The 487,587-nt window shown below is 45.8% G+C and overlaps 1 protein-coding gene across 1 annotated transcript; it reads right to left on the minus strand.

Annotated features, from left to right (window-relative positions):
* Positions 1–129,690: 129,690 nt before the first annotated feature.
* Positions 129,691–485,639, minus strand: UBE2U (ubiquitin conjugating enzyme E2 U). Its single transcript, XM_069232516.1, has 11 exons — positions 485,495–485,639; positions 435,111–435,198; positions 424,550–424,631; positions 418,980–419,072; positions 394,439–394,536; positions 353,891–354,017; positions 314,491–314,563; positions 248,696–248,784; positions 203,795–203,879; positions 148,606–148,730; positions 129,691–132,284 (listed from the first exon to the last, which is right to left on the minus strand). The coding sequence occupies exons 2-11, from the start codon at positions 435,174–435,176 to the stop codon at positions 132,151–132,153; spliced, it is 972 nt and encodes a 323-aa protein (XP_069088617.1). The 5' UTR covers positions 435,177–435,198; positions 485,495–485,639; the 3' UTR covers positions 129,691–132,150.
* Between the last annotated feature and the right edge of the window lie 1,948 nt (positions 485,640–487,587).

Raw genomic sequence — 487,587 nt, forward strand, 5'->3', positions numbered from 1 at the left:
GAGGGGGAATCCCTGTGGGTTGGCGGATGGGGGACATCAGGTCGGGCTCCAGCTGGGCACACAGTTCATGTATAGTGGCACGGTTAAGACGGTAGGTCAGGATAATGTGGCGTTCTTCCATTGTCGACAGGTCCACCAGCGGTCGGTACACGGGAGGATTCATCCGTCTCCTCGCCAAACCCAGCGGACGGTGCCTAGGAAGGACAACATGGAGCACACAGTCAAGCAACCCACAGGTACGTACTCACAGCTAGCACAGTAAACGATTCTCTATGCAGTGAATGGCGTGTCTGAGTGGCTATGCAAGGCCTAGGCCTGTGTGACGCAGTTGAAATTGAGCCATGTGGACCCTCGAAATGGCGGCTGCCTGACCTGTGAAGTGTGACAATGGGATGTGAGGTCAATGCGCTGGCGTGGCACACCGCGGCGGGCGGCGGGCGAAGACCGCGGCGCGAAGCCGCATTGGTTAACATTGAAGCCTATGGGTTTCAGGAGCCAATGGCGAAGGGCGCCGGCGGTGGCGGTACGCACCGCCGCGGTACGCACCGCCGCGGACGTGACCGCCATTTTCTATCTACTTATCCACTTGCGACTTGAACTTTCACAGGAGAGGACCTATACTGCAAGTGTTGCTGTGACCTCGGTCTGGAAGGGACAATGGCTGCTGCGCCTGGGGAAAGGGCCCCTGCCTTCACTGGAGAGGAGTTGGAGAAACTTGTGGATGGGGTCCTCCCCCAGTATGCGCTACTCTACGGTCCTCCAGACCAACAAGTGAGTTTAATTCAATCTGGATTTGGGGCCACTGGCTGGCTTGGGGGCCTGGCGGGGGGCCTGGCAGGGATGGGGGGGCATGTTGGGGCTGGCGGGGGGCCTGGCGGGGATGGGGGGGCATGTTGGGCCTGGTGGGGGGCATGGCGGGGATGGGGGGGCATGTTGGGGCTGGCGGGGGGCCTGGCAGGGATGGGGGGGCATGTTGGGGCTGGCGGGGGGCCTGGCGGGGATGGGGGGGCATGTTGGGCCTGGTGGGGGGCATGGCGGGGGGCCTGGCGGGGATGGGGGGCGTTGGGCCTGGCTTGGGGGCCTGGCGGGGGGCCTGGCGGGGATGGGGGGGCATGTTGGGGCTGGCGGGGGCATGGCGGGGATGGGGGGGCATGTTGGGGCTGGCGGGGGGCCTGGCGGGGATGGGGGGGCATGTTGGGGCTGGCGGGGGGCATGGCGGGGGGCCTGGCGGGGATGGGGGGCGTTGGGCCTGGCTTGGGGGCCTGGCGGGGGGCCTGGCGGGGATGGAGGGGCATGTTGGGGCTGGCGGGGGGCCTGGCGGGGATGGGGGGCGTTGGGCCTGGCTTGGGGGCCTGGCGGGGGGCCTGGCGGGGATGGGGGGGCATGTTGGGGCTGGCGGGGGGCCTGGCGGGGATGGGGGGGCATGTTGGGGCACTGGCAACGAAAATGCAGACAAACTTGAACGTGGTATTTCTCCCTCCCTGTACGTGTCACATAGGTCCGCGCCCATGAGAAGATCGGGATTTGGCGTGCCATCGCCAAGGAAGTCCGGACCCTGGGGGTCCACCATCGACGGGGCACCCACTGCCGCAAGAGGTGGGAGGACATCTGCCGCGGGACCAAGAAGACCGCCGAGTCTCTGCTGGGGATGGCTTCCCAACGTAGGCGGGGTGCCTGCCGTCAACTGACCCCCCTGATGTTCCGGATCCTGGCGGTGGCCTACCCTGATTTGGATGGGCGCGTGAGGGCAGCACAGCAGACACAAGGGGGTGAGTACAAGCATTATCTACTCTGTTGTCGCGCAGTGGAGGTGTCTGGGTGGGGGAGGAGGGCTGTGGGTCCCCCTAGGCCAGGGCGATATCTGTAGGCTGGGCACCCCCGTAAGCCCCTGTGTCCCCAGCCACCACCCTCAGTAGTTTGTCAGTACAGCCATCCCTGGGCCGTGTCATCCATGGGTGCAGTTGTCAACTCTAGGCGTGTAGGGCATGTTCCACGGAATGCGTAGCGGACCCCAAGTGCGCAACTTAGTGCAGGGGGCATCTGTGTCTGTCATGTCCGCAAACTGTACCGGAGATCCATGTACTCAATATCCCTTTATTTCTCTCTCCCCCCCCCTTTTTGTTTGTCTTTCTGTGCTTGTGTGCATCAGCATCATCAGGCGGAGGAGAAGTGGCATCGGGGCAGGAGGGAGCTGCATCTCACATGGCCCAGGAGGGCCATGCCACAGAGTCAGACTGGACCAGTGAGACGGAGGGCGAGGGGAGCTCCACAACGGGGACGACTGGACCCTGCAGCGACACGGACACGTCCTCGGAAGGGAGCTCCCTTGCGGGGGTGGCACCATCCGTGCCCCCCGCCATTACAGGTACAGCCGCCACCCAGCGCACCATCTCCGCCCTCCCAGCAGCCCCTCAGCGTTCGCCCCGTGCCCGCTCTGCCAGGAAGCCGGGCATCTCCTTCGCCCCAGGCACCTCAGGCCCTGCCCCTGTTACCCCCACTGCCCTCAGTGAGGAGGTCATTGACCTCCTCCGAACGCTCATTGTTGGGCAGACTACCCTTTTGAATGCCATCCAGGGGGTGGAGAGGGAGGTTCATCGCAGCAATGCGTACCTGGAGGGCATTCATTCGGGTCAGGCTGCCCATCAGCGATCGTTCCAGGCTCTGGCCTCAGCACTGACGGCAGCCATTGTCCCTGTCTCCTGCCTCCCTCTACTAACTCCCTCCTCCCAGTCTCCTGTTCCTCTGCCTGTCCCACCCACACCATCAGACCAGCCTGCACACACCTCAACACCCAAGAGAAGCTCATCCAAACATAAGCACCACAGATCACGCAGACATTCACACACGCAACATTCCGATGCAGACATGCCAACAGTCACTACCACCTCTGTGACCCCCACCTCCTCGTCTCCCTCCTCCCTCCCTGTGACGTCTACACTCACACCTCCATTCACCTCACCATCAGCCAGTGTTTCCATCACCAGCACACCCTCCACTCCAGTCCGCACACGTGCAGTCACCACCCCCACTGCCATTTACACGTCCCCTGTGTCCTCTCCCACTGTGTCTGTCACCCCCTCTTCCACACCACACAAACGCAGCCACCCACGCACCCAACAGCCATCCACCTCACGACAGCCTATCCCTCCTGCACCTGCACCCAAAGACAGCAAACGTGACTCACCTACAACCACATCCTCTCCCTCCACTCCCATTCCCACTGTACCTACCACTCTCCATTGTCCCAAGAAACTCTTCCTCGCCACTGCTAACTTCTTTCCTGACCCTGAGCCCCCCCCTCCTTCTCGTCGGGGTAAGAAGAGCACCTCAGCCACCACCAGCCCTGCAGCCCCCTTGACAAGGGTGCAGGGGTATTGGAGCCCACCAGCCCGCATGTCTGGATCTTCGCCCAGCAGCAAGAGGACAGCCAGCCCACCCCCTGGGAAGAGGAGCAGAAGGCGGAAGGGGCGCCGCAGGAGCCCGGCTTCTACATCCCCCCCGGACACCACCCAGAGACAGTCACCAGCCACAGCTCCAAAGGGAGGAAAGGGCCACAGACTCCCGACTAAGGAGGGCAAGGGCAGCAAGTCGGAGAGGTCAGGCTGCAGGCCTGCTGCCCAGGAGGAGCCCACCACCCCCATAGCCGCTGCCCAGGGAGGACCCAGCCCAGCTGGCCAGGAGGGCCCCACCACCCACAGCCCAGGTGGGCATTGAAGGAGCACCATCCCCGCTGCCCAGGAGGGCACCACCAGGCAATGAGCAGTTGGCCATAGACCGGCCGCCGTCTCAAGCACCGCTGAACTGGGCCCCGCCGTCTCAAGCACCGCTGAACTGGGCCCCGCCGTCTCAAGCACCGCTGAACTGGGCCCCGCCGTCTCAAGCACCGCTGAACTGGGCCCCGCCGTCTCAAGCACCGCTGAACTGGGCCCCGCCGTCTCAAGCACCGCTGAACTGGGCCCCGCCGTCTCAAGCACCGCTGAACTGGGCCCCGCCGTCTCAAGCACCGCTGAACTGGGCCCCGCCGTCTCCAGCACCGCTCCGCTGGGCCCCGCCGTCTCAAGCACCGCTGAACTGGGCCCCGCCGTCTCAAGCACCGCTGAACTGGGCCCCGCCGTCTCAAGCACCGCTGAACTGGGCCCCGCCGTCTCAAGCACCGCTGAACTGGGCCCCGCCGTCTCAAGAACCGCTGAACTGGGCCCCGCCGTCTCAAGCACCGCTGAACTGGGCCCCGCCGTCTCAAGCACCGCTGAACTGGGCCCCGCCGTCTCAAGCACCGCTGAACTGGCCCCGCCGTCTCAAGCACCGCTGAACTGGGCCCCGCCGTCTCAAGCACCGCTGAACTGGGCCCCGCCGTCTCAAGCACCGCTGAACTGGGCCCCGCCGTCTCAAGCACCGCTGAACTGGGCCCCGCCGTCTCAAGCACCGCTGAACTGGGCCCCGCCGTCTCAAGCACCGCTGAACTGGGCCCCGCCGTCTCAAGCACCGCTGAACTGGGCCCCGCCGTCTGAAGCACCGCTGAACTGGGCCCCGCCGTCTCAAGCACCGCTGAACTGGGCCCCGCCGTCTCAAGAACCGCTGAACTGGGCCCCGCCGTCTCAAGCACCGCTGAACTGGGCCCGCCGTCTCAAGCACCGCTGAACTGGGCCCCGCCGTCTCCAGAACCGCTGAACTGGGCCCCGCCGTCTCAAGCACCGCTGAACTGGGCCCCGCCGTCTCCAGAACCGCTGAACTGGGCCCCGCCGTCTCAAGCACCGCTGAACTGGGCCCCGCCGTCTCAAGCACCGCTGAACTGGGCCCTTCAAGGCAAGACCCGCTGAACTGGGCCCTTCAAGGCAAGAAGCGCTGAACTGGGCCCTTCAAGGCAAGAAGCGCTGAACTGGGCCCTTCAAGGCAAGAAGCGCTGAACTGGGCCCTTCCAGGCAAGAACCGCTGGCCCTTTGGCAGACGTGGCAGGGCAGGATCTGTCTCGGGCAGGGCTGCAGGATGTCCTCTGGCCAACATGCCTCCTCCAGTGGCAGTGGGGTCTGTTATGGACTGTTTGGACTGTGGCTTTGCTCTCCCCAGGATGGCCCAGTGGGCAGGCCACCCACTGTATGGACTGTTTGGACTGTGGCTTTGCTCTCCCCAGGATGGCCCAGTGGGCAGGCCACCCACTGTATGGACTGTTTGGACTGTGGCTTTGCTCTCCCCAGGATGGCCCAGTGGGCAGGCCACCCACTGTAGGGACTGTTTGGACTGTGGCTTTGCTCTCCCCAGGATGGCCCAGTGGGCAGGCCACCCACTGTAGGGACTGTTTGGACTGTGGCTTTGCTCTCCCCAGGATGGCCCAGTGGGCAGGCCACCCACTGTATGGACTGTTTGGACTGTGGCTTTGCTCTCCCCAGGATGGCCCAGTGGGCAGGCCACCCACTGTATGGACTGTTTGGACTGTGGCTTTGCTCTCCCCAGGATGGCCCAGTGGGCAGGCCACCCACTGTATGGACTGTTTGGACTGTGGCTTTGCACTCCCCAGGATGGCCCAGTGGGCAGGCCACCCACTGTATGGACTGTTTGGACTGTGGCTTTGCTCTCCCCAGGATGGCCCAGTGGGCAGGCCACCCACTGTATGGACTGTTTGGACTGTGGCTTTGCTCTCCCCAGGATGGCCCAGTGGGCAGGCCACCCACTGTATGGACTGTATGGACTGTGGCTTTGCACTCCCCAGGATGGGCCAGTCCCCTCGTGGATCTGGCGTCGTGTACTCAAGTGGCTGAGGTGCCCCCCCTTCCCTTCCCCCTGAGGTGCCTGTCCTATTTTCTTTCTGATGCCCCTGCAGTGTTCTCTCCGTGGAGTTCTTGTCGTGGGACTGGGCCTTGCCCCTTTGCACAGGACCCCTGTGGTCCACGGACAGTGGTTGGACTACATTTAGTAGCTGTATATATTTTGTACTTAGTTTATTTATTTATTGGGATTGCTGGTGTCCATATTTCAATATATCTGCCCGTTTATGATCTCTTCTTTTGGTCTTTGCATTATTTCGGAGGGGGGGGTTTGTGGGTTGTGACAGTGATCTGTGGGAATGCATTGATGTGTGTGTTGTAGTGGGTATGGGTGGGTGGGTGTGTGCCGGTAATCTTTTCCCTCCCCTGTGTCGTAGGTGCAGTACTCACCGATGTCTTCCGCGCCGCCGGGCGTGCTCCTGCTACAGGAGCAGGTATAGGAGTGCGGGGATGACCTGCAACTCGGGTTCCATACTGCCGGAATCTCGCGTGGAGTGCGTAGAGGTGAGCGTTTTCCCGTTCGTAGTCTGTTTCCGCCGTGTTTTTATCGGCGGTGCTCCCGCCCCGGAAAAGGTGTCGGATTGGTGGGTCGTGATAGGGTGGGCGGTACATTGTCTGCCGCCTGGCTGTTGGCGGGGACCGCCGCGCTGTTTGTTTGTGCCGCCGTGGCGGGCGGAGTGTTAATGCGGCGGGCTGTGTTGGCGGTTCCCGCCAGGGTCAGAATTGCATATTTTGGACCGCCGGCCTGTTGGCGGCTTGGCCGCCGCATTATCACCGACCGCCAGGGTCAGAATGAGGGCCTATGTGTCTATGTCTGTGAGTCAGATTACAGACCAGCATGCCTAGCTTTTGTGTCCCACCTGTTCTACAAATTTGTTTGATACTGACCTTTGTGTAAACTGAACTATAATGTGTACTGCATGAGTAATGGCATTGGCAATCACAACTGGGTCTGTAAGTTACTGTGAATGATAGCGAATTTATAGATGGTCAAGTTGAAAATGAAATTCTTTTCTTGGCTCTCTTAAGTGAAAATGGATGTTCTTGTACTACTAATCTTAATATATATATGTTTCTGCGAAATGTGACATGTTAGAACAGGTCGATTCATCTCTATGGTCGTAGCACATTAGTGCTATATTCTAACTGCTGCTCCTGTAAAGATTGCATTAAACCTATTGCTATCTGCTTTTTCTCATTTACCGAGGAAGAAAATGTGTTTATTGTATTAAAATCAATCAATCACAATATTGCAACAATAAGAACATTTCATAGCAATAAAAATCATTAAAAACCTAGACAGTGAGCTGCTGCTGTTATGCGTGAGTTCAGATCAGCTGCATTCATCCTGCTTCGTTAAGATTTTTGTTTTTGGCAGCTCCAACCTAATAGAGGCTAACACTAAAAAATGTACACATTTTCTGATGAACCAGTTCAACTGATGTGAAAAACAGCAGACCTTGTAGCTTTCTTAATTTGTCCTTGAGGAAAGTTTGGAGTAAGTACTTCCTCCTCAAGTCCAATAAATTTAGGCAGATACATAATATATAGGTCAACAATTCAGATTTGTAATCACAAAGTCTACAGTGATAGTGAAGTCGTAGACGTGTTTTCTTCTCCATTGCTCTACACCCCAAGAGCTATTTTTTTGCATTCTCATTCATCAGCTCTCAAATTATGTGGACGTTTCAATGTTACACAGAATAACATTCTATATTTTCACACGTTAAGAAATATTTAGACACTCTGATCTCCCCTGGTTGCTCCACTGTTGTTCAGTAGCTGGAGGACCTGTTGATAACATCTTATTCTGTAGACCAATCCAAATGTGGCCCCTTGTATCAGCTTCTTGTACTGGCAAAACACGGGCACAGTGCCTCTAGGGAACAATTACAGTTTTGTTTACCCTATTTTTGTTATTTCTGAAGGGGAGAGGTACCTTCCTACTGGTTGCATTGAAGCCACCCTACAGGTGGATTGTCTAGTGAGAGGTATGCACCCTTCTGGGAGTGACACAATACTGTTGCCCATAGATTTTAGGTTATATGGTCAAACCCTTACAAGACCTCAAGAAAATGATTGCCCTTGAAACTGTGTACTGTTCCACAGAAGCAGAACAACCCTTTTTATCCCTTAAAATCTGTTGCCTTCTGCCCCTTCTCTGGGTTTACTCTGTTATACAAAACCTTTTACTCTGTATTGCCACCTCAGTGAAGCTTTGCTCTTGGAGAGTTGGTGCAAAGTTATGGTGACAAAAATTAAATGACTGCTTATTATTCTTCTGCTCTTGATGCTTTAGTGGCTGGGGGCTGCATCTGTGCCATGTAGCAGCAGTAGCCAATCTTGTTGAAGCGCAGGCAAATACTGTTTCTGGTTTGATATTAATGTTACTGTAACTTTTGCTGTGGTTCCTCTGTTATTAACCACTAAAGAACAAGTTACTTACCTTCAGTACCTATTTATCTGGTAGAGACATATTCTAGTCGCAGATTCCTTACCTTAGAATTTCCCCTAGGCATCAGACTAAATCCGAAGAATTTTCTTCGAGCAGTACTCTTGCACGCCGTCAGGTGGCATCGGTTGACTGCGTCTGTCATTGCCATCGTGGTCGCTGTGATGACATCAGAGTCGTACATAGGCACCACCTTGGTGCAGTGACATAAGTTTCTTTTCACAACTTTCCACAACAAAGCGCAGAGCCATGAAGAACACTGAAAGTGGTGCGCCAGAGGTAAGGCCCTGAAAAGGGAATCTCTGTCCTTAGAAATCAGTTTGCAAGCGGGGAGGATGGGTGGGTCGGTAAGGAATCTGCAACCAGAATATGTCCATACCAGATGAATCATTACCGAAGGTAAATAACTTGTTCATCTGACAGAGACTTCTTGTTGCAGATTCCTTACATTAGAAAAGATTCCCAAGCAATACCATCCTCTGTGGTGGGCCGCGAATGAAGATCATACTAAGAAGTCCTGCAGGACCAAATGATCAAAGTAGCCGTCTCGCGGACCTGACTGTCCAGGTAGTAATGTGTTGTGAACGTGTGCAGGGTGCCCACGTCGCTTCCTGGCAGATATCCAGGACAGGAACTCCATGTGCTAATGCTGTGGTAGCAGCAGTTGCTCTGGTGGAGTGAGAGCGCAAGCCCTCAGGGGGTTGATTCTTTGACAAAGCGTAGCACATTTTGATGCAAAGTAGTACCCATCGTGAGATGGTACGCGTCTGCACAGTTTTCCCTTTCTTCTCACCCACAAATCCAACAAAGAGTTGATTGTCCACCCGGAAATCTTTGGTACGACTGAGGCAAAACGCTAACGCTCTTTTTGGATCCAGATTGTGGAGTCTCTCCCCTTCATGAGAAGGATGTGGAGGTGCATAAAAAGTAGGCAACGTAATGGATTGGCCTACATGTAACTACTTTTGGAAGGAAGGAGGCCCTCGTACGTAGCACCACTTTGTCAGGGTGAACAGACAAAATGGGGTTTTTGAAGAAAAAGCCTGAAGCTCACTCGCTCTGCGAGCTGAGTTGATGGCAACAAGAAATGTAGTTTTGAGAGTAAGGAGCTGCAAAGGACAATTGTGTAGCAGCTCAAAAGGAGCACACATTAAGTAAGTAAGGACAAGATTGAGGTCCCACTGAGCCATGATAAACGAAGTGGGAAGAAACAAATGGGTGAGTCCGTTAAGGAATCTACCACCAATAGTAGACTTAATAAGGGAAGGTTGGTCTGGCAATCTAAGAAAGGCTGAGATAGCCAATAAGTAACCTTTAAGGGTGCCCAAAGCAGAGCCCTGCTGGGCCAAAGAAAGGATGAACAAAGAAGGCTCTCCACACTGCTGAAAGAGACCTTGCGCCACCTCCGGATGGAGATGCCATTCATAATCGATTACGCATCGATGGCTGAGTTCATCTGCTCTGGCGTTCAGAGAGCCCACCAGATGTTGAACCACCAGGGTAATGCCCTGATGTGTCAGCTTTGTCCAGAGACGCAGAGCCTCTTGACAAAGGGTCCAGGACCCTACTCTGCCCTGTTTGTTTCAGTACCACATGGCGATATTGTTGTCCGTGAACACCTGCACCACTTTCCCTTTCAGAGAGGGAAGGAATGCTTTCAATGCAAGCCTGATCACCTGGAGCGCCAGAATATTGATGCGGAATCCAGACTCCGCCGGAGACCAGAGACCTCTGATCTCTGCCTCTCCCATGTGGCTGCCCCATCCCAGGAGTGATGCATCTGTTGCTGCTGTAAGATACAGTAGGGGAAGGGAGAGGGATCTACCATTGACCCAATCCTGATTCGAAAGCCAGTACTGCAGATCTTTGCAGTGCCCTCCAAGATTTGGACCATGTCGGAGAGATTCCCCTGATGCTGTGCCCACTGGAACTTCAAGTCCTACTGCAGAGTCCGCATATGCCATCTGGCATCTGTCTCTAGCAGAATGCAGAAGGCCATGAGGCCCAGGAGCCCCGGAGTCATTCTCACCCAGGATAGAGGCTGAAACATCGGAATCATGGCCTGAATATCCTGGACTCGCTTTTCGGGAGGATAGGCCCGAAACTGCACTATGTCCAGAACAGCTCCGATGATAGGGAGCGTCGGAGATGGAGTCTGATATGCCCAAGGCATATTTACAGTGAACCCCAGCGTGTGCAGAAGGTTCGTGGTAGTCTGAAGGTGGAAGACGACTTTCTGGGGTGTGTCTGCCTTCAACAGCCAGTTGTCGAGTTAGGACAAGACTGAAACCCCTAGCTTGCGCAGATTAGCTACAACCACTGCCATCACTTTCGTAAACTCCCGGGCGGCACCGGTAAGGCCGAAGGGAAGCGTGGTAAATTGAAAGTGCTCGTGACCTACCACGAATTGCAGGTAGCGTCTGTGGGCAGCCAAGACGGGGATATGGAAATAGGCATCCTGCAAGTCCAATGCTACCATTCAGTCTCCTGGGTCCAAGGCGGCAGGTCCTGGGCCAGAGTGATCATTTTGAACTTCTTGAGGAAGGGATTGAGGACCCGAAGGTCTAGGATAGGACGTAAGCCCTTGTCCTTTTTGGGCACCAGAAAGTAGTGGGAATAACAACCAAAACCTACTTCTGGCACAGGGACTCTCTCTATTGCTCTCTTGGTCAAGAGAGCTGCAACTTCCTCACAGAGAAGTGCCAGATGATCCTCCGGTAGGCAGCCGTTGGATGGAGGCATGGCCGGAGGAGCAATCGTGAAGGGGAGGGAGTAGCCCCTTCAGACGATCTGCAAAACCCACCTGTCCGTAGTAATGGATTCCCAGTGGGGCAGGTGATGGCGAATCCTGCACCAACTAGTCTGGGATGGGGGGGACGGATTAGGAAGGCTTGGAGGCTGCAGGAAGGTCTGGGGTGGGCTGGGCAGACCTCTGGTTCCCTGTCCCACGAGCCCATGGGATTCTGCGTCCCCAGCCACTTAGGGGCTGAGTAGCATGGGTGGCATGATGGCTGGGAAAGGGATGCAACAGGGAGCCCCTTACATGGGCAGAAAAGTGCCGAAGGGCGGACTGTTGGGGACGAGGGGCATTCCAAAGGCCGAGGGACCGAGCCGTAGCCGGGGACTCCTTGAACCTCTCAAGCACCGAGTCCACCTTGCCTCCGAAGAGACGGGTGCCATCAAAGGGCATGTCCATGAGGGTCTGTTGGAGATCCCCCTGAAAACCAGATGTCCTTAACCAGACGTGGTGCCTCAAAGCCACTGTTGATGCAGCCAATCTACCCAGAGAGTTGGTCATGACCAGCCCACTTCGAATAGTGAACTTCACTGTGACTATCCAATCAGCAACAGCTTGGGAGACGATAGCCCGGGCCTCTTCCAGGATCTGCGCTAAGACTTGCGTGGCCGTATCCCACAAGGAGTGGGTATAGCAGCCTAAAGGGCATGTGGTGTTCACTGACCGCAGCACCAGACTGGAGGAAGGAACATCTTCTTCCAAGTTGTTCCAGCCTCTTTGATTCCCTATCCAGGGGAGCAGACGGGAATGTGCCAGATGATGAGGATGCCTGGATAACAAGGCTCTCAGATGTGGGGTGTTGGAACAGGAATTTAGGGTCATTCGGGGCGGGCCAATGGCGCAAGCAATTGTCCTATTCACAGGAGCCCCTGTGCTGGGTATGGACCAAGTACTCAGAAGGACGTTTGTGAGGGCTTCATTGAAAGGGAGGAGAGGTTCCGAAGCGTAAGCTCCAGGCTGAAGCACCTCCGTCCGTAGATTAGCCCTGACCGCTACAGTGGGCAGTTGGAGGCCAAGGACCTCAGCCACCCTATTGGTCACCACTGAATAGGAGGCTCCCTCCGCCGTAGCTACGGTAGGAGGAGAAAGCATGCCAGCGTCTGGAGAAGTATCCAGACCACTGGCCTTGCCCAATTCCTGCGCCCAGTCCATGTAAGGGTCATCCAGCTGGTATTCATAAGGGTCCAGCAACCCCTCCAATCCCTCCTCATATTCGTACCCATAGGAAAAAGGGTATGAATCCGGCTTGGGGTGAGAAGGCCCCATCGAAGTTGTAAGCGGCATCGGCCAATGCCGTTCCAGCTCCAGGTCATCGGGGATCAGGATTGGGTTGACATCGATCATGGGCACAACCGATGTCGGGAGTGTCAACAACCTAGCCAGCACCAGGGAAATGGTATGACCGGTGTCGGAACACATTCGGTAGCAGAACTGGAGGGGCCCTCGGAGGCGGAGGCCGAAGCTGCCGGTACGGAACCTGAAGGACCCCCATCTGTACCCCAAAGCCCTGAACACACCGCAGGGGGGTCGGATTGCCCAAAAATGAGATGCATGGCCTCATAAAACTCTTCTAATTGGGCAGGGGGTGCTCTGGCTCCCGGAAACTCGGGACGCACAGAGCAGACCCAGAAGTAGGCTCTGCAGACGGAGGCCTGGAGCGTCGACACTCTTCCCATGTTGCATCAGCTGAGCGATGGTGTGAAGTCAAAGAATGCCTAGCTTTCTTTGACTTCTTCTTACCCGAAGACTTGGAGGACGACGAGTGGGGATGACTCTGCAAGCGGTCTCGAGACCTTCGCCTCGAGCGAGACTGGGAGCGATGTGGAGTTGAGTGTTGGGCTTCCATGAGCTTTAGGGACCGCTCCCTCAAAGCCTTTGGGTGCATGACCCGGCACTCGGATCACGACTTCAGGTCGTAGTCGCGCTCCAAACACCTTAAACAGACCTGGTGCGGATCTGTCACAGACATCATGTGGTGACAGTCCTCGCATGGTTTCAACCCGGTCTTCGGGTACATCCTTGACGCACCAAAATATCACAAAAAAACTCTACAAAAGTGTCAAAATTGGTAAAAAAAATTGACCAGGGTAGCTCTCTGACTGAAACCACCGTGCCGAGGCACACCTAAGTATGACCCCGACGTCATCATGGCTGCCACGAAGCCAACGACAGGCGTGGAGTCGACTAACACCACCTGATGACGCGCAAGGGTCCTGCTTGAAGAAAAGCTCCTGATCCAGTCTGACGCCTGGGGGAAATTCTAAGATAAGGAATCTACAGCTAGAAGTTTCTATCAGATACACACTATCTTTCAATGTCCAAGTTGTCAAGATATAAGTATGGATGATTGATGACCAGTAGTTATCCAAGCCTCATTGTTCTGTATGTCCTAGATGGAGAACCATTCAACCGAAGTCTCACTATGTCATATCCCTCCAACTCCCATATAGACCTCACTGATGCACCACTGCTTAATTGTGGTGGCTATAGGTTGATGGTTCTTGCTTTATAAATGACAAAGTGGAACTAGTTGCAGATATATGCTTTGTGCACCTTGCATGAAATAGCTGACAGTTGATGTTTACCACAAATGCATGCTGCTCTTTTACTTATATAGTAGTGATTCAGAAATGTGCCGCTATCTTCATTCATTTAAAATATCCCTTTAAAGCTGCCTAAGACTTTCAACCTCTTCTGGTACTTCTATTAAAAATGCATTCCATTGAAAAGGGCTGCCTAATACTCATAAGATTCCAACAAAAGGAAGGGAATGTGAACTGTGCTGCTCACCAGCCCACCATACACCACTTAATTAGGGAAAATGCTTTTCATGACAATGCTGCTAAACATTCTGGTCTTTTTCCCACCTCTGAAGTGACATTCCCTAACTGCTGAACCCCCCCAGTCTCACCCATCAGGATCTCATCTCGATTCAGGAACAAGCACCAGAGAATTACAAGATGGTCTAAAAGACGGTGATGGCCCAGGTATCTCACACAACCGAGAGGGCTCTGGTGCAACAAGAATGGTAAAATTGTGAATCTTAAAATACTATTACCCAATCTGACCCAATAGTATCATGGTACTGAACATTCCAGTCAAGGTGGTATGATCCATGCCATGGGCACCCATTGTTTTGAAATCTATTTTCCCTCCATGGCCCAGTGATATTGCCATTTGTGTACTTTCTGTCAGGCTAACATACATTGGTAAAGGTGCAAAACGTGCCCAAACTGTCCAGCCTGCTCCAAGACGTCCTTTCATCACAATCTGAGAAGGGGTTAAAAGTGCCGAAATAAATGAAGAAAATAAATCTTTTAGAGTTCTTTGCGCCATTCTTTCGGTCCCCCTAAAGGGGGAACGCCCACTTTACATACATTATGCCTGGGGCAGGCATAATGTAGCGCAAAGGGTTACAAAGTGGCACACTGCATGCATTGTGCTACTTTGCAAATTTATCGTGGCGATTTTGGCCTCGTTGAGCAACATTAGCGTAAAAAAAATTATGCTAATGTGGCGCAAGGAGGTGCTCGGGGCTTATAAATCAGCCCCTAAGTGAGCCTTCTTCTCTACCCATATCTGCTGTGACTAGTCTACTAAAGGAATCCTTTACACTGTTATTTGACCTGTCTAACACCTTATGTGGAAATTTTCAAATCCCAGTTTCTCTTCAGCTTTGTAATTAATTTTCAATCAAACATTGAGAAGATCCTAAATGTGTTCACCAAAAGTGCAGTTAATGGTGTGGAATTATCTTTAACTTCTATGGTGATCTTACTGTCCCACCTAGTAACATCTTTTTCTCTTTTTTGGTGAAATTCAATTGAGCCAGACTCATGGTTTCCACTTCAGGATCCCCCTTACCACACTCACCCACATAATTTAAATTAGTTCCTCATATATTTCACCCTACTGTAGCAGAATTACGTACGTTATCCCTTTCCAGGTCTTTTATTTCTTTGTCTTGAAAACATGCTATTGTATCGTCACTTGTGACCAAAAACCCAAATGCTAATCCTACCATGCTTTCTAATTACAGGAACATTTCTCTTTCACTACTCAAATCCAAAATCATAGAAGTTGGAGTCAACTACAACCTTGTAACGTTCTTGTAAATTGTGAATCCAACTCATACTGGTTTCTAGAAAGGTCATGGGAATGAATCAGTCCTGGTAGTGGCAGCTCTTGGTGACATATGTATTTTCCAGAGTTCAGCTGATGTGGCAGTCCTGGTCCTCTTGGCCTCATCTACCTTTTGGCACCATGTCTTACCACATTCTGCTTTCTCATCTCGCAGACGTTGGGGTGAGAGAGCATGAACTAGTCTGGATACAGTCCTCCATAACAGAAAAAAGTGCTCTCTCTCCTTCTTTTGGTTGTCTTTCTGATCTTCTCCCTATGGGTCATGACAAGGCTCATCTAGGGCATGACACTAATTAATATTCACATGGCTTCACTGGCGCATCTGATTCAAGCCATTGGGTACATATGTTTCTGTTATTCTGATGACACACTCATGATTTTATGTTCAAATAATCCCTGCATTAACACCCATCAGCAGTCTGGCTTTTAAAACCGTTTTCCGGAGAGTTCCATGTGGATTTTTCAGTTGAATACCGATTAGAAAGAGCTTCTTATTTTCAAGCCTGACAAAATGATCTGGTCCAATGTGTGGTGGCCTTCAACGATAGGCCTCTTCCTGTGTCAACTTCACAAGTGGGGTATCTAGAGATAATTATCACACATTTTAATTGAACTGCTTGTATTAAGGGTCCATATGCTCTTTTCAAAGACCAGCTCATACTTTGAAAGGAATCTTGCTTTTCAGTCATCCTCTATGGGACATAAATCTGTAATATAAGCATTCTTGAAATTGCTTATGATATCTATAATATTGGACCATCGCAAAATCTGTTCTCATCTGTAAGTCTTCAAGTTCGAGATTCCGATCTCCTTTATTTTATCACAATATATTGAAGACTATTTTGCCAGTGAACATTTAAAGCATTCCATTTGGTGGAACTATTGTTGTGACCTAACATGATTGTCTTTCTAAAGTTGTCACAATATCGTAAAACCTTGTTTATGCAATAGTCTAGGAAAGGCACAGAGAATAAATATTGATGGGATGGACACCACAGCAGCCCACAATCTGTACAGAGGGTATTAAAATACCGTATGTGCCCAAGTTTAGAGATCCTAATAAAATTGTATTTTAGCCAAATCACCATCCTATTTCCTGGATTAGGAAAAAAGGACTCCACAGTCAAAAGAACACACTTGTGACTTCTCTAAGCTCGAAATCAACAAACAATAACCAAGTTTGGAAGCCAGCCGTTATGGTAGCAATTTCAAAGTCACAGAAGGATCAATAAAAGGAGACGTGTATAGGCCAATATATTTGCTTCATTAAGACAACACGCTATACAGTGGTATCCTGGCTAACTTTCTGAAGGATGATATCGTCTTCCTCTTTAGACAGAACAGCAATGGTTTATGCTTAACAGATAACTTGCTAACTAATCTCAAGTATGTGGGAGAACCATTCTTCGTGCCTTAATGAACAGCCACTGATGCAGAGATGCCATATGATTGGGAGTAGGGAGGCCATGATTGTGTAGATGCAATTTGGGGGTCATTATTATATGCCCTTCACCTTGCCCCCGTTATAGCAGTCCTAGTTAACAGCATTCTATGATACACCTTCTCACTGACAAGGGGAACAAGACAGATGTGTCTCCTTTCCTCTATTTTTTAACACCTTTGTTGTACCAGTTGCACTAAGAGCTTATTAAAAGTGGACTTATACTGCTTTGAGAGTAAACATGTGTTGCCTAAAAGGAGTACTCCAACAGCATAAATTCCTTAAGCTAGCATCACATTGCTTTCCAGTGACAAATCCTCTAACTCAAACGTGGACGACTTTGTTTAGAACATTGATACTCTAACTATGGCCCGGGGGCCGCATGCGGCCCTCCTGACCTTCACATACGGCCCCTTATTGTTCAAGCCATCTTGCAGCAAAAGTGTAAAAATATGACAAAGTCTCTTTAGAATTCAAAAACTGTATTTTATTAACATGCAGTACCGTTTCTCCTTAGTACATTACATTGTATCAGTGCATTGAGAAGCATTTTTTTAAAGTAATAGTTTTCAAACATAAATTTAGAAACATTAATTTTCCCCCCACTGCGACATCACTGACACTAGTGAAACAAGTGGCAAGTCAGTTGTTCTGCACACTATTTGGGGGGCCTGTGTTCTCATTATACATAAACAAAATTAAATTTTATTAAAATAAACATTGGAAACGATATGTACAGCACCCATCCTGCAGTCATGTATACCAAGGTCCTCTTATATATGATGATTGTAGGAAGCTGGCCAGGTGTGTGGTGGACACCTATGATGTTGGCATGTTATACCAGGTCCAGGAAACCCCTATTAGTGAATTAAGACAGTGTCTAGGAAGCCAGGGCTCTCAAAACGTAGCTGTGGATGTGCAGCCAAGACGTATCTAGGAGACATGCACAGCTTCTTCAATACCACAATAGTCACACAGTAACCTATCACATTTCAAAGGAACCACACATTGTTACAAAAATAAAGGTACTTTATTATAATAACACCACACTAGGGCCCAGATGTATCAAACAATTTTGGATTAGCAAACAGTGCAAATCGCAAAATTCCACCGTTTGCAAATGAAAAATCACCTTTCATGATTTATGAAAGGAATTCGCAGAGAGGACTGGAGCAGTCCCTAGCAGGGTGCTCCACAGAGTGCGTGTCATTTTGGCTGGCTGCTTTGGCATGAGCACTTTGAAGCTCTCCACTCAGCTGTCTAAGACAGCTGGGTGGAGACCAGACACAGGCCTTCATGGCCTGAAGGAGCGTCCAGCCAGGGTGCTCCATCTAATCCAGGTGCTTCTTTCATGCTGGTTAATAGCATGATAGCAGCGCCTGGATTGGTTTTGGGAGCTCTTCCGGCATCGGAGAGCAGAAGTACACAGAGGAGGACATGCAGCCCGTGGTAAGTGTCTTTTTTTTTTTTTTTAAATGTGCAGTGTTTGTGTACTTCATGTGTGTAATGTTATGTACGTGTGTAGTGCATGTAAGTGTGTAGTGCATGCACGTGTAGTGTTTGAGTTAAAGTGTTATTTGGGCTTTAGGGCAGAAGGGTGGTTTACGTTGGGGTTTCTGAGGGAGGCGGTGTTTAAAAAACAAAAAAAAAATCGAAGTGTTGGCGAACTTCACTCACACCACCACTTTAAAAAGGTACAAACTGCCGCTGGATGCATGCACCTTTTCACGCAGGCTGCAAATGAAGGCCTGTAGACACATTTTGCATGGGCTCCCATGGGTGGCATAATACATGCTGCAGCCCATGGTGGACTCCTGGTGTCCCAGTGCCCTATGTACCCAGGTACAATATACTAGGGACTTATAAGAGGACACCAGTATCCAAATTGTGGAGAGCACAAAGGGCCTAGTCAACCAAATTTGGAGTGAGAGAGCACAATCACTGGGGTCCTGGTTAGCAGGATCCAAGTGAAAACAGTCTGAGCCAACTGAGGAAGCAGAAAGTGGGGGTAACCATACCAAAAAGAGGGTACTTTCCTAATAATGAAAAACGAGGGAAAGTAAAATAAAACAATTGCCTAGAATCACACAATTTGGTATAGTGAGGGCACTGGGATTAATCTCAGGTTTTCTGTTTTCTTATTGGGCAATTCAGCCACTAGATGTATATGCTTCACTTCTGATACACCCACCTTATGGGCAAACATACCCCTCCCTCCTGCTTGAATGGTACTGCTGGCATCAATGTGGCCCTCAGTCACATGACAGAAGAAACTTTTTTGCCCCTGGGAAAACCTTTGTGAGTGCCCATGGCTTAGAAAATGACCTGGAATTATGGATTTGCATAGGGAAATTGATGCAATTGCACAGACTTCTGCATTTTATGTCCCGTTCAATATGGGCCTGCAGGGGATCACCTTGTGATTCCTCATTAACAACACAGCACCTCTAACATGTTCATTGGTATCAGGACCAGGTCTAGCACGAAGCAAACCCAAATTAAGGTATTCAAGTGGGGACATTTGTGTAAGTATAGTTTGCCAATGAGGCTGCACAGTTAAAGTGCTTGCTGGAGAGGTCTCCATACAATCACTGGTTTGAATCATCATAAATTAGCTCGTAAAGTTAATGTTTCTGTTGTGGAAAATATCCTGTCAATATTTATTATAGAAAGATGTGACATGTATACATAAATAACCACAGGACCTCCACATCTCCCTAGACACCTATGTAAGGTGACAGTATGTATTTTAGAAATACATTTCTTCATCATCATCTTCATCATCTCCTTTTAGACCGCTTTGATAAAGATATTTTAGTGCATTTGTTCACTAACTATGATACAAAATATGACATCTTGATTTCAGCAGATCATAAGTGGCATTGGTACTAAGCAGTCAGTGGACAGCATATTAACAAGAGAGTTTAAAATGAGTCTTTTTTTCCTTCCTCCAGTGTCCATAGCTGAAGCTTGAAAGAATATCTTCCCATAAATAAGAAGCAAGAGATCAGGAGATCCCTGGAGTCCCACACACTGTTTTGTGCTTGATGGCACCAGCTCAAGTCACATACAAGTGATTAGCAACTCTTTCACGTTTCAGTGGGAGGCGAGTGTAGGAAGTTGGCTCTGTATGCACTATTTCAAAGTAAGGAATAGTATGCACAGAGTCCAAGGGTTCCCCTTAGAGGTAAGATAGTGGCAAAAAGAGATAATACTAATGCTCTTTTTTGTGGTAGTGTGGTCGAGCAGTAGGCTTATCAAAGGAGTAGTGTTAAGCATTTGTTGTACATACACACAGGCAATAAATGAGGAACACACACTCAGAGACAAATCCAAGCCAATAGGTTTTGTTATAGAAAAATATCTTTTCTTAGTTTATTTTAAGAACCACAGGTTCAAATTCTACATGTAATATCTCATTTGAAAGGTATTGCAGGTAAGTACTTTAGGAACTTTGAATCATTACATTAGCATGTATACTTTTCACATAAAACACAATAAGCTGTTTTAAAAGTGGACACAGTGCAATTTTCACAGTTCCTGGGGGAGGTAAGTTTTTGTTAGTTTTGTCAGGTAAGTAAATCACTTACAAGTCTTAGGTTTGGGTCCAAGGTAGCCCACCGTTGGGGGTTCAGAGCAACCCCAAAGTTACCACACCAGCAGCTCAGGGCCGGTCAGGTGCAGAGGTCAAAGAGGTGCCCAAAACGCATAGGCTTCAACGGAGAGAAGGGGGTGCCCCGGTTCCGGTCTGCCAGCAGGTAAGTACCCGCGTCTTCGGAGGGCAGACCAGGGGGGTTTTGTAGGGCACCGGGGGGGACACAAGTCCACACAAAAAGTACACCCTCAGCGGCACTGGGGCGGCCGGGTGCTGTGTAGAAACAAGCGTCGGGTTTTCAATGGAAATCAATGAGAGATCAAGGGATCTCTTTAGCGTTGCAGGCAGGCAAGGGGGGGGCTCCTCGGGGTAGCCACCACCTGGGCAAGGGAGAGGGCTTCCTGGGGGTCACTCCTGCACAGGAGTTCCGTTCCTTTAGGTGCTGGGGGCTGCGGGTGCAGGGTCTTTTCCAGCCGTCGGGAAATGGAGTTCAGGCAGTCGCGGTCAGGGGGAGCCTCGGGATTCCCTCTGCAGGCGTCGCTGTGGGGGCTCAGGGGGGGCAACTTTGGTTACTCACGGACTCGGAGTCGCCGGAGGGTCCTCCCTGAGGTGTTGGTTCTCCACCAGTCGAGTCGGGGTCGCCGGGTGCAGTGTTGCAAGTCTCACGCTTCTTGCGGGGAGTTGCAGGGGTCTTTAAATCTGCTCCTTCGAAACAAAGTTGCAGTCTTTTTGGAGCAGTACCGCTGTCCTCAGGAGTTTCTTGGTCTCTTGGAAGCAGGGCAGCCCTCTGAGGATTCAGAGGTCGCTGGTCCTGGAGAAAGCGTCGCTGGAGCAGGGTTCTTTAGAAGGCAGGAGACAGGCCGGTAGGACTGGGGCCAAAGCAGTTGGTGTCTTCTTTCTTCTTCTGCAGGGGTTTTCAGCTCAGCAGTCTTCTTCTTCGGTAAGTTGCAGGAATCTAAATTCTTAGGTTCAGGGAAGCCCTTAAATACTAAATTTAAGGGCGTGTTTAGGTCTGGGGGGTTAGTAGCCAATGGCTACTAGCCCTGAGGGTGGGTACACCCTCTTTGTGCCTCCTCCCAAGGGGAGGGGGTCACATCCCTAATCCTATTGGGGAATCCTCCATCTGCAAGATGGAGGATTTCTAAAAGTTAGAGTCACTTCAGCTCAGGACACCTTAGGGGCTGTCCTGACTGGCCAGTGACTCCTCCTTGTTATTCTCATTATTTCTCCTGGACTTGCCGCCAAAAGTGGGGGCTGTGTCCAGGGGGCGGGCATCTCCACTAGCTGGAGTGCCCTGGGGCATTGTAACACGAAGCTTGAGCCTTTGAAGCTCACTGCTAGGTGTTGCAGTTCCTGCAGGGGGGAGGTGTGAAGCACCTCCACCCAGAGCAGGCTTCGTTTCTGTCCTCAGAGAGCACAAAGGCTCTCACCGCATGAGGTCAGACACTCGTCTCTCAGCAGCAGGCTGGCACAGACCAGTCAGTCCTGCACTGAACAATTGGGTAAAATACAGGGGGTATCTCTAAGATGCCCTCTGTGTGCATTTTTTAATAAATCCAACACTGGCATCAGTGTGGGTTTATTATTCTGAGAAGTTTGATACCAAACTTCCCAGTATTCAGTGTAGCCATTATGGAGCTGTGGAGTTCGTTTTTGACAGACTCCCAGACCATATACTCTTATGGCTACCCTGCACTTACAATGTCTAAGGTTTTGCTTAGACACTGTAGGGGCATAGTGCTCATGCACTGGTGCCCTCACCTATGGTATAGTGCACCCTGCCTTAGGGCTGTAAGGCCTACTAGAGGGGTGACTTATCTATACTGCATAGGCAGTGTGAGGTTGGCATGGCACCCTGAGGGGAGTGCCATGTCGACTTACTCGTTTTGTTCTCAGCAGCACACACAAGCTGGCAAGCAGTGTGCCTGTGCTGAGTGAGGGGTCCCCAGGGTGGCATAAGATATGCTGCAGCCCTTAGAGACCTTCCCTAGCATCAGGGCCCTTGGTACCAGGGGTACCAGTTACAAGGGACTTACCTGGATGCCAGGGTGTGCCAATTGTGGAATCAAAAGTACATTTTAGGTGAAAGAACACTGGTGCTGGGGCCTGGTTAGCAGGGTCCCAGCACACTTCTCAGTCAAGTCAGCATCAGTATCAGGCAAAAAGTGGGGGGTAACTGCAACAGGGAGCCATTTCTTTACACAAGCCCTCCCCCCCCCAGCCCACAGGCCAGGAGACTCAGCCAAAGCTGGGAGAGTCTTCCTAGTCTGTCAGGCGAGGAAGAGTAGAGGAAATAGGCTGGTTTGTTGCAGGGCCTACTCTGCCTTACATCCTCCTGTCCAGGTCATTCCCTCTGGGGAACTGACCCACTTCCACAGTGATAGGACCTAATCTGAACTGCCTCTTGTCTGTGCTTTTAATGTCTTGACCCATTCTCTCTATTTTGGGGTTAGAGGTATCCACCTCTGCTAATCTTATTTTAGCCAGGGTCACCCCTAGCTTACCCAAAGAGGTTACTCAGAGCTGGAGTAACCCCACCATGACCAACAGGGTCAGGGGGCCTAACTTGCTATTTGGCATGGGGTCTGACCACCATGCCAAGGATAGTGCAGCCATAAAGGCTAACACCCAGCAGAGGCCACTGACAGCTGTCAGTGCCCAGAACCACACCTTTAGCTCTTCACCTACAAGGGAAGGGGCTAAGTTACAGGCTTCTTTGGGTTCAGGGTGCCTGTCTGCTGTATTAGAGTGGGGGGTTACCACATCTTGTAGTAAACACCCTTCTTCCACTCTTTCTTCTGTTAGCTGAGGATCCACCCACTCAGACTTAACAGTTGCCTGACTAGCCAGGACTTCTTGTGGGTCAGGTTGGACTTTATCAGAGCCACTTTTGGAGTTCTCCCCTACTGGAGCAGAATCTCCTTGGCTTGCTGGAACCTTGGCTAAAGGTTGTCCACCTTTCCTACTCTATTTCCTTTTCTTTTTCTTCTGGGGCCTACTTGCATTTACTGCAGAGGCAGGAACTCCAGAATCCTTGGGAGAGGACTGGCACTGGACCAGTTCCTCTCTTGGGCTCTGACTAACCTCTGGGTAGTCATTTCCAAGGAGACAATCAAGGGGGAGGTCTGTACTGACTACCACCCTTCTCCAGCTAAAAGTCCCACCCACTTCTATGGGCACAAATGCCACCAATGTAGGACAGTTGGCTCTGTATGCACTATTTCAAAGTAAGGAATAGTATGCAGAGAGTCCAAGGGTTCCCCTTAGAGGTAAGATAGTGGCAAAAAGAGATAATACTAATGCTCTATTTTGGTGTAGTGTGGTCGAGCAGTAGGCTTATCAAAGGAGTAGTGTTAAGCATTTGTTGTACATACACACAGGCAATAAATGAGGAACACACACTCAGAGACAAATCCAAGCCAATAGGTTTTGTTATAGAAAAATATATTTTCTTAGTTTATTTTAAGAACCACAGGTTCAAATTCTACATGTAATATCTCATTTGAAAGGTATTGCAGGTAAGTACTTTAGGAACTTTGAATCATTACATTAGCATGTATACTTTTCACATAAAACACAATAAGCTGTTTTAAAAGTGGACACTGCAATTTTCACAGTTCCTGGGGGAGGTAAGTTTTTGTTAGTTTTGTCAGGTAAGTAAATCACTTACAAGTCTTAGGTTTGGGTCCAAGGTAGCCCACCGTTGGGGGTTCAGAGCAAACCCAAAGTTACCACACCAGCAGCTCAGGGCCGGTCAGGTGCAGAGGTCAAAGAGGTGCCCAAAACGCATAGGCTTCAATGGAGAGAAGGGGGTGCCCCGGTTCCGGTCTGCCAGCAGGTAAGTACCCGCGTCTTCGGAGGGCAGACCAGGGGGGTTTTGTAGGGCACCGGGGGGGACACAAGTCCACACAAAAAGTACACCCTCAGCGGCACTGGGGCGGCCGGGTGCAGTGTAGAAACAAGCGTCGGGTTTTCAATGGAAATCAATGAGAGATCAAGGGATCTCTTTAGCGTTGCAGGCAGGCAAGGGGGGGGCTCCTCGGGGTAGCCACCACCTGGGCAAGGGAGAGGGCTTCCTGGGGGTCACTCCTGCACAGGAGTTCCGTTCCTTTAGGTGCTGGGGGCTGCGGGTGCAGGGTCTTTTCCAGCCGTCGGGAAATGGAGTTCAGGCAGTCGCGGTCAGGGGGAGCCTCGGGATTCCCTCTGCAGGCGTCGCTGTGGAGGCTCAGGGGGGGCAACTTTGGTTACTCACGGACTCGGAGTCTCCGGAGGGTCCTCCCTGAGGTGTTGGTTCTCCACCAGTCGAGTCGGGGTCGCCGGGTGCAGTGTTGCAAGTCTCACGCTTCTTGCGGGGAGTTGCAGGGGTCTTTAAATCTGCTCCTTCGAAACAAAGTTGCAGTCTTTTTGGAGCAGTACCGCTGTCCTCGGGAGTTTCTTGGTCTCTTGGAAGCAGGGCAGTCCTCTGAGGATTCAGAGGTCGCTCGTCCTGGAGAAAGCGTCGCTGGAGCAGGGTTCTTTAGAAGGCAGGAGACAGGCCGGTAGGACTGGGGCCAAAGCAGTTGGTGTCTTCTTTCTTCTTCTGCAGGGGTTTTCAGCTCAGCAGTCTTCTTCTTCGGTAAGTTGCAGGAATCTAAATTCTTAGGTTCAGGGAAGCCCTTAAATACTAAATTTAAGGGCGTGTTTAGGTCTGGGGGGTTAGTAGCCAATGGCTACTAGCCCTGAGGGTGGGTACACCCTCTTTGTGCCTCCTCCCAAGGGGAGGGGGTCACATCCCTAATCCTATTGGGGAATCCTCCATCTGCAAGATGGAGGATTTCTAAAAGTTAGAGTCACTTCAGCTCAGGACACCTTAGGGGCTGTCCTGACTGGCCAGTGACTCCTCCTTGTTATTCTCATTATTTCTCCTGGACTTGCCGCCAAAAGTGGGGGCTGTATCCAGGGGGCGGGCATCTCCACTAGATGGAGTGCCCTGGGGCATTGTAACACGAAGCTTGAGCCTTTGAAGCTCACTGCTAGGTGTTACAGTTCCTGCAGGGGGGAGGTGTGAAGCACCTCCACCCAGAGCAGGCTTTGTTTCTGTCCTCAGAGAGCACAAAGGCTCTCACCGCATGAGGTCAGACTCTCGTCTCTCAGCAGCAGGCTGGCACAGACCAGTCAGTCCTGCAGTGAACAATTGGGTAAAATACAGGGGGTATCTCTAAGATGCCCTCTGTGTGCATTTTTTAATAAATCCAACACTGGCATCAGTGTGGGTTTATTATTCTGAGAAGTTTGATACCAAACTTCCCAGTATTTAGTGTAGCCATTATGGAGCTGTGGAGTTCGTTTTTGACAGACTCCCAGACCATATACTCTTATGGCTACCCTGCACTTACAATGTCTAAGGTTTTGCTTAGACACTGTAGGGGCATAGTGCTCATGCACTGGTGCCCTCACCTATGGTATAGTGCACCCTGCCTTAGGGCTGTAAGGCCTACTAGAGGGGTGACTTATCTATACTGCATAGGCAGTGTGAGGTTGGCATGGCACCCTGAGGGGAGTGCCATGTCGACTTACTCGTTTTGTTCTTAGCAGCACACACAAGCTGGCAAGCAGTGTGTCTGTGCTGAGTGAGGGATCCCCAGGGTGGCATAAGATATGCTGCAGCCCTTAGAGACCTTCCTTAGCATCAGGGCCCTTGGTACCAGTTACAAGGGACTTACCTGGATGCCAGGGTGTGCCAATTGTGGAATCAAAAGTACATTTTAGGTGAAAGAACACTGGTGCTGGGGCCTGGTTAGCAGGGTCCCAGCACACTTCTCAGTCAAGTCAGCATCAGTATCAGGCAAAAAGTGGGGGGTAACTGCAACAGGGATCCATTTCTTTACAGCGAGGAATTGTCAACAAGCTCAGAGTCTTGGGACTGATGCTGCCTGCTATGCACACAGTGTTATTCTAGGGATGCTTAGAGAAGGTGACCTCTGGTAATCATAAATTGTGTCGGGTGGTTGATGCCAGTGCAGATGTTTCTGTGGGAACTGCTCCGCACAGATTCACTACCTTCTTTGTGCTGTGCACAAAGCCCAGTATTCCAATATCATAGCTATCAATAGTGCAGCAGGTGCAGTGGCATCAGGGCTCTTTTCCATGCCCCCTTCACGTTGTTATGCTATTCTGACTCTCTTTCACTAACTTTAACTTTTATTTCTAGTTTTCCTTTCCAGTTTTCACTCCGGAGTCTCTTTCTCTCCATCCCAATGATCTCAAGCTTCCTCCATTCTTTGCCGGCTTTTCCCCGTTTCTTTCTCAATTTTTAATTTCGCACCCTTTCATCATGCATCTGCATGAAGACTGTAACATGTACCATGTGGAAAATACAAATAGAGCAGTAGCCTTTGCCAAATGCTAATAAGTACAGAAAGCTGAAAATCCGGGACATTTGGTCTTGCAACTTCCGGTGGCTAGCAACATCTGGATTGTCGAATCAAGCATAACCATGGCCAGCAACTACCACAGACAGGGATGTTGGATATTAGAGCACGCTGCATGTGTACGAACAGTGAACTAGCGACCTTATTGTGGAACAGCTAACCTTAACTGGAAAAATCTATGCTTTGTTTTACGTTTTGCTTGTATCCACCATACCCTGTTCTTTTTATTTTTCATAATTTGGAGAAATGATCTTTTCCCTTTGAAATTATGATTTCATCAAACGAGACACCTAAAGATTTAAAATATATATATTTTTAAACTACATCAGTATAGGTAGGACTGATTTAATATGTTTCTGTAAGAAAAAAGCATGTAATTAAAAGATGCATACAAGGTAAAACGTTTGATGAAAAAGTTTGATGTTCTGTTGACAATTACAGTCTCATAGTTCGTCATCATACCAGCATACCTGGGCTTAACTATTGATCAGAATATCAAGATGACCACACACATTCCTAAAGTGGCGAAAAACTACCCAATTCCAGCACCACCTGCAAAGAAAACGGAACCCCTCCATACTGCCTGAAGGTTTCAGGACCACAGTTGAAGGTCCTTTCATATCTAGATGGGAGTGATGCCTTACTTGCAGGTCTGTCTAAAGAAGTCTCTGGTTTTTATTAAAAACCATAATGCAACATTAGCACAACGTGTTGCATGAATTCTGACCATATCATGCTCATTCTGAAAGACCAAATCTGTCTTCCTCTGGAGGCCAGCATCCAATGTGAGAGAGCACGCTTAACCCACAAAGCTCTTCACCAAGGCTGACCCACCTAGTTAAAAGACAGATTTTTGCACACCGGAGGAGAAAGAAGCACCAAGAACCAGTCTCAAATGATGGCGGGGATACCAAAATCAATGAAAACAAAAAAACACTTAACCATGCGTTTTACTTTCTGGCCCCTAGACTCTGGAATGGTCTTCCTGAAAATATCATAACAATTTAATCCCTGCTCTTCATCAGAAGAAACTTGAAGACCTACATTTTCAAATCCTATCTGTAATACTCTTATCTTCTCAATTTTATAACTTTACTCTCTTTTCTGTATCTCCAGACAATAGTTGTTCTTCTTTCTTATTGTTAATGTAAGACCCACTCATGTCTTCATTGTACTGGAGGTTATCTGCAAAGAGATCCTCAGCCCACGTGGCTTTATCCACTCTATATAAATACAATGGATACAATAAATACATATGAACATAATATGCAGTTTCCTGTTATTAATACTCTCTGTCTACAGATAACATTATAGTGGAATTATCACCATAACTACTGAAGTCTTTAGTTAAAGTTCACCAAATTTCAAATGGCCTCCTGGGATGCTTGTAAGGCTTACTTAATATTGACCAAGTGGTACATGGTTTTACATTGTTTAAAAGATAGTTTTGAAGACAGTTTCCGAGCACTCATCTAACGTGGATTTCATACTTTACAGTGCCAATTTCCTATAACTGTTTGTCTAAGATGTCAACAAATGTGACATGCACATATATTCAACTTGGGGAAGATTGTGATGCCATTTGAGTAAAATACGTTAAATATATAAAAAATAATTAATAACATCGGTGTGTGGAAATACTCAAAAGCACATTCCGTGAGTGTAAGAAAAACATGACATGTGGAGGACTTTTCAAAGCTGTTACCAAAGCAGTGATGTGTTCTGTCCAATATACATTTAAACCAACAAAGTATATCTGGAAGTTTAAATGCACCATCACAGCAATTAATGTATATTTACACGAATCGACAAATGTGCAAAGAGGGCACATCATGCATTAAGCCCTATTAATTCTGGAATAACTTTATATTGCATGCATATATCCATTACTCTGTACATTATATTACATAACTCTACTTCAGTACGGGAATTCCCTTACTACAAAGTTTTCATCAGGAGCAAAGGATAGTATGGGTAAAGATAGGAGCTTTGCAGAGGTTATTAGTACCACAAGTAACACTGCATCGTTGCCTGAGGCGCTTGGCCCGACTCCCATATGCAGTGTGGCACTCCTTGTTGGTTACTGCTGGTGGTGCAAAGGGTGGCTTTAAATCTGTTAATGTGCTTTCGAATAAAAATGATTAAAGTGCCATACCAAACGCTTACCTAATTCTAAATGTTCATCAATACAACATGACATGACCTTTAAATATTTGTATTAAACTATTCACTGCCACCTTAAATTTTATTAAAACCTTGTTTTTTCATTTAGCATATGTTTAACACCACCTAGCACTTAATACATACTGTAATTAACACGTTTTTCCTAATCAACACAGTCATTCCAATTTCATAAATGTAAGAAACTGGGCTCTTTGCAGATACCCCCCACTTTTTGCCCCTATTTAGACTACTGATGCTGCCGTTTTTTATCTGTTAGTGTACTGAGGCATGCTAATCAGACCTCAATGCCAGTGCTCTCTCCCATAAATTATACTGTGATCTTGTACACCCAATGGTAAGGACTTTACCAGTCTTGTAAGGCCCTAGTGAATGGTACCAGGGGTACCCAGGGAAAGGATGGTAAACAGGTCACCAGGGCTGCAGAACTGATTGCGCCATCCTGCTTGGCCCGAGTAAAAGCAAAGCCTTCAGGGCTGCCATGTCAGCCTGCAGCGTAGCTTGTCGGCACAAGTTTGACTCTGCCCATACCAAGTGCAGACAGTCCCCCTTCACTGCCCATAGTACAGGCCAGTCAACCCCTAGGTCAGGCTTCCTATAGCCCAGGAGGCAGGGTGCACTGTGCTATGAGTGAGGACATAGATGCAAAAGCATATATGATGCTGTGATAGCACGTAAAACTTACTGCTACCGCAAGTGACCGTCAGTCCATAGAATAACATGGGTTGAAACTCCAGCAACCCTCGGATGTCCAGCTCCATGATTTGCCCCGTGTTTCATGTCAGACACCTCACCTTTTAACCCTGAGAATGATTCTCTTGCTCAGGATTAGCTAGCATGGACCCTGGTAGTTTCATTAGAGGATGTCCACCAAGTTGCCAGCTTTCTCTTGCCTTGGCAGGCTCCCCTGAGCCATTTGCCACCAAGACAAGAGTTTTCCCTCCTGCTGGTTGCACTAGCACTCCCCCAGGATGGAGACAAAGAAATTGGGCCGGGAGGAGGTCACACCTCCATCCTCCCAAGACAGCTAGTGTTTATAGTTATTAAGGCGGTGAGCCTCAAAGGCTTTCACTGCCCTTGCTATATTATCCTTCGCCCCTCTCTCGACTACAAAGCCCTTCCCACCCAGTCCAGGCTAACAGGTGGGAACATTTGTTCTCCAGAAGGCATACACCTCCGAGAGGCTAGCCGCACATTTGGGTGGGGTAGCTGGTCTGTCCAGCCAAGGAAAAGTTCTATCATTTGGCCAACTCTGAATTAATGAGGTGTGGGTAGAAAGGACTCAGATAGGAAGTCGTCACCTCAGGGGCAGTCTAGCCTCAGGGACAAGTAGCCCATGGGCCACTGCCCTTCACAACTTTAATGCCTCCTAAACTAGGATTTAAGGGGCTTCCCCTGGCCCCAGATCCTCAGTTCTGACTTTGAATCTGAAAAGAGACACAGAGAAGATGGCATCACAGACAACACAACTTTGGAATCCTGCCCCAGTGCAAAGAGAGGACACTTAAGGGCCCTGAGGAGACCATATACTGGAACTGAATGTTCAACATGTGTCTGTGGCAAAAGCTCATTGCCTCCAGCAAGAGGGGCTTCAGTGGACACCAGAAACTAAAGCATACTCCTCTGACTGGTGGAATCAGTTACCTGCAATCTGCAGAATAGTCCTGTTGTGTTACAAGAAGTGCATCCCATCAAGACCCTCTTGAGTGAGCCCAAAGGAAATCAGAGACCTGCACCCCGGGAGTTGTAGTGAGGTTCATACCAAGTTTTGAGCAGCTACACCACTTCTGTCAACCTCCAACCAACAAAGTACTTACAGATTACTTTTGTCACTGCCAAGGCTTGTTAGTCACCAGCCCGGGAACCAACCCATCTCCAGATATCACCAATTCCAAAGCAACTCCCATAAACAGTGACCGATGTTTGCAGCGATCCCACTGCTGAGCTACTGCATCCTGAAGGCGACAAAGTGGTAAAGCATCTTTGGAGTGACCCTCCTGTGATTGACGGCTGCAAGGCCACCTCTGCACCCTGAGTTCCAGCTGTGGAAACCAGGTCCTTGGACCCCAGAGGAGTCTACGCTCCAAGGGTAGAGTGTGTCTCCATCTCCAAGTGTGGTTTGGCAGAGTGCTGCATCTTTGATTGACAGCACTTGGGGTTCAAGGTCTTTTCTAAGGACAGCAAGGTTATCTCTGCATACAGACTCCCTGGGCAAGGTTAAAAGTTACTGTCTATAGAGATGTGGTTTAGGGACCCTGCAGACCTTAACTCCAGGTGGGTTCCACGGAATTCACCCCACAAGTGACCGACTGCACACTGTACTCCCCCCCCATTGACTTCAATGGTATTTGTTTAACAACTAAAAGTGCATCTAGTTTTAAATGTTTTAAAAACCCACAACTTCAGTTGGATGTAAGAACCAAAGTTCATTTCGGATTTCTTTCGAGTTGTGTCAGTTACTTATTGTCCATGAGGGGTGTTGTGAACTGCTTTACAAAAGTTCCTCTAAGTAGCCGGGTGCTCTGTGCATCTTTACTAGGACTGAGCATTTTATTATCATTTTATTTTTCCACTTAGGTAGGGCGGGGCAGGACCAGTACCCTCTGCGTCAGCGGGGGAGGTGTGCTAGGTGCACTCTACGGGCCAGATTTACAATGCTTTGGCATAGGGAAGCACCGCAAGCCTTCTTGCTGCGCTGTCCTGCATTTAAAAAAAGGGCGGGGACGCGCAGAATGCAGCACACATAGAAAGAGGAAAAAGCAAGGAGAAATAAAGAGATTTCTTCCCGTTTTGTCAATTCTACGCCAACCCTTTTGGTGGCTTAGGGGTTCAACGCATTCCCAGGTTTACAAAACATTGGAAATCTGTGAATGCATCAAAATCCATGGGTTTGCAAGGGAACACCCACACAACACCCATGGAAAAACCTCCCCGACGCAAAGTAAGGCAACGCAGTGACTTGCCCTGCTTTGCCTTATTCCACATCTAGAAGGCCATGTAAAGCCACTTATAGTGGCTTTGCATGGCCTTCTAGATATGGACCAGCAGCCTGTGCCACCAATGTGTCAAGAAAAGTGACACATCAGTGGTGCAGGCCGCTTGTAAATCTGGGCCTAAGTGCGCATGTCGGTCTGGCCGACCGTCTGAGGCTGGCCAAACCGACATGCACACTTAGAACTCTCCACCCAACTGTGTTTCACCACCAGCTAGAGACCAAGCCCAGGCTCCTACTCCCTCACTGATCGGCATTTCAGCCTGTTCAGGCCAACCCTGGCTCTTCTCTCAAGCTGCATTGGGTGGGGAGGAGAGCAAGGCAGAAGCCCTGAGGCAGGGGGAGCGGCAAAGGCGCGGCGGCGCAGCAGGTACGTGTTATTTTTTATTTTATTTTTTATAATTGCCCCCCCCCCCACTCCATTAGCTCCGCACTCCGCCCCACCATCCCTTCCTGCCAGCAGCCGCCTCTGGTCAAGACTTATTTTTTCAGCATATGCAGCCTCTGGTGTAGATCTGCCGGGTGGGAGCAAGGCTCACTCTACCCAGGGTATGGCAACCTCATGGGCTGAGTGGTCTGAAGTCTCTATTAAGGATATTTGTAGAGCTGCTACACAGTCTTCTCTTGACACCTTTATTTCTCAATACAGACTAAATGGTGCTCCACAATCTGCCCTCTCTTTTGCTTCACATGTATTACGGGTTCCGATTAATGAATAGTATGGTGTTTTTTTAATCATTCATATCCTGTGTTTTTTCTGTCTCTGCATAGTTGGAATGAATGACAATACCAATTCTTCTTTTTGTTTCTCTGTTTACTATTGTTCTATTCCGCCGATATTTCTGCACGCTGCTGAAAGGTTGATTGCTTGGGCATCGCTCCATTAGTAAGGAAAGGGACGAGGTTAGGAAGATGAGGAGGTAACGCCTGGATTACTTACCAATAATCTTCATTACCCTGATTCCTCCTTACTCGTCTAATTCCTTACCCCACTTTGGACCCTCTCATCCTTTCAGCAGCGCTCCTGGGCTTTTTACTGAACAGGAAGTTGCGGGAAAGGGAGGGTTTTTTTCTGCCTGAGTCTGTCATTTCATAATAAGAGAAGACAGCTTTGCAAAGGTGATGGGGAGAAGTGAATGAGCACAATCACTCCAATAGTAAGGAATAGGACGAGTAAGGAAGAATCAGAGTAATACATATTACAGGTAAGTAATACAGGCATTTATTTTGTTCAAATATACATTTTAATAGACCTGTATGTTATGAATGGCCACAAAGAACCAAGAAAACAAAATAAACTACTTCCAGTGTTCATATATCTACTAATTTGTTGCATATTTTTATTTACTTTTTCTTTGTAAGGCAAGATTATTGCCAGATTGTTTTTGTCACCCCACTGTCTTGGGTTTTTGTTCTTGGTTTTGCCTAGCAATGAAAGCTTACATCTTGCATATTTAGCTATACATGTAGTTCCCATGCTACCCCTGTTGTTTTTATTGAAAATGAGATGCAATGTGATAACAGCATCTTTCACCTCTGCTGCCTTCACAAGTGTCCCTGGACACTTAGGGCCGGATTTAAAGTGTAGAGTGCAGAGTCCAGTGCACCATCTGGGCAATGGAATAAAACACTCAGTCACCCTGATGGAGTACCCGTCCTCCACATTTGGAGTTGTCCACAGCCCTGTGGACATCTCATAACATTGACAGGAACTGATGTTAGGTGGGACCTGTCAATACATGTGACAGCCACCTGTCAAACTTTTAACTTGTTTTTTGTTTCCTCAAAAGCAAATATCTGAAGCGGTATTTTGATTTTGAAAAACATAGACTAGTGACCATCACACTATGAGAGTTGTCACCCATGGTGTGTGAGGCATTTAAATGTTTTCACTGTCCCTTATCACCAGATTTTTCACAGCAGTAAGGGAGAGTAAAACATGGCCATCCGACCGTCTGCTCTTAATTAGACGGGTGGTAGAACATCGAACACTCTGACAGCCCATACTCCATTGGGGTGTTTGAGGAGTGTATTAGTGACAGGGTTGGAGTAGGCTCAGTCGTTGACATGCCTAAGGTCCGCCAGACTTTAAATCAGGTGGGCGGACCAACAGTTTGGCAGCGAGGGTAACCTCTCTGCCAAAATCTAAATCAAGCCTTTAGCCTGATGTTGCTGGTTTTCGTGGAGTAATGGGCAAATTGAATGCTACAAGACAGAAAAAGAATCTTTGAAAAAATAATACTGGTGCTTGTGTAGATGAATTTGACTTTGGGAAGAGTTGAAGGCCAGTAAAATACTTTGGATGCGAGTCAAAAGTCTGAGGAAACTGGCCAGCAGCCCAAGACTAGCACATGACAGCTGGGCAAAAGCTCTTGCACTCCAATGAGTGCTACATACTTGAATTTGATATATTTATGTATTTATGAAGTGGGTAATAGTGTGTATAAGGCTCAACAGCAACAAAAAACTTAGCATAGAAATACTGTATTACAGACACCGTATTACAGACATAAAGTGCAAGTACAATGTGATAAAACATTAAAAGAACAAATAATGTACAAACATTTTAGGTGATAAATGAGTATAAACAAGGGGATTCTCGTAAAAAAAAACCTGTGATCACAGGTATATACGGAGAGGGGAAAGTCTAGGTCTTGAGGAGTGGATGAGAAAGGGTGCATTCAAAATTTACAGACAGGTAAAGGTGAAAAGTTGCATTTCCAAGAGTATGGATATGGAGAACATCTGGATAGAGAGAACATTTGCTAGAAAGTCATCAAAGAAATGCAATTTCATAAGGTGGAGTGTGATATAATGCAGATATTGTCATGAAAAAGAAGAAAAGATGCAATATTCATGAGCATGGATAGAGTGAGTTTGGGAAAGTCACTTTTTTACATGGTTACCTCCACTTTATGCCTGTTATCAGTGTGCTTAGACTGTTTTCATTGGGATCCTGCTAACCAGGACCCCAGTGATTGTGCTCTCTCCTCTAAAATTGGTTGCCTTGGATCTCTTTACACCCCACAATTGGCATACTGGTGTACCCCTGTAATTCCGTAGTATATGGTGCTTAGGTACCTAGGGCATTATCTACACCAGGGGTCTCCCAAGGGCTGCAGCATGTATTATGCCACCTATGGGAGCCCATGCAAACTCTGTCTGCAGGCCTGCCATTTGCACCCTGTGTGAAGAGGTGCATGCACCTTTTCACTACTGGTCACTACACCAGGTCACTGTAAGTCACCCCTATGGTAGAACCTTTCAGCCCAAAGGGCAGGGTGCAGGTTCCTGTGTGTGAGGGCACTCCTGCATGAGCAGATGTGCTCCTATGAACTCCAGTCCCAATGCACTGGACCTCGCAAATGGGGGGAAGCTATTTTACCCGTGTACTGGCCACAGGTCACGTTGGTCCAGCTACATAATGGTAACTCCAAACCTAAGCTTGTTTGGTATCAAATATGTCGGAATCATACCCCCATACTAATGCCAGTATTGGGTAATTTACCATCATATCTAAAAGACACCACAGACTTTCTAAAGCGTTTGTTTGATTTAAGGTGGGGATCCGATATGCTCCTCATTACATTGGATGTCACTGCACTATATACTTGTATCCCACATGAGGATGGCATCAGATCAGCGGAACACTTCTTACGTGCTAGACCTATAAGATTTTATAAACACAGTGTCATGCTAATCAGCATGATGAGATGGTGTCTTTAACACAATATTTTGTTCTTTAATAATGACATTTTTGAACAGATGCGTGGGACGGCAATGGGCACGTGCTTTGCCCCTAGCTATGCTAATTTGTATATGGGCTGGTGGGAAGAGCAGGTTCTCAATAATCCACCCTTGGACAGATGGAATGATCATATTATTTTATGGTTACGTTTCATTGACGATATATTTGTGATATGGAAAGGTGATACCTCAAGTGCTGAAAGGTTTGTAAGGGAGATAAATGAGAACAAATTGAATCTCAAATTCACTGCGAATATAAGCACTAGAGAAATAGAATTTTTGGATGTGAAAGTTATTATAGAAAAGGATAAGTTACAGACTACACTATATAGGAAACCAACAGCAGGTAACAGTCTTTTACACACAGGAGTTATCACCTTTTACCTTTAAAAGAAAGTATTCCTTATGGAGAGTTATTACAAGCCAAACGAATTTGCAGCACCAATAACAGATTTGCAGAGGTTGAAAATGATATGGTAACAAGGTTAAGAGAAAGAGGGTAATCTAATGACATCATTACAAAGGCTAAGAAGAAAGTGAAACAGCGCACCAGAGACAGTATTTTAATTGATATATCCAAGAGTAGTAGCACTGAGTCGGATAAACAACAGATGACAAGATTCATAACAACATACAATGTGGCTCATTCGAAAATACCCATGATATTACAAAAGCACTGGCACATACTGAAAAGTGACCCGATTATAGGAAAAGACATTAGAAAAAATCCCCAGATAACTTATAGGAGAGGGAAATCTATGCATGATGCACTTGTAAGAAGAGATATTAGACAAAGTGATAATAAACAGATGTGGTTAACGCCCAATGAAGTTTTTTTTAAATGCGCCAAATGCAAGGCATGTCAAAGTGGGGAGCGCATTAAGTCAGTTGAGAAAAATGGAAAAACCATCCATAAAATCAAGGGATTACACACGTGTAAAAGCAAGTATGTTATCTATGTACTCAAGTGCAGTTGCCTCAAGATGTAAGTAGGTAGCATGAAATTGCAGGCACACAAATGCATCCTACAACATTTGAGAGCAGTTCACAATCAAGATGATTCCTATCCGGTAGCCAGACACATTCGGGAAATGCATTGAGGAGATACCACTAATCTAAAATATAGTGTGATAGATGGGATACCGAAGGATCTTAGAGGTGGAGACAGAGAGAAGAAGTTAAGAACGCTTGAATCAAGGTATATATTGCCGTTTGATACTAAAGAACCTAACGGATTAAACAAAAGTGAAGAGCTACATATACATTTAAAGGTTTAAATTATTTTATGGATAATTATTGATTATGATACTTTTTTGTAGATGAAGTCATTCGGTTTGATTTCCTAAAATGTGAAAACTCAATCTCAACCACAAAAGTGAAATGATAGTGGATTAATATACATGATAGCATGGAAATAATGAGTTGATCAATAATGCTAAATGTGGTGAGGAGATTTGTTCATCATTTCCGCTTAATATTTATTGAATATATAGTGAGATTATTGACCATTGGGGTTTTGCCATGGTTTTTCACGTTCATTTATGTGATATATATATGTATATAATTTGTATTTGTTATATACTATCTTATTTCATTTATTTCTTACGCTTTTCACAGATAAGCCCACACATTTGTTGCAATGATTCAAACAGTATCTGAGGTGAAATGGATTTAGGGAGATTTTTCACCTAGGATGAACTTTCTGCCATGGAGATTAGGCAGAGTTTTGTCAGCAATTGTCATTATTATGCTGAATGGTTTGGGGATTTTACGGAAGCACAATATAAATTTTATTGCCTGATTTGGTATATTCACTATGAGCGAAGAAACAGCTGATTTTGATCTGGGGGAAATATTTACCGAGATAGAATGCTTTGTCGTAAACATCGGGCTGAGTATTGTTTAGCAATCGTCATTATTATGCTAAATATTTGGGTGATTTCACGGAAACAGTGTAAAGATGTGGTAATTTTATTTTCAGTGTATGATTTAGCATATATATTATGAGCAATCATATATTTTGATTTTATGATTGTGAGAAATTAGATCACAGCTGAATGGACAGGAAAAAAGACGATTGTGTTAAAATGTATAAATAGTGAATTAAAATGGCAGCCAGCAGGCCGATGAAGGCAGTTATGCCGAAACACGTTCCTGTTGTGCCCGTATAATAAAATTTATGAATACACGCTCTGGATTACTGCTCCCTCAATTCATCATTGAAGGCAAGTGTGGATTATAGAACGTGGTGGCGCACGTTCAAAGTACAGCACCACCGGCGATCTGGTGCAGAGTGACCACGCCAACGACAGTGTTTTTATATATATATATATATATATATATATATTTATATAGTGTACACGTATCTCCAGTTGGGGGTCTGCCTATAGTAATCTAGTTTTGTGCTACTGTAATAAAATACCTTTATTTTTGTAACACTGTGTGGTTCCTTTCATGTGAGATAAGTTGCTGTGTCACTACTGTGGCATTGCAAGTGCTTTACACTTTTACGCTCCTCCTAGATAACTCTTGGCTGCTCACCACAGCTACCAATAGAGAGCCCTGGCTTCCTAGATACTCTTCACTAACTAATACGGGTTTCCTGGACCTGGTATAAGGTATAAACACCATAGGTGTGCATTACACACCAGGTCAGTCTTCCTTCAGAGAGCATATATACATTTACTAGGGAATGGGCAAATGAAAGCCATTTTTATCAGGTGGAGTATGGTATTGTACAGAGATTGTGGTGAAGAAGAAGATAGATAGGCTGTGGTGAGTTAACAAATCTAATTAATAGGAAGAGTATCATTCAGAATTGAAAGCAGTGTGGGAGGGACTAATCTGGAAACCAGAAGCATTTCAGAATTTAGGGTGTATGTGAGAGAGGGTTTAAGCTATAGTACCGTAGAGGGCTCTAAGTAGATACTTTCTGAGCTATGGAAGGAGAGAAGGCCCCAGGAGATGTTATCACTGCAGAAAAGCTTGTGAAGGAAGGTGGAATGAATAATTTTGGGCACCAGGTAGAAGTTTAGAAGATAAAATTCACTTCAATGGGAGTACAATAATGTGAAGTGATTATGGGAGTGATGTGGTGGGAACGGTTACTGCTTGATATAATATAAGTTACAACATAGAGAACAGCTCTCAGAAGAACATGATGTCGTTTTGTAATATTAGTGGGAATAGAGTCTTAAAGTGATGCTCAGGGATGAAAAGTTCAGGCATCATAGCAAGTACAACTAATAATATGCATTTTTAGTTGTTGATGTCAGTATGGAGGTTGAGATGAAAGTAGATATAATACCAAGAGATTTTGTACCCTCAATGGGAGATGGAGTGTTGTCAAAGATATTGAAGGAGTCCAATCAGGTTTGAACTGGACTTGTAGGAAGTGAATGGCATAAAAGGAGAAATTGATTTTTTAGAGCATATAGGTTAAGGTGGTGGAGCGGCTGCCAGGCCTGGATGGTTTCATTAGGGGCTAGAAGACGTTGTTAGGAGAGGACTTCTTCAAATCAAGTTGTGTCATTAGCATATTGGTGAGGGGTTATGGATAATGCCAGACATTCCCAGGAGTGGTTTGAGATATAGGTTAAATAGAGTTCGGGCAAGAATGGTCATTTAGGTACTGTGTGAACTAGGGTATGGGAAACAAAATACAACTGCCATGTTTAGTCTGGTGGAGGTGCTTACTAATGTAAATGGTAAACTATTTGAGAACGGTTCCAAGGATATGAAAATCCAGTAGGATTTTGAAATTAACATTGTTGAACTGACATTTCCGATAGATTGAAAGAACCAAAAGGCAGAAATCTCCATTATCCGGAATGTGCCGGCGACTCTCTGAGGAACTAAATCCAGCTTGTAGGTCATCAAGAAGAGGATTGCTACGAATGCACTGTTGCCAATGAGTATCACCACAGCTTTCCATAAGGTTCGCAAGAAAAGACTGAGCAGCGATGGGTTGGTAGTCACTGGGATCCACTGCGTTTTTTTTTTATTTAGGTCAGGCCAACCAGACTGCACACACTATCTGGTTGAAAACACTTATTATGGGTTTACCAAGAACTTACAGGCTGCCTATTGCTTAACATATTTTTTTGGTCCTCATATCCCGACCCAGCTGAACAGGCTGGAGCCGAGACACCTCCACCACAAGTGTCTGGCCTGTGTGCTTACTGTCATTGTTTCACAATTAGGAAGAGAAAAAGAAAGACCCTTATTCCCTGCAGCAGAACACACGTGCAATCTTAGGACAGCTACTGTTTCGATTCCCAGGCCATGAAAGGGCTTCTAATCGCAAGTGGTGTGGTGGCTTTGAATTTCAAGTATGACGTTTTTGTCAACTTTTGGTAGGCTAAACAATTTGTTTCCCTTAGTCTTGAGAATGTCACTCACATCTATCTGTCAGAATATTTTCTTAATGGAAGAGGTGGTCTCACACACTGTGTCATGCTTCATCCTTGACCACCTCTCCCCACCCTGGTAGGACAATGCCACCAAGGCGGACTCAACCTCTCGGTAGAACCTGTACCAGAGGGAGTTCTTATATAAAGGACTACTCGATAATGTTAGGGATTCAGATCATAATTAAGAATATCTCTTGACCTCCCGGTGTTATTTACCTTTATTAATGGTGTCCAAGGATATGGTTAAAAACATTCCAAGACAGCAATCCCGGCCTAATTACCCTAACTGTCTGCTTTTGCCAACATGTTTCTGCCCGCTCTACGAGCCTTAAGCAGTCTGGGGCTTTCGTCAGGGCTGGGGATCCCTAGAGGCCAATCCCGGGGAGTACTACCCAAGGGTCAGAAAAAGGAAAGGGAGGGGCCACTCATAGTCGGAAGCAATACTTGAAAGTGCCTAAACACCTGAAAGAGAGACACAGGAAACAGAAATCATATAATGTGAATCTTGCTTGCTGATGGGGATGAGCAATCATGAGCTTATATTACACATGTGAACATGCACAAGTGATAATCACCGCAAAACAACTGCAAATTGGTGTCATACACGTGTATGTGAAGGCTAACATTCTTATTGACTGAGTTATATGTCTCTACACATTTTAAGAGAACCTCAGGAAAATCATAGCTTGCTATGGGATAATTAGACCCTTTACCCTTTATTTGAGGGGTACCAAGCTTCAAGTCTGGAGCAAAGGCGATGTCCTTCGTAGTCACACACTAGAGGCAGAGTTAAAAAAAACTGCACATTCACGGCATCCAGCATTATATCAATAACGAGTTTATTTGAGAAAATGGGGGAATATATATTTAAAAGCAAATCCCTTTCTCAGAAAGGCAGGGCTAATTGGTAATGTGTCCAAACAGAGCCCTAGGGGACCCTATGGCCGTTCCCCTCGCACCTCTTCTGTACTTACTTCATCAAAAGGTACAATCGCGTGGTTGTACCTAACTCTTCTTGCTGCCAGCTGCTACCCCTGCTCTTCACTCAGTGCAACAGCGTCTTTGAAGGCCCCCGCGTTGGCGATAAGATGACGTCTTAGCCAAGTAACCACTTACTAGGCTTCACGTCATGCTTCCTATAGTCACGCCCCCTGGTATCTTCCGGGATGTGGGTTATCTTTCGTCCCCAGAAGGGGAACAGTTAATGAGAGGGGGGCATGCCTGGCCTAGCGGGCTACCATGTTTAAGGTGAACCTATCTCTTACAAATTTCCCTCCTCAGAATAAGTATCAAGAAAAAGATGAGTGAGTCTAGCTCCTTCTACAGCCGACACAAGGGAAGACTGTTGAGTTTAAAGAGGATTGGGGGGAGGCTTACCTTAATCTCTTGGCCCACGATTTCCCCAAGCACCACACTTACCTCCTTCCAAAAGTAATTCAATGCCAAGCACTTTGCAAACATATGTTTATCATCTGCCTCTGGTTCCAGGCGCTTCTTACAATCCAACCACTCAGCCATAAACTTGGCAAGCCTCGCCAGGGACCAATAAGCCCTATGGAGAGTAAACAGTTGATTCTTTTTGAGTGGAGCAGCTTTAACTGTAGAGTAAACTAGGTTAAAAGATACGCGCCATAGCTGTTCATCGAACAACTATGGTAGATCTTTCTCCCACTGCTGATACGGAGGCCCTTCTTTTCTAGCCCTGAAATGATTGTCCCAGATACCACTGGGAGACCTCTTTCTTGCGTTGTTGCATAGCACCCATTCGTTCAGCCTCCGAGCACTTTTGGAATGCCTAACAAAAGCCTAACTGCAAGTATTTAAATTTTGAGACTCTCCCCATTGACCTATCTAAAAATTGTTGCCATGTAATCAAGGTGCCCTCTCACCTGAAATCCTCCCCATGTACTAAAATCACTAAGCTTATCCTTGCCCAATTCAGGAGTTCCTGGTGATTACTATGTATCAGACCTACATAGTGATGTATCCCCAGGGCTTTCTGATATATACCCAGACCCTCAAGGCAGCTAAAAGGACCTTCAGTCTCGTCCACTTGAAACATTTGCAGCCATTGAATTTAAACAGGAAATTGGTCGACCTATGTGCTGCAACATGGATCTGAAGTGTTGCCCTGTACAGGAGCTATCCACATCTCCTGTTAGAAGCCTCAAGTTTTTAAACTGAAAAGCGTAGTAATACACTTGGAAATCAGGAAGGGCCACCCCTCCTTGCTTCACCTCCCTTCTTAGTTTTTTCCATGAGATACTAGGTCCCTTCGATGCCCATAGACAACTACTGACTGTCCCTTGCAGGTTCTGAAGGAGCTTCATTGGAAAAGAAAACAGTATGGTGTGAATCAAGAAAGTTAGCTTAGGGAGCACCACCATCTTGATGACATTCTCTTTCCCATATATACCAAGCGGCAGATTACTCCACTTTCTAAGGAAACAACTATCTGCCTACACACCCTCGCCAAAATTACTTCCGGCAGGTCCTGCAAACTCTTTGTTACTTTAACTTCTACATATCTAATCTGGCTTTTGACCCAAACCCCCATCTTCTCAAATGCCCATTTTGTGACCTCTGTCTTCTCCTTACTGACCAGATTTCCAGACAAACTCACAAAGTTTTCGGGATGCATCTCTAGCCTAGGAACAGCAAACTCTGGGTTCATAGTGAATAAGACAACATTGTTGGTGTACGCTGCTATTTTAGTTGATAGCCCTGCCACTTCAAAGGGGTCATTTCCTGGCAGATCACCTGGGAAAAGGGCTCAATGTACAAATAAAAGAAAATAGGTGAAAGAGGACATCCCTGCCGTGTATCTTGAGATATTTAAAAGAAGGCTGTGGGTTCCCCATTGACCAAGATTTTAGCTGCTGGTGTCTTTTATATGTTTTTTATGATCCTAACCACATTACTACTTAAACCAAAATGCCCTAAGACCTCCCAAAGATAAACCCAATCAACCCTGTCAAACGCCTTAGCAGCATCAGTCGTAATAATTGTCAAAGGGAGGTTGAAGGCTCCAACCATGTCAACTGTGGCAATCAGATGATGTGTTAGTTCATGCAACTGCCTGCCAGGAACAAACCCCTTTTGATCAGGGTGAATTAAGGTTGGAATAAGAGCAGCCAGTCACTGCCTTAGCACTGGCCGTGCCCTATGCAACAATGTTTGTTGGCGCCCCTCAATGACCACCTCCGCCACGTATTCCCTCAGAACCACCCTTTAAAAGTGCCCCTCAAATCTCCAAAACAACCTCTATCTCAGATGCATTTCATTAGTTTTGTAATGCCACTCATTCCATTGTAGGGTGTCAGAGCACTTTACATCACATGCACATTACACAGAGACAATCAATCATAAGTTTGTAAATTAGTATATAAGAAATGCTACATAAGACAGAGGACTACAAGATGTAACAGTCACATGCCATCTATACTGGTAGGCTGTATAGTTTAAGGCTGCTTCATGTGGAGAAGTACAAATTCAGAATTTTAAAAACTGTAACACCATGGTTGGGGGTTCTCTTTAATATTAAGAATTGATTTATACCCAAATGAACCCTCTTTGCAACATTAGGATAGTGAAAGACTGGGGAAAAAGATAATAATGCTCTAATCTATACCTTGGGGAATGCACAGTCCTTTGGTGAGTTAACTGTTCTATATTAGGATTTTAACGTATAAACTTTAAGTAACTAAATTACCTCTCTAACAAAAGCAGTAACCCACTGACCTATTTGCCTTATATACACTTTGTAATCTGCATTGTACGTGTTCTTTGCAGGATGCATATTAACCCCTGCACTACCTTAAAACGTTCACTAGAGAAAATTCAGAACTCTCTCCAGGCAGAACATTGATCACCAGATGCTATCTTGACATTTTAATTGTTGCCTGAAAATTGCTAGAGGCAAGAAAAGCTGCAGCAGGGGCTTTTAAAACTATAATATACTTGAAAACACAGTGCCCCCTACCAAACTCAGCACCAAGTGAGGTGGCACCAGCCACACACCCCTAGAGCTAGTCCTGAGAGCAGCAAACCTTTTTACCAAAATCCCTGCAAATATCTTATAGTCACAGTTGAGCAGAGATATAGGCCCATAAGAATCTGCTGATTTGGGATCCTTGCCTGGCTACAGAATCATAACCATTATTGCTTCATACCATGAGGACGGAATTTTACAACCAGCAAGACACACCTCATTGAACAGCGACCTCGAAAAGGGAATCATAGCATGTAGCATGTGTTTGTAAAATTCAGCTGGAACCCCATCTAGGCCTGCTGCTTTCCCTTTAGCTAATCTCTAAACTTGATCTCTAATCTCCCCTTCAGTGATCTCTGCCTGAAGGCCATCTACTCTTTCGTAAGGCATGGTAGATTTCTGTCATGAAGCCAGTCTTTATTAGGGGGTCTGGGTTCAAATCTTCCCTATATACATCACTGAAACTGTGCAGCATCTCTCTTTTAATCTCATCCATCACGTTCAGCACTCTGCCTGTTCCTGACTGGACCAGTGCCTCTATGGTGTGCTTGCCTAGTTCCGATCTCACCTTCCAATCTACCATAGTTCTCCCCATATTCAAAGTGTTGGAGCTTGCTGGCCTCCCACTTGGCTTGTAGCCCTTTTTGCAGATGAATCTTAAATTACCACTGCAACATCTCCTCAAAGAAGAGGTAGGGATTGGGTTGATGTTCTGCCCTGGCTTAACATACAGTTCTGCTCCTTCTGGGTGATCTTTGCCAACAGGTCCTTCTGCAACTCTGAGGTTTTCCTATCCTGGTCATACAAGATCTTCAAAACGCATACTGTAGTATAGGCTTTATATGTGTTCCACACCATAGCGGTGCTGGCCATTCCCTGATCATGCTAAAAAAATTCTGTTGTTTGCCCTCCTAAAGTTTCTAAAACATCCTCCTCCACCAACACAAAATCCCTTCTTAAGGCCATCTCCAGGGCACTTTCACGGTAGGTAAAGTCAGGACCAACTGCACTGCTGAGTGATCACATATCCCTGCTGGAACATAAATTATAGAGTGAACAAAGTGGGTCAATGTGAGGCCCAAGAGAAAATAATCAATGTGTTAATGGTGCCCATATTTTGGCTGTAAAAAGTATAGCCTGTTACGCTTCCCCATCTGTTCCGCAGATATCTATTCAACACAGATCCGATATCATATCTTTCAAACTTGTTCTGGCCTTACTAATACCCCAGTGAGGGGATCTAGAAGTCCTATCCCAGTCTTTATTCAAGATGATATTAAAATCCCCTGCATCTAGACACAGTGAAAGGCACTCCACTGCATCTGCAGACGTCCTTGAGTGGGGTGTAGCAATTTGAACTGTAATACCCTGCACAAGTAAACTCAAATGACCCTATACGCAAGTCAACCACCAGCCATCTCCCTGAATTATCCATTATATGTTTTCACTGCCCTTATCCCAGAGTTCTTTTTTGTGAGTACGGCTACTCCCCTGGTGCTCCCTGATTGTGCTGAGCACAACACCTCTTGAAGGCAGTTTTGCATTCCTGCTCTGCTAAGTGCATCTCCTAAAAGATGATATTCTGAGCCTCCCTAACATTTAAAAACTGAAACACCAGCCTACACTTTCTACCCTCGTAGGCCATTCACATTCCATCTGGAATTTGCAATGGCCCCAACATCCTCCTGCATTCTCTTCCGTTCCTTGCCTTAGACAAAACCACAGGTACAGTGTGAAATGAGGAATTTTTTTTATGCTTTTTTCCCCCAACTACTCCTTATCCCATCCATCGCCCACAGGAACCCTACCTAAAATTATATTGTGCCTTCTTCTCGTCTTCAGAGCATCCTTCAAAGTGACTTCTAGTTCTGACTAAACTAAGCGGGCCAGACATTTCATAACCACCCTGTGTCACCACTAGACCCTACAGTGAAACAAAGACTGACCAAAATCTCAACCCATCAGACATCAATCACTATTGCTCCTAAAACTGTGAAATATTAAAACACTGACCGCCTGGGACAAAAAAACTAACCCATCTAGATGTCTTTGTAGCCACTAAAAGCTGCCTGCATTCTATCATTTATATCCTCAGCTTCCTCTTTAGACCTTAAATTGAACATCTCATTTCTCCACATCACTTTCAAAGTGGCAAAAATTTGAATTGCACCTTGGCCCCCAGGTACCTAAATGCTCCCATCTTCTTCCCTAATTACCATTGCTGCTGTGCAGTGATTCTGCCAACCTCTGATCTAATGTGATATGAAAAGGATTCATATGTCAGAGATTCTGCTTTCAATGCAGCAGAGAGAATTTGCTCCTTGACCAGATGCTGACCAAACTCTTTCTGTGTGCCTTGTGATTGGGATTTCACTGAAATAGATCTCTACGGATCCCTGAATCTACCCCTCAAGATCCACTTCTGGCTGGCCTTTTCAAATCCCTTCCCATAAGAATATGATACAGAAGCCCTTCAGATCTGATCCATACGCACCCTCTGGAACATTCAACATTCTCAAATTATTTCTTCAGGAGTGAATTTCTAACCTACCAATGTCCTTCCTCACTTGTTGAATCAGTCACGTCAGCTAAACTATTTCTTGTGAGTTTTTTGATAGGTCAAATACTGTTTGTTCCATATGCTCTTCTAGAGACTTTGTGAGAATGGCTAAGTCATTAAGTTTACCTTCCAGAGCCTGACATGCCCCCTTTATCTACTGATTTCACTCTGATACATCATATTTCTACATGATTTCCTGTTTTAGTCCCAAAAATCTTGCCTCAAACTCTTGGTAGTATAAGATGCTTCCTCACTTGCTTGTAGAGGGGACCAGTCTGATTGTGCCCCATCCTGTAATTCGGGGGAAACAGAGAGTGCAGGGGCAGCAGGCCCTGCCAAAACAGAGCTCACCTTAACGTTGAAACTGGGCTCTTGCGCGATGACTTGGATTCTGTTCTTCACAGGGACAGTGCTCAAGACCAGATCAACCTTCGAGAGACAGTCCGCTCTTCCTGATTGGTAGTAATGCTTAGAAGTTGACTGACCCTCCTGCGGCACAGGGCTAGTTCCACTTATCTCCATGACCCTGAAAAATGAAGTTAGGAAAGGAGTGGGTTTTTTAACAGGACCTTAGACCTCAAATCACTCTGCATATCTCCCCCCCCCCATTAAGCCTGGTTTGTGGCTTCCCAATCTTGGACTCCAGCTTCTTCCTTGAACCTGTGCCCTGTACACTCCGCCCATTCGCCAAGGAGACTTGGCGTACTGATCTGTGGGTGCATCTGTATTGAGGTGTTTCCAAGAGGGTGGATACCTGCATCGGGTCACTGTCCAATTATGCAGTCAGGGATGCAAATCTACTTACTTATACCCCACCAGCCCAGCTTGTCACTCCCTTTAATAATAGTCTAGCTTGAGCTAACCTCTCCCCCAGTGGGTTCGGTACCCATGCCTGATGGGTACCTGTGGGCAAATGAACAGAAATTCAGCCCACCATCCACGTTGCGAAGTTGGAGTAAGACAACACACTCCTCAGAATCTGTCTGTGGATCCCACCAGCAACAAGCACTACCTCTGCCTCCACACACCAGGGCTGATGCCATCCCCCACCATGGTAGGACACCGCATCACTCAGAAAACCACCTCCGAGACACTGTGCAGCTTCAATGTGTTGGTGTCAGGTCAGTACTGAGGAAGGGGCGCAGAGAAGAGAGAAATTCACTGCTAATAGCAGAAAAATGCCCTGGTTGCTTCACTAGAGTGTGAGATTCCCCAGGGGTCCGTCTATGTTCGAAAACAGCTCCTGCATAGCACTCGGTCCAATGTTCTCTGAGGGAGCCTTGCGACCGGCGTCTAGCCTGCCATCATGCTCCTTCCCCACTATTGCTTACCACTGGTCAGCTTTTTTGTCACTTTCGTTTGCTTGCTTCTTTATTGATGCCTTTGCTTGTCCCAGCTTATGTTTGTCTTTCCCCCTGAAGTATGTAGAGAGTCATGCGGGCTCTACTATACTTTGTAGCCCCGCGAGGTCACGGGGCAGGCTTCGTGCCCAAGTGAATAAATGGAACGGGGTTGGGTGACCCGGCAGTTCCCTCCAGCACAGCACTGCGTGTTGTGTCTTATTTCTGCTGCTGCCACTCCTTAGTGCCAGTGGCGACGAAGCGGAATCAGGACACCGCAGTTCAGCGCATCCGCTTTGGACGATCCCGATGGCAGAGGCAGCGCGCTGCAGTGCGTGCGCAGAGTTATCGGTGATGAAGCGTGAAAAGAAAAAAAAACATTCTAGCGACGAAAGGAATCTGGCGCAGTCTACCTCGTTGAGGCACCAGCCGTGTGAGGTACAAAGGTCGGTGGAGGAAGGATGCATCAGCCAGCCTCCAGCAATTGAATAATCCAGGATGGCAGAAGCGTCCCCATCCCCGGGAGGCCCTGTGCACGAGGACCTGCTGAGGTGCCCAGAAAACTGCTGGTCGGCACATTGGCCGCACGTGCTGAGAGATGCTGTGGCCCAGAGGGGAATTTTCGTTTTCCCCTCTCCTCTCTTCTGCCTACATTTCCTTCACCGTGGGGGTCCTGGACCGGGCTCACACACAGAGCGCCCATTTCTGCTGCATCCTGACTCTGTGCTCTGGTGCAACCGGTCTCACAGGCCAAGAGGGGCTAGGACGGTGCAGAGTGCGACCAAAGAGAGACAAGCACAGCTGGAGGGTCCCTGCATCTGACCGAGTGACGGCCTGCTGAGGGCAATACCCTGCAAGTCCTCTGAGGAGGTGAGACACCGGGTAGGGGAAGCGTTGGCCATATTCCCGATGGAAGTGAGCAAAACATGTCACGTTAAACAATGAGCGCGCCAAACCAACAACCTCCACCTGTGCCGGAGGGAGCTCACTCGTCGGTGGCGACATTGCACCCTTTCAGTCAGCTTGCGGATCTGGCTACGGCCACGCCACGGTGGTGCTTCTGGCTTGGCCATCTGGAGAACTACTTTTGCGCCACACGCTAAAAAGATGGCACCGTGCGCAGATCGCTAATGCTACATATGGGAGATGATGAGCTCCACAAGCTGTTTGACTCTCTGCATCACACGGGAGACCCAATGGATTCCGATGCTGCGGTAACAGCACTAAACAAACATTTTGATCCTCAACTCAATCCCGACTATGAGAGGTTCAAACTGCGCCAGGCCCAGCAGACGGAGACTGAGTCGGTTGATATGTTCTATTTGAGATTGCGAAAGCTGGCCAGAACATGCGTAGGATTGAATCAGCACAAGGAAATAAGGGAGCAGATAATTCAAGGATGCCATTCCAACATGTTGCGGAAATTGATCATGCAACAGCCTGGATATCCCTCGACGAGATCCTCATCCTAGCGCGCTCACACAAACTTTCTGCCATACGGGCGGATGCCATAGCAGCAGTACGGGGACAGGCGATGTCAGCAGCACCATCTCCATGGACGGCAGCCGTCAAAGAAGAGCAGGTAGACGCTATTCACACTTGCCCAAGGCACCCCAGGCAAGGGGAAGAGGTCTGCGGCAGCTGCGGGTATGAACACAAGACTCCAGGCGACTGTCCCGCAAAGGGCAAAGTGTGCAACAAATGCGGGAAGGGAAATCACTTCGCGAAAGTGTGCAGGATGGGGAAAGGCAGGCCCAAAGATCCCAGAGGAAAGGCAGCCACAGTCAAACACATGGGGAGAGAATGCACGCGATCCAAACACAAGGGGACAAGACGTTGCCAGTGTTTGAGGAAGACATGTTCAGCATATCGTTCACCGGAGGAAGACAGCAAAAACAGCGACCACCCCCCATGAGTGTGATCAAGATCAACAACACCCAGGCCACCGTGCTCATCGACACAGGTGCATCAGTCAATGTGATGGACAATACATTGTATCAGCAATTGTCTCCCAAACCACCGCTATAACCCAGCAACACCAAAATATACACCTATGGGGAAAGAGACCCCCTCCCACTGCAAGGCACGATAGATGTACCGGTCACAAATGAAGGGCGTAGCACCCAAGCCAAATTCTATGTAGTGACGGGAGACCGGGGCACTTTCCTGGGGTGCCACACAGCAGAGGACCTTGAGCCCATGTTCTTTGCACGCCAGGCGTATGAGTCGCATGCCGAATATATCCTCAATGATTTTTCCCAACTATTCACGGGGCTAGGGAAATTCAAAGGCAAGCAAGTGAAGCTACATATCGATGAAACCGTGACGCCTGTGGCACTGAGACACCGAAAGGTGCCCTTCCATCTGCACCCGGCTGTGGAGAAGGAATTGTTGATGTTGGAGAACCAAGGAGTGATTGAGAAAGTGGACGGGCCCACGCCCTGGGTTTCGCCACTGGTGATCACGCCGAAGCCAAAGCAACCAGGGGCTGTCCGCCTCTGTGTGGATATGCGCCTACCTAATCTGGCGATCAAGCAGGAACACCACATCACACCCAAGATGGACAACATCATCGCAGACCTCAACGGCGCACAATGGTTCTCGAAGTTGGATCTTAACTCCGGCTACCACCAACTGAGACTGGACACCGACAGTCAGAATATCACCACCTTCTTCACCCACGTCGGACTCCGACGGTTCAAACGGCTGAGTTTCAGAGTCTCATCCGCAGCAGAGGTGTTCCAAAACGTCATCAGAGAGACGATGTCTGGGCTGGCGGGGGTAATCAACTTGAGTGACGACGAAGGAAGAACATCATCTCCGCCTTAAGGCCACCCTGCAGAGACTCTCAGATGCGGGCCTGACATTGCACAAGAGCAAATGTGCTTTCTATCACTTATCCATCAACTTATTTGGGTACATCTTATCAAAGGATATGGATTACAGGTGGGTCCAAAGAAAGTGGAAGCCACCCGCCAAGCAGCGACTCCCCAAAATGCCACAGAAGTCAGGAACTTCCTGGGAATGGCTACTTACTGTGGTCGTTTCATTCCCCAACTGGCCATGATGGCTGAACAACTAAGACAGCTGACGAAGGTCAATCACAAGTGGGAGTAGACTGCCAAAGCAGACAGAGCTTTGCAGGACATAAAAGGGGCACTTTTGGACAAGGTGACCATGGCGTACTTTTAACCGGGGAAAAGGACGGAAGTGGCGGTGGATGCTAACCCGGTGGGGCCAGGAGCGGTCCTCATGCAAGAACAGAATCCCCAAGAATGGACCCCGGTTGCATACGCCAGCAGAGCGCTGTCATCAGTAGAGATGCGGTATGCCCAGGTGGAACGTGAGGCACTGTCAATCAGATGGGCGTGCAAACACTTCCATCTATACCTATATGGCCAGGAGATTCAAGTTGTTACGGACCATAAGCCGCTAGTGTCCTTGTTTATTCAATCCATGAGACTGGTTCCCCCGAGAATAGAGAGGTGGGCGGTCCTCCTACAGCCGTATCGGTTCCGGTCGTCTATCGCCCAGGGGCAAGTAACCCAGCAGACTGTTGAGGCATCCCCTGGCAACACCCCCGGGGTTCCGGAGAGCTAGGATGAAGAAAGGATGGAGAGTTTCGTTAACCTGCTCATACAGGTGGCGTGTCCTGTGGCCTTGACTGTGGCGGAGCTAGCGGAGGAGTCAAACAGAGACTGTGTCATCACCCGTGCAAAGGAGGCCATGGGTCAATACTGGTGGAAGCATTTCCTGGAGGAGATAAAAGCCTATGACTTGGATGAACAAGTAGCCATGCAAGGACTGTGGAAAGTCAGAGAGGAATTGTCTGTCGGCGGTGATGGTCTCCTGCTGCGAGGTCAGAAAATAGTAATTCCCCACAGCCTGTGAGATAGAGTGGTGAAGCTAGCTCATCAAGGCCATCAAGGAGCTGCAAAAACAAAAGCGCAACTGCGAGCTAAGGTATGGTTCCCGGCCATGGACAAAGGAGTAGACTCATTTGTGGGGAACTGCCACTTGTGTGTCATAACATCTATTGAACCTTACACCAACCCGGTGATTACTGAACCACTGTGTTGCCAGCCCTGGTCGAAGGTGAGCATGGATTTCTGCAGTTTTCCAGATGGCAAACTAACAGCCGGTCTGGTTGATTCATTCACGAAATTCCCTGTAGTGGAGACTGGTCTCCACCTCATTCATTAACCTGAGACCGGTGTTGAAGAGAGCATTTGCCACATTCGGCCTTTCAGGTGAGATCCGGACCAACAACGGTCCCCCATTCCAAGGACAGGACTTTAAGACCTTTCTGGCTGAACTAGCCATACGCCATAGCAAAAAAACACCCTACTGGCCGCAGGCCAATGGCGACGTGGAAAGGTTCATGCGTACTCTGAATCGAGTGTTAAGAATCGCAGTGGAAAGGGGAGAAGATCTTGAAAGTAGCCTCCAACAATTTCTGCGTGCCTATCGTCAGACACCACACATCACCACATGGTGTGCTCCCGCTGCCCTGCTGTTTAAAGTTTCCTCGCGTGCCTGCATCCCCGCTGGAGCTTTTTGGGAACTGCCGGCACTGGATGAAGCCACCACGCAATAACGGCGGAAACAAGTCAAAGACCGAGCCACGGCCCGAAGAAGAATGTGATGCTGGGACTTTCAGGTGGGTGACAAGGTGGTGGTGAGAAACCGACACCCGGGATGCAAGTTCATGACCCCTTTTGAGCCTGAGGTGTGGGGAGTGTTGCGAACCCAGGGGTCCATGGTAACCATCCGACGTGGTGAAAGGCAGGTGACAAGGAACATTTTGCATTTCAAACAGGTGGGAGTGCCTGTGGATGATTGCCCTGAAACTGAAGAAGAGGATGCCGTCGGAGAGGCTGACCAGGAGGTCAACTATGGGTCAGAAGGTTAAGAGGCGTCCAGCCAGATTGTACCTCAGCCCACAGAGGAGGAGAGAGAGGCGAGGTTGAGTAGTCGGAGTGAGAGGTATCATCTTCGGCCCAACCCGGCCCCCAGCCAACGGCTTTGAGACTGCATGCTAAGAGACACTGAAGCAGACGGGGATGTGTACCCTGGCACGGATGGTGCTCAAAACTGACTTTGAGCATCCGTGCCATCGACCTGGCCTGCAAGGAGGCTGGCCAGCCATCACGGACAGCGATGACTGGAGCTGTGTGGGGAACATTTATCACTCAACAGATGTCTCTCTTTTTCTCTTTTTCTCTTTCTCTCTCTCTCTCTCTGTCTCCCTATCACTCTAGCTCTGTTCTTTCCCTTCGCTCTCTTCCCATGCTTCAATCTCTCTGTCCTGCCCTGCCCTGCCTGTTCTTCCGTCCTTACCAACTGCCCTTTTGTTGCTCTAACAGTCGTAGTTATGACTGGTCCAGTTATGTTGGTTGTGTTGTGGAATAAAATCCTGGAGGGATGTAGAGAGCCACGCGGGCTCTTCTATACTTTGTAGCCCCGCAAGGTCACGGGGCGGGTTTCGTGCCCAAGTGAACAAATGGAATGGGGTCCGGTGACCCAGCAGTTCCCTCCAGTACAGCACTGCGTGTCGTGTCTTATTTCTGCTGCTGCCGCTCCTGGGCGCCAACCTTACAGGGTACATCCTCTTTACACTCTCTCTGATTGGCTGTCTTCTATCCTTCCACTGCGCATTTTTAGTGAGCTACCTTTTTTCTTTTTTGGTTAAGCACTCCATGAGAATGCATGTGGTTTCTAGCTCTCTCTCTCTCGCTCTCTCTCTCTCTGTCCCACCGATGCGTGTTGGCCAATCCTTCATGTATGGGTGGTAAACTGTGGTATTTAGGACGTCCGGAGCCCGACGCGGACCGCCGCACGTTGAGCCCTTGGACTCCGGTATTCAGTGTGGAAATATATGTATACATATATAATCCGTATTTACTGATCCATCGCGGATTTGTAAATTTAAAAAAAAATGGTGCCCGCGTCATTTTGTATGCCGCAAGTGTGCACCGAAAAGATGATGCAGCCCCATCATCTCACTTTGTTTTGCTTTTTTGTTGCATCTTGTCTATGCAGTACAGTATTGCCAAAAGGCATTGGCAAAGCCAATATGTTCTAAAGACTACACCTATTGGCTTTGCCAATGCTTGCTTGAAAGGGAAGTAACTAGTTTCAAGGCAGATGGATAATTTACCTATAATATGGGACCATTGTTTAGGCTTAACCAAAATAATTTTTCAGTGCGATAATGACTATTGTGTGATGCCTAAATGCTCTTTCCTCTCTTTTTTGCAGCATACAAATCTAAACATTAAGAGTGATTCGAAAATTGCCAGCCACCTAAATATCTTTTTAAACTAATCATTAGTTTCAGGAGTGCCACCCAATACCGTTCTGTATTTCAGTAGGCATGGCATGTCTTTATTCAAATGTTGAATTTTCTCGAGACAGAGAACGCTAGTGGTGCCTGACTAACTTACAACTAAATGCCCTAAACGACTACCGTTGTATAATTGCGTTGAATTTTACTGAACCATGGCACCATCTAGTGGTATCAATTATTATTACAAGTAAGAGCAAAACGATTTCGAAGGAAAATCTATTTTTAGGTCTCGCCAATAGCACACTGTTGCTATAGCTCTATAAGAGACACCTTCATGGACAATATCTATATTTAAATTGGCCTTTGGGCCAGCCCATTGGCTTTCTGATCAATCGCATGTGTTTGCTTCCTATTCAAAGGCTATCTGTTGTTGTCTTTCTGTGCTTGTCTCTTCCATGGAGCAGATTTTCCTCCAGGGACTACTTTTGTTCTTTTTGTTTCAGTACTCCATGAGAGTGCTTGTGGTTCCTTACTCTGCTTCCCCCTCACATCCCTCCAAGCTGTACGCATGGTCTACCCTCAAAGCTCACCTGTTGTTTTCCTCCCCTTCCCACCCCCACCTCCTCTGTTGCTCTCTCCACCGTCTTCGCTGTTACATTTGCTATTGTTCACCCATCCGCCTCCCGCTGTTCTATTGCTCCTCTGCCGCGCTCTATTGAGTTTTTTTTATTACTATTTTCCCCTTTTTGTAAAGCCTAGCAGCTTGAAGTCACTGCCAGGCCAACCCCTTTTTGAAAATGTGCTTTCATGCACATTTAACTTTTTTTATATTTATCGTTCCAAGATTGACATCTGCCATATTGGAATAGTAAAGTTAAGAAACCAAAACGGTGGCCGCATTCATACATCACCAGGCTGGGCAACCTGAGCACCACTGAGCAGCAGATCAATATGGGTGGTTGGACAGAGAGGAGTGAGTGGAAAAGTAGTAGGTCCAACCTAATCTCATTTTTGTTTAATAATGTAATTTTATCAGTTGTATTTTTAGCAGCTCTCCGGCATTGCATTTACATGCAACTGTTTAAGAAGCGTTGGTTGAAAGACAAATGTCAATATCAGAGGAGCCTGCTCTGAGCCATAGTTTGGTTGCAGTCTGTCTCATGGGGGCGAAAGAATCTTGGCCACACCAAACAATTAGGAATTTTTATATCAGCATCCGCGTTTTCAGCCTCCCATTCTGCTGGCAATGTGTAAGTGTTTGTGAGAAAATGGGGGCCATGTTTTTGGCCTGGTTTGCACAGTGCAAGAGTGTAGCGAACCTTAAGTGAGATTTATGAAGCCACACAAGGTCACCTTGCATGGCCCTGCGTGACTTCATAAATATTGAGTAGTGTAACGCAGCGCGAATCACTGCATTACATTACTCTGTGCCAAGAAGGCATTTCCACAGGTGCTGCATGGGTTTTCCCATGCAACATCCATGGATTTCGATGCATTACCAGATTTACAAGAACTTGTAAACCTGGGGATGCCCCAAAAAGATACACCTCCCCAAGAGAGGCAAAACAAGAAGAAATATGTTAATTTCTCCTTGGTTTTAACTCTTTCTATGTGTGCTGCTGTCCTGCACAAAAACAATCCTCCTTACAACACAGGCACCCTTGCACCAAAATGACACCAGCCAGAGGGAAAGAACAGGAAAGCACCATATTAGATAAATACAACACATTCCAGCACTTCCCCTGTGATGCAGCGCAGCGCAGCAAGGTGACATGCTGCGCTGCCCTGCGTGACAGAGCCTATAAATATGGGCGCGAGTACTCAAGCAACAGCCACAAACCTTGCCATGGTGAACCACAAAAAGCCACAAAATTAACCTGTGCATAACCATCTGGTAGCTTGACACAAAAGCAGTCCTGCTTAATTAAGTTATTGGCAATGTCTAAAGTATTATGCAGCACTCAAACAGTAATAAAGTGAAAACACAAAACGAGAAAAATCCCACACTAATTTAGGAAAATATAATAAAATAAAGATTTTAGTGCAATTAGGCACCTAAAAAAATCAAAGCACCAACCGCAGACATTTAGTCATGCAAGACAGGGGCAAAGTTGAAACTTATAGCTGACAACAATGGAGAACAGTTCAGCAACATAAGGTGGATTGGGCCTGGTCTCTGCTTACCTTTGGACTTTCATTTCACAAAAAAGTCTAAGAAGGTAAAGGTCAGTGAAGCAAGACAGCCAGCGGTATCCAAAGAGGAGTTTTCATCGTCAGGGAAACACTGGACTAAGTTGGGGTGGAGATTCCTTTGTTTGGACTTAGTTTCTATTTTGGAAGTCAAGGACCTCCAGTGAGACAAGGCTGTCTTGAATGAGGGCTACAGGAGGCTCGATACCTTCTGGAGGGGATCAGCTGAAGAGGATTTTCTGCTGCAGAGAAAAACATAGTGTGGCGTACCGTGAAGTCAGGTGATTGGCGATGCACCTTGGACAGATTGGTGAGCAGGTAGGCCCTGGTCTCCTCTCAGTTCTCAAACTACTTTTTGGCAGGAAATTTTACACTTTAAAAGTTAGAGCTTTTCGTGATCCCTGTAGCTCTGAAGAGGAGGCCAGCAAACTAGCCCTTGGAGTCACTCTAGTGTTTCTGGGTTTAATCAGAAAAGCAGGTCTCAAGCGGAAAGGCAGTCTCCTGAGGGCACAGGGCAGGCACCAGACAGCAGGGCAGTTCTCTTGAAGCAGCATGGTGTGCTGTAAATTACACAGCAGGCCACATGCAGTACAGCAATCCTCTGAGAGGCCTATGTTGGTCCAGAAGTGAAGTGAAGAGAAGAGTGAGTCTAAGGGTCCTATTTTTACACCTCCTGTCAGCTTTTAAGTGGAAGAAAAGCCTACTGTTTTCCCCACGTAGATGGTCTTGGAATTTCCTGACTCCCTTCCAGGCTCCTCTGGGTTTGGGGTCACAAAACGCTAGTGTGAAGTTCTTTGTGTGTGTGCTGAGGCAGCTCCTTTGAAATGTAAGTGGGGCTGTGCACAACTCTGCCCCTCTCATCCTGCCTGGATGGCCCATCCTGTCAATACCTAGAACACCTTTGTGTTACTGTCTGGGAGTAATACAGAAAAGCCAACTGCCAACTACAAATAGGCACAAGATCCGTGATACATGCTGTAGACACCAAATGGCTATGACAAGAATGTGCCAACTTTCTAAAAGTGCCATTTTTAGAATCCTACTTTACCATGAAAGAGCATTTTAAATTACGGTTCATAAAACACCAACTATGATATTTATACTAGTTCCCAAACAAAGTTATTACTTTTTTTATGTAATGAGGTAACCCAATCCTATCCAATGGAAGGGGTAGGCCTGACAGCAGTGCAATGCGAATTTGTGAGTTTTTCATTAGCAGGAAATTAAAAACTTAAAATTACATGCCCAACTTCTTTAATACAATGCACCGTACCCTATGGCCTGCTTAGGGCCTACTCTAGGAGTGAATTATATTTATTATAAAGGGACTTTTAAACTTGGCAAAAAAGTTTATTTTGCCAAATTGATATGGCAGTTTAAAACTGCACATAGGCTGCAAATGCAGGCCTGACCCATGTTTTAAGGCGTTATATAAGTGGGTGGCACAATGAGTGCTGCAGGCCCACTTGTAACATTCAAGTTACCAGCCCTGGGTATATGATGTACCAGTTTACTAGGGACTTATGAGTAAATAAATATTCTAATCAGGTGTAAGCCAATTTTAACATGTTTTAGGGTTTGATCACAAGCATGTTAGCACTGGTTGACAATGGTAGGGTTACAGAGTTTTAAGGCCAACAAAAACAAATTTGGCAAGAGAGATGGTGATAAGGCAAAACACTTGTGGGAAGACCACCCTAAGGTTGACAGGTCTAACAGTGTTTCATTCTACTACATTCTAAACTTGAAACCTAATGCTATTCTGCATAGTACATGTCTTGAGGACTGTGAGAGTATACTTGGATTGCATCTAGACAAGTGGCATAGTCTTAACCTGCCTCAGCTCTTATAGCAGAATAGATAAGAATGGCGTTTGCACTGCCTTAACTTGTTTCAAACTTGGAACTCCGCTCTGTCTACTAGAATGGACTTTTTTTTTTCAAACTGAGGCTGAAATCCCAAATTTATTAACATTGCATTGACAGTGAAACCGATTTTTCCCCACAGTAACGACGGAGAGGAATAAGTTTGCAAACCATCAGGTGCAGCTCCTCCATGAGGGCGGAGGAGTGACGCCCCCCGACCCCAGCAGCAGCAGCTGCAAACCATTTCCCAAAAAATGATAATAAACTGTGTGTGATTTTTGGGAAAAGGGGTTGGGCCACGGGGGTGACGAGCAATGAGGGGGTGAGGGGCATAGCACTCCCCCTCAGAGCGCATGCTTTTTTGACCAGCCAAACACACATTTGCTGGGCTGGAGAGATCCTGCACAGGCTCCCAGGCTGGGAGCCTGTGCCTGCCTTCAGCGAGAAGATGGAGGAGCGGAGCAGTGCGCGGTGGTACAGTAAGTGTTTTTAAATTATTTTTTATTTAATCCCCCCACCCACCTTCGCGCAAGCTGCGACTGCAAACCATAAAGGTTATTACCAAATTATTAAACTGAAATTAATTTGTGTACAGCATACAAGCATATATAAATATAATCCAAGTAATTTCATTTGTACTGCGAATATTGCGTTATTAAAGGAAACATAATGCAAATTAAAGTGAATTATTGTTTCTACCAAGGAAACACTTTAATGCAAAGCAAGGGTTGTGGGCAGGTTGGGGGAATTCAGAAGCAGCAGGTTCAACAAATATTGCATCAAAATAAGAACCAAATAAAGGTTCCAATTAGAATGAGAAGAAATGTGCCTGACCTCAAGAATAACACTACGAGCAAAAAAATAAGAAAGATTGGTCTCAAGAGGAAGGATAAGACATCTGCCTACATAGGCGAACACGAGCAAGCGATCTAACTAACTAACAGTTTTACACAGTTGAAAAGTACATTTCACCCAAAAGATACATTCCACAGGTTACCAGAGAGTAAGAACCAATTAAAACGCAAAGTTCTCTCCATACTTGGTGATGGCCTCCTTCTCAAGGATAATACAATGGCAACTTCTTCCCTCATTGCGACCTTCATGACATCTGACAAGGGATTATTCACATCCTCAGTTTCCCATCCAGTGCAGGTGCTAAAGACACTGTCCAAACTAATTGATTGCTACTTTATGACCTTCAAACTGTAAGCCAACAAAGAATTACATTTCTAAATGAGCACAGAGTGACTCTGTGCCTCAAACAGAAAAGTATTCTGCACAGCAAGCAGAAATGCATTGTTTTTTTCAAACATGGAGTAAGACACCTAGATCTCCTCATTACAATATTAAGATACACATATGATAACTAAATCAATAAAAACAAGGTTCATTAAGTTACTAGACATAACTATAATACCACATGAGAATTGATATGTGGAATAATGAATGTCGGGTGTAAGTCATGTGTAGATCATATGAGCAGTGGTTAAGCGGGTTACAATTTAACACTATACAGCACAAATAAGTGATGGTGACACAGACATCAGCTCCGATAACTATGCATTCTTGAGAAATGTTTGATGATTTGCAGCAGCCTTTTTCTGCTTCCCTTTAAATACTGTAATTTTTAAAAACATTTGCAAAGGTTTCATCCATGTCATCTGTTTCTGACTTTGATCACTTAAAAGCACTCTTCAGTTAAAAAGACCCTAAACTTTTCAAACTTTCATATCCTTTTTTCGATAATATTCACTTTATTTTTGAAATACTATTTACTATATCCTTTTGAAAAAACACAAATATGAATGTCCCATTGGACGTAGATCACAATATTTCTGCAATTTCAGTAAATAGACATAGTTTGTCACTGTTCAACTGAGATGTAGTTTACATAGAGAGGGTCCAATTCACAAAGGTAACATACACGTTTGCGTAATTTCCACTTAGCAGTACATTTACTACAAAAGTGTAAGTTACATGAGTGTATCCCCGGAGTACAGCAACTGGTTACTCTTGAGTGGGTGGGTGACAGTCCTTCCCTAAACCCCTCCTTGGTCCCCTAACCCCCTTTCACTGCTCCCAAATCACTTCCTATTCTGGAGTAAGTCTGCCCCTTTTAAAAGCCACTCCCCTGTGTCCCACACACATATACCAGTAAAACGTATATTTAAGTGAGCGGAGACTCCGCTGTTGGTGTGGAGAAGTCTGCACACAAGTATATGTCATTGAGTATACATAGTTTGTAGATAGCACCTTGTAGTATGTTTTGTAGCACTACAAAATGTACTAAGTACAGTTTGTGACCCTTGCCAGCTAATTCATTATTGCAATGCCTAGGTCGCCCAGACGGCAAAGTGGCAGGCGGACCACACCGCTTTTAGTTGACGTTGGTTTTGTTAAGCTTGCATGCAACAACTCATTTTAGATATTGTAACTGTGTGTACATGGTACATCTTCACAACTTATGTAAGTATTTGATGTAAATATGTGTAACAATGAATATTGTAAATAAGTAGGAATTATTACGAACTGCCCTAGAGGATCAATCTTCATTTTGTTTTTACGCCAGTTACAGATAATAATCAGTTTTCCAAACAGTTCTATTGCTTTTATCACCAGAGCACAGGTAAAACGATTTTACATTAAAATCTGAGGTTCTGATTAATTTTTAATTACAACACTTTTTATTCGTACCTAAAAGTTGAAAGGGACCATTCTGCCTATGTGTCAAGTTAGTAAAAGTTACGTGCGAAGTAGTTTCTCCGAATTCACGTCTTTAGAGAGACTTTTGCTCATTCATGCTCAGCGCTGTGTAAGTGCTTGCGATACTCAGACTACCTCCCCCTCCCCCAATTCATTACAAAGTAAGGCAGTCTGTGCCCCTCAGGCACACACATCTGGCCAAACTGTTTGCCATTAATGCCCCTCCATTGCATCATGTTTAGCTGTGCCTGTCAGACATACAGCATTTCAGTAGGGTGCACCGACTGTAGCACTGTATTTAACGTATGGACGGGGAGATGCTAAGCCGCGGGGCTAAGCGGGCCCTCCGAGGATTGTTTTCCAGGCTACAAACTCATGCGATGTGCTCGCGCCTGCCAGGGTGGTATTCGGAAAGCCACGTACGCTGCAGAGAGCCCTACCGCGTTCACAGGGCACGCTTCTAGGTTACTGTTCGGAGGTAGCATATCACCACACCGGAGATTGGGCAAGCATTATAACCCAGGTAATGAGATTATGGGGCCTACATACACATTTATACATTTTGAAGCAAGGGAGAAGCCAGAAAATGTAAATACTCCCCACTTTCAGATAAAAGCTCTAATGGCACCAAGCAGGTCAGGCAAGTAGCCCAACTCTCCCTAGAAGAGCTCCCTTGTCTCTTCCATCTATCCATTCGTCCTTTCAACCGTCCAATCGATACCACTATTTTACCTTCACATTCTGCCATCCATTGAGTTTTCTATCTATAATTAAATCTTTCCTCATATCAACCACCCATCTACTTTCCCATCCATCTTTCCACTATGCCATCTAGACGCTCTGCCATCCATCTTGCCATTCATCCATCCATTCATCCTCTCTGCTCTCCATCCATCTACTCTGCCATTCATCCATCCATCCACTCTGCTGCCCATCCATCCACCATCCATACATCCACTCTGCTATCCATTCACTATTCCATCCACTCTACCATCCATTCATGCATCCTTTCACCCACTTTCCCTTTATATTACCATCCTTTCACATGCCAAAATATCCGTCCCTTTTCTCTGCCTTCCTTTCACCTGTCCCTCCATCTATCCATGCATCCATTTACTCTTCTTTTCACCTGGCCATCCACTTATCCATCCATCCATTGATCATCCATCCATCATCTATCCATCCCTTCACTCTGCCAAGCTTTCACCTGTCCATCCATATATTCATCCAGCCGTTTATTCTACCATACTTTCACTTGTCCATGCACTTATCCATCCATCCATCCACTCTGGCATCCTTTCAACTGCCCATCTACCTATCTATTCACTCATCTGTCCATCTCTTCACTCTCCCATCGTTTCACCTGTCTGCTCACCTATCCATTCACTCGTTTCACTCACTCATTCATTTACCTACTCTTTCATCCAACCTCTCATGCATCCACTCACGCACCCATCCATGTTTTCTTCCTTCCTTTAACCCATTCCTTCTATTCAATATTCAATCCTTGTTTTCCTTTCCTATTCTCGCTTTGTGTTTTTCCCTGCTCCTGCTTGCTCTTCTACTGTCGTATTTCTTCATAGTGTTACTTATGAGCTTTTGTCTGCCAAGCTGCAGACAGAAGAGGCCCATAAAGAACACCAGCCCCGCTGTAGCTGCTAAAGCAGGGGGTTCACTTTGCTCCTGTTTTGAAGGGACTTTCTAAGTCGAATGAAGTTTGTCCGATGGGGACTGGCTTACATAGATTATCATTGGCACCTTTTGATTGTCCCTTACATTTATTTTATTGGCTCTAGGTAGGTAGAGGGGTGAGTCTCCTAATTGATATATAAGTGGCTCTTGTTTATGGCTGTATTGTCCAGGGGGATCCAGGGTATAAGTATCGAAGGCAAATGAAAAGGAGATATGGAGCATGCAGTGGTTTCTTCCGCTAACTACAGTGGCGGCCGGCAGTTTTAGGAGGGAGGGGGGCGGGCGGGAAGCACACTGACACTTTCACACACACGCACGCACGTCCATTAACAACACTCATCAACATTCAAACATACATGCACGCACCAAGCGCCTCGGAGGTCCCAGGAGGGTTGGGACTGCTGCCTTCCCTCACTGGCTGACCTCAGGTCAGCCAGTGAGGGAAGGCAGCAGTCCCAGCCTCGTCACAGAGTGGGATGGGGTCAGTGAGACTGCTGACCCCACCCCACTCTGTGACAAGGTGTCACTGATTGACACTTGCCCTGGGCGCTTCAGGTCTTAAACCTGAAGCGCCCAGGTCAAAGTCAATGGGTGACGCTTTCCTCGTCACCCGGGGGAGGGCCTCAAGCACCTTTGCTGCGCCGAGGAGGTCATGCCCACAGAAGCTGTGACCTCTTCAGCCCAGCAAAGTTCAGCTCAGGCAGTCAGGAGTCTGCGCAAATCGCACATGTCTGCTCCTGGCTGCCTGACCTGAACATGAAGAGTGTCTGTAAGGCGACCTTTGCTCAGCCTGACAGACACTCTTCATGGGGGGCAAAAGGTGGGGGGCCGTGGCCCCTCCGTCCTAAAAGATGGGCTGCGCCTGGCTAACTAACAATAATCATGATGACAGAGAGCCACAGAGAAGGAGATCTAGAAGTTCTAGGTCATTGTCTGCTGGCAGTCTGGCGTTTTTGTCTGCTTCACAAGTGCAACCGATGCTTTATACTCTGGATTTCAAGGCTTTAGGGACTAATGCTGCTGGAAAGGTGTAGAGGTCCAGGGGAGGAAGACTGAACAGCCCAGTCTTCTTTGAACCTTTTCTCTGATTCAGATGTGGAAGCCCCTAGTACTACTTCTTCAGACAAATATGTGTAAAAAGGAGAATTGCCACAGGTGATGGATGACATTACAGACAATTTTGGATTTATTCCCCCTCGTGCCTGATGATGCAGAGGGTCTTTATCCATGGTATGTTTGACCTCCCTCAGGTGCGCTTCCAATGCAACAAGGGTTCCACAGGTTCTCATGGAGAGGTCTCTTTGCCCTGAGATAGCATGGGTTCCTGATAAACACCAAAACATCTCAGTTGATTCCTTCCCAGGAACAGCTGTTAATCGGGGAAAGGTTCCATATTGAGCTGGGCCTCGAAAATCTTCCTGAAAAAGGTTAAAAAATGTACAGAATCACATATCCAATCTTCTTGCTGCACAGGCTCCAACAGAACCTGTTTGGTTACAAGTCTAGAGAGATCTATCCCGACCATAAAAAAAAATAGGGAACAAAGGAACCAGTATATATCATTGGTTTATGTGTGCGAAATAACATGTATTTGTTTGGCAGTCACAAAAATAAATTGTGTCAAACTAAGGGGCATATTTAAGAGCCCCTAGAGCCACCTTAGCACCGTCATAGCGTCATTTTTTGACGCAAAAGCATCGCTAAAGTGGCTTCTCTGCTACGCAATGTTTACAAAGTGCTGCAAAGCATGCATTGTGCCACTATGTAACTCCTTATGCCACATTATTCCTGCACCAGGCAGAATGTATGCAAGGGGGGGCATTCCGGCGCTAGGAGACCCACAAAAATGGTGCAGTGAAATGTAAAGATTTCACTGCACCATTTTGGGCGTGATTTTTAAGGTCTGCTCAGAGCAGGCGTTAAAATGATGCTCCTATAATGACCTACGTGTCTTCTTGCACTTTCTTGCACTTTCAACATTTTGACGCTAGTTTAGAAAAGCACCACAATAGAGACAAACATTTTGATGCTATTGTGCTAACAACCACCATGGTGCGCGGTATTATAAATACGGCGCAACCATGGTTTCATTAGGTGCTGGTAGGGGGGGAGCAAGAAAAGTGGCACATGATAGCTGATGCACCACCTTTTCTTAAATATGGGCCTAAATGTATTAGAAAAACTCACAAATACCATATATCCATGTACACAAACCTGTATGCATTTTTATTTGTAGGTCAAGCGCGCTCGTGCTTTAACCTGTTGTAACTATTGTGGGCTTTTAACCACTCCCACCGCACGCCCATCACTTTCAGTCGTTCGTGGGCTTGCCTTTCAAAAATCCTTTGTTATCATTGGTAAATGCTTTATATTTGCCCCTCCCTGGGTAGGTTTTGTTACTGCTTTGCAGACTGACCGTGTTACATGGACAACTGCACAATTACTGAAATGTTTGACTGTGAGCAAACTTTTTTTCCCTTTTGTGTCTCGCCTTCGTGCTCATGCTCGTGGCAGCCATGATGCTTTGAATCGGCTCGCTTATGTAAACTGCTTTACTCTTCATTTTCAATTTATGTGGCAGTCCAGTTGGGAATTTACAACACCAATAGCTCTAACTGGAGCAAATGTGAAACCCATTGCATTGCAAATGCTTTTTCTATTTATGCATTCAGGGATGTTTAGCAGTGCAAAATTGTAAAATACATACGCACAAAAAAAGAATAAAATGAATATTTAAAAACAAATGGACTTATAATCAGAAAAATATATAAATTCAGTGGCCATTTCTTGCCTGTTAAACCTGCAATTTTTGGAAATAATAAATGGTGTTTATGAGTAACACTTTAAAAAGTCCACCTTCCACCTGGAGGTAACAAGGGAAATAAAACAAATTTTGCTGCCAATTTATGCACTTATCCGACATGAAAAATTATGAAAGTTGACCTTCTTTTGGTTCCTCCAAAGTTATAGTGGGTCAACGCGTTTCTAGAATTGCAGGCCCCATCAGGACCGGCGGTCGACAAGTGACCAACTATTACAAAATCAAGAATATCTGCATAAAACAATTACCACCATGCTTTCTTACATTCCTACTTTACATTACGCAGAAACGTAAGCAGCCCAAATCTGTTAGTATCTTAAAAGGAATCAGTGCCCTCTTCATGCACTTAAGTCACACCTTTCACCGTGCCAATAGGTATACCATAAAGCTGTGTTGCTGCATCACGTCTTATTGTGCTGTTTAAGTGTACACCTGTGCTCACTAGGTCTGGAATCACTGCTCCACACAAGAGTATATTTTCCTTGTTGCATGCCACCCAATAAGAGAGAATGACAACCTCATGCGCTCAAGCCACCTCTTATATCAAGCAAACAGATTTAGTATCAGATCGTGACGGTGCATAATACAATGTCATACGTTTCAGTGCACGCCCGTGACTGTGGTGAGAACACTATCCCACATAGGGATACATGCAAAATAGTGCAAGTGTGTTCGGAAATTACCTCAGAAAAAAGGCAAGGGACTTTTTGTCCCTCTTGCTAATCTTCATGTAATACTTTAGAAGAAAAGATACACTCAAAATCCATGTTTATGCGGTGCTTGCCCAGTAACCTGCAGAGAGACCGGCACAATTTACAGCCAAAAACCTTTTTCACTATTTATGTTTCATCCATGACAGCGCCTCTATTATTGATCTGTCCTTACCAGTGCTTGAAATGGAAAAAATAAAGTGCAGGTACTCTCTGCCAGAGTACCTGCTTGTTTCTGAGAAGTGCCGGTACTCTCCAATTAAAGGTATTACGTTTTTCTTGAGATGTGCCGGTACTCTCCCTCTTAAAATAAAAAAGTGCCGGTACTCAGTACCGGACAGTACCGGCCCATTTAAAGCACTGGTCCTTACCTTACTCATGTTATGCCATCAGGCCCTGTTGACATGAGATGCCTGGTATATAACCTGCTGGTATCACAAACAAAATAGTCTGCCTTTTAAGGTGAATACCAAAGGGGAAAAGGTTTAGGATTGCGAGATTGTAAAACACACTTTACTTACTCGCACATGGAAGCGCAATACATGGTTGTCTCTCCCTATCAGGATAACCAGCAAGGCTGCTTCCCGATTTGTTGACCGCGCTGTCGATCTCAAGCGAAACCATTGCGGTTCGCATTTATAAGCCGTGCACGTGTCAGCAGGCTTGGATGCGCAAACTCGTGCCTTGATGGGCGGGAGGCTGCCATCTTAGAAGAGATATTATGAGGCAGATATACTGTATCGCATCCATAATCTTAGTAGCCAAATAACTTAAAAGTTGTATCTGCGGGGCAGTTTACTTGGTTAAGAATAAAAATTAGAAGCCTTAATAAACAATGAAAAATGGGAACGACACAGACAAATTATTATGGTCACTAGAGCTGGACCAGGGCATGCGCGTCCAGCCTCTTTTATTAGCAGGGCCGCCTGACCAGTGACACCTGTGATGGATGGGTGTGGAGTGAGTGTGGAAGCCAGTCCTCAAGGAGTGGCTGGTGGAAACACGTCAGTACAGAAACACTAGTATGAGCCAGCCGGACTCTATATCTCTCCTGAACTTTATAAAAAAAAAAAAAAGTCTAACCTGCGGGAAAGAATGAACACTAAAACAAACACCACTGGTGCCTCATTATGAGTTTTGCGCACTCTGGTTTTCTGCCCGTTGGCCCTATCATGAGATTCCCAGCAGCAGCAATGTTTCAGTGCGTCAAGTACGACAGTACCCGTCATGCTTTTCACTGCCTGTAATTCAGGCAGTGAAAAGCACAACAGGGCTCTCCATGGGGGGCCCCTGCACGGCCCATGCCAAGTGCCTATGTCAAGGGGCCCCGGCACCCTGGCTCCGCCAGCCTTTGCATGGCGGTGGAACCGCCATGTAAAAGCTGGCAGACACGGGGGTCGTAATTCCCAGGACAGTGCTACCATGGCAGGTTAAGACTGCCGGCACTGCCAGCCCGTCAGCCGGCGTGGAGGTGCCGGCGGTCCTTGGCGCTTTCGGCGCAAAGTGGCGCAAGGTGGAGGTCGGACCGGCACTTTGGCGGCGATCCGACAGCCACCGCGAGTGTGACGGTCTTAAGACCGCCACACTTGTAATGAGGGTCTGAGTCTCTTCAGGCAGTCCATCAGACATTATGACTGGACAAGTGCAGCTGAGGGCACCCAGCATCATGTCACACCTATGCAGTTTAATCAGACTACTCTTGGCACGAATGGCAATCCGGATCTCTCCATCACCTGTCCATGAGGTTACAGTCTACCAGGGCATTGGTGGTCCTGTCCCGCCTGGTCTCACTGAGTTTATTTACAAACTTCACTCGGATGTTGCATCCTGAGCAGTGGTGGAGACTATTGATGGTGCGGGTGCATCAGGAGTGGTGGGGAGAGTCCACAGCAGAGATCTCTTTGAAGGCGTTTAGGCTCCATGGACGGCAAACCTGCAAAGATAGAGGACGACATGGATGAATGGGTGTCTTCCTTGAAGGCCATGATGCTTGCCAACGTCCGCCGGTAGAGCAGCTTCGTCTGATAGTTTCTGGGTGACCAGTCTGTGTCTGCGACCGCCGTGCTTCCCAGTGCCTGACGTGGAGTTGCTTCTGACAAATCTGTCAGAGTCACCAGATCCTCGGGGTTTGCTCACGTTCCCAACACGTCCTCTAATGAACAGCTCCAAGACTCTGATAGACAATTCACAGAGACTGTGAGAGTTCAAGAGGGGAAGAGGGGATTAGGAAGGGTACTGCTGGGAAGGAGACCTTTAATGGGAAAAAAGGTTAGAACACACAATATAACCTGAAGTAAATATTAATAAACATAGTCTTTCTGAAAATATGAGCAATCTTGAATTGCAGTTTTAAAAATGAACAGATTTTTTGATGATCAGATACCTGTAATGGAATCAAGATTAATTCAAATAAAACTTTTCTTATTCAAGCATGAATTAGAATAACAAGAATATGCATAATAGAAGCATATAATATTGCATCTAGAACTTCTGATCCTATATATATTTTCCTTGAAATGTTTTCAACACAGATTACACTCTTAAAACACTAGAGAAGAAATATTTTTCAATGGGTTCAATAGTTCAAGAAATATTTCCCATACTTATCAACTCGAATTGTACTAAGCAATTATCCTGGAATGGTAATATGCAGTTCACAACATAAATAAACTCTAGTAAAAAATTGCATGTCCTGCTGACTCGAATGCCACCATGCAAAGTCAAGAAATGGTTGCACAATAAATAGCAACAGGTTTTGAAATTATCTTAAATTGAATTATACATCGTACCACTTCAAAACCTTCTTTTAAATGTCAATAAATAGTAACACACATTGTATCACAAGCTTTTAAAGCTTCATAAATGAACCGTGCCTCTTGCCGATTCGTGATCAATCATGTATGTGTCAATAAATGTCAGCGCGCAATGCAACTCAAGATTTCAAAGCTTTTCAAAAGAATCGCGCTTCCTGCTGATTCATAAATATCCACGTGTATGTCAATAAACACTGGCGCGCAATGTAACACAGTTTTTCCTTTTTAAAGCTTTTCAGACAAATCGCGCATCCTGTCGATTTGTAAACCTCAACGCGTATGTCAATAAACGCTGGCACGCAATGTAACATGAGTTTCAAAACTATAAACGAATCGCGCTTCTTGCTGATTCATAAACATCCATGTACACACTTTAACAAAAATACTCGAGTGCACTTTTTATAACCTTAAAACAAATTGTTGACATAAATAAACAATCAGATCTTAGAATGAGATAATTCTAGATAAAATAAACGGTAATGGGAATAAACCCAAACTACCGTCTTACCACTCAGGAACAAAATGCACCAATGAAGATTTCAAAGCAGAACTTGGAGATCAAAAAGGCCACTGGAACTGAAGTTCTGGAAATAGCTGCTCTTCTGCACTGGAACCTCTGAATAGTGAGCACTGGGAGTTGGGCTGACTCTCCTTATATAGAGTCTTGGCCCAGCCCAGAACCACACCCAGGCATGTTGCAGGGAAAGTCTCTGGAAGGCCCTGGAAAGAGGCCACACCCTAACCCACTCTGAAAACCTGTAGCAACACCTTGCAAAGAAACAGTATTTGTAAACATACTAAGAATAAGTGTTTAGGATTGAGCTCTGCAATGCAAAAGGGTAAAATACAACATATCAGCACAATGCATGAATCATGTTATTTTGAAAGTGATGTTTTTTTGCATTTTTTGACGCCAATAGAGCGCGTACTGTTCTGGTGTTGACAGTACTCCCCTCTCCCAGACGCGCTCTAGGTCCTGGTTTGCTTGGATTAAGACGATGAAAGTGTCTCACAAGTACTGGAGCATGAACATCAGATGCGGAAACCCATGAGTTACTTTCAGGACCATAACCTTTCCATGAGATTAAATACCATAGATTACGTCCTCTCAGTTTAGAATCCAACACTTTCTTGACTTCATATTCTTCTTCCCCTTGTACTAAAACAGGAGCTGGATGAGGATGGACCTTTTGGACTGCCTTTTTCAAGAGGGAAGTGTGGAACACTGGATGAATCCGCAAGGATCCGGGCAATTGTAGTTTATAAGTCACTGGATTGATTTGCTGAAGTACAGTATAAGGACCTATGAATTTGGGGTTAAACATGTGCTTCTTCTTGAAGTCTATATGTTTTGTGGAAAGCCACACTTGGTCACCTGGTTGATATTGCGGTCCCTCACAATGTTTCTTATCATAATGTCTTTTATATTTTTGTTTGGCTTTTTCTAGATACTGTTGAATCAGCTTCTGGGTTTGATGTAAATGCTGAATGGTTTCTGACACAGCTGGAGTAAGAGAACTGTCTTGAGGAATTGTGATGGGCAAGGTGTCAGGATGATAACCAAATAAACCAAAAAAGGGTGTAACGCCAATGGAAGTGTGGAATGAGTTATTGTAAGCTAACTCAGCTAACCAGAGCATAGATGTCCAAGAATGAAGTGCCTTTTCAGCGTAGGCACGTAGGTATTGTTTTAAAGTCTGATTTAGTCTTTCTGTTTGACCATCTGTTTGAGGATGGTGACTAGTAGATAGTGTAGATGTCACTTGGAGTGTTTTACACCATGTCTTCCAGAAATTGGAAGAAAATTGTGACCCCCGATCGGAGAGGATAACCTTTGGTAGTCCATGATAACGAACCACTCTGTTCAGTAAAATGTTTGCCAATTCACTAGAAGTGGGCAATTTTTTACAGGCAATAAAATGTCCATATGTTGTGAGACTATCTACTACCACCAGAATTACTGAATGCTGTTGAACCACTGGCAGACCTGTAATAAAGTCTAATGAAATGTGTTCCCATGGACGACTTGGAGTTGGAAGTGGATGTAATAATCCTTTTGGTTTAGAATGACTTGTTTTAATGCAAGCACAAACTTCACAGTTGTTTACCATTGCTTTTACATCTTTTGTTAGGGTAGGCCACCAAAAATAACGTTGGATCAGTTCAAGAGTTTTAGGACTACCTGGATGACCTGCCGTAGGTATAACATGTAACCAATGAAACACTATCTTGTGAAGTTTGATAGTGGGTATGAATAAACGAGCGTCATGAAAGGGTAAACCTTGTTTGATTGACCTTTTGGGATCAGCTTGGGCCCATGTTTGCCATTTTTCAACAGTGTAGGAATTGCGAATTTCTTCAAAGAAATCTTCAGTTTTTATGATACATAGAACCTTGTCTGGAGCAATGATAGCTCTGGAGGCTTGAAATGCAGGCAACGTGGTAGACTCTTGACGGGACAAGGCGTCAGCCTTGCGATTATCTTTACCAGGCCGGAAGGTTACTAGGAAATCAAATTCGGCAAAAAAAAAGCATCCAGCGTAATTGCCTAGGGGTCAAAAGTCTGGCGGAACTCATGAATTGAAGATTACGATGATCAGTATATACTGTAACAGTGTATTTGGCACCCAATAAATGATGTCTCCATTCTTTAAAGGCGTCCCGAATTGCCAGAAGTTCTTTTTCAGCAATGACATAGTTTTGTTCGGCTTCGTTCAACTTCTGAGACATATAAGCTACAGGATGAAGTTGGCCAGTGTCTTTATTTCGTTGTGATAAGACAGCTCCTATTGCTACATCTGAAGCATCAGCTTCCACTATAAAAGGTTGATTCGCATCAGGATGAGTTAAAACTGGGGCAGTGGAGAAAGCTTTCTTTAAAGTCGAGAAGGCTTGATCAGCTTCTGGGGACCATACAAACTTTTTTTTCTTTCTTAGTAGCTTAGTGATTGGAGCCACTGTCTGGGAGAAATGACTTATGAACCTCCGGTAAAAATTTGCAAACCCCAGGAAGCACTGTACATCACGAACAGTTTTTGGGATGGGCCACTCAGATACAGCTTTTACTTTCTTTTCTGCCATCACCATACCTTGAGGGGTAAGAATAACCTCCAAAAACTCAACCGTGGTAACATGAAACTCACACTTGGTTAGTTTACAATATAAATGGTGTTTTTGAAGGGCTGCAAGAATTTTCTTGACATGTTGTACATATTCGTTTTCATTGTCTGAGTAGATCAAAATGTCATCGATGTAGACTATGGCAAATATGTCAAGGTACTCTCTAAGAACGTCATTCAAGAAAAATTGAAAAGCTGCTGGAGCGTTATACAGACCAAAAGGCATGACGGTATATTAAAAAAGGCCATATCTTGCCTTGAACGCTGTTTTCCATTCGTCACCCTCTCTCATTCTGACCAAATGATAAGCACCTCGAAGATCAAGCTTCGTGTAGATCTTTGCTCTCTTTACTTGTTCCAATAAAACCGGAATAAGGGGTAAAGGATATTTATTCTTGATGGTGACTTTGTTGAAACCTCTATAGTCAATGCAAGTTCGAAGTTCTCCATTAGCTTTGGAAACAAAAAATAAAGGCGAAGCTGCAGGAGACTTAGAGGGGCGAATGAAGCCATTCTCCAAAAATTGATCTAGGTATTTTCGTAAATGTTGGTTTTCATGTTCTGACAGAGCATATACACGACAGTTGGGAAGTGTCGCACCTGGGGCTAGGTCAATTTGACAGTCATAAGATCTATGAGGAGGTAGAGTCTCTGCTCCTTTCTCATCAAATACATCTTTGTACGATGAATACTGTTTGGGCAACTGAGTTTCTTTCTCCGCAGCAGTAGCTATGTTAGAGTTGCAAACTGTTGGTCCTTGATTTTTTTGGAGACATTGTTCATTACATAGCGCAGATGAGAACATGATTTGTCGTTCTGCCCAATTGATTTCTGGATTGTGATGAGTTAACCATGGCAAGCCGAGGATAATCCCATATTGGGGAGCATGGATCACATCTAGAATGATTTTCTCTTCATGTTTCTTCCGTAGAATCTTATCTTCACAAATCATTTACAAGGGGATAGTCTGAAGAGTTACCGGACCACCAGTCAAGAGTTTTCCATCGACTGCCTGGATGATTTCTGGGTTTTTCTTTTCAATACATGGGATCCCCCATGCACGAACCAATTGGACATCAACAAAATTCCCAGTAGCTCCAGAATCAACTAGAGCTTTTTTGAAATAGATCTCTTTCTTGACCTGAACTCTTATTTCCAGTTTAAGATGTCTAGATTGTGAAGGGTCCACGGTGACACCCAAGAGCAACCCTTCTCTGCATCTCGGGTGTTTTAGTTTTCCAACTCGACTGGTGCATTGGCTGCGACCTTCCGAACTGGACCTTGCTTGTTATTTGGTTTGATTGGACAATCTTTGGCAAAATGACCTTTTTGCCCACAATAAATACATTGTCCATTTTTTCTGCGTAAGTCCTTTTCATCTTTAGTCAAAGGTCTTCTGATGGTTCCAATTTCCATCGGTTCCGACCTTCTTTCTTTCGGAGTTCTTGAATCTCTGTTATCATGAACGCGCCATGAATATTTTTCAATCTTTTTGTGTGTTCCTTTACGTTCTGCTAAACGATGGTCAAGTCTCAAGACAAGATTTATTAACTCTTGACAGTCTGTAGGTTGTGGATCGATTTGTGCTAAGATATCTTTTAATTCCTCTTTGAGTCCCTTGTAAAACAAGACCGCTTGTTTTTCTTCAGGCCAGGAAGTCTCGGCAACCAGCCGGTTAAAGTTGGCTAAATACGACACTAGGTCTTGATTTCCTTGGCGTAAGTTTAATAATTCATGATCTGCTGACTGTGTTACAGTTCTACGATCAAAAACTCTCTCAAATTCATGAACAAAATTTCTCCAACTATACAACAAGAGACTATTTTTACGCACAAGAGGAATTGACCAAGTAGCTGCATCTCCAGTCAGATATGATAACAAGAAAGCTACTTTGGACTGGGCATCGGGAAAGGTATTTGGTCTGTAGGTGAAGTGTAGTTCCACTTGAAACAGGAAAGATTGCGCTTTCAATGGGTCACCTGAGAAACGTTCTGGGGGAGCTAAAGGAATATCAGCAGGAACATTTAGGGAAATTGGACTACTTCCAGAAGCTTGAGAAGAAGTACCTGGCCAAAACACCCCTGTGGGACTTTGCTCCTTCTTCTCTACCTTATCTTGCAACTGACTCACGCTCTCTGCTAAGCTGGTAGTCAATTCTTTGGATGATACCACCTCTGCTTGGAGCTGGGTGATAGCCTTAACTAACTCGTCTAGCGTGGCCATGCTGAGAACATACACAAACCAGGAGGATAATAATTAGTGGGCTCACTATTCTGTCAGAGTCACCAGATCCTCGGGGTTTGCGCACGTTCCCAACACGTCCTCTAATGAACAGCTCCAAGACTCTGATAGACAATTCACAGAGACTGTGAGAGTTCAAGAGGGGAAGAGGGGATTAGGAAGGGTACTGCTGGGAAGGAGACCTTAAATGGGAAAAAAGGTTAGAACACACAATATAACCTGAAGTAAATATTAATAAACATAGTCTTTCTGAAAATATGAGCAATCTTGAATTGCAGTTTTAAAAATGAACAGATTTTTTGATGATCAGATACCTGTAATGGAATCAAGATTAATTCAAATAAAACTTTTCTTATTCAAGCATGAATTAGAATAACTAGAATATGCATAATAGAAGCATATAATATTGCATCTAGAACTTCTGATCCTATATATATTTTCCTTGAAATGTTTTCAACACAGATTACACTCTTAAAACACTAGAGAAGAAATATTTTTCAATGGGTTCAATAGTTCAAGAAATATTTCCCATACTTATCAACTCGAATTGTACTAAGCAATTATCCTGGAATGGTAATATGCAGTTCACAACATAAATAAACTCTAGTAAAAAATTGCATGTCCTGCTGACTCGAATGCCACCATGCAAAGTCAAGAAATGGTTGCACAATAAATAGCAACAGGTTTTGAAATTATCTTAAATTGAATTATACATCGTACCACTTCAAAACCTTCTTTTAAATGTCAATAAATAGTAACACACAATGTATCACAAGCTTTTAAAGCTTCATAAACAAACCGCGCCTCTTGCCGATTCGTGATCAATCATGTATGTGTCAATAAATGTCAACGCGCAATGCAACTCAGGATTTCAAAGCTTTTCAAACGAATCGCGCCTCCTGCTGATTCATAAATATCCACGTGTACGTCAATAAACACTGGCGCGCAATGTAACACAGTTTTTCCTTTTTAAAGCTTTTCAGACAAATCGCGCATCCTGACGATTTGTAAACCTCAACGCGTATGTCAATAAACGCTGGCGCGCAATGTAACATGAGTTTCAAAACTATAAACGAATCGCGCTTCTTGCTGATTCATAAACATCCATGTACACACTTTAACAAAAATACTCGAGTGCACTTTTTATAACCTTAAAACAAATTGTTGACATAAATAAATGATCAGATCTTAGAATGAGATAATTCTAGATAAAATAAACGGTATTGGGAATAAACCCAAACTACCGTCTTACCACCCAGGAACAAGATGCACCAATGAAGATTTCAAAGCAGAACTGGGAGATCAAAAAGGCCACTGGAACTGAAGTTCTGGAAATAGCTGCCCTTCTGCACTGGAACCTCTGAATAGTGAGCACTGGGAGTTGGGCTGACTCTCCTTATATAGAGTCTTAGCCCAGCCCAGAACCACGCCCAGGCATGTTGCAGGGAAAGTCTCTGGAAGGCCCTGGAAAGAGGCCACACCCTAACCCACTCTGAAAACCTGTAACAATACCTTGCAAAGAAACAGTATTTGTAAACATATTAAGAATAAGTGTTTAGGATTGAGCTCTGCAATTCAAAAGGGTAAAATACAACATATCAGCACAATGCATGAATCATGTTATTTTGAAAGTGATGTTCTTTTGCATTTTTTGACGCCAATAGAGTGCGTACTGTTCTGGTGTTGACAAAATCTCTCTTGTCAGGATTCCCCACTCACCGGAATTTCCATGAGGCCTTTGCCCCTGGATTGCCACAGGACCATTTGGGCTGTGAGGGGCCTATTATAGGCCGCGCCAAGGGGTCACTGCGGAACTCCCAACAGGGCCACGTCTAAGCCTCGTGCAACCCCAAGGGTGGATGGCTCAATGGTCGAGTGTGCTCACTTCAGCAGGTCTCAGATTCACAGGGCTCGCAGAAGACTTCTGGGTGGCTAGAGATGCCTTGTTAGCCTCTGATTGTTTTGCAAACGTGTGGCTCCACACGGGCTGTGCAATGCTCCTTAGGTGGTTCTGGTGATGCACCTGATAATGATGACAGCCTTATCATCTAACACTTGATTGACAAGTGGCGATGTCTCACTTGGAGAAAGGATTTCCAGAGGCACTTCGTAGCCACTTGCGCTTCTCGTTCGGCATGTGCAGTTACCAGCAGGGATGCCATCTATGTCATGCAGCCGGTGACAGGTGTCAGGACGGTCGCACTGTGAAGTGAGGGGCCTGATCGCAGTTCATGCTTGATGATAGCTTACAGTTGGTCCATCTGCAGAGCTGCCTCCAGTGACATCTGTGCACCCCGGTGGCTGGCTTGTGTTATTGGATTCCCTCTCCGGTACTGGTACAAGTCCTCAGTCTTATGGCTCTTCTCCCCTTTCTCTTGTGCCCTGTGGTGTTCCGGATCTTCCGTGTGACAGGTCTGTAACACACTTTCTTCTTCACACCTTCTTCGTGACGTGGCATTGTGTCATGCTCCTCTCTCCTCTCCTTTCCATTTTCTTGCACGAGGTGGTGGTGCGCCATGGGCTGCATGTTGCTTCACATGGACTTCTCAATGGTTTTGTCCTGCATCTAGAGCAGTGCAACGTCTTCCGTTGTGGCCTCTCACAGGAGGAGCGTCTGCAGTTCACAGTGACCCACAGCATAGGCCGAGGGCGTAACCGGGATCACACCTGGCTGTCAGCCTCAACTGAAATATGCCTCACAAAAGTTCAGAGGCATAAGCTTTCCCCTATATTATGATTCCCTCATCCTACAGTGCCAACCTTATCTAGCCTGACAATGAGCCCAGGCCCCACTGACCAGTAACTATTCCTTGAATCAAAGAGACTTCAGGTGTGCACAGAAGATGTTCTGCTCCCCTTTCTCAAGTGTGCTCCCAGCCCTGTTAAATGTCAGAAATCAACATCTCCTGTCTGAGATTGTAGATCTTACCTTCAACTAGACTTTTCTGACCCTGGGCTTCCAAAATGGAACATACATCCTCCATATTATGTACCATACACAGGCACACATACAACACAGCATGCACATGAAAGCAACACAAGCTGCCTGGCGCTGCATACAGTCATCATCTAGGCCAAAGGTGAGTTAAGTAAAAAGCAGCTGACCTTTATGTGAGTGAGCCCGTAGGCACCATAAAAGTGACACAGGCAAAAAAGGCACCAATGACTCCTATGAAACATAAAATGGGTATGCTGCCACCACTACACCTATGCCTACCACTATGAGGGTAGCTCTTGGTGTGCCCCTCCCAGTCTAACAAGCCCGCATTATCATGAGACAGGCCTAGGTCATGGCACACACCCATGAATCGTGTTTGCCTTCGACTAAAAATCAGTACTAGCAGTCCAGGTATCCAGGCAGCTGGGGCATCAGGGTTTGAGCGGGAAATGTTTCCATCCAAACAATACCCATCTCTTGCATGTGCAGCTTGTGATCTACAATGGGACTACCTTTTTTTTTTAGGTCGCGGATACTCTGATATAGGAATCAGTTAAAATGGGAATCAAGGATTCTTACATAAGCAGCAATACCTTCCCTATCTGCTACTGTAAGAGTGGGTTCAATGCCCCTGACCTGCAATTTACTACCAAGCCTTGAAGGCACACTGTTCCATCTCCTTTAGAGTTGCTGACATCTTTCTAAACCGACAAATCAAGAGGTCACAGTTGGCATTGTGGAAAACATCAAACAGCCAAAGTCTCTCAATCTATTCTAGCTAGGCTATTGGGTTACCATTCACAAACAAGTACAAGGTTGTTTTAGGGACTGTGAGGTCTAACATGGAACAATATTCCTGGGATGAGGAATGTCGCACTAAAGACAGGTTGACAAAGGTTTTTTTTCTGTCTCTCTCTTCTTCACTCTCTCTGCAAATTATATGCAATTAGAACCACAATAAGGAAATTATGAGCTTGTTTTCCATACTTAACCAAGACACTACAAATTTTCTTCATCGTATTTCAGATATGCCAGGTTCCTCAGATTCCCTCAGATATATATTAGAGAATGAATAGATCTAACAGATTGATTAATATTAGATCAACAATATTTAATTGCTAGCATAATAATAAACACTGCTCAAATGATATGCAGGTACTCCAAAAACTGGCACAGTGTAAAGTGCTTAGTGGCATATGTGTAAAAGGTGCACAACAATGAAACAGAAATACAGAGTTGACTATAATACACTTTAAATCCAGAACAAAACACCCCAGCAATAGAATTCTGCTTTTTTCTAAAGTTTTAATTGTTTAACAGTCATCTCATAGGTATGTCAATGTTTTGTTCACCAGCTCAGTCATTCAAATGGCTCTTCATCAGGACAGCGAGGAAAGGGAAATACTTAATAACAGTTTAATTGTTATCGCCAAAAACCCAGAGCCGTCAATACCCAGTCATATATGTTAAGGGATATGAGGAGTCACTCAACAATAAGACACACTAGTTAAAGTCTTTCCAAGATGTGCTGCATGCAAAAGTTTCAAGATCAACATTAAACTGAGTTCTTCTCTTCCTAATCAGTTTGTACAATTGTACTGTGAGTTGATGCAAAGGAAACGGGCAACATCACCTGGCTTAGACTTATTTTTTGCCATAACATTTTTTGAATACTCTATAAATACCCACTTCACATTCTATTAGGAGAGCAAGAAAAAAAAGTGCATTGGAATAGAGACAGACTATAATGAAAAGAAGCAATGCCATAATTGTGACAAAGAATGATAGAGTAATCAGGATCGCTGGTAAACAATCTCATACAATCTCACCTTATTTTTTATCCTCATCAAAATTCTTACAAGATGAGGAAATACCAAAGTAATGGCTAGTTTCTGACCTACATCACTGAACACAACTACATTGGACATGGATTAAAAAAAATAACTTTATTCATCTTTTTTAATTTATCATTATTTATAACAATCATTGCATAAAACATATTCCCTTTATAAATCAATTTACAATAGAAGACAGGCTGTTCACTATCATTATATATCAAGTATAGTCTTCTGTTATCCTAGATAGGTTACATGGTTGGTATGTTTTGAGGGCCATGGTTATCGGATCCAACGTTACCATCCCTTACCTTGGCCTCGCATGGAGGTTGTATTCTATTTTCCCAACTGTTCAGCGCACCGCCACTGCACTGGACATGGATTAAGCAATTCACAACCTACCCATACATTTATCATAGTATAAAAGCGTATGCAAGTCTGGAGAATAATGGATGGTCTTCTGGATCCCAGTCTTGAAATTTGTGGAAGGCGCACCTCAAGAGTTCAGTTAAAGTCACAAATGAAATTATTAAATCTCATTCATGTAGCAGTTCTTAATATGTCTATTAAGACATATTCCAGAGGCTGTCATCTGTCTAATGAATGGCATTGGGTTAAATGGATAAAGGAAATCAAATCTAAGGAGGCACAAGGGGGCTTCCCATTCTTAAGAGAAAGCCTAGAATCTACAAAAGGATAATCACACACAATAAACAATCGGATAAGAAAGGACTCCACAACTCTAAGCACATTGAGATTATGTAAGGGCACCTCCCAAGGAATAGAAGAGTCTAGAAAAAGAGAGAAAATGCCTTGGCTCAACTAAAGTAAAAACAGTCTTTAGGAGTAAAGACCATACTGTGACATAAAAGCAACACTTTCTGTAAAGAATTTCAAGTAGGCCTCTTGTTGCAAAAAAGACCCCAATTTGTTTATATGTCTGACTAAAGACTTCACAACCAATAGCATCACTCTAGACCTATTTAAATCTCACAAACTGATTCAATAAGATAAAACTGCAAAGCTGAAAGTACTGAAAACAAAGCCCCCACCAACAGAGAAAAACATCCAACATAATATAAGATCTCAAATACATTTTGAAGTTGAGAGGCGTGAGTTGGAAATAGAAATGGCATTGTAGATTTCCAGGAGGGTTTAGATAGCAACTAGTTAAGACCGTTAAGATAAGATTTCCAGTCCAGGAGAACCCCATCATGACAAAGATTTCACAGTTCACTGCACATTGTCCTTTGGAGATGCACCAGTTAACTAAACTGGCCAAGGGTTAATATAAGCCTGCAAAGAAGAGAGTAGGAGAAAGAGTTGGGATAATGTAGAATGGGAATCATCAGATTTCAAGAACATCTCAGCCATTGTAGATATATGTTGAGTTACGCCTAAAAAAGCCAGTTGTTGACAATCCGTAACTATTGTTGGATGGCTGCTAAGTCGGGGTCGGGGTCGGAGACAACTTTTGACAACACACTGGTTCTTCTGTAAGGATTGTAATCAGGTAAAGCGGTACATGAATGACCGGCGCACCTGCTAGCTAAACATGTTTCATGAGGAAAAATGGAGGAAATGCAAAGAGAAGATGGCACATCAGACACCATGGGAGTGAATGTAAGGCACACTTGTACAATTCAAGAGTAGAAGTGTTGCTGTGGCCCACAATCTCGTTAAGGGCAGTGAGCATCATAACAATCCTACACCTTTGCATCACCACAGTTGCACTTGAATAGATCCTTCCTCATCTGACTGATGGCAGATTTAGCAATTCCTCGTGGAAGCTGGCTGTCAATCTCAATCTCAAATCTGTATTTCCAAAAAGACATGAGTCTAAGATGCCAATTTGCTGAAATGCAAACCAGATCTGCAGGAATGTGAGGTCAATATGTAGACTAACCTGGTCTTAATGTAGAAAGGAGACAAATGGTGGAAAGGGGACTGCTAGGAAACCACAAGCTACAGCCAGTTGTAATTTAATATCTGGAAAATATGTTTATAATTTTAATGTAACACAAGATATAAGGGAATATGCATAGATAACCTGAAACTACATAACTATTCAACAAAAGAATACCTTAAACAAGAAACGTGAACACATATCCCGCAGATCCCAAACACCCAACTAACTGGCTATTGAGTTTCCCAACAGCATTTCAAAGCCTAGACGCTTATCCCACACATTCAATTGTTTAATTTTAACACATTTACCCAAAAGAACTATATCATAATGCACTTCACTGACCACATATTTCCACAAAGGGAATCAAACTCTGGTCTGCATCAAAAGCTTGGGACTGTCTGTAAACTCACCTGTGATTAGGTTAAGGAATTTATTGACTGCCCAAATACTATATAGGCATTGTGGAGCTAAAGAGACTAACACTGATAATACCATAAAACAGCTTTCAGACCAATGGTCAGACATCCAAAGTCAGTGGCCCAGCAACTTTAGGAGGAGTGAAAGAAAACGTGAACAGTATCACCAAGTGAAAAAGCCAGGCCTTCAAGGCTTTCCTAAATTAAAGCACTGCAGGCATGTTGTGCAGGGTTATATGCTAGCAATTCCACAACTTAGCATCGGCCACAGAGGAAGCCCTGCATCCAGTTCATACCTGCTCATATCTAGCCCTATGTAGCAAGCTTTACCATTGGAAGCCAATGCAGTGAGTCAAGGACAGAGGATGCAGATGCATATCTAGGCAGTCCAAGGGCTACTTTATGGTTTACATCTCTTTTATTGATTTTGTAAGGCAAGAACAATACAGTACACCCACCTACAACCACTGGCCAGTGGGGAAACAGATAACACGATTAAGTGGGGAGATGGGGGGGAGGGGGCGAAGGGTGCTGCACCTATATCGCGAAATGTACCCCACTCAGTGTACGGTCTCAAGACGTTCAGTGCGGATGTGAAAGACCTAGAGTCTCAACAGTCAGCCTAGTTAGCGGAGCCTTGGGGAGAGTTCGTCAGTCGAAGGATGCGCAGGTAGGAAGGGCAGATTAGTTCCTGAAATTCGTCTGACAAGTACTGTATACATGGTCCCCATGTGTTATCGAAGAGGGGCAGCCACAGCCACTTGGTGCAAGCCTTGGCATTTTGTTGTTCCACCATCCAATAAAGTCTGCCAAAACTACTCACCACATAAAGCCTCCGAAGCCTTATTTCCGACCTGGACTCCCACACAGATGTAAAGTGGTATTATTGATTTTGACTTTAAGTATGAGGAAATGACCGTCTGAATCAGAGCATTTGTTTAGGATTTGCAGATGTAATTTTTTTTGCAAAAAAAGAACAGCAACTTGATTATTCCTGTTAAGCGCAGAAGATTAAATGATATTACCAACCCGTTTTTGTTCATATAGGATTAAACTGTATCATTGATGAGTTTCTTGAAGTAAACAGTTAGAAATGGGGTTCCTGGTTGGCTAGCCAGACAGTAACCACCACTGTAGTCAGGGCAAGGGAGCTCGACACCTAAGATAATCCCTGCTCTTTCCCTTGGTAGCTTTGGCCAGAGCAGTCAGGCTTATCCTAGAGGCAATGTGTAAAGCATTGACACAATAAATACACCATAAAAGGTACTTCACTCTAGGTTATATAAAAATAAACCGTATTGCACATAAACCAAAGACCAAAACGACATGGATCAGTAATACTGTACCAAACAGGCACTTGTCATATCATCATCATCATCATGAATGCAAAATAAAGAGATACATTTCCATATTGCACGTCATAAAACCTTATTCGTGAGTACAGTAAGAAAACTATGATTAACTTGCCAAACATCATGCTGAAATCATTACTGTGCATCTTATGCCATTATTATGATAGACCTACTAACCCATCAATGAAATGAATTCTGAGATCATATGCACCGTTTTGCCCAGGTCAGACAAACACAATCTGTACCCTGTGTCTTACATGTATCCATGAAACATTTGCAACAGAAAAGCATGCATGTTCTAGGAGGCAACCATAATTGCAGGCCCACTTGCCCTTCTATGTGCAAGGGTATGGTAACCTTGCAATCCGTATCATACTGGTCCTTCATAAGTTTCTCCATTGGACAGAAATCTCTGCCCTTACATCAGGAGGTGCACTGCAATTTCCAGAGAAGCCCAAGGAATACAGGTGGGGAATTCACATTTGGAGGGGGAATCCTCCTGTCGGCCCCCTCCGAGGCCAGATCGCCCGTAATCCATGCAGCCACAGTATGTTCCCCCAGGGTAGTGGGACACACACACACTCCTTACACGTCAGCGGGAAATCCTAAAGAGATTCCCCGCATGCCAGGTTACTCGAGGCAGCGCTCGCGTCCTTGCGTTGCGGTTGCAGGCTCCCGTGGTGGTCTGAAAAGCTGCCTTCACTGGGTGGCGCATCCAAAGCCCTCCAGGGCCTCCCAGACCGCTACCCCTTCTCTGCGAGGTGGCCTGGCCGGGGGACACCTCCTAGCCACGGGCTGACACCTTCTTTTGTTCCCACCTGGGTCATGGCAGTGATTGCACCACAGAAGGCACCTGCTTGTGCCTCAGGGCACAGTGGAGTGCGTGCTTCGTCTGCGTTCCTCTGGGCGCAACCCATAGCGATGTGAAGATACTTCTTCTCTCCTGCTTCTGCCAAGGAGTGGGGGAGCGTAGCAGCACTTTCCCTGGGGCTCTCAAGGCCAAAGCTCTCTCCATGCGCTCTCTGGGGACAATGAGGGCAGCGCTTACCATGCACTGGGTGCTATCAAGGGAAAACCACAAGCACTTTCCCAGGCCTCACAAACCACTTCACTTCAGGTTCACAAATACGAAGCAGGGGGGAAAAGTGGGCACACCACCCAACCCCTGGAGACAATTTGAGACCACTGGGCAGGGGGCAAGCAACAGGCCAGTACACGTGGGTCCTTGCAAAGTAAGTGACAGTCCTCCTTGTAGCTCAGCAGGCCACAGGTCAATACAACACAAGTCAGTCCCATGGCAGTTCCTTATAACATCACAGCCCTCTCCAGCATCTGGTTCCATGTCCATGCAGTGTCTAAAAACATGGGGAATAACCCCCTGTGCTTATACTTATTTTGTCCTTGATCTCAGGGGCACTTCAAAGGACCTTTAGAAGTACACAACACCTCCCTTCAACCTCAGCCCTGGTTCCAGACATCAGTACGGGGTAAACGATACCTTTGTGTGACGGCAGGACACAGCCTATACAAATGATAGTGCGTCCGACTCTCCCTCTCCCTCTTCCATCCCAGGAAGACCATTCAGTATGCAGATGTAATCCTGTTACACCTCCATCCTCCCAGTGTAATGGCTGCCTGGAAAGTAAGCACAAAGCCCAGCTGTCACTCTAGCCCAGACGTGGATTGGAGTCAGGCTGCAAAGCACAAGAGACATAAGCACAGTGAAATGCCCACTTTCTAAAAGTAGCATTTCCACAATGGTAATAACAAATCCACCTACACCAATAAGCAGGATTTCTCACTACCATTCCAAACATACCAAACATGCCCACGCTGCTCCTCATAGATCAGGAAATACCACTTAGACATATGCAAGGACGTTCCTAATGCAAACCTATGGGAGGGGCAGCACTCACAGCAGTGAGAAACCAAATAGGGTGTTTGTCACTGCTAGGACAGGCCACATAATAGGTACATATCCTACCTTTTACCTACACAGCACCTGCCCATAGGGGTACCTAAAGCCTACCTTAGGGGTGACCTATATGTAGTAAAAGGGGAGTTCCAGGTCTGGCAAGTACACTTAGATACTGAAGAAGAAAGAGGGTCCCTGAAGTTAATATAGTAGCTCAAAAAGGAAAGTAGAAGTGTAAGCTGCACAAAAAAGAATGAACTACTCTAGAATCATATTTCATACTTAGATACAAAACTGGAAATAGGATATGTAACAATATTCATCTTATAATGTATGTCGACACTTACAAAAAACTATGGGGGTCATTCTGACCCCCTGGCTGGAACCGCCAGAATACCGCTGCGCGGTCAAAAGACCGCCGCGGGTATTCTGGGTTTCCCGCTGGGCTGGCGGGCGACCGCCAGAAGGCCGCCCGCCAGCCCAGCGGGAAACACCCTTCCATGAGGATGCCGGCTCTGAATGGAGCCGGCGGAGTGGAAGGGGTGCGACGGGTGCAGTTGCACCCGTCGCGATTTTCAGTGTCTGCATGGCAGACACTGAAAATCTTTGTGGGGCCCTGTTACGGGGGCCCCTGCAGTGCCCATGCCATTGGCATGGGCACTGCAGGGGCCCCCAGGGGCCCCACGACACCCCATACCGCCATTCTGTTCCTGGCGGCCAAAACCGCCAGGAACAGGATGGCGGTATGGGGGTCGGAATCCCCATGGCGGCGCAGCAAGCTGCGCCGCCATGGAGGATTCCCCAGGGCAGCGGGAAACCGGCGGTACACCGCCGGATTTCCGTTTCTGACCGCAGCTGTACCGCCGCGGTCAGAATGCCCATGGGAGCACCGCCAGCCTGTTGGCGGTGCTCCCGCGGTCGTTGGCCCTGGCGGATTTTACCGCCAGGGTCAGAATGACCCCCTATATGTCCAATCTGAGGCTACATCACATATCATTCATTGTCTAAATTGTCATGGATATCATTCCACGAAGATAAAGTATTATATCAATATTTTAATAATCATTATTAAATACATCATAAAACAGACAGTACCTACATCATTCACACCACATTCATTCTACACTAATATATACAACAATATACAACAAAATAATCAGATATTGACACGTAATCAAATATATATATATATATATTTTTTTTTATCTGTTTATAAATTTTTATCGTTGTTTACATTTGGAAGATCATATCTCCATATTGTTACGTCAGTTTATCATTGCATTTGATGAATCACCGGTATGTACATGACATATCAACAGATCTTCCTGTGTATATTCAATTAGAAAATAGGACAAAAAGAAAAAAGAAAACAAGCATTTAACAATAACAAATGACGCCATGGATAAGTTATATTGCTCATATGTGGTAGCGGTCTATGTCCAACGAGTGTAAAGATTTAACCCAGAAGATTAGAGGGGTTGTACGAATGGGGGAAGAGGGTAGGGGGCTGGTATCTGGGGGGGGGGAGGCCTGCGGCCCAGGTTCAGTTGTAGGGCTGAGTCTTCCATTTTCATGTTGTCTAGGTTTCATAAGTAATGGTATATAAGTGTTTCTGCTCTTAGAGCAGATGTATGTTCGATTCAGGGGGTCGGTGTAGGAGGCTGGCCTGGCTTGTAGTGGGTACCAAGGGGTACTTACACTTTGTACCAGGTCCAGATATCCCTTATTAGTGTAGAAGAGGTGTCTAGCAGCTTAGGCTGATAGAAAAGGGTAGCTTAGCAGAGCAGCTTAGGCTGAACTAGGAGACATGCAAAGCTCCCACTATACCACTGGTGTCATATGCACAATATCATAAGAAAACACTATACACAGATATACTAAAAATAAATGTACTTTATTTTTATGACAATATGCCAAAAGTATCTCAGTGAGTACCCTCAGTATGAGGATAGCAAATATACACAAGATATATGTACACAACACCAAAAATATGCAGTAATAGCAATAGAAAACAGTGCAAGCAATGTATAGTCACAATAGATTGCAATGGGAGCACATAGGTATAGGGGCAACACAAACCATTTACTCCAAAAGTGGAATGCGAATAACGTATGGACCCCAAACCTATGTGAGCTTGTAGAGGGTCGCTGGGACTGTAAGAAAACAGTGAGGGTTAGAAAAATAGCCCACCCCAAGACCCATGAAAAGTGGGTGCAAAGTGCACCTAAATTCCCCAGAGAGCACAGAAGTCGTGATAGGGGAATTCTGCAAGGAAGACCAACACCAGCAATGCAACAACAATGGATTTCCAGACGAGAGAACCTGTGGAACAAGGGGACCAAGTCCAAGAGTCACACTCAAGTCGTGAGTGGGCAGATGCCCAAGAAATGCCAGCTGAGGGTGCAAAGAAGCTGCCACTGGATGGTAGAAGCTGTGGATTCTGCAAGAACGAAGAGGACTAGGAACTTCCCCTTTGGAGGATGGATGTCCCACGTAGTGCAGAAGCTTGCAGAGGTGTTTCCGTGCAGAAAGACCACAAACAAGCCTTGCTAGCTGCAAGGGTTGCGGTTAGGGTTTTTGGATGCTGCTGTGGCCCAGGAGGGACCAGGATGTCGCCAGTTGCGTGAGGAGACAGAGGGGGCACCCAGCAAGACAAGGAGCCCACTCAGAAGCAGGCAGCACCCGCAGAAGTGCCGGAACAGGCACTACGAAGAAGAGTGAACCGGAGCTCACCCGAAGTCACAAAAGAAGGTCCCACGACGCCGGAGGACAACTCAGGAGGTCGTGCACTGCAGGTTAGAGTGTCGGGGACCCAGGCTTGGCTGTGCACAAAGGAAATCCTGGAAGAGTGCACAGGAGCCGGAGCAGCTGCAAATCACGCAGTACCCAGCAATGCAGTCTGGCGTGGGGAGGCAAGGACTTACCTCCACCAAACTTGGACTGAAGAGCCACTGGACTGTGGGAGTCACTTGGACAGAGTTGCTGAGTTCCAGGGACTACGCTCGTCGTGCTGAGAGGGGACCCGGTGATGCAGTCTTTTGGTGCCTGCGGTTGCAGGGGGAAGATTCCGTCGACCCACGGGAGATTTCTTCGGAGCTTCTAGTGCAGAGAGGAGGCAGACTACCCCCACAGCATGCACCACCAGGAAAACAGTCGAGAAGGCGGCAGGATCAGCGATACAAGGTTGCAGTAGTCGTCTTTGCTACTTTGTTGCGGTTTTGCAGGCTTCCAGCGCGGTCAGCGGTCGATTCCTTGGCAGAAGGTGAAGAGAGAGATGCAGAGGAACTCTGATGAGCTCTTGCATTCGTTATCTAAAGAATTCCCCAAAGCAGAGACCCTAAATGGCCAGAAAAGGAGGTTTGGCTACTTAGGAAGGAGGATAGGCTAGCAACACAGGTAAGAGCCTATCAGAAGGAGTCTCTGACGTCACCTGCTGGCCCTGGCCACTCAGAGCAGTCCAGTGTGCCAGCAGCACCTCTGTTTCCACGATGGCAGAGGTCTGGAGCACACTGGAGGAGCTCTGGGCACCTCCCAGGGGAGATGCAGGTCAGGGGAGTGGTCACTCCCCTTTCCTTTGTCCAGTTTCGCGCCAGAGCAGGGCTGGGGGATCCCTGAACCGGTGTAGACTGGCTTATGCAGAGATGGGCACCATCTGTGCCCATCAAAGCATTTCCAGAGGCTGGAGGAGGCTACTCCTCCCCAGCCCTGACACCTTTTTCCAAAGGGAGAGGGTGTAACACCCTCTCTCTGAGGAAGTCCTTTGTTCTGCCTTCCTGGGCCAAGCCTGGCTGGACCCCAGGGGGACAGAAACCTGTCTGAGGGGTTGGCAGAAGCAGCAGCTGCAGTGAAACCCCAGGAAAGGCAGTTTGGCAGTACCCAGGTTCTATGCTAGAGACCCGGGGGATCATGGAATTGTCTCCCCAATGCCAGAATGGCATTGGGGTGACAATTCCATGATCCTAGACATGTTACATGGCCATGTTCGGAGTTACCATTGTGACGCTATACATAGGTAGTGACCTATGTACAGTATAGTGCACGCGTGTAATGGTGTCCCCGCACTCACAAAGTCCGGGGAATTTGCCCTGAACAATGTGGGGGCACCTTGGCTAGTGCCAGGGTGCCCACACACTAAGTAACTTAGCACCCAACCTTTACCAGGTAAAGGTTAGACATATAGGTGACTTATAAGTTACTTAAGTGCAGTGGTAAATGGCTGTGAAATAACGTGGACGTTATTTCACTCAGGCTGCAGTGGCAGGCCTGTGTAAGAATTGTCAGAGCTCCCTATGGGTGGCAAAAGAAATGCTGCAGCCCATAGGGATCTCCTGGAACCCCACTACCCTGGGTACCTCAGTACCATATACTAGGGAATTATAAGGGTGTTCCAGTATGCCAATATGAATTGGTAAAATTGGTCACTAGCCTGTTAGTGACAATTTGTAAAGAGAGAGCATAACCACTGAGGTTCTGGTTAGCAGAGCCTCAGTGAGACAGTTAGGCATCACACAGGGAACACATACATATAGGTCACAAACTTATGAGCACTGGGGTCCTGGCTAGCAGGGTCCCAGTGACACATAACAAACATACTGAAAACATAGGGTCTTCACTATGAGCACTGGGCCCTTGCTAGCAGGATCCCAGTGAGACAGTGAAAACACCCTGACAAATACTCACATACAGGCCAAAAGTGGGGGTAACAAGGCTTGAAAGAGGCTACTTTCTCACACAACCCCCCCAAACGAAGGACAATAAGTCTAACCTTTGCCAATTGAGACTTTATTGTCTAAGTGGTGATAAGTAGAGAGTAGCTCTGCAATAGACTGGTTACTCCCTTTATCATCCACTATATGGCTACTTCCCTGTGGGGATGTAAACCCCCGTTTGAAGTTTTTTAGCTAAGCAACAATGTGAAGATATATTTTCAGAGTTTCTATCAGTAAGTTTTAGTTTAGAGCAGTGGCAATTGTCCACTGAACCTATTTCTAGTGATGAGAATGCCAGACAGGGATGCTGTCTCAGTAAAGCCATAGCTGGGCAAAAACTTTGTCCATATGGCTGGAAGAGAGAACAGGGATGCAGTTTCTCTTGAGTTGGAGCAGGGCAGGGATGCTGTCCTATGAGCTCTACACTAGGGCAGGGCTGCTGTCCTAAGTGTTGTGAGGCAGTGCAGGGTTTCTGCACTAAAGTTTCTCTGGGAGGGTTGGAGGGATGCTCCATGTTAAATAAAATGGTGCTCTTTTTCTCACCAATATTAGTTATCCCACAGAGAGGTACTTTTACCTCAGGGAGTACAGCTATGCCAGCTGATGATTCCTTTGGAACAGGTGCCACCCCAGGAGAGGTTTCTACCACCACAGGAATGGTATCCTGAATGGTAGGGTGGTTAGGGGATACTGTGATACCCTTTTTACCTGTTGTTGGAGAGGGATCCTGAGTTTTCAGGCCTTCTCTCCTTTGCTTTTTCATTTCAGTAGAAATGAGAGGGAACAATTAATCTGGGATACCCAGCATGGCTGCATGGGTATAAAACTCTACATTAGCCCAACCTGAGGCCTCTAGGTCATTACCTAAGAGACAGTCTACAGGTAAGCTAGGTGACACTACCACCTGCTTAGGACCAGTAACTCCACCCCAACTAAGCTGAACTATAGCTAAGGGAAGAAACTTAGTGGAGTTATGGACATCAATAATCTTATACTGTTGTCCAATGATGTGTTGTTCAGGAGCCACTAGGTTTTCAGTCACCAAAGTGATACTGGCACCTGTGTCCCTGTAGGCCTGGGCCTCAACACCATTTATAGAGACTGTCTGCCTGTACTTATCCATTGTAAGGGGACAAGCAGCTAGTGTGGCAAGGCCAATGCCACTAGGTGTGACAGAAACTGTCTTGGGACTGACTACCCCAGTTTCTATGATGGACCCATAAGTGAACCCAACTACACCCTTAGTTTGACTGTTGCCAGCAGTCCCACCACTATTACCACTACTGCTAGGGGCACTAGAGCTTGATGTATTAGTGGTGGTAGGCTCAGGGGGTTTACCTGGACAGGACTTATCCCCTGGCCTATGGCCTCTGTTTTTACACACAAAGCACCAAGGCTTTTTAATGTGTGCAGGTTGTAAAGAAGAGGAAGAATTTGTTTTATCCCCACCCCCTGAAGAGTGTTTAGGATTTGAAGAAGGATCTTTGGTTTTACCCTTATCCCCATGCTTATCCTGAGATTTCTCACCATCTTTCTTCTTGCCATCCTTGTCACCACCTGTATGAACTTTTCTGTTCACTCTTGTTCTGACACATTTGTCTGCCTTCTTTCCCAATTCTTGGGGAGAGGTCAGATCTGAGTCCACTAGATATTGGTGTAACAAATCAGACACACAATTATTAAGAATATGCTCTCTCAGGATTAAGTTATACAGGCTTTCATAGTCAGAAACTTTACTGCCATGTAACCACCCCTCCAAGGCCTTCACTGAATGGTCAACAAAGTCTACCCAGTCTTGTGAAGACTCCTTTTTGGTTTCCCTGAACTTGATCCTGTACTGTTCAGTGGTTAAGCCATAACCATCTAGGAGTGCATTCTTAAGAACTGTAAAATTATTGGCATCACTTTCCTTCACAGTAAGGAGTCTATCCCTACCCTTTCCACTGAAAGATAGCCATAGGATAGCAGCCCACTGCCTTTGAGGGACCCCCTGTACAACACAGGCCCTCTCAAGTGCAGCAAACCACTTGTTAATGTCATCCCCCTCCTTATAAGGGGGAACTATCTTGTGCAGATTCCTAGAATCATGCTCTTTCACAGGATTACTCAGTAAAACTGGTGCTCCCACCATGGGGTCCAAACCCCAACCTCTGTCTTTCTTTTTCTAAGTCAAATGCTTACCTGTCTAGATCCAGCTGTTGCTTCTTAAGCTTCAGCCTGGACTCTTCCACTCTCAATCTATTGAGTTCCCTTTCTAACACTCTGTCATCAGGGTGGGTGGGTTGGGCATGCCTGGACACAGAACAATGGTGTGAATGGACAGAGGGAGACCTGTCCCTAACAGATGACACTCTAACAACCTGGCCTAAAGGAGTAATCTCCCTACTGTGATGAGAACTCACATAAGTACCAGCCCTGCTAGGTGGCCTGCTAAGGGGCAGGTTGGGAAGGTCCCCATCTAACACTTTTACTGGGGCTACCCCAGAATCAGAGTGTGAACCATCAGCTAATTTGTCACCTGGTGTGCCAGCTATGGCCTTATCATGTTCAATGAGCATATTAACCAACAATTCTCTAGAGGGATTCTTCCCTACCCCTAAACCTCTATCAATGCAGAGACTCCTTGCACCTTTCCAGCTAAGGAGGTCATAAGCAGAGCTTGTCAGATCCAGAGTTTGACCTGTACCAGCCATGATAGAAAAGTGTTTAAGGGACAGAAAAAGAAACAAAAGGTTTCAGAACTTTTTAAGGAACAGGAAAAAAATATTTTCAACTTTTAAGAAACTTTTTGAAAGTTTTAGAGGTACTTTTCAGCACTTAGCAAAAGAGTAAGAGAAGAAAAGCAAAACTTTTTGGTTAGGTGTACATACACGGAACTTGTTTTGTATATTTTTCTCTTATGAAAAGTACAAAATGACAAAGTGGTAAGTAGTTGCAAGTACTTATCCCACCGCTGCACAACCAATGTAGGAGGCTGGCCTGGCTTGTAGTGGGTACCAAGGGGTACTCACACTTTGTACCAGGTCCAGTTATCCCTTATTAGTGTAGAAGAGGTGTCTAGCAGCTTAGGCTGATAGAAAAGGGTAGCTTAGCAGAGCAGCTTAGGCTGAACTAGGAGACATGCAAAGCTCCCACTATACCACTGGTGTCATATGCACAATATCATAAGAAAACACAATACACAGATATACTAAAAATAAAGGTACTTTATTTTTATGACAATATGCCAAAAGTATCTCAGTGAGTACCCTCAGTATGAGGATAGCAAATATACACAAGATATATGTACACAACACCAAAAATATGCAGTAATAGCAATAGAAAACAGTGCAAGCAATGTATAGTCACAATAGATTGCAATGGGAGCACATAGGTATAGGGGCAACACAAATCATATACTCCAAAAGTGTAATGCGAATAACGTATGGACCCCAAACCTATGTGAGCTTGTAGAGGGTCGCTGGGACTGTAAGAAAACAGTGAGGGTTAGAAAAATAGCCCACCCCAAGACCCTGAAAAGTGGGTGCAAAGTGCACCTAAATTCCCCAGAGAGCACAGAAGTCGTGATAGGGGAATTCTGCAAGGAAGACCAACACCAGCAATGCAACAACGATGGATTTCCAGGCAAGAGAACCTGTGGAACAAGCGGACCAAGTCCAAGAGTCACACTCAAGTTGTGAGTGGGCAGATGCCCAAGAAATGCCAGCTGAGGGTGCAAAGAAGCTGCCACCGGATGGTAGAAGCTGTGGATTCTGCAAGAACCAAGAGGACTAGGAACTTCCCCTTTGGAGGATGGATGTCCCACGTCGTGAAGAAGCTTGCAGAGGTGTTTCTGTGCAGAAAGACCGCAAACAAGCCTTTCTAGCTGCAAGGGTCGCGGTTAGGGTTTTTGGATGCTGCTGTGGCCCAGGAGGGACCATGATGTCGCCAGTTGCGTGAGGAGACAGAGGGGGCGCCCAGCAAGACAAGGTGCCCACTCAGAAGCAGGCAGCACCCGCAGAAGTGCCGGAACAGGCACTACGAAGAAGAGTGAACCGGAGCTCACCCGAAGTCACAAAAGAAGGTCCCACGACGCCGGAGGACAACTCAGGAGGTCGTGCACTGCAGGTTAGAGTGTCGGGACCCAGGCTTGGCTGTGCACAAAGGAAATCCTGGAAGAGTGCACAGGAGCCAGAGCAGCTGCAAATCACGCGGTACCCAGCAATGCAATCTGGCGTGGGGAGGCAAGGACTTACCTCCACCAAACTTGGACTGAAGAGCCACTGGACTGTGGGAGTCACTTGGACAGAGTTGCTGAGTTCCAGGGACCACGCTCGTCGTGCTGAGAGGGGACCCGGTGATGCAGTCTTTTGGTGCCTGCGGTTGCAGGGGAAGATTCCGTCGACCCACTGGAGATTTCTTCGGAGCTTCTAGTGCAGAGAGGAGGCAGACTACCCCCACAGCATGCCCAACCAGGAAAACAGTCGAGAAGGCGGCAGGATCAGCGATACAAGGTTGCAGTAGTCGTCTTCGCTACTTTGTTGCGGTTTTGCAGGCTTCCAGCGCGGTCAGCGGTCGATTCCTTGGCAGAAGGTGAAGAGAGAGATGCAGAGGAACTCTGATGAGCTCTTGCATTCGTTATCTAAAGAATTCCCCAAAGCAGAGACCCTAAATGGCCAGAAAAGGAGGTTTGCTACTTAGGAAGGAGGATAGGCTAGCAACACAGGTAAGAGCCTATCAGAAGGAGTCTCTGACGTCACCTGCTGGCCCTGGCCACTCAGAGCAGTCCAGTGTGCCAGCAGCACCTCTGTTTCCACGATGGCAGAGGTCTGGAGCACACTGGAGGAGCTCTGGGCACCTCCCAGGGGAGGTGCAGGTCAGGGGAGTGGTCACTCCCCTTTCCTTTGTCCAGTTTCGCGCCAGAGCAGGGCTGGGGGATCCCTGAACCGGTGCAGACTGGCTTATGCAGAGATGGGCACCATCTGTGCCCATCAAAGCATTTCCAGAGGCTGGGGGAGGCTACTCCTCCCCAGCCCTGACACCTTTTTCCAAAGGGAGAGGGTGTAACACCCTCTCTCTGAGGAAGTCCTTTGTTCTGCCTTCCTGGGCCAAGCCTGGCTGGACCCCAGGGGGGCAGAAACCTGTCTGAGGGGTTGGCAGCAGCAGCAGCTGCAGTGAAACCCCAGGAAAGGCAGTTTGGCAGTACCCGGGTTCTATGCTAGAGACCCGGGGGATCATGGAATTGTCTCCCCAATGCCAGAATGGCATTGGGGTGACAATCCCATGATCTTAGACATGTTACATGGCCATGTTCGGAGTTACCATTGTGAAGCTATACATAGGTAGTGACCTATGTATAGTGCACGCGTGTAATGGTGTCCCCGCACTCACAAAGTCTGGGGAATTTGCCCTGAACAATGTGGGGGCACCTTGGCTAGTGCCAGGGTGCCCACACACTAAGTAACTTAGCACCCAACCTTTACCAGGTAAAGGTTAGACATATAGGTGACTTATAAGTTACTTAAGTGCAGTGGTAAATGGCTGTGAAATAACGTGGACGTTATTTCACTCAGGCTGCAGTGGCAGGCCTGTGTAAGAATTGTCAGAGCTCCTTATGGGTGGCAAAAGAAATGCTGCCGCCCATAGGGATCTCCTGGAACCCCACTACCCTGGGTACCTCAGTACCATATACTAGGGAATTATAAGGGTGTTCCAGTATGCCAATATGAATTGGTACAATTGGTCACTAGCCTGTTAGTGACAATTTGTAAAGAGAGAGCATAACCACTGAGGTTCTGGTTAGCAGAGCCTCAGTGAGACAGTTAGGCATCACACAGGGAACACATACATATAGGTCACAAACTTATGAGTCCTGGGGTCCTGGCTAGCAGGGTCCCAGTGACGCATAACAAACATACTGAAAACATAGGGTCTTCACTATGAGCACTGGGCCCTGGCTAGCAGGATCCCAGTGAGACAGTGAAAACACCCTGACATATACTCACATACAGGCCAAAAGTGGGGGTAACAAGGCTAGAAAGAGGCTACTTTCTCACAGTCGGGTGTCATCCTTTTGTTCCAGCTGTTCTATGATGGAGTCCCATATATCTGCCCCCTTAATTACCACTCCACTGTCGCTTAATGTACGTAGTACTTGTGTTTCTGCTTTAGTCCAGTGTAACATCTCTTGCGTCCAGCGATGTATGTTTGGAGGGCAGAGTGATTTCCACTGTGTAGCGACTAAGCGTTTGAGTAAGATGAACGCGAGATCAGCACATCTGTGTTTTTGTTTATCTTCCCCTTTTCGCGTGCGCATCCCTAGTAGGCAGGACTCAGGAGAGGGGAGGAGCGGCAGTACCGACCAGCTAGCTGTTTGTGTCGTTGCTTCCTGCCATGTGTGATGTATCGGTGGACAACTCCACGTCATGTGTAGAAAGTCTGCCTCCGGTGCCCCGCATCTCAGGCATTCCGGGTTAGAATGTGGGAACATGCGTTTTATTTTAGCTGGAGTGAGGTAGGTCTGGTGTAAATAATTTAATTGTGTGTATCGGAAGCGGGCATTTCGCGATACATCTTTTGTGTTTGCCAGTGCCGTATTCCATTTTTTGGTGGGCAACGGCGCTAGCAGCGCCGCCTCCCATCTGCTTTTTGCTTGTGTTTGGGCCTCTTCTGGGTGATCCTGTAGTGTCCGATATATCCAGAATATATCTGTTTGTGTGCCTGCCCCTGTCAGCAAGTCATGGAGTACTGGAGCGGTTTTAGGTTCATTTCTGCAATTTTTCCAAGTTTTGCGTACCACTTGTTGTAGTGCCCTATATGCGAGGAATTCGCCCTTGCCTAGATTGAACCTGTCTGCTAGTGCTTCATGGGCTAAGAAGTGTCCCTCTTTGAATATGTCGCCAATTGCATTAATACCTTTATCGACCCAGTTTGCTAGTTTAAATTGTCGAGTAATATTGTGTAGCCCAGGGATAGCTAGTAGTGGGATTCTGGGTGAGTATGGTGGTGTCCGCCCTGCCAACGTCACATATCGGCGCCAAATCCAGTCCGCCACTTCCAGTAAGATATTGCCGTTATGCGCTGGTTTGTCCCGGCCAATGAGCCATTGTATCGCATCCGGTTGTCCCAGCAGAGTGCCCACCATTCGCCCCTCCGAACCATTTGGGTTGCTTAACCAGTCCATTACCCAGTGTATTTGTGCCGCTGCATAGTATAGTTCGAATTGGGGTGCTCCCATACCGCCCCTCTCCAGTGGTAGATAGATCTTGGTCACTCGACGGCGAACTGTGTTCCAGATCAGGTCCGTCAGCAGGCTAGCTAGGGGTGTGAAGTAGCTCTTAGGGAGCTTGAGTGGTAATGCAGAGAAGTAGTACAGTATTCATGGTAGTATGATCATTTTTGCTATTGCTACTCTTCCCATTGGTGATAGTAGGAGTGAGCACCAGAAGGGCATGGAGCTTCTTATGGACCTGATCGTTCGGTCTAAATTGCCTTCTCTGAGGTCCTTCTCACTGTGATATATTTGTACCCCTAGGTATTTGAAAGTGGTATGGCACCATTGCAACTTTTGTGTGGAGACTGTTTCCCTATGAGGGTCTGGTATTAATTGCATCGGAAATAGGCATGATTTCGTCCAGTTTATCTGTAGGCCCGATATATCTCCAAATGTATTTAATAGGTGTGATAGGTCTGACAGGGATTCCGAACGATTGCGCAAATATATCAGTGCGTCATCTGCATATAGAGAGATGATCTTGTGTGTATTTCCGTCAGGGATGCCCCACTTTGGGGCCTCTTGCCGCAGTCGTGCTGCCAGTGGCTCTATTGCTAGTGCAAACAGGAGCGATGACAATGGGCATCCCTGGCTAGTACCTCTACCTATTACAAATCTCTCCGATATAATTTCTCTCGTCTTCACTCTTGCTTTCGGATCTGTATATAGTGTTTTTATCCATCTTATGAATGTTTTACCGAAGCCCATACTGTTTAGGGACCTCATCAGGTATGGCCAGCCCAGTGTGTCGAATGCCTTTTCTATATCCAGTGAAACCGCCGTCCTTGTATAATCTAATTTTGGGGTTTCAGTTATTAGTCGAAGGAGGCATCTGATATTTGTGTGTGTACTGCGGCCTTGTATGAAGCCGGATTGATCTGGGAGGATTAGTATTGGCATTAGTGGGAGTAGGCGGTTTGCCAGCACCTTCCCTAGTATTTTACAGTCAGAGTTTAGGAGGGACAATGGACGGTAGGATCGAACATCTAGTGGATCGCGTCCTTTTTTGTGTAGGACCACTATAACTGCCTCACACTGTGATTCTGGTAGGTGACCTTTTTCTAATGCTTCTTGTAGCATTGCTAAATATGGTGCTGTTATTTGCGTAGCGAACGCCTGGTAATACTCTGCTGGAAATCCGTCCCCCCTAGTGCTTTATTATGCGCCATTTGTTTCAGCGCCTGCTGGATCTCCTCCAGTGCCGTGGGTTTATCTAACTCTGACTGCTGTTCTTCTGTTAGCTTGGTTAATTGAAGTGTCTGAAAGAATTCATTTATGTGCTGTTCGGGCGGGGGAGTTTTTGCTTCGTATAGGGTGGCATAATATTGTTTGAAGGTCTTATTAATTTCTGACTGTGTGTTAACTATGTTGCCTTCATCTGTGCGTATGGCATTTATATTGGAGTGTTGTTGTCCGCCTTTTAATAGCCAGGACAGCAGCCTACTGGATCGGTCGCCTTCAGCGTGTATTCGCGCTGTGTAGTGCCGGTAATCATATTTTCGTAAGCACGCATCAGTTTCAGCCCATTGCTTTTTCAGCTCAGTCATATTTCCTTTGGCCTCCCCATTTTGTCCTGCCGTCCTCTCCGCTTTCCTAAGTCCTCTCTCAACATCGCATAACTCCTTGTGTAATATCTTGTGGACTCCGCCTGATGCAGCCATACATAGGCCTCTTATCACAACCTTGTGGCCGTCCCATTCTATTGCTCTTGACGATGCTGTGTTTGTGTTTGTTTTAAAATATGAGTCTATTCCCTCTACTAACTCTTCTCGGAAGGGGGGGTTCACGTAGTAGGGACGGCTGTAAGCGCCAGGTGGGTGTGCGCGCGTGCGCTCTGCCCCAGCGCACTACAGTTACTAAGGGGCAGTGGTCTGATATTGTTTTAGCTAGATAGAATGCCTTTATTAGTGATTGAGTAAGCTCACTTGTGTATAGCTGCAAGTCTATGTGGGTGTGTAGTTTGTGCACAGGGGAGAAGAAAGAATACTCTCTGTCCGTGGGGTGTAGGCATCGTCATACATCGTGTAGGCTTCTATCTGTCATCCAGTTTTGTAGTGCTTGGGATAACCTTCTACTTGGTGGGCATTCTAGTGGGGGGTGGGATCTGTCCATGTTTGCATCGGGTACGCAGTTGAAATCTCCTCCCCATATGCTGGGTATCAGTGGGTCCCATGTTAGTGTTGCATAAGTGGACAGTAGAAAATCTGTCTGTTTAATATTGGGTGCATGTATACCTGTGATGCACAATTGTTTCCCATCTAGTTCTCCTCTTAAATGGACATATCTACAGTCTTTGTCTATTTGTGTGTGCTTTACTGTGTATGGAACATTGGGTGCTATCCATATTAGTACGCCTCTTGTGTATGCCGATATGTCAGTGCCGTATATCTTTCCTGACCACTTCCTGTCTAATTTGCTAAGTTCTTCTGCTGTGAGGTGTGTTTCCTGCAATATTGCTATCTGAGTTTTATGTCGCTTAAGATAACTGTAGATTCTATTGCATTTATTTATATTGGCCATCCCTCGCACGTTCCAGGCTAAGATATTGTAGGTGGCTATAGAGTCAGTTTTACTTCCCACGATGGCTTCCCTGCAATGATTATAGATCCCCTTCTATTCGGCATCTTCCCCTTGAGTCCCCTCTCTCCTAGGCACATTATCTGTGACCCCTTATGAAATGTGTGTGTTGGTGAACTAATACTAACAAAAACCATAACTATGTTTAACTGTGTGGCACAACCGGTGCCGTTCTTTACATTGCTCAATCTCAAGCCCATTCGGTAATCCTACTGGATGTGGAGGCGTGGTCATGGGAGACCCGGGCTTACTGCTGTCCGTGGCCCCCCTGGATATTCCTGTGTCCCTGCGCGTCTTGGTCGTCCGGCTTAGTCTTTGCTACCGACACCTTGGAGCCAGTCTGTTATTGCCTATCATTCCGGTCAGTCATCTGCTATTCTTGCTTCCGATAGGATTTAGCCTGTGCTGTGCATATTGTGTGCTGTTAGCCCAGGCAGTCGTATTCAAGTTGTTGCTCTATTGTGACACTATTTATATAGTGACCTGATTTTCCATAGTTTGCCTGCATGGTTTCATAAGTCATCTGCTGCGCGTGGGGTCAGCGCGGGGCCGAACATGAGCGGCGAAGAGGGGGGGCTTGGGTGACCCCGTGAAGAATTTGAGTCCGAGTCTTTGTTTTCGATTCTGGTCGATGATTGCGTAGATGCAAATTTTGTTGCTACTTTGAGGACCTGTGCTTGCGCGTCTGCAGCCTGAGATTTTGATGGTCTAGTTTTGATCCTGGGGTTGTTTTTTTTCTTTCTTCCGGGGCGTTGTGCCAACCACTCACCATGCCCATTGGGTTCCATCACTGGGTCTACCAGGCCTTTGGCATGTAGCCATGTCCAGGTGTCTTCCGCCGACGGGAAGAAGAGAGTCCTGTCACCATCTATTACTCTCAGTCTAGCCGAGAACATAAGAGAGTAAGCAATATTCTTGTCACGAAGTATCTGTTTCACTTTAATGAAGGTGGCACGTTTGCGCTGGACTTCCATCGTGTAATCAGGATATGCTGTTATTTCGGCATTATCCATGCAGACAGGGCATTTATTCGGGAAGCTTTGCAGCACTAGATCGCGGTCCATGTAGTTTAGGAACCTTGCTATCAGTGGACGGGGTACAGCGCCTGGTCGGGGGGGTCCACCCGGGATCCTGTGTGCACGTTCTATTACTAGCGTTTGTGGTGTGGCTTGAGGTAGCACCGTGTCACTGGGCCATTTTTCCAGGTAGTGTTCAGCATTCGGGAGTTCTGTGCGTTCCGGGACCCCCAGGAACCTTACATTATTTCTGCGTGAGCGGCTCTCAGCGTCTTTGGCTCTGCGTTGTAGCGATGTTATGTCGCTTTCCATTCGTTGGATTTGGGCCTTCAGCTCTACTATTGTTGGCAGGGCCGATTCGAGTTCCGATTCAGTGATGGTGATTCTCTCTGTTAATTTCCGTTGGTCTGTGCGGAGGAGATTAACTTCCAGTACCACTGAGTCTATTTTTCCCTCTAGTGAGGTCTTCGTGTCTAGTACCGCCTGCAGTACTTTGTCGAATTGTATTGAGTGGGCGGCCAAGGTTCCAGCCATTTTTTGCAGAGCGTCAGTTTGAGTTCCTGTTTCTCCTTCAAGAGAGTTGATCTCGGCTTCTGCATTCGAATGTGTCTTTGGGGGTTTTGTTTTGCCCATATCTGCGCTCGTCCAGCTTTCGCCTTTCCTTACTTCGCTGCACCCCCTTCCGCTGCTTTTGACCTGTTCTCTCCTTCGCTGCTCACCCTGCCTCCTCTCGCTTCGCCTGCTTTCTTTCCTTCACTACAGTGTTCTCCTCTTTTCCATCCGTTGCTTGTTTGGTATTCTGCTCACCGTTGAAGGAAAATGTCAGTGGGGCCCTTTTACGTCTTCGCGCCTCGATGTGCTGTGCTCGGTTGCAAAAACAGCTGTCTCTTCCTCGGGTACTCTTCTGATTACTTCTCCCTATAAGTAGTGCCAGCGCTCCACTTATCCTTAGGGGGGATAGTTGTGCTGTTTATTTTCTTTCTTTTATTTTATATTTTTATTTTCCCTTTTTTTATCTTCTCTTTTACCCCCCCTCTGTTGCCGCTGCTCTTCTATTTTTCCTGGGAGCCGCGCTCGTCAGTGGGGGGATACGCCGGGTGAATCTTCCTCTGCCTTCCCGCTACGGCGTCCCCGTTCGCGGTGCAGCCGTTCAATTGCCGCGCGCTCCTTGCGCCGCCGCGCGCGAGGTTTGCCTCCAGCGCCTCACGGTCCTTAGGAGTGGGGGGGCCACCGCTCCGACCCGGCACCCCTCCGCGGTCCGACGCGGTCTCCCCAGACCCATCTGGGGTCCGGCGCTAGGCCTCGTCGAGGGGGGGAGGGCCTCTCGCCCCTCAGCACAGTTCGCACGCGTGGTTTATCTCGAGCGCCTCATGGTCCGCAGGATTGGGGCCATACCTGTTGATGGGGGGGGGCGCTACTCTGGCTCAGCTCCCCTCCGCGGTCTGATGCGGCTTCTCTCGGCCTCTCCAGAGGTACGGCGCTGGGTCTCATCGAGGGGGGAAGGCCTCTTCCCCTTCAGCACAGTTCGCGCGCGGTGCTGTGACGCTTCCTTTGATTGTCTACGGTCGAATTGACGACTGGCATCCGAGGTCCCCGCGCAGCCGATTCTGGTCTTTAGACGGCTGCAGGGGCACCAGGATTTCGCTGATAAGTGGTGGGCCGCGAGCAGCGCTCGTATCACACGTCCGCGCCGGCCGCCATGTTGACCACGCCCGACACGTAATCAAATATTAACATATATATATACTGTAGTACCAATATACATTTACTTAAACCTATAGGGTCCAATAAAAAAAAAAATTCAATCTTACTGATATGACAAACTGTAGAACAACTAATTGTGTATATCATATAGTTTTTTTGTAAGTGTTGACATACAATATTATAAGATTAATATTGTTACATATCCTATTTTCAGTTTTGTATCTATGTATGAAATATGATTCTAAAGTACATTTAGATGCCAAGCCAATGTGGCAGTAAACTGGGCACACAAGCTTTGCAGTGGCAGGCATGAGACAGGTTTCAAAGGCTACTTCTGTGGGTGGCGCAAGCTGTGCTGCAGGCCCACTAGTAGCAATTAATTTACAGGCCCAGGATATATATGGGTTACCACTACACAAAGGACTTACATGTAAATTAAATGTGACAATCAGCTGTAAGCCAATAATCCCAAGTTTAAATGGGAGAGCACATGCACTTTAGCACTGATCAGCAGTGATAAAGTGCCCAGAGTCCTAGAGCCAACAAAAAGAGGGTCAGAAATACAGGAGGAGGAAGGCAAAAAGTTTGGGGATGACCCTGCAAAAAGGGCCATGTCCAACAATCTAAAACTTAAGTACGTCTGACAGGGCGTTGTAAACCTTTAACGTTAAAAGAAACAATTTTAATACCTTTTATATTATTTATTGCTATAGAAGAATGAAGACAGTAAAAATGAAAAAAACAGATAAACTGAAAGAATAAAAGTAGCTCTAACACTAAGTGAAAGGAGGGAAAGAAAAGACACAGACAAACACCAAAAAGACAACATATATACATAAATAGTACGCTTGAATCGCACACATGCGTGACAAGAGTGACCTAACCATAAATGCCCTTTAAATAAACTGTGCTAAATAGGCTAGTTATAGAGACATTTAAAGCATAGTGCTCGAGTATCAGTCTAATTTGTTTTCATGGAAAGCTGTGAATGTTAATTTAAGAGGAGACGATGATCATCAGGACACTGAAAGGACTTTCAGAAGCCATCTTTCTAAATTTGCATAACAGAAGGATCAAAAAGGCCATATTTAAAACGATAGCTTCCCAGCCTTGGTCGAGGATCAGTGAATTCTCTACAGATTTTAACAAAATCTTGATAGATGGAAATTTTATTCCCATTAACCATTAAAGACGAAATTTATCTTGCTGCCTTCCTTATCATCACTAGATGACGATGACGCAGAACTTTAAATATTAGTTGGCGCACTTTATTCTGACTTGGACTATGATGTGAAGGAATTCTGTGTGCCTTGTCAATCTCACATTTTTTGGGGAATTTTAAAAGCAAAAGACCAGGTAATACATTTTCCAAATACATCCTGCAGTTATTGCCTTCCACATCTTCTGACAAATTAAATATTCGTAAGTTGTACTGTCGATTACGGTTTTCTAAGTCAAGTAATAGGTTACTCATTGGCACAAGTTTTGCTGAAATAGGCAGAAGGCTGACAATTTTGGTTTTATTTTCTTGAATTTCTATTGCATTGTATATTTTCATAGAAAGACTAGACATATCTTTGTGTAAACTTCTAATTTCTGATGCAATATTTTCTGTATTGGGGCGAACTGCTTGTATTTCTTCAAGTAATGTGGACAAAGGCCATTAAAGTCCACTGTTTTTGACTATTTTTGAATTAACGGGGGGAGGAGACGTAGTTTGTTTACACTTGTTATTTATAATATTAATGGTTTTTCCATAGTAATTAATAAATTATATTGAGGACAAGTGTAATAATATTTGAGGAACTAAGCAAGTGGGAACAAAAGATTAAGCAATGTAAGGTTGTACAGCAGCTATAACCAGCTGTGGGGGTGGTCTAGGCCTCAGCTGCGGCCTTTCCTCAGATTGATTCCACCCTCCTGACTGGAAACTCAGCAGTACGTGTTGTGAGACACTTGTGGGAGGATTAATGGGAGAAGCTCTTTGTAAATGCAAACAAGAGCCTCAGCAGTCACATGAACTGAACGTGCCAGTCGTGCCAAGTCACCGCTGCACCAACTAAGTGGTAGGACTAGCCTTAATTATTAAACTAATCGGCAATGAGGGACGGGCGCTGCAGAGAATCAGCGGGAGGTTGCCATCCTAATTTGGGTGCTTGCGCAACTCCACTTTAGACCAAATCTTGATGACAGGCATCAAGCCGTTTATCTCCGTCCTTATGTTTTGGCATATAAGTCGTTGAGTCAAAGTGTCCCGCAGGGGTCTGTACTATGCCCGACTTGTTTAATATTTACGTCTGGCCCTTGACTATATTGATTAGGTCTCTGGGTGTCACATGTGTGAATTATGCTGATGACACCCAGGTCATGATTGCCTTTGACAAACCAGGGCTGGCTCCTTTAGACATATTTCATCAGTGTTTGACCTCTCTTACCTCCTGACTGCATCTCAATGCCCTGACAGTTAATTCAGACAAGAGAGACTCTGGTTTTCTGAATCTGTCTCTTTCCCTCTCTTTTTTGGCTTCCATTCTGGCATGATCCTCCTAATCCAGCAAGGTCTGTTAAGTATCTAGCCTTTTGCTTTTAATTGGAGAAAAACCTGTCCTTGGATGAGCAGGTCAGTCATTTGACTTCCGCTTGTTTCCATCTGTTAAGGGCAGGGGCGTAGCTTGGTCAGAAAGATTGGGGGTGGGAGGGTATGAGCTTCAGATTTCCCAACAGTCACGATGGTATATGGTGTTAAAATACATTATATGACAAGCAGGGCATATGATAGGGGCTTAAGGGGTAGTGGAAAGGGAGAGGAATGCTGATTGGTAGGGGTACTAAGTGAGGGAAAACACAATATTTTGTAAAGTAACTTAATTTTTGAAGACTTTCAAAACACAGAAAGGGAGAGGATGTGTTTGCATTTTTGTCCCTGTGTATGTAAAGGTTTCTTGTGAAATCCGACAGACACCTCACCATACCCTACTGAATGCACCTGCACACAAATATTTACCAGAAATAACATTTATTAGGCGGTGTGTAACACCCCAAACAACATTCTCCCCCCTGAAGCTATGGCCCTGGTTGATGGAGTTACGAAAAATGTTTCACTGCTCCCTTCACAGGGTCATCAGATTGTTGTCCAGGCTACCATCCTTAGTCGTCTCACTATTGCACCTCCACGTTTTCAGGTGGCCGTCTCGTGTGCTGATGAAGTTTCGACGTATTGTAGGAAGTTGGCTCTGTATGCACTATTTCAAAGTAAGGAGTAGTATGCACAGAGTCCAAGGGTTCCCCTTAGAGGTAAGATAGTGGCAAAAAGAGATAATGCTAATGCTCTATTTTGTGGTAGTGTGGTCGAGCAGTAGGCTTATCAAAGGAGTAGTGTTAAGCATTTGTTGTACACACAAAGTAATAAATGAGGAACACACACTCAGAGACAATTCCAGGCCAATAGGTTTATGTATAGAAAAATATATTTTATTAGTTTATTTTAAGAACCACAGGTTCAAATTTTACATGTAATACTTTGAATGAAAGGTATTGCAGGTAAGTACTTTAGGAACTTTGAATAATCACAATAGCATATATACTTTTCAAATAAAACACATATAGCTATTTTAAAACTAGACACTGCAATTTTCACAGTTCCTAGGGGAGGTAAGTAATTGTTAGTTCTTGCAAGTAAGTAAACCACCTATGGGGTTCAAGTTTGGGTCCAAGGTAGCCCACCGTTGGGGGTTCAGAGCAACCCCAAAGTTACCACACCAGCAGCTCAGGGCCGGTCAGGTGCAGAGTTCAAAGTGGTGCCCAAAACGCATAGGCTTCAATGGAGAAGGGGGTGCCCCGGTTCCAGTCTGCCAGCAGGTAAGTACCCGCGTCTTCGGAGGGCAGACCAGGGGGGTTTTGTAGGGCACCGGGGGGGACACAAGTAAGCACTGAAAGTACACCCTCAGCAGCACAGGGGCGGCCGGGTGCAGTGTGCAAACACACGTCGGGTTTTCAATTGGAATCAATGGGAGACCAAGGGGTCTCTTCAGCAATGCAGGCAGGCAAGGGGGGGACTCCTCGGGGTAGCCACCACCTGGGCAAGGGAGAGGGCCTCCTGGAGTTCCGATCATTCAGGTCCTGGGGGCTGCGGGTGCAGGGTCTTTACCAGGCATCGGGATCTGGGAGTAAGGCAGTCGCGGTCAGGGGGAGCCTCGGGATTCCCTCTGCAGGCGTCGCTGTGGGAGCTCAGGGGGGGCAACTCTGGCTACTCACGGTCTCGCAGTCGCCGGGGAGACCTCCCTGAAGTGTTGTTTCTCCACAAGTCGAGCCGGGGGCGTCGGGTGCAGTGTAGCAAGTCTCACGCTTCGGCGGGAGATGTAGTTGTTTTAAAGTTGCTCCTTTGGAAACAAAGTTGCAGTCTTGGGTGAACAGGGCCGCTGTCCTCAGGAGTTTCTTGGTCCTTCTAGAGCAGGACAGTCCTCTGAGGATTCAGAGGTCGCTGGTCCTGGGGAAAGCGTCGCTGGAGCAGTGTCTTTAGAAGGGGGGGGGAGACAGGCCGGTAGAGCTGGGGCCAAAGCAGTTGGTGTCTCCGTCTTCTTCTGCAGGGTTTTTCAGCTTAGCAGTCTTCTTCTTAGGTTGCAGGAATCTGAGTTCCCAGGTTCAGGGGAGCCCCTAAATACAGAATTTAGGGGTGTGTTTAGGTCAGGGAGGGCAGTAGCCAATGGCTACTAGCCCTGAGGGTGGCTACACCCTCTTTGTGCCTCCTCCCAAGGGGAGGGGGTCACATTCTTATCCCTATTGGGGGGATCCTCCATCTGCAAGATGGAGGATTCCTAAAAGTCAGAGTCACTTCAGCTCAGGTTGCCTTAGGGGCTGTCCTGACTGGCCAGTGACTCCTCCTTGTTTTTCTCATTATCTCCTCCGGCCTTGCCGCCAAAAGTGGGGCCGTGGCCGGAGGGGGTGGGCAACTCCACTAGCTGGAATGCCCTGGGGTGCTGTAACAAAGCGACCTGAAGAACTTCCGCCCCATCTCGCTCCTCCCCTTCCCTGCCAAAGTAATAGAGAAGACCGTCAACAAACAGCTTACCAACTTCCTTGAAGACAACAACCTTCTCGACCCCTCACAATCTGGATTCTGAGCCAACCACAGCACTGAAACCGCCCTCATCTCAGTCACAGACGACATCAGAACCCTGATGGACAACGGTGAAACAGTCGCCCTCATCCTCCTCGACCTCTCGGCTGCCTTCGACACCGTCTGTCACCGCACCCTAATAACCCGCCTCCGCTCCACCGGGATCCAAGGCCAGGCCCTGGACTGGATCGCCTCCTTCCTCTCCAACCGCTCTCAAAGAGTCTACCTCCCACCTTTTCGCTCAGACCCCACCGAGATCATCTGCGGCGTCCCTCAAGGCTCCTCGCTCAGCCCGACACTCTTCAATGTCTACATGAGCCCCCTCGCCAACATCGTATGCAAGCACAGCATCATCATCACCTCCTACGCCGACGACACTCAACTTATACTCTCCCTCACCAAGGACCCCACCAGCGCAAAGACCAACCTGCAAGATGGTATGAAGGACGTCGCAGATTGGATGAGGCTCAGCCGTCTGAAACTGAACTCAGACAAAACGGAAGTCCTCATCCTCGGCAACACCCCGACCGCATGGGACGACTCCTGGTGGCCCACGGCCCTTGGCACCGCACCGACCCCCTCAGACTACGCCTGCAACCTCGGCTTCATCTTGGACCCTCTTCTCACCATGACCAAACAAGTCAACGCCGTGTCCTCCTCCTGCTTCCTCACCCCCCGCATGCTCTGCAAGATCTTCCGCTGGATCCCCGCCGACACCAGAAAAACCGTGACCCACGCCCTCGTCAGAAGCCGCCTGGACTACGATAACACCCTCTATGCTGGGACCACCGCAAAACTCCAAAAACGTCTGCAACGTATTCAAAACGCCTCCGCCCGCCTCATCCTCGACATACCCCGCAACAGCCACATCTCCGCCCACCTGAGACACCTGCATTGGCTCCCAGTCAGCAAAAGGATCACCTTCCGACTTCTCACCCATGCACACAAAGCCCTCCACAACAAGGGACCAGAATACCTCAACCGACGCCTCAGCTTCTACGCCCCCACCCGTCTCCTCCGGTCCACCAGCCTCGCTCTCGCCGCCGTCCCGCGTATCTGCCGCTCCACAGTGGGTGGGAGGTCCTTCTCCTACCTGGCGGCCAAGACTTGGAACACCCTCCCCACCAGCCTCAGGACCACCCAGGACCACTCCGTCTTCCGGAGACTCCTCAAGACCTGGCTCTTCGAGCAGCAGTACCCCCGCTCCCCCTACCGCTTTAAGACCCGCACGGGTGAGTAGCGCGCTTTATAAATGTTAATGATTTGATTTAATTTGTGAGCCTTTGAGGCTCACCACCAGGTGTTACAGTCCTGTAAGGGGGAGGTGATAAGCATCTCCACCCAGTACAGGCTTTGTTACTAGCCACAGAGTGACAAAGGCACTCTCCCCATGTGGCCAGCAACATGTCTCGAGTGTGGCAGGCTGCTAAAACCAGTCAGCGTACACGGGTAGTTGGCTAAGGTTTCAGGGGGCACCTCTAAGGTGCCCTCTGGGGTGTATGTTACAAACAAATGTACACTGGCATCAGTGTGCATTTATTGTGCTGAGAAGTTTGATACCAAACTTCCCAGTTTTCAGTGTGGCCATTATGGTGCTGTGGAGTTCGTGTTTGACAGACTCCCAGACCATATACTCTTATGGCTACCCTGCACTTACAATATCTAAGGTTTTGCTTAGACACTGTAGGGGCACAGTGCTCATGCACTGGTGCCCTCACCTATGGTATAGTGCACCCTGCCTTAGGGCTGTAAGGCCTGCTAGAGGGGTGACTTATCTATACTGCATAGGCAGTGTGAGGTTGGCATGGCACCCTGAGGGGAGTGCTATGTCGACTTACTCGTTTTGTCCTCACCAGCACACACAAGCTGGCAAGCAGTGTGTCTGTGCTGAGTGAGGGGACCCCAGGGTGGCATAAGACATGCTGCAGCCCTTAGAGACCTTCCCTGGCATCAGGGCCCTTTGTACCAGGGGTACCAGTTACAAGGGACTTACCTGGATGCCAGGGTGTGCCAATTGTGAAAACAAAAGTACAGGTTAGGGAAAGAACACTGGTGCTGGGGCCTGGTTAGCAGGCCTCAGCACACTTTCAAATCAAAACTTAGCATCAGCAAAGGCAAAAAGTCAGGGGGTAACAATGCCAAGGAGGCATTTCCTTACACGTATCCAAAGCATTGCGTCTAAAGTAGTCCTTGGGGACTCTTTCGGCAGTTCCCCATACTACTGGGCACTCGCCAAGGGTGCCCTCTCTCGCCTCTACTATTTGCTTTATACATAGAGCCCTTTGCTGAGCACATACGTCAACATCCGGACATTTCTAGAGTGCCAATGGGTGGCAGATCACATAAGCTGGCTCTCTATGCAGACGATATGCTCCTTCCCTTGACCCGGCCCCAGATCTCTTTCCCCGGGTCATGGCAGAACTGACGGCTTTCGGCAAAGTATCAGGGCTTAAAACTAACCTTACTAAATTTTCCATATTGAATCTTACCACTCCGGAGGTTGAGAGGATCTCCCTGGAGGCCACTCCCCCCCTTCCCATGGGCTACACAGGGGATCACATACTTGGGTCTATGTATCCTCCCCACAATAGCGGCACAATAGACAGTAACTACAACTTGATACTCAACACTACCCGTTCCAACTTAACAAAATGGAAGTCACATGGCCTCTCTTGGATGGGGCATCTAGCAGCAGTAAAGATGACACTCCTGTCCAAGAAACTTTATCTCATTCAGCCCCTGCCACTGCAGCCACCCCTAACCTAGACAAAATGCAAACACTCATCTGGCAATTCATCTGGGGCGGAAAGAGGGCCAGAATGTCCAGACCTCAGGCATATCTACTACAGTCTGAAGGCGGGCTGGGAGTTTCGCACCTATTGAGATACTACCAAGCTGCACAGCTGCGATATATGGTTGAATGGCACCGACCCATGACAGAGAAATACTGGTGCTTTATTGACCAAGCGGTGGCGGGGGTCCACATCTGGGAGGTGCCATGGTTGCAGAAGAAACAGAGACCACCTGGGGTATTTGTCTTGCCGATTCTGAGGGCCACGATGAATTCATGGGACAGGGTGCAGGTTATGAAAGGACTCTCTACACCGGTTTCCCCACAGACACCAATCAATGGCAACCCGGATTTCCCCCCGCACTTGACGAACCTGCCTTCTTGTCCTGGCAGGAAGTGAATTGCAAGAGGATAGGCGACCTCTTTGACGAGGACGGCGTCATGGACTTCAACAACCTCCAAAAGGGGCTCAGTCTTCCGACCTCTGCCTACTGGCAATTCGTGGCCGTCCACCACTGGGTGACCTCGCCCACGATGCGTCCACACGCTGGCCGATCCCTTCCGAGATTTGAGCAATGGTTACTGACCAAAGATACAGAAAAGCAGCTCTTGTCCAACATTTATACCTTCTTGACTACAACACCCACACTCTCCATGACACCGGCGAGATGTAGATGGGAAAGGGAATGCGAGTGCACTTTTACGGATCAGGAGTGGCGTGATGTCATTCACCGAGCGCGGGTCACAGCACATGCTATGAACACCAAAGAAATGTTTCTGAAAATAGCCCACTACATATACTACACACCCGCACGGGTAGCCCAATGGAGGGCACACGGCGATGGCGAGTGCTGGCGTCAGTGTGGACAGAAAGGTACACTCACGCATTTATTAAGGCATTGCCCAGGGATCGCCTCCTTTTGGCAATCCGTTCTCTCCGCAATTGATGACAGCCATACCGCGTTTTCTAAGTTACGTATTGCTTGGCCTTCCCAATCCTCAAACATACCCACATGTGCGTTGCCGCTGGTAAAGAGTGGGGAAGGTCTGAGGTCTTTGTTAGTCAGGTGGATGATGAAGGTGATTCTTTTTCTTCTTCTTTCTTTCACAGGTTTGTCTTCAAGTGTTGTGTCTCTCAGCGCATGCGCAGGAAATGAAAGAAAAGGGAAAGAAACAATGGTAAGTAATGTGGTATAGAAAGGGAGATTCTCCCATCACCAAAACACCAGAGGTGCACCAACCTTCCAGGAAATGTCCCCAGATTTGCCCTCTTTCTGGAAACGCAGATCGCGCAGGTTTAAAAATGAAAATAAATAAATAAATAAAATAAGTGAAGTGAAGGGATAGTGAAATTAGCCTCATTCTTTCTCCTAGGTCATCTCCCCCTTAGTGCGATAGGTGGGGTAGCGGTATCTCTCTATGATATCAATTATCAGGTAGCTCAGGAACCTGGGTGATACCAGTGTAGGGGCCCGCAAGGTTACTAAGGATAAGTGAGGATCGAAGTGTTATCAGGCATACAAGGGCTTCTTGATTCACTCTGTTAGACCCCCTCCTCCAAAATGGCCCGACACTCACAGCCATTGCACTTCGCTCACTTCCCCACCTCTGTCATCGCCTATCCTCTTCTGTTCCGCTTCTTCCTCCTCCACTCCTTGCCGACTCTCTCCGCCTCCTCCTTTTTCCTTTGTATCTTAGGTCCTTCCTCTATTTCTATGCCCCTTTTCCCATGTTTCAGTTTCTTTTTCCCGGTCTTCTTCCTGCTTTCCTTTTTCTGATAGGCAGTGTAAAAAAACATCCAGTGTCATGGTGAGCCTTCGTGTAACTGATCCATGTTGGTTTCTTTGCATGCTACGCAACGAAGATCCCGCAGGAGGATCCCTCTCCACAGTATCAGGTAACTCAAGAGGGCGGGAGGGGGTTATGTTACGATCTGATTAACGTTTATGGTCCCACAAATGATGACCCTCATTTTAGGTCTCTATTTACAATGGAAGTACTAAAATCTGATACTGTTCTACTTGATATTGGAGATGACTTCAATCTTATATGTGATCCATGATGGGATAGAACAGCTCAAGCCAAATATCGCCCTCCAAAGACATACTTCATATGCTTAAATCCTTTTTACGATCTACCAAATTGATAGATATTTGGCGTTTGCATAATCCAACAGAAAAATAATTTAGTTTCTTTTTGAAGCCTCATAATTCCTAATGTAGAATAGATTATTTATTAATATCCCGTCAATTAATCCATTCAATTTTTGACCCCACAATCCAGAATATTGATATCTCTGATCATGTGCTTAATTCATGTGTTTTATGACCTTGCTCCTCTCTAGATTCTGAAGATCAATGGCGCATGAATACTGATGTTGTTCTTATTGAACAAAATAAACCAAAACTATTGTCAGCATTACATGACCTTTTTTCTTTTAATCCTGAAGGTTCTACTTCAGTTGTTAATCCATGGGATGCATTGAAGTCCTATGTTAGAGGGGTAACAACATCTATTATGGCACATAATAACACATCATTTAACTCTAGAACTGAAGAATTAGATAAGCAAAGAGCAAAACATGAGCGCCTCTTTATCACCTCTAACTACATCAAATATAGGATACAATTACAAAAATTTTGTTATGAATTAAACTCCATATTAAGTAATAGTGCTGGCGTACAATTTTCTAATAGCCAAGCAAAACTTTATTTCAGTCCTAATTGAATATGGAAAATTTTGGGCAAATTATTGTAGGAAAGTGCCCCTTTTGGCATTGTTCAACCCCCACACTTTATGCCTGGTATTGATGCTAACCTGACTGAGTGTGTGCTGGGGTCCTGCTAACCAGGCCCCAGCACCAGTGTTCTTTCCCTAAACTGTGCCATTGTTTCCACAATTAGCACACCCCTGGCACACAGCTAAGTCTCTTGTAAAAGGTACCAGTGGTACCAAGGGATCTGTGACCCAGGAGGGTCCCTAAGGGCTGCAGAATGTATTATGCCACTCTAAAGGACCCTTCACCAAGCACATGCACACTGCCATTGCAGATTGTGTGTGCTGGTGGGGAGTAAAAGGCAAAGTCGACATGCCACTCTTTCCAGGGTGCCATGCCCACAAACCACTGCCTGTGGCATAGGTAAATCACCCCTCTAGAAGGCCTTCCAGCCCTAAGGCAGGATGTGCTATACCACATAGCTGCATGAGCAATATACCCCTACAGTGTCTAAGCCATATTAACTACATGGGCTGGGAGTTTGTCATTACGAACTCCACAGCTCCATGATGGCTTCACTGAAGGCTGGGAAGTTTGCTATCAAACTTCTCAGCAGAATAAACCCACACTGATGCCAGTGTTGAATTTATTGTACAATGCACCCAGAGGGCATCTTAGAGATGCCCCCTGTATTTTACTCCATCCTTTAGTGCAGGGCTGACCAGTCTGTACCAGCCTGCCACTAACAGTCAAGTTTCTGAACCTATTGGATGAGAGCCTTTGTGCTCTCTGGGGCCAGAAACAATGCCTGTTCTGGGTGGAGGTGCTTCACACCTCTCCCCCTGCAGGACCTGTAACAATTGACGGTGAGCCTCAAAGACTCAGGCCTCCTGTTACAGTGCCCCAGGGCACCCCTGCTAGTGGAGATGCGTGCCCCCTGGACCAAGCCCAACTTTTGGCAGCAAGTCTGTCAGAAAAATTAGGAAAAACAAGGAGGAGTGACCACTTCAGCTGGGACCTCCCCTAAGGTGTCCAGAACTGAAGTGATATCCTCCTTGCAGAATCCTTCATCTTGTGTTGGAGGACAGGGACCAATAGGGTTAGGAATGTGCCCTCCTCCCCAAAGGGCGTGGGCATAGGAAGGGTGTAGCCACCCCCAGGGACAGTAGCCATTGGCTACTGCCCTCTGACCCCTGTAACACCCCTAATTTAGTATTTAGGGGCTCCTCTGAACCCTACTCACCAGATTACTGGCGACTTGAGAAGAAAGAAAGAGGACAGAAGGAACCCAGCAGTGAAGCCTCCAGACGACAACTGACTTGGCCCTAGCCCTACCGGCCTGTCTGGAGCTTCAAAGACCCCTGCTCCAAGGAGGCGACGCATTCTGTAAGAAAAGCAACCTCTACAAACCCCCAGAGGACTGCCTGCCCAGCAGAGGTCCAAGAACTCCTGAGGACAGCGGCCCTGTCCAGAAGAAATCACAAACAGGACTCCAGAACCGCCCAGGATCCACAAGTCCTGCGCACTCTGCACCCGACACCACAGCCTGAGTCCAGGTGTCCCACCAGTCCAGAGAAGGTCCCCAGGCAATTCCGACCTCAAGACCACTCTGGGTTGACCCCAGAAAAACTCCTGCACCCACAGCCCCCTGGCCTTGGGGAATCTGACCAACGGTCCAGCAACGTCCAGTGGGAACCTCCCCCACCTGTCCATCCTCTGGTTCCCAGAACCGGGCCCCTGGACCCAGCCTGCAGTATCTTCTGTGACCCTGGGGTTCCTCTTTGAAAAGCATTGGGCGCCCAACTCTGTGTTTGCACCCTGCACCCGGCTGCCCCTGTGTCGCTGAGGGTGTGTGTTGTGATCCTGTACCACCCCCCCTCCCAGTGCTGACCTAAAGCCCCCAGTCCTGTGCCCTAGAATTGCGGGTACTTACCTGAAATCTTCTTTCTATCAAGCACCCCCAGTCCTCATAAGATTCCATTACAAACCAGATGCCAACTGTGACCTCTGCACTCAGCTGGCCCTGTGTTGCTTGTGGTGCACTTTTGGGGTCAGCCTAAACTTTGACCTGTGGACATCCTAAATCCCGAAAACTGGAATCGTAAGTCGTGTACTTACCTATTTTCTGTGTTAACACTTTTCCCCCTCAGGACTCTATGGACTCCTACGGAAAATTGCACAGTGTCAACTTTTGAAATAGAAAATTGCTAGTTAATTGTAATCTGCTTTATTTACAAAAAACAAAGTACATTTAATACATATGCTTGATACCTATTTACAACTGTACTTACATGCAACAAAGTTTTTCTGGTTCTATTAATAAAGTAACACAATCTATTTTTGCTATATAAAAACCATTGGCCTGGAGTTAGTCATTGAGTGTGTACCTCTTTTCTTGACTGTGTGTGTACAACAAATGTTTTGCACTACCCTCTGATAAGCTGCTCGACCACACTACCACAAAGGAGAGCATTAGTATTATCTACTTTAGCCTCTGCTAAGCCTCTGGGGAACCCCTGGACTCTGTGCATACTATATCTCATTTTGGTATAGTATATACAGAGCCAGCTTCCTACAATTATCTTCATATTAAGAAAGATAAACATCAAATTAATGCTACTCCTAAGTATAATGGTCAAATTGCTTTATCCCACAAATAAATAGTTAATGAATTTATGAATTATTATTCACCTTTATATAAAAACTTCCTTCTACTCATATGTTGCACAAGCATAATTATTTTAGACAGGTCTTGTCTACCAAACATTTCTCAGTCAGTGAAAAATAAATTGGATTTACCAATCACTTTAGAAGACGTGCAATCAGCTGTTAAATCCCTTAGTCTCTAAACCCAGATGGTATCCCTGCTGAATTTTATAAAGAATTTTTTTTCTCATCTTGTACCTCATTTACTTAAGATATTTACTTACTTTAGTAGTACAAGTTCAACTTCTGGATCTTTTACTGAAGCTTTGATTACAGTTCTTCCGAAACCTAACAAAGATCCCAATATTTGTTTCAAATTACTATCCCATTTCTTTAATTTATCAAGATTGTAAACTTTATGCAAATATCCTTGCAACTAATTTGGCCTCTGTGCTTGCTAGTATCGTGCATATTGACAAATCTGGTTGTATGAAAAAACAGATTTCGGTAAGTAACGTGAGATTATTATTCCATGTGATTGAAATTGGACCATCACTATCGCTACCAGCTGTTGGTGTCTTGGCATTAGATGTGGAAAAGGCTTTTTAGAAAGTCCAATGGCATTATCTTTTCTGTACCTTTAGTGTATTTAACTTTGGCAGTTCATTTATTTGTATGATGTCGGCGCTGTATTCTGGTCCATCTGCAAAAACTTTCATAAATGGGGTACCAGAAAAGGTGGCCCCTTATCACCTTTACTTTTTCTTATTGCTATTGAACCTTTACTTACTGCCATTAGAAATTGTATAGACATTGAAGGCCGCATTATAAAGTTCCTATCAAAACCTCAGCTTATGCTGATGATATACTCCTATATATTGGTAACCCTGACTCTTCCACTCTGCCGCTATTACATTTAAATTCACAATTATTCTCAGATTTCAGGATAGACTTTAAACACCAATAAAACTGTTTTTTTTTGTCCTTTAAATGTTGATATCCCTGTTATGCTTCCAAAGAAATAATCTGACAAAAAGATAAAGTTAAATATCTTGGTATATTATTTTCTCAAACCATAAAACAATCAATTATATTACATTGTGCATGCACTGTTGCTCAAATTAAAGACAAATAAAAAAAATGGGAAGCCCTTTATCTATTTTGGTGGGGAAAGGTTGATGCTATCAAAATGGTTATTGCTCCAAACATTTTCTACCTCTTTTCTATGATACCTATTCAACTTCCTCTTAAATTTTATAAACAAATGGCTTTCTAAATGTATGAGGAATAACAAATCTCCTTGCTTAAGTTATAACATTTTTTAAATGGTTAAGCGCAATGGCAGTTTTGGTTTACCAGCTTTCCTTATTTATCATAAAGCGTTTATTTTAAAACAAGGCTCCCTATGGTTTCATCATACAGAGATTAATAACTCGCCTTCTTGGCTTCGCAGTGGCTTCGTAGTGAACAAAGTTTGCTGTCACCATTTCCTCTACTAGCACTGCTTACTATGGCTAACTCTACTGCCTTGCTAAAAAGATCAGTAATATTGAAGTCTACAAAATTAATATCACAAGATTGAGGCCCTCATTACGACTTTGATGGTCTTTTTGACAGAACGCCAAAGCCGCTGCAGCCAGCAGACCGCCATATTACGAGTGCTGGCTGATTACGCCATTATTGAGGTGGAAAGCAGCCAGCAGTCGTGCTGGCGGTCTGCGGTACAGAGGCGGTTCCATCGCCGGCACTGCCACGCCAGCAGGACACCACCCGCCATATTACGAGCCGTAATACGGCTTGGCAGATTCCTGCTGGCATGGTGATGGCGGCAAGGGAAGCCTACCAGGACCCACCCCCTTCCCGGACATCTTCCTCGACGGAAGAGGTAAGTGGACGTCCGAAAGCAGTGAAGAGGGGGAGTGGGTCTGTGGTGTGTTTAAGTGCGTATGTGCATGTTTGCGGTGGGGTTGCTGAATTAGTGTGTGTCTGCAAGTGTATGTGTATGTGTGTGTGCGTGTATGTGCACGTGTATGTATGGATGAATGCGAGTGAGTGGGGGTGTCTGTGTTGATGAATGCGAGTGAGTGGGGGTGTCTGAGTGCATGTATGCATATGCTGAATGGGTGTGTATGTGAATACATGCATGCATGAAGGGGTGGGGGTGTCTGAGTGTGTGGACTGGTGGGGGATGTGTGCATGTGTGGGGACATAGGTGTGTGTGTGCTGGCGACAGGAATGAAGATTCCTGTTGCTGGGTGCGTGACCACCAGGGTTTTCGTGGTGGGGTGACCGTCACGGAAAGCCTGGCGGTGTGCAACCCCGTGATCTGGACGGCAGGCTGAGTCCTGCCGCCGGGTTGGAGGTGATCCCGCCGGCCGCAGCGGTGCGACTGCACCGGCGGGCCAGGCGGGGTTGTGGAGCCTTGGTGTCTGCCAAGCCCCACAACTTGTGATGTGGCAGTCCATACCGCCGGCTGAGCGGCGGTAGGACCACCACAGGGAGGCTGGCGGTCTCATGACTGACAGTCTCGTAATGAGGCCCTTAGGCTCTATTTTCCAATCCCCTATATCATTTACTTCAAATTTGTCATTTGGGTATAATCCTGTGTTAAACATAGCTCATCACACACATTTTTGGCAATCCTGGATTAAAGATGACATTATTTACTTAGAAGATATTTATGATAACAATACTTTTTTTATCATTTGATGAATGAAAGCAAAGATTTAGGATACAACCATCAGATATTTACAAATATCAGCTTTTATGTAATACAATGCTTGATTAATTTTCAAATAATGTTCCTCTAAATGCTACCCCAGATTTAGATTTATGCAAACAATTGCTTTGTCATTCCATACTGTATTATTCTTTTGATAAAATATTAAATAATAATGAAGGGGCCAATACCAATATTTTCCCTTCTTTGTGGAATAAAGAACTTGATTTATCATCATCACAAGACATATGGAAACAAATTTGGCTGAATAGTATTTCTGGATGGCTGCCTGTTTCTCTATACCAAACTAATTTCTTTATAATATTCAATTACTGATGGACTCCTTTAAGATTATTTAATGCAAACCTTTTAATTTCTCCTAATTGTTGGAACTGTACTCTGAATAAAGGCTCATTACGACATATGCTTTATGAATGTAAAATTGTTGGTGCTTTTTGGAAAGAGGTTTGGAAGGGCATTAAAAAAAATATTAAATATCACAGATAATCTATCATATAATTTAATTATTTGTAATTCAGTTTTAATCACAACCAAACTGTCTGTTATCAATAGCAAACTTCTAGATTTCTGCAGGTTTAAAATTAATTACTACTAAATGGAAAAATGCCTCAGTATAATCAGTTCTTGCCTGGTGTGCCTGGATATTTTTTACCAGAAGAGGTACCAATTTGACTCTATCAGGTTTTGTTCACAATACTCCTAAATATTAACAAATTAGGAAAACAATTGATGATTATTTTTCTTTATATTTCTAAATAAGTATTAATGATAAGCTGTTATTTGGTTCATGTATAAATATATTGGATAACTACAGTAGCTCTATCAAGACATTTTTAATCATGATTTCATTTCCCCCTTTTTATTTCCTTTTAGTTTCATAACATCACAATTAAAATATTGATAGGTACTTTACTGTCTTTCATTTTGACATAAGCCTACAGTTTATAGTTCTGTAAATGTAGTTATGATATTATTGTCAAATTTTAAGTACCTCTTTCAGTGCTCTTTTGTGTAATATCTTCTCATATTCGACTAAAACATAATACATTATTTTGAACTAGAAAACAGGGTCTAAAGCACTGAAGTGCTATGGAATATCAGTGCAAGTGGCATACCAACAGCAGATTGTAAGCTACAGAAATGCTAAATAACTGTATGGTTACTAGGACTGTATTACACCAGATATGCAGCATGTAAGCTGTGACTAGGCACCTATGTCAAGTACTGCATTTGTCAGCTGTTCACCTTAAACCAACCGTGGACTGATCCAGCAAGGTAACCTACAAACGAATAGAAATCAAATTATGTGACATGCCTTCGTATGCAATTAAAACAAAGTGAGAGACAGGAGCTAGGACAGCAGCTTCGATATACAACAATGAGCCTGGCCCATAAAGAGACTGACAGGTGAAAGGGCATTTATTTGCAGAATAATTGAAAGAGGAGTCACAGAAAAAGGGGTTTTTAAGAGCATAGCAAGGCATCTCCTGGCCACAAACTCATCAAAATATTTAAAACAGTGTTACTTAGAAGGGAAACTAAATGATAATAAAAAAAAGTCTGTTTAAACTGTGAAAACATTTGTAGGACACAAGTATCAAAAAACATAGTGCCTTATTAAACGCGTCCACATAAAGCAAGTTTAGTTAAAGATGCAGAAAACTGGATTATACGTAATGCAGTGTTACGACATGTAGTGCAGTGTTACCAGGTATTCATGGGTTTGGTAATCCTGCATTCACTAGTGTCAAATCTTTCTCGTAAGTGGAGAACGCTGTTCCTATTAAAATTTAAAAATTCAAGAAATATAGGTTCACATGGGGCAGAGGATCTCAAACTTTTTAATGCCGTGCCCCACAAGCCCTCCACCTGCCCCCCCGCCACTGGGAAAAATAAAATCATTCTGCCCCCTACAACATTTTTCACAATTATTCTATTAAGTTGGCAATGTTTAAATATGTTTAGACTTTTTAAAACATTGCAGTTAAGTTTTGTTACCTTTTTAAAAATGCAGTAAATGTGATTCTGCTTAAAAAACAGTGTTATCTGCATAATGCCTCTTTTGGCCAGAGCCTGGTGCCACCCCTGGAACCTCTTGAGGTCCCCAGTTTGAAGACCCCTGACATGGGGATTTCCTAGGGTAAACTTTGATTCTTGCATTTATTCTCCCCTCGTTTAGAGCTTTCCTTGAGTTAAATTTGTGATCCAGCGCCACATGATACTAGGCTAGTTGTAATGAGGGCTGCTCAAGTGAAATTCAACAAAGAAACCTACAAAAGACAACCCTGTACTTACAGGCACAGATATCTCTTCACATAGTCTTGCTCTATAACTCCTTTAGTTCAGAAAGAGATTATAAATTCATCACCTAAAAGAGCACCTCATCAGCCATCAATAAGGACTCCACAACTCATTGGACTTATGAACCCTCTGAACAGTCTCTTCATGTTTATCTCCCTCCTTTAAAGAATTGTGGGCATTGCATCTAATGTGATCAATTATTCCTGCACCAAAGATAATGTGAAATGGAAATCACCAGTTTCCTGGAAAAGCTCTTCCACTGCGGTCGATCAATGTCTAAAAAGCCAGTTGGCGGAGAACTGTACTTATAGATGAATAGGTGCAAAGTATGGGTGACAGATGAAAGGGTGGTGCACACATTGGTTCCTCTCTATGGTGAATCCCGGATGAGAATAAAAATATAATCCAGTCAGGCACTACATGATGACTAGTGTCTTGCCCACTTAATATGCCCAGAGCTCAGTAATGAGGAAGAATGTAGAAAGTGCAAACGAGACAGCAATTCAGCAACCATGGAAGAGGATGTAGGGCACCTTTGTGAAATTTAAGAGAAGCAGCCATGTTAAGATCGGCCTACTATGTCATTATGTGCAATGTGCATCATCACACTTCCACACTTTTACATCACTATAGTTGCATTTAGTGAGATCCTTACTCAACAACACACTGGTGCCAAATTTTTCCATTCATCCTGCTTCATGGCTGTAAGTCCTAATATATACTTTGGAATTCTAAGCAGAGATGGGTCTTAGAAAATCATCTTCATTAATTGCAACCCAGACCAACGGAATATTGACATCCATGTCCATATCCTAACTCACTTGGAGCCTGATTATGAGTTCCGATGAGGAGGCTGCTGCCATACTGACTACCTCCATGCTGGGCCCATTAAGACTTTCTCGCTGGGCTGATGGGTGGAAACCAATGTTTCTACCCATCAGCCCAGCGGGAAGTGGCGGCAGCATTATCGCTAGCTCATAATCGAGCCAGCGACAATGCTGACGCCCGCAGTGGGCACCAGCACCCTTGCAATCCTCACTGTCAGCACACCAGTCAGTGAGCACTGCGAGGGAGTTGGGCAGGAGGACCAAGTGCATGGGCAGTGCAGGGGCCCCCTGCACTTGTTCTCCACCAGCTTTTTCATGGTGGTAAAACTGTCATGAAAAGCCTGGCAGAGAACTGGGTTGTAATCAGCAGGGCAGCGCTGACTTCAGCACCGCCCTGACTGATTCCGACTTCTGCCACCATCAGCCCGAAGATCCTGACGGAGACGACTGTAGGTTGGCGGGGCTGCCTGCCATCCTTGAAATGCCACAACTGCAGTGGTCTGACTCCACGAGTGTGGCGGTCTGGGGACCGTCACACTCATATCAGGTCCTTGGTCTCAGTGTTAAAAGGATCAAAAATAGGGGCACGGGATTCTAGGATAGTCTGATCTGCCGTCAAGTGTAATTTCATATCCGGAAAATATGTGTTGGCATGTGTGGCTGTAGATACACATGCTATGCATAAGCTCGCTGTTGGAATTTGCCTTTTTGCAGGGTCATCCCCAATCTTTTTGCCTCCTTCCTCCTATTTTTTCTGACCTGTTTTTGTTGGCTTTAGAACTCTGAACACTTTACCACTGCTATCCACAGCTAAAGTGCATATGCTCTCTGTGTAAATTGTATTGTTGATTGGTTTCTCCACGATTGGCATATTTGATTTACTAGTAAGTCTCTAGTAAAGTGCACTAAAAGTGCCCAGGGCCGGTAAATCAAATGCTACTAGTGGACCTGCAGCACTGGTTGTGCCACCCACATGAGTAGCCCTGTAATCATGTCTCAGACCTGCCACTACAGTGTCTGTGTATGCAGTTTTAACCTGCCAAGTCGACCTGGCAAGTATACCCACTTGCCAGGCCTAAACCTTCCCTTTTCATACATGTAAGACACCCCTAAGATAGGCCCTAGGTAGCCCCAAGGACAGGGTGCAGTGTATGATTAAAGTAGCACATATAGTAATGTGTTTTATATGTCCTGACAGTGAAATACTGCTAAATTCGTTTTTCACTGTTGCAAGGCCTGTCCCTCTTATAGGTTAACATGGGGGCTACCTTTAAACATGATTTAAGTGTAGATTCCCTTCGGGAGCGTATAGACATGTGGAGTTTGGGGTCTCTGAGCTCACAATTTAAAAATACATCTTTTAGTAAAGTTGATTTTGAAGATTGTGTTTTTGAAAATGCCACTTTTAGAAAATGAGCATTTTCTTGCTTAAACCATTTCTGTGACTCTGCCTGTTTGTGGATTCCCTGTCTGGGTCAGTTTGACAGTTGGGCTGGTTGCACCTCACACTAGACAGTGACACAAAAGGAGCTGGGGTGTAGTCTGCATTTCCTGATGAGCCATCTGTGCTAGAAGGGAGTGGAGGAGTGGTCACTTACACCTGAAAGGGCTGTGCCTGCCCTCACACAATGCAGTCTCCAACCCCCTGGTGAGTGTATGGGGCCTGGCCTGGGCAAGGCAGGATTTCACATTCAAAAGAGACTTTACTTTGAAGTAAGTCTACTTCAAAGGGCAAAATGGGTATAAGAAGGGTACCCAAAACCACAGACTTTAGAACACGTCTGGAAACCAAGAGGAACCTCTGCCTGGAGAAGAGCTGAAGAGCTGAGGAACAAGAGCTGCCCTGCCTGTGACTGTGCTTGTTGAGCTACCCTGCAGTTGCTGCTTCTGCCTGTGCTAGAGGACAACACTGGACTTTGTATTGCCTTCCCTCTTGTGAAGAACTCTCCAAGGGCTTGATTTAGAGCTTGCCTCCTGTTGCTTGAAGTCTCAGGGACAGCAAAGACTTCTCTCTGACAGCACCTGGAGCCTCTGGAGAGACTCCTACTCTGCCAAGTGGTGCCCATCCAGTTCCTGGGACCCTGAGAAGAGAAGCTGGCAGTCCAAGAGTGAGAAATCCACGCACAGACCGCTGTGCGGGGAAATGATCGACGCGCTGTCGGCTTTGCAGCTGAAAATCAATGCTCGCCTGCAACATGACCGGAAGATCCACACCCGCAGCTGGAGAAACGACGCGCAGCATCTCTGACGGAGACCAGGAAGAACGCAACCCACGCTGCATGTTTTTTGGATCATCATGCGGCTGAATTTCTGACGCAAACATGCTGGGCGTGTAAAAATGACGCAAGGCCTACCCAGACCCGAGAGTGATGACCGGATCCACGCATCGCTCTCCTGTGGAGAGAAGAAACTACGCACGCCGACTGGACTGAAGGAGAAACGACGCAAGGTCTCGCTTGTGTGTGAAATCGATGCATCGTAAGCCCTTTTTGATGCACACTCGCCCGTGCTGGGTTATTGTTAACGCACCCAAGGTACATTTTCACGCTAACAGCGTTAGCATTGTGTTTAAAACTACATGAAGACTCGTTTTGGTTTTTAAGTGATAACTTGACTTGTGTATTGTGGATTTTTGTTGTTTTGGTCTTGTTTTGTTTAGATAAATATTTTCTGTTTTTCTAAACCTGTGTTGTGTCATTTTGTAGTGTTTTCATTAAGTCACTGTGTGTGTGTTGGTACAAATACTTTACACCTAGCACTCTGCAGTTAAGCCTACTGCTCGTGCCAAGCTACCAAGGGGGTGAGCAGGGGTTAGCTGAGGGTGATTGTCTTCTACCATGACTAGAGTGAGGGTCCTTGCTTGGACAGGGGGTAACCTGACTGCCAGCCAAAGACCCAATTTCTAACACTCGCCATCTAATGTTGGGTTCAGAGTGGTGCAACTTGTTTTTCTTCAAATCGATCGTTTTTTAATTCCCTCACTCTGCCTTCGGTTCCAGCTTACATCCGTAATTTTCTCTGCCCTTCGGTGCAGACGTAGCCCTCTTGGGCCCTCTTTGGGCCTACCTCCTCCGTGTGCCATCCAATAATATAGACCTGATGGAAAATACTTTATTTTGCTTTTGCCCTGAAAGCCACTCTAAATTTACACATACAGACCACTACCAGGTGTGTAATTGTGTCTCTCCCCCGCCCACAACAAGCAGACCCGCGACGCGTGCCGTTCCTTTCGATCGAAGAAGACACTCGGGGATCGAAGAGCTCGTCGGATGGAAACGGCATCTCCGACGCCAGACGACACACCAGACGTCTTCGGGGACGAGCATGCAGAGGAGGAGCTGGAGCAAGAACGGGCCTTCTCCGTTGAAGACTCTGACTGAGATGTTCAATCCGAGATCGAAAGTCAACTGTTGCAGTTGGCACAAATGGTGAGTAAAAAGATCCTTCACCATTGGTCAAGACTACATCTAAAGAGGTCACCAGCCTGCAACTGCCTTCCAGCCATGGTCAAAACCGGTAAACTCCTTCAGATGCCCCGCCCTCTGGCTTGTCACCAAAAAAAGCCAAAGCCAAATATTTGGCATCGACCTCAAGTACAGATACCTCCAGCTCGGCACTGACCCAAGCGAGTACACATGGTGCTTCCGTACCAACCACTTTGGCACCGAAGAAAAAACAGCTATCCTCTGTTTCGGTGCCGAAAATATCCCACAAACTGAAATCTTCAATTTTTTTTTTTAAATAACTCCTTTGATTCTGGACAGTCTTCGACCACCCCTTCACCGGTGGAACCAATTTTGGAAGTTATGGACGCTTGTCAGTGTCAACTTCAGATTCAAGAGGAAAACAGTAGTATTATAACATCACCATCTCTCCTTTTAAAGAGGGAATTAACTTTTCAAGAGGCGCTTGACTCCTCTCTCCCTCCAAAAATGCCTACTAAGGACAAGACTCCTTTTCTCCCTCAGCCTTCTCCTCAATCCTCTCCACCTCCTTCTCCAGATCCATCTCCTCCACCAACACCTCCCCCTCCTTCGGGGTTCACACCACCAAATTTGCCACCTTGTGGGGCTCATGATTAAAGAGATACATTAGATGATCCAGTCCCATGGGATACATATGATCCAGATCCTATTACACCTAATAATCCACATCTCTACCCAGCTAGACCCTCACCACCTGAAGATTCCTCCTCATATCAACAGGTTATAGCTAGGGCAGCTGCATTTCATAACACCCACATGTACAGTGATCCAATAGAAGAAGATTTTCTATTCAACACCGCTGGCACAACACACAAGGAAAGTCAGTTTCTTACCATGCTCCCAGGCATGTTCAGGCATGCAGATAAAATCTTTAAGGAACCACTTAGATCACGAGTTATCACTCCCAGGTAGACAAAAAACATAAGGCTGCACCCATTGACACTTTTTTTTTAACAAGGCTCAGATTCCTCCTTACTATATTACTGCCTCTACTGCTCACAAAAGGGCTAATAGCCAATCAATAGGAGACAAACCCCCTCCAGGTAAGAGGGTGGCGGCTCAAGCGGCCAATCACTAGTGTATTGCTAACGGGCAGGGGGTTACTATCCCACTATGATAGATCACATTGGGATGCCATGGAGGAGTTTCTACAATATCTCCCCGAGGAACACTGTAAAAGGGGTGCAGAAAATCTAGCTGAAGGGTGAACTATCACCAACAATTCAATTAGATGTGTGCTAGATGCTGCTGATACAGCAGCATGCAGTATTAATACCAGCGTCATCATTAGCCGACATGCCTGACTTAGATGCTCAGGCTTTAAACCAGAGGTACAGCAGGCAGTGTTAAACACGCTCTTCGATAAAGAGCACTTATTTGGCCCACAAGCAGATATCAAACTTGAAAAGCTCAACAAAGATAATCAGACTGCCAAAGCTATGGGAACACTCCAAGTCAGCACACACAGGTGTACTTTTCATCACCGGAGGTTCTCAAGAGGACCGTCTTGCACACAAGCAAAGTCCACCTCTCAATTATACTTCAGAGGTTATTATAGAGGTTTCTACAGAGGCAACAATAATAAAGGCAGAGGAAAGCCATTTAGAGGCTCCTCATCCACGACCAAGCAATGACTACATCCACCTGCCACCACCACACATCATTTCTGTAGGTGACAGACTACAACACTTTTACCCATAATGGTCTCAAACTACCACACTTCAATGGGTATTTTCAATTATACAAAATGATTACTGTTTGGAGTTCATATCCACTACGCCAAACATACCCCCTCTTACTCACAGACTTTCTCAAGAACATCTCACTCTTCTCAAAGAGGAAGTACATTCTCTTGTTCTCAAAGAAGCAATAGAACCAGTTCCATTACAACACCAAGGTACTGGAGTTTACTCCCTCTATTTAATAATACCCAAAAAAAGACAAGTCTCTCAGTCCAATCTTAGATCTCAGACCCTTAAACCATTACAGCCTGTCAAAACACTTCCATATGGTCACTCTTCGAGATGTCATTCCCCTTCTGGAAAAGGGCAATGTCATGACAGCATTAGACCTAAAGGACACCTATTTTCACATTCCCATTCATCCAGCACACCGCAAATACCTCAGATTTGTGGTTGTAGGAAAACATGACCAATTCAAGGTCTTACCTTTTGGGGTCACAACTGCTCCCAGAGTATTCACCAAATGTCTTGCAGTAGTGGTCCAACACCTCAGAAGACAACAAGTTAATTTCTTCCCTTACTTGGATGATTGGTTTATCAAGGCAAGCACCCACCAAAAATGTCAACATCACACTCAACTTACAATCGATCTCCTACACACTTTAGGATTCACCATTAATTACCTCAAATCACATCTTCAACCCTTCCAGATACAACCCTATCTAGGAGTGATTCTCAATACACACTTAGGACTAGCATTTCCCAGCTCAGCAGGAATTCAAGCTTTTCAAAGATTGATTGCTCTCTAAACAGAGAACCATTCATACACAGTAAGGGCTTTTGTGCGCCTACTAGGGATGATGGCATCCTGCATTGCCATCGTAACGCATAATAGACCTCATATGCGTCCCCTGCAACAGTTCCTTTCTCGTCAATGGTCTTAGGCACTGGTTCACCTGGAAGATCTAGTATTGTGGGACTGCCAAGCTCATCTATCTCTTCAATGGTGGAACACCACCAACAATATGAAAGGGCGGCCCTTTTTAAACGATGTGCCTCAGATCACTCTCACTACAGATTCCTCACATACTGGTTGGGGAGCTCATCTCCACAACCTCATAGTTCAAGGGCTATGGAATATCACTCAACAGTCCTTACACATCAATTACCTGGAACTCCTAGCAGTCTTCCTAACAATGAAGGCATTCCTTCCACACTTGCAACACAAGGTGGTGTTGGTATGGAGAAACAACATGACTGCCATGTACTGTCTTCAAAAACAGCGAGGGACACAATCGCCTCATCTATCCCATCCTACACAAACAATATGGAAATGGACAATTCATCACCACATTCACATACTGGCACAATATCTCACAGGGATAGACGATCAATTTGCAGACCTGTTAGGCAGGATGCAGTGACAAGTCCACGAATAGGAACTCCACCCACAAGTCCTTCACCAGTACTTCCTAAAGTGGGGAACACCTCAAATAGATTTATTTGCCACACCTCAAAATGCAAAATGCCCAAACTTTGCCTCCAGGCATATTCACCCTCACTTCCAATGCAATGCTCTATAGATGAGTTGGTCAGGAATATTTTCTTACGCTTTTCCCCCTCTCCAACTCATTTCTTTTCTAGTTCGGAAGCTCAGACAATCTTCCCTCACAATGACCCTGGTAGCTCCTACATGGGCACATCAACCATAGTTCACAACACTTCAGGATCTCTCATTAGTTCCACATCAGAAGCTCCCCAACAGACTGGACCTTCTACCATAAAATCAAGGGCAAATAAGACATCCAGACCCCAAAGCCTTCAACCTAGCGATATGGCTCTTGAGGTCACTGAATTTGGGTACTTGCATCTACCACAAAAATGTATGGATGTTCTTAGGGAAGCTGTAGACCCACAGCTAGACATTGTTATGTGGCATAATGGAAACATTTTGTTTGCTATTGCCAATCAAAAAACATTCACCCTCAAACCAATGATTCAACAGATCAGACAGCATACTTCTTTGTCTAGAGTACCTGTTATTAACGCATTTATTTTAAGGACTGAAAACAGTCATTCAACCAAGGGTGCCTCCAGCACCATCCTGGAATCTTAATATTGTTCTCACTAGACTTATGGGTCCTCCTTTTGAGCCACTACATTCCTGTTCGCTACAATTTCTGTCATTGAATGCAGTCTTTTTAGTCACCATCACTTCCCTTAGGCATGTGAGTGAGCTCCAGGCTTTAACCTTGGAAGAACCTTTCTTCCAAATTCACAAGGAAAAACTTGTATTAAGAACTAATCCAAAATTCCTTTCAAAAGTAGTTTCACAATTTCATATACATCAGTCAATAGAATTGCCAGTTTTCTTTCCCAGATTCTGTAGCGGAAAGAGCTCTACACACTCTTGATGTTAAAAGGGATCTTATGTATTATATAGACAGAACCAAACACTGTAGGAAAACAAAACAACTTTTTGTGGCCTTTTCAAAGCCCCATAAAGGAGAAGCTATATCTAAACCAAGTATAGCTAGATGGATAGTCAAATGTATTCAAACTTGCTATCATAAAGCCAAACGACAATTACCTACACCACCTAGAGCACACTCCACTAGGAAAAAGGTGAATCTATGGCATTTTTAGGTAACATACCTACAGTAGATATTTGTAAAGCAGCTACATAGTCTACACTGCATACCTTTACAAAACATTGTGTTAATATATTTACACGCCAGCAGGCAAATGTCAGGCAAGCAGTACTAAAAACACTCATTCAAACAATTGGAACTCCTGCATGCTAGCCATCGCTTGATGGAGGGACTGCTTTACAGTCTATGCATAGCATGTGTATCTACAGCCAGACATGCCATGAACAGATGTCTACTGGTAAGTAACATTTTCTGTAGATTCACATGCGATCTTCCTCCTCCCCAGATGCATGTAATATTGTACATATACTGTACATTGCATGGACATCTTTTCTATCTTTTTTATCTATTCTATCTCTTCCCCATTTCACTCTCACGCTTGTGGAGAAACAATCTAACAAAGGACTACATGTCCATGGGCAGTATTACCGAGATGAGGAGTCACTCGATCCCATGACTCTAAAAGCTTCTTCAAAGTTGTACCACTCCGAACCCAACATTAGATGGCGAGCTTATGCATAGCATGTGAATTTACAGCACTACATGCCATGAACAGATGTCTACTGGTAAGTAACATTTTTCTTGTAAGTGACCCGAAGGAGCACTTCCTCAAGGCCTCAAGAAGCACCTCATCAGTCATCAACAAGGACCCCACAACTCCTCAGGCTTACAAACCCTAAAACAAACAGTTTATCCAGGTCAAAAAGCACATAGTTCTTCACGATTTGTATTTGATATTGTCAATCATCTTACATACTAGACAGCATATTACAGGAAGACTGATGGTTACGCTGATGTAAACCAACATGAGTATCTGACAGCTTAGTTAAGTAGGACTATCAGAAGCAGCAGATCCAACCAACTTTATTTTGTATTTTATAGTTAACATACAAATATAAAAACAGACTCCTTTATTTTCCAAATTACTAAAAAGTATTCAGTAACAAAAAATATTGGAAATTAGTTGCTTGCTGAATAAAACATCTCAAATAAAAAGTGCGCAAGCACTCAGAAAAAAAAAAAAACATGTTTAAAAACCTTGGTATTTGCTGTGAACCAAACAGCCAAGGATAGATTTTCATTATTTCACAATTGTCATTAGTACATTACACCGTATACACATATTTATTAACCTAAAAATAAATCAGCAAACTTTTACCTGATAAAATTAAGTCTCAGATATTTCTTCTAAGGTCAACCTATAAAGTGCATACAAAATTAAAGTGCAGGACATTTTATTTCACATTTGATACAGAAAAGGGAACTTTTCTCGGATTCCTCACTCTAACTTTCGGCCAGCTAGAAATAGAGCGCTCATATAGAGCCTCATTATTAGTGATCTAAGACTGGAAAAATTCCATCAGATTTATTTTTGTAGGTGTGGTACATATTCAACGAGGCTTAGGCACGAGGCAATGCCCAATCTTCTGTTAACATCAACAGCATTACTTCTTGAGCTGTCATCCTTCTCAAATCTCGCAATTTTCTACAAGAGTCACTATCCAAAATCAAGTCATTTAATTCATAAAGCAGAAATGTGGACAGGGGTTGTCAGTATCACGTACATTTTATTATGGGTGGGATTTGGCCATCACAGTCGGGTATAGCTGGAAGTTATTTTCCAGGATCCTTTGAAGCATTTACAAAACAACAAAAGAGCAGATGCAAGATAGATTCAGTCGCAAAATGGCTCCAGCAATACGTCTGCCCTCATTGCATTAGAAGGGGCACAAAATGAGTCTCAAAAATGTTTTTTTGTATTGTTTTGAGTTTACGAATTGTCTGAACCCTAAAACTTTCCTGGGAGAAATTTACGATATTTGCCTGGAAAATATTTTAAAATCAGAGAATCTCCTAAATACCGAAACCAAGCTCATATAATTTAGCATATTAAAATGTGTTTTTTCCCATGATCCAAAGACCACCATTTCCCACAGAACCGTAGGATCATTTGTTTTCACTGCGTTAAGGGAACTATCCCGCAAAGGCCTTTTTTGTTTCAATAGCTCTTTGTATTCTATTATGGACAAGAGACATTTTTGAAAAATATTTCTATGCGAGCTAGACTGTTTCTCTTGCAAACATTGTATTATCTTTATTTTTTAATCAAGCCATGGAGGGTTTGTAGGAAGATATTTGAAAATTCTCAGCTTTTCAGTAAACCTAATGTTTTATGAAGCTGCTGTCCTAAAGACAACAGCTTAGTTTGCTTAATTCTTATTTTACAACCTAGGTCAAGTGCCTCAAACACCATGCTTTCTGAGCTATAAATAAGAGATGAGCTGCTAAGCCATTCCTGAATCCAAATTGCGTTCACACCTTCTTTGAATGCCAATCTGCCAGCTTGCATTAATAAATTAGGAGACAGGACAAAAAAGTATTTTGTTCTGATACTGAGCCTCAGCTGTAGTACAAGAAGTTATTTTTCGCTTGTCAGCTCCTAAGGTACACAGGACATAGAGGTAAAAGTGCACATCAAGACATAATATTTTAATCTTGAATGGGGACCTATAAATAATGCTGGCTTGGGTGCCTGATCAGCTAGTAATCAGTAGGGGGGAGGGTCGCATGGTGCATGCCCGGCCATCACCGTGATCAACATCTTTCCTCTTTTTCCTCTTTTATTAGAACTAATTCCAAACCCGGCTAGACATGAAACTTACATTACATTATCTAGTTCTTCATAAAGAGCTCCCAAAAAACAATCTAGGTGGCATTTTTGCATTAAAATGTCCCACCAGAATTAATTTACAGTTTTTGAGCTTTCATTCACATTTCCCACCCATTATCCATCTCAAGTAAATTGTTAGAGTTCTCCTGTGCTACATGTTTAGAATAACTAGTGATGTGCAACCCAACCAACAGCACATTTGGCTTTTCTCTAGTCATCAACGAGACCCAGTGAGGGTTTAGCTCGATTGGGTCATCATAGCATCCGAACAGTATTGTGCAGGTCAAGCAAAATTCCATTGATAACGATTTAGATTGCAATAGCTTCAGGGGATATTTCTAGCAGCAATGGTTACAAATGTTGTTTTCTCGTTGTAGCATGGTACAACACACAAAGCACAATTCAATAAACAGTAGAGGTAGATGCAGATATTACGTTTTCTGATTGAAGTGGGATTATAATGCTTGGCACAAAATCGTATAACTGATTCTGGGAGAAACTTTGTGTAAATTAATGTGCATTTCAATTTGAAATTAACACGGTCCCTTTGCCAAGACAAGGCAATTTATCACGTAGTATTCATAACGGTCTTAATTTATGAAAAGGAATATGTCAGCTCATGTTTTTATGAAAATATCCTAATCTTCCAGAGTATCCGTACTGAGAGTGTTAGTCCAGTCTACCAGGTTGTCAACTTCTTTTTCCCACTGCTCCTCCTTATGTCTCTTAGTTGACTCCATTTGCGTTGCTATGGACAACGGCAGTGGTTTGTCTGTGGAGTGACAAAGAAAGTGCACATAAGTAATTGGCAACACGTCTATAATAAATATGTTCAATGTTCAATTGGATTGTATTGTAATATGTTCAATTGAAGACATTTACTTAGAAGTGCCTGTTGCATGCTGTTGATTGAACAAGAACACTTTGGGGGTCATTTTGACCTCTGCGGTCTTTTGACAAGACTGCCGAGGGACCGCTGTGCTGAAGACCGCCAGTGGTGGCGATTTTCCGCTCAGCGTATTATGATTGCTGGCAGCCCTCCGTCCTTTTTCGGACAGAGAGCCGCCAGCAGCCATACTGGCAGGCGGCAGGGAAGTGGAGGTTGCTCCACCTCCACCGCCACGTCAACAGAACACCGCCCACGGAATCACATCCTGTGATTCGGCGTGGCGGTGTTCTGTTGACTGTGTGGTGGCGGCGGAGCAGCCCCCATGGATCCCGTCCCCTCCCGGAGGATCAACGGACCAGGTAAGTTGATCGTCCGTTAGGGGAGGAGGGCAGGGGGTGTTGTGTGTTGTGTGCGTGTATGGGGGTGTGTGTATGTAGAGTGGGTGTGTGAGTGCGTGTATGCATGCGGGGGTGTTGTGTGTTTGGAACTGAGTGCGTGTATGTCTGTATGGATGTGTGCGTGTATGTCTGAATGTGGGTGTGTGCGTATGACTGTGTGTGTTGGCATGTATGTTGATGTGTGTGCGGGTATGTGTGTTGGTGGTGCCTGCGTGCATGTCGGGTGTGTATGTGTAATGTATTGGTGGGGAGGGGGGTCCTGCCACCTTTGGGGGTGGCAGGGGTGGTGGGGGGTGTAGGGGAAGGACTCTGATAGTGCTTACCACAGTGGATTTCATGGCGGTTCCAAACCCCATGAAATCCATGGTGGTCAGCCGGGTCATGATACAGCCGGCAGTATTGTGACGGCCGCCGGGCTGGAGACCCAGGTCTCCAGCCCAGCGGTCATCTCCGCCCTGGCGGTCGGGACGGAGAAGTGGCGGATGACCATGGCGGTAACCGCCATGGTCATAATTTCAAAATTTTTACCGCCAGCCTATTGGCGGTAAGACCGCCGCTTCTCCGCTGACCGCCAGGGTCGTAATGACCCCCTATGTAATGATTGGTCTTAAGCTAAAACAAAACTCATTGCAAGAGGTCACCGTGCCTGCATTCACACATATGTCAGATATACTGTAAAAAAAAAAAATTCTTAAATGAAAAGAAATGCCACTACATGGTGATTGTCTATCATGCATGCCTACAAATGGCAACTACCTTGGAATGTTTTTTGTTAGCTTAAGGTTACTTATTCCCAGATGGCTATCGTACATACAGGCGGCCCTTTTGGAATGCTTTATAAATAATTTTTACTTGGCTGCCCATCTCTGTACCCTTGGGCAGAGCTAGGAGTGTGTGGGGGTCTGGGGTAAGTTGTTGCTGGGATGTGTCTTATTATTTAATAAACAGGGCAAGGCAGGAAATTAGTGGAAAGTGATAGAGAGAAAATAGTGCCTCATGCTTGCCATGCAAAGACTCATGTCAGCCATGAAAGGTCTTATTCACCTAATCAAAATTCAATGAGACAGAAATGATCCTTAGCAGTACAAACATAGAAGTGTGGAGTAAAGCCATCTAAGTGAAACAGACAAGAAAGATTAGGAATTGTGTGCAAGGGGTGGACACGGAGCACACTCTAAGCCTACATTGGATACCAAAGGTTTGTTTGCCAACAGGTAGCTGAAGTGGTCTGTAGGAAAAACACTCAAAAAGGAGAACATCAAAGTAGGAAGGCCGAAACTGGTCTTTGGGATGCTTGTGTTCCAGTTCAGAAAGGGCTTGGCTTGGCAGTTCGATGTGGACTGTTTCTAATGGAGCAGGAGCACAGCTGACTTGCATATAGCTGAGTCTAGAAATGAATTGGTCAGAATGCTACCCCAAACAATTGCCAATGATTAGACTAATTTGAAGTACTCCTCCCATGAATGTTTATGTGCTTGGCTCATTTATGGTAAACATGACTTATTTTTCACCATAAGACTATAGCTCAGAGCAAATGAGAAGGCAGAAAAAGGAGCTGAACAGAGAAAGAGAAGGATAGGAAAAGAATGGCAAAGGAAAAAAACAGAATGGAAATTAAATTGCAAGAGCGAGAAAGGTGGTATAGTCTGGTGGAATAAAGAAGCATGAGGTGGAATCAAGATTGGGAAGCCTTGGTATTAGGCAACCCTGGGCAGCATTTTTGCAGGCTCCTAAAAAAAACGTTTAGCTTCTGTGCCTATTTGTATTTATTTATTATAAATAAAGCTCAGCATGGGAAGCGTGGCCAACAAAATGGCCGAGCGGCAGCACCAGTAGCACGCTCTGGGCCGCAATACCATGATCCTACACATCCTGTCATCCCTGGACCCTCCTTGGCTCCCACCGTTGTGGAGAAATAGTTTAAGGTTTCGGCAGATGGGCGGGGTGAGGCATTGGATGTTAAAAGGGACTGTGGCTACGTCCTTCTTTTTGCCCAAGGACGCCGGAGGCCTAACACGGACTTCGTGAGTGACAAGAGCTGGTGTGCCGCCTTACATCAGATCAGAGGCGCCTGGGGGACTATGGCTGTTAGTTGTGCCTTGTCCTCCCCCCCCCCATCCTAACGAAGACAGCGGGGAACAGGGTGAATCGCTCCCCTGGGAGGCTGCGAAGAGAGCAGCCCAGAGTTACTTCCCTGAGAGAGGCCTAGTGGGGAAGAGAGTGGCCCGTTGCATGGGCCTTGCAGGGGAAGCCAGGATAATCCTCACTGAATGGCTATGTGTGGTAAGGCAAGACGCGCACTGCACTGATCAGGAGACTCTGGAGGGTGCCTGTTCTAACTGTGCCTGTTAACAGTGGCAGAGAAGTGGCAAGGCCCCTGGGAGATGTTGTGTGGGCGGGACTGGCCCCAGAGAACTCAGGCTGCCTCCTAGAGCTGCAGGCACGCGTGAGAAAGTGCCCTTCACTGTGAGCACTCCTAGTGAGAAGTATAAGCTGGAGGAGTGTGATAAACGCTTTACTTGGTCCAACGAGTGGGGCAGGTGTTGCCTCCCTGTCCCGATATCCATTGCTCGTTGGCTTTTCCTCACCCCCCCCCCCCCCCCCTCCGACAAGAGGTCCGGCTGGAGGCGTTTGCTGTGCATTTTTAGACTGATCTAGAAACTTGGAGTGCCGGTTGAGGAGAGGTCGGGTGAAAAGTTGGTTAAAGCGCTCCCCCACTCTACACCTGCAGCAGAAACCCCCTGGGAGTAAGGTAGTCTCCCCCCAGTTCAGTCATGGTCCCTTGGTACTGAACACTGATCACAGCGCGATCCAACCCATACAGTGGGTGGAATTGAAGGGTCTTCACAGATCTGGTGGTCTGAGGGTGCGTAGGCTGACCTGGACAGAGGTGGATCCAAGGTGAGCAAGGGGGGGACATACAGGTTCTGCTGGATTGACACGCATCACTGGAGTTGGTTGATGGTCACCACTAAAGCGGAATTAAGTTGTTGGAGCAGAGTGGACACTGAGATAAAAGTGAATCTTCACCTCCCCATCCCCCTCAGATCTGATTCTCCTAAACTATCACTAATTAGTCACTGTCCTTGAAGGCTGATCAGATAATTATTTACACAGAGGGTGGGAAATGCAGCCTGTGGGGCATACTATCTGGAGTGCTGCGCTTGAGGTGGGGTGAGGTGCTCTGACCCCTTCCTCACAGTGAGACGACACAGCATGGGCAAGGACAAAGTGGCAGGGGTGCCAAATAAACAAAAATGGATTGCTTTACAGTGCAGGGCACAAGCGGAAGCAGCAAGTCGTGGATTGCAGGGTCGCACAGACCCCAGCGGAACCTTCCAGGGCACAAATTCTCTCAGCCATAGAAGCAACAGGGCAGGCAGTGCAAACAAAAATAGAAGCCATAGCATTAGAAGTGAATCTTCTCAGGGCAGACGTGTGCAAGGTCGTTGAGAGGTCCGTGGAAACAAGAGGGCCAGGTGAAAGAAGTGTGTGAAGAAATAGCCAGGCTGGGGGCCACCGTGACAGCACTTGAGACACGCTCCAGGAGGATGTAGGCCCCCATTGAAGATGCAGAAGTTTGCGCCTGCAGATGCAACCATAGATTTGTGGGCTTCCTTAAGGGAATGGAGGGAAGGGGGGCAAAAGCCTTCCTTGAAGGATGGGTAGAAACGGCTCTACCCATGGCGGACCTCTCTAAATTCTTTGCAGTTGATCGAGACTGAAATTAGATTTTACAAATGATTAGGAAACATGGAGACCCGCAATATGAGAATTGCACCATTTGTGTTTTCTGACTACAACAGAGCTGTGGAGTAACAGAGGCAATCCTTCAGGGGGGTGAAACAAAAACTTAAGGCAATTGGTCTGAAACACGTTACTATACCCCACCAAATTAAAAGTGATCCCCGGAGGCCGCACACATTTCTTTATGACACCGGAGGAAACCTGGGCCTGGCTGGAGAACAGAGGTCGGCCTCGCAGCAAGACCCAACGAACGAAAGCTTCAGGAGCTACGCCTCGTAGACGGAGCAGGAGACGAAAGAGATTGCCCCCAGCGAAAGGGTGATGGTTCGACCGGATGGCTCCCTGGACCTGGAATCGTGGAGACTGGAGCAGGAGAAGGCCAGGGCACTAGTCGAGTCTGTCACCTGTGTCGCGACGTCTAGTGCGGCATCGGACCAGCAGGACAGCCCCGGTCAAAAACCTGATGATACAGAGGAAATGTGAGGTGCTAAGACATGAAACAACTATGACAGCTTGAGGGACTTCTTCGCGTCGATCGGTTGCGGGCGGTGCAGAGTTATGGACTTTGTGGTCGGGTTCAGCTGAGCAACAGTGATGCATCATATAAGATTAGAATGCAGGGGTACACAGTCTGAGGGTTATATTAGCCCATCTGTGAACACGGTGACTGTGGAGGAATCACTGGATTGCACAGGTGGGCGCCCTGGAGGGCTCTAGGGGTTCTTGAGTAGGGGCCAGGAGGACTGTTGAAAGCCAAATTCACCCCTCCTCAATCCTGTTTCTTTCCTCCTCAGTTACATTTTTGCCCCTTATTCTACCTAATTTGACCTCTTCCTCTGTCTTTTACCTCTTTCTTTCTTGATTTCACACCGGGTGTGAGAGACAATTACAGGGTGTTGTAGGCAGTCACTAGGAGTGGGGGGTGAGCTTGCCAAGTGTTGGGCTGCCCTCCTTCCCTGCAGCTGATTATATGATCGGGACCCAGTGCCTCGCAGTTTCAGCATAAACAAGTTACAATGGAGATTCTTTGTTTCCTGGATTAAATGGGTTGGTCAATTTATGATTGGGAAAATGACAGTTAAATGTAGAAGTGTTTACCTGGGGAGGGTGGTAGTTTGTTACTATTTTGTTTTGAGTAAAAGTAGTGCATGAGTAAGGTGTGACGAGCGGAGGGGAAGGGAGATGAGGGTGCGCGAGATGTGTGTGATTGTGTGTGAGTGGTACCCCTTAAGATATGGCTAAGCCAGTGCTTATGATGACGTGGAACGTGAGAGGCCTGAACACGTTTCTCAAAAGGTACAGGATGCATATATCTCATATCATCATGCGCTAACATAGTGTTCCTTCAGGAAACACATCTGCTGGAGGCTGAAGCTCAGAAGCTTCATAGGAAATGGCGTGGGCAATTGTATTACTCTACTTACTCATCCTACACTTGTGGAGTGTCTTTATGGGTGGCCCCAAGAAACTCCTTCCATTTGCATGGACATGTGGCTGGGAGATATGTACTGTTACATGGTGTGCTAGGTGGAAGGGAAATATGTTTGATGAATATATATGTCCCTAACACCGATGATGGGGAGTTTTTTCAAGCACTAGAAACCGAGTAACTACCTTATACGGGATTACCTACAATATGTGTGTGGAATTTTATTTGTATTTTAGATGGTCAACTGGACAGACACCCACCACGTGTAGACATGAAACCTTGCATGTCAGCTGGGTTGCCTGAAATAATGAATAGGCTGCAGCTGCTAGATGTGTGGAGAGAAATGCATCCTACAGTTAGGGAATATTCCTAATATTCCCCAGCCCACATAGCCGGCTAGATCGCTTCCTGCTCACCAATGATGGAATCCTTAATGTGGTGAAGACGAACCACCAGGTGCGCTTGCTTTCTGATCATGCTCCCTTGCTGATGGAGTTCAGAGTGAGGGGCCATAGACCCCGTGTTCCATTATTACAGTTACTACCTGAAGCAATGGGTGACCCAGAATACAATACGGGTATGAGTGAGACTCTCGTCAGCTTTTTTAATATGAACTGGAACACGGCCCAAACGAGGGGCGCAAGGTGGAGGGCATTGAAGGTGGTAATTCGTGGAGTTAGCCTCAATAAAACGTATGGTATTAGAAAGAAACTCGTGGAGGAGCTGGGAGACCCAGAATGACGGATTACAGTGCTGAAGGGACAAGCTAAGGATAATGAGGGGGGAGGCCAATCGTTAGCAGAGGCACATAGGAAGGTAGCAAACCTCTGGGAAAGATTAGACTGCCATGTCTAGAAGTACTATAGACAGCGCCTGCATAGGGAAGGAGATAGATCAGGGCGCATGCTAGCTTGGTTACTTAAAAGGGAACACCCATCACCACTTATACTGGCCCTTCAGGGACCTAATGGCACCACCGTAATGAGTCAGGTGGCTATAAAACAATTTTTGTGCGACCATTTGGCTTTCATATATAAGGCCTCAGAGAGCGCTAATGCGAAGGAGGTGGTGGGGTTTGTGGCCCAACAGAATCTTCCCCAGCTGACAGTAGCGCAGGCGGAAGTCCATGGAGCTGCACCCAGGCTGGAAGAACTGGGGGAGGCACTCAGGGATATGGCTAAAGGGAAATGTCCAGAACCGGACAGTCTTCTTGTAAAATAATATCAGATGAATTCCGCTAGTATGCTACATGCCCTCCTCAAGACGATACTAGAGGCAAAGGAAGCAAGAGAACTCCCGCTCCATATGAGGGAAACCATTATAATTATGCTCCCAAAACCGGAGAAAGATCCTACCGATCCAGGTTCGTATAGGCCGTTATCTATGCTCAATGTGGATGTGAAACTGTTAAAAAAAAGTGCTGGCGCTTTGATTACATAGGGTAATTACACACTTAGTTCCAAAGGACCAATGTGGCATTATGCCGGGACGTGGTACACATATGCATTTGTGGTATCTATCACATGTGATGCACGCCACACGAACCTTAGGGTGGAAATGATAGCTTTAGACATCGAGAAGGTGTTCAACACCCTCTCCTGGACTTATCTATTGGAAGTGTTCCGGCAGATGAGGCTTGGAAAGGACTTGGTAGCCTGGGTGCAACATTTGTATAGGGCACCCACAGTGCGAGTGTGAGTGGGGTCTGAGATCCCAGAAGCCTTTAACACAGAACGGGGCACACAGCAGGGCTACCCACTGCCCCGCTCCTGTTTGCCCTGGCTATGGAGCCATTGGCGACATACCTCAGAGAACAAATAAGGGAATGAGTGGGAGACGGGACCCATATTGTGTCCATGTATGCTGATGACACACATGTATATCTGACGGAGCCGGAATGTTCCATACCCCGCCTACTGCAACTAATCGTGAATTTTGTTAGGATGTCAGGTTTTGTAGTCAATCACCACAAAACAATATCATACCCACTGGCATCATTGGTTGCCCATACCGCTGAGGAGCTCCCGGAAGTGGACTTGCATTGGGAGACCGGGGCTTTCAGTACCTGGGCCTACAGATAAGGCACAATGGGCACCTTCAGTATGAACTGAATAATGGCAGGGTACTTGGGAGGGACTACAAAACTCAGTCCGCTTTTGGATTATATTGCCTTTATCTGCCATTAGTAGGGTGGCTTTAGGCAAAATGGTGCTATATGCCCTGCTATTTCTACACCATGCAAAATCCATTCTGCATATTGCTGGTAGCAGTGTTCAAAACTATAGATGAGAGCTGCTAGTGAAGTTGGTCTGGGCAGGAAAGAGGAGTAGAATCAGCCTAGATATCCTGAAACTGGACTTGGACCAAGCTGGCCTCTGGCTCCCAGACCTTCATCTGTATTACCTTGTGGGTTTATTACAGTATGCTGCGATGTGGTATGCTGAAGGTCCCAACTGGGAAAAGGACTTGCTGTCTGGCCCCACCGGAACAATGAAACTACACCTTATGATATGTGGTAAGAGGCACCGATGATAGTTAAAAAGGTAACCCAGGATTGGGAGAGAGCGATTCGACTGGTCCTGCAGGGTGCACCCTATGCTAAACTCCTCCCGCTTTGGTAGTTGCACCCCTTCCAACACATCCGGGAATCCATGGATGTCACCCCATGGTTAGAAGGGGGTGCCGTACTGCAGGCGACCTGTACATTAACTGCACCTTCATGTTGCCGGAAGAGATAGAAGTCTATTACGGGCTGAGTCAGCAGCCACAATTCTTACACTACCTGAGCATATCCCGCACTGTGCGGGAGTATGGAATACCTATCTGGAGGGGCCAGAACAGTCCTGGGTCATCCAACTGATCCCTAGACCCTGACTCCTTACCGGCGATAATATCCCGCTATAAAACAGCCCTAAAAAACTATAGCTGGCCGAATCTCACATGGAAGCGTACCTCCTGGGAAGACACACTGGAATGAGAATGGGTTTTTTCTTTTCTTTTTGAGTACCTCAGATGTTTAAAAAAAAAAAAAAAAAAAATGTTTATGGCTTAACATGGTGGCCATATGCTTCCAATAAAAGTAACCATTACATGTAAACAGAAAGGTACCAGTACTGACATACCCTTTTCACTTTAAATGCATATCACTATCAAATTGGTTCTTAAAAGAAAAAGGGAGCACACTGTCTTGCATTCAAGCGGAAAAAAAATTGCTGGAGTATGAGGCAGTGTGCTCCCTTTTTTCTTTTTGTCCAATGACTGCTCCCTTGAGCTAACGAGCTGATCTCTGGTGAGGCACCTGTGCGCCAGTGAGTGGTACATAAACCTGAGAAGACTTTTGGCTGCATTTCAAGCAACCCCACAGACTTGGCTGCTCTCTTCTGATGACGGGCTAAACCCAGAAACACACGTCCAGAGAAACACAGCACTTGCTGCACCTACTATGTTGAAAGACTTCTGATTACTTTTTCAACACCAAACGAAGTGACTGCATTTACCATGATGCGCTGGGGCTAACTTTTTGCTGGAGTGTGAGGCAGTGTGCTCCCTTTTTTCTTTTTATCAAATTGGTTCTTATTCGTACATTGAGAAAATACTATTAATATGGAATTACTAGGGGCGTGGCTTGGCCACCGGGCAAGATGGCCGTCACATTGTGAGGCTCTGCCGGGGCCGGGCAACTTATGCGACATAATTTATCCTACGGGTGGCGGTGAAAGGAGCGGACTCCCCCCCGGAGACTCCAGCGAGGCTGCGCGAGCCGGTTTTGGCTGCTGCAGGCGCCCAGGGACTGGAGGTGCGCTGAGGGGCCTGGCGCCGGCTGTCTCCCGCGCGCGCCGACTCCTTCGGTGTGCGCGGAGGGGAGGGACGCTGCGGCCTCCCTCGATCGAGGGGAAAGAAGACGGGGCGCGGAAGCCCCCCAGGGGAGCCTGATCAGCGGCTGTTTCGGGCCGCGGCTCCCCCCACCCTCCACTTCTTTTGCAGATTGGCTCCCGGTGCGTGCTGCGGCTTGGGGATTCCCTCCGGGCTTTCTGGTCCCCGGGCCCCCGGCGGGAGCATGCGGGGCCCGGCTGATAATAAGCGCTTTCTGAGCGCGCGGAGACTGGAGGAGGTGAGGGCCTGAATACAGGGCCTGTTGGAGGATTCGCCTGGTGGTCCCCGGTTCTTCCCCCTGCTGCCTACATACGAACATTGTTGGTGCCCTGCGGACCGCTTCTGGAGCCCTGCATTGTACTGACGGCATAGAACCAGGTAGGGGGCGGAGCGGGGTGTGGGACGGGGGTCGGAGGCTCTGGCTGGTACGGCGCCGTGCTCCTGAGGTCCCCCCACCTGGCTCGTGGAGCTTAAACATCCTGGTTCTGAAAACTGGTGGCCGGCTGACCCCCCCACCCCCCCCCCCCTTGGGCTGTGTGAAACCCCCCTGCTGCTGGTGGGGCTTGTGGAACTCACATACTGAAACCGATTGACTTGGGAGATGAAGAGACTGTCCGGTACACCTGGGGGCCGCCTGGTAAACTGGTGAGGAGAACGAAGTAGCTGGCCAGGTGTTTTTCTGGAGACAGAGACCCGTAGTCTTGGATAGGTGCATTTGGACTGTGCTAGTTACACTATTCGTGTAATACTGCAAGATGGGCAAGGCAGATAAGCGGCAGGCTAAACTCTCCTTCTCTGGAGGAGAAAAACGCGGGCCCCCCCCCCGCCTCCCAGACTGGAGAGGCAGACGCCGAGGGGGAGTCTCCAGAGTTGTCTGTGAGATCCATGTTCATGGAACTTAAGACCAGCTTGGCTGGGATAGACGCTAAGCTGGACCATGTATCGGAGCGGCTTGACCGCATTAGAGCCCGGGTAGATGACCACGATGCTAGGTTTGAGACTCTGGAGACTCGCACATCTGAGATAGAGGATGCGCGCAGTGGCGATAGAGAACAGATTGCACAGATGGAGCGTCTCCTGGAGGTGATACGAAACAAAAACGAGGATTTGGAGGCCCGGTCCCGACGTAACAACATCCGTATCGTGGGGCTGCCGGAGGCAACTGACATGGGTCGCATGGAGGACTTTGTCGAGAATATGTTACAAGAGCTGTTTGCTGGTGAGCTCACTCGGCTGCTGGTGATTGAGAGGGCACATCGCTCCTTGGGGCCTCGGCCCCCTCCTGGCACTCCTCCACGCCCAATTATTGCACGACTATTGAATTACAGGGACCGAGATACTGTGCTCCGGCTAGCTAGGGAGAAAAGTCCTCTGGTATATAAGAACTCCGAAATTAACTTTTTTCCCGATTATACCCCAGGTGTACAAGCCCAGAGGCGGGCTTTTCTACCGACAAAGCGCCTGCTCAGCCAGGCTGGAATCGGGTTTGCTCTGTTATACCCAGCCAAATTGAGGGTGCGACATGAAGGCAAAGTGCTGTATTTCTCGGATCCAAAGCAGGCGACCAAGTTTGCTAGACGATTACCTAGGCAGCGGGGGGCGGGGACGCCGGGGGGGGTGGGCTCTGAGGACGCCTCTCTCAATGACAATGATTAAGTGACATGTGTGGGACTCCATTATGTTTGAGGCTGTGGGGGCGTGTGGGTCCGCTCCTCGATCTGGCCCCTGATGTGTAGCTGTTGCTTGCCCGTGGCCCCTCTCCCCTAGACATCTGGGTGGAGGGTTGCATGGCTGGCTTCTGCCCCCACGGATGAGTCCGGTTATTTCCTGTTTTATGCCTGCAGTGTGGGCTTTAGGGGTGGTTAGATGGGACACTACGAGGGTCCGATTGGGGGGCCTGGGTGGGTGGTGGGAGGATGGGGCTAATTGGGAAAGGTTCCTGGTTCCTTTTTTGTTAAGTTCTTGACAGGTGGAGAGCTGTGTCCATGCGCAGTGTTGTATGACTGTGGTTCAGGATGGGGGATGATGTTACCTCCGCTGTGAGATGCTGGACATGGAATGTGCGGGGACTTAATGATAATCGAAAGGCCCGGCTGGTGATGGCTTATGTTAAGCGGCATGGTATTGACATCTGTATGTTACAAGAAACGCATCTGATGGTGTCGACAGCTGGTAGGCTGAAAGCTGGCTGGGCTGGGGAGGCTCACCATTCTACATACTCTAGCTACGCTCGTGGGGTTGCAATCATTATCCGTAAGGGGCTGCAGTGGCGCACGCGCGAAATTATTTCTGACCCCAATGGCAGATACGTAATACTGAGTGGAGTGCTACTGGACAGGGCTTGCCGGCTAGTGGCAGTATATGGGCCAAATGTGGATGACCCGGAGTTTTTCCTGGAGGTATGGCGCCAAGTAGAGTCGCTGGGAGCTGGAGCTGTGATTTGGGGCGGGGATTTTAATGTAGTCCTAGATGCTTGGCTGGACCGGGAGAGTGCGGCCAGGATGCAACATGTTTCTTCAGCAAGATCATTGACAGCAGTAATGGATAGCGGTGCGCTGGTAGATCTGTGGAGACAGATACATATAGGAGTACGGGAGGGCACCTGCTTGAATTACTTCCATAGTAGTTGGTCCCGTATTGATAGATGGCTGGGCACTAGAGATGTAGAGGCTTGGACTAGAGCAATAGACCATCTTCCCCGTACGCTGTCAGACCACTCACCGGTGTTATTAGACCTGCGATACCTTGTGAGCTGCAACCGATGGTGCTGTGGCGGTTGCCCAGTGGTGCTCTCCGGGATGACATCTTCCGAGAGGAAGTACGAGAGGCTGTTCGGTTATTTTTTTAGGAGAATCGAGGTTCGGTGGACTCCCCTGGTACTGTATGGGAGGCATTTAAAGTGGTTATCCGGGGGGTGTGTCTTGCAAAACAGCATGGGATAGTGAAAGCTTTAAGGCAGGAGATGGCTGATATCGAAAGGAGGCTTGGTGATCTGGAACGGCGCTTAGAGGCGACATGGTCAGGCGAGGTGCTTGCCGAGATCAGGCGTGAGGTGTCACTATATGAGGAGGCCTCTCTACGAGAGGTTTGCTTCCTGGGGAGACATGCGCAGGCCCGCAGGTATGGCGAGGGTGAGAGAGCCGGGAGGACACTAGCGGGATTATTGCGTAGCCCCTGGGCCAGTAATTACGTTACTGAGGTATTAGATACTGAGGGGGGCAAGGTGACTGGAACGGAAGGCGTGCTGCAGGTATTTGCAAAAAATTTCTCGCAGCTATACGCGCCTCCGGTGGGTCTCAGGGAGGCAGATACGAAGGAGTATTTTGAGAGCATTGCGTTAGTATGGTTTGAGGAGGCACACAGGATGTATATGGATATGCCGTTCACAGTAGAGGAGGTGGCGGCGGCGATCCAAAGCCTACCCGGGGATAAGGCTCCGGGCACCGACGGTTTAACCCCTGCCTTTTATAAAGAATATGTGGACATCCTTGCTCCTTATTTGCTGGAGGTGTATGAGGAGTCTATGACGACTGGGTCGCTTCCGACCTCCCTCCGGGAGGCCTTAATAATAACTGTCTTGAAACCGGGGAAGGACCCGACACGATGTGATTCGTATCGCCCACTTTCTATGATAAACATTGATAACAAGATTCTCGCAAAAATGATAGCGACTCGACTGCAGCCACTACTCTCTAGAATGGTGCTTCCGGATCAATCGGGCTTTATTCCCGGGAGATCCACGAGCCATAATTTGCGTACTTTCTTCGCGGTGCTGGGATCACTAGAGACAGGCGATGAGGTAGCTGCAGTGTTTCTCGATGCGGCTAAGGCCTTTGATTCCCTGGCCTGGGAATATATGTTTGCACTTCTGAACCGAGTGGGTCTCAGCGCGCGTTTTGTGAACTGGATCAGGTTGTTGTACACCCTGCCTACTGCCAGGCTGCGCCATAACGGTGGTATATCGGACCCATTCCTGGTTTCGCGGGGTACGCGACAGGGCTGCCCGCTGTCTCCGCTTCTTTTCGCGGCTGCAATGGAGCCCCTGGCGGCAGGACTGCGACAGAAGTATAGTAATAGCAGCCTACAGTTCCGGCAACGCCCTATCTTGATATCTTTATATGCAGATGATATCGCGATATACGTGCGCAATCCTGGGCAAAATTTAGATATCTTATTAGATGAAATTGTTCGCTTTGGGAACTTTTCTGGGGTCACTATTAATTGGTCGAAATCAATGATCTTGCCACTAACCCCTAGCGTGGAGAGATTTGATTCGCGATACCCATTGGTTTGGGCAGACGGGCCGGTGCGTTATCTGGGCATACACCTGTGCTGCGACGCGGAATCGCTTCGGCTTGCTAATTACGGGACAGCTCTGACATGGCTAGAGGAAAAGGTGGAGGTCTGGAAAGCTCTGCCCCTTTCGCTGACTGGTCGCATTGCTATTGCTAAGATGGTGGTACTCCCTAAATTCTTGTATTTATTCGTGAATCTTCCCCTGCCACTCACTAAGGCTTATTTCCGACGCCTGAGATCTGCGCTTGTGCGGCTGGCGTGGGCGGGGCGACAGCCCCGCATCGCTTGGGAGAAATTGACGCTGCCGTTTGAGCGGGGCGGATTGGCAGCCCCAGACCTGGAGTTATATTATCACTGTGCACAGGCGCATTTCGCATACTATTGGCTGAATCCGACCCGGTATATGCCACACCTTGCACCGAAGAGTGATTCTGTCTGGCCTGACGGCTTGATTTGTGCGCTCGGCGGGCGGGTTCTCCCCCGTTCTAGAGGAATTGACACGGTCTCCTGCACTGCGGGAGCATGGAGAGCGTTGAGGCAGCGGGCCGGGATGCCTGCACCCTTTGCTCCATCGCTGCCTGTTATGGCAGTGGCTGATGCCCAGATGTATCGTGATGGAGGGGTGCGCGGGTTTCTACGAGACGCTGACTTGTCGGTGCTGGGAGACTGGGTAGTGGATGGTCGGCTGTTGGATGTTACTGGTGCACTTTCGAACTGCGATGGCACCCCGCTGCAGCCTTTTTGTGCTCTCCGCATCCGCGCTTTGCTGTGGGATCGTTTTTTTGAGGAGCCGGATGCTCCCTCGGAGTTTCGGGCTCTGGAGGCACTTTGTAGCGCGAGATCCCCCTCCAAGTTGATAACTAAGCTGTATAATGCTGTGCAGGAGCAGGAGAGCGGCCTTGTGTTGCCTGCTCGGGCTGCATGGGAGAGAGATGTGGGGGAGCCTATCCCGGAAGCGATGTGGCGCAGCTGCTGTGCTCATATGAGGACATTGTCCCCGAACTATAGACTGCGCTTGCTGCACTTCAAATTTCTGCACCGGCTATACTATACGCCTAGGAAACTACATTCCATGGATTTGCTAGCGGACACATGCTGCGCCCGTTGCGGGGCTCGAGATGCGGGTTTCTTTCACCTGGCATGGGAGTGTGCGGAAGTGTATAAGTTTTGGGAGGAGATAAGATGGTCGATTGTTGAAATGATTGAGGTAGAGATACCCCTCTCCCCTAGGATTGCGCTGCTGGGATATATGGACGAGGTCCATGGCCCGCATAGACGCTTAGTGGGCCTACTCATGCTGCTGGCTAAGCGAAGAGTCGCAATGTGCTGGGGCCGGGGGAGAGCCCCCCGTAGATCAGATTGGTTACGAGATGCTGCTTTTTGTCATGATCAGCTGTTAGTATTCTGGGAACTCATGCCAGAGGGATCCCGCCCCAAAGATATATGGAGCCCCTTAAATGAATATCTGGCGACGCAGACTGAGGGCGCTGAGTGACTGATGTCTCCTATCTGTGTGTTTCAATCCCCCCCCGAATCATGCGAGTTACCTTGATGTGTGATAATTCTGCGCGATGTGGCTGTGTGCTCCACCTGCCTGTTTGTAGAGGTTTTTTGCATTGTTATCTTTTTGCAGTTCTCCCTGCTCGACGCTGTTAGATTAATACCATCGGGCGTGTCTGTCCTTGCCCTTCTCCGGGGTGGCGGACTGTTGCACTCCTCCGATATGGAGGGTTTGTTTTTTCTTTCCTTTCTTTCTCCCGGAACGGACCTCTGGACATCAGCATATAGAGAGAGATACTGGCAGAGCTACGTCTGCGATATGGGATACCACAGTAGTTATATGAAGTGTAATGGCTCTCCTATATCCTTACTTTCTTGTCGAGAGATCTGCTGAATTAATGTATGTTCTTTGGTTTGTGTTTAAATGAATAAAACAATTTAAAAAAAAAAATAATAATAATATGGAATTACTACAATGTGAGGATCTCGTCTAACCACACAAGGATGAATCAATAAAAAGCTAAAGGTCTAGCAGCCCTGGCACTGGAGTACATTTCTTTCTAGGCCGATGTGAATACGATATTAGGAAAACATCGGGCCAGTGATTGAAGGGTGCTGACCCATTGCCCAATGCCGGATGCTATATAGGGCAGAAGGAAAATGTGAATGATAATTGAACTGACTAATGGATGAAGATGGCTGATCCAAAGATCCTCTATGAATGTATATATTTTAATGATCAATAACAAACATGCCAGGAAAAACAACTAAAGCTGTCTATGGGTCAGACCAAAAAACTCAGAATGAAAAAGATGACATTTATTACGCAGAGAGTAGTGTGAAAGTTATGATTTTTTTCCTAATTATTTTATAGTACTCATTGGCAAACTAAAAGAAACCACTTACATTAGAATGAAGGAAAAATCGTTATTTGAGCAGATTGGGACATCTTGTAAATTACCTGAAGCTTTATGTGGCGGATAGGTCTCCCTCATTGTAATTTTGCTGACTCTTGACTGCTTTTCACAATCTTGTACCTTTGTCCTTTGAGGTTTTGTGGATACTCCATGAACAACAATAGTGTAGCTGAGTGGAAAAGTATATTTGATGAAGAAAATGTACATGAAATTATGTTTAGAATCATTTTTTTATCAGTTTTATTCACAGAGCATAGAGCAAACAACAAATCAATACGCAAAATCCGATAATGGCATGAAAATAGGAGAACCCAGACATAAACCGGTTAGGGGAAAATGCAAAAATATTCGAACAGAAGGAAATGTTAGTTTAGAACATAAATTGGTATAAGTAAGGACTTGGCAAAATCACAAGCGGGCTGAATGATACAGAGGAAGCATAATACCACCCAGCATAACCACACAAATATGTTGATTCTGCAGACTTTAAGAAGGTTGGGTGGTCAGAATATTTTGACGAAATATGTGTCTTGTCGGAATTTCTTCAAAAGTGAATTTTAACGCAATTACTGCATTGTTGTCTTTTAATGGGAGAAGGACAACATTTTATTAATATTATTTATCGTATTTTAGAGCACTTTATACAAGAGTATTGCAGTGTCTGGCACTGCAAAGGTTTGTTGTCCTATATGTTAGTAGCAAACACTCAACTAAGTGACTTTTTCTGTCTGTGGTTTAACTAGTTTTTTGAGAGGTAGGAATGGAAGAGAGTGAGTTGGTCTTTCAGAACTCAGTTTGAGACCGATCACAATTTCTTTGCTAGGATCCTGATTCCAATTGCGTGAGCTACTGGTGTCAGTGTCTTGGTATTTACATTACAGAGACAGTGGTACATCTAAACTAGACTTGCATTTATCATAGCATATCCCGAATGCTGCCATGATTATAGGTAGGGGTGAACTGCACTTTTTAGTGTGAAGCAGCACATCTTGGTGCCAGGCACTTGATCATACACAGAATATTTTGCACTTTGTTTGCGCTTGATTTGATCACAGTGTGTATGGAAAGTTACATTGCCTCTGGGGTGTAGCAAGAATGGCATTGGGCCTAACTCACAGAAGAAAAATGGGCCCCTCCAACCCAGATGTTTCCTTGAGATGAGACCTCCAAATGTGTAGCCCACAAGTATGGACGTTACAACAACACAACCCAGAGCATTAATTCCTTCAATTATTTTTCATTAACAAATCTCAGGTTGTGAAAACTGTGTTCTACAAGGTTACATTTTGGCTCCTTCTCCCCTCAACATTTACCTAGAACAGTTAGAAACCAACTATCAGCTCTGTCGCAGAGTATCACAGTTGCAAGACATCAACTGGTTGAAATTGTACCTAGTCTCCCTTTGTCTCAAACTAAATTCTATTGAAACAGAATTTCTGTTGCTCCACTCTAATAATGCCTCACCTTCTCTTCAAGCCCGATTAAACTCAATCTCTTACACCTACTTGGGCCTCTTTGGGAAGATCCATTTCCTTTACTTCAACCATGATTTCAAACTGTGTGACCAAATCGAGTACCAATATGCCTTCTATTAACCTCACCTTCTAATGAAGGGCAAATCTCTAGACAACTGTAGTTCAGTGGTCAAATTCCTAGTTTTATGACATATAAATAACAGAAAAATGGTATCCACGTGCCTGTCCAAATTAGGCTTAGTATACTTAACAGCTTTCTTTTACCTGCCAGCTCAACTGGTCATAGGTACCAAGAGATGTGCCTACATCATCCCTTTAACAAATTTCTTATGTTAGCTTTAGTTCAGCTTACATCATCCTCAAAATTGCATAGATTATGCTTAAAACTCCAATTGCTCACCAGCCTGCCTAAGCCTGTGAGAAATTAACTACTGCTGATGGATCATATACAAGAAAAAGTAAATCTTGATTAGACACTGCAAGAGCAATGAGATGAAGACATTGAAATGAGCCTTCTCTTCAAAGGTGCCTAACACCTGGAACGCTTTCCCAGAAAACATCTAGCCCGTACCCACTCTTGTTGACTTATATAAAACGCTTAAGACATACATTTTCCAAGTCCACTAAACTTTTTTCTATCACTTCACTCTTAGGCTGACATTTCTGCAAATGCTTCTGCTATCATTATTGTTTTTTGTGGACTGTATATGTGACTGCCCCGTTGAGGAGTACGGCATTGTACACTTGTCAGAATAAAGATATATAAACACTTGATAAACATATTGTTTGATTTCAAAATATCAATGTAGATATGCTACATTAATTTGGTTGGCTGTTTCGAAGTGGAATGAAGTCTTGCTTGGTGTGATCTAACGTTTTTCACGTGGTTTTGCACAAAGGATGGATAAGACATTACAGGGAGCACTGTACAATTTGCTATAATTTAATTTGATCCCAAAATGAGTCAGTGCTACATTGTTTGGAGGTCAGAGGGAGGACTATGTGATCATGACATTGCTGGGGCATGGATCGGGGTGTGAACCAGGTCACGGAGGGAGTGCTAGTTTGTTTGGAAGGGAAATGCATTTCTGTTTGTTGTGATATAACTGCTTGCTTTAGCATTGATCATGAGGAACATTGATAATGCATAAAACAGAGCATTTCTTTTGCATTTCATTTTATCATGTCATTAGGCGAGGTGACTGAAGGTGAAGGAAAGCAGGCCTGTTTGGCGTGACACAAGACACCTTCACAGTACAGTATAATATTTGGCAAAATCTCTAGACAATGCCCTTGGGGGTCGGGTAAAATGACATGCTGGCAATCAGTTCGGCCCCAGCAGTCAAATTGGGGGTCGCAAGGTGTGTGTTAAAGCAACAGGTGTTTAACTGTAGAGCAGGCAACCTGTGCAAAAAATGTACTGTATAAACCATACTGTGTGGTAGCCACAAGTGCCATATATCGCTCACTCACAAGTGTAATGACTGATAAAATACTCAGTATGGTCGCTACTACATCGACCAGTCAATGACTGAACTATATTAGACACTTAAATGGAGTCAGCTTAAAGTACACTAACCTTGAGGACCTCACAGAAGTGGTAATGCTTACCCGCATTTCATGTTGTGTCAGACCAGAGTACATATTCCATTGCTACTGAGGTCTGGTCAGAAGTGACCAACGACACCCAACTGATCCTCTCCCTGTCTGAGGACTCTGCGCAAGCCAAGAGGAATTGCCTCAAGCTCAACTTGGACATGACAGAGATCCTCGTCATCGGCTCCATCCTTTATGCCTGGAACAACTGCTGGTGGCCCACTGCTCTGGGTAACATCCCCACTGACCATGTGCACAACCTGGCCATCATCCTGGACTCCCCTCTATTGAAGACCCGCCAAGTTAACGACGTCTCCTCATCAAGCTTCCACACTCTCCATCTCTTGCAGAAGATTTTCAAATGGATTCCCTCTGACACGAGGAAGCTGGTCACCAGCAAACTGGATTACGGCAACGCACTCTATGCCGGCATTACCAAGAAACTTCAATCAAGACTACAACGAGTCCAGAATGCAGCAGCCAGACTCATCCTGGACATCCCCAGACACAGTCGAATCTTCTCCCACCTCACAGACCTACACTGGCTCCCAGTCAACAAGCGCATCACATACAAACTCCTGATCCACACCGTCAAGGCACTGCACAACTTAGGACCAGCATACCTCAACCACTGCCTCACCTTCTACGTACCGAACAGGCGTCTCCGTTCCTCCCAGCTCGCCCTTGCAGACTTCCCCAAGTTCTGGAAAAGTACAGCAGGAGGAAGATCTTCTCCTACCCAGCAGCCCGGACATGGAACACACTTCCCTTCAAGCTCAGGCAGACCACATAACTGAAGCAGTTCAGGAAGGACCTCAAGACCTGGCTCTTTGACTGAACAGCATGCCTACACAGCGCCGTGAGACCCTACGGGTTGATACCCGTTCTTTACAGTTCATTGATTGGTCAGTCCACTAAATCTTTGGCAGCAGATTCTGTGCATGAGGGTTTCGGAGGCACAGCTGTCAGCAGCATGTGCCAGGAGTGGGCAGGGTAAATTGTTAGTATTTGAGGAGCACAATCTCACTGCCATGCCTGCATCCTGCATCTCTCACATTTCACGGTTCTGTGATGCATCGCTTAGGTGCTGGTGAACACACAAGAAAGAGTATATTTTTCTTTACAAGAGGACAGGGCCACAACACCACAAATGCTTACTTTTATCACAGGAGTAAAGTGTAGGAAGGTCTGTAGGAGCAAGCATACTTTGAAACAGCATCACCCGAGTTCAGACAGTATATGTATAACAGTGTACTTGTTAAGTGTGCTCTCAGTTATGAAGATGACCGTGACCCTAACAGATCGAAGTAACATGTTAACATAAGCAGCCTCACCCAGACCATCACTGCAGTGTACATCAAATTCCAAATTAAAACAATGGCAACTACATGGCAGGCTGAAAAACATGTAATTTCGCCTGCCAAATATCAATGGCAGGTATGCCTCCACAGCACATACCATAAGAAGTTAATTTATGCAGGATAATGACCACATGAATATTTCCATGTGCACTCTTTGCTGTACCACTTTGCCCTATCAATGGCCTCAAACCAGTCTGGGCAAGTTCTTGCTGCTAGGCCATGTAAAGCTGCACCAGCTGCATGACTGGGAAAAGAAAGAGCCCTTGTGTCCCAGCTACCACTCAGCAACAAGCTGGCTTTTCAGCCGAGGCCTCTCCGTAGGGCCTGAGGGGCCACGCCCCTCGCTTTTTGCCCCTCAAGAAGAGTGACTGTCAGGCTGGGCTAAAGTAAGCTTGACAGACACTCTTCATTTTCAGGTTAGGCAGACAGGAGCTAGACATGGGCTATATGCACAGGCCCCTGGATGCTTGAGATGAACTTTGTTGTGCTGAGGATGTTATAGCTCCTGTGGGCGTGACCTCCTCAGTTCAGCAAAGGTTCTCGAGGCCCGCCCCCCCTTCTTGACGAGGGGGAGCGTCACTCATTGCTTCGGACCTGGGCGCTTTAGCCTTAAACCCTGAAGTCCCCAGGGCTGAGTGTCAATCAGTGATACCTCGTCACAAAGTGGGGTCGGGTCAGCTGTCTCACTGACCCCATTCCACTCTGAGACGAGGGAAGGCAGCAGTCCCAGCACTACTGGGGCAGCTGACACGGAGCAGCAGTGAAGTATGATTTTTTTAAATCAATGTTTGGAGCATGCACGCGTGTATGAATATTTGGTAATGAGTGTTGTGAATTGATATGTGTGTGCGTGCATGAATACATGGGTGTGAGTGAAGTTTATGCCCCATCTGGCCCCCTCCATTCCAAAATTACTGACTGCCACTGTGGCTCTTGTCTGTATCAACACACACAAAAGTGTCAAGTGACAACAAATGCACTTGAGGATGGTTGTACTACAATCACCTCAAGACAGGGTGGCCGGGGGGTAGGGTGGGCGCAGAGTCTGGTTGCTGACCAAGATGACCACCTGCGAAGGGCTCTGCTGTACAGGGAGGCCCCAGGTATTTAGCAGCGGGATTTGGTATCTTCAATGGCAAATGGGTCGGCAGAGACCCCGGGAGCCCTGAAGGCCCCAATTGGAGGGCTCCTTTAGGGATGCTGGCCAGGATTAGGTGTGTTGAGGGTAGCGCTGGTCTGGAGAGGAGCTCAGCGGCGTACGGCCTTGAGGTGCAGAGGAGGCAGTGCTGCGATGTGATGACAGTGGCCCAGCAGGCGGGGCACCCAGTGGCATCTCAACTTCTCCCCAACCTCGGTTTACGGTTGGAGACGAAGGCCTACTCCAGAGCGCAGGAGGGGCATGAAAGAAGGGTAGCGTTACCTGCTGGACAGCCCGACTTGGGTGGTGGAGCCAGGCCTTGCTGCCTGCACTCTATGCACAGGGACCAGTTACTGAGGGGGGGTTTGTGACCAGCCTCATTTGAGCCAGAGAGGTGGTTGGTCTCTCTTGGGGGAACCCCCCCTCATTTCTTCTTATTGGGGGCCGCCCGATGGATGGCACCCCCTACATCCATTCCAGAAAGTTGGAGAGGACCCAGCTGTGACCGAGTCTGCTTGGCGGGGCCTGGCTGCTTGCAGACCGATCACCCCCACACCCACCCGGGATTCTTGCCACATGTCACCACTGTACTACAACCACCTCAAGACAGAGTGGTTGGGGGGGGAGGCAGAGTCTGGTTGTACCCCCACTGTCACCGAACCAGGAGCCCCAGGGCTGCTGGAGCTGAGGCCTACCCAGACCACAGTGGATGATCCTCCGCTGCGGGAGATGGTTCCCCCCTCGTTTTCTTTCCCCCCTTTCTTCTGCCTTTTGTAGTCTGGCTGGGAGGCTGACCGCTGCATCCACCAACTGGGGGCAGAACACTGAAAATCTGAGGCCTTGGTTGGGCAAATGCGTGTACTTGCCATAGAGGCTGTCTGAACACTCCGGAGGGGTGGGCTGCCTCATAGGGTGTTGCCCACTGTATGATGCCCCAGAGACTGCAATTCACCCTCTCCTCAGTTGGAGACATTTGCAGGGGTTGTGCAAGGGGTAGTGGAGACCCCTGGATACTGGTCACTACTGAGAGGACACTGTGGGGAAGCAGTGGTAGAGGCGTGCTCCACTCTAACTATCTGACTTCCTGGATTGTCCTTCTTGGCTTACCGCCTAGGTAGGGCTGCTGCACAGGTTGACATGGTCCTACCTGGTCCCCCAGGCAGCCACTGTACCTGTTCACATTCTGCAACGGCCACGATGGCTTCCGGGGAACACTTCTGGCAGCTGCTCTTCACCGAGGCTCTCTCTCACAGCAGGTCCCACCCGCGACCATCCTGGACACCACAATGGATCGGATCCTGCAGGAAATTACAGTGGTGGGTCACAGACTGGAAGTAATGGATGGTAAAATGTCTGAGCTCACAACAGAAACAAAATCTTTTTTGGCTGACATTGTCATTTTCCACAACAGGGTGGAGGGGATGGAGCAACGCCTTTCGGCACTGGAAGAAAGACTCAACTGCACCACAGACACTCAGAACTAAGGTATCTTCACAATTATATTGTTGACCTGGAAGATAGGAGGCGAAGGGATAATGTTCACTTCTTTGGCTTTCGAGAAAAGGAGGAGGGGAATTACGGCCGCTGCTTATTCAGAGCTCTCCTTCTTGCCCTCACAAGGCTTGTCTTCTCCCCCTGGTGCAGATGCAGAGAGCCCACAGAATCGGGCCACACAGGCCCTCATAGCATGTTCAGGTACGACAACCCCTGATAGTGGCCCACTTGTATGGGCCATATGACTATGATGGCCACAAGATCTGCAAGTTAGCAGACTTCTCGAAGGCCTCTTTGAACGAGAGTGAATGTGGATCATGAAGTATGGCAAATCTAAGGACAACCCGAGGAGCTGTTGTATTTCTTGTAGGGCCTGCAGGATTAGAGTATGGACTTAGCCATGCCAAACTGGGTGCAGTCATACAGTCCGTGGACACGCCTTCTATTGCGATCGAGGACCTGTGCCCCCGATGGGACAGACTCCTGGACAGGTCACCCGGTCGCAGAGGGACAAGGACAAAGTGATTAGAGCATTGGATCAGCTCACACAAGAAAGAGGATGCAACAAATCCCCGCTCCCAGTTGAAGACTGGACTTGCCCCGGACTGATTCGCATATTGTCATGAACTGTCGCCTTTTAGTGTCCTTATTGATGGCAGATGAGTACCTGTCTACTGCTCCCTTGCTTATTGATTATTGTTGTTAATGCTGGCCTGTGGCGTAGCTTGTGCTTTCCCCCAGCTGGCTCTAATGCTCTAATGTTTTTATGCCCACGTGTTCTTTTGTCCTTATGTTCTTTCTTATCATAGGGTGCCCTCCTAGTTTGCCGTTGACACCGGAATTTGCTTTCCATGGGTGACTGCGCTGCCTGGGCTCAAGTTCCAGGGTTCGGGGCCCTTTCCCACCTACACCCCCTTTTACACAGGGTTTGCGTCCACAGGACTATACTGGTGATCCCTATCACATGGTGACTGTCCCTCACCCCTCCCCTGCCTGACGACCACAGCTTTACTTCTCACCAGTTTGAAGGGGGCCTCTGAGATGCGCATCTTGGCTGCCGTTGCTTGCCCGGTTCACCGCCGGGTGCTTCTGAGGACCGGTGCCACCGGCACCCTTGCACCTGTTCTTTGATGAGGGACCCTCCCACATCTCTCACGCTTTTCGGCAAAGTGCAACACACTATGTGCATTGAGGTGCATGCACCATGCGCTATGGAATCTACAGGACAGCATTAGTTATGATGAGAATCACACAGTGTAGCCTGGCCAACATCGAGCTGGGGCCCATTTGAAGTGCACTATAAAGATTTGTATGGAATTTACAAGACTGAGTAGTTATGCACCAGCCCACTGGAACTATGCGATTTTTTGCTGCTGCATTTTCTGCATAATTACTATTTTGCTGCACTTGCCACATCATCCATTACCTGTTGGATAACCTGCATATTTTAACCAAAAATGTGACTGGTCACCTTTCCTGTTGCTTATTGCTGTTTTTGAGGGTTAAAGTGGTACTAATGAGATGAACCGTATGTTCAGACAGTGTTAACAAGTGTAAAAATCTCAAATTAATGGAGTAACGTTATTGTACAATATGCCACATACTTAGAACCACTGGAATTATGCGATTATGCAGCTACTGATCTTTTGTATAGTTATGAACTTGCCAAGTTTGCTGCATAATCTGCAGATCTTAACAAAAAAAATGTGTTTCTAGCACAAACACATCAAAAGTTACTAAAAACATGCCGATGTGTATTGCACGGATTGGAAGGCCCTCGCAAAGGTTAATCGGTCATCGTTCAGTTGCTTATTTCTGCGCTTGGTTGTTAAACTGGTACTAATGATGTAAACTCTTCCCAGACAGTATTACCATGTGAAAAAACGACACAATAATGAAGTATTGATATCAAAAATGTGCCCCATTATGCAGCAGACTATGCCTTATCTTGATGCATAATTTAGTCACAATTGCCACATAATTTGGTTCTCCTGTGCCTCATTATTTCGGTGGCACTGGTTATGCGGTGCAAGCATACCATATTTTCAGTGCTATCTGGACCTGGGAGACTTTTTCGGTTGCATGATCAAAGTGGTGGATAGACTGTATGGGTTAGGATTGGTTCTAGGGGAATGCACACACATGTGGTGTGAGCTGTACATAAGTGCATGCACAATGCTGTGTGTTTGGTTGCAGGCAGTATTTGTTTTATATGAACCATCCACCACATGCTACTGCAAGTACATGGAGTCCTGACTGGCATGTCTTTAACAGGCGTCATTTGGTCTTATGGGCTGTGGTGGGATCTTGGGGCAGTCGCCCAGATCGCTTCTGAACTACACTGAACTTGGAAAGGTTTGCGGTTACACACATGGCTGTTTGAACTCAAAGGGACTGGCAGATGTTATGAAACGTGTGCATCTGTTTCTTTATGTTTTTTTTTAAACTATATAGACCTGCTATAGGTTGTGGGTGTTTGCAAAGGGCATCTATTGCCTTAGCTGGAAGTGTGGGGAAGAGACTGTCAGTTCACTTTCAGGATTATTTTCTCACACATTTAATGTGTGGCTGTTGACAACTCTCATCAGTTTTCAGCATGGACACACAATTCACCGAATTTCAAGTCAAGTCATAAGTAAAATTACAGTGCTGTTATTTGAACTGATTCTAGATTGGCTCACGACCAAAGTAAACAACAATCTTAATGGCTCCCACACATGTTAACAACATTTTTGCATATGCCCGAACAAAGGGCTACTGCTAGACTTATTGAAGCACTAGTGTCAGAAATAAAATAGACACGATGGTGACGGCAGATGCATGTGTTCGACATGTACAATATGCTCTTGATGTTGCAGGGCTCACGCAGATCTGCAGGTGCCCTTGTGGTGCAAAAGGCACACGCACAGATCTGCCGGTGCCCTCCCGGAGTAGCAGCAATCAGGTTCGGATGAGCTGAAGTGGACCTGCACAAATCAATATTTTCCCGCACAACCGGGCAAGATTTAGCCCAACTATGCGTGATCCAACCCAATCTGGCAACACTGGTGGACTCGCTCTTCCATGTGCAAGTCAGGGGGTGCTGAGTGCACTGGGATTAACCCCTTCGCTGCCAGGTCTTTTCCCCTCCCGTTCCGAGCCTTTTTTTGGCTATTTGGGGTAGTTGCCGCTTAGGCCCTCATAACTTTTTCTCCACATAAGCTACCCACGCCAAATTTGCGTCCTATTTTTCCAACATCCTAGGGATTCTAGAGGTACCCAGACTTTGTGGGTTCCCCTGAAGGAGACCAAGAAATGAGCCAAAATACAGAGAAAATGTAGTTTTTAAAAAAAAAATGGGAACAAAGGGCTGCAGAAGAAGGCTTGTGGTTTTTTCCCTGAGAATGGCATCAACAAAGGGTTTGCGGTGCTCAAATCACCATCTTCCCAGCTTTCAGGAACAGGCAGACTTAAATAACAAAACCCCATTTTTCAACACAATTTTGTCATTTTACTGGGACATATCCCATTTTCACTATTTGTTGTGCTTTCAGCCTCCTTCCAGTTAGTGACAGAAATGGGTGTGAAACCAATGCTGGATCCCAGAAAGCTAAGCAGTTCTGAAAAGTAGACAGAATTCTGAATTCAGCAAGGTGTCATTTGTGTAGATCCTACAAGGGTTTCCTACAGAAAATAACAGCTGAAATAAATAAATATTGAAATTGAGGTGAAAAAAACAGCAATTTTTCGCCACTTTTTACTGTGTAACTTTTTCCTGCAATGTCATATTTTCAAAAGCAATATACCGTTACGTCTGCTGGACTCTTCTGGTTGCCGGATATATAGGGCTTGTAGGTTCATCAAGAACTCTAAGTACCAAGAGCCTATAAAGGAGCTGCACCTTGCAACGGGTTTTCATTGTATACCGGGCACACAGCAATTAATTTGGTGAAATATAAAAAGTGAGAAATAGGTATCAAGAAAACACTTGTATTTCGAAAATGGGAACAAGATAAGGTGCTGAGAAGCAGTGGTTATTTGCACATCTCTGAATTCCAGGGTGCCCATACTAGCATGTGAATTACAGGGCATTTCTCAAATAGATGTCTTTTTTACACACTGTCTTACATTTGGAAGGAAATAATGTAGAGAAAGACAAGGGGCAATAACACTTGTTTTGCTATTCTGTGTTCCCTCAAATCTCCTGATAAAAATGGTACCTCATTTGCATTGGTAGGCCTAATGCTCGTGACAGGAAATGCAACATGGACCCATCACATTTTTACTTTGAAATCTGATGTGTTTCTTGCAAAGTGCCTAGCTGTAGATTTTGTCCTCTAGCTCAGCCGGCACCTAGGGAAACCTACCACAACTGCGCTTTTTTGAAAACTAGACACCTAGGGGAATCCAAGATGGGGTGACTTGTGGGGCTCTCACTAGGTTCTGTTACCCAGAATCCTTTGCAAACCTCAAAATTTGGCCAAAAAAACACTTCCCCTCACATTTTGGTGAAAGAAAGTTCTGAAATCTGAGAGGAGCCACACATTTCATTCCACCCAGCGTTCCCCCAAGTCTCCTGATAAAAATGGTACCTCACTGGTGTGGGTAGGCCTAGCGCCCGCGACAGAATATGACCCAAAACACAACGTGGACATATCACATTTTCCCAAAGAACACAGACCTGGTTTTTTTGCAGAGTGCCTAGCTGTGGATTTTGGCCTCTAGCTCAGCCGGCACCTAGGGAAATCTACCAAACCTGCACATTTTTGAAAACTAGACACCTAGGGGAATCCAAGATGGGGTGACTTGTGGTGCTCTCACCAGGTTCTGTTACCCAGAATCCTTTGCAAACCTCAAAATATGGCCAAAAAAGCACTTTTTCCTCACATTTCGTCGACAGAAAGTTCTGGAATCTGAGAGAAGCCACAAATTTCCTTCCACCCAGCGTTCCCCCAAGTCTCCTGATAAAAATGGTACCTCACTGGTGTGGGTAGGCCTAGCGCTCACGACAGAATATGACCCAAAACACAACGTGGACATATCACATTTTCCCAAAGAACACAGACGTGTTTTTTTTGCAGAGTGCCTAGCTGTGGATTTTGGCCTCTAGCTCAGCAGACACCTAGGGAAACCTACCAAACCTGCGCATTTTTAAAAACTAGACACCTAGGGGAATCCAAGATGGGGTGACATGTGGGGCTCTCGCCAGGTTATGTTACCCAGAATCCTTTGCAAACCTCAAAATTTGGCCAAAAAACACTTTTTCCTCACATTTCGGTGACAGAAAGTTCTGGAATCTGAAAGGAGCCACAAATTTCCTTCCACCCAGTGTTCCCCCAAGTCTCTTGATAAAAATCATACCTCACTTGTGTGGGTAGGCCTAGCGCCCGCGACAGGATATGCCCCAAAACACAACGTGGACACATCACATTTTCCCAAAGAAAACAGACCTGTTTTTTTTGCAGAGTGCCTAGCTGTGGATTTTGGCCTCTAGCTCAGCCGGCACCTAGGGAAATCTACCAAACCTGCACATTTTTGAAAACTAGACAACTAGGGGAATCCAAGATGGGGTGACTTGTGGTGCTCTCACCAGGTTCTGTTACCCAGAATCCTTTGCAAACCTCAAAATATGGCCAAAAAAGCACTTTTTCCTCACATTTTGGCAACAGAAAGTTCTGGAATCTGAGAGAAGCCACAAATTTCCTTCCACCCAGCGTTCCCCCAAGTCTCCTGATAAAAATGGTACCTCACTTGTATAGGTGGGCCAAGTGCTTGTGACAGGGAAGAGCCAAAAACATGTTGAAATTGAGGGGGAACCAAAGCGGGTCCAAAAAGGGCCGTTTGAAAAAAACAAACATTTTTAGGCTGACAAGTGCAGCAGAACGTTTATCAGCATAGATGAGACAATGCTGGGTGGTAGGAATTTTATGGATTCCTGCAGATTCCAGAGGGTTCCATCACAAAAATGTGGGAAAAATGTGTGATTTCCAGCAAAGTTGGAGGTTTCCAGGGCATTGTGGGTAGGAAAATGGTGCGGGTGCCTGTGAAGCACACCACCCTGGAATCACCTAGATGTTTAGTTTTCAGATGTGTCTAGGTCTTGTGGATTTTTCTACATGGCAGCGTCCCAAAGTCCATAAAGTGCAGCACTCACCATTCCAAGTGGGACGATTCTGAGAGTTAGCCAAGCTCTCATGGCCCAAATGTAAAACGAAAACCCAAAATAATCAAATGTCCTCTTGCTTGCCGTGGGATAAGATGTTTTAGTGTGCGGGGGATAGCTGAAAGACTGTTACCCCCTTCAGTTGGGGTGGGGGCATAACCAGGCCCACACTGGTTGATAGCCACCACCCCACAATTTTAATTTTTTTTTTTTTTTTAATTCCCTGGCATCTAGTAGACTTTCTACCCCCCCCCCCCTCCAGGGTATGGATCGGGGGTAATTGCCCCATCTGCCCACTGGTGGGGAGAACAACTTTGTCCCCATTTATTTGGGGTGGGGGTATGGCCATACACAACAGATGACAAGGCACTTGTGAACAAATAATAAAGGGTCAGTAGTCCATGTACGTATATTATCAAGTCCTCTTCCAAACAATCAGGAACAAGGTAGACAGTGAAAGGTTAGCATGACTCCAATTTATTCTTGAGATGGAATATTCATGTATTGTTAAAACAAACAACAGCCAACACGTGTTTCCTCTTAGGAGAAAATGATCTCCGCGACTTCCTCAGGGCTGTAAAAAATACAATTGTAACTAAATACACAAATATAAACTTTAAGTCTTGTATCAAGAAATATGTACAACAAAATGGTACCTTAACAGAAAAAACCTACACCAATAACCACGTGACCTTGTGAAAACACGCCACTAAAAACCCCCGAAAGTTATAGCTTGTGACAACTCGTAAATAACAAACAGATTACAAGCCTCATATGAGAATACCAATTAATTATATAAAGTAATATGGGAATCAATGAAACATTCCATTACTTTTGTCCAGATTGAAAATACCATGAAAGTCATGACACCAGCGTGAAAATAAACCGAATAGGAGGAGTATGCCCCAGACCCCTACAGTCAAGAACCAATAAGAAGTGAATAAGAGTACCCCAAAATTAAGAGAAAGGAAGTCGTGCATTGTTAAGAAACACCTCTAGAAAAGAGGATCATACCTCAACACGATGTTTAGAACAAAAAAGGACGAATCAAAAAAACTATAGTAGCTCATATGACGTCTCAAATGTTAATGATCTGCGAAAAAACAAAGAAGGTATGCAAAGTAGCAAGATAAAAGATTTAATCCAAGGAAAGGCGACTCAAATTAAATAGAATGAAAATTGTCCACCTGGACACCTACCCAATATGTGGCACTGTATATGAAATTCCGTGTAAACTCGTAAGCGGTGTCTGTGTATACACCCCCTTACCTGAAAACAGAGAGCACGAAAATTAAGGGAGAACCTTAAAAAAATGATAATCACACCACCGCGGTTGACCACGAACCGCTATTGTTAGAACACCACACTCGCTCACCTGACGTTATCAAGAGGGCACGAAGTAACGTGTCCTGGGAGTAGAGTATCTCCTCCGGTCGGTATATCCGCGTGCCGGCACTAAGAGGAGTCCCGCATTTAAAGCTAGCCAATTGGTGGAAATGAAGCCAACAAAGGACTAGGCAACCTAGAGGACTTGATAATATACGTACATGGACTACTGACCCTTTATTATTTGTTCACAAGTGCCTTGTCATCTGTTGTGTATGCTGTGTTTTTCTTTGAGAAACATTGGAGGGGGGGGGAGGATCCTTTTGCCAGGAGCACCGTGCATATGATTGTATGTATTATGCACTAACTTGGGGATTCATTGTGAGTGCTTTGTCCTATAACCTTCTTCCCATTGCTGTTCTTTCGTTTGGGGTACGGCCATACCCCCACCCTCTTACTTTGAAAAAAAAATCTTCCCTGGTCTCTGGTGGGCTTTCTGTCCCCTTTGGGGGCAGATGGGCCTTCCAAAAATAAGGCAATCTGCCCCCAAGGGGGGCAGATATGGCCAACAGTAATGTGCCCCCATGGGGAGCGACCCTTGCCTAAGGGGTCGCTCCCCTTGTGTGAAATTGACACAAACAAATACAAATCCCTGGTGGTTTCTGCCCCCCTTGGGGGCAGATTGGTGTAGCAAAAATCGGCTGATCTGCCCCAAAGGGGGCAGAAATGGCCTAAATACAATTCCCCCCCCCCCAGGGGAGCGACCCTTGCCTAAAGGGTCGCTCCCCGTCTGTAAAACAACAACAACAAAAAATCCCTGGTGCCTAGTAGTTTCTGCCCCCTGTGGGGGCAGATCGGCCTTATTAAAATAGGCTGATTTGCCTCCCCAGGGGTGCAGAAATGTCCTAAAATAAATTTGCCCCCCAGGGGAACGAGCCTTGCCTAAGGGGTCGCTCCCCTTGTGTGAAATTGACGCAAAATAAAATTAAGATCCCTGGTGTCTGGTGGTTTCTGCCCCCCATTGGGGGCAGATTGGCGTAGCAAAAAGCGGCCGATCTGCCCCCAAAGGGGGCAGAAATGGCCTAAAATATATTTGCCCCCCCAGGGAGTGACCCTTGCCTAAGGGGTCGCTGCCCAGCTAAAACAAAAAAAAAAACCCAAAAAAACCAACAAAACAAAAATAAAAATGATCCCTGGCGCCTAGAGGTTTCTGCCCCCAGAGGGGGCAGAAAAGGCCATGAAAAAAAATGCCCCCCTTGGGGAGCGACCCATGCCTAAGGGGTCGCTCCCCTTATGCCAATTTCCTAAGTAAATAATATCCCTGGTGTCTAGTGGGCATTTTAGCAGCCGGATCGCTTCACAATCCGGCTGCTAAAATGCTCTGAGAGACTTCAAAGGGAAGGAAATTCCTTTCCTTCCCTTTGAAGCCTCTCAGGCCCCCATCACATGATCGGAAGTGACGACCTCTGTGAGGTCAGCTCGCGATTGCGTGCTGACGTCACAGGGGGGTGGGTGGTGAGGGGGGTGTCGGGGTGGAAGGGGAAGGGCTTCCCCTTCCATCCCTGCCGTGGGGGCGTGGGAGGGAACCCCACGGAGGGAGCGCTAGCGCTCCCTCCAGGCTCCAGGCCGAGGACGTAATGGTTACGTCCTCGGCACAGGAGCACTGTGCTGCAGGACGTAACCATTACGTCTGCTGCACAGAAGCGGTTAAGTCGGAATTACTTTAATGGTGAATCTGGGGCTCTGCCATCACATCAGGAGTGGGTGCTGGGACAGTGCAAGGAACATGTGGGCGGAGGACCCCTGGGAAGAAGTGACTTGGAGAAGGTCCCTGCTGAGACAGCAGCCTGTCTAGGCATGTAGACCATAGTCTGCCCCGGGACAAACAGCATGCTACTCAGGAGCGGCTCGCGGAGTGCGGAAGGGGCTGGGTGGCGAAGGGGTGGGGGGAAGGTATGGGGGGCCAAAAGGGTGGAATAAATATTAAATTATGTAAATAAAAATAAAAAAAACACTTACCTGAACACTGCCACACCGCTCTGCTCCTCTGCTTCATCACTGCAGGCTCAGGCTCCCAGCCTACCCTGAGACCAATCCTGACACTGCTCAGAGCAGCGTCAGGATGGGCTGGGAGCACAAAGCCAGGGCGCTCCCAGGCAGACTGGGATCCTATGCAGGCTCTCTCCAGCCCAGCAACTTTGCTGCTGGGCTGGACAGAGAGCCTACTGTGCATGAGTGTTTGGCCACACCGAGATCGCAATCGGGCTGGCCCTCTTTAAAAGAAAAGCAGGCGGTCATTGCTCGTCACCCCCGTGGCCCGCCACTTTAAAAGAAACTATAATAAACAAAGATCATTATTGTTTTCTTTTCAAGGTTTTGAAGCTGCCGCTGCTGGCGGGGGAGTAACACTCCTCTGCCCTAACGGAGGGCCCCCCCCCTGCTACTCTCACCCACAACAGAGCTGGGGTGGAGGCAAGGCAACATGGACAACAGGAAGGAGGGTGGGGATAGGGATCAGGGACAAGGGAAGGCATGTAAGGGAAGAAGACGGACAGGGAGGAACACGAAGAAGGGAGAAGTACACGAGAGAACCAGCTGAAGAGTAAGGAAGCCTACAGCAGTTGACCGACCAAAAGCAAACAAATGAGGGTGACAATGAAGCAAACCAGTGGTATGCAATGGGAGGTATATAAGCCCACGAATAAAAAACAAAATGTCCCAAATGAGACCTAAAAATGCTTTACAGAAATGTCACAAATAAATCTCAAAGCACTTATTTTACCAGTGTCAGGTGCATGCTCATTGAACCCAACAACAGCGACTGATGCTTTCTTTGCTGAGTTGCATATGAGATATTCAATTGTGCTTTTCATATTTCTTCCAGTATCCATCCACATTATGGTGTTTTTGTGATGATGGGTGACCCTAAGATTTATTTGGGCTGTTTCGTCAGATGCACCTTTTATTTTTCGAATGTTGCTTAACGTTCGAAAGCGATATGCCCAAATATAGGATTTAAATCACCTCCACAAAATATATATTCCACACTATGCCAAGCTCATGGTGAATAGCAGTATCTCTGGCGGTAAAAGATTGGTGGAAAATCCATCTTACTTTACTATTACTGATAAATCATTTTCATTGGTCAGGAGTAACATGTTCAAATAACAAAACAGGATGCATTCTACAGGGCAACCTTATATCTTTCTGTGTTTAAAAGTGGGGCAAAATTAAGATCTGAAACTCTTATGGGCATGTGCAGTTAATGTGCAGGTTTTCTGCAAAGTGCAACAGTGCATGTAATAAGCAAATCCTAGTGAATCACCTCCATCCTATTTCCCTCCCAACTTCCCGACTCGCCAACATCTGGTTTCTAAAGCAGAGTGTAATACTTCCAAGGTGTATCCATGATCCCAGAGATAGAGTGGAAAGTGATCTGCCAAAGTAGGAATATTAGCACTAAATTATTTATTCGAAACTACATTTCAACAGCTACACTTGTTGTACCCTGGTCCCTTTGGCACATTTGCAATAGCACTTGCGGATGAGGAGGCCAAATCATTGTACACTAGTGTTTTGGAGACAATCTGGCAAGTTTAGAAGGCTGATTTTATTACAGATGCACATTTCTGTCCCAAGTCTCAAGACATCTACCTTGCTATGTGTGAAAACGGACTGTAGTGCTGCGTATGAAGCCGTGTGCGAAAATTGACTTTTGTCCTAGGACCTACATGCCACAAGATCATTAAAATAAATAGGATTTAGATCATCAATCTGGAACTCAATTGAGAAAAAACTCCCAGGAGGAAGGAGGATGCTGCTTCTAAAGCTAGTAACTTTCCAGCTAGTTCAGTCAGTGTGGGAAAGTAGGGTGGGTTTTTGTAAGACATGTTTGAGCTAATTAAATACATTTAACATAGTGTGCTGCACCTCTTCTTCCCTCAAAGGTCCATGGAGGTAGTGAATTTATGGGCGGAGTTTTAGCATGCCCCTTGCTAGCGGGAGAAAAACTTCATCAACTTGTTATCTGACCTTCATCCAAATCAGGAGTTGGTAAATATGTGTTGACCTGTTTTGTTTTGTTGTGTTAATGAACTTTTCAGTGGCAAATGATACAACTGAGAGTGGAGTATTGATGAATCTCTTAGAGACAAGGGTGGACATTATAGAAAAAGGTTTGAGCTTGCACTCCCTTTTCCTGTCTCAATCAGTCTAAGTCATGTTGGGTTTTATTGTGAAGCAATTCATTTTAACAAAATTCAGAATTCTCCAGGGGCCAAAAGAACTGTGCTTTTTAATAATTGCATAGAGTGTCTGGAATAGCAAGTGGAGGATCTGGCATCAATATATATTATTACACAGGTGACGCACAATGTTGCCTACAGATGTGATCATTAGGTCCTTAAGGGCAGTGTTCAGAGCACCCGCAGAGTATAATGTACTACTTCCTGAAGTGTGGTTCTAAGACACAATACCTATTGATTTCTAATAGGGGCTGCACCCTTACTCACGGAACTGTATAAAGATTGGGTAACGTTCTAATTAGCATTTTCTGTAAAAGCCCCAGGATTTTATTTGGACTCTTAGCTCGTTGCATTCCATCAAAACCTTTTCATACTGTAACTGACTGATTTGGGTGTTGAGACCTTGATCTTTTCCAGTAGTGTTTGTGTCTATAATTACACTTCTAGACTATAAAATGGACAGAACTTGGCATAGAGCTTTGGATATTTGGTAATAAATAAAACGTTAAATCAAAAAAGTTTCTTTACTAGAACAATGTTAAAAAAAAAAGTTAATGGGGGCGTGGCCAAGATGGCAGCCAGATAAGTAAATTTTTACACAGCTCCACCAACCGACTGCCCAGAAATACAGCCCCAAGAAACAGCTATATGGGCCACATGCAGAAATTAACAGAGGAAACATCATGAGAGGCTGTGGGCCCACTGACCTGCCTCAGGGGCAAGGATTTAAATAGGTTTAGCCTCTTCCCCTGCAGCCATGATGGGGCTCTGAAATGGCACCCGTCGTGGACCCAGAGCAGCGATAACCTGATCCTGAGGTACCTGGCGCTACGCCTCCCTCAGCAGCTGGACGGACACTTCTGACTCAAGCTCACTTCCTGCACTCAGACTTGATGCACTTGGAGTGGTCTCTGCCACTCCCGGACAACAAGTGAGAGGCCAGACCTCTCGTCCTGTAGGCCTCGACCTGCACAGATGATCGGGGCCCACCGCAGAGTGCAGCTGGGGGAACCATCAGCTCCTGACGCTGCAGCATCCAGCAGACCCTGGCTGGGAAATCCAATTAGTTGCTCATCCTCCTCTCTACGAGGCCTGCACCAAGGAGGCCAGCTTGTGGCCTCGGTGACTGCAACATTCCTCGGCCACCATTACACAAGAGCCTGAGCCCCCTGCTGGGCAACGTGCCCTGAACTCTGCTTCATGTGCCATAGCCCCCCATCACCAGGGTTAACAAACAAAAGCAAATGGGGGGAGCTTTGCCACGTGCAGATTTGGTGGGGACAACAGAGGGGAAGGATTGGAGAGGCCTCTACTTGCAGGATTGTGATTGGGGGACCCTTCCTAGGGACTGGACTGGCCAAACTGTGGCCAAACTGGACTGGCCATCTTCCCATCAAGGGTATGCACACCTGTCTTTCCATGTGGGACAGAGACATCAATATAATGGACTACACCGTGTACGGACAGACCAGGGAGTGCAGGCTTTGACTTACCATACCCGTACACTGAACGGTAACGACATTGCCTCCCAGAAGAGGCCATATTCACTCATCCACAAAGCCACTATGGAGGACCCTCACTTAATCCTGGGCCTGGAAGACCCTGCTTGAAACACAAATCAATCTGTCCGACCTCGAGATTGTTCCACACTGTGCTTAAACAGCAAGAAACACCATCTGTGCTCAAAGGAGAATGCCAACAAGCCACCCGCACACATGAACTTCCTAGAACGATCAGCAGTGTTCCACCAACTAAAACACAGCAACACCACCTAGTAGTAAGCCCACTTTGACACCAATATAGTAGAACCTGAAAAAAAGATGCTCGTAATGACAAAATAGGCACAGCCCTTATTGATGCAGTAACCCCTGCAAATCTGGTGCCGTAGATTCACTCTCCCTATGAATAGTGTTGGGATGGCAGATCACGCTTATCCCCCTTTACCTTTGACTCATTACGATGTCCGCCACCATGGCTCCCACACAAGTTGGGTTTCTTGCTCCTATGTTGGCAGTGGTGATGTTCCATATTACACACCCAGGTAGACTCTCCTTCCCCACACCCAGCACACCAAGCCTTGACCAACAGCCCCACTTACATTCAGGAGACACCAGATCTTTGGCTGGGCATCCACCCCGCATCATCTTAGTGCCACTACCACCAGTTAAACATGGTTAAGGTCCTGACCTTCAACATTCACAGACTAAAAACACCGACAAAATGTTTGTCACTCTTGTACCTACTTAGAAACTCTGAATGAATATGTCTATTGCAGGAGACCCACCTCCTGAAGAAGGACTAGGTAAGGATGAAGTCCTGCTAGTTTGATAGGCATTTGTTTCATCCAGGCTGCTAAGCAAACAGAAGTGGCAATTGTGTTAACCTCTAAATTTCAAAGGTATTGTAGGAAGCTGGCTCTGTTTATACTATATCAAAATGAGATATAGTGTGCAGAGTCCAGGGGTTCCCCAGGGACTTAACAGAGGCTAAAGTAGATAATACTAATGCTTTCTTTTGTGGTAGTGTGGTTGAGTAGTTAGGCTTATCAGAGGGTTGTACAAAGCATTTGTTGTACACATAGTTAATAAATGAAGCACCCACGTAATGAAAAACTCAAGGGCCAATGGTTTTTATATAGCAAAAATATATTTCGCTACTTTATTTCTAGACCCACAAGATTCAAGTTGCAGGCAAGTACATGTGCAAGTAAGTGTCCAACATATGTATCAATACCACTTTGTTTAGAATTGGCAAGCTATGCTGTTTTCAATACAACAGCAACATACTATTTTAAAAGTTGACTGTGCTATTTTTTAAGACAGGTCGAGGGGGAAACGCCCACTACCAGCAACACGGGGCCAGCCGGGTGCAGAGGTCAAAGATGAGGCAAATTTAACATGGGCTCCTATTGAGGCTGGGGGCACTCGGAATTAGGACTGCTTGCAGGAATGTACCTGCGTTTTTGGAGGGCAGACCGGGGGGGTTTAGAGGAGCACCAGGGGGCGACAGGTCAGCACAAAACACACACCCTCAGCAGCACAGGGGCGGCCGTGTGCAGGGTGCAAACACAGAGTCGGGCTCCGAGTGCTTTCATATAGGAGGATCCAAGGGGTCACAAAGATGCTGCAGTTGAAGTTCAGGGGTTCGGTTCTGGGAAACCAAAGGCTGGACAAGGAGGAGGGCCGTCTGCTGGATGTTGCTGCACCGAAGGTTGGATTCCCCGAGGCTGCGGATGCAGGTATACCTTTTGGTGTTGGGAATCTTCATCCAGTTCTGTCGCGGTCAGGGGGTCCTCCGGATTCAGGCTGCAGGCGTCGTCGTGTTGGACAGGAGGGGTCATCTCAGGGTAGGCACTTGCTCAGAATCACCTGGGGACCAGCTCTAGTCATTTGGGCCACCTGGACACGGGCCCTGGTCGTTGGGTGCAAAGTGGACAGTACTCTTGGATATGGGGTGGTTCTGGAGTCCTTAGTTGGAGTTTCTTTTTCGACAGGACTGTTGTCCACGAGAGTTCTTGGTCCTCTGTGGTGCAGGCAGTCCTCCTGAGGCTTTCAGGTGGTCGCCAGTCCAGCAGGATGCGTCGCCTTCTGGAGACAAGCTGGTAGGGCTGTGGCCAAGTCAGTTTGTGTCTTCAGTCTTCTCCTCTGGGGGGCAGCTTAGCAGTCCTTCTTTCTTCTGGTGAGGTCACCATGAATTTGACAAGCTGGGTTCAGGGGAGCCCTTAAATCCTGGATTTAGGGGCATTACAGTGGTCAGAGTCCCTGAGGGTGGCTACACCCTTCTTGTGTCCATTCCCTTTGGGGATGGAGACACAGACCTAACCCTATTGGCCCCTGTCCTCCAAACCAAGATGGAGGATTTAGCAAGGAGGTGGTCACCTCAGCTCTGGACACCTTAGGGGTGGTCCCAACTGAGGTGGTTACTCCTCCTTGTGTTCTCTAATTTTCCCACCAGACTTGCTGCCAAAAGTGGGGCTTTCTCTGGGGGCGGGCAACTCCAGTAGCTGGAGTGCCCTGGGGCACTGTAACAAGAGGCCTGAGCCTTTGAGGCTCACCGCCAGGTGTTACAGTTCCTGCAGGGGGGAAGTGTGCAGAGCAGGCTTTGTTTCTCACCACTGAGAGCACAAAGGCTCTCACCCCATGTGGTCAAACTCATCTGAAAGTGGCAGGCTGGCACAGACTTGTCAGTCCTGCACTAGCAGTTTGGCTAACATACAGGGGGGGCATCTCTAAGATGCTCTCTGGGTGCAACTTTCAATAAATACCAAACTGGCATCAGTGTGGGTTTATTGTGCTGAGAAGTTTGATACCGAACTTTCCATGGAATGACAAACTCCCAGCCCATATACTCAATATGGCCACACTGCACTTACAACGTCTAAGAATGTACTTGGACACTGTAGGGGCACATGTTTCTCACACAGCTATGCCCTCACCTGTGGTACAGTGCACCCTGCCTTAGGGCTGTAAGACCCTCTAGAGCGGTGACTTATATTTGCCACAGGCAGTGGCTGGTGTGCATGGTACACAGAGAGGGGTGCCATGTTGACTTAGGGGGTCATTCTGACCCTGGCGGCCGGTGACCGCCAGGGTCACCGACCACGGGAGCACCGCCAACAGGCTGGCGGTGCTCCCTTGAGCATTCTGACCGCGGCGGTTCAGCCGCGGTCAGAAACGGAAAGTCGGCGGTCTCCCGCCGACTTTCCGCTGCTCGGGAGAATCCTCCATGGCGGCGGAGCGCGCCCTGCCGCCATGGGGATTCTGACACCCCCTACCGCCATCCTGTTCCTGGCGGGTCTCCTGCCAGGAACAGGATGGCGGTAGGGGGTGCCGCGGGGCCCCTGGGGCCCCTGCAGTGCCCATGCCAATGGCATGGGCACTGCAGGGGCCCCCGTAAGAGGGCTCGCAAAGTATTTCAGTGTCTGCAGAGCAGACACTGAAATACGCGACGGGTGCAACTGCACCCGTCGCACCCCTGCAACTCCGCCGGCTCCATTCGGAGCCGGCATCCTCGTTGCAGGGGCATTTCCGCTGGGCCGGCGGGCGCTCTTTTGGAGAGCGCCCGCCGGCCCAGCGGAAATGTAAGAATGGCCGCCGCGGTCTTTTGACCGCGGTGCGGTCATTTGTCGGCGGGACTGTGGCCGCCCGCCACAGTCAGAATCACCCCCTTAGTCTTTTTCTCCCCACCAGCACACACAAGCTGCAGTGGCAGTGTACATGTGCTTGTTGAGGGGTCCCCAAGGGTGGTATAATACATGTTGCAGCCCTTGGGGACCTTCCCAGGCCACAGGGCCCTTGATACCATGGGCACCCTTTACAAGGGACTTAACTGTTTGTCAGGGGGGTGCCAATTGTGGGAACAATGGTAAAGATTTTGGTGCTGGGGTCTGATCAGCAGGATCCCATCATGCTCTTAGTCAAGTTGGCATCAATATCAAGCAGAAAGTAGGGGGGTAACCATACCAACAAGGGCACTTTCCTACAGGTATGTTCTGCAGACCAAAGTGAAACTGACTGGAAGACTAATTTTTGTATGTATATCATTACACAACTAAACATTCACCCTTACCATGCTGTATGCACCCAACGGCCATCAGGAGCAATTTAACCTGAATGCTCTGGGACTGGTCACTTCCTCTCCTGATACAGATGCCATGCCTGGGGAGACTTTAAACTTGTCCCAGATGACTCAGAGGGTGGGACAAGCCAGCGCATTCACACCAGAAGGCCTACTCTTGCTGCACAAGGTGGGTCTCTCTGAACTATGGAGGTACAGCACTCAGCTGCTAGGGATTATACATGTTTCCCCATCCCACGAGACTTACGCCCATATGGATTACTTTTTCACCAATCCTTGTATTTCGACAACCATCACAAAGGTGGAGGTGGGTGTATTGGCTCTCTAGAAAACACTCCCCTATTACAGTCACATTTTATATTCCAGTATTCCACCTACTTTACAACTCTCTCTGACATATGACTCTACTCTTCAAGAAGTCCAGGAGGGGGTCCAAGATTTTCTGCAGACAAATGCCACATCAAACACTCCCCTGTCCCTGCTCTGGGACATTCTGAAGGCAGCCTTTAGGGGGACCCTAATAGCCATTTCCACACAATTGAATAAAATCAGGAAGGCCAAATGCAAAATCAGAACTCTTGAAACTGCCCATAAGCAGTCTGGGTTCCACAGTGGGCAGATACAGTTGACACTAGCTCACAAGCAACGTAAGGCCTTAGACACTGACAGACGGGAATATGATCTCCTACTCTTAAAACAGAAATACTATACTGGAGGGAATAAAGCCGGATGATTCCTAGCTAATAATCTCTGGGCTCACGTTCACAAAAGCAGCATATCAGAGATCCACTTACAGACAAGGTGTGTCGTACACAAGGACGAAGAGATCACCCATGCATTTGAGAATGTTTAGGCAAATCTCTATGCTGCGGACACATTGAACCCCAATGACATGGATGCCTATCTAGCTGTTTGCCATATAACACACCTCCTGGCACTTGAGGTGCAATCCCTGGAATTGGATAATCACCAATAGGACATCATCTCAGCCATTACCCAATTACGACGAGGAAAAGCACCGGATTAGATGGCTTTACCCCAAGCTTTTGCTAAGCACCTGTCATCCCACTTACCCCTCTTCTTACTCAACTATACAATTCCTTCAGGAAAATGGGGGCCCTCCCCAACTCTAAGCAAGAGGCAATAATCACAGTTAACCCTAAACCTGAGAATGACCCCACAAATTGTTAGGTCCAGACCAAGGAGGATTTATCCCAGAGCAGGCTGCGATGATAATGCAATTGCTCCACCTTATAGATAAAGCTGACCACTCTCGAACCCCAGCGCTATTTATGCCGATCGACGTTGAAAAGGTGTTCGATCACCAGCATTGGCCAAGTTTGTGGTCAGTGCTCAACAAGATGGGACTGGGCCCACGCTTAAGAGATGGGTGATATGTAGCTACAATGTCCATATAGCCAGAGTAAGAGTCAATGGCCTAACTTCCTGTGCCTTCCCCATCATTAGAGATACACGACAAGGGTTCCCTCTTTTCCCACTCCTGTTTGCCCTTTACATGGAGACACTGGTGGAAAGAATTTGATGGTCCATAAAGATCAGGGGCATCCCTTTAGGACACCTAGAACACAATACAGCACTATATATGGATATCATTTTGGTCACACAACCCTTCATCCCTGCCCGCCCTACTCAGTGAGCTACAGAGTTTTGGGCCTGTTGACACTTTAAAATCAACATTCAAAAGTCACTGGCTCTTAACCTCATGATACCACAACAAGACAGGCTCCAGCTGTTGCAGCCCTCAAACCCCTTCAGCTTTCCCACTGGTCCCAGTCTAGATTCCTCCCATAGTGGCGTGTTTGTGGTCAATTGGTCACTCCATCCAATTTCTATGGTCAGTTTTGACCAGGTTGCCACCACCGTCTTTGTCGATGGACATGCTTCTTGTGGCATTGTCCCCTCCCATACTTTGCGTGTAGATAACTGTTCCTCCCCACCCCTCTGTCTCTTTTAAACGCTGGATCTTCCCAATCTGCATATCCCCAAGAGATGATTAGATTATTGAAGGAGGCCCTGTGATTCCTCACACAGCGGCACTGAGCTATACATGAAGAAATATCAAGGCATTGAAGCCACCCCACTCCCTGTTTGACCCCCTCCAAGTTCTTCCCTCTCCCCTCGATAGCGGTCCCTAATACCACCCCCCAACCCTCACCTTTTCCCTGTATCCCTGACTCCTAGTTTGTTGTTGTTGATGGCCATCCCGGCCATTGGATGTAGGTCAGCATATGTGTCTACCATTAAAGTGAATAAAAGATTAAAAAAAATATAAAAGATTTGAACCATAAAGAACGTTCACAATCATACCAGCAGGTTTACAAATTTGCATGAAACAATTAATGGCAAAAGAATATAACATATTATCGGGAACGAAGATGCTATTTGTTCAATTGAGACAATAATTTTAATTATTTTCTTTAGTTTCTAAATGTTGGTGGGTAATGATTTTACTATTTTTCTTGTTGACAGGAGAAACAACTGATAGGGGTTTCTATAATTTGTTATTTGTTCTTAGGTGAGCTTTACGGGATATACCACTATTGCTCTCACCCATCTAAACTTTGATCTGCATAATTTGTATCTTGCAGGATGTTTTTGACCATCAGTGAGCTAATGTTTTCTCATTCTGCTCCCACCTGGGGAATATAATTGCCCACCTTGTTACTCAACACCCTCAGTTTGGCTTCAACATTTAAGTCATTAGCTTATCCTTATAATAGCGGTCTTAAAGTGGTTATAGAGTACTCAAACAAATACAATAAACATCACTGTAAGGTTTTACTTACAATGCATAAAAATGCAATAGACGAAATTTGTAAAAAGCCCAGTACCTGGATACTGTTGACACTTTGCATGTTAAAAGTCAACAAAATCTTACAGAATTAGATACTCGGAAGGATTAAAGGTACCACACAGGCTCAGGGACTGGGTGGGCATGTAGGTCACAGGCTCAGGGACTGGCAAATTGCACTTGGGTTCAGGCCTGGGAAGGTAGTGCAAAGGCACACAGGCAGTCACGGCTGGTGGGAGGGAAAAGGGGCGGGGCGTAGGGGGTGGCGGGAGCGCGACCATAAAATAAATAAAAAAAAATTTAAGTATCTGTTTCGCCGCGCCACCTCCAAACCGCTCCTCATCTCAAAGGACAGGCTCAGGCTCCCAGCCTGCCCTCCATCCAATCCTACTGCTGCTGTCATGCAGTGGTAGGATTGGACGGATTACCCTGGCTGGGTGCTCCAAGGCAGAGTGGAAGTTTCTGCCTGCTCTCTCCAATCCGGCACTGCGTTGCCGGGGTCAACAGAGCCTACTGCGCATTTATGTTTGGCCGTCCGAAGACGGCTGGCCAAACATATATGTGCACTTCACTTCCTCTCAGCCATGCCTTGACCCCACCCCTTTTGCAGTAAAAACATAATAAACATAGTTTATAGGAAGAGCTGACCCTGCGAACAGGTCAATATGCTTGGAGGTTTAAGAGTGTATCACATAGGCTCACTGGTGACAAAAGCTTAGAGGCTCAGGAGGGGCAAGTAGCATGCAGGCTGAGGGGTGGGCAGATAACACACGCTCAGGGGAGAAGAGATGGGTCGCAGCAGTGCCATAACAAAGGACCCCGTGGCATGGAGGGGCCCTGAGTCTCAGGGGACCCCCCTCTGCGCAGTGCACAGACGGCAGGTCTCTGACTGGTTCCAGCGGGGATGGGCCCTTTGCGGGGAGAGGGTTTAAGTTTCGTTATGCCACTGGGTCACAGGCTCAGGAGTGGACACACAAATCAAGGGGTGGACAGGTAGCAGACAGGCACAGCAGTGGGCAAGTAGCACATGGCTTCTGGGGTGGGCAGGCCCAGGAGTGGGGTGGTGGGTTTCAAACTCAGGATTGAAAAAGTAGTGCTAGGTGTAGGATTGATTTGTAAAACATGAACTGAACAATGGGCAAGTAGCATATGGGTTGAAAGAAGGGCATATTGCACAGGCTCAGGGGAAGGAAGACCGCACAATGAAAAAAGTGTGACCTGCCAATAAAGATGTGACTATGTAGAATCTATATTGCACAAATAACGCATGTAGGACAGGAAGGACGGGAGCAATTGGTAAAAGATTATTAAAAGACAGGAAAGGTGGGTTATTCTCCAAAGTAAATAGTTGATAATCATATAAGGCAGACAGTGTGGCCAGAAGCAAAGCTTCTCTCATGAATCTTCACATAGTCATTTAGAAGCATTAACTTGACTCACAATACTGACTACTTCTGTGTCTGTTGTTACTAGAGATATGGTGATAAGCAGTGGGAAAATCTCAGACTGAGGCACTGCATCTCAGTACCACTAAGCAGTGGCGGCTGGTGACATTTGAAAGTGGTGGGGCGTAAAAGTTGGGCATGACTTATGTAGCAAATGAAGCGAGCAAGCTTAATGGACAAACGTGGTGTCCAGGTTGAGCCCGTCTCCCAAGATTTTTTTTTTAAAAAAGATTAGCAAATGGTGCATTTTAAAAAACAAATTTAGTGAGAAACCAAGGTTTATAAAGAAGTGGGAATGTATAGTCTTGAAATATTAAACGCATTAAAAATCGCCCCATATGTTATTGTATTATTATGTTCAGCAGTTACTGTATATGCAAATTGTACAGTGCAACAACTCCAGCCCTTTAAAGTATGCGCTTGCCCAGTGTGATGCACTGCATGCTGCATCATCTTTGGAAGAAAATGCCCTAGCCAGGCTTCGGGAAGCACCCACATTTGCTCGCTGTAATCAGTCATACAGAAATATGTGCAGACAGCAATTGCGGCTGCTGCAAACAGAATACTGGGGCGATTTACCCGGGGGTACAATTTGAAAAACAGATGGCAAAATGGTGCATTTTACAGCACATTTTGTTAAAGAATTTGCTTAAAATGCTATGGGTTTCAAAAAGCATGTTTGTACTCCTACGCCAAAAAGAGCTCTTTCTTCACACACCGTTCTCTTGCAGCAGTGGCATAGGTAAATCTTTGTACTATGTAACACACATATTTTAATAACCTCTCAAATATATGAGGTAGGCCAATCTGGTGTGCGCTATACTATTGATGCCAAGCTGCAATTAAACATGTACCCCACATTTAAGGCACAGCTTTAAGCGGTGTAGCTGAAAAGTATTAGTTAACAGATACCACTGCTCCCATCCCCAGAACAAAAGAAGGTCTATAAAGTAGCTGATATATGTATTGATATATCTATATATCAAGCAATGAGTTTTAATAGTACATTGAGCCAAAACAACCAATTTCACATGCCCACTTCATTTTGGAAATTACTTTTTATATGTCAGTCCTTCAGCCAATAACATAAGTAATGCATCACGACCGGAACCAGCAAATCAAGCAGTTTGTACCAGACTATTTACGCCTAAATTACATGGATACTCTGAACCATTCTGTATTACCAAATGCAACAGCCAACATGTGCCTAACACTTTTGGAGTACAGGGTTTGACCTTGGTTCCATTTTTTCAACTTGGGTTTGTGAATTTCTTTCACAAAAAGTATTAAGTTTTGCATAGATGTTTTTCTGCAGCGATCATGACTCCAGGAATCCGGGGCTTTTCAGTGTATATTCTACTTTCACTCGTATTCTTTAAGTGGCTGATTGCTAAATAATATATTATTCGGAAGTAGTTGATTGTTATTGTTTACAGAGTGATAGATTTGAGATTAAATGTGCCTCAGAACTATGTTCTGAACGACTCGTCCCGTTTAAAGTGGTAATTGTTTACTCTCTGGCAATTGGGCTGAAATCTATATCTAAAACAACTCAGTGGAGCGTTGCACCTTTTGACATAACCGCCTACAAGACAAAGTCGTGTGAAACAGTGTTGCCAGTCCTTAACTCAAGCCAGTCTCGTGGGTGCTATTCCATTAACCCCATTCTCCTAAAATAGTTTCTCCAACCTCAGATAAACCTCCGCGAGCAGGGCCTTTTCCTCGTTATCTGTTGACAGCAGGTAAAATACACAGGTCCATCCTCAGCAGAGCTTTGTACCGTCTTCCCCATAGCAAGGTGCCCTGTGCACACACCGTTTGTAAGCTGCGTGTCTGTCTCCGTTTAGTTTTAGCCAGTGCTTAATTTGTAAATAAAAAGGTGCCGGTGCCGAAAGCCCTCCTCTTAAACACGCGGCTGCTGCAATTAAATGTGTGGGCACACGGAATACTGAGGCGGCGTAATCCTGAAGCCATCTCGGGCCTCTTTACTCCATTTATAGCCACTTCCTGCCCCTCCAGCTCACTCTTGCAGCTTTCTAATTTCTCCCTTTGTGACGCTTTTTTGTTTTTCCCTACCTCTGTTTTTCCCACATGTGTCTTGTGCTCTCAGCAAAATGCTTGAGGCAGAAGAATAAGCCTCAGCCCTTAAAAATAAGTGCCGGAGCTCAGCACCGAAAACAACAAGCACAAATTAAGCACTGGTTTTAGCTCCCTTGTTTACCTTCTCTCCCCTTACGCACGGTGATGTAAATCTTTCCGCTGACACAAAGGACGCGGCAGAGTACCTAAGAGTTTTCTTAATTTCGTATGCTTAATGCATACAGTTGCGTGACCCTGCCTGATCACTTGTAGTCTGCTATAACCACCACTAGCATTGGCTCAGGTCTAGCCTTATCGTTTACACTTTAAAGAATTAAAGATTATTTCAATTAATTTATATAAGGCAGCACGCTGAGTCAGGAACGGCAGCTCCATGCCAGTGTTGGTCTCGACAGTTAGTCTGGCGAGCAAGGGAAGGTGAAGCCGGGGTAAGGCACAACATAGTGAAATAAGTACAGCTGAAAACTGCACTCACAGATGTACACACACATTTATACATGGACTGTGTGGATTATTAACTGGCACTCGACATCCAAGCCCACTGTTGCACAGTAACACTAATTTCACTACTACCGCTTTACTCGGCTCGGTCTTTTTGCTGAATGTGCCCGCAGTGGCTCACAGAGTTCTGTGTTTCTCTGGAGATATGGAAATGAGTTCCACTTAAAGTAGAAGGCAAACTCCTGAGGCCTGCGCAGTACATGAGCAAGTGTTGATGGATAGGGTGACATAACTCGTGCACATCTCAGCTCCCATTACAAACGCAGCCTTTTGTATTCACCCACCCTTTCAGAACTCGTCACAACTGGTTTTAAGCAACGTTTTTCATTGGGACAGAAAAATGAGCAAGCTGGTATTACCTTCTGCCTTAGATTTCAGTGGAGTCTACCGTCCAACCGAATCCAACTCCCATCCACAGCGCGGGAAGCAAACACCTCGTGTTTGTGCAGTGTTAGCATACTACGCAGACTCAATTTTGAGCTTGCTGCCTGCAGCCCCGCCCACCATTTCCCAACTTGTCACAGGGCTAGACCCAACCTCTGTGACGAATTGGGAAAGGGTGGGGTGACCATTCTCCACTATCCTGACTGACGTGAAGCCCCTAGCGTTACAGGGCTTCAACCTGAAGCGCCCGGGGCTAACTTTATCCACACGTCATTAGGGGGTGGAGACTGGTCCTCGGAGCTATGTCTTTGCCGAGCTGATGACCTCACAGGCCTCAGGCTGTGAGCTTGTCAGCCCGGCAAACATAGACTCAGTCAGGGGAGGGCCTGGCCTGATGCTGCCAGTCTCATGTCACGTGACACAGTAGCCCCGAGCCTGGCCCCAGCCCCAAGCAAGAAAGAGGTGTGTACGTTTATTTTAGGGAGGGAGTTAGGGGAGTTTCTTTCACTTTTTTTTTTTGTTACAGTTACGAGGGCAGAGCCCCGACGCCCTCGTGCAGAAACCGCCACTGCCACTAAGGTGACCTATACATTGTTTCTCCGGCCTTCTCCAGGCTCTATGCTCTCTGAGGCAGCTGGCCTCATGGTTTGAAAGCAAGGCAAGGCAATTGGTTGTGTATATTTTATGGATTAAGAGGTCAGGATTTTCATTTTCAGGCAGAAAAGACCTTCCGCACTGTATTCTTTCTTGCCTCTGGACAATCAAATTTATCTGCATTTTCATTGTGCTACTGTGGAAGATTGTTCAGGGGTGTGGAATTTATTAAAATATCTACTTGTCCAGGGGACAGGTTGCTTCTCAAATCTACTTGTCCTGTAAAAAGATCTACTTGTCCCTTTGGTGCCATGTAGTGTGGCGACAAGTTATGGCAGCAATCTCATTATGCAAGAGCTCTGATAATAGCCTCTCTGATTATGCCAGAGCTACTACCATAGTAGGACTTGAATACTTGCAGTTTCAATCCCTACTGTAGCAATTTCCTTATTTTGCCCCCTTTCTGCAGATCTGCATACTGGGGCTGTAGGACGCAGTAAGCAATAGTTCCAGGGCTGGAATGCCTTTGAGTCTGCAAACCTACTAACCTGCATGTTTTAAAGATTTTCACCAGCTTCTCTCTAATATTTTCCCATAATAAGAAAGGTTGGACATTTATTCCTGACAATGGCAGAATTAGAACTTCTTCCAGGGTTGGGAAGAAAGTGGCTGGAGGAAAAATGAACTTGCAAATGCTCAATAGATTTTCACATGAGCAAATCTACACATCGTATTTACCCATGCTAAAATACAGTTCACAAATATTTTATAGGGGTACGACATATACCATGGGTGCACTTTTGTGACTTTAAGAATTTGGGGCCACATGTAGGTAGGTTCAGATTTGCGACCCGCAAATTGCGAGTCAGAGCGACTCGCAATTTCGCAAATCTGAATGTAGGATGGTGTCCCTGACACCATCTGTGATTCGCAAGGGCTTCGCAAATGCCCACCTCATGAATAATCATGAGGTGGGTCGCAATTTGCAACCCCCCCTTGCGAATGGCAGCCCTCACAGGGATGGTGGCCTGCTGGAGACAGCAGACCACCATGTCTGTGACTGCTTTACAATAAAGCAGTTTTTTTTTTTTTTTTTGTAATGCAGCCCGTTTTCCTTAAAGGAAAACAAGATGCATTACAAAAACGAAAAATGAAACGTTTTAGTTTCATTTTTTCAGAGCAGGCAGTGGTCCACAGGACCACTGCCTGCTCTGAAAAAATGTTTACAGTGACATTCACAATGGGGAAGGGGTCCAAACTGCGATTGGGTGCAAACTGCGATTGGTTTGCGCCCGCGTTTGCAGTCACAAAACAATCCTACATTGCACTGCGAGTCGCAATTAGGAAGGGAAAACCCCTTCCTAATTGCGAGTCGCAAAACTGGGTTTGCATCTCAATGTGCTTTTTGCACGTCGCAAACAGCGAAAGTCGCTGTTTGCGACATGCAAAAAGCTACCTACGTGTGGGTCTTGGTCCCTAATTAGGTCTGGTGTTAACAAAGACATTTTGTTTTTATTAAACTTCTATTTCTCTCTCTTTCGGCTGGCTTTACTGTGAGTGATCGCATTCTGCTCTTCCACAAGGAGCATGTTGGCACACAAAGTAGTTTTGTTCAGTGTCAGGAACTACAGTGGCAATCAGTGCCGTAACGAAACTGGAGTGTGCCTCTTTGCAAAGAACATGGAGGAGCCCCCTCTCCAGACTCACTCAGGGCAAGTGCTGTGCTGAAGGGGCCCCCTGGAGGGCGGCTGCGGGGCCTTTGTTATGCCACTGGTGGCAACGTGTGCTTTTAGAGTTAAAAAAAACTTTTTGGGCGGTTTTTGCCAGTGTTTGTTACAATGTTGAGGGCCTGGTAGCTCCCGCAACAATAAAGTGTTACAAAAGCCATGTCAAAACAAGACACACATTGATGAAACTAAAAGACTTATAAAAATAAGTCAGATCAGTTGGCTTTGTCAGTGTTTGTTTATTTTTATGCTTCCCATAATCGTGTTGAAAATGGTTACACTGATTTTCCATTCGAAATATTTTTGGGAAATACTAGCATGCATCAACACATTTGACTAAATGACACTTCATTTGCATCTAATCAGAGAGCATTCTGGGAGCATTATATTTAGCCTCATAGCCTAAACTTTTCAAATATGTGTATACACGTGTTTTTTTTTTTTTTTGTACTGGAACCAACGTCAGTAGTGAAGTGTGACCTTAAAACATTTATTTACAGCACTCGCCCTAATAATGAAGACTTTCAAATAATGAACCATAAATACAAGTTCGAACAGCATTATCTTTTGGAAACACATTACCTCAACTGCAGAGAGTTCCACTCTCTGTAAACAGGCAGCCAAAGGGTTTGTGCTGCAGAGGGTTAGGCCTACTTGTCCCAAGGACAAAGTAAACATAAAAACTTGTTGCCCTTGACCCCAAACAAGATGTCCCGGGCGTCGGGCGATAGGAATTCCACATCCCTGTTGTTATGTTTTTATATTTCTGTGCAGCATTCAAAATGAGCTGAATGCATTTTCACACTCAATTTCAAATGTATACATGGAAATAATACAGTTGCCTATGAAACACATTCTTTATGATGTGTCGAAGTGTGTATTCCTGATATGCTTTAACTAGGCCTGAGTTTAGACATAAACACCAACTTGCCCAAGATGGAAGTCGCCTCTGTCTCTCACGTCTCTTCATTTCCCCCCCCACCAACCTCTCTCCTCTCAAACTCTGCAGCAAGCAGTCAAGCTAAGATGCAATGCTTTAGTTCCACTGTTATTATTTTTCTACTCCTAATGAACATTCACACAACCTGATACATTACCAAGGTCCTTTGTCTGGGTCACTGTGCCCATTCACTCATATAACACATTATTGTTTGTCTGTCTAGTTTTGTTCTAGCATCTCAGGATGATACTAGCATAGAGGGTGCTGAGTAATTATTCATGTAGTGGGATAGTTCTTGAGTATTAAGGCAATGCTACGTGTATTTTTTCATGGGCTCTGATTTGATGTTGAAATGCTATATTTGCTCATGTTTCCAGATTCTCTATTTTATATAAGAAAATAATGTATAAAAAAACCTTAATTTTGGGGGTGACCCAGAAGACTTTCCTATTCAACTAAGGATGTTGCCGGTTTCTTTCTTGATTTTGCTGCCCACGTGGGTCTTACAATAGTTTTTGATTCAATATCTTTGTATAATTTTCATTGAGAACCTTCATGGCATTGAATCTGTATCGCTTTATTTTTTAATTCTGTATTAAAACACTTTAACTTTATTTGACTTTAAAGTTATTAACTGGTCTAACTTACTTAATGAATTTTATTTTTCATGCTTTGGAAGGTGTCTTAACATGGGGACACATTGCCTCATGAAATGGAGCTTCAAAACTGTCTCCAATCCAGTGAATGTGGGCATTCTGGTTGAGGTAAAATTATGAGGTGTCTAAAATATGAGGGTTCCCTGCAACCACACTACTTTCATGAAGACGGCTAGAGAAGACCAAGGAAGGCAGAATCAAACCTCTGAAATTTTGTATTTCAAGTATTTTCAATGCTTTCACTCTGATAAGGTGTACTTTTGATGTACTTCTTCCAAATTGTATTCAAATATTTAGTCCATAATAAAATACATTATGTATTTTTTGTAAAGATATCTTGCAACATCCACATATTTGATATTATGATACGAAACCATATATAGAATATAAGAAAATCAGTAATCACATGTATTATGCAGGGTGAGCTCAGCCTGGTCAACTGGTAGACATAAGGGGTCATAGGTATAAGCAACACCTGTCCAGGTCTTGATTCACACACCTCATTTGGAGACATGGAACGCCTTATGGCTGGCTCGGTCATGGAGAACATCCTTTCAGGTACTGGCTCATTATGTCCGAAGGCCCACTGGACCTATTTAGGCAACCATGGATGAGAAAAATTATCAATGTCTTCTACATGCTGAGGGAAAACTCCAAATGCGTCAGGGGCATTGATTTTACATTTTGCAAAACCAACCCCCTTCCCTCGGGGTTTGCCTTTGGAAAATGTAAAAGAATGATGTCATCAATCTCTCCGCTTTTCATGACATCGTTGGCAGATCGGTTTTGTTTCTTTATGTGAAAAGTTCTGCTGTATGTTGGCAGAAGCTCTTTTTTGAAAATTGCACACCAGCAGGAATTTCTAGATTTTGTAAGCAGACACTAGATGGGTGATGGTGATGGTGTCTCTTATGACCCAGCTATATGACAGCCAACTGGTCAACCCCTTAGTCAAGCGTGAGCGCAAAACTAGGTGGTTTGTTATGCAAGAAAAATCAATTAATTACCAAGGACACCGCTGGAGACCAAACATTTGATAAACATAAAAACTATGGGTCTTCAGCAAAACATTAATTGCAACATTTTAATTTCATACCATTCCAAATGTTCACAAAGATTTTAGCTTATCTATCCATGCGATAACTTTAAGATCAAAATATAATTGTAAGGCAGGAATCCAGTTTTCAATTTACTTTGTATGAGGAGCCAATATGTTAAGGGAAAAATGAAGGGCGAATAACAACATATCTGCCAGATTTCTTGATGAAATTCAAACTTCTGACATGATTATTTGTCTGAATGTGTACGATTGTTGTATAATAAACTATAAATCTTGAAATAATGCCTCCAATCCTAACCAAAGTAGTAAAAACTAAGCCTTAATCAAGTGTTACAATAAGCTTCTACTTCAGACCCCCGTTTTACATATGGTATCTCAAAACACTGTGTAAAGTTATTTGTTGTTGAGCGCTCAGGAATAAAACAAGTTTGATCACTTTAGATCAAAGAATTCATAAAAATGGTGTAGGACTTAGGGGCAGATCTAAGAAACGTGGCGCTGCACCTAGTGCAGCGCCATTTTCTTTGCGCCCCGTAGCGCCTCTCTACCGCCACCATGTGTGCAGCGTATTTAAAATATGGCACATCATGGCGCAAGGTAGGGGGGCAATAGCGTTTTTTTTTTTACCCTATTGATGTACTCTGCAGGAATAGCGCAAACATTTTGCTGGTACTCCTGCAGAGTACATAGGGGCCCATTATGCCCCCTTTTAACTCCTGCTCTGAGCAGGCATTAATAGTGCCGAAAAAGTGGCGCAAGGAAATCTCCTAGATTTCCTTGCACCATTTTTTCTGCTCCCTAGCGGGGAGATGCCTCCCTTGCATACATTATATGGCGCAGGCATAATGTGGCGCAAGATGTTTACAAAGTGGCGTAATGCATGCATTGCGCCACTTTGTAAATATGACGTGGGGAAAAGGCTACTTTACCGCCGCCTTAAAGTAAAAAAAAAAAAAATTACGCTATGCCGCAGCTAAGGTGGTGCTAGGGGCTCTTAACTATGCCCTTAATTTTTAGGCTCAATGCTGGGAATGCTGTACTTGCTGGTCTACTCTTGTCCTCTGTGGCTGAAAATTAAGGATGTTGGGGCATTCGATCACATCACATTGGGTTTTAAACATCACAGCACTTTCCTTTTGCTTTCCAGGAGCACTGTATAGTTACCTCTTGACCTACAAGCCATTTATTTTAAAAAAAGCCCCAATTATTTCACTATCAACCTTGTCATCTCGGTAGGACACACCGGCTAAGATGTGGAGAGAAAACCAGTTTGGAAGCAAACTAGTTACTTAAATTCAGCATTGTTGCACGTCCCAGGTAAGGAAAGGCAGATACCACCCGGAACGATGTTCTTGTAATACTTTACATTTCACCCGACCTGCTTTCATTTCACTGCTTTTGAAAACTTAATTTTGGGCTGTTAGTCTGCTAATTGATTATTTTCCCGATCACTTTCTCTGGATTTTGCGCGTTTTGTATTTTTTTTTTTTTTTTTTTACTTTTTACACTTTTCTACAACAGTCCCAGAATATAAATCCCTGCACTCCGGATTCTGCTCACCACTTCAGAGTATAGGTTACCACCACCATCTTCAACTGTACCTTTCCCACACCCTGCACATCTTCTGAAGTCTAACAGCCTCATCAAACGCTTTGTCGGGCAGAAAATGGAAGAATCACTTATTGTATCATGTGATTCTGTGGATCTTCATGAGACCACCTGCCCTAAATGTGTTAGTCAATATAGAGAAATCTCTCAAAAGTAGGTGGATCTCAGTTGGTCACTTTCCCTCCTCTTGGGGAAATAAATAGAGGCAGCCACAAGCTGGGAAATTTATTATAATAATTCCTTACTGTCAAGTGATTTTCGTTTTGCTTTTTTCACTATGGCCTATTCTTTTGTTCACTTTCAGGCAGTCGAATTCCTCAACCAGTGTGACCATTACCCTAGTCATGAACAAGAGGAGAGTGATCAATTTATTTTTAGGTTAAATAAATCCTACTCTTCATCCCAGTATGGGCCACCCAGTATAACCACTTTTAGAAATTATGGTATTCAGCTATGTCTCATGGCTTTATATTGCCACAAAACCTCTTTCCATAAAGGACGTATTACCATAGAGTTTCCCAACAGAGGAAAGAGGGTGTCTTTTTCTGCACACACACTCCCACAGTTATCATGTGTCTCTCAAAAGTCCTTTATAACCTTTTTCAAGTCACATGCACTCTAAAGAATATTTTATATGTCAATTATTTATGTAGCACATACACTGAGGAGCACTGTCCTATCCCAGATCAGTGCCCAGTAGTGTCAAGCTGACAACTCTTTCTTCTAGCATATCAGGTAGCTCAGTTGGTCTTGTGGGGAAGTATTATCTGAAAGTCATTAAAGGTTTGATAGCAGCCTATTTCGATTAACCACATCCTACAGAAGACTTTCCAACCAAGTGAGATTTCTTATTACAGCCTTTAAATTGTTCTATTACGCTGCAGTTGGCAATATGGAATGTCTTCCTGTATAATTAGATTAAGGGCCTCATAATGAGTTTGGCGGACCGACCGTTGGCCTGCCAGACCCGTGGAGAGGAGACCACCGCGGAGCTAGAGGTCTCCCCCCCCGGCCCTATTACAATGTTTCCACCGGGCTGACTGGTGGAAACCTCTGTATTAAGAGGTTTCTGCCAGGGGGCCCGTAGGAAACAGAGCGGTGGCATTGGCCTCGGCTCCTCAGGGAGCCAAGGTCAATGCCGTAGTACGGAGGGTCCCCACAGCACTGCCCACAACATGGTCGTGGGCAGTGCAGGGCCCCCCGGTGGCCCTTAACACCAGCTTTCTGCCATCCTTTTCATGGTGGGGACCCTGCCATGAAAAGGCTGGCGGAAGGGGAAGTTGTGATCAGCATGTCAGGGCTGAACTCCGCGCCGCCGTGGCTGACCACGACTTTGACTGCCACCACCCCATCAGGATCCGTGATCCTGGTGATAACGGGGGATCCCTGGCGGTCTGGTTGTAATGTAGCAGTCGGACCGCTATGAGTATGGTAGTCTGACCACCACCACGAGTTTGGCGGTTGCAAGACCGCCAAACTCGTAATAAGGCCCTAAATCCTATCTTATATCTCTCAAAGGGCATCACAACATGAGAAACACAAAGATATCCAATTTAGCTACCACTTGGAAAACATAAAAGAATCAAACCCAGGGGAGAAGTGAAGATTTTCTCACATAGAGACCAAGGGTGATGGAAACAGAACAAAATAATTCTAAATATGAGATCCCAAATGCTGCAGAGTTGATATATGGATCCATGTAAATCTGTTTTGATTTCAACCATATAGCACATCTCAGTTTTTCCTTAACAACTGTTTGCTCTATGGAGACCGACCACTTAAGATATTTTATGCATCTCCTAAGATCTGGCAAGACCTTCTCCTTAATTCTTAGACCACATGAACAAGCATCTCATAACCCTAGCTTCCTATGAAATGAAACATCTTATTCTGAATTTCTCTGTCTAGTTTGTACATTGTCCGTGCAGCTACCTTTTTGGGAGGTGCTCACAAGATGACCCAATCTCCTCCTCCTTCTGTCAGTTTGATGAAGATTCAATGGATCACACAGGCGACCCTGTGAGATGACTAACGGCAGCATTTTTAGGGAATTCTATTAGGCATCTCATTTTCTGACAGGGAACCACATACGCCACCCATCACAGATAAACCTTTGTGTTTCTGGATCCATTGTGTATAGCAGTCACTGATTTAATATCCCCATGAAAGAAGTAAAACCACAGGAGAATTGCATACTTGAGACACTGGAGCCTTAATGACCCTCAAAGGCTTATCCTAACATTTCAGAGTTTAAGTCAAACACACTGTGTGTTTCTTACACCAGGAGCTACTGAATTGGTCCCTGCAAGAACTGAAAAACAATGTTAAGCACATTACACTTTCTATTTCTTAGGCATTGTCACCCAGATAGCTACTTGGTGGGTGCTGTGGTTTCCAAAACGTATCCTGGTAGTCAAGGTAACAAAATTCCCTTGGATTGGGAGGCTGTTAGTTTAGGACAAGCTGTTTGAATTGAGCTTATTAAAACTTCAGGTGAAGTAACTGTTTTAGCGGCTAGAGCCAGATGGTGTGACCTTGCGCAGAAACACCAGGACTAGATTTGGATCTTAAATGTTTCCCAAATTCAAACTGGCAACCTGATCTTTATTTTGTTTGAATCTGTTTTATTGTATTTTTTGTTTAAACATTATGTCGCGATACAGTGCTTACATTGCTTCTGCTGATTAGTATATTCATAGTGATATGTGTGGAGCAGAGGTATACCATCGCATTCAGTATGCACAACAGTGAACTGACCGTCATGACATCATATCACATATCACAAGGACTTAAGTATACAAGATCCGGAGAAATATTGTGAAAACACAGAATGTAAGGAAGATGAGGCGCAGAGTAAGCAGGTTCGCATTTGTGACTTCATAGCCAGGAATACCGGAAATGCACTTTAACAGAGACATTTTAAAACAAAAAGTTTTAACACAGCTAGTTGAACTGTAAACAGAAAAAAAACAAAAAGGGAAGTTCGTAGCTGGATCAGTAGACAGGCGAACCACAAAGACAGCGCTTAACGTCTTCCAGGGAGAATCTCGTAACTACTTGTCCACGACAACCGCGTGAGAAAAAGTAGGAGCCTCGATGTTGAGTTATTTCGGTCCTAGTGTGGTCCGTGGGGTACGGGAGCGGCATTTGAGTGTGAGCGGTGTACCCAGTGGCTTGTGCCATGGTGGCAATTCTGTCATGCTGTCTATGTTTCCTAGTGAAGGTGTACTTAAGCACACAGTCGTGTCAAGTATGGGTTTGTGGAGGCTTGCCAGTATTGTGTCCCAATTAGTGGCTATTGGGTATTTGTAGAGCCCAAGTTTATCTTCTCGGTGGAGGGCAATGCTTTCTGCCCAGACCAACATGGATTGCAGCTGTACTTAATAGCATGGTGGGTCAGATGCATAGCACTTGCGGGTAATGAGTCTCTTAGCTAATAGAAGTCTCAGGTCCAGAAACCGGGACGTGAGTCTGTGCTTTTTGTACCTGCAGAAGAGTCAGAGAACACAAGCCTCCCAAGTGAACAGGATGTTCCGGTCCACACAGTGGGATAGTCGGTGCAGCAACGTATTCCAATAGTGTGGGCATGCCCGTAACATATGTAGCAAGTCAGCGTTTATCAAATGGCAGTGAAGGCATTCGGCATCTGTACGGCTGAAGTATCTGTTAATTTTATCAAGTGTGAGGTAAGCTCTCTGGGTAATATAGTATTGTATCAGCCGGAACTGCAAATTGCACAGCACGCGTACTGGGCTTTCTAATTCCTTGTCTTTATATGATTGTCCACGATCAGCCTCCCAGGGGATCAGCCTCCTAGGGGTAAAGAGGTATGGTGATGCAGCGAGTCAGCCAGCCAGCACACCAAGTACCTACTCCTGCCAAACATGAGCAGATATTGCAGGGTAAGGTGCATGGTAGGCCCTTGGGTGAGGTCCCCAATGTCTGCCTCAGCGTTCCTGTAAGAGAGTGATAAAGAAGGAAACCCTTCAGGGGGCAAACCAGTACCCTCCATTAGGGCTTCATGTCGAAGGAGTGTTCCACTATTGCAAAGATCACCCAGGGTGTGGACTCCAGCAGTGTGCCATGGCGCCAATTCCTTTGCCATGGTGGCATGGTGGCCCCGTCTGACAACCTGCACTTTAATCCAAACAGTTAATCTCAGTATGAAGAATGGAACTCAAACAACTCCTATACCATGAATGGCAAAGATGACACTGGCTTTTGATGTTTCAAGGTACCAGAGTGAGACAGCATGTTCATTGTAGACAGACAAAGGATAATCTTTTACCCATTCCACCATCAATGGAAAATGAAGTACAGGAAGATATTAGCTAACTACCACCGCTGTCACAAACTCTGCAGAGCTCAAACAATCACTCCCTTTTGTGCCCCTTCCTCAAACCTGGGTGTAACGTCTTTCACAAAAATCACACAAAGAAGTACGGGGTTCCCTAATAAATCAAAGAGTAAACGTCAGGGGTACAATTTGCGCCCTCGATTACTTGAGATCCTTATTAGAAAGATAAAGTCAGTATGAGGTCAGTGAATTGCTGTGGAGTATTGGAAGGACACGGGGGAATTCCCTTTACGGACTAGGTGGTCTCACACACTATATAGTGTCATGCTTCATCATTTGACCACCTAGTCCCACCCAGGTAGGACAGTGCCACCTGGGCAGACTCAACCTCACTATTAAAGGAACAGGAGGGAGTGCGTAAATAAATTCTTGGTCTGGAAAGATCGGGATCCAGCTAATTTAGGGGAAATAAAAACACCTAACCAGCCACCTGTATGAAGTTACAATTTAATAATGGTGTCTGTTTGGTGTGGTTAAAAACAAAGTGGAACACCTCCGTGAGAACAAGGACTCTCAGGGTCACCTATCTAAAAAACGGTAGCCAACATGTTTCCGCCCTTAATAGTGAGCCAAGGAAGGTCTTTGGGCATTAATCAGGGCCTCGGATCCCTAAGACTCAAAATTAGAGTTTAAAGAAACTCTTCTCAATTAGTGAAAAGTGTAAGATGTAAAGTAAAAGGCCTACCTTACCCAAGGGATTACCTTGAGGTGGCCTGGGGAATACAAAACAACAAAAAAGCAATTAAAGCATTAGTGAAACACAGCACTGCACAGCAAACCAACCACACAAGTGACATGGAAATGTACTCATGCACAGAATAAATACATACATGGTAGGCAATACTACCACTAAAGGGAAGTAGAAAATCTTACCCTATCCCTAGAGGCTAGTGGCCTCTGGTATCCAGGAGGGGGAGTGTCCCTTATTGTCAAACACTAAGGTTAACATAAAAGAAAAGAAGCAAGGTAAGGGGGGTACACACTTCAATGGGAAGATAACCCAAGGTTATGTCAGCGTCTGTAGAAGAAAAAACTAAACAGAAAGGGGCCCAGCAGGTTACCAGCATTATCTGGGAAGGAGGGGCTGGTTGGAAGGTCTAAGCCAGAAGAAAGTAATTGGAAGGACTAATAAAAGTTGTAGTCAGAAACGGATAGTGCAAGAACGAACACAAGGAAATAAGAAGGGAGATATCTTATCTGTGTTGCGTGAAGTCCGATCAGTCACTCACTGCATCAAAGGGGGCGCTCGCTGTGCGCCTATGCCGTCCTCTCCTTGGACCGCTTGGTAGAAACGGTCAAGGGGAGACGGTCTCTTTATTGAGGGTGTTGGAAGTATGGCGCGCAAAATCAGCGTCATCATTAATGGTGGCCCTTGTAACAGGTGTTGGAAATCACTGCCGCGGGCCCGCGGTGCAGTCGGAAATCCGGCGTGGAGACCGGAAACGTGTCTCCCACATCTGGTCCGGCGACCGAGCCCTGAACTGTAGGAGGTCCGGGGCAGCTGGGAATAGGAGTTTACGGCTGCCGCGTGGAGCTCCGAGGCACTGTGGGAGACCCGCGGTCGCTGGGAAATGTAGTCCCCAGGGGCGCGCAGAGATCCACTAAACGGGATATATAGAAATGCTCAGAGGAGGAGAAAAAAGAGAAAAGGGGTAACCCGGGGGAAAGAAGAAGGTGGAGAAGGGGGGAGTGGGGAAGCAAGGAAAGGTTGGATGGAGGTTGGTGGACGGGGAAAGAAAAGAGTGGGAAGGGGGGGAGGGGAAAAAAGGAAAAACAAAGGAAAACAAAGGTTGGGGGACGGGCAAGATGGGAGGGAATAGTGGAAAAAGTTAAATAAAATACAAAATAAAAAAACAAACAAAAACAAACAAAGCTGAAACTTGAAAATTAAAAAAAAGGTGAAGGGGAAAGGAAGGGGGTAAAAAGGAGAAGAGGAAAGAAGGAAGGGAGATGGCAGAATGGAAGGCGCCAAGGACAGTGAAGGAAAGAGGAGTAGAGGGGGGAGGTGGAAAAAAGGAAAAGGGGGAGGACGGAAACAACCAAACCAATGGGGAAGACGAAAAGAGGGGGAAAAAAAAGGGAACAAGAACACAGAGGGAGGAACGGGAGAGGCCAGCGTGGCAAAAAGTAGAGAGAACTCATTTGTTAAGTGAGAACCACAGGATCTCGTCGTTCAGACTGTCAATGTCTGAGTGTAATCTCCAGACCCAGCGCTGTTCAACCAAGAACAGCTTCTGCGTCATGTTGGTAGTCGTTGGAGGCAGTTGCTCTAGGACAGTCCAGGATAAGTCATCTGGAGAATGGTTGTTTGAGAGGAAATGGCTAGTCAGCTTGGTAGCATCACGTTTGCAACGGATCGTGCTTCTATGCTCACAGATCCTCGTGCTAAACTTCCTGGTGGTCATTCCCACATATTTGAGTTGGCAGGGACATTTAATCAGATAAATACCGTTCTTACTGTTGCAGTTAGTAAGTGATTTTTGTACCCATGGTGTCTTTAGGTCTAGGTTTATTGTTGTAGATTTGTGAGTCAACCGACAGACGCTAAAGTTGCCACAGGGGTGGTGCCCTGTTGGTGGGGGTAAATGCCAGAGTGTAGTTTGTCTGGTGTGGGATTTTTCTTTAGGTCTTGTATGGACCACCATATCACGTATATTCGCGGCTCTCTTGTAGGCATGTAACGGCTGCTGAAAAGGTAGGCCTCCAGACGTGAGGATCTTCCAATCTTCTTTAATGATTCTCTGGATCCTGTTAGATAGTGGGTTAAAGGTGGTAACGCACACTATTTGTTCCATGTTAGGTTTGGTTGTAGTAGGTGGTCCCTATTGTTATTGCGTGCTCTTTTGCAGGCTCTTCTGACCAGATGTGTTGGATAGTCCTTAGCTTGTAGTTTGGTGGCCAGTTTATCAGCATGCTTGCGATAGTCTGTTAAAGTTGAGCAGTTCTGTCGCAGACGTAGAAATTGTCCCACAGGGAGGTTCTCCTTCAGGACCCGCGGATGGAAGCTCTGAAACTGTAACAAGTTGTTGCAGTCCGTCGGTTTGTAATACACCTCCGTGGCCAGGGCTCCGTCATTTTCATAAATGAGTAGGTCCAGGAACGGCAACCGGTTGTCACCTATTGTCATGGTGAAATTCAGAAAAGGATAAGCTGTATTAAGCCAATTAGAGAAGGTGAGAGTCTCTTCTTCTTTAGTTCCTGTCCAGACCAATAGGATGTCATCTATATATCGTTTCCAAAGCTTGATCTGCTGTAGGAATGGGTTATCTTCATGAAGAACCACCTGCCTCTCAAAGTTGTTGACATAGAGGCATGCCAGACTAGGGGCAAATGTGCTGCCCATCGACGTTCCTTGTATCTGTAAGAAGAAACATTTTTCAAATTTGAAATAGTTCCTGGTCAGTGCCAAGTGTGCCAGATCCAGTATAAAATCAGGAGGCGCACGTGACTCTCCTCTATTGGCTTCGAGAAGATTAATGATAACCTCCAGTGTGGCCTCCTGGGGGATATTAGTGTATAGGGATTCCACGTCCAATGTGATCAAGAGTTCTTTGGTTTTGTCAAAGGACAAGGAATCTAGCAGTACCAGCACATCAGTGGTGTCCTTGCGATAAGTTGGAATTTATTTTACTAATGGCTGTAGGAAGAAATCCACAAACTGAGAGAGAGGCTCTAATCCCGAGCCAATACCGGATACTATTGGTCTGCCTGGAGGAGGGATCTTTGCTTTGTGCACCTTTGGAAGAATATAGAAATAAGGAATTATTGGGTTTGCTTGTACCAGGAAAGCTGCTTCATGTTGGGTGAGCCAGTCGTTCTCAATGCCTTTCGTCACAAGGAAGGAGATTTCCTCTTGGATGTCAGATGTGGGATCTCGGGACAGGCATTTATAATGTTGGGTGTTACCCAGCAAATGCTCACATTCGTCTCTGATGACGGTAAGATTACCGTTGCTCCGCCTTTGTCAGCTGGTTTAATGATTATGGTAGGGTCAGATGTCAGACATTTCAAAGCCTTGAGTTCATCCATGCTCATGTTATGGTATGCTTTTTTCAATGTCTCGGTGAGTCCACTTATTTTTCGAGACACTGACTTCTCAAATGCCAAGACCTCAGGGGGCATTTGTCCTGTGGTCGGACAAAAGGTGGATTTAGGACATAGTCCTGTATTTTGTTCTGGTGCCTCAAAATTCTTGCCTAAAAAGAAGGTCTTTAGGCGGATTTTGCGGAACAGACCTGCTAGTTCTGTTCTAGTTTTAAATAGATCAATTTTGGGTGTAGGAACAAAATTCAGGCCGTTGTTCAATGCTTTAGTTTCAAGTTCACTAAGTATCCGGTTACTCAAATTGATAATGTTGTTCTTTTTATCTCTCGGACGCTAGTGTAACATCTTCCACAACAGTCGCATATTATTTCAGACACACGGGTGCTGGAGACATTGGTCTTGGCTACATTCAGTCTATTCAGGTAACATCAGACACATCACTTCAATCACACCATCTAATAGTCCTCCTGCAGCAAGAGGTGAAAACTCTGCTGCTGAAATGAGTGACCAAATAAGACCTTATTAGGGACCAAGGCACAGGAGTGTACTCAAGATGCTTCTATATATAGGGGGAGGGGATGGTATGGAGAAGGATACTGACAAGAAGATGCCAATCTTAGATCTCAGGAGTCTAAACCAGTACACCAACTGCGGAATATCACACATTTTATAAACCAGAGGCCCTCCTTGGTAATGTTATACCACTGAAATACCTGACAGGGGTAACTCTTCTAATAGAGCATTGCTACATGGTATCATATGGGACCACTCCCTTATCAATAATGGCGCCTACACAACTAAAGAAATAAACAACTTTACTTTAATGTCTTTTATACATGGTGTGAGATACAGAATCAATTATGTCCTGACTTTGAGAGCTTTAACCAGCAGGGTTTTCTAATAGGAAATCCTTGAACCTGGGCTATCAAGCCACAATCCCTTAATATTGGACATAGATGCTAGAAGAATTATTGCACCCATGAAATCATGAATGTATCTTAATTTAGGCTACCAGAAGAAAAGAAACCGGTGTACTCCCAATTTAAACAATATATAGAATATAACAAAGGAACTGTAACTTCACAACAAACATTGTGTGGGGCTGGTAAAGTGTTAGAAATGGGCTTTCTGGTTGGCTAGGGTATGCACCTAAGCCAGGCAGACCCACCCACTCTAGTAAGAGCGAGGGATTTCCACACCCAAGATAACCCCTGCTCAACCCCTTGGTAGCATGGCACAAGCAGTCAGGCTTATCCCAGAGGCAATGTGTAAAGCGATTGCAAAACACACACAACACACATGGCACAATATATACACCACAAAGGGAATACAACACCCAGTTATATAAAAATAAACTGCATTGCATAAAACATCATTAGACTAAAAGCGACGTGTAACAGTAATACCCTGCTACACAAGCAGTTGTCGGAACATAAAACAGGTTGCAGTACTCTGCAAAAGTCAGCAGTAGTCAGATAAACACAGATGTTACCGGTATCCTGCAATACAAGCAATAGTCAGGTTGTCATTACCATCACAAATGCATATGGCAGAATGAACATACTATCATGAATACCTAGACATCATCATGGGTGCACATAAAATGAAACATTCCCATTAGGCACGTCAGGCCCCCAAAAAATGAACATATCATTCCGAACATAGTTTTAGATAGGCCAAGACATAATCATGGAGGTCCATACCAAGGAACAACTCCATCTGGCCCACTCTCATAGGAGAGACATTATGGCATAACCTGCTTTAAGGGTGTCATTATCCATACCAAGATAAATGGGGAAAAAGGCACAAGTGCCTCTGCTAGCAGTGGGGAGACCTTTCAGGGTCCCCCGTGTAGAGCCGAGTGCCCAGAACAAACCTCTGGCAGCTGCCCGTGTCCATGTGGAGCGGCTACAAAACTACAATGGCTCTGCGCTCAGCCGCCTCCAACTGGGAGCGTGCCCGGACCCTCCAAAGGGCTTCCTGGGTCGCTGCTGTCCTCTTCAGGGTGGGGGGTGGGGTAGCCCAGACCTGTGGAACCCACAGTACCTTCTCGCAGGCAGATGAGGGGGAGTGCGGAATGGCTTAAGCCGGCTACGTCTCCCTTTCATGCTCCGCACCCCAGTTGAGTGAAATTACCAGCTCGGGAGGCGTGACTCAGCTCTCCAGCCCAACCGGCAGGAAGATCCTCCGTCCTGCCCAGTTGGCAGGCATTGATACTTTTCTTGAGGGCCTGGCGCCTCCTCCCACAAGCGCAGCCACTCCTCTGGACCCGTCTGTGTCGCGGCGGTATTTTCTCCCAAGGGAGTTCCTTCTGGTGCCCCAGGGCAGGACACGGAGCGCGTTCAACCATGCTAGCTCCACAGCTTCTCGTGCTGGAGGGGGGTGCAATCACAAGGACACAGGGCGCTCTTCCTGCGCCCGGGGTGCACACAGATAAAGGGATTAAAAAGAAAAGTAAAGCACTCCTAAATAATACCACCAATGCTTCCCTTGCACTGGGAAAAATAGATGGCAAAGCACTCTTCCTTCCCTTCGAAGAAGGGGAAATGCAGGGGAAACGGGGGGATGCACACCACCCAGCCCCTGGAGACAGTAATGGGGGCACAGGGCTGCAGGGCCTAAGCAAGCAGGCCAGCACAAAGGCTCAAAGGCAGTGGTAGTCCCACTCAGTGACCTAGCAAGTCGCAGGTCAGCACAACAGCAGAGCAGTCCCAAGGCGGTTCCTGGCGAGTTCTTCCAGAAGCATCCAGTGTCCAGTTCAGTAGTACATTAGTGTATAAAAATGTGGGGGAAAACCCCCTGTACTTATACTTATTTTGCGCAGCCTCCACAAAAAAGGGAGAAGGGGTTCCAACCAGTACTAACCAGTTGCAGGAGTGTCCCCATTCTCCTCCAGCACTTGCTTCAGACATCAGTGGGGTTAAACGAGCCCTTTTTATGAGGTCAGGGCACCGCCTTTATAGATGGAGGTGTGCCCCGCCTTTCCCTCTCCCAACCCAGGAAGGCCATTCAATATGCAAAGGCACTTTTGTGACACCTGCACCCTCCCTGTGTACAGGCTGTCTAAAAAGTATGCACAAAGCCTAGCCTCACTCTGCCCCAGACATGGATTGGAGTCAAGCTGTAAAACACCAGTCATGAGCACAGAGAAATGCCCACTTTTTAAAGTGGCATTTTTATAATGGTGATAAAAAAATCCACCTATACCAGTAAGCTGCATTTCTCACTACCCTTACAACCATACCAAACATGCCTATGCCACCTCTCATAGATCCGACAATACCATCTAGACATATGTTAGAGTATTTCCAATGCAATCCTATGAGAGAGGCAGCAATCATAGTACTGAAATACTAGACAGTATGTTTGTCACTACCAGGACAGGCCACACAACCAGGCAAGTGTCCTGCCTTTTACCCACACTGCACCCTGCCCATAGGGCTTGCTAGGACCTACCTTAGGGGTGACTTATATGGAGTACAAGGGGAGTACCAGGCCTGGCAAGTCATTTTAGATGCCAGGTCACTGTGGCAGTAAACTGCGCATGCAGGCCCTGTGGTAGCAGGCCTGGGATAGGTTTGAAAGGCTACTTCTGTGGGTGACGCAAGCAGCGCTGCAGGCCCACTAGTAGCATTTAATTTACAGGCCCTGGTTATAGGGATACCACTGTACATGGGACTTACAGGTAAATAATAATGTGCCAATTTGGTGTAAGCCAATCATACCAGATTTAGAAGGGAGAGCACATGCACTTTAGCACGTATCAGCAGTGATAAAGTGCTCAGAGTCCTAGAGCCAACAAAAAGAGTCAGAAAAAATAGGAGGAGGAAGCCAAAAGTTTGGAGATGACCCTGTAAAATAAAGTAACTGCAAGCAACTATAAGAGAGACTCTGGTGAAGGAGAGCACTACAACACGCACAAAAGTGAAACTCAAGCAAGCGGACCACATTATATAACTAATCTTACTCAAGAATACAATGTTCATCGCGAAAGAGAGAGAGATCAAGACAACTGGAGAAGGAAAATTTACCATAACACACTTTTCACTGATGAAGAGAAATACTCCCTACATACATTGTATTATCAACACTATGAACATTATGTGAAAGGGCTCTTAGCCACACAATTGAAATAAAGAATGTAATCTCTACATACACCGGCAAAACATTGCAAATACTTTTGCAAATGTTTAGAAGATCTGCATAAAAAAGTAGAAAAAGTTGGGGGGGGATGCTAACATTGGGAAAGAAGAAGATTTAATGAGCTTCCCAGTTACAAACTCAGCTAGCAAAGAATTGTTGGAAGGAGACATTTTCTTAGAGGAAATAAAAGAAGCAACCGCTTAATGGTGAACAACAATATGCAGGTTTTAAGGAAGCAGACACCACTGGCTTCTTCGATTCTTTTTCCAATAAAGCCATCATAATAATGTGAATTCCATAAAATTTGAAAAGCATACTACAAAACTGTTATATACAGGTTTTAAGTAAGCAGACAACACTGGTGTATTCTATTCTTTTTTCAAATAAAGCCATTATAACAATATTTCCCAAAACTAACGAAGATCATTTATACAATGTTAAATAATGCATCATCTCACTAATCAATCTGTATATGAAGATCATGGAGAAAAATCTAATAACTAGGCTCCACGAGGTCATTCCATCACTGATTCATAATTCACAAGTGGGTTTCATCCCTGGAAGGAACTCAAGACATCATCTCTGCACTCATTCCCACATGCTGTGGATACAAAAAGTCCCAAAATCCAATGTTGGCCTTCTCCTTCGATTCAGAGAAGGCTTTGGGTGAGTGGAGTGGGACTATCGCTTTAGAATACCTTAGTGATTTAATCTAGGTGACAGCTTTATATCACAATAGCTCTATAAATGTCCACAAGAACAAGTGGCGTGGGATTTTCCTATCAAATGAAAAGCATTTCTATACATGGACAATGTCATTATAACGATATAAAACACAAAACGTCATTAACCCATGAACTGAACCACGATTTTCATACATGGAAGACCCTAAACCTAGCACTTTGGGGACATATTCAAGTAATCAAAATTATGACAGCTCCAAGATAAAATATATGTGCTGAGTATGCTCCTGTCAGCTATCCACCTCACCTATTTTGTCGAATTGACCTAGACATAAAACGTTTTCCATGGAACAGTGATGAGCCATGTGTTAAACCGCAAAGTTACATGCACACACAATGATATCTGGGCAACGACTTCCACAAATAGAGATGTAGCACAGAGCTCTTTCCAAAACTGATCCGCATACAGCAGACACCTCCCTCCCCACCACCCCTTTGGTCCAAGCTTTAACTAAATACTTTACTAATGCATAATGGTGAAAAAGATATCTATCCCACAACCAAATTTCCATTATATGGAATGGACCTGGAGACCAGTTCACTGGTATTAGTGTGGCTATCTGCTTAGAGATGAAGACTGACCCATACTTTCACTTAGATACACATATATGGAACAATGACACAATAATAACAGGCGACAAACCCATCAACTTTCATAATTAGCGAATAAAGGATATTAGATCAGTGCTTCCCAAACATTTTAGAATCTTGGCCACAATTGTTAGAACAACAAACGTTTGCCACTCCTCTAGCTTTAAAGGACATAGGAGTGTTTTGTTTTTAATGTAGCTAAAACAATGTGTGGTAGCGCACTGTCATTTAGGACAGCATATTTTTGGAGGTACTTTCTCCAAATACAGGCAATTGGCTTTTCAATCACCTATGAATTTAGTGTTGTTACATGACTTACTGGACACACCTGTTGTACCTTCCACTTGGGGAGATGGATGGCCACCTCATTAACAATAGCTAAAGTGTGAATTTTACACCACTGGGAAATCAGTGACCCTCCCCACACACGAGAAATGGCTTGCCAAGATTTTTCGCTTAGTCTCCTACGAGAGGATTATAAAGAATGTGCAAGACTAAATAGGTCGTTTCAACAGTGTGTGGCACCCTCTAATAGAAAAATTACAAGACTTGACTACATCCAGTATTTATCAGTACAGACATGAATTGACACTCAATGAACCCTCAAATGATCTGACATAACAATTTAACAACACTCCTTTAGATACCACCCCCATAAGTGTATGTCACTAAGCCACCCTCAACCAGTGTGATGCTTCATACTCCTCACCATCATTTTTAAGATACGAGGTCCATGATCCAACATCTCACAGACCTTTACTGCTCTGCTTGAATTTGACTGTAATATGTTGTCTGTTTTAATATTCATTTTGTTTTCCAATTAAGCTAGGCTTTAAATCAAAATGTTAACGTTATAGTAGACTTGGTTTAATGAATTAAGGTGTAAAGTGTCCCTTTGTCATGCACATATAGACAACATGATTTTATAAAACGGTTTCGTAAAAAAATAAATGATTATCTTTGGACAAAAAAGCAGATGTTCCCTTCTCTCTTCTCTCGAAATCCAATATGTTTTTTCTTTTCTTGACTTTACAACCCACCTTTTAGGTTCTGGTTGTAACCTTTGACGCATATGCATCCCACAAATTAGATCAGTGGTTGGGATTGGCACTAGAAATAAATTTAAAAAATCTGACGTATTTTAAACTTGCTTTCATTCTGGAATAAAGTGCTTGTGGAGAGAGGCATTATAATATTAAAGGTGGATTACTATAATGCACTATATGCTGGTCCTTTCTAGCTTTTCCACTCAACTAACTACAGGTATCTAAAAAAGTGCAACCTTTAGAGCCATCACTGAACAGACCTGATATCACCATGCCTCATTTAGTTCAAGGCTAGCTGCTTTGGATTCGCGTGTCTCAACTACCTGGCACCTGGTTATTTACCTTTTGAGCTCATGCCTTATTTTCCGCCGGGAATCTTCACACCAAACTATAAAAGGTGCCCCTGATAGACCCCATATTTTGCGGTGGTCGCTACTTTACAGTTCAGATTCTCCTGCATTAGAATAAACTCCAGATAAACTTAAGAAAGGCACCCTCAATTACTGGCTTCAGGGTAAAGCTGAACTGACGTTTAAGCTCGTTTGGTACGCAGGCATTTTTAAAGATCAGTTCCAAGAGACATGGCCCTGGTTTCATGAGATTTAGAAATGTAATCAGTGACATCATATGTAACCTGAAATCCTTCCTCTGACTCCCACTAAATGAACGAGAGACCTTCAAAACACTTTTACCTCGTACATATGGCATGCCATTGACACTCACCCAGCTATCTTGCTAAGCCCTATACCTCTTCCTAACTGACCAGAAGCCTCATGTCTGTAAATCAATGCCTACTGTAGTCGGAATCTTTCAAATACGGTAGGTATGGAGGTTGATCAGATTACGTTAAGGTCTCCTTCCTGCGGAACACCCTACATCTTCATTTGACACTGAATATAAACCACCACAAATTTAGAAGTTCCTTCAACACTCAGGGGGTCATTCCGACCCCGGCGGGCGCCGCCCGCCGGGCGGAAACCGCCCAAACACCGCCCCGCGGTCAAATGACCGCGGGGACAATTTTAACTTTCCCGCTGGGCCGGCGGGCGATCTTCAAAAGATCGCCCGCCGGCCCAGCGGGAAAGCCCCAGCAAAGATGAAGCCGGCTCCGAATGGAGCCGGCGGATTTGCTGGGGTGCGACGGGTGCAGTTGCACCCGTCGCGATTTTCAGTGTCTGCTATGCAGACACTGAAAATCTTTGTGGGGCCCTGTTAGGGGGCCCCTGCAGTGCCCATGCCATTGGCATGGGCACTGCAGGGGCCCCCAGGGGCCCCAAGACACCCGTTCCCGCCAGCCAGGTTCTGGCGGTTAAAACCGCCAGAACCAGGCTGGCGGGAAGGGGGTTGGAATCCCCATGGCGGCACTGCTTGCAGCGCCGCCATGGAGGATTCTTTTGGGCAGGGGTAAACCGGCGGGAAACCGCCGGTTGCCCTTTTCTGACCGCGGCTTTCCCGCCGCGGTCAGAATTGCCCATGTAGCACCGCCAGCCTGTTGGCGGTGCTACCCCCGGCCTCCACCCTGGCGGTCATAGACCGCCAGGGTCAGAATCAGGCCCTCTGTCTTAACTCTGGCACATGGATAATTATATATGGTACATAACAGCCTTTTCCAGTTTGATCCTAGTCCCAGCCTGGTTAGTCACCTATGACTAACTTTGCATCTTGTTGGGTACATATGTATCTGCAGGTTATCGACATGTATTGTCAAACCTCTGCCAGAGAACTAACATCTTCTCTACCACCAGTTTGGCAAATGTAATTTAATGCAACTCGCCACTCCCGCAGAGGTCTCAGACCACCGCAGGACAGTCAGTGGGGCTCTAAAAATCCAAATAAGTGATTAATAAATGCAACCCAGCATACCTTACAAATATGGAATACATCAATATAACACTTTATACATGTCATTTTAACCACACCCCTAACACATACATTTCAAGTCAATATCAATTGAATGGTTTCACACATAAACTTAAAATGTTGAAGTACTATTTCGGACACACCGTTTGAATCGTAGAGACATTTTATTTTCTTTGTTTAAATGTGTATGTAAATCATCCATGCAAATAGTAAAGTCATTCAAATCTCGCTAGACATATTTAGGCATGAGTGGATGTTCTTTCTCTTACTCTTGCAATTCCCGTGGGTCTGGTTCATTGTTCTTATTTTTCTTTAAGTCATAGTTGTCCATCTGGAGGACTGGATCCTTCAGTACTGTTAAAACATTTGAAAGAATATATATTTCCATGAAAGAAATGTTTGTGTAAATACTTTTCATTGACATTCTTTCACAAGTGACTTTACGTCAGTCTTTATCGAGTACAATCTCAAGAAAAACAAATTACATAAGTGTATATTGGTCTCAATATAATACCTCTGGAATGCCACAGTACTATAACACGTAAAAGCAAAACAAATCAAGAAGTCATCATATTTCTCAGTCGAATTCATCCCCTACTGAACACTCATTCAGGTTCATTTAAATTCTGTCCTTCAGGGTAAAATATCATAAGGGCTCTGAGTTTGGGGGTGGGGGCACAACATCTCCCTCTGTTAATTACCTACGTAGTCAGGAACTCCCACATGGTGAGGAAATGATCCCTTGCTTTGTTGGTATACACAGCCTTTCGACTGCCATGGTCTTACATATTCCTCAACACTATGGGCCTTATTACAAGTAGGGAGGTCTATAGAGTGCCGCACTCGCGGTCGGTCCGCCAGGGAACCGCCAGTTCCGCCAGGATCTCGGATGGTGGATGCTGCAAGCAGCCCTGCCCTGTGGATTACAACCCCCTTCTCCGCTAGCAGTTTCATGGCAATAGCACTGCCATGAAAAGGCTGGCAGAGAAGGGGTGCAAGGTGCCCCAGGGGGCCCTGCACTTCCCATGCACTTGGCATGGGCAGTGTAGGGGGTCTCCCTGGCCAGCACCCTCGCAATGCGAGGGTGCTGGTGCACCCTGCAGGCGACAGAATTGCCGCTGACTGGATTACAAGCCGGAGACAATGCTGTAGCCTGTTTACCGATAGGCTGGCTGGCGGAAACTTAGGTGTCTACCCGCCAACCTAGCAGGAAACCAATAATAGCTCCCGCGGGGTGGTCACCCCGTAGGCAGCGGCCACCCTGTCGGGAGTTTGGCGAACTGAGTTTTCTGTCCGCCAAACTCATAATGGGGCCCTATATGTACATAGTGAGCTAAAACATTATTTCCAATGTCTGACCAGTGCAATTCTAGCTATACAAATATTGTTGGTATATCTATTTCCTGGTACCTTGAGTAACCACCTCTCACTTCAAGGGGGGCAAACACAATATTGAAACAGCTGGAGCAGTGAGTATGACAAAACCCACCATTTCTCTAATAAAGGCAACAAACTCCTTCCAATATGTCACTATTTTATGGCAGTCCCACCAAATATGAAAAGATGTGCCTTCCCTGCTGTACAATCTCCCGCACGTATTGGCCTTCCCTGAGGACATCTTATGTAGCGTTTCTGCAGTAATAAACCACCCAGTTATAATTCACCTCTGAATCTCTAAGTTGGCTGTTCTTTTATATGTTCTGCAAAAGGTTTTCCCACCTCTCTCATGTTTCTATGTCTAAGTCTCTTTCCTAACTGGTCCTATACTACCGTGGTTCTTTCTTTCAAAGGAGCTGAAAAATATATAAAGAGCAGAGACCTATCCTCTGGGTCCATGGTATGAGGTGAGGAGCTTCTCCCCTATTGTCAGTGCTTTTTCTTTTTTGCCTTCGTACGTCTGGTTGGAGTATCCATTGTCTGATTTGTTTACACCAGAATCTTTCCGTTTCCAGTAGGCTACATGTTTTCTTATATTGAACAAAAGATTTGATTCGCCCACCATTAAACAATCATCTCGCATTTATCCTCCTACAGTTTGAGAACTGCAGCATAGCAGCCTGGGTATTATATTGATTTGATTGATACAGCCCAACTAAGGTACATACAGGTTATGCCATTTCCTTAAGTCACCCTGAATTTTGCTATAAAGTTTGCATACTCTGCATAAAGTCACCACATACCACCCTGAGAGTGAGGGCTTCAGTTGTATGCCCAGGTGCCTGATCACTCTGTCAATAAACTAGAAGGGAACCTTCTAAGCTATCCCTTGGCCCCTTCCCCAGGAAACCCCAGAGGTAATCATTTTGTATTTTGCTTGTTTATGTTGTAGCCTGAGTCTTGATTGTATTTATGATTTCCATCAACACTTACAGTATGACGTGAAAAAGGACATACCAGTCTTTTTCACCCAGAAACTCTGTGTATAGTCACTCTTGCCTTTGGGCCAAGATAGCTAGCCAATTCCATATTTAGAAATTGGTCCCTTAGGCTGAATGAACAAATTACTTACTTTCAGTAACTTTCTTTGAGATAGATAATGTATCAAACTGCACATTTCTCACCTTTTGTGTATTCCCTAGACCTCTGACTGGATACGGAACATCTTCAGCAGTACTCCTGCGCGCCAACAGCTGGTGCAGTGTGACTCCACACCGACTTGGTTCCTCTCCGGAAGGGAAGTGCTTCACTGCGTAAAAGCTTCACCCGTGTGTGCTGATATCAGTTGCTTTCAATCCTGTCTGGGCCCCCCAGACGCAGCGTCCAATAACAGATTGGTTTGGACCAGTGTGCAGATCTCTAGACAGGGGACCTTCTTAAGCGCAAAAGAGCCCAGTTCACACAAGGGGGAGGATGGGACTGTTGGTAAGGAACCTGTAGTTAGAGTATTTACTAGATCAAAATGTTAGCAAAAGTAAATAACTTGGTCTGAAAAATACTTCTCATCGCAGATTCCACAACATTTAACCCAATGGCAGGTGTATACTAATTTTGTTAAACTGAAATTTACAACCTCAGGAGGTAGGTCAAAAGCAGTCAACTGCTGCCGCTCAATTGTCAAGCATGAAGGTCGAGACTGTGCAGGCCGGGGATGCAAGCTCTTGCCCTGCAGCTGTAACAGAAGATCCTTCTGAAGCGGCAGCCTGATAGGATGACAAATGCTCATGCCCAGGAGTTATGGATAATACTTTCTCCTTGCCCAGTCTGGTGCCACTGAATGACTTGGGCCCGGTCATTCCAGATTTTCTTCATTACTCGGGGTAAGATAAGTATCAGCGGTAACGTGAACAGGAGGCACGAGAGACAGAGAGAGGACAGAAAGAGAGAGGGCAAGAGAGTGTGGAGAGAGAGAGAGAGAGAGGAGACACACACACAGCTATCACTTTCGTGAAGAGCTAAGGAGCACTGGTGAGGCCAAATGGGGGCACAGCAAACTTGAAATGCTCCTGCCCCACCATGAACTGCAGATACCATCTGTGAGCCTGAAGGACAGGTATATGAAAATAAGCATCCTGCAGGTCCAATGCTATTATTCAGTTGAGGGCAGACAGGACCTGGGCCAGGAAGGCACTGAGAGAACAAAGGCATAAAACTGGACAAAGGTCTCCGTCCTTCTTTGGCACCAGAAAGCAGTGGGGATAAAAACCACCGCTACTTCTGGCGGTGACACCCACTCTGTGGCTCATTCAGCCAGAAGGGCCTTCACTTTCTGCTGCAAAAGGGATAGATGGTCCTCCATCAGCCATTCTGGGGATGGTGGAATTTGCGGCGTGGTGGCAATGAATGGTAGGGTAATCCCGCTGCACAACCTGTAGGACTCACTTGTCCAAAGGCACCAACTGCCACCCAGGTACAAAGTGCAGGATCCTGCCTCTGAGAGGGTGGCTCTGTACTGAGAAGGACACATTAAAGAGATATTGAAGCTGTGGCAGGTGGAAAGGCAGAAGATCGGGCTGTACGCTGCGGAGGAGTTTGCTGGAATGGCTTTATCTGCTGGCAGTATTGAAAGCCCTACTATAGCCACGGTGGGGATAGAATTGGTGGTGTGTCTGATGTGAAGGAACGATCAGATGCAACAAACGTGCTGTGGCCCTACTATTTTTAAAGCATTCAAAGTCTGCAAACAGGTGATAACCATCAAATGGCATGTCCATTAAGGTGGACTGTATGACGCTGAAAAAGCCTGTGGACCTCATCCAATCATGTCACACTATTGCCAATTATCCTACTGAGGCAATCCGTGGTGTCTAAGCCACTTCGAATACTACATTTAGCTGAATTACAGCCGTCTTGCTCGGCTCATGTGAGAGCGGGATGCAAATCTTTCAGAACACCAAGCATGATGTGAGCAATACAGTCTCAAAGGGTGTGGGTATAACACCCCAGGAGGCAGCTGGCATTCACAGTAGTGGATTAAAACATGTGTTTCCCAAATGTTACCAAGTGTTTTGATTCCTATTCTTCTGAAGGTGTAGGAAATGTCACGGTTTCAGGCTGGTCTGATCAGGACTCTGGTTGGGACACCCCTTGAGGTCACCGAATATCCTAAAGAGGTAGTATACTGGGGAAGAAGAGCAGCTAAAGGCATACACGGAAAGGACAGCTATGAACAGGCACAGGAAAGTAAAAGCAGAGCAACCCTTGTGTGAACAAACAGGAAACAGATACTAGTGGACAAACACGCTGGGGTTGTACACAGAGTAAGGCGCAGAACCTCCCACAGTGACAGGGAATCTCAATGCCTCTGTGCAGTTTGCTCTTACAGATAGTCACCCTGCCTGCCCCATAGAAAGGAGGCAGCAGAAGTGATTCTGTCTCTGGACCCTAGAGCACAAACAAGGATAGTACGTACGTACATACACAGGACACGCTCTTGTGGGTCCAGCTGGAAACACAGTGGCGATTCCTGAGAAAACAGCAATGGCACACTGTCACTGTTAGGCACAAAAGACAACGTATAACACTAGACAAGGATGGGGGCTGGAATTGCCTCCTGGAAACCAGGAGCCAACCACAGTACAAAGGAGGACACTTATACACTGGTGAAGACTGATAAAACACTTACCAGACACAAAGAACCAAGAAGAAACAGAAACAGAAGGGAACAAACAAAGAGGCAGAGGCAAGAACTGGGAACAGGCTCAGGTTGAAGTATAGGCGGGACTAGGACTTGAAAACAGGGTGCAAATGTTTGGCTGGAACAAACAGAGATAGGACTGGGAAACTGAGAGCAGGCTCTGGCTGGAACGGGCAAGGAGAGGACTGGAATACAGGGAGTAGGGATGAGTAGTAAACAGGACTGGGAAACAGAGAGCAGGTTCAGGCTGAAACAAGGTAGGAGCGGGGCAGAGAAACAGGGAGCAGGCTCTGGAAGAAACAAATAGGTACAAGGCTAAGAGATAGGGAGCAGACTCTGGCTGGAACAATCAGGAGCAGGGCAGAGAAACAGGAAACAGGATCAAGCTGGAACAGAACAGGAGCAAAACTGGAACACCATCCGACAAAGGGTCTGCAACACAAAGGAATCGAAGTCCAATGCACGACGGGGAGCTTGAGGAAATGGCTGCTTATAAGCAGTTCCAAGCTGGGCTGCACAGGAGAGGTCACAGGTGTGTGTAGTTTCAGACACTTGCAAGTCCTGGAGGAGAGGATCCGGTGAAAAGGAGCAACTGGACTTCTCCCATTGAAAACAATGGGAAACAGAATCCGGGCTTTCCTGACTACCAGGCTGTGCATTATGGGATTTGCAGTCCCAGGAAGCAAATGTAGTACTACACAAGTGTCCCATGGAGAAAAGAGAATCAAACAGGAGTCAGCAAGGGACTCTAGATAGGTGTTCAAGGTGATTCCTAGGCTTCTGACAGTCCTCTTACAGCGCCCCCTGGAAATGGGACGACAGAGTCGTAACAGGAAATGCATTTGGGGTACTTTTACTCGCTGAGGCCTGCACGACTTCCTGGTATGGGGTGCTGAGTTAAAAGATATGAGGATGAGTCAGGGTCAGATAATGGGATAGAGCTATTTACCTTTTTACTAGAGGTCCGGAACAGGTTTATACACAGGCCAGAAGAAGGGTGTCTGTAATGGCCTAATTTGTAGAAGTAACGGCTCAATATTGGTTTGGCCAGGCTGGAGCTTCGCAGTAAGGATAGCGGTCTTCACCTTCATTGTGGGCAACTGTTGGTCAAGGACATCAGCCACCCTCTATGTAAGCACTGTGAAAGAGGTGCAATTTTCTGTTACAGGGCCTGCTGAAGAAACTAATCCATTGTATGGTGGGGTGGCCACGCCTCTGGCATCGTGGAGATCTTCATACCAGTTATCATCAGTGTATGTTTGGGAAATCTTGGCCTACAGGACCATGGGATCATTATCAGAATCTGTTCCGAATAAGGCATGTAGTATGTGGGCCCATCCAGGAGACAGGGTAGTGGTACCTGAGTCTGAAGGGATACCCAAAGGTTGCAAACCAACTAGATGAAGGTATGATGCCGGTTGAGGTTGAATCGAAGCAGACTCCGAATCAGAGAGCAAAATAGGTTATGCTTCATCGTCTAGCACTGATGCTCCATGATCTGGGGTGGGTTATGGCGCTTCCAACAGAGTAGGCTTGAAGCCAGAACAACGCCTGAAGTGGCTTCTTCAACATCTGGCATCAATGCTTCATGATCCAGAATGGATTATGGTGGCAGGATCAGAGTCACCTTCAAAGCCATGACAAAACCCGTATGGGTCCAGATGGTCCAACTGGAAGTCCTCACAGTTAATTGGGGGCCAGGTGTGTGCCAGAGGGAGCTAGTAACGAGCTAAATAAGCAAAACATGGCATCATGAAAGTTGTGGATTTGCTGCTGCATCACCGATTGACCTAGAAATTTGGGTTGGCTCGCAAAAAGGGTCTGTAATTGCTCTAATGCAGATTGGCTTTGGGAGTGAGGCCAAGTACTTTGATACTCTTGCGTCTTACCTGGAGCTTGAGAGTGGCAGGAAGGGGCTGAGTCCCGCTTGGACTTTTTGTGTCTTCTTCAACTTACCTAAAGACTTTGAGTGTGACCAAGATCGGCCATGGGAACGACTTCAGGACTGGTTCTGTGCCCTTCGACCTCGACCTGACCAGTCACGGCATGCACTTTTTCAGTGCATGGCAACATAGAGTTTGGCTTTGTGTTCCCAGGCGGCCTTTTGATTCATTAGGGGGAAGTCACTGCAGGCCATGGAGTCGAGTTCTGACCCCAAGCACCACAGGCAAACCTGATGGGGATCTGTCATAGATACTTGTTTGCAACCCTCCCTACAAGGCTTGAGTCCTGCAGTTTTAACAGGTGACACTTTCCCTAGCACACTCGTTTTCTGAAATTAAGGCTTAGAGAGACAAGGGGTAACTCCAAATCCATATCTGGTGGCACGGAATGAAAGGAACTAATGTCAGCAAGCATGATTGATGCTTATATGCAATTCAGCATGCCACTTTCAGAGCAGAGCAAAGTCTGTGTGGAGCTGCACAACACCACCTGCTGGCATGCAATGGTACTACTGAAGATTTCCCAGATCCTGTCTGACATCCTGGGGAATATTCAAAAGGTGAGGCATTTACAGTTAGAAGTATTCATCAGAATTCAACTTCATAAATGTTGATGAAGGCTTTTTCAGCGTTCAGTGCCACAAGAATTGTCTTTAGGTTTTTGCGCCTCACCTTTTTAACAGAGAGAGCTAGACTTAGAACACTGTCTAAGGTTTGTGTTGCCATAATAAAAAGTGTCTGGACCTCGTCTATCAGTCTGGAGGCAATGGGGGAGGTCTCAAAGCTGGTACCTTGATATAGATTTCAACATCTAGATTCAACAGTATGATCAGCCTGGATCTTGTACATTTGGGTTGGTCTTTTCCTGGTTTGGTAATTACCATGATTATGGAATCTTCCAGAGCTGGTGTGATCCTCCCCGTTGTCCATATGAAACAATCTTTTAAAGAGAGGAATTAGTTTGACTACATATGATTTGTAGAACTCATCACAGATGACATCTGGCTCTGGGCTTTCAAGGTTTTAATTGCAGCTCTAATCTTTTCTTCTAGTATAAAGGCACCTAATTCATCTTCTTGTTCTGCTGAGATGTGGAGGCAATACGACACCCTCTAGAAAATACCCTGCATTCCTATCACTCCTTCTTTAGAATACAATTTTGCTTAAAATGATTTAAATATTTCTGCTTTTGTCCCGTTTTTATACTTCACATGTCCGTCAGTTGCTTTCAGGCTCAGAGTACTTTCCCTATTAATTTTATGTTTAAGCATGTTAGAAAAAAGGCAGTGAGCTTTGCCACACATCTCATAAACTTTCTTTTTAACATGAAGAGAGCTCTTTCCACTTTGTTGATTCGCATGGTTCGAAGTTGCCCCTTAATACTGGTAAGTGTTTCTCATATCTACCCTTGTCTCCGATTGTTCGTGTTTCTCTTCTGCCATTTTCAGTTAAGTCTCTAATTGAGCCTGTCTGTCTCTTAGTTGTGGTTGCTTTTGCCATAACCGGCCCCTTGTGACAACCTTGAATGCATCCCAAAGGATAGTAGGGGAGACCTCAACTGAGTTGTTCAATTCCCAGTATTCAGCTATGGCTTTTGAGATTTTCTCCCTTTAGGATATATTTATCCAGTCTCTAACATTTGTCTCTGTGTTGTTTGTAAACCCTTTCAGAGTGATCCAGACTATGGCATGATTAGAACTAATACTGCTCCTATTCCCACCTTGGCAAGCATCTCAATTTTTTGGCTAGCAAGTAAAATTATATTGATTCTTGAGCTTGTGTGGTGCACAGGTGAGAAGAACGAATAGTCCCACTCTCCAGGGTGTGTGACCCTCCAGGCATACTCTAAGCATAGATCTGCAGTTGCTCTGTGACCTTAGGCAACATCTTTCTACTTGAACTCCATTCTCCAGAGGATCTGTCTAACCTTTCTTAAATTATTGTGTTGAAGCCACTTAGTAATCATTAGTCCCCTTTTGCTACGCAGCAAGCTTCCTTAACCTTTCCCAGAAAGCTGTCTTGACCATGATTTAGTGCATAAAGTATTATAAATGTTATTATCTATTATTGAAGTGATTTTGAAATCAGAATGGCTACTACATGTTTTCCTGTATGTACTGGTACAAAACTGTGTGGATTTGAATCTGAGAGTCTCCATATTTTAAGTGTGTTTCCAGCATTACCACTATTTGGGTCTTTGCAAAGTCAGGAAGGTGTAAACCCTCTTACATATAGAAGGGAAATAAAGCCTCACAAATGTGTTTAATGGTATTGTATGCTCCTATGTGTGCTTATGCTTATCTATTGAGGTTCTCCCTCATTCCCTGATAAGCAACGATCTTAATATTTATCAATGGTAAACTTAGAATGAAAATCATTCGCACCCAATATCCTCTTGGACTCACACCCCTCTTTCGTTGCTTCTCTCATCTGTTTTTGTTCAGTTTTGTCCAAAGATTTTAAGACCTTCCTGGGATGTATGAACATGATTTTTCTTATTATTCATTGGAAGGTGACCCTGCATAGAAATGTTGATATGAGACTTTTTATTCTTCTGTCCAAAGTCTCTGTAAGTGGGTTGGGTTTATTGCAGTTCTCCAGGGTCTGGGTGAGGTATTTTAGAAGGATCAGGGATTGTTTCTTTGCTACCCAGAGGATCTCTTCTTTTTGTGGGAAAAATGGGAATTTGACCACAATACATTTTGGTCTGTCTCTATGGTGCCCCTATTCCTGGGCTGTGCTCTATCTGTTCCCTGTACTGTACACAGTTTTCCTTCTTTTAGTTGAGGTACCTGTTAATACTGCTTGTGAATAGGTTGCTACGTCAGCTCCCTCATGCCCTCCCTTGTGTTCAGAAATCTAATATTATCTCTCCTCTACCCATTCTCTAAGTCCTCACATTTCAGTTGAAATATATTTTCTTGAGTTTCTAGGTGTGTGATTTTCGTGGTTAAATCTTTCTTTTTGTCTACAATTTCCTGTAGTGGCCTTTCCATTTAAACCACTCCTGATCCTATTTGATTTATAGATTGCTTAAAGGTTACAATGATATCAATAATACTCTTTTAACACTGTCCACCTCCAGGTGACGGTCCTTTCTCCATCTTTGTGCAGCTTTTGTAACCATGCTTTTAATCATTTTTCATTAGGGCTTGGTCTTCTTTCCTGGCCACGAGCTTACGCAGTGGAACTGATATATTGAATCACTGTGACTATTCTGCGCTTGTCTTTGGTGCGATAATGCATTTAGTCTCTTTTCACCCTTCTTTTCTTGTCTACACTGCATTCAGCACTTTCCTTCAAGCAGGTGACTGTTATATTGTGCTACTCATGAGCCTTTTATATCTATTGAAGATTAATAGATATGTATAAGCTTTCATCTACATTTAATTAGCTCTCTCAACACCTCTTGATGAGCTATAATACTGTGTTGCTATCACATGTCGCCGTCCAGGCCTCTAGTGTCAGGCACTAAGTGTCATATCTTTCTGTCCGTATCTTGATTACATCTTCCTTTTCATCAAGGATTTTTTGGTAAAAAGTCAAGAATACTTATTCTTTATACCTTTCCTGCTTCGCATACTGAGCGTGATGTCCCAGAGCGTTATTGGTCTACTCAAGGAGCACATACCTTTCAGTTTAGGACACTGTACAACCTGAAAACCTCTGCCATCCATGAGGGTTGGCCCAGCTGAAGCCGCCCTGAAATTATATTGTTACAGTTTGGTGGTGATTGGAGGTGCAGACACAACAGAGATCTGAGAGTGATAGGCATGCCGCAGCCCATGGCTGAGGTCCAAGATGGGGGGATTTGGCAGAAAACATATAGCTGGGAGGTTTGGAGGCCAACTGTGACCAATCTCCAATATGAGGAGGTCTGTGTGGTACAGGGGGATTTGCAGGAGAACCAGAGCGAGAGAGACAACAGCTGGAAGTGGTTAAAGAGAGCAGAGGCGGATGAAGCAGCTGGCAGTGGGAGCTCTATAAATCAGATGCACCTGCTGACTGACACACAAGTCGGTGGCTGCCAACACTGACCTCCTGAGATCTCTGCACAGAAGTCACCTACTGAATAACAGTGGCACCACAGGTGAACCAGTGGGATGTAACAATGGACTCCTGACCCAACTGCCTAGGCAACAACACAGAGGCCTGCAGGGAAAAGAAGACAAAGGTGCAGGTGGTGATAGCCCTATAACCAAGGGATCTGTCCATACACATCCGCTGTGGAGAGAACACCCACCAGGTGTGGAATAGGAACTCTGGGGACAGCTCACAGTTGGAGGGACAATCAAACCATCCCCTCTCCACCCTAGTGTTAATGCAATGGCTTTGTCTCTACGACTAATGGTGAGTCAGCTACTAACACAAGAATCTGTCATGGTGTCCTTAATCAAAGTGACACCTGGCAAATATTGTGCATTTACCCTGTACCAAACCTGCTCAATTGAAATTGTGTGACTAGAAAGCTAAGGAGTAAGGAGGGCCTCGGGCACAATTAGCTGCATGTGAACACTCCCTTGATATTGCAATATCCCTGCCAAAAATTACTTTGGGCAAGAATACTTACAGCATGGGAAAACCAAGAGCTGTGTGGGTCCAGACAAAGTTTCAGGGCAGCAACCACCGACCCTCAAATCCCCACGTGGACCACTGATGAGTCCCAAAAGAAGGACAACGGTTCCCATTGATTCTCTCCCAGACCCACCGATAAATTAGACTCAATCCTTAATGCCATTGTTGCACTAGAGAAGCTCTAGAACACAACATTGACATTGTGACAATTGGCATGGCTGTGCTCTGCTGTTATAAAGATGATATGCAGATCTGTAAAGTGTGCTATCACGCAGGAGGGTTTCCTGACACCGAGCAGATGAAAGTTTAGCCACACGAAAGGCCTAGTGGGACTACTTGAAAAGCCAGGTGTTTAGCTCATTGCAGAATTCAAGAAGTGAGGAGGAGGCTCTTACGTGTAGCAGTGGGTCATTCCATGCTTTAGGAGTGATGTAGGAGGAGGCTAAGCTGCCAGATTTGGTTTTCCATTTGCATGGCATTTGTGCAGGTAGGAGTCCAGTCTAGTGGAGGTGTGTAGAAAGTTTGTGAAAGCAGTGTCAATTGTTGAGTTAGACTAGGCCAGTGTTATGTAGTGCCTTGAAAGTGTAAAAAAGGAGTCTGAATTGTGCTAGTTTGTGAATGTTTGTGAAAGGGGAGCCAGTGGAGCTCCTTTAGGTGTCGTGTGATATGACTGCAGGGTGGGAGGTTGGGAGTGATTTTGGTTGCAGAATTCTCAATTGTGTTTGCAGCATTCTGGTGAGTTTTTTGTTGATCCCAGCATCTACGGTGTTCCCGTAGTCCAGCTTGCTTGTGGCCAGGGCATGTGTGATGTATTTTTGGGTGCTGATTGGGAGCCATTTGAAAATCCTCCTCAGCATCTTCAGGGTACCGAAGCACGAGGTGGTGATGGCATTAACTTGGGCAGTCAAGTCATGTTTGTTGTCAATGATGAACCCGATGTTCTTGGTGAGGTGGGTGCCGGTCCAAGCTCCGCTGGGCACCAGGTGGAGTCTCACGGTGATGTGCTCTTGCTGAAGATCATGATTTTGATCTTATCAGTGTTCAGCTTTAGACAGCTGGTCTTCAGCCAGCAGGTGATTTCAGTCATGCGGGCATTGAACTTGATCCGGATACTGGCTGCCTTGCCTGTGAGGAGGGAAATGAGTTGCATGTCATCGGCACAGGAAAGGACGTTGATGTTGTGAGAGCTGGTGATGCTATCTTAGGTGTTCATGTGTGAGTCGAAGAGGATCGGACTCAGGAAGCATTGCTGCATAACTCCACAGATGAGGTCTCGGGTGCCCAAGGTGTCTAGTGCCATGCTGACTGACTGTATCCTTCTAGCCAGGAAGAAGCAGATCCATTGGAATATGTGTACTTTAATATCAATGGTGTGTGGGCATTGCCTGAGGATGGGTGGAAGACTATGTCAAATGCAGTGGAGGGGTCCAGGATGATGAGGGTCACCGTGTCTCCTCTGCCGAGAGTTATGAAGATGTTGTCTGGGTCAGCGATAATGGCAGTTTCCTTGCTGTGACTGGGTCTGGAACCAGACTGAGTGGTGTTGAGGAGTTGATAGTCATTGAGGTATTCAGTGAGGTGTCTGTTAAAGATTTTCTGTAAGACATTAGTTAGGAATGGTAGCAGGGAGAACGATCTGTAGTTGGCGAGCACTGAAGGGTCTGTAGAAGTGTCTTCAGCAATGGGAGGACAGCTGCATCTTTCCAAGCGTTTGGGAATGTTGTGGAAGAGGTGGAGGCACCCGGCATGGTTGTGAGCATGGTGCTTATGAGTTGCAGTCCTCTGGAGTTGACGTGGTGGTGGCATGGGTCTACTGGGGCCCCCGAGTGGGTGGAATCGATGATGGTAGCAGTTTCTTCTGCAGTGATGACAGGCAATTGGGTTACAAATGGTACTTTGAATACGATCAGGAGGTGTTTGGTGAGGTCTGTTGGGTCTGGATGCGAGCTGAAGTAGCTGTAAATTGAGGTGATTTTGTTGCTGAAGAATTGAGAGATTGTTGCAAGAAGTTGATCAAGCTTGAGTAGACAAGTGGTGAGGTGAAATATTTTACAATGGAAAATACATCTTTGCTTCTGCAGCAATCAGAAAAAACTAACCAACCATATAAAGTGTACAGATGGTGTACTCAGTGACCTGAAATCAGATACAGAGGCTTTCTTGAAGCCTGTCTTAGATCTAATTTTCAAGGTAAGATTTATGGAAGGCAGAGTAGAGGGCATTAATGGGGGTAGCTGGTGCAACAAAATTTGTGTGGTCAGGCTGCCCAAGGGTAATGAGAGGACAGTGGCGTAACACAAAGTGATGGAGCCCCCCCCTTCAGAATGTGATGAGGGTCCCTTGAGTTTACCATATCTCACAGATAAACATTGGCCTTGGGCTGAATGAGGGTCCATAAAGGGTTTGGAGGCCCCTTCAAAGGTTCGGGGCTGCCCTACGCCACAAGGGCTGCAGGGGCCTATGTCACACCCCTGTGAAGGAAAGAATAGGAGTTCTTCGATAAGTGTCTGAAAGTGCTGCCTATGACCTCATAAATTACATCACTCATGGCATGTTCTATTATATCATTATAACATCACTGATGACATCTAAAATGGCATCATTAATGATATCACTGTGTATGGCGAAAGAGCAAGTTACAATTACTTGATTTAACTGTAACCAGTAAATTTCAGTGCTTTTTTTTTTTAGTTTAAAGCATAACGTGATAACTTACAATTTAACCTAACTAGAACGTCGCTTTAATCTTTGATTGTTTTAGTGAATATGATATATTGACTAAAAAAAAGTAAAGGTTTAAGTGACGTTATAGCGAATGTAAGTAAAAATAACATCTGTGTCTTCCACTGTGGCAAGGGTATATAGTGTATGGAGAGAGAAAACAAGGGATGGTGAGTGAAAGAGAGAGGAGGGGAAAATGGAGCGCTGGTATGAATCTAAAGGTGGGTAAGGTTGATGAAGCGGGATGTTGGGCAAGAACAAGTGAGAGCTGTGCAAGTAAAGGAGAAGGAAAAAGGTAAGGACTGGAGGGTGAAGGAGTGGCCTGTGTGAAATGAGGGCATGGACAGAATATGAGTGAAAGAGAAATTGGCTGCAGCGAATGAGCAAAGGGAGCCGGTAACAATGTGTGTCAGAAGAGGCGGGGCTGGGAAGGTAGGAAGCTCAATTACTGAGAGTGTGAGGCTGTATATTCTAGGCTGGAATGGAGTGAATGAGTGAGTTGAGAAATCATCAGGGGGAAGCGGTATTGGGCTAAAAGATTCTTGAAAGGGGTTGTGACATTATTGTGGGAGAAAGAAAGATGTAATTGAGGGAGTGGAAGTTGCTAGAGGTGAGGAGAGGGTGTGGGAGTGCAGTAACTGAAGTTGGCGGGGAAGACTTTGTGGCAGGAGGGTGAACTTTGGAGTAGTTGTGAATGTCCACAATTGGGCATATGCATTTAGTTTACGGGTGCTATATATTTGTATGATGAGGCACTGAAAAGTAGTGGTGACAAAGTGGATTCCTGAGGAATTCTGCTACTTCTTCCCCTGTGTCAACAACGGTAGGGGGTGTGCACTACCCGAGTTCTGTCTGAAAGGAAAGAAGAGGCCCATCTAAGTGAGGAGCTCACTATACCTAATTCTTTCAATGTGTTGAGGAAGGTCTGCCTTAAAGTTTGCCAATATGTCCAATGGATTAAGATCCCTGTGGTAAAAACACCATCAGTGGCTTTTGGGTTGTCCCACGCTGATAAAAATGTTGAGTGGTTGGAATGCCACTTGGGCTGATTCTAGGGAAGGCCGGGACTCCAGGCTGTGTGTCAGTTGGTTAAATATATGGTATTAAATGATTTTATCCAGAAAAGAGACACTGGAGACAGACAGATAGGTAGATGGTCCAGTTGATTGGGACTGAGAAGGATGTATTTAGGATGGGTTTTATTTGTGTTTTTCTGCATTGTTCACTATAATTGGCAAAGAGGGAGAGGAAGAGTTGGGGAACGGTACGTAGGGTCTGGTGTATCTGAATGCATTTGAATGTTCAAGGGGGGGCGGATAATCTGATTAATTGAATTAGATTGGCAAGAGTTGATTCTGATATGCTTTTCAGTTTGCTAAAAGTCTCATTGCGTTGAGATGGTAAGCCCACCGGTTTTGTGGCTGTGGATTATTATTCTTGTGGAGGGTATGATTCTCATGTGTTACGTGCCGGTAGGTATCAGCAACCTCAGTTGTAAAATGTGCGGCCTGTGTGTTGCTTCACATGGCTGGTGGATTGTGAAACTCAGGGAACATTATAAATAGACTCTTTTGGTGAAAAGTGGCAGAGGTCATTCTCTTAATCAGTTGTGCTGAGATGCTGAAAGTCCAATTTACCTTGGTGGCTGGTGGGTGCATTTCATTTTGAATAACTGATGATCCATTTTAGTCTGGAGCGGTGAGTGAAAACCATTTGGAGCGTTCTTTAGATAAGACTGCAAGGACTTTCTGAGGTCTGACAAGGGCTGCTCATAGCCATTTATAGATGGATTTTAATAAACTGGTAGGGCCGTTTATTGTTTGGAATATCTGCTTAGTATGGTTGAGGAGGAGGAGGGCATGTCCATGTTGTTCATTTCCTGCAGCCAAATGGTGAATTAATTTTGTTTGAGAAGGGGTCTCCAGAGGGCATGCGGTTGAGCTAAAGAAGGGGTCATCCCACAAAAGTGGGATGGCTTGAGCTACTGTTAGCGTGTTGCCAGAGCTGACAATTACAATAGTGTGTTTCCAGTATACTGGCCAGTTGTTCCAGGTTCATGCTTTTTAAGTTGGTCATTAAGGAGTATTTTGTAAGTACGTCTTGCTCTGCAAACCAGATATTTAAGTCACCATATGAGATATGAGTGCTTGTGAAAGATGTTAGCTATGGAGTATGTGAGTGTTTCTATGAGTGTGAGGTTGTAGGAGAGTGTCTGAATAGCATACGACATGTGGCTGGTTCTTGAAGTGGAACACTTGAGAAGACGAAGGGGTTCAGATGCTGTGGTGATACATTGGTTAGCACACATTTATTTAATCTATATTTATGTTAGCAGCAGCACACGTGCAGCAGTGAAGCACTTCGACAACAACATAGTACAAGTAGATAGCACGAACTACACAACACATAAGCAGTTGTTATGTAAATTAGGTTCTTGGGTCAGTGTGTAATTTGTAGTTAAAGTAAACAAGACAGTACATACTGCATATTTGAACTGCACATATTTAAAATAGCTAGTGGTTTGGGATGGAGAGTATGTAGTGTAGTTGGTGATTAGGATTCTTCTGACATGAGGTGCTCTTTGGGAGCAGACCTGAAGGAGGTAAGTGACATGCTTCAGCTAGAAGGGAGTACCAGATCAGGGGCCCTAATAGATGTGAGGACCAGAATCGTGAGCTGCATCTGGCGGTTTAGGGGTGACCAGAAGGCTGAGGTTGTCAGAGATGTGTACTTTTTGGACCATTCTTATTTCTCCTTTTCTCTGGTTTGGCTCAATTTAGAAGATAGTTTTGCATGGAATAGCAAGTGCTTTGTGAAGAATAGGAGCACAGTCGCCTTTGAGCCAGGTTTCTGTTAGGTACACAGGATCAATATTTCCTCAGAGGAGCTCGAAGATGTTAGTATGGTGTTTGGAGGCATAGGGCCATAAGGTGGCGTTGATTTATCTTTTACTGAAGTGGAGGAGAACATATGCGGTTCTCGAAAGACTGAAGATATTTATTCAGGGGGTGACGTACTTGTGTGTACATATGCCAGTTAGAGTGGGTATGTTGGAATTAGATCAATATTGTGAAGATTGTTAGGAATTCACTCAGAAATGGATAGCAGCAATCAGTGTTTTTCTTTGTGATGTTGTGTTTCTGTGTATTATATGGCTGTAGTTAGATGTGAGGCTGGTGGGGTGGGATAAATGAGGGGTAGACAGAATTGAGCTTAGCTTAGAAAGTAGAGGAAATGAGGGGTGGAGGATATTCGACCATCTACAAATGTGGGACTGTGTTTAAGATGGTGAAAGGTTGGGTTGTTGATGTGTGTGGTTATGTTTGGAAGAAGTCATATATTCACATATATGTGACTTTCATAGTGGTAGTGTGTTTTCGTGGGTGTGCAATGGATCTAGCTTTGAAATAGTTGTGACTTATGAATCAATGGAAGTGTGGGCTCAAGATAGATTTCCAGTTTTTGGGGACGCGGGACACCTGTAGAAGTTCAGCCTGAAGATGGAATTTTTTTGTGTGGTGAGGTCAGTGTGATTGGTAGGATAGATAACGTTCGTATTGATAGCAGACAGAGCTTTGGAATGGTTGGAAAATAAGGGGACATTTGTTTCTATCTGCTATGTGGTTTTGTGTGTCAGGATTGAGAAGTGTTTGGTCTTTCAGCTTTAGGAGTTTTAGAAGGCATTTTTGGGGGTCTGGGCAAAAGCGAGTTGTAGGAGAAGAGGTATGAGAGTAGTCAAGCAGAGACATTTTGTTTTAGTGTGTCTGTGTGCATCAACGGAGAATATACTGTTAATGTGCACAACCCTGGTTAGTGGGAACGGGTGAGCTGTGTGTTTTTCATGGCCTCTAAAGATGGAAATTGTGTATTTGTATGTTTAGGTGATGGAATGGTAGGGAAGAAGAAATAGTACAGGTTGTCATCTTCGTCTATGGGGTGATGATAGTTATGTATAGCGTGTGGGTAGGGTTTAAGAGGGCTATGTGGGTTGCCGGTGTGTGTGTGTGTGTGTGTGTGTGTGTGTGTGTGTGTGTACAGATATTTGGGCTGTTGCTTAAGGCTTGTAATGTGAAGTAGTCTTCATCCAACCTCTGGGTTTCAGACAAGGGGTAAGGTGGATGTGAAAGGAAGTCTTGAGAGATAGGCTGTGTGAGGTGGGGTTCCTTGAAGTAACTGAACATTTTGCGGGAGATACTATAGATGACAGGTGTGTGGGCTTTGAGAGCTGTGTTTTCAACCTGGTTTGGTGTTGGTGAGTTTGTGCACTCTGTTTGTATTTTGGACATCTTAGGTGGGCTTATCTATACCTGACATAGAAACGATTTTGTCAAGGTTTGGGTTCGTTTTGAGTGTTGCTGGGTATTACACTGGGGGACTCGTGGGAGCTGGCAGCACGTGTGGGAGTCATCCTGACTTGCTGGAGGTTACCATGTTATTAGATTTTTAGTTGGATTTTTGTTGGCTGTGCAGTTCAGTTATGCTCTGGTGTTGCTTATGGTAGGGCTGCACCGTGATGGGGTGATAAGTGACAAGATAGAGGTGTGATGAGGAGTCTGTTGTACTGCATGTAGTGATGTATTTTTGCTTTTGTTCAGGTGTGCATGTATATATGAGGCGGCGCTAGTGAGTTGAAATGTAGAGGAGGCAAAGGACACAATGAGGTGAGAGGACAGAGCTGGAATGGAGAGGAAGGGAAAGTGGGGGCAATGGGGCCAACTGAGAGAGGGATGAGTGGAGGAAGTTGGTGACAGAAAGGGGTAAATAGAAGATACATGGAGTAAAGGAGCCCTATGCTAGGAGGAGTAGGGAGAGTGGAGAGACAGAGAAACAGTAGGCGTAAAGGCAGGGGAAGAGAAGTGGATATGGAGTAAGTAAAGGAGGTCATAGAGGTGGTGTGCAGGTGTCCTCTTTCATTTTGTTAACCAAGTGGGCCTCTACTGTTGTCTTACAAAACAGCAATGTGCCATACCTGGGGGACCAGTGGCAGTGTCTGGATCTGATCAGAGAAAAAGATGTTTCAAGGTTATCTACCCTTGTATCGTGCAGTCTAGAGGTTAGCAGCACAAGAAGACTAAACTACCTAGATTTTTCACCACAGCAGGTTCAGTGTTGAGAATTTCTCGGCGTAAACTCCAACACCAGCACATCCCTGGGTGAATGGACAAAATGAGAGGAAGCACTGCTGCTTGAGAGAGTTAAACATGCTAAAGTGTGCAGAACGGGGACAATTATGCTTTAGAAGAGCCACAAAAATGGGAGATGATGCACTCTGAAAGGAAATCTCAACGAAAGGGACGTAGTCCGCTTAAGCAGGAGCAGAATGCACCCCAGAAGTGTTCCGGACGGCTCGGTTGTAGGCAGAGCAGCATGACCCGCCGAGGACGAACAGCAATAAAGGGGTTTGTATTGTTTTCAAAGGGTTGCAGAAAGAGGGGGCTCGTGGGGCTCATGCAGCTTGAAACATGGACACGGAAATCCTGTGCTTCACATAGCTTGTCACTTGTCGAGTATTCGGGTGCCTTCCTGCGTGTTTTCGGTTACTGAATCCAGACATGCCACACAGCACACACACATACCTAGAACAAGCCACATCTATTGACTTTGCCAAACCTTTTTAGCACTAGAAGCCAAATTAGAACATTGGAATGCTAGGGGCTCCATTGAAAACAATGGAGTGCTGCGGGCTTTTACTGGCCGGTAAAAGCCCGCAGCGCCAACATTCCAATGTTCGCTTTGTTCACAGCAACAGCTGTGAACAAAGCCTCACGGAGCCCGAGGGGATTTTAATCCCCTCGGGCTCCGTGAACATTTTTTTTTTTTAATAGAACATTCTGCCCTGGGTGGCAGAATGTTCTAATAGCCTTAGAACCCGCCGAAGCGGGCTCTACCGGCTATTTAAGTCCCTCTCCCTTGTTAAAAGCCCTCGCCTTCGGCTCAGGCATTTAACGCGGGGAGAAGGCCTTTAAAAGCCGGTAGAGCCCGCTATGGCGGGTTCTAAGGCTATATGAATGACACCAATGATATTGTTGTAAATATTTAGCCTTGAATATATTTCAATTCTGAAAATATAAGACCTTGAATTAAATGTTACTAAGGCCTCGAGAAGGGGTATGGTCTGCCGAGTGTCCTGTTCTCCCCTTTCACACCACAGTCCTGTGTAGTCTCTCGCTGTCCCCTCGGAATATCGCACCCTTCCCACAATTACCGCTGATCCGTATGTATCACTTGAGACTCTCAAGGTTTGGATGTCCTTATAGTCTGCACATCACTATGACCCACTCACTGTAAGAATCTCACACTGCTTTAGACTGTCAGTCGCATTCTGCCATAAATACCCATCCACAACCCGAACGGACTCTGACAGCTGGGGGAGATTCACCTCAAAGTGTGCACTATAAGGGTCACGTGCGGCATGAGGAAAAACTACAGAAACACATCTTGAAAAAATCAAACACTCTGAAGGAATGGAAAATGAAGTACAACGTGAAACGTAAACAAGGATTGCATCTCTGACATGGACACTTTAAGGGTTTTACATTCATTGCTGAGAAATCAATCAGTGTTTTTTTTTTCAGTAAAGTTAACCAGGGGTAATATAAAAAGCGACTAGGTGCGGTGTCTATTAGTTCTAGTCATGTTCTTAACCTGACCCGCCCAACTTAATGCCCTGTGTGTGTCAGGAGAAAGATGAGCAATGGACAGGCCTGTAGGGGGAGAGGAATATGGAGGACGAGGGAACCATCATGCAAACTGTTTACTCATTAACTAAAATCTATTAAAACTTTCAACTACGAGAACTATGAGCACCTCCTTGAGCAAAGTTAGGGATAACATGATTAAAGGCCTTATTTATACATTGGCGAAGATGTGACAGAGTTACCTCCCTGCCAATATAGTGGTTCGCTCACCAATTGTAATTGTGGGCGGACCTTTAGTTTGTCTACCGCGGAGACCGCTCTGTCTCTGACGTGGCCAAACTTCCCCAAAGGCGCTGGGTAGTAAGGGCCATCAGAGAAGTGGCTACATATCTGCCCGTCCAATACAGATGGGTACACATGTAGTCATTTCATACTGCTCCTTACTGCCAGGTGAATCTTAGCGGTAGGGAACCTGGTGGTGAGAAACCATAAACTTGTTATGATGCTCCCCTCTACAGGAGAGAAAACTCCCATGGCGAGGGTGAGTATTATATTTTTTCTTTTGAAAAAGAAAATCCTGTTTGCTTGCTACAGGGCGGCATCCTTCCGACGGAGCCCTGTCGCAAAGAGTAAGATGCACTGACAGGAACCGTTGTGCCAGAGGTTCCTGCCAATGACTTTATAAACGACTGCCAGCTTGGTGGCCATTTATAATTTTGGTGGGTGGTGTGTCATTTACAGCGACAGGTTAATTTACTCCGTCGTCTTGACAGAACAGCAGGCTACCTGCCATTATACAAATGGGGCCCTAAATCAGATTTCCCCTACAGTTTTCTGAGATTGGCACTGATGTATGGGTGTTTTGTTTGTGGGGCTATTTTGCATAGGAAAATAAGGGTTTTTCAGTGTTCCAATTCCTCACCCACCTGTTTCTATCCAGATGCATCACTGCACATGCACTGTGCAAATTATGAAGGTTTACTTTTTTGTAGGGATTGTGTACATGCTGCAAGTTAGTTGGAAGGTTTTTGGACATTTTTGGGGAATTTTCAGTCTGTAAATGAGTGTGCGCGACCACATCATGCTTTAGTAACACATTTATTAAAAGTGAGTGTTTAAACATAAACTCTCCTGCCCCGGTAGCAATGCTATTAGTAAACTAAGAGGCAAGTAATGGATCATATGTCCCCTATATTTGGGCTAGGTTCTTTTTTTTTTTTTACAGGGAGCAAACGTTTAGTTTATTTAATAAAAAAAAACAAAAAACATTTATTTTTCCCATCAGAAAAGCGGAGCTCACGTATTTGAAGGTACACTCATATGTGAGAATGAAAAAAAAGGCAACTCTGTAAACTAAAATATTTGCCTAGGATCACCCAATTTGAGACCTGTTTACGGGTCAAGTACATTAGAGTTATGGCCGGCAGCCACTCGACCTGCAGGTCTAGTAACATTTTTATGATTTTTTGAGGCCTGAAAATATTATAAAATTACACAATTCAGGGCAAAGAAGAATTGGGATGATAAAATATGGTAAGGATTGGTTAGAGTGGCCACACTGAAAGATGGCAGGACATTTTGCACTTATTGGCCAAAGGTACAACACATGTAGTAAGGGAAGAAGATTTTATATCTAACCATATACAGGGGTACAGCATTTTAGCATTGTAGAACTAGCATTAGCATTCCAATCAGAATGATAAGGTAGGTCCAGAGGTAGGTCCTGAGGTCGCCGAGGAACATTTCATTGAAGATTCAGATTGGAAAAAACGCTCCTACAATTATATTCACCATGGAAGACACACTTCTGGCCACAGAGAGCATGATAAAAGGGAAAGCTCCAGGTTTAGAAAAGATACCCAGAGAACCTTATTGTTCTGAGCCGGTTGTTTGGGCTCTATCCTGAACCAGATATCTAATGCTATAGCAAAGGGGCCAGAGACACCAGAAGCATGTAGGGGTGCTGAAAGAATTCCGATCTATAAAAAAGGGGATAAAGGTATTCCAGGTAACTATTATAGCCTTAGAACCCGCCGTAGCGGGCTCTACCGGCTATTAAAGGCCTGCTCCCCGCGTTAAATGCCCGAGCCGAAGGCGAGGGCATTTAACAAGGGAGAGGGACTTTAATAGCCGGTAGAGCCCGCTACGGCGGGTTCTAAGGCTATTAGAACATTCTGCCACTCAGGGCAGAATGTTCTATTAAAAAAAAAAATGTTCACGGAGCCCGAGGGGATTAAAATCCCCTCGGGCTCCGTGAGGCTTTGTTCACAGCAGTTGCTGTGAACAAAGCGAACATTGGAATGTATAAAAGCCCGTAGCACTCCATTGTTTTCCATGGAGCTTCCAGCATTCCAATGTTCTAATAGCTCATCAGTCCGATAGATAATGCACAGACGGTATTTAGCAGGCAGGTGCTGACTAAGATTCCAACCTGGAGAGTCAAGTCCTGTCACGCCTCCAGGCGGGCTTCATGTCACACACAAACACTGTAGGTGCTCCATTTTATTGTAATTCTTTGAAAACTCTGATTTTAAATAAGGAGCATTTATTTATATGCAGTATTTGTTGATCTGTGAGCAGCATTCAATCTGATACCGTGAGAGAAACAGCACTTAAAGATGTAGAGATGCTAATTAACCTGCTACATACTATATAATACGTTTGTATAGTAATAATTATGCCCAAGTAAGATGGGGCAGGAAGGGTGAATTAATGGAACTCATAAATATTAAAAGGGGAGTTTGACAGAGATGTGTCTTAGCACCGTCTCCCTTTACATCATACAGTAACAGGCTAATTGAGACCCTATATATCTGTAATGGCGAATTCACGAAATTAGCAGATCAGAGGATCCCTGCCTTGCTTTGCAGATGACACTTTAGTAATTAAAAAAACTCCTCTGGGATTACAGAACATAATGAATCAGTTCTCATCCTCCTGGGAAAAGTATGGCCTGCAAATGAATGTGTCAAAAGTGGAATTCATGACCTTTCGCCCACACAGGACTTTTAGAGGGAAGGTAAAGCTGGGATCTACTAATCTGGAACAAGTCAAAGATTTTAATTACCTGGGTGTAAAGATTGGCAGTACTTTATTTTTGGCACTTCAATTAGCAAGCGTCAGTTGACTCTACAGCACGCTGGGTCAATGGTTGTGAAGAAACTAAATAATTCTAACTTCACACTGATATCACCTGCCCTTGAAATGTGTCGTGCAAGACAGCTTGGTGCAGCTCTGTATGGAGCAGAGATCTGGGGCACAGATCAAACTGGGGGGTTGGAGAAGACTGAAAAAAGGTTTTTACGATCTATACTTATGTTGCCACAAAGTGCCCCTCTTACACCAATGCGCTTAGAGCTTGCTATAAAAAATGTAATGTTGCCTTTAGGCTGCGCGCAGTGTGCGCGCCCCCAGCATTGTTTGCTCCTGCGCCCAGGCGGTCTCTGGGAGCGCCCTGGACACTTCTAGGACCAAACGGCATAATAAAATGACATTTCGCCAACGCCACACTGTGGATGTGAAACTCCTTTGTCATGTGCTGCAGGAGGCCCTGGACAAGTATCAAAGGCAAAGGGGCCACTGCTGACTTTACGGATAGAGCATGTCAGGAGGGCGATCAGGGGCAGTGTGAAATAAAGGCATTGAACTGGATTATTTTGTTTAAAGACTTAGCAAATTCTTAGCCTCTCTTTCGTCCATTATCTCTTACAAGAGTTCCTTCAAAAAGGAGCTTAGGATGCCTATGGAGCAGGGCTGGTTATAGGGTTGTGCTGGGTGTTCAGCAGTTTTCAGGCAACAATAAAAATGTCTAGATACCTCTGGTGATTAACGTTCCTGCTGGAGTGAGATCTTTGTTAATGGCAGTTTTCACTCATCTAAGTGCAGAGGGTTAATATGCCTGCTGCAAAGAACATGTACCAAGCAAATCACAGAACTGTATTTATGTGGATAGCTTGTGGGATACAGCTTTTGTCACAAAGATCCCTTTGTTGCTTGCAATGCATAAATTGCAATCCTAATATAGCACAAAGACCTATGAATTGTTATCAAAGAGCTGCTTGCAAACTGCATGATATAAGTTAGAACTTTATGTTTTGTTTCCCCTCTTTCAATACCCTATTTTGCTAAAAAAAAAAGGTTTGTTTGTTTGCTTGGAAATAAAGTCTTACTAGTAAAGTTAACCCCAACCACTGGGATACCTTTCAAAGTCTACGTTTGTGCATATCCAGACCAAACACACCCAAAATATACTACCTAATAGTATTGATAACATTGGATTCATATATATTTTAATCCTCATTGTCTTATGTAACAATTCCTATAAACTGATTTACACATGTATGATTCATTGTCTCTATGTTGTGGGTGTGTGATGTTAAGTGCTCTGACACCCTACACTGGTATGAGTAGTGGTATATAATAAATGAAAGGTGTGTGAGAGCGGGGCAATTGATAGAGAGACACTGCTGGAGGGTGGTAGTGAGGGAATCCATGGGGAAGGAGGTCGTTGGGGGAGTCACCAAAAAGATTGTTGTACGTGCACCACCACAGACGTTATGAAAGTAGTGTGTTGATCATCGTGGAGACATTCCATATACACCATGAGATCAAGGTTTGATAGTGCTGCTTTTTAAAGATTTGTACTTGTCTCATTCCCATTAATAAGTCAATTGGCTTTTTTCCCTTTTTTTCTTTTCAACAAGATGTACTTAAAACACTTTGCAGAGGGTTTAATAGTGCACCCTTACCTGATATGCGAGTTATTAGTTTGAATATATGATTTTATAAAAAAATATATAAAGTTTTGTTTTTATTTAAAATTGAATAACTCTTTTTATCTCAATGTAAAATTATCACTGTGCTTGGTGTTGATCTGGCCGGGGCCCTTCACCTCTGCTGGCATCTGCAGTTAGGGCTGGAATGGCACAGCCCCAAGATCTGTTTGTGCTGTGTGCCTTGGTTGGGAAGCGTCCGGGCGGTGTGATCAGTCAATGCTGAAAAATTAGGTTTTGTCTGGAAACTGAATCATGTTTCCCAAAGCAGTCACCGAGAAGAATAGGAGTCCAGTCCAAGTCAGTCAAGAACTCCAGATTCTTGCCCTAGTCCTACTTTTAGCTGCGATCACTGAAGGTCAAATAAAGACAGCTATACAGTATTTAAGGCCTCTGGGCAATAGTTGAGTAGGTATGATAAGGCAGGCCCAGTTCAGAGCACCCCTGTTATGTCTAATCCACTGCCAAGGCTCCAGTCCCATCCTCTCTCCTAAGGGCGCCCTTGGCTCAGTCCCCCCACCTCACCCATTACCCCTTTCTCCCACTGCCAGAAGCTTCTTGCTCAGGCACTACCTACCCTCCACTCCTCGGAGTCTGCCATACTCAAGGGCATCATAGAGGGGACACGGAGCGGACATGTGTGTGGTCTTGGGAACAATTTCAGTGTCTTGTAGCAGCACCAGACCCACTGAGGGCAGGTTGGGGTGAGCTCTATTCTTGGAATAGTTAGCCAGATTAGGGAGAATTTTAGGCTTGGTTTGTAAGGTAAGCCTTTTATCCGAGGTCAATAGACTGAGCATCAATGAGTTGGATAACAGTTCCTCAAGGTATAACCTTTGGCTGAATGCTTCTGTTAATGCACATGAGAATGAGTAACCGGGCATACAATCATCCATACCCATGTGAAATAGAGTTCCGAGAATCAGTCTGCTCTCTCTAGTGAGCAGGTGTCAGCACTGGAGGTAGAGTTTGAAAGACTGAGGCTCAGAGAGGGACATGTCAGCACAAGGGTATGAAGAACTTATAGATTGGCTTGTCGGGATTGCAGCAGAAAACCATGTCAGTGCTGTGGAGAGCTCCCAGTGAATGGGGACATCAGCACTGGGCTTTAGAGGGGCCAGTGAAGGAATCTTGGCACAGTTGGATGGAGGTACAGCTCTGTGAAGAGGGAGAACTCGGCACATGGGTGCTGAAGGTTGATTAGCACTCCTACGCACTTACTTTCACATATTCCATCTTGTGAAATGCAGGGCATGTATATGCCTGCAGTGAGGCTTACTCGGATATAGGTACCTTCCGAGGCCTAGCACATGCTGAGGGTGCCCGCAGATGCATTGTGGCCACTGGCTTACAACCTAGGCCCCATATACTTACAATGATTGAAATACAGAAACCTGGGGTCAGAAGGGGCAAGAGTCGGGCCACACTGTGTAAGAGCCAGAGGCTACTCAGACTGGGGGAGGTAATCAGCGGCAAGGGTTCTCACCTGTAAGGAAATGCCTCCTTGGCATGGTTGCCCCCTGACTTTTTGCCTTTGCTGATGCTATGTTTACAATTGAAAGTGTGCTGAGGCCTGCTAACCAGCCCCCAGCACCAGTGTTCTTTCCCTAACCTGTACTTTTGTATCCACAATTGGCAGACCCTGGCATCCAGATAAGTCCCTTGTAACTGGTACTTCTAGTACCAAGGGCCCTGATGCCAAGGAAGGTCTCTAAGGGCTGCAGCATGTCTTATGCCACCCTGGAGACCTCTCACTCAGCACAGACACACTGCTTGCCAGCTTGTGTGTGCTAGTGAGGACAAAACGAGTAAGTCGACATGGCACTCCCCTCAGGGTGCCATGCCAGCCTCTCACTGCCTATGCAGTATAGGTAAGACACCCCTCTAGCAGGCCTTACAGCCCTAAGGCAGGGTGCACTATACCATAGGTGAGGGTACCAGTTCATGAGCATGGTACCCCTACAGTGTCTAAACAAAACCTTAGACATTGTAAGTGCAGGGTAGCCATAAGAGTATATGGTCTGGGAGTTTGTCAAACACGAACTCCACAGCACCATAATGGCTACACTGAAAACTGGGAAGTTTGGTATCAAACTTCTCAGCACAATAAATGCACACTGATGCCAGTGTACATTTTATTGCAAAATACACCCCAGAGGGCACCTTAGAGGTGCCCCCTGAAACTTAACCGACTGTCTGTGTAGGCTGACTAGTTCCAGCAGCCTGCCACACTAGAGACATGTTGCTGGCCCCATGGGGAGAGTGCCTTTGTCACTCTGAGGCCGGTAACAAAGCCTGCACTGGGTGGAGATGCTAACACCTCCCCCAGGCAGGAGCTGTAACACCTGGCGGTGAGCCTCAAAGGCTCACCCCTTTGTCACAGCCCAGGAGGGCACTCCAGCTTAGTGGAGTTGCCCGCCCCCTCCGGCCACAGCCCCCACTTTTGGCGGCAAGGCTGGAGGGAACAAAGAAAGCAACAAGGAGGAGTCACTGGCCAGTCAGGACAGCCCCTAAGGTGTCCTGAGCTGAGGTGACTCTAACTTTTAGAAATCCTCCATCTTGCAGATGGAGGATTCCCCCAATAGGGTTAGGATTGTGACCCCCTCCCCTTGGGAGGAGGCACAAAGAGGGTGTACCCACCCTCAGGGCTAGTAGCCATTGGCTACTAACCCCCCAGACCTAAACACGCCCTTAAATTTAGTATTTAAGGGCTACCCTGAACCCTAGAAAATTAGATTCCTGCAACAACAAGAAGAAGGACTGCCTAGCTGAAAACCCCTGCAGAGGAAGACCAGAAGACGACAACTGCCTTGGCTCCAGAAACTCACCGGCCTGTCTCCTGCCTTCCAAAGAACTCTGCTCCAGCGACGCCTTCCAAGGGACCAGCGACCTCTGAATCCTCTGAGGACTGCCCTGCTTCGAAAAAGACAAGAAACTCCCGAGGACAGCGGACCTGCTCCAAAAAGACTGCAACTTTGTTTCCAGAAGCAGCTTTAAAGAACCCTGCAACTCCCCGCAAGAAGCGTGAGACTTGCAACACTGCACCCGGCGACCCCGACTCGGCTGGTGGAGAACCAACACCTCAGGGAGGACCCCCGGACTACTCTCCGACTGTGAGTACCAAAACCTGTCCCCCCTGAGCCCCCACAGCGCCGCCTGCAGAGGGAATCCCGAGGCTTCCCCTGACCGCGACTCTCTGAAACCTAAGTCCCGACGCCTGGAAAAGACCCTGCACCCGCAGCCCCCAGGACCTGAAGGACCGGACTTTCACTGGAGAAGTGACCCCCAGGAGTCCCTCTCCCAAGTGGAGGTTTCCCCGTGGAAGCCCCCCCTTGCCTGCCTGCAGCGCTGAAGAGATCCGTTGATCTCTCATAGACTAACATTGCGAACCCGACGCTTGTTTCTACACTGCACCCGGCCGCCCCCGCGCTGCTGAGGGTGAAATTTCTGTGTGGGCTTGTGTCCCCCCCGGTGCCCTACAAAACCCCCCTGGTCTGCCCTCCGAAGACGCGGGTACTTACCTGCAAGCAGACCGGAACCGGGGCACCCCCTTCTCTCCATTCTAGCCTATGCGTTTTGGGCACCACTTTGGACTCTGCACCTGACCGGCCCTGAGCTGCTGGTGTGGTAACTTTGGGGTTGCTCTGAACCCCCAACGGTGGGCTACCTTGGACCAAGAACTGAACCCTGTAAGTGTCTTACTTACCTGGTAAAACTAACAAAAACTTACCTCCCCCAGGAACTGTGAAAATTGCACTGTGTCCACTTTTAAAACAGCTATTTGTGAATAACTTGAAAAGTATACATGCAATTGAAATGATTCAATGTTCCTAATGTACTTACCTGCAATACCTTTCAAACAAGATATTACATGTTAAATTTTAACCTGTGGTTCTTAAAATAAACTAAGAAAAGATATTTTTCTATAACAAAACCTATTGGCTGGATTTGTCTCTGAGTGTGTGTACCTCATTTATTGTCTATGTGTATGTACAACAAATGCTTAACACTACTCCTTGGATAAGCCTACTGCTCGACCACACTACCACAAAATAGAGCATTAGTATTATCTATTTTTACCACTATTTTACCTCTAAGGGGAACCCTTGGACTCTGTGCATGCTATTCCTTACTTTGAAATAGCACATACAGAGCCAACTTCCTACATTGGTGGATCAGCGGTGGGGTACAAGACTTTGCATTTGCTGGACTACTCAGCCAATACCTGATCACACGACAAATTCCAAAATTGTCATTAGAAATTGATTTTTGCAATTTGAAAAGTTTTCTAAATTCTTAAAAGACCTGCTAGGGCCTTGTGTTAGATCCTGTTTAGCATTTCTTTTAGAGTTTAAAAGTTTGTAAAAGTTTGAATTAGATTCTAGAACCAGTTGTAGATTCTTAAAAAGTATTCCAACTTTTAGAAACAAAATGTCTAGCACAGATGTGACTGTGGTGGAACTCGACACCACACCTTACCTCCATCTTAAGATGAGGGAGCTAAGGTCACTCTGTAAAATAAAGAAAATAACAATGGGCCCCAAACCTACCAAAATACAGCTCCAGGAGCTTTTGGCAGAGTTTGAAAAGGCCAACCCCTCTGAGGGTGGCAACTCAGAGGAAGAGGATAGTGACTTGGAGGAAAATTCCCCCCTACCAGTCCTATCTAGGGAGAACAGGGTCTCTCAAACCCTGACTCCAAAAATAATAGTCAGAGATGCTGGTTCCCTCACAGGAGAGACCAACACCTCTGAAATCACTGAGGATAACTCCAGTGAAGAGGACATCCAGTTAGCCAGGATGGCCAAAAGATTGGCTTTGGAAAGACAGATCCTAGCCATAGAAAGGGAAAGACAAGAGATGGGCCTAGGACCCATCAATGGTGGCAGCAACATAAATAGGGTCAGAGATTCTCCTGACATGTTGAAAATCCCTAAAGGGATTGTAACTAAATATGAAGATGGTGATGACATCACCAAATGGTTCACAGCTTTTGAGAGGGCTTGTGTAACCAGAAAAGTGAACAGATCTCACTGGGGTGCTCTCCTTTGGGAAATGTTCACAGGAAAGTGTAGGGATAGACTCCTCACACTCTCTGGACAAGATGCAGAATCTTATGACCTCATGAAGGGTACCCTGATTGAGGGCTTTGGATTCTCCACTGAGGAGTATAGGATTAGATTCAGGGGGGCTCAAAAATCCTCGAGCCAGACCTGGGTTGACTTTGTAGACTACTCAGTAAAAACACTAGATGGTTGGATTCAAGGCAGTGGTGTAAGTAATTATGATGGGCTGTACAATTTATTTGTGAAAGAACACCTGTTAAGTAATTGTTTCAATGATAAACTGCATCAGCATCTGGTAGACCTAGGACCAATTTCTCCCCAAGAATTGGGAAAGAAGGCGGACCATTGGGTCAAGACTAGGGTGTCCAAAACTTCCACAGGGGGTGACCAAAAGAAAGGGGTCACAAAACCTCCCCAGGGGAAGGGTGGTGAGACAGCCAAAAATAAAAACAGTCAAGAGCCTTCTAAAGGCCCCCAAAAACCTGCACAGGAGGGTGGGCCCAGAGCCTCTTCACAAAACAATCCTGGGTACAAGGGTAAAAACTTTGATCCCAAAAAGGCCTGGTGTCGAAACTGTAGTCAGTCTGGACACCAAACTGGAGACAAGGCCTGTCCCAAGAAAAGTTCCACTCCAAACTCCAATCCAGGTAACACTGGAATGGCTAGTCTCCAAGTGGGATCAACAGTGTGCCCAGAGCAAATCAGGGTCCACACTGAAGCTACTCTAGTCTCTGAGGGTGGGGTGGATTTAGCCACACTAGCTGCCTGGCCTCCTAACATGCAAAAATACAGGCAGCAGCTCTTTATTAATGGGACAAGTGTAGAGGGCCTGAGGGATACAGGTGCCAGTGTCACCATGGTGACAGAAAAACTGGTTTCCCCTGGCCAATACCTGACTGGAAAAACTTATACAGTCACCAATGCTGACAATCAAACTAAAGCACATCCCATGGCAATGGTAACTTTAGAATGGGGAGGGGTCAATGGCCTGAAACAGGTGGTGGTCTCCTCAAACATCCCAGTAGACTGTCTGCTTGGAAATGACCTGGAGTCCTCAGCATGGGCTGAGGTAGAACTAAAAACCCATGCAGCCATGCTGGGTATCCCTGAACTGGTGTGTGTAAAAACAAGAGCACAATGCAAGGCACAGGGTGAAAAAGTAGAGCTGGAGTCTGGAAAAATGGCCCAGCCTACCAAGAGAAAAGGAAAGTCAGTTGGGAAACTAGCTGCAACACAGTCAGAAAAAGAGAACCTCTCTTCTCAGGAAGAAGTTCTGCCCTCTGAGGGAACTGAGCCTTTGGAGCTTGAACCTTATCAGGTTGAGCTCTTAGGCCCAGGGGGACCCTCAAGGGAAGAGCTGTGTAAGGGACAAGAAACCTGTCCCTCTCTTGAAGGCCTTAGGCAGCAAGCTGCTGAAGAGTCCAAGGGCAAGAAAAATGGAACACATAGGGTCTATTGGGAAGATGGACTCCTGTACACTGAGGCCAGAGACCCCAAACCTGGTGCCACTAGGAGAGTGGTAGTGCCTCAGTCGTTCAGAGAGTTTATTCTGACCTTAGCCCATGATATTCCCCTTGCTGGGCATTTGGGACAAACCAAGACGTGGGAGAGGTTAGTCAACCACTTCTACTGGCCCAATATGTCCCAGAAGGTTAAGGAGTTTTGCCTCTCCTGCCCCACCTGTCAATCCAGTGGTAAGACAGGTGGGCACCCAAAGGCCCCCCTCATTCCACTTCCAGTGGTGGGGGTCCCCTTTGAAAGAGTGGGTGTGGACATAGTTGGTCCACTGGAACCTCCCACAGCCTCAGGAAATATGTACATCCTAGTAGTAGTGGATCATGCTACTAGGTATCCTGAAGCTATTCCCCTTAGGTCGACTACTGCCCCTGCAGTAGCCAAGGCCCTCATTGGTATCTTTACCAGAGTGGGTTTCCCTAAGGAGGTGGTGTCTGACAGAGGTACCAACTTCATGTCAGCATACCTAAAACACATGTGGAATGAGTGTGGAGTGACTTCCAAATTCACTACACCATACCATCCACAAACTAATGGCTTAGTTGAGAGATTCAACAAGACATTAAAAGGCATGATCATGGGGCTCCCAGAAAAACTCAAAAGGAGATGGGATGTCCTCTTGCCATGTCTGCTTTTTGCTTACAGAGAGGTGCCACAGAAGGGAGTAGGATTCTCACCCTTTGAACTTCTGTTTGGCCACCCTGTAAGGGGACCACTTGCTCTTGTTAAAGAAGGCTGGGAGAGACCTCTTCATGAGCCTAAACAAGACATAGTGGACTATGTACTTGGCCTTCGCTCTAGAATGGCAGAGTACATGGAAAAGGCAACCAAAAACCTTGAGGCCAGCCAACAGCTCCAGAAGTTTTGGTATGACCAAAAGGCTGCACTGGTTGAGTTCCAACCAGGGCAGAAAGTCTGGGTTCTGGAGCCTTTGGCTCCCAGGGCACTCCAGGACAAATGGAGTGGCCCTTACCCAGTGCTAGAAAGGAAGAGTCAGGTCACCTACCTGGTGGACCTGGGCACAAGCAGGAGCCCCAAGAGGGTGATCCATGTGAACCGCCTTAAGCTCTTCCATGACAGGGCTGATGTGAATCTGTTGATGGTAACAGATGAGGATCAGGAGGCAGAGAGTGAACCTCTCCCTGATCTTCTGTCATCAGACCCAAAAGATGGCTCAGTAGATGGGGTGATCTACTCAGACACCCTCTCTGGCCAACAGCAAGCTGATTGTAGGAGAATCCTACAACAGTTTCCTGAACTCTTCTCCTTAACCCCTGGTCAGACACACCTGTGTACCCATGATGTGGACACAGGAGACAGCATGCCTGTCAAAAACAAAATCTTTAGACAGTCTGACCATGTTAAGGAAAGCATCAAGGTGGAAGTCCACAAGATGCTGGAATTGGGAGTAATTGAGCGCTCTGACAGCCCCTGGGCTAGCCCAGTGGTCTTAGTCCCCAAACCTCACACCAAAGATGGAAAGAAAGAGATGAGGTTTTGTGTGGACTACAGAGGGCTCAATTCTGTCACCAAGACAGATGCTCATCCAATTCTTAGAGCTGATGAGCTCATAGATAAATTAGGTGCTGCCAAATTCTTAAGTACCTTTGACTTGACAGCAGGGTACTGGCAAATAAAAATGGCACCTGGAGCAAAAGAGAAAACAGCATTCTCCACACCTGATGGGCATTATCAGTTTACTGTTATGCCCTTTGGTTTAAAGAATGCCCCTGCCACCTTCCAAAGGTTGGTGAATCAAGTCCTTGCTGGCTTGGAGTCCTTTAGCACAGCTTATCTTGATGATATTGCTGTCTTTAGCTCCACCTGGCAGGATCACCTGGTCCACCTGAAGAAGGTTTTGAAGGCTCTGCAATCTGCAGGCCTCTCTATCAAGGCATCCAAATGCCAGATAGGGCAGGGAACTGTGGTTTACTTGGGCCACCTTGTAGGTGGAGGCCAAGTTCAGCCACTCCAACCCAAGATCCAGACTATTCTGGACTGGGTAGCTCCAAAAACCCAGACTCAAGTCAGGGCATTCCTTGGCTTGACTGGGTACTACAGGAGGTTTGTGAAGGGATATGGATCCATTGTGACAGCCCTCACTGAACTCACCTCCAAGAAAATGCCCAAGAAAGTGAACTGGACTGTGGAATGCCAACAGGCCTTTGACACCCTGAAACAAGCAATGTGCTCAGCACCAGTTCTAAAAGCTCCAGATTATTCTAAGCAGTTCATTGTGCAGACAGATGCCTCTGAACATGGGATAGGGGCAGTTTTGTCCCAAACAAATGATGATGGCCTTGACCAGCCTGTTGCTTTCATTAGCAGGAGGTTACTCCCCAGGGAGCAGCGTTGGAGTGCCATTGAGAGGGAGGCCTTTGCTGTGGTTTGGTCCCTGAAGAAGCTGAGACCATACCTCTTTGGGACTCACTTCCTAGTTCAAACTGACCACAGACCTCTCAAATGGCTGATGCAAATGAAAGGTGAAAATCCTAAACTGTTGAGGTGGTCCATCTCCCTACAGGGAATGGACTTTATAGTGGAACACAGACCTGGGACTGCCCATGCCAATGCAGATGGCCTTTCCAGGTTCTTCCACTTAGAAAATGAAGACTCTCTTGGGAAAGGTTAGTCTCATCCTCTTTCGTTTGGGGGGGGGTTGTGTAAGGAAATGCCTCCTTGGCATGGTTGCCCCTGACTTTTTGCCTTTGCTGATGCTATGTTTACAATTGAAAGTGTGCTGAGGCCTGCTAACCAGCCCCCAGCACCAGTGTTCTTTCCCTAACCTGTACTTTTGTATCCACAATTGGCAGACCCTGGCATCCAGATAAGTCCCTTGTAACTGGTACTTCTAGTACCAAGGGCCCTGATGCCAAGGAAGGTCTCTAAGGGCTGCAGCATGTCTTATGCCACCCTGGAGACCTCTCACTCAGCACAGACACACTGCTTGCCAGCTTGTGTGTGCTAGTGAGGACAAAACGAGTAAGTCGACATGGCACTCCCCTCAGGGTGCCATGCCAGCCTTTCACTGCCTATGCAGTATAGGTAAGACACCCCTCTAGCAGGCCTTACAGCCCTAAGGCAGGGTGCACTATACCATAGGTGAGGGTACCAGTGCATGAGCATGGTACCCCTACAGTGTCTAAACAAAACCTTAGACATTGTAAGTGCAGGGTAGCCATAAGAGTATATGGTCTGGGAGTTTGTCAAACACGAACTCCACAGCACCATAATGGCTACACTGAAAACTGGGAAGTTTGGTATCAAACTTCTCAGCACAATAAATGCACACTGATGCCAGTGTACATTTTATTGCAAAATACACCCCAGAGGGCACCTTAGAGGTGCCCCCTGAAACTTAACCGACTGTCTGTGTAGGCTGACTAGTTCCAGCAGCCTGCCACACTAGAGACATGTTGCTGGCCCCATGGGGAGAGTGCCTTTGTCACTCTGAGGCCGGTAACAAAGCCTGCACTGGGTGGAGATGCTAACACCTCCCCCAGGCAGGAGCTGTAACACCTGGCGGTGAGCCTCAAAGGCTCACCCCTTTGTCACAGCCCAGCAGGGCACTCCAGCTTAGTGGAGTTGCCCGCCCCCTCCGGCCACGGCCCCCACTTTTGGCGGCAAGGCTGGAGGGAACAAAGAAAGCAACAAGGAGGAGTCACTGGCCAGTCAGGACAGCCCCTAAGGTGTCCTGAGCTGAGGTGACTCTAACTTTTAGAAATCCTCCATCTTGCAGATGGAGGATTCCCCCAATAGGGTTAGGATTGTGACCCCCTCCCCTTGGGAGGGGGCACAAAGAGGGTGTACCCACCCTCAGGGCTAGTAGCCATTGGCTACTAACCCCCCAGACCTAAACACGCCCTTAAATTTAGTATTTAAGGGCTACCCTGAACCTTAGAAAATTAGATTCCTGCAACAACAAGAAGAAGGACTGCCTAGCTGAAAACCCCTGCAGAGGAAGACCAGAAGACGACAACTGCCTTGGCTCCAGAAACTCACCGGCCTGTCTCCTGCCTTCCAAAGAACTCTGCTCCAGCGACGCCTTCCAAGGGACCAGCGACCTCTGAATCCTCTGAGGACTGCCCTGCTTCGAAAAAGACAAGAAACTCCCGAGGACAGCGGACCTGCTCCAAAAAGACTGCAACTTTGTTTCCAGAAGCAGCTTTAAAGAACCCTGCAACTCCCCGCAAGAAGCGTGAGACTTGCAACACTGCACCCGGCGACCCCGACTCGGCTGGTGGAGAACCAACACCTCAGGGAGGACCCCCGGACTACTCTCCGACTGTGAGTACCAAAACCTGTCCCCCCTGAGCCCCCACAGCGCCGCCTGCAGAGGGAATCCCGAGGCTTCCCCTGACCGCGACTCTCTGAAACCTAAGTCCCGACGCCTGGAAAAGACCCTGCACCCGCAGCCCCCAGGACCTGAAGGACCGGACTTTCACTGGAGAAGTGACCCCCAGGAGTCCCTCTCCCAAGTGGAGGTTTCCCCGTGGAAGCCCCCCCTTGCCTGCCTGCAGCGCTGAAGAGATCCGTTGATCTCTCATAGACTAACATTGCGAACCCGACGCTTGTTTCTACACTGCACCCGGCCGCCCCCGCGCTGCTGAGGGTGAAATTTCTGTGTGGGCTTGTGTCCCCCCCGGTGCCCTACAAAACCCCCCTGGTCTGCCCTCCGAAGACGCGGGTACTTACCTGCAAGCAGACCGGAACCGGGGCACCCCCTTCTCTCCATTCTAGCCTATGCGTTTTGGGCACCACTTTGGACTCTGCACCTGACCGGCCCTGAGCTGCTGGTGTGGTAACTTTGGGGTTGCTCTGAACCCCCAACGGTGGGCTACCTTGGACCAAGAACTGAACCCTGTAAGTGTCTTACTTACCTGGTAAAACTAACAAAAACTTACCTCCCCCAGGAACTGTGAAAATTGCACTAAGTGTCCACTTTTAAAACAGCTATTTGTGAATAACTTGAAAAGTATACATGCAATTGAAATGATTCAAAGTTCCTAATGTACTTACCTGCAATACCTTTCAAACAAGATATTACATGTTAAATTTGAACCTGTGGTTCTTAAAATAAACTAAGAAAATATATTTTTCTATAACAAAACCTATTGGCTGGATTTGTCTCTGAGTGTGTGTACCTCATTTATTGTCTATGTGTATGTACAACAAATGCTTAACACTACTCCTTGGATAAGCCTACTGCTCGACCACACTACCACAAAATAGAGCATTAGTATTATCTATTTTTACCACTATTTTACCTCTAAGGGGAACCCTTGGACTCTGTGCATGCTATTCCTTACTTTGAAATAGCACATACAGAGCCAACTTCCTACATCACCCGACTGCACAGGCCAAGAGTTTATTCACCAGGTTTGTGTAGGAGCTTGTCATGAGGTCAAAAAGAAAAGAGGGCAAGGAGACAGGGTGGAAGTTGATAGATGAGGTGAAAAGGCAAAAGAAATGAAGAAAGACTAAATTGGACCTGATAGAAAGATGTTGGAGGAGGAGTGGGCAACTACGGAAGAGTACTGAGGAGGGAAATTAAGGAGGGGCATAGAATGGGATATGAAGTAGAGAGAATAAAGACAGGGGAGTCATACCATTAGAAAATGGATGAAGGAAAGACAGAATGAAAATGAAGATGGAAGATTAGAGAAAAGATAAGAACAGGAACTGGAAAAAAAGAAAAGGTGCAGGATAGAAAATCAGAAAAATAGGAAGAACAGAAATAATGGAAAGATGGAGAGGGAAGAAGATTTGAAGGAGAGGGCGAGGGAAAGTGAAGATTTGAGTGTAGAGTAAAGGGGACATGTAAGGAGAGGATGAACTATGGGAGTGAGAAAGTAAAAAGAAAGAAGGAAATAAGCAAGAAATGCTGAGGAAAATGAAAAAAGAAAAGGGTGTGAAACATCAAAAGGAGAGATTAAGTGAAGAAAGGACGATAAGAAGAAACAAAAGGCACTAGGTAACAAGAGGGGAGGGACAGGATTCAAAGAAACAATTAGAAGTCTATCAGGGCAAATTCAGACACATTTGGCCAATAGGTTAATCTCATAGGGAACAAAATTCATTAGTACAGTAGTTATGTGGCTTTGCACATGATTGCAGGGTAAGAGCTGTCATCCGAGTTTGGGGGGGGGGGTTGTTTTGTAGTTGTCTTCTTCAAATGCAACAAACTGAAAATTTGAATAAAACAGATTTTCAAAAAAGGGGATAGGTAGACAAAGGTGACAACCAAGAAGGTCAGAGATTAGAAGCAAGGTGAGTAGGAGAGCAGAATAGTCAAGATGTAGATTTGATACAGAAAAGGTAGAATTAGAGAGAGGACAGGCAGATTAGAAAGAGTTTGGGGAAGAGAGAATGGGAGGATGTAAGATGTAGATTGAAGAGAGAGGAGGCAGGATGAGCGAAAGTAGAGGAGAGCGGAAAGGGAGAAAGAAAAGTGGGAAGACTAAGGGACGAGCAAGGAGACAAGACAAACTTTAAAAAAAGGAAGGAACAAGATAAGGACAAGCAAGAGAGATAGAATGGAAGTGGATAGGGATAACGAAAGGTGCAAATAGGAGATAAGAGATTCATGACGATAGTGAAGAGAGAGGAATGATACGTAGGATGATTAGGGCGCAAGATTCAGTGTCACCAGTGCTCAGAGGTGCAAGGAGCCCACTGCACCTCTGTAATGGGTGTCTGTTAATACCAACCCAAAGGTGAGGGGAGCTAAAAAAAAATCTGGTTTAGATTAGGGCCGATGATACCCTTGCTGTGCCACTGATTTTGGTAGCATGCACATGGTATATGCTTGCGTACTAAGTTGTTGCTGTCCTCAGTGCATGCAGCCTTCACTGTAGTGCACAAAGCACCTTTTTGCCACACATAAAGAAAAGAAAATAGAGGAAACATTGGTTGCAACCCTTAAATCCTTCAACTACTGGTTTAGGGTCTGGACTGGGAAATTACTTATTCCAGTCAGACAAGCACTATTAGAGGTGAAGACTCAGGATAAGACTAAGCTAATACCCTGGCTCCGACGTATTAAGACCTGGATGTACAAGTTGGGGTTCCTGGGATGAACCTGAGCAGATTAACATGGAAATGTTAGGCCTGTAAAGACAAGATACAGGAACTACATCCATGAAAACTGGCTTTCTAAACCAGACACTGGTGCTCTAACAGGGAGGTTTCTTGACTTTAAGTGCAACCCAAGGGGGGCAGAAACCACTAGACACCAGAAATTGTGTCTGTGTGTGGTGGGGGAGTGGCCCCTTGGGCAAGGGTTACTCCCCTTTGGGGGTATGTATTTTGGCCGTTTCTGCCCCGCCTCCACCTTGGGGGCAGATCGACCTCCTTATTTTAGCTGCATCTGCCCCCAAAGGGGGCGGAAACCACTAGACACCAGGGATTTCTTTAGGATAATGATCTGTGTGTTTGGGGAGCAGCATCTTGGGCAAGGATCGATCCCCTTTGGGGGACATGTATTTTGGTCTCTTTCTTTTGAGCCCATCTGCCCTCAAGGGAGGCAGAGACCACTATTCAGCAGGCACTTCAATTGGAACATTATTTTTGTGTTTGGGGAGCGGCCTCTTGAGAAAGGGTTGCTCCTCTTTGCAGAGCACGTGTTTTGCCTATTTCTGCCCATTTGGGCATTTTATTAGGCCCATCTGCCCCCAAGGGGTGCAGAAACTCATTAGACACCGGGAAAGTTTCTGAATGTTTGGTGGTGCGGTGTTTGGGGACTAGCACATTATCTGCATTTGTGATCATAAAGTTTTATTTCTCCTATTTATTATAGTTCAAAGCTTTTGATTCCTTTGCTCTGACTCATGATTGTAGTTTTGGCAATGGGAGCCTTGCACTTTGCATGAAGTTGCATGTGTTTGGTAAGAAAAACTTTTTTGTACTATTTACTCGTATTTAATCGTTGCCATGCACAAATGAGTTTTTTGCAAATGGTGTAAAAATAGCAGCATATTTAGCTCATATTATATTGTGTGTGAAATTCTCCTTAGATTTGCACACAATGTCTACTGTGTTGTCTTATGTGTAATTTTATTTTGTTTTCCCTTTTCAGAAGGATATCGTTGGTGCTTGCTGTGACTGTGCAGAGTAGGTGCTGGTGACTCTAGCTGTCTCTGGCAAGTGAGTGATCTTGTTTTTGAGTATATAGGTCTTTGTGATAAAGCCACACTTTGTTTATTCCTTATTTTACACAGTGTTGGTTGTTGCTGACTTAGTTGTTAAGTTACTTTTATTAGTAAGGATCATGGCTAGTTGTAGGATTACTGCTCACAAGTTGTTGGTGTGCTTTTTCAAATCTTCCTCTGACCATGATTATGAGGCTGACTCTGCATCTGGGGCACAGGAGGAAGTGCAAGATTCTGGCAGTGAATTTTGTGTCTGAGAGGAATCATCTGATGATGAAGCCACTCTCAGTGCAGATTAAGTGCCTGTTTTTGAGGAGGACACTGATGTGCCGATAGTGCAGCAAGAGGCATCTCGACTGCTGTTTCCCATTGGAAGAGCTGAACTCTGGGTTGCCCAAAACATGGTGCAGCTGCCTTTGGCTGCCTTCACTGGTGTCACATGGTGTAGAGTGAATACTGAAAACTTGCCTATAAATTTCTTTCAGTTGTTTACGGATGATGTATTTTGAATGCTGAACAATATTTGAGGGACAACAGTGCCAGATTTAAGCCCGCTCTAGAGTTACCTGGTGGGCTCGCACAAATCTGGAAGAGTTGAAGAAGTTCTTGGGTTTAACTTTTTTGATGGGCTTAATAAGGAAGCCTATTGGTCTACCAGTTCCTTGATGGCAACATCCATATTTCCTGCAATCATGAATAGTGATCGGTATTTGCTTCTGCTTCATATGCTGCATTTTGTTGGTAATGCTTTAGCTTTGCCACAATATCATCCTGATTGTGACCTTCTTTTTACGATTCGGCCTGCCCTTGATCACTTTGTAGATTGATTTTCAGAGATCTATGTTCCAGGGAAAGAAATTGCTGTGGATAAGTTGTTGGTCCTGTTCAAGGGCTGTTTGGTTTTTAAGCAGTATATTCCTAGCAAGAGGGCATGTTATAGAATTAAGATCTATATCCTGTCTGAGAGTAGTACAGGATATGTCTATTATTTCCGGGTGTACACTGTTAGGGATTCCATTACTGACCCCACCTCTTGTTGTCCGGCCACTTTTGGAGATAGTGAGAAAATTGTGTGGGAACTTGGTAGAGGACTTTTTAACAAAGGTCACCATTTGTACCCAGATAACTTCTACACTGGTGTGCAATTGTTCAGGGAATTGTTCAAAGTGAACACTGTTGCTTTTGGCACAGTCTGCTCTATCCAAAGTAGTTTGTGTGTAAAAAGAAACTTGGGAGGGGACAGTGCATTGCCTTGCATAGTGATGAACTGCTAGCTGTGAAATTCGCAGACAGGAGAGATGTCTACATGCTGACTACCATCCATAATGAAAGTACTTCACCTGTGACTGTTTGGGGTCAGTTCGATGAAGTGTGCAAACCTGTGTGCATTTTAGACTACAATAAACACATGAGTGGAGTAGACAGAGTAGATCAGAGGTTGAAACCTTACAAGGCTTCCATTTGGTATAAGAAGTTGGATATCTATTTGTTTAATCTAACGACCTTCTATGCTTTTGTTGTCTCCAATGACTGTTCTCCAGAGTCAAAGATGACGTTTGTTCAGTTTCAGGAGTCTGTGATAAGCAGCCTTGTTGTAGTGAAACAGGTAAGTGTTCCTAGAATTGGAGTGGTGGAGGATGTGGCTAGATTGAAAGATCGCCACTTTCCTGATCACATTCCTCCAACGGCCAAAAAAACAATTGCTTTAAGAGATGTAGAGCCTGTATGCAAAGAGGCATGCGGAAGGAGAGTTTCATGCACTGCCCTGAGTGTCCTTCCAACCCTGGACTATGTGTGACCGCTCGTTTTCAAGTGTTTCACACCCAAAAACCTTTTGGGAGTACCCGTGAGCGTTGACTGGTCTGTATCGTTTTATATTTTTTGTTCAGTTTAAATGTTGGCATTAGTGTGATGTATTTAGTTAGAGCTGTTGTGTATGTAGTTTTGTATTTACTTACATTGGTTTGTGTTTTCTTTTTTGTTAAAAAAAATGTGATGGTGGTGTGCATGGAGTGGCACTTGGCTCACCATATGTGTGGATTGGCACTTGGCTGGCGATGTGTGTGGGCTGGTGCTTGGTTGGCGGTGTGAGTGAGATGGCGCTTGGCTGGTAATGTGTGTGAGCTGGTACTTGGCTGGCGGTGTGTGTGGGCTGGCGCTTGGCAGGCGGTGTGTGAGTAGTGGCTTGCTACTGGTCACTACACACACTGCTAATCAAACGTAACTCCACACACTCCGCCAACCGGTGTGATTGCTGTGTCAGGCATGCGGGTGTATGAAAGTGATGGGCCCTTGAATGGTGAAGACTTTTGATGTGAATGTTGTAATGTACTGGGCCCACGGCTGGCAGTGTGAATGATTGTGTGTGTGTCACCTACGAAAGGAGTGTGAATGGCCTGTAAAGCGGTTGGTGCCTCGTCGTGGCTTTACAGCTCACGAGCTGTGAGTTACTGGTTCTGTTTTTTGACCTATCAATTATTAGCAGTGCATTTCATTTTCGTGAAATCTTTTGTCAATAAGATTTGACCTACTGAACCATCACACACCCTTGTGCCAAAACCAACCAGTATGTGTGTGTGTACTTGATGAATATATGGTTGTGCAGTTATAATTGCCTTTTTTGTCTGCCTCAGCCAGGGTGTCCATTGTCGCTACATTGTCTCTTGTTATAAATGTTGTAATGTGCTGGGCCTGCGGCTGGTGGTGTGAATGATGTTCTGTGTGTCACGTATTAAAGGAGTGAGAATGGCCTGTAAATCGGTTGGTGCCTTGTTGTGGCATTACAGCTCACAAACTGTGTCATTGGTTCATTTCTTTGACCTATCAATTATTAAAAGCGCATTTCATTTTTGTTAAATCTCTTGGTAATGAAATTTGATCTATTGAACCATCACTCACTCTCATGCCAAACCCAACCAGTACGAATAGATACCAGTGACAAGTGTAAGAAGAGAGAGCTCTCTCACCTTCCCAAATTACTATCAACAATGACAAGGAGAGCACGCTACTGAGTCTCTTACTTCTGTGATGTCCCAAAGACTTAAATTATGAAAATCACAGTTTTTAACCTTTGCCCAAGGAACCCTGATTAAAAACATGCAATATTTGTGGGTAACCACAAAACGATTTAATTGCACTTTTCCTCCCAGTTGGGAATGAATTCAACTCACAAAAAACCTGCTCTGCTGTAATCAGGCATTGAAGCACGCCCCTGACATGCTAGGTGTCTCGGTGGGACCCCAATGATGACGCATGCCACCATCTAGGTTGGTGGGTGAAGGGTCTTTTTAACAAAACCTAAGGGCGTTTTTTCACAAATGAACTGTTTGGACATCACAGAAGTAAGAGACTTGGTAGCGTGCTTGCTTCTTGTCTAGGAAAAATCTACCAACTCAAGATATGTATAAAAACTAGACACCCAGGGGAGTACAGGGTGGTGTGCCTCTTGTGGATTCCAACAAGTTTTCTTACCCACAAGGCCTTTCAAACCTTAAAATGTGACTAAAATCACACATTTTCATTGCATTTATATGCCATATCCCTTCAGAAACAGAAATAAACCAGAAATTTCCTTCCACCAAGCATTCCCCTCAGTTTCATGATAAAAATGCTACCTCACCTGTGTGGGTGGGCCGAGTGACCACAACAGGGAATGGCACAAGACGTGTTGTGGAGATATCAAAATTATCTATCACAAAACAACTTGTTTTTTTAAAGAGGGGCACCTGCGTTTTTGGTCCCGCGCTCGGCAGCCATCTAGGGAAACCTACCAAATCCAGACAATTCTGAAAAGTAGACACCTGGGACAGGCCAGGGGTGTGTGGCTTGCGTGGATCCCCTAATGTTTTCTTACCTAAAATACCCTGCAATCCTCAAATTTAGCTAGAAAATCATATTTTCCTCACCCATTTCTGTCACTAGTTGGAAGTAGGCTGAAAGCACAAAAAATAATAAAAATGGGGTATGTCCCGATAAAGTGCCAAAACTGAGTTGAAAAATGTGGAGTTCTGATTCTAATCTGCCTGTTCCTGAAAGCTGAGAAGATAGTAATTTTAGCACCGCAAACTCTGTGTTGATGCCATTTGCAGGGAAAAATACAGATGCTTTCTTCTGCAGCATTTTGTTTCCATTTCTCCCCAAAAACACCAAATTTAGCTGTATTTCGGCTAATTTCTTGGTCCCCTCCAGGGGAACTCACAAACTCTAGGTACCTTTAGAATGCATAGAATGTTGAAAAAAAGGGACACAAAATTGGTGGTGTATTGCTTATGTGGACAAAAAGTTATGGGGGCCTAAGCGCGAACTGCCCCAAATAGCCATAAAAAGGCTCGGCACAGGAGGGGAAAAGGCTTAGTAGCGAAGAGGTAAATGCATGCCTAAGGTGGTAAAATACAGCTTCTCTAGCTCTTTAACTATTTAAGACATCAGTGGGCCCAAAAATGTGGAAAAAGCAAGGGTTATATTAGAAACCTCAGTGCTCGCTTCAATGTCACATGACCCTATATGCTTCAGAATCTCTCATGCAGGGCACTGAAGCCCTTGGCACTTCCTAACAGTAAATATGTGTACATCTTAATGGTGTTCTCCTTGTATAATCGGACTGACATATTATTGGGTTAGCAGGAGGTTTGCAATTTAAAGGCAGAAAATGGCACCTTGTGCTAAACTGCTAGACTTGTACAACAAATTATGTCATTTATGATACTGGCAACTTACAAGGATTTTTCAAATCTTCTACTGTTTGCGATGTTGCAATTTCAGACCAGGCTTTGTGGTAATCTTCAAACGATATGTTCTTTATCTTTCTGCAAATGTAAGAACCATACAATTAAATATACATTTTCATCGAGACGAAAACATAACTCTACATTGCAGGAAGGTACATTATCTGAAAGTTCCTTATTGGTCCATTCGCTCAAGAAGCCAAGTTCAGTAAAACACTGAAGAAGGAATATCGTGACGTAGATTGTCTCAAATGTTTGGATTGCTAAACATGTCTAAATTGTTGTAATCCACATTTCACTAATTTGTATTCGCCTAAACACAGAAAATTAGGTGGCCGTAGCGCGAGAACTGAGGGAAAGGGGATGTCACGAACCTGGAATTAATGTGCCCCATTAGTGCAGATAAAACAAACACCGGTCTATGCTTGCTGGCAAAGTTATGGATGTTGGGTCCTCTTTAAAGTGCATCTATACACACAACTTTTTCCAGCATAACAAAAAAATTGAACGCATAGATCTGAATAGACTAAAGTGTGTGGGATTTTCCACTGTAGGTTACATTGTCCAAGTCTGGACATCACACTGCATGCATTCGTAGGAGGTTGTCCCTGAGCACTTGGATCAATTTACTTGATAGAACTGTCAATAGGCAAAGCAAGTGAAACAAATAAAGTTCAAAACACAATTTTGATCAGAAACGACATTCTAACATTAATATTTCTGAAGAAGGGGTGGCTCTGGAGAGCTGGGAACTAATATGGCCGAACTGTAGAGATGCACCATGGACCAGACAACATCATCCACTAAAATCATTCCACAGTGATAACCTCTCTCACTTGGATATGTATAGTAATAATAAACGTAGCACAAGGAGTCTGAAATACTTTTATTGTTGGTGTCGAAGACCATTGGTGTGGTGTTTTTTCCAGGCGTGTGCCTGCACTGTCTGTCCCGCAGCTAGAACAAGCTGACGACATTGGCGAAGGTCCAGTAGCAGTGAGGGACTCACACGCGACACACTGCACACTAGAGGATCATGGTGCCTCAAGAAGGTGAGAGCACATATTGAGCATGAGAGCAGGTGGGAACTAGTGGGTCTTGGCTATTCGCGTAGAATGAGAGGAACATTGTAAGCCTGGTGATGTGCTCCCTTGAGAATGGCAGCAGGCCTAAGCCCGAGGCTGCATTACAGGCATTAGCGGGACTCAGCATGATGACTAGCTAAGCACTGTTGAAGCCACTAGTCAGATGAGTGGTGGGACCGGTCATGGCGGAGCAGAAGCCAACTGATCTTGTGGTGACACGGCCTGGAATGCTGACTCTGGAGTATAGTAGAGCATCTGAAAGTGAGACAAAGCGGTGAGCTCACATATACACCAGCCATAACAATAACAGCACTGTGTGAGGAGGGTGCTATGTCTCTCCCTTGGAGTACTTTGCTGGATTCCTGGACTCATACACCTCCTAACTGTGGCTATTAGGAATATCAGCTAACCATTTAGGGTAACAGAGGAGTACCAAACCAGTATGATGCCACTGCATGCTCTGAACAACTGAAATGCCCTAATATAGGGTTTCCTCAACTAGCTTTAAGTAAAGATTGCAAAAATCAACAATGACTGTTACAAATTGAAGAAGAGAAAACAATTCAGTGTAGTGTAGAAATAACACAGCATACTAAGTAGTTCTCCACCTTTGGTATTGCTAGTGCTGGTGTATGCTTAACATTGTTAAATCGAAGTTCTAAAAGAAAAACGATTTTGACATCATTCTGGCCCATTGCAAACCCAAGGGGATCCGACTCACACCTCAGACATGGGCACAGGAGATCAAAAACACACCAAAATTCAATTTCGGAACCCAGGAGAGGGATCCACCTGCTACATAAGGGAATATGATGGAAGCAGAAGCGGCTTCAAAAGAACAAGACGTCAAAACACTGCTCTTTATTATGTTGAAAAGTCTAACCACCAATGACGATATATGTCAATCACAATCTGGATGGATCATACAAGGGAATAGCAGGGAAAACAAAAAATCTGTATTAATATAGCGTATTGCTATAGCAGAACAGCCCATGTCTGACATTAAAGATTACTTAAAGTCAAGAAATAAAACATATTTTAATATGGAAAAGGTCTTAAATCTTTTTAAAACTAAAAATGAAGACTTGGAAGCCAGGTAATATCAGAAAAACAGTGCCAAGACAACACTCAGTGAAAAAATTGAGGATTTATTGAAATGGACTTTTCTGTAAGATAAATCTTCTCAGCTCAATTCTACATGGAGCAGCCACACATATCCCTTATGCAGATACCTCCTTTGTACTTGGAAGAGAGAAGATGTCACGATTACACCTTTCTGCGGTGCTGCTCAATGGTCTACCTTTTTAGGATATACTAGGGTACCAACTCATTTATTTTACTTGATATTGGGAGTACGGGTGGAGGACGTATGAGATTGACACTTAAGACAACTTAGATGTGAGTGATACAGGAGCTGTGGAAACCGGTAGAAATAGAGCTCTTGAATTTAGGCACAACAAAAGAAAGGAAACAAGGGACATCGAATAGGAGTGCACCTAAGGGAAATAGGCAAGAGAGACCATTATGCCTGCAGGACAGGGTACTGTTGCGTTACGATATGGCTCTTGTTTCACAATCATTGATAGAAGATAGGGTCAATTGAAAATGCTTCTTTAATGTTATTTTCTGAAGATGCAACTCTTCCCATATTCATTTTTGTTTCTTACATGTTTTCTACCGCAGGCACCACATACCTAATTACTTTTTCAATCTTCCCTTTTTGTTGTCTGATTTCACACACAAATGTATATTCCTATGACTCCAGATACTATGCCGTTCAAAGAGCAGGAAGCTATTATTGCTGGATGCCATTAGATGCACATGAATGATGAATCATACAATCAACAAAGAATTCACCAAAACAAAACAACAAATGTATGTAGCACCTTCTCTAACTTCATTTTTAAATCCTGCATTGTTAAACAACAGGTTCTCAGACATTTGTTATGATTTATGATATACCTACAAGGTGAAGTAGGAAAAAAAAATCAAAAAGGTGCACAAATCTCACAATTTCAGTATATTTTATGAAGCAATGCAACTGATCAATCACAAAGAGCTAATAAATGTGGACAAAGTACCACAATCTTACATGCTGAGGCATCACAAAACAGTAGTAAAAATATCTCAAAAAGCCTAATCAATATGTATGAGGCTATGCTTTAACACAAATCATGAAATAAAAACCACAGCAGTCATTTTACTCTGGCACCAACAAACCAGAATCAGCAATATGTATCTGCCGGACTTTGTCCTTTCAACAGGGTCAACCACAAACATTTGGCTTTACCCTCGTGTTTTCTGCACCCATTTTTGATGGCTTTTAGCACTCTGCAAAATTTTCCACTGCTAACCCGTGCTAAAGTGGTTGTGCTCTCTTGTTAAAACATAGTAGAAATGGATTACATCCAATTGGCATATTAATTTACTTGTAAACCCTTAGCAAGGTGTCATTACCTGCACCCAGGGCATGTAAATTAAACGCTACTGGTGGGCCTGAAGCATTGATTGTGCCACCCACTTGAGTAATGTAATGATGTAACATGGCTCCATGCCAGAACACTGGGCATGGAACCAGCTTGTTCTGAGGTTCTGTCATGAGGGTTCTCTGCATGACAGTTGATATGCTGGCTGTTGGTTGAGGCTGTAATAAATACCTGCTACCATATATCTTCATCTGGTGTGGATTCACTTTATTACACTGGCGACGCTTGGGCGGAGAAAGGAACACAGAGGAAGGGACAGCCTCAACAACAACAAAGAAGGAAGAGCTTGGATTATTTAAGAGAAAAACGGAGATAACTTACAGAGACGTGCTGGGAGAGGATCGAGCGTCTTGCAGCATGTTCTAGCGGAGAAAAGTGTGAAATTGCGGTTGTAGGGGCTTTGTGGAAAGCTGTTTGAGCATTTACTGAGCATCAAAGTGGTCTCTGTATGCTTCACGACGTCAGAAGGTCAGTGAGCAATTGGAAAAGGACTGAAAGCTGTGGGAATTGTTGGCGGCCATCTTGAGTGTGGTGGAAGGAGAAAAACAAGCCAGATTGACTGAAGAAAATAGACTGGATGTTTGGTTGCGGCCATTTTGAGTGAGGAAAACGATCCGAGATTGCTCAAAGAGAAAGCAAGCCCAACTGCCTGAAGAAAACAGACCAAATGTTTCGTGGCGGCCATCTTAAATGAGGAAGAAGGAATTTTTTGTAAAAAATGTTTACAGCGCAATTGTTGGAGGACATCGAAGAAGCACATCGACGGTCTATTGGAAGTTGAAACTTAGACGGAGACTGGATAAGGATCACTATATTGGTTTGTGGTCACGGGAATATAAATTTCTTTGGAAACTTTATTGCACTTGTGGAATACAAGTATTGGGCGTTGTAAAATGAATTAAACTGAAAAGGTCGTCTCTGCGGTGACAAACACACCTGAAGACCCGTGTTTGATATAGCGGCATCATGCTGGGACATACAGTGACTGGCACACCTTTTGGACTTTAAGTACTTTTAGCAACTAGTAGGGTTTGGAATATATTGTGGGGAAGAAGTGTTTTACACCTCTTGTGAGTATGCAGAATGTTACGGCGCCGCCGTTTTTCTTGTCAGATCCAGGAGAACCGGTTATTAAGTGGAAGAAATGGAAAAAGATTTTTGAGAATTATGCCAGGGTGTGTGGTACGAATTTGAGTGGTGAAAGGAAGCAGGCACTTTTGTTACATTGTTTAGGGGGTGAAGGACAGGAGGTGTTGGAAAATCTACCTCCATTGTCGCAAGCTGATCAGAGGGGGTTGAATGAATATGAAATATGTGCAAGACAACTAGATTTACATTACTTGCCAAAGATTAGTACTATTATGGAAAGGTACCATTTTGGTTTGCGGGAGCAAGGGAAAGAGGAGAGTGTTGAAGAATATATTACGGCTTTACGGAAGTTGGCTTCAAGTTGTAAATTTGGGGCGTTGGTAGAAGAAAGGATTAGAGATCAATTTGTGCTGAGGTGTTGCAGTGATAAAGTGAGGGAAGAACTCTGGCTAAAGGACGAGCCACCGTTGGATGAGGTTGTTAGTATTGCAAAAAGGGTAGAGCATATGTTAAAGTGTGTTGGAGAACTAAGTAAAGCACATAAAGAAGACAAGGTCAGTGTAAAAGCACAAGAAGTGGAGTGTCCAGTCATACAAAAAGATGAGAAGGAAAAAAAGTATGAGGGTGTCCGTGAGAAAGGTGTTGTAATAGAAAATAGCGCACGAAAGACACAGGGGAATAGGAGGTTTGCAACACCTTTTCAAGGAAATTGCTACAGATGTGGAAGATTTGGACACATGGCTAATGCAAGTGAGTGTCCTGCTAATAGGATTACTTGTAATGTTTGCGGAAAAAGAGGACATTTTGGAAAAAATTGTAGGATGAGGAATAGGAGAGATTCTAGATCAGAAATAAAGGAAGTCAGTTTTCGAGTTAGTGAGAGTGAGGTGGAACATCCCTCTGAGTGGGTTTTGGTGGGGAATGTTAGAGTCAAAATGAAATTTGATTTGTGCTCTCACATCACGTTTCTCTCAAAGGATTTTTTTATGAAGAATTTTCAAGGAAGGAAGAAACTGTTCAAACCTAATATTAAACCTACGGGTTATGGTGGGTTGCCAATTAAGTTATTAGGTTATTTTGATGACTGCATTTAGTACAATGGTAGGTTCACTGATGCTACGATTTATGTTGCTGAGAGGGGTGATAATTTGTTGAGCTGGAGTCATCAAGCACGCTTGGGTGTCATTCTCAATCCTAATGCACATCCATCTGTTCAGGTACAATCTATTGAGGGTGACGAAAACAAGTTTGTGAGAGCTTTTGGTGAATTGTTCAGTGACACCTTGGGGTGTTTAAAGGGGTACAATCACCATATTAAGTTGAAACAGGGCGCAGTACCAGTTGTGGCAAAAGTTAGACGCATTCCCATTTGTGTCCAAGACGCTGTACAAAAAGAGATAGATAAATTGTTGTCCACTGGTGTTATACAGCCTGTAGAGGCAACGGAGTGGTTAGCTCCCATTGTTGTGGCACGTAAACCAAATAATGAAATCCGTCTATGTGTGGATCTTCGTGCCTTAAATAAAGAAGTGGTGGTTGACAAGTTCCCACTTCCCAATATTGAGGAATTAGTATCATCGTTGGATGGTGCTTGCTATTTTACCACTCTGGATATGGCATCAGCATACCATCAGGTTCCGTTGAGTAAAGAGTGTCAAGAATTAACGGCTTTTATTACGCCAATGGGGGCCTTCAAGTTTTTGCGTATGTCGTTTGGGCTGGTTTCTGCGGCCTCAGTATTCCAGAGGATTATGGAAGATCTTTTTAAAGGCATTTCAGGCGTAAAGTGCTACCAGGATGATGTATTAATATGTGGGAGAAACGTGAGAGAACATGATGAGAGGGTGCATGCTGTGCTTAAAAGGATGCTTGATGCTGGGTTATCTCTTAGGCGAAGCAAATGTAAATTTGGAGTCACTGAACTGGACTATTTGGGTCATCATATTTCACGGCAGGGGGTGAGTCCTAAAAAGGATTTGGTGGACACTATCGAAATGTTAAAAGAACCGTGTACAAAAGATGAGGTTTCTTCATTCTTAGGTATGGCAGAATTTTATAACAAATGTATATGAAATTTTGCAGATAAGACAGTAAATCTAAGGAAGTTGATGTGTAAGAATGCAGAGTTTGTTTGGACGGAAGAGTGTGGTACAGAATTTAAACAAGTAAAAAATTATCTCAGGAATGCACCAAACTTACAAGCTTTTGTACCTGGGAATCCCACTTTCATTGTTACTGATGCGAGTATAAAGGGGCTGGGTGCTCTTCTTTTTCAGATCAGGAAGGGCCAAGAGGTGCTAATAGCTTGTGCTTCAAGATGCTTGAAAGGGGCAGAGATATGTTATTCTGTTATAGAGAAGGAAGCGTTGGCAATATTCTGGGCCATAAACAAGTTCAGAAAATTTGTGTGGGATCTTCTTTCGTAGTCAGGTCTGATCATAAACCCCTGAAAGTAATTTTTGAGAAGAAGGGTTTGGACTCGATTTCCTCGAGGATCAGGAGATGGGTCATTTCCTTACAGGAGTATAACTTCATGTTTGAATACATTCCGGGAAAGACAAATGTAACGGCCGACTGTCTGTCGAGATTGGTGGAGGTGGTAGAGAATGATAAATCTCAGGAGGAAAATGATCAATGTGATGCTGAGTGTGGCATAAGAGTTTGTGATGTTACGCTGGGGGCTGTAAAGGAAGATGAATGGAGGGATGAGTTGCAAAAGGATAGTGAATTGTGTTCTGTGATGTCTCTTTTGGATCAGCATAAGTCTCGAAGTCTGGTTAAACCTTGGTCGTTAGTTGCAAATGAGTTAGCCGTTGTTGATGGTGTTCTAATGAGGGGCACAAGAATGATTCCCCCATTGAGTTTGAGAGAAGTCATCATGAACATGGCTCATGAAGGGCATATGGGCATTTCTAAAACCAAAGAGCGCATCCGTCAGGTTTTCTGGTGGCCTGGATTAGATTTGATGGTGGAACGTACTGTTAGGGAGTGTACACCTTGTCAAGCTAGTGATAAGGTACTCAAACCAAGATGTTCACCTATGGTTTGTAGAAGTTTACCAAAAAGTCCATGGGATGAATTAGCTATCGATATTGTGGGGCCATTGCATGGAGAACATCAGACTCCTTACCTGTTGGTGTTGCTGGATTTGTATTCACGATGGGTGGAGGTGAGTTTGGTGAGAGAGATCACTTCTCAATCTGTGATCAGTTTTTTAGAATCTGTGTTCAAACGCGAGAGTTTTCCTAACTGTATTCTTTCTGACAATGGTCCGCAGTTCTGTTCTGCTCAGATGGAGGAGTATTTTGTAAAAATGTGGAATTGTACATAAAAAAATTGCGTTATATCATCCAGAGGCGAATGGTGCTTTGGAGAGATTTAACAGGACTTTAAAGGAGAGTATACAATTAGCAAAGGTAAACTGTTTAGATTGGAGAAAAGAACTGCAGGGTCGTATAACAGCTTACAGGTACTCTCCTCATGCATCAACGGGGAAGACTCCTTTTGAACTGCTCAGGGGAAGGTCTCCAAATACTTGTTTGTGTCCTGGCTGGATGGTTGCTGGGAAGGGTTTGAAAAACAATGGTATTGGGGAATGGAGAGACAAAGAAGTGTCTCTGCAAAGCAAAAGGAAGATTTATGTTGATAAAAGGAATAATGCGAAAGTTACAAATTTTTAGGTTGGAGATAAAGTAAAGGTCAAAGCTCCTGTTGGGTGTCAAAATTGGTCAAAATATACCTCTCCAAAAACTATCATTAAGCTGTTTAAAAATGCTGTCAAGACGGATGATGGTCGCATCTGGAATCATAGTCGTGTAGCACATTTTGGGGGGTGTGGTGTGGCCGACAGGAGAGATGATACTTCTTATCGTTTTCCCTCTGACATTGATTTAAGGTCTGATAATACTCGTAGGAGTGTCAGAACACGCAGGTTTCCTTTACATTTGCGTGATTTTGTGTAGTTCTTTCTACCCCCTGTTTCTTTCTGTTCAAATGTGTTTTTTGTTCTCATGTTATTTCTGTTCTAATGCAAAGAGGAAGAAGTGTAATGATGTAACATGGCTCCATGCCAGAACACTGGGCATGGAACCAGCTTGTTCTGAGGTTCTGTCATGAGGGTTCTCTGCATGACAGCTGATATGCTGGCTGTTGGTTGAGGCTGTAATAAATACCTCCTACCATATATCTTCATCTGGTGTGGATTCACTTTATTACAAGTAACACTTTATACATGTCTCAGGCCTGTTGTTGCAGCCTGTGTCTGCAATTTTAAGCTGCCATTTCAACCTGGCAAAGTAAACCTTTTGCCAGGCCCAAACCTTCCTTTTTATGGGCGAGCGCAAAGTGCTCCGTCCATTCTGTAATCTCTTTTTGGGCTTCAAACCACGCCCATTCCACGTCAGTCACTTACATTGGTTCGTGAGCTTGCCTTTTAAAAGCCGCTTGCTTTCATTTGTGAAGGGCATGAATATGTCATGCCTTTTCCGGTGTTTAGCCCACCTACACAGCACCGGTAAAGTTTTAAAAACATACGAGGCTCCATGTTTTCAGCCTGAGGTCCGGACTACTTTATCTGTTTATTTTACACGCAGCGCGATCGTGCTGTATTTTACATAGCGCAATCGCGCTGCGTTTTTTTTGCTTTACAGCGCTAATAGCTCTAACCTGAGCAAATGCGAGACCCGTTGCATTGAAAATGCTTGTTTTATATATATGTCACCCCTAAGGTAGGTCCTAAACAACCCAAGGGGCAAGGTGTATTGTATTTAAAATCTAGGACATGAACTTTTAAGTTTTACATGTCCCTGTAGTGAAAAATTCTTACATTCATTTTTCACTACTACAAGGCTTACCTCTCTCCTTGAGTAACATTGGAATTACCTTATTACCGTTTATAGGTGTAATTTCCAAATGCAAACAGGTAACTGGTTCATTTTTGGTGTCTCTGGAATTAGAATTTAAATTCCAAACTTATGGTGAAGTAAGATTGTAAATTGCAACTTTGAAAATGCCACTTTAAGAAAGCTGAAATTTCCTTGCCTTACAATTTGGTGCCTGCAGCCTGTCTCTGGGTCACATGATTGGGTGCATGTGGCAGTTGGGCTTTGTGTAATCCTTCTAGACAGCCACACACAATGGGGAGATTAGGTGTGACTGATGGGGCCATTACGGACAGAATAGGAGGGAGGAGCTGGGTTTGGCCCCACTTTCACTTGAATATGCTGTGTCCTGTCTCTAAACAAAGGGCTGCATACTCCCTGTAGTTAGTCTGGAGCCGGGTCAGGCATGCAGGATACCTATGCACTTCAAAGGCATGCCTCTAAAAGCTTCTCCCCACTTCAGAGGCACAACTAGGTATAAGTAATGGATCACAGACACCAATTCTTCAGTTCACTTTTGGAACTAAGGATAATCGGCCAGGACGAAGAACTGCAGTACTGCTACAAGGACTGCCACTCTGCTAGACTGCTGCTCTAAAGGACTGCTGTCCTGCTGTGCTAACCTGCTGCCTTCTTGCCTGTGAGAAGGACTGGACCTGCATCTCTTGAATCCAGAGTGAGTCCAAGGATTAGTTGGCTGGCCTCCTGATTGGACGCCTCAGGGACATAAAAGGCATTCAACACCTTTACAAGCACACCTGGACCCTACCATCTTGTCAAGTGGTGCCACCCCAGTCCTGGACCTTCTGAAGTGGGCCTGAAGTGCTCTGCCAGTCTGTGGAGCCAGCAAAACTGACACAGCTCCTCTGCTGCATGGTGCACACCCAAGCAGAACTGACGCATGGATTGGACCCGTCGCAAAGGCCTGCATCATCTTTGCAGTTTCATCAATTAACACTATTTTCCCTGAGATCCTCAAAAGTTATTTGAGTGGATTTTTGTCATTTTGATCTTGTTTTATTTATTAAAGAAAGTTCTATTTTTGTAACCTGATATGGGATCACAATATTTTACACATTGCCTCTAAGTTAAGCCTAATTGCTCTGTGCCAAGCTACCAGAGAGTTGAGCACTGGTTTATTTAGGGTTAGGCTTCATGGCCATCAAATACTCTGGATTTCTATTTTGTTGCAAAGATAGCCAGAAATGTGTAAAAATGAATGCAGTAAGTCAAAGATTGGCTGCTATATAATGGATGGTCAGATGGTTGTCCAGAATGGTCACAATATATCATGCCCAGAATGAAACTCTATTGTGTTCAGAATTTGGTGGAATGTTACAAAGAAAGAGACAACACAGGCATAATGTAACAAGGAATGCCTACACGAAGTGATAGGTGGGTAGGTATCACAGAGAGACAACCAGAATGGCCTTGGAATGCCAAAATGATGCTGAGTATCAGTACCATTAGGCTATGGTAAGCACCCATCACCCTCTGACAATATGCCTATCAACTGAACCCCCGGACAACCACAAACGTAAATGCAGTTACATTAATTCACACTGGCATACACTCAAACATGTCCCAGTTTAGCTAATGATTACTTGACAGATAGCTGTAAAGCGGTTGTGTGCCTCTAACTCCACCCCAACAGTTCAACCACACTGGTAATGGGGCTTTCAGTTAGTCTCAGACTAGATCCCTTCCACTAAAACTGTTTGCCTAGCACAACATATACATTTATCTCAAGTTGCCTCTGAAATAAAGTAGCCAGAAGAGTTAGTCATTGAAACCAGCTGAAAGGTGTAAATGCAAGTGTAGCTTAACAGAACATAAAAGTTAAAGGTCTTTAAATTTTATTAGATGGATGTGAAATTAGGTGGGCAGTGACGGGGAAGGGGTTGGATTAGGGTCCAGAAGGAAGAAGAGTAGCTCTTTATTATCACCTTTGATATGCCTTTTTACATATGATTTTTATATAAGTGCAACATTTTATGTCTTCTTATTATTACATAAAAAAGATTTGAGGAAGAAAGAACTTATCAATATTTCAGTCCCTTAACTATAACACACAGATGAGCAAATCATTGGTTTAGTTGTATTTGAAAAATATTTTTATAATTTCATAGTTTGCTGACATGTTTTTACACTCAGCTCAATCCGTGTTTGGCTTACCTATCTGGTGGCCTTCTTTTATCAAGGTACTGACCGGTTGGGAGGCTGCCAGTCTCAAAAGGCATGTCATAGTAGCAAGTGTCAATGGCATTTGCTTCCAAAGGTCCCAGAATGGCATCACTAGTAATTCCCTGGGATTCCTTTAAAGACACAAAGCCCAGCATTTGCCCACAAGGGGATTGTTTTCCGGGGAATAAAGGACTACATTACACACAACACTCAACACAGGGATCTTGTAGTCTGTTATTTATTTTATGGATTTTGACTAGTGTAGTGGTACTTCTTTATTTAATATCCCTCTCTTATTCAGCTACTTGATCCTTCTGCTGTACTATTCCCTACAGTGCCCTTTGTTCCCTTACTTCCTGTTCAACTGGTGCCTTTTACAGGAAATGTCTGTGGCCAGTGGGTGTCTCCCTAGGATCCTAGTGTCCCTCTGCTCGCCACAGCATGCTTGACATGACACCCTGGTACATTTTGTGACTTTTCAGTTGGATATTGATGGTTAGATTATTGTATTACAACATTTACATATCACTTACTACCCCTATGTGGGGTGCTGAAGTGCTTGTCTTTATGGGTAGCATGCTACAACGTGTAAGGTGTTGGTTGGAAGTGTGTTGTCTTGGTATTAATCCAGTGTGGTAAGTACTTCCATGTCTTGGAACATAACCACTGGGTTAGGTTATCGTACATAGTGCATAGCAGTATGATGACTGAAGAAGTGCACGAGAAACTTTAAACAGCTACATGTAGGTCCCTTTATGGTATTTTTTAAGACCATAGTCCAATTAGGTGGTTACTGCAGTGGGAAGTCCATTGTGAGATATATTGTTTAAAGTTTATGGTCCTGAGCAGGCACAGGTTGGAGAAAGACATGGTGGAAACATTGGGAGGGATGAACATTGGTAATATCATTGCATAACGGATAGTCTTTGTGAGATGTCAAGATGCAGTCATAGTGAAGCTTGTTGGGACATATAGTGGTGGACTAAATTAAAGTCCTCCATTGTTCAACTGCATGCAGCAGATCTCTTTAGTTTTGCTATGCTTGCTCATCTGGTGATGGGTGGTTTATTACCGTGGACTGTACAGTAATGGACGATGGACATGACACACAAGTGTGAGAGTGTTGAATGATGTAAGGAAATTATTATGCAGTCTGTATGAACTACAATTGGCTGCCTGACCGCTGAATATTATGGTATTCATATTAGAGTGGGCTACTAGGGTTATACATTGTATTGTAATTGCATATATTGAGTGCTTACTACACCTGATGAGCCACTAAAGCGTTTTATGCTGGACTGCCTTCAAACCAAAGATTAGTGGGGGGTTTTCATAGTTATTGGGATTAGTCATGTGCTTTTAAGGAAACATTTCCACGCATTTACTCCAGTTTCTATGTGGTAGATTAAATTAATAGTTAGGTGTGATCATTAATGGATTTGGGGAGAAGGGGAGCCATGAAAATGGTTGGTAGTATTAATAGAGGAGCTGCAGGAGAATACATATTGTAATCTTACAGGGGTATGACTTTTAAGGGAGTGGTTGTGATCTTTGAGATAATGTGTTGCCAATTTGCAGAAATACAATGTGGGATTAAGGTGAACATGCAAGAGAATTAAAGTAGGCTGTGCTCAAAACAGGAGTCATGCAGAGGATGGGAAACTAGTGGGAGAATCATTTGAAAGAGAAAGGGAGAGGTGACAATCTCAAGTTTTACGTAAAGGTAATTTCCATGGAACTACAGAGAAGGAATTTTTTTATACTGCATGTCTCCTTAGGACTCAAAACTATAGAAAAATAGTTTATTTGCTTGCGGATAGTGTTATATTAGGTACGTATGATAAATAATCATTAGAAACAGGTGAACAGTCTCTCATGAAACTTCCTATTTAGCAAGAACAGATGTATTTTGCATGGCCCTGGTTGTGGCATGGTACAAGGTGAGGGTGTTGTGCCTATCTCTTATTCAGACTTTGACCATGCTTTTCTCCAATTTTACATCACTCCTTTTTTTTAAACTTATTTTTATTGGCATTTAGCAGAAAGAACACGTTATTAACTTTCCACATCACAATATGCATTTTCCTGGTCTTACTCCCATCGATGTGGCATCACAACCATTTACCAAGGTTCCCTGGGTCTCTATGTTTGCATGGCATAAAGACTGGATATTCAAAACCTGCACTGAACGACCGTAGTGGCCCAAAGGTGCGTGATAAGCAGGCGGGTTAAATACCTTCCACCACTCACCAACTGTGTCGGAACCTCCCTGGGATTCTGTGTCAGAGTCAACAGTCAGGTCTCAGTGTGTGTGTGTTTAGAGTGTGGAAGTCTACCAAACTACCTCGTCGGAGTGCCCATAACCAAACTGTGTTCTTCTAACTATGTCTCTGATGGAGTAACTGCCAGCATTATGGGGAGCAGGATGGGGTGTAGCCAGTCCGCGCATGGAGGGGTGGGGAGGAACAACGTCCCTGGTCCATGCCTCAACTCTAGGCGCCCCTATCAATTTCCAGCCCTAGGTGATTCTCCTCCTTGCCAATATCCATGCTAGGTCCAAGAATCTGTTCCCGACATTTTTAGTTTTGGGTCTGGGGAACGCACCTAAAGACAGACCTCTATTGTATTCTCGAGGGTGCGGCGGTTCAGCATCGCTGTGAGTTTCGCTAAGAGTGTCCCCCGGAACTCTTGTAAGTGGGAACATCCCCCACATGATGTGTCTAAAATCCGCATTTCATATCTCACATCTGGGGCACGGCCTCGGTTCACCTACATATATGGCCCTGATCCTGTGGAGTGTCAAATATGTTTTGTGAGTGTAACTGTAGTGGACATATTTGAGGTGGGTGTTACGGGACACTTTCTGAGGGTATGCCAATAACTACCCCCACTCAATGTCTGGGATTCAACGGCCCAGCATGGCAGTCCATCATCCCCAAAGGGCTTCCAGACGTTTCCCAGGCATTGCACTCAATGCCTGGTAGAACCATGTGATTAGATGTCTACCTGTCCCCATCGTCCACAGTACTTGTAGAACTTGGTGGGCCGTCAGCTCTGTATCTCCCAGCCCCCAGAGGTCATGGATTGCCTCATATGTTAGAAACTGGCCTGCCAGGAGGGCCTTCTCAATCAGATCTGGCATCGGTATGAGGGTGCCCAACTGATGGCAATCACAAACCACCACTATCCCCGCCTCTGTCCCAGAGCTCATCTACCCTGCTCTGAAGTATGTTAGTGGGTTTCCGTGTGGTAACTCTACAAGCGTGAACTCAGGAGTATACAGCACCATCCCAGCTGCGCGCTTTAGGCAATGATACCAACAGAACAGGGCCATTGCCAGAAGGAGACCCGGCTGTGGGATCCGCAGTGCTGGACTGAGAAGCTTCGCCATCAACGATCCCTGGTTTGGTTCGTCCCTATTTGACCTAGTTCTGGGAGCCCTGCCCCATATGATCCACTGAGGTTGTGGCAACAAGTGGAAGAGTTCAGAATCAGTAACTCCAAGTACCCCCTCCTGGGTAGGGTGGCAGAGGGTGGCAAGTGACACCCTTTGGCGGCCTCCATCACAGATCAGTTCTTGCAATAGTGAGACTAGTTGTCGAAACCACAATACTGGAACCATCACCGGCACATTTGCAAAAAACCTTAACCAGCTTTGGGAGCAGGTTCATCTTGTATAGTGAAATTTGTGCCACAATTCGTACTATCATGGGCAGTTGGAGACAGGGCCAGAACGGGACGCACAATTTCAGGAAGCGCATTGCCTTATCCAGATTGCCCTCTCTCAAGTCATCAACTGTGTAATAAATATTACTACTCAAGTGCCTAAATGTTTGGGGCACCCAAAGGATGTCCGGTAGGCATCCGGCAGGTCAATGGGAAGACGCACATCTTGGCCCTGTTAACCCTCAAGCCCGAGAAGGAACCATATTCCTGTAGGATTTTTTGTGTGAAATAGATAGACAGATGAAATGTTCCTCCCTCTCCACCTCGAGGCCCCTACCCCTGACACTCAGCCCGGAATCTCTGCGCCAAAGGATCAGTAGATATGGCGAAAAGGAGTGGGGACAACAGACATCCCTGACTCATCCAGGAAGATGTCATAGGGGTCCGAAATGGTGTGACCTGTTTTTACCCTCACCATGGACTTTGAGTAAGTACAACAGAGTCACTCATCTCGCCCATCCCTCACCAAGCCCCATGCAAAGCACGATCTCCTGGAGAAAGTCCCACTGCACTGTGTCAAAGGCATTTTCTAGGTCCACCGACATGATCATGGCAAGGGGTGGTTTGCCCAATCATGGTTGTGGACATGTTTTGGAGTCTTCGGAGGTTGAGGGAGGTGTTGCATGCAAGGACAAACCCATTCTGATTGGCATCTATCAGAGTCGTCACGTACGGCCGCAACTGGGTGGGTGGTGCCTTGTTCAAAACCTTGAAATCTGAATTGAGCATGGAGAGTGGTCTGAAGTTGGAAGTACCGGTGTGAGGGGCTTTAGTTTTGGTAAATGTTCCATCAGGGCCTCTCTTATCAAGTCCAGAAGTCTCCCCAGTGCAAGGGCATCTTTATACATGGTTTTCAATCTCAGCACAACACCTCAGTATATGTCACATAGAATTCTAAGGCCTTCAGGGCCTGGCAACTTACCAGTAGCCATGCTGTTGATAGCAGATTTTATTTCCTGGACAGGGATTGGTTCTCTTAGTTCCCCTGCCACTTCGGCCAGGAGACCTTGGAGTGCCATGCGGTCCAGAAGGGCATTGGGGGACTCCGTTTGGTTTGCCCATGTGGTTTGCAGAGCAACATATAGTAGTCCCGCAATGCCCAGTTGATCTCTGTATGGCGTGTCCCCTCCCAGGGATTTCACTCAGGTGATGGATGTACCCCTGACCTCCGGGTGGATCAACCACCCCAAGAGCCTCCCCAGTCTACCCTCCTTGTGAGCGCGAGTGATACAGTTCCTATAATTATGGAACATGAGGTGCTCCATAGTGTGCAATATTGCTCCCTAGATTCCAAAAGCTAAGGGAGAGCATCCGGTTCTGTGCCCAATGTATTAACCTATGGTGCATTTCATCGAGTTCTAGATCTAGCTCTTGGCGTATCCCTATTGTCTGACCCATAAAATGTCCTCACACCTCTGTCTTGAAGGCTTCTCATTCTATCAAGCTTCTCAAAGCCATTGCAGCATTCATATTAAAGTATTGTACTATCTGATCCAATAACATATCCCGGAATACGAGGTTTGTGAGGGCCGCGGAGTGCCTGCACCAAGTAGGAATCTTGGGGCCTTCATCAACTAGCTGGAATGAGAGGAGTGGGCTATGATTGGACAGCATGGGACCAAGGTATTCAGTATGTGTTACAGATCTGCACAGCCCTCACAAGGAAACTCAGCAATCTATTCAAGTGTGTACCTGATACATGTTTGAGTAGTACGTGTAATCCCTATCCAAGGCATGCTGCGTGTGTTCCAATGCACCAACTGTTCTCTGAAGCAATCTGCTGTCCTATGGGCATTAGGGAGAGGGGAGAGGTTGATCTGTCCAGTGTGGTATTTTAGGACACATTTAAATCGCCCCCAAGGAGCAAGGCACCCTCAGACAAATGACTTAGCTGTGTTGAAAGGGAATTCAGAAATGGGGTGTCTTCTTGGTTCATGCATACACACTCCCCAGCACTACCTGCTTGCCACACAGCCGGCCCTCAACCAGGATGTATCTGCCCTCCTTGTCTATTTTAACAGGAGAGGTCTCGAAGGGGACACCCGCCCTCACCCAGACCAAGGACCAGAGATTAGGGTAGGCTCAAAGTCCGACCAAGTACTCTATAGTCTTTCTACCACACCTACCTCCATATTCACCCACCAGAGACTCATGGGAATCTCAGCCAGCGCCTGTGGCCCCACCAGCAAATCGTAGGGCGTCCCCAAAAACTCCCCTACAGGATCTCATCCGCCTGCGGAGGGGGTAACGCTCAGGGGGCTATCGTCGGTCTCTACCAGACCCTCAGATTCCGAGTCTCCTGATCCATGCCACGAGGCTGAGCTCCCATACGTGTCTGTCTCTTTGGCTCTGCAGGGTCTCTGCCTTGTCTACTAGTGATTTGGTCGGTTTTCCCAATGTTGAGCGGTGTGCCAACCTCCATGGTCGCTTCCTGCCTTGTCATTGTTCTTCACAGCCTGTCTTGGCTGGTGCTGGTCTCTTCTCTCCTGCCTGGTACACCTCCATCTAGGACCATGCTTCCTCTGGGTCTTGACAAAAATATGAAATGCCATCTTCCATAATTTTAAGTTTTACAGGGAACAGAAGGTAATATCGAAGTCCCTCCTCCTTAAGCAGCACCCTCTTGACCTCCAAAAAAAAAAGGCTCTCTTTGCCTGGAAGGCCGTCGTGTAGCCTAGAAACACTGTCACCTGGCCATTTCCCACCCTAAATGGGCCCGCCTCTCAAACCCGCTGCAGGAAGGTGTCCCTTTCCTAATAGTGCAGGAATATGACCACCACCGGCCTGGGTGACTGTCTGGGCGCTGGCAGCTGGGCCGGGACCAAGTGTGCCCTTTCAAGCACAAAGAAGGGGGCTAGTTGGGGCCACTGTGTCCTTCCGCCATGTCTCTAAATGGCTCATCATATCAGAGCCCTCAGACTCTTCAGTAATACCCACCACTGGCACATTGTTCCGTCTATTGCAGCCTTCTGCATCTTCCGCCCTTTGCTTGAGTTTGCACACCCAGTACATTACATGCTCATAGCTTTCTGTGCTGGTTGCAGTTCAGTTATGGCCACCTCCGAGTCTTTGAGTCTGTCAGTCAGCCAGTTTGTGGTGGTCTGCCTGCAGTAGGCCCTGCTGGTGGCCCACTGAGCTAATCTCCCACTGCAGCATGGTCCTTGCATCTACTATGGCCTCAAGGATTTTGTCCAAAGTGTGCTTCAGTGGTTGAGGCGCGTCCAGTGACATTGCTGTCTCCTCAGTGACCTTCTACGGCTCCTGTACCTCTTGGGGGAGGGTGGTCCCTGCAACTTGCCCCTTGATTTGCACATTACAGTCTCCAGAGATGTCTCCCACCGGGCTCCTCTCCTCTAGGAGGTGCCTCAGAGCAACAGAGAAGAAGGAAAAGACACAGCGGCAGGTCTGAGGCAATAGTACAGCTGTCAGTGCAGGCTGCCTGTGGGGTCCTCCCTGAGGTTGCGACCCCTCTCTACATCAGGCCCTGGTCACCCAACTAGGCTCTGCACCCTTGTGACCAGAGGCAGCCTCCCATGTATATGTGGCCAAGAGAGGATCATGTCAGCCCCCTAAGCAGGTCCAGGTGGCTCCCGGGTCCCTGTCTCCAAGGGCCAAGTCCCATTCCCAGTGTGTGCACTGAAGTGCGCACTGAATATTCAGGAACGAGGAGGAGAGAAGGGAAAGGAGAGGATGTCCCATGATTTACTCTGCCATTTGGTCTCTCAATATGCACTCCAGCACAGCTGCCCTCCAGCTAGCCTGGGCCCCCTCTTTCACCTGTGGCGTTACCCTGCAGCCACTCTGCTATAATGCATCATCTGCTGTAACGCATCAAGAAATGGAGTCACTTGCTGCTCATCTCGATCGGGAGAGGGAGCTGCTACTCCTCCAGACTGCACACCTCGGTGACCAGCATCTGCAACTCCCCTTGAGGGCTTAAGGCTCCAGCTGACCCTATTGGCATCGTAGCCAGGTCATCACCGACAACACCGCTGCTGGGGCTATCATACTTCTCCCCTTTACAAGTTTGGCAACACCATCTGTAGAACGGCTGGACTCGTTCTAGTGTTTCACCAGCCACTCGGCTGAGGGCTGGCCTTACACACACACCCCACACCCATCCAACACAGGCGTCACCAGTCAGGTGACCCTGCCAATAAAAAGTGCCGGGCGCACGTGCCCAGGGTCAGTTACCTGCACCATGCCACTGTGTCTACGTCACATCATTTCAGTAGCATGAGGGCACAGGGCCCCCAACACTACACCATCTACCGTCGGGGGCCACAGGCTCCCTCACCTGCGGTCTCCGCTCCAAGTGGCTCTTCAAAGCCCACACAGTCCAGGTCCAATCACTGCTGCATCCCGGGCCGCACTGCTGCGCTCCCTCCCCCGCATTCTGAACCAAGCACCTCGACGGTCTGCAAGCAGGCGGAAAGGGGGTCACCGCAGTCACTCGCCGCTCACCTGGACATCACCGCTGTCTCCAGTGGCCGGTGAAAACATCCCGCAGCAGAGCCGCCGGCCTGGCAGCCGCCACGCCCAGCTCGCGCCCGTCACCCCCGGCTCCTCTGCCATCTCCGCCGCTGCAGAGCTGCTCACAGGACAGCTAGAGGACCCCCAAATACCTTGCGGGGGTCTAAGGGTGTAGATGCCTCCCGCAGATTCGCCGGTCGGTCAGGATTGTTGCGCCAGTGCGGAGCGACTTTATTAAGAGGCCACCATCTTGGCTCATGTAGCTATGCCCTCCACTTTGTTGTTTTTTATTATTATTCCTCAACTTCACTCATATGGCTAGTGATTAACAGAAAAAACAAACTAACGCACAGTTTAAAGAGCCTACACCGCAGACCTCCATCAGAACATCTGACAAGAAAATAGGGTCATTGAAAAAGCTAAGGGTGAGCGTATTTCAACTTTTAAAGTTTAGTTATCCTGTGCCAAAATCTCAAAAAGTTATCACATCTTTAAAGCGCTGGTGCTTTAAAACGACCTGCTGGGTGCTAAAAAAACAAAATGCAGCGCAATGTAACTGACGTTCTTGCATTGCGTTTTCCTACATTCATGGCATTAAAGAACTGTAGATAGCCAACATTAATCCGTCCTACTCAAATCCATACCCAGTGCTAGCTGCAAAAAACACACTTACTCGGGCCTATTGATTATTCAGTTATTGCTCAACCAAGCCTGCGCACACTGGAACCACAGGAGGGCGGTATCACCACATAAATTATTATGGCTTTAGCAAAACATATTTCGTGAATTGGAATCAGGGAAATTCTGTACCCAGATCTGTATTTTTGCAAATGTTCGCAAGCTCTACATATGTGCGCTAAAACTTTGTGAATGAACACTAAATGTATAAATATCTACCCTATTCCAGACGTTGTTACATTTGTGACGTGAAAAGATGATATCAAGCTTTACAAACACAACAAGCATTTGCAATGCAATGGGTCTCGAGTTTGCTCGAGGTAGAGCTATTAGCGTTGTAAATTCCTAACTGGACTTTTCTTGCCACAAAAACTTGAAATAAAAAGTAAAACAGTTGACATAAGCGAGCAGATCCAAAGCGCGCCATGAGCACAAAAAAAGAGACAAAAGTAAAAAGAAGTTCGCTAGCAGTCAAACTTATCAGCAAACGTGCAATTATCCGTGTAACAGGGTCGATGGCCAAGGCAGTAACAAAACCGTCCTAAGGAGGGACAGTCGTAAAGAAGTTACCAACTAAAACAAGGGATTTTCGAAAGGCAAGCCCACCAACCAGTAACAGGGGTGGGCGTGGTTAAAAGCCCAGATACATTCCACCACGTCAGAAAAGCAGTGCTTGTGCACTGCTAAGCTCAACCTAAAAAGCAGAGGCCCAGCGCTGGCAGCACCAGTACACGTTTTCTCAACACAGAATGCATACAGTAAAAGCAGCAGTGCCAGATCTAAGGCCAATGAAACCAAAGGATAGATATAGCATGTTAAGCAGTAGTGAGCACAAGGCTTCCTCACAAGCAAAGAGTAGTCACAACAGAGCCAACAGTGGTTCAATTATCCCTTACACAACAGTTACACAGGACGCAGCACTGTAAGGTTTCCTTACACACACACAGACACACTCAGCAGTATAAACTCATTGCAACTTTGTCTCATCATAAAAGTGTGCATGCGATATTGTATTCTAGAAAATTGGGTTTGTGGCGGTTCGTGACTTAGCCAGCAAAGATGGCGGACGCATCTTCCTAGTGCCCCAGCTGCTTGCCCGACAATCCTTGCACATCCTGGTCGTTAGTATGAGGGGAGAGATACCGGAGGTCATGGGTGACCCACAGGATTGAGCTGCCCGTTACCCAAAGTGCAAAATCTAGCCTGGGTGACACCTTATGGCAGTAGGCCCGTGCACCTCGTGATAGCTGACAACATGGCAGAGGGTAGCGATCCTTGGAGCGGGCTGGAGAGGCGGGATCTCGACCCCCGTCTACAGACACTGATAAACACCTGGACATGCTTTCCCCAGACAGAAGTAAAAAATCTACGCCACCTGCACCTTAGTCTTGTGCAGAGCTGACCCAGCCATCTTGGTGCCACCATTGAGACACACACGGAGAGGCGCGAGGCTGTTGGTGCCCGATCCCAACAGTACAAGATCCCAAATGCACTGACAGACGGCATACCCTCATTGCAGGCCACGGCCTCGGAGGTGCACTCAGGCTCCTACTGAGGCAACAGATGGGAGGCAGCACAAGCGAGCTGGGATGCCTGATGACTGGGTGAGGGCTACCGCGCAGCCCAAAATCAACGCCTCAACTGAGGCGTGGGGGCAGAGAGACAGCGACACATTACATTTCTCACCGCCCCTGCGGCCACCCGACTGCTATGGGTTCCACCTCACTGGATCTCCCACTACTCAGGCCCTTAGTCCCCCAGCAGATAAAGAAGCTGCGTTTTCCCAGAGAGGGGCTCTTGGTCACCACTTTACCCAGTACAAACGGCACATCGGTGCTAACACCAAGAAGTGCACCGGGAGCGGAGTCACCCTGGTGGGAGGAGCCCAGAGTTCAGACCCTCTATCCACGCAGCAACTTCACTGGAGGCTTGGGGACCGGGGACAAGATATTGGTGGCTATAGAACACTCCAGAATCCCCATAGGAGCCAGATTGGGCTCCCTGGCTGCGGACTCTGGCTTTCTACAAGATAAGCACCGGAAGCTCGCGGACAATGTCTCCGACAGTGAGAAGACCCTCTCCCCTATGAAGCCCCTCACAAAGGATAACAAGTCAGCGATCTGGGACCTGCAGGGGTCACACAGCTGGAAAACAGAGCAGATGACTTGGAAAGGCGCTCCCGCAGGAGCCACATCCGCATCCTAAGCTATTTTAGTGCAAAAATCAACAGTTCCTGGGGGAGGTAAGTTTGGTTAGGTTTCTCAGGTAAGTAAAGCACTTACACAGACAGTCTACTGGGCATAGGCAGTGCACCTTTGGGGGTTCAAGGCAACCCCAAAGTCAACGCACCAGCAACACAGGGCCGGTCAGGTGCAGAGGTCAAGGAGGGCTCAAAACACATAGGCGCCTATGGAGAACAGCGGTGCTCCCGTTCCAGTCTGCCAGCAGGTAAGTACCTGCGTCCTCGGGGAGCAGACCAGGGGAGTTCTGTAGAGCACTGGGGGGGGGGGGGGGGGGGGGAGGGACACAAACAGGCACACAACCCTCAGCAGCACAGGGGCAGCTGGGTGCAGTGTGCAAAGTAGGCATCAGGTTTGCTATTGAAAGCAATGAAGGGACCCGGGGGTCACTTAGGCAATGCAGACAGGGCACAGGTGGGCTTCTCGGGCCAGCCACTGACTGGGCTAGGAAGAGAGGCGCCTGCCGGTCACTCCTGCACTGGAAGGTGATTCCTCTTGGTCCTGGGGGCTGCGGGTGCAGTGCTTGGTCCAGGTGTCTGGTTCCTTGTTACCAGGCAGTCGCGGTCAGGGGGAGCCTCTGGATCCTCTCTGCAGGCGTCGCTGTGGGAGTGCAGGGGGGTCGACTCAGGTTACTCACGTCGTGGTAGTCGCCTGGGAGTTCTCTTTGCGGTTTTAGTTCCCTTGAACTCGAGCCGGGGGCATCGGGTGCAGAGTGAGAAGTCTCACGCTTCCGGCGGTAAGAGAGAGTTCTTTAAAAGTTGCTTTAAAGTTGCAAAGTTGTTGCAGTTTTTGAACAGTGCCGCTGTTCTCGGGAGTTTCTTGGTCCTTCAGGGTCAGGGCAGTCCTCTGAGTCCTCAGAGGTCACTGGTCCCTGTCGGATGCGTCGCTGTGCAGGTTCTTTAAGTCTGGAGACAGGCCGGTAGTGCTGGGGCCAAGTCAGTTGTCATCTCCATCGTCTCTGCTGGGCTTTCAGGTCAGCAGTCCTTCTTATTGTTGTAGTATGCAGGAATCTGATTTCCTGGGTTCAGGGTCGCCTCTAAATACTAAATTTAGGGGTGTGTTTAGGTCTGGGGGGCAGTAGCCAATGCCTACTGTCCTGGATGGTGGCTACACCCTCTTTGTGCCTCCTCCCTGGGGGAGGGGGGCACATCCCTATTCCTTTTGGGGAATCCTCCAAACTCAAGATGGAGGATTTCTAAAGGCAGGGGTCACCTCAGCTTAGGGAGCCTTAGGGGCTCTCCTGACTGGTGAGTGACTCCTCCTTGTTTTTCTCATTATCTCCTCCAGCCTTGCCGCCAAAAGTGGGGGCAGTGGCCGGAGGGGCGGGCATCTCCACTAGCTGGGATGCCCTGGGGTGCTGTAACAAAGGCATGAGCCTTTGAGGCTCACCACCAGGTGTTACAGTTCCTGCAGGGGGAGGTGAGAAGCACCTCTGCCCAGTACAGGCTTTATTCCTGGCCACAGAGTGACAAAGGCACCCCATGTAGCCAGAAACTCGCCTGGTTGTGGCAGGCTGGCAGAAACTGGTCAGTCTAGCACTTGGAGTCAGACTGGTATTCAGGGGGCATCTCTAGGATGCCCTCTGAGTGTATTTTACAATAAATCCCACACTGGCCTCAGTGTGCATTTATTGTGCTGAGAAGTTTGATACCAAGCTTCCCAGATTTCAGTGTAGCCATCATGGAACTGTGGAGTTTGTGTTTGACAAACTCCCTGACCATATACTCTCTATGTCTACCCCACACTTACAATGTCTAAGTTTTCCTTAGACACTGTAGGGACTTATGCCCTCACCTGTGGTATAGTGCACCCTACTTTAGGGCTGTAAGGCATGCTAGAGGGGCGACTTACCTATGCCACAGGCAGTGAGAGGTGGGCATGGCACCCTGAGGGGAGTGCCATGTCGACTTAGTCATTTTCTCCCCACCAGCACACACAAGCTGTGAGGCAGTGTGCATGTGCTGAGTGAGGGGTCCCCAGGGTGGCATAAGACATGCTGCAGCCCTTAGAGACCTTCCCTGGCAACAGGGCCCTTGGTACCAGGGGTAACATTTACAAGGGACTTATCTGTGTGCCAGGGCTGTGCCAATTGTGGGAACAAAGGTACAGTTTAGGGAAAGAACATTGGCGTTGGGCTGGGGCCTGGTTAGAAGGGTCCCAGCACACTTTCAATCATAACTGGCTTTAACAAAAGGCAAAAAGTCAGGGGGTAACCATGCCAAGGAAAACATTTCCTTACAGCTTATCATAGTGGACTCTTCTGTTACAATTACAGCGCAATGTGAACTACGCTTGACCCGGGGACCTCTCTCACGAACACACCCAACGAGTACCCTTCACGCTACGTAGCCCTCCTGTCTCCCCAGGAGTACGCTGACACACTCCCCACATCAACTCTGGCACACTCAACTATCCACATTCGAAAGGCACTATCACTGCAGCGCTACACATCAGCGACTAGCCTCACCACCATGCTACATTAGGGCACAATCAATCTGTTTAGTTTAGGAGTACCATCAGTTGTGGTAGGGCCCCAGTATTGTGACACTTTGACTCCCTAGCTGTTACAGTTGCTTCTGAATATCCTCCACCATCTTCCTGCACCATCCTACCAGGTGGGCATTACATGGCTCCTCAGACTTCAGTAGGGCGATGAGGCGGGGTGGTGCGGCTTTCCTTCAACTTGCACTCTCGGCACTTCCACACTGCCATGACTATCACTGACATACACTTTCTGACCCTTACCCTCTGCAGCCTACACACTGCCAGGAAGCGCTACGCTGTCTTCTCCTATATAAAACAACAGCGAGCCCAAATTGTCTTCTTGCAAGAAACTCATATCACGACAGGTGAACTTGACCTCCTATGCAAATGTTGGAGGGGCCTTTTCTGTGCCATCACCTAATCGGCGTATGCGAGGGGCGCAATGGTCTGGGTGTGTCCTGGAGTGCCGTTTCAGGAACGAGCATGACCACTGATGGGGAGGGCCGCTACATGCTCCTGGAGGGCTGCTTGTATGGCCAACACCTCCATCTTGGTAGCAGTTACGCACCCAGTGTTGACCAGGGGACCTTCTGGGATACCCTCTCGGCTGAGCTTGCCCATAGGACCCATGTGCCATATGCATTAGGCAGAGTCTATAACTGTGTGCTTGATCCGACCCTAGTCCACAGTTGCACTCTACATACACAGGTAGCCCATTTCCAGAGCTGGGTGCTCCACTGATCGCTCACAGATATATGGCGGTCTCAAAACCTGGGAATAATACTCTATTCCTTCCACTCTATTCCACACAACATGCAAGTGCAGCTTGATCGATTCCTCTGCTCCGCTGGATCGTTTGAAAGATCCAGTGCTTCGGAAGACGCAGGGAGATCACATCTGACAGTATTTCTCTCTGAACCACAACACGGCCTCCTCCTGGACACTAGAATAGGACACATTTAAAGCGGTAGTGCGCGGAACCTGTATCCAGAAGATCTCTGGGGTCTGCAGAACCATAGAGAGGAACATAGACATGACTGAACGCTCTCTAGTTGAGCTAAGCAGGATGGAGGATACCGACCCCGCACTGGCCCCAAGAGTAGCAGATGCAAAAAACACTTACAAAGCTCTTTTAGAGGACCTAGGGCGGTACAACTTCACAGCTTATGCGGCAAAAGTCCATTGCAAGGGAGACAGGTCCAGCAGACTTCTGGCCTGCCTGTTGGCAGAAGTCTGCAACCCACTGCATCACAGAGGTGATCAACTTGGCGGGTGTCAGTCTGCTCGTAGAAAGACATCTTGCAAGGCTTCCACAATTATTATTATTCTGTCTGTAGGACCCCATCCGAAACAACACCAAATCTTGAGCTAGCATTCCTAGCAGGAATTGATCTTCCACATATTTCGGCCTCCACTAGTCTCTCTTTAGAGCTGGAAATCACATTTACGGACATAAAACAGGCGAACCACGACCTGGCCGGAAACAAGACACCGGGCCTAGATGGGTTGCCCCTGGAGTACTAGGACACCTTCACCCTGCTCCTAGCGCCACGCCTGGCAGAAATGTACAACGTGGCCCTACATGAAGGTGAGCTCTCACACTCCCTTTGAGACTCCCTTGTGGTTCCCTTTCCTAAGCCAAGCAGAGACTTCCTCAGCTAGCCTCATACAGACCCATCACCATCCTTGGTGGCGATTATAAAATCCTTGATAAATTCTTAGCGGATCGGTATGCCCAGATCCTCCCGGAACTGGTATACAAGTAGCAAAATGCCTTCGTTCCCAGACGAAACACATTACAGAATATTCAACGCCTTTTTCATGTTCAGGCTCAGGTCCAAAGGCGTTTCCCACAATCAGCCTGTCTTGTTCATGACCTGGAAAAGGTGTTCAACACCGTCATGGCAATACATATTCGTGGTGCTGGCCCTCATGGGACTGGGCCCAGGCTAATGGCCTACACCAAGTTGCTCTCCTCCAAGCCAACCTCCCGAGTCCGTCTGGTCGTCTTGTACCCCTTCTCGGTCAATCGCGGCATGAGGCAATGTTGCCCACTCTTCCCCCTCACTGTTCATGCTAGCTATGGAGCCACTCGCCGTATGGCTCCACAAGGAGGGTCACGAGTGGGGCATCCCGCTCGCAGGTAGGATGCATGCAGTATCCTTATATACGCAGATGATCTGCTACTATATGTAGGAGACATAACAACCAGCCTTGCATTCCTTAGAGACACCATGGAGGAGCACGCTCTCGTAGCTGGTCTCAGCATTAACTGAACAAAATCAGCCATACAGCTACTATGTCCTAATCAACCACCAAGTACTATTAATCTTGGAAACCCCCTTCTCAATAAGCAGACACAGGTGATCCGCTACCTGAGGGTCTACCTGTATCACAGCCAATAGGACCTATATTAGGGAAACCTTCGCAAGGCCCTGGCTGGAATCCGCACTCAGGTATATTTCTGGTGATCACTCCCTCCGGACTCCATATGCTAGATTGCCCTAGTGAAGATGATCAACCTACCTCGCCTATTATATTATTTTGCAAATCTTCCAATTATACCACCTCAATCCTTTTTCAGGGACCTAGATTCTCTATTATGCACATTGGGCTCAGGGAGCAGACGCATTGCCCTAGCTAAACTGCAACTGCTGCCGTTCCAGGGTTGCCTCAGAGCCCGTGCTTTGAGGCGTACTTCCTCGCAGCACAAATACAGTGGCTATCCCGCTGGACACCGGGACGCTACCTAAAGGAAGCCAGCACTGACACTAGACCCTTCCCAATCCCCACGAGCCATCACCTGCTCCTGCCAAAAACACAACACACAGCTACCTGGACCCTTCAGATGAAGGTAGCAAAGGCTAGTATGGCTAGCATACACCGACTATCCCAAGCAACCCCACTGTATGCTCTAAACCTACCACTTAAAGGCCTCCCTCGCAACTGAGGTTACTATACCGTGGGAGAGTTCAGGGTCTGGACCAACCAATTGGTACTTGCAATGGTGATCTTTTTGCTGAGGGTCATCTCCTCACATTTGACCAACTGGCCGAGGTGAATGGTCTTCCTCCTGGACAATTTCTTTTGCACCGAAGACTCAGCTACATCTGCCATACCCTCAAGCACCTTTCGGGGGTGGGAGAGTGAGAAACCTGCACTGCACCCTGGGCTCTGGTCTGTCTTAACGATGGGCGCTGACTGACACTTGATCACCTAGCTTTATAAAGCCATATGAGAGCTGACAGCGGTTTCCCTCACAACGTTGCCAAAAGTGGGAAGATGAATTCCGGAGGGTACTACACAATAAGGAGTGGGAACAGGCACTGGAATTTCCTAAAAGGATTTCCCACAACTCATGTTTCAAAAATATACAGTTCTTTATTTTGCCTGGGGCCTACCTAACCCTGGCGCAACTTCACCGTCCTTTCCTGAGACACAGTTTGAGTGCCCACACTGCTGCATTCTTGACGCAGATCTCAAGCATATACTGTGGTCCTGTCCATCCCTCCAGAAGTACTGGCACTCAATACACACCATATTACATACGGTCACAGAGATACCACACATTCACACATGTGAAGCATGCTCCATAGGGATCTATAAATGCAAGAAAAAGGTGAAAATATGAGCCTGCTTCACGGACCGGACGCTACTCCTGGCCAAGTGCACACTCACGCTCCACTGGCACTCCCTCATGGCTCCTTGGCTAAGGGCATAGAGAGGGGCAGTACATAAATGGGGCGTGGTGGAGGAATTCGCACTTCGACACGAGCAGGCTTGTCGGATACACCAACAACCTATATCTCTCCAGTGGTTCACCCTTCTCACACACCTCTTGCAGGAGACAAGAAATTATGACCTTCCTCAATGAAACCCCAGTCCCTCTCACACACACACACAGAAATCTCTCTCCAAACAGAACCGAATATGTTGGCACACAACTGCACTATGCCCCTCCCTAACCCTGCACATTCCCAATGCATTTGAGCACCCGCAAGCCCCCTGTCCCACTTGCACACACTACCCTATATGTCATATCATTGAAACCAACCCACCTGCTACCCCTTCACCACACCCTCCCCAGTTACACTACAGTGACGCTAACTGCAGCTGACCTATCAAACTTAACACTCAGAGTTCGCTACACTTGGAAGCATTCAAAAACTTTATACACACCATTCCTCATATACAGGTTTACTTAGCTGTTTTTCTCCATTAGAAACATGTTGAACCTCTGTAATGTAAGATGTTGTGTATTACTGTTGTTTATGTTGTAAAACTTCATAACGATATCATAAAAACAAAAAATAGTAAATTGGGCTTGCATCAATGCAATTCTGAAGAAATGTGGGGCCTAAGAAAACTAGGTTTGTATCAGCCTAACACTGCTGTACTGTGTCACCTGAGCTGATACACTTTTCTTATTACCAAATAGCCATGTTTATATCCACCCTCCATAAGAGATGGAAAGATACACCACACAGCCAATAGCATGAGATGAGAGACTGATACTCCTTTAAACTGAGTCAAAACTCAGTCCTTACATATAATCTACAATAAATGCCTGGAGCACACATCAAGTAGTAATAAGTTGTGCCAAAACCTAAGTCACTGGCTGTAAACATTCATTTATTAAACCATGTATTTTAATCCTACAGCATCATAGGAAAATATTGTTTTTTTTAATGATAAACATGTAGTACATACTTGTTCAGATAAGTTGTGTGCATATGCTAAACTGTTATAGGGTGACAATATCCACATATAAGTATACACCTGTGTCCAAATATGTCTAAAGAGCCAACATGTGTTTCGTCTTGAACAAGACTTCTTCAGGGCAAACAAAGCAGGTAATTTGATACTCTGAGGACAAGAAATTGTAATTGTCCAGAGAAATGGTGTAATAAATTTGTATGATGAAAATTAAGTCAACCAAGCGTTACATTATCAAATTATCTCTACTATAAATACAGCTGTGGTGTCAGGGACTTAAGTTCCGGCAGTACAGAGAGCTCTCTCCTTAGGGGGCCCTGTTTCGGCCCAAGGCCTTTATATACCTGGTAGGTACAAGCCTAAGTGAAACTCTAAGGGTCTCTAGATAAAACGTTCAGGGGTGTTCTGTTATTTTACATTACAGTGCTGTTTCGCATTGGTGTCTAGATGTAGGCGCCGGGTCTCACTTAAAGGATTTTTGACCCATAAAAACAATACTCTGCCGTAACCCCACACCAGAACTTGACATCAAAGAGGAAGACGAGGGCTAGTAAGTTAAAAAAAAAAAAAAAGAAATTGCCATTCATTTTCACAATTACATACTCCTAACAAAAAATATATACAGTCATACACCTTTATTTAGCTTGTAAATTATATAGGTTTACAGCTATCTTCATTTTCCACAAACATGCTTCTGGCAGGACAACAATTAATTAACATGATTTATAGTTGTCACATGGTCATCAATTAATTATGACAACTGAATTATGTAGAGTTTGCACAATTCAAAGGTTAGGCATCATATAAGTAATCTAAACTCTGTATTCATTCTATCTTTTAAGACGTATATATAAACCCTAGTTTTTCTAAATGTTATCTCAACCCACAAGACCGAAGAGATTCAATATTATATTGTTCATTCATGCTATCTGATATCATCATTAGTACAACATTTTATAACATTTTGATTCCGGGTGCTTAAAAGCATTGACTTTTTATGACTGATTACCTCATTCAATTCTAGGTATAATTCTAAAAGTGACTTGTCCAGTCAGACTGAGAGGTTTCTGGATGGCACATTTGAGGTTTCTGGATGGCACATTTGTGTGGTCTTGTCGTTGAGGCACCTAAGACATGCATGAATAAACATATAGTACAAAAATAGAGTGCCTTTAGGTTATGTAATTGGAGTCAAAAGTGTAAGGTAACAATGAGGTGGAACGTAAGTCCTATTACCAATTATCAATCATGAGTTTAATTTGCTGTAACTCTTTGGAAGATAAGGTCAAATTTAGAGCAAATTGTAAATCATTGAAACCAGGGGAAACTCACAAGCTGCATGAAGTTTAAATGTGTTAAGCTTCTGCTCTTATTATGGTGAGATAATAATTATAAGGATTCAAGAATAAGGATTTTGCTTGCTGTTAGTATCACTGCCAGTCAGTGAAAGCTATAGTTCCAATTCTGGCAAATTGCCAATCCTTCAATCCTTCAAAAATGCGGGCAATCAGCCATACCTCACATTTAATATTAATTAGTCGTCTTGTCCTTACTAGAGTGACTTGCTCACTGTTAGTCATAGTAAATTGTTACTCAAAAGTAAAAGTATTAGTTTGGGTAATAGCTGTTTATCTCAATCATTAGTCCTTACTGACCATTAGTTGGTACCTATTCATATAATGGCATGTTAACAAATGAAACGGTTTAATGTAAGAATCACATGGACAGGTGATAGTGGAGTCTTTGAAACAGATAGTGTGAAGAGGTGGCTCTTTGAAGTATATCTCTTGTATCATTAGATTTAGGTGGACACATGATGAGGCTCTATATGAAATAGGTAGAAGTAGGAATGATTGCAACATGAGAGGGGACATCTCTATAAAATAACATGACAGTTCCATGCAAGATTTACCTGGCCTGGTTAAACCTCCCAGGAAATGGTGTGAACCACAGTGAGGGGCCTGTATTTAAGTAAGGTCATGACTAGTACATTTGATTATTAGCATGCAGCACCAAGCCAGTTTGCGGTCTGATCCGGAAGAGTAACATAGGCGTTTTGTGCCCATCATGTTTTATCCATGTGCATCTCCTATCTTGAAGTGCAATATGTAGGCATAGCCTCAACTTATGTGAGGAAAAATAGTTTACATAATCTTCACCGTTCCACTGTTGTGGCAAAAAACAGTAATATAATTAAGGGTCTTTAACTGATATCATGCAACATTAGGCATAGCTTTGATTCCATCAGCAGTACATTTCAAAGTGATCTAAACATCTAATTTTTCATATATGATTCTGGCCCCCTGATATACCTCTGTAAAAAAATTGTTGTGCATAGATTTTAATTTTTGATTTGTGTTTTTGGATCATTAGAGAAGTAATTTAGCGTTAGTAGACATTGCTGATCTGGGCCAACTTTTTCTAGACAACATTTTTAAAAATGGCGGATGTGTTTTAGTGATGATGTAATATTTCAGGAACCATGAAACCTACACTTCATTTTGGTATCAAAACATAGGTTTTGGGGGGTCAAGTAGTATGATTGAGGCAGAAAATAACTCCTCTGAACAACCCTTCAGCCATTTTCCAAAATGGTAGCTCTATAATGATGTGTTTTAGCCATCATAATGGTAATTTATTTTAATATTATTTTGGTTTCAGGTTTTCTGTTGATTCAAATTTGTAAACATGTTCGAAGCAGGTGGTAGCAGAGGATCTTTACTTCCTGACAGAGGTGCTAACTACAAAATTTAAGGACTCCTTCAACAATTGTATTGTATGCCATACTAATCCAAAGACATCCTAACATCAACTGCGGCTGGACAGATGAGATTATCTTCAAGCCAGACATCGCAAACATCTTCTCAGAAAAGGCACTTCTTGAAATTTCTTCTGTAGCATCACTTTAAAGACTTTCCTTGCATCCTTACAATTATTTAACCTCTCACAGTGTTGTCTTCACAGTGATGGTTAAGGATTATTAGGTGTTTGGATTGTGGTACTCCTGCTGCCCCTGTACTGTCCACTGTTTCTGTTTACTGTGATTCTGTCCTGCCCTCAAAGTTGTGCTGTTACAACTGACTCTTCAGCTCCTGAGCTGCATTTGTTTCTGATACGCGTCTCAAGTTGTGGAGCATTACCACCAACATCACTCTCACAATTTTTTGGCTAGAGAAAGATAAATGTACTGTGCCACTGATATTTTGAACGTTTTACATAGTGCTTTAGTTACGAGAGTACATTTTGTCCATGTCTGATTTCCTGTAGATGTAAATGAAAAAACTGTATTTTAAGTTGATGCAAGAGCAGAGAGTAACAGTAGTTTTGGGTTCTGCTTAATATAAAAAAGCGGTCACTTGTGAGAAATTGGAGAAAATCCAAGAGAACCTCCATCTGACGAGACAGCTGTTCGACTACAAATCGATGATGTCTCTTGTATGCCTTCTTTCATATTCCCATCCCCTATCTCCCCTTTTTGCTGCGAGCACCGAGCGCAGTTAAGGATGTGTTTGGTAATGTCCACGGAGGAGGAGACTGGTGGGTTCCCTGTCATTCTTACAGCAATCTTCAGATCTACGAGTTAGTTGTGACTTGAGCCTGACAGGTTTGAATGACTTACAAGTCACTATGAATTAGACAACATCTTCCCATTAGTTGAAAAAGGGATTACCATCTCACTTCACTTTCATGTTATCTCCACACCATTGAGTTCAATGACAGAACCTAAGAACCTAAAAATACTATATGTTATTCATACATGTCTTAGGTGCTTCACTGGCAAAACCATGCAAATGTGCCATCCAGAAACCTCTGAGTCGGACTGACCAAGTCACATGTGGAAGTACACCTAGAAAAGAATAAGGAATCTATTTTAAGAACTCAAAGCTTTTTAGCACTCAGAATCAAAAGGATATTCATTTTTGCACTAATAGTGAGGATGACAGCAGTCTACATGAATAAACAATAAAGTGATGAATCCCAATGGTCTTCTTGGCTGAGATTAACTTTAGGAAAACCAGGGTTTATAAAAAACTTACATGATAAGATGAATGACAGAGTTACTTGTATGATGTATAACTTTTTGTGCTGTGAATGTTCGGAACCTGCATATTCTACATAATTAAATGAATATTCAGTTGTGAGAAATAATTAGTGACCTGATGACAACAGTATAGCATCTCAATGAATCGTCAGTCCTGAAATACCATGTATTGGGAAATGAATGATAACAGTAAACTATTTTTAACTTCCAAGCTAAATAAAGTTGAATCAATGTATATGTATTGTTTAGTTTGCAGGGAATATGTGTTTGAGAAAAGAACATCAACTTGATGTTTCCTTTTAACTCACAAGATTAAAAGGTTATTCTATCTGTTACTGAGTACTAAAAGTGGGCTTTGAATATATCTATATATATTTGTTTTGGCCATGAGAAAACACCTGTGTCGGGAAACAGGTGCTAAAGAATATACAGTTTCATAAATAATTTGGGTTCAGTAGTGTTAAAGGACAGTGTGCATGATTACATTGTGTAAGTGACTGCCTAAACAGGAAAATGACTGGATAATCGTGCCTGAAGAGACCGTGTTCTTCTAATTATAATGAATAGTGCTCTTAGAATTGCAATACTGAGTAGGGCTCACGGAATATTGACTCAATGCCCTAATAGATGTAAATTGTTCTCACGCTGATATTTGTGCGAAAGTATAAGGTGCTCCCCTTCGATTCATTTAACAAATCCACATGCAGGTAACCTGTATTGGTGTGTGCCTAATCTATAGTGCGGGGCCGAAGCACCTTTCCCAATCACTTCTTGAACTCATTTTTATAAATACTTAAACATGAGCCTTGGAGGCCTTGGAGGCCTTGCAGTTCTCTGGCAATCATATTTAAGAAAGCAGTAAAACTTCTCAAGACTCAGCGAAGGTACTTCTGAACGAGTTCAGTCATGTGCAGTACATGGAATCCCTGCAACTCAATCGGCCTAAAACCCATTGAGGTCCTGACATTGATCTGAACATTTTTTAATTCTCCCAAATTCTCTGGAAAACCTTCTCATGGTGACAGTCAATGTGCCCTGCTGTGTATACAAGACACGGTAGTGCTGCAGCCTGTACAAGCCATGGTGTTGCCACTCCTAATTGCAATTCCAACAATGCTGCTTCTCATAGTTCATTCTGGGCCACTCCTGGCATTCCTGCTTTCTGTGCTTCACTCCTTGAATGTGTTGGAGACGTTTTTAGCATACGCAGTGCGAGGAAAGGCCTGTGTTTGCATATAAAGCCCTACTAAGCCTCACAACAGTACTAAACCACTACTTCAACTTCTGCTACTTAGAGAAATCGTCAATGACAATTAGAATATACCTCCCATCTGTGAGACTCCCACATTCTGCACTGGTCTAACCCACAGCCTTAGAAGCATGTCCTAGTGAGCACACTGACTGGCAGATCAACTGGTTCCGCCTCTTAACACAAAGGGCACGCTCAAACCACAATCTTCACTCCTTTATCAAGTAGAGGAAGCCACTCTTTACGGCACAATCTGCCATTGGTTCACAACATACCTTGATAACCCCCATGTGCTAGTTGTATAATGCGGAGGGCCAAACTCCAAGGAATCACCAGCTGGCGTCCTTGCAACGGGCCTCTTTCTTCAGGGCTATCATTTCCTATTGTACATTGTGCAGAGACATCAAAATATCCTGGGCTTCAGTCATCCAAAGGGACAGATGCTGTCAGCTCCAATTCCTCAACTGCCCAGCTCCAAGAGCCAGCTGGGAACACTTTTCTTGTGCAGTGGCCCTGAAAATGTTTCTATTGATAACTGGGCGGGGCCAGGGACCCCTCAATAACCATCCTGACATTCTCTTCAGTGTGCAATGCACTGCGTTCATGGTCAGGATTTCACACTTGATAATGGCGTGACAATCAGTTGGCCGGGTTTTGAGCTTCAATTCTATACACTATGTTAAATGAGTACTCCTGCAGCTGATGCATTGAAGGAAATTCAACACTGGCTCTTTGATCAACGGGATTAGCATTTTATGATCCAAATGCAAGGTTAAGTGATGGCCGTACAGAAAGAGGTTGAATGCCGGCACCCCCCATGCACAGCAAGGGACTGGAGCTCAATCTGGAAGTAGCAGTGTTCCATTAGGGTAGGAGATCTGCTAGCATATGCTGCCGGTGCCCAGTCCTCACCTTTTTGTCATTGGGACAACACAGCACCTAGCCTAGTGGGGCTGGGATCTACAGATACCTCCTTCTCCGTGGTCAGGTCAAAGTAGGATAAACTGGTCTCTGCCAACAGTGCCTTCTTGGTCTGGATGAAAGTGTCCTCCTACGACCATAGGGTTGACTGTTTGGTCAAATCTCTCAAAAGGAGAGTGAATGAGATTGCTGGCGAAGTGGCCACAATAGTTCACCATACCCTGCATTTCTGTGACAGAGGATCTGCGGCCTTTTTGATGTCCTTCACTTTGTCGGGGTCCGGGCCACTGCTTCCTATGATAAACAGCATCCAAAGAAACTGATAGGGTTTTTGAGAAACCTGCACTTGCCAGGGTTAGACGACTATCTCAGGGTCTCTGCAATACCATTTTCAGCTGCCTAAAGTGTTTATCCAGAGTGGAGGCATGGATTAGAATATCCTCAGTGTGGGATCTGTTTTTCTAATTGGTAATGTTTAACACACTACAAAAGAAATAAAGCTTATGCTAACGTAAGTCAATTCAATTCAATTCAATGAAGTCTTTATTCGATATTTCATCATAAAAGACATGCTACACATCATAATACTTATAAAATTATCAGTGCTAATGATTATAACAATAAATACAATATTTCATAAAAGCTACTAAAAACGTATTAAAACTATCTAATGCATCATTTGTTAAATATTATGACAAATTAAAAAAAAAGAGAGTACATTACTTTAAAAACTCAGTTCTAAAATTCAAGATAGTTTACTTATCTAAAACATGTAGCTGTTTTAGTAATTCGGAACGGATTATCCATGCCCACCCCAGGAATTTGGCCACCCCTATAGATGTAGTAGGGGAAAGATCAGTTTTAAGGATCCTACAAGCAGTCTCGGCCGATTGTGTGCCCAGACTTTTGCATAGGGGTACCAACCACTTCTTCCTTGGGGCAGCATATAATGGACAGACAAAAAACAAATGGCTCACATTTTCCCGCATTTCTGTACACAATGGGCATTTATCTGGGCCTCCAGTGCCCCAGGTTGAGGTTAAACACCTTAATGGTATTGAGCCCACTCTAACTTGGTGATATAATTTGCGGTCCATAGGTTTTGTGATAACATCCCAGTACTTTTCAATTGCAGAGGCATCTTTCACGTGTACAAATGTTGTTGTAAGGGAACTACCTATAAGGGATGAGTGTCTTATGCCTACCACCCATTCCCAATATAGTTGTTTCAGCTCTTTTTTTGAAGGAAAAGTAACTGAGTCTGGGTTGAGCCAAAGGGCACCTAGACCCATGGCACAAAGGGTGGTTCTAACACCCTTGAACGAACCAATCTTATCGGATCCTAGGGTGTCCCTTACCTCGAGGCATGCTTTTGCATATGATAACAGCTCTGGGGTAGACCACAACCTCCGCCAGAAGGCCAAGGGCCGAAATCTGGCTTGATCTTCCACCGGTTGGAGCCCAAGGTCATAAAGGAGCGGGATACGTGGGGATGATCTCGGAAGACCAACCGCCCCTCTTGTAAATCTGTTTTGGGCCAACGTCAGTCGGTCCAGATTGCTATAACCCCAAAGCTCTGCCCCATACAAGACTGAGGGAAGAATTTTTGACCCATAGATTTCCATGAGTGGGGACATCGGGCGGGTAAATGATCTTTTATGTTCCTTAAGAAGGGCACCGCCTAGTTGAACATGTTTGAGTGCTTGGATATCAATCTGGGGTTTCCAACTAAAATTATCACTAAAATGCACACCCAGATATGTAAATTCATTAGTTTGCTCAAGGATAGCACCACCCATTTTGACCCTTGCCACAGTTTGTGTTCGACCTCTTAGTACCATAAATTTTGTTTTAGAGACATTTATTTCTAGCTCATGCTCGTCACAAAATAACTCAAATCTGAGTAGGGCCTGCTGGAGCCCTTGCCTTGTCTTAGATAATAGCAAGGTATCATCCGCGAACATGAGCAATGGTACTTTCATTCCCGCTATCTGGGGAGCATCCGTGGGATGTGTTGCAAAATATTTGGTAACCCCGTTAATAAACAGGGAAAACAAAGTGGGAGCCAGAACACATCCTTGTCTAACACCTTTCAAAACATGGAACCTGTCCGTAACCTCGCCAGGCTTACCCCAGCGGACTTGGGCATAAGTGTATGCATGGAGATTCATTAAGAGTCGCACTAGAGCCCTGGGCATTCCCTGTTCCAGTAAGCAATCCCATAATTTAGTCCTAGGGACCAAGTCGAATGCAGATCTTAGGTCCACAAAAGCTGCATACAACTTGCCCTTACCCAAAAAAACTGTTTTCCAATATAACAGGGCAAAACGAAAAGCTTGATCAAGGGTGCTTACATGAGGTCTAAAACCCGCCTGCAACGGAGTCAAAATATCTGAGTCTATTATCCATTCCTGTATCCTCCCTAAAATGAGGCGCGCTATAATTTTTTGGATCGCATCAATAAGGCTGATAGGCCGATAATTTGAGGGTACTGAGCGATCGCCTTTCTTGTATATAGGCAGGATTTCTGCCCCGTACCATGAGTCAGGAATTTTAGTGCCTGCTGCAACTGCATTCACCAGGTGGAGTATATAAGGTACCCACAGGTCCTGGTCTTCCAAAAAAATGTCAGCTGGAATACCATCAGGGCCAGGGGCCCTCCCTTTGGGAATGTTGTGCAGGCAATTGATGACTTCAGTAACTGAGAATATTAATGGCTCGGCGGGCTCAAGACAGTGGGGTATAGTCTCTTCTACTGTATGACACTTAAACTGATAGCATAAGCCAGCGTTCCTCGTCCCACTTTTGTTTTGCTTTGCGTTTTGCCTCATTATAGAGTTTTCTACAAGATCTAATCTGGCTATGATTTTTGTTTTTAATGGCCTCAAAGAGAACTCTTTTTGTCTTACTACACTCTTTATCAAACCAGGTAGTGGATGAGTATTTCTTGGTCCTAGGTTGTTTAGGGATAAATTTGATGAACAACTTTTTAAGTTCCTGAAACAGGTCAGAATGGGTACGTATAAGTTTGCTGTTAATCTCGTCCTGTGAGCCACAATTGTTTAAAAGCTCCACAGAACTAGACACTAAGGTTCTTATCGCCCTACGGGCCCCAGCGTCCACAGCTATTTTGGACCAGCGTACCCTGCGCATATCATTGCTCACAATGACCTCTTTTCCTGTTATATTAGGACCACTGCCCACAGACCTCTGAAAGCTGGAATCCCTTAGGGTCAAAACCAGCGGGTCATGATCGCTCTCTGGGCGTTCCGTAACTAGCATATCAACAACTGCAAACCACTGCCTCACATCGACCAAAATATAGTCGATACGACTACTGTGTCGGCCGTTGTTGAACGTATGCCTACCCTTCCTATCAGACTTGACCCTTCCATTAACAGCTCTCAGACCCATATCCAGGCATAGCCCCTTGATATAGGTGGCTGAGCTCGACCACTTAGCAATCGAGGGTAACTCGAGTTGGGGAATACCCCAGGATAGATCCTCATCCTCAGTGAGCGGGCCGTCCTCAATACCCAAAGGCTCAAAACAAGTATTAAAATCCCCCATCACAATCTTGTGGCCATCGGTCGTTGATCCAGATAAAATGTCATCCAACAGGAGGAGGGTCGGAGAAACCCTTCCTCCCTGTAGGCCCCTGACATAAATATTAACCAACAGGATGCTTAAACCTTGGTTGGACTTTATCTTTAAGGCAATTATGTCTGGACTATCAGTTGTCACTTCTTCAACTCTTACACCCGCACTTTGGCGGACCCAAATTGTAAGACCTCCAACAGGACGCCCTTTCTGGCCTCTAATTGCTGGCTTGCTAAAGTTCAGATACCCCACCCGAAATATCGGTGTGATAGCCCATGTTTCCTGGAATGCAATTATGTCGCCCTGATCTATGAAGTCCCTCCAATCAGGAATACACTGGCTGGACTCCAGACCGGCTATATTCCAGGATATATACCTTGATACCATATCAACAGGCTCAGCAAAAGCAGAGGGTGAGTCCGTACTAAAATTGGGTAATGCAGACAATGTACCAACGGGGATAATGTCAGGGTTATTACTTTGATCTGTGGCAATAGCCTTCCAACTTATATCTTCTATGTGGGGGGATTTCAATAAAGTTAAATTATCTATTTCTTCTCTACCAGTGAGTCAATCATTCTCATCTAGGCAGGATAACGGGCCATATTTCCCGGCAGTAATCAAGGGTTCAATGCTTACTGGTGCGAACCAACCCCTGGGAGGGTTAATGACATTTTTGTTAATCTGGGATGGCACCTTCACCTCGGGATACACCGTAGGATAAAAATCAGGGAGTTCCCACGTGACTATTGGTCCATCTGTAGGTTGTGGGCACCAGCCTCTCAAAAATGGGACCACATTTGTACTCCTGAAATTAACTATTACCAGATCACCTGGAATATCTTTAGTCATGTGGCCAAGCCAACCCACCCTTCTCACATTTAAGATTTTACCATCAATGGAAGGGAGGAGGGGTCTATTCTTAGTAAGCCAGAAGGCTACTTTATTTTTTAAGTCATTGGAACCTTCTTTTTTACCTGAACTAAGTTCTGGGACTCCTGACAGTATACATACAAATGGAGCGGCCTCCGGTGGGAGATCAATCCTAACATTATAATTATTGTTGTGCTCTCTTGCGTCCTTATGGACTCAAGTTGGTTGAGACCTACCCTCTAGGGACCCTCGGATCACTTCCCTAGGTATAGTGGGCTCCGCCTCCAAACTTGTTTCGTTACATGGGGTTTTATGTCTTAAACTGCTTCCCGCGAGTATTGCCTGCTCAACACAATTTCCAGATGGTAAATCTAGAGGTACCGTTAGAACATCTGCTGGTGTCGAAGTTACTTGTACCCTTAGACTATGAACCTCTTGGGTGAGTACTTCAATTTTCAACAATAATGTGCTAAAAATTTCAGCCATTTTTGTCGCTAACTTATCCTCTACTGTTGCCAGTATATTTTCTATATACTGCCTGTTATGACAGCAACCCACTGGCTTATCAGATCCCCCGTCTACTCCCTTTGTTTTAATAGTATGAATTTTTGCTTCGAGGGGCTTTCGAGAATTGCTGACCTTCCCCACTCCTCTTTTGCCCAACGACTTTCTACAAGCCCTAACTTCTCTTGCTGGTTGGGGGGGAATCTCTGCCATAACCACGGGGCTAGATGGGCTCTCGCCAATTATACCCATTGAGTCTAAGGGATTAGAATGTACCTGTGCCTCAGTTAGTATCATATCCTTGTCAGTGTTGGCGCCCAGATCTTCAAAAGTAGACACTATATGTGGGGAGGAACTAGGGTGTGTCTGAATGGGGGAACCTCCTTTCCCTAGGGAGACTCTGCGATCGCTATTAATCTTTTTAACCACTTTAACCAGGTAGTTATCAAGCATAGTAGCCCCTAGATTTTTGGCGGAGTTATTACAGTTAGCCATCATAGATTGGTTGCAGTAAGTACCACCAGCTATAATTCAGCAATACAAAACACAAAACCGCGTAATCAAGATGTAATACAGCTAATTTACAGTTTTAGGCAGAGTCCCGTGCCCAGTCCAGTCTCTTCAGGCCTCACTTCAGGCCTCTGAGGGGGCCCGCCCCTTGCCCGGTGCCGCCCGCGCGCGTCCCCGCGGTGTACCTTGGTGTGCCCTGTTGCAATTTAAAGGCCCGGGGGCGTAACAGCACTTTCGCGCCACTTGGCGCACGGGAAACCCAGAGGATTCTGGGTATTGTAGTCCTCCCAGCGTGTATTGGCAGGCAGCCTACAACGGTGGTGGTCCGAGCCGGCAGCCCTATGTCCTCATCTGCTCCCAAACAGTTGGCCTTTCTCTATTGTGCTTTTTTCTGTTTTGGATGTGACCTTGTAATCTATCACATGATCACTGTTGTTGCTGTTACCTGGCTGTAATAAAGAATAGTAGGCTTTATATTGAAAGAACTGAGACTTCCCCAGTCACACTGTACGCGATGTGCCTAACCAGGGACAAGCAAACTATCTCAGACCGAATCACATACTATGTAACAAGTCATGTTGCTGAGAATGCTTGCAGCTGCATTCTAGTGTGTGAGATTTATTTAAGGAGAGATGTGTCCATTGGGGAGCGGCAAAGTCTGTTAGGTACTACAACGCTCCTGGTCCATGTAGTTAGCGTGCATTGGGTAAGGAAATGAAACCCAGGTTTTCTGCCTACAGATCTGGTAGCAGAAGTGATGGTTCCGAGACGATCCGTCTAGTACTGGATTAACCTGGTTGGATGAGGTGGATTGACCATAGACCCGATCACAGTACCTTCATGCTTCAGATGGTTTTACGCAAGATTCAAATTGACCCCGACCTGATTTCTGAAGATAGTGGGGAGACGAGGTGGCCGCGTCTGTAACCCGTAAAGAAGAACATGAGTGTCAAAAGGGATTGCTATGTGGATGAGAAGTGAGATAAAGCAGTGCATGTTGGGACTTGCAGTTTGAAATGCTGCAGTGAAATGTGGTACACAGACTTTGAATTTAACTATTACGTGGTGTTAGTTCTTGGACTTGTGGGGACAGTGGTTATTGTGGTTTGGACTATTTTTTTACTTTTGACAAACTGTTTTGGATAAAAGACGTGTACAGCATGAAAGTTGCAGAGTGGTACCTCATTTAAAAATTTTGAGTTGTCTGCTAAGGTCAGGTGTACTGTCAGGCACTATCAGTCACATCAGGATAAGAATGTAACATTTCTGTTGTGAGAAAATGCTAAACAAGGTAATTGGTTGCTCATTCCTAGGTGCACTGGAGTGAGCGCATTACGTACAGTAAACTCACACAGGTTGAGAGTTTACTAGTGTATGTAGCGGGTAGTATTCTCTGCACAGCAGAAATTTCTGTTTAGAGTAAGAAGACACACATTAACAGTGAAAAAGGTGGGATGAGTTCAGAAGAAGCGTGCAGTATACTTGGGCTCAAGTCACAGAGCATCATGCAGGGATTGACTGTGAAATGCTAAAGCAGCGCAGTGATTGGGTGATATTTGACTAACAAGCGCTAGTATTGACAGGCGAATTATGAGTTCAGTAGAATAGAGAGTGTGAGACTGGAACACGTAGTGATTGAGAATATTGACAAAATGGAAATCGCTTTAAAAAAAAAAAAAAAAAAAAGAGAAAGAAGAGAAAGATGCAATATGAAGGCCCACCAGCCAGGGAAATGGCACCAAAGAGAGTGTTATACATGTGCACGCGGCTCAGCCAGTGGAACAAATACACAGTGAAGAATGGGCAATTACTGTTTCCTCTAAGTGGCACTTTCCACATACAATGAACAGAAAATGTGAGAAGCAGAATGTATGATTTAGGACCCCAGCGTAGACCCACACAATTTGAGGTCTTGAATCTTCGGTTGCAAAGGAAAAGAAGAGAAAGAAATTTGCACTGAAGGTCAGTGATAAGGCTTATTTGTGGATAAGTGCGCAGGACACCGAGAGGCAGAAGCGATGGAGAGAGGAAGTGATTGAGATGATAGGAGCTTACCCATTGATGGAAAGCGAGGATACAGAGAAAGAAAAGCCTATTGACAAAAAGAAACCTAGAGATGAGACAGAAGTAGAAGGCGAGAAGGAGAACACCTTCATAGGCGAAATCCTCAGAATAAGACCACCTCCATACAATGCACCACCGGCATGTGCTGCTACTGCTCAGTCAGTTGCTGAGAACGGAGTGGCCACTGTGATCCCTCCGGAAGCTAGAGCACCTGTAAGTTACACTGAGACTACTGTCTCACTTACAATCATCTGATAACCCAAGTATCTTCCTCATGACAACAATCCCTAACATGCTATAGAGCTGTACCCTTCAGATCGTCTCTCTGAAATCAGTAGATATATCAAGTATGTTAGATTCAGACTATTTGCAGGGAGAAGTCTTAGGGACTCCTGTCACAGGACTATTGCGACTCCACAAATTACCCACACAACACAAAGAACAGATCCCTCAGAGAGTCAGTGTCCCCAAACTAAAGACAGATTTTGAAGAGATTGTAAAGGGCATGGTAGGGTTAGATTGCTTCGGCTATTATAATCAGAATGAGTTGCTTTACCTGAGAAAAGAGGCTGTGAGGGTGGTATGAGAAGTGTATGTGAGAATGGAGAGAGTGGCAGATGAATGTAGATTTTTGATTTTACATAAAGAAAAAAGAAGTTGTGAAAGAACGTCAAGATGATGATGGGTAACACAGATTTGGGACTGCTAAAACTGAAGAGATTAAAGACACTCCTGAGGGAATTGATCGAGAGCATTAGGGAGTGGAATGATGTGGAGAAACATAAGGAGCTGTGGTCTACGAAAGAAAGGTTGAAAGTGAAATGGAAGAAAGATTCTACAGGAAATCACGAGGGAGAAGTCACTGAGGGAGTAGTAAAGGAATACCCTTGAGGGAGGTTCAGGGAGGAGCATATGTACATGACCCCTGGCCTCAGACAGATTTTTTCCATTTCACAAACTCTCTCCCCAGACTAAGGGAGAATCCAGACAAGCTGTACACTCAGAGGTAGCAGACAGTAACCATTTCACATGTCTTGTGGATGAGTTGGACTTGCTTTTCAAAGAGGCAGTCCCAAAGGATCTGTGGGCAGAAAGTAAAAGAGCTGTGGAATGGCCGATACAAAAAACCCCTAGAGCGAGTAGCAAATTCAAATGTGCCATCGGTCAAAACTAAATATGACACAGTCCTTGCTCACCTTAAGATTAAGGTTACACAAAAGGAGGTAAATTGGCCCAAGAGTTTTTGAAGTGCCCAAAGAATCTGTACACGCATACTTTAGGAGATTAAGGTGTACAAGGAGCATATTGGTCTGACTGGCCCACTTGGAAAGAACATGGGAGGGTTTCTTGTCTCCTTCGTTTTGTGCAAGGACTACAACCTGAAAATAGCACTCAGATCGTACAAACTGTTCTCTGCTGGCAGAGAAAGCCTATATATGACATCCTACAGTATGAAAAATATATCAGTTATATGCTGTATGCCAAATTAAGGAGATTAAAGGAAATATTTATGGTGGCACAGACCCAGTTAGGGCAAAATAGAAGTGCAAAGGGAATGAAGCTGCCTAGTCCATGGCTAGACCTTGACCCCAGAGTAGTATTAACCATACAGGGAGTTTCCATGACGTATGGAGGCAATACCCAAGGAATGGGAAGGGGACAAGGAAGTATGCCCAGAACCAATACAATTGATTTAAAGAAGGTTACCCCCAGTAACATTTGCAAGAAAGTTGGCCACTGGAAGTGGAGTGCCGCCATAATCCTGATTGAGCGATGACTTACTCAAGCCTCAAATGTTGTGATGCAGGGAGAACTGCATGTACCCAGAAACTCTATGGTAATCTTGAAAATCTAGAAAAGAGGTCTACCACAGAATGCCTTTGTTCTCATACAGATGCAAGGAGTAAATCTCCATTTGCAGTCTAACAACTGAGCACATCCCATTCACATTTCAGACTGCCCCCATTCCCATAATGTTTGGGTGCTTCAGGGAACTCGAACAGGCCCAATGACGGTGCCTGAGGGAGGAGTAGGAGTGTGTGCTTGGCGCAGTCCCAGAAGTGGATCAGAGTGGCCGAATTGTAGATGGAGAGGCTAATGGACATCGGTATCCTTTCTGATAGACACAGGAGACACTCATTTAACTGCTAGAAGAGTTAAGGTCCCAAACCTAACCCTCTTGGGAAAGGAAGTCCAAGTTGTTGGCATTACAAATCAGCTGTGTATTACCACACTACTTCTTCGTCCCAGTGAAAATTGAGGACATCAAAGAGCATCACTAATTTGTTTTATGTGATTCAAGTCCCCTAAATTTGTTGGGAAGGGACATACTGTATAAGCTTAACTGTGTTGTATATTGTACATGAGATGGAGTAGGGTTGGAAACTCAAGCAGCTGACACTGAGTTCAAATTGCAGACACCAGAATCTGTAGATTATACTTGGTTCTCACTAAAGAGGACTTACATTAAGATCTAAAGGAATCAGTATGAGTAGATATGTAGGATTTCATAGGCAAGGATTAAAGGTGCTAAATGCCTAAAGATAACTTTTGGTTCAATGAAGCATTATCCCTAACATGTACTTATAAACTGACCGCAGAAGCCATTGCAAGAATAACCCCTGCTATTGAAAGTATGCTAGAACAGGGCATTTTAAAGAAGATCATGGGGGGGTCCATGTAATTCTCCGATTATAGCCGAGCAAAAAAGAAATAAAAAGTGGAGAAGAGTTCAGGATGTAAGAAAATAAACTAAATAGTCGTTCCATACTATCCTTTGTTACCAAATCCTGCTGTAATCCTATTCTAAATTCCCTCAGATGCTGAATGGTTCACGATCATTGACCTATGTCAGGCATTCTTTTCTGTTCCCCTTCATGAAGAGAACCAGTTTCTCTTCGCCTTTAGATTTCAAGAGAAAAACTTTTTCAACCAGATACTGGAGAAGAATTTTGAGACCTTGTTGTTACCATACATTTCTACCCTAGTACAGTACATTGATGACATACTCATCGCATGATCACAAAAGAAGCTTCTAGGCAAGACACCATCACCCTACTCAACTGTCTTGCAGAGAATGGGCATAAGGGTTCCCCTGAAATGCTGCAGTATTATCAAAAAGAAATTCATGATTTGGAACATCTAACTGAGACAGCAAACAGAAGAATGTCCGATGAGGCATCAGAACTGTTCTTAAAATTAAATTCCTGACCACACGGAGAGAAGATTGGGAATGGTTGACTACTGCCCACAGTGGATCTGAAGCTTTTCACTTGTGGCGAAGCCTTTACTGAGGATGATGCACACTAATGTCAGTGACTTGGTAGTAAATGTTGACAAGAGGATGGAAGCCTTCAAGGAGCTCAAAAATTTATTTTGCAGTGTACCCGCTCTTGAAATGCAAGACTACACCAAGGAGTTTATACTCTTTTGTTATGAACGCAATGGGTGTGCTTTATCTGTGTTAACACAGAGCCATGGTGAGGCTAAACGACCAGCAGCCTACTTCTTGGCAACTCTTGATCTAGTAGCCGCAGTGTTGCCTAGTTGTCTCAGAGCAGTTGCAGTGGTCAGCCTAAGCTTTCAGAAAACAGAAGGAATTGTGATGGGTCACCCTCTCATTGTAATGGTGCCTAATTCCATTGAAATTCTTATGACTCACATTCAGCATCTGACCAACAGCCGCTTAACCTGCTATGAGAGAACTAAATTGGCTGCAGACAATGTTTCTTTGCAGAGGCATAACACTTTAAATCTTGTTTCTTTATTGCTCATCTCAGATGAAGACGATGAAAGTGAGTTCAGTCATGACTGTATAAGCGTTACCGAGTTATGCACAAAGCTGACACCAGATATAATGGATGTCCACCTTCTTGAATCTGACATAACCATACTGTTGATGGTTTTTGCTTGAGAGAAAGACGGGGAATTTGAGAGTGCATATGCTGTATGTACCCTGAAGTATCTTACCTGTGCCATGTAACCTCTGCACAAGTGGCAGAATTGATTGCCCTTACCCGAGCCTGTTGCACTTCAGAAAGTTCACAGGTTACTATTTACACTGACAACCAGTACAGATTAGCATTGAGCACAACTTTGGTAAATTGTGGCTGCAGAGAGGATTATGAGCTCTGCTGAGTCCTCCATCAAGAATGCGTTGTATGTCTCAAATCTGTTGGGAGCCCTTCAGTTGCCAAAAAAAAACTCTGTGGTAAAGTGTGCTGCACACAAGAGTGGTGATGATTTGGTCACGAAAGGCAACAGCTCTGCAGATGAGATTGCTCAATATTGTGCTCTTGATTCCAGCACCTTACACATGGGTGAGCCATGCAGTGCTGAGGGAGAACCAGCTTCAAGCATGCCACTAAACACTGTACAAACCTCCAGTGAGTGGACAGAATTGCAGCATCAGCTCCAGAGATCGAAAACGCCATACAGGAAAGAATGGGATGTTTGAAGGATGTGAGTGACATCTGGGTATCAGTTGAGACAAAGCGTGTACTCCACATTCAATGTTACAGGCTATAGTGAGACATAAGCATGGACCAACACGTGGGATGAGACAGGATGGTGATGACATTCAAACAGCAATGGTGTAATCCAAACTTTTGTATGATGGAGGATATCTTTGCCAGGATTGAGTGAGTTGTCAAAAGCAAAATGTGGATAAAAAGGTTGTAGTGACCATCAAGTCTGATGGTCCTGTCGAACGTCTCCAGATTGACTTTGTTGAGATGCCCCGATGCAATCAGTTACAGTATATCTTGGTTGTTGTATGCATATTCTCTCATTGGGTGGAGGAATATCCCACCAGCAGATGTGGCATCCTGGCAGTTACCAAACTACTACTTCAGGAGTTGATCCCACATGTTGGAATGCCAGTTCTTCTTGAATCAGATCAAGTAAGCCATGTCAAGAACTAGGTGATGCACTTGCAAAGTACAACACTACGGATAGACCAAAGATTTAATTGAAACTACAAGCCAGATGCCTCAGGGGCAGTCAAAAGGCTACTTGGGATGTTTAACACAAAATTGGCCAAACCTTGTGCTCAAAATCTCTGAAAGTCGAAGCACACCGTGCAAGCAAACAGGACTATCTCCTCATGAGGTGTTGATACAGAGAGCCAGGAGGATTCCCTCTATTCCAGCTGCTGCTCCTGTAAATATCAAAGATAATCTGGTCCTCAAATACTGCAAGGGATTTGCTTATGTGGTATGTTATACCTCGCATGAGGTCGACGCCATGACTTCAGCTGAGTGAGAGACTCCATGTCACGACCCGAGCCCTGGCGCCTGGAATACCGTGAAGAAGCACGTTCACACGTTGTTCCTGGAGGAACGTTGGAGAGACCCATACCGAGTGATCTCGGTTACTGACACTGTCATGAAGTGTGTCAGGCTGCTGAACTGGATACATCCCTCCCATACCAAGAGGGTGAAATGAGCAGAGGAAGGAGCGGAACCCGCATCCTCTAATTTCTCGAGTTCACCAAGGTTTGAGGTTTCTGAGGCATCGGAAGAGGAAGACGAGCCTAAGGGAAGGATGACTGTACCTTTCTTTCAGTCATGACTGACACTCTAGACTCAGGACTAAAATGACACGTTCGCAGAGACAGTAAGAACTCACAGAGAGCTGAGTCCAATCTGTCTAGGACAATTTCACCTGAATCAGAGAGTGGCATTGAGAGAGAAAGTTCAGCCTCTGAAAGCGAACAGTTTCAACGGAAAAAGCTTGACCAAATACTAGGACCTGACGAAAGAGACTACTGACAACAACTAGGAGAGCAGAGAAGAGAAGTTAGGGAGTTAGAGGGAAACAAATCTAGAATGACTAGATATTGGCGACAAGTGTTGAGACTTGACAGTCCCTAAAAGATACAGGCAAGAGAGGAAGACCAGTCGCAAAGTATTCAGGTCCTGATTGGACATACTACTCCAAAATTGGCATCAAATGAAACTAATGTCTGACTGACATTAACAAACCTCCGTGAGTCAAAAACAACAAAAAACTCAATCTTAACAACTGCTGACAAAGTCAAAAAGGAGGAAAAAATTGTTTGGGTAAGGGTCAGAGGACTACAGAGCCTTAGGCATCCAGCTGATACACAGTAGAAATCACTATAGGTTTCGAGATAGGGTAGAGACAATAGAGTAGCCATAGAAGGAGTAATCTCTTCAACCGAATATACAGTTTATTGACTTGATCTGATCTGAGTTAACATATTACCTACCTAATTGTGTCACAACTGGAAATAGGCTGACTTACCACACACATAATATATACCCTTAATACCTCTAATTCAGCAAAATATCTTTGTCTAACTAAATAGCTATGCTCTCATTCTCCATTCCCTCCAACCCACTATCTCAGTGGTCTCATTCCTATCCTGTCTACTTATCATACATAAAGTTCCCTTCTTTGTGACATCAAAACTATGGGGGTGGATCCTCTAGATTATGCTTACCCTTTCAACTAATGTGTTCCAGGTTAATTCTCTTGCTTCCCTTCTCTTTATCTTATCTTATTCTTTTGTTTAGTTCATCTACAAAAATTCTCTCATCCTTGCCGCTTTTCAGGTTAAGTCATGCATGCTTTGAATAGTAGTACTTGCATTAGTCACAGCAGTAAATAATTTAATATTATAGAAAAACAATAGGCATGCTTAGTAGACCTCCAATACCTATTTGATCCTTTCATAAATGGCACATTTTCTAAAGGATTATCATAATCAGTATATAGCAGTTTGATAGGGTGCTGCAGATAGAACTAGTTAAGAAAAACATGCAGGAGAATGGGTAGGATAAGTACAAATGGAAATATAATGCACCCTTGGCTGCAGAGTCTGGGAGATAGAAACAAACAAAGTGGTCCTCTATCTCCAGGACTCTAACATATTCAGCTAAAACTTGGAAATAGACTTCATAAGTATAAAAAACCTTCAGAGTGAGGGGCATGCAATATTCTACTTTCATGCATCTGCTTATTAACAAGAGTTAATAGTTTGATTCTTGGATATATGGGAAATATCACCCTCCACCATTTGGATATCTAATATCCATCCAAATATGGAAACAATAATGGCAAGAACCAAAACTACAAGCACAAAAATGTGTTCTCGGATCAGATAAAAAAAAAACAGAGCTCGGAGATGCTTGTACTAATCCTTGGCGAATAATTTATGGCTGCTCCATCTACACTCTAGAACAGCTTGCAAATAATGAAGTTGGAGGGTAAGAGAATTTCAGTGCAAATACAAAGGACTACAGTACAGTGAAACATTTGCAAATTGCCAAAGGAACCACATTAAAATGCACCACACTGAAGAATAAAGAATATCAAACTTGACACAATTGTATGAATATATGCTCTGCAAAACAGAATGCAGAACCACAGTAGAAACCAGCACAGGTCTTCCAAAACAGGTGCACAATGAACTGTTTTAATGTATTGGCATAGCTGTCCTTCTTTTAATTATGCTAGTTTTTTACCTGCTTTAGTAATATTTTGCTACTTTGAAACCTTACACTTTAGCTGAGAGAGCACTTCCTATAGTGTGACTGTGACGAAAGGTCGTGTGGCACCACTTGCTAAGATATCAGCTGGATCAACAGTCATATCATGTCACATCCTATGATGTCATTAGGGTCAAAGGGTAAGTGATGTGATGTCACTTCCGCTACCTCTGGCATTTTCGTGAAGAGACGCCCCTGTCTAGGGACAGAATCTGCTGATAACCTGCTCTGAAGGCTATCTTCAAAAACAACTGGCAGGTGATTCTCAAACCAACAGGGGCAACTGAGTCGGGTCCTCAACAGGCAGTGATGTTGTGACTCACACACTAACTTAAAACATAAAAATGAAGGATATGATTATTTCAGTGCCAGTGGATATGCCTACAATTCTTGAGTGCTGGTCCTGTCAAGCTGCGATTATTGGAAGCAGATGAGGTGGACACTGGTATATCTGCATTACTGGAAAGTTTCTGCTAACCCTGTCATGCATTAAAAGGAGCAGGCATCGTCTCGTTATTAATATCAACGCTTTTTAAAATCAAATGTGTGAGCAAACGGTTGATGACAAAGTCAAGCATCCACGTGTTTTTAAATACGAAATGCTTACCACGTGACTAAAAGCATCGACGTATTGCACATGTAGTCAACCAGACAAAGGCTCACAAAAATGTGAGTTTCCCAGGTAAAGGGTGTGCGCCGCTGCAGATCTGTTACTGACCAGACTCCAGCTCCATCGATCAACGCGTGCACAGATTTCTTATCCAGGAACTACCTTTTGTTTATTAAAAAAACAAAACAAGCTTTCTTTTCTCCGCTTGGACTGTCAATCATTTAACTTTCTTGGGAACATACAGAAGGTGCCCACTGTAGTGATTACAAAGAATTGAGGCTTCTCTTGGAGGGTTTGGTGTGAATGACCTGTTGGAATCTGGTTTGGGAAGTAGAAACGCTCAGACCCAGCTCTGCATATCTATTCCTTGTGCTCACTCAGTTTTCAGAGTGATGTAATTGCTTCATGTTACTATGCAGTGATACACTCGTACACTCGGACCCAGGTGGCGTTACACGAATATCTTGGTGAAATTGTGCTGCCAAATGCAAAACTTGGGACCCTTCTTTCATCATTTTCATGGGGGAATCATTACCCAAGCTACATGCTCCACGCAGGGGAAAGTATTTGCTCCCCAGTGCTTTGCTTTCAAGGTTCACCAGCCACCACTGCTAAGGGTCTCCAAGACTGGCTGACTGACTGTAACTGATAAAGAACCGAACAAGGATTGTTGTGTTGTAGTCGATTATGGCCGCTACCAACAATTATAAGTACATTTTATCGGTATTTTCGCTGGCTACGAGAGGTCCGAGGGTTCTACTTAACTCTATATAATAGTAACATTGAAAATTCATTTATTGAGCACTGAAAATCCATAAGGGTAATTAGATGCTTACAAATCAGCCAGGGAAAACAAATTAATGAAACAGATATGTATTTGAACTTTTCTAAATGAGAGGAGCTGTTGGAGAAGACTGAGTTGGAGTATGCCAAACCTCATTCCACCAGTTCCCCCAATTCAATCTTGCCGGATTTACCAAAGGGGCAGTATGGGATGTAAACTCACTTGTCCTTTGAACTCCCCTATAGTAGTGCTGTGGTGTAGGGGAGGGAGTTCACCGACGCAAGCCACGCACAAAGGTGGTAACTCCCCTGTTGCTCACTCAGTGATATTTTTGTGAGAATGTAAACTTTAGTCAATCTTTTTCCTACAAATACCTACTATATTCTTAAAATTCGTGTTAAAATGTATACTTACTCACTTATTGATGGCATTCTTGCTAAATGTCCGTTGGACCAAAAGATCATAAATGCTCGGATTTTCCCCTATCTTATTTTCCAAAACAAACCAATTCCTTAGTTGTGGGCTCGCCAGAATCCCATATTACGTCTGGATAATAATAACAGGGAATAACACTCCTGGTGCCTGTATTGGTCCTAACTCTTTTATCCCCTTCTCTACCGAAATTTTGAAATATGTACCTATCATCTCCTTAGTAAGATTGGGCTTTTCAACAACAGAACATGGCCTTCAATTTTCTGCATCTTTAATTTTTTATGTTAATAAATTTTTTTAAAGCATTGAAGATAAGGGGTTGTGAGTCAGCTAAGGTGGCCCCCATATCCTCTACCTGACACACACCAGAAAACCCCCACTGCTCACAGTTTAAGTACATTATAAAGGTTGAAGGGAGGATTCAACCACAATACCAAATAATCAAATATCGAAACATTCTAGAGATAAAATGTCAGAAAAATAATGTATTATCCCATGAATCGTCTCTTTATACAATACAGCTTAACCAATTCATATTCAACAATTTATGTAGCATATCAAGTTTTCACCTAAATAAAAATATCTTATTATAAACTGATTGAAGGCATCTGTAAGAGTAAACGCCTCCTTCAGATTTCCTAACAGAAGCCGAGAAAGTCTCAATATTAGCAGCCAAGGCCAAAATTAGCAGCCAACAAGTGTTTCGCAGGAGACCTGCTTCTTCTGGGCCTACGGTCACAAGAAAAATGATCCTTGCTCCTCCAAAGACATATGCCAAAAACTAATCTTCTCTGCATGAAAATGGTGTTCGATTTGATTTCATGGGTAAGTCAGTCTTACAATTGTCTCACATAGAAAGGCAATCCACCACTAGAAGTTGCATCTCTTCATGCAGCTCCGACTCACTTACAGCAGAATCCTGAAATCAGTGTAAACAGTTATCGCTAGTGCTGTCCAAAGCTAGTACATACTCTCTACCTTATAGCAGATACATAGTGTGTTGTGCCCAATCTAGGAACTGCAGGCCAGTCTTCTGAGACCTATCCCATTCATCAGGATGTCAGGACACCATCCTGCCTTTCCGGCATGACACACATCGGCTGAAGACATTCATCTGTGACAGTCACCCCTGATTTGTAGACTCTTGGGGTGTATGTGGATGCAGAGCTCCCCAGAGACCAGGAATAACTCGCTCATAGATGCTGTTAATTGTTGACCCGTTTAGCCTTCTTAGTTCTGAATACCTACATTAACTTTAACAGGTTAGTTCATTAAGCTCCTCTCTCTGGTACTCTGCTGTGGGACATCAGATTTTTGGACTTTAAATGTCAGTTCCATGGTTTTCTACTTGGAAGGTGCTTGTTTTCCTCTTTCAATATACATCAGGACCAGATTATCTTCCTTTTTCCCAGCATTCCTTACAATGTGTTGGGGAATATGAGAGGTGGATTGTTGCTGTCAGGTACACTCCTCTGCTCTTCATATACTTTCCAGCTCTGCATAAGGCGGTTTGTGTTCCCACTTATTACTCTCGTTTGGTTAAGGCTAATATGGGTATTGCTTCCGGTTCACATTCAACAAGGCAGCAATGGCTTCTAAAGCTCTGCTCTTGGGCGTTAGTCTACTGAGAATCCCGAATATTGAGGACTGGCCCACTGATTCTACTTTAAGCACTTTTAATTTGGACCAAGTTACAGCATATCAGCTGGCATTGCTGCCAGGCATTGATTTGTCAACCATACAATAACTGTGTTCCCTCTGAGTTTTGATTACTTTAGTCTATCCTTCGTGCATTCTCAGGAAAGACGTGCTACTGTGATCTTGAAGGTTGTTTGTTTTTTAGTATTCCTCGTTTGCATCCAAAAAGAAAGAAGAATGGCGGGTTGCCTCATCTTTTACTGATGTGTTTTTATTGGGATTTCTATAAAGTAATTCTACATAAGTATTGCATAACAAATGGCATACTGAAATTGGTATAGCCTAGACCAAAGCAAATGCAGCCAGGAACTCTATAATTGGTTCAGTAGCCGCATCAATTTAACCTCCAATCCTCCTCTTGTATCAAGAATGCTGGATTCATATCCAGAAACAAAGCATTGCTTCAACATTACAAATGGCTATCCAATGTCAAGACTTGTAACAGCCATGTTATGACATAGAAACGTAGATGAATAATTCTGCATGTTCTCATCAATACCCAATAAAATTAACAGTACCTCTCTTGTGGCACTGAATAAAAACAGCTTAGAGAAAAGCTGACAGCTTAGAAAAGACTGCAGTAGAATTTATTTATTGAAGGGCAGTCGCTACTATTTGAGAAATGAGCTTCATCTTCATGGCACAATTTAGGTGGCCTCACTTCTCTTAATATTTATTTTGGAGTTAAATATTTGTTGTTGTTGTTATTTTTCACTTTTCTTTACAATGAAATGTCCCAACTGCGGAATTTATCTAAGGCAAAACATAGTTAAAATACAGTTGTATAAAGGGATAGGGGACTTATTAAATTACCAGGTGTCCCCCACCTAAAACAGGTTTACAGAGACACAAGCAAGCCTCTGAAATGGGAATTAATAATCCATTCTGTCCCATCCCGTATCTCTCGGATCTCTGCAAAGCTGACAGAGGAACAGAGGAGAATTTGTAGGTGCTGCCTCTGTTTCAGCGCAGACCTGCACTGACGGGATTCCAGATGTGGCTGACAGCTGCTTTCACAGAGCCTGACAAAGTGGTGCCTGCTCCCTTCTCCAATGGGGAGCACAGCTGTGGCTGCACACTTGGAGGAAACCTGCAGGGGGTGGCATGTGAGTGTGGCAGGGGGCCATGTGGCCACTTTATGCTGGTACGGCTACTGGGAGTGACTTAATGCCAGGTATTTATGAATTTTATATATTAGCCCGGATGGAGGCGAGAGAGATATAAAACGTGGTGGGAGACGGTGGCAGAATGCCTGGTATTTTTTTTTTTTTTTAAATACTTGGGCAAGGGAGAGTATTTTCGAGGGTGTTGTATGAGGGAGGCAGGATGTTAGGTATTATCTTTGTATGTGTGGTAGGGAAGGCCACTTAATGGGGGTTTCTAGAAGATCAATAGGCTTACACAACTTTTAAAGTACTGTTGCGTGGGTTGTGAGCTGAAGGAGATGTGGAAACCCAGGATGGGGTAACTTGCGGCGTTCTCACCAGGTTATGTTACCCAGAATCCTTTGCAAACCTCAAAATTTGGCAAAAAACACGTTTTCCTCACATTTCGGTGTTAGAAAGTTCTGGAATCTGAGAGGAGCCACAAATGTCCTTCCACCCAGCATTCCCCCCCAAGTCTCCCGATAAAAATGGTACATCACTTGTGGGGGTAGGCCTAGTCGCAGCAACAACAAATGCCCCAAAACACAACATGGACACATCACATTTTCCCAAAGAAAACTGACCTGTTTTTTGCAAAGTGCCTAGCTGTGGATTTTGGCCTCTAGCTCATCCGGCACCTAGGAAAATGTAATATTATTGTGTGGCCGCGTTAAGGGAGCTCGAGCGTTTACTCGAGTCCCGAATGCGCTCGTGCGAGCGGAAAGGGGAGTTTTTGAAAGGGAGGAGCGGTTAACGAGGGTGACGGCACTGCTTGAGTGGGTCGATTAAACCACGCTCATCAAAACAAACCTGGTTTATTTGTGTTTTTTACAACATTCTTTTGGCGACGAGTTTTGGCCCCTACTCATTGACCTACCGAGCGGCGTTTTTTTTTTTTTCAGCAGGCTGATGTCCGAAGATCAGAATGACGAAGGAAGCTGTCTGTCTTGCCTTCCTGGAACAACGCCTCCTTTCAGGAGAAAGAGGCGTGGCGTGTTCTTTATCTTGAGAGCTGCTGTGCATATTTTTAAAGGGGAGTGTTTTAAGGCGAAGTCACTCCTGAAACTGCCAGTTTCTGCCTGTGATCTTAAAGGAGAAGTCACCCATTAAGCTCCTGTATTTTTACAACTAAAGGGGAGTGCGGCAAAAGGAAAAGTCATTGTGAAGCTACCAGTTAGCAAGAATTTAAGGGGGAAACCACCCTAGAAGTTGCTAGTTCTTGCAATTAGCTGCTGGTTTCCTGAAAATTAAGGAAGAAGTAATCTCTGAAACTGTGATTGTTGGCGGTGAGCATTTCTGTATATTTTTTTTATGTGACTTAATTTCAACGGTGTGCAACGATAGATATTCTTCGTGTGTTGGAGTCATCAACGTGGATAAGGGTGAAACACTTCACAGCATTGCAAAGATCTTCTTTGCCTGGGATTTGTATACTGGAGTGTGGGCTCACCTATTTTTGTGAGCAATGGAGCACGTCTCAATTACTGCACCACCTAGTTTTCTTATACATCCAGGTACGCCAGCAATCCAGTGGGAGGACTGGATAGACATGTTTGACAACTATTTGTTGGCGTTGGACAGTGAAGAGTTTTCTCCTGCACGTAAAAAAGCGATTTTATTGAACTGTCTAGGATCAGAAGCGCAGAGATTGTTCAAATTTATGCCAGCGGCTACAGACAATGGGGCACGTATTTCAGATGAGTTTAGGGAAGCTAGATTAAGATTGAGCAACAGGTTTGCTAAAGAAACCAATGTGGTCTTAGCAAGGTACAAGTTTTATACCCAACCACAGAGGGTGGAGGAGTCTATTGAAGAATTTGTATCCAGATTACGGGAGCTGTCAGTTAAATGTCATTTTGGGGAGATGTGTGACAAGATGATTAGGGATCAATTAATGATTCAATGTAAGAGCAGAAAGATTCAAGAAAGGCTGTGGGCTGCTAAAAATCCTTGTTTGAAAGATGCTGCTGACATGGCGAAAGTTGTGGAAGAGTCGGAACTTTGCATGAAAGAGATGGGAAGATATGGCAATGGGAGTAGGGAGCAACAAGTCTTCCAGGAGGTTGTGGGAGACATGGGAAACAAAAGCAACAGTGTGGCTTTGGTAGAGAAGAAAACACTGGATCTTCTGAAAACCCAGAAAACGAATGCGAACAAGAAGAAGTGTAACAGATGTTGTAGTAGTTTACACAGTAGTGATTTTAAGGGGTGTTTTGCAGTGGGGAAGGAATGTAGAAAGTGTGGGCGCAAAGGTCATTATGCACATATGTGTGTTGAGTGGTCAAAGTCAAAAGGAGTGGCGGTTTGTGAGGAGAGAGATGAGGTGGTGGACCGCATTCTTAGCCTAGGCGAGGATGATAAAGGTTACTGCGGTAAGAGAGAAAGTAGGCCCAAAGCATGGTTCACTGTTGGAAAAGTGAGTGTTGAGCTGATGGTGGATACTGGATCTAAGTACACAATAATTCCCAAAGATATCTTCATGAAGAATTGGCCTCAGCTTGAATTGAAGTCTAAAGACATCTGTCCTGGGGGCTACCAAGGGGAGGAGATTGAGATCTTGGGTTTCTTTCCAACTGCCATAGGCTTCAAATCAAGAGAAACCTTCAGCAAAGTGTATGTGGCCGAGTCCGGGCCACCAATTTTGGGTTGGATGCACCAATACGACTTGAATATAATTGTGAATCCCAGAGGTAAGGAACAAAGCTTGGTAGTGGATGACGGAGATGTCAATGCGATCCTGGAGGAAGTGGGGGAGGTGTTTCGAGAGGAGTTGGGAGAGTTAAAGGGCTATGTCCATAAGATTCGTATGAAGCAAGGAACCGTTGCGGTGAAACACAAACTGAGGAAAGTACCTATTGTTGTTAGAGAAGAGGTGAGCAAGATGTTGAAGGATATGTTGAAAGAGGGGGTGATTGAACCGGTTGAATCTCCAGAATGGACTTCTCCAGTGGTCATTACGAGGAAATCAAATGGACAATTGAGATTTTGTGTGGATCTCCGCAGTGTCAATCAAAACATAGTGACAGACAACTTCCCTCTACCGAACATCAATGAACTCATTATGTTGCTTAATGGAGGAGTTTTTTTTCTCCAAATTAGACCTCAAAAGCGCCTATCACCAGATACGACTACACCACAATTCATGTGATGTTACAGCATTCATCACCATGGATGGTACTTTCCGTTTCGTTAGAATGCCCTTTGGGTTATCATCGGCTGCAAGTGTTTTTCAGCGTATGATGACAAATGTTTTTGAGGGTTTCAGTAATGTCTTATTCTTTCAGGATGACATTTTAATTTTTGCGTCAACTATTGAGGAACATAACCAAATTTTAAGGAAAGTATTAAAGAAACTTTTGGAGGTGGGACTAATGTTAAGAAAAGAGAAGTGTGTTTTCTTGACCAAAGAGATTGAGGGGGTCATTCCGACGACCACGGAAGCACCGCCAACAGGCTGGCGGTGCTTCCTTTTGTATTCCGACCGCGGCTGTGAAGCCGCGGTCGCCCAGCCGGGTCCGGCGGTTTCCCACCGGATTACCCCCGGCTGGGAGAATCCTCCATGCCATGGGGATTCCGACCCCTTCCCGCCAGCCTGTTTCTGGCGGTTTTCACTGCCAGAACCAGGATGGCGGGAACGGGTGTCGTGGGGCCCCTGGGGACCCCTGCACTGCCCATGCCACTGGCATGGGCAGTGCAGGTGCCCCCTAACAGGGCCCCAGAAAGCTGTTCACTGTCTGCATTGCAGACAGTGAAAATCGCGACGGGTGCAACTGCACCCGTCGCACCCCTGCAACTCCGCCGGCTCCATTCGGAGCCGGCTTCATTGTTGCAGGGCCTTTCTCGCTGGGCCGGCGGGCGCTCCTTTGGCGGGCGCCCGCCGGCCCAGCGGGAAAGCCAGAATGGCCTCAGCGGCCAAGTGGCGGTTCCCGTTTGGCTGGCGGCTACTGCCGCCAGCCAAACTCGGAATGAGGGCCTGAATGTTTGGGACACACCATTTCGGGCAAAGGAGTTAAACCAAAAAAAGATTTGTTGGAGGCAATCAAACTCTCTCCGTCACCAAAGAACAAAGATGAGTTGAGGTCCTTTATGGGTCTCATTGAATACTACTCCAAATTTGTTCAGAATTTCGCTGACAAAACAGAGGGGTTGAGAATATTGTTGCGCAAAGGTTGTAATTTTGTGTGGTCAAAAGTGCAGCAAGAATGTTTCGATAACATAAAGCAAGAGGTGTGTATTGCAAAGATTTTAGTAGCCTTTGAAACATTTTCTCCCACTATACTGACTGTGGATGCTAGTGTGTCTGGTGTAGGTGCTGTTCTGTCTCAAGTTCACCGCGGTGAAGAGAGGACGGTAGCTTTTGCTTCGCGCTCTCTCACTGAGAGTGAGAGGAACTACTCGGTGATTGAGCGGGAGGCTTTAGCAGCTGCATGGGCTGTAGAGTATTTTAGAACATTCTTGTGTGGTATTTCTTTTAAATTAAGAACTGATCATAAACCTTTAGTAAAGGTCTTATCAGCAGGTGGTGCGGGTAAGGGTTCTGCGAGGTTGGCCAGATTGGCAGCTCGCTTGCAGGAGTATGTATACAACGTGGAATACATTCAGGGATGGAGGAACATACAAGCTGATGCTCTCTCACGGATGGCTGTGGATTGGAAGTTGGTTGATGGGGAGGCACAATTGTTGAAGGGAGAAGAAGGAGCGGTGGCATTGGTGGAGGACTTGATACAACATGGAGTGGCGGCTTTCTCTAAAGAAGAGTGGTTGCAAGGTTTGAGGGATGACTCGGTACTGCAGTACGTGAATAAAATGATTGTTGAGGGAGGAAGGAGAGAGAGTGCTGTGGCAGTGTCTGTAAGGTCCTACATCAAGGTTCTGGATGAGTTGTTGTTGGGGGTCGGAGGTGTAATAATGAGGGGTGACAGATTTGTACCTCCGGAAATGTTACGTAGAAAAATCATACATTTGGCACATGAAGGGCATTTGGGACAAACACTGACTCAAAGAAGAGTTAAGGAAAACTTTTGGTGGCCAGGGGTCGATTTGCAAACTGCTCAATGGGTGGAAGAGAGTGTTCAGTGAAAGCTGGGAAACAAATCTTGGATGGGACATATTGAGGATCCAGGTGAAGCATGGCACACTATTTGTATGGACTTTGTTGGGCCACTGCCCGGTTTGGGCCACAATAAAAAATTTGCTTTAGTCGTGGTGGACGTGTTTTCTAAGTGGTTGGAGGTTGAGTTTATGAGGGAAGTGTCGACAAGAATTATTATTTCGGTATTAAAGGTTCTGTTCCAAAGAGAAGGGTGTCCCCATACACTCATTACTGACAATGGTACACAGTTGATCTCCCTGGAGATGAAGGAGTTTCTGTTAACCCATGGTATCACCCATAGGCGTACTGCACTTTACAATCCCCAAGCCAATGGTATTGTGGAACGTATGAATCGTATGGTCAAGGGTACAATTAAGTTGGCTGTGCAGGGGAACCAAAATGTTAGTTCTGTTGTGCAAGAGGCGATATGGGCTCATCGCACCACACAGCTGAGAGATAAGGGTAGAACACCATTTGAGTTCATGAGAGGGCGTAAGGCCAGATCAAAGCTAGTGCCTGGTTGGTTGGAGGGTGATCGAATCAAACCAAGGAATCAAGTGGAGATGCCACAGACAGGAGGTTACTCTGGTATACAAGTTGGCGATTGGGTGAAAGTTAAGGATGGACGTGTGGGTGCAGGTTGGACAAAGTTTTGCGGTCCTTTTGAGGTTAAACACGTAGGAAATTTTAATGTGGTTTTGGCGAATGGCACTAAATGGAACAAAAGGAGAGTGGCCTTATATGAGAAAGGCGGTGGAAGTGCAGGAAACGTAATCGTTACTAATGGAGATGGAGGATGCAGCGGATTTATGCTATCTGAGGGAGGTGTTGAGAGACAGGATGCTGACACTTCGCATTAGAATGAGAATAGCGCTGAGGTTTTGGAGGGACAAACTGGTGTGGAGAATGAAGAAAATAAGACAGAATTCAAGAAGGGGAGTGGTAGAGTGAGAAGACCTCCTGCTTATCTGAATGACTATGTGAGAGATGGCGGAAAACTGGATTGAAAACTTTTGATTTTAATATTGCTTGAAATGTATTTCCCTCTTTAGTTATTGGTTAATTCTTATGTTTTTCTTTAAACAAAAATAATGAAACTTTGCTTGAAATGTATTCCTTTTAGCTTATGTCGAGCTATTGGTTAATTTTTATGTTTCTTGTTTAATCTGAACAGTTTATAATTCTTTTTTAATATGTGGTTATTATTGTAGTATTCTTGTTAAAAAAAAAAAAATTGATGACGGAGGGGGATGTGTAATATTATTGTGTGGGCGCGTTAAGGGAGCTCGAGCGTTTACTCGAGTCCCGAACGCGCTCGTGCGAGCGGAATGTGGAGTTTTTGAAAGGAAGGAGCGGTTAACGAGGGTGACGGCACCGCTTGAGTGGGTCGATTAAACCACGCTCATCAAAACAAACCTGGTTTATTTGTAGTTTTTACAACAGAAAACCTAGCAAACCTGGACATTTCTGACAACTAGACACCTAGGGAAACCCAGGATGGGGTAACTTGTGGTGCTCTCGCCAGGTTCTGTTACCCAGAATCCTTAGCACACCACAAAATTTGGCAAAAAAAAACTGTTTTTCCTCAAATTTCGGTGATCAAAGTTCTGGAATCTGAGGGGAGCCACAAACTTCCTTCTACCCAGCATTCCCCCACATCTCCTGATAAAAATGGTACCTCATTTGTGTGGGTAGGCCTAGTGCCTGTGACAAGAAATGCCCCAAAAAACTACGTGGACACATCAAAATTATCAAATACAAAACTACTTGTGTTTGCAGGGTGTGGGGGGCACATGCGTTTTTGGTCCTGGGCTCAGAAGCCATCTAGGGAAACCTACCAAACCCAGACATTTCTGAAAACTAGACATCCCAGAGAGTCCAGGGAGGTGCAACTTGCGTGGGTCTCCCAGTGTTTTCTTACCCAGAATCCTAAGCAAAACTCAAATTTAGCTAAAAAAAAAAAAAAAAATCCCCACATTTCTGTGTGGGATCAAAGCACTGGCACAAATTTCCTACCACCCAACGTTCCCCTCAGTCTCCAGATAAAAATTATACCTCGCTTGTGTAGGTGGGCCAAGTGCCGATGACAGGGAAGAGCCAAAAACATGTCTAAATTGAGGGGGAACCAAAGTGGGTCCAAAAGGGCAGTTTAAAAAAAAAAATGTTTTAGGCTTACATGTGGGGCAGAATTTGTATCGGTATAGATGTGACAATGCTGGGTGTTAGGAATTTGGTGGATTCCGGAAGATTCTATCACAAAAATGTGGGAAAAATGTGTGATTTCAAGCAAAGTTCGAGGTTTTCAGGGCATTGTGGGTAAGAAAATGGTGCGTGGTGCATTGAAGCACACCACCCTGAACTCACCCTGATATTTAGTTTTCAGATGTGTCTAGGTCTCATGGATGTTTCTACATGGCAGCGCCCCAAAGTCCAAAAAGGCCAGCCCTCACCATTCCAAGTGGGACGATTTTGAGAGTTAGACAAGCTTTAATGGCCCAAATGTAAAACCAAAACCCAAAATAATCCAATGATCTTTTAGTGGGCGGGGGGAGAGGTGAAAGACTGTTACCCCCTTCAGTTGGGGTGGGGGCATTGTCATGCCCATACTAGTCGGTAGCCACCAGTGCACTTTTTAAAACATTTTTTTTATTACCTGGCATTTAGTGGGCTTTCTGCTCACCCCCCCTCCACCCCACCACCCAGTAAGTGGATCGGGGGTAATTGCCCCATCTGCCCACCGGGGGGCAGAACAACTTTGTCCCGAATTTATTTGAGATGGGGGTATGGCCATAACCCCACCCTCTTTTTTACAATGACAGTTAGCAGTGAGAGCAAACTATTCGAGAATTACTCTGTAACAGACTGCTTAACCTTGGTGTCCCCTTGTGCTCTCTTCGTGTGTTTTTGTTGCTGTTCATAGAAGAAAAGTTCTTACTCCTGCAGTGTCTAACAACAGGGCAAAGGGGCATGTTGTTGAGAGAACTACAACCATTTCCAACAACGAACTGCGATCTGCGCTGTACTTCCTCGTATTTACTGGTGAGTTGCCCAATGTTGTGCTCTTAGGATCAGAATGATAATTTATTTTCAAGTGTCTCAATAAAGCCTTAAGAGAGCAACATATCTATTGATTAAATGAGAAAATAAAGAAAGCCCACTAATGTTGAGAGAATCATCCTCCAGATCTGAAATGAACTTTTCAAATTAAATTTGCGAGTCACAGGCAACAGCCATAATCAGTTTAACAAGAAGGATCAGATATACATTGAACAGGTCCATACTAAGGGATCCTGCAGGTCAATGCAACCGATGCAAAATAAAAAGGGGGAATTAACACGTTTTAGTAAGGCTCAGAATGGCATCAACTAGAGCACTCCCATATCTGCCAATTGTCCAACTAAGATGTGGTGGATGGTTCCTAATACAGCACAGAGATGACAGAGTATGATAGTGCAGATACCACTGCCAACAGCTAAGTGAAGGAGCTCATCCACCAGGGCAGTTAGGATGGAGCACTCTTCATACTCGCCCTAAATCCGGCTTGGATGGGTAACAGGAACCAGTATACCGCAATGTTTTCCTGAAATGTGCTAGTGATTACCTTTTCAAGCAGTGCAGCAGTCTATGGAAAATTATAGCTAGGGCAAAAATTGTTATGATCACCAGGGTCAAGGGGCAGCTTTTTACAGAGAGAAATTAATGACACACTTGAAGTTCAATGCAATCCTCCTTAAGCTATTGAATTATGCTTTGCGATTCCAGAGGCTCTTTCATAATACATGAGCAGATGTCTCTAGGCAGGCAAAAAACAGAAGTGCTCTTAACAGAGGCAATGTATCAGCTGCACAAGTCAGCTCAGAATTTTGAGATGAGGACTTACCAGCGAAGAATACCATCTCCTGCTTTCAAAGCAAAATTGTGGACTGGTGGACTGTCCTTACTAAAGCTTAGAATTGTCAAGTATGGATAAGGCATTGTCTCCAGCCACCAGGTTATTTCCCCATCCTGTATTTCTTAGTTCCTTATTCTTATACGTTCTTACCACTGTACCATTTTCGCAGACTCATTCCCCCGTACCAATCACCTTGCCAGTTTCTCTGCCCCTATTCTCCATCCCAAGTATTATCCTCGTTCCTAAATTCCTAACCCTGTCCCAAGTACTATTTCTTATCACCCCACACAACACAGTCCATTGTGAAGGAACATTGTAACATAAAACCCATGCCATTTTTCATTCCCTGTATATGAGACCTGCTAGATTTCTAATTTAGCCAAAAAAACACCTAAATTAGTCACTAAGTTAATATAGGCCTGGCAGAGGACTTTATGTCCGCCAGGCTGGGACTACTCCGTCTGCCAAATTTATAAATGACTGCCAGAAGGCAGTGGCAGGAACCAGTGCCACAGCAGTTCCTGTCCATGCATTTTACTGTTTGCTACAGGGCTGTGTCGGAAGAATTTTAAGCTGGGTGGGTGGACACGTAGTCCTTTATCAGAGGGCCCTTACTCCCCAGGGCCGTCAAAAGAGGAATACTCATGGTGAAGACAGTGTAGTCTCTGCCGTGATTAAGCCGAAGGCCATTGCAACGGAGTATCCTACCACCAGGAATTAAATCGGGCTTATAGTGTCCTAGTTACCAGGGATTTGAGATACTAAACTTAACTCAATGGTATTCAGTTAAAAAACATTCACATTTACATCTGTTACCTTTCATGGGTCTGACTAGCACTGTCCGGTATGAGGATCCTGTTCACATAACCGGGTTCTTTAATAATACCAGCTGAAATATAAGAATTAAAAAAATATATAAATACACTTCTTTGATGCATAATTGTAAGCATGCAGTGTACTTACCAGGGGAGGGAACTGCATACCAGAATACTACCAGCTTTGAGAGGTCTTGAAAGGGTAGCTCCATAAATCGCCCACTTACAGCATATGTTCTCCTTTAACATTTAATTTGTCACCCACCATTGCAGGTGCAACATATTGCACCTACTCTTGTTAGGTTAAACACTTGTTTCACCTATTGTTGCTATCACTGATTTTTGGGGACCCAACTACATTATGGCCCTCATTCTGACCTTGGCGGGCGGCGGAGGCCGCCCGCCAAAGTCCCGCCGTCAGGTTACCGTTCCGCGGTCGAAAGACCGCGGCGGTAATTCTGACTTTCCCGCTGGGCTGGCGGGCGGTCTCGTTCAGACCGCCAGCCAGCCCAGCGGGAAAGACGCTTCCACGATGAAGCCGGCTCGGAATCGAGCCGGCGGAGTGGAAGCTGTGCGACGGGTGCAGTTGCACCCGTCGCGTATTTCACTGTCTGCGCAGCAGACAGTGAAATACATGTAGGGGCCCTCTTACGGGGGCCCCTGCAATGCCCATGCCAGTGGCATGGGCACTGCAGGGGCCCCCAGGGGCCCCGCGACCCCCCCTACCGCAATCCGGATCTCGGCGGTCCGACCGCCGGGATCTGGATGGCGGTAGGGGGGGTCAGAATCCCCGCGGCGGTGCAGCAAGCTGCGCCGCCGCGGAGGATTCAATGGGGCCGCGGTACACTGGCGGGACCCCGCCAGTGGTGCCGGTCCGACCGCGGCTTTACCGCCGCGGTCGGAATCCCCATTGAAGCACCGCCGGCTTGTCGGCGGTGCTCCCGCGGTCCTCCGCCCTGGCGGTCAAAGACCGCCAGGGTCAGAATGAGGGCCTATTTCTTTAATAAGGGGAAAGTTATCTGCAGGATGAGAGGCAGCCACAATACTCAAAAGCTAGATGCTATTGAGTGCTACACCACATGAATAAGAGTAGATATCTGCAAAAACACAGTTTTCTATTTCACTTCAAAGCTGCACTGAACACTTCAGTTATAACACCATCTCCAAGCATGTTTGGGGGCAGTGCACAGTGGTTGGTGGTTGGCTGCAGGTTAGCAAAATATTAAAAAAGGAATACTTAACTCACAAAAATGTGGCCCCCGTTGACGGATTTGCATGAAATTCCATGTACTAAAGGTAAGTTGAACATGCTGAGGGTCTGCCGCATGTGATACAAATCCTTGACATAGCACCAAAAGTATTAACAATTTAAAGGCTTTTTTTCAGCCCACCCACCCCTTTAAACAGATATTGCTAACGGCCTATGAAATACCAAGCAGATTCATTAACCAGCATCAAAGTTATAAGTTATTAACACTGATTTTGCCACACCCTATTTAACTCTGCATGTCCTTGCACGGAACTCAATATATCAAGAGTAAGCTAAAAATGATACTGTTCTGACAAATTTCATGCAGATCTGTGAGAAGGCACAACCGTTATTAGCATAGCAATAATTTTGGCATCACCTTTTACATTTGCTTTGACTTGATTAAACTGAATAAAATAGGACATAGCAACAGGAAACTAAACATGCTAAAGGTTTGTCAAACTTCATGCTGATTTATGAAACAGCTTTTTGTCCCCTTGTAAATGTGTCCCCTTAATGAATCAGCATAAACACTAAAACTGAGCTGAACATGCTAAATGTCTGCTAACTTCCAAGCAGATTAGACAAACAGTAATAAAATGATAAGAAAATCAACATATATATTATTATGTATATGGGTAGTTACATTTACCATTGTGTTTCCATGGGAAATGCCTTTTTGTGTTGCTAATAACTTTGGCGCTGTTTAAGAAATCCCTACAAAACTTTCCAAAAAAAGACTACTTTTTGACTACTGTGCACATGGAAGGTTTCAGGGTGACTCATCAAGAAGGGGCCAAGAAAAAGGGGGGGGGGGCCAAAACTTGTTTTCCCCATTCATTTTTCGATAGGAACCATAGACAAAACTACAGCCCAATCCGCTGAAAAGATTTACACCACATTTGGCAGAAAGCTAGATCCTGGTCCAGAAAGAGTGCTTTTTGTAATTTGGAATAAATCCATCCAGTAGTTTTTCAGCAATTCATGCTAAAAATAAAATCTAGAGACGCAGAGCTGACAGATCTCAAGCTGAGATCTGATTGGTTGCCATCACATCAACCAGTAAGTGGTGGCAGTCATCTTAAGAATCGGGATTCAGTCCTGAGTCCTAAGCAAAAAAAAAAAAAAAAAGGCATGGGGGCAGGGTAGGGATACCATGACCACCCAGGGACCCACCTTGGGACATAAACATTTTTTTCAAATAATGTTACAAATTTGTGGAGGATCAGTGAATCTGCTGCACAATTTATAAAAAAAAAGGCAGATCTTTTTTGAAAATACTGCTTGGGTGGGCCAGGTCCCTGGGGCAACACTGAGGCTCTCTAACTGGTTGGCCGCATAGGGAGCAAACTCTGTACTCCTGCCATTACAGGACTTGTCACTTTGGTCCTCAACCTTGAAATATGTAACAAAAAGAGTCAATAGCGAATAAAGGTTGCATCCCATGACCCCCTGTCTGAGGTGAGAGGGCCTTAAAGGACCTACCAAAGAACAATATTTTTAGAAAGGGATATTTTTTCACAGGGTTCACATTTCTACAGTAGGATTCCCAGGTCCCAGAACAGACTATGAGTTCCATGAAATCTAGCCAAATGCCTGCAATTTTGTGGCAATAGGACCTGTTCCTTTGCCCAAAGGTCATGCCTAGGAAAGGTTAGCCACCTGAAGAGGGTGAGGGTCAGTACCTAGCCGGATGCCAGGCTCTTCAGCTCAACTCAGCAGCACATGGCCAAAGGCCATATGCGGCAAGGGGTGGCAACACTCGAAGGGTAGGGTGCAGGGTTGCACCATTGGCTACCCTGGAGTCATGCAGTCATACCCTGTTTTAGATAGCTAAAGGCCATGTGCTACCAGGGTTAGCCGCCTACAGCAGTTTTGGCACAGGGCCCGCAACCAAAGTCTGTGTACAGGGACGGTTAGCTATAAACAGAAGGTGCAAAGTCCAAAAAACAGTTCCTTATGCAGTATGATACAAAAATACAGAAATACAATGAGAAAAAACAAAGGTTAAAGTGAAGTTATTGTTAGCTTTGTTTATAAGACCATTAGATATATTTATAAAAACCACTGACATTCACAGAAAAAAAAATAGTTATAATGCAGTTAAGGTTATAAAACAAAACTTTAAAACACTGAAAATCACAAGTTGTGTTTCAGGAAACAAGCCATAACTTGCATCTCCTTTATGTACTGCTAATGACCTCACATATTACATCTCTCGTGATCATGTTAAATGACATAATTGATATTTCTGATGACACCTCGAATTACATTACATATGACATCACCCAATGGTACCAATACTCTGATCATTTCGGCTCAACATACATACTTTTAAGTATATCATTATTTACTTTGTGTGCCGCATAAACTACAATGATAACTACTGTTATATTAGTTACACAATTATTAAACCACGTCATATGCCTATAAATACGTCATATAATGATATGAAACCACTACTATAAAAAAATAACTCTTTTTTGCACATTAGACATGTAGGACTTGACCATCATTTGCGTGGTACACCACAGATTTTTGTCTTATCTATTTTTACTAGCTGTAGAATTTTATGCACTATACCCCTGCTAATTACTGACTGTTTTCCCACTTAAAACATAATGAAATTGGTACACACCTTATTAGCATGTTTAACTTACCTGCCAGTCCTTAGTGTATGCTACAAAGTGTTTAACTTACCTGCAAATCCTTAGTGCATGGTACAAAATGTACCTAGTCAAAGAATTCACCAACCCAGCAGTAGCCTTCAATACCATCATCCCCTCACAGATCCCTTGCACCAAACTTTTACTTTTTCCACAACAAAGCACTCAACATCTACACCAACTTCGCACCCCAAAACCACAGCAGAGTACATCATCTCTCACCTCCCCACCATCAACACAAGCACCCACATACAAATGAACTGGAGCACTCTCACCACAGATGACACTGCCAGAATCATGCACACCATCCACTTAGGATCCCCGACACACCCCTGCCCTCACCCAGTGTAAAACTCGGGAAGCACACTGATCAGCGCCAGCCCAACCACCAACTTCAACTCCTCTATCCTCAGCAGACACTTCGTGGACAGCTACAAACACACAGAAGACACAGCTCTCCTAAAGAAACAGCAACTACAGGCCCATCTCGCTCCTGTCCTACCTAGCCAAAGTCCTGGAGAACGAGATCAACAAGCAGCTCTCTGACCATTTTGAACAGCACTACCTCCTCAACTCCACCCCGTCAGGGTTCCACAGGCAATCACAACATGGAAACCGCCCTCATGGCAGCAAAAGATGACATCCAGTTCATCATCGACAGAGGAGAAACTACCACTCTCATCATGCTGGACCGCTCTGTGGTTTTCAATACCATTTCCCATGACACCCTCATCATCAGATTTCAGGACTCAGTTGGATCTCCTCCTTCTTCTGCACAGGACACAATGAATCAGACTCTCCACTTTCACCTCCAAACACAAGAACCTTGTCTGCGGTTGTCCCCTAGGTCTACTCCCTCAGCCCAACCCGGTTCAATGTGTACATGGCACCTCCCATACATGGCACCACTCACTCTCCTCATAAGAGCCCATAGCATTAACATTGTATCCTATGCTGATGACACTCAGCTCTTCTCCCTCACCGACACGAACCACACCACCAGGACCAATTTCACAGCCTCAATGTCTAACATGACCAAGTTGATGCAAGAGAATAACCTTAAACTTAACACGGAGGCCCTGATTTTGGAAATAAAGCTCTCCATGGGACTCCTCCTGGTGGCCACCCAATTTAAGGCCCACACCCACAGACCACACCAGAAACCATAGCATCATCCTTCACGACGCTCTCACGATGAACAAACATATCAATGCTGTGGTTGCATTCTGCTGCCACATCCTCAGAATGCTTCGCAAGATTTTCAAATGGCTTACCAAGCACAGAAGGTCACCTCATAACCAGCAGACTCGACTACGGCAACACATTCTATGTGGCCATCTCCAGCCAACTCACACAAAGATTCCAGACCAGCTAAAACACCACCAGACTCATCGTAGATGTCTCCAGAAGCGCTCACATCACTCCATCCTCACTGAACTACACGGGCTACCCATCCAGAAATGTTGCAAATACAAGCTGCTATCCATGCCCACAAAGCCCTCCACAACACAGGATCAGAGTACCTCAATGACTGACTCCACCTTTAGCAACCTTCCAGACAGCTACGTTCCACCTCTCTCTCCCTCAGTAGAGTCCCCTACATCCGCAAGAGCAAGTCAGTAGGGTGCGCCTTCTCCTTCATTGCTGCCAAAAAGTAGAATGAGCTTCCTCTACAGATCAGGACTGCCACTCCACTTTTCAGCATCCATAAGAATCTGAAGACCTGGCTGTTCAACCAGTGGCTGCCGGCAGCCTTAGGAGGGAGATGGCCGGGCGTGAAGCACACACACACACACACTCATTCTTTCACACACGCATGCACGCACATCCATTAACAAAACTCATAACATTCAAACATGCACGCACCAAACATTCATTTTAAAAGATCACACACACACACACACACACACACACACACACGGGACTGCTGCCTTCCCTCATTGGCTGACTTTAGGCCAGCCAATGAGGGAAGGCAGCAGTCCCAGCCTCGTCACAGAGTGGGATGGGGTCAGTGAGACTGCTGACGCTACCCCACTCTGTGACAAAGTGTCACTGATTGACACACGCCCTGGGCACTTCAGGGCTCAAACCTGAAGCGCCCAGGTCGAAGTCAATGGGTGACGCTTTTCTCATCACCCAGGGGAGGGCCTTGAGGCACTTTTGCTAAGCCGATGAGGTCACACCCACAGGAGCTGTGACCTCCTCAGCCCAGCAAAGTTCAGGTCAGGCAGCCAGGAGTCTGCGCAAATCGCGCAAGTCTGCTCCTGGCTGCCTGACCTGAACATGAAGAGTGTCTGTCAGGCTGACCTTTATTCAGCCTGACAGACACTCTTCATGAGGAGCAAAAGGTGGGGGGGTGTGGCCCCTCCGCCCTAAAGGACGGGCCGCACCTGTGTTCAACTATGAGCTCCGCTGGGCCCACGCTCTGCTCCAGCACCTGGATACTGTCAAGGGTGATAAAGTGCACCATACAAATCCACATAACGTGAGTTAAATGTCACTAGTGGACCTTAGCACCCATTGTGCCACTATAGTGACAGTAAAAACATGACTGCAGGCCTACCATTTGTAACTTGGCTAATGCAGTTTTAAACTGCAAATTTGATATCTCAAAATAACGCCTTTCAACAGGTCTAAACCCTCCTTTAAAATATTTATGTCACGTCTATGTAGGCATTGCTGTCTATATGCCATGGTTCACTATATTTAAAAGTAGGGCATGTAGGAATTTAACATCCTCACAGTGAAAAAGCCCTCATTGGGAAGACATTGGTTTACATTATTATTATATTTAATAATGTTAATTTAGGTCAGGAAACAGCTAGAAAAATAATTAAACAATTATATTTAATAATTATTAAAAATCTAATTCAATGGTGAAATAGGATATTTTTTTTACAAATATTAAGGAAAAGTGCTTTTAGAAAGTTACTTTCTCCCTGGCTAAAGCCTCAGAAGCCCCATTTGTATTTGCTCTCCTACCTCTGCCAGCCAGTAAATAACATTTGAAAAGAAGTGAAAACTGCTCCCAGAGAAGAGAACAAAGACATGGGTTTGAGGATGTTGTGTTGTTCCCTTGACAGGATGATGGATCCGGTAGGGCACAGGAACTGGATTAACTTGGGTTGAAAGGGCTGAACAACAACCCTTAACCATGCTCAAAACAAAGTGAAAGAGAATGAGACAAAACAAGCAAGAGAACATCAGATAACTTGGCCTGGAGGGGATTAATCTTCCATATGCCGCACCAAACCACAACTTTGTCCCAAAGACAGACCTATACAGTCTTTGATGAGGGATGCCTGGCTAGCAAGATGACATCAACCACCTACAGAAGAACGTTGAAGGCGTTCAGCTGTTGCTGCTCGATCTCCAAGCATGAAGGTGGAGATTACAAAAGGCCCGGTGCCAAACCCTGCTCTGTTGCTGCGACAACAGGTCCTCCCAGAGGGGCAACCTAATCGGAGGACATATGCTCAAGATAGGAGTTCTGAATATCGTACTGTCTGTGCCCAGCCTGGAGCCACTATGATGACTTGGGCCTTTTCAGTCCTGATCTTTCTAGGGAACTCAGGGCAGGAGGGCTATCAGCCAAAAGGCATACAGGAGTCCTGAGGTCTACTCAAGGTAGAATGCGTCTCCGAGCAAGAGACATCCTAGAAACTCCAAAACACAGAAGTGCTGAATTTGTATGTTCTTGGAGCGGGCAAATAGATTGAGCCAACATTCTCCCAATTCGTGGAAGAGGGCTTGTGCAACTGCCAGGTGTAACTGAGGCTTGTAATCAACTAGGCACTGATAGCTGAGTTAGTCTGCCCCGGTGTTCAAAGAGCCCACCTGGTGGTTTGCAACCAGGAAAATTCCCTGGCGGCCAACCTATTCCCAGAGACGTTGCTTCTCCTGGCACAGAGTCTGAGACCCCACACCACCCTATTTGCTGCAGTACCACATGGCAGTGGTGTTACCCGTGAGCAACTAAACCAGCCTCCCCTTGACAGGTGGAAGGAAGATTTTCAACACCAAGTGGATGACTCTAGGCTTTAAAAGGTTGATATGGAGCCACAACTCCACCAGAGACCAGAGGTCTCTGATCCCCACCTCTCCCAGCTGATTGCTCCAACCCAGAAATGATGCATCAGTCACAATTGTCAATTCGGGGTGAGGTAGAGAGATGAGTCCGACCCAACCAAGGTCTAGTAACCACTACTATATGTCTTTCATAGTCTCTTCCGAAATTTGAATGTTGTTGGAGAGGTCCCCTCGGTGTTGGGCCCACTAGAACTTCACTTACCCCTGCAGAGTCAGCATATGCCCCTTGGCATGCTCGATCAGCAGGATGCAAGAGGGCATCAGCCCCACCAGCCCGCAGCCTATATCACTGAAATTCAGGATTGAAGCTGAAAGATCAGAATCACAGCCTGAATATCCTGGACTCTTTCCCGGGAGAAAGGCACAAAATCGAACCATGTCCAGATTGGCTTAGATGAAAGGTGAATCTGAGAAGTAATGTGTGACTTTGGCATGTTCATAGTAAACCCCAGGGATGACAAGATGTTCGCTTTAGTCTGGAGGTGGTTGACTGCCTGGGATGAGCCTGCCTTCTACAGCCAGTCATTGAGGTAGGGGAAGACTGACACCCTTGACTGCTGACGATGAACTGCCACAAATGCCTTCACTTCCGTGAAGACTCAAGGGGAAAATGGTGAGACCAAAGGGGATCCCGCAAATTGAAAATACTTCAGTCATACAACAAATCGCAGGTAGCGCCAGTGTGCCAGCAAGACGGGTATATGAAAATAGGCGTCTTGCAGACCCAACACCCTCATCCAGTCTCCATGATCTAGGGGAGATAGAATCTGGGCTAGCGTGAGCATCTTGAATTCTTCCTTCCTGAGGAAGGCGTTGAGAGCGCAGGGCTAAAATAGGCTGCAGGCCACATCTTTCTAGGGCACCAGAAAGTTGCAAGAATAACAACCATGTCCGACTTTTGGCACCAGTACACTCTTGACAGCCCCTTTGGCTTGCACTTTCTGCTGCAAAATGGAGAGATGGTCCTCCCGCCAGTTGCTCAGGGGGCGGAGAGTGTGTGGCGGGGAAGAGAGTAAGAGTAATGTATATCCCCTGCAGACAATATACAGATCTCACATGTCCGATGTCATTGCCTGCCAACCCGGGAAGAATCGGATTCTTCCTCCCACTGGGTGGCTGTGCTCCTATAAGGATACGCTAAAGTGGTTTGGCAGGTGGTGCTGCAGGTGGAGGGGTAGACTAAGCTTCCTGATGACCATGGCCACAGGGACAGTGGGCACCACAACCTCAACCGTAAAACTTTTGGGTTGTTTGTTGAGGCTGGACAGGCCGGCAGAATGTAGCACCGTGACTATATCCACAAAAGGAATTATAGAACTGTTGTGGGTGGTGAGGTGGGGAAGACAGGCCAGACAGCATGCAGTAATACTGGTCTATTTAAAATGCTCCAGAGCGGAATCAGCCTTGTCCTCAAACAGACGAGTCCTGTTGAAGGACATGCCCATCAAAGAGGACTGCCCATCGTCTGAGAACTGAGTCGATCACAGCCAAGCATGTCAGTGAAATGCAAAACTGGTGCAGGTGGCCTGTCTGATGGAATCAATGGTGTCCAAGGCACGCTGAATGGTGAATTTGGCTGCAAGATCAGGTCAGAGATCTTTGGATACACCTGGGAGGACTTGTGCCACTGAGTCCCAAAGGGAGTGGAAATTGCATCCCAACAAGCAGCTGGCGCTAACCAAATGGATTGCCAGACTGATGGAGGAAACCACCAGTTTCACAAACATTTTTACCCCCTTAGATTTCCTTTTAGGGGAGTGGCAGGGAAGGTGTTGGGGTTATATCTAGTCATGGAGGCTTGCACCACAAGCCTTTTGGGGGAAGCGTGCTGCAAGAGAAAAGCAAGGTCATCTGGAGTAGGACACTGGCACCTAGCATATTTGTTGACTGACTCCAGAGCAAGGTTTGGCCTAAGCCCCTAATAAGGTATCCCTGAATGCTTCATTAAATAAAATAAGGGACTCAGAAGATGTTTGTCCCTGGTGGAGGAATTCTGTCAAAAATCGGTCTTAACCGCCAATGTGTGGGAGCTGGAGGTCAAGTACTTCAGCCGCCCTATGCATTTCCATGGCGTAGGAAGCAGATTCCTCTGTGGCGGTTCAGGGGACGAGAGTAGGCCTGTTTATGGGGCGGTATTGAGACCTCTAACCTCTTGTAAGTCATTGTACAAATTATCATTCTGATGGGTGAGCGAACTTATCACCTGAGTCATATTCGTTGTCCGAGTTCATACAGAAAAGCGAATGCAGAGTGTATGTTCTCCCTTGCGGAGGCAGTAATCCAAGGGGAGTGGGGGAAGTGGCACCTCCGGCAGTACTGGGTGCGACTTCTATCAAGATTGGGCCTGCATCAATTCAGCTCGACAATTTGTCTCAGAGTTATCAGGATCTCCTCCTTTGATGCCAGCATCAATGAAGTTGGCATCAAAGTTTCTGGAGCTCACATAGCCTATGGTGCTGGAAGCAGGGTTGGCACGAGAGCCGGAGGCAAGATTCGGCTCACAGGGCCCAACAGGGGCTAAGGGCGGAACTCCAGATGAAGGGTCTCTTGGCTCTTTAGAGCCTGATGGTGCACTAGAGGGAGTCGGGTAAGGATCCACAAATCAGGAGCACAGCTGTGCAGACCTCTTCGATCTGATGTGGCATGGCGAACTCGGTTTGGCCCAGAACCAGCTGTGGGATGCACCTTTTAGATAGTCTATCGAACCATAACTGTCAAATGTCAGTGTTCTAAACTTTTGTGTTGTAGCCGTACCTATGATAAACTATCATTTGTTTCTATGTTTGAAGTCGAATGAAACTTCTTCATTTCTTCAGGCGAGAGCATGGCCTTTATAAGTAGTATGTATTTAGCACACGCTTTAGAGTTTATGTGACATATGTTATTCACAGGGTCTAGAGAATGAGCAAGACATTTGGAAATGTGCTTAGGGCGCAGATAAACGGGGAAAGACTTCAAGCACTGAATACCGTTGACATCAATATGTGCATGGCTTAAAAAAACTAGATGAGAAATTGGATCTGAACATCCTCCTTGTATCAGTTGATTTACTTCTTAGTTCCAGAAAGGAAGAGGCTTCTTTTTCCTCTTCTCTCAGTGTAAGCCTATCAGACTGCATTTGTTCTTCATGCTCTTTATTCTAAAGGCAGCTTTTATTCCATGACAGATGATGTACATTTAAAAAGCTACCCAGTGTCATAATTTTGTTCTCAGCATTCAGAAAGAAAATGACATCACTGACACACTACAATGAGAATTCATACGAAATTAACTTTAAAGTGAAACATTCTCCAATGCTGAGCTGTTCAGAGGTCCAAGCAAGCAGCTGGAATGATTCAATGTTTAGCAATGAAGATCCTATGATGCAGAACTGCAGAGTGTCCAATAACACAGTCACAGTCAGTGCTGTCATTGGATACTGTTTAGGCAGTGCATGGGCCACAGTGCCTCCAGCTTCCCAGTATTGAAAGGACGCCACTCTAATAATATGACAGTTCAAGCCCTCATGAAAGGCATAGAGGTAACGAAGAGGAAGAATGCAGAAATGCTCCCCTCACCCAGGAAGAAAGCTTTCAGTGTGTCACGGACATTTTGTTTTGTATTTGAAAAAGGGGGTCGTTTCTGAAAAACAAAAACAATGCCCAGAGCAGCATCATTGGATGTTGGGCCACCTAGTATTCCATTGTTGGCAAAGTACTTTCGGTGACAATTCCACCACCAGAGAGGTGGGCAACTTTAAACATGAGGGTGAAAAAGAACAATAAGGACGTGGGCCTCTGTACCAAGGAAGCATGGTGGTACTCTCAGCACGCATTTATCATCCAAAGACAGACCCCGAAAGTGGTGCTCTGCCATCATAAAAGAATAACACAATCGATGTCCCTAATACACCTGGGGCCACATTTAGCAAAGGGTTTTTCCCATTCTGTGTCAATGGGAAAATGTGTTCGTACATATGGCCCCTGGTTTCTCCCAAATTTTTTAGGACATTTGAGCACTTTTTCACTTTGGGACCATCATGGTGTACATGGCAGATACTGACAGGAACAAAAGCCAGAAGACCGGTCCCTAAAAAGGGAGGCCCCCACTGATGACATCACTAAGGGCAGAAGCTCTGCACAGAGTGTTTTTTTCGATGATGGACAGAAAAACCCTCTAGCGTTTAAATGAGGTGGTGATGAAAGGTAGTTATGACATTTTTTACCACCACTCAGCAAAGTTAGCTGAAAATGACTAACATCCTTGCAGTCAGACATTCTTCTCTTTACTTACAGGCCCCAAATTTTGAACAGCAGACGTTGTTGATTGATTACTTATTGGTATATAGGAGAGTTTCAGTCTCCTGAAACTATTTACAGGGTCATTCTTCCTTTGCACTTAGAATGCCGAACAGCAGTTTTTCTAAGGTTGGGGGAATGCTGCACCCAATCAAAGTCAATCATTCCCAAAAGGTCGAGTTTAAGATGACTATGGTCAAGCAGGAAGCCAAGAAGAACAAACATTTCTCATATACATGACTCATTACTCATGAACTCAGTTCATGCTATCAGGAGCGCTTTCCTATGGAGAACCACAGGCTAAAAAGCTCTTTCATATACTGGCTTCTGTGGTATATGTAAGTTATGCGCTCAATAATTTAGCCCTAGACTCACTCAATAACATCTGGAAAAACAAAGGAGTAACCGAATAAATATTAATTACGGCCAAAAATAGCTGATTTGTCTATTTGAGGTTTGCAGCATAAAATTTCATGCTGTTTTACATCTTCTCTTTTGCCATCTTTTGATTCCTGCAGACACTTTTTTATTGTTCAGGAATTCTGCCAACATTTTTCTTGCTAAGTTTCACATCTTGAATTGTCATTTTTGACCCATTCGCAATGATTCATAGAAACTGCACTCAATGTTTCTAGTACGCTTGGAACAACCCAGTAGTTTTCATAAATATATGTCCCATAAAAACCTTAGAATAACATCTGAAATAAACAGTGAAAAGAAAAGTGTTCTGATGACAGGCAAAAAGCTACAAGAGTCATGTCTGAGCCAACAAAGGGCTATTTCATGTCTTGTTATGGATTGCTTCTGCGGCGCTACAGGCCGGGGAAGCCTTCAGATCCATGGAAACTCAAGACTCCTTCTCCACTAGCACGATCCAAGTGACATATGGCCAGGGAGATCGCTATGCGTGAGTTAATACTGTTTCATACGGTTTTTATCATTTGGTGAGAGAAAAAGAGGCTACTTGTGTGAATTAGGAGATAGAGAAAGGCCTATTAACTGCCTAAAGAACAGGATGTGAATATGGAAGTGAAAAAGAAAATTATAGTGCGATAGAGGGATAGTGGGCATGGCAATACATCCCTGCTCACGCCTCTCTCTTCCTCAATCTGGCGTCCATTGGGATCCAGTGGCTTTCTAAGAGCTTCCGGGTTCTCTACCAAGTATGTCAGTAATAAAGGACTGAATTGGGAAAAGCATGCTTGGAGAATGGCTATGATGCAACTGGACACTGAAAGAGGGAGCCCTGAATCCGCCCCATAACTGATGCATTTTTCCACGGAGCAAAATGAGCCTCAGCTCCACAGATATTGCTACTAGAACCTACAGAGCCCAGAAGAAGAGGTCAGAGGATGATGACACAAGTAATGGCAGGTATAGCTGTGCTGAAATCTTCTGCTACCTCTTCATCCACTCCACCACCTAGATCTGCCACCACCCTGACCACTGTAACTGCCGAAATCAGATTCCCCAATACCTTCGCGTACATATAAGCAAAGTTCTCATTTCAACCACAGAGATGTGCCTAACAGCGGGCTAAGGGAGGACGAGGAGCTGGGTTGAGCACCGACATACAAAGTTAGGCATACAAAGTTAAGGCGGATGAAGGAAACCACAGTTAGTCACTGAGTCAGTTGTGGAGTTACCACCCTGAATTTCCCACTTTCGTGCAGACAGTTTTGAAAAAAAAGTGCATTCATCCACCAAGGAAAGCAGAAGAGAGAACAAAGGTCACCTTCAGAAAGAGAGCAGGCGTCCCTAACCCATGAATCCCCTAGAAAGCAACAGTAAAACTGAAAGACGAGGCAAGTAGAAAGGTATTAGGAGTCCCTTCGCATCAAGTCATTAGCAAAGAGAAACCAGATCACAAAATGGGTGACTATGAATACTGCACCATCATTGGCTGAGTGAAGCCTAACCTGCCCAAAACAGTTTGGCGGTAATTACAACATTGGCGGTAAAAGCTGCATACCGCCGTGCAGAAGACCGCCAACACACCGCCGCGAAAAACCGGCACAGCCATTATGACCCACAGCACGGAATCCGCCAAAATTCAGACACCCACACAAGTCTGCCACACCAAAGGTCAGTGATAAACTGGCAAAAACAAAACCTCCACCGTCACGCCAACAGAAATACACCCACACTATCACGACACAAGAATCCATGCGGCGGTCTTTCAACTGCGGTATTCCATTGGCGGTACATACCGCCGCGCTCAAAATACACACACATATACAAAACACAGCCACATTGGACAATTCGAAATACACACACCTGATACACATACACACACCACTCCCACACACCCAAAACAATATATAACACACACCCACATCTCCCACAAACCCCTACGACCAAAAATCACGAACGAAAGCCAGAGAGAGACACCACCATCAACAATACTAGCATCCACAGGCACAGAACACCATCACCCACATAACTTCCACGCACCTCACACTACACACCACTAAATATCAGCACACTTATCACCCCACACACCACCCCACACTTCACCTACACCACCCCATGGCACGGCAAAGACATCCCAGGTTCTCGGAGGAGGAGCTCAGGGTCATGGTGGAGGAAATCGTCCGGGTAGAGCCACAGCTATTAGGATCACAGGTGCAGCACACCTCAATTGCAAGGAAGATGGAGCTATGGCGAAGAATAGTGGACAGGGTAAACGCAGTGGGACAGACCTCAAGAAATCGGGAGGACATCAGGAAGAGGTGGAACGACCTACGGGGGACGGTGCGTTCCGTGGTCTCAAGACACCACCTGGCGGTTCAGCGGACTGGCGGCGGACCCCCACCTCCTCCCCCACAACTAACAACATGATAGGAGCAGGTCTTGGCGATTCTGCATCCTGAGGGCCTCGCAGGAGTAGGTGGAGGAATGGACTCTGGTAAGTCAAATCTCAACTATTACATCCCCCACCCTACCTGCATGCCAGCACATACCCCCACCCTCACCCCCATCACTCTAACTCCTCACAAATGTCCCAACATCACAAACCACACATCCAAACCCCAAGCCCTGCATGCAACAACAAAGCATGGACACCCATCACTAAAGCATGCCCACTGCACATACTCATACACCCCCCTAAACCATCATCACACAAGGTCCCACACAGGAATGCAAGCACTGGGGTACACGGTCACCCACCCATTGCACACCATGGCACACACAGATGCAATAATCATGCTTTTCTACCCCTGCAGGACCCCTACCCAACGTCACCGGACAGGAGGGTCCACACATGTCCACACCACCAACCAAAGAGGCCCGCAGTGATGACAGCACCTCTGTCCAACTGGATCTAGATGACCAGCCCGGCCCATCGGGGACTTCTGGATAGTTGGTTCCCCACACCCAGTCACAGGCCACCACAGAGCTTCCCCCCTCTGGAAACACCAGCAGAGCACCCACCCAGCGGGCACGTCAATCAGCAGTGTGTCCACCACTACAGGGAACCCAGGCTAACCCACCACCCCAACAACAACAGGGACCTGGGGGCAGTGGTAGTGGGCACACGGTCCAGGGGATGGGTCCCAGGAACACAGGGGAACTGGGAGGGCTGCTGTGCGACAGGGGGCGGACTGGCCCAGGGAACCCACTCTCCACGAGGCCCTCTCCTCCATCATGGGAGCCTACCACCGTTCCCAGGAAACGATGGCAACGGTACTGGCCAAGTTTCAGGAGACCCAGCGCCTGCAAGAGGAACAGTATATGGGCTTCAGGGAGGAACTCAGAACCATCAATTCCACCCTGGCCACCATCGTAGGGGTGCTGAAGGAAGTACTCAACACCAGGAGGGACACTGTGGCACTACAAGGGGCCCCTGACACTAGCCTGGACGATGAACTGCCCATCACCTCCGCCGGCGCTAATGGACAGGAGGCACCGCCACAGGACCACCAGCACCCCACCCCCTGCAGAGGGAGAACCACCTCGCAAACGGTCCCTGAGATCCAGGAACAAGACAGAGTACGATACCAAGACCCCTGCCAAGAAATGAGACCACCCTGATTGTCATCCTACTGTCCCACTTTGTCACCCTGTCCATCCTTAAACTGCCCCAGCTCCACTTCCTATACCCATTTGGGCAATGCACCTGTGAGACTAATAGACTGGACTCTGCCATGGACATTCCTCCGCCATCACCCCTCACCATTTTGCTACCCCTCCGATTTTGAGCACTATAATAAACACCCTCAAAGCACAAAACAATCTGGAGTCAGTCTGTGATTTCGGAATACTGTATTAGCAATTACTGTGGCAAAAAGCTCCTTCATTTGTAATGTCAACATACCTATGTCACACAGCTCTAGTCCATGAGGAATCAAAGCAGATGTCACACTGTGGGACCCAGATCTGTGAAATCGTAAGGGAAAGTGACAACTCAGTGACCATACACTGGGTGAAAACGACAGACAGTAGAGAGGTAGTAGTGTTAAAGTACATGTAGTAGGCAGGTCTGTATACTTACCTGTGTTTCACTGGAAATATTGCTGGATCACTGAGTCCCTGTTGTCCATGTCTTCTTCCTCTGCTTCCTCGTCTTCACTGTCCACAGGCTCCACAGCTGCAACAACACCGCCATCTGGACCATCCTCCTGCAGAAAAGGCACCAGTCGTCGCAAAGCCAAGTTGTGAAACATACAGCAGGCCAGGATGATCTGGCACACCTTCTTTGGTGAATAGAATAGGGATCCACCTTTCATATGGAGGCACCTGAACCTGGCCTTCAGGAGGCCGAAGGTCCGCTCGATCACCCTCCTAGTTCGCCCATGGGCCTCATTGTAGCGTTCTTCTGCCCTTGTCCTGGGAGTCCTCACTGGGGTCAGTAGCCATGACAGGTTGGGGTAACCAGAGTCACCTGCAAATGGTGAGGGACAACTGTTAGACACGCACTACACTGTAGGGATATCCCCAGACCCAGACAACCATTCCCACTGACTTGCTTCCAGGTGCTCACCTAATAGCCACACACGGTGCCTCTGGAGTTGACCCATCACTTAAGGGATGCTGGTATTCCGCAGGATGTAGGCGTCATGCACTGAGCCAGGGAACTTGGCATTCACATGGGAGATGTACTGGTCGGCCAAATATACCATCTGTACATTCATCGAATGATAACTCTTCTGGTTTCTGTAAACCTGTTCACTCCTGTGGGGGGGAGGGGGGTACCAAAGCCACATGGGTCCCATCAGTAGCACCTATGATGTTGGGGATATGTCCCAGGGCATAGAAATCACATTTCACTGTAGGCAAATCCTCCATCTGAGGGAAAACGATGTAGCTCCGCATGTGTTTCAGCAGGGCAGACAACACTCTGGACAATACGCTGGAAAACATGGGCTGGGACATCCCTGATGCTATGGCCACTGTTGTTTGAAATGACCCACTTGCAAGGAAATGGAAGACTGACAGCACTTGAGGGGGGATTCCTGTGGGATGGCGGATAGCTGACATCAGGTATGGCTCCAACTGGGTACACAGTCTCTGGATTGTGGCACGGTCAAGCCTGTATGTGATTATCACATGTCTTTCCTCCATTGTCGACAGGTCCACCAACGGTCGGTACACCGGAGAATGCTGCCATCTCCTCAAATGTCCCAGCGGACGGTGCCTATGAAGGACAACAGCGAGCACAGAGTCAAACAACTCAGAGGTACGTACCCACAGCTTACACAGAACACCAATCATAATCTACAAAGTGGCCTGTATGTGTGTTGAGTCTAGGCCTAGGTATGTGTGACGCAGTTGAAAAAGAAGCCATGTGGGCCCCTGAAATGGCTGCTGCCTGACCTGTAAAGTGGGACAATGGGATGTGAGGTAACTGCGCTGGCGTTGTACACTGTCACGATAGGCGGTCGAAGACCGCAGCACAATGCTGCACTGGTTAACATTGGACCCTATGGGTCCCAGGAGCCAATGACGATGTACGCCGGTGGTGACGGTACGCACCGCCGCGGACGTGACCGCCATTTTCTATCTGTTCAATCACTCGATACCTAATCTTCGACAGGAGAGGACCTACACTGCAAGTGCTGCTGTGACCTCAGTCTGGAAGAGACAATGGCTTGAGTGTCTGGGGAAAGGGCCCCTGCCTTCACATCGGAGGAGTTGGAGAAACTTGTGGATGGGGTCCTCCCCCAGTACACGCTAATCTACGGTCCTCTAGACAAACAGGTAAGTACACTGGGAGCATGCTGTATGGGCTATGCCTGTGTGGAGTGGGGTGGATGTAAGAAGGGGGGGGGGGGAGATTGTGGCGTGCATGATACGACGGTGAGTGCATGTGCCACATGGCAAGGGTGGGGATGGGGGCCAATCACTTTGACGGTGCAGTTGCTAATAAGTTTATCTTCCCCCTGTACAAATCATGTAGGTCAGCGCCCACCAGAAAAAATATATTTCGCGTGCCATCGCCAAGGACGTCCGGACCCTGGGGGTCTACCACAGACGGAGCACCCACTGCCGGAAAAGATGGGAGGACATTCGCCGCTGGAGCAAGAAGACGGCGGAGGCTCAGCTGGGGATGGCCTCCCAACGTGGGAGGGGTGCCCGTCGCACCATGACCCCCCTGATGTTCAGGATCCTGGCGTGGCGTACCCGTAGTTGGATGGGCGCTTGAGAGCATCACAGCAGCCACAAGGGGGTGAGTACACTCTCATTCCGCTGATTTTGCACGCAGTGGAGGGGTCTGGGTGGGGGAGGTGGGCTGTGGGTTTCCCTAGGCCAGGGCGAGTTCCATAGGCAAGGTCCCTCCGTAAGGCAGGACATGTGACACCCCATCGCACCTCTGTAGAGTGCCAACTACACCTAGTCATGCCCCTGTTTCATCCATGTGTGCAGATGTCATCCATAGCCTATCAAGCCATTTCCCAGGAATTGAACAGTGGAGCCCAAGAGCGCGGCGTAGTGCAGGGGGCTTGTTGGTCTGTCGTGTCCGCCAACGGTAGCGGTAATGCATGCACTCAACATGTCTTTCTTCTGTCGTCCCCTCCCCTTTTGTGGTCTTCCTGTTCTTGTGTGCATTAGCATCATCAGAATGTGTTGCTTTACTCTTCAGAATATCAAAACTATGCACTTCAGGATATTTTAAGGCACAATGTAAAGCAATCACTCTCAGACACCTTAGTGGGTAAAATAATCAAGTTTATTTTAAGGGGCAAGTTCTCATATGGCAAAACTAACCACACTAATATATATATACATATATATATCAAGAGAATAACATGAGAATAATGGTGAGAATATAAGCACTCTGTATCCAGATCTGACTTGGGCAGACTCTGATGTGCGCAGAGTGAAAATAGATTAGGAAACAGGTCAAACTCCGGTGCAGGGATGGGCTCGCAAAGATAACAGACCTCATGTCAAAGTAGAAATTTATTGGAAACGTGGAAATGTTCAAAAAGTACGAGCCCTCGTTGACACCGGAGCGGAGGCCACTTTGATTCATGGCAACCCAAGAAAATTCAGGGGACAGTACTTCACCATTACGGAATTGGGCGGAAAAGAAACCCCGGCAGTGCAGATAGTGGTTTCCATGAAAATAGGGGCACTGCCAAAGAGAGAATACACTGTCTTGATTGTGCCCATTCCCGAGTACATTATTGGAATTGACATTTTGAAAGGGATGACCTTACATTTGGAAGATGGATGTTATCAATTTGGTTCCAAAAGATTTATATCAATAGCCACCGCAAGGGTGGGGCTGTTGAAGATTCCTCCGGTAACACTTCCCCAAGCTACTAAGGTGATTCAAATGAAACAGTACAGAATACCGGGAGGACATGAGGAGATTAGCCAAACTATACATGACTTACTGGAGGCCGGGGTAATAGTTCCCATCACCACTGCGTGGAATAATTCCCTCTGGCCTGTTCGTAAAAGTGATAACAGTTGGAGGATTTGCATTGATTATCGCCAATTGAATAAACATACACCTCCTTTGACTGCAGCGGTCCCAGACACCATTACCTTGATTGAGAACATACAGAAACACAGTGGGACTTGGTATGCCACCATTGACATTGCCAATGCGTTCTTTACGATACCAAAAGCTACTGAGAGCCAGCCTCAGCTGGCATTCCAGTGGGCGGGGCATCAGTACACCTTCTGTAGATTGCCCATGGGGTATTTACATAGCCCCACTATCTGCCACCGGCTGGTGGCAGAGCATTTGGATGAAGTACCAGTGGTTCCCGGAGTGCAAATTTCTCACTATATAGATGACGTGATGATGCAGGGAGAGACACAAGAACAGGTGCAGATTCAGCTAGACAGGGTGGTGGAACATTTGCAGAATAAAGGGTGGGAGATTAACCCCGAGAAAGTGCAGGGACCGTCTCAGAGCGTGAAATATTTGGGCATTCAGTGGAATCAGGGACACAGAGAAGTGTTGCCAAAAGTGAAACAAAAGATTAAGGAATTTGCAGTGCCGCGAAATCGGAAGGAAGACCAGAGTTTTATTGGACTATTCGGGTATTGGAGACAGCATATACCCCATTTGTCTCAGATTTTGGCCCCATTGTACAAAGTTACACGAAAGAAGAATACGTTTGAATGGGGAGAGCAGGAGCAGCGCGCGTTTGAATTGGCGAAAGACGCCATTCAGCATGCTTTGGATTTGTGGCCGATTCGAGAGGGAGACATTGAGTTGAATGTGACAGTCCAGGGGCAGTATGCTAATTGGAGTTTATGGCAAAAACAAGGAAGAAAGAGGGTGCCCCTGGGATTTTGGACAAAGAAGTTACCCAAGGCAGGAGAGCGATATACTCCCTTTGAGAAGCAGCTGCTGGCCTGCTATTGGGCCCTGGTTGATACTGAGCAAATTACACTGGGACACAATGTGATTTTAAGGCCTGAAATTCCCATCATGCAGTGGGTGATGAGTTCCCCTAAAACTCATAGAATTGGGCATGCGCAGGAAGCCAGCATTATAAAATGGAAATGGTATGTCCAGGACAGGGCACGAGCGGGTCCAAAAGGAACTGCCGTTTTGCATGAGCAGGTAGCGCAGGCTCCAGTGGAGAATTCCGAAATGTTGCACGATGTACCTTCAGTGTGTGAATCCCCAGTAGGGTGGGGCCAGCCGTTCGCAGACTTGTCTGCGGATGACAAAAAACATGTGTGGTTCACGGATGGCTCCGCAAAATATGTTGGAGCGAAAAGGCACTGGAAGGCAATGTCCTATAATCCTGCCGACTACGCCAATTTGTGTTGCTTTACTCTTCAGAATATCAAAACTATGCACTTCAGGATATTTTAAGGCACAATGTAAAGCAATCACTCTCAGACACCTTAGTGGGTAAAATAATCAAGTTTATTTTAAGGGGCAAGTTCTCATATGGCAAAACTAACCACACTAATATATATATATACATATATATATCAAGAGAATAACATGAGAATAATGGTGAGAATATAAGCACTCTGTGAATAACTGCAAGAGTCAGTGCATATAATACACGCACACACAATATACTTCAATGCTCAATAGCATGAAAATGACTGCAAGACTAAGTGCATATTACGCACGCACACACAATATACTTAATAAATTGAAAAGCTTCACCGAAAAGAGCGTCTGCATCCCTCCGCCGTACACAAAGCCGGGGAACCCAAATCAGCTGGCACAGGGAACTCTCTTCTGGGTTGGACGCAACGCCAGGAGGACTGATTGTCCCGAAAGAGGCTCCCTCTGCCAGCTGATTTGGGTTCCCCGGCTTTGTGGGAGTGTGGAGTCAGCTTCGACACCTTCCAAGGTGGGGAAGGGGCACAAGAAACTCAGCAAGTCTGGGAAGAGCAGCACGGTGGAGAAGACCCCCCATCATCCCCGCTGCCCAGGAGGCCACCTCCAGCACCAGCCCAGCTGCCCAGGAGGCCACCACCAGCACCAGCCCAGCTGCCTAGGAGGCCACCGCCACCAGCCCTGCTGCCCAGGAGGCCACAGCAGTCATTCCCGCTGGGACAGAGAGTACCGCCAGCACAAGCCCCGCTGGGCCATGAACGACCGCCAGCACAAGCCCCGCTGGGACAGAGAGGACCGCCAGCACAAGCCCCGCTGGGCCATGAAGGACCGCCAGCAAAGGAGCCCGCCGCTCCAAGCACAGCTGAAAAGGGCACCGCCGTCTCAAGCACCGCTGAACAGGGCACCGCCGTCTCAAGCATCGCTGAACAGAGCACCGCCGTCTCAAGCACCGCTGAACAGGGCACCGCCGTCTCAAGCACCGCTGAACAGGGCACCGCTGTCTCAAGCATCGCTGAACAGGGCACCGCCGTCTCAAGCACCGCTGAACAGGGCACCGCCATCTCAAGCACCGCTGGCCCATGAGCGTCAAGGGCACTGACGCAACTGAGTCCGTCACGGGCAGAATGAAGCACTCTGGGTACCAAGCCCCCTCCAGTACCAGTGGAGAGATCCATCCACTACATCTGTCCTTAGCAGGATGAAGCACTCTGGGCACAATGCCCCCTCCAGAACCAGTGGAGAGATCCATCCACTACCTGTGTCCTTAGCAGGATGATGCACTCTGTGCACAATGCCCCCTCCAGAACCAGTGGAGAGATCCATCCACTACCTCTGTCCTTGGCAGGATGAAGCACTCTGGGCACAATGCCCCCTCCAGAACCAGTGGAGACTATATTACAATGGCTACACTCATTTTATATTGTCATTGCATTCTTCTGGGGGTTCGAGGGGTGTAACTGTGATGTATCAATATGGATTAGTGTGTGTGTGTTGTAGTGGGTGAGGGTGGGGGTGGGGGTGGGGTTGTTGCGTGTTGCATGTGTGTGTCCCTGTTTTTTCCCTCCCCCCTCCCCTGTGTCGTAGGTACAGTACTCACTGTGGTCTTCGCCGCCGGCGTTCGTGCTCCTGGTAGAGGAGCAGGAAGACTATCGCAGGGAGAATTTGGAGTTCCGGGTCCATGGTGTCCGAGTTCCTCGTGGGGTGTGTAGAGGTGAGCGTTTTCCCTTCGGAATCCTGTTTCTGCTGTGTTTTTATCCGCTGTGAATCCGCCCCGGAAAAGGTGGCGGATTGGCCTGTTGTGATACTGTGGACGGTACTTTGTCCTCCGCCTGTCTGTTGGCAGTGACCGCCCCGCTGTTTGTTTGTACCGCTGTGGTGGTCGGAGTGTTAAAGTGGCTGTCTTTGTTGGCGGTTTCCGCCACGGTCGTAATTGCAAAAATTTTACCTCCAGCCTGTTGCCGCTCTTACCGCCGCTTTAACACCGACCGCCAGGGTTTTAATGACCACCTTTGTGCCTTTGGTTCAAAACAACGTAAGGCTGTACATTTTTCAATTCCATACTGTTAGAAATGGGGTCTCTGTGTGGCAGTGGTTTGAACTCTGTCCAAGTAGGGACCATCACTCTAGTCAGGGTAAGGGAGTCACACAGCTAAGATAACCCCTGCTCACCCCCTTGGTAGCTTGGCACGAGCAGTCAGGCTTATCTCAGCGACAATGTGTGAAGTAATGGTACATACACACAGTAGCACAGTGAAAACAACACAAAAATACTCCAAACCCATTTAGAGAAATAGCCAATATTTATCTGAATAAAACAAGACCAAAACGACAAACATCCAACATACACAAGCAAAGATAAGAATTTTCTAAGAATAAATCTTAGTAAAGCGCTTAGAAACACAATAGCTTCAACTGGGGCTATCACAATGTCTTGATGGAGTCATTCCCAACAGTCCAACACCATTCGCAAGGGAGTGTGGGCCGGTCATGGACTCACATGGACCCCCGGTACAATACCTTGGAAAACAAGGAAACAAAGACGTTGCACGAAGTCGGGGAGGTGAGGCGTCACTGGACCCAGTGTGCCGTCGGTTTCTTACTGCTACAGGGGTGGTGAGGTGTTGGTTGCTTACTGCTACGCAGGGCAGGTAAGGGGTCGGTTTCTTATGGTTGCAGGGCAGGTGATGTGGCATCGGTGGCAAGGCGTCGGTTTCTTACGATCCAGCGGGGTCGATGAATCCAGCAGGTCAAGACGCAGGGCGTCGACCTAGCGGTGTCGCAATCACACCATGGGGCCACAGGGGCTGTGGCAGAGTCCAAGTTGGGTATCACAGATGTCAGTGACACAGCGCTAGGGATTCACACTGTGGTGGGACTTCGAAGGAGCTGCTGCGGCTTAGTGCATGCGGCATCAGTGACGGCAGTCGTTGCTCTCAGCAGGGACCACGGCTCCGGTGCAGACGGCTGCGTGGAGTTGGACAGCGGCATTGGTTCCGAAGTCGCTCTGGAGTCGATGTGCTTGTTTCCTCTTGGCTACACCAGAACTCACTCCCAAGGTCCCAGGAGCTGGATTTGGCACCACAAGGCGAGTCAGGACTCTCAGCAAGAGAGCCCAGGCTTTGGCAGATGAAGTCTTTGATGTTTCTGAGACTTCTTAACAGGAGGCAAGCTCAGTCCAGGCCTTTGGAAAACCCTTGAAAGCAGGATGTAGAAAGCAAAGACTAGTCCTTTCAGTCCCAGGACAGAAGCAGCAAGCAGCCGGCCAGCACAGAAAAGCAACAGGCAGAGTAGCAGTCCCTCCTCTAGCTCTTCTTCCTAACAGAATGTCCTCATCCAAAAGGACTCTAACTTTGTGGGGCATGGGTCCAGTACTTATACCCAATTCTGGCTTTGAAGTAGGCAAACTTCAAAGAAAAGTCTTTGTAGTGCACAAGACCCTGCCTTTTCTGCCCTGGCCTGAGATACACTCCAGGGGGTTGGAGACTGCTTTGTGTAAGGATAGGCACAGCCCTATTAAGGTGCAAGTGTCAGCTACCCCCAGCACTCTAGCTCTGGAAAACCCATCAGGATATGCAGGGCACACCTCAGCTCCCTTTGTGTCACTGTCTAGAGTGAATTCACAAACAGCCCAATTGTCACCCTGACCCAGACGTTTATTCCACAGACAGGCAGAGGCCCAGAATGGTTAAGCAACAAAATGCCTACTTTCCAAAAGTGACATTTTCAAACTTACTATTTAAAAAACACTTCACCAAAGATTTATTTTTAAATTGTGAGTTTAGAGATTCTAAACTTAAAATCTCTACCTGCTCCCAATTAGAAACTACACTTAAAAGATATTTCAAGGCAATCCCCATGTTACCCTACGGGAGAGATGGTCCTTGCAATAGTGAAAAATAAATTTAGCAGTATTTCACTATCATGACATGTAAAACACACCAGTAAATGTCCTACCTTTTAAATACACTGCACCCTGCCCAGGGGGCTGCCTTGGGCCTACCTTAGGGGTGACTCACATTAGTAAAAGGGAAGGTTTGGTCCTGGCAGGTGAGTGCACTTGCCAGGTCCAAATGGCTGTTTAGAACTGCCCACACAGACATTGCAGTGGAAGGTCTGAGACATGTTTACAGGGCTACTCATATGGGTGGTACAATCAGTGCTGCAGGCCCACCAGCAGCATTTGATTTACAGGCCCTGGGCACACATGCCGCACTATACTAGGGACTTACTAGTAAATCAATTATGCCAATCATGGATAAACAAATCACCAATACCGCTTAGACAGAGAGCTCTTTGCACTTTAGCACTGGTCAGCCTGTGGTTAAGTGCCCAGAGTCCTGAGGTCGGAAGCAAAGTTTTGGGGATAACCTTGCAAAAAGGGCTGTTTCCAACACACACCATACCAAAATACACAAGGCCACAGGGAAGAATGAAGAGGAAAGTAATAAAATGGAAAAATAGCAAATTAAATATGAAATAGCAGATGCTAGTAACAACCAGCTGTCGCGTTTTACAGTCTAATCCATTCAATTTCATAAACGAACAGGAAGGTCCAGTATACAGCTCAATCTGCAAGGCAAAAGTAGACGGCTGTCAGAGGTCACTGGGCAGTATCATTGGCAGGTATTGACATTTATCACTGGTATAAGTACTATTGCACTCCAGCTGCAGAGTTAAGGTACTTGTGTCCAGACTCCCTCTTGGTAGTTTCGGCCACCAGATAATGCTTATTCCAGTAGGTGGAAGAAGTTTTCGCACTCTGAAATAGCACAATAGATTTATCACACATATTAAAGTCACCGTCAATCAACGCTTTAAATTATTAAAAAAGAAAATGTCTTCTGTTTAAAGAAGAAAGGGAGAACAATTAAAATAAGATAACGTAGAAAACCAGAAGGAGGCTTCCAGGGGGCCACAGATGTTACTCTACTGATTATAAGTTGCATCTATCTACAAGTGGTAAGTTTAACTACAAAAGTGGTATTACACATTCATTTGTGTCTATTTATTTAACACTAATTTTGTATAGTGGCTTTGGGCTTCACAAGGAATCAGGGTAGCTGTATACTACAAACAAAAAAGAGGGGGTATGAGTCAATGAAGAATGGGTTCATAGTGTATAATACAGTTTCAAAGAATTATAAAATAGGATGGAAAGGTTGACAAGTATGGTGAAAATATAAAATAGGATGGAACGGTTGACAATTATAGTGAGAATGCTTAACTGGTGTTCACAACTTCCTATTTATAGAAACCGTAGGAGAATATTCAGGCATGATCCAATGGGCGATTTAGACCTGCCCCCTTGTGATATGTATTCTGAGATTAGCATATGAGGGGTGTACAGAAGGTTAAGATGAGGGATGCTGCCAGAAAAATATAACTATAAGTGCTACATTTAACACTAGGTGCCAGATGCATCATTCATTACACTGGTTGCAAAAAAAGCGTTCAATTTGCGACCAGTACTGAATTTTGGAAACTGACCAATGTAGTTATAGGTTGGTTTATAAAATTCCAAATCTGAGTGGGATGCAATTTGACCCAATTAATATTCATTAGGTAGACAAGCTGCATATTGCAACCCACTCTAATTGGACACAATCACAGGGATGATGGCCTGAAGACCTCCATACCTGTGACTGCACTTAAATAAAGATACAAAAAAAAACAAAAAAAACAAAAAAACAATTCCCTTAAAGGAAACAGCTGCTTTTTTAAAGTGATTTCAATTTCAAGAGCGTCTCTGGGAGTTGGCACTGGTCCCTTGGACCACTGTCTACTCCCAGAGAAACGTTTTTTTAGAGTGGGAGGGTCAGTAAATTTTCAATAGCTTGTGACTGGAATAATGGTTGCAAACTATTGATACCTATGGTACAGACTCGTATTTGGAAGGGATGCCCAAACATGCCAGTCCCCAATACTAAATTGGTGTCCAGTTGCAATACCATTTTAGGAGTCAGCAAATCCTTATCAACTCTGAAAATGGGATTAATTCAAATAAAAAGTATTTTTTTTTTGTGGTCGCAAACTCTGATTCATAGTAGAGTTTGCAACTGTTAAAAAAATACATCTAGCTCCAGAACTGGAATTACGCATTATACTTACAATAATTAATGATGTCTTTAGCAGTTAACCCTCAGGTTTGTGATCCGATGTATCAATTACGCTTTAATCATTCAAAGGCAACAATGTCTTGATGCTACAATCGCTCAATCTTTCATCCTAATTTCATCCTAATTCCCACTGCAATCAGCTTGTCTCAACCAGTGTTACGTCTAACATTCAGTATCGTCCAGTTGCGAGTCGTCCAAAAACAACTGCATTCCAAAATGCCGGAATGGGTTGACGTATTCACCAGGCCCCATTTCTCTCAATTAGTAATTTTACATGCGTTGGGAAAATCCAGCATGATACGCAGGTGAAGATTTTTTCTTATTGTATTTTTTAATTTGTGGGGAATACATTTTTCTTGCTAGAGAAACCGACTCCACTAATTACTCTTTAGTATGTGGTTGATCCAGTCCATTTCCCAACGTGGAACCTCACTTACTTCACCCCTTTCTTGAAGTAAAACACCACCCATTTGCAAGATGGGAAAATGTTACAGATTGTGTGAATGTCTACAAGGTCCTACTTTTGTGGGTGTTTATAATTTGCAAGGCAAACCACACTCTGCACCACATATTCCCCACCCTCTACAACTGTGTAATTCTATACACACTTGGTGGAGAATTACAGAGTAGTAAAACCATTTATCAGAGTTGTAGCTTCAGAGGGGGCGTTTGGGGTGTTACAGACCCCTAATGCATTTTCTGGAGAATAGTTGGGTACAAATGCTTTCAGCCGGGTATGGTGAGGTGACTCTTGGATTTCACAAGAAATTTTTACAGAAACAGACAAAAACGCACACACTCTCTCCCTCACTGCTTTGAAAGTGTTAAACAATGTTAATTATTTTACAAAATATTATGGTGGTCATTACAACCCTGGCAGACAGTGAAGAAGCGGCGGTAAGACCCCAGCAACAGGCCGGCGGAAAACAATTAGCTATTACGACCGTGGCGGAAACCGCCAACAAAGACAGCCACTTTAACACTCCGACCACCACAGCGGTACAAACAAACAGCTTGGCGGTCACCGCCAACAGACAGGCGGAGGACAATGTACCGCCCACAGTATCACAACAGGCCAATCCGCCACCTTTTCCGGGGCGGATTCACAGCGGATAAAAACACGGCAGAAACAGGAATACCGAAGGAAAAGCGCTCACCTCTACACACCCCACGAGGAACGAGGACGCCATGGATCCGGAACTCCAAATTCTACCTGCAATAGTCTTCCTGCTCCTCTACCAGGAGCACGAACGCCGGCGGCGAAGACCACAGTGAGTACTGCACCTATGACACAGGGGAGGGGGGAGGGAAAAAACAGGGACATACACCCGCAACACCCCCACCCTCACCCTCACACACTACAACACACACACTAATGCATATCAATACATCACAGTTACGCCCCCCAAACCCTCCGGAAGAATGCAAAGACAATAGAAAATGAGTGTAACCATTGTAATATATTAAAAGCAAGTAGGCAGAAATATATATATACACCATGTACAAAATATATACCAAGCATAGTAGTCCAGGTAGTGCTCTAATAAAGTCCGTGGAACACTGGCACCACACGGTATGGGCGAGGCCCACACAAGATCCCCGACCATGACGGAGAGAACACTGCAGGGGCATCAGAGAGCAACTAAACAGGCACCTCAGGGGGAGGGAAAAGAGGGGCACCTCAGCCGGTTGAGTGCACAACGGCAAATCCACGAGGGGGCCACATGCCCACTGTTCCATCCTGGGGAGTGCAAAGCCACAGTCTCTCAAGTCTCTACAGTGGGTGGTTTGCCCACTGTTCAATCCTGGGGAGTGCAAAGCCACAGTCTCTCAAGTCTCTACAGTGGGTGGGTTGCCCACTGTTCAATCCTGGAGAGTGCAAAGCCACAGTCTCTCAAGTCTCTACTGTGGGTGGTTTGCCCACTGTTCAATCCTGGGGAGTGCAAAGCCACAGCCTCTCAAGTCTTTACAGTGGGTGGTTTGCCAACTGTTCAATCCTGGGGAGTGCAAAGCCACAGTCTCTCAAGTGGATGACAGTCTCCACTGGTTCTGGATGGGGCATGGTGCCGAGAGTGCTTCATCCTGCAAAGGACAGTGGTAGTGGATGCCTTTCTCCACTGGTTCTGGAGGGGGCTTTGTGCCCAGAGTGCTTCATCCTGCTAAGGACAGAGGTAGTGGATGACTTTCTCCACTGGTTCTGGAGGGGGCTTTGTGCCCAGAGTGCTTCATCCTGCTAAGGACAGAGGTAGTGGATGGCAATATCCACTGGTTCTGGAGGGGGCTCTGTGCCCAGAGTGCTTCATCCTGCTAAGGACAGAGGTAGTGGATGCCTTTCACCACTGGTTCTGGAGGGGGCTTTGTGCCCAGAGTGCTTCCTCCTGCTAAGGACAGAGGTAGTGGATGACTTTCTCCACTGGTTCTGGAGGGGGCTTTGTGCCCAGAGTGCTTCATCCTGCTAAGGACAGAGGTAGTGGATGTGATACTCCACTGGTTTTGGAGGGGGCTTTGTGCCCAGAGTGCTTCATCCTGCTAAGGACAGAGGTAGTGGATGGCAATATCCACTGGTTCTGGAGGGGGCTCTGTGCCCAGAGTGCTTCATCCTGCTAAGGACAGAGGGTAGTGGATGTGATACTCCACTGGTTTTGGAGGGGGCTTTGTGCCCAGAGCGCTTCATCCTGCTAAGGACAGAGGTAGTGGATGGCAATATCCACTGGTTCTGGAGGGGGCTCTGTGCCCAGAGTGCTTCATCCTGCTAAGGATAGAGGTAGTGGATGTGATACTCCACTGGTTCTGGGGGGGGGGGGGGGGGGGGGGGGCTTTGTGCCCAGAGTGCTTCATCCTGCTAAGGACAGAGGTAGTGGATGTGATACTCCACTGGTTTTGGAGGGGGCTTTGTGCCCAGAGTGCTTCATCCTGCTAAGGACAGAGGTAGTGGATGGCAATATCCACTGGTTCTGGGGGGAGGGGGGGGGAGCTTTGTGCCCAGAGTGCTTCATCCTGCTAAGGACAGAGGTAGTGGATGTGATATTCCACTGGTTCTGGAGGGGGCTTTGTGCCCAGAGTGCTTCATCCTGCTAAGGACAGAGGTAGTGGATGGCAATATCCACTGGTTCTGGAGGGGGCTCTGTGCCCAGAGTGCTTCATCCTGCTAAGGACAGAAGTAGTGGATGTGATACTCTACTGATTCTGGAGGGGGCTTTGTGCCCAGAGTGCTTCATCTTGCTAAGGACAGAGGTAGTGGATGACAGTCTCCACTGGTTCTGGAGGGGGCTTTGTGTCCAGAGTGCATCATTCACCCCGTGACGGACTCAGTTGCGTCTGTGCCCTTGCCGCTCATGGGCCAGCGGTGCCCTGTTCAGCGGTGCTTGAGACGGCGGTGCCCTGTGCAGCGGTGCTTGAGATGACGGTGCCCTGTTGAGACGGCGGTGCCCTGTGTAGCGGTGCTTGAGACGGCAGTGCCCTGTTCAGCGGTGCTTAAGACTTCGGTGCCCTGTGCAGCGGTGCTTAAGACTTCGGTGCCCTGTGCAGCGGTGCTTGAGGCGGCGGTGCCCTGTGCAGCGGTGCTTGAGGCGGCGGTCTCCACTGCAGGGACTCAGCTGCTGCTGGTCCTTCATGGCCCAGCGGGGCTTTTGCTGGCGGTCCTTCATGGCCCAGCGGGGCTTGTGCTTGCGGTCCTTCATGGCCCAGCGGGACTTGTGCTGGCGGTCCTTCATGGCCCAGCGGGGCTTTTGCTGGCGGTCCTTTATGGCCCAGCGTGGCTTGTGCTGGCGGTGGCCTCCTGGGCAGCTGGGCCTGTGCTGGCGGTGGCGTCCTGGGCAGCTGTGCCTGTGCTGGCGGTCCTGTCCTGGGCAGGTGGGCTGGTGCTGGCGGTCCTGTCCTGGGCAGGTGGGCTGGTGCTGGCGGTCCAGTCCTGGGCAGGTGGGCTGGTGCTGGCGGTCCAGTCCTGGGCAGGTGGGCTGGTGCTGACGGGCCTGTCCTGGGCAGCTGGGCTGGTGCTGGCGGTCCTGTCCTGGGCAGCTGGGCTGGTGCTGGCGGTCCTGTCCTGGGCAGCTGGGCTGGTGCTGGCGGTCCTGTCCTGGGCAGGTGGGCTGGTGCTGGCGTTCCTGTCCTGGGCAGGTGGGCTGGTGCTGGCGGGCCTCTCCTGGGCAGCTGGGCTGGTGCTGACGGGCCTGTCCTGGGCAGGTAGGCTGGTGCTGGCGGTCATGTCCTGGGGAGGTGGGCTGGTGCTGGCGTTCCTGTCCTGAGCAGCTGGGCTGGTGCTGGCGGTCCTGTCCTGGGCAGGTGGGCTTGTGCTGGCGGTCCTGTCCTGGGCAGGTGGGCTGGTGCTGGAGGTGGCCTCCTGGGCAGCGGGGATGATGGCGGTCTTCTCCGCCGTGCTGCTCTTCCCAGACTTGCCTGGTTTCTTGTGGCCCTTCCCCACCTGGGAAGGTGTCACAGCTGACTCCACACTCCCACCGGGACCCCTGGGAGCCGCTTTGTTGGCTGGAGTCTTCCCCCTCTCCCGCCGGGCACTGGCCAACTTCTGATGCTTCACAGGTGGGGGACTGTCTGTGCTGTGGCTCCGTGCCACACTGGCTGCCCTGGTGGCCGGTGCACTCCAGATTCCAGTGACTACAGGCACCACTGGTCCCGGAGATGTTGTGGCTGAGGTGCTAGTTCGGGACCTATGAGACGGACGGGGTGGGGGATGTGTGGGAAAAAGGTCAAGGTTGGACAGGAAACGTTTTTTTGACACACTGGGACGGGTAGCTGGAGGGGGTTTGGGAGTGGAGGAAGAGGTTGTGGTTGTAGGAGGTGTTCGTTTGCTGACTTTGGGTGAAGGTGCATGCGCTGGAGGCTTTCAAGAGGTGGATGGCTGTTGGGTGGGTGTGTGCCTGCGTTTGTGTATCTTGTGAGGGGGCGTCACAGACACACTGGGAGAGAACACAGGGGACGTGTGAATGGTAGTGGGGAGGTGACTGCACGTGAGCGGGGTGTGGTGGTGGGTGTGCTGGAGAGGGACGTAGTGGCTCTAGAGGTAGTGCATGCAGGTGTGAGTGTAGACAAGACAGGGAGGGAGGAGGGAGACGAGGAGGAGGGGAACACAGTGGAGGCAGTGGATGTTGGTGTGTCTGCATGTGTCTGATGCTTGCATGAGTGCCTGTGGGATGTGTGGTGCTTATGTTTGCCTGAGCTTCCCTTGTGTGTTGACGTGTGTGCATGCTGGCCTGTAGGTGTGCTTGGGATAGGCTGAGGTACAGGGGATTGGGTCGGGGTGGAGGAAGTTGGAGGGTGGAGGCTAGACACAGGGACAATGGCTGCCATCAGTGCTGAGGCCAGAGTCTGAAAAGTTTGCTGAAGGGCCGCCTGACCAGAATGAATGCCCTCCAGGAATGCATTTGTTTGTTGCAACTGCCTTTCTACACCCTGGATGGCATTCAAAATGGTAGACTGCCCAACAGTGAGGGACCTGAGGAGGTCAATGGCCTCCTCACTGAGGGCAGCAGGGGTGAATGGGGTAGGGCCTGAGGTGCCTGGGGCGAAGGTGTTTCCCACCCTCCTGGGTGAGCGGGCACGGGGCAAAGGCTGAGGGGCTGCTGGGAGGGCAGTGCTGGAAGGGGAGCTCCCATCAGAGGACGAGTCTGTGTCACTGGTCTCAGCCCCTGTCCCCGCCGTGGAGCTCCCCTCGCACTCCGTCCCACTGGTGAAGTCCGAGTCCGTAGTGTGGCCCTCCATGGCCATGTGGGATGCAGCCCCTGGTGCTCCGGTGCCACTGCTCCTTCGCCTGATGATGCTAATGCACACAAGAACAGGGAGACCACAAAAAGGGGGGAGGGGGGCAGAAGAAAGACATGTTGAGTGCATGCATTACCGCTACCGTTGGCGGACACGACAGACACCCAAGCCCCCTGCACTACGCCGCGCTCTTGGGCTCCACTGTTCAATTCCTGGGAAATGGCCTACAAGGCTATGGACGACATCTGCACACATAGATGACACAGGGGCATGACTAGGTGTACTTGGCACTCTACAGAGGTGGGGTGGGGTGCCACATGGCCTGCCTTACGGAGGGACCTTGCCTACGGAACTCGCCCTGGCCTAGGGAAACCCACAGCATACCTTCCCCACCCAGACCCCTCCACTGAGCGCAAAGTCAGCAGAATGAGAGTGTACTCACCCCCTTGTTGCTGCTGTGATGCCCTCAAGCGCCCATCCAACTCCTGGTAGGCCACCGCCAGGATCCTGAACATCAGGGGGGGTCATGGTGCGACGGGCACCCCTCCCATGTTGGGAGGCCATCCCCAGCTGAGCCTCCGCCGTCTTCTTGCTACAGCGGCGAATGTCCTCCCATTTTTTCCGGCAGTGGGTGCTCCGTCTGTGGTAGACCCCCAGGGTCTGGACGTCCTTGGCGATGGCACGCCAAATATGTTTTTTCTGGTGGGCGCTGACCAACATGAAATGTACAAGGGGAAGAGTAAGTTATTAGCAACTGCACTCTCAAAGTGATTGGCCCCCATCCCTACCCTTGCCATGTGGCACATGCATTCACCGTCGTTTCATGCACGCTGCACTCTCCCCCCTTCCTTCTTACATCCAGCCCTCTCCACACAGGCATAGCCCATACATCATGCTCCCTGTGTACTTACCTGTTTGTCTGGAGGACCGTAGAGTAGCGTGTACTGGGGGAGGACCCCATCCACGAGTTTCTCCAACTCCTCCGATGTGAAGGCAGGGGCCCTTTCCCCAGACACTCGAGCCATTGTCTCTTCCAGACCGAGGTCACAGCAGCACTTGCAGTGTAGGTCCTCTCCTGTCGAAGATCAGGTATCGAGTGATTGAACAGATAGAAAATGGCGGTCACGTCCGCGGCGGTGCGTACCGTTACCGCCGGCGTACATCGTCATTGGCTCCTGGGACCCATAGGGTCCAATGTTAACCAATGCAGCATTGCGCCACGGTCTTCGACCGCCTACCGCGATGGTGTACAACGCCAGCGCAGTTACCTCACATCCCATTGTCCCACTTTAGAGGTCAGGCAGCCACCATTTCAGGGGCCCACATGGCTTCATTTTCAAGTGCGTCACACATACCTAGGCCTAGACTCAACACACATACAGGCCACTTTTTGTGTATGAATGATGTTCTGTGTAAACTGTGGGTACATACCTCTGAGTAGTTTGACTCTGTGCTCGCTGTTGTCCTTCGTAGGCACCGTCCGCTGGGACATGTGAGGAGATGGCAGCATACTGCAGTGTACCGACCGTTGGTGGACCTGTCGATAATGGAGGAAAGACATGTGATTATCACATACAGGCTTGACCGTGCCACAATCCAGGAACTGTGTACCCAGTTAGACCAGACCTGATGTCAGCAATCCGCCATCCCACAGAAATCCCCCCCTCAAGTGCAGGTGCTGTCAGTGCCCCATTTTCTTGCAAGTGGGTAATTTCAAACAACAGTGGCCATAGCATCAGGGATGTCCCAGCCTATCTTTTCCAACATGTTGTCCAGAGTGTTGTCTGCCCTTCTGAAACACATGCGAAGCTACATCGTTTTCCCTCAGGTGGAGGATTTGCCTACAGTGAAAGGTGATTTCTATGCCCTGGGACATATCCCCAACATCATAGGTGCCATTGATGAGACCCATGTGGCTTTGGTACCCCCCCACAGGAGTGAACAAGTGTACATAAACCGGAAGAATTATCATTCAATGAATGTACAGATGGTATGTTTGGCAGACCAGTACATCTCCCATGTGAATGCCATGTTCCCTGGCTCAGTGCATGATGCCTACATCCTGCGGAATAGCAGCATCCCTTATGTGATGGGTCAACTCCAGAGGCACCGTATGTGGCTATTAGGTGAGCACCTGGAAGCAAGACAGTGGTAATGGTTGTCTGGGTCTGGGGATATCCCTACAGGTTAGTGCGTGTCTAACAGTTGTCCCTCACCATTTGCAGGTGACTCTGGTTACCCCAACCTGTCATGGCTACTGACCCCAGTGAGGAATCCCAGGACAAGGGCAGAAGAACGCTACAATGAGGCCCATGGGCGAACTAGGAGGGTGATCGAGCTGACCTTCGGCCTCCTGAAGGCCAGGTTCCGGTGCCTCCATATGACAGGTGGATCCCTATTCTACTCACCAAAGAAGGTGTGCCAGATCATCGTGGCCTGCTGTATGCTTCACAACTTGGCTTTGCGACGACAGGTGCCTTTTCTGCAGGAGGATGGTCCAGATGGCGGTGTTGTGGAAGCTGTGGGGCCTGTGGACAGTGAAGACGAGGAAGCAGAGGAAGAAGACATGAACAACAGGGACTCAGTGATCCAGCAATATTTCCAGTGAGATACAGGTAAGAGTACAGACCTGCCTACTACATGTACTTATACACTACTGCCTCTCTACTGTCTGTCGTTTTCACCCAGTGTATGGTCACTGAGTTGTCACTTTCCCTTACGATTTCACAGATGTGGGTCCCACTGAGTGACATCTGTTAGATTCCTCATGGACTAGAGCTGTGTGACATAGGTATGTTGACATTACAATTGAAAGAGCATTTTGTCACTGTAATTGCTAATACACTATTTCGAAATCACAGACAGACTCCAGATTGTTTTGTGCTTTAAGGGTGTTTATTTAAGTGCTCAATATTGGAGGGGGTAGTAAAATGGTGAGGGGTGATGGCGGAGGAATGTCCATGGCAGAGTCCAGTCTATTAGTCTCACAGGTGCATTGCCCATATGGGCATAGGAAGTGGAGCTGGGGCAGTTTAAGTATGGACAGGGTGACAAAGTGGGACAGTAGGATGACAAACAGGGTGGTCTCATTTCTTGGCGGGGGTCTTGGCATCCTGCTCTGTCTTGTTCCTGGATCTCAGGGACCGTTTGCGGGGTGGTTCTCCCTCTGCAGGGGTTGGGGTGCTGGTGTGGTGGTCCTGTGGCAGGGCGTCCTGTCCACTAGTGCTGGCGGAGGTGGTGGGCAGTTCATCGTCCATGCTAGTGTCAGGGGCCCCTTGTAGTGCCACAGTGTCCCTCCTGGTGTGGAGTACTTCCTTCAGCACCCCTACGATGGTGCCCAGGGTGGAGCTGATGGTTCTGAGTTCCTCCCTGAAGCCCATATACTGTTCCTCCTGCAGGCGTTGGGTCTCCTGAAACTTGGCCAGTACCATTGCCATCGTCTCCTGGGAGTGGTGGTAGGCTCCCATGATGGAGGAGAGGGCCTCGTGGAGAGTGGGTTCCCTTGGCCTGTCCGCCCCCTATTGCACAGCAGCCCTCCCAGTTCCCCTGTGTTCCTGGGCCTCCGTCCCCTGGAACGTATGCCCACTAGCACTGCCCCCAGGTCCCTGTTGTTGTTGGGGAGGTGGGTTAGCCTGGGTTCCCTGTGGTGGTGGACACACAGCTGATTGACGCGTCCTGGGGACGGAGGTATGGGCCCGCTGGGTGGGTGCTGTGCTGGTGTTTCCAGAGGGGGGAAGCTCTGTAGTGGCCTGTGACTGTGTGATGGGAACCGACTGTCCTAAGGTCCCCGATGGGCCGGGCTGGTCATCTAGATCCAGTTGGACAGAGCTGCTGTCATCACTGTGGGCCTCTTCTGTTGGTGGTGTGGACATGTGTGGACCCTCCTGTCCTGTGATGTTGGGTAGGGGTCCTGCAGGGGTATAAAAGGATGTTTATTACATCTGTGTGTGGCATGGTGTGCAGTGGGTGGGTGACCGTGTACCTCTGTGCTAGCATTCCTGTGTGGGACCTTGTGTGATGATGGTTTAGGGGGTGTATGGGTATGTGCAGTGGGCATGCTTTAGTGATGGGTGTCCATGCTTTGTTGTTGCATGCAGGGCTTGGTGTTGGGATGGGTGGTTTGTGATGTTGGGACATATGTGAGGAGTTGGAGTGCTGGGGGTGAGGGTGGGGTATGTGCTGGCATGCAGGTAGGTGGGGGATGTAATAGTTAAGATTTGTCTTACCAGAGTCCATTCCTTCACCTACTCCTGTGAGGCCCTCAGGATGCAGAATCGCCAAGACCTGATCCTCCCATGTTGTTAGTTGTGGGGGAGGAGGTGGCGGTCCGCCGCCAGTCCTCTGAACCGCCAGGTGGTGTCTTGAGACCACGGAATGCACCTTCCCCCGTAGGTCGTTCCACCTCTTCCTGATGTCCTCCCGATTTCTTGGGTGCTGTCCCACTGCGTTGACCATGTCCACTATTCTTTGTCATAGCTCCATCTTCCTTGCAATTGAGGTGTGCTGCACCTGTGATCCGAATAGCTGTGGCTCTACCCGGATGATTTCCTCCACCATGACCCTGAGCTCCTCCTCCGAGAACCTGGGGTGTCTTTGCCGTGCCATGGGGTGGTGTAGGTGATGTGTGGAGTGGAGTATGGGGTGATATGTGTACTGATATGTAGTGTGGTGTTGTGTGAGGTGCGTGGAAGTTATGTGGGTGATGGTGTTGTGTGCCTGTGGATGCTGTTGTTCTTGCTGGTGCTGTCTCTCTCTGGCTTTCATTCGTGATTTGTTGTCGTAAGGGTTTGTGGGGTATGTGTGTGTGTTTCTTATATTGTATTGGGTGTGTGGGAGTGGTGTGCGTACGTGTATCAGGTGTATTTCGATTTGTCCAATGTGGTTGTGTTTTGTAAATGTGTGTGTATTTTGAGCGCGACGGTGTGTACCGCCAATGGAATACCGCGGTTGAAAGACCGCCACGTGGATTCGTGGGTCGTGATAGTGTGGAAGTATTTCTGTTGGCGTGACGGTGGAGGTTTTGTTTTCGCCAGTTTATCACTGACCTTTGGTGTTGCGGACTTGTGTTGGTGTCTAGATTTTGGCGGATTCAGAACTGCGGGTCATAATAGCTGTGGCGGAATTCCGCGGCCACGGCGGTGTGTTGGCGGTCTTCTGCATGTCGGTAAGCAGCTTTTACCACCAATGTTGTAATGAGGGCCTATGTTTTCTTCACTAAGTACCCCTGCTTTCCCTTTCCACTGCCCCTTTAGTCTCTCTCATGTGCCCTACTTGACATATAATGTATTTTGACATTGTACACCAGCGTGATTGTTGGAAAAGCTCACACACCCCCACTCTTACTGACCATACTACAACCCTGCCATTTATGCCTGTCGAGAACTCTTCTGTGAATTCCTGGCAGGCATGAATGGAGACAGTTTTGGCTTACAGCTGAAACCGACTGTTAATCAGGCCCAAAGTTCGCAAAGTACTCCACTATGGGCACCAGTATACAAACACAATGCATAAGCCTTAGTCACAACTTACTGCAAAACGATCAACGCCTCAATCATTGCTGGTCGCTTTCGTTTGTCTTGTAAGCATAGCGTAATTAAACCACCATTTTAAAAGGGTTAAGACAGTAATTTGATTTTGTCCAAACTCAGGAAGAACCTATTGACTTCTCAATTGCAACTTGATGTGTAATTTAATCACCTCTCCCCACCCAGCTGATAGACTGCCTTCAGGCCTAAACATAAAATTGAAACCACGTTTGTCACTATAGGCGTTTACTTACTCTGGTCTATAGATTCAGGGAAACTATCAATCCACTTCTTCAAAAGTTTCTCCTACATTTGTCACTGTGGAACACAAAGTTAATTTTGACTTTGTGTCAAAGAAATCACTTCAGTGGATTAATTCAACACATCCTATTCAAGGGGAACGTTTTGTCCCTTCAACCCTTTGATCCACATCTATTTCTCTAGCTGTAAATTAATTCACCAAATTAGTCATTTAAAAAAGAGAGGGCCTTACCTTCCAACTCCCGACTAGTTCTGACGCACTCGGAAACTATTTTTCTGTACTGTGAAGGGTTGTCCTTCAGCATTGTTGCTGCTTCCATATTGACTGCATTTTCCAGAACAGGATTAGAAAGCATTGTCTGTGTAAAATAAAACATATTGCATTGCGTAAAGTGCGTGTTCTCACTAATATAACTGTACTCCATCTTTAGACCAAAAATGCTAACTGAAATTACATAATACTTCACAAAATTATAAATGAAATAAGGGGGTCAAATGAATTCGAAGTCATTTAGAGGCACAAAGTTTGTTTTCAAGATTTTCCCAGTTATTGCAGTGACCATGCACATGATCATATTAGATTCTTCAACAGTTCTTTTTTATAATCAAATTATTACTTCTCAGTTGCACCATATATTATAAACTCCAGATGTTAAATTTCCTTTTGGTCGCAGCAGCTGTTCAGCAGCAATGTTTTAAACTATGGGCCTCATTACAAGTGTGGCAGTCTGAGGACTGCCACACTCGCCTTGATGGTCGGACAGCCACACTCCGGGCAGTCTGACCGCACAACTCTGGCAGGCGGACCTGCCAGGCGACTGTCGTCCCCGCCGGGAACATGACAGCAGTCAGAGTCGTACTCAGCCAGGCGGTGCTGAACTCAGTGCCGCCTGGGTGATTAAAACTTTCCTCACCGCCATGGAGAGGTTGGCAGTGATGATGTGCTGGGGGCTATGCAGACAGTGCACATTCCCAGGGTGCTGGTCAGCACCCTCTATTCTTTGATAGCACTCAACTCCTTTAAGGGAGCCGAGTGCTGCCTTCCAGCACTGTTCCTGCTGGTCTGACCAGTGGGAACGTTCTATTGCAATATTTGTGTCGGTCAGACCGGTCAGCTTGTAATAGAGATGTGGAGGACGCTACTGCGAGGGTAGTGTTGTCCTCCCCGCGAGTTTGGCGGTCACGCGGTGGGACTGCCAAACTCATAATGAGGCCATATATTTGGAAAGTTATGAACACATTTTCACTATCTGATTCAAATTCAGAAAAATATAGGGCAATATAGAAAGGAATGGCCACATTTTAAGGCCTCAGCTGTTCCAAAGGCTTTGGATAAACTGGAGTGTTTTCATATTCCTGTCCCTAGAATTGATTAAGTGTTAGGATTCACAACAAGTATTGGCAAAGCCAATATGTCTGGCTTTAATGTACCAACAAATGTAAACACAGGGATTCACAAATGCTGGGTCTATGCATTGTGTACATGAATGTTGTTAATCATGTTAAAGCCTCTCCTATTGGCTTTGCGAGTGCTGGGGAAATAGTGAAAATATTTGTTATCTGTACAGAATACATATAAGAGAAAAGGTACTGAATGTGGCAAAAAGCATAGCATTCCGCAGAACAGGGAAGACAGTGGGTCAGTGAGGAATTTGCAGTTAGAGTATCCACCACAAAAATCATCACTAAAGGTAAGTAACTTGCTCTCCTGATGGATAATTCTAATCACAGATTCTTCATCTTTTGAACAGATTCCCAAGCAGCAACCCCAAAAGGTGGTGGATTTGTGGAGTGGAGCTTGCACCAGGAGGCTGTTCAGGGCCAAGCAAACAAAATTGGCTTCCTTGCGAACCTGAGAGTCAATAAAATAGTGCCTGGTGCAGGGGTGTGGAATTTAATAAAATATCTACTTGTCCATGGGACAGGTTGCTTCTTAAATCTACTTGTCCTGTAAAACAATCTACTTGTCCTTTTGGTGTCATGTAGTTCGGCGACAAATTATAGCAGCAATCTCATTATATAAGACCTCTGATAACAGCCTTTCTGATTATGCGTTGGCTACTACTATAGTAGGGCTTGAATACTTGCAATTTCAATCCCTAATATAGCAATTTCCTTATTTTGCCGCCTTTACTTAGATCTACATATTGGGGTTGGAGGAAGCAGTAAGCAATAGTTCCAGGGCTGGGATGTCTTTGAGTCTGCAATCCTACTAACTTGCATGTTAAAGGATTTTCACCAGCTCTTCTCTAATCTTTTCCTATACTGAGAAAGGTTGGAAATTTACTCGCGACAACAGCAGAGGTAGAAGTTCTTCCAGGGTTGGGAAAAAAGTGGTTGGAGGGAAAGTGAACCTAACGCTCAATAGATTTTCACATTAGCAAATCTACACATGCATATTTGCTCGTGCTAAAATACAGTTCACAAATATTTTCTAGGAGTACGATTTCCTGGTCTACTTCTGTAAGTTCTTGTGAATTCATGAAAGCCACTAGTTCAAAGACATATACCATGGGTGCACTTTTGTGGCTTGTTTTTAGAATTGGATCCCTAATTAGGTCTGGCGTTAAACATTTTGTGTTTATTAAACTTCTATTTCTCTCTCTATCTATCTATGGGATGGCTTTCCTGTGAGTGATTGCATTCTGCTCTTCCACAAGGAACATATGGCACACAAAGTAGTTTTGCTCAGTGCCAGGAACTACTGTGGCAATCAGTGGCGTAATGAAACTGGAGGGGGCCCTCCTGAAAAGAACACGGAGGAGGCCCCCCTCCAGCTTCACTCAGGGCAGGTGATGTGCTGAAGAGGTCCTTGGAGGGGTCCCCCGCACCGCAGGCGCTGTGGGGCTTTTGTTATGCCACTGGTGGCAATGCATGCTTTTTGAGACGAAAAAACTTTTTTTGTTTTTTGTCAGTATTCGTTACAATGGTGAGGGCCTGGCAACTCCTTTAACAATAAAGTGTTACGAAAGAAATGTCAAAACAAGACACACATTGACGAAACCAAAAGACTCACAACAAATGTTGGATCGGTTGGCTTTGCCAGTGCTTTTTTATTTTCATGCTTCCCATAATCTTGTTGAAAATGGTTACACTGATTTTTCCATTAGGAATATTTTTGGGAAATACTAGCATGCATCAACACATTTTAGTAAGAAATAGCACCTCAAAGTTCATAGTAGCATAGTGTTTCCTTCCTACTTGCATTTTTTTCTGAACATTTTATTTTGAAAGCAAAGAATCATCACTCTTGCTTAAAAGCTTCTGCAAACACTTGCATCTAATCAGAGTGCATTCTGGGAGCATTAATCTTAATCTCATATTGTAACTGAAACTGTCAGTAGTGCAGTGTGACCTTAAAACGTTAATTTTCAGGGCTCACCCTAATAATAATGTTTTTTTGTTAATAAACCATAAATACAAGTTTGAACGGCATTAAGATATGAACACATATTACCTCAACTGCAGACAATTCCCTTCTCTGTAAACTGGCAGCCAAAGGGTTTGTGCTGCAGGGGGCTGGGCCTACTTGTCCCAAGGACAAAATAAACATGAAAACTTGTTGCCCTTGAACCCAAACAATATGTCTCGGGCTTTGGACTATAGGAATTGCACATCCCTACTTGTGAAAGTGTGGAAGAATGCCCATGTAGCAGCCTGGCAGAAGTCCAGCACTGATACACTTCCAGCCAAATCCGTAGGAGCTTTATTGACTAGGGTGGAAGGAGCCTGAACACCCTTGGGAGGCTTCTTTTTGACTAGGGCATAGCGTGTATTGATACACAGAATGATCCATCTTGATAAGATCTTGTTTTGAACTGTCCTTTCCTTCTTTACAACAGTGAATTGGACAAAGAGTTGGCCATCCACCTGGTGCTGCTTAGTCTAATCTGTATAGAATCCTAAGGACTCTCTTCCAATTCAATGAATGACGCCTCTCCTCTTTTCCAGAGGTAGAGAGAAGAAACCTTGAAGCCTGGTGGACTGCCCCAAAGGTCAGGACAGCACCACTTTTGGAAGAAATTCACCACTTCTGCATGAAGGTCAAAAACACTCAAATGGTTATGCCCAATCTAACACAGAGGTGTAGGTTTTAGACGTTTGGATGAGGAATCCTATCATGTTGTGGTACAGCAGGTACTCTTGAAGAGGCACACAGAGCAGAGGGCAGATGCACAGACGCTGCAGCTCAGAGTCCCAAACTCTCCAAGTCCAAACCGGGGCTATTCCCTCATGACCTTCTTCAGAACTCAGGGAAAGCACTGGCAGAGTTAGAAATCCATAAAGGAGTTCAGAGTGCTACGGAATGTGAAATGAAACTCACAAATGACTCAAGGCAGAAATTCCAAGGCACAAAAGGCATACAACTAAGCATTCTTAAGTTCTAGAACCACCTCCAGACGCAGATGCCCCTTGTGGTCTGCCAGATGACATCTGCTGAGTTCAACTTGGAACTGAGAAAACCCACCAGGTGCAATACCATCAGGGGAATCCCTTGAAGATACAGCCATTGCTATTGCTTCTGGGCTTCCTGGAAGAGTACAGACTACCCCACTCTGCCCTGCTTGTTGCCGTAACTCATGGTGCTCATGCTGTCAGAACCTGAAGAGTTTTGACCGGGGCATAAGGCAGGGGGGCCTTGAGGGCCAAAAGGATGGCACACAGCCCTAAAGGTTGATATGGTGCCTCTGCTCCATTGAAAACCAGAGTCCTCTGATCCCACTTCGTCCAGATGACCCCCTCAGGGCCAAGAGATGATACACTTATCACCATGTAAGTGCTGGATGGAAAAGGGGAAATGTCACCTGCATCTCAGGTTGGCATCCTTCGCCCACCATTGAAGGTTTCATCCAAAATACGGGTGCTGTCCGAGAGTCAACCCTAGTGCACTAACCTTTGAAAGCAATGGTTCCACTGTAGAGCTCGCTTCTGCAAGTGGGCATGAGGACTAGTAGAATGTTTAAGACTTGGAAACCTAAAAGCATAAGAATCAACTGGCTGCACCAAGTTAAAAATGATATTCTGACAAAATGTTGTTTCTAAAATATTGTGAGACACAAGAATCTTGCCAAAAACATTATGATGTCAAACATATTGTGGGATGAAATATATATCTTTTATATCGTATTTGTTTTTATTTAGTTGTATATAATATAATTTTAACATTTTTTGGTTGAGTTTTATTAGTTTTTGAATTATCAATCAATCAATCAATCACAATATTTATAAAGCGCGCTACGTACCCGTTAGGGTTTCAAGGCACTGAGGGGAGGGGGGGGCTGCTATTGGTCGAAGAGCCAGGTCTTGAGGAGTCTCCTGAAGGTGAGAAGGTCCTGGGTCTGGCGCAGGGGGGTCGGGATGGAGTTACAGGTCTTGGCGGCGAGGTAGGAGAAGGATCTGCCGCCGGAAGTCTTGCGTTGGAAGCGGGGAACGATGGCGAGGGAGAGGTTGGCAGAGCGGAGTTGGCGGGAGTGGACGTAGAAGTTGAGTCTGTTGTTCAGGTAGGCGGGTCCGGCGTTGTGGAGTGCCTTGTGCACGTGGGTGAGGAGCTTAAAGGTAATCCTCTTGTCCACGGAGAGCCAGTGGACGTCCTTCAGGTGGTGGGAGATGTGGCATCGGCGGGGTACGTTGAGGACCAAGCGGGCGGAGGCGTTTTGGATGCGTTGGAGTCGTTGGATGTCTTTTGCTGGGATGCCTGTGTAGAGTGCGTTGCCGTAGTCAAGTCTGCTACTGACGAGGGCCTGGGTCACCGTTTTTCTGGTTTCTGTCGGGATCCATTTGTAGATTCTACGGAGCATGCGGAGGGTGTTGTAGCAGGAGGAGGAAACTGCGTTGAACGGTTTGGACATGGTGAGGGCGGAGTCGAGGATGAAGCCGAGGTTGCGTGCATGGTTGGCTGGTGTTGGGGGGGGTCCCAGCGCTGTGGGCCACCAGGAGTCGTCCCAGGCCGAGGGGGTGCGTCCGAGGATGAGGACCTCCGTCTTGTCGGAGTTCAATTTCAGGCGGCTGTTTCTCATCCACTCGGCGATGGATTTCAATCCCTCATGGAGGTTGGCTTTGGCGGTGTGTGGATCTTTAGTGAGGGAGAGGATGAGCTGGGTGTCGTCGGCGTAGGAGAGAATGCTGAGATTGTGCTGACGGGCCAGTTGTGCGAGGGGTGCCATGTAGACGTTGAACAGCGTCAGGCTTAGCGAGGAGCCTTGGGGGATGCCGCAGATGAGGTTAGAGGCTTTGGAGCGGAAGGGTGAGAGTCAGACTCTCTGGGTTCTGCCGGAGAGGAATGAGGAGATCCAGTTGAGGGCTTTGTCTTGTATTCCGGCTTCGTGGAGGCGTGTTAGTAGGGTGTGGTGGCAGACCGTGTCAAAGGCAGCGGAAAGGTCCAGGAGGATGAGGGCTGAAGTTTCGCCGTTGTCCATTTGCTGTCTGATGTCATCTGTGGCGGCGAGGAGCGCAGTCTCGGTGCTGTGGTTGCATCTGAAGCCGGACTGGGAGGGGTCCAGGATGGAGTTGTCCTCGAGGTAGTGGGTGAGCTGGGCGTTGACGATCTTCTCGATGACCTTCGCTGGGAAGGGGAGGAGGGAGATCGGGCGGAAGTTTTTGAGGTCGTTGGGGTCAGCCTTGGGTTTCTTGAGGAGGGCTTGGATATCGGCGTGCTTCCAGCTGTCCGGGAAAGTCACGGTTTCGAAGGATAGGTTGATGATCTTTCGAAGTTGGGGGGCGATGGTGGAGTCAGCTTTGTTGTAGACGTGGTGTGGGCAAGGGTCTGAAGGGGATCCTGAATGGATGTTCATGATCTTGCGAGTTTCGGCGTCGTTTACGTGGGTCCAGGTGGTGAGGCGGTTGGCGTAGGAGGAGTTGTCGGGGTGGGGTCTGGCGGCGGTGTGGTGTTAAGGCTGTCGTGGATGACGGCGATCTTCTGATAGAAGAAGGTGGAGAGTGCGTCGCAGAGTTTCTGGGATGGTGGGACGTCGTTGATGTTGGCGCTGGGGTTGGAGAGCTCCGTCACGATGCAGAAGAGCTCCTTGCTGTCGTGTGCGTTGTTGTTTAGGCGTTCTGTGAAGTGGGAACATTTGGCGAGTCGGATTAGTTGGTGGTGCTTGCGGGTGGCTTCCTTGTGGGTTGTCAGGCTGTCAGGTGTGCGTTCGAGAAGCCATTTCTTCTTAAGTTTCTGGCAGGTGCGTTTGGAGGTGATGAGTTCGTCTGTGAACCAGGCTGCTTTTTTCTTTTCTTGGTTGACGGTGGGCCTCTTGAGTGGTGCAAGGGTGTTTGCGCAGTTGAGGATCCACTATTGGAGGTTGACGGCAGCGGTGTCCGGGTCGGTAGGCGGGTTCTGGGCGAGGGTGCTGGTTATAAGTTATACGTTTATAAGTTTTAGTGATGAATATGTTAAATTATTTTTGTGGGGTTTTGGGTTTTTATTTGGTAATATATTTTAAAGGGTTTTATTTTATGTCAATGTTTTATGGCAGGTTCTTAGGGTTGTAGGGGAAGAGGATGGGAAGTTTTTTTAACAATTTATTTTTATTTGATTATGATATAGCTCTTTCTAAATTTTAATCTGTCAATTAGATTATGAACTATCATTTGTTAGTTATGTAATAGATAATTAAAAAACATATGGTATTTTTGTTAAATGGTTAGTTAGATAATTTGATTGTGTTAATTATTTAACTTTTTTAATAACTTAAAAATCATTAACTATATTAGGTTTAAAGTTTGTTGTATAATCATTTTATAGTGTTATTTTTTAATTTAAGGTGTATGTTATCTTTTATTATTAATGTAATTTATTTTATGGTAATTATAATTGTAGGGTAATAGGGAAGGAAGTATCTTAAATCTAATTTTTACATCTTTAAATTGATTTCATTTTCAGTATAATTTTATGTATAATTCCATATGTTAATTTCGTGTCTTTCAATTTTAATAATTTATACACATCATAACGTTATTTCTTTAAAATGTTCATGGGAATGTATTTTATGTTTATTTTGAATTAATTACTTCTGGTCTGCTTCGGGTGCCTCATCCTCCTCTCATTCTGAAAAAGGTGGGGGTGTCCAGTACGTTCTCAGAGTTTGCCCTAATCAGCTTACTACCTTCCTCTGGTCTTTGCAAATCTGAGATGGCCCCAATCTCTTTCTGAGACTGGCATGCAGTATGTACTCTAATCGCCGACAGTCCATGCCATGTGGACTGTCCTTCTTGGGTCACTGGGAATCGTCCTGGCCCTTAGTCTCTGGTGTGAAACCAGCCATTGAGAATTCCTCTCTTGCTTTGGCTTAGATCAATGCTGCTATGCTGCTTCAGCCCTTTGATAACCCTGTTAGCTAACCACTTGTCAGACAATGCTTCGAGCTTCTCTGGATTATTTTCTGTCAAGCCTGAACAGGTATTGACAAAGTGAGGTAGAGCAACTCCTTCTTGAGTCGCTCTGTAACCACCAACCAGTTCAGGGCATGAAAATCCTCTTCCTCCACTCATCTCACCCATTCATTTAAATCATGCAATACACCATGACTCAGACAGCCTGACATCATAGCACTCTGTCCCTGAGTTCCTAACATGGCACCCTCTCCAGGGTCCAAAACAGTTTCTTCCCTACTGCTCATTTTCTTTCCTACTGCCCAGTTTCTCTAACAAGTCATTACCAAAACTAGCAAGGATATCCCATATCCTTGTTTCTTGGAGCCCTCCACCCATTTCTCCAAACACAGCTGCTGGGGTCTGTCCTACTATGGATGTGCAAATTGGGTCAAATACAACCCTTTCCACACTTGACTCTCAGGGTAGCAAGGTCAAACAGTTGCGGACTTCCCAGAAAAGTAGAGTGGGGGGACAAGAGCTCTGAACCCAGCAGCAAACCAACACACCTACACAACAAAAGTCTTGTGCAGGCCAGTGTTAGTCTTTTAATTTAAAAAAATGTACTTTAATGGCACAGTTTTACTAAATACTACACATTCTAAAGGAGGTTCAGTTTGTGTGCCCCCCAATGGGATCTAATGAAATGCACATATATCAGTCTCATGTGACTCACTCAAAGCTGTGTGTACAGGTATTTGCTACGCAGAGGTGCACACTCCTAATGATTACCCCAAAGATTTGCACTTAGGTTATTTCCATTGTGCCTTGGCTCAACAAGTCTGTCCCACTTTCCCTCTGCTCACATTCAGGTACAGTTTCTAACTTTCTGCAGAGCCAGTCCTGCATTACTTGGTCAGTAATGCTAGTGAGTCCCAAGCACAGGACAGTACAGTCAGCTTCTTCACACTTTTGGAATTTGGTGCCAGAGCAGGAGACCATGGGCAGCAGTTTAGCCTGCTTCAGCATCACAGGTGCTGACCAATGCACTAGGTTGATTTGTCGGCAACCACGGCCCTCGGTCATTACAGGCGGGCATTTATCTTTGGTCTTTGTGGCCATTACAGCTAGTGCAGGAGGATGCAGCCCTGGAGGTCGACTCAGCAGCTCCTCTCGGGTGGGCACCTCAAGTGGCAGCACTAGGCCCTCAGAATTGATGGTAGGAACATTGGGCCATATAGTGACAACTTGGTGATTACTTATTTATGCAGTTCATGGTTGGAGTTGCAACGGGAGATCAGGGGATCATGCATGGTTCAGGTCATTATCATTTTTTTGCTCCTTCTCAGCAGTTAACTACTTCTGATTGCTCCACAACCTGGGAACACACTGGCTTTTCCTCCAGGAGAGCCTCTTCTCCTGCAGGGCAAGGCACTCTCCTTCTCTCTTTGGGCACTTACTAGATTCTCAGGTTCTCCAGCAAGCCGAAGTTTTCAGGTGATATCCCCTCAACTTTGTTAGACTTGTTGTCATGCAAACACCAGCCATGGTCGCACAGCAGTCTTCCGTGTACGCGGGGGAGTGCTCCCTTCCGTGGTCTTGAAGGACTCGTAACTGGAACCAAGTGGAGTGATTTGGACTCCACTTTTAAACACATTTTCCACACAGTTGGTTTGGGTCCATAGCTTCTGAAATTATTTGAGCTAGTTCTCTTTCAAATGTTGTTCGCTGGATGCTCTCCAGATTCATCGTTTGTGCCAAGTCATAGTTGTCGCAGAAGCTAGCAATGGGGCTGGCTCCGAGGAACGGTGTCCAAAATATGACCACAATGAAGTGTCAGTTCTCTGTACCTGGTTGCCATTACATTCTTGAAGCAATAATTAGAGACAAACAAAAAGATAGGACCTACCTAGAAATGGCTTAACACTAATAACAGAAACTGTAGTCCCACCCCTCAAGCCTACCATTGACTAAATGGCAGTGCTCTGAAAGGATTAATCAGCAGACGTTTGCTAGCAACAAACTACAGGTAGCCATGTCTCTATCCTCCTCCCTTCAGTGTCTGGGTATTTCCTACAGCCATAGGAATGCAAGTAATATACCTGGACTGTCTGGGGAAGCTATCCTCTCCCTCCATCTTGTGCCATTCAAAACCAGAGGCATTTACAATGGATCCCACAGTCTCAGTACTCAGACAACACATAGAGCTCTACTACCAGACGTATACTGCACACGAACTGCCCATTTGCACACACTTAACAAACACACAGACAACCCACAGACTGTTAGTGCAAGGTTCTGGGTCTCACATAACAGTGAAACTTTACAGAAGAGGGGTCAGTACACCGTGCTCTCACTAACCAATACACAAAAATATCTGGTCACACTATAAATTCACAGAATACTGCCACTACCAATTTACGTGATGTACCTGTGGGAAACAGGGCCTTTGGAAGTCTGCATGACAGTGGCATGACAAACACTAGGTAGACCTTTCAGGCAATGTGTCACTATAGACAAGATTCAAAACATAATTTCAAAATACAGTCAATAAAAATGGCTGACTCAAAAAGAGAGCTCAATATTAGAAATTAGAAAACCACAAAGGTATGTTACAAAACGTAAAAGTATGATACGGAAAAAATAAAATACAGATGGGGCTGTTAATTCATTGAATTACAGCGAAGTCATTTGCCATGAAGGTCACCAAATATAGACTATTATAAGAAGCAAAAATCTGAGAAATGCTAAATCCTAGGTGTTCAGTCTAACACTGTCTAATCGGACAGCACCCTAGGCTCAGGAAAGGTCTAAAAAAAATTCTGGTTCGTCCCCAAATTCAGGGCTATATGTATAGTTTATGTGCATGGAATTTCACAGGAACTGCATTGTCAGTACTTTATGATCATTACTCCAACAAATCACATTTTCGCATTTTAAAAATGACATGCCCTTATCAATTTAGCACTAATCCGACTACATGAATATTGATTCGCACCTTCTGACCTAATATCATCGGGAGGTGTTAAAACAAACTGGTTACATAAACAACATGAAACCACTGAGAATAAGTAAAATAAAGTGTGCAAGAAGGAACTAATTGGAAAACATAGCAAAGCGGTTTCCTCTAGCGAGCTCTTCAGAACAGTGTCATACAGAACTAAGCAATCCACATCCTCCTGCATGTAATCTCAGGTGAGAAATATAAACATAGTTTGAAATTTAGGAAACAGCATCAATTTTGAACAATATGACATTGAGGCCTAACTGATGCCTCCTTTGCCTAAGGCAGGAAAAACGCGTTTTAGCACATCATAATGATTGTGTTTCATTTCCAATCTCTTTATGTCAGCATGCATGTGTGAAATGAACCGCAAAGTAACTGATAGAGATGCACATTGTAGTCTAAATGCACAAAAGCTCTCTCATATTGCCTGATATGAGGACATGCTTGGTGTGCCCCTCCAGATCACAGGAGAACAGGACATCTGTCATTGTTAGAAAGGGGCTTAGACCTAAGTGCACACTGTAAATTAGTGTTAAACCAGGTCAAAAATAAAAGCAAGGACACCAGGATCACATGCTGCACGGCACTTAGGGCGGGGGCACACACCTGTTTTCCAGGCAGAGGACATTCCCCTCCCACACACCCTCCAAAAATATCTTGGGCTGTCACATCCTATCCAGCAGCACACGCTCCTAGCCATGACCTGCCAGAGTAGTGGCTTGACAGTCTTCTTAATAAGCTCTGCAGTCAACCTGGTAAGTCATGATGTACTGAACCAAATTGTGACACAAAACTTCTGTTTTCTGTTTACATAATCAACACAAGACAGAATGAGGGCGATGGTAACCATGATTTTTTTTTTTTTATATAATTCTTTTTATTGGTTTTAGGCGCAATAAACCACACTACAACTAGCCCGTAGTTGCTGCGTGAAAGCTAGCTATCAGCAAATTCAATATAGGTTTTGCATGTGTAGAAGGTGAGTCTTGTATTTTTGTTCATTTGGGAATTCAAGGATAGTTTTTTTTCCAGTTTGATTTATGCAAGTATAACAACTTCACCGTATGATAATCTCACTTCAGGAACCATACATCTTATCCCGCTCCATCGAATATAACATTATTCCATGTCAACTCTGTTATTCGCAGTTGTTTCCGGTATGTTACAATACACAACATATGATCGAGCAATACACTAGTAGGTATACAATGTTTCGTCTCGACTATGTAACATTTGCATACAATAGTTATGGGCAAGCCTGTCCATATCAGATACAGTGCATAGTATATTAATTTTTAACAATTAAACTGTGATACTGTAGTGCATATTACCAGATACAAACATGAAGAGAGAACAGCTGACGCATACCACCAGACCAGTCAACAAAATCTAGCCAGCTTAGACCCTTAATTGGGTCAGCCGAACCTAATCTGTGGCTATATAAGAGGATCGAACGATGAGGGAGGGAGCAGAGGTGAGGCAGGTCAGAGGCGACAAGAGAAGGGGGGTGTCATCGTTCTGACACACTCAACCACATATCTGCCGCCGCCACTTTACCGCCCAAAAATTCATAACAGTATTCGCACTTCGTTATTGGTGTTCATCAGCCGAGGTGTCCACATCTTCCCCCAAAGGCTCCCCATGCAGTCCTTCGATCATACCATGCCAGACTTCCAGATCTCGTTCTGCATGTTCATCCATATGTATCTTACATAGGCGACCTTCCTCCGCAGTTCCCCACTCAATGAGGTCAGTTAGCCACGCCTCCTGTGTTGGAGGGGTCAGATTTGCCCTTCGGATCGCAATGCGCCTTTTAGCCAAACAAGCCCCAGCTGCATGAATCTGAATGCCATTTTGCGCCCTTTTTTAGGGACTGGGAGGAGGCCCAGCAAGCAATGGCTCATTGTTACCTGCAATTCCACAGCTGTCACATCTCTCAGTGTTTGCACTATTTGGGCCAAAAAGGGGGAATAGAGTTACATGTCCATGTGACCTGTTCGAAATTGGCGGGGGTCTCCCCACATCGAGCACATCCATCAGAACGTGACGAGAATAGTCTGTGAAGGCGCTGCGGTGTCAGATATACTCTGTGCACATAGTAAAATGTTTCTGTTTAAATCTGCCATTGCTGGTCCCTTCCCGCAATAGTGAGCAGGCCCTATTCCACTCCCCATCAGTAAGAGGAGATCCCAGATCCACCTCCCAACTAGTTCTCGTCCCGTTTAGATTAATCTGTCTATCTCTTTTTAGGGCCTTGTAGGTGCAGGAAAGTAGCCCACGATTGCATCCTGGGTCTATAATAGCCGTCACGAGGTGGGATTCAGTGGGTTCCGTAGGAAAGGAGGTCTAAATCTCCTGAGCCGTCCGCAATAGGCTAGCGTATAAATTGGCCCTGATCAACCCCAAAGAGGGTCTCAGCCTCCTCTCGCATGACGAATGCGCCATTTTAGTATAAATCACCAGTGTTATTACATCCACTTGCTCGCCATTTTGAAAAATCTAGTACTTCAGTGACTAGCAAAAGGGCGAATCCACCAGAGCGGAAATAGGCGCGCACATGGCGCCCTCTGCAACACCCGCATGACAGCCCTCTCCCACATCCGTGCCGCCTGCGACACTAGGAAAGGGATATCTTGTGGTATTCTAGATCCGCACATGAGCAGGCCTGGTAATCGAGATATACATATAGGACCTTCTAGTAATTCTTTTTCTCAGGTGGGGGTATCACTGCACCACATGGTCGCATACTGCAGCAAGCACGCCATGTAGTATAGGTGGAGGTCGGGTAGCCCCAATCCCCCGTCAGCTAAATCTAACTTCAAGACCTTGAGGCGGACTCTGCATCTCTTACCTGCCCAGACTAAGGATCGCAGCAGTTTATCAATCCGTGAAAACAGAGAAGGCAGCTTACGAAACAAATTGTGCATAACATACAGGCACCGCAGGAGTAAAACCATTTTACTAAGTGCAATTCTGCCCCTTACTGACAGAGGGTAATCCTAAATTGAACAGAGGCTCGGAGGCCATCCATTACTCTACTCATGTTCAATTTGTATTGAAGTTGAGGAGAGTGGGCTATTTGCATGCCCAGAGACTGAAAGGACTCGGTTTCCCACGTCAACCCTACCTGCGGCAGCATCGCCGCCTCAACTTTTGTAAGCCCCACCATGGGGTACAACACCGTCTTCCGACAATTGAGTTGGAGGCCAGATATCCCTCCAAAGTCAGCCATCATCTGTAGCAAAAACAGAATTGATCATTCCGGGTCAGTAGCATACACCAGGGCATCGTCTGCATACAGCGATACGATTTGTATTCAGGTCCACACCCTTATGCCCCATCTTTTCAAGCCTGCCCTCAGTTGTATGGCCAGAGGCTCCATTGCCAACACAAACAGCAGCGGCGACAGTGGGCAGCCCTGCCGTGTGCCCCGTTCAATATCAAAGGAGTCTGATACTATCATCCCCGTTTGCACCTGTGCCCGCGGCACCGTATACAGCAGACGCACCCTTGATAGGAAGTTTAGTCCAATTCCCATTCTGCATAGCACCTCCCACAGGTAGTCCCAGGACAAGGTATCACATGCCTTTTCTATGTCAAGGGCCACTAGCGTGATGTGGGCTGCAGAGTTGCACATCTCATGTATTACATGTGATAACCTCTGCAAATTCATATGGGTTCCTCTCCCCGGAATGAATCCACATTGATCATCCCATACTAGATGGGCTACAACTCGCCGTATGCGGGTTGCCAGTACTTTTGCAAGTATTTTCACATCAACATTGAGCATAGAAAGTGGCCTGTAGAAGCCAGGGTGCACCGGATCCTTTCTTGGTTTCAGTATCATAACTATCAGTGCTTCCCTCATGTGTGTTGGCAGCGAGCCTTCTTCATGGGCTTTGCAAATGTTTCCAGTAATCGGGAGAGAACCGTTGCAGAATATGCATGACAAAACTCAGTTGGTATACCTTGGGGGCCTGGCGTTTTACCGTGCGCCATGGCCCCCCAAGCTTCCTCTAGCTCCTCAGTCTGTGCCTCAAGCCATGGAATTTGGAGCCCATCAAGATACCTGGACATCTGGCTGCCATCTTTGCTCTTCGGCGAAGTATATATGTGTTTCAGGTGATCCCATAAAAGCAGATTCACACGTATTTGTCCCAAATACCTCTCCCCGGACAGTCCTTGAAGTGACAGGATTACTGGTAGAGGCCATTCGCGCTTAAGTAGCCAAGCCAGCATGCGCCCTGAGTGGTCTCCCTCACGGTACAACGCTGTCTGTAGTCCCTACGTATATAACTATCCAGTCTATCCTAAATAGCTCCTATTTTTGTGTGAACCTCGCGAAAAACTGTCTCAGGTACATCTCCACTGGCCACGCGGCACTGGAGAGCAGCTAGCATGTCCGCTTGCTGCGTAAGCTCCTGCTCCAGTTTTTTCCTAATACCATAGGATTTACCAATGCTCTCCCCTCTAAGAACAACCTTTAGGGCCTCCCATTCTATGCTGCATGTCTGGGTTGTAGACCAGTTCATGCTAAAATATCCATCTAGCGCCACCCTTATATTCAGGGTCCCCGAGTAGCTCAGACCGCATTCTCCACAGAGGGATAATCGGCCTAGGTAATACAAGGGGGCATGATCTGACAGAAATCTCACCTGATAGGTAGCATGACGAACATCTAGTGTTCCGATGTTTGCCAGCAAAAATCTGTCCAGTCTGCTATGCGTCCCATGTGTGGGCGTATAACATGAATATACTGTGGAGGTGGGGTGTAGTTCCCTCCATATGTCTACGAAGTGCAGGCTACTCATGACCTCGTGAAGTTTGGCTGTCATATGTGGCTTAGTGCCCAGTTTTGGTGGGCTCCTATCTAAAGTGCCATCCAGAACACAATTGAAGTCTCCCGCCGAGATGACGGGCATTCCCGTGTAGGATACCAATTCTTGTTGCAGTGTTTTCAAGAACTCTGCATCATATGAGTTGGGGACGTATATATTCAGGATGCAGATTTTGCGCCCATCCAATGCTCCATGCAAGAATATATAGCGGCCATGTATGTCTGCTGTTGGGCTTTTGAAGTGGATAGGCATCACAGGGGCAACCCAGACAGAGACCCCCCTAGCATATGAGGAATATGTCGCTGAGTACAACTGTCACCTCCATTCTTTCTGTAGTTTTTGTCCTTCACTAGTGTGTCTCCTGTAGGAGGGCAAGTTGGGTGCCTATTCGTCTAGGGTAGGTGTGCACTCTATAACGCTTTACAAAAGAGTTCAGCACCCCTTACATTCTACGTAACAATTTGCATTAAGGTACTCATCCTGAGCTATGTCGTCCAACAGCAGCAGCTCCACCTCATGACCACCCCACCCCACCCCACCCCGTCCGTGTCTGCCCCAATCGTGTATTCCGGTCCAGCACACACTCATTAGTGCAACTCCATCTCCTCTCTTCCTCACAATGCATAAAGTATCCAATGAATATAAAACAGAACACCAACTACAATACAAAACCACATTCAACATCCCCAACCCTCCCCGGGTAAACACCTCCCACAACTAGTATCTACCCAATCCGTGTGTGTGCCCCGCTATCTACTCTAAAATCCAGGGGAGAGGGAGGGCGAACCACTTCCCCCACTCGATAGCAAGGAACTGTTCAAGATGGTGTGGCCAACGCGCAAGTAGTTCTTGAAAGCCTCTCACACCACCATCCAAACCTTGCACGCACTGCACCCAGATATAGAAGTACGGGGCGGGCCTGCCGTGGCGGAAAATAGGGGAGCATGCTTGTTAGATCGCCCCCACCCATCGAATTGTGGTCATTCCGAGTACCCGTCTCCCCCAGCACCGGTAAGTAGCATAGTAGGAAAGGGGGGGGGGAGAGCAAGAGAGAGGAGAGCAGGAAAAAGGGGTCAATATTTCCAAGCCTGGTAGGGGTCTAGATCTAGCAGTCCATCTCAGCATTTTGGTAGCGTCTCTCAGGTATCTGCAAAGGTGTCAGGCCATCCTCACCGTGCGCCGATCCAGAGCGCGACGATGCCTCCGAAGTGACTGATAGTGGGTCCTCCTCACGCCCCTGTCTCTTCCGTTCCAGACTCAGGGTGCAATCTGGGCGCACCCTTACCCTGTCTTCTCGGCTGGTGCGGCGGTGCCTGTTATTCCTGTGTGCAGTGGCCTGTGAGTCACCTGCCCTTCGGTACTCCCTCTGTGCAGGGTTTCCGGTGGCCCCTCACCAGTTCTCAGTTCCAACTAGTCCCAGACTGCTTCGGGCATCTGGAAAAAATGCGAGTGGCCCGCATAAAGGACCTTCAACTTGGCAGGGTATAGCAGCGTATAAGTGTAGCACAGTTCTTTCAGTTTATGTTCAACACCTATATACGATTGCCTTTGGAGCTATACCACCCTAGTGTAATCCGGAAAGCAGCCTATAGTGTGATTCTCATAGGTTGGGTCTCCGTGTTTGCGCACTTCCTGTCTCGATCCCTATAGCTGAGAATCTTGGCGATAACTGTTGTAGGGGGAGCTCCCAGCAGGGTGGAGGGGGGGCAAGGGCCCTGTGCGCCGTTCAACCACGAACACAGGTGATAGGGGAGCAGTGGGCATTGTTTTTTTGATCCACTCCTCTAGAAAGGCCACAGGGGCCTTCCCTTTTGCTCCCTCCAGGAAGTCCACTACTCGTAAGTTGCATCTCCTCGCCCTCCCCTCTGCATCTTTAGATCACACCTCCAGCTTGCTCGTTTAGCCTCAAGGATGGCCACTATGGCTTTCAGCGTATCCATGTCCATCTGTATGCAAGTCACTTGCTGCTCAGTGGCTACCGAGTGTTGTGCCACTACCCTCAAATCTGCCCTCAATAAGTTAACGTCTACCGCCATAGCAGCAATTTGTGTCGGCATGGCCTGTCCAGACGCATTATTAGCTGCCAAGATCTGTGCTCCGGTGGGCTCACCTCCCTTGTCCATGGGCCCAGTCGAGTCTTTCTGCAGGCTCCCTCCTGCGCTCTGGGCGGTATACTGATCCCCTTTGTTAGATTTGTCTTTGCCCATATTGCACAAAGTTCACAGCATCGGCCTCCGCCAATCCAACGGGGCACTGGTAGTCTTGTTTTGTCGTGTCGAAGCCAGTAAGAAAGCAGTTCCGTCGTATTAGCGCCAAACAGCCAGAGCGTCTAGCTCAGCACCAGTCCTGGAGTCTGGTCTCTGTCACCTCCCCAGGTACCTTCCAGTTCAGGCAGGAAGCACAATGTTCAAGTACCCATCACCTGGTGCTGGGGCAATCAGGGAGGTGGGGGTGAATGGAGGCGACAGCGTCCAATGCAACCGGCCCGATTACAGGGCCTCAGCTACCTCCAGAGCTCCTCAGCCCCCTTCCCCAGCTCAGCACGATATCTCACCAGACTCTGGTATGCTCCACGGGGCCAAATGCCAAATTTGGTGCCCCAACGCTGCCACAACAGAACCGTTCTCAGCACCACTGTCTCTCCACTGGGCCACCTTGCCTTCACCGCACCTCTCACCGTGGTCCACTAGGCCGCACCAGGTGGTCCTCCAGGCCCAGGCCCTTGTAGCCTGCGCTGGTGCTGTCGCATGGTGGGCAGGTAGGAAGCAACAGACAAAACAGGTTGCTTCCCTCTCATCAGGTGTCCCTCGCCGGGCTTCTCCAGATCAGCGCACCCGTTTCCGGGTCTGGCCTTAAACGTTGATGGCCCAGCCCGCAACCACTGTCGAGGCCTCCATGTTGGAGTCAGGCACTCATCGCGAGTGTGGCTCCGCAGCTTGTATTTGGCCCTTCACTCTGTCATCACCACAGACCCCCACCTCTCATTCATTGGACCGCCGGGTCTGCAGAGCCTCGGGTTGGCAGGATGGTGCAGGACTTAGATGCCGGGTCCCGGAGCACTCACCTAGTGCGTCCGGTCAGCCATCTTGTTGGCCACCGGAATTCAAGGATAGGTTGAAGTAAATGATCACTAACAGATTTATCACTTCAGTGGACACATCAGTGATGCACTGAGTTACTAGGGCTAGACGAGTCCGAGCTGGTGGTGCTTTAGTTCAGATTTGAGCTTAAGGTGCTTTTTCAGCAGACACTGGCTGACATCTTGGAGGCAGTTGTCTAGTCCTGACAAGTCTTGGACCCTAAGGTTTTCTAGCTTTAGGATTAATGGAGTGTCATCAACATAGTTGTACTCTGTCAGGTTAAACCACTTGATAAAGTACAGTAGTGTGCAAAGGGAGAGGTGAGATGTTCCAGCCTTGCTGTTGAAAGATGGTGATGTCAATGAGAGCAGAGAGATGATGCTGAATCTCTCAGAAAGTCAGCCTGAAAGTAATCTAGTTAAAATGCTTCCCTCAATGCCAGATTCCTACAGTCCTGCTAGAATGAAATAGCGGTGGACTGTGTTGAACGCAGCAGCCAAACCCAGTCAAAAAAGTGGGGACACTTCATTTTTATCTGGGGTTATGCTCAGCTCATCCCAAATGGAAATCATGTGTCAATACTTCCTCCTCTCCACAGTTTATATTTCTTCAACTCGCAATCGACACCCATCCTGACACTATGTAGTACCTTGCAGCTGGCAGTTAGTGCCCAGGAACGTGTCAACAAATGAAAGCAAGCATTGGCAAAGCCTATGAGAGCTATTGCCTTTGGCAATGTTTTGTAACCATGCTGTACAGTGGTGCGGCTACTTTGCAGTGTAGCTAAAACTAATATAAGGAAGCGCTACGATGCAGCCAGGGCTAATGCGTCTTTTTCTTATATTTTTTTTATAACAAGTGCTTTAGTGCTGGATGCATGGTACTCTTTTTTATTATTATTATTATTACCTGAGCAGTAGTCACACTGCTATACTATAGCATAGCTACAAATCATTGCCAAAGTTGGCAATGCCCATATTGTACGGCATGAACAAAAGCCAATGGTAGAGCCAATTGTCTCAAATCAGGGACCTATTGGCTTTTCCAATGCTTGCTAGTCTCTGCACAACACTCCTTTGATTCTGAGCAAATCAATTAATCTCCCCATGCGTGAAAAAGAAAGAAATATGACATTTGGCAAAAAAAAACCTGCCACATAAAGAAAGCAATCACGCCCATGTCTATGTCTTAGTGAAAATACGTTTTGAAGCAGATAACATCTGTTGGCAAAATAAAAGCAGATAACCTCAGTTGCCACAGTAAAAGCAGACAACATCTGTTGTCACAATAAACATCCATTTCAAAGGAAACAGGGTCTTTTTTGAGGTACAGTAAAGCATGGCTACAAACGGCAAGAGGTTCAACAAGGGTGGCGGGGAACAATATAATAAAAATAAAAGTAGTACCTCAATCACTGCGCAATCAGCAGAAGGATAGCAATCAAGCTGAATCAATCAATACTTGGTCCATGCTCCAGCAGAGAGAAGAGGAAGAGAAGCCAGCACGCACTGGCCAATTAGAGGTCAGTAAGGAAGAGTGACAATGAACCCAATAAATGTTAAGCAATGGGCGGGCTACAGGCCCCTTGTGGTTTACAATCTCTTGCAAGCGAGAGGCATGCTGATAACCTTTACATCTAGTAATTTTGATTTGCTGCGTGTGCCATTAAGGACAATAAGGACAGGCACACGCAGAATGTGTATTCACTTTAGAACCTCGAAAATGTGACACCAACTGGCTGTGCAGAGGACTGACAGTCATACCATGCCTTAATTATTTAGGTGATGGCATACGAGCTTCAGAACAAACTTTTATCCTCGTTTTGGCAGCTTTAAAGTACAAACAATAAAAAATTCAAGTACATTCGTTTTTGAGACTTGGCAAATTGCTTTGTTCTTAGGCAGCCATAAGACCTTCTAGCAACAGTGGTAGGCGTCAGTGTCGGTGATAAGGAAGAAAGTAAAGCAACAGAGGCTACTATAGGGAAAAGGATCAATACTGCCAGAGGTGAAAAAGCAACCAAGTATTATCATCACAAATAAAAGACACTCTCGTCACCGTTTCATGTGCCAAATTCATGTGCCGTGAATTGTCAGATCACTTTAGAAGCAGGAAGGTGCCGGAAACTCCACCAATGACAAAGTCAAGCCAAAAACAAACAGCAACCTAATGAAATGTTTTATGAAAGTAGCAAACTACTGAAAACAGGAGCAGTCACAAAGAGAGGGAAAGAACACATAAACAGAAAGAAAGTAAAAAAAACGAAGGAGACGAACGGAAAAAAGTTTGCTTTCTTTTACTAAATGATGTGTGTGAAGTATGAATGAGTGGAGAGAGGATAATGTCTTCCTGTGATATATTCACCAATGCTGCTGAAAGAAACAGTAAAAAAACAGTGTCGGTGGTTCTATTGTAAATGACTTGGGAACACATGATTAGTTATTACTTAGACATGAAAAGCTGAAAGGAGTAAGCAAGATACAGGAGGCTCGAGCAAAATGACCGAATTGGCCTCTTGTGTAGGAAGTTGTGGGAGCTGGGCTACATTATTCCATAACAAAGGATGCGATGAGTTTGATGGTCGTGCATCCTTGATTTACTGTAGCACTCCTGCAATGTTTTGTTTAAGTGCTTCTATTGTATGTTTAAGCTGAAAAGTGGTTAGCTGACTTGGCTCATGCTTTGGTTGTTGGAAGCAACCCAAACCTCTGGCTGGGCTCTGCCTCAGAAGTTTGTCTTGTTCCCTTCTGCAAGTTAAACAGGAAATGCACTGAGGCAGTCCCATTAGCGCACTAGAAAGAGACTGACAGCCTGATTTAGAGCTTGGGGGATGCAGTTGACCCATCCATCGACCGTATTTAGGTCCATATTCTGAGTTGGTCAGACCTTTCCAAAACCCTGTTTGTGCAGGGTCAAATTCTGTGTTGGTGGTATTTACCGCACAGTACCTCACCCTTTGGTAAGTTATGACAGGTCAAGCCTGCTAGAATTTAAGAAGGGAAAATAAGACAGTATGGAGCGTAGCCTGCAGATTTCAGTGCTGTAAGCAGAAATGTTGCTTCTCTAGCATTTCCTCTTTCATATATCAAATGCAAATACTAATAAGTGAGTTATGGGGAAGATATTAGCAAAGAGTGAGCCCTTATCTCAACAGATTCCTGAGGGATGCTTTGCATTCTTGAAAATCAGGAGCTGTCAGTTCCAAACACATAAGACAACATTTTAAACAATCTTCATGGAGATGCTCTACAATCTTGCTCCTCTTAAACTACCTGCTTACTCAGAATGAGTCCACAGTGTGTCTTGGAAACTGACAGTTTGCTTTTCTGGTAGAATAATTTAAAAGTGCACATATCACCTAATGATGATGCATTTGGATTGCCCAATTCCTTTGGGACCAGAACCATAAGCTGATTAAACTAACTGTCCAGTATACTCAATACTCAAAGTCATGAGCTCCACTGGGGAAGTAAATTGGCATGCAATGCACAATGGAGCAGATCTGTTGTGGTTTAATAATTTAGGAAGAATGCTGACAGGAAATGGATAATTCCATAATTCGAGACACTCTGACCAGGATCTCTGGAAGGGGGCTGGGAATAAGAATACTGCACACAATTAAACTGAGTTCAAGCTTAATACCGCCCGTTCTCAAATGTATAACCTAGAACACTTTAACAGTTCTACTGCTTCGTGATCTGTGGATGGCTTATGAAATATATGGGTACAGGGTCCACTATAACTGGTAGGGACAGAAATGGAGATTATAAGTGCAGCCCTAAAATGGCTTAAATCACTATCCTCTGATCTTAACCAATCAAATTTGTGATTTCTATATAAGAGCCGATGCTAACATTTAGGGGCCTAGTCACCAAGAAAAATGTATGCATGGGTAAATCTACTTGTGAAAATGTACTCTTACACGTTTACTATGTTTGGCTGTTACCATTCTAGAGTGTACAGCTACTACAAAGGTTAGGCTTACATGATTTCACCCCCTGAAATGGGGTGGAACCAAATTTACTAGTGTGAAGTTACTATTAGTAACTTTTTACATGTAAACGGAGGTCTCTGCCACCTGGGTGGAGATCCTCCCACAGAAACAAATATACAAATCTAAAAAGTTTATAAAATGCAAAATAAGTGGAATTATTTTATGCTAAATATTAATGTCAATTAATTCTATAAACCTATTTTAAATGTACAATGAACTAAAAAATGCTACAACACCTGTGAGCTAAATAATGAATTTAAATATATTAAATTGAAATAATTGGAAAAACAAATTATGAATGAAATGACTACCTAAAGTAAAATGTTTATATTATATAACAGTTACATAAAGAAAGTTACGTTAAATCAAACTGTTTAAATTAATTGATGTTTTTAAATAGTCACAATTATTTTTAAATTAAAAAAGCTAATACAAATATTGTCTAATAAAATATTTTTTACACATTATTTTTTAACATTAAGTTAAAACACTTTTCCCCCCCATGCATTTTTCCATAAGGATTTTGAACGGGAATAGCGCTTGAACCACTGGATAGAATTACACAAAATTTGGCAGAAAGGTAGCACTTGGTCCACAAAGCGACCTTTTTCTTGTTTGGTGTAAATCCATTTAGTAGTTTTTGAGTAATTAAAGGAAAAACACATTTGTATATAAAGGGATGTGAAGGGTCCGCAAACCCTCCTGATCTTGTGCTAAGATCTGATTGGCTGTCAACACTTCAACTAGGAAGTGTTGGCAGCCATGTTGAGACGCGGCTTCAGCCACGTCTCAGAAAAAAAGATTTTAAAAAAAGCTCTGGTGCTGGGGTCCCATAAAGACCCCTCAGCGCAAACAAGCATTTAAAAATAAATAATAATAATTTTGGTGGGAGCCGCAGTAAATCCGTGTATCAGACAAAAATGAATTAAATACAGCCCCTGGGTGGGTCAGGTGTGGAGAGCATTGAAATTTTGAATGCGGGGGGGAAGGGGCTGTCTGGCTCCTCCGCTGCCCCGTGGACAACCACCTCCCTGGGGCTAATGTTTCACCAAATGTGGGGGGTGCAGCAGGCACCCCCCACAGCCCTGAGGACTGCCAGATCCCTGTGGCTAATATATTTCATCAAGTGCAGTAGGGCCGCCTGGTCCCTCTGCAGCCCCAGAAACCGCCACCTTCCTTTAAATGTGGGGGTTCTGCCTGGCCTCCTCACAGCCCCAGGGACCACCACCTCCCGGGGCTTTAAACAAAATGGAGGGCCATGTAGCCTGTGCTCAAAAAAATATGTTTTAGAAGGGGAACGGGTCCCCAGGGCCGAAATCGTCCTGGAAGGGGGCCGCACAGTCCCCCATGGAAATGTAAAGGGCTTGGAGAATGGGGTCCCCGAGGCTGAAATTGGCTGGGACGGGGGGCCACGTGGACCTGCGGCCAACTCCTGCTGCACATGGCCAAAGGCCACGGGCAGCGTGGGGTTGGGTGGTTAGGGGATTGGCTGCAGGAACTGGCTGCAAGTCAGGACCTGCAGCCAACCATACGCCGGTCGTGGCGCAAAGTTGGTCGGTTATAGCGAGTTGGCTGCAGGACCTGGCCACAGGCTAGGCCCTGCAACCAACCGACGGCCCAAATGGCCAAAGGCCATGCACGACGGTGGCTGGATTAACATATAGTACTGAAAATTACTTTAAATAAAATTAAAATAAAATAGAAAGTCACTGAAAAACCCCAAAGGTTACAGGGACATTATAGTTAGGACATAGAATTTAAAAAACATAGAAATTCACTTAAATAAACAACGGTTGCGGGGACATTATACTTAGGCTCACATTTTAAATGTACTAAACCATACAAATACACCTGTTATAGTTAGAGTTATCTCAAGTAACTATAACTTATGCTCTAAGGTAACTATAACTCATACCCTCGCCATGGACTGCTAATTAGCTGACAAATTACTGCACTCATGACAGCTTTGATAGCATCATTGACAATATCAAAGCAATATCTGCAGCAAACGTTTTGGAGGAGAAAAAAAACTGCGGATTGCGGGGGCACGCAGCCCCCCCTTAATATCAAATAATTTGCCCGAGGAGGTGGCGGTCCATGGGGCTGCGGGGTGGGGGCACATAGGTCCCCCCCACGCTTATTTCCTTGTTTGCCCTGTTGGAGGTGGCAGTCCCTGGCAATGCAGGTGGGGGGGGGGGGGTGGGGGGGTGTGGCCCTTCCAACATGTAATTAAATATGAGTCCCGGGGAGGTGGTGGTTCCCAAGGGGGCCTTCTGGGCCCCCTGCATATAATTAAATATGAGGCCTGGGAAGTGGCAGTCCCTGGGACAGTAAATAAGCCCAGGAGGGGGTGCACCGTGCCCCCTCTCCTTTATTTTAACATGCCCATGGAACTGACCCACCCAGGGGCTTCAGTAAAACAAGGGCAGGAGACCACACTTGTGTTTTTTAAAAACATTTTTGCAGCAAATCTGCAAATTCGTTGCCACTTTGCAACAAACTTTTTTATTTTTTATTTCCTTTTTTGCCTTGGCGGGGTCCCTTTGGGACCCCAGCACCAGAGCTGAGGAGTCAGGATGTCCGTACCCTGGCCCCTTTTCTTTTTTTTTTAAATCTTTTTTTCTGGAACTCGGCTTCAGCCGAGTCTCAAGATTGCTGCCAACACTTCCTAGTTGAAGTGTTGGCCGCCAATCATAGCTCTGCCGAACTCTCATTATTATTCACATATCCTTTGCGCCTCTAGATAACTAGCTTTTATTTTCCTTTTAATATTTAGAAAACTACTACATGGATTGATACCAAATAACAAAAATCCCTCTTTCTGGACGAAGAGCTACCTTCCTGCCAAATTTAGTGTAACTCAGTCCAGCAGTTTCGGTTATAGTGGTGTCTAAAATCCCTATGGGAATTATAATGGGAAACACACTTGTTTCACCCTCCCCCTTTTTCGCAGCCCCGCTTGATGGATCATCCCGAAACTTCCTATGTACAACAAGATTCATGGGAACACTTTTTTTGTACAATTTCGTTCAGATTTGTCAAACGGCGCCAAAGATACAGGCAAGTCAACAAAATGCTTTTTCCATGGAAACATGTTCCTAATTATAACTACCTACTGATGACTGCCAGTAGGAAAAAAAAAACATACATATATATATATATATTTTCACATTTATAGTTATCTCAAGTAACTATATATATATTTTCTATCTTTTATAGTTATCTTAAGTAACTATAACTTGCACCCCCGCCATGCAGTTTTCTCATCAATAATTTCATTGCAAATATTGCAGTGTTATTATCATTGATGTCATAGAAGATGACATAAGCAATTTAATATGTGGGGCAATTAGAAGTGTGTGGTGAGGGCGTGAGTTATAGTTACCTTGGGGCTTGAGTTATAGTTACTTGAGATAACTATAACTGGTAAATTTTAGTAGTTTTGTATGTTTAAAACATTAATTTGACAATGAAGTTCTCAGCCAACTATAACATTCCTTAACCTTTGGTTTCTTCAGTGAATTTCTAGTGCTTTTTTAAAGTAAAGTAATATTTTTTTTACCATAGGTAAAGCCAACCCACCACGGCGGGGGGCTAGCAGCAGGAAGCAGTTCAGCATCTTCAGGTGTCTGCTAATCCCACATGTCTAACGGACTTTGGCTGTGCACTGCTCCAGACTGGCGACAGGGCCTGTGTCCAACCACTTACAAGCAGCCAACCCACACCGCACATGGCCTTCTGGCATGCCCAAGTCCAGGCTGCACTCAGACTTTTCCAAAACACCAAATATAAAAAATTACCCTGTCATCTTTCTGAAAAAAACACCAAAATGTTTAATCTAGTGTACATTTCAGTAATTGACAGTGGAATATTTAATAATAGTGATCATTATAAAAATATTTAATAACACTATGTTAAAAAACAATAAACATGTCTGTGAGTCTTTCTTTCTTTTAACTTAGTTTTAAATAATGCAATTCTTTTGGCTAAATGTTAAAAAGAAAGACTCAAACATTTTTTTTTTTTTTTTATAAAAGCAACAAGTCTCCATCTTTCTTTGAACAATTTTAACCACAAAATGCAGTCATACAAATAACCACAAGAGGGCCTTGCACTCCAGCTGAACAGCATACAGCTCCAGCCTGGACTGATTTAAAAAATATGGTTATATGATAAAATGCTTGATTGTTCCCCTCCCTAATCTAGGGACAACGCCAAGCTAAAATAAATAATTAAACAAAAAGCCCTTGCAGAGAATTATGGGGCGCTCCCTTCTTGAGTAATGAATAATAAAAAGAGTAGTTGCTGATGCTCATTTATTAATCACTCTGGTGGCCGCCTGGGATACCCTTTTTAAAAAACATCCTTTGGGAGGGGGGCACGCAGGTCTACTCCCCCCTCCAAGCTTGTGCAGCACCAGGCACCCAATTGCCCAGGGCCTATTTGATAAAATAAGGGGAAGGGGCATGGTGCCCTTTTCACTGACCCTCCTAGGGCTCCGGGAACCCCCATCCCCTGGGGCCAATGTATGCTTTAAGGGGAGGGGCCCCCACCTCTGAGCCTTTACATCCCTGAGGGCCCAATCCCATGGGGCCAGAGATAGGTGCCCCATGCCCACTGGGGTGCCCATAAACCACTAGTTACTGCGGGAGCCGGCATTACTCCTGCCCAGAGGAAGCAGATATTTTTTCTTGCTCCCTCACGGTAGAAGCAGTCAGAGTTTCTCTGTCTGCAAGAGTGCGGGCATGGAAACAGACGTTTGTTCCCACCTGGCGGGAGCATTTCCAAAGCTCCTGCCAGGAGGGAGCTGACTTCTGGTTCCTTGCCCACGCTCTTGTGGGCAAGAAAACCATTGTGTCCTTGGTGTGGTGCCATAGGACCCAGTGTGTGAGCTGGCCCTGGGGAGGCTAGAGAGGGTGGCCATGTGGCCCCCTCTCCTTTTTTTGTGGAATTTGGCCCTGAGGGAAAGCTTGAGGAGGGGGGCTGCCACGCCCCATATGATTTTTTTGTTTTTTTAACTTTTTTTCTAGGACTCAAGACTGACTTCCAAGTCCTTTGATGGCTGTCGCCACATCCTTCTTGAGGTGGTGGCAGACAATCAGATCTCACCATGACATCTGCTGGCCCCATGGATCCTCCGCTCTGTGATATATACAAAGTTGTTTTTCAGCATTGTTTGCTCATGGATTTACCAAATCTGAAAAAGCACTCTCTCAAGACCAAAATCTAACTTTCTGCCAAAGTTGTTGTAAATCTGTGAAGTGGTTTGGGCTGTAGCTGTGTCTAAATTTCCTATGGAAAAAAATTAATGGAGAAAATGGATTTTGCGATCCCCCCTCCTTTTCTCGCTGTGGTTCACCAGATGAGGGAAGCACAGCGTCCATATCAGGTTTCCAGAGAAGCATAAAGTTACTCAGGTGCAGTTTCCTGCTAGAAGCCTAATGTTAGAGGGCTAGCTGTGGGACCAGTGATGGCTAATGCTGCTACCAGTAGGCAGGAAGAGGGGTAATCTCCTACATGGGACACTATATCTCTGGGTGAGAACTCCCAGGGCTCAGAATGTTCAGGAAGCAATATGACTGTTGATATCAGATTGCTGAATTCTATCAATCAGTTAAAACAGATCAACACCCACTGGGCACACATTTGTCAATAACTTATTAATACACGAATACAAGTGAGCACCCACAACTAATAACATCACCTATGAGATACATTGTGGTAAAAGAAAGAGGTTCTTGCCCAAGCAACTGTCATATGATGGCAAATACAAGCAGTTCATAAGAACAAGGCCCATTCTGACTTTTTTGGGAGGAATTCTTAATAGACCATTATATGGTCAAGAATATGTATCTTATATGTCAGACTAGTGATCAGATCATCAAAGATCTGGAGAAAGCAAGAGAAAACAATGCCATTTGCAACTACAGAGCGTGGTTGGAGGAGCACATGCAAAGAATAAATGTGGAAGATATGGGCTTTGATAAGGGCTCCTCTGTCAAAAGCAATGTCAAACCGAATTGAAATTTTAGTCCACAACTTCCACTGGGAACCAGGGTTGATATTTTTCAAGAAATGGTAACTGGGGACCATCAATCATCTAAGAAGTCGGACAAAACAATAGGAAAAATTGGAAAGAGTGGTGGGGCTTAAAAGAACTGAAGAATGACAGCTTGAGTGTGATCCATCCTTCTGACAAAGGAAGAAACATAGGGCCAGATGTAGCAAAGTTGGAAATTGCGACTTGCGAGTCGGAGCGACTCGCAAATTGCAAGTCGCAATTTCCAATGCAGAACGGTGTCTCAGAAACCGTCTGCGACTCGCTATGGGATCGCAATGACCCACCTCATTAATATTCATGAGGTGGGTCGCAAATTGCGGCCCCATAGCGAGTCTAGGCACTCGCAAACATGGAGGCCTGCTGTCGTCAGCAGACCTCCATGTTCGTGACTGCTTTATCAATAAAGCAGTTTTTTTTTTTTAAGTGTAGCCCGTTTTCCTTAAAGGGAAACGAGCTGCACTTAAAAAAAAAAAAAACGAAACCTTTAGTTTCGGTATTTTTTCAGGGCAGGTAGTGGTCCCTTGGACCACTACCTGCCCTGAAAAAATTGTTTTGGGTCCATTCGCAAAGAGGAGGGGGTCCCATGGGGACCCCTTCCAATTTGCGAGTGGGTTGCCATCCACTTGAAGTGGATGGTAACTGCGATACCATTTGCGACCGCATATGGTATTGCATGCCACTCCGAATCGCAAATAGGAAGGGAACACCCCTTCCTATTTGCGATTCTGAAATGCATATTGCGAGTCGGTCCCGACTCGCAATATGCATTTCTGCATAGCAAAGAGGCATTTGCGCCTCGCAAACGGCGATTTTCGCCGTTTGCGACGCGCAAATCCTTTGCTACATCTGGCCCATAGTCATTTTAGACAAAGTAAAATATATGAATGTAGCACACAGACAACTGTGGGTGATAGAAAATAGTAAGCGTAAAGAAGATGCAACAACTAACACAAAAATTGACTATCACCTGATGTTAGAAAGTTGGAGAGTTTGAGAACTATTAGATGAGATGAATCCCTTTACCTTGAAGAAAAACATCCAATAATTCCCACAAATTTGTTTTTACCAAATATACATAAGAATACTGGATACCCACCAGGTAGACCAATAGTTAATTTGATCGGGTCTGTTCTGGATAAATGTTGAGGTACTGGGAACTCTTCCACTATGAATATCTAACTGCTATTCACACCTATGTACGGGAGTAATCTGACTTTCTGTTGAAGAATAACCAAGTGCCCTCGAAGAACACATATACAATGATCATGCTGGATGTAATCTCTTTTTACATATAATTTCAACACTAATCTGGCATACGGGCATGTGGATACATTTTAAAAAGCAAAATCAATCAACTATCTACAGCACACAGAGATGCTGAATCAAAAATGACCCTTCTTATTTTATGAGGTTCAGTGGAGTTATCACTGCCCATTCAAGTCAGTCTATTGGAGTTTTGTCAAACAATATATCTTTCTTTCAATATATGTCTGTTTTTAGAGAAACAAGGCTCAGTAATGGGCATCTCCTTTACACCCACATATGCCAATCTCTTTACAGCAGTGTTTCCCAAACTGTGGTTTGTAGCTCACTGGCGAGTTGCAAGCTGATTTATGGTAGGTCTCAAAAGTCTAACTAATAAATAAAGATGCCTTTAAATTCTGTGTTTAGCTTGTCACATTTGCTGTGTTCAAAGACAGAGGTCAAATGGCAGGCTATCTCTTCTGACAAATTTGCTGCTTACTTTTTAAGATAGAGACTGTGCTTACAAACACCTCTCATTGCAGCCAGAGAAAGAAAGGTACAGGGAATAATGTGGCAATCTTGCTGGGGTAATGGGAATGTGAAAGGAAAGGCTCTACCATGTTATTTTTTGTAACACCAAAAAATGTAAATACCTGTGAATGAACTCTATAAATTCAGCAGTTATGAAGGCAAAAATGAAGCAATTGATTTGTAATTCTGAAGTGTGGTAGAAACAAAGTTTTTAACAGGGTCAAAACAAATTGAAACACTTTACTTTGTGATCCACAAATGATAATCATTTGCTGAAACCTGATTTCCACACATCATCTGGTACAACATAGCTTTATCACTAAAATTGTATGCCTGTGCCAATTTAGTGGCAATTTGAGTACAAAATGTGTTGTCTGGAAATTCTGATGCACTACCAATGATGCTTTAGTTACATTTAAAAAAATCCGTCCCCCCTCCCATGTCAGATAAAGTTAGGAGGGTTGTGAACATTTGACGTTCTAAAAATTGAGTAGCTGTTCTAAAAAGTTAGGGTAGCATTGTTTACAGCGTAGTGGGAGAAGGCAGTGGCCCGTCCAGATGACAAGTAAGGCATGAGGGGTACTGTACTACTATGGACATGGTCCATTGATGATCTTTTTCTAATAAAGAATGGAGAGCAAGCTCTCTTAGAAATGTATATAAAAAGGCTTAACAATAAACATCTGAGCATCAAATTCACATACAGCATGAGTCAAGGGAGTCTGGACTACTTGCATGTTGCAATATTTTTGAAGAATAGGATGATCTCCAGCAGAAAGGCAACAGCGAGCAACAGATTACTGCACACCAACAATGGTCTTTCAAAGGCACTGAAATGGTCAAATGTTACAAGCACATCGAATATGCTCTAAAAAGGAAGACTTTAATTTAGAACCATCGGGAACAACAAAAGGGTTCCATGAAAGAGGTTACCCACAGGCTAGTCTTAAAGATGCAATTAACAGAGTGAAGTAAAAAGAAGCCGAAAAGTCTTGCCTATGCAAGGGATATTGTCTTTGCCAATATGTTTTAGCCATGTTGTACACCAAGGTGACTGCTGTTCAGCATGGCTAAAAGTTAGTGGCATAAAGGAGAGTGGCGTGGAGTGAAGTGTGATAAAGCAGAGTGTCGTGAAAGAGAGTGGAGTTTTTTTTAAGTGGTGTAGAGAGGCATGGAGTGGTGTAGAGTTGAGTAGGGTGGAGTGAAATGGCGTGTCATGGAGAGGCATACAGTGGAGTGGTGTAGAGTATTGTGAAGGGACTAGAGTGTTGTAGAATGGAAGGGTATAGAGTGTCGTAGAGTTGAGTGGCATAGAGTGGAGCAAAGTGTCAGAGTGGGGTAGAGCATTGTAGAGTGGCATTGAGTCTCAAGGAGTGGTGTAGAGCAGAATGAAGTGGCTTAGAAGGAGTTGGGTAGAGTGAAGTAGAGTGTTGTAGAGTAGAATGGGGTAGAGCGGGGTAGACTGTTGTAGAGTAGAGTGGCACAGAGTGTAGTAGTGTGGAGTAGAATGGCAGAGTGGAGTAGAGTGTTTTTAGAGTGAAGTGGCATAGCGTGGTGTGGCATAGAGGGTCAGAGCGGAGTAGCCTAGAGTAGAGTGGAGTACTGGAGTGGAATATTGTGTTGTAGAATGGAGTGGAGAAAGGTGACATGGAGTGGCATTGAGGAAGTTACGGGGGTGTCACAGAGTGGAGTAAAGTCGTAGAGTGGCCTAGAGAGGAGGACAGTGTCAAAGTGGAGTACAGTTCAATGGAGTGGAGTGTCGTAAAGTGGAGTAGAGAGGCCTAGAGTGAAGTGGTGTCAAGTACAGTGGTGCAGAGTAGACTGGTATACAGTACAGTTGTGTAGAGTTCATTTGTTTTAAGTAAAGTGGTGTAGAGTGCAAAACCATAGAGTGCAGTGATGTAGAGTAGAGTGGTGTGAACTGGTGCAGAGTAGAGTTGAGTGACACAGCACAGATGGCAGCGGCATAGAGTGCAGAGTAGAAGAGAGTGGCAACCAGTGCAGTGGAGTAGAATACATTGTTTCAGGGTCAAGTGAAGTGGTGCAGGGTAAAATAGAGTGGTGCAAGATAAAGTGCAGCAGTGTAGAGTGACATATAGTGCCGTGGGGCAGAGTGGCATAGAGTGCAGTGTGTGGAGTGTAGCGGTGCACAGTCGATTAGAGTGGCATACAGTTCAGTGGAGTAGAGTGGATTGATGTAGAATAGCATAGAGTGCAGTGGTCTAGAGTGCAATGGCATGGAGTGCAGTAGAGTACCGTAGAGTTGTGTTGTGCAGAGTAGAGTGCAGTTGCACAGCATACACTGTTATAGTTTAGAGTTCAGTGGTAGAGAGTGCAGTCTTGCAGAGCACAGTGTCGGATTGCAGTGTCATGGAGGGCAGTGGTGTAAAGGTCATTGGCATAAAGTGCATTGGCGTAGAGTGCAGTATCGTAGAGTGTTGCAGAGTACATTTCTCTAGAGAGAAGTGGTGTGCATTACAGTGGCAAAGAGTAGAATAGAGTGAAGTGACAGAGGGGAATGGTGTAGAGCGGCATAGCGTGCAGTGGCATTGAGTGCTGCAGATTAGAGTACAGTGGTTCAGAGTAGTTGGCGTAGAGTGCGTTGGTTTTGAGTAAAGTGGTGTAGAGTACATTGGAATAGAGTTCAGTGGTTTAGAGTGGAGTACAGTAGTGAATAGCAGAGTGGAGTGGTTCCGGGTAAACTGTAGTGGCATAGAGTAGAGTGTTGCAGAGCAGAGTGTTGTAGAGAGTAGTGGCATACAGCACAGTGATGCAGAATAGAGTGGCACAGAGTGCAGTGACAGAGCGCAATGGTGTAGAGTGGTGTAGCATGCAGTGGTGTAGCATGCAGTGGCGTAGAGCGCTGCAGATTAGAGTACAGTGGCATAGAGTGTAGTGGTGCAGAGTAGTTGCCGTAGTGTGCAGTGACGCAGAGTACCTAGGTTTTGAGTAAAGTTGCACAAAGTACATTGGCATAGAGTGCAGTGGTTTAGAGTACAGTGACACAGATCACAGTTGCATAGAGTGGCTCATCGTGGATTGTAGTGGGTAGTGTGGAGTGGCACAGAGTAGAATGGTTCAGTGTGAAGTGTTGCATCTGATGATGATCCTAGTATTGCTAAAAGGATTGAAACATCGTTGACTTTGACATCTTGACCCCATGTGAATTGCTCATTGCATGTATAAGGGCTATGTTGTGTCATTGTGGAATTGTGACTTACCAGATGTATTTATTTTTGTCACAAATTTGCCTGGGTCTGTCCATATAGAACATGTTTTCTCACTTACATTTCTTTTTGTAATTCAATCGCTAACAAAATATATCATGTGTTGATTGCAGTGGTGGCTCGTGGGAGGGAAAAGGGTCGGGCGTCGCGTTGCCGGGGTGAGATAAAAAAATAAAATATTATATATTTTTTTTAAACGTATCTTTATTGCCGTGCCAATCCGCTCCCTCTGTCCTCGACTGCAGTAACAGGCTCCCAGCCTGCCCTGCGTCCAATCCTAACACTGCTTTCATCCTGCTGGCAGAATGAACGCAGCATTAGGATTGAACTGAGTGCTCAGTCAGTCTGCCTGATGTCTCCAAACTGGCAACGCCGTAAAAGACATTCCACATAACGAGTCCGAGGTCAAGGCAGCTCAGTTAGAACATCTGTAATGAATGGGAGACAGACTTGTATTCATTAGTACATCACATAGGAGGAACAGAGTGATGACAGAATTTCTTTCTTAAGTTGGCACAATCATGGAGTACTCTATGGATCGGTAGAAGGCACGTTTGACAAAATGCTTCCACCAGGTCTACAGTAGCGTCTCTCTAGTCCTAAAATTTTGACAAATAAAGAATTTGTTATTTGTATCCTATGTGCCACTGCCTCTTGTGATGAGGAGAATGGAAGCACATATTTTAATAAACAAACATACCTCCCCTCACATTTGTACACCTCCGATTTCATGCCTGGTTTAAGCCTGCTCTCCTGGAAAGGCTTTATATTCAACAGCTTATATTCCAGCATAATGGCATTCAGGAGTGCCTCACTGAATATAAAAGGTTAGTGCTCTAATTTTCTGCTAGAACTCTGTGGTGATGCTGAATTTGATTACTATGGAATCAACTGGCAAACCGCTACTGGTGTTGAAAGTACATGTTTCATTCTGCATGTCAGAATGTTTTACTGAAATGGATCAGGAAGATATATGAGGATTCATAGAAAATGTGTCTTCATTTTATCTTTCTAGTGAGCTAACTATAATTTCTATGGCAAAATGAAACCCATCATTTTGTTCATTTACTGCACTATCTTCTGTAAGAAATTACTTTCAGTTATGCAGATTTGATTTCATCGCAATGGTGTTCAGGCGTGCTGCAATTTTGTCATAAATACAGAATGCTAGTGATCTATTTGTTTACTAGAATACTGTGGCGAAGCTGCAAATGATCACTAGGACGTTAAATATGAGAAGTCTGCTGGTGTGTAAAGTATAGGTTTTAGTCTGCATGTCAGAATGTTTTACTGACATGGATGAGGAAGAGATTTGTGTTATAGTTAGGACCTAGTTTCCATAGGAAAGGTGTTTTTTTGTTTTTGCCAATAACTTTGGCGTTGTTTGACGAATCTTCACAACTTTTTCTAAATTAGTACGACAGTCATTTCAGCTGCTGTCTTAACAGTTTCAGGGTGATTCATCTAACGCGGGGCGACAAAACGGGGGGGTGCAGAAACACTTTTTCCCCATGCAATCTCCCATGGGGATTTTGAACATGATTACAGCCTGAACCATTGGAGGGAATTACACCAAATTTGGCAGGAATGTAAATCTTGGTCCAGAAAGCGACCTTTTGGCTATTTGGTGTGAATCCGTTCAATAGTTTGAGATTTTTTTAAACAAAAACCTAATTCGTATATGTAGAGGCATGAACACTTCGCGAATCTTCCCGATCTCGTGCAGAGGTGTGATTGGCTGCCAACACTTCAACCAGGAAGTATTGGCAGCCATTTTGGTATTCGGACTCAGCCGAGTCCCAAACAAACAGATAAAAATGGAGAAGGAGGCAGGTTAGGAATACCCTCACCCCCAGCCCTGGGGTCATTTTGGGAAGCTGCCAGGGCAAAAAGGCATTTTTTTTTTTAAAATGTTGCTGCAAAATTGCAGCAGATTCACAAATCTGCAACAAAACTTTTTTTTTCAAAACCAAGAGCGGTCTCCCGTGCATGTTTTGAACAAAGTCCTAAGGTGGGCCGGGTCCCTGGGGAATGTCCATATATAAAAAAGAATAAAGGAGGGGCGCACGCCTCCCCTCCTCCTGAGGCTCTTATGAGCCCCGGATAAGACCACCACCTCCTCGGGGCTTTATTCTTGCTAAGGAGGGGTGCTGCGTGGACCCCTGACCATTGGGCTCACTGAGCCCCAGGGACCACAACTTCCCCGGGATTTTCTTTAATAAAGAAGGGGAGCAGCGCGCACCCCACTCCTGGGGCTTTTATATGCTCTGGGGACAACCACCTCCCTGGGGCTAAGTAAAAACAAAGTTGGGGCCGTGCAGACCCACCAGGCCCCAGGTATCACCACCTCCCTGGTGCCAAGTTCATATTAAAAAATAGGACAGGGTTGCGCAGCCCCCCTCCCAGGCCATTACAGCCACAGGAACCACCACCTCACCGGGGCTGGCCAGGAGCCATTAATGGCCCTGGTGACCACCAGGGCCGGCTCCTGCTATCTCCTGAGGTGACCACCCTCGGGAGATAGCCGTTTGCTTTTTCTTAGCGGGAGCTGTGACAGCTCTTGCCCAGCAAAAGCAAACACTAACTCAGCTTCCAGTATGCAGGAGTGTGAAAACTGCTCCCGCTTGCCGGGAGAGGTGTTTTAATTTGTTTCCCTGCCTGCTGTCATGTGGGTACGGAAATAGATGAAAGACTGCTCATGCACTCAGGAAGGTGCATATTTAGCAGCTCTCTGCGTGCGGGAGCAATTCCGGCTCCTGCAGGAGACAGGCAGCCAGCTGTGACTGCAGGGGCCCTTAGGTTCTCCCTGCAGTTGCAGTCTCCAACAAAGCATACTGGGTGCTCTGGGTTGGATCAGGGCACCCTTAGCACTAGTGGCCAGGCCCCAGGGGAATATGGCCCAGGGAGGGAAGCTGCACGCACCCTTCTTTTAATTCAATAGCTGGTCCCAGGGAGGTGGTGGTCCCCAGAGCACGGGTGGTCTGCAGGGCCCCCTTTAAATATTTCTTTATAGGCCCGGGGAGGTAGTGGTCGCCAAGGCTTCAAACAGCCCCAGGAGGGGGGGCCATGCGGCCTTCCTCCATTAAATAAATAAGGCCCCGGGGAATTGGTGGTCCCTGGAGGTCTGCGCAGCCCCCCTCCTATATTATTATAAAGCCCCGGGGAGGTGTTGGGGGCCCCAAATGCCCCCTTCCTTTTTGGTATTATGCTGCCTGCCCCAGGCCCTGGCCCACCAGGGCACTATACTGAACAAGCGCTGAGGACTCTGCTCATTTTTTGTTTTTTTGATTAATCACCGGAATTGTAGATCCTCCATGATTTTCGGTGAAAACTTAATTTTAAAAATGTTTTTTTGCCCTAGCGGGGTCTTTTGGGTTCCCCATCACCAAGGCTACGGGGTCAGGGTATTTCTATATGACCCCGGGGACCACCACCTCCCCGGAGCCAGCCCATGATAAAGAAAGGAGGGGGGCACGTGGCCCACCTCATGTAGCCATTTATGGCTCTTGGGACCACTGTTTGCTTTTGCTTGGCGAGAGAAAGCAAACTCTCTGCTACCAGCAGGTGGGAGCTGTGAAAATGCTCCCACTTTCTGGAAGCAGAATTTTCATCTATTTCCACCTAGAAAAGTTATTTCATTAAAACATTCAAGGAACAATCACATTGGCAAACTTACAGACACACAAGGTTAATGGATACATTACCTCAGCGTCCTTTAACAGCTGTAGTATAGGAGATGCACTATACATTTTCCCAATAAGGTAGCACTTACTAATTAGCCAGTAGAAAGTACTCCAGTTGGCTAGACATTCTGCACAAAACAGTTGCCTCTTCTTGGGAAAATATGCAGGGAAGGATTTATTCTGGCATGATGCTCATTACACAAAAACAATCAAACCTCAACGGGAGGCACTTACAGATATAATCAACGCAGGTGCCCAAGTTCAAGCTCCACTTCTGTTAGGTACTATTCATCCTAATTTCTGGTGCATAGTCAATGCAAGGCAAGTGTTTTTGGTCTGCATTTCCATCTTGAAAAGTTATCTGTAAACCTTGATGGAGGTGTTTGCATCCTTGCTTTTTTCGAGTGCAATATCTCATGAAGTGACTGTGACGAGCATGTTCTTTCTTGTCATCTGCTGCTGAGACCAGAGATTGTGTTCTCCCTTTTGAAAACTACAAGTATGTTTGCTTATTTCAAACAAGTTGTCATCGTTTGACAACGCCCATGAGCAAAAACAAAACAAAATAAAATTAAGTTAGCTTTAAAAAAAAAAAAAAACTGCTATTTTGTTTGTCCTGCTAGGCATGTTTTTGCCAGTCACAAGCATTCTGTTTGCGGGGACCTGGCAGTTAGAACAAAATAGCACCTCAATCACGTCAGGAGCAGTGGACGGGTTCTAATTAAGTTGCAATCAATTAGTGCTCGATCCCTGCTCCACACAGAGGAACTTAAATGATGTCAGACATTCCTTGACAAATTACGAGGCTGTAAAGAAGAGTATCACGCAATCCAACAAATGGTGAGCGACAGGCGGGCTCCAAGCCCTTTACACAACACAACCGCGTCTCACGTGACACACATGAGCAAGCGCATGCACTCGCAGGCTCAACCCTAAAAATGGCTTAAAAGCCCAGCTCTTTTGGCCCCACCCCATATACATTAGTGGTATGCAACAACTTCCCCCATTTTCCCAGGATGATGGACAGCTTACTAAAAGGACCCCCGAAAGCGTTATAGTTACCTTAGGGCACGAGTTATAGTTACTTGAGATAACTATAACTGCTGAATTTCTACGGTTTTGTGTGAGTAAATTCAGAACCTAAGTATAACGTCCCGGCTACCTTTGTTTTTTTAAGTAAAAACAAATATATATATATATATATATATATATATATATATATATATATATATATATTATTATTATTATTATATATAACTATAGTATATATATAAGTATTAACAAAAACAAAATTCACAAAGATGTTAGGGACATTATAGCCATAGTGACGTTTTACCCATACAAAACTACAGAAATTCAGTTACAGTTACACCATTAAGGAAACTAGGTCCTAACTATATAACTATATCCATAACTATAGTTATATATAATAATAATAATTACAGTTATTCTAGTAACTATAATTATTATATATATATATCTCTAAACTAAAAATATGAGCCTTAATACACAGAAAAGATAAATAAAATATAAAGTAAATTAAAGTAAAAATAAAATAACAAATAATACAAATTAATTTAAAAAGTGTTATGTTGAAAAGGTCTTGTTGTGCAACATTCGCCATGTTTATTATTTCACTGCCCATAATTGCCATTTCTAAGTCTCCTTTTACCTGTCTGTCAGAACTGTTGTACTTTAGTATATACATACAGTCAGTGCTGGGCCCGCCCAGACTAGTACCCTCTCTCACCTCATGCTATTGATTGTTTGGATTTATCCTTCTGCCTTCAGTTGCAATACAAGAAAGATTTTGTTTCCATCTTTAATGTACACTCACTTCTCAAACACTGAAATATTTATCTCACACATGCATGCAACACACAAATATATTTTCTTTTGATTTTGCTGCATTTTATTTAATTCGTTTTTGGGCCCTCAAGAACCAGTTTCACCCTAAAATGGCCAACAAATGCCCTTTTAAACAGCCATGGGCTGAGCTCTAGTTGGCCTCTCAGAATAACTAATTTTGCAAGACTTTAGACTGTCGTTTAACATTCAACACACCAGGCAGCTCCCTCTCGTGCTGTTCAGCACATCCAGTGGTTCCTGGTCAGCTTGCTCCTCGGCTGCTGCTACATTTCAGGAAGCCTCGAGTCTTCCTTCATCTGACCCTGTGACATTGCTTAATGGCGTCATTCCAAGATGGCCACCTCGAACTTCCAGCATGCCCCGAGGTTCTCTGTCTTTCTGCGGCTGGGCCGCTGATGCTATTCAGCACGCTCATCGGCCCCTTGTCCTCCGGACACCAGACGCACTAATGACAGCTACTGGAAAAACCAACTGATCTGCCTTCTAACTCCAACTGCAAGCAAGACCTGTTGGCTTTGCCCATGGTTGCCTTTAAGGGCCAACACCAATTACGTTCTCACACATTTTTCAGTCAACTCGATATCTGCATCCTGCTTTAAATCGTGCCTTAAATGTGAACATGTAAAAAAACACAAAGAGAATTAGCTCTTAATATTTTTTTGAAATGTCAAATCGGCCTCTTTTAGAAACCTCGGAACAAACGCTTTGAGAAATGTAAAACGGGTCATTGGTGTGATTTACAGAAACACAACATTTTTAACCACAATAAACAGATCCATATACCACTGAAACCACTGAGAGTTAATGAATGGATTAAGTAAAACATTTGTTACAGGACTCTTGAAAGTGTGCGTAATTTGAACCCCAAATGATTAAATATTATTGTCAAAAATATATTATGATATATTATATTGTATAATGTTCTCTTTCTGCAAACATACCTGAATTGTCAGCAAAATGCTGCTCATAGTATTCCGAGTATTCCACTCCTCTGGGTTGTCCAAAAAACTGACACAAGGCTTGCCAGAAGAGACACTGACTGGAGAAAGACGACTGAGGTTAACAATAGAAAAATGATCGCTGAGCAATATTTGTACAGATTGAAATAGGTTAAAGTTTTCATAGCAAAACTTTGAAGAATGAAAGGATAAGTACAATCTGGAATTTGTGATAATTGTTCACGACCTTTGGTCACAAGGCATCTGGGGACTGGCGTTTATGGAACTACATCTCAGTTTTACAGGAAGGGCATTGCCTGGATCCTACCGAGCAACTATGCCGTGTGCACTGGCGCATTCACCGCTCAGAAATATGGTTCTAGATCTAGAGTCAGTTGGACCAACACACAAAGGTAAATGTGGTCACAAAAGCACATTTACAACCAAATGTACATTGTTTTACCCTGTCGCCAGTCCTCAAAGGGGATCTTAGTGGGTGTAGGTGGTTTTACAAGTGTCGATTGAAATCTACACTCTCAAAAGCCCGGGGGGGGGGGGGGGGAGGGCGAGGGTTGGTGTTTCAATGTGTTTGCACAGGAGGGACACTCCCCTTGGACTCCGCGGCTATGAAGAACTCTGCACATCAGGCATAGGCGCCTGCAGGAAAAGCCACATGACATTCCCTTACTAATTCCGGCTTTCTATTACAAATGGTGAATATGAAAAAGTAGTAAATGTGCGCCCTCCCCCGCCCCCCCCCCCCCCACCACCAACCACGCACACACACGTAGACTTAAATCTATGGGCGTAGTTGAACTCATTCTGTGAATCGGGCCCAATATCTGGATACCTAACAGAACCCCAGGCACACCGACCTATTCAGACGGGATGAGGGCTAGGATGCATAATACAATAAAGTTCAAACTTTTAAGAACATTTTCAAACGCAAGTGTCTAAAATAAAAATAGCAAGGACCTCATAGAGTTAAGTAATTAAACAAAATGTGGGTTACTCGTTACTTCTTATTCCCACTTCAACAAGATTCGTGGAATTTCTTGGCTTTACGACAGTGAACCACTTTGTGCAGCAAACTAGCAGTATTCCCACCTCTGCCGGCTCTCCTCGCCTCCATCTGCCTCTCCTATGTGTTAATTTATTTTAACAGTTTCATATGGCAAGATCGTGACCCGCTGGGTGACTGGCCTCTTTACATAAGACTGTCCCGGTTGTACAAGCCTCGAACAATTTACGATAACAGTCAGGAATAAAGTAACATGTTAATTCCACTCAGAGGCTGGCTTTTCGGCAAAAGAAACGGCCCTGTGGTCAGAACTGAATTAGGTATCTTGGAACTGCGTGACCTGGACTCGATACTAGACTGGCAAATAATCCCCCACACTTCCACACCGAAGTCCAATGCCGCTGATGTGCTGGCAGAATGCCATGCAACACATTAGGTGACAGGCAAAAGTGATTAAAGAAGCCCTTTACAGAATACTCCTGGGTGGATCGAGTTACAAAAGTAGACGGATTCCAAGCCCAGGACCTTATAGGTATTTCTAAGCTTGGTGACATCTGGGCTTTCACACATACAAATGTTCAACAGTTACCCGACTAATTTATATTATGCAAAATCCAATATTTTGGTACTTACAAATCTGGCATGCTTTAGGGGCATACAAAGGCACCTTGGGGGCTAAAGTGACAATGGAATGGGTGGGAAGGAAAGCTATTTAAAGGATGCATGAATGAGGGATATTAGTACTCTGGATAAATTAGAGTAGAAATGGAAGTGAGACATTGGCGAATTGGACGAGGGAGAATGGACAGGAGCAAAGATTGCTTCTCGTACCCTGGCCACATCCGCATGCTCTGGGCGATACAAGTTAAATATTTTCACAGAATCTACTTCCACCTAGCCACACTTTGGCGAAGGGATAAGAAACTTCGGGCCATATGTATGAACACATTTTCCCATTGACACAGAATGGGAAAAACCCTTTGCTACATCTGGCCCCTAACTACTGCTGTTTTCGTTGCAACAATGCGAATAGCATCTTCCTGCATACTATATGGAACTGCCCAGTCAATGCTTAGACCTGGAAATTAATTCTCCAAACCCTTGGGGAGGTAGTAGAGAATTCTGCCAATCCTGATCCTACACTGGCCTGATGGGTACAATGGATGGCCGGGAGGGGTCAGAGGAAGTGCTCGACCATTGACTGGTGTGGGGCTTTTGGTAGCCAAAAGGGACTTAGCTTAGAGATAGTAGGCTTGGGAGGCCCCGACTCTGGGAGAATGGTGCAGATTGGACCACTGCGCAAAATCAGAGGACCCAATATATAAAGCATGGGTTTGTGCGTAAAAACACCAGCAGATATGGAGACCTGGTGGAGCTACTATGAGACTAATACATAACACGCAACTGATGCTGTGAACCCGCTGCTAAATACTGGAAATGGTATCCACTTAAATGAACGTGGTTAGATGTGGAGGAAATTTTGATAACCCATGAAAGATTTGACACACACCTGAAGCATAATATGTTTAAACAAGACAATATTTATAAAAAATATAAAATAAGAAGTAACATGTTCAACTTAGAGAGTATAGAAGATGTAAGTATGGGTGGGATATGTTTTACAGTGGGCAATAAAAGAGGTATTTACACATATATGTCCGATATTTATGAGCAGTCACAAAAAGCGAATTTCAGTAAAAGGGTTAGGAGCTATATTATAAACTCTGAGTATTTTCATCCACAGAGGTTGACTCTTAGTTTCAACGTGGTAACAGCGATATTGCAACTGACAATGTTGCTCAAAAAGCATTTTGTAAGTGTCATACGGAGCAGCTGACCTGGTGAAATGGAGTTCTACACCCTTGCAGCACTTCCTGAGAAGGATCATTTGGGGTATTTTCCATATACAATCTTTGTATTTCAGGGAGTTTACTGCCTTTGCTCCTAAGAAAGTGCTGAACGACTGAAAATCTTAGCATTTGTCCAAGATATGTGGGGGTTCCCAGAAACACCGCGTTATGTGTGATGCATGATATCCTGTACACTGTCTGTATTTTTATGTGGCGCCACCTCACAGTGAGCAAGACCGGTGAGATGTGGCTACACGTTCTGCTTCCAGGGGTCAGCATGGCCGCGGAATGCAAGGTTGCTTCGTGTGGAGCTGAGTGCACTTTAGGAATACTTGTTAGTAGAGCTGTGATAGTCAAGTCCTGAGAGAACGAGCTGGAATTGGGCTGCGCTTGCCTTGGCTTTAAGTGTATTTTTATGTTAAGTTTCACACGTAGAGTGACACAAAGTTATAGTGGACTCACTTATTTTAGCTGCATTATCATGTAAAAGCCTGTCTAACTCTAAAGACAACGCATGTGCATGTTTTTTTTAAATATAGCACAGCATTCGATTGATTGAGATTGTAGACCAAACCACACAAATGGGACACTGACAGTGCTTTGATGAATCTAAAACTATAATTCCACATTCAGACTTGGACGGAACGAATTATCAGGATATTGCAGCGTCACCATCATTTATTTATTTGCATGATTAATTAAAATCTTAGCAAAAATAGCCAATTGATTAAATACAATAAAAATTCGCTATCCATTATAAGATTCTTGAATTTATACTAAAACAATAATAAAAATAACTAAACAATTGTAAAGCGCAAACTGTTCGATGTGTCCGATTCAGTATGTTACAAGAATGTAATCTACATCCTTATGATGAATTTGCGGTCCCAGGCCACGAGTGTACACATGTGGCGTGCGCAGACAATACTTTAACAAGTCTATAGTTTGTCTGTGGATCGGTTGAATCAAACATTTTCATCACTGCTGGTCGACAAGAACGAATCCCATTTCTCTTAAAAACTGGTTTAACCAGTTGGCGACGTATATCTTTTAGTGCCGGGCAGATACAGATCAAATGGACCATATCCTCCCTGGCAGCAAAGCGTAGCCTGCAAGACGTCTTTCCCCCATTCTTCCACAGTGGTTGATCCGCTCTAGATGGAAGGAATCCTAGGCGTAGTGCAAGCAGGTGGCGTTTGATGTGTACTGAAAATGTTGAAATCAGATACTGCGATGGTGCCCGGGTCACCAAAGATTCTAACATCTGACACACAAACGCAGGTGTCCTTTCTTTCATCTCTGTATTTTTGTCTATCTGACTTACCAAGATATTTGAGAAAATATCATTACCAACAGAAGAAGGCTTGTGATTCATTTCGAGCCTAACCTATACAGATGACACAGTCCTAGTCATTACAGCTATTGGGCTACTGAGACTGCTAACTAGCTAAAGTGAATATAACAATGACAACACCTTAAAACAAAATCACACAAAACTAAAATCTTGATATTCTCAAACTAAAAGGTCACCTATGCATGGAAAATCAAAAATATTAAAAGAGGTAGAGTAAAACAGTACAGCTATTCAGTCATGCTGATCACTCACAGGTTTCCCATTTTAAGGAATAATCACAGCCCTTGTTAGGGTGAACGCTCTAAGTCATGAAATTAATCAGAGCTCATCCCCTTGGTAGCTATGGCACAGAGCAGACAGGCTAAACTTAGGGCAACATGTAAATTATTTGTGCAGCACTGTTACAGAATTAAGTTAAAAATGGTAAACAATAAAAATCCCAAACCAAAGTAGAAAAATAGAGTAAAATTTAATAAACAAAGTTACTCTGAACTGATATAAATCCAAAAAGGGGAACCACAGGTATGATTTTTTATATTTTGAAGAAGAAATTGCGTCAAAAGATGCCAGGTGCTAATGAAACTCTACGGTCACTGTATTCCTGGACCTAAGTGCAATTTCAGGCAGATCTCATAGAAGGCGGACGGATACACCAACCAGGCTCATCTGGGTCAAAGATTTAAACTTCTGACTGAGGGCCTGATTATGAGTTTGGCGGATGGGTTACTCCGTCACAAACGTGATGGATATACCATCCACCGTATTACGATTCCATTATAGCCTAAGGAGATTGTATTACGGCAGACGGGATATCCCAATCAACCACAGGAGCACACTTCCAAAGAACCCCCTCTGTACCTCAGGGGAGGCACATGGGGTCAGGCAAATGCCAACAGCAGGGTCCAGTCCAGGTCAGTAGTCACTGGTAAACTGTGTACTTCCAGAAAAAGACCTCTTGCAGCCTGTTGTTTTCATATAGCCACACAGCAGATCAGACAACCTGCCCGTGGGACCACTACTTCGACCTGGGTTCAACCGGGCTTTTTCACAGGTCGCAAACAGTAGATCCAGTGGTCTTATGATGTTCTGCAGGCCCTTAAATTGTTCTGCAGTAAATGCTTGGAGGTGCCACAGTAATGCCTGGCACCAGTTAGAGGGTGGGGGTGACTCATGGCTCCTACCAAACCAATAGGTAAAAGTTCCCAGGGGTAACTCTACCCACTTTTGCAGCAGTTCCTGTTTGCCTTACTGCAAACAGACCCATAATTCCACGTGTCAACGCATTTTCAGGATGTTGAAAGTTCTTGGCCACCATAAACGTGGGCTTTCAGGGCTGGTTGTCTGTGTGGGGAGTGTACTAATGTAATCCTATTGCCTTCCTAGATCTAAACAAAAATCTGGTTTGAAGCAGGCACTGTACCCACAATACACTCAGAGACAGAAATCTAGTCGGGCAAAAGCAGAGTCTTCAGTGACCAGACAGGGAATATTCAAGAATTGTCCTGGCATCCTGGACTCTCTCTTCAAGCACTCCCCAAGAATTACATGTGGCTCAACATATCTGTCAAGAAGTATTTGACACAGTGCTCCCAAAAGGATGCCCCCACCCTGCATATTCCGTTGAACTCGGAGGAGAGTCATCTTTGCCACGGCCCATTCTGATCACCCTATTGTTTGACCTTGGGAGGCACTTCACCCCTATTTAAGTCTTGAGCACAGGCTGAAATCTGGCAGAAGCCTGTCCTAATGAGCCTCTGACTGTTTAGAAAGGTAAAAGGTAATTTTCTGAAAGTTACATTTTCTTAATATTTATTAAAAATCTGACTTCACTATTGAATTGAATTTCTTAATAACTACCGAAATTAGGTGTTTAATTTGTTTTTTAGCTGTTCCCGATTCTCAGGTTAGTCTTTTAACCTGTATTTTGTTGTTTTATATTGAACAGCTAGGTCTGCCACAGTGAAAGTAGCTTTTAGGGGCTTGTCACTGCAGGGACACAGTAACATTCATTTTCTACATGTCCCACTTTTAAAAACAACGCACCCTGCCTTGTCGGATACAAGATGTACATAGAGGTCAATTAATATTTAAAAGCACAGTTTTTGAAAGGGTTATTTCCACAGGTGGCACTCCAGGTATTACAATGCAGCCATCAGGCTACAATAGTAGGCCTGAAGCCATGTTTTCTCTTATCACACTAATGGCTGGCACAATAAGTGCTACAGTCCACAGGCAACACTTAAAATTTCATGCTATGGAGTATTTACGCACCATATACCATGGCCTTATAAAAATGTTAAAAACAATCAGGGATTACTCATTTTCTCCCTATTTTAGGGATCAAAGCACGTAGGCTGTACAATGGACTGAAGTGTCCCATTGTGCGCTCTCTAAAAAACAGCAATAAAATAGGATCCAATAATAGGTCAAAAGTGAGGGGTGACTAAGCAAAAAAGGCAGATTTCCTACATAGCCCATCTGAAATCCCTGTAATTGAAATGTCAAAGCACAGCTACACAATTAAAATAATTCCTCACAGCACATGGTGGCTGAGCTATCTTGCAGGCACTAATGGTCTTTAGCAGTAAAATAGATTAAACATGTGGTATGCCAGTACTCACTGAACGCTTAACCTGCAGTTTTGACTACTTCACACAAACTGGCACAGACTGCTCCACGTCACAGACTATGGTCAGAACTAAATCTAGTGGTCATATTAGTGACTGCTGAGAAAAATAATTTGACTTACTTACCAGATACTCTTAATGCATATCTGATAAGATGCTGGGAACCACGTGACTCCAGTCCTTTCTATGATCTTTAAAAAGACCAGATTATGCTAATGTTACATACATTTTACTAAGGCACACAGGAATTGATGAAAAGCTCAATACTGAAAGAAAACCTACTGTTAAGGCAACCTACCAGCCATTGCTCATTCGACTGAGACATTTATAAATCATAGCAGAATCAGAGGTTAAAATATCTAGCATCAGCATACTCAGTGAACAGATTATCATACTTTACATCCTCCCTAGAACCAGTTCATATAGGATTTTGTCCTTTGTGCCTATTCCACTTTTAGAACTTGAATTTTCTAGGAGTAAAATTTCTAAGCAAAATCATTGGTCTTGCCTTTGTACCTTAAGTTTAGAAGCACTAAATCACATAACTTGCATTTGTTTATCATTTTTATACCTGCCCATCTTAGCTGTGTGATGTGATTCTGGAGAGAGGTGACCAAAGAGTTTAAATTGTATGTTAGACCTGACATCTTTGGCATAGTTTCCCCTGTCTTTTTGCCCCTGCTTCCCGTATTTTTGACTGTGTGCTGGTCTTCGTTTTTGCTGGTTTTTGATACTCTGGGAACTTTACCACTGCTGACCAGTGCTAAAGAGCAAGTGCTCTCTGTGTAAATTGTGATTATGATTGGTTATCCCGGATTGGCATATTTGATTTATTGGTAAGTCCCTAGTAAATTGCACCAGAGGTGCCCAGGGCCTGTAAATCAAATGCTACTAGTGGGCCTGCAGCACTGATTTTGCCACCCACATGAGTAGCCCTATAAACATGTCTCAGACCTGTCACTGCAGTGTCTGTGTGGGCAGTTTTGCACTTCCAGTTTGACCCAAACCTTCCCTTTTACTACACGTAAGTCACATCTAGGATAGGCGCGAGGCAGCCCCATGGGTAGGGTGCAGTGTATTTAAAAGGCAGGACATGTACTAGTGTGTTTGACATGTCCTGATAGTGAAATACTGCTAAATTTGTCTTTCACTATTGGAAGGCCTATCTCTCCCCCAGGTTAACAAGGGGATTGTCTTTAAATGTCTTTTAGGTACATTTTCCTTTTGGGAACTGATAAAGATATGGAGTTTGGGGTCCCTGAACTCACAATTTAAAAATACATGTTTTGGTAAAGTTGGTTTTTGAATTGTCAGTTTCAAAATGCCACTTTTAGAAAGTGGGCATTTTCTTGCTTAACCATTCTGTGCCTCTGCCTGCCTGTGGAATCCACATCTGGGTCAGACTGACAGTTGGGCTGTTTGTGAAGTCCCCCTAGACAGTGACACAAAGAGAGCTGAAGTGTGCCCTGCATATCCTGGTGAGTCTTCCTGGGCTAGAGTGGGGAGGGAGGAGCTAACACCTGCACCTGAAAGGGTTGTGCCTGTCCTCACACAATGTAGTCTTCAACCCCCTGGAGTGTGTCTGGGGCCAGGCCTGGGCAAGGCAGGATCTTGTGAACAAAAGAGACTTTCCTTTGAAGTTTGGCTACTTCAAAGGCAGAATTAGTATAAGTAGTGGACCCAAAACCCCACACTTCAGTTCACTTCCGGATCAAGATGAACCTCTGCCAAGGAGACGAGCTCAAGAGCTGGAGGAGTAGTTATGCCTCTTTGCTGTGTGTGCTTTGCTGGATTGGCCTGCAGTTGCTGCTTCTGCCTTAAAGAGGACAAATACTGGACTTTGCTGTGTATCCTGCTTGTGAAGATTCTCCAGGGGCTTGGACTGAGCTTGCCTCCTGTTAAGAAGTCTCAGGGACATCAAAGATTTCATCTGCCAGCACCTGGGCTCTCTTGTTGACACCCCCTGATTTGCCAAGAGGTGCTTCATCCAGTCCCTGGGCCCCTGGAAGGAGAAGCTGGCAGAATCAGAGTGAAAATCCAAGCACCAGAGCCAAGCAGCAGAACAATCGATGCAGCACCTGCACTGAGACCGAAAAATGGACGCAACGCAGTGAATTTGACGCATCGCCAGCTCAGCTTCATTGCTGCTGTGCATCTGTTTTTTCCTCGCATCGTCCCTGGGCATCAAAATCTTCAACATCACCGCAGAGACCCAAAGCTGCTGGTCTGGAAACCGATGCATCGCTTACCCGGTGGAGAAAGAATCAACACACGGCCTCACTTGCGAGTAAGGAATCGACGCATCGCTCGCTTTTCCGACGCACGCTCGCCTGTGCGGCTTTATTTTTCACACATACCAGGTACTTTGTGCTAAAACAATGCATCCATTAATTTCTATGGATTAAGACTCTTTTTACTTTCAAAATTCATATCTTTGCTTGTGTATGTTGGATTTTTGCCAATTTGGTCTTGTTTGATTTAGATGAATATTGGCTATTTTTCTAAACTGGAGTGGAATCCTTTTGGGGTGTTTTCTCTGTGTTACTGTGGGTGTTGGTACAAATATTTCACACACTGCCTCTGAAATAAGCCTGACTGCTTGTGCCAAGTTACCAAGGGGGCGAGCATGGGTTATCTGAGCTGCATTTCTCCCATACCCTGACTAGAGTGAGGGTCCCTACTTGGACGGGGTGTAAACTGACTGCCAACTAGAGACCCCAGTTCTAACTTAGTAGATTTGATTTTAATGTGTTTTAACCTTCATAAGCTATTTATAAATAATTATATTGTTTATAATCTTGTAACATGATTTTAATCATCCAATTTATAAAGATACTGAACTCAGGACATGAGAATGGAAGAGTCACTATTATCTAGCACGTGGAGAGCATCATCTACAGTTTTTAAGACTGATGTTACTGAGCTGCAGTTTAACTTGAAACCTAATGGGGATCTTTTAGCAGGTTGGTCTCCTCGATGCAGGCTTAATGTTGGATTTCCATGCAGCTCTCTAATGTGCAAAGCATAATAACGTCTATTGATCATATGCTCGTTTCTTTTTCAGTAGAGATTATACTTATCCTATTTTCAAATAATCTGGTACAGTACCCTGCAGCAATAAGGAGGTAATAATGTAATAGCAAATAGGGAATGTAGAGGGACTAATGTCCCTTAGAATAGTTGTGAAAATAGGTTATTTGAAATGAGAAACATAGTTAGTTGTGGCTTACCAGTTCGAGCCACTCCCTTTGGAAGTTGGAGACCCAGGTTTGAATCCCAGCCTTGGCACTGACTCAAAGTTGTGTGATTCTGAGAAAATCACTTATTCAGGCACAGGGATATTATATGTAAATTGTATTTGTGTAATATCCACTTGATGTGCACAATCTTGTAGATTGTCTCCCGACCCCTCATGTAATGTACAACAAGTTGCTTCACTGCTAGGTTTGTGCTATATAAATGAAATTCCGACAGATCGGTTTCCTTAAAGCACAACAAGGTGACCCATCTTTTGTATCATCTTTGCAGATCTGTGGCTTTAACGGGCAAGTTCGATCTCTCTCTCACTTGTTCAAGAAAGAAGGTGAGTAACTCCTTACATTGTTGTGTAAGGTTCACAACTCTGAGAGTACAATCATTCACTATGTTAAAGAGTTTCCTTCAGGATTTTTTGCCCTGATCCATCTCATTTTTATGTGCACTGATTTTCATTTGAATATTTTTTTTGTCAAATTTGCTCTGATGCTATACAAGATTTGTTGCTCTCATTCAGATCTTTAGAAAACACCCGAGATGGCCTTTTCAACTTTAGTGTTTTGAGTGTTTTAGTGCAACATTATCCTTTATTCTACTCATGTTTTCTTTGTACTGAATTGTTAGCTCATTGACTTAATGCTGCGGGGCATAGATTGTACTGAAAATGTAGTTTCAAAAGCTAGCTTGATAGCGTCAGCCCCTCTGATTTTTCTAACCCATTTCTTGGTTCTCATCAGCTAGCCATTAATTACATTGGTCACAATTTTCAAGGACTGAAATGCAAAAGGCAATGAGGAAATGACTGGTCCTGTCCAGTGCGATTGATGAGTTGCTTGTGATTTGCCCTTCTTTCATTATGAGTAGGTTCTGGGTAAGTCTCTTGTGTAAAATATTGAGAAAGGCCTTATTCTACAAATTAGGATAGGACTAATTCAGCATCACCCTTATTGTCCCCAGAGTGAAGGTAGAAATGACCAAAAAAAGTGTTCCTACCCAAGTCAGTGATCAGTCACATCAGTTGTTTAACAAAGCGTTCTTGTCCTCAGGTAGGAGTTAGATGGCATCTTACAAGAAGATGGGTCAAACCTGGTCAATTGTTTTCATTTTTAGTGTTCTGTCCAGGCGAATAATGTCTTACTCAGTTGGGATCAGTATGTCAATTTCTGATTGAATGGCTTCATTCAGCCAGGTTACTGCGAGGTAGACAAGATCCAGGTTGTTGGATACAACTAAATCAGCCATCTCTACCATCTGTTTTGCTCCAGATCTGTTTGGGGTGATAGTGTTGAGAGAAGTTAACTTCTTTATTTCTGTTAGATTTTCTAAGTAGATTCTTCTTCTATTGGGTGACTTTCTTTGCCTTCTTAAGCGCAATACATTGGGGATGTGATAGACATCATGTTGTCTGTTTGTCAATATGTTTGAGTCATATTCTTCTAGCACAGTAGAATGTACAGCAGGTTTGAGCTTCTTCCCCTTTTTGGTGGTTCTCTGTTCCTTCAGGCCTGGTGAGAATTGTGAGTTTGGAGGGGTTATTTTGTTTTGGTCTGTTGGATGGAGTTGGGTGCTGTTACATCTGATGTGAAGATGATCATTGATTAAGTTGAGAGGTGTCATGAACTTGGAACTAGGCAGGGAGTGATCATAGTCAGTGCCATGAGCTATGAAAAGTTTAAACAACCTGGCGTTCGTACTCAGGTTTAGTAGGGTCACAGTCTTACACACTGAAGGGCAAAGTGCACTGGAAGGAAAAGGTTATCAGTCAAGTACGTAAAGGTGCACTGAATAAAATTAGTGCAGCCCAGGTTTCCAAACCTTTGTGGCAGTGTGTTTTGGGGTATTCTGGATCATTGTGGGGTGTGAATCTACAGCTGAAGGTGGCAGGAAGGAATATCTGGGGTGCAGAAACCATGAAACTATTTGTGAGGGCTCCACATATAAAGGCTGAAGGAGAGATAGAGGAGACAGACAGAGGGTGAAGAAGGAGTCTTGAAGCTAGACAGAATGTAGAACTCAATGAAAACATGAGGGAATCTACATTGTTAGGTCTGAGGCATAGGATGCAAGATTGTCTACATTCATGCAAACAAATAACAGACAGAGAAGGGGGTAATGGGTTTGTTTGCAATAAGGTGCTATGGACTATCCATTAAGTAGTCAATGTGAAAAGTTAACTGACCTTACTGGCATAGTCTTTTCCTCCAAACACCACTGAATATTGTAAAGCATGAATATTATCGGAAGGCTTGGCCAACTGCATGTCGGTCTCAAGCTAATCTGTGGATTAGTGCTTACAAAATGCACAAGGAGTAGCCTATATTGCAATCTCCCAGCCTGCATTATCTGAGATATTGTTCTGTCTAGCTACTGACCCTGTTTTAGCGCAAACAGTAACCAAGTGGATAGCTTCAAAGGGGTAATCCATCCCCTACCACAGAACGTTGAAATGCAAGACACATCTAGAGAGGAATGGAGGCTTTGAAACTCACTTGCCAAGACATCACACAACATAGATACCAAAAACCTATCTGAAAAGCAGATCAGCTTTAGGCAGTCCTGCTAGAACTTAAGAGCATTGCAGAGGCCAAGGTTATATTTGTGTCTCCTCATCTCGGAGTAAGGCAAAAGGCAAACAACCTACATGGTTGACATTAAAATCGCAATGATCCTCAGACTAAAAGGAAGGCAACAAACTTCTATTCTAGAAAAACTGTGTTATGGGTAAAACATGGGCAAAAGAATAATATACTAAGCGGAGGAAACCAATGAGGAAATCGGATTTTCAAATCAGAAGTAGACAATTATTTGTGGTCATGTCCTTAAGAAACATACGAAATGTGATTGTTGTGCAAGCAATCTATAGTCCATTTACCCTTTTGCACGAGTGCTTTTTATACCAACATCAGGAAACATCACAGCCATCTGTGTCTTTCAAAAAACTGCTGCAAGCACGGTTCTGCCATTCCAAAGTAAAGACCCATCACACCCCCACTGACTCCTTTCCTCGATTCCTTCTAACCTTCTGAGAAGACTGAATGGGCATCCAAAGGATGGAAGACTAAAAATTAATATTAATGCATATCATTGAATTCACCCGCCTTGAGTGGGTGAAACGCACCCTGGTCTGGGACCTAATCATCCACCTGCCTTCCTTCTTTTTACATAGCGCTTCTTCATGTGCTGTAAGTAATAGACTGCTTCTGTTACCAAATTTATGTCAGTCAGTTCACAGACCTTTGGGAAGAAGGAAGGCCAAGTTGCTGTTAGCATTTGAAATTGGAGGCTAAAAATTAAGCTAATATCCTCAGATTGATTTGCCGGAGCAGTGTAAGTGCATCAAACAGAAATGGCATGGACAATAAGTGGCCTCAACAGAATTTAGAAAATCTCCAACTTTCCTATTGAAGTAATGACTCAGTGGGGTTTGCCAGTATTCCAGTAATGATTCAATGGGGGTCCCTGGGTTCCAGTAAGGATTAAGTGGGGATCACCAGAACATTATTTAGGGTAACCGGTGGGGGGTTTAAATTCCATTTCGAACAAAGTATGTGTATACACAGATGAGGATGCTTGGAAACTACCAGTGTTTTATATCTCTACCTATAGTTTATCCACCTAAGAACAACGTATATAAAACATATTTGCGTCAGTAAAAGGGAGAGTTGAAAGCATCAGGAGGTAACACACTTTGTAACTGGGTTATTGTAATAAATATATTTTGATATCAACTTTAAAAAAGTAATGTTGATCATGGTTATTTTAAATTAATAATAGTGTGATTTTAATAAAATAAAACATAACAAAAACACACGGGCCATTTGGATGCCCTAAAAACCCAGACGCAAGGTTACACACAATACACAGAAGGGATACACCATCAAATACACACTTGTAAAAGTGCATGACTCCCACCATGGGAGAAGGTGGCCACATACAGCTGCTGATGCTAAGAGATTCAAAATACAGGTGAAGGAGTCCAGAAAAGAGGAAGCCAGCCAATGTTGTAGTGCATGCAGAGGCAGCCGGTAAATTTAGGAGGGAGGGGGGGTAGGACACACATGTACACTCACACTCACTCACACATTCATTCATTCATTCACACACACACATCCATTCGCAGTACTCATTATCAAATATTGGAAACATACATACACGCACACACCAAACCTTCATTTTTAAAAAACACACACACTGACCGTCAGCTCTGCCTCCGAGGTCCCAGGGGGGTTGGGACTGCTGCCTTCCCTCATTGGCTGACCGTTGATCAGCCAGGGAGGGAAGGCCGCAATCCCAACTTCGTCTCAGTGTGGGATAAGGTCAGTGAGACTTCTAATCCAACCCCTCTCTGTGACAAGTGTCACTGATTGTCACTTGCCCTGGGCACTTCAGGGCTTAAACCTGAAGTGACTTGGTCCGAGTCAATGGGTGACGCTTCTCATCGTCACCGAGAGGCAGGGCCTCGAGGCACCTTTGCTGAGCTGAGGATGTCACGCCCAATAGGAGCTGTGACCTTTTTAGCCAAGCAAAGTTCGGCTCAGGCAACCCTGAGCCTGCGCAAATTGCGCACGTCTAGCTCCTGGCTGCCTGATCCGAAAATTAAGAGTGTCAGGCTGACCTTTGCTCAGCCTGACAGACACTCTTCTTGAGGGGCATAAGTTGGGGGGGTGTGGCCCCTCAGCCCCAATGGACGGGCTGCGGCTGAGTGCATGCCTGAGTGCATAGACCTCCACTTCCGCCTTCATTCCTCCCCTCATTTAAGAAAGGGGAGGACACAGCCTAGGAAAGGAGGAGGATAATGAATAATGCGACCAAGGAAGAGGCCCTTAAAGTTAAAAGTAAACATCCAACTCCCAAATGAGTTCATCTAGGAAGGCATGTGGAGGAACAAGCAACTGCATTTTCAACCTGCCCAATGTTAACCAGATGTGCAAGTGGAAAGGTAGAGGAAGTCTGAATAAGCAGATCTCTTAAAAGCATGGCTGACAATTCTAGCTCACAAGACAGGCATGCACTGTAAATAAAACAGCTATCACAGAGAAAGGACCACAAACCACCAGCATGATGTTAAAAAGAAGATTATAGTAAGAAAACTATGTACCACAGCACAGGAGCACTGAGGAGCTAAAGAAAAAAATAGGACTGGCCCAAACTAACCTCCATGCCAGCTACATTCTGCTTTTGATCCTTATATATTTATCTAACAGGCTGGCTTCAGCATCTCTCAATGGAGGTGCTCCTGGTTTGTTCAAATTTTTTGAATGATTTTGAGCGAGAGACTGCGATTGCATTAAGAGAAGTGATAGATCAATGACACCAAAGGTCTGTTGCTATATTTACATATAACTACGAATCTTTGGCTTCACTGGTCTATGGCGCCCCTATCTGATTAAATTACTGTAGCTGGTCACAGCTACCTTTTTGCAAAAGCAAATATAATAATGAAAAAGAGAAAGACAAAATGAGAGAAAGAAAGTGGGAGAAAGAGAGATCACAACCTTAAATGACAGAGAAAGCCATGAAGGGTTGGTGAAGAAGTGAGAGATAGTGAGGAACTAAAAGAGAGAGAGAGAGAAACAGAGAGAGAGATAAAAAGTGAGAACTATGAAGAAAGAGAAACCATGAAACAACGTTGACCAGTCATCAAAAGGAAAGCAGAAAAAGACTATCCATACCCAGTGCTTAATTTGTAGTAATGTAAGTGCCAAGGCCCGAGGTAGTTCTCAGGCGGCAGCATGGTTGGCACTACCAACTGTACCTGCAAGGACTGACAAATACCAACCATCACACAATACAGGTGTCATGTTTTGTCTATTCCAGGTCACTTGGCCACGTAGATATAGCCTGGACCCAATGCTTTTATATGTTTTAAGTAAATTGAACATGTAAATAAACAGACAGCGCCACCACGTGGTAGACTGCCATAAATAAGTGCTGGTGCTAAGCACTGGCACAAGCTAAGAACTGCATACACCAACAACAGGTGGATAAATATTAAGTGGTCGAACCAGTACAGGAGACAGGGTGGACAGAGATAATCTGACGCCAACCAAATTCAGTGTTTTACAATGCTTTGTTATTTTGCCTCAAGAGAAGACAAAGTAATGACAGAGGAATGTCCTCAACACATTTTCACTGCTTAAAGTGAGGTCACTGTCACCATAGTGCAATGTACACACTTGGGTGACAATGACCTTGTAGCCATGTAAGCTCCATATTTGTTTATATATTAGGACTACTTGCACTGAGGATGTGGGAAAAACAACTGTTTCCCATCATAAATAAAATAATGATGACCTTATGCAGCAGGCTTGTGTAGCTTAGCAGATCTTGCAAATAAAATGCATGTTATGAGCTTCAGTACCTACATAATTCATATGCTGAAAAATGAAACGCTTAGATGCATCAATCACTGCCTCAGGCAGACATCAGAGCAACACATAGTGGAGCGAAGCTCCTGAATATCAGAGACAACTCCATGCCACAGCCAAACTGGCCTGATTTAGTCGCAGAGCTGGGTGTGTGCTCAAGTAAATAGTTCTACTTATTTCTGCAAACAAGAAATGGTCCTAGTTCAAAGGTGTCAAAATGTACACTTCTTTCCTCTATTTAGTTCTTCCCATTGAATGGCAACACAAACTGGAGTGTGGAAAGCGATGCAAAAGGTTGCATCATGGTCCTGAGCTTAAAGTCATCATTATCCCTCGCAGTAGTTCAATATTATGGCCACTATAATATAGGGGAAGACTCATTCATAAAGTGTTCATGAATCGGTGTACAGAGGTGTCACTTGAGACAAACCAAAAATCCCTGGGAAAGGCTTTGTTCCTTCCTGTGGGTAACAACTGGAGCGCGTTACGCTCTTCCTTCCTTCTCATAGATGATGATAATTTTTACCCCACTATCAACCACATCATGATGAGTGACGAATTGAGAAAAGAGTTTTGAGGGACAAAAAAGAAGAACCAGACACATTGCAATGAATTTTGAGAGTCGTAAGTCTGGAAGACCAATTGAATACATCAAGCGAGAACATACGGGGGTGCCTACAACACTCTTTAGAAAGTCATATCTACAATCCGAACCGATGGTTCTTAAACAATCATCATAAACCAGGGATGGGGCATAAGGAGTTGTTGAAGAAATGTTGATGTTAACACCATTTCTGAGTCCGGAGCCAGAGGAGGGCCCTGAGTCTACAGAGGATGCACAGAATGCACTAAAACAAGATGATAAGGCTCTAGACTGGATTCAAAATTTCTGGGAGAACCTGACTTCAAAGGATACCAAGAATCAAGCTTAAGGTAAGCCTTCACAAAAGGTTCATCGGACAACTCAGCATACTTAGGATGGGGGAGGCAACTTTAAAGTAGTACACAAGCAACAGAACCCCTATTAAATATGTTGACTTCTTCATTTAAGCCTTTTAAATTCCAAACAAGATCCTACATGAGGACAGTATTAGCATAATCACAAAGACTGAAGGTTTCCCAAATATTGTTGAAACTGACTCTCTCGTAATTGTAGTCAGTGACACTAAACTTCCTCAGATACAAGCACCTGCAATGGCTGAATCAGCGCTTGAAGAATGAATACATTTATATTAGGTTCCAAGACCTTTTACTGTGGAATGGCAATAAATGCACGTAGAGGTAATTATTTTTAATTTGGGATAGATTATATAAAGATTATATAAAGAGATCAAGGCTCAAGGGGACTACAATGAGCAATGCGTGCACCCTAAACAGATGGCTGTTTGCTGGACAATTTAAAGATGACGCTGTTTAATTCCTACTAGCACAGTCAATAAGCACACATGAATGTGGATGTGTTACATTGGCAATGTCCTTCTGGTCTGTGTAAATACCCAACAAGAACTTCTTTCCTTTCACAGCTTGATTAGTTTGGGAGTGATAACTTTAAAATTCACAGTTAGTGCTGACAGAAGACGATTAAACCTTCCTGACTTGCAGATTAGTGAGAATAGTCTTCTGGGTTATCAATATAAGTTTATATTGATAACCCAGAAAAAAAGGAACTTTATTGAAATGTAACAGCTCTCATCCAGGTGATTTACATGATAATCTCTGCTATGGACAAATCTGGAGGAATTGTACAAAGAGCCAGATTATATTCTTGTTGCAAAATGTATCTCTGACACGCTACTTGCAAGAGGCTATTTTAAAGAATTAGGTGGTCGTTACGACTTTGGCGGACGGAAAAACCCGACTGCCGAACTACCAACGGGTAGATTGCCGCCACAGTTTCGCCTGCTGGCCCAGTGGGAAACGGCCTACAGCCCTGTCGGCGTCTAGTAATAGAGCCGGTGGCAATGCTGTAGTGCGTAGGGTCCACCAGCACCCGTCGTAAAGCAGACAGGGAACTTTGCGGTGGGGCTGGCCCGGGGGGCCCTGCACTGACCATGCTAAATGCATGGGTCACCCTGCACCCAGTCTCCACCAGCCTTTTCAAGGCAGTGTTACCGCCATGAAACTGCTGGTGGAAAGGGGGGTTCTTATCCCCAGGGCGGCGGTGCCATGGTGGAATAGCACCGCCAGCACAGCCAGACAGTCCTGTGGAGGAAAACTGGTGGAGCTACCACCGCGGTCGTAATGTGGCAGTCCATCCGCCACCTCGACCCTGGCGGTCAGTACACCGCCAGGGTTGTAATAAGGCCCTTAGTGTGACATTTTACGAAAAGAGATTAGTACTGTGATTGTGACTCTTTATTGTGAGTGAAACATTGTCCAAATTAGTTTATGCTATGATATTTGGCCATTTAAATAACCCCATCAAGACAATTGTCTGTAAACTGCCATCATTTGTGCAGGATGTGGGAAGTTACTGAAGAATTACTCTTTGGATTTAAAAATGCAGAGCATTTACATCTAGACAGGGCATACAAGGACTCCAAAAAACCCTAAGTTTTGCAAAGAGAGCAACTGGATAGAGAACCATTAATTGGTATTTTAAATGGGGGCACTGAATTGTATGTGTCACCACAGGTAACTGCAAGCCTTTCAGATATGGTTTGAACGAAAGGTTATGATTGTTTGTGACTCATGCTTCATGCATATTAGGACTAGTGAATACTTGTGAGCTATGGAATATTGTAAAATTACTCCACTGTAGTCTCTTCCAACATCAGTCTAGAATCAGATGCCAGGTACACCATATCTCGTTGGTTGATCCTTCTGTTATTTATAATCATGCTGAATTGGAAATGTTGCAGACGATGACTTGCTTTAAAGGAATCAAAAAGAGGCTTCAGAGTTGACAGTGATCTTACTTGGAAGAGAAACAATAGGATTATGGAGCACAATACTGTGAATCCCAGCATAAAATTTTGCAGTAGAGTGGATGACAATGTCCGTAATGTAATTTATTAAAGGGCATCTCCTCTTTTCCAACTATGGCTCTTAAAGTCCCTCAACTGTTTGTTACTCTTTCAGGTAAGGACTGTTAAAGACACTAATTTAACATAGCAATCAAGATACATTGTTTAATGGCTTTATAAAGTGCCATGTCACCAGAGCAGTATTATGGAGCTTTGTATGTTATAATGCAAGAAATACATAGAATACATGAATGAAGAGTGATCTAGAGAGGTAACGGAGGGAGGGTGGAGAAGGAAGAGGAACAGGCTGAAAACCTGTAAGAAGTGGCAGTTGGTGATAGTAAAAACTGGTGGGGCGCTACATACATTTACATTACATACATTATACAAAACACATTACAATAAACAATTTCACTACCTTACTTATCCTGCAGCATGTCCTCGATGCTCTCCAATCTTGGGCTCCAGACTACTCAGAGCATGAGGTGACATCATAAAGTCAACTACCTTTTCCGATCCAGATGTTGCTCTCATGCTGTTAAGCAGATTGAGTGAAACATCTGGATTGGCTACAGTAGGCTGGCCCAACGCTCCTAAAGGCACTGGAGCCCTGATTCTGCTGTCCAACCAAGCTGTTTTAGACAGCTGGGTCGAGAGGTTTGAATTGCATATGTCGGTTTGGACATAGAAAGGTAGACGGCCAAACCTACATGTGCACTTCAAACAAAAGGGCCACTCCCCATCGCTGCCAAAATGATTGGCAGCAATGGTGCACTGGCCCCGCCCCCACACTCTGTTTGGCACAAAGTACAAAATGAAATGGTAATAATCATGTTATTACCATTTTATGTTCACTCTTTCTGCAGCTGTGTGTGTGTGTGGGGATGGGGGTGGGACATTCCTTCGCTTATATGAAGGAAACACCGCTGCCTGTATGTAGAGTGTTTAGGTAAAGGAGAAACAGGAAGGAGACGAGGGGAAAGATGGAGAAAGTAAACAGTGAATAAAAACATTAAATATATATAGCATACATAATTGATGACTGCCAACTGATGAGTATTGTTAGACCTGGCATCTTTGGCATGGTTTTCCCCCTAACTTTTTGCCTTCAGCTCTTCTGTTTTTCTTTAACTTCATTTGTGCCGGCCTTAGGACTCTACACACTTTACCACTGCTACCCAGTGTTAAAGTTCTTGTGCTCTCTGCAAGTAGCGGCTCACGGAGTGCGAAAGGGGTGGGTCGGCACGGGGGGCAGGGGATAAACATTAATTTGATTTAAAGAAAAATTAAATTTAAAAAAAAGAAAAACATTTACCTTCTCGCGCCGCTCCTCTCCTACGTCGCTGCATGCAGGCACAGGCTCACAGCCTACCCTGCTACCAATCCTGACGCTACATAGAGCAGCGTCAGGATTGGCTGGGAGCACCCAGCCAGGACGCTCCCAGGTAGACTGAGAGCCTGTGTAGGCTCGCTCCAGCTTGGCAACTGTGTTGCTGGGCTGGAGAGACCCTACTACGTATGTGTGTTTGGCCGGCCAAACAATGAGGGGGAGTGCTGAGCACTCCCCCCTTGCTGCTCGTCATCCCCATGGCCCCACCCCTTTACCAGAGAAGGATGAGAAACTCAGTTTATTATCGTTTTCTAGTAAAGGTTTGGCAGTTGCTGCAGTTCCGTCCTAACCGAGGAGCCACCCATGCTCTCTGCTTATGACATGGTAACATTGGCCTATACCCAATTGGTATATTTCATTTACTTATAAGTCCCTAGTAAAGGCCATTTCGACCTGGCAAAGTAAACCTTTTGCCAGGCACAAACCTTCCTTTTTAATATATACAAGTCACCCCGAAGGTAGGCTCTGGACAGCCGAGAGGGCAGTGTATTTAAAAAGTAGGACATGTTGCATGTTTACATGTCCTGGTAGTGAAAAACCCTTAGTTTCATTTTTCACTACAGCAAGACCTACCCCTAATATAGGAAAACATTGGATTTAACATTATATTTTAGACGTGTAATTTCCAAACGGAAACGGGTACCTAGTTGGTATTTTGTGTCTCTGGAATTGGAATTTAAAATCCTAACCTATGATGAATTCTGATTTTAAATTCCAATATTGAAACTGCCCTTTTTCAGAAAGTTGGTGTTCTCTTGCCTTAGCTATTTGGTGCCTCCAGCCTGTCTCTGGGTCACATGACTTGATGTAGCTGACAGTTGGCCTTTGTGATTTCCTCCTAGACAGCCATACACAATTGGCAGCTTAGGTGTGATTGGGTGGGCCATCACAGGCAGGATGGGAGGGAGGAGCTGGGCCTAATCCCACTTACACTTGAATACGCTGTGTTCCGTCTCCACACAAAGGGCTGCACACCCCCTGTAGTTGGTCTAGAGCCAGGACCAGTAAGGCACGGTACCTGTGCACTTCTAAGGCATGCCTTTAAAAGCTTCTCTTCACTTCAAAGGCACAACTGGGTATAAACAATGGACCTCAGACACAAACATGAGAGTACACTTCTTGGCCTGTGACTACTCTCCCAGGAAGAAGGACTGCTGTCCTGCTTAAAGGACTGACACTCTGCTGGTCTGCAGCTCTGAAGGAACTGCTGTCCTGTTGTGCTGACCTGCTGCCGTCTTGCCAAGGTGAGAAAAGAACTGGGCCTGCAACTTCACTCTTAATCTCTCAGGACAACAGAGTGACTGTAAGGGCTAGTCTGCTGGCCTCCTGACTTGAGCCCCAGGGACATAAAAGGCTTTCCAATATCTTGTACCAGCCCCTGGACCTTGCAGCACGAGTTCCTGACCCACAAGTTGTGCCATTCAGATCCTGGAGCCTTGTTGTGGCTCAGAGAGCTGAATTCAAGCTTTTTGGTTCTTCAGGACCATGAACAGGTCTGTTCCTACCAAGACCTTGTAGCTCGCACCACAATTTCATGTGAAGCTCCAGCAGCCATCTCTTTGTGCTTCAGCATTGACCACAAGTCGGGGACTGCCAACCCGAAGCTCCATCAATGCCCATCAAAGTGCCTAACCTGGTGACTGTGGCTGACTTGCGCTCCATCACAGTCCGCCTGAAAGTGTGACTTTGACCTGGTCTGGCGCAGCCAGATAGCTGATGCTTTAGGCTTTTTTGTGCCATTTCCACTAAAATCTTTACAAATTCATAACGCCGGTTCCACTGACTGGATTTTTGTAATTTTGGTCTTATTGCATTTAGTACATTCAACTCTACTTTTCTAACTTTGTGTAGGTTCCTTTTGTGTGGTGTTTTTCACTTTACTACTGTTTGAAGTGTTGCTAAGTTAAGCCTGACTGCTGTGTGATAAGCTTCCAGAGGGTTGAGCACAGGTTAACTTAGGGTTGGCTTTTGCCTCAACCTAACAAGGATTGTGGATGCTGCTTGACCAGGGCTCACACTCTAGTCAACCAACCACCCAATTTCTCACAAGTATCAAATATCCAGTGCCCATTCAAGTGTCGGAAACTCATAGAACATTGTAGATCATCCACTCATTGAGGAGTCATAAGGATCAGAACCACCTAGTAAGATCTAAAAACGTGAGTTTTGAGCCCTTTCCGATCAACATGTTGTTGGCTGCTACTCTCAATTAAAGGGGCAGACCTTGATGCCATGACATACAATGACAGTAGTGGAACTTGAGAGGATCGATATTATTATACGCCAAGAGAGATCTTACCTCTAGATTATCTCAATTCCTTTAATAAGAAAAGGCTTTTTCATAATCTAATATGCAATGAATATCAATAACCTTCAGTGTTGCTGTTTGTATGCTATGACCTTGTCTGAATCCTGACTGGGCTGACAATAGTAGTGTTTTAGTATTATCCATTTGGATGGAGAGACGTAATTATCAATGACTTTGCCGAGCAACTGGAGGTTGGTTAAGGGTCTGAAACTGTCCAGACTTTCTGGGTCCATATTGGATTTTTTTTTTATTGGTGTGGTTGAGCATAATTTTAGGTTGTTGCGATGCTTTCTTTGTGATAACAAAGCAGTGATTATTGCAAGGTAGAACTATGCATACATATGGAATTTATATTTCAATATCTTGGTTGAAATAGTGTCTTTCAAGTAGTAAGTGGGATGCATTTGACTGATTATTTTTGTAATGCCTCAGAGAAGTAGTATCTGGAAGGAAATCCAATTGCCGTATATTTTTGGCACATGACCAGAGGGCTGATTAAGATTAGTGCTGAAGACTTCTTTTATTTTGCCAATATTGTTAGAGAAAAAAGAAAGGAATGTATTACATTTTCATTAGAAGGAGATGAAAAACAGCATTGGGAGCTTTGGTGTGTATTCTGGGATTTCTTGCCACAGTAAGGGCTTTGCATTAGTCTGAAGAAAGGCGAATGGAAGGACTGGAACCAGATGAAATAACTTCTCTTGTATGAAATATGAGCAAACGTGCACAGCAGTGGAGATTAAGCACAGACGTTCTCACTTCTGGATGGAATGGAGGATTAAACCCCCTAATGATTTAACTTAAATCTATACACAGGGGAACGTGGGTAGATATACTGCATTTATATTACATATACATTTTAGTTTAGTTATTGCAACTACTCATAATATTTTAATTTTAGTTATCAAATTAATTGTAAAAATCCTTGACTCAAGTTGAGATAATACATAAGACAAGTCAACGATTTAATAAAGAATTTTTTGCATTTTAAAAAGTCTGTTGGTGTATCAAACGGTATATAGAAAATGTTAACCCTTTAAATCATATCTAACATGACCTTAACATAAACAATAGTTTCCAATTGTAAGCTCATAAAATGATTATACCCTAACACTTTAGCCACAAGAGAAGTTTTATTAAATGCATAAATGTAGTACTGTCTGAACAGTCAGGTTAATGTATTCAACTACACTGAACTTAACTGTTACGTACACAAATATTAACAAATCTAGATTCATAAAATTCTATTGGTGCTTAGAAGAAACCATATTGTTCTTAGCCTATATCCTCAACAAAGAGTGGTACTCAACGTTAATAATATATCAGTGTTAGTTAAAGGCTAACAATTATATGGCTACATTTTAATTTCAATTCAGATCATATATGGACATAGAATTTTGCTCACCATTTGGATGAAATGGAATTGTGTTGAAAGTAATTGTGGGGGGAATCTCGTTATACCTCTCAGTGTACTTCATGGAAAGTTGAAGAATCGCATCTAATGGAGAAAAAAATTCTGTGAAAATAGTTAAGGTTCCTCACTGTATCAACTATATTATTCTTAACCAGTAAGGGCCTAATTTCAACGGGCCTCCGCACTCATGGCAGAGGCCCCGCAGTCAAGGCGGGATAGCCGCACCTGTGGTATGACCCTGTACTCATTGTAGGACCTACGCAATGGGTAATTGCAGTATAGAGGTCCTACCACAAGTGCGGGACCTCCCCTCACTCTTCACAATGAATGTGGGCCGCCTCCTCGAATGCGGAGCCCCTTTGTGAATCAGGCCCTCAGTTTCCTCACTTTAACAACTCAAAGACAATAAAAGTAACACAAATACCAAGATTACTCATCTGTAACAATGGTTCTGCAGCTGAAAAATGTCTATATGGAGTGACCCAACCCAAATATTCCCTGTTCTGATTTTGGAGGAGTTGCAGTTCTTTTTGTGTTTTAAATCAAGAAGCCTCTTACATCATTAAGAATGTGAAAACACTAGCCCACCACAGTGACCATAATGGTTGCCTTCTAGAAGCAGTAACAAGAAGTTATCACTCATCGTTCAAGTGTTAAGATGAATGTAGGATGATATATAGAGGGTCAATTTTACCACCTCTTTTAGAACAATCCGCACACTTATTAAAACCTATTTTCAAGCATCTGCTTTTAATGTCACGATTCTGAAGAGTGTCAAGGTAGAGACCATGAGAGTTTTGAAAATAGTGATCTCCCCCATCTGAGAAGATTGCCTCACAGGTAAACAAATATATAATTCAATTAATTTCAGGAAGTAAGCATGAGTTAGCGCGTAATCTGAAATTTGAGGTGTCATCATCTGAATAAAGTGGAAATGAACCTTTTGTAAAACACCAAATATGGCACTTTATCCTTTTAAGAAAATTATGTCGGTATCCGTAGTCCATTATATCATTGCAGGAGACTTAAATGCTAACATTCTGCACTTCGGAAGCCATGCTGTTAAGTCGATTGATGTTAAGTATAAATGCAGGATGCCTCTCCTTCTACATATGATAACTGGGCCGACATCATGTACAGGAATATATATGTCGTGATTGATATGACCAGATGAAGCATAATGCTGAAGTGCTGTGTGATAAAAAAAAAAAAAAAAAAAAAAAGAGTTTTAACGTGTTTTGCTCCATATAATAGGGCATACGATTTGAGTGTCTTTGAGTACTTGAGAGGTATCCTATAAATGAGCACTTTTCCTAGAGAGGATAGATTCGTGATCTATGTGCTGTTCACAAAGGCTGATCCTCCTCCATCAGGCAGGTACTATGCAGTACATACAATCCACAACCTATATTTGCAGCAGTCATTCTGGAGAATGCTCAAGTTTCCTCTAAGCCACAAGAGTGGATTTGACTCATGCAGCTCAGGCTCTACCCTGCATCCTAACTTGTGTAGTTATGAATTTGTTATAGAATAAACTAGACTACAAGTCCCAGAAACGGCTGGTCCGAACAGCCACACATCCCTGGATTTGGGAAAGTCAAGTGTCCCCCTTCTGTAAACTTAAGCTGTGTGAAGTGGAAGTGAACAGAGCTGGTAGAAAGCATGCTACTTCTAAAACGGAAAGGTTTACAGTAAGAGAATATGGGCTTTCCCATTTGGGAGGGTGTTCAACTCCCATGGGCGTTTGGGGCTGGTGGGGCTTTTTCTCATCAGCATCCTTTTGGTAACCACACAACAATAAAAGGAGTTTATGCTTGGTAACACATGGCAGTCACGGCCCATCTTGTGCTGAGCATCGTGTCAACTGATAGGTTAGCAGTAGAATGTATTTTGTGTGAAAGCCTGCACAGTGAGGGATCTTCCAGTGATGTTGCACAGGAGCCAGATAATCTGACCAAGCATGCTTGATTGGTGGTAGGAATGCATGCACCTCACAGAGATCTACTTCATTACAGAAGAAAACTCCTTAGACTCTAAAGAGACCACAACAAACCTCCAAAACAATAAATGGTATTTTTAACAACAGTAATTAGCTCTTCTAAGGGGCAACATGAATACTCTCGGTACTTTGCTGGTCCTATTTGAAAGATGTCGTATTATATGTAGGTTTTCCAGTGTAGTGAAGTGATAGTTTAAAACTTCCTCACTGTGTTAATAAATGTCAATTACAGTGTGTCAATGTCAATTTCAGTTCAGTGTGTAAATGTCAATTTTGGTGTGCTAATGTCAGTGTGTCAATAAATCACAGTCACGGGCGTATCAACTATGTATACTTTTTTCCCCAAGAAGTGCACATTGACCAGAAAACAGTAATCGACGACTGAGTAAGAAAACAAAGGATATACAGGTTAACTAAGCAAGTGCAAGAAAGTGAACAGTTAAAAGGGATAGTGTAGTATACGTTTAATATGCAAACTGTAAGTGGGCACTCCATCTAAACTTTGTTCTTATGTAGGACTTGCGGTGAATATCCATGCTGCGATGCTATATGGACAGCTGATAGCTTACACTAGGTTAGATAACATGTTGCATACCCCTTTCCCTACAAAATGCATGTATCTAAGTACATTTTGTTCCTAATGCCTACACAAATGCGTCCAACATAACACACGGTTCACTGGTTCTTATAACTGAGTAGGTAAGATAGCCTTAGTAACACTGCCATGAAGCAAGAGTTAATCTCAATAGTTTATTTCAATAACATACAACATAGTTATAAAAATCACAATGGATGCACATAGCCAATACATTCAATTCAAATATAAATCGAATGTGGCCACAGCTGCCTTTGAGTGTACCGTAGTAGTGGGATCTGTTTTAAGAGATGTCTTCAAGGATTTCTAAGAGTTTCATAAAACATTGATATATGTATGATGTCTTCGGCCTCCAGCCACGCACTTATAGTTCCTTGGAAGATGTGTATTCATTTTGTATAAACTGTTTAAAGTTAAAGATTAGGAAATCACTTTTTACCCTGTTATTCATGTTCATACTTTGATGATGCTGGAACAACACTACAGCATAAGAGTCTTCAACATAAAAGTACAATAAAGAGGGTAGCAGGCTTTTTCTAACGCTTTCATAAGAGAACATGTATGTACCTCTTTTCAAAATCTTTTTAAACAAAGGAGGGGCGCAAAACGGGATTTTCAAAACTAGATTTACCCATCTTCGACATGATATGGGTCGGTTACTATGGAAGAAAGGCGACGGAGTCATCTATTACTGTAGAACAGTGGATATCTCCTAAATATTTACCATTCAGTTCATGAAACATACGCAACACTCCTATAGTAAATAATGAAATGTGATTGGGTGTTTGACTTCCTATTTTGTTTAATAGGGCATGCAAAGTGTATGGAATTGAACTGTGTCTTATCACTGTGCTAAGCCAACAAATAAACCCTTAAAAGTGCAGTAGAATTAACTTAGTCACATCAACTCTCCAAAGACCAGGTACTGGCAAAGGCAACTCTTCTAGGCTTTGGAGAGAGCTTACACATGTGTATACTCCGCCTTGGGTATCACAGAACACGCGGGGCTGTGTCCAGGCTGTCATAGCAGACAGGCTGTACAATACTCAGCAAGGCACACTCGGGTATTAATCATGGCACACAGGGAGGCCCTGAACATTCACTTGCACATTGCTCTTGTGACAAGGATACACAGAGCACCTTAGGAGCTTATCATGACATACAGTGGTGTGCAATGAGCATCAAAGCCCCTATAGAGCATTCATACTGCTCACCGCGCCATAATGAGCAGCGGCGACTCCGCGCGGTACAAATGCATGCCAAGCACAATACACATTATGGTCTCAGCAACCAGCATCACTGGTCCTGCAACACACATGCACCATGGCACTGGCCCGAAAGAAGATGCTAAATTCAACTCTGGGACCTGCGCTGCAAAACTAAAACTCAGTTTCCATATCTGCTGCAGCAAAGGTGTGGACATGCAATATCAATAATGTGAAACGATTACCACAATTTTAATGAATGAAGACCAAAAGCACACAATATTTTGGTGGCAAATTGAAGGATTTCTAGCAAAACTCACAAATGAAACTCAAAAGCAGAGAGCAGATGAGGCAGGTTGTGGAAGGGGCCTGACAACAAGGTTACCTCCAGTTTACCAATGTATAGAGGATCCGATTATGAGGTAAGAACTGGATTCTGGCAAAGTGGGGAGCTCCTGGAAGAAGATGAAATTAGGGGACAGGCAGTGTACAAGACTGTGGTGACTGTGCAGTGTTTGCTCTCTCCAGAAGAGGCAGGGAGCTCACAATACAAGGATAGCCTAGGTAAGGAAGTCATACTTAAAACATACCTCAAGCGGTATGTGGAGTGCAATGGCATGCGAAGCCCTGCCTGACTCATGGCACGGAGACCTTGCACTTCTTCATTTGGAGAGGGAGACTCCCTGCACTTCGCAGAAGCAAGCGTGTACTCGGATACTTACTACCTGCAATTCTATTTTCCAATTTCAAGCACTGTACGGGAAAAAGGACTGACACATCCCCTAGGGAGACCCTTAACACAGAAACAAAGGAGGCAGCGGGTAGAGGATGGGGGCAAAGTCCTTGAGGGCCACTGTTCCCCGAAACAGACCCACAGCAACGAAATAGAGAAACGAGGAGGCCGAAGTTTATAACTCAGGGTACCATCCTGCGAACATTGTTCGATAGCAATCCGAATGTCAGCATCCTAGCAGTCCAGCATAGCAGTCCGTGGTCTTTTTTGTGAGCGGCTCTTGTTGTCTGATGTTTTTTCTAACTTTCTTTCACTAATTTACGGTTTGGTATTTAAAGAAATGAAAAGAAAGAAAGGAACAAAGAAAGATGAAATACTGGCGGGAACTCTCGGGGTAGCAGCAGCCTGTTCCCCCTGCGTTGCGGAACTATGACAGATTCCTACATTTTGGCGCCGTACCCCAGTCTGGAAAAAATGCTGAAGTTCTAAAACATTAGCCCAGGTGCTTATCACCTCTGTGTGTGCAGTGGCTGCAGCTGACGCTGGAGCATACAGGCCCGCCCCACTAGCTGGATTGATTGATACATTAGTGCAGGCTACTGGGTGCTATTAACTTCTTAGCACACAGATGAGCGCTCTCACCAGCCCTGTTCACGCCCTTGATCGGGGGAGGGGCGTGTGGGGGGGGGGGGGGGACGAGTACATCCACGGAGTGGCACTAGAATGGCAGGACTGTTGCTTCACTTTGCAAATACTGGCAGAGGTTATTCCTTTCCTTGCAATAAAGGAGAAAGTGTTTTTTTCCGAGCATTGTCTGGCATTGATACTTTGTTTCCCCCGCAAGAACACTGCACGACTATTATTAGTCATTTCAGAGAACATCCACATTATACTTTGTGCGCTCAGCACCGCTAAGGTCAGACCTCAGGAAAAATTACACAATTACGAAAAAACACAGATCATTTTCTAAAAAAGGACCATTTCTTCGTACCCTGTAACACGAGAAATTCATATTGCTTTGGTACACACCTTCCCAGATTGAATCCTTAAGACCCTGCACCTTGGCAATCCACTCCAGGAAATTATCATTTACAGGCGTTGCAGAAATGCCCTGGAATGAAAACATAATAATGCAGATGTGATGAGATTACATGTTTACTAGGAAGGTATCAAAAACATTAAATGCTAACCTTCTAAAATATTTTCCTGTAGTTAGCAGCTCTTAAAATACTAACGTAGCACTAATATATCCAATATGTCACACTGAAAGTTTTTTATTAACATATACTATTAAAAAGGCAATAGAGAAACATTTCATGTTCATCCACAATTCGCCTGCAAGTGAGGTGGTCATGGAAATTGGAATGGTGAGGATGACGATTTTCGGGATTGATGAAGAGGAATATGATGGTAATTATTGTATCTGTCCCTACCTTGATAAGGAATCCATTCACCTTTGTGAATTAGATCAGTGCTCGTATTACTTTCATTCTACTGTGCTAAAGATATTAAAAGACAAAAAGTGAAGGGGGTAGAGAGATCACAAAAATCCTTGTCGTCTTGGAGGGCGTGGCTAAAGTAGCCAAAATGGCAGACGTGTCTCCATAGCACTCTGCCACAGATCCCAACAAATTGTCAACAATCCTAATCGGGGACACCCTTAGGGGACCACAACCACTCTCTGGGTGGCATAAGTGCCGTGACCACAAATGGATATAATCAAGAGGTGGCGGGGCTGCTTCCAAAGGGCCCTGGGGGAAATGAGCTGGGCCCGGTGCCTGAGGCCTACAGCGAGACTTCCCACGCGAAGTTGGGAGAAGAACAGGTGGCGGCTCAGAAAGAGTGTGGCCCCCAACCCTCCACTAAGGCCGTGGGGGCAAATGGCAGCCCTTCCACTGCGACAGTGGCCTGCTCCCAGTGACAGAGTGCGGCCACCTCGCGCTGCAACCGGCATCCCCCCTACGTCGGAACCAAATTCGAGGCACATGGGGATGCACCTGGAAGAAAGCTGACAATCAAGACCCACCCAGCTGCCCCCCCCCCCCCCCACACCCAGGTCACAAAAGGGAGGAACAAAGCATCCCCCCGCTACCGCCCTGGACACCTCGCCTAACCATTTGCCGGGTGATGCAATAGCCCTGCCATGGGGAAAGACATTCGGGAGGATGCATCATGCTGCGATCAGCACGAGCCTCACCTCCGCGCCTGAATCAGAGCATGCGGGGCGCTTCCACACCGTGACTTACAGTCCACATCAGGCTAGTGACCTGTGCGTCGCCTGGGGAGCCACCACAACTGCCGAGACCCAGGTAGGCCCGCTCCTAGCGTGCATGACACCGGCTGAGGTCTGTTGGGGGGAGCCTTCCAGTGTACAGCAGGAAGAGAGGGTGACAGATAGGTAGACCCTCATCAGCAACACACTATACCCCTTAAGTGGGGCACACTCATACACTGTGGGCCCCTCTCTATTTCCCCCCACCAATCGGCATCACAATTGAGACGAGAGGGAAGTCAGCAACATAGACCTCGCACCATCAGCAAGTACACAGGCCTGGGTGCCACCCCCCAGGTTGGCCCAAATTCAAGGCACATGGGGGGGGGGTGTCACATCTGGAACGAAGCTGAAAATCAAGACCAACCGAGCGGCCACAATATCCACCCCATCCCCCTGCCAAAAAAGAGAGGAGCAGAACATCATTAGCTATCGCCCCAGATACAATACCTAACCATTAGCTAGGGGATACAATAACTGTGCCACAGGGGAGAGACATTTGAGCAGCTGCCTTTGCCTCGTTCTGCGTGAGCGACTGGCAGCCAAACCCCCCCTTAAGCCTGCAACAAGCCGGGAACTGCTGAACCCGGCCTAATAACCCATCCAAGCTACCCCACTAATGACACCTGCAGCAGTAGTTGCTAGAAGACACGACTAATACAAGTTGCACCCCGCAGGGTGACCGTGGACACAGGCAGCAGCCTACAGCCATTCCTCCATTGGAGGGGCCTGAAACTCACTCCGCACTCACTCTTCAAATCCTGCTGACACCTCTACATATTGCCCCCCAGCCCATTCAGACACATGGGGAAAATTAGCAGGCTCTGCTCCAATGCGAACACACCCCCTTGGCCAGCACCAGACCCACTGTCAATGATTCCAGGCACCCACCAGCCAGCGGCCACACTTTCTGATTCTGACAAGCTGGACCGCGTGTTGGCAGCGACAGAGAGTCACCATGGAGACCCGGTTTGGCACCCTGGCAGCGAAGATCAGTTACCTGCAAGACAACCATTGGAAACTTGCAGACAACATAGTGAGAGCAAAAAGGCTAACGCAACCCTACAGTCCATTTCAACTGCCCACCAGACAGCAATACAAAACATATGTGATCAAGTCCAACACCTTGAGACCAGGAGAGATGACCTAGAGAGTTGCTCTCGGAGGAGCAACTTATGCATCCTTGGCTTATCAGAGGGGATCAAGCTCTCAGACCACCTGATCTACCTGGAAACCTGGTTCAAGACTTTTAGACCTGACACAGAACTCTCACCCTTTTATTTGCTGGAAAGAGCCCACCGGGTGCCAGCGCAGCCTACACCCCCAGGAAATCCTCCCCACCCAATGCTGGCCAAACTACTACACTTCAGGAATCGAGACACAATCCTCTGAGCTGCCAGACTAGCAGGACCCCTGAGCGTCAAAGATAAGCTGATCATGTTATTCCCCGATTACACCCAAGTGGTCCAGTCACAGCTCTCCTCTTTCTCAGTAGTGAAAAAGAACCTCTGCCAACTAGGCGTACAATACTCATTGTGATTTCCAGCCTGCCTTAAAATAATGTCCGAAGGCACCACCTTATTCTGTACTGACCCGAAAGATGCATGGGATTGGGCAGACCAGCACCATGAGAGCAAGTCACGCCCACGTGACAAATCCAAGCAGCCAACTCTTGGTAGTCAAGCCCGTGGACACAGGAAACCATGGTAGAAGACAGCTTCCCGCCTGGAAACCACGTCCCCACCAAACTTGGAGAAAATCATCATGGCTCGCAAACAAGTCTTACAGGCAGCAGCCAACCTTGGTGCCACTAGAACCACTGAGGATTACCGAGGACCACACCTCCTCTCCTCTGACGAAGACACCAACCCATTGAAAGACTCTCTTGGAGACTCACAGTACCCTTCATTAGTCACACCACAAACGGCAGACACTCTCATTTAGCCTCTCCGTACTTTAAATCACCACACCATTGGCACCCATCGCAGAGATCTCCCTTTAGAGAACTCCTGTGTAACTGCCATGTGACACGGTATCACCGCCCGAGAAATACACACATTTATGAATCACCAGAGCCCAGTACATGAGGCCAACCACATAATAATTCCCAGGAACAATAAAGATGGGCACTGGGAGACCAGAGGGAACAATTACCCAGAGTACACTCCGTTCTCCCCCCAGGGGGCCTCCGATCTCCTACGTGATATAAGCTAGACAGCTACCACTCTCAGCCACAAACACCGCTTACCCGCCCACACTACAGTAAAGTAGTAGTACATTTACTGAGTTTGGGTGCATCACCTGTTGTGAAGGGCTCCCTTGTATTACTCTCCCAGTTCTCCCACTATCGGGCAGGCTTGCGCTAGGGTTATGGCTGGGTGGAACTCAACATGGCTGCCCACATACCACCCCACAGCGATACATTGCTTCACCCAACTACCCGCAGCCACTACACATCACCGCAACAGATAGCCTGCTCCTTACGCTTAACGTCCGCTGCATGCACACAGCCTGCAAATGTTATGCAGTTACTCCTACATTAAACAACAGTGAGCACAAGCAGCAATTTTACAAGAGACACATTTATACCAGTGAGCTGGACCGCCTGTGCAAGCAATTGAGGGGGTCACATTTACGACACAATCGACTCAGCATACGCCAAGGGCACCCTTACATGAGTTCGATCTGGGGTTCCCTTTCAAGAAATGTGCATGACAATTGACAACGAAGGCCGGTACGTCCTCTTTGAAGGCCGAATCGATGGCCAACTGCTTCTTATAGGGAGCATTTATGCTCCAAATGCCGATGAAGGGGTATTTTGTGATGTGCTGTCAGCGATACTCTCCCTTAAAACATATGTACTCTTGATATTAGGGGGAGACTTCAACTGTACCCTAGACCTTAGTCTAGACAGGTCCCAACCCCCACTGTCTTGCACGGCACCGCAAGCTTAGATGGAGCACTACAATGGCTTCAACATTGGTCGTTAATAGACGTATGGAGGTCGCTTCACCCTGGGATCCATCTTTACTCCTTTTACTCTGTACCTCACAACCTGTATCTCTACCTAGATCGCTTTCTTTGCTCTTCGCCCCTACTACACCTGGTTCAACATTCTGACTACCTGGTCCGAATGATCTCTGATCATGATGCACACACCATGGATATTGACTGGGCACTCCCTCGTCCACCGGTACCCACATGAAAGATACCATGGGACTGCCTGACCTGGTCGTCCGAGCAGAACAGGCAGACAACATTTGGAACTACTTCTCTGAAAACAATGTCATCTGCGGAGACATTACAATGGGACACTTACAAGGTGATGACAAGGGGAGTCTGCATTCAGAAGATCGCAGTTGTCTGCAGGACCTTAGAGAGAGATGAACAGACCAAGTGCAAACTGACTTCTCTGAACAAGGAACCCCTCTAGGGACCCGACATTACCTGCAAGACTTACAAAAGCAAATTCTGACCACGCCACCCTCCTAGAGGACCTGAGGTAAGGGGCGGCTCCTCCATTAGAGAGGAGGAGCGTCGCCCCACTGAAATGCTCCCAGAGACAAAAAATAAAATTAATTCATTACCATTTTATTTTTCCTCAACCCGTCCCGATCCAAGTGTCAGGACAGTAAAGGACCTGTTGAGTGGTAGCAGCAGCAGGGAGGAGTGGTGGTGGCTTCCTGTGCACTGGTTCTTGCGACAGCCATCCAGACATGCGGACTTTAAACTTCTCTAACCCAGCTGTCTTAAGGTAGCTGGATTAGAGAAAGCCAGGCCTCAAGTGCTCTTAAGAACACTGTGAGAGGCCGCTCCCTTCAATCCTGGTGCTACTTTCATGCTGTTTGCCAGCATGAAAGTAGCTCCAGGATTGTTAGGGGTATTTGCTGGAGCCTGGGACTCTGGAGGAGACAGAGCAGAACACTGACCGCAGTGAAGACGTCGTGCAGCAAGCAAGGTAAGTGGCTATTTCTTTATTTATTTACTGTCACCACTCACCTTGCACGCATGCACCCACCAACCCACAGCCCATTTCCTGCCCCCTCACTTATAAGTACTTGACAGCCGCTGCTGCCTGAGGTGCTATAACTTCATCGCCTATGCCCCTAAAGTACATAGAGAAGGCGACAAAGCCAGCAGGGTCCTTGCATGGCTTATCCGCTGTGAGACAGACCTCCCCCAATCACTGAAATAGTTACCCCTAAGGATACCAAGCTATACCAGCAAGCAGCTACCCTGCCTTCTTCGATTGTTACTCCGCTATGTGCTGTGCCCCATCAATGGTTACGCCATCCCTCTCTGGGGCCTTCCTAACTGGCACTCCTATCCCTACCATCCACACATCACTCAAGGAGTCCCTGGAATTGCCAATCCCCGATACAGATGTAAATCAGGCGATACGTGACCGAGCTCATAGTAAAACTCCGGGACTAGACGGCCTCCCACTAGAATACTATAGCATCTTCTTGTCCCAACTAGCTCCTCGTCTCACGGCCATGTTTGCGGCTGCCCTCAGCACGGGTGAATTACCGCATTCTTTGCAGGAGTCCCTCCTGATTACCCTCCCAAGCAAGACAAATAATCCATGATATTAGCCATTTATAGGCCTATAGCCATCCTAGGTGCAGACTACAAGATCCTGGGGAAGATCCTAGCAGACAGATATGCCCAAATCCTACCATCCCTTATTCACATTGATTAAAATGGTTTTGTGCCCAGTCATAGCATCTCTCAGAACATTCAACAACTTTTCCATATCCAAGACCAAGTGTGAGGCAGGTTTCCGAGAAAGGCATGTCTCATCCTGGATTTGGAAAAGGCATTTGATTATCTAACATGGCATTACTTATTTGCAGTACTTACCCGCATGAGGGTAGGACCAAAATTGTTACCATACACCAGCCATTGTATACTAATCCTACATCCCGAGTTCGCCTGGGCCATCTCATCTCGGCACCCTTTCCTGTTGAACGAGGCACGAGACAGGACTGCCCCTGTCCTCACTCCTAGTCGCTCTCACGATGGAGCCCCTCGCCATCGGCCTTCGCGAGGAGGGCCATGACTAGGACAGTCACCTGGTAGATTGAACACACGCAGTCTCACTTTATGCTGATGACCTACTTAAATAATATATATATATATATACATATATATATATATATATACACAGTATATATATATATATATATATATATATATATATATATATATATATATATATATATATATATATATAAGACGCCACAATGGACCTTACGTTCCTCCAGGCTACCCTGGCGGACTTTGCCTCGGTGGCAGGGCTATGAGTTAACTGGTCAGAATTATCCGCTTACCCTCTTTGCCCTGACCAGCCACCCCTTGAACGCCAACTGGGGGACACCACATACCATGGCAATCGACTTGTTACTTAGGTATCTACCTCTATCACAACCCGCTGACCTGTACGAGGGAAACCACCACAAAGACCTGTCGAAATTACGGCACAAGAACAATTCTGCCAATCTATTTCCCTGGCCCCCACAGGCAAGATAGCATTAGCAAAAATGTTCATCTTACTACAATATTACTATATATTATATTACAATATATATTACTACTATATTACTTTGAAAATCTCCAAGTTATCCCTCCACGTTCCTTTTTTAAAGAACTGGACTCTATCCTCTCCAACCTAATCAGGGGCACCAAACGGCACTGAGTAGTTCTTCTAAATTGCAACTCCTCACTGATTGCGGAGGCCTAGGGGCCCCATCATTCGAGGCCTAGTTCTTAGCATTACAACTCCAATGGCTGTCCCTTTGGCTGTCAAGCAGATATATGGGGAAGCTTCCGACAGCAGTGGATTCATACCAAAATTGACTCTCTAGGGATTCCTCCTCCCGAAGGCATGGCCCTCTTCCCCCTGCCACTATAGGTCTCAGTGGCACTGACTTATATGGCCCACATCCACCGTTTATCCTGCATGGCCCCAGCATACGCACCCACCCTCCTGCTTGTCGGACTGCCTCACTGGCCAGGATACTACACAGCCACAAATTTAAAGACCTGGACAAAACATTCAGTACAGGTCACAGGTGACTTGTTCTCAGATGGACATCTCCTCCCCTTGGATCTCCAGATCGAGGATTATAATTTCTCACCAGGGCAATTTCTATTGCACAGACAACTTGAATGCACCCTTTGCACTCTCTGGGAGATCACAGATGAGAAACCGCCCACCTACCAAGTCCTAAAACCTATTTTAGTTACGGCACCTCATTACATGGATACATAAAGCCATCCAGGAGCTCACCCTAGTCTCCCTCCTCCCCCTGCACCAAACTTGGGAAGATGATTTTGGGAAGGTGCTACATGATAAGGAGTGGGAAAAAAGCACTTCAGTTCCCCAAAACAGTCTCCCTCAACTCCCGATTCAAGAGTATTCAGTTCCATATGCTTCATATGGCGTACCTAACTCCAGCGCAGCTGAATCAAATTTTTCCCAAAGCACAAGCGAAATGCCCACGCTGACAGTCTGGAACTCCCGAACCCAGGCGTGCTCTATGGACATATTAAAGCGTAGGAAGCAGCACAAAGTACGAACCCACTTTGCATCCCTGTCCCTTTTATCAGCCAAGAGAACTATCACGTTACACTGGCGATCCCTTAATGCCCACCCAGTTGCGGCTTGGCAAGGCGCACTACGAAAATGGGGCAGTGCAGAGGAGAATGTGCTTCGCTTTGAAAAAGCGAGACATGCGTACACATCCAATCTCTTCCCAGTGGGCCACCTTACTGACTTGCTTCCAACAAGAAGTACACAAGGATGACCTCCCACCATGATCATACAAGTATTACACGCAAGCTGTTCACACACCATAAGCCGATGACTTCCTCAGTGCCGTCATATCCAGGCCCACGTCGATGCCTATACAGACCCGCACCACTAATCACACAGCCACTATGCCGACGTAATCCATAACACAACATACCCAGTGTAACACAACCACACGATACTGCCCACTCTTACCACCCGCCGTTCCCCTGTTTATATTCTCCTCCCACACCTTATCCGTTTTAATTCCCCAGTTAAGGCAACAAGCTCACTCATCGCTACATCCTCCAACCATCTACTTGAACTTACTGTGATCTCTGGTCTTTCGTCTCGTACCTCCTACATCCAAAGATGTCAACAGACCAATACCACAACATCTACTGGGAAGTGGCTAAGTTTCCTCCATGTTCCTTGTAATGTTTGTATTTTTGCACCTCCTAAACCCAATAAAAATATTTAAAAAATTCTTGTTGTCTTATAACACTAATTCTGCTATTCCCTTTTAACCCTATCATGGGCAGTACGAGGACACAATATGGTTGCATAGCTAACCATCACTGGTGAATTTCATTGGATTTTTTTAGGTTGTTTTTAGGCCCATCAAAAGACTTCTTTTTTTTCAGGAAATTGTAAAGCTCCCACCATCGACCCTATTTCAAGATGGGGGTGAAGGTAGAGGTTGTAACAAATGAATAGCACAACCCAGTGCTAGTTGCAACATTCTGCCATGCAGTGATTAGACGGTGGCAGTCACTGTCTGAGTTCAACATGGCCAGGTATTGAGGCTGGACGGAGGTGAAATGGGAGGGCAGTTTCAGCTTTCAGAAGACACCGGGGTTTCACCTGAAGCATGCAAGGAAGTCTCAGGGGTAAAGTCAGCAATCGTATTAATCCCCAGGTATTCCCTTGTGATACCTGGCACCCAGAGAGAGTGATCTTTTTGATACCCAGCCCTGCAGGTCCCTAATGATTTCCATCAGTTTTCCAAGCATGCAGAGGACAGTGGGGGGATACTGAGATTCCACAGGTCTTGCTGGTGCAGGAGACCCTGAGGTTCATCCACCTGCCCGAGTTCCACCAGGTGGACCTCCAGGGATTCTAAGGGGAGCAAGGAGATCCGCATGGTAAGGCATGCACCATCAGGGTGATCAGCAAGATCAAAATACAGGATAAGATTGCAATAGCCATAATGTCGACTATATTCCATGCTTACAGAAAGATCAATCTGATGAATGTTCACCCCATACACACTTTATCAAGAACATCTTGGCAATATGTCTTGATGATCTGATAGGTGCTAACAGATTTCTCAGGCTGTTTGGAGAGCTTTCAGATTGCCTGAACTAATTTTCATTCACATTTTAGAGAAGCATGCTCTATCTGGTGGCCCAGTAATTATACTTATCATGGTGTTTTACCGCCCCAGATTGTAAACCTGGAGCAGCCTTGTGGGAGGAAGGAATATTCCCTCGTTTGATCCTCTGGCATTAAACACATTTATTACTAATTACCCCTTTATTTTCCTGATTCATGGGTTATGGTACAACTCACAAGACCATAACTTGTGTCAACTTGGCCATTTTCTTTATTATCTAAGTTTTAAAGGGTGTTTTCTCAAACTTAAAAAATATCATTAAAGGAGGCAAAACAATGTTAATCGGTTTTTTTCTCTTTCTGGGTCTTACACTCTTGGTCTGTAAATAAGGCAGAGGAGTGTTTGACAATATGATGTCAGTTGCACTTTAGACGAAAATCTTTGAATGGAAGTCTTCCTTTCAAGTTTCAAGTAAGCTCGTTGTGTCAGTCTTCAACACAAGTTAACCTACATGATCAAATGTATTCTAAATTTAAAGTGTTACCCTTTCACATACTTACCTCGGTAGTACGTTGACACTTTATAACTCAGGAATAACAGTTGCAAGATTGTGCCAGAAAAATACAGTAGCTAGAATATCGACTGCCACAATATCACGAAGAAAAATAAACAGAAAAGCACAGATTTACTATTCTGAACTCCACATAATATGTACTTTAAAGATCGTGAAAGGTAGGTAGATGTGGAATACAGTATAGAAAATCTATATTTAACTCTATGTACTCCCGTTCACAGCGTTGTGGTAGTAGATATTGTGCTACAATATTTTTAGCACAATATTTTCCCACACATTATTCTGACATACTATCCACTAAGATTATAAAATAATACACGATGTTCCAAATAATTGCACATGACTGTCACTGTAATCTGGCTGCTTTCTGGATGTTACCTTCTTGTGGCATAGCTGAACATCCTGACCTGGACATGGCCTATAGTAGGGTGTTTGGATCACTTGGTTGTAAACAGAACGGAATCCCTACTTTTGTGAAGAACGGGCTCTTGTTTTCAAATGGGAAGATTCGTGTTCTACAGTATGGGCATTGCAAACTTTCTCTGCCTTCAGCTTCTCAGAAACTGAAATAATCAGTGGTAAATTAAAAAAAAAATAAGTGGCCATGATACTTACATAAATGTTGGATTCTTGGAGCTGTGTGTATTCTCTTTCCAAAAGCAAGTATGTTCTGGAGTGCATAGCTGATATGGCCTTACCAAGGCTTCAAAAGAACAAACAAGAGAATAGCTGTGATTGGTCATAAACACACGAAAGAGTAAATTAATACATTTCCTTCTAAGGTACACATCACATCAACGGCATTTGATACATTCTTTCTTAATTAGTTGCAGCCAGGTAATTTGAAAAGAGTGCACACTGGACCACAGGTACTCAGGAATTAAACACTCGGGTTATTAAAAAGATAACATATTTTTGTTAATGTTGCCTCCTAAAAAAGTAAAAATCTCAATAACATACAAAATAAAACCTCAGTTTATTTTTATCACATTCTCTTGAATATTGTAGAGCACATTGATGATGGGTTGTGTGTTAAATTAGTTAAAAATGAGAAAGAGGATGATGAAAACTCAATGCTCCAGGAAGCACAATCTTTCATTTCACTTTTGTTTAAAAATACATTTGCTAAATCCGGCATCTTAGATGTATTCTCCCGCTAGCATTTTGCCTTTGAACCTCTTGTTTTTGCTGACTTCGTTTTTGCTGGCCTTATGATTCTGCACACCTTACCACTTTTAAGCAGTGCTAAAGTGCTTGTGCTTGTTCCCTAACATATTTTAACATTGGAATATACCTGATTGGCATATTTAACGTATTTATAAGTCCCTAGTGAAATGCACTGTGTGCCCAGGTTCTTTCAATTAAATGCTACTAGTGCGCCTGCAGCACAGATTGTGCCACCCACCTAAGTAGCGCTTTAAACATGTCTCAGGCCTGCCATTGTAGATACCGTGTGTGCCATTTTGAACTGCCATTTCAACCTGGCAAAACAAACCTTTTGCCAGACCCAGCCTCCCATTTTAATACCTATAGATCACCCCTGAACAGCCCAGAGTGCAGATGCAATGTATTTAAAAAGTAAGTCATGTACTTTTAAGTTTTACATCTCCTGGTTCGGAAAAACTCTTAAATTCGTTTTTCACCACTGCAAGGCCTAGCTCTCTAATAGGTTAACATTGGAATTGCCTTATTACATTTTATAGACGTAGTTTCCGACTGGGAAGAGATAACCCCTTCAAGTTAGGTGTCTCTGGAGTCACAATTTGAAATCCTAAATTGTGGTAAAGTCGGATTTTAAATTGCAATTCTGAAAATGCCACTTTTAGGAAGTTTGTATTTTCTTGACTTAGCCATTTGGTGCCTGCAGCCTGTCTCTGGTCACATGACTGGGTGTAGTTGGCAATTGGGCTCTGTGTATTCCTCTTAGACACTCACACACAATGGGAGCATAGATGTGACTTGATAGGCCATCCTGGGCAGGATGGGAGGGAGGAGCTGGACACAGCCTCAAACTTGAATAGGCTGTGTCCTATCCCCATACAAAGAGCTGCATACTCCCTGCAGTTAGTCTGGAGCCAGGGCAAGGAGGGCACATTGCCCAAGTTAAGCCTGATTGCTCGGTTCTAAGGTACCAGAGGGTAAGCACAGGTTAATTTGGGGTTTGCTTGTGCCTTACCCTGGCAAGAACTGTTGTTGCTGCTTGTCCAGGGCTCACACCTCAGTCAACCAAGAACCCAATTTCTTGATATTGATATTTTGTGTGCGTACTTGGGCCGAAAGGGATACAAAGCCATCAAGTGAGGGTAGAGGTTTCTCTGCACCTTTACAATGATAAATGACAGTAAATGCTTACAAGTAGAGGCAGCATCACAGAGGGGTGAGGAAGGCAAGGCCAAGGATACACTGTAGCATGAGCATGATATGAAGATTGTAAAGAGTTGGGTTTTGAGAACTTTCCTGTACTGCACCCCTCAAGTAGAAAATATGAGGTGCAAAGATAAGATATACCAGGTTCTTTGTGACAACAAGAAAAGAACAGCATTATATGCTTATCAAACATTAAAATGTGAAGTTTTCTTTGTACTTTGGCACTATGTGAGTACACCGTGATGCATAATCCAACTTGCATTTTGTAACCCAGTGCTGCATTAAGTGTGCAAAGGTCAATTGCTGGCCAGAGGCAATACCTTTGCATTTTTTCATTTTTATATAGGATACATAACAGATAACCATGTAATATGCTTCAGTATTGCATTTGAGGGATACTGGCAGCATAATAAAACCATAAGGCCGCAGGTCAAGTGGTTTGCAAGTGTCATCAGATCTTTGAGATGGCATTTTTGCATGTTTATTCTGTGGTGCACAGCAAATAAAAAATGTTTTCTTCAAATTGCAACTAACACTGCACACTAATTTGAATTAAAATGTTTACATTTATCTTTCGTGAATAAATTGTTGATATAACAGTGAAAAATGGTGAGAGCTACTAAATGTATACAGGTCATTGGCTGTAGCATTTACCACATAATTATGAAACTGCCATATTTGCCACATAATGTGCCACTTAATTTGTAGATTTCGCAAACTACATTGTTTGTACCTCAAATGGTTGAAAACAATACTTTTAGGGATGTGCAGCATAATTTTGCTTTTTTGCCACATAATTTAGATGACTCTGCTGCATAAATTAGATAACCTTGTTGCATAATCCTCACACCCATGAAAATGGTAAAGCTCTACAGAGGGGTAATATGGGGCAGGTCTTTAGGATTATGAAACCGATATGGAACTCATATCTCACAACGAGCTGTGAAATATTTCACTGAGACGGATACCTGTGAAATATTGTATATATATATATATATATATATATTACCTACTGGCGGTCACCAGTAGGTAGTAAAATTTAGGACCTAGTTTCAAGAAGAATAGCTCTCTTTGTTTTGCCAATAATTTTGGCACCGTTTGATGAATCTTCACTAAATTATCAAAACTAGTTTGCCACTCACTTCAGCTTATGTTTAGAAAGTTTCAGGGTGATTCATCAGGCGGGGCAGAGTAAAAGGGGAGGGGTGTGGGAGGTGATACCAAAATGCATTTTCCCAATGCAATTTCCAATAGGGATTTTTTTTAATGTATTTATTTGTGTCATATAAGGAGTCCCGCTAGAAAAGGTAAAAGAATTTAACGGAATGTCACACAACACTAGGGTCAATTTTCCATAGTAGTCCCGTCAGCTCTACTATAAAGGTGGGACCCCTTGTTGCTAAAGAAAAGGTAAAGTCACTTTCGCTAAATATAAGTGACACAGCAATAACGGCAGATATTGCATAAATTGCGGTAACTCTGTTAACAGTCGGTGACATATTCACAGTTAAACCCCACAATAAGGGCTGGGCACCTCATAATCTTATGGTATCAGAAGTGTACTAGGAAACATCACCATTGCCTTGTGCCTCTGCTCCCAGCCCAGCAAGGTAAGGCTGAAATGGACCCCAAATATCCTGGGGATGGCTACAGCTTGGGAGAAGTTCGCCATACCTTCAGAGTGTACGTTGCAGTATGTCATATCCCTGACCCGTTCTTTGAACGTCGGCAAGGGTCCCCTACCCCAGCGCATAAACACCCTCCACTTCACTAGCAGTAGACCTATTGCCATCAGGAGTTGCACCGCCGTCGGTACATTCTTATCATACCGAAGTAGTGCCAGCTGGGAGTCGGGGTCCAGTGACTCATCTACAATGATACTCAGCTCCCTAAATTTGCCTGCCAAAAGCTGTGTAAGCATGGGCAGCCCCATGCCAAATGTAAGAAGCCAGCCGCTTTCTCCAGGCATCGTGAACATGTTGCACTATCTCGAAGTCCACAATTGTGTAAATGAGCTGGGATGTAATACACCCGGTTAAGAGATTTAAAATGGATAGCTGTGTGTCTACTATTGAGGGAAATTATCTTAGTTACTGAACAACAGTATGTCTACTGTTGTCTATAATTGTATCCAGATTGCTCTGTCATGCAAGACGGCCCCGCGACACCCCAGGCCTACGGGCCTCCTGAGCAAATGCATAGTGTCTTGATTTAATATGGCGAGGCGTAGGTATCTGCAAGAGTGAAGTCAAAGCAGGGATAGCTGGGGGTTCAAACAGTTCCTCCCCCAAAAGGGCATGCATCCCGGCCCGCATCCTATGATAGGAAAAATGCATCAGTGGTGTAGCATGGGGCACATAATCGTGTAACTCCTCCGAGTCACATAGGCGGTCATCCGTGAACAAGTTCCCCAATGCATTGATCCACAGGGCTCGTAGTGCTATTACAGCACTACTGATCCACAGGGCTCGTAGTGCTATTACAGTGCCCCGTTCATGCATCATTGGAAACCACGTTCACTAAGCTAGTAAGGACACTGCAGGCGAGTAGAGCAGTGAACTCGCCTGTTTCTCCAAAAGCCGATGCCAGGTGAATAGCGTCACATTTAACAAACCCAGTGCCCTGTAGCATCAAGCCGGACACTCGAATAGGAGTTGAGGCAACTTACATGGTGCCGTCATCCTGCCCTTCAGTCAGACATGCGGTAACTCCTGTGGCCCATGGGCCAGTGTGCAAACTGAGATTGTGTGATCAGGTAATACAACTCCAGATCAGGTGTGCCAACACCCCCCATATCATATAGGAAAGACAAAGTCTGCCATTCTACTCTGGGTTGTCTGAAAGCCAGACCACACATGAGAGCTCGCAATCTGTGCCGGGTAAGTACTATCAGGATATTTAGGATACAGAAACAAGAAGCAGGATAACACCACCATCTTCTTAATAGCCACCTGTCCCGCTAGTGAAAGGGGCAGTCTAATGGAGTGTTCCACCACTTCGATTAGGTGTTGTATCGCTTTCCCGTAATTGTCCTGCAACACCGTTCCTGGGTTCGTATTTATTAGTATTCCCAAATAATGCATGGAGTCCTGGGTCCACTGTAGCGGGTACTCCATTTGTATCAGCTTAGTAACACGAGAGGCAACACCACCCAATTTACCCGGAGACCGGCAAGACTCCTGAACAGTTCTACCTTCCACAAGACTAAAGTTAAATTGCGCTCAGGATTCTTGACATAAAGCAGAGTATCGCCTCCATATGCTGATACAATGAGAGTATATCAAGGGAATCTTAGACCACAGTGAGAATGGTATTCTCACAGCGCGCAGGCCAGACGTTCAGCAAACATGGCATATAGGAAGGGGCAAAGGAGGCATCCCTACCTAGTCCCTCTCTCTATTGGGATAGGAGAGGTCACCAGACCATTCAATCGGAGGTGGGCCACGAGCTGAGTGAATAGTACTTAAATCAATTGGAGAACTATGTCACTAATGCGATGCAGGACCGCCTGCATAAAACCCCACTCCACAGAGTCGAAGACCTTCTCTATATCAAGAAAAACTGCAACCGCCTGAATCTCTGGTCCACGAGTTGCAGTGCACCAAAGAGGGTTGAGAGATTCAAGGATAAATTGAGCCCTGGAATGAAACCTGTTTGCTCCATACCCATGTGTGAGAAAACAGGGCTGATTGCAGAGGACCCCTAACGTTTAGCCCCCATGTTTCACTTTTCGCTGGTGTTTTCCTGACTCGGATGGTGCCCTGGGACAGCTAACCAGTCCTAGGGCCTGTGCTCTGTATAAAATAAGTATGCAAATTGGCTAATTATAATTGGCTATGTTAACCTACATCTAAGTCCCTAGTATATGGTAAGGCATGTAGGTTTAGGGACCCCAGCATAGGTAGTGCACCCAAAGGGGCACTGCTGAGGTGCCAATTGTCATTTTAAAGGCAGGCCTGCCTTGCTGGCTGCTTTTAAATTAAAGTTATATGCAAAATTTACTTTGAAAATAAAAGTACTTCCAAAGTTTCAAACAATCTTATTTTTACATACAAGTCATCCCTGAGGTGTTCCCTATGTGCCCCTAGGGTTGGGTGTCATGTAACTATAAGCAGGGACCCTATAAAATAGTTGTATAAGCCCATGTGAGGTAAAACAGCCAAATGTGTTTTTCCCTCACTGTAGTGAATGGCCTCCATAGGCTAAAATGAGTAGATTTTACTTTAATTAACAAAGTCCCCTTAGGTGTCAGATACCTCAACTTTGGTATCAAATTAATTGTTATAATAAATCCCACAACTTACAATTGTTGAATTTAAAATAACTAGTTCGGGTAAAGAGTTTTAAACTCTACCTAAAAAGTTGCCATCTTCAGCGCTGTAGTGCCTTTCTCTGACTGGCCAGCCGCTGGCAGCCTGGCCAGGCTCCCTTGATGAGGTGTGAAGTGGCCTGGGCTGAACACAAAATGTGCCTGGGGAGTAGAACTACCTCAGCAGATGGGGAAGCACAAAGGGGGAGGGCTGCCACATTGGTCTTCAAAGCAGGGAAGGACATTTGGAGCAACCCAGCACCTTCCTCACATCCTGCAACCCCAGAAAATTAGGTGCCCTCTTGATTAGATTAGGAGAGGGGTGTGTTTAGGATTTTTAGCCACACCAGTGGGTGAGCTCAGCCAGATGTAACCTCCAAAAATCTGTTTCAGCCATGATGGATTTTTGAAGAATGTTGCTCCCTGGGATAGATTTTTGCCACACTTCCCAGGAAGTGGTCATCACAAGGGGAAGGACCCTGCATCTGATTGGAGAACCAGGACCCCCTTGTTTTTCACCAAGGAGCAAGGATAAATAAGGCAGAGCAGCACCCAGACCTCAGAACCCTACAAGGAAGAACATTAGGAGATGAAGGACTACCCTGCTGGACCCCTGACCTGCACCTGGACACTGCACTCTAAAGGACTGCACCAGCTGCATACTTGGGCTTCATCACAAGAAGGACTTTGCCAGGCTTCAACTGGTTCAAGGCGGAACTCCCTGTTTGCTACAGGTGAAAAATTGCTAACCAGAGTTCCCCTTCTCAGATTCTGAAGAAACTGACCAGCTGACTACTGTCCAGTGACCAATTTGGAGTTTGAGCCAGGTGCATTCTGGGAGTTGTAGTGCGCACCTTGAAGGAGCAACTCAGAGCTTCTGGAACCTTGGGGTGAGCTGTGGACTTCAAAAGAAACTTAAAAAGACCTTCTGGAAGAAGATCCAGAAGTTTGGAGAAGATTGGAGAACTTTTTGGAAAAAGCTCTATAGAGGGACTGGCCCGCTACGGCAACTCTAGTCAGCTTGCCTCAACCGTGACCCGGCCTCACTTGCAGGTTCATACCGCTGAAGAAAATCTCTGAAAAAGTGACTAAGTCTGGACATAGAAAGTTGACCGGAACCTCCCGAGCAGTGTATCTGAAGAGGGATCCAGGGAGGTCAGATCAAGGTTCAAGTTCAGCCCGGTCGAGGGATTTTCATCTCGAAAAATCATCTAAGCCCGAACATAGAAATCTTCACCGAGGGCTCCTGCGATGCGTATCCGTGGAAGGGCTCCAGGGAGATCTGATCGGACTGGCAACTTTGTCCCGCTGAAGAAAATCTTCAAGAAAACGACTAAGTCTGAAGGTAAACTTTTGACCGAGGCATCCCGCTTGCTGTAGCCGAGCAGGGCTCCATCGTGGTCAGCCTTATACTTTGACTTTGCCCCAGTCGAGGTGCGACCAGATCAGCGATTTTCGTTTCTAGGCACTAAGAAACACAAATTCTTTCAAAATTCATATCTCCGGTTCCCCTTATCTGATTTTATTTGTTTTGGTGTCATTTTAAAGACAAAACTATAATCTAGGTTTATAAATTGGTGAGGGATTTTTATTGTGTTTTACTTATTAACTGTTTGTAATTTTTAAATGCTTTACACACTAGTCTCCTAAGTTTAGCCTTGTCGCTCGTTGCCAAGCTACTAAGGGTTGAGTTGGGTTTAATTTATTGAGCCCTAACTGGACATAAGTAGAGGTAATGTGGCCTATTGCTAAGTGTAGGTACTTACCTGCCCTTACCAATAATCCACTTTCCAACACCCACCAGCCTAGGCAACAAAGGAGCTAGCCTGTTTGCCAGTATTTTAGCAAACAGTTTCATGTCTATGTTCATAAGAGACAACGGTCTATACAATGCACATTGGTCCGCCGGCTTACCCGGTTTCAAAAGGATTACCAACATCGCGCACGGTGGGCAGCATAAACCTGCGGCCGCCACCTCCTCAAACAAGGTTACCAGATGGGGTATAAGTATCTCCTGATAGGCTTTGTAGAAGGCTGCAGTCAAATCCATCAGTGCCCAATGCTTTACCAGACGGCATATCTTTTAATGCATCTTTAGTTTCCGATGGATTCAGCGGGCCATCAATTGTTACTTATGTTCATTGGTGAGCCAAGACATGGCGATGTGATTAAGGTAGTCAGTGACTGCGGCTCATCAAACTGCAAGCACGATTTATCGAGGTCTGCGCAGTAACCGCAAAAGTGCTCTACCACCATTTCAGCGCCACTCAATACCTGGCCAGCATAATCTTGTATTTGTAAAATCCCATCATTCTCCCGTCTGGGATGCAGCAATGTTGCTAGCCTGGTTCCCGACCTTTCCCCTTCTCCATAGACCCGCACCACTGCATAGTTCCCCATATGCGTCACTTCACTTTGGGCCATTTCCTGAAAGTCTACCAACTTACTCTTGAGGGAGCTCAAAACAGCCCTGTCATTCCCCGCCACAAGACTTAACTCTAAATCTGCAATTTCTGCTTCTAGTTGGCTGTGATCATGCCTAATATATACTTTAAAGGCTTCCCAGACTGTGGCAAACCTTGCCACTGTACCTATATTTAATGCAAAGAGATCCAGACTCAGGAGGCTAGGAGAACATACGTGGTAGGACTGCACAGTCTCTAATACGTGGGGATAGCCACCTGGGAAGTAGCCTGTAGTCTATACGACTATGTGTGTCATGTACAGTCAAGTAGTGGGTGTAACCAGGGGTTGCCAGGTGCCGTCTGAGAGGCCAGAGATCTATCATTCCCTCCCACTGTATGATCTCATTAATGTATTGGGCTGCTGCAGAGGTTCGCCGTGTGGGGTCCCTTGACCTAACCTGCTCAGGATTGAGCACGCAGTTGGTGTACACACCCCATATCTGTGGCAGATCACCTCAATGCCTGAGCCTAGTGTTAAGTGGGTGGTAGAAATCTGTGTTGTCATAATTAGGACCATTTATGCCCATCAACAGAATTGTGAGGTTATCTATGAAACATTTAGTGATTACGTAGCGACCATCTGTGTCGACGCACACCCCCTGAAGCCGGAGCCCAACTCCTTTCCTAACCCAAACGACTACCCCCTTTGCGTGGGAGGTGAATCCAGCCACACAGATCTGTCCCTGCATTCTACGCTGCAACCGATCATGTCTTTCAGGAGCAACGTGAGTCTCCTGGATATAGCAACATCCACTCTATCCCTGCGCAAGTAGACCACCACCTTCCGAAGTTTCCAATTGGCATTAAGCCCCCAGACATTCCAAGTGAGTAATCATGTTAATCGATTTGCTGCATGATGGTCCATAAATGCCTATCCCAGTCCAACTTTCAGATTGTGGAATGAGTGCTGTATACCAATTAGTGTGCAATGTGTGCGGAAAATAGTCATTCTGCCTAACATCCCGATGGACCCCAGCAAATCGAACAACCTCACCCCCCCCCACACACTGTGCTGCCCCCAACTTGCGCAGATTGCAAAGTACTCCCCAACCCTCCCTGAAGTCCCCACAATAACCATATATGGCAAACACGTGGTTCATACATGGGGACCGATATGCCAAGTATGTTTGTGACTCATAGGTGCTGCAATGGCCAAAATAAATGTCTAGGTATTTGTAATGCGTCCAAAATAATACTGAAAGCAGTTTGTTTTAAGCATGGGGCTTCCGGAATGATACAGCACCTCCCAGGGGGGCAAAGAAAGGCCTCTATTCAGTAATTTAAGAAATCGCTGCCCTGGACCGCCTTACCAACACAGATTACCCCTAAATCTCTAAATGCTGCACAATGTGGTTTCGACAAGACCCACTGATCAATACGACCTGCGTGCAGCCAAGCCATGGCGAGGAGGCCCATGGTCCCAGAAGTAAATCAGGACCAACATAACATGCAGACCTCCCCACCTTGGATTTCGGATGAAGCAAAGCATTGCCCCTTCCACTTTCGTCAACAAGATTACTCCACATCGTCCATGATGGCGTCTGATTCTCCACCACCAGATTTTGGCGAGTGCCGCTGCTGCCCTTGTCCCTCTTTCCGCGCGATGAACTGTTGCAACTTCTTAGGCTCAGTGAAAGTAAGGGCTTTGCCATCTACCATCACTCTAAGACATGCTGGGTAGATCATATTAGAGTCAATCTGTAACTCACGGAGTCGCCTTTTGCCCTGAAGAAATAGTTTTTTTCCCTTCTGCACCTGCTGAGTAGAATCCAGGAATAGCGAGATCTTCATGCCCTCATGCCTCAGAGTCCGAAGTCACGAGCCTTTCAGATGGCTGCCTCCTTGTACCTGTAGCTGAGGAGACTCACAATTACGGGATGTGGGGGGCCCCGGGGATCGTGTGAGATGCCAAGGATATTTCATGTCATGGTAATGTTTCTTTCACACTAATAAACGTGTGTTGTTACATATGTTCTGGTACTGGTTTCAGTGGATCAATTTTTTGAGATATTTATGACAGATGATGTTCGTCTTCATTCAGGAAGTGTGGAGTGATTAAGTTAGTAGGAAGATATTTCTGCCACAATATGAAAAATCGATCTAAAAATGAGTTTCATGTGAATATGTGTTAGGTGATAATGGGATCTTTGTTAGCGGATCCCTGATGTACACCGTTACCTTCTTGCATGATACCCAAAAGTAGGGAGCGCACAAATCGTTCACAACCAGGCACTGCGCACTTGACAATGCCTACACTCCAGTAGCTGGAGGCTCAGGTCAGCAATGGGGGCTCCCTCAAGCTCAATGTTTGAATCGCTGTAAGCCAACAGAGAAGGCGCGGCAGCCTCAAAGCTCTACAGTGTCAGGCATTAGGGTATCTCCTCCATTAATAAGACCCTCATTGCTCTCTTGAGGCCACCAGCACTCTCGCAGGCACGAGGCCGCATGCGCACACCACCACACAACCAGTTCTTACACTCCAAGGTGGGTAAACCAAGTCTTCTAGTCTTTGTTGTTGGGTTGTTGACCCTCCTAGCAGCTAACCAGGGACTGCACTAATAAGGGGAGCACAGTTTAGTGGATCCTGCCACGTGGCCTGCACAGACTCCCTCAGCAGGTGCAACCCACTCTCACTCCAGCAGGCCGGGCCACCCGCTCCAACGATTGCAGGCCCGTAAGCTGTCCCGGGCAAGGTTCGCACCCCACAGGATAGAGTGAAAGGGCTCCAGGGCAGGCCGCACTCCATATCCCCCTCCAAGGTGCACCAAAGCTGACGAGCAAGCAGTGACGTGCTCTGTCACACAAGTGCCCTGTCAGCCCACCCTACCTAAAGCACAGCGGGCTCAGTGCTGCTTTTGCTGCGTTGATGCTCCCAGCCCCGCAGAGGCAGCAACGGCGGCTCAAGGACTATTCATGTGTGCCATCGACTGTATAGATAATTCCGGGAGCCTTTTGAATGTTTTGGCATGTCTAGGATGCCAGGATCATGCAGGATTTACTCCTCGGCCAGAGGAGCACTCAGCTTATACAGCCATTTTCACCACCCACTCTGCACCACCTAGCATAGGGATTTTAGCCCAACTGCAGCATGAAGCACTGGATGGATTTACACATAATTTGGCAGAAAGATACCTTTTCGTCCAGAAAGAGTCCTTTTGGTGATTTGGTGTAAATCCGTTCAGTAGTTTTAGAATAATGAAAGAAAGACCCATATTTTATATCTAGGGAGGCAGACCCTCTGCGGATCCGACAGATCTCATGTTGAGATATGATTGGCTGCCAACACTTCAACCAGGAAGTGTTGGCAGCCATTTTGGGACTCGGACTCAACCAAGGTTAAAGTAACAATATAGTCAATCAAAAAAGGTTACACATGGTTCCATATTGTACTGTGGGTTTCAATCAAGTGAAGAGCTCGGTCCCCAGGTAGGAACCGAAGCTTCTCGAAGCAAGAGCCCTCACTCACCATCCGGTGACATGCTTCATCATAGGGCCCGCTCCTCGTCAGGCCGGCACTGCAATGCCCGACGGGCCCCGCGAGGGGGCTCTTTGCCGGAGTTCTTTTGAGAATCAAAAATAGCCGGTCAAGAATAATGAAGTGAAGGATTGGTATATGAAAAAACGGTTAAAAATGCCTAGAGGTAACAACTAATAATATTTAATGCTCGTGTCCATACCTCTGACAAGATTAAAAACCAAGAAAACGGGGAGTCAGTGGAATGATGACCACAAACCCCAGTGAAATATAGGTAGGTATAATGATGTCTCTTAAAGAGAATTATAACATCTAAGAGACAGAGCACACAGGATCCCCTGTGTCACTCTACACAATTGGTCAACATGTTTCTCGCTTGTAACAGAAGAATTACCTTATGCGATTCATCAGGACCTAGTAACAAACCTAATTCTTTAAATCGTGGAAACTTCCACAAATATATAAATCATAGACCTATTGGAATATGAAAACAGAAAGAAAACCCGTTAACATCATATAATTCATATAAAAAAACCAAATTCACAGTGATTTACATGGTGACGCCCCAAATTGAAGTGCAGATTCACACAAGTGCCATGTGGTCTAGGGACGTGTCTTGTGCAGGGAGGAATATAAAGCCAAATAGGTAGACAAACATCTCTATTGCTTACCCTCTAAAAATAGGGGTAGGGCTGCATCGGGGGGTCCAGACCAAAAAGTCAACTCTGATCTATACATATATGTACATACAAAAGAGGGAACATAAGAACAGCTGTCACTATAAAGACAGGAGTATCACTTCCCTGGTTCTGTAGCATATTGTCTAAACAGATATTAAAATTCATAAGGAAGATATTTATGGTAATATTGCCGAAGTAGCGCTAAATCAGCTGTATGGAGTACAAGTAATACATCACAAAAGTGCCCCATAACAAAGAGAAAATTCGAGTCTATCAACCCGTGCCACTTGCTGATTCGCGCCTCATTACAGAAAGAATGTGATACATAAAGTATAAATTATGTCATCACAGAAGGGCGATCCATTAATGCCCAGGTAAAAGTCTAGCTTGGCCGAGGTGGATGGGCCGCAAGGCAGTGAATACATAAACGGAGATATGAAATAATAGGAGAGTATAGCGAGACCCGCGTTATTAGCTCTGATGTGCGCGAGTGAGCGCAGGAGCAAGCGTGTCTATACGGAGCGCCATTATCGTTGCGCTCGGTGAATGTTAAGGGGAGGAAAAGAAATTATGTAATTACGGCTATCTAAATGGAGGGCAGGCAGAGGAAGAAACAGAAGGAGAGGAAGAAATGTGCATTGGGCACAGGAAGAACCCCAGATGATCACCAGAAGCCGCAGTGCGAACAACCAAAAGAGACCCTAGTGGTCAAACTTTCAGGTTCCACTCTGACCCCACCAGAACTATCTGTCCTAGAGAAAGGTCTAGGTTTTGTTCCCACTCCAAGGAATGACCAATTTAGATTACACTGTGAAATGGCAGCCTTGTTTCGTAAAGTTAGGCTGCATTTTTTCTTTAAAGACAGACCAAGCACTGTTATGGGGCACTTTTGTGATGTATTACTTGTACTCCATACAGCTGATTTAGAGCTACTTCGGCAATATTACCATAAATATCTTCCTTATGAATTTTAATATCTGTTTAGACAATATGCTACAGAACCAGGGAAGTGATACTCCTGTCTTTATAGTGACAGCTGTTCTTATGTTCCCTCTTTTGTATGTACATATATGTATAGATCAGAGTTGACTTTTTGGTCTGGACCCCCCGATGCGGCCCTACCCCTATTTTTAGAGGGTAAGCAATAGAGATGTTTGTCTACCTATTTGGCTTTATATTCCTCCCTGCACAAGACACGTCCCTAGACCACATGGCACTTGTGTGAATCTGCACTTCAATTTGGGGCGTCACCATGTAAATCACTGTGAATTTGGTTTTTTGATATGAATTATATGATGTTAACTGTGGTTTTCTTTCTGTTTTCATATTCCAATAGGTCTATGATTTATATATTTGTGGAAGTTTCCACGATTTAAAGGATTAGGTTTGTTACTAGGTCCTGATGAATCGCATAAGGTAATTCTTCTGTTACAAGCGAGAAACATGTTGACCAATTGTGTAGAGTGACACAGGGGATTCTGTGTGCTCTGTCTCTTAGATGTTATAATTCTCTTTAAGAGACATCATTATACCTACCTATATTTCAATGGGGTTTGTGGTCATCATTCCACTGACTCCCCGTTTTCTTGGTTATTAATCTTGTCAGAGGTATGGACACGAGCATTAAATATTATTAGTTGTTACCTCTAGGCATTTTTAACCGTTTTTTCATATACCAATCCTTCACTTCATTATTCTTGACCGGCTATTTTTGATTCTCAAAAGAACTCCGGCAAAGAGCCCCCTCGCGGGGCCCGTCAGGCATTGCAGTGCCGGCCTGACGAGGAGCGGGCCCTATGATGAAGCATGTCACCGGATGGTGAGTGAGGGCTCTTGCTTCGAGAAGCTTCGGTTCCTACCTGGGGACCGAGCTCTTCACTTGATTGAAACCCACAGTACAATATGGAACCATGTGTAACCTTTTTTGATTGACTGTCTATTGGGATACTTACACACGGGACCAGGAGTTTTCACTCCGAATATCCCACTTCTCTGCCCCTCTTTTTGTTTTTTCGAGTAAAGTAACAATATAGACAGGTGAATATGTCAGTGATAACTTTAACGTTTTCATCTACAAAAAAAAATGAAATTCTGAGCTAACTATAAATTGCGCCCCGTCATGGACTGCTTAAGACCTCACTTATTACATCACTCATGACATGTTTTATGACATCAATGATGGCACCTCAAATAACATAATTCATGACATTCCTGATAACATCATCCAAACTTCTTTTGCACACATTGCTCTATAAAGAGGTATGGCATTAGAGCTACGAAAGTAACTACAATATAGCTCAGAATATTATGAGGTATCATTAATGCCATTCCCAATATAACTCCCTTAGGTTGGCAAGCATGTCTTAAGTGCACCAGTGACTCTATACCATACACCTCATGGGTAGTCCAGTTCGTACTAACAATAAACCACAGATTTATGGGAAACCCTCATTGTACATGGTGTCCAAGAAGTATAGACTGTTAAGAGAAAGCCAAGTTCTTCAACATACTCATTGCCTGTTCCAAAATGAATGCCCTACTATGGACAGCTTTTATCTATATCAAAACCCCTAACAGTCATCAAACCCACAATGAAAAATAAAGTTGATACAAGCAGAAAAGTGTGTACTGTAAACAGTGTTCACTTTATGGAGAGCGTTTACTCTGTACCACACTGATTACAGACAGTGAAACTCTCATGAGAAATACACTACAGAGTATTAAAAATTATCTACTAAGAACAGCATACACTCTATGTAACACTTGGCAAAAAAAACACTATTTGCCTAAAATAGTCAATGTCTGAAGGTGCGAAAGATCATACTGCCTGCAGCCTTCACACTGAAAACTTTACAGATAGATCAGTTTTTGTTTAAACAGAAATGGGCTATTTATCAGACCTAACTATAACGTTACCTTAACCTTTTTTCAGTGAATTTCTAGACTTTTTTTTTAAACGTAAAGTAATATTTTATTACAATACTTAAAGCCAATACCCTACCACACATGGCCTATGTCTGTGAGCGGGGGGTTGGCCACAGGGCCTGGTATGCAGCCAGGCCCTGCGTTCAAGTCCCCACAGGCAGCCACTTAAAGGCAACCAACCCCATGCCACGCAGGCCTTTGGTCATCCATGGAGTTGGATTAGACTCAGGGCCTGCCATTTACTCAGGCCCTGTTTCCAACTTCCCACAGGCAGACAACCCCATGCTGCACACAGCCTTTGGCCATGTGCAGCAGCGTGTTGGGCACAGGGCTTGGCCTGCCACCATGTTTAGTGACCAAAACTCCAGCAGGCTACTAACTCCTCATTGCAAACAACCTTTGAAGTGCACAGCATACGACTGGCCTTCAGGCCCCACCCCTTGGGGCAAAATATATATATTAAGAGAAGAGGCGCATGCAGCCATCTCCCCGACCCTTAACGGGCCCTGGGGAATCCATCCCCAGGGTCAGTTCAAAATGAAAGTCAAATAAGAGACACCTTCCCCAAGCCTTCTTTGGCCCTAGGGGCCCATCCCCTGGGGTCAAAATCTAAGTGGAGTGGGGCACGTTACAAATACCTTGACAGATCCCATCCTGTTGTCCATACTGATAAAAAGGGAGGGGACCGTGTGCACCCTTTCCCTGAGTCTCATTAAGCCCTGGGGACCCTATCCCAGGGCCACATTTTTCCTTTTAAAGGGGGGGGGCTGTGTGGCCCTCTTCCTGAACCTCATTAGGCCCTGGGGACCCCATTCTCCCGGGCCTCAAGTATTTTAAAATGGAGGGGGGGCCATGTGGGCCCTAACCCTGAGCCTCATTAGCTACTGGGACACCATCCTCAGAGGCCTTTTTAATTACATTTTTTTTTTTTTTTTTTAATTAAGAGGAGGGGATCGCGTGGCCCCTTTCCCCAAGCCTCATTAGGCCCTGGGGACCTCATTTCCCAAGCTATTAAATATTTTAAAGAGAAAGGGTGTCATACGGCCTCCATCATGGGCTTTTTTAGACCCTGGACACCCTATCACCCAGGGCCTCTTTTAGGAGGATGGGGGCTGAGTGGCCCCCCCATCCGTGAGTCTTATTAGGCCCTGGGGACCCCATTCACCATGGCAGTTTTTTTTTTTTTTTTTTTTTTTTTATTACAGGGGAGGGTGTCATGCAATGCCTTCCCTGTGCTTTTAAAAAGCCCTGGGGACCCCATTCCCCTGGCCCACTAATTAAGTTAAAGGGGAGGAGGACGTGTGGCCCGCCTCCCCAAGCATATTCTGGGCCCAAGGGACCTCATCCCCTGGTGCCCACCCAAGCCACCCACCATACACAATGATGGGGGCTGCGGAAGGAGCCCCAGGGCCCCCACAGCCCTGGCTGACTCCCCTCATGCTGCGGGAGCTGGCATTGCTCTCGCCTGCGGGGAGCAGCTATTATGCTGTTCCCGCCAGATGGGAGCAATCGCTTGATCTGTTTCCCTTTCCGCATCAGTACAGACAGGGAAACAGATCAAAAGTCTGCTTCCAGATGCCAGGAGCATTTTCAAAGCTCCCACCCACGGGGAGCAGAATTTGGGCCTGATTTAGAACTTGGCGGAGTGGAATACTCCATCACAAATGTGACAGATATCCCGTCCACTGTATTACAATCCCATTATATCCTATGGAGATAGTAATACAGCAGTGAGGATATCACTCATGTTTAAAATGGGGTAACCCATCCACCAAGTTCTACATCAGGCCCTTTGTGTTTGCTCCTTTGGCTGGAGTTTTGAAAATGCTTCCGCCGGGAGCAAACTCAGGTTTCCCTGCTCATTCCAGTGTGGGCAGGGGAACCTCTGTGTCCTAGGGGTGATCTCCCAGAACACTGCAAGTGAGCCAGCCCGAGGGATGGAGTTCCCAAAGTAAGTGTCTCTGGGGGACCATTTCCTCAGGGTCTTTTTAAGGCTTGAAGAGGGGGGACTTCGCAGCCTCCCTGACCTTTTTGGCATGTTTTGGCCCCAGGGGTGGGCTCCTAAGGCCTGCAATAGTTAGGGGATGGGGCGCACCTCCCTTAATTTATTAGACTGGACCATAGGGGAGGTGGTCCCCAGGGCTGAAAGCGGCCTTGGAAGTGGGGTTGTGTGCCTCCATAAAAAAATACTTCAGGCCCCAGGGCAGTAGCCACTCTGTAGTTATGGTTAGGATTCCCAGGTATAGAAATTCCTCTGAAGTTTTGTCACAAATAACTCCAATCTAGTGTACACTACCCCACTGTGTGGCACTCCAATCTATGCCATTCCACTCTAGGCTATTCCACTGTATGTCACTACAATGTACCTCAACTCCACTCTACTCCAGTCAACTCTATAACACTTAACTGTATGCCATTACACTCTATGTCACTCCATCATAGGCTACTCCACTCTATGCTATTTCACTGTATGCCACTTCATCATGCTCCACTGTATGCCACTGCACTGTACACTGTACGCTATACCACTGTATACTACTCAGTTGTACAACACTTCAGTCTACACCATTCCACAGTACACCACTATATTGGACGGCAATCCACTCTACATTATTTAACTGTACACAACTCCACTTTATGACACTACACTCTATGCTAATCCACTATATGCTAGTCCACTCTACACCACTCTACTGTACATCATTCTAATATACGCTATTCCACTGTTCTACACCACTCTATGCCACTCCAGTCTACGCTAGTCTACTCTAAGCTATTGCCACTCCACCATAAGCTATTCCACTCTACATTACTGTACTGTATGCCACTACACTGTCCCTCGCTCCACCCTGTCATTTCACTCTACGCTACTCCACTGTACCCTATTACACTCTAGCACACCACACTATGCCACTCCAGTCTACGCTACTCTACTCTATTCCACACTACGATATTGCACTGTATGCCACTCCACTATAAGCTATTCCACTCTACGTTACTGTACTGTATGCTACTACACTGTGCCTCGCTCCACCCTGTCACTTCACTCTATGCTACTCCACGATACCCTATTACGCTCTAGCACACCACACTCTATGCCACTCCATAACACTCCACTGTCAGCTATTGTACTCTACACCACTCCAATGTATGCCACCACACTCTAAGCCACCTCACTGTACGGAACTACACTCTATGCCACTCCACTCTAACCAACGCTCCCCTGTATGCTACTCCACTATACCTCACTCCACTTTATGCCACTCCACTCTTCGTCACTCAATCTATGCCACTCCACTCTATGCCAATCTAGGTCACCTCACTGTACTGAACTATACTCTGTATGGAGAAGTGTGGCTCAATGGTTAGAGCGGCAGACCCTGATGCAGAAATCTGGCCCAGGGCCAGGGTGCAATTCCCGCCTCGGCGGGTCTTGGTCTCAATTTCCTCGGACCTGATAACTCTTGCATCAGTGCCTAATCTAATTCATGGCCTTTGTGTGTTGGGCGCTGTGTCCAAGATAGGCTTTCTAGAGAAAAGAGCCCAACCTCTGATCCAGCGGGTTCTATGAAAGGCCGGAGTGGGCATGCGCCTCTTCTTGTCCATGGGGGGACGTGGCGCCAGAATCACGCTGCTGCCTCCTTTTCCGGGAAGCACCACTCTACGACAATGTTGCCCAGCAACCCCGAGCAACCAACCTTCCTGGCGTTGCCATGCACCCAAGTGCATGCCAAGCTGCATCTCTGCCAGGCGTGTTGTCTACAGTCAACGAGGGATTCCCTGGCCTTATGCTGACTGTCCCCTGTGGGGAGGAATCACTACCGGGGTCATCAGTGGCCCCTCTGAGGAGGAACAGTATTGAGGAAACTACTGTTCTGCAGCTGCCCTGTGTGTTTGCAGGCAGCCACCCTTTGTTTGCTCAGCGGGGTCTGCCTGCAAGAACATACAAGGGGTATACCCGCTCCTCTCCTTACCTGGTGCAGTGCATGGGGGCACTGGTGCTTGTTTGATGGTGGCCTTGCAGGGTGAGCCCTCAGCGTAGGTTCCCCACACGGGAATGGGCCACTGAGGGATAATTACTGTAACGCATGGAGTAGGCGTGCAGGTGGTCCTGCAGTCTTCGATGTAAGCCTGACTACTGTATCACATCTAATAGGAGCCCAGGTGTGCTGGGCCCTACAATGTCATGGTGACCTGTGTACTAATAATGGTCAGTAGTGGTTGATGTGTTTTGGTAATTATTTACTGCACTATGTGCCCTAACGGTCATTGTATGTTGGTTTTTCATTAATAATGAATACTATCTCAGTCTTTGCATTATATACTGATTTCCTTTGAAAGGTATCTAGAGATCTCATACATGTACAGGAATGCGCAGGAAATGTTTACTCACTATACACCTTGTGAAGTAATTTACTGGTTATGATGCATGTCATATGGATCCGTGCATTATCAGAATAATGAATACTGTCTAAGTCATATATATATATATATATATATATATATATATATATATATATATATATATATATTCTTTGGTGTGTAGCTTACTTGCCCCTACTAGAGATGTGGGTTCTGCCTGGCTTAGGTGCATACCCTAGCCAACCATATTGGGGATCTTCTGAAAGCACAAAGTCTTGAGCCGTCTATTTTGAGATCTGGACTGAGGCAGAGAGGCAACCCTGATACCCAGCCCACTGAAACCTGAGGTTCCATTGCTGGGTTCATATGTGCCATTTGGTGTACAGGATTAGTATGATGCACGAGACCAGGAGCCCGAGAAGCCTCAGAACCAACCTCCCAGAGACCCAGGTTTGAGCCGAACTGTCAGGATTATTTCCAGAATGCCCTGCGCGCACTGCGATAGTGGAAAGGCCTTGAACTCCACTGAGTCCAGTCTGTGGTTGTCTGTGGAAAGTTTACTTTGAGTGTCAAGTCATCGAGGTACGGAAATGCATGAATCCCTGGCCACCAAAAGGTGAGCTGAGACCACCACCATCACTTTCGTAAACAAGGAGGGGGTCAAGGTGAGACCGAAGGACAGCACCACAGATTGGAAGTGTTCCGATCCCATCACAAAGCAGAAATGATGTGAGCCAGAGTTAGCATTTTGAATTTATTCTTCAGAAAGGCATTCAATGACTTGAGGTTCATAATAGGCTTGAGGCCTCCATGTTTCTTCAGCACGAGGAAGCAGCGCAAATAGCACCCCTCACCCGTATTTGAGTCCGGCAACCACTCAATGGCACATTTGGTCGGCAGGAGATTGACTTCTTGAATCAAGATAAACATGAGGGCTGCAAAAAATGCTCTGAGATCGGGGAATAAGAGGTGGGTATGAAAAAGAAAGCAGAGTTTAGTCCCTTTGAACAATCTGTAAATCCCCTACCTGTAATGTGATGGATTTCCAACTGGGGAGCAAAGGATGTGTACCCACTAGTTTTACGCCTTGGAGGGCAACTCGAAGCATCCATGGAGCTACCGCAACAGGGGAGGAAAAGTTGGCGGATTTGTGTCACTGCTTGGATGAACAGCTTTGGCCGTCACAATGTCCTCTACTGCAAAGTGCTTAGTTTGCTGCTGCACTGGTTGGGAAGTTTGATGCTGCTAGTAAGCTAGGCTTCTGGAATAGATGGTGGAACAGTCTGTCTGAGAACATTAACTAGCCCCACAGTTTGTTCTGTGGCTTGACTATCTTTGAATTGCTCAAGCACTGAGTTTGATTTTTCTCTTGCTATCAAGGTGCATGTCCATGAGGGTTGCTTGAACATCCCCTGAACGTTTTGGATCACATCCAGGCATGCCTTCTAAGTACTACATTGGTATCAATACACTGGTGCTGTCCAGGCCTGCAGATAACATCTACTGTGCAGCATCCTGTCCAACTTGAACCATTTGGGCCAATAAAGTCCTGAGACACATGGTGTACTTTACCTGTAAATGCCTGTGCCACCAGGCTTTCAAGTGTGGGGTGTTTCTTTAGAAAGCCAGAGTCCACAGTGCTGGCCTTTGCTGCCTGGCCACAAATTGACTGACCAGAGGAGCCAAATACTGTCCAGCCCAAGTGACCCTGAGAGGGTCTGTAACAGTCTTTTTAAATGGTGGCTCAGACAAAGTTGCACCTAGCTGAATAATTTCAGAAAGTAAACTGGATTTAGTTTCAAGTGAGGGCAATTGCAAGCCTAGCATTTCTGCTGCTCTTCACACTAATACATCAAAAGAGAAAGGATGAAAGTCTGGACCTGCGTCTGGACTGGTAACAGATCCAGAGAGGACACTCTGTGTCCGAGGATGGCTTATCGGGAGAAGTCCAACTAGAAGCCCTTGTGGCTCCTTGGGGCCCAAATCACACAGAGGAAGTCAACACTGTCTAGAAAAGCTGTAGCGTGACCTCCTTAAAGGCCACTATTAGTTAAAGGTTAACAGTCTAGGAAGACAGAAGACACTGGGAGCAAAGGACACTTCAAGTGTCTTTCTAGCAAGTTCTCGTCAGACTTCGAGGACCAGGGTGGCTTTCTTGCATTTATTGCTCATTTTTTACTTATCTGAAGACTTTGAGTAGGAACAGGACTTTACACTAACCTCATGAACAGTATTGAGAACAGCCCTGCAAATTGGAGAGGGACCTCTGTTTCGAAGGGCAACGTCTTTTTACACTCAGCAACATATAGCATCTCTTACCACTTTCTGACCACCTTCGGGTGAATAATGGTACATCTATCACACAATTTTGAGTCATGACCACAGTCCAAGTTCCACAGGCAGACATTGTACGGGTCTGTGACACACGTTGGCTTCCTGCAGTCATGGCACAGCTTGAATTCTGTAATTTGCAAGAGAAACATCTTCCCTAGCACATGGTCTTAATTTAACCTGGAATCGTCAGAAAAGCAGAAAACTTGAGAACAGAGCTTCAAATTTAAGTCTAATGGTTTTTAAAAAAAGAAACTGATGTCAGTATGCAGGGGTGATGCTTTTATGTAGCTCTATGTCACTGTGGGGAACGATGGTAGGAACCTGCAGACCCACACAGTGTTGGGGCATTGCTGAGAAAAACACCGGATGCAATGAGGCGCTGGAGAATATTCTAAAGATGAGGACTCTGTGGTTAGAAGTAGCCATCACAAGCATTGTTATGTCAGAACTTTCAATCTACCATGAAGGGTTTGAGCATCACTCCAACAGCGTTCCAACATGAGCAATGGGTTGGAATGTTACATAAGCGATTCCCAGTAAATAGACAAGTTGCAAGCATTACTCCAATCACCTTTTGTGTGTTTGATGTGGCCAAGAGTATGCCCAGATGTGGGTGTTTTGCTTTCTGTGCCACTGGACCTAAGCTACACCTGACTAACAAGCCCTAATCAGGGTGAAACCTGTTTTCGGTTGCTTGTATTCCGGTTTGAGGAGGACCTGGTTTGGTAGTTCGGGCCGGACCATTCTTATTGGAGCAAGACAAAGACTGATTTGTATATGGATGGATCTAATCTGAGGTGGAAAGACAGGCAAAAGAACAATGGGTTGGAATGCTACACCAAGCGGTTACCAGTGTTTGATGTCTTATGAGAAATGTAACATGAACCACTTTAAACAAGAGCTTGCAGTGAGAACTTTTTTTTTTGTTGCTGAGAGCCATCCGGTTTTATGACAAACAGGAGTCGCTCGTTCCCAATAAAATGTGCTACAGCAATTCTGTCAGAACTCCCTTCAAAGGGCCATGGGGCAAGCAGGAAATGCTGGCCCCCAACCATGGTGGTTGAGGCCTTTTACCCCTGATGTCCTGGGGCCTGGAGTACTATGGGCACTGAGCAACTGGACAAAGTAGCCCTTCAAGTAGTAGCGTAGGTCGAGTAGTCCAAGGCTTCTTGGGGAGAAGGTAGGTGTAAGGAGAGTACAGACTCACAACTCAGAATAGATATAGCAACCCAAATATATGATTGTTTATACAAATACTTTTATTTATATAAAAAGAAAAGTATTTATATACTGACACTAAGTACAACACAACACACTGCAAACAATATACTTTTGAGGCAAGCACACCAGTGTTACTTGGGTCAACTTTCCAATCCCCCTTCCCCGTTTATAGGTGATGGTTATTCCCCCATTCATCTTTGGCGACATGCAAGCTAGGCCCCGCAAATGTATTCAAGTCTCAGAAGTTCTATGGGGCTCTTTGGCAAGATCCTTAAGTCCCCGGGCTGGAGCACGTTAATTTAGAGTAAGTTTCCCAGGGCCCGGCGGGTCATTTAACAGTCTTACCTGCTCTCACTGAGTGGCGGCTCAGAGTCCCTGGCTATTCCTCAGCCACCCGATGGTGTCCAGACAGCGGGAAGCTGCACTGCCACTTTCCTTGGCGCTCCCCTAATATGGTAAGTCTCTCCTCAAGTACAGGGGCAGATCTCAGATGAGTTGAAGTTGTTGCTCCCTCCTTCTACGGGTCATGGTCCAGGGTGTTTTCTTAGCTGCATGTGGTTCAGGACGACGGCCCTCTTCCCCCTTCACAGCTCCTTCCTCCTGACATGCAGGTAGGCCACCCCAGCACATACAGGGAAACAGCCTTCTCTCTTCACATCGGCCCCCTTGCCTTACAAGGTTGCAAGCAGCATGAACAAGGTCTTGGCACTGTATCGGGCAACAGCCCTTCGTCTGTCTCAATGCAGAATCAATTCAGCACCAAGGGTAGTAACCCTTTTTCTTCTTGGCATTTCCCAACTAGCACGGAGGTCACAGATTTTGGCACATGGGCCAACAGCTTGATCGGTGTCTCACACTCCTTTCCTGGGATTCACACAATAGGATCCGCACTGGACCTTGTTCCTTCCAAGCGATCTCCTTTGAGGCACAGGGTCTGCCGGTCTTGAGTCATGCAGAAGCTGGTGCTGCAGGCAAGGGTTCTTGATCCTGCTGAGTAATGGCCCCTCACTCAGCAATGAAGACTGGCAAACTTGTTTTGTTCATGTTGAGCTTTGAAGTGCCCACTCCTTTGCTGTGCTCTTCCTCCAGACAGCAGTCTATCACAGCAAGACAGTCTACAATCTTGATAGCCCCAAAGACAGGTCACAGGAATGGCTAGATGTTTGCCCCTGGATGTTAGCCTCAGCGATATAAGCTTCAAAAGGTTACCAAAGGTCCCAGGCCTACTTTTTAACAATCTCTTATCAGCCTCATCTCCTTCCTTAGATGTACCCAGGCCCCTTTGACCAGTGACCACCTTTCAGAATCATTGAGTTTCCCTTGAGGTAGACTTCTCACCCAGCTCTCAGAAAAGCAACAATTCACAAATCTGTCTGGGGGAACCTCCATTGCACTCCTCCAGCAAGGCTTGGGTCTCCCAAAATGGAATCCAGTGTCTTCTGTGTATTGTGCCCTACACAGCACAAACCTACATCTGAGCACACAGGCATTCAGTTGTGCACAGACTCCAATGTTTTGTACCTCTTCCCAGGGACACATAGATCCTGGAGCACTCATGCAATATCGCACAATATCACATGCTATCTCCTATGTCAAGTACCTTCCTGAAGCCACACATGCATGCACACACACAATAATGCATAAACGCAACTGCTTGCACTATTTCTCCTACACTGTAACATCTTTCAGGCAAATGTATATTTTCGTGCTGCACACAATCCAGTGCAGACCAAGGACTTAGTTAAGTAAACAGCAGCTGAACTTTACTGGAGTAGCCCGGGGAACACCACTCTAGTGACACAGGCATATGGACTTGTAAATTCTATAGATTACTGAAAGCAAGGTATGCTGCCGCCATCATACTTGTGCTACGTAACTTCAGGTGAAGGCAGTAGCGTTACACCTTGTGAGGGTGACGCTTTGGGTCCCCCCCTGGTTTAAGCAGCCCACAGTCCATGAGACAGGTCTAGGCATAGAGCACACATATGATGTGTTTACTCAGGACCAAAAATCATTACAATAATCCAGATATCACTGCAGCTGGGGCACTCAGGGCTGGGGGTACACATCCGTCACCATGCAAGGGACTTTTCCTTAACAACAGACGCCCTTCCCAGATCAGACTACCCCAAACCAATTACTAAGCAGGAAAGATTGGGTGGTCTGATCAATAAAAGCAGTGGGAAAGCCCATCAGCATTCCCATGATTGGATCGGTTTGTGCTTCACTACAAAATATAACCCTTGCAATGAGATAGACCATCTCAACAACTTGGGATTCTCTCCCTTCATAGCCATCAATCACTTCAATGACTTATGGACTGTGTGCACCACAAACATAGCGGCAAACAGTTATGGGTGGAACTTAAGCAAGTCCCACACCATAGCAAAACACTCCTTCTCAATAGCAGCCCAGTTCTGTTCTCAATGTAGTAATCTCCTGCTGATAAAGGCCACTGTACTATCTCTCTCCCTTTGTCATCCAGTTGAGCTAACATCACACCAATTCCTTTTTCAGAGGGATCAGTCTGTCCAATGAAAAGCTGACTACAGTCAGGTGCCTTCAGTACAGGAGCATTACATAGTGCCTTCTTCAGATCCTCAAATGCCTTTTACACTACTCAGTCCAGATCACGTTTCAGGGCTGCTTAATGGTGGTCAAAGCAATCAATGGGGCAACTATACTTCTATAGTTTGCCACAAAGTTCTTGTAAAACCCAGTGAGTCCTAGAAAGGCCCTCATCTCAGTCTCGGTAGTAGGCACTTCCCACTCCATCACAGACTGAATCTTGGCATGCAAGGGGCAGATCTTCCGATTCCTCATCTCATGCCCATGGCAGAATACAGAGGACTGTTGCACCACTCAGTAGCTATGATGGTCAGTTTTGCCTCCTGTATCCATACCAACACATGTCCTCGGTGTGTTCATAAGGTCACCAGTGCACACCAACCAGTTTGCAGTATGTCCATATATAAGATCACGTAACTCAATTAAAGTCTTAAACACGTCCTATGATTTCTTAAGATTTATTCTTTCCAAAATATGTAGCATCCAAGAAACTGGATGACCTCCTTTCAGAATCAAAGATATCAACTTAGCTCTTCCTTCCTCCCATGTGTAACCCACCCAGTTCTCAGAAAAGCAGTAATCCTCAAATCTGTCTGGGGGAAATCTCCACCTCACCCTACTCCCCCAGCAAAGCGTGGGGCTCCCAAAATGGAATCCATTGACTAAAGTGTATGGTGCCCTACACAGTGCACACACACTTCGAAGCACATACACATTCAGCTGTGCGCAGTCTCTAGTGTTTTGTACCTTTTCTCAGGCACACACATTCTGGAGAACTCAGGTAATATTATGTGCTATCTCCTATGTCATGCAGCTTTGTTGTATAGCTATTTTAGCCATATTTTAGGCACATTATTTTAGCAAACTAGGCCTGCTGTTGTGCACTTTAGCCCAGTTACATTTTATTCAGAATTGCTTTATTTTTCTAAGCATTAGCCACATTCGCAGTGTTGTTTTATTTTCTCTATCTATTTGTTCCATCGCCTAGGAAAGCATCACGTTTTTAGTATTTCACTTTGTGCTTTCCTCAAGGCTGCAGTCAGATAGGGTTGCCGGCAAAATGGTACGCTGTGTCTCCAACATTCACAGAAAAATACATATTCCTACGTGGGGACCCTTACTTAGAATGTAAAATGTTTTACTTTAAAAACACTCCTTTGTCCCATACACATTAGAGGGAGATTCCAGCCAGATGACCATGACTACATGCTGATTGCCTTTGCTACAGCTGCTTGCATAGACTGCTGAACCCCTAGCCTACAAGGGGACGGTGTTTCTTCAGACAGCAGGCCTCCTTGCTCAAATATGAGGGATGATGTCTTCCCAGGGGGAAACCTGAAAGGCAGATTAGCACTTATAAATGCTGTGTTCTAACATAGCTTAGGTAGGGAAAATATATATATATCACTACTAGTGACAGTATGGTGGGACTGTTTGGAGTTTCACTTTCCTTGTCACAATATTGCTTCTATTGTGTTTTATCATCCTAGTTAATACAAGATAACACAGGGCTGCCCCGACCCTGGACTTGGGGTTGCAATTAATGGGCAATTTTGCCACTGTCTCTTCAATAATATTAAGTAACCTTAAAGGGTAAGCAGTTGCGCTAGCAGTGTGCATGCGGCTCCGGGCCGTTCCTGAACAGGATCAAGAATGTGAGCTGCCAAAGATTATAGCTGAGACCTACTCTATTATTGGTCAAGATAGTCTGGGGGCCAAACCAATTAAACTACAAGCACAAGGTAGATATAATAAAGATTCTACTAAGCAAGCACCAGAAGGTTCCAAAAAGTGCTGGGATAAAAATAAAAAAACACCTCAAAAAGAAAGGGGCGAATCTACGCATTCGGAGACCCCGCAAAATAGATATAATCTTAGAAATAGAGATAATATAAAAATGCCTGACAGATATCAATATACTGATACACGCCAATCTCGTTCCTTTTAGGACTCACAGGAAAAATGCAGTGAGAGAGGTCGGCGGTCATAGCAGCGAACAGAGTATGTGAAACCGAGAAAGGACTCAACGCTTGTCCGAAGTTTCTGTTAATAAAGAATAGAAACTTCCCCAACAAAAAAAACTGTTTAAAAAGAGCGAAGTGGCAGCAGTTACAATACGACATGCCACTCAGGAAGAGGACTTTACTGAAGAACAGGAAGTGGGCACTGGCACTGCCAGAGTCCAGCAGAGGTCACAATAGTTCGCTGGGATCGTCAAGAGCATCTGGAGGTGAAAGCAACTGATGACATCCTACAAGTTAAGACTACGGACATGCGTGTTTCCACGCCCAACAGGATGTATAAAGTAACCATACAGTTAGAAGGAGACACTGAGCGCACAATCAACACCATCTTTTGAGACTGCGTCGTCACCATTTATGATATTCTATTGGCTGAAAAGGATTGGCCACCAGAATTTGTCTGCGATCTCCCTTATGGAGAAGAGATTATTGAAAAATCTTTCTCACCCCATGTTCCTAGAAAGCTTGTAGAAATACACGCCATTGACTCAGCAGTGCGCAGGCACCTGTGTTATATCGCAACCACGTAGGATGGGACAAAGATTCCCCCATCATTAGAGTACCAGGGCCTAATTGAACCCTGTGTCTCACCAATGAACAATCCATTGTTCCCCGTCACTAAACCTGACCATTCATATAGAATAGTCTTAGACTACAGACATTTAAACAGTCACACATGCACATTTGCTATACAAAATGCACACAGCACAGCACTCATGAATAATATAGTGTGCAAAAAATACAAAACGACCATGGATATTTCCAACATGTTCTTCTGCCAAAATATAGTGTCTGAAAGTAGGGACTTAACAAGTTTCAGTGCTTTAGGCTCTCAGAAAATTCTGCCGACTCCCACAAGGGTATAAGAACAGTCTAGGACTGTTCTTAGCTCATGTTACATCTATTTTACACGACATTGACCCTGAGGCGTTGTCATACGTGGATGAAATCTACCTTACGGACGATGACCTCATGCAACATATAAGACGGCAGCCCGCATTGTTGTAGGATTTGCCGAATTTGGCTACAAATTTAGGCCCATATTTATACTTATTTAGCGCCGCATGTGCGTTATTTTTTGACGCAAAACCGGCGCAAACTTGCAAAATACAATTGTATTTTGTAAGTTTGCGCTGTTTTTGCATCAAAAAGCGGTGCAAATGCTGCGCTAAAAAAATATAAATATGTGCCTTAATTTCAAAACAACAACAATAGGCTTCCTTAGTGTCCTATTCATAGGATAGGAATTATTAGATGAAGGCAAGAGCCTTGCGCCACAATTTCTAGGGAAAATGCACACAACTACAACCTCCAAATACAATCAAGAAGCTCCAGTCTTTATAGGGCTTTTAAATTTTGGCAGAACACACATTCCAGACTATGCACAATCAATCAATCAAGGCATTAGTAAAGCACACTTCTCAGCTGTGAGGAGCTCAAGGAGCTGAGGGGGGGTAGGGGGGCTGCTACTGCTCGAACAGCCAAGTCTTGAGGTATCTCCTGAAGGTAAGTAGGTCCTGTGTCTGGCACAGGTGGGTGGGAAGAGTGTTCCACGTCTTGGTGGCGAGGTGGGAGAATGATCTGCCGCCAGTGGTCGTTTTGTGGATGCGTGGAATGGTGGCGAGGGCACGGTCAGCAGAGCGAAGCTGTCAGGTCGGGGTGTAGAAGGAGAGCCATCTGTTGAGGTATTCTGGTCCGGTGTTGTGCAGTGCCTTGTAAGCGTGGGTGAGGAGTTTGAACGTGATTCTCTTGTTGACGGGGAGCCAGTGCAGGTCTCTCAGGTGGGCTGTGATGTGGCTGTGGCGGGGGGATGTCCAGGTTGAGGTGTGCGGAAGCGTTCTGTATGCGTTGCATTCTTTTCTGGAGCTTGGCCGTGGTTCTTGCGTAGAGGGCGTTGCCGTAGTCCAGTCTGCTGCTTACGAGGGCTTGGGTGACCGTCCTTCTGGTTCCAGTGGGGATCCATTTGTAGATCTTCCAAAGCATGCGGAGGGTGTTGAAGCAGGAGAAGGGCCATTATGTGACTTGATACGTCCTGACTTTACCAGTAAATATTGGAGAGTCGAGCACACATGCATTCTTGGAGCGTTACAAAAAGATATGCGTGAAGCAAAACACCTACATACAAGGGACAACAAAAAACACCTGGTCCCATTGGTTGCGCCTGAGAGGGTGAAACCGTCCCAATAGTAAATAACTCACATTTGTCAGATCAACACTTTGCTCCCACTGAGAAAATTCTCACTGCTGTTCAGATGGCTGCCATCAAAGAGGGACCTCTGGCCCAGGGGAAACGTATCATTGTTGTATCCCCCATTCCAGCCCTTTAGGCTGTTACCAAAGCTACCGTTCCTAATGCTAAAGCATTACATCCACGTTGGATCCAATGTGCAACGTCTCTGACAGCCACTGATGTTGACTACGTTTTTGACTCAAAATTACAAACTCAAGAACTTTTGCAATACGAACTTGAACACCCATTTCCAGCAAACACATTGCCTATTGAACAATATGAAACACTTTTGTATACTGATGGTTCAGCCAACCAGCTATAGACACTAAAGATCAATACTCCACCACTTGTGCGTCGTGAGTGGATACATGAAAGACGGCAAGTTCCATCCACAACACACAGACGCAGACCTTAGGGGACTGCACCGAACAACTAGCAGAGCTCAAGGCTCTGGTAATGGCATGTGAACACACGGATTCTGAACAGCTGACACTGATTTTCTGTGACTCCTACCATTGTGCCCAGTCCTTCAATGAATAGATGCATTACCGGTGCCAGAATGGGTTCAGAGATTCAAAAGGAAACACGATTAAACACAGACTTCTGTGGGGAAAAGTAGCGGATCTGAAGGAAACACTACCTAACATCCATGTTGAACATACAGTAGGACATCGACGTTTTGGAATACACGTTGCAGGCAACACCTTGGCTGATGAAGCAGCCAAATCAGCAATAGCTACGGCTTCTGTTGCTGCAGTAATTCCTTCTAGAACAAAATTGGATGATGAAATACTGGCAGCTGTGAAAGCTTCTGCTGACGGCATGCCCTAACCAAAAGCATATCCTGCTAAATATTCCTACCGCATATCATGCCTCAATAGAGCCCTAGCAGTTATACCAGGGGTAGGTAATCGTGTGATTACCAACAAAGACCAAGGACCAGAACTGATCAAAGCAGTGCATGAGGGAATTGCTTCTGACCATGCTGGTGTGGCGGCTACAGTATTATTGTTAAAAGCACATTACTGGTGGCCAGGTCTCTACAAACAGACCAAACAGTATGTCCTTTGTTGTGACATTTGCCAGCAAATAAAAGGATTCACTGTCATATGCCCACCGCAGACAGCCTTCCTAATTTCCAACAAACCATTACAATGTGTATACTTGGACCATTGTGGTCCCCTGACACCTGATAGTGCATACAAATACATCTTAGCCGCTGTTGGCTCATGCTCCAGATTTCTATGGGTTTGGCCACAACGATCGGCTGACACTCGAACTGTTATTAAAGATATGCAAGTCTTTATGGGCACATATGCTCTTGCAGCTTTCCACTCCGACAAGGGCCCTACTTTTGCCTCAAGGGCTTTCAGGGACGCCATGGGTTCATTAGGGGTCCAACTGCATTGCTCGTCTCCATTTCATCCTGAGGGAAATAGAGTCATGGAGCGACGAAACTGAGATTTAAAGCAATCCTTAACAGCTAGAGTATTAGGCACGGGTTGTAGTTGGCTTACACACCTGTATGAGAGAGCAATTAACAATCTGCACAGAAAGTCCCGGGGGGGGTGTACTTCATACGAATGCCTGGTCAGAAAAAAAATATATGTTCCAGACGTTGATGGTCCTTGCGTGGAGGAGACAGATACAGCTTTTGACATAAATAAACGTGTCACTGTCTTGCAGGACTTATAACAGTTCTGTGATGACAACGCATCTGCCAGTGCCGCCTCCTTGGGAATAAGAGATGTACCAATAACATCTACTGGCTGGATTCCAAAAGTTGGGGATCTAGTGCATGAAAAGATTGCTGTGAGAAAAGAGTTTGGTCCTTCCTATCGTGCACCGGTTCCAGTCCGGGAAATACACTGTCATTCTACCACTGCTGCCTAGTTCTAAAGAAAATCGCTTTGTTTCAATCGACAATGTCAAGCTTCACCATATGGCCGATCCTGCAATTAGACCTAGCAGACTCCTCAGTAGTACTTGAATCCCTCTCACTACAGACCAAGATGTTCCTCTACAGGTTCTAAGCAGCAACGCTGACACCTCTCCGAGCTTGGGGAGGGTGGAAAATGAGATTTCATTTGTTCCACTAACTTCTACTACTACAAATAACACCAATAATATTGATCAAGCCTACTTAAATTCTACACAAACAGATGGCATAGTCTAGTATGAACCACCGAGGGAGTCTTCTGCAAGTTCTCCTTTTCCAAACACGGCTCCAGTTTTTGCACAAACTGCTTCTGGATATTTTGCCGACATCAATGACACCTTTAGTGACTCATCTGCCTCTACTGCAACAGAACTGTCAAGAGCATGTAAGCTGATAATTTGGCTCAAAATGAACTATTTCATTCTTCTATGGAATTATCTATGGCTCTTATTAACTGTACTTGCCTTTGTCCTTTGGATTGGGTTTGTCATTGTTTTCTTCTTACTGATACATGGTCATTACCTTCCTGAACGCTCTACAGTTGAATTGGTGGAAGAGGTCCTAAAACCACATTTTTGTTCTCACAAAGTCTGCAGAGAAGTGTCCCTAGTGAACATTTCCTCTGTACCAATTCCCGATGGGATTGTTTGGGATGAAGTATTATTTGATATATGGCCCGACGGAGGTCATTCAAATTCCATATGTATTCCAACTTTCTATGAATGACGTGATTACACCCAGAATAGTTTCTGATGATTGAGATGTGAAAACAGTTGATTCTATGATGTCTGATTTGCAGTATTATACCGTACTTGAAAACGAGGATGTATTTCAGGCCAAAGAAAATTATGAAGATATGTTATAATTATTATGGACATCATTTTATTCACAGAGCAAGTATTCCAAAGACTATTCTTAACTATACCCAGTGGGAATACTGTCCGACTCCACCAGTTGGGAGTTCTAAAAGGTATACCGAAAAATTTGCATATTTCTCTGAGCACAATGTTAAAAATGCTGAGTGGTATTATTTTAAATTGCCAGAGTTGGAAAGTCAACATTGGTTGAAGTCGATAGACTTGAAAAGTGTGTGGGTAACAAAAAATTGGCAAATAGGGGGAAAGAAAGCTTTATTTAGAGCATGCCTGATACGTGTTCAAATGATATTTTTAAATGCAACTGTACAAACTAATTGTTTAGGCTTAGCAAAGATTAAGGAATTGAATGTGCTCAGTATTCCTACCCCTGCAAAATGTTATAAATGGCAAAAGTATATAAATGCATTTGAAGATCAGCTCGACGAATGAGTCCAGAATGGAACATTTAACACATCACTTTCATAAGCTGGTGGGTGGTTATTGTGGCCTGTAGACACAAATGGGTGCCATACACGTTCTGTAAACTCGACGGGGTTTTAGGACAAATAGGCCGGACCCTCGCTATGTGTCATCAGAACATTCGGGTACAGTGACAACATACAGTGTAGGAAAACTATGCCAGCAATGGTTGAAAAGTTCCCACTACATGCTGTTAAAGAACACCTCAGTCTCCTGTCTAATTAAACAGATTTACAGGATTTCCTATTAGGCCCCAGAAGACAACATAGAAAGCGCTTCTTATATGAGGTATATAATGAAATTTGGAAACTTTCCCAACAAGAAGCTGCTGCCCGGTTAAGACAAATTGATCAGGAAACTTTACAGAAAGCGTTAGCAGTTGTAGATAATGGTATTAATACCTTGTCTGACCGGATATACACTTTAAATGACATTGTATCTGCTGCAATATTCATAGTACAGAATGACCTAATCTTCACGCCACGGACAGAGTCAGCTAAGGTCCACTGTGCAGTTAGGTTGGACACTACAAACCTTGAAAGCAGGTCTTGTTCCCTGGCAACACGTTAGTACAAGGGATATATTTTCAACATTTAATTTAATTCCACAACAACAAATAATGGCTAAGAAGGAAGCAACTTATGCCATGCTAAACATTGAAAAGTTAGAAGAGTTGCCTTTTACGGTGGCTGAAATACCATCTGCTGAACGGCTAATACACAGGGTTATAAATCTGCCTATTTCAACACTTCAATTTACATCCTGCTTGAAACACATTCAAGAAGGCAGAAATAAAAGGCTGGGAGATAGTTACATTCACGAGGTGTGGGAGCTTCCCTTTTCGTACAAATGCTTCAATGGCATAAAAGAGGTCTTTCTTAGCGGTAGTGAATGTGAGACTTCTGTGAGCCATTCAATGGTTTGTAAACAGCTGTCCTTGCACGAGGCATGTAATACCTCAGCAGCAAACATGGCTTGTTATCTGAAGGGAGCTCCAATTCCTTTGATGAGACCTGCGTTCCAGGTACTCTCAAATGGCAGCTATATGCTCCTTAACAGTGAGAGCTGTCGTGGAATGCAAGCCGGAATAGCTTTTGTCGTTTCGGTCTCCCAAATTGTCACTTGTTGTGGGAATGCCCTCAACCCCCACACAACAACGAGAAGTATCAGAGATTTAGCCTCATATTGCTACTTCATTTTGACAGGTTGAGCAGACTCAAGGCTTTATTGTTTCAAAAACATGTGGCACTTACATCTGCACGCGTGACCTATGCGCTTCAAGTTGAGAGGTCATCTGCAGAGATTCAGTCCCTTTTAACTACAAACCTTCCGAAACACTATGGTGAACTCGTGGGATGAATATTCAGCGCGTCCAGCACTACTGGAATTGCGCACTTCTTTAAGGCTGTTGGTTCTGGTTCCATTCACACCTTCTCCTCTATGTTTGGCTTCAAACTGTCAGCCATACACTCAATATTTTCAAGTGTTTTTGGGGGACTTCCGATTACTTTGGCTATAATAGGTGGCATCTTGCTGTTACTACTTTTTCTGCACAATGGCTGTCCCTTCACAACAAGGAGGACTGAAAGCACTTCTACCAGGGCAACTGTGTCATGAATAAATGATGCAGTATTTTGGAGCACCACTCCTGGAACAACTGGAGAGCGACTGGTCTCTGTCATTCAGACCGGTTTTGGATTGTGTGCAGCCCGTGTTTCGATGCCTTTTTGAATGTGCACTGAACGTTTGCCTTTCTACCTGGTGTTTACTTTCATTGGAAGCTGATATGTTGATGTTCTCGATGAGGGCTCATTACGAAAAGCACGTTGAGGATGCGTTTGCTACAGGAAGCTGTCTATGAGTTACCCTTTGTGGACAATGCGACTCTTAACTCAACATTGGGCACAACATGGAATGCTGCTGCCTCAGCTGGAGATCAAGCTTTGGCACATGAGTGCTCTATTATTTTCCTTGGCAATGATTTGGATATTTCACCACCTGCCGAAGTGGAACATTTCCTAACTTAAATTATCCCGAATATAATTGGCGATTTTAAAAATTACACTCACTTTTGAATTTGGTTTTATTGGCGCCACTACTTAAGTTTTAAATTGTCCCTTTTAATTTTCATGTAGAGTGTCTTTTAACTTGTCACTATTGACATTTATGTTTATGTGCTTTTATAAATAGATTTTATTAGGCTTTTAATTTTTTAGGCTTTGAACCACCTTTGAACCGGCAAGAGGAGGGTGTTGTATAGCTATTTTACATATTGTAAAAACTTTATTTTAGCAAAGTAGGCCTGCCGTTGTGCACTTCAGCCCATTTACCTTTCATTCAGCATCACTTTATTTTTCTAAGCATTAGCCACATTTGCGGTGTTGTTTAATTTTCTCTATTTATTCCTTTGCCTAGGAAAGCATCACGTTCTTAGCATTTCACTTTGTGCTTTTCTCAAGGCTGCAGTCAGATAGGGTTGCCGGCAAATGTGGTACACTGTGTCTCTAACATTCACAGAAACATACATATTCCTATATGGCGACCCTTTCTTAGAATGTCAACTGTTTTGTTATAAAAACTCTCCTTTATCCCATACACGTTAGAGGGAGATTCCAGCCAAATGACCATGACTACATGCTGATTGCCTTCGCTACAGCTGCTTGCGTAGTCTGCCAAACCCCTGGCCTACATGGGGACGGTGTCTCTTTAGACAACAGGCCTCCTTGCTCAGGTATGAGGGATGATGTCTTCCCAGGGGGGGAAACCTGAAGAGCGGATTAGGGCTTATAACGCTGTGCTCTAACATAGCTTATGTAGGGAAAATATATATATCACTCCAAGTGACAGTATGGTGGGACTGTTTTTGTGTTTCACTCTCCTTGTCACAATATTGCTTCTATTGTTTTTTAATCATCCTGGTTATTGCAATACATGCCAGTTACTTAATAAATCCTAATTGAACTATATTCTGCCTCGGTTTGTCTTTGCCTGTGTGAGACTAATGTAACTGAGAGAAAAGGATGAGATCTGATCGACCACAATTCCCCTGAGGAGTCTTTCTTGTCATGCGCCCGGTTGCCACAATCATCTGTGCTCTTTGGCAGAGATGAGGCACTGCTAGTTAGTTAGCCGGAAAACCTGGATTAGGCCGACAGGCGTCACATGGTGAGGAATTGTACTTAGTACCCCACAATTCAGGTGATTCTGCCGCCCAAATCCAGGAGCATCATTAGGATAATGAGAACCTGCAGGCACACACTCTAGCGCATACATGCAACCGCTCATGCTATTTCTCCTTTGATGTACTAACTGTCAAGCACACATACCTCCTTGCACGTACACACAATTGTATTCTCTGTTTCTACTGCACTGTACCACCTCTCAGGCACACAGTTTTGTGACTACTAAAACCATGATATGCTGCCACCACTACGCTTGTGCTTCATAACTCTTGGTGAAGGCAGTAGCCTTGCACCTCCTTGTAGTAATGCTTAAGGTGCTTCTTCAGGTTTAGGCAGACCACAATCCATGAGACAGGCCTAGGTCATTGCCTCACATATGATCTGTGTTTGCTTATGACGAAAAATCATTACCAAGGATCCAGATATGACCACATCTCAGGTACTTTAGGTAGAGATACACATCTGTCTGTAACATAACCTTTTTGTTTGAATGAAGCTACATCGCACACTGCTCCTCTTCTGTTTCTTAAGGACATCTTCGACCACTACTGCCTCACTGCACAAAAGTATGTTTCTAGACCTCAGTTTTCCATTACTAACCAGGCCTGTTAGTCTAACTGGTTTAATGGAAACAGTCTCAGATCGCATTAAGTTGTCACCAGGCAGGTCGCTCCCCCCATCTGCCACGCAGCCCCCTGTGGGTTGAACCTCCGTTGCCGCTTTTGCCGCCTGACTACTCGCTCCCTTTTTTCTGTACCCCTGCGCTTGGCTTCTGTGCCACTTTGTTTTTTCATTCTGTGCCCCTGTGTTTTGCTTTCTGTACCCCTGTGCTCTGTTGTCCCTTTCCCGCCGTCTTTTCCCACCGTTTTTTCCCCGGGTTTTTCCCTTGCTGCTGAGCCCCTGCTGCCCCGCCCCCTTCACTCCCAGCTGCTCCTCCCTCCCTCTGCCCTCATATGGAGGCCGCGAAGCGGACGCGCACAGCGGGCGCGCCTAAGGCAAGCCCGTCTGCGCCCGTCCGTGCCCGGACCGCACCCAGCACCAGAACCCCTGGAACCCGCACCCCCCGCAACGCCAGACTCCATTACGACGCAAGCACCCTCCTCGCACTCAATACCAGACGAGACCACCCCTGCTACCGGGCCACCCCAAAACGCACCCAGGGGCCTTTCACCTGCCGGAACTGCAGATTCACCAGCATCCAACCCTCCACACCACCAGCCAGAGAACCCAACCACCTCCGCTGCATCCTCCTCAACACCCGCTCCGCTCGCAAGCACGCCATCGAACTTTGGGACCTCCTAGACTCCTCCGCCCCCGACGTCGCCTTCCTGAGGGGGGCCTGGCTGAACGCCACCTCAGCACCAGACATCGCCATAGCCATCCCACAGGGCTACAAGATCTCCCGCAGAGACCGCACCAACGGAGTGGGAGCAGGAATCGCCATCATCCACAAAGACTCCATCAAAATCTCAACAAACACCGATGACACCCTCACCACCGCCGAGCACATGCACTTCCAGATCCACACCGACCCCAACACCACCCTCAGAGGAACTCTCATCTACACACCTCCCGGACCCCGCCCACAGTTCAGTGACACCATCGCCGACCTCATCAGCACCCACGCCCTCGCTTCCACAGACTACATCCTCCTTGGGGACCTGAACTTCCACCTCGAGAACAACAACGACGCCAACTCCACCGCCCTGATCGACAACCTCGCCAACCTCGGACTCAAACAGCTCGTAACGACACCCACTCACGCCGCTGGACACACGCTCGACCCCATCTTCTCCGCAAGCCCCCATGTCTCCTTCAACCACACCACCGAACCACACTGGACCGACCACAGATGCGTCCACTTCACCTTCAGAAAACCCACCACACACCACCGCACCCAACAGCTACCACGCTGCTGCTGGGGCAAGGTCACCGAGGACCAACTGACTACCGCCCTCGCCCTGAGACCCCCCACCGACCCCACCGACCCAGACACCGCCGCGACCAACCTCACACAGTGGATCAACGACTGCGCCAACACCCTCGCCCCTCTCAAGACCTGTACAACCAACCACACCAACAAGAAAGCCGCCTGGTTCACCGAGGACCTCCGGATCTCCAAGCACACCTGTCGGAAGCTGGAGAAGAAATGGCTCCACGACCGAACACCAGACAACCACACAGCCCTCAAGAGCGCCACCCGCAGACATCACCAACTCATCAGGACCGCCAAGAAGACCGCCTTCAAGGACCGCCTAGACAACAACGCACACAACACCAAAGAGCTCTTCAGCATCGTGAAAGAACTCTCCAACCCCAGCTCCATCACCAACGACATCCGGCCATCTCAAGACCTGTGCGACTCCCTGGCCACCTTCTTCCACCGCAAAATCACCGACATCCACGACAGCTTCAACCCCGACCCCCCGCACCCACCACCGAGTCCACCACCCCTGCGACTACCACTCGCACCAGTCGCCTGACCGTCTGGTCCAGCGTCAGTGACGAAGACACCATCAAAACCATGAACTCCATCCACTCCGGATCCCCATCGGACCCCTGCCCTCACAACGTCTTCAACAAAGCCAGCGCAGCCATCGCGCCCCACCTCCGTAAAACAATCAACTGTTCCTTCGAGACAGCAACCTTCCCAGAAAGCTGGAAGCACGCCGAGATCAACGCCCTTCTGAAGAAGCCCAAGGCGGACCCCAAGGACCTCAAGAACTTCCGGCCCATCTCCCTGCTCCCTTTCCCAGCAAAAGTGACGGAGAAGATTGTCAACAAACAGCTGACCCGCTACCTCGAAGTCAACAACATCCTGGACCCTTCCCAATCCGGTTTTCGCAGTAACCACAGCACCAAGACCGCCCTCTTCGCCGCCACTGATGATATCCAGACCCTGATGGACAAAGGAGAAACAGCCGCCCTCATCCTCCTGGACCTATCAGCAGCCTTTGACACGGTCTGCCACCGCACCCTATCAGCACGCATCCATGTCGCCGGTATCCAAGAGAAGGCCCTGGCCTGGACCATATCCTTCCTCTCAGGCAGAACCCAGCGCGTCCGCCTCCCACCCTTCCTTTCCAAAACCACCGAGATCATCTGCGGCGTCCCACAGGGATCCTCCCTCAGCCCGACATTGTTCAATATCTACATGGCCCCCCTCGCCCACATCGCACGACAACACAACCTCAACATCATCTTCTACGCCGACGACCCCCAGCTGATCATATCCTTCACCGAAGATCCCCACACCGCCAAAGCTAACCTCCACCGAGGAATGAAGGCCGTAGCCGACTGGATGAAGGACAGCAGACTGAAGCTGAACTCAGACAAGACGGAGGTCCTCATTCTCTGACCCACCCCATCAGCCTGGGACGACTCTTGGTGGCCCACGTCACTAGGCACAGCCCCGGAACCCACGGACCACGCACGCAACCTGGGGGTCATCCTCGACTCCACTCTCTCCATGACCAGGCAAGTCAACACCGTCTCCGCGTCCTGCTTCAACACCCTCCGTATGCTCCGCAGGATCTTCAAATGGATCCCCCTCGACACGAAAAAAACCATTATCCAGGCCCTCATCACCAACAGACTCGACTACGGGAACGCCCTCTACTCAGGAATTACAAACAAGCTCCTGAGACTACTCCAACGCATCCAGAACGCCTCGGCCCGACTCATCCTCGATGTCCCCCGCCGCAGCCACATCACACTCCACCTGAGAGGCCTGCACTGGCTCCCCGTCAACAAAAGGATCACCTTCAAGCTCCTGATCCACGCACACAAAGCACTGCACAACACCGGACCCACCTACCTCAACAACCGACTCAGCTTCCACACCCCCACCCGAAGCCTCCGCTCAGCCAACCTCGCCCTTGCCACAGTCGCCCGCATCCGAAAAACCACCGCCGGCAGCAGATCCTTCGCCTACCTCGCCGCCAAGACCTGGAACACTCTCCCCACCATCCTACGACAGACCCAGGACCTGCTTGCTTTCAGAAGACTCCTCAAGACCTGGCTCTTCGACCAGTAGCACCCCCTCCCTCCCCAGCGCCTTGAGACCCTCGCGGGTATGTAGCGCGCTTTACAAATGCAGTGATTGATTGATTGAAATGAAAGCATAGGACTGGAAATATTTTGTCCTGCTGAGCCACGTCCAAACCAAATACATCCAGGCATACAAGCAGTGAGTGAAACAGTCAGTCCATCAGACTATGCAGTGGGTCCTTATCTGGAGTCAAACGTGTCAGATTTGTCAGAGCTTTGAGTGAGAAACTCTTAGAGAAGATCAGCGGTGCCCAGGTCTCTGCCTCTGCCTCTCACTGGTTTATTGTTACTCAGGCTTAACCATTGAGCGCAGAAGAAGACCTGGTAGAGCCCGGTATAAGTACAGTATTAATTGTTACTTGTGCCTGTTTATGACTTCGCAGGTTCTTCCTTTTTAGTGCCTAGCCCGTACCTCTCCTAAACACTCCTTGGAGGACTGCCTGAATGATAGTGCTCAGAGGGAAAAGGGCTGAAACTTACATTTTTATGTCTATCTACTTATCATCCAAGGTATAATTGTGGTTAGCCCTCATATTAGGCATACTGTGCAGATCCTTGGCATTATGGTGATCATCCCAGTCATAGTGGTGGTTAAACCTAGAAGATGTGTCAATGTATACCAGGGCACACCGGTGTAGTCCAGCAATGTTCATCCAAGTGAAAGAGTAAATTCAGAGTCCAAAAACGCGTTATTGGAGTTGGTAGAAGTTTATTCTTGTCAAACAATGATAAATCCAAAATAAAGCAGACACGTGTTTCGTCATATTGACTTTCTCAAGGCTAAAACTTATTTTTGGAAATAGTGTCCAGAAGTGTTGGTCAGTGTAAGTACCCCCAGTTGCAACGTTAAACGGATGTGTCTAAGAAATCTTGACCATTCGGTATTTATTAAATCAGACCAGATTCTCGGTTGTCTTTCAAAGAGTACATCTGTAGGAAGGGGCCATGATAAGCCTGATTAGCAGTGTCCTGTGCCGTGTAGAGTGTAGCAGTCGTATGGCATCAACCACCTTGTTTATTGTATTGTAAACCTAGAAGACGTGCCCATCTTTGAATTCAGATGGGCATTCATGGCATTTGTTGGCCACCTTACATCAAATGGCTAACCATGCAATTTGAATGTGGTACTTTTTTTTTTATATAATAATCTTTATTGATTTTATGAGAAAACCAGCATATAGGAGTAGATAATGATGCTACATTAAATTAAAATCATGAGTTATATTGACACGCATCAGAAGAATAAATTTCCTTTTAGTGGTGAGGGCAGGTATGAGACCTAATATAATGTGCTGCAACATGAGTTGCAGGTTCCATCCAGAAGCCCTGTTTATATCTCCCAGAACCTGTCTCCACTATGACGATAGGGCCATGCAGTCCCACACCATTTGAACGAAGTCGGCTTTAGGGGCATGACAACGCAGACACTATTCTGAGCGTGAATGGTATATAGTGTGAAGTGTTCGGGGGAGAGATAAGTTTGATGGAAAAAATTATATTGTGGAAGTTTAAAACTGGCAGTAGAGCTGACCAAACGTACCCCCATATAGATGCATTCTCAGTCCCGATTGGATTGGGGCTCTGGCACCACCTCTGCCCACCCTCTCTGAACCGATAATTGCGGCCCTGGTAAGTCCTCACGCAGTGCTCAGTATATGTGGGAGATAAAGCGTCAAATCCTCCCCCCCCCCCCGACATCAACAGGATGTCAGACAACGTGGCGAACTCAGAGGCGCCTATGGGAAAGTGGGCCAGAGCTCTCTTGCTGTTGTGGAAATTTTACTGTATTGTATAAATTGTCCTGGCCCCAGGCTGAAGGTGTCAAACGCCTCTGCCATCGTGATGAACCTCTCCTCCAGGTAGAGGTCACTTGGAGTATTGCAGCCTCAGTCTTTCCAATGTGGGACTGACATAGATTCTGCTATCTTATGGAATGATTGTAGAGACCAAAGGGAAAGGTCGGGGCAAAAGGAGCTCGATGGGTAACTCTCTTAACTGCACCTTCCCACACATTCACCACTTGGCATATCAGGAAAGGGGTATCCCGAGGGGCATCAACATGACCAGCAGCTCACCCTCCACATTCAAGCCTCTCAGTAGAGCTATCTCCAAGGAATCCCCTGGAGCCAGCCACACAATAGCATGTTGTAGATGTGCATCCATATAATATAGTTCCATATTAGGGACCTCCAGTCCCCCCCACGCCTGGGAAATTGGTCTATACCCAGTCGGTATAGTGGGAGCTTTGCCGGATTTAGGGACCATTATTTCCTTATCACGTTACACAGGGCCTCCGTCATGTGGGGTTTAGTGTGATATTGAGTGGGGAACCAATCCAAGTCTCCATTCAGAACACAGTTACAGTCCCCAGCCAAGATGGTATCAGCATTGAGGGAGGGGCTGCCACTTGGGCAACCTTAGTGAAGAAAATGGGACAATCTGTATTGGGAGCATATATATTAATTAGACATATCTCGTGTCCCCCCAGTAATCAATACAAGATCACATAATGATCCTTCAGGTCTACCACATGATCACGATGCAAAAACGGCACCCCTGGAACCACCCAAATCAACACCCCTCTGCGGTAACCTGAGTAAGAGGTGGCATAAATCTGAACTCTTCATTATTTTGTAAGGGATCGAATACAGTCCCCCTCAAATATGTGTCTCTTGTAAGAAAGCTATCAAGGTTTTATAGAGTTTTAGATAGGCATGCACTCGTCTTCGTTTCTCCAGTTGGGCGATACTACAGAAATTGCATGTCATGTATTTAATCGTAGAGACCATCAGTTATCTGGGTTAGTATGGTTTCCCTCCTGACATCCATCTCTCATCCCTCCCTCCGTAACTCATAGTAGGTCGATCCAGAACCGGCAAATAATCTGACCCACACAGATGCAATAAACAAATACGTACTTCAAACCATTCACTACATTAATCCCAACTCTAGTACCAAACTACCACCACCCCTTGGGCAGCTGTGCCAAGTTCTCCCACCCAGCTCCAAACCAGCAGCAGACCTGTCGAGACCACCACATTACCCCTGCTGAAGTAAAACAAACCCCCCCAATAACCACAGAAACCTAAACAATACAGTAACTTGTCAGCTCGCTAGAGGGGAAGATATCGGAAAGGGTGAGAGGCCAGCTGCACTCAAGCGCCCCTTCGCATCTCCCAACTCATTGCTAGAGACTCATGTCTCCTAAAAATATGACAGAGTTAAAAATCAGGAGCAATATCAAACACCACAGTCTCATCACATGAGCATACCCTCTCTCTTTCAATATATACATCAATAAGGTAGTTAGCCCCCACCAGGATGCCTCATTCACTAGTCTCGCAGGGATGCATCCACCAGGGGCCATCAGCAGTCTGCCCCATTTCCTAAATAGTCACACTTTTCGGGATGTCCAACAAACTCTGTGCCTGGTTTCCAACCAGTGGGAAGGATCAGTCTATGCCAGTGATGTCACTGGAAGCTTGAGGAGCACTGCATCATTGCTGTAAGGATTCCTCCATTTCAAGCCGCTTTACTGTCTCTCGCAAGGTACCATCTGAGCAGACCTTAATTCTACTCAATGATTGGCTACCGTCCTGGCTCCTCCATCTGTTTTTCTGCCTCCCGGGACGAGCCGACCGGTGCAAGGCTGTCGGGGGGTCACAACCCCATTGAGCCGAGCTCTGTACAGCCTGGTGTGGGAGTGAGTCGAGCCAGTCACTTGCCTTTGCTGAACTGAAGAAAGAGTGTACCATGCCATTGTGTTGTACTCGGAGTTTGACTGAAAAAAGGAGACTATATTTCAAAGTTATGTTGTGCATCCATCTTTTAACGGTCAAGAAAGATTTTCTCAGATCTTGCACTCGTTGGATGTAATATGGGAAAATGTAAATCATCACCGCCCCACGAAACATTGGAGGACCTTGCACTCTGATCCACTGCAGTATAGCATCTCTATCTCTAAAGCTAAAGAGATGAGCTATGATTGCTCATGGTGGGGCACCAGGTTTCAACCGGGAGGGGGGGCATAGCCCTGTGGGCTCTCTCTATCATAAAAAATTTAGAACATTTCTTGGGCCTGAGAGATGTGATGGTCATTGTTCCAGGAATAATTCACTGGAGGGTCCCGCCACCTTCTCAGGTAAACCAAAGAAACGGAGGTTGTTCCTCTGGGAATGACCCCTGGAATCCTCAACGCGTTCATCTAAGCATGCAGTTTCTGCAAGTCAGCTAATGTTGAGTGGAGGTCACAGACCTCCTGTTGGAGGGCATCCACATTCTGTTCGGCCACCGCCAGGCCCTTTCAAACTTTACGTAGGTCTGCATGGAGTAAACTGACCTCGATGGCGACCGCCTCAATCTTGTTGACCACCTCTGTTTACGAGCCCTGAATTGCCGCCATAAGGTCAGTCATGGAGGGGGCAGAGTCCACGTCCCTGTCTCCCACTCCAGAGGGATCATCAATGGAACTCCCCCACCCGCAGGTGGAGGAGGCATGGCCTGCGTATAGTTCACAATCTTATTCGCCTGCTGCATCTTGGCACCTTTGTCTTTGACCATGGTGGCCCACACTGCTTCGAGGTTTGAACCACAACCAGCTGCAGCTCAACAGGATTCTGTCAGTCTCTTGCAGGGGCCCCCAACTATGGGAACCGTAGATTCAAGAATATGCCCGGAGAGGGAGCACCAAGCACGATCTATGACCACACAGTATTGTATTAAACACTTTCACACGACTTCCCCACCTGCCAACGGCAGTTGTATCTGGCACGGCAACCCAGGCCTAATCTTGGGAGAATGGAATCTGCAGCCTCACATGTTTCTCCATCCGTGGCACTCAAGTACTAGTGACACCTGGGGGGGAAGGGGAATCCTATACTGGACAGCCCTCAGGCAACCTGGAACCCGCAGCAGGTGTTGCGCCCGTCCAGCTCTTTGCAGGTGCCCGGACAGCCCAGGCACTCCACCTCAGACTTCAGGCTCCCTGGTCACCCCATGGTCTGTGCCAGGCATTCAGTCATTTCCAAGGCCCAGCCGGCTCCGTTCTATCTAGTCCCCAGCGGTTCTTAATTCCCCTAGCCAATTCAACTACCAATATGGGCTCCTCTGTGGCCGCCACCCGCTCCGACTCCCCAACAGCGGCTGTGGCCTAGGGCCTCACGAATGGCTCCCCACTGCCCCAGATACCTCTTCTAGGATGGCTGCTTCTTTGCACAAGTCCCCTACACAGCGGCAGGGCTTGCTATCAGTCACTAGACCCTGACCATCTTCCAGGGCCCTGTTCGCTGATATCCAACTGCGTTGGGGGAGGCCCCAGGGCCCCAGGGTTACCCCATCCACAATCACGGGGCCTCCAGTGTCAATCCGGCACTGGTGAGCGCACCACCATCAAGGTGCCCCGGGAGCACACGCCGGGACCTTCATTGCCATTGTTACACCTGATGTGTCTACTGGAACCCCCCCGGCCGGAACAAGGCCGACCAACCATTCTTCATCCTGACAGCCCTCAGGGTATGCCAGAGGAAGAGGCGGCTCCGCCAATCGTGGTGGCGCATTAGGTGGGGACCACTTCTTGGCTCTGTCGGGCTGTCAGCCTGGGAGCACACCGGTGTCCCCAGAGCCAGCACCGCACACCTGCTCTGCGGCCCATAGCCTTTCCTCTTCGTACCACTCAGCGTGGGCCCCAGTGCCAGTTTCAGGGGACCTACTTGGCTGCTGTGTCCAGGGGTAGCTGCGTCCTGCAGGATGTCCGCAATGAGCGGGGGCACAACAGATCCACGCGGCCCTCTGGATCATCACAGTCAGTCGGGGGATGCGGTCCGCAACCAGCCACACAGCTCTGCATCTCCGCTCCTCCCTGGCCAACTCGACTAAATCCCCAGCCTCAGATGACACTGTATGGAGTGGATGTCCAGAAATAGGCAGAATATTGCAGGATGTTTAGGCTGGGGGGACAGGAGCTCAGGAAGAGACGTCTAGTAAGCCATCTTGGCTGGCCACGCCCCCCTTTGAAGGTGATACATGGGCACGTTAAGAAGAGTGTGCTAGTGCTAGTGTGCCATAGTGATACATGCAAGAACTTGCTATTACTGTAGGCAAAAGTCTATTTAGTAAAATTTAAAACAGATATTTAGAGGCAAAAGAAGAAATTAGTAAACACTAACCTTTATTGGAAAGCCAAAAGGGTTAGTGTTGTTACCCAAAATTAAAACATGTATTTATGTAAAATGGCAAAATGGAGCACGTGGAATTATTTAGCAAAAGTGGAAATCTAGTATTGTTAATGGCAGGTTTATATCTCAAGAGAAAATTACAGAATTTTCAGAATTCAATATTTGAGTGACAAATATGATTTGCCGTGGTTTATTTCGTTACTATGAGGAGGAATTTCTTCATCTGTAGTGATATAGCTTTTAAAGACGTTATCATGATTACGACTGCCTACAGATTTAGATTGAAGGGATAAATCTCCTGTCTTAATCTGTAATGTCTCTGTAACCTGAGTGGTAGCTCTAGTGTCAACTTCCTGGTGGCAGAGGGGAAACGACAGCAAAACAAACAAAGAAAATGAAATTTTAAGGAAAAAAGAAAAAAAAAAAAACCTTACTTGACTCCCTGCCACATCGCCGGTCTTCAGGCTGCACTGAATGCACAGGCTCCCAGCCTGCCCTGCGGCCAATCCTAACACTGCTCTCATGCTGCTGGCAGCATGAGAGCTGCTTTAGGATTGGCCTGAGCGCTTTGGCTTTGCGCTGCCAGGCAGACTGGGAGCCTATCTCTGCTCTCTCCAACCTGGCGACACAGTACTGGGTTGGAGAGAGCTCAGTCCTGAGACAGCTGGCCAAACACATGTGCACTGAGGGAAGTGCACACCACTCCCCCTCTGTCATCCCCCCACTGCCCTGCCCCTTTAAAAATAAAACAATAATAAACATTGTTTATTATCTTTTTAATTTAAAAGTTTTGCAACTGCTGGTGGGGTGGGGTATTGCTTCTCCGCCATATCGGAGGAGCTGCCGCTGTTACTGTGTACAGCTGAGATCCCTTTCTACTCATTCAATGTAGATTGTCAGTCATTATATATGAATAAGAATCTACATGGAAGAGGCAGAATGGCATTATACGAAGATTCAATGATATATACATCTTGAAAAATTGACTTACCTTATCAAATTATGTACCTAATTTATTTAGACTGCATGTAAAACCTATGGGTTTTAAACCAAACTTAGGGAACATGTGCTAAAAAAATACAATGTGTGATTTCACCATGTTTAGTTTCCTTGGGCTGAAGTAAGCATGCCTCATCCCTGTTGGGCTTGCCTTAAGCACCATAAGAGTAATAGGATATTTCATGAGTGCCCTTTCGGAATTGCTGGTAAACCTTTGCCTAGTATCAAATTTATCTGAATACAGTTAATTATTTGGTCACCCTTTATCTAAATTGAAGTCAACTGGAGAAAAGGGTCGTGCTCGCTGCTTGCAATTTGAGGGTGCCTATTTACACCCCATCTTGTCAAAGTTCTTCAGCCTGCATTGGGAATGACAAGGAATATTAAAATTGTTTCAAAAACATATTTTTTAAATTGTGCACTTGTAGCATAATCGTTTATACACAATATTGCAGGTCTCTGCCACCTGGGGTATGCGACCTGCTCTACGAATATATGGCTCCCATGAACAGCAGCTAAGAGGAACTATACAGAGTGACACTTTGTATAAAACAAGTGCATTTTGGAATTCTTTGCTAAGACATTTACTACACTTAACAATTTGGAGACTATGTTTCCCCTAGTAAACATATTAGGTAATGAAGGAGGTGCACGCTGAGAGGAACTAGAGTCACTGAAGGCTTGAGCCTGAAGCCTGGCTCTGCCTCAGGCTCAGCTTGAGGTCCTGTTGGAACCTCGAGCCCATAAGAGGCTGAGCTTTCTTGTGACTTCTGCTTCGGTCCCGGGCTATGGTGTTGCGGCCAGACCTGCCAACTATGTAACTCGGAAACCAGGTTCGACTCTCGGCATTGGCTCGACAGTATGTGATTCTGGGTATATCACTTAATATCCCCATGCCTATATACAGTGCATGCTACCTTGAGTAGTGTAACTGCTGCTCATGTAAATAGTTGATTTTGAGCTGTCTTTTAAATACTGTACAAGAATGCACTAAGGTGAAAACAAAGCCCCAACATAGGGAAAGACAAATACAATAGATACCCATTCACAGGCTGATTTCTACAGAGTGAAACCAGAAAACCTGACTAAATCGGGCTTCCCTACTTTAACTGCGCAATCTTAGGCAAATATTTTATTTCACCAAAACTCTTTTCAGGGTTGAATCTGTAAGTGCATGCGCTAGCGCACACGTCTCGCATGCAAGACACTGTTGTGTTCAGTAAAGGACTTGGAGCCCACCTGTCACTCACTGGTTGTTGGCTTGAGTGGCACTCTTCTTTACAGCCTTGTAATTTGTCTGCCATGATTTCCATTCCTATGTGTGGAGCAGGCACCAAGCACTGATTGATTTTAACTTAATTAGTCACTGTCTGCTGCTCCCGACCTCATTGAGGTGCTATTTTGTTCTAACTTCCAGTGCTCTGCAAACAGAAGGCTTGTGACTGGCAAAAACGTACCCAGCAGGACAAACTAAATTCCAAAGTTTTATTTTTTTAAAGTAACTTTATTTTATTTTGTTAAGTCGTCTTTTCTCACTTTCCACTCGTTTTTTTTTTTTTTGTGCTTGTGGGGGCTGCTTTCAAAAGATAAGTAACTTGTTCGAAATATGCGAGACTCATTGCATTGGAAATGCTTGTTTCTTTATTTTCACGTATGAAAGCACTTTCACATATGTGAGTTCAGACTACTGGTTGTAGTAAAGTATCACTTTTAATGATTAGTTCTCAGTGCAGTGCTATAACGTACCCTATTAATGTCAAAACCTGCACATGTTAAGGAAATACACTTTTTGGACTTTAAAGAGACTTTATCATATTTTACATGTTTTTTTTGTATGATTTACACAACACATTTTCAGGGTTAGGGTCGAGCACTGGCTCTAAAAACCCTCGGCTCAACTCTCCCTGTTAATTTGTTGGCTCGCCCGCCGCTAAGAGGGGAGGGCATACGTCAGCTGCATTCCACCACCCTTGATGTTAAAAAGCAATTTTCTTTCTTTCTCACATTTAACAAAATCCTCCATTTCAATCCACATTAACAAGTAAATTGCGAACTCCTTCCTGTTTCTTCTCAAATGTTGGCATGTATACTGCCGGCGACTTCATCAGGGCATCGTGCGTTTCTAAGGCAGACACACTCCCAAGAGAAACGCTCAGTTCCATGTGTGGGTTGGGCTATCTATCCTGCGAGGAAGTGTGACACTAACAACTATTCCTTTCTAAATCTCACTCTGCTCTGTTCGAAATGTTTGGGTGTAGGGTATTCCTACCTACACATCTAAGGCGCATTCATTGTGAGCTCGAATTCCATACTTTGCAGACTGATTTATCTGCATGAATAATATGCGAAGCACGCGGCTTACCTCTCTTCCCGTGCGTGAGCACGACGAACACACTCAGCGATGGGCTCCTGTGCTGTGTTAAACGTTGCTTAGCAACATGCTGCTGCCGCTACTGAAGGAAGGCGTTCCAAACATCGGTCTGCAAAAGCAGGCGACCTTCTTCTGTGATTTCTTCAGAACCTTTGCGGTATAGTTCCTTCGCAGTTGTCCAAATCGAGGCTTGAAACTCAAACCACGTTCTCTTATCCAAATGGGCGCGCGACATGAACTAACAAGCGTGCAATTATTTGTTTTTATGAAGGCAGAGACAATCCTTTGGCTTTCCTATGTGTTGCCAATGTAATATGGAAGAGCAAAGGACGGCTGCCCTATTAATTTTCTCAAAGAGCGTTGCCACCTACCCAGAGACAAATACCGGCAATTTGTTTAGGTCTTAAGATTCTGCAAAGTCGTCAACATGACACTTACGTAGAATTTTATATAAATTCGTCTGTGTTTAACTTTATCACAGACGTTTTGGGTTTGTTTACTTTAAATATCAGCCAGGGATCATTAAGACAGCTCTAAATACCATACAAAAGTGTTTTTGTACTTATAAACGGGGAAATACAACCCTAATGTGATTTTCCTATTTGTTTTACTTACTAGAACATTAAAATGTTTGCAAAAAACTACTGGCAGCCCTATTCCCAGGTCCATGTGCGACTAGCTGCTCCAGTCCAGGTTTAATCTTTGAATTCTCTTCCTTGTTTATAACACCTGTACTACAAGTGCCAAAATTCAAAGAAAAAAACCTGGACTGGATCACTCATCTAGCACACGGTTAGCAGTAGAGGATTCCTTATTTCATACATGCAGAGCCCTAAAGATGTGAACATTGCTAAGGAGAACTAATTAGCGTAGTTGCTAAAATTACATTTGTAGTACATGAGTATTACACATAGTTTGTCATCAAGAAGTGACAAGTGCTATCATAAAACAATCAATATTAAAGCACAATAAATAGAATATCACCCAAACCTCACTGAGGTGGATGACGGAGACCCCAATTTAATTGTTGGAGAATTGAGTAATCTCCGTTGGCTTGGAGGAGAATTTAACATTTCAAGGCAACGTGCCAAGCTCGTGGTGATTTCTAAAGCACTGAAGGGTTCCTGTCAATCCTGTTTACAATTTGGTGCAGGGCCCTGTGCACTAAACTGTTTTCTTTTTTTTTTTCAAAATGCCATGGGAGTCCTCTCTTGTTGGAGAGCAGAGAATTTAGCAGTTTTTATTGCTTCTTACAGCCAAGGTTTTCCTTAATTCCGCCCATCTAAATTAGGTGATCAGAAATATATAGACTTGACGCTGACAGCCCTTACTCTATAGGGCTGTTGGAAATGCTTAATAGTGGCAGAGACAGAGTAGTCTATCTCATGATTAAGCCTAAGGTCCGCCCACATATACATTTGTCGGACAGACTATTGTCTTGGTGGTATAGCTACTCTGTTAAAACAGCAACAGATTAACTATACCGCCAAGATATAAATCGGCCCCTGAGAGTAGTGGATCAAGACTGCTGTTTCCAAAGTGGCTCTGCTCTTCAATTAAAGTTTTACATGGCTGGGCTCTCCCTGAGGTGTCATTGCTTTCTAAAGCCTCTACAGCTCCCAGGAATTGCTGATAAGTATATAGCTGCACACCCTCAAATTTAGTTGCTTACTGACAGTTGAGGCTATACTGCTTATATGCAGTAACTAATTAGCCATGCCAAGATGCAACACACTCTCTCTCATCTGTCACTGTTTGAGAAATTGATAATAATACCCCCACAACAGAAAGAGAAGAGGCTGTCATTCAATGAATTGCTGATTCTTTGACAGGACCAACGGCTTCAGATTATGTACTCTCTTCTCTGCTTTTATTCATTAGCAGCCATGCTACACTAAACATAAACAATTTGTGTAGATCCACAGGACTACAACACCATCTGCACTAGATTAGAAAAAAACTACAAGACCCATGAACCCAAGAGTCCATTAGCCAATCACAGTCCTGATGCACACAGACAACTGCAATAGCTTAAGAACCTTCTTTTCTTTCCTGCTTGGCAGCCATGTTCAGTATCACATTAC

The sequence above is a fragment of the Pleurodeles waltl genome, chromosome 4_2 (genome assembly GCF_031143425.1).
Source record: "Pleurodeles waltl isolate 20211129_DDA chromosome 4_2, aPleWal1.hap1.20221129, whole genome shotgun sequence".
NCBI lineage: Eukaryota > Metazoa > Chordata > Amphibia > Caudata > Salamandridae > Pleurodeles > Pleurodeles waltl.

Bases quoted from the DNA above. Each gene is read 5' to 3' on its own strand.
- UBE2U (XM_069232516.1), bottom strand. From the start codon at position 435,176: ATGCACTCCAGAACATACTTGCTTTTGGAAAGAGAATACACACAGCTC. The intron at 424,632-435,110 runs GTAAGTATCATG...TTTTCATTCCAG, and splicing joins TCCAAGAATCCAACATTTAT to GGCATTTCTGCAACGCCTGT. The intron at 354,018-394,438 runs GTATGTTTGCAG...TATTTTACACAG, and splicing joins GCATTTTGCTGACAATTCAG to ACAATGCTTTCTAATCCTGT.